Source organism: Erpetoichthys calabaricus, chromosome 2 (genome assembly GCF_900747795.2).
Source record: "Erpetoichthys calabaricus chromosome 2, fErpCal1.3, whole genome shotgun sequence".
Taxonomy (NCBI): Eukaryota; Metazoa; Chordata; class Cladistia; order Polypteriformes; family Polypteridae; genus Erpetoichthys; species Erpetoichthys calabaricus.
In genome coordinates, this window is record NC_041395.2 from 160,596,754 (window position 1) to 161,173,469 (window position 576,716).

Sequence of the window (576,716 nt, forward strand, 5' to 3'; positions counted from 1 at the left end):
TATTGTTGTTTATACCATAAAATGCACAGCGTAATAGTAAATTAAATGTAAAACCATTGAATAACACTGAGAAAACCTTGAACAACAGTGAAAACTAACACTGCAATAGTTCGCGCTATAGTGCTAGGAACCGCTCGCTAAAAACACATTTTTTTTAATGAGTTTTAAGCACAGGGTAAAAAAATGAACATTTGAAAAATCCGTAATTTAATAAACCACCAAGAAAAGTAACATTGCAACAATGCAGGCTATGAACCGATCACTGTAAACAACTGAAAACAAAAACAAGCTTTCTCTACCTTATGCGTCCCTCCCTCCCTCGCTCGCTCGCTCTCTCTCTCTCTCTCTGTTGCGAGCCTGGAGCGCCTGTGTGTGTGTCTCTCTCTAGCGCACTCCTGTGTGTGTGCGCGCGCGCCTCTCTCTCTTGCGCTGCCTGTGTGTGTGCGCTCGTCTGTCTCTCTCTCGCGCTGCCTGTGTGTGTGCGCGCATCTGTCTCTCTCTAGCTGCCTGTGAGTGTGCGCGGCTCTCTCTCTGCCTGTGTGTGTGCGCGCGTCTGTCTCTCTCTCTCGCTGCCTGTGTGTGTGCTGCCTGTGTGTGTGTCCCGCGCTGTCGCTCTCTCTCTTGCTTACTGCACAGGAAATGCACAGGGAGAGACTGAACATGTACAAACCGAAAGGGAACCTGGCTTGTTCGTATACCGAGTGTGTGGTGGTGAACCGAGGCAAAAGTTTGGCGAACTTTTTGGTCGTAAACCGATTTGTACGTGTACCGAGACATTCGTGAACTGAGGTTCCACTGTATATATATATATATATATATATATATATATATATATATATATATATATATATATACATACACACAGTGTGTGTGTGTGTATAGATATATATATATATATATATATATATCTTTTAAAACTTTTTTATAAAGTAAATGGTAGCAACCATAGCAATGTCTTATAGGGGAGAACAGTTGTTTCATTTGTAGTAACATCTATTTGCTTCATAAAACTGTGTTTGTTTACCTTGAGGCAAACCATTTATACTAATTAATTGAATAAATCCTGTAAAACTGGCAAATGTATTGTGAATAATTTGTTTAATATTAAGTAGGGCTGGGCGATAAAATGATAAAGTTAATTATCACGAAATAACTTTTCCTCGATAGAAATATAAGACATGGTCGATAGTCGACAGAACTCATTACTTTCATGTTTTGACGGACAACAAAAAGCCAATGATAATGAGACTAGTGCCGTACCAAACCAGTCATGTGGCTGGAATAGAGTTTACAGCCACGTCAGGTTAGGTTGATGCACACAGTGCTGAGCATAGTAGCAGGTGGCAGTAACATGCGTGCTAATGTTTGGTCTGCATCAGCTGTACACTATGGAGTTAACTTGTGCTTGTAAAATGCTCTCATAATGTCACTCGTGATTATAAAATGTCTTCCTTGCACATGAACTTTGGGCAGTAATCTAACTCTATAGTGAATGCCTGTATGTCAGGAGTGGGAGCGAAATAAAAGAGAAAATGACAACAGAAAATGTTAATGAAATCTCAAAAAAAAATCAGCGTTACCGAAATAGACACCCCAACAGACACAGCTCAAGGCTTAAAAGACAGTGACATTATTGAAAAGAAGGATCAGGGGAATTCACTAGTGTGGAGATATTTTGACTATTTTTAGTCTGACAAGAAGCAGAGTAGTGTGCACTGCAAATGCATGTTCCCACAAAGAGAGGTAATTCCACTAACTTTTTTATACCAACTGAAACAGTGCCATCCTTGAAGCAGGGGTGTCCAGCTCCGGTCCTGGTAGGCTGCGGGTTTTCATTCTAACCCTTTTCCTAATCAGCAAGCAATTTTCACTGCTAATTAACTCCTTTTCCCTTCATTTTAATAGCCCTGTTTTAAGGATTCAATCCTCTGAATTTGACTTGTTTCCTCATTAAATGGCAGCCAGACAGAAATAAACCAACAGATGCCCAGCTAAATTGGAACATCAAACTCCAGCCAATTTCACTCCAACCAGTTTCTTAATGAGAAGCCAATCCTTGCTGTTAATTAAAGCCATTATTGAATATCATGACTTGTTGCTGCTCTCATTCTGCACAGTAGATGTTTTGTTTTTCTAAGACCACCGTCAAAATGTTTTGGTGACCTGAGCAGACCAACATGACCGAGACCTTCACCTTTCTTTATTTTCAGGTTAGGTGGTCATATGGTGGCTTGTTTTGTGTCTCATTATAGTTTGTCAGCTGATTAAGGAAAAAGAAAAACTCTAAGGGGTTTGAGTCACGACCATTAAAACTAAGGCAAAACAAGTTAATCAGCAGCAAAAGGGGCTCACTAATTAAGAAGATAGTTAGAATGAAAACCTGCAGCTCTACTGTGGTCCACCAGGACCGGAGTTGGATACCCCTGCTTTAGAGCATGCACAATACAAGACTTTTTTGTCCCTGATCCAAGCAAGTGCTGCACTAATGGGAATTTCTTGTGCCATTTTTTATATAAATACAATTCTAGTAATTTACAAAAGTCTTTTGTAATTATTTAAATTATATCATCTCTTTCATCATTTACCAGACGCATGTCAAGGAAATAAGATTGTGGTCTTAAACCTAGCATCCATCCATTGTCTCCCGCTTATCCGAGGGTCGGGTCGCGGGGGCAGCAGCTTGAGCTGAGATGCCCAGACTTCCCTCTCCCCGGCCACTTCTTCTAGCTCATCCGGAGAATCCCGAGGCGTTCCCAGGCCAGCCGGGAGACATAGTCCTTCCAGCGTGTCCTGGGTCTTCCCCGGGGCCTCCTCCTGGTTAGACGTGCCCAGAACACCTCACCAGGGAGGCGTCCAGGAGGCATCCTGATCAGATGCCCGAGCCACCTCATCTGACTCCTCTCGATGCGGAGGAGCAGCGGCTCTACTCTGAGCCCCTCCCGGATGACTGAGCTTCTCACCCTATCTTTAAGGGAAAGCCCAGACACCCTGCGGAGGAAACTCATTTCAGCCGCTTGTATTCGCGATCTCGTTCTTTCGGTCACTACCATAGCTCATGACCATAGGTGAGGGTAGGAACATAGATCGACTGGTAAATTGAGAGCTTTGCCTTGCGGCTCAGCTCCTTTTTCACCACGACAGACAGATGCAACGCCCGCATTACTGCGGATGCCGCACCGATCCGCCTGTCGATCTCACGCTCCATTCTTCCCTCACTCGTGAACAAGACCCCGAGATACTTGAACTCCTCCACTTGAGGCAGGATCTCGCTACCAACCCTGAGAGGGCACTCCACCCTTTTCCGGCTGAGGACCATGGTCTCGGATTTGGAGGTGCTGATTCTCATCTCAGCCGCTTCACACTCGGCTGCGAACCGATCCAGAGAGAGCTGAAGATCACGGCCTGATGAAGCAAACAGGACAACATCATCTGCAAAAAGCAGTGACCCAATCCTGAGCCCACCAAACCGGACCCCCTCAACGCCCCTGGCTGCGCCTAGAAATTCTGTCCATAAAAGTTATGAACAGAATCGGTGACAAAGGGCAGCCCTGGCGGAGTTCAACTCTCACTGGAAACGGGTTCGACTTACTGCCGGCAATGCGGACCAGGCTCTGGCAACGATCGTACAGGGACCGAACAGCCCTTATCATGGGGGCCGGTACCCCATACTCTCGGAGTACCCCCCACAGGATTCCCCGAGGGACACGGTCGAATGCCTTTTCCAAGTCCACAAAACACATGTAGACTGGTTGGGCAAACTCCCATGCACCCTCCAGGACCCTGCTAAGGGTATAGAGCTGGTCCACTGGTCCGCGACCAGGACGAAAACCACACTGTTCCTCCTGAATCCGAGGCTCGACTATCCGACGGACCCTCCTCTCCAGGACCCCTGAATAGACTTTTCCAGGGAGGCTGAGAGTGTGATCCCTCTGTAGTTGGAACACACCCTCCGATCCCCCTTCTTAAAGAGGGGGACCACCCACCCGGTCTGCCAATCCAGAGGCACTGTCCCTGATGTCCATGCGATGTTGCAGAGGCGTGTCAACCAAGACAGCCCTACAACATCCAGAGCCTTGAGGAACTCCGGGCGTATCTCATCCACCCCCGGGGCCCTGCCACCAAGGAGTTTTTTGACCACCTCAGTGACCTCAGTCCCAGAGATGGGGGAGCCCATCTCTGAGTCCCCAGGCTCTGCTTCCTCATTGGAAGGCATGTTAATGGGATTGAGGAGGTCTTCGAAGTACTCCTCCCCACCGACCCACAACGTCCCGAGTCGAGGTCAGCAGCGCACCATCCCCCACCATATACAGTGTTGACACTGCACTGCTTCCCCTTCCTGAGACGCCGGATGGTGGACCACAATCCTCCTCGAAGCCGTCCGAAAGTCATTCTCCATGGCCTCCCCAAACTCCTCCCACGCCCGAGTTTTTGCCTCAGCAACCACCAAAGCCGCATTCCGCTTGTCCTGCCGGTACCTATCAGCTGCCTCCAGGGTCCCACAGGACAAAAGGGACCGGTAGGACTCCTCCTTCAGCTTGACGGCATCCTTCACCGCCGGTGTCCACCAACGGGTTCGGGGATTGCCGCCACGACAGGCACAGACCACCTTACGGCCACAGCTCCGGTCAGCTGCTTCAACAATAGAGGCACGGAACATGGCCCATTCGGACTCAATGTCCCCCACCTCCCTCGGGATGTGGTCGAAGTTCTGCCGGAGGTGGGAGTTGAAACTACTTCTGACAGGGGGCTCTGCCAGACGTTCCCAGCAGACCCTCACAACATGTTTGGGCCTACCACGCCTGACCGGCATCCTCCCCCACCATCGAAGCCAACTCACCACCAGGTGGTGATCAGTTGACAGCTCCGCCCCTCTCTTCACCCGAGTGTCCAAGACATGTAGCCGCAAGTCCGACGACATGACCACAAAGTCGTTCATCGAACTGAGGCCTAGGGTGTCCTGGTGCCAAGTGCACATATGAACACCCCTATGCTTGAAACATGGTGTTCGTTATGGACAATCCGTGACGAGCACAGGAGTCAATAACAAAACACCGCTCGGGTTCAGTTCGGGGGGGCCATTCCTCCCAATCACGCCCTTCCAGGTCTCACTGTCATTGCCCACGGGAGCATTGAAGTCTCCCAGCAGAACGAGGGAGTCCCCAGAAGGTATGCCCTCTAGCACCTCCTCCAGGGACTCCAAAAAGGGTGGGTACTCCGAACTGCTGTTCGGTGCATACGCACAAACAACAGTTAGGACCCGTCCCCCCACCCGAAGGCGAAGGGAGGCTACCCTCTCGTCCACCGGGGTAAACCCCAATGTACAGGCTCCAAGTTGGGGGGGCAATAAGTATACCCACACCTGCTCGGCGCCTCTCACTGGGGGCAACTCCAGAGTGGTACAGAGTCCAGCCCCTCTCAAGGAGATTGGTTCCAGAGTCCAAGCTGTGCGTCAAGGTGAGTCCGACTATATCTAGCCGGAACCTCTCAACTTCGCGCACTAGCTCAGGCTCCTTCCCCTTCAGAGAGGTGACATTCCACATCCCAAGAGCCAGCTTCTGTAGCCGAGGATCGGACCGCCAAGGTCCCCGCCTTCGGCCACCACCCAACTCAAACTGCACCCGACCTCCTTGGCCCCTCCCATAGGTGGTGAGCCCATGGGAAGGGGGACCCACGTTGCCTCTTCGGGCTGTGCCCGGCCGAGCCCCATGGGTGCAGGCCCGGCCACCAGGCGCTCGCCATCGAGCCCCACCTCCAGGCCTGGCTCCAGAGTGGGGCCCCGGTGACCCGCGTCCGGGCAAGGGAAAACGCCGTCCAAAATTGTTTTCCATCATAGGAGGTTTGTTTAACCGCTGTTTGTCTCATCCCTCACCTAGGACCAGTTTGCCTTGGGTGGCCCTACCAGGGGCATAAAGCCCCGGATAACAGAGCTCCTGGGATCATTGGGACACGCAAACCCCTCCACCACGATAAGGTGGTGGTTAAAGGAGGGGTAAACCTAGCATAATGTTTCAATTTTCACTTTCTGTATATGGTATCAAAATCCCTGAGTTATTATATACTGTATTACATATTTGTATTTCTGAGATTGTAACATACTGTATAGTAAATATACATGAACTATCAACTTACATAAACTACCACATCACAGATTTATACATTACATCAGTACAGTACATTTAAAAAAAATAAAGTGGATAATTTTAAAAATTGTGATTCTCCATAATGTCCAGCTGTTAGAAAGTACTAGCCTTGACCATGCGTGTTTATTTTTCCCCCTCTCCCCTTCTGTTGCTTATGTGGCCATTTACACTACAACGGCTCTGCAAAATCGGTTAGAAGAGGACTGAAAAAAAAAAAAAAAGTTACCACACAGTGAATACTTTTAGACTAATTTATAGATGGCAGCACTGATCCAACACTTTGAAATGTATGGCAGGCAGTGTGGTTTTGTGGTTAAGACTTTGGACTTAAAACCCTGGGGTTATGGGATCATGTCCTGCTACTGTCACTTTGTGACCATGAGCAAATCACTTGACCAGCCTGTGCTCCAATTGGAAAACCAAAAGAAAAGAAATTTTCTGATGTATATGTGCAGACTTGGGATTGACAACTTGTGGTAATCAGCAGCTCAACATAACAATATAATAGTATGTCACTTATTATTAGAGATTGAACAATAGTTTTTTTTCACAATTTATTGTGAATCAGTATTTTGTACAGGATCATTCCTTAAGCACAAGATCAGACTCATGTGTCAAGTGCTTTCTTCTCTAAGTTTTTAGTTGCCTGTTCAGCTGATAGAATGGTTTGGCATGTGGGAAAAAAGCCAGATTTTAGCTTAAGTACACTATGTGGGGAAAAAAAGTGTAACTCTTTAGTCTTGGTAATAATAACTCTAAAAGATTAATACACATCTAATTTAAAAAATTCAATTTCTGTTCATATGAATGAATTGCAAAAAAATATTTTGTTCCTCATTAGCGATTTTATCACAAATATAAAAAAGATAAAATATTAAGTTTACTACATGAATAAATTGTCTTAACATTAACAATGCATTTTACAGTATTAGTTTTAGTATTCAAGCTAATTAAACTTCAGATATTTTTTTCTTACAATATCTAAGTCAGTGTAAGCAATAGTTTGTCTTTTTTTAACCCATAAGGTCAACATTGATAAATACCTTTCAGATTCTACGCATTTGTGATCTTCACCTCATAAAGTAAAATTAATTGTTCCTAATTTTAAGTAAATAACAAAAGAGGAAAAGGATCTCTTATAAGTTTATAGTGTCACCCCAGTGAAACCATTCTACGATGTTAATGTCCTCATTGGCAACTTAATAATGTAAAATTAAATCACCCTATGTGATCCTACAAACAAAACTCTAATTAAAGGTATCCTCACTGACCACTTTATTAGGTACACCTTGCTAGTACCAGGTTGGAACCCCTTTTGCTTTCAGAATTGCCATTTTCTTCATGGCATACTATAGATTCAACAAAGTGCTGGATGCATTCCTCAGGGGTTTTGGCCAATATTGACATGATAGCATCACAATTGCTGCAGATTTGTCAGCTGCACATCCATGATGCAAATCTCCCGTTCCACCACATCCCAAAGATGCTTTGTTGGTTTGAGATCTGGTGACTCTGGAGGCCATTTGAGGACAGTGAACTCTTTGTCATTTTCAAGAAATCAGTTTGAGAATTTGAGCTTTGTGACTTGTGGCATTATCCTGCTGGAAGTACCCATTTGAAGATGTGTACACTGCGATCATAAAGGGATGAACGTGGTCAGCAACAAGACTCAGGTATGCTGTTGCATTTAAACGATATTCAGTTGTTACTAAGGGTCGAAAGTGTGCTAAAGAAATATCCCCCACACCTTATACTTTCATGTTGTTGATGCCACCTCAACATCCGAATGTCGCAGCAGAACTTGAAACTCATCAGACCAGGCAACGTTTTTCCATTCTTCGATTGGTAATTTTGGTAAGCCTGTGCGAATTGTAGCATCAGTTACATGTTCTTAGCTGAGAGGAGAGGAGTGGCACCCAGTGTGGTCTCTTGCTGCTGTAACCTATCTGCTTCAAGGTTCATCATGTTTTGTGTTCAGGTTATTTCAGTTATTGTTGCCTTTGTATCAGCATGAACCAGTCTGGCCATTCTGCTCTGATCTCTGGCATCAACAAGGAAATTTTACCCAGAAAACTGCTGCTCACTGGATATTTTCCCTTTTTCGGACCATTCTCTGGAAACCCTGGAGATGGTAGTGCTTCAGAATCCCAGTAGATCAGCAGTTACTGAAATACTCAGCCTGTCTGGCACCAACAACCATGCCATGTTCAAAGTCACTTAAATACCTTTCTGCCCCATTCTGATGCTCGGTTTGCACTTCAGCAAAAACAAAAGTCATTAGCTTACAACATGTAAAAAAATTTTTATTTTTTTTCCTTAGTATTGTTATATAGGAAAAATCAGAGCATAATATAAACAGGTAACAGATTTTCTTAATGCAGTGCTTTTGTTTTGAGACAGTGCTGCATATTATAAAAATGAAAGGAAGATAAAGTTTGAATAGCTGTATGCTATTGAAACTGAATTATATTGTGATACATTTTACATTACTGTAACTATTATACACCATTATGCATTTTATTATTGTTTATTCTGATAATTTATGTTTTGCAACATACATGCATCGATGTTTCTTGTTTTTAATTATTTATAATGTTTTATGTATTAGGACATTTATAAATGTTATTTTCAGAACCTGTTTTGCTGCAATAAAAAACACAATTACTTAATAACTCTCTCCTTTTTGCCATACCATTTCCTGTCTATAGGACAGTGGTGATTATCCACTCACCATGCCAGGTCCTCAGTGGAAGAAATTTCGTTCCAACTTCTGTGAATTTATTGGAGTTTTAATTCGGCAGTGTCAATACAGCATAATTTATGATGAATACATGATGGACACTGTTATATCTTTACTGACTGGACTTTCAGATTCCCAAGTTCGAGCTTTCAGACATACCAGTACACTTGCAGGTTGGTGATATCAATGATATATTTTCCTTTAATCAAAATTCAACAGCTGTCAAATATCTTTTATTGTTTTTTTTAAATGTTAGACAATTGTTGCAAGAATTATCACAAAATGTTTTAATTAAGAAAAAATTAATATACTCACCGGAAAGAAGCTTATAGGAGAAAAGTGGCAGATAATAAAAGTACCCCTTCAATTGTTAAACAGAATTATTTTAAAATCAATGTTCTTTGTTGTCAATGTTTTGATCAGTGCTACGATTGCTAATCAGTAATTCAATAGTTAAACCTTTGTCCAGAACAACAAAATGTTTCAACCCTGAAGTGCTAGTTTGCACAAAGTATATAAATTCTACTTGCTCCCTAAAGCAGTATTCTAATGACCTTAATCTGTAAAACTGTGTGTGCAATCTCTGCTGAGCTACTTGCTGTTTCTGTGCTTTCCCAAGTGAAATGAGTGCATAAAGTTTAGATCTAAGCAAAATGTACAGTATCCCCTTATATCTTAATGATTTACTGGTTTATTAATTAATTCTGTGTTATAAACAATGGATAAATAACATTTCCAGATCCAGATTATCTTGCATCAATGCTTATTATGACCTGTCAATGTCTCTGGATGACATGCAGAAATATTTATTTTTTTCCATTTGTTGTGTCACAATAATCTACATATATTCCAATTATGCTTGTATATTACTTTAAACACTTACAGTATGTTAAATAATAGCAGTCTCCAAGTTGGAACTGCTGGTTCAACCTTCTTTAATACAAAGTGTCAATTAAAAGACATAAAATAAAATGGGTAATATTTCCTGCTGTTAACAATATTTAAACAATCCAAACTCTAAATATTATTGTTTCAGAAGGCGGAGCAGTCAGTTGATTTTCCTCCCCAAGTACATGGCTGAAGGACAAATTGATTTCAGATTGAAACAGAGATTTGAAACAATGCATTTAGCAAATTGCAAAGGCTCCGCTTTAGTGTATATGTTATGCAGCATTTCTGACCAGTAGGGCTGTCAAATCTTATATAGCTTTTTGAATTTAATGTTATTTTAAAAAGGCAGAAGCTGACATTTATTTTTAAAAGAACGGTTGTTTATTTCACCCGCTCTCGGTTTGGCGTCGGATTATTCCCGACGTGCATTGTAAAGCTACAGTATCTGTTTTTTCACTTCACTTCTATAATCAGCCTTTTTGTAATTTTAAATAGTTTCCTTAATTATTAAAATTTACAGCTAGACCCCTTCAAAACATGTGTTTTTTTGTTTTTTTTTCTTCTTCTGCCCCAATCCCATTGCTGTGTGCGGGCCTCAGGGGGCCTTACCTAAGGCCTGCCTTACCTACATAATTAGACCGCAAGGGCCATCCATTAAAATTTTTTTTAATGAGGAAAAAATACTCGAGTATAAAATGTACATACTGTCTGCACTTGTAGATTCACAAAGAACCGAATAGATTTTTTTTTTTTTTGATTGATAGGTGCCCTTCTAATATGTATCGTTACATATGATGCCTAAACTGCTTAATCGCCATAGACAGTAATTCAGCATCGTCTTCGGCAGGAGGTTAAACATATGTCCAAAGTCACCAATTTGGACCTTTAATAATTACAAAGCGTACCGCATTAATTTTAAAAGTATGCATTGTAGATCTTGCAAAATGCCGGACTTTGCCCCTGCTCTTTAATTATATGACTGTCTACATGATGTTGTACCAGAAGATCCTCATATTGATAAGAGTTCAGCTATCAAATGATATGTGGGAAGACGCTGAACAGAGTCACACTGAATATCATAGGCCAAGTTTGATCACTATAGATGATCTGGGCATGGACAGTCCTAACCGAGTTGTACTGAGGCAGCTCCGTATAGGACAAGGTTTAGTTTGGTCTTTTTCTCTTTAGCTTTGTGTTACCACATGTCGCTTAGCCGCTGTGTTGTCTCTTTTGCTTTATACATACATGTTGTCTGGCTTGGTGATGCACTATTGTGATGTCCAGTGTGGTGGTGTTATAGTGTGTGTATAGTATATTCTAAAGCATGCAATGCTTTTATTGGCTTTATTGATTGGTTTTATTATTATTTTGGAGACTTCGGCGTAATATTGTTCTGTTCTTCGGTTATCTTTGTTATGTGGCGTCTAAACGAGGTCTGCTCTGATGATGTGAACTTGTTTGCTTCTCAAAGTGGCACTGGCCTCTTATTGTAAATCATCTCTTTAAACTTGATTGATTAGTGCGTCAGTATCTCTGCTGTGCATTTATTTTGAAATCCATGATTTACTAAAAAGGTGCAATAGGAATTACATTATTTAAACTTAAAAATTCTTATTGATTAGTGTCCGCTCACAAAGATGGAAAGGCCTGTCTTAAGATTTGGTCTGGATGACGACTCTGCCACAACTATACTCAGAGCTGTTTTCCTAAATGCTTTTCCAGTTATGTAAAATAATTATTTTGCATCTGATTTTGTCCCATTTACTGTTAAACCTAAGACCCCTAACTGCTGTTTAATGATATTGCATTCTAATTAAAGCAAATGGAATATAACTCTGCCTGGGATTTTGATTACTCTTATTTTTAAATAAGTTTCCCAAATACCACTAGAATTTTTTTAAAGTTGTTTTTTGTTCTTGCTGTAGCTACTGCTGCTGCCATTACAATAATAGCAGAATATAAAAAAGCAAGTATAAACATGTGTAACACCCAGCATTATTAATCTGTTTGAATGTATTTGAATATTTACTTTTTTTTAATTTGATTATTCAATCCTTATTTGGCTAATTTGACATGCTGAGCAAACTGGCTCAGAAATTCCTGTGTGTACCAGCCACAAGTTTGTTAATATTTCTATTATATTTAGTGATCCTTTTTTGATAGTTATTCTGTGGTTTGTCAATTTATAAGCTAAATGCTGAATATCAGTAAATGTTATATTGATTACAGATTGTGAAATATTTACGTTATACTCCTGAGCCTCAAGTCACAGCTTTGGTGATAGTTGTTCTTTGTTTGATTGTTCTTTGCTCTAAGCCAATTAAAAAGTGTAATAAAACATCATTCCTGCATTTGAGTATAAGGTAGTTAATATTTTGATGTTATCTCATGTGGTAATGCTCCATTGTGTTTTAAATCTTTTAAACAGTGAATACTGAACTAAAGATTGACGAATTATTTCGCAAATCAAACTACAATCAATATCTGTCAGGAAAATCACAATTAGGCAGGGCTGAATAAATTGGGGAAATATCTAAGTGTTTGTTTTATTTTTGGGTTGCAATTACCAAATCACAGAACTAATAAAGAAACTGGAAATGTAAAACATTACCAGTGCTTTCTAAAGTATACACATGTGGATAACAAGAAATAACACTGAATACATCTCACCATTTTTTTTTTATCTCTATTATTGTAATCAACAGAGCTTGAGCATATATCCCGACATCATTGAAAAGAGCCATCCCAGAATGCAATTCCAGTGTATTTCATTTCAAACTCCTCCACACACAGTAACAATGGGTATATTTATAAGGTCATTATTGTCAAAGAGTGGCCCAGTTAACTTAACTTCCCATTCTTTGGGATGTGGGAAGAAGACCTACACTGCACTTGGGGAATGTGTCAGCTTGACACAGACAGTATCCTGGCTTGGATTCAAGCCCTGTTACTTTTGAACTATGGGCCAACAGTATTAACTACATCTCCACTTTTTTTCCACCTAAAATAAAGACTCAAAATAATATATTGTTCATCTCCACTTAATCTGCATTTTCTTTAGTTGCTAAATCAAAGATCTTAAAATTGATTTTTAGATCATGATTGAAAATCATTCTTGCATGGTGTACACAAATTGAAATCAAATTTAGTTAGAACATACTCTTCCTCAGTCTCTACCAAGCATGTTTTAATTTAGCTCAACATGATATATCAAGCACTACTCTCTTGTCCTGGGCTAATTGACTAATGAGCCAAGATCCATTGGTTACATATTTGGATACACCTTTGGTTTACATCCTGTTGGATTACAATCTTTCCTGATAAATGGACATCACTGAGGCCACCATAGATACTTACCTTCTTATAGCCCTCTTTGGTTTGTTTGCTTGATTGAATACCTTTGTGAAAAGAACTGTTATGATAAACATTGTTAATGTAATAACTCACTGCTTCATCATGATTACCATGAGGTGTAACTTGCCTCTTAGAAATGGCAACAAAATGCACTATACTTTATAATGTTAGAAAAGAAGAGAAAATTTTTAATTAATTCACCTGAGAAAGTACTTATTTTTTAATGTGTTATCCTTTTATTAGAACCATTCTCACAACCTAAACTAACATTAGAATTTCTAGTAAATGTCAGCCCTTTGAGCTAAAAATTTACTATTGCTGCAGATGTGATATAGGTCTGTGTGAATTAAGTGTGTCTAAGATTGAAGAGTGTTTATTATACTTGGTTGCTTGGTTTCCAGGATATTGCCACTTTCTTTTTTGAGTTTTGTACATTTAGTTATTTTAAGGTTTAACATTTCTGGCCAGTTTTTGTGCATTACCTGTAATTATACTGTATAATAACGTTTTTTTTTTCCTACATCCTTCTGTGGGTAGAAAAGTTTTGCTGCTAAAAGCATATACATTTTTGCCTAAATTTAATCCTGATGTAATTTTGATTAATCTTAAATTAGTTAAAGAAAAAGCTTAAATGATTTACTCATGGAAAAAAGTAAGAGATCACTCAACATTGGACTGAAATTTCAACCTTCTTTGCTTAAATAAATATTAACAAATGACAAGTCTAGAGAAAGAATCCAGGACAAAAACAAAAATAATTGGTAAGTAGTATCTGTGAACTATGACCTTAGTTGCCTTTCAGTCCATCAGCATCCTGTGTGATCATCTCTTATAGCCACACCTATTTGAGTCCTCTGGCATATGGGACTAATAAGCTTCTGAATCTACAATTGTGAGCCATTAGTAGGCAGAGTTCACATATCTGGTTGTAGTGATACAGAGCATACCAAAGGTTCTCTCTGTAGTTAGTTAGGAGAGAAATCTAGTTAAGGTAGCATACCTACATACCATCATTTTTCAATAAAGTTGTGACCACAGCAGGTATATGTGTGTGGCCAAGTTGGCAGTTACTGTCACAGTGAGGCATTATACAGGCATATTGCTGTTGGTATAAAGGAGTCCCAGTAGTGTTTCTTGATACACTTCTGTTGAATAATTTGTTGGCTGAAAGTACGCAGTGTTAGTGTGTCAGAGAGTAGATCTGCAAGTTGTTCATATTAGCACTATTTTGTTTTCATTCTGTCCATTGCTACTACATTCTGATGATCCAGAGTATGTCCCACAACTGAGCCTGCCCTGTTAATTAACTTATTAATTTGGTGGGCCTCTCTTGAAGAGATGTTACCAGCCTAGCACACCACATTCTAGAAAATTGCACCAGACATCACAGAGTTGTAGAAGATGTGAAGGATGTCACTACTAATATTATAGTTATGCGGTCTCCTATGAAAAAATAGTCTCCTCTGTCCTTATGGCCTTATATATTTCCTCTGTGTTACAGTCCAACCTGTCATTGATGAGTATTCCGAAGTACTCATACCAGTGCACCACCTCTACATCCACTCCAAGAATAGTGGACGAACAGAGAGCCTCTTTGGTGTGGTGAAAATCAATAGGCAGTTCCTTGGTTTTGCTAATGTTAAGTTGGAGACCATTCTTTTTGCACAAAGGTTTCTACCTGAAACATCTTTATTCTGTCTGGCTTTATACATTTATATCAGAAATATAGTCCATGAATCCCACAGTCTGTGGTCAGCTCAACAGGTAGTCCATTATCTAGGACATCATAGACTTAACAATCTGTATATATCCAAGCTTACCTCTTAACAGGGATGGCTGGATGGTATTGAAGGCACTGGAGAAATTTAAAAATATAATCATTACATTGCTGCCTCCTTTGTCCAGGTGAGAATAAGCCTTGTGGATCAGATGGATAATTGCATCCTCTACTCCAGTCTTTAAACTGCAGAGGTTCCAGGTAGTCTACCGCAAGCTGACTCATCTTGTTTTAAGACTAGCAGCATGAAGGCTGTATTTCTTTGAACTGTCATTGATGTGACCATCATGTCTTCCATTAGTTTCAGCAAAAATACATGTGGTCCTGTTCTTGTGTGGCCACTTCAGGGTGATAAGATCTTGGAAGGACAACTGTCTTGTTGGTGGTCTGAAACTTTTCCTTCATTTGGTACATAATGTACTTGTAGTAAAGTTACTTAATCCATAGTGCCTGGCAATGCTGGAACATACTGCTGGCAGGCATTTCTGTTTTTTTTTTCCTTTAGTATACATATAAAGCAGTGTATCTATATTATTTCTGTGAACCTTTTAATGGTGTAAGCTTGTTGCATGCTTAACTTTATAATTTTTGGATTTTGCTTTTGTAGCTATGAAGCTTATGACAGCACTTGTCAATGTTGCCTTGAACTTGAGCATCCACCAAGACAACACACAGAGGCAGTATGAGGCAGAGAGAAACAAAATAGCTGGAAAGCGGGCAAATGAGAAATTAGAGCTTCTTTTGGAGAAAAGAAAAGAGGTAAGGTCTGATTTTTGCACATTGCTGTAACATTTTAGTTTATATTTTTGTGATGTAGTATTTATTTGTTTTTTCAGATCTCCCAATCCCATGCTGTGTTTTTGTTACCACAAGGTTTATATTTCTGACAAAAAGTTTGCGTACTTAATGCAAACATTGATGGTAACATTTATTTTTCACACACTTGCAATTCTCCTTAAGCTCTTTATTGCTTTTGATAACAAGTTTCCATTTAGTAGTAGCCTTTCTTCTTCTTTTATCTTGTCTTAGTTTATATTGAAAAGGTTTACCTTTAGAATTAGTTATTTTCTTAATTTTTGAAGTATCTTAAATATATAAATTACAGAGCAATTCCAATTCTAATATTTTTAACGCACAAATTTATAAGTAGTAACTTTAGAATAATCAGCATAGTTAATTTTGCAAAGAAAATTTCTAAACACAAAAGCAACAGCCTTTTGTTAAATTTCTCTAATGTTTCATTGTTTTTAACTCTCCTCTTTATTTCATGTTGGTGTTATAGTTTAAACATTGAGTCATAGATATTTTAAATACATTCTACAACCCCATATCAGGAAAAGTTGGGACAGTATGGAAAATGCAAATTATAAAAAATGCAGTGATTTGTTAATTTCACTTTGAATTATATTTCATTGCAGGCAATGTGAACCAAAGATATTTCATGTTTTGTCAGGTCAACTTCGTTTAATTTGTTAATATATATCCATTCCTGCATAATACAACTGTTTAAAAGTTATTTTTGTTACTAACTGTATTACCAGAGAATAGTTCCTTCTTACTAGGCACCAGTACACATTTTTATACACTTTTTTTTCTTATTGTTATAGATGACACATGAGAAATAATACTGAATGAGGTTTTTAATACTCCTAAACTTGGCTACACTTGGGGTCATTAGTATTATGCTCAGTTTATGTGGTTGGATTTGAATTTAGCTCTACTTTGTCACATTAAGCTATGTAGATGTTAGATAGTCTCTTGTTAACGTATCAAAGTAGGGAAATAAGGGCCAGCGCTTAGAGTGTGAAGAAAACCAAGAAGGCTGTCCTAGAATGTTCCATATTTGCTTTGTTAGAGACAGGTCCATATATAAAATAGGAAATTGTTATAGTTTACAGTGAAATTTCATACGAAAATTTCATTTCCTGAGAGCAACCCCAGGTGGACCTGCCATGAATCATTGTGTGTTGAATGACGGGATATCTTAGATATTCCCATATGTAGTTCATTTGTCCCTAGGTAGCAAAACAGTAAGGTGATGGTGGAATCAGTGGCACCCCACATTTGTTGTTGTGATATTTAGTAATCAATGTTTTGCACTCTTTAGCTTCACACTTAAACTGAATAGTCACCACCTTTAAAAAAGAAATAAAACTTGTCGCTGAAAAATTAGTGTTGTTGGTCAGCTCAGGAGGACGGTGATGAGTGTTCATTTTTGGATTCTTTCTGTAGCTCCATTTTGTACGAAACATATAAAGAAACCCACATTGCATTTTATGACACAGGGCAATTTCCATGACAATGTAATAAACTAAATCCCAATGTTTGACTTAAATCTGAACTGAGGATTTTGAATGAAAATCTATGCACCGACGCTACCATAAAAAATTTAGAGTAAAAATTGTTGCCAACTTGTTTCTGTTCTGAAAAAGGAGAAGAGTTCAGGGAGCCATTCAAGGGATTTTACAAGTAATACATTTTGTTACGTAGTACCGATATGGAGGAGGATAAAGTACCCAATGAAATATATGTACTCTATATATGTGTATATGTATAAATGCTGTGTTTCAATTCTCAAAAGACCTAATTACAATGAACCCCAGGCCAATTAACTAATTAGAGCCGTGACTCTCCACAATAAAACAGAATATTACAATTAAGCACATAATTATCATAAGATATATAGAGAGAGAGGTTAATTGTACAAAAAAGCAAAACTAAGAGATGATCATAATTGCAAATAATAGAACTGAAACTTAAACAGAATATTTGAGAATAACTATTGAAAACAAAACACAAAGAAAGCTAAAACAAAGCCAGAGAGTAAGACCCATGACAAATAATAATGCATTCAAATTATTTACTAACACTATGCTTTTATTTGCACACCAGGTTGGTGACTGGCAGTGAAGTGAACATAGTCTAGTATAGATTTACATACCCGCTATGTAATTTAATTAAGGTGTCAGTCATAATAATGTTTAAATATTTGTTTGGTGTACATTGTTAACTGTGGAGTCCAGTTTAGCCAAAAACCTTGTGCTTAAGCTGTTAAATTTGTATACTGTAGATTGGAATATTCTGTATTATGGAATCCCCAGTTTTGAGTGCACTCTTATTTTCTGTCTCAGTAGATGTGTTGCAAAGTGAATAGTCTAGATTAGTTTTCTGGGTGCTGAGAGACTAAATTTTGACTTGGTAGGTCTATGTCTTACCCAATCACCGTTACCACATTTTTGCACCTTGTAACATTTGAGGTTAGAAAACACCAAATTGTCTAAACCGACCAAGTAAGTATAAATTTTTGTGTTCCTAATGGCTGTCATCTTTAAAAGTTTATAATTATCTTAGCTGTTGGCAGGAAAGTCTTAGCTCTATGTATTTCATGACATACAACATATAAATGTGCCTTCAGCAGGTAAGAGAACCAATGGAACTGACATTTAGCACCAAACCCAAATTACAATGATTTGCTGAGTGGTCTGCATACTTTATAGATGCAGCAATAGGTTCATGTTTAGGTTTTTGCACCTGGCTGTTCGTCAATGCATTGCTTATATTTTGTACCTAATCAGCTGTCAGCTTAAAGTGGCTTTGTGCATACATTAATTTGTTTCCTGGCTCACTTTAATTGTGGTCACTTGCTATGTTCTGTGTTTATTCCTGGTAATAAAACTACAAGAAAAAGTTATACAGCCATCTTTACTTTGCCATGAACGGTAATAGTGCAACAGCTGTTGAAATGATACGCAGTGGTAGTCTAGTATTGGAGTTTTGAGTGAAAGTTAGTAAAATCTTCTGAAAGTACAAGTGGCTTTAGCTCTCATAAACACTAATTATTCAACCCGTAACTAACTTATTACTTGTATAACTTAAAAACCATCTTATTGAGGTTCTCAGAATTTACTGTAGAGGCAGCACAAGTGGTCGAAGATAAATATGATCCAGTCATTTTTTGTTTGTTTTTGCAGTATTCATATAGTGTTATTTGCCTTTCTGTCTTTGCTGATCAGTTTATATTGGTTTACCTAAGATTATTATTACAGTATTTGGTGCATCTTTATAAATAGCAATGGATTTTTTTGCCCTGCACACTCTGTAGCAAGGAACAAGAGTAAACAGTAAAAGACATTTTCAAGAGTTAAATGAAAATAATTCTTCAGGCCAGATTGTGTGTGGGTAGCTTAGAATTGTCCCTAGAAAAGTACTTGGGTGAGAAGATTATTATCCAGATGAAAATTCACACAAAGACAAGGTACAAACAGCACAGAAGCAACAGTGGTGGCACTGCATTCTTTTGATAGCAGTGATAACCCAAATTGTGAATGTATGAGAATAGAAAATTATTTCACACGTGTGCACACACACACACATACACACACACAACTCATTAATATTTAAGCCATAAGAGGAGTGGCTACTAGCTACTGGGTGTGTAAATGTTTAACACTAGAATTACCAGAGCCTACGAAAAAACTCGTAGATCCGGCCCACCTTAAATCGCTTCTTAAATCCATTCACACCTCTCCGCCAGCGTCTTTTGCCCTCTAAATGTGCTGATAAAGACAAGCTGTCAGTAGCCGGCTATTCCATGCCCCCACCGACTTAGAACGTGCACGAACTTCTCCCAGCTCATGCCTTGATTGATTATCTGGGAGTGAAGTGGAGTTTTAGAGTGGAAATAATAGATCGTTATTTGGGACACACACATTTCATGTGTGTTCCGTTTCTACAGTAATCTGTGCAAACACATTGTTAAAACAGAAACTTTTTCATATTTTAGTAATAAATGTTACAAAATGTAGGCATAAACTATAGAACGTGTAAAGCCAGAGTTCCAAAGATCAAATAAATACTTTCACAAAAGGTTCAATGATGACACAACAGTTTCCGTGGCGTAGGGCACTAAGATTTGCCTCTCAGAGCGCAGCAGCTTTGCCGTACCTCACAGACCTGAGTTGGATTCCCCGCTGGGGATAAAGTGTTACTTTTTTTTTTTTTTTTTTAACTTCAAACGGACATAAAATTTATAAATTGGTATGCACGGTCAGTTAATGAGATCGTTATATTTTCATGTGGGATTCTCCTTTTAAAATATTTTTTTAACAATTGAGACTGCAATTAACATGAAAAACTTCCTTTATAACTGTTATTTTTAAGATCCATAACACACAGACAGACAGAGCACTGCGTAATAGAGAGACAGACAGGCAGAGATATATAAATAAACAGGGAAGGCACATGTACTAAAAGAAAAAAAAGATCAACATGTGCGTTGTTCCTGCTGTACTGAATAAGCTCACGCGCTCTAACATCACCCCTCCCCCTGGTCTGAATCTGTAAGTAACAGCACAAGTACAGACGCAAACCAAGTGTAATCAAGGGTCCCCGGTTCGATCCCCACTCACTCCTATATTTGCCGTTTTCAGTAGTAAGCTGCTCTTTTTGTTAATATTATATACAGTACACACATACACTTGTTTTGCGTCTGTACTTGTGCTGTTACTTAGAGAGTCAGATCGGGGGAGGGGTGATGTTAGAGCGCGTGAGCTTATTCAGTACAGCAGGAACAACGCACATGTTGATCTTTTTTTTTCTTTCAGTACATATGCCTTCCCTGTTTATTTATATATCTCTGCCTGTCTGTCTCTCTATTACGCAGTGCTCTGTCTGTCTGTGTGTTATGGATCTTAAAAATAACAGTTATAAGGACAGTTGTTCATGTTAATTGTAGTCTCAATTGTTAAAAAAATATTTTAAAAGGAGCATCCCACATGAAAATATAACGATCTCATTAACTGACAGTGCATACCAATTTGTAAATTTTATGTCCGTTTGAGGTTAAAAAGAAAAAAAAAAAGTAACACTTTATCCCCAGCGGGGAATCGAACTCAGGTCTGTGAGGCACGGCAAAGCTGCTGCGCTCCGAGTGGCAAATCTTAGCACGCTACGCCACAGAAACTGTTGTGTCATCATTGAACCTTTTGTGAAAATATTTATTTGATCTTTGGAACTCAGGCTTTACACGTTCTATAGTTTTTGCCTACATTTTGTAACATTTATTACTAAAACATGAAAAAGTTTCTGTTTTAACAATGCGTTTACACAGATTACTGTAGAAACGGAACACACATGAAATGCGTGTTTTCCAAATAACGATCTATTATTTCCACTCTAAAACTCCACTTCACTGCCAGATAATTAATCAAGGCATGAGCTGAGAGAAGTTCGTGCACGTTCTAAGTCGGTGGGGGGATGGAATAGCCGGCTGCTGGCAGGTTGTCTTTATCAGCACATTTAGAGGACAAAAGATGCTGGTGGAGAGGTGTGAACGGATTTAAGAAGCGATTTAAGGTGGGCCGGATCTACGAGTTTTTTTGTAGGCTCTGGTAATTCTAGTGTTAAGTATACTTTTCTTTTTGTCCCCATCACCTTATGAGACTATATGTATACATAGTGTGTGCATTCTTTAATCGTTTAAATTATTTTTATTTTCAGCTTCAGGAAAATCAGGATGAAATTGAAAACATGATGAACTCAATCTTCAAGGGTATTTTTGTTCACAGATATAGGTAATATGAAGAAAATTAGTAATTTTCAAATGCAAATGAATTTAAATTGTGCTAATTTTGTCTGTTGCTTTTTTTTTTGCAGAGATGCAATTGCTGAGATAAGAGCAATTTGCATAGAGGAAATTGGTGTTTGGATGAAAATGTACAGTGATGCTTTCCTTAATGACAGCTATCTGAAATATGTTGGTTGGACATTGCATGATCGTGTAAGTCCAGGCAGTTGTGTTTACTCTGTTATGTTAATGGCTGCTATAAGTAGGTGATTGTGGTATATGCCAACAGTATATTTATTATACTTGACAAAATTTTTAAAGTAGCAGTGGAACAGTTTTCAATGCCATTTAAAAAAAAAAAAACCACAAAAAAAAAAAAAAAAAGCTCCCTTATTAAGTTAGCTTGAAATTGAATAAGTAGATAATTTAATTACTGACAAAATAAAAGATTAAGTTGTGTATGATATCCAGTAATGTCTTTTATCCATGCATCTGTCTTTTTTTCTGAACCCAGGTAACACACTGACACACAAGTTAACTATTAAAATTCGTAAGGCTGGAGACTCAGATTTGGTTCCAAGCTTCTTCTGTGTGTATTTTTTTTAGTTTGTGTTTCTGTGAGGTTAATTGTGGCTTTGGATTTTGCAAATATTAGGATGTTTTTTTCCATCTATATTTCTGCCTAACAGACATAATTCTTCAAAAATTTAAGAGTAACGGATACAGGACTACTACAAATCTGAGTATTTTTTTCAGTTTAATATCTAGTGAAATTTCATCCAAATGTTTCAACAATTTTTTATATTGATAGTTTACCTGTGCTTATCTCACCATTGATTATGGGTTGTTTTACACTATTAGTAAAGATTATAGCAGAACTATTGAATGATATAGGCTTTTTCAGTTTGATTTTATTAATCTTTTTATTTTATTTGGCAAGGTTCGAAACACAGCAAGTCTTAAATACTGTTTCACACATACTTTTAAATGGGTAACATAAGTACTGTTTTCATTGAAAAGTTATGAAATATTAATAACTGAATGACTATGTCCGTTAATAGGCATTACTTTTTCCAGATTAGAAAATAAGCCCCTTTTAAATTAGAACACTTTGTATTCAACAAACCCTGACAAAAGACTGGCAGTTACAATTTTTCTTGACTGTTCCAAGCACATTGCAATAGTAGCCCTAGCTCTTTGTAAATCATATCAGGTTTCATTAGACTCTTCTAGTTTGTTACCTGCTTTAGACTGAGATTTCTATCAGTTATAAATTTATATTTATTTTTTTAATTTTCCATTTATTTATAGTATGTTATGCATAATTGGGACAACAGTGTGATCTGGTGGCTGAATAGTTTTTGTTCAAGTTCATACTTAAGAATTATACTGTGATCTTAAGTAAGATACTTTTGGTTCACTGACTACTTAAGTGTAAATATGTGAGGAGTTTTACATCCTGTATGAATTCCATTCAAATTGATGATTGAAGTGAGTTTTTTATTATTATTATGATGATTATTGTTGTGTTTGATCTGTATATTTTAAGTTATATTTTTACTTAGACAAATGTGAGGAGAATAGTTACAATTTCAGCAACTTTCAATTGTATCCTGTTTCTTTTCAATTTACCTGCTTGTTTATTAGCAAGGTGAAGTCCGGCTGAAGTGCTTGAAAGCTCTGCAAAACTTGTACACAAACAGAGAACTCTTTCCAAAGTTGGAGCTGTTTACTAACAGATTTAAGGTAAGGTGTCTTTAGCATCTACATCTGGAAGACCTACATACATATCAAATAATACTGAGATTGTAATGTGGTCACTCAATCATTGTTCTTCAAAATCAGTATGCATTTGGTTCCATTTGCTTGCTAATATCTAATTTTAGCTTCTTGCCAGATTTTATTTATACAATAACTAGCTTTGTTACCTGGCTTCACCTGGGAACTTTCCTAAGACAGTAGTGATACATCTTTCCTTATACTTGAAAATTTGGTATGCATTTTCCTTCGATTATTCTTTTTGCCACAAACAATATCACTTGAATTCTGAATGTTTATGCGTATTTAGCAACCACAACTCTGTTCACTTTAGAATTTTGTTGTGTATATGTAGCAACCGCAAATCTGTTCACTAAGGGATTTTGTTGTATGCTTAGCAATCTCAAACCTATTTGCTTAAGGAGTTTTATTTTGTGCTATGTGGCAACCGCTAGTCTGTTTGTTTTGCAACCACATCTCTGTTGTTTTCAGGAATTTTTTGTGCATATTTTGCCGAAGATTTTTAGAATAGATTTTGTTGGAAATTGTATATTTAGTATGGTGCTTATGTGTTCCTGTTTTATTGGTATAGTTTTGTTATAATTTGGTCACATCAAATAAGCAAAAGAATGTACTTGTGATGTTTGATGTAACCAGTTTTGAGTTTGAGTAAGATCAATAGTAGTAAAAGGTTTGAAAATATCAAAATGACCTTGTAAAGCTTCTGTGAAGCACAATCTTTCAACTTGCTAACCGGGTTACTCCAAATTTAGCAAATATACTGTTTCTTTAAACTTTAAATACACTTGAAAAAAGTCTTATGCAGCTAACTGTTCATGAGTGGTAGCATCAGCTGAGTGATCTTGCATATCATTTATATGCATTACAACATTGTTGCAGTTTTTCCCATTTGTGTTATCTGAGAAACTTTGTATTGCGCCCACTGTTTCAGTACAAATTGGACAATTTGATGCTAAATTTCCAAACCTAATATATCTGTACCTTATTCACCGAATATACAATAAAATAATATCTTTCTATCTGCCTTTGCACATATTTACAGAGTGGAATTGGTACGATTCCAATCAAAAGGAATTCCATTTTAATTGATCAAAACCAATATACAACTTGAAAAAGTGTTTTGCATGGAAACCACATTTTTTTTTTTTTTTTTTGCAGAACTTGTTCCATTCACTTCACAGCTCCATCTGCATGGAACCTGTCAATTCCGTGTAATTTTTCCTGTCTATGTCACCACTCCATTTTCCCTCTTCATTCTGTCCTATTGGTCAGTGGTGCCTTTTATCTTCCCCACTCATCATTTCCGCCTTCACTTGCATATTGCCATACCACAAATAGGTGAAAGGTTGCCACACTTTGTCTTTGGGCTTCTGTCAGTGCTGCATGGCATATTAGCATAGTGTACTTGGTGTATTATTATGGACAAATTAAAAAGGGGGAAAGCTACTTTTCTTTCAGTCAAATCAGTCAAAGTGCTTTTGAGAGTTTAAGGCATTTCTCCTAAATATTGATATATCAAAATGGGCCTAGATGTTCCATCTTGCCAAATTGAACTTTATAACTAAATGAGAAATGGTATTTTTGTTGGTGAGCGAGTGAGTGAGTCAATCAGCTTTGCATTTTGATGTCCATAGTTACAGTTCTCTGTAAATTTATATGCACTTCAAGGCAGTAGTACTTAAACTAAAGAAGGCTGAAACTGCATGGAAAAAAATAATACTTTTAAAACAGTTATGAATGAAACTTATTTATACATAAAGTAAAAGCAAAAGAAACTTATGGAACATCATTGTGTTATTGGTAAACAAAAGGATTGATTAAATTAAATTAAAAAAATGTAATTAAGGAATAGTTCTTATGACTGGCACACCTATTACCATGTCTTAAGACAGGTTAACATTGATGTTAGTTAAATTCTACAAAAATGTTTTTAAAGGAATACTCCACCCAAAAATTATATTTATTTTTTTAAGTTACTTACCCCATGTTCTTTGCAGTTGTGGCAGAGAAGTTTCAAGCAAAATGGAGAATAAGTTGTTTATAATAAAACAGAAGTCAGTTGTCAACCAATAATGTATAACAGAAAATGATGTGAAAGCAACAAAGGAAAAAATCTCATGTTGTAGTGTTGCATATTTCACATTTCAGTTATCTGGTCGCTTGCTCAAAACATGAGAAAGGAATGCTTTTTTTTTTTTTTTTTTTTTTTTTTTTTTTTGCTAAAATATTGTTAAAGTTACTTCCAGAATTATCAATGCACATATAAACATAAAACCTAAAGCTTCATGAGAAGAAATTTTTGAGCTGAAGAAAGTAATCGACCAACATACGAGGGTTGTCTGGGTTCCGCGCGAAATTTTATCGTTTGTCGAGTGTCAGCCTGTCGAAACCTGTTCTGCTGTGTAGAGGGATTATTCAAGTGGTTGCATGTTTTTGTTCAGATGTTTTGCTCCCTCTCTTCCTTCAGAATGAACACGAGAAGCAAATGAACTGAGAGTGCGCAGCCGGCGCTAGCGGCAAAGCTCCCGACTCCGTGCATGCGTGACTTTCGAGTGATGATTTTTTACGACTTTTCTGATGGTTTAATCTGCTCGGTGGAACGCACCATGTTTGCCATCTTTTTCAACGTCGATGGCATTGTCGCGTCAATTCCGCTGATGGAGGGGACAACTGTCACCTCTGAGTGGTACACCACTCAGTGCCTGCCTGACTTTTTTTCTGCGATGGCTAGAGGCTGGTCCAAGAACTTGCGAAGGCACTTTTTGCATCATGACAATGCGCCAGCCCACACGGCTAATGCGACGAAGCATTTCATCAAAGACAGTGGTGTCAACGTTTTGAACCCGCCACCCTACTCGCCTGATCTTGCACCATGTGACTTTTGGCTCTTCCCGAAGGTGACAGAACCCCTGCGAGGCCACAACTTCGAAACTCGAGAGGAACTGATTGCAACTGTCAAAGAACAGCTGGACAACCTCCCAAAGACAGCCTTTCGCGAGTGTTTTGCAGCGTGGGTCAGAAGAGCCCAAAAGTGCATTAATGTTGGCGGTGAATACTTGGAAAAAGTTTAAAAAGGATCGAAGTACATGAGAAAAATAGAAAAAAAAATCCTTGGCTACTTATTTTGAGTGATTCCGCGCGGAACGCAGACAACCCTCGTATGACAGCAAGGTCTTCAAGTCAAAAAGTCACTACCATAAGTGAGAATTTCTAAATAAGCCAATTATCTTCTACACTACGTGTCAGTTTGTTCTACTTACCATATCAGTAAATTCAAAGTTAAAAAGTAGGAATTTTTGTAGATACTGACAAAGCATTGTGTATGAATGTTCTTGTTTTATACCAACTGTTGGTCTTTTTTTTTTCTAGGATAGAATTGTTTCCATGACTCTTGATAAAGAGTATGATGTGGCTGTAGAAGCTATACGATTGGTTACATTAATTTTACAGTGAGTATACATTATATTTATAATGCCAGGAGAGCCTTGTGGTTTTGAATTATAGTTCTCTTTCAAGTAATCTTTTGTCAATTTATCACTTTATGTGACCAAAGAAGTGCTTGTACATTTGTACATTTGTTTATATTATTCAATTTCCATATCTCTTCAAGCTTTATAATTTAACAGAGGTTATAGATTACAACTTAATTTTTGATGTATTTTTTTGTTATTTCTTAATAAACTATATTTTATTTCCCTTCGAATTAACTATTTGGTGACCAGAGTAGAAATATAAATTGAATAAACATAAATGTCAAAGGTAAAAACACAATTCTTTAAATAACATTTTGAACTCATTTGCTCAGTGAAGTAAAGTCTTTATTGAAATTTAGCAAGAAATTTGCTCAATGTTTCAGAGGCAGTGAAGATGCTCTGTCAAATGAAGATTGTGAAAATGTTTACCATTTGGTTTACTCGGCTCATAGACCTGTTGCAGTAGCAGCTGGAGAATTTTTGCATAGAAAGTAAGTGAAGACAAATCCATTTATTCAATTTTTCTTGTTAATCCTCTCTGAATAAATTAACCAAACCCCCACACCCATCATCCCAAAGTAAACAATAGTGTCATCCACAGAAAGATGTTGATCATAAATAAATCAGTTTAACGTCCTATAAGTAAAATTTATTTTCAGGAAAAATGGTGAAATGAGAGAATGGCCATAATAAGGATTTTGTGTGAGAAGGATGTGGGGATGGCACACATTCAAAATTGAAGATAATTTTTTTTATTGTGTTAAAGACAAACTATATAAGCACAACATGGCTCTTCCTGAGGGAGTGCACTTTTTGAAATACCTGAGAGTGCCACACATTCAAAAGTAAATGAAATGCCAGTAAAGAGCAGTAGTACAGGTGTCTGTAAGTATTAACAATAGTTTAAAACTTTTACATTAATGAAAATACTGTAATATTGTTCTCAAGTTGCTCCATTGTAACACATTCTCAAGTCAGTAAAATTTAAGTAGTGCAATCTTCTGTAAATATTACTGTAGCCTCAATGAGTGCCTTCCAAACTTTCACTTTGGTGACCCCCAAGGATTTTTAAAATTCTGCTTTCCACCCAAACATAAAAGGAAAACTACATGAAACCTAATAGCAAGAGATCAAATATAGAAAGTACATTTCATTTAATAGTTTCTTTTAAGATATATTTGTACACAGTTTTTTGGTGTCAAGAAACAATAATATTATTGCAATTTTATTACTCTCGCATCATTTATTACACATTTCCTTGTTGTTAAGATCTCGTTAAAGGTAATTTATTGGTACTAGAACATGATATTTAAAGTGACATCTAGTTAAAGATAAACTACACACATTCTGAAAAGTTGTACCTTTTGGCAGTGTTTTATACACTTGTAACTAAAGCAAGTGTAAAGAGCACCCAGTTAAAATGAAAATAATACATCATACACCTGGAAACTAACAATATAGACTCCCTAGAGCAAAAAGCAGAGTAACTGGCAATGCATGTACTTTACTAATTGACAGATGAAAAAAGGAGAAATGGCAAGTGTAAAGAGGTAAGAAACCACCATCATGTCTTAATGCACCCTGAACTAAATCAAATGTGGCATTATTCTACAAGACACTGATATCTTCATAACACTCCATTCATCTTTACCTTTTTATTTATGTTTATATGCACATTTATGAAGGGATTTGTTGTCGACACATTGATTTTCAAGGCTGTGATTCACTTGCTACTTTTACTGTTGATGAGTCATAAGCATAGACATACTGCCAGCAAATAGTGTAAAAATGAGTAATTATAAAGAGTATGAAAAGGCACATACAGAACAAAAGTATACAAGCGAAATCCTGTTATAACAAAACTCATGGGACCATAAAAATATTTCCTTATAATGGAAATTTTGTTAAAATTAATATTTGGAAAATACTTCTACTATTATGACTGGGGTCGCCATGTCTAATGGCAGCAGCACAAGGACACCTCCGTAGCTGCATCTGCTAAACAGTAAACCAAGGGCATAGTAATTGGTTTTTCTCTGCAGGATCAGGCCTACTGCGTAACATGCTTGTCGCACAATGTTTAGAACATTTAACATCAGGCTTTGAAATGCTCTTCCTTGCACTCTCTCTCTTCTTTAGACCCCATCTGCCGCAGTGGTGATTCCAAGCTGCTGGGGTCCTCCTAATCTGAAGATGGGAGCTAAAGCAGGGCAATTGCCAGCTCCAATCAGCTTCTATTGTGAATGAAGCCTTGAGACTGTACCTGGCTTTTCTAGACAGTAATAAAGTACCTGTATTTTGCTTGAAAACCTGTACTTCCCTTCCTGTCTCTCGTGCAATTCTGTGACCCAATTTTGACAGTACCTGCATAAAAAAAACACTTCTTAAACTGTAAAAAATATTTTATTTGAAAATGTTAGATGTAACTTCTTTATAATAGAAATACAGGTATGAATGCAGAATGAAAACAAGACTTTAAATGAAGATGAAGGCGTTATTCCAAATGTTTTTTTTTTTGTTTTTGATTTTATTGATTTTATTGAAATCACACAACATTCCATACAAATAGATCAATTTTTACAAAAATAGGATCGAAAACAAATCAACCCCAACCCCTGAGAAAAAGAGCTAGGCCAGCAGAGTAAAACTTAAAGCTAATAAAGATAAGTAAATAGATGAATTAATACGTGAATAAAGGGAAAAAAAGGGGAGAGAATCTGCTTCCTCGGTGATTTAAAAGCTTATTCTAAAATTTTATTGATCCTGCCTGGTTTTGAAAAAGTTCTGCACAGATCCTCTAAGTGCGAATTTGATTTTTTTCCAGTTTCAAATAGTATATAACATCAGTTACCCACTGACTTAAAAGAGGAGAGTTAGGATTCTTCCAGTTGAGCAAGATAAGTCTACGTACCAATAGTGTAGTAAAGGCAATTAGAGTTTTTGTCTTTATCCACTTTAAGCCCATCTGGGAGTACCCCAAACACAGATGTTAATGGGTTAGGAGGGATTGTGACACCAAGGCATTTAAAGATTTTGGTCCAGAATGATGTTCCAAATGTTTTTGCCAAGTAATTTTTCTTCATTCCAGAATCAACTTTTTCTAGGACCGTTAATTTTTCTTTCAGCATAAACTGATGCTTTTTCTTACTTTTTTGTTCATCTCAAAGAAAACTTTGATAAGTGCTATGAAACTCGAACAGTACAGTACCCGCACACGACACAACTACCCATGTGGAGGCTAAGTGGAGTACTGACTCTGAATTTGGATTTACCTGTATGATGTCATGCCTACATTCTCACCGAGACTGTCCAAGACCAGTAATTTCACTACAGACTGTCTTTCTTTGAGACAGACAGTTGCAGATTTCCCGCACCCCAGGTGTGGAAAGTGTAGGCATGGCATTAAGTATTTCTTGAATTGCATTATTATCTTTTGTGGCCATTTTTGGTCTAAAAAATCTTCATTATACTGAAATTTACATTTCATTAAAACATAATTCGTTTAACACAATGTTCTATGAACGTTTGTCAGGACCCACAAAAAGTTTTCGTTATTCTGAAAATTTCTTTACTTCGGTATTTGCTATAATGGGATTTCACATGAGTGAACAGAAATGTGCATCTTACTTGAATAAAATAGATACTGCAGAAAATAAGTAAATTTCAAAATTTCACACTGTATATTGTACTAGCAAATAGGTATTATTGATAATGTCAATTGTCAATTTATTTATATAGCACATTTAAACAAACATAGTAATGCTGTGGCCAAAGTGCTTTACAAAAATAGAACAAATTAACATAAAACATAAATAGAAATAAAATATATGAACATAAAATAAAATACATAATAAATAGAAGTAATGTTATATACATAAAAAATAGAAATAATGTAATGTAATCACAAAGAGGAAGCCATCAGTATTACTGAAGGTCACTGAATGCAAGTGAGTAGAAATGAGTCTTTAATCTTGTTTTAAACAGTTCAATTGTAGATGACTGCTTTATATGATGAGGTAAAGAGTTCCACAGGCGAGGTGCGACAGCTGCAAAAGACCTGTTCCCCTTGGGTTTACACTTGGTACGAGGGACAACCAGAGACAGCTGACCAGAAGATCTCAGCACTCTAGATGGCTGATGTAAAACACACAGTTCAGATAAATAGGCAGGAGCAAGCCCATGTAAAGATTTAAAAACTAGCAGCAGGATTTTAAAATCAATTCGAAAACTGACAGGCAGCCAGTGTAAAGAAGCTAAAATAGGAGAGACAGAGTCATACTTTCTTGCCCCAACCAGAAAGCGAGCGGCAGCATTTTGTACCAACTGTAACCTGTGTATCAAGGATTTGTTAATCCCAGAATACAACGAGTTGCAGTAATCGAGGCGAGAAAAAATAAACGCATGAGTAGCTATCTCAAGATCCCTAGAAGATAAAAAAGGCTTTATCTTACCTAATAGACGAAGTTGGAAAAAGCAACTCTTGACTACAGAATTTATTTGTTTCTCAAAAGAGAGGTTACTGTCAAAGGTGGTAACACCAAGATTGCGGACTTGAGGTTTGGAAAAGACAGAGAAAGAGCCGAGAAGACCAAGACCAATTTGGGCTTTAGCTGATGGACCCACTAGAAGCACCTCCGTTTTATTTTGATGTAGATCAAGAAAATTACAATATAAGCTGTAGACTTCTAAGTAACACCAGGAGGCTATATTAATCAGTTTACACTTGGCTACGATTACACTCATACTTACACTAATTAAGTGGCAGCTGGCTGGGATTTCCAAAGGATGAAATTAATTGTAATTTTATTGAACTATTTTACCATTACATCTGATCTTTAGCTGAAAAGTGCAATCAACAAGACACTATACACACTCAGATATTAATTGTACTTGCTAAATCCGTATATAATGCATACTTAAACATAAACATAACTTTTGTTTTTATATAAATGTTAACAAAATTGTGAAAAGGTTTTAAACAGTAGATTAGTGTGCTTATGCAAACTTGCTTATTATAATGTACTTACATTATTACATTACCCACTATAAAGTTTCAGAACTTCAGTAGTTAAGTCAATGTGAGACAACAACAAGTTTAACTGTGTGGAGCAAGATACAGAATAAACTGAGAAATATTTCTACATTCGTTCTACAGATTTTATTTTTTTCTCCAGCTTTCTGGAGTTTTTTTTTTTTCTGTCCACCCTGGCCTTCGGACCTTACTCCTTTTCTATGTTAACTAATGTTGCCTTATTTTAATTTCTTATTTTGTCTTGTATTTTTCTTTTCTTCATTATGTAAAGCACTTTGAGCTACTTTTTGTATGAAAATGTGCTATATAAATGTTGTTGTTGTTGTTGTAGTTCCATAGTGGATTCAAACGTCACTCTAGCAACCAAGTTGTATAAAGTTATCTAGTCAGGTTCAGTCTGTGTATTATGATTTACTGTATCTTAGGAAACAGATAAAGTGATATATAAAGGGCTTAAAAGGACATTCCTAAAATTGGCTTGTTCTTCTTTTGACACCAAAGGCTGTTTAGTAGGCATGACCCGCAAGCAGAGGAGGCCTTAGCCAAAAGAAGAGGGAGAAATAGCCCCAATGGCAATCTTATTCGAATGCTTGTTCTGTTCTTCTTGGAAAGTGAGGTAGGTGTAAACAAATTAACCTATTTTGCTTTTTAAACTTGAAAATTATTTTATATATAAAATGTTTAAATTGTGTTACCTCTCTTGCTTTTCGTTAGGAACTTGTGCATTTTTACTTCTTTATGCTAATGTGCTGATTTTCAATTTTGATAGAAAATTTCCTAATTTGCTGACCTGAACTGAGGCTTTCATCTGTTGTTTGCAGATTACTAGACATATTTGCCATGTTCTGAAGTTTAATCATGTACTTCCTTTGTTTAAAAAGTGAATATCTTATTAATGCTCACCCACTGTTGATTTTACTAAATGCATGGTATTTCCAACATCAGTAGCAGTGTGCTTCAGCACATGGGCTAACATGAAGATTTGTTCTTTAATACTTCTGTCCTTTTTTGAATGTTTGTACTTACTGTGTGTGTCAATGTTTTTCATCAAAGAAACTCGCATTGTATTGTATTTCAAGTCTTTGCGATGCTACATTGTGAGTTGGTGAGGCTGGTTCGTGCTTGCAGAAGCTGCCAGATAATGGGAAGTTGCACTTGATTGGATGTCCACCAGTCAGCCTGGCATTTTAAATTCCACTAGTGACAATAAAAACAGACAAAAAAGTTAAAAAGGTTGAGAATTTGGCAAAGGTAGAAGGAAGTTGCTAAATCTAAGAGCATTTATTTTTTGGAATTTGGTGAGGTTACTTTAAAAGAAACAGGGAGATATACTTCATCTCTAGGGATTGTAAGTGCTACAAGGTGTGAATTTTATTTTTTCTTTATATTCTATATGTATTTTTAAAATACATCACTTTCCCTAGAATTTTAAATTCTCCTGTAACTCCCTGGAGCATACATCTTTTCATACAGTGTTGAACTTTATCATAACTTTTCTACCATTTTAGATGCTGTCCATTTTGTTAACTTCTGTTTCTTCTGCAACTATACGGATACCATGGATGCATATTTACTCTCCTTTTCACACCCCTGGAAGACAGTCTTGTATTTCAGGGGCCCCCTCCTTGAAATTATTTTCAATAATAGTGTCTTCCCTATAGTGTCCTGTTCATGTGGACACTTCACAAAACATTCTGAATAAGGGCATTTATGGAATAACTTCTATTGTTCTACTGTTTAGCTGAGTGTGCAAAGGAATATTTGATTTGCTGAAACTAAGAATTGATTATTGTTCAAGTGGAGATGCAAGGTATTAGTCGAGAGCTCATTGTCTTACCAAACAGTAATTGACTATTAGCTCAATATTAGTTTAAAAGAAGATTAAAGTTGCATAATAAATTGCATTTGGCACATTCTTTGCCCATCAGAGGCAGTTTATGTACAGATGCTACCTTTTAATTTTTTTTTTCTTCATATAGATTTTTAATTTTAATGATCTTAATTCATTTCAGGATGTTGTTCTCACTTACTGCATCTTCCTTATAACTTCAGGTTCTCATTTGTACATAGTATGATGAATATCTTAAATAATATAGCAACAACAATAATGTAAAGTGTGTATTACTTTGACACTTTTCAGTGGTTAACAATGACTTTGAATCATCCTACACCTAGTAGCAAATTTATTGCTAATAAACTAGAAGGTTTTTGGTCATTGTAAAACTATAATATTTGCTGGGATTTCTTATGCAGCAGATATGGAGCACACAGCAGTTGTGAAAGAACAAATTAACTTGGAAGAATGCTACATTTCTGAGTACATTTATTCTTTTTATAACATTTTATCCATTGCTGCTCTCACGTGCATGGGACTTATTAGAGTTGTTATCACTGTGACATTGCACCATCCCACTTACTTGCATTCACATAAATTTCTGGATGAAGTTTTGGGAGTAATGAAAGGTTGCTGTTAACTTCTAACTTAGTCCACACAAAACACAACGCTAAACTGTATATTTTTTTGTGGAAACGAAATTAAACGAGTATTGCATCAATCCAAATACAAGTTGACGACAAAAGGTAATTTCTGCCTGACCTTTTTGTGTTTACAATTCTTAACTTTTAAACAGGTGAGAGGTGAACTTTATGGCAAAATTAATTGAATTTGGGTAGCATTATGTTCCATGAATTGTTTATTTTAAAGGGCATTCATAGAAAATGTCCCACTAGCAGAGTTGTATTTTTCCAACATAACACGTGAACATAATATGATTGTCTGAATGCTTTGCAGCCTAACACCATTTAAAAGGGGCTTTTTCTCTTATGATCCTTTTTAATTCTTTTATTCGTGTCTGAGTCTATATTGTTTTGTTTCAAGCATACTATATACCAGCTTATTAACAGCCAGGATGTGACTTTACCAGTGAATAATTCAGTTCAGTTCTCATAATGTCTTAGCCAGTTATTGAAGTGTACTTTTTTAGGGGTTACCTCTTAGAAAAGTGTGTTGTGTATGTGTTAACCCTCAGAAATATTCAGACATGGTAACAGAATGCCAGTCAGTGTGGAATTAAAAATGATGCTTCCACACTGAATGTGCTTGAGTACCTCTAAGTGTTAAAGCACTTATTTCTCTAAATACAAAAGAGTATGTGCAGTGGTCATTTGAAGCTTAAATGAATGTTCAGCTCTTGCATAAAAAGAGTTTACAGCACATGAGCTTTGTAGTAGATTGCACAGATCTATAACCATGGATACTTCTCCAGTGACTAGTATGAAATTGATTTGCCATTTCGTAAAATTCTCTTTGGTTCTGCTTTATATTCAACATTTAATTGTGGCATTTAGTAAACTGATGCAATTATGTTTGTGTAAAAATGAATTGTCACCTATGTGGGCCTTTGGCCAAATACTAGTTACCTGCATTATGAGAAATTCAAAGTGCATGAGTAATTGAAGACTCTCTGGTGGTGAAGCAGTTCATTTTGCAGATATCAAACTATTTCAGTCTTATTTTTTTATTAAAGATAAAAGCAGTCAAAAAATAATAATCTTTAATTCATAAGTAAATGCATAATTTGGCAAGGCTTGGCCACCTAAGGAAACAACTAAATACACCAGTCTGTTTCTCAAGATCCAATCAAAATTCAAAGGAACTTAACAGCCCGAGATGTACTGTAGATATTATTTATGTCAGGTGTGCCTGTTATAACTTCAAAACCAGCATATGAAATACAAAGAAGAATTTTTGTCATGCAGAGGAAGATCTTTGTGTGCCAAAAAAAAAAAAAACACTTTAGGGAGGTGCACTGCATCTTTTAATGGTCATACAGTACCTCTTACTAGTGGTCTATAGCTATTTATAATTTTTATTTTATGTATTTATTTTTATTTGTTTACTCTCCGTATTAATTTGAATTTTTTGTGTGCAAATTAAATTGTGCTGTCGTTAAGTTGTTTTACCTTTTATTTTAATCTCGTGTCCTTGTCATTTTGTAGGCCTCATGGATCCTAGTATTTACAAATCTTTCTTGTTATAGATGAGAGATCAGTGAAAGATCCATAGCTTTGTATGAGCTCAGTTTAAAATTATTTTTAGTTTATATTTACTTACTGTTGAAACATTTGGATCAGAAATTGATCATTTTAAATTGCTTTTACTTTTGTTTTAATGGAAGAATTTTTGCAGTAAATGCAGTGCTTATTAAAATTAGTAATTTCAGTAAGGTACTGTAGCTAGAAAAATCAACTTGGTTGAGAGGGCACTTTTTTTGTTGCCAGAAGTAATAATAATTTTAGTAATTTTAAAGGCTTTATTACTGGTTACATTTTTTCTGTGTATTTTTTTAATCAATTACTGCTTTTATTAACTTAATATGATTAATAACCTAATCATATTAATTCCTTATTTCTCCTTTCTTAGTCCTTTTCTGCATTGTTTACAAATATGTTAGGTATTAATGGTAAGCTGAAGTTGGAATGCTCTTTAAAATGACCTGATATTGCTGAGAGTCCATGATCAAAATCACATGATAAAGATTTCCAGTTCCTGCTGCATGAAAACATCCCCACATCATCAGTGACACACTTCATTCTTTGATGTAGGGATGGTATGTTTTTTGGTCATAAGCCTAGCCTTCCTAATGGCAGACATATCACTGGTCCATGTGTACAGACAGTTCAGGATTAGTTTCACTTGTCCTTAGAACTACCTCACAAAACTCTGCAGGCGTTTCCAAATTCCTCTTAGCATATTCTAGTCGACCATTGATGTTTGTCGTGGTCAAGAGTGAAGTGCATCTTGGAGTCCTTTCACAAAGTCCTTGTTTGGTATTTGTCTAATAGGTGATTCTGAAGCCGTTATCAGGTCATCCTGTAGGTGTTTTGCAGTAACATGGAATTTTCTTATTTGTCTTGATTAAATTACTACAGGCACTTAAAGAAATTTTGGGGTTTCTCCCACAGGCTGGCACATTTGCAGCCCTCCTTATGTTTAAAACTTTGTTATAATGCTCCCAACAGTGTTTTTTGGAATGTTAAATTTTCGTAAAATCTTCTAATACCCAGTGTCCTTCAGGTGCAATGAAATAATTTCTTCTCTCAGCTTTTGTGAATGTTCATTAATCTAAATAGTAATTGCAACTCACCTTGAACACATTCATGAATGGGGTTTATTTATGCATTGCAGCTGAAGCAAATAAAGCGTCATTATAGAGTTCCCAATGACGTAATTATGTTTTAAAACCACTTTAAGTCATATAAACTTACAGATGGTTTTTAAACCAACAATGTTATATATGGGTTAAATATTTACGATATGGTTAAATAAACAAAATATCTTGTTAATCAGGAATATTTCATAATATATTTTCTTTGTTAATTTTGTGTCTCTCTTAACTGATAAAGACTTCATCCAACTCAAAGTCTACGTCTTTGAAAAATTTTTAATTGGTAAATCCTTACAGTGTAGGAAAGTTGATTACTTCTGATTGCGACAGTATGTGTATCCACAAAAATAAAAACACAAGTGACCACTGAAATGTATTTTATGTTATATTTGGGTGCTGTTGCCTCACAGCTCTAAACAGCCTGTTTTCAAATCCCAGCCTGATCACCATTTGTGTGTCGTTTGCAAGTTATATGTACACATTCTTAAAAGCATTTAATCTGATTCAGGATCGAGGAGGACTAGAGCTAATCCTGGTAGTATGGGGAACAAACCAGCAAAAAGCCTTGGAAAGGATACCATTCTAAATTGAAAAGGCAAGTTAACCTAACGAGGGTGTGGAAGGAAAACCTTTGCAAAAATGCGCAAACTGTATGGAGCCTCCTTTATTATGAAAGGACAACTGTCTATTTTGCACATATATGTAGGTGTTTATACTTCATGTTCATTAAATTATGTGGGAGTGCATGGCCTGAACCTAAATCGAATATCTCAAACAAGTGAACATATAGCCTGACCATTGTTAACAATGTGCCTACCAATGCAGTGTCAGTTTAGCATATACACAAAATTAAAAGATGTGCAACTGCATATTCACTTGAAGGTTTTAAAGTATACATGCTGTGATTTGTTCATGATTACTTAAACTGCTAGTAGAAAATAAAATAACAAATCAGGTGGTAAAACAGTGGTTACCTCATGCCTTTACTGTTTTAAAGATGTGCTAACCTTATAGAGAATCTGATTTAGCTCTTAATTTAGCTCAACCAAGTAAGTTACTTCCTGTACTTTTTCTACTTCATATGGAGAGCATAAGGTGTTATAATTGACATCTATGCTTCCATAACGCTGCAGTGAAAAGAACGCTCCTGTGTCATTTAAAGTTAATTTATGTCCCCTCTCCAAATTGAGTGTTTCTGTACATGCCCTGTGATGGGCTGTCATTTTGATCTGCTTTAAAATCTGTATGTTATGAAATACTTCCAGGATTTCAATATATTGCTGTATCCAGCAGGGGCATTCTTTCTCCCCTGAGATGTGTTTCTTGATGCAGAATTGACTAGAACCAGATTCCATACCTTTTGTACCTATGGCTGAAAATAATTACAAGAGAGAAGTATGGTACACAGAGAGATGTATGTGTTTAACTTGCTTAAAAAGGCAACATCTGTTCTCAGAAATATAATGCATAATCCTGTATACATACATATTTAGGCCAGAGAGAAGCATAGGAACATCACAGCCAAGTGGGAGAATGCTGGCAAATTTGATGTCCCATCCAACAGCTAGGAATGTCGGTGGCATAGTGATGCTTCTGATGTCGTCCTGGATCCTCGTCATTCTAAACACTCACATTATTACATATTCGTAGAATTCATGTCACAATTGGCTTGTTGTTAATACCTTCACAGACTCTGGGTTTTATAACCATATTGGTCAAGCAGACGTAAGCACTTCCCAAAACATCCTGCTTGTGTCCTTCACATGTTTTCTGCTGTTCCTAACCTGACTTACAGCTGTCATTTGTCAATCTCCCTGGCAGTCTCTCTCTCTCTCTCTCTCTCTCTCTCTCTCTCTCTCTCTCTCTCTCTCTCTCTCAGCTGAATTGCATGATTTGTGAAATACATTTAAAATTACATTTGGCATAAATAACCTTTTTGCTACAATTGCAGAAGAGGTAACACACGTATCCTTGCTTTTTCCCAGATTAGCAAATGCAAGGAACATTGTTCTGTTTGTAAATCTACCATGTTCATATCAAGACCTAACTAAGGCGTGGCTTTACACATGAACATTTACTGCACATTTGAAAAAAAAAAAAGAGAGAAAAAGAAATCTTCTATCATTAAAGAATAATTTAATTAGTAACTTAGCTGCCCTATAATCATTTGCATAGATTATATGACATTACAGTAAACTACCGTCCCCCTACTGAATCTCCGTTATACTGTGAAGTCCATCTTTATAATGCCTCACTATGACTGTAACTGCTCTTTTTGTCTTTAGCCAATTCAGAATTTTTCTGTCCTTTTAGTAATTTCTGAGTGGTATTTGAGGGGGTGCTGCTGTTGTTTTTTAAATTTCCCCACTTGGGACGAATAAAATTATCTTTCTGTCTGTCTTTCTTTTGCATGTTATGATATTTAAATTTTCATCCATTGTTTTTTGTCTCATTTACAAAAACATTACATTCAAGAGTTGTAAACTTTGTACTACTTGGATGTTATTCTACAAATATGCAAAACATATAACTGAAGACCACTGGGTTGAGGAAACAAGCTTCAGTGTCTGTTCAGTCAGAAAGCGGCTTTTTTTATATATAATATGATCAAATGGGGAGCCTCTGCACAACAATTAAAATGACACTGGGGAGACTGTGCAGTGACATTTATTCCATCACAGTAGTGAACATGCAGATTTGATATTTCCAAACTGCAACTAGTCCACTGGCTTCCTTGTGATACAGCTATGACCGACTATTATTGCTTATTGTTATTGTATTATTGTGAACTGTTTAGAGGAGACATTAAAGATGTAATCGAACTATGTACACATGACGTAAACTTTAATTTAAACTTGATATTTTGCAACAGTGCAGCAAACAAAGGTATCTTACATATGGTCATAGTTTAGCTGCTTTATAGCAGTTTAGCTATAAAAATCTCTCGAGTATACTGGATAAGGCTTACTACTATATAGAATGATGAGTTTTGGTAAAACATTTAATATGTTATAAAATAACTCTTCACTGTATTATAATTTAACAATAATTGTTATTGAAGTTCAGTCAAATTAAAACTCATCTAGTGTTAGAAAATTATTTAAATCATGACTAATTTAATGTTTTAAAGCAAGAAGGGAATTTGATTCTTTCAAGCTCAAATGGACTAAATGTTCTTTTTTTTTTCTCCCCCTGTGAACAGCTTCATGAGCATGCAGCCTATTTAGTTGACAGTTTATGGGAGAGCTCACAGGAGCTGTTGAAAGATTGGGAATGTATGACTGAGCTGCTCCTGGAAGAGCCTGTGCAAGGAGAAGAAGGTAGGGCGTTTAACTAGTGTAACTTTCTAACAAAGTGGTCATGTTGCATTAAAATCAAAAACTTTTTCTATGCTACTTGCTGCTCAGTTAATGTTAATGTTGAATACTACCTTCTATACAGTGTATCCGGAAAGTATTCACAGCGCATCACTTTTTCTACATTTTGTTATGTTACAGCGTTATTCCAAAATGGATTAAATTCATTTTTTTCCTCAGAATTCTACATACAACACCCCATAATGACAATGTGAAAAAAGTTTACTTGAGGTTTTTGCAAATTTATTAAAAATAAAAAAAACTAAGAAATCACATGTACATAAGTATTCACAGCCTTTGCTCAATACTTTGTCGATGCACCTTTGGCAGCAATTACAGCCTCAAGTGTTTTTGAATATGATGCCACAAGCTTGGCACACCTATCCTTGGCCAGTTTCGCCCATTCCTCTTTGCAGCACCTCTCAAGCTCCATCAGGTTGGATGGGAAGCGTCGGTGCACAGCCATTTTAAGATCTCTCCAGAGATGTTCAATCGAATTCAAGTCTGGGCTCTGGCTGGGCCACTCAAGGACATTTACAGAGTTATCCTTAAGCCACTCCTTTGATATCTTGGCAGTGTGCATAGGGTCGTTGTCCTGCTGAAAGATGAACCGTCACCCCAGTCTGAGGTCAAGAGCGCTCTGGAGCAGGTTTTCATCCAAGATGTCTCTGTACATTGCTGCAGTCATCTTTCCCTTTATCCTGACTAGTCTCCCAGTTCCTGCCATTGAAAAACATCCCCACAGCATGATGCTGCCACTACCATGCTTCACTGTAGGGATGGTATTGGCCTGGTGATGAGCGGTGCCTGGTTTCCTCCAAACGTGACGCCTGACATTCACACCAAAGAGTTCAATCTTTGTCTCATCAGACCAGAGAATTTTCTTTCTCATGGTCTGAGAGTCCTTCAGGTGCCTTTTGGCAAACTTCAGGTGGGCTGCCATGTGCCTTTTACTAAGGAGTGGCTTCCATCTGGCCACTCTACCATACAGGCCTGATTGGTGGATTGATGCAGAGATGGTTGTCCTTCTGGAAGGTTCTCCTCTCTCCACAGAGAACCTCTGGAGCTCTGACAGAGTGACCATCGGGTTCTTGGTCACCTCCCTGACTAAGGTTCTTCTCCCTGATCGCTCAGTTTAGATGGCCGGCCAGCTCTAGGAAGAGTCCTGGTGGTTTCGAACTTCTTCCACTTACAGATGATGGAGGCCACTGTGCTCATTGGCACCTTCAAAGCAGCAGAAATTTTTCTGTAACTTTCCCGAGATTTGTGCCTCGAGACAATCCTGTCTCGGAAGTCTACAGACAATTCCTTTGACTTCATGCTTGGTTTGTGCTCTGACATGAACTGTCAACTGTGGGACCTTATATAGACAGGTGTGTGCCTTTCCAAATCATGTCCAATCAACTGAATTTACTACAGGTGGACTCCAATTAAGCTGCAGAAACATCTCAAGAATGATCAGAGGAAACAGGATGCACCTGAGCTCAGTTTCGAGCTTCATGGCAAAGGCTGTGAATACTTATGTACATGTGCTTTCTCAATTTTTTTATTTTTAATAAATTTGCAAAAATCTCAAGTAAACTTTTCTCACGTTGTCATTATGGGGTGTTGTGTGTAGAATTCTGAGGAAAAAATGAATTTAATCCATTTTGGAATAAGGCTGTAACATAACAAAATGTGGAAAAAGTGATGCGCTGTGAATACTTTCCGGATGCACTGTATATACTGTTTATTAATTTTTCTTTGGTAAAGCACTTCACAGCAATGTTGTTGTAGTTAAAACAACTTATCAAGTCTGTTTTGTGTACTTTTTTCCCTTCATCTTATGCAGTATTATCAGATCGACAAGAGAGTGCTCTTATAGAGCTAATGGTGTGTACAATCCGGCAAGCTGCTGAAGCTCATCCTCCAGTTGGTAGAGGAACCGGAAAACGTGTATGTTGCTTGAGTTTATTTCATTTTATACAAATGATAATTTCTGGAAAGAATTTTTACATATTTGTAACCTCATGTTATTTACAATATACAATACTTTTATGGACTCTTTAATTTATAGTATTTATACAAAACTGTTAAACAGTTTAAAAGTATAGACATTTGAAATGGACAGCTTTTGAATTTTTTTTTTTTTTTTTTGAGGAATGTTTTTTCAAAATGAAGGGTTCTGAATACTTTCTGAATCCACTGTACAGACAGCTTATATTCATATAACTGATAATCTAACATGTTGTACATGCTTTTGTTATTTCACTACTTAACTACAACAAGGTTAGTTAAACCTATGTGCTAGATCTTATTGGGTATTTGGCAGGAAGGCTAATTCACATTCTGTCAAACTGAACCAGCCAAAAATGTAGATGTGAAGAATAAATGTTCCTTAATAATGGTAGTTTTCTGCCTATGTTTCACAACAGAAAAACATACAGACCGCTTTGAAGACCATTGAATTGCACTCTTTAAAATTATTTTTGCCAGTGTTTGACTAATTTAGCTATTTTAAATTTCAATTCAGCTGTTTTTAGATAGCGACTTAGTGTTTTACAGCAATGTAGTTTTGGTAAATACAGTCACACTATATATCTTTAATTTTTAATTTATGGCTGCCACAGATGCTCACAAATGCAGTGCTAATTTTAAATTGGGTTACTTATATTTTAAAATATAGGTAGGTGTTGAAAAATAACTTTTAGATAGTAATTAAAGTAAAATATGAAAAGGATTATACTGTATGTTGTGGTTTGAATATATGTCCTTAGAGTACATTGTCTTTTCACAGGTGCTGACTGCTAAAGAAAGGAAAATGCAAATAGATGACAAAAATAAGATAACTGAACACTTCATCATGGCACTTCCAATGCTTCTCTCTAAGGTAAAGAATGTTTATAGAATAATTTTTAGATATTTTAAAAAAAAATAACATTTTATTTAGCAAGTTTCAGAAATGTTATACTTTAAATAATCATTTTGATATATGTGTATAATTTTAATTCATGTCCTGTTAATTCCTACTTTACAATTAGTTAATGCCATTTTTTTTTATTACTTTAAATTTGTTTTTGAGAACTTGTAATTTTATGCCAGCCTGGAATACTTTTACAAATTTTTAATACATAGTTCTTTCTACCTCATGTGTCTGCAAATGCCACAAGCGTTCTTTCGTGCTATATAGTGCATGAGCTCTGCACAGAATAAACATTTTTGTCAGTTTGCAGTGGGTTGTAAAGAGAGACAGTTTTCATCTCTTTGGTAACATTTCCACATATATATTAACATTTGGCATATTTAAAGAATGTTATGTAAAATCAAGAGTTACAAATACACTATTCTAAATTGTCATTTGATTACAATGTTCAAAGTATTAATGAAGAAGATAAATTAGTAATAAACACATTTTTCTTTATTCATTTTAATAGTATCAAGCAGATTCTGAGAAGGTGGCAAACCTGTTACAAATTCCACAGTATTTTGACTTAGAAATATATAGTGCAGGGAGAATGGAAAAGGTAAGTGTGTGCAATATTTTGATTTTAAGGTTCTATAGGTAAATTGACTGAAACTATCAGTATCAATATAAATACAGTCTTTTGCAATTTATCATAGTAACACTTCTGACCAGACTCTAGCTAAACTAGTGAAACCGTTATTAATACATTTTGAACATTTCATTGATCATATTAAAAGTTAATCTTTGGCTAATCTTTTGTTGTTTTAGGTCTTTTGTATTGTTTTTGTTATTTCTTTTGCAGCACCTTGATGCCTTGTTAAAACAAATTAAATTTGTGGTGGAAAAGCACACTGAAACAGAGGTACTTGAAGCTTGTAGCAAAACCTACAGTATTCTGTGCAGCGAGGAGTACACCATCATGAACAGAGTGGATGTGGCCCGCAGTCAGCTTATTGATGAAATGGTGGATCGATTCAATCACTCTGTAGAAGATTTGCTGCAAGAGGTACAGAATATATCTGTATTGTTATCTCAGACATCAGTATGAAATAACTCCTTTTACAGTGATTATGAATATTTACCCATTTCTTTAGATTACTTAAAGAAGTATGCAAAATGAGGAAGGCATTATTTATGGGCACTCACACTGAGAAATGAGAGCATCATTTTTCTATTACTATTCTAGCTGTTGGTTAAAATGCCTCCATCTGAGTGGAATGAGATGACTGGCTAGTAAGGCAGTGCTTGTTAATGAGTAGTGGTCCATTCTATAATATTAATGGTGGTTTTTGTACTGTATAATTAGGGATTTATGATGCCTATATTGGTTCAGTTCTTTAGTTCTGTAGACAGCAGACAATAATAACTGAAAAGAGCACACGTATGAGCTCTTACATTTTTTTTACGTACAAGGAATCTTAATTATTTTGCAAAGATATTGCCTGCTGCTGCTGGATTGATTAATGTGCTCATGTACGTTGGTGAGATAGAATATAGAGCATACGTGGTCTGCAGATACCCCTTAGGAGCTTACCCTAATAGTACTAGGTTTCCCTGCAGACTTCTCACACCACATAATGTGATTGGGGTGGGCCAGACTGTCTGTCCTCGTGCAAATCTAACCCCTAGTGTGCTCTAGTGGACCGGGGTACATAAACAAATTTAACAAATTGTTTTTTTCCTGTCCGATTTTTGCAGCATCCTTACCTTGAGAAAAGATTGTCAGGAATCTATGATAAAATTTATTATTTCCAGTTTACTTTTTTTGCCTCAAACATGCCTCTGAAACGCATAAGGAACTTTTACTTAAATTGAAACCTTTGGTGCTAAAAATTGGACATATTAGGTAGGGGTGTGCGATATTGGCAAAAGTTATATCTCAATATTTTCTGGGACTATGATGATAATAATTAGCATCCTTTAAAAATGTGTTTGTAAAAGTCTTATTGATCTCGCTTGGTCTTGTTAATAGGATATTAATTGTAGCTTACTAATGAGATTAATAGAAACAACAGTTAAGGAAAATAGGTCTTATTTACTTACTTAAAACTGAAATAAAAATAACACAAACTTCAAAATCACAAGTCAAAGTATTGCTGAGATCAAACAGTGCAGGTATGAGTAAACCATTTCAAAGTGGTCTTCAAAAGACCAACAAAACCTTTATAAAGAGAGCATTTTAAACAGACACCCTTAATGTAAACAAAATATGAATCCAAAGGGAATAAAATACTAATCATAATTAACTTACAGTGCATGAATATTACAGTTTGGATAAACATAAACTGTTCAGCTGTAAGGTGAATTGTGCAGCATACAAGTAAGAACAAAAATCCAACAAACTGTACTATTGTGTAAAAATTCAAAGTTCCATCAAATACTGCACAGAAAAAAATAATTATAGCCATTGTAAGCAAGTTCTGTCATATATTGAACAAAGGTACAAAAAAAAAACAAACCCATAACATTTTTAAACAAATTACTAACTTCAAGTTCTGTCCAATATTGCACAAAGATATCAGAAAAAATTAAACAATTGTGAAATTCTACTGAGGAAACTTCAAGCTGTGTGACAGAAACACTGGTCTGTACACCGCGTCTGGCTTCAGAACAGTATGGTTATATGTCACAACATTTCTTCTGGTTGCTGAAAGCTCTCTCAGAAGTGCTACTTGAGGCAAGGATGCACAATTACTTTTTCCCCAATTTTGGGAAATATACTACTTGTGTTTTCCACCACTCAAGTGGATTTACATCACTGTCCACCTCAAGTGTCATCAGGGTTAGCTTTTCATCTCTCTTGCAATGGAGTAGCTTCTCTGAACGCCTGTGTTTTTTTTTTGTTTTTTTTTTATTTTAAATTGTCAAAAGGCTTTTTTTTTTCTTTTTCATCCAACTGTGGTTGGTTTAGATGTGTACATCAGTTTGAATAAAACAGTTACAATTAATGGCAAAAAAGGGCAAGATTTGTGCAAATGTTGGAAACTATTTATTCGTAAATAGAACTGTATGTACTAAAATCAGAACCTGTTTCCTAGTGATAGCATTTGATATAGCATGTTGACAATATCTAGACTTTATATTGTTCTAAGAAAAGCTGTTAATAGTAATTATTGTGTTAATAAACTTAAGTAAATTTTATATATATTTTCAGGGTGAAGAAGCTGATGATGATGACATTTATAATGTTCTCTCCACTTTGAAACGACTAACAGCTTTTCATAAGTATGCTGAAACAGTTTTTCATTATTTTTTCCTGTTTAAGCCATTTGCGTTTTTTGAAAACTGTACATTTTGTGTGATCTTTAACAAGTAACCATAAGGGATCTGAAGGGGATAAATGTAAAAAAAAAATGTTTTGGTTCACTTGGTTTTGTTGTAAAGGTTTGAGCCTTTTCCGTATCTTAAAAATTACCTAATGCATACATGTAAATTATATTTTAACCTACTTTCTTCAGTTGTCCGTACATTAGTAACATTTAATTAGTTACACTTGAATTATTCTGAACCGTGATTATCTTTGCTTTCTAGTGCACATGATCTAACCAGATGGGATTTATTTGGCAACTGTTACAGGCTTTTGAAGAGTGGTATTGAACAAGGATCAATGCCTGAGCAGGTATGTTGTATTCATTGGTAATCAATAAATCTTAGTTTTTTGCATGAAGTACATGAAAGGTATCAGAATTCTTGCATTGTACTATTTTATTGTACTCACAATTGTTAAAGATATCTCAATATATCTTATGTTCAAGATGTCTCTTTTAACTCAAATCAAGAAATGCTAAAAAAAAATACAGATCCTCATTCAAGCAATGTTTTAAATGTGACAAAGATTTTAATATTCCATTCTATTATTTTACTGAAACCCCATTTAATTAGTGGATCTCTGGTCTTGGCTTGGTAGATGAAATTTAGAACAGCTAGGATCTCTTATTAACTTGCTTCTTTGAAGCTGATGCATAAATATCTAAACAAGCTAAAGGGCAAATAAAAACAGGACAGTCAGCAAATGAACATCTCTAAGTTTATAATTAGACCTGACCAAAATCCAGATGTTGGTAAATCTAATGCTGGGGATTAATTATTTATAAATTAACTCGTTACAAGTACAGTAGAACAAAGCTTTTAATAGGTACTTTGAATAAGGGAGTGATTGTAATTAAATTCAACAGATTCTGGCACCAGCACATAGACTGAAAACTCTCATTCAGAGAGAAGTTTTTTTAAGCCTAACCTGGTTTATTTTAAAGACTTAATACAGTATGCTGTTTCTTATGCTGCATAGACCCAGGATGTTCATTTTTTTCTGTCAGAGTTAGAGTTTTTAGCTGCCTCTAGTTCCCACTGACATTTTGTTCTAAAATGAAACCATATTTAATTACATTTTTTGGCAATCTACTTTTTAAATCAGTTAAATAAATAATATAAACACACTGCATTCTTTTTATTCAGAGCTTTGCTGAGCATTACCTTAGCAACTTAAACTTGATTTCTCAAAAGTTATTGACCTGCTGATATATTTCTTTCACATGTAGATTAACAACTAGAATTTAACTCCAAGCCATTATCATGTATTTATTTGGATGGTAGGTATCACTGTTGACTTAATTTTTACTAAAATTAGTTGAAGACTACCAAACAATTCTGACTAAATAGTCAAAAAAGAAATTCATTATAGTACAGCAGGGATTTTGACTGCTACTGATGAAGGTGTAGAGCAGGGCTATTTAGTTACAAATTCAGTTGAGCCAGATTTTCAAACCAAGAAATTTAGCTGGGCTAAAAATTTTCAGCAGCCAGTAAGCAGCATGTAATAATAAATTTTAAACCAATATGAATGTATTGAAAAATAAGTAATTTTTATTCATTATTTCCCTTTTAAATTTGGTGACATCTGTCACCGGCACATCAAAAAGTGCATAAAAAACCATAAAAAAGCTGTAACTGAACAGAATATGAGGTAGTAGTAATACTTTTTTTTCCATTTTTGAAATACAAAAATGAACATTTTGGTCATGTCTGACCTAGGCATATCTCAAAGTGCATAAAAACAGTGCTCAGCATTAGCAATAACATTATTGCTTTTGAAATAAAATAAATATTTTGGTCATATATGATCCAGGTAAATAACAAAGTGCATAAAATCAAATAAGGTGCACAATATTAGAAATAACATTTGTTTTCCTTTTGAAATAAAATAAATGTTTTGGTCATATACACTATGACCCAGGCACATCACAAAGTGCATGTAACAGAATAAAAAAGAACTGCCAATGCTATCAAAGTTATCAGTGCACAAACCCATAACAAGAGGTAACAATAACTAACACACACGATTATAACATCTACTGCACACTGAGGGAGCTCAGGTTTATTTTAAATCACCACATGTGCGATTAGCAGTTACTTATAAAAATAAATAAATAAATAAAAAAAGTGGCGGTACGGCTACATTGTAGTTGGATCAAGTTTGAGATACTGTGAGGTATATAGAAGCCAAAAGTCCTAGTGCTACATGTTTTGTTGGTGAAACAGCTTAACGTTTAAAATTTTAAATTGAGAAGTCATCAAGTGTAATAGTAATAATAACAATTCTTTATATTTATATAGAGCTTTACTGACTACTCAAAACGCTTTGCAAATTACCCACAGGGAGGACCCAGGACATCAACCCACCATTTCTTTATGGCGAAACAGCAGCGCTGTCATTATGCCACCTGCTTAGATGTATTGTTCTGCATAATATTGTGCGTGATAGTTTAAAATTACAAAGAATTTATGAAATTGAAGAATATTAACTAAGATAATAATGCTCCACATTCTACAAAAAAAGTTATGTAGTCCTACAAAGCAATCAGTGCTTAATTTGATTAAGTTTTAAAGAAAATTCCAAAATATACATGTTTTCATCAAATGCAGTCTTTTTCATTTGTTCTTTGCTTTGAGTGTCAATGACTGTCATCCTCGTAACAGCCATGAATCCACAGGATCGAAGCGTGTGAGTGGAGGGCCAACCAATCGTATGAAGAGAAGTGCAGAGACAGTGCTTGTCAGTAACGAGGCTGTCATTGGAGAAGCAATTAGATTCATTTGCACAAACCCATGTTCACACTTAACCTGATGAAACGGGTATACGACTAAGACTCGGCACACAATTGATAATTGAATCATTTAATATTTAGATGAGTCCACGACTAACTGTCATGGCCAATGTACCATCACAAAAAAAAAAAAAAAAATCACTGTGTCATAGACAACTACCACCACCACTTCCAGACACACAGTGTGCTTCATTGAGGGTTGAGTATTGCTAGACTATGCAGACTGTTACATTCATAGTCTGGACTACTTTAGGAATTTAGGTAGGAATTTTTTGAAGGCTCAGGAAATGTGTTTTTCTTGCTTTTTCTGTCCTTTTCTGATGGAACCATGGGCTAGGCCAGTGGGCCACTTGGGGTTGCTTCAGGGCTGCATGTGGCCTGCGGGCCACCATTTGAATAGGCCAGTAGTACAGGGTTTTTCTTAAGGAAAGAAATACAATTACAGGTCAGTACATGTCAGTACATTTATTTTTATTGCTTTGTCTGTGAAATTTTATTGGTATAATCTGTACACTTCTGTGACCTGTTTATGTATTAAATTTAGTAATCAAATGCATGATGAACTGAAAGTTAATAAAACTACATATGTAAATATATAATTTACATTTCTTTTTTAGATTGCAGTGCAGGCTCTGCAATGTTCTCATTATTCTATTCTTTGGCATTTAGTCAAAATTACAGAAAGTTCTCCGTCTAAGGTTTGTATCTAATTCCGTTTTATAGCACTTTTCATCCTTGTTCACCCACTTTTTATTAATGTACTTCTGCCATGCAATAATCCTTTAAGCATTATTTTTCTCATTTTCTTCATATAATTATTAAATTGTGCATAATTGTGGGGGGCCAATGGTTATTTCACCAAAAACAATCTTGAAGTTTTTCTAGAAGGTAAACTTAGCAACTATTACAGTTTGTTGTTTTTTGATAATTAAATATTCTGCCATATTTAAAAATTTTGGAAGAAAACTTGTTTTTAAATGTATTATCATATAGCTCAGTTGAATTATGCACTATGAGTAAGATTGCAGTCATGTTTGATTTACTGTCTTTTTTTGTTGTCTGTTTTTATATATATATATATATATATTGTGATAAATAGCAGACTTGAGCCTCAAAGAAGTGTTAGGGAACCAGTGGGACCTATTTAATCCCAGGGATGTGAGGGGGGAAAAGTCATCAAAATCAACAGCATGTGAGGGTGCTAAAACAAGAAAAGAATGAAGTATTCTTGAGTAGGTCCTTCTCAGTGGTGGTTAGTCAACAAGCTCACACCCTCTTTCCGGTCCCAGTTGGTTTTGAAGCCCTGATTCCCAGAAAGGGTGTGTTTTGGCGAAGTGGTCCTGGAAATGATGTCACTTGCCCTCTGTTCGGGGATTCTCTAAACTGCGGATGGAAACACAGAAGATTACGTTACCAAGAGTGCCTCCTTTTTTGCTTGGGGTGGCATTGCTTACTTGTGCAGAGCCTTGAGGATGTCTCTTAATTGCACATAACAAAATATTTAAAAAAATATATACAGTATGTATATATTTATACAGTATGTATGTATGTAATATTTAACATGCACGCACACACAAAAATATATGAGCTTAGCAAAAATATAATTTCAGTAGCTTTTATGAATAACAAAGAATGTTCACCTGTAAGATGTCAGATGTACATAGTAACTAAACCGTGGGATGATGGGGCTGTCTTATTCAGAAGGGAAACTAGTATTTATATTGGTCACCAGAGCTTGGAAATAAGTCAATAACAGTTGTTGCTTCCAGCAGTTAACACTACCTTCCAAGCCTTAATTTTCACCATTGCACCTTTCTGGAAGAATTGACTTAAAATCTTTTAGTAGAAATTAAGACCTTTTATAATGACTTTTGACAAAAGTCTGCTTTTTCGATCTTAATCCCCAGCTCCATAAACTCCACCTACTGTGTTTGCTTTAATGTTATACTTTTTGAAAATGCTGCTGCTGTTTTATTTCTGAATACTCAAAAGAGTCTCTAGGTCAGCTGTAAATGACATTCCTTTAACTTAACACATGATATGCAATCAGTATGACACATACTCACACACACATATATAAGAATAACATGCATACCGTATGTGTATTGTATGTTTATGATATTTCTCTATTTTAAAAGAAAATCCTACAACGAGACGTGATCTTGAAGAGAGACACTTCAGAGAGGCAGAGACACTTTCACTTCCTGCGACACGGTCAAGTCATGTCATACTGACATCCATTGGAAGCCTGTTCCCATGAGACGGTGACCTAGGCAAATCACGTCCTACTTACAAAAACTGTCAAACAAGATCATGGTCATCTAACCTCTCAGTGGTTACCCCGCCTGAACTTCATAAACGACAAAGCGAAGAAGAAAGAGCAAGAGCAGCGTGTCGAAAAACAGACCCAAAAGTGATGGAGAGAAAAGAATGCAAACAGGAACACTAATAATCTGTGTTCAACATCACAAACTAAGGACAGTAATAATCGGCCTAGAATTAGTGGAATTGAAAACCTTACAGGTCCAATCAGGATCTGAAATAAAAGACAAACAGTACAAGTCACAGTAGAACTTTATAAAGATGTTCAAAAATGGTGGTGCCATACACATGCAGAGCAGGTTACAGAATATGAAAGCAGTGAAATTCGAAAGACTCAACAAAAACGTTGGCGCCATACACACCCAGAGCAAGTTCAAAAATATGACAGTACTAAAATTCAAATGTGTCAAACAAAAAAAAAAAAAAGACTGTACAGATCGCATTTGCGCTAACAAATGGAAAGTATTGCTTCTGTGAAATATCAGAACAGCAAACACTGAGCGAATATTTGGACATAGGTGATATGTCGGAAGTATGTAGATATTGTAAGGCTTTAAAGTTTAAGTTGGAGACTTGTAGATCAACGAATTCATGTTGCCATCAGGGAAAACTACTGCTACTTCCCAATAAACAGGCTCTTCCGTGAGAATTAAAAGATTTGTTGTTTGGTGAACGGGACATCCACAAACACTACAGGCAAAATATATGTGTCTACAATAATCTTTTTGCGTTAGCATCATTCAGTGTACAAAACGTGGATTTACACAATAATGGACCATACGCTATGATAATCTGTGGTCCTACAACAATTAAAGCTACAACAAGTTTAATTTAGAAAAAAACTCAATTTGGTCAGGTGTATATTTATGATCACGGAGAAGTGCTTCAACATATAATCAAAAGAGTTAAACGATCCGACGTACTAGAAATTATACAGCCAATAATGGATACAAATCCATACGTCCAAAAGTATCGAACTTTACACGACATTTATCTACAGAAAACACGGACAAAGAAATTGTCTTAGATTTCTATCTGAATCCGAAAGATCACAGTCGCATTTATAATAAACCAACATGTAATGAATTGTCAACGATAATAATTTCAAAAGAAGGAGCTGTCAAAGACAGAGTAGATATTCGTGTTTATCCAAAGGCAAAGCATGCTTCGTCATTTATGTCAAATACATCGCCACATGCCGACCCTTTACTGTTTCCTTTGCTTTTCCCAGATGGTGAAACAGGATGGTCGTACAATATGAAACAAATGCATTCAGAAAAACGAATAACACCCACACAGTGTTTCGGGTCCTAATTAGCGATACATTCCCATGTATTTAACCCACTTCTATCATCTCAACGTCTATCGCAATATTATATTAATGCATTTGTAAAAGTCACTGCTAATCGTCTCCTCTTTATTAAATCGAATCAAGCTAAACTTAGAACGGAACATATGCAAGGTCTCATTGATCACGTTCAAATTTCAAATATTACCATCATCATATCAATGTAGTCCAAGAGCATTGCAACAGTTATATCATGATGCAATGGCAATATCCAGAACTATCAGTCACCCATATTTATTTCTTATAATGATGTGCAATCCAAAATGGCCAGAAATCCGCAGCTTCTTAAGAACAATGCCACCGGCTACATTGGCTGTGGAGATTCCTACTTTCGTATAGATTGTTTTATCAGAAAGTCTTATTTTTATTGAATGAACTGGACACGGTGTTCGGGCAAAAAGGCGATCTTGATATGCCTTTCGTATTAAAACGTTTACAGTTTCCCGTGAGAATAGCTTTTGCAATGACAATTAACCTACATCACAAGGACAAACATTTGAAAAAGTCTTTTTATAAGAGACAAAGAAACGATATTCACTCACGGCCAGTTATACATTGCATTATCACACTGTTAGACCACACGAATCAAAATTCAATGCGATCTTGAAGAAAAGTTCATTCCAAATATTGTTTTTACTGAAGGTTTAAAATCAAAAGTGAACATAATGCATATGTAAAAATTCCCATGCATAAAAAAAAGACTTTAAATTGTATTTCCACAGGACCAAACCCGGGGGTTGGCGAGCGAAGCAAGCAGGGGGTGCAGCCCCCTAGTATAGAGAAACAAACAAAAGAAAATAAACAGTGAATTAAACTAAAAAACTTTGTGTATGTGTCTGGTATTGCTGTATTTTTGTTATTGATAGGTTTAATAATTATGTCACCTGCATCCATGTTATTTTATCTCGCTGTATTTTTGTGTACCAGTAGGAATCACAGTAAATACTTTTCAATGCTGTATGAGGCCCTTGATTTCAAAGTAATGGTCAGCAGAATACTTTTGATCAGCAATGTGGCAATCATTGTATCTGAGCAGAGTGATGTTTAAATCACTAAGATATGTGAGTCTATTGCAGACTCCTGTCTCTCTTTCACTTATCAATCCATTGATTATCAATGTCTATTTAACCATTGGGTTGTTGAATTCTGTTTGTGTATTTTTTGTAACATTCTGGTTATATTGATTTAAGTTCATACATTTCTTTGTTTGGGCAAATTTATTTTATTAAGATCAGTCTGTTATCTGCCTCTATATTTTCTGTTGCATTTGCACATTTCACAAGCTTTCTCACTATATCAGAGTCAATAGCATTAATATAAATTACAAAGAGGTACTTTTTTTTTGTTTTTTAAACCTCACCCTATGCTTCCCTTAACTGTACTTTTTGTTTTTGTACTATTAGAGGAATACTTCACCCTAAAATCTTTTGTATATGTTATAAACCCATGTTATTTGTAAGTGATAGCAAAGAAGAAATTTTAGTTTCTTGTTGTCATGCAGAATAGAGAGAAAGTTTCTGGTAGTCTCTATAGACAAATGTTCTAACAGTGGACATTAGCAAACATTATCAAAACGTCCACAAAAAAACTTGCATTACTCATGTCACATTAACCACATGTTATTATTCAGAAGTATGCTCACAACTCTCCAATTGCATGCATGGTGTTTTCACCAAAATATTGTTAAATAAACCTCTTTCCTGGAAAATGTTCTCATGAATGAAAATGGAAAGCACTCAAACACAACTGAGCATTTGAATTAAAGACCCGCCTCCCCTCTCATTCATTGGTCACAAGTCCAGCCTAGTAACAGTTTATTCTCTGGCTAACATTGTACTACACAGTATATGATATTACTATTGCAATTTGCACTGAATGTTGAGGACAATTAAAGACTAAAAAATTAATGAGAGGTGAGTGAAACTTTCTTTAGGTCCTTTATGTCCCCAACCGATGCCCCCCACAAATGAAAGTGATGATCATTGCAGTGATTATTACCTTAATCTCGGACAGTTCGTTTCAGCGTTCTTTGTGCTCCGCGGGTGGAGCAGCAAGCCCAGTTGCTGTCAGTGTTGCTGGCTGCGGGGGGTAATTGACATCTCAGAAGATAAGGCCATTTTCAGCTTCAATTAACCTTCTGGAATCGAAGGGAACTCCTGGCCCAACTTTTATTCTTGGCTGGAGACGTCCGGTCCTGGGAGATCTGTCAATCTCTGGTGGACCATACTTTGAGCTTGAACTTGAGGCCTGTTTGGACTTGGATGAAGCTTTAGCTGTCTTTTCAATTTCTTTCTGAGCCTTTTTTCTGCCACTCATGCTTATATATGCCTGCATATACTTAAATTGAAGCCCTTGTGGTTGAGTAAATACAGGATACTGCGAGATGATTAAAAAAAAAAAAAAAAACACCAAGGAAAAATAACACTGCTGCTAACAGAGTTCTGTCGCAGATGTCCATCTCCCGAAACTGACAAAACCAATGGTTAGGCGAGTGAAGCTTTATGTGGAAGATAACATGACTTGTACTTGTGCCTATCCGAGATGCTTCAACAAACAAGTTCGATTCACCCAAACAGTTTCACAGACTGATTTTAAATAATCCTGAGGTTCTCCACCTAAGAATATAATATAAATGTATACATTTTTGTGCTAAAAGTCTTTTCACTTTACTGTAGTGCATGAGAGAAATTTCTTGAAGTATATTTTTTTTAATGGATTTTTTTCTTATTTGCTTTTGGTCTTCGTAGACACCAGTTTTATCAGAAACTTTATTTACATTCTGCATAAAAACATGATATTAAAAATTTTCTTAGCCATCACAAATTACACTGGAGGTTTGTAACATATAAAAAGTATCATTTCTGGGTGGAGGATTCTACTGAAACTTCTTGTATTGCATGATTTTCCGCAAGTATTGCATTATTAGGCAAAACATAAAGCCTGGTGAGGTTGGTACCATCGTGCATGTGCGTGCTCCTGATGTCCTGTGATGGCTAGTGAGGGACTGATTAAGGGTGTGCATATGTGCAATCAAGTGACAAGAATTGAACAAAAGTCACAGGTATACATTTAATCCTGCATGTGCTGAGGTGTAAATTTAATCCGCTCAATTTAGGGTCACAGGGAGTCTAAGATTAAATGTGAAATGTGAAAATTAAGAATGGAATTGTATAATTTTTGTTTCTGGGGACATCCTTTCTATATTACATAGACTAGATGTAATCACTCTAGTTCAAGACTTTTGGAAAGTTGAAACACCTACAGTATGTATAATTTCTACACTGTCACTTGGAGGTTTGATACGTACATCAGCATTAAGTAAAGTGTTGCTACAGCTAAAAAGACCAATAACCTTCCTGTAATGAAACCACCTCCCAGGTTCTCATTATTACAAATGGCAGCCTAATGGGACTCTTTCCTGGATTGGTTTGTTTTCCATGCGTGACAGCAATAAGTCTGAATGCCTGTGTTGAAGGAGATTTTCCTCAATAAGCATTATTTTGTGTTATCTGCTTGTACACCACCAATTGTCAGTTGTCCCGAGCCTCATTGTAGTTTCAAGCTGTATAATTATTTCAATTCAGTCTTTTGTACAGCCTCATCAGTGTTTTCTGGCTCATACAGATTAGACCCAGCAGTGAAGCTAAATATTTCCTCATTATTGTACTTGAATGTACAATAATGTATTACTGGTATAAAATGAGAGCTTATTTGTGCATATCCTTAGAAAAATGACTGTGTCTTCAGAGAATATTACACCCTTTATGCCCAATTCACTATGAAAGTTTTAGTGTAACCGATGAATTCATGAAGCTAAGCTACCAGTAACCATGCTCCTGCAGGTGAGAGATTGCTGTTTAGGGAGCCAAAGTAGTGAATTTATTATATTATTGCAATAACAATATACAGTAGATAAGCACTTTTATACCAAGTGTGCAAGTCAATATTCAGGGACATTCTTTGCTTTGCAGTGGATGTATTCAGTAAGTTTAAATCTTCTACATTCACGTTTGCTGTGTTGCTCCACAGTTCTTCCGTAAAAATGCTGAGGGTGGCACCTTTTTTTTTTTTTTTTTTTTTATTTATTTTATAAACAATGCTTTGCTTAACAGCATTGGTTTTCAGGACAAGTAAATAAGCCTTTTGGTTGTGGAGGCTCCTTAGCATTGGGTTTACCCCTGGATAAAACAAACCAAAAAGTTTGAATTTTTTTCTACAAGACAGAAATGTTATTACATGTAACAGAAATGTGTACTGTAATACCAAAACATCAACATACATGCAGTAGAAAAGTTATGTCTAGCGTCCACTACTGAACTGATACAGATTTAGTACAAATTCTTCATGTGATATGTGTTGAGACAGTCATCAACGCACAGCCCAGTGCTGCAATCAGGACAGTAGTAACGTGTTTCTTTGCACACTTTCTTTAAATTTAGGGCAGAATGTTGGTGCATGACCAGCATGATCGATATGCCCCTTGTGTTATTGTAGGCTACCACAGCGCAAGGCTTAGTGATTTCCAAATTTCCCTTGACATTTACATTTGCAGTTGCTGCATTGTGAACAGTGTTTAGTGGGCTAACATCCTATTTGATCTTGCACTTGATCAGTTATTTTGCCTTTTTCTCACGCAGCTACTGTCACACACCACAGTGAAACTTCATGCTACCGAATTCACTGGGCATACAGTGGCGTGCAAAAGTATTCAATCCACTTGAAAGTCATCATGATTTTCTGCAAGGCAAAAAGATTTATCCATTCAGTAGTTTTAGTGTGACCTCATATGCTGTAACAATTAATTTCCAAAGTCAAAATAAACCATTGTCTGTAGATATTTAACCTAATATGAAAAACTCAAAAGTTAGTGTTTGGGCAAGTATTCAAGCCCCTACACATTAATACTTTGTCGAGAACCCTTTTGCTACAATAAAAGCCTTAATTCTTTTAGGGTAAATATGTACCAGTTTTGCTCATTTTCAGGAGTGATTCTTCCCCATTTTTCTTGAAAGAATGTATAGAGAATCCCCTAGGTTTGGTGTGATGACATCTCTGGACAGCAGTTTTCAAATAGTGCTATAGATTCTCTGCATGGCTAAGATCAGTGCTTTGACTTGGCCATTCCAAAACATTTACCTTTCTGTTTTTGATCCATTCCTGTGTCGATTTGCCTCTATGCTTAGGGTCATTGTCGTATCGAAAGCTGAATCTTCTCCTGAGCTGTATGTTCATAGCAAACTGGAACAAGTTCTCCTGCAGTATTGTGTGGTAGTTGCATTCCGTCCATTGTCCCTTCAACTCTGTCAAGATTCCCAGTTCTAGCACATGAAAAGCATGCCAAGAGCATGATTCTGCCAACACCATATTTCACCATAGGTATGGTGTTTCTTGAGGCATGGGCAGTTTTAGTTTTACGCCACACATACCTCTTTTAAGTCTGGCCAGAAGGTTCTATTTTGGTTTCATCTGACCATAATCCTTCCCCCAAATCTTAACTGGGTCTTTCTCGTGCTTTCTAGCAAATACAATTTGTGCTTTTATGTGAACCTTAATGCTAGTTATAATAACAATTCTTTACATTTATAGAGCGCTTTTCTCACTGCTTCTTTCTTGCTACCCTTCCATAAAGGCCTGTTTTATTGAGAGCTCCTGAAGCTGTGGACCTATGTCCTTTCACTCCAGTTACAGCCAAAGAGCATTGTAGACATCTGAATGACAATTGGATTTTAAGTAGCCTCTCTCAACAGCCGACGTCTTGCTCTGATGTTTAGTTTTGAGGGATGGCTTGATGTAGTAAGAGTCCTGGGGCCTCATGTATAAATGGTGCGTACGCACAGAAATGTTGCGTACGAACCTTTCCACGCTCAAATCGCGATGTATAAAACCTAAACTTGGCGTAAAGCCACGCACATTTCCACGGTAACTCATACCTTGGCGTACGCAATTTCTCCGCTCGGTTTTGCAGACTGGCGGCACCCAGCGTCAAAGCAGTGCTACTGTTCCTGTGTGGTTACCCTTTCTTAGATCCACATCCATGGCGGCGGCTTTATCAAATACACTGAAATTAACCGCATATCGTTCGTAAATTTAATGCATCTGATTGTAATTAACCTGTAACACTATAATGGTCCACAGAATGGTCAAACTACTGTTCCTGTGTGCTCATCCTTTCTTTCTTAGCTCCACATTCCTGACGCGGCTTTATAAATACACTGAAATTAACTGCATATTGTTTATTAGTGTAATGCATCTGATTGTAATTAACCTGTAGCAATATAATGGGCCAGGGAATAGCCATAGTATTCCAAATACCATAACTGCTTTAGCGTTAACGCTCACTGCATCTTGTTCTTCTTTTTGCTGCTCCCGTTAAGGGTTGCCACTGCGGATCATCTTTTTCCATATTACTCTCACTGCACCACTCGGAGTATTTATATCACTGTATCTGAGTGTGAATCACAGCAGCAGATGATCGGAAAGAGAATTATCGGTATACAGTTTCAAGTACACACTACCTCAACCACGGCAAAAAGCGTCAAAGCCTTTCTTGTACGGACGTCGCGTTTCAGAAACAGTTTCATCCCAAGAACTATAAACGCACTCAATCAGTCCATCAAGTGCTCCTTGTAGAACTGTTTGTACTTATAAGTACAATCACCTCACTGTAAACTTACACTACAGTTATAATATTGCACAACCTGCGCTACTTTATAAAGCGCGTATGATGACAATATCATTTTTAAGATGAAATGCAGCAAAATATGTTGCTTATAGTATACAGATAAAACTTTAACTTCATTTAAATAATCTGTATTGTTAATAATTAAACATGTGAGGACACGGTGTCGCAGCGTATAGCTAGTTCAAGGATAGCTCCTGCCTTGCGCTGTATTCTTGCTGGTGCTGACGCGACACTGGAAGGATAGACGAATAGAATAATTAAACATGTACTACGATGATATTTCAATGTTCCTTAAAAGTTTTGAAGAATCGGCATTCTAAGCTTACAAACGGCTTAACGTCTATTACAGAGCTGATTGTGTGGCGATTGGAGAAAGAAAAGTATGGACAGGAATTGGAGGTTAGTAGGCTACGTTTGAAAGAGACAGTACTTCTGTAATAAATTATTTCATCGAAGGTCGCACATGGTGCAGCAAGCCTCTTGCGTGAGATATGAACAATCACTGCGCCACCGTGTTCCCATGTTTAATAACATGCTTTCATTCCTATCATCATGAAAATGATATCGCGTATACATCTCAGTATTTTAATTATTCAGAGAGCTGTAATATCTCGAATGTAATGCATTCTGTGTCCTGTCGGAGAAAGAGAAAGAACGGAAGCACGTAGTGATTCACACACACAGAGCACATAGAAGATCAAACACAGAACAAAGCATTTAACATGCTACTTGAGAAACTAGTAAAATAAACGATTTTAAGATGAAGTTTATGATGTTCTACTTTAATGGCAAAATAAACTACGTGATTAAAGTGGAAATTCCGATATTAAAGTTGACATTTCGTGCTTTTTTCCCCACTGTGTGCCTATGTTTTTTGTTTGTACCCTAATACGCTTTCATATGACACTCAGACGGTGGGCTACGACTTGCCTTTTCACGGCGACTTTGATATGTGATTTCTTTTTTATTTCAGGCACTGTGCGACTTTGTGAATTTGATCTTTCGAGTTTTTCCGACACACTGTCACTCGATCAACTTTCTTTTGTTGATTATACCACTGTTTAAACCAACAAATAGTACGTTTTTCCTTTGCCTCCACTTGGTATTCGCTGAAATTCTTATATTTTCCCCTGTGCTTTTCCCATTGTCTTTTCACAGAAGGCTATTTATATTGATTTGCATATTCAAAGAGGCGTAATTCTGGGAGGAATTGGGGCGGGACAGAAGGCGCATGCACGTGCGTTAATTTTCACGCTGATCGGGATTTATGTAGTGGAAGAACGTGAAAGTATGCGTGCGCACAGATTCCTGCATCTGGATTTTTCTGTGCGTACGCACAATCCCGCTTTTGTGCTTATGCCATGTTATAGTGTGAGTTCTACGCATGGCGTTATACATGAGGCCCTTGGTGCAGTAATGATCCTTCCACTTTCTGATGATGCATCCAACAGTGCTTAATGGGACATTTAAACTCTTCGGTATTTTTTTTATAGCCATTTTTTTTGGGGGGTTACCATGATGTTATTTCAACCACTAGATGGCAGAAGGATACAGTCCTAGAAGTTATTTGCGCTTAACACTATGAAGCATATCATTACATGTTACCCTGAACCTAACTAGGGTTTAAAATTCTGAGTCATGTTTGTGATTATTGCCAAGGAGATTAAAAAAAAAATTTTTCAAAAAATTATGCATGTTTTGCGGGAGATGTTTCCAGGGAAGTTGATCTCCCTGTGCGGCGATGTAAGGTGGCCTTCACATTCACCTGATCTTGCTCCATGCGATTTCTTCTTGTGGGACTATCTCAACTTGAAGGTATACACACACAGACTTCAAAACTTTGAAGCCCTCAAGGACATTGTTTGCAATGAAATTGCCGCTACTCCCCTTGAAATGGCAGAACGAGTCATGTGAGCATTCAGAAATCATCAAGGAGTGTATCGAAGTTTACTTTATTTTGGAGCATTTTTATGTAATAAACGTTTGAATTGTGGTTCCTCTTTTTGGCTCACCCTGTGTGTGTGTGTGTGCGTGTATGTGTGTGTGTATATGTACAGTACTGTGCAAAAGTTTTAGGCAGGTGTGAAAAAATGCTGTAAACAAAGAATGCCTTCAGAAATATAAATGATGATTGTTTATTGTTATCAATTTACAAAATGCAAAGTGAGCGAACAAAAGAAAAATCTAAATCAAATCAATATTTGGTGTTAATACCTTTTCCCTTCAAACCAGCATCAATTCTTATAGGTACACTTGCACAAAGTCAGGGATTTTGTAGGATTATAGTCAGGTGTATGATCAACCAGTTATACCAGACAGGTGCTAATGATCATCAGTGTCACACTTAGGTTGAAACACTGTGTGTAGGAGGCTTAAAACTGGGTGAGGAACAGCCAAACTCTGCTACCAAGGTGAGGTTGTGAAAGACAGTTTCATGTCACGGCAAGATTGAGCACAGCAACAAGACACAAGGTAATTATACTGCATCAGCAAGGTCTCTCCCAGACAAAGATTTCAAAGCAGACTGGGGTTTCAAGATGTGCTGTTCAAGCTCTTTTGAAGAAGCACAAAGAAACGGGCAACGTTGAGGATCGTAGACGCAGTGGTCGGCCAAGGAAACAGTGCAGCAGGTAAAAGACACATCAAGCTTATTACCCTTCGAAATCGGAAGATGTCCAGCAGTGCCATCAGCTCAGAACTGGCAGAAACCAGTGGGACCCAGATACACCCATCTACTGTCCGGAGAAGTCTGGCCAGAAGTGGTCTTCATGGAAGAGTTGCAGCCAAAAAGCCATACCTCCAACGTGGAAACAAGGCCAAGCGACTCAAGTATGCATGGGAACTGGGGTGCAGAAAAATGGCAGCAGGTGCTCTGGACTGATGAGTCAAAATTTGAAATATCTGGCTGTAGCAGAAGGCAGTTTGTTCATCGAAGGGCTGGAGAGCGGTACAATAATGAGTGTCTGCAGGCAACAGTGAAGCATGGTGGAGGTTCCTTGAACGTTTGGGGCTGCATTTCTGCAAATGGAGTTGGAGATTTGGTCAGGACTAATGGTGTTCTCAATGCTGAGAAATACAGGCAGATACTTATCCATCATGCAATACCATCAGGGAGGCGTATGATTGGCCCCAAATTTATTCTGCAGCAGGACAACGACCCCAAACATACAGCCAAAGTCATTAAGAACTATCTTCAGCGTAAAGAAGAACAAGAAGTCCTGGAAGTGATGGTATGGCCCCCACAGAGCCCTGATCTCAACATCATCGAGTGTGTCTGGGATTACATGAAGAGACAGAAGGATGCGAGGAAGCCTACATCCACAGAAGATCTGTGGTTAGTTCTCCAAGATGTTTGTAACAACCTACTAGCCTTGTTCCTTCAAAAACTGTGTGCAAGTGTACCTAGAAGAATTGATGCTGTTTTGAAGGCAAAGGGTGGTGACACCAAATATTGATTTGATTTAGATTTCTCTTTTGTTCACTCACTGCATTTTGTTGATTGATGAAAATAAATGATTAACACTTCCATTTTTGAAAGCATTTTGTTTACAGCATTTTTTCACACCTGCCTAAAACTTTTGCACAGTACTGTATATATGTGTGTGTGTGTGTATATATATATTATATATATATATATATATATATATATATATATATATATATATATATATATATATAATATGTGTGTGTGTAAATTCCTTTATTTTTCAGATGCGAGCTTGAAAAACCATTCTGTAACATTTCTAAAATTATAAATATGTAGAAAAAAATGTTATTTTTGTAATCCTTGCAATGATTATGTAGTTTTTAATGTTATTAAAGCACCCAAAAGTGTATTAGGACATTTTTTATTATCACAGTCTCAACAGGTTTGTATTTCCTTTTTCAGTTTTGTTAATAAATGATTGTATGTGTATTTTATTTTTTTAAAATTTCCAGGAAGATTTACTTGCACTAAGAAAGGTTGTGAAATCTTTTCTTGCTGTTTGTCAGCAGTGTCTATCAAATGTGAACACTCCAGTTAAAGAACAGGTATGAAAATATTTTGTGTATTTCCTTCCCAAATGTTAATGAAACAAGCAATCCTTAAGAAGATACAACTTGACTACCACATGGCTTGATTTACAACAAGCTTTATGTATGGATTATTTTATTACATTGAATTTTACTTCTGGAAAACATCTTTCAAAAGGCAAAAAACAATTATATTCCAAGCACTGTATCAGCTTATATAAAGTTAATAAATTTGTTGTACATTTCATAATTGTGTCAATTTATGGTAATGTAAGCACTGTAATGCAAGATTTACTCTAAGTGACAGTAACTTGCTTCAAGTCTATATTCTATATTCTATTCTATATTTGTTCAACCAAGAGTAAATCGAAGACTATATGTTTTGCTAAAATGCTCTTTCTTTAAATACAAGACATTTAGGTCAGTATGAAAACTACTATTGGCAAAACTAAATACCCTGACAAAATATAATTCAACAATGCAAACCAAAAATGTTTTTAGTTCATGTAATCATTATTTTTATTCTAGGCTAGAAATTCAGATCAACTTTCCTATAGATTGGTTTATCTATAGTCCAGTGTCCTTTTGTGAGATGTCACAGCAGCTTTAAGATATGCTTCATTTTATTTAACTGTTACAGTATTTTAATTGGTATTCCTGTTTATTCCCATCCTCCAGTATTGTACTTAGATGGCTGCCTCAATGCCCCACAGATATGTGATCCGATCAAATATTGGCTAAACACCATTTTCAGTGCTGAGCCTGTATGCTCTTCCTCTCTTCTGAGAGAGTGGACTTCTTTACCCTTTTCTAAAAGAGATTAATGCATTTGTTAAGTGGATAATTGTTCCTCATTTTAAAAGAGGAACCATATTAGTAACAAGGTTGTGAACCTCTTACTTACTAAGTTAATTTCCTATTATTTAAACTCTAAGGGTAGTTTTAAGACATTTTATTTCATCTGAGAGTTTAGTTTACCATTTAGTTCTGAATACCTAATGCATTCTTGTGAGATCTATTAACAGAGGGCTGTTTGCTCTTTAATACAGTGATTTTGAAATCTTTTAATTTATCATTGTGTTTTGTGATTTTCACGCTCTCAAGCTAAAATATTGTGAATTTTACAAAGTGAAATTTACTATTCCTCTCTTCCTTCTATTAGATTTGTATCCCGCCTTGGCATATTTACAAACATGTCTTTTGCTTCAATTCCTTTACTGCTGTACTAGGTAAAGGGGGTTCAAAATGTAGATGGATAAATTGAAATTTAATGCACTTTTTCAGTACAGTCCTGCAGGAATTTGATAGGGATTTCTATTTAATGTACTATAATCATTGCAGTTTTTTTAATTTGGTGTATTTAATTTTTTTAAACCCTTTAGGCATTTATGCTGCTATGTGATCTTTTAATGATCTTCAGCCACCAATTAACAACAGGAAGCCGAGAAGGACTCCAACCACTCATCTTTAATCCAGATAGTCAACTTCAGAATGAACTTCTTAGTTTTGTTTTGGATCATGTTTTCATAGATCAGGATGAGGAAAACCAAAGCATGGGTAAGGAGACATTTTACAGTATACTTCACACATGTAAAAAGGAAAAGTGAATTTGCAGTATAATTTGCATCATTCATGTCATTGAGACATTTTGAGCGCTGTTTATAATGCTTGTAAATGAAAATCGAAACTTTTACATTTATTTGCTTACTAGGTGCTTGTATCAAAAGCAACTTACAAAAGATGTCAACATAATTAACACTAGAAGTACCAAAGCTTACGAAAAAACTCGTAAATCCGTCCCACCTTAAATCCCTTTACACCTTAAATTTACACCGGCTGTTACAGACTCCAATCAAATGTATGTTTTTATTCTAAAATAGTAAGAATGAGAGCAGCTCACTTCTCAAAACGGAGTCATCCGGGGTTGAACCCGTGAAGTTTTGATTACCAGTCAACAGTTGCAACCGTTGCGCCACCAAAGCGGTCGTATCAAAGGGGTGTCAATGTTATACCCTAACGCGGGTTCTTTTTCTGCAGTTATATTCTTGAATAGAAGCGCACTTGTTCTGTTATATTTGTACCTTTTTGTGAAAGTGTGTGTTTGATATTTGGACTTCAGGCTTCACACATTATACACTTAATGTCTACATTTTGTCAATTATTACTAAAACATGAAAAACATTTCTATTTTAATGATGTGTTTACATAGATTGTTGTAGACACAGAACACACATGAAATGCATGTGTTCCAAATAACACTATAGTATTTATAAAAGGTGTCATTTTGCTTGACTTCTCACTCTATACAACTCTAAGCAACTGACACGCAGATAAACAGACTTGAGCTGAGAAAACTGTGTGTTGGTGGGGGATGTGATAGCAGGCTGCTTGCTGCTTATCGACACATTTACAAGACAAAAGGCGGAGAGGTGCGAAGGGATTTAAGGTGGGATGGATTTACGAGTTTTTTTGTAGGCTTTGGTAATTCTAGTGTTACGGAAACATCAGTCTGGCTTAAGATCTACTGAGTTTACTGTGTTTTTGCAAATGTTGAGGTGCTCCTGGTGTGTGCGCGCGCATGTGTGTGTAGAGTTTTCTCTCACATCCCAAAAGATGTTTGTGTAAGGTTGATTGGCCACTTTAACTTGACCAGGTGTGAGTTTGCCTTGAAGAGGACAGGGCTGTGCACCCAATGCTGCTGGGATAGGTACAAGCTTAAATTGGACTAAGGGTGGTGTTTGACAAAGTTTTGTTATGTTATGCTACTGTGAACTGAACTATTCAACTCACTTTTCATTTTAATTTATTCTCCTCATAGTTCTATCTCCCTTATAAGCTTCTATTCAAGTGCATTTGTGAGTTTTTCCAAAATATTATTTACTTCCTTTATCATTTACTTGATGTAATGGAGAAAAAAAAATACACAGAATGTGCATTGAACGTTTTTGCTGTATACATCGCCATCTCCGCATTTTTTTTTTAATATATTTTCTTTACTTATTTCCTTCATTGTATTGGTCCCTTATGAGCACTTTTTATCATTATTAGAGATTAATTTAGAAGTCTTATATAAGTGCCATGTTAGTTTTACTTTTTATTCTTGACTCCAAATTCTGCTGCTTACAGATTAATTTCTGACATTATCATTGTTTTTTTTTTGTTCTGCTTACCTTCAGCATTATTTGTGCTATGCTCAACATTTTCCTTGCTAATAACTTGGAATTGCTTCATATTTGTTGTTGATATTTTGTGTAGATATTACATTAGACAATTAGTCTTTATATTTTACAACATATTACTCCTGTTCAACATAAAGGCTTTGCTTGTGTGTTATAAAGTAGTCAAAAACATAATGATATGGCTGAAAATACATGTTCCTATTGCCAGTAGATACTTCTTGTTTGAAATTTTCAGTGAACGAGTCTGTTAACTTCTCACAGACCAAAAGCTTTATATTGTATCTTTTTATTTCTCATTAATTAGTAAACATGTTCTATGTTCAAACTGTTTTATTTTTATTGATTTTACATTCTGAACTTGGTTATGTTGCACTATTACAACTCTTAAAAATCCATGTTTAAAGAGACCACACACTGTGTCCTACAGTTAGTCTCTGCCAGTCTAACACATACTGCTTGAAACAATGAGGTGTAGTTAAAAATATTGAGGTCACTTGTGATAAAATATTGCTACATCTGTAAAGAAGAAAAAAAGTACAGAATATGCAGATACTGACTTAGACTGTTGACACCTGGGGACTCACCCAGGTTGTCACGGTATCCTTTATCTCAATGATATTAACTGCACCATGCCACTGCTCATTGAACACCTCCAAAATAACCTGCCTGGCTCTTACCTGCTGTTTCACTTCACTATTTTCACCCCGTTATGGTCTAACTAACTGATCCATATAACTTGTGATTCTTATCACAATTTTATTTTTATTTACTTTGTGATGTGCCTAGGTCAGATAACACCAAAATATTTATTTTTTTAATTTCAAAAGTGGGGAAAAAAAGTATTGTTACTACCTCAAGATTCTGTTCATTTTATAGCTTTTTATTGTTTTTTATATACTTTTTGATGTGCTGGTGTCAGATGTGACCAAATTTAAAAGGGAAACAATGACTAAACATTACTTGTTTTTTCAATACATTGTTTTGTGTTGGTTTAAAATTTGTATTTACCTGCTGCTTACTGGCTGCTGAAAATGTCTGGCGCAGCTAAATTTCTTGGTTTGAAAATTCAGCTCAACTGAATTTCTTATTGAATAGCCCTGCTCTACACCTTCATCAGTAGCAGTCTTTAATTTGCCATTACGTTACATGGTGTAATCCTGATGATCAGATTATACAGGTGATTAAGGCCATTGTAATTGTTTATTTTTTATGTTACTTTTGTAAGAAATGTTTTTTTTGTTGTTCTGTATTTTTATATTAAGCAGTTTTATAAATAATACATGTTTTTAGTAATGAAAAATTTGTAATCATAAATAATTTCCTCCCTTTTAAAAAATTACTAAAATACTTGTTTTCAGTGATCAATGTTACTCTCAGCAAATATGAATAAGAAACCAGTATTTAAATTGTTTGTAACAAAGTAAATTCATACCTGTCTTTCAGAAGTAGTATAGTTTATGTATACTTGCAAAGCACAAAAGGTTCTTCAATAAATATGTAACGTAAATGTTTGATCAGTAAAAGGCTGTTTATTCATATATTCTCTCATTTATATATTTTCATTTTATGTTCAGAAGGGGATGAAGAAGATGAGGCTAATAAAATTGAAGCCTTACATAAGCGGAGAAACCTCCTAGCAGCCTTCAGCAAACTTATTATTTATGACATTGTTGATATGCATGCAGCTGCTGATATCTTCAAACACTATATGAAGGTCAGTTTCACAACACAAAAAGTGAAATTTTTTGGAGGTATAAATTATTTGTAGGTTTTAGCAACTTTGGGAATCACTGAGTAACAGCAATTACCTTATAGGTTTGGTTTAAATTTTGTTAACACAACATCAGTGTAGTAGATTAAATAAAATTCATATAACATTCTGTTCTTAAACCATCTGAATGTAACTTAGGGCTGTGAAAAAAAAGGAATTTATAGCACAAGGCAGAATTCAGACTGGATATGGTTTCCAGTCTATTTCAGAGCCCACTAAGTAAAACATTTACACTGGGCAAATTCACCAATAAACCCAACCAGCCCATCTTTTAGAGATGTGGAAGAAAAAATGGAAAACTCTGACGTACACGAAAACAATGGGAAAAGTCCAAATTGACAAAATCATGATGTAGGAATCAAACTTAACATGCTGAATCTGACTCCAAATCCATTACTGTAAGTTTTGCTGTTTTTAATAAGTTTTCCTGAACCGCAAGTCTGTCTCTCTAATGTTATTATTGCTGCAGTTATCTGCTTGTTTGTTCATCCATTTTTCTGCACTGTCATGTTAAATTAATATATAATGAAATAGGAATAGTTGATAAATAGGTAACAAAGTTCTACTTTTTTGAATGTTTACTCCTAACAGTAAGGTTATATGGCATCCTTCTTTTGTAATTTTCTAATGTAATTAATTTGTCTCTTTTTTCAAACCTTTAATTTTTTTTGTTTTTTATTTATTTGTTTTTTTTTTATTTGTCCAAGGCAGATGTTTTTCTTTTTTTTTTTTTTTTTTAGTAATTCTGGTGTTTATTTGGGTGGGGAGGAGTTGTTGGTTATATATTTTTTTTTATTATTGTTTAAACTTTTTTTAAAAGCTACATTTCCCCCTTTGGATAAATAAAGTTCTAACTATGTAGCTAGCAACTAAAGAACATTTTTTCTTGAATTGCTCATGTTGATTCTTCATTGAAAATTCAAGTATAGATTCTCTGTACCTTTTCAAGTATGTCAAATATGATGTTAGTTGTTCATTCACCTTCTTTTAAGCAATAAACTGATAAGTCCATTTCCATCTTTTAAAGTATTTTTTATTTAACTGTTTTGTTTGAATGCAGGAAATATCAAAGAGAGATCTGCATTCTGGCCGAGTTATTATAGTTCGTTCCTGTTACATGCTGGTAAAAGCCTTGAGGATTAGTAAAGTTTACTTAGACTGTGTTTGTACTGTATTTGATTTGATGATCATTTGTGTGTGCTTAATATTTGAATAGGAGTGAGCTTATAAAGTTCAGGACCATATCAGGTTCTGCCAGTTGGGGTTTCTTCAAATATCTGCGAGATAATCTGCCATTGATAGCATTTAAGATTACTGTCTTCTGGATTTGTTTTCTCTGACCAACAGCAGTCCAGTGTGTTGTCACTCCTTAATCTTGCCAACTCTAGTTAATGTTTTTTTTAAGTCTGATGTTTTCAGCTTTCAGCTGGAGTAGGTCAGTGCTTGCTTGTTAACTTCAACAGTTTCTGACTGATCATATAAAACCTGTCAGTTATCAAGGCAATACCATTTATGACCTTTGTCTGGAGAGATATAGAGTCTGTAAAATATGTTTAATTTGTAGTTGTTGTCTGCTGTTTTGAAGTTATAAAAATATGTTTATTGTGGACATGGTTTTTGTGTTGTTGCTCTTCATTTGGTGTGTATAGTTGTAAATCCTCAAGATAGCTTCTGCTGCTTTGGATAAGTATTTCTTTGAAGATAATAAGGAATCATATTTATCTAAACACTTTTTTTAATTTAATAATTAGTATAGGGGTATATACAATTTTTTTCTACCTTTCCTCCCAAAAAATGTGTGCTGTTTGTGAGGTATGTGTGCCCCATAACTGCTATTTTTTTCAGGTATTTTTTCTTCTTACAGATGGGATAAATTAGGGTTCTAGACTAACATATTTCACCCAATGTGTTCAATCTGAATGTTGTAGAATAAACCTTACTTTTTTCCTTTTCTTCAGTACTATAATGACTATGGTGATATCATTAAGGAAACACTAAGCAAAACCAGGCAAACTGATAAAATACAGTGTGCAAAAACTCTTATTCTCAGCTTACAACAGGTAAGAAAACTATATTCGCTATTTTTGTTTGTTTGCTTTTTGTTTTCTTTAGTTTGCACAGAAAATGGTTTAACTATGTATGGAAAATACCTGATAAGTTTAACAAAATTCATCTTAATGAAGCTAATACATTAAAAAATTATTTTTCTTCTGTCTAGCTTTTTAATGAGCTAATTCAGGAGCAAGGTCCCAATTTGGACAGGACCTCATCTCATGTCAGTGGAATTAAAGAGTTGGCTCGCAGATTTGCTCTTACCTTTGGTTTGGATCAAATCAAAACCAGAGAAGCTGTTGCAACATTGCACAAGTAAGCATTAGATATGTAAAATCTACCTGCAGACTTACATTTTCATGTTAAGTAAAAGATAACTTAAAACGTGGTGTTAATGCAGTATTGTTAGAGCTTATCAAAAAAAGGTTTATTTGTGGTGATTCAACTTTCAGTGATGTAAATTTACATATATACTGAATTAGTGTGTAATATCAGTGAAGTCAGTCTTAATTTTTTATACCATCATGATGTATACATGGTTTCACTGTTTTGGAGTCATATTCTGCACAGCAGACAAAATAAAAATGTATTCCTTATATTTAGATCGTGTTTGGAGATTGGTGTGTAAACATGCAACACTGCCTATATGCAGTAAATTCAAAACATGTTATCTTTTTCAAATAGTACTCTGAGGTTAATGTCTGCCTCTGTTTTCCTAAAGTGGTAGATGTGTTGTCTTTACTACAATATTATATATAAAGCATGTTACTTTACAAACTGGTGTGTGGCACATTCACAATTCACAACATCCCCGCTTGCACTCATTGTAAGCAATTAAAAAAAACAAAGCTAAACATCAATATTAAAATTCATTTAACTAGGCCAGCTAGCTAAGCAGTTATATTTTTTAAATCAACTAATTGCAAGTAGGTCATTTGCATGAATTAAGCAATTTAGATTTTTACATAGCAGGATTGACCAATGATCATTTAAACTGAAAATGACCAACTGTTAAATAACATTTACCATCCAAAACAATGGAAATCATAAAAATAACATGAATTAAAGAAGAAAAATAGTTTTAGCTCCTACTATAATTATTGTACTAATTTTAAGAAAAAAGTACATCTGTTTCCACAAAGTCTAACAGAGAATAAAAAAGAAAAAGTTAAAAAATGGTAGTATTTGATACCCGGTAGAGCTCTGGTAACTAATGAAAGAACTATAGCAATATTTTAACTTGAACTAAATGCTGTACACTCTCGTTTTACCTCTGTATAGAGTATGAGCAGTATCTTTAAGAGAATTGCTTGTTTGTTCTCATATATCAAATTGTAATTTTACTTTGCTATTATAGCACCTTTACCATGCTAAAAGGATTTGAAAAAAATCTAATTTATCAACAGGAATAAAATCACATAAAGAAAACAAACAACAATGAATACAAACATTAAACATCAAATAAGAGGTAAATATAAGCAGTGCATAGCTTTTAATTAAAATTCAGAACAAACTAGAATAAAAGTATGAAATACTACAAGAAAACCTTGACCAAATAACATATTTGTGACAACCCCCGTAAAGTCTTATTCGATATGGCTCTGGAAGAGCCCAGATTCTCATAGCTTCCTTTATTATGGATGACTATGATTTATTTTATTTAAATTGGTGTTGGAAAGCCAATTTTAATCCCATCTTTCAATCTTCCAAATTCTACCCAACCCGCAAAATGCACTCTCGGCCTCACCTATTAATGTATAAATCAACAAGATACAATTGTGAGTCCATATTAATCTAAATATTTGCTGTCCAAAAAGCAGTGGTAAGTTAACAAAGTCTGTAAAGGTTATTTGAAAGTTACGAATAAGATGATTAAAACCCTAGATAAGTGTACACAATTACACATTATGTACAGGAGCACCATAATTGAACATGAGTCTTCCTGTAACAGCTATAAAGTACCACTTTTCACTCATCTACCTGCCAATCCAGGTTTACTTCAGCTCCACAAAGTACACTTGGAGTAAGTATTCAAGTGGCAAGTAACCCATTAAATAAATCCTGCACATCGATTTACAAAATAGATAAATACAGAATATTCCTAAAATTATACCACCAAATTGTAAAAAGAAAATGTTCATAAATTAGGCATCAGGCAGCAGCAAGCAATTGAACAACTTTCATTCATGACATGCTTAAGGAACATTTTGCTTGTGACAATAGCCTCCCTGGAAAAGTCTATTCAGGGGTCCTGGAGAGGAGGGTCCGTCGGATAGTCGAGCCTCGGATTCAGGAGGAACAGTGTGGTTTTCGTCCTGGTCGCGGAACAGTGGACCAGCTCTATACCCTTAGCAGGGTCCTGGAGGGTGCATGGGAGTTTGCCCAACCAGTCTACATGTGTTTTGTGGACTTGGAAAAAGCATTCGACCGTGTCCCTCGGGGAATCCTGTGGGGGGTACTCTGAGAGTATGGGGTACCGGCCCCCCTGATAAGGGCTGTTCGGTCCCTGTACGATCGGTGCCAGAGCTTGGTCCGCATTGCCGGCAGTAAGTCGAACCCGTTTCCAGTGAGAGTTGGACTCCGCCAGGGCTGCCCTTTGTCACCGATTCTGTTCATAACTTTTATGGACAGAATTTCTAGGCGCAGCCAGGGCGTTGAGGGGGTCTGGTTTGGTGGGCTCAGGATTGGGTCACTGCTTTTTGCAGATGTTGTTGTCCTGTTTGCTTCATCAGGCCGTGATCTTCAGCTCTCTCTGGATCGGTTCGCAGCCGAGTGTGAAGCAGCTGGGATGAGAATCAGCACCTCCAAATCCGAGACCATGGTCCTCAGCCGGAAAAGGGTGGAGTGCCCTCTCAGGGTTGGTAGCGAGATCCTGCCTCAAGTGGAGGAGTTCAAGTATCTCGGGATCTTGTTCACGAGTGAGGAAAGAATGGAGCGTGAGATCGACAGGCGGATCGGTGCGGCATCCGCAGTAATGCGGGCGCTGCATCGGTCCGTCGTGGTGAAAAAGGAGCTGAGCCGCAAGGCGAAGCTCTCAATTTACCAGTCGATCTATGTTCCTACCCTCACCTATGGTCATGAACTATGGGTAGTGACCGAAAGAACAAGATCGCGAATACAAGCGGCTGAAATGAGTTTCCTCCGCAGGGTGTCTGGACTTTCCCTTAAAGATAGGGTGAGAAGCTCAGTCATCCGGGAGGGGCTCAGAGTAGAGCCGCTGCTCCTCCGCATCGAGAGGAGTCAGATGAGGTGGCTCGGGCATCTGATCAGGATGCCTCCTGGACGCCTCCCTGGTGAGGTGTTCTGGGCACATCCAACCGGGAGGAGGCCCCAGGGAAGACCCAGGACACGTTGGAGGGACTATGTCTCTCGACTGGCCTGGGAACGCCTTGGGATTCTCCCGGAAGAGCTAGAAGAAGTGGCCGGGGAGAGGGAAGTCTGTGCATCTCTGCTCAAGCTGCTGCCCCCGCGACCTGACCTCGGATAAGCGGGAGACAATGGATGGATGGATGGACAATAGAATGAAGTCAAACAGAGAAAAACAAACCCTTATGAACAGCTTCATGCAACTCCTGTACTTTTATCTCATAACTTAAATACATTATTAGCAAGACAGGAAGGTGCTCTGGAGTGAAACACTATAGAACTGTGTTCAGCACTCTTGACTGTCCCAGCCTATTCTCACAGATATCTCTTGTACTCTTGGCTGTTTTTTATATTATATTATATTATATTATATTATATTATATTATATTATATTATATTATATTATATTATATTATATTATATTATATTATATTATATTATATTATATTATATATAAAATTACCTTGGTCCAGTGCCTTGATATAAAAAGTATGTTACTCTATTAACAGAGAATTTTTCCTTTAATGAAATCAGATAGAACTTAAACATGTGAACTATTGAAGATAATTGACAACAACTTTTGTTTACAAAAGTGTAACTTTGGCTACTCTTTATAGCAGGTCAGACTCCACATGAGAAAGACTGCAGTTTTATTAAACAGAAGTGAACATTTTTGTGCTGTCGTTCTCAATTCTTATTAAGTGGTTTGCTTCAGAAGGCAAACATGGCAAAAGTTCAGATTTTAATAATTTATTTTAGCACTGTTGATGACCTTATCCCGCAGATGTGGTTCCACCTTTTTCAGCTCTGACAGGTTTATGACAGAAAGTTGAAATCCTGACTCTCAAATGGGGACAGTCTGCTGTTGTCTCACTTGTTCCCTTCACTTTCTGGATTTAAGAGAGATACATATTTCTGCAGTTCCTGAAAACATAAGCTGTAATGTTGCTGCTGAGCAGTGTTTTATCAATCTGTAAGACCATGGAGTAGTAAGTTACGAGCCGAGAGGAAACTGTCAACTTGAAAATCATATCTTTGAATAGCTTTAGAAAATCAGCCACATTTTTTATTTATTTAATATAAAGTAATCTCAATGCATGCAATTATTGGCCTATCCACTGTTGTCATTCTGCTGCTGAATGGAGTTTCAGAGTTCCTTTGTCTTGTGTCGACAAATTGTTTCAGAAAAATATTCAAACTGTAGTGAAAGCCTGAGTGCTTGAAATACTTCATTTTTTTGTGTCAGACTTAGCCTGCTCATGTGTTTTCAAGCTCAGGGTAAGTGCAGGATGTGGACATTATAATTATTTGTATTATACCCACAAAGCTCTGCTAAACTGTTATTTCTACAATCTGTTACCTATACATCCCTCTCCACCAACTATTCCAAATGTGTTCATTATTAGGAACACCAAATTGCAAATGTTTCCCCCAGTTTTGGAAGCACCATATTCAAAGAGAATCACAAGACTGAAATCATCATAAGTACAGTGAATTTTGGTGGTTGATAAGAAGAGAGGTTTATCAGTAGATAATATACCCAAATACTGGTAATGATTGTATTTTCCATACACTGCTACAACGGGTATGAGTTTTGTCATTATTGTCTCTTGATGGATCAGTGCTTTTTATTCCAAATGCCCAGACAGTATTATTCAAAGAAGCAAGATATGTTAAATTTGCTGCATTCTACGGAAATGTTAGTTTAGTGTTAAGTAAGCTTCACAAAACCAGCTACAACATATGTATTGACCAGGACACCCGATTTTGTGCCCATTGAACATTCAAATACTACCACATTAGATAGTTCAGCTCTTTTCTCTGTGAATCTAAAACAAGTGAAAATCAATCTAAACATCTGAGTTCTATGTCTTTTATAGTGAGTTACTCATTGGTTTTGACTGCACTTTAATATCTTCTCAATATGCTGTACATATCTGGCACTTGGAATATAAAAGGAAAAATTACAGCATTGCTAATATTACTAACATGTAAAGAAGGCACATTTTTTAAATGTAGTAGGTTTTGTTAATATTCAAAACATTTTTGCCAATATTTTATAGAACATGGTGGATCCACAGATCATGCCAGAGATTTTTCTTCATCTTCTGATGAAAATATACTTCATGTAGGTGAACTGTGCATCTCATAATTGAAACAAAGGGGGAAAAAATAAATGATCATTAAACCATATCATAAGCAAGTATTAATTATTGAAATATTGTTTGTAAGTTAAAAACAATGTGATATGTTAGCCCTTTGCTTTTTGGTTCATTTAAGTATTCTGGTCCTGGGTATAACGTTAAACTGCATCTGGACCTGCAAGCAGTCCTCCAAGGTAGGGAAATCATAGGGTTTGGTGGCAGGATTAGCACTCCAACCCCAGTAAAAACACTTCACTCATCTCTGAGATGACAGACAGTACTCCTTTTTGCTCTCTAAGGGAGTAGCTTTGCTGCAGCCACCCATAGGAAAATTGTTCTCATTATGAAGAGGGTAGGGGAAAGCCCTCCTTGAGAAGAGTCACAGTGCACAGCTTGACCACAACTCCAGGCTGTACCGAGAACTGAAAAAGACAGCTGCGAGGGTTCTGAGGGCAGATAAGAAGGCGTTGGTTAGAGGAATCTGTGAGCAAGTGACATACCATCTATGGTCTAGTGACCAATGTCCTACTTACAGAGGAATCGAAGCATTATGCACATATGAATCTCTTCCTCAGAGAGTCACAGGGCAGCTGATGGAACGGTCCTTACGGATGACACTGCAGTTGTGTCCCGCTGGGCTGACTACTTTGAGGAGCTGTTTAAAGCTGATCCTCCAGCTAGGACATTGGATATTTCTGGGTCCACAGTTCTTGAGGCTGATCCTCCAATTATCTCTGAACCTCTAAATCTCACTGTGGGTAGGGAAGGTTGCAGGTATCTGTGGTATCCAGGGTGTACTTATTCAGGCTGGTGGTAAGGCTGTCGTCCTGGCAATGCTAGCAATTTTTGCTTCCTTTTGGGGGATGGGCGCCATCACAGCTGACTGAAAACAGGACTTGTTGTCCCTATCTGGAAAGAGAACGGTGATTGCCTGGATTGCGGCAACTACAGGGGGATAACACTACTCTCGGTGCTGGGTCAGGTCCTTGCTAGGGCTATCCTTAGTAGGATCTGTGATAACTTACCCACCTACCAGCAACTGGAGCAGTCTGGTTTTATACCTAAGAAGTCTACCATTGACCGCATCCTGGCATTTAGGGTTCTCATGGAGTGTAAACATGAATATCAGCGATTTCTTTGCAGCCTTTGTCAATTTTCATAAAGTGTTCGACTCTGTTGATAGAGCTGCCCTATGGGACATCCCGAGACTTTGTGGGATCCCTTCAGAGTTGCTAGATATCATGGCTGACCTGTACACTGGTACTGTGAGTGCTGTGCAGAGTGTAGACAGAATCTCTGCATTTTTCCCAGTTGATTCCAGGGTTCGTCAGGGGTGCGTTCTTGTTTCTACTCTGTTCAATGCTTGCATGCACTTGGTGATGGGCAGTGTCATGGTGTCCAGTGGCTGTGAGGCATCTGTTGATGAATAGAAATTCATTGATCTTGACTTTGCTGGCAATGCTGTGGGTTCTTAAGGGACTGAGTTAGGACTCTGAGTGTCTGGACTTGCGAGTGTCCTGGATAAAAACCAAGATCCAGGCCTTTAATGACCTCTTGGGCATAGCCATCAGCAGTGTGTCTGTCTGCAGAAAGAGTGTCAACCTTGTCGTGACATTTACTTACCAGGCAGCGACATTCATGTCCCTGATGACTCTTCCTATAAAGTCAGTGGACGGATTGGGACAGCACGGGGAGGTCATGAGGTCGCTGGAAAGGGGTGTGTGGCGCTCCCGATATCTTTGCAAAGGGATGAAGGTCCAAGCCTTCAGAGTCCTGGTGCTTCCTGTTTTGCTATATGGTTGTGAGACATGAACGCTATCCAGTGACCTGAGACGAAGACTGGACTCCTTCAGTACTGTGTCCCTTCAGAGAATCCTTGGGTACTGCTGGTTTAACTTTGCGTCTAATGAGCAGTTGCTCATGGAGTGAGGCACCTTACCTGCATTGTGAGGGATCATCAGTTACAGCACTGTGGCTGTGTGGCACGATTCTGTGAGGGAGATCCGGCTCGTTGGAGCCGTATTGTTGAGGACCCGAGTGGTTGGACCAGGCCAAAGGGATGCCCACTTAGCACCGGGCTGTGACAGATATACGGTCATTTCCAGAGGTTAGAACTGGACCGTGTGTCTGCCTGGTGGATTGCCAACCCAGATCTTGAGCTGTTTCGTCATGTGGTGGTTGTGGCAGCGCTCTGTACCAGTGCATGCTTCCCGACCTGACCTGACCTAAGTATTATCGGAAAATTACAGTATACTTGAGCTGTTTGATAGAGAGATGTATTTAAATTCCTCCAGATATACTACATACACATGCAGCTTAACATATTCTGTTTGTATGAACTATCAAATTCTTAATGTCTTTAATTTTTTCAAGGGACGGTATCGAATTTGCATTTAAATATCAGAATCCAAAAGGACCAGAATATCCTCCTCTAAACCTTGCATTCCTGGAAGTTCTTAGTGAGTTTTCCTCTAAACTACTTCGCCAAGACAAAAAGACAGTGTAAGTAAATATTATAGACAATTGAGTTTTTATCTTTTTGCAAATTGTTTCACATATTTACATGTGTCGTCTTGGTAAAGTGACTTGTTTTTTTCTTACTATGTTATATTTTTTTAGCTTGTTGAATGCTTAAATAAAATTATATATAAATGTGTATATGAATATGTGTGTATATATGTATGTGTATATGTACAGTGTATGTATAAACAGTGCATCCGGAAAGTATTCACAGCACATCACTTTTTCCACATTTTGTTATGTTACAGCCTTATTCCAAAATGGATTAAATTCCTTTTTTTCCTCAGAATTCTACACACAACACCCCATAATGACAATGTGAAAAAAGTTTACTTGAGGTTTTTGCAAATTTATTAAAAATAAAAAAATTGAGAAAGCACATGTACATGAAGTCATTGCAAAACCTCCAACTTCCGTCAGGCTTACTAACCAAGACTATTGGGCTGGATCAGAGACTATAATTTTCCTTTGCCTCGGGAAGACGATAAGGACGCTCTTGGACTATAACCCCGGGTTTGGTCACAATGTCATGGGCAATCAGAGAGTTCCTTTCCGGGTTTTTTGTCCACCACCTCCGGAATGGATAAGATAACTGCTTTGAGCTTTTGCCTCTGTCGGGGGTTTAAGTTAGAGCCAAAGTTAAGTGTTTTGGTCTGAGCAAAGAATGAGCGGGGCTATCCAGAGGAGGGATCGGGGTCCCTATCCTTCCACGGTTTCAGCAGATTCATGTGATATATCCGCTTGCTCAGTCGACGATTGGGCTGTTTCACCAAATAGTCGACAAGCCCTTTCCTCTCCTTAACTTCGTATATTCCCTGCCAATGGGCAAGTAGTTTAGAATGGGAGGTGGGAACCAATCCCATGACCCGATCCTCCGGTTGGAACTCCTCAAGTGTCGTGTCACGGTCATGTGCTATTTGCACCTCCTCCATGTGACTTTTTAGTATGTGTCGAATTTTCTCATATATCTATCGCGTAACTGTGCGATATATTCTAAAATATTAGTCGAGGGAAGAGCCTCTCCTTCCCAACCTTCTTTCAAAATGTCCAATATACCCCGGGGTTGTCGTCCATATAACAGTTCAAAGGATGAGAACCCCCGTTGAGGCTTGGAGGACTTCCCTTTAGGCAAAGAGTACGAGGGGGAGGAGTTGATCCCAATTCCTTCCGTCCCCACTGACCACCTTGCGAAGCATCTGTTTGAGGGTCTGATTAAACCTCTCCAGTAGACTATCGGTTTGAGGATGAAACACCGCGGTCCTTAAGTGCTTTATTTTGAGTAACTTGGCCGTTTCCCTGAACGTCTCCGAGGTAAACGGCGTCCCCTGGTCCGTAAGGACTTCTTTAGGAATGCCGCATTGTGCAAAGACCCCTACTAGTTCCTGTGCGATGGCTTTAGAAGTAGCTGAGCGCAACGGAACAGCTTCTGGATACCAGGTCTTATAATCCACGAGGACTAATATATACTTATGTCCTCGGGCTGAGTATTCCAGGGTCCCACTATATCGACCCCTATTCTTTCGAACAGGGCATCAATCAAGGGAAGGGGAGCAAGAGGAGCACGGTCCCTCCTAGGAATTTACTGCAGCTGACACTCAGGACAAGAGATACGGAAGCGGCAAACCTCCTCATTAATTCCCGGCCAATAAAATCGGAGCTTGATATGCTCTAATGTTTTGTCAGTGCCCAGGTGGCCTCCTAGGAGGTGGGCATGCGCTAACTCACAAACCTACCGCTGGAAGGTTCGTGAAATCAGCAACAGTTTCCGCACCTCCCCCTCATGTTCACTGACCCGATATAATAAATCATTTTCAATAACAAAGTGGGGCCCCTGTGGCATGGACTGATGGGTACCTTGGCCGTTGACTAGTATAACTGCATTCTTTGCAAATTTAAGGGAATCATCATTCCATTGTTCCCTTTTAAACGAGGCCGGCGTTTGTCTAAACTGAAAACTTAATTCTGATAGAGGGTCCGGTCTGACCTCAAGGGGTGGGGTCATCAGATGCGGACTGATGACGCAATGGTCTGCGACTGCCCGGGAACCTCCCCACCCTCTTTTTGGCCTCCCATATCTCTCTCTGATGGCTGAGTACACAGTGTGGAGACAAACTGCGATGGATGATTCCCGTCTGTTACTAGGCCCAAATTAGGTTTAGGAGTGGTCAGTACTTCACCACTTTTACCATCAGACCAGTCTCGCCATAGAATCACAGCGAAAAGTGTATTTGGGAGGACCACTGCGGTGATTCTTTTTACTGATCCTCCCTGACTGATGAAACATTGGGCGGATTTATAGAATCGGACATCTCCGTGTACACAGGTTATACTGGTCTTTAGTTTTATCCACTGTCGCAGCAGTACATACCGGCAATCAACAATGGAAATGTTGCTGCCGGAATCAAAGAGAGCTTCCACCTTAAATCCATTAACAACTACCACTCCCGTATGAGCCATTGACAAGGGGTTTGAAAACACACACAATCCACTCTCCACTTATATTCCGCCTTGCTCCCAAATGAGGGCCTCACCCGTGGAATTGGGGACTTCGGTGCAAACTCTGGTTTATGCCAAGGGGGCAGATTAGGAGGGACGTAATCTCCATAGCGTCCGCTAAAGGACCATTCTGCTCTCCCAAATTGCGAGGCCGTCCTAGATGTTTTGATGAGCTCATTCATATTAGAAAAGTCTACCCAGACCAGCTGGGTGAAATGATCAGGAAGGTGGTTTATTAACAAGAAACAGGCAACCTTCTTTACGATCTGGAAGGTGGTGCACTTGGTGGGTTTTAACCTACCCGCCACTGTTTCCCAAAGAGCATCAGCCTGCTCTAGGGTAAATCGCTCAGGATCTAGTTTCCACGCCTGCAATAACCTCACCTGCTGGTCTGAGGAATCCCAACTTTGCTCTGGGGCCTTGGTCCCCATGGGGAGGACAGCTCTCTCCTTCGAGAGAGCGTAATAAGTCCCTGTTGCTTCCCCCATAGAGACCAGCCCACTTCTGTGTGTCCCATCGACCCTCTCCCTATTTATTTTATGTGGCCCGGAACTAGACAAAGGGAGCGGAGTCTGTACCGGTTCTTTCCGAAATCTTGGCCCCGGTAATCTCCCACCTGGTCACGATTCAGGTCCGGTCCCATTTTCTTCTGAGATTTTACCATCCTGCTGACTACGCCACTGTCACAAAAATGACCAAAAGACATTGAGAAGGTTTGGGGCAGGCATCCGTATAATTTTTCCCAGCTGCAAAATTGATGAAAGGGAACAGACATGTTCACACGAGTGAGTCCAAAACAGAACTGATTCACTAGAAACAAGATGGCGGCTTTAAAGGCCAGTATGGGAAGTGATGTCATCAGGACCAGAACTGGAAGTGACGTCATTGGCTGCCCCAGAGCCAGGCTGGATTTCCCTAGAATGGTCTGCAAGGAATCGAGAGAATTACATCTATTCAGGCCCTTTAGTTGTCCCCTAAACACGTGTGTGCGTATATATATGTGTGTGTGTATGTATATATATATATATATATATATATATATATATATATATATATAATATAATAATATAATAATATAATAATATAATAATGTGTGTGTATATAGAAAGACCATGTGCATAATGTAGTTATAATTAAATCATTGTAGTCACTCATACCTGGAGAAGTTCATGACAGAACAAATGATGGAGCGACGAGAAGATGTGTGGCTACCCCTCATCTCTTACCGAAACTCCTTGCTTACTGGTGGAGATGAAGACAGATTATCTGTTACCAGTGGAAGTGGCAGCAACAAAACATCTTCAGTACGAAGTAAAAAAGGGAGACCTCCACTTCATAAAAAACGAATAGAAGGTAAGGTAATGCTGAACTTCATTTAGGCAAAATTGGCAGGTCCAGTTTCATTCTAGCTCCCCAGTACACTTTGTGAGATATAGTTTGGTTTTCATTGCTACTGTAAATCGATATTATGTTTACTGTTATTGCAAGTAAATGCTGTTTAAAAGTGTGTAAATTCTATTTTCCATTGCTGTAGAGTGTTGGGGTAAAATGTCTGAGTGTTTGATTAAGGAAACAGAAACTCAAGGATCCTTGAATAAGAAAGGAAAAGTTTTCCTTCATCCAATATTGATACATCTGTTATCAACTATTATAGGACCTCAACTTTTCCTGTAATTATTCCCAGGCATTTGGTTTAAGAAAGATTTTTCCCATTCTTTTTACAAACTTGCCTCAGTTGCTCCAAATTTGGAGATTGTGTTGCATGGAGAGCCTGTTCAGTGTTTTGTGCATAGTAGACTCATGAACAGAGATTTTACCCTGCTCCAGTGATTGCATCAAGCTTTAAACTGTTACTGAAGAATTTTTTTTTTTTTTTTTAATCTTTTGAGTATTCTTACATTTTGCCTGTCAAGTCACCTTGGCCCACTTTTAGGGGTTAGCAGCCACAGTATTAAAGTGTCTCTCTTTATACACAGTTTAAGTGTGGACTAATTAATATTTAAACTCTTTGATATTACTTTGTAACCCTTTTCTTCTTTATGCAAACCTACAATTCTTGAACATAGATCTTCTGAGATCTATTTTTTCAAGGTTTGCTTCACATCAGCAAATATTAATTGTGAATAGCAAACTCAAAATATTTGTCTTTTTTATAGGTTAAAGTAGGTCTAAACAACACCTCCAGTTTTGTTTAATTGATTTAACTTCAGGTTTGCCAACATCTAACTCTACAGTAGCTAGCTTTTGTTGAAGCCATTAGCCTAGGGGTTCACATTTTTTTCAACCTACACTGTGAATGTTTGAGTGATGTATTCATTGCTTATAAGAAGAATAAATTCTATACAGATACCATGATTTCCAAACAGTTCACATAATTCACTGTACTTAAGAAACATTGAAAGACTTGTGCAAAAGTAATCCGTAAATAATCTCCAACCACACATACACATTATATTTTGGTGGTGGGGTGTTACAAGTAAAGAAATATGACCTTTAAAGATGCTTCAATTCTTGACTAAAAGGAAAATAATGAAATTTTTTTTAAATAAAAGTGTATAAAATGAACTCATCCAGAACGAATTAATTCTATCCCAAACCAAATAATAGTTTGGCAGTTACTGTGCCTTAACAGGGGTAAATAGAATTAGGAGGGTAAAAAATATAAGAAAGATATTGAGAGGAAATAATGAGAGTAGTGATGTTCAAGAGAAAAACCTATCATGAAGAGTAGATACAGCCTGTTTCACATGGAAAAGAGTATATTTAAAATGGGTAAACTGATCATTTTTAGTTCCCAAATGAAATTCTAGTAACATTAAAAATTGAGTCCCAGTACATGGCGTAGAAATAAGGAAAGATCACAAGGCTGTTGATTAATCGGAGAAAGAGATTTATAAGAGGACTTATATAGCACTGAGAAAAAGAACGCACGTAGACTGTCTTAATGGAGAAAAGGAGCTTATAAGGAAGAATAGCAAGTAGATAGCTAAAGGTGATAGCTTTCAGTTTTGAATAGAATTGAATGCAGTAGGTGACGAAAGAGGAAAATGGAATTTTAAAGTGAAACTGGTGTCTTTTCAGTGATTCCAGGCTGGACTCATTCCAAAGCTGATATGTTCCTAGGAAGTTACAGTCCATACTTGGAAGAGAAACCTGGAGCAGGAAGAAATTTTAACCAGAAAAATTGTTTAGTCTGATGTGGACTCACTAGAGAAATATGTAGTCTGTGCAGGATTTGAATATTTGGCATGGGGAAAAAGAGTAGTCTGTGGTACACAGGTTTCTAAGTTGAAAATGTTTAAACAGGTAGAGGTCCTTATAGATGTTTTAATAAGAGTTAAATGTGGGAAGGATCTAAAGGGTGATGGGGTGCGCTCTCTCTCTCTCTCTCTCTCTCTCTCTCTCTCTCTCTCTCTCTCTCTCTCTCTCTCTCTCTCTCTCTCTCTCTCTCTATATATATATATATATATATATATATATATATATATATATGTTGCTGCATTGTGAATTTACCTTCACAGTTCATAGTCCTTGAAAATTAAGTAATTTACAGTTTACATCACATAGCAAATGGCTTTGGTACAGAGTGGGCATATAGATGGATGTATGCACTGTCCGTGCCCACATATATCTGCTTATAGATCAGGAAAGTGCCCTAATTTATTTTCTCCTGCAAGAATAATCTTGCCCTGTAAGCTTCTCCTAAGTAGAATAAGTATTCCCCTTATTTTTGTCCTTTGAAGCTGTTGAAAAAGTAGCAAAATTATACCATTTTCTTTAGCAACAGTTTGTGTTACCTGCATTTAAATGCATTTGTTGGTTTAGGCTGCCATCATTATTTTACACTGGACAAGCTGAAAACAACTTAATGTTAAATTTGGAGAGAGTAAGAAAAAACAAATCCAGAGAAGACAAACACAAGAGGACAACTACATAGTTAAATAGTATAAATTTTGTTAACATGCTTTTGCATGTATGCAAAAAAATCTGTGATAATTCATGAAGAGCAGCACTGCTCTTCCACCTTGACAGAATTTGAGAACTTTGTGGGGAAGAATTAGTGGAAGTTGTCAAATCAGGAAATGTAAAGCAAACAGAGATATGATGCAGCCAAATAGACTTCAATCTGCCATAGCTGCCAGACATGTTTATACAGTTTACTCGAGTCTTGTATGTTTAATTAAAGTAGATGTTTCATTAAACTTTTGCAAAAGTAATTTTGTCAATCATTTTAATATACAGTAATTATTGTTTGAGTAGTTAACATACATAAATTGACCTTATGAGAGTAAGAGTGGTTGTTTGAGTAAAATCCTGTTCACTGAACTGGCAGCTCTTCCAAGATCGATTTATGTGTTGTACTCAATGCTGTCAGGTAATGGCTTCTCTAATCCTGGAAATGGTTTAAACAGATCTCCAAGTAAATTCATTAAATACATTTTATAGGTTTATTGGGTCACTAGCTGTTCTCCCTGTCTAAGAAGGGTTGAAATCTAAGTAATCAATGTAGAATGCAGTGTTAATGTTTGCAGTACATCATCTATTGAAATGTATTTTGTAAAGTATGTAGTAATAAAATGCATTGCCTCTGTAATTGCAATGGATGGCACATCAAAAACTGTTATTGTAGTAAAATGCATTAGCCACAAACGTTTGTGATGTGCAAATCTGTTGGAATTACAGATACAATGAGTTTATTATTTTGCCATTTGGTATGGAATTCATAAAAGCAATATTAATTTTACTGATGTGCTGTATATTGGAATGACAAATGCAATGTATTTTATTACTACAAATATTTGTGAAGCACCATCTGTTAGGGTGGTAGAGACATAGCAACGGACACACAGACACATGCTTCATTGCTCATTTTCAGGTGTACAGAGAACAGTGAAATTTTTGCTTATATATGCTGTTCTGTAATGCTAAATTACTCTTGCTTATTAACATTGTACTGTATTTTCTTGCTTTGCATAGAAGAAAGTGTTGAAGGATCGTGGCTCATGAGAAATGATAGTATACAGACGCCAGGTGCTTTACAAACACCACAGCTTACATCCACGGTACTACGAGAAAACCCAAGACAAGCGGCTGAGCACATGCCCCCAGATCAAGGCTCTGAACCCAGCTCTGAAGCAGATTATGTACACAAGTAAGTTGATTATACATTTTCAAAACATGTTTCAACAACTTCTTTGTCTTTTTGAATTTATGTTCATTTTAATTCTTCATCTGATACTTTTACAGAAGTTGTATTGGGAGATATTTATACCTTGGGGCAGCTGGCATGAGTAAAATTACTGGCAGGATAAATAACCAAATGTCAATAGAAAGCCAGTAATAATTTTTGTATATAATTTTGCTGTAATTTTACTGTAAATTGTAATAAGGCTTAGGTGATTGTTCATCATTAAGGTAAAATGTGAAGGTTACACAGATTATAGTTTTTTTTTTGTTTGTTTTTTTTTTTTTTAATAAAGTCAACAGATGCAAATGTCCTGGTTAGGACAGCAAAAGCTGGATGAAGTAAGTCGGAAAGACAGAACAAATATGAATTACCTTAAAGCCAGAGCTGGTGTAAGGCAGACTGTGTAAGTATTAAAAGACTTTTAAGTTAAATAGGAGTTGTAATTTTAGGGCAATCTTTAAAGATTTCCTAAATCTATTTTGTAAAGTGAGTTATGATACAATAATCTTTGTCCATGCATTCATTTCCTAATCTGTTACTCTAGTTTGGAATTTTGGGCATTTAATGCTAATTCCCGCAATATTGTCATTGCCTTCTAATACACTTTCTTGCTTGTTTTTGTTCAATTGTCTTTTTTTATTTCTTGCAGTCGAGGACTAATGGAAGATGATGCAGAACCAATCTTTGAAGATGTAATGATGTCTTCACGTGGACAGTTGGAAGACATGAATGAAGAATTTGAGGATACCATGGTCATTGATCTTGTGAGTGTTTTTATTTTCCTTTTAAACATATTTTTAGTATTTGTATTGTTCCTTCTGTTAGCCACTTGGATTACGAAAGTCTTACAAATTTTAGGCATTTTCAGAATAATCTTTAAGATTGGTATCCAAAATACCAATCTTAAAGATTATTGCACTGGTATTTCTATAGGCATAAAAAATTCCAAAATAATTTGCTGGTTTCTTTTCAGCCGCCCTCCAGGAACAGACGTGAACGAGCAGAATTAAGACCTGATTTCTTTGATTCTGCAGCTATTATAGAAGATGATTCGGTAAGGAAATACTCAGTAAATCATTGTTTGTAATGAAGTTTGTTTACAATCTTTGGTTGAACTTTCAGCATTGATATATGCAGTTTTTGAATACAATGAGTTCGTAAAACCTCAGAGTAGATAATTATATTTGAGAACTAGGGGACTCCGTCCCCTGCTCGCTTCGCTCGCCCACCCCCGGGTTTGGTTAACCGGATATACAATTTAAAGAGATTATTATTTTCATTTCATTCATTTTTTATTTCCTGATATTTGCCAGTAATAAAGCTGTATTGAATGAGTTATTCCCCCATTCCCCTGCCAGAACCCCTCCCCCTAGGGTACGCTACACGCCAGCCACTTCGCGTCTCTGCCGTTTGCATTATGAAGAGGAGGGCTGAATGCACGCTAAGGAGCTGCGGTCGCTCCTCCGAAACCCCCTCTTAAATGGTGATACAATGGGAAACAAATAAAATTTTTTTTTTTTTTTTTTTTTTTTTTTATATAAACCTTCTCTTTGCTGGACCAGCTGCTGGCTTGCTGCTGCTGCCTTGCTGCATGATCTGCATGCTGCGCAGCGCTTTGAACATTTAAAAGCCTGTGCAGCAGCTGTCCTTTTGTCTCACTGCCTTGTCTCGTGAGACGATAAAGTGCCTATGAGAAAATCACATCTTGTCTCCTTCCAAGCCTTTCAAGATTTTTTTTTTTTTTATAATAGAAAGATGTAGGCAAACTGCCACGTTTATAGTTTAGCTGTGTCCATCACATGATGTTCTTGCTACAGTATATAATAATTTTTTTATTTTTGAAGTATGTTTTAGTCACCTACTTACTCTTGTCTTTGTTTCCTTTTCAGGGTTTTGGGATGCCTATGTTCTGAAAATTGGATAAAGAACATTTCCAGACAAAAACTGAAATGCTTTTGGAGCAAGGGGCCTTTATACTGTGATTGCTTGTTACATAACATTTAAAATTAATCCAGATTTATTTTGACTCAAAAAAGAAGAGAAGAAGAGGAAAATATAACTGTTAAGAATCTTATGTAAAAAATAAGTAAATAAATAAATAAAAAATAAATCATAATGGACTGTTCCCCTGGTAGCACATTTGGTGATGGTACTCACCCAAGACAGCACTAAGTGTTGTAATGTGCAATCCATTCAACAACTGGTGCAATTTGGAATGTGGAAGACTGACAGAAGACAAAGCCACAGTGGGGTAAAATTCTAAACATTTGTGGGCAAAAAATAACATGCTCTATATGTAAAGAGGAAAAGAAACCTCCCGTGACGTCTCAGCATAGTATTTTTTTTTTTTTTTTTTTTTAACTGATGTTTTAAATTTCATGCCTATAGTGTTAAATAGCAACAGCTCAAGTACTAGACTAGAAGCAAGATGTGTTTTTGAGTCACACTGGATTTGGTTAACATTGTGGTACACTTTACTCTGGAGATAAAATGATTCTTCTTGTTTTCCATCTTTTTACATATGTAAATGTTTGATAACTGTTTCTGGCAATAATGTCAGATTGTTGTATCAATATGTGGTCATATGACCTGCTAAAGAGTCCTTTAATTTGTATTTTACAACATTTTTATACACGGTGAGAGATTGTGTGTGTATGTGTATGTGTGTATGGATTTCACTATATATATACACACACACACACACACACTAAATTTGTGTTAGTTGTGTCTCTCCCTTTCCAGTGTTACTGCTTTTATTTAGCTGTACACACTGGGTTTACAACTATGCCAGTATTCAATGACGTGATTGAAGTGTTGAGGCAATAGATGATCAAGTCATGGAATAACTTTTAATTAAAAAAATCGTGCTGAATAAAGGGATTGGTTTTATTGCCTCTTGGTCATCCCCACTCTCAGAATATTTTAAATTTTCTTAGCGGGAGTGTGACACAAATACTTACTTAATTGTGGAGTTGACCAAACCACTTTAAATGTCCATCCCATCAAAAATCACTTTGTACCTTTTGTGCAGAATGTCAAGGCTGAAAACCAGCAGGCAGGCTAGCTATCCACAAAAGTTGGATTATTTTAAAACAATGTTAAAATATCTTTAAAAATTCATTTTGCAGGAAAAAATAAATAAAATAAAAAAACAAGCATTTTTACATGTACAGGCAAAACTAGCTCTTAAAATATTTTCCAAAACAAATCACACATACCATGATACCCAGGTTTTTAAAAGAAAAATTAAAAAAGATATTTTGAATTTTAGTAGTTTTAGTATAAAGTTTTGAATCAAGTAATTTTTGTCAGTTGTTTGTACAGTTCCTTTTGGACCGGTCTGTTGCCAAATAACTGTGGATGACATGATAAGCCAACCCTGAGAGAACCAAAGTGATTCAGTCTGCTGTTAGTAACAAGATGTACAGAAACATGGAAGATTTTTCACCTTTAAACAGAAAGTAAAAAGAAAGTAAGTCAAATTTGTATGAAGTGGTTGGTTTACCGTGCAACCCACTCTAGTTCTGTGGGCATAGATGCTGCATGGTTTGAGTCCTGAATCACAACAAACCTTGTGCTTCACAGTCATCTGTATGAAAATGGAATTCTAATTTAGGCAGTATTGTAGAATATTGTATAACAAAACTTTCATAACTAGGTACCTCCATGGTGGGATTCAGATTAAGTTCAAGTTCAATAGGTTTTATATTTCAAGTGTCTCCTTGATTTGTTTTGCTAGTAATCCTGTAAATTGTACATTTTCAATATTAAAGTTTTCTTTTTGTACAATTTAAAGATAATGCTTCACCTTTTCATTTAATAAACTGTTAAAAATGTATTTTAATGCCACATTATACTGCTTATAAGGTCCTTGAAATTATTTTATTTCTTGTTTCAGAATGTAAAGAAGTTGCATGCCCCCCTCTGAGGCAGGTAGTCCAAGTTTCCAAACTTATAGGCAACTTCATCTACGATTGTATACCATTCAGAAACAGGACAGGGCAGTACAAGTTTCCCATTCTTCCAAGTAAAGCTTACATTTTACAGATGAGCAAAATACTTAACTGTGCATGAAGCAGCCTACATAGCACCTGAGTTACACTGAAACCTTAAATTAATATCTACCATTCTACTTGAAGCTCAGCATTGACGTTGACTAAATATTCAAATAGCTTATCCATAGAATATGGTGCAGTCTTCATGTAATGTTTAATTTGTCCTGGCTCCATATAAATTTCTCACCCTGGGTTTTAATCAGTTTTCTTAATCTTTTAATCAGGTAATTATTTTTTTCCTGTGCAAGTCCCTTCCTGTGTCTAAATTTAATTTTTAAGTTCAGAAATACCTAAGGCATTTTACTATCAGAACTTTATTTTAAGGAATATTAAACCAAGGGCTCCCACAGTCCTTGAGTGTGTGTGTGTGTGTGTGTGTGTGTTCAAGTGATTATGTTGAAAAGTTCTTGTCACGAAAAGGGACAAAAGCTTACAAGTTATACCCAGAAGGTAGAAAGGTAATTACATATTTTTTAAAGTGAAATGCATACTGTGAGTGTTGATGAAGGGAAATGTTAAATGAAGAAACAAAAATATATTATTGATTAAGATTTGCTGTAATTTTGAGGCAAAAGTTGCTATTTCATTTAGACATTGACAGAACTGTAAACTGACAATTACAGTGATCACTCATGAGAAAGAATGATCAAGTTGGAAAATGTACATACGGAATAACAACAGGTAGGTTTGGGGGTGAGTAGCTGACTGTTATGACGGTTGGAGTATTTTTATTTATTTCATCAGGGGGAGAAATATGTTTTTGTGTATTAAATATTTTTATAACAAGTCATATCCAAAAATAACAGTGATTACAGAATGTAAATACATGTTTTTAATAGCATTTTACAACATTGTGGTTAAAAACAGCTCTCGTGGTAGCTGAAATACCTTTCATAGAGACCAGATTCCAGCTGCAAAGTGATGTAAAATGGTGTCATTTATTGTGCTATTGTTAGTTGAAGTCCACCTTTATATACACAGCACCTGATGTGATGATGGGTTCCTGGCAACCTGTGACTTTGCAGGAGTTTCAGTGAGTTGTACTGAAGATCTGATTCACCAGGTATAGTGGTTATCAGGTGTATAAAATTTGAAAACATCCAAAATATACAATACCTTTCTCAAGGTAAATTTGAAATAGTAGTTTAATCAGTAATTAAGATCGCACAGAATGTTTCTCTGATTCAGGAGATGAGTTAAAAAAAAATCACCAATGCTTTTTAAATGGAATCTTTTGAAAATTTCAGAAATTAGACATAGACATATCTCAATGAAAATTAAACCTTCCAGACAAATTTAATTGAAATCAGTCTTCTCAGAACTGAATTGTTTCATGTGGATGTATGCTCAGATTGCCCACAGCTGGCACACTCATCTTTGAAACTGAGATGATGATAGCCATAGACTGAGATGGACTAGGGCAATTGAGTGCACTATCTCACAGCAAGGGTGTTGCAAGTGAAAGAAGTGCTTTTTATTTTCATTCACTCCAGCTAAAAATACAATGCAAAAATCTCAATAAATAATCCAAAAAAATTTGTAGTTAGGAGTTTAGTAAAAAGTCAAGCAAAGTGACACCTTTTATTGGCTAACTAAAAAGATTACAATATGCAAGCTTTTGAGGCAACTCAGGCACCTTCTTCAGGCAAGATGTAATCAAGATGTAGTTAGGAGTTTAAAATCCAATAAATATCTTTTAGAAAGAATCCATCAAAAAAATTAAGCAGGATCAGGCCTCGTCTCCATTGTAGTGCCGCTCCCTCTTTCTCGCTCGTCTTGCTTTGCTCATCCATTTCCCGGGGATAACCTACGGAGCAAAGAATCCAGAGATGAGGTCCCTCACTGTCTCAGTGTCTCAACCTTTTCCTTTCGGCATGTACCGAGATGTGCCAAGCATGACTCAGTCTTCCTGACGCTTACACAGGCATCTGCAGGATCCTTAGGAACATCTGAATGCTCCTGCTTCTAGCAGGAGTGATCCGGTCCGGCCCTGGAGAGACTCTTGCACCACTCTGTCCCTGACCACGTAGCCACCTTTCTTCAGCCTTCCATCAGACTCCATCAAGGTTTTTTGTTTTAGCCTTTTTCTTGCTCAGAGACCCCTTTTAATCCCCAGTATTGGGGCGGAGTGGTGGCTCTGAGGCTAGGGATCTGCGTCGGTAATCAGAATGTTGCTGGGTCAAATGTCGTAAACACCAGAAGTGACTCAATTCTGTTGGGCCTTTGAGCAAGACCTTTAACCTGCAATTGCTTTGTCCAGGGTATGATGTTAACCTGCATCCAGCAACTGTAAGCAGGTCCTCCAACATACAAGGAAACTTGGGGGTTGGTGGCAGGATTGACACTCTACCCACTGTAAAAAAAAAAAAAAAAAAAAAAAAAAAAAAAATCTCTCTCTGTTTCAATGTGGTGCTAAGGTGTCACCCTCTGCACTCAGGTCCTAAATCTAGGTGGTTCAGCATGTGGTGGGTGCAGCAATGCGCTATCAGCGCATGCTTCCAACTGCAGGTATAGCAAACAAATTGGATAGCCTAGATGGAGAATAGCTGCGTCAATTGCTTGCAAACACATTAAATAAAATTAGCCAATTTCTTCATCAAGAATCCCTGTGGCCACATGACTTTTCTGTCACACATCTACACTCAGAGTCTGCACTGCCTCAGTGACTTATTTGGTAAACTTGCATTGCCATGGACCTCTATCTTTCTTCAACACAGTGGGCAGACGGGATGGCAACAGCAGGTGATCTGAAAATGCTGGCTTAAAGGAATACTCCACTCAAAATATGTCACTTGCCACATGTACTTTGTAGTGGTGGATGACCAGATCTTTTAATCTCTTGTTTCCTTGCAGAATGGTGAGAAAAAAAGTCATAGTATAAAACAAAAGAGACCAATGCTGTACAACAGCAAATTATGTGAAAAACAGGAGTGAAATTAAGTGTTTATCAATATGACCTCCTGTCCTGTTTTTGGATACTTCTATCAGGTCACCTACTAACCTCTGCTTGCTTAAACCACAAAGATTCAGTCTTCCCTCGTAGCTGATGCAATAGATAATCATTTTTGATGAATGGCTTCTAGTGCTGTTATATTCAGTCCTGGGTGAACTCTTCCCTCCACAGCCTGCATCTTCCATGGCGGTAGGTTTTATTCCAACTAATTTCACAATTACTACAACAATAGTTTTTTAATTGAGCTGTTTGATGAGCTGATCATTTTATTCTTGTTTTATGAGATTATGAAATATTTGTGTTTTTGACTAATTTGTCCCTTTCTGTAAAGTTTGATTCATTGGTTGCATCCATGTTCTGACAACACTGAATGCTAAAGAGGAGCAATTACTTGAGTGCCATATTCTTTTGTCTGCTTACTTGTAAGAAATGATTCTTAATGAGCACATAAGTGAAAATGGCATTGAAGTAACTACTCCCTTTAGCATCCATGCTGTTAGTACCTGTGTCTGCACCGGGCATTTGGATACAATGAAGGGAGAAACATCTATAGAAAATGGCATATTAAAAAGAAATGACAAAAGAGACAAACATTTAAAACTGGCAAAGAATACACACTTTAACAAATTCTCTGAACTAAGTGCAATCATACCAAAGTTCATTTGTTACATACAAATTATACATCTACGATTTTATGTGACTTATGCTTTAAATCTGGCTTATTTTAAAACCTGCGTATATATGTTTGGCATCATTCTTTTCAGAGTTTATCGAACTTTAATGTGATGTTGTTAAATTTTCAGACTCTTATTCCATTTTAAATTATAAACCAAAATATCAAGAACTCATGTCCCATGAGACAAGACTTTGTGCCAACAGATTTAACCACGCCCGGGGCCGAAAGAGCAGAGGACAAAGACAGCTGCTGTACAGGCTTTTTTGTACAGCAGCTGATCGAGCAAAAAGGAGGTAAAAAAAAAAAAAAGAAAGGGGTACGTTCAGCCCCCCTCTTCATAACATGAGTGGCAGAGAGACTAAGTGGCTGGTGCGTAGCGCAGGCCAGGGGGTTAGGCAAGCAAAGTGAGCAGGGGGTAAGACCCTAGTACAATTTAAAGTTTATTGCTTGGTTGCTTAACTCCAAGACTGTGCTTTTAAGAAGAATATAAACAGACAACAATAATACAGGACTTTATAAATATCAAATCGTCAACAGAGTTAGACATATGTGATAATAACTGTAATCTACATCAGTAATGTAAGAGAGTTAAGAACAGGGCATCATGTATTTCTACACATTTCCTTATTCAAGGTGTGAATGTAACTCTGAACTGTATTTCATTTACCTGACCACAGCACGGCCAGGGGGGCATTGCTGGGATGGTTGGTATCTCTGATTATTTTCTTTGCCCTGGTGTAGATGTCCTCGAAGTTAGGGGGTGCACACCCAGTGACGTGTTCAGCTGACCGTACCACTCTCTGCAGAGCTTTGCGGTCCTGCTGTGTGATGTTCTAAAACCAGGCAGTTGAAACTTCCTGCCAGAATACTTTCATTGATGGAAATGATGAGATGACGTTCTTTCAATAACTGGGAGGGCAGCCTGAAATCCCTGTGGTGTCTAAGGTGCTAGAGATGTTGTGCCTTCTTCACCAAGGTGTCGGCATGTTTGGACCAGGTTAGGTCCTCTGTGTTGTGTACACTGAGGTATCTGAAACGACCATTCACCCTCTCCACCTATGTGCTGTTAATAGTGAGGAGATGGTATTGACTTAGCTGTTTCTTTCCCAAAGTCCACACTCGACCTCCTTGTCTTGCTGACACTCAGGAGTAGAATGTTGTCCTGACACCAGTGTGACACGCACACTCCACTTCATCCAGGTAAGCCTGCTTGTTGTAAGAGATCAGGCCTACCCCAGCGGTGTCATCATGAAACGTAACAGTCAGTGTATTTACGTGCAACACATAATCAATCGGATTAAGGTTAATAGCCCAGTTAAAACAGAAACCTGGTTTCTTACTAATCCATATTTACGTGTAAGTAATCGTCTGGAGTTAAACATCCTCATTAGCCACCAATAATCTGAGAACAAGCGTGACGCCCGTGATAATTTTGTTGTGTTTTATAAATATATTTTGTCAAATTGACGCTTTATTTAGAGGTTTCCATTACCGGATTACACGCAGCAAACTCTTTTCTGATTGGCTCTGCGATTGAGTTCTGCAAAGGTGGGCTGTACCTGTCTGTGTGCTTATTGCCTTACATTAAGTGCTGCTGGAATAATAATGATGTTGGTACTTACCTTATTAAAGTGAAAATATTACATTAGGTTACTTGTTACTTTAAAAGATTACTTAATAGACATTACATTTTAACATGTTATCCAACTGTTCTCTGGATTGCGTTGCTGAATCTAGCACTGAACGTTCATCTTATTAACATATATTTAGCGATTTCTGAAATTCCGAGACAGCATTCTTCAGTCAGGAGAAAGACTAATGCAATCGGCCAAAAATTTGCTTCTGGAAATGTACTTTTTGGATGCTTCTACCCATGGCTGCTAAGAGTGTGCAAAGCAAACATATGCATGGGCTGACAGAGTGCAACAGACATGTGCAAACTACAAAATCCTTAACTAGAATCATGGTTATGAGTTTACATGGCCATATAGCCAGGTTACTCTCAGAGAAATCTACCTCTGTTAATTAGGTTTCTCAATGGCCAATCATCTGATTTCTGTAAATGGAGTAAGGGTTTATGTGGCATTTTAGAACTCTGTTTTCTATGAATATTCAGCTTAGTGAAGTGCATGTAAAGGAGCCTAATAATGTTAGAGTCCTGTGTAGCCATGCAGTTGTGTGTAGAGGGAGTACAGCAGAGGACTCGTAACGCAGCCCAGTGGAGCACCTGTGTTGAGAGTGAGGGATGAAGAAGTGAGGCAACCCACTTACGTCACTGGGGTCTGCCTGTCAGGAAGTTAGGAACCCAGCTGCACAATGAAATGCTCAGATGCAGGTTCCTGATCTTGGTGATGAGCTAGGAGGGGATTGTTGTTAAATGTAGAACTATAGTCTATAAGTAGCATTTGCACATAACATCTCTCTTGTTCTTCAGATGGGAAAGTACTATATGAAGGATCAACGTGATTGTATCTTTTTTTGGATCTTCTGGACTAATATGCAGACCGTAATAGATCCAGCTCTTTTGGCAGAGAAGAGCATACATAATTCAGGACAAGCCTCTTGAAACACTTCAATGCTATAGACGTTAGTGCGATTGGATGAAAGTCACTCAGACAGGTTGGATGTGATTTCTTAGGTATAATGACAATGGTGGATCATTTAAAGCATGTTAGAAAGATTAAATATTACTGTGGACACTGGTGCAAACTGGTTAGCACTAATCTTGAAAACACATCCTGGAATGCTGTTTGGACCTGCTGCCTTCTTGGTTTTCACGTTCCTGGAGTCTCTTATTGTGTCATGTTCTGATAAAGTGAGCACTATTCTCCCAGAGTAGATGTGTTGGATCGCCAGCAGATAGAGGTTGGCACCCACCATTGTAGAATTAGTTATTTTATAGTTCTCCTTCTATTAAAGTATTACAAATCCACCTTGTCCATACTTCTAGACCAGGAGTCCTGAGTTGTACAATTTGTTTAGTGTGTCATGAGTGGTTACCCAAGGTTTCTGTTTTGGGTATGTCTTGATGATGACTTTTGTTGTGGTTTTGTTTGAGAAGTCCAATATAAGAAGATACAGCTTCTGTAAACACATTGATGTTGGCATCAGAGCTCCACCTGAACATTTCCCAGGCAGCACCATTCAGCATATCCTGGAAGTCGGCCTCTGGTCTGTCCAATGTGCTACCTCATGTGTGACTACAGCTTCCTCCTTTAACTTCTGTTTTTATCTGGACTACTGTAAAGAAAGATGGGGAAATGGTTGGAGCTGAATAAGAGTCTGTGCTTTGTAGCGGTCTTTATATGGAGTATACCAATGGTGCAGCATCCTGTCCCTTCTGGGAGAAGTTTGGCATTACTGTTTTAAAACTAACCTTGTTCAATTTGTCTGCATTAACAAGGGGAGCATCCAGCCTGTCACTCTGGTGACGACCAGAACACACAGTTCCTCTAGGCCGTGTTGGTGTCCACCTGAGGTAGAATATTCATGGCTGTGACGGGAAGATAAATGTTCTGCTGTTTGATCATCAGGAACTTAAGATCGGGCGAGCAATAGCATGATAAGACTTTTACGTTCCTGCTGCCCCAGCAGTTGTTGACCATGAGACACATACTGTACCTCCATCTTTCAATTTTTCACACTCCTCTGTTCAACCCCTATATGAAGAGATTCAGCAACCTGAATAGCTTGATCCGGTACTGTCCGACTCAGCCATGTCTCGCTGGAACTTCATTCGTGTGCTTTGATGTAACTGAGCTTATTCCCCAGCGACTGGACATTGGGTAGTAGGATGCTGAGTAGCTGTGGTTAGTATGTTTGGGACTTCAGCCTGTTTTGCTTTGTTAAAATGTGAAATTGGATGGAATAAAAACCTGTAGCCATGGAAGTCCTGCCTTTAAAAACCACTGACTTACACCATCCAGCTGTGGCCCCTTGAGGGTGCTATACCAGTCCTGATGTGTTCATAGCAGCTTTCTTAATTACTGCTGGGTGTGTTTTATAATGGCAAGTAAATGGAGCATCTGCAATTTCAATAACCAGAATAAAAGACATGGGCCATTAGGTTCTTACAATTATAAAGCATCGTTCAGGTCCATATTCTGCAACTTTGTTTATAATGGCATGAGAGAGTGGTACCATGTTGGTTAGTTGTGCAAATAAGACAAAGTGTACTCTGCATGTAACAACACTACTAGTACTAGACTGTCATGATGAGGAGAGTGCAGAGTCCACTTGGTCCACAGGCCTTCCTCATAAGTCAGTTACCCAGGCTGTGTCATTAGTTATAAAGCTCTAAATTTCATTTGCCACATCTCTGCCCAAATTTGCTTTCATACAACTCTGATGATCAGCTGAAGATTAGGCAAAAGTACAGTAGACGGATTCCCAAACTGAAATTTAGTTAGTTAGGTCTGTAAATATTTGGACAGAGTCAACTTTTTTCTAATTTTGGTTCTGTTCATTACCACAATGAATTTTAAATGAAACAACTCGGATGCAGTTGAAGTGCAGACTTTCAGCTTTAATTCAGTGGGGTGAACAAAACAATTGCATAAAAATGTGAGGCAACTAAAGCATTTTTTTAACACAATCCCTTCATTTTAGGGGCTCAAAAGTAATTGGAAAAATTAAATAACTGGAAATAAAATGTTCATTTCTAATACTTGTTTGAAAACCCTTTGCTGGCAATGACAGCCTGAAATCTTGAACTCATGGACATCACCAGATGCTGGGTTTCCTCCTTTTTAATGCTCTGCCATGCCTTTACTGCAGCGGCTTTCAGTTGCTGTTTGTTTGTGGGCCTTTCTGTCTGAAGTTTAGTCTTCAACAAGTGAAATGCATGCTCAATTGGGTTAAGATCAGGTGACTGACTTGGTCATTCAAGAGTTTTCCACCTCTTTGCTTTAATAAACTCCTGGGTTGCTTTGGCTGTATGTTTTGGGTCATTGTCCATCTGTATCATGAAACGCCGCCCAATCAATTTGACTGCATTTAGCTGGATTTGAGCAGACAGTATGTCTCTGAACACCTCAGAATTCATTCGGCTGCTTCTGTCCTGTGTCACATCATCAATAAACACTAGTGTCCCAGTGCCACTGGTAGCCATGCACGCCCAAGTCATCACACTGCCTCCACCGTGTTTTACAGATGTGGTATGCTTTGGATAATGAGGTGTTCCACGCCTTCTCCATATTTTTTTTCTTGCCATCATTCTGCTAGAGGTTGATCTTGGTTTCATCTGTCCAAAGAATGTTTTTCCAGAACTGTGCTGGCTTTTTTAGATGTTCTTTAGCAAAGTCCAATCTAATCTTTCTATTCTTGAGGCTTATGAGTGGCTTGCACCTTGCAGTGCACCCTCTATTTACTTTCATGCAGTCTTCTCTTTATGGTAGACTTGGTTATCGATACACCTACCCCCTGGAGAGTGTTGTTCACTTGGTTGGCTGTTGTGAAGGGGTTTCTCTTCACCATGGAAAGGATTCTGCGATCATCCACCACTGTGGTCTTCCGTGGCCGTCCAGGTCTTTTTGCGTTGCTGAGTTCACCAGTGCTTGCTTTCTTTCTCAGGATGTACCAAACCGTAGATTTTGTCACTTGTAATATTGTATTTTTTGGATGGGTTTTTTCTGTTTTCGCAGCTTAAGGATGGCTTCTTTGACCTGCGTGGAGAGCTCCTTTGACCGCATGTTGTCTGTTCACAGCAAAATCTTCCACATGCAAGCACCACACCTCAAATCAACTCCAGGCCTTTTGTCTGATTAATTGATAATGACATAACGACGGACTTGCCCACACCTGCCCATGAAATAGCCTTCGAGTCAATTATCCAATTACTTTTGAGCCCCTGAAATGAAGGGATTGTGTTAAAAAAATGCTTTAGTTGCCTCACATTTTTATTCAATCGTTTTGTTCAGCCCACTGAATTAAAGCTGAAAGTCTGCACTTCAACTACATCTGAGTTGTTTCATTTAAAATTCATTGTGGTAATGTACAGAACCAAAATTAGAAAAAAGTTGTCCAAATATTTTTGGACCTAACTGTACATTTTTGTCCAAACAACATTTTCTAATGAAAAAGACTCCACCTTTTAGCCAATTCTGTAATTCTAAAAAACAAAATTGAAGCAAAAGTTAGAAATAAAAGGCAATAAAGCATAATTTATATCAAAAAATATATCCATATTGAAGTATAGCAACTTCCTCTTGAAACCCCACTTCAGACACCATAAACTAAAGGAAATGTTAAGCTACGTTACTTAATTATCAAATAAGAGGTCTTTATTACAGTACATCAATGGGTTCAAATCTTCTCTTTTGTAAAATTTAACCTGATGCTGTCAGATTTCTTACAAAGTAAAAACCTACAATGTTCCCTTCCTAAAAAAAAAAAAAAATGAAGGAATCAAATGCTACGAGTTTTTTTTTTTTTATATAAAATGTTTATTCAGGGAAACTTCTATTACATTATCAGCTATGACAGTATATTTACAGTGAGATATTCCTCTTCCTCCTATGATCACAGAGGGATGTTCGCATGCTTTTTCCATGGATTAGTTTGACATTTGTTCACAAGCACTTCCAGGTCTCTGCAGATGCGCATTCGGGTGCTGGATGGCTGAATTATATCATCAACAAAACCTGAAGAATTTGAAAGTAGACAACATTACAATGCATTTCTGAAAAAGCAGTTTATATTACTCAGTTGCATGTTGCATTCCTGTAACCTTTAACCATAATGTTGGGGTAAAGTAACACTGGCGTCATTTACTGAAAAAACTTGTGGCACTTGCATAGTTTAAAAAACAGCAGCATTGGGTTGTACATTTTTAATTTCAAATCTCAACTGAGACGTCAACCTTGTATTTTGGCAACTTTGCTTTTGCAGCCGCACAGGCCACTTTCCCGCATAGACATGCTTTAAACAGCTCTAGCAAGTTCCACTGAAAACTGCATGGCCATTTATTATTGAATAAGCAAATACTGCCAATGCACAAATTGGGCATGAGACGTAATTTTGTTGAATGGAATTTCATGATACAAAAATACTGCCGATACAAAATGTGGCCTTATATCGTGTATCATATAGCATTACCTCATGTCTGAAATAAAACCATGAAGACAATTGAAACTCTCTTATTGAAAGAAGAGGATTTAAAAAAAAAAAAATCTCACTGAATAACTATAACGAAGGTATAACATCGCAAATAAAGTACACTTTGGCAGAACCATTAGTAACTGTGTATAGAATGGTGTGCACCGACATCATTATAGATGACAGTGGGCTGTGACTGCAGGTTATGCACGTCACAGACACACTTAATTCAGTGAGTCACGTCCACAGACGAGGACGGTAAATCACAATCTAGTTTCATAAACTCACAACTGCATCCACAGGCTTGACTTCAAATTTAAATATTAGAACAGGCGAAGCACCAATGTTATTATACTGCCACAGCTCTCCTGAGATATTCAAATGCTACTGAGCGCGGAGGCTGTAGGTAGTGTAGCTCTCATGAACTGTGGATGTGAGAACAAGTACTCAACACTCCACCACGGAGGAGATAAAGTGCCACAGGAATGAACAATAGCAGATGATCGAAGTTGGCATTTTTCTGGAGTCTTCACACGTGAGGAAGTAGATAACCTCCCAGCGGTAACAGGGACTCTTACGGAGGTACAGAGTGATTTAGAAATTGTAGAGGGATACATATTTCTCAGATTAAATAGGCTAAAATCAAACAAATCACCAGGACCAGGTAATATCTACACTCTAATTCTCAAGGAGATTAGTGAGTACATATATAAACCTTTGACACATATTTTTAGGCTGTCATTGTGCACTGGGGAAATTCCAAAAGGACTGGAAAATGGCAAATATTAACCAGTTACTTAAAATGTGTAGTCGGGCAGATGCAATCAACTATAGGAAAGTAATCTTAAAATATAATCACAGGTAAATTAATGGAAGGCATTATTAAGGAAAAGATTGAGGAACACAGGGCAAGAACAGGAGTTTTACTGAACAGTCTGTATTGGTTCAGAAGCGGTGGTGGGAGTTCAGGGTGTTGTGTGTAGATGGGTACAGAATTGGTAAAAAGACACGATGCAGAGGGTTACAGGGTGAGAAACCCTGTCAGAATTGGCTGATGTTAGGAGTGTAGTTCCACATGGGAAAGTGATAGGGATGCTGCTGTTTTTAATATACATAAATAATTTGGATGGGAACAGAAGGAACAAGCTGGTTAAGTTTGCAGAAGTCATCAAGCTTAGATAGACTGGCAGATAATCTGAAATCCACTGAATCATTACAGAGGGACTCGGGCAGCATACAGGCTTCGGCAGATGTATGGCCGATAAAATTTAATGTATATAAATGTAAAGTATTACATGTAGGAAGTAAAAATGCTAGGTTTAAACATTGGGAGGTCTAAAAATCAAAAGTACACCTTATGAGAAGAATTGAGTCGTCGTAGTGGACTCCACATTATCAACTGCCAGACAGTGTTCAGACGCCATTAAGAAGGCTAACAGAATGTTAGGTTATATAGCAGATGTGTGGAGTTCAAGTCCAAGGAGGTTCTGCTCAGGCTTTATAACACACTGGTGAGGCCTCATCTGGAGTACTATGTGCAGCTTTGGTCTCCAGGCTACAAAAAGGACATAGCAGCGCTGGAAAAGGTCCAGAGCACAGTGACTAGGCTGATTCCAGGGTTACATGAGTTGAATTATGAGGAAAGATTAAAAGAGCTGAGCCGTTCAAGCAAAAGGAGATTAACAGGTGACATGACTGAAGTGTTTAAAATTATGAAGGAAATTAGTACAGTGGATTGCAACTTCTACTTTAAAATGAGTTCATCAAGAACACAGGGACACAGTTGTTAACTTGTTAAGGTAATTTTCGAGCAAACATTAGCAAGTTTTTCTTCACAGAGAGAACCGCAGACACACAGAACAAGCTACCAAGTAGTGTGGCAGACGGTAAGACTTTCAAAACACGACTTGATGGTATTTTAGAAGAATTAAGAGGATAGGAACAGTGCGCTTTGTTGGACTGAATTGCCTGTTCTCGTCTGAATTTTTCTAATGTTGTAACATCTTGAGAATATTGTCTAACTCACAATATGAATTGTACCATGGAAAAAGTGTATTGTCTCATATCTACATGACATACTCCACCCCACCCCACTGGATTTGGTGCAGTCCAGTCTTGTATTTGCAATATTTTTACAACACTGCCTTCATTTTTGTTGAATCTTTTATGACAAGCTCAAAAGCACAACATCCATTTTCCTCACCTTTTGGGACACAAAGAACTTACGTTTAACCCAGCAACTTTGTTCACATCCCTGGATGGTCTGCCATAAGGCATGAAACCCAAGCTCTAGGTGCCCTGAAGTAGTCACTAAAAATCCATACCTCTCACGGCCGCAGGGAAAGGATTTGCAAATGTCTCAACATATTCTGCTTCAGCCTCTGCTTGGTTTTCTTTACCTCTGAAAATGATTTGTACAGCACCCTGGGAATAATAAAAAAATATTTGGAACACATGAATTTTATTAACATAAGCACTGATATAATCAAAGAAGAAAAAAAAAAAAACGGTTTTGCTTAACCACAGCTAAAGATCTATCTGCAAGCTATAACACCCCCTCAGAAGGCAAAGAAAAATCACTTTACATTTTTATACTTTCACTCTAATTTGCCTAAGCACAAATTTTCAACCAACTCCAGTCATAATTGTGCTAATAAAGGGGCAACAGCAGCTGGAAAAACATCAATTTTACCCTTTGTCAAATTAACTCTTATAAACATAAAAATGATTTTTTTCACACAGTCTGATTTAATTGTATTGACTGGTTTATGAATCAAAGGCCAAACTATCCCATTTAATAGAACAATCCTTATCATAAGCTGACTAAGACATACTGCAGAACAAAAACAGGCAGCAATCCACATGTCCTCCGTTAAGTACTTTACCTTTGCACCCATGACAGCTACTTCTGCGGATGGCCAGGCGTAATTCACATCTCCCCTCAGATGTTTGGAGCTCATAACATCATAAGCGCCACCATAGGCCTATGTGAAACAGAGTAGCATCACCCAAAACAAACCATGACGACTTCAGTTCACGTTAAATTGAATTCACATTTCAGCAGTGTATATATATTATTGAGTTAAAGGCTGACTGGCCACACCAATGAAGAAAAAAATAAAAACCAACAACTCCCCTAACACACAGGTTATGTTTCTGTAAAAATTTGAAAAGAACGTGATTTCCTGCTTAAATTTTAGCATCAGTGGATCAGGTGCCTGTATTTGCAGCATCAGTTACAACCTAGAGGTCAGTCCACCATGTGGTCTCATGTGCTGTGTGGACACTGAGCTGCCCAGCTAGACGGTCAACACAGAGCACAGTCTCTCAGGAGAGGCTCTCTGCACACTCCGAACTATACAAATTTTACTTTCTAAGTTAAAATAAGAAACCTATAAGTACAGTATATAGACTCTGGTTCAATTAATAATCTTTAAATTACAAGTTTAAATGTGCATGTAGAGAAAAGGTAACGAGATAGCACAGTGCACACATTACTTTTATTAACCCACTGTAAATGTTAGTGCGATTTACGATGAGCTGAATATATAATAAATATAAACCAGTAACGGCACACTGCACAATAACGTGCAGTGAATACACTTGACTTGAGCATTCATAGTTTTCATGCTCTCTCTGTATGTTTAGCATTCGTTTGCTCAGAGGTTGATGTGCTTGCGACTCCCTGAGCAGCTCTTCTTTTCTCCACTCTAGCGTCCCACTTCTTCTCTTCTTTCACTGGCATCTTTTCATATTAAAACTGATTAAGTCAGTGTTTGTGTTGCAATTACTTAGTATGTTTTCTTTAATTTTTCACTTAAGCTGGCACTTAAGTCTTCAATATGCCTCAAGAATACTTTAAGATTTGAAGAGACAGGGGAAGTGACGGCAAAGGTGGTAGGGATGAGAATGGCGCCCATACACATGCGCCGCATGGTCGCCCTGCTGACCGCTGCCGGGAGTTCATTCTATAATAAAATAAAATAAAAATAAAAAGGAATAACCTTAGAGGTCAATCATCACCACAAAAGCAGATAGTAGATATCACGTAGTATATGTATACCAAATTTCAGGTCGATAGGTCAAATGGATTACGAGCTACTGGTCATTTAAAATCCTGGACAGACAAACAGCCAGCCACGGTAGCATATTATATAAGGAGATTTTTGTATGTATTGTATACATTTTTATATATAGTGGTATGTATATCTTATTTATATAATCATGTTTAATACTTGCAGTGGTATTATGTTGCATGCAATTTCTGCGAGAAAAAAAAAAAAAAAAAGGTACACAGCTGCCTTGCTTTCTTTCTTTCATTCATTCATTCATTCATTCATCAAAATGTATTTTCTTGATTACAGAGGCCAGAACCTTATGTGAAAGCCCAGGGCCATGGGAGGAACCAGGTCAGAATGGGATGTCTTCCCACTGCACAGAAGAGGTACTCATATTTCATCATTTGGAGTCTTAAATGGTCACCACAAACCTGTTATCTGGAATGTACAATAAAGTGAAGAGTATCCTAGTAAAATAACTGGAGCAAGCTCTACTCCGGTCACTGTGTCAATTTAATTCACAAAAGCACCACATCAGGTCTGTGCCCTTCAGCCCACTGGTGGAGAGTGCACACCGCCATCTTACCGAGAGCTAGCAGTCCAGCTTGCTCACATAGCCAGATCCATGAATGTTCATGGGGGTTTATATAATATCAAAGTTGCATTCAAAGAGCTCTATTATCAGGACCTAAAGGAAAACAATTCTGTGATGGTTGGCTTGTGATATCCACATGCACTACCACAACAATATTAAATAGTTATTGATTATTCACTTAAAAAAATACAACCTTTACCTTGCGTGTGATAATTGTAATTTTTGGCACAGTAGCCTCAGCAAAAGCAAAAAGTAGCTTAGCTCCATGTCGGATGATGCCTCCATATTCTTGTGCTGTTCCTGAAAGTCATGATAACGTACAGTCAGAGGTCAACTACAGAAATGGAGAGGGCACTGACTCTGCCAAAGCAGAATTAATCTTTACTGACTCATTGTGCAATGCACAGCATAAAAGTGGAACAGGGTGCTAATTTAAGAACAAGCATGCAGCCGAGACGTGAAGAATGGGGGCCACCTAAGCCAGAGAACTGTATAATCAGCATTGCATGGGGATATTGTTCATCTGCTTTGTTACAGATTAGTTAAAAGCATGTAAGCATCGTATTTTGTGAAACCAAACAGTTCAGTTTCTACACATAAAACCAATTTAGTGAAGTTGATCAGTATGGGAAATAAAATGTTCATAGTCCTAAACTAAAAATCACCGGACACCCATGCTAACAAATGTCAGTCGATTTAATAAAAAGAAAAAAATCACCCTAAACAGTGGTGGACAGTCATGGATTTTAATTAAAAAAAACATTTTAATTTCATTAACTATCTTTTTTTAAACAAACAAAACAAAAAAAACACACACATTCTGTAGTAATCTAAAAATAACAAAAGGTTATGTGTTTAAAAAAAAAACATTTCCTAGGTGTAATTATTGAGCTGCTTTGGGCATCACTTATATATATATATATATATATATATATATGTAAGAGGAGCAAGTGACTGACTCGGAGATCTGGAATTTTTCACCAATGTGAACGGCATAATTCAAATTATCCTGATGGATGGACTTGGCCATCTTTAGAGCTATGCCAGCCCCTAGAGGAGCCCGAACACAATGATTTCAATGAATGTGCTGTTGTACATATGACTGGAGGTAAAGCAGTGGGAAGTGAATGAGACTAGACAAAAGCTTAAAACAAAAGGCTAATGCAAAAAAAGCATGAGCAAACGAATATTTTTCTACTTCAATGTAGAAAGAATACTCAAAAATTGGTTAAATAGATCTGGCCTAATATAAGCCAATACACAAGAGAAAAGAAAAAGTCATGTAAAATGGTTGTGGCTGTTTTTGTAAATAGGTGCATTTACCAAAAAAAACTCTTCTTTGCTTACCTGGAAGAAACCCTGGCACATCAACAAAGGTTATGATAGGTATATTGAAGGCGTCACAGAACCGAACAAAACGAGCACCTTTCACAGAAGAGTTGATGTCCAAACAACCTGAAATGTAGTCCACAGTTTATAGTAAATAACTTTTTGCACACACTGCTTATCATGTGACCCTAAGATCCCATTACATCTTACCCATCTCTTCTCATTCGACAACCTTGCCCATTTTATAATTTTTCACCAAAGCCAAATAATTAGGCAGCAATCGATCTATCAGTGCAATTCATAATATGGCTATGTGAGGTCTTAAAAAGTTCATATTGTCATTTCAAAACATTGATGATTTATGATACCATCATTTGCTCACACTCGGAGAGATGTTTGTAGATAAGAAATAATTAGCTGCTCTACCAATGTACCATGAAAAGCTCCTACACTGGGCAGTGGGACGGGAAATGAGTGCAGGCGTTTTAGCTAGGGACACGAGAGTTAATTTTGTTGTCTCACAGATTGCTGCAACTCAGCAAAATGTAGTGGTAATTGGTAAAATAATTGTGATAATTGTAAGGCTATTCATTCTTCGTTCATTTGAAATTGCTACAAATCACAATGCTGTACTGCCACGAAACTAAAATTAGATCTTCCTCATAAAATGGATTTGAATAAATGTCTACCAACAGGAAATTAGAAGTTATTAATTACTTTAACTCAAACACAATTTCTCCAGATGTTCTCCTTCTACCAGAAGTTAGAGAAAAAAAAGATTGTATTTCATTTTGCTTCACCGTGGCTGAGCTATAGCACATATTTTGCCTTTTCTTATCATGTACAAATGACATGCCACAAAAAATGCATTACAAGGAGTGTTGATTGGTATTGTGAGTTTGATGTGCACGCAGGAGGACAACAGCCCTGACTGAAAAAAAATAATAATAATAAAAAAAAAAGGCCTACTTTGATCTATAGTGTAATTGGTTTATTTCAGATTTATTCTCTTATATGCAGTGCTTGAAGCTAAACCAAACTCCGGGCAGTAATCTGTTTAGTTAGCGTCTTGTTCCTCCTTCCATTTCATTGTTATTTTTTACACAACGGGGCAGTGCCATTCCTTTAGAAGTCGTAGCACAGGCATATTGGTATACTGTATTATATTGAAGGGAGTGGGGATCCCATGAAGCATCGCATTCTGCTGGTACTGGTGCACATCAAGCAACACACGCAAGACCAAACAAGTGCCACTTTGCCGCTACTTTCCTTGTCCAGTGCCTAAAACTGACTACATTGGTTATGTAAAACACAACAGCACAAGGACAGCCTCCAGCTGACCCACAACCCTGCCCAGGGTAAGAGAGTTAGGAAAACAGATGGTGAAGTCATAATATTGTAACGTTGCTGACAAGTTGCATTAGTCTGAGGACTGGTCATCCACCGTTGAGGCAGACATTCCATCGTGCAAATGAGCAACTTCAGAAGACCCTTAAAAACGGTCAAAAAAACCCAAAAAACACCAACTGTGACATTGAACAGTCATATTAAGGAGAGCATTGTAAAGAACAAGAAGCAATGCACCACAGCAGCTCTTCACACTCATCAGGCACACTCCTGCAGCGATTAGATGTGTGGAGGTAAGGTGAAAACAGGAGACAGCTACAGTTTGCTGCTTTGGCTCCAAACATTTGCAGAAATATTTCTCAATCAACAATGTATATTTACATCAACCATCCAATCAGCAACGGACGATATCTACCATTGGCTCAATCCTAGTTCACAACAAAACATTTTTTACAATGGGTAGTACACATTGACTTAGTTTTGTACACATATGTGGAAGACAATGGCTAAACAAACAAACAATATGCTAATACCGTCTTTCATAAAGTCTTCCAAAATACACTGCAAATTGTGTTCTTCTATCTCTGTCTTTACCACAGAGCACACTTCAGTCACTATGTTTTCCTTGCAATTAAACACGTTTATAATATATAATTTCTAAGCAAAAGCAAATATTGAATTTACTTATGAATTACACAGTTTCATACAGCATTAGCATCACCAGTGGAGTTACCAAAGACTTCAAGATATTATACGTTACATACAGCTAAGAATGAGGAGTCAAGCAAAATGACACATTTTCTTCAGGTGAGATGTAAGGTAAGCTACTAGAAACTCATAAACTTCAAACATGAATTGTACTTCAAATCCCACTATGCATCTATTTGTATATTGACATATAAAGTTTAAACTCTGCTGTTGGAACTGAAAGAAAGCAGGCAAGAAAACTAGAAAAATTCATAGGATACCTATGGATAAAAGTGACTATACCAAGTAACTTATATTTTTTGATTAAAACACTTACCAGATGCTACTTTTGGCTGGTTTCCCACAATTCCAACAGTCCGACCATTCATTCTGGCAAATCCTACAACAATATTCTTTGCATAGTTGGGCATAATTTCAAAGAAATCCCTCTCATCAGCAATCTACAAAGACAAAGTACACTTTAACTTTCAACAGTGATCCCCAATTTTAAAGATTAAAAACCACAGAACACAGCATCGTAACAGAAAGCACAGACTAAATTTACTTACACCATGAATAATGTCTAGCATATCGTAAGCTTTTGTGGATTCAAATGGCACCACAGTATCCAAGCCAGGAACAAGACGGTCACTAAAAAACACACAGAACACAATTTTGCAGTTAGTATGAGCCAGCCAGTGCAAGTAGAACAGGGATCATCAAATAGTCTAAGAATTTGTTCCCATGTCAAATCTAAATACTCTATTGGCAAGGCCAGGCCCCCTCAACACCTCACACTCTAACAGACAATCTCCCCAGTTCACTCCACATCACAAACTCTAGGTTCGGTCAGTCAAATTTACATCAACAGGTGATAAGAAATTGGGCAGCACAGTGGCATAGTGGTAGCACTGCTGCCTCACAGTAAAGATGCCACGGTTCACATCCCAGGCCCTCCCCATGTAAAGTTTGCGTGTTCTCCCAGTGTCCCCATGGGTTTCCTCCCACAGTCCAAAGACAGGCAGGTTAGATGGACTGGCAACGCTAAATTGGCCCTAGTGTGAGTCTGTGCATATGAGTTCACCCTGCGTTGGGACTGGCGCCTTGTCCAGCACCCTATACTTGCTAGGACAGGCTCTCATCCCCCTCCCATGACCCTGCTCATGATTTACCAGACTTGGAAAATGGCATGATATGGAATCATCAAGCATATGTTGCACAGAATTCATTCTGGGGTTCTTATCAAATTCCTTTGCCCCTTTTGTAAATCCACAACAGTTGCACACATGTATGTAGCTTTCGTTTATTAGCCAGGAAATATTCTAAATTCATGTAGCAATTTATGCATCAAAAATATCTAAATGTCCTAAAAGAAAACCTGATATAGAGATATACATTATTATTTAAATGATAAATGGATTGGAAAGTATGCATTTATAAAGCCATCATTCGGAAATACTCAGCCTACATATTGGAGCTTGGTAGTGTTAAATTGATGAATAACGCTACTCTATCTGTGAAGTGAGTACCTCTGTCAACTGCAACTGCTACACATTTTGTTCCTGTCTTGGTAAAGACTATCCAAAGTTAGGTGATGGATGGTGTCCGTTAGGCTGATCACTTGTCCCTGGCTATTAATGAATTGACAGACAACACAAATATGGCACACTGTGCTTACATCCGATACTCTGATAGAACAGAATTAACAAGTACAGGAAGCTAAAGGAGCAGCCAGAAGAGGCCGTTTTGTAATCCATACACAGTATATGCCGATTTTAAAACTACTTACACAAGGGGAAAAGTAATTAACAGTTATTATTTACCAGATCGTGTATAATAATATAAATGTGCACTCTCACCTTGGGTCATGACACTCCATTACTGGAGCAGGATCCTTGTTGCTGAGAGGTAAAAAGTTGAAAAATTCTCTCAGATTAAGCAAGGCCTCTACATCATTTTCAAATGCTCTATGAGCAACCCCTTAAAGAAAAACAACAACACATATTTCAGTATTAAGGGAATACACCAACAGAAATGGGCATAAATTCATCTCCCTTTAACAGCCTTCTCACAGCTTTAATTTGCTTGCTCTCCCCCACCTTCTCCAAAGGCCTGGACTGCATGGCTACTGTATTTAGTTGAAGGTGTGAATATTCGCCAGAGAATGCATTGTTCAAAACAAAACATGGACAGACAGAGGCTTCAGTTAAATCTGGTAAACACTACTATAAAAAGAAACCTGCAACTAATAACCCAAAATATTTTAAACAATTAGCCATGTTTACTAAATCTTTTTGGAAGCAGGAACGCACTGAAAAACAGGACAGGCCTTTCATTAAAAGCCATAAGCCTACTGTCCTTTTTACAGCTAATTAAATACTGGAGCTATTGTAAGAAAAAGTGTTTTGGTAGCCAAGAAGGCTAAATCCAGTTCATCACTAACCAGTACAGAGAGACCTTTTGACAATTTGCATTCTGATTTTAAAAAACCTCTAATGTTACTGTTAACAAAAATGGAACTTCTGAACTGGTAACCTAAATTAACATTAACACAACCAGTGAAGTCAGCCTACACAATTATACACTACTTATCATACAAATTCATTCAATTCATCAAGGACTATGAAATAGCTAGTAAATAAACAGCCCAATGCAAATTTTAAATAACACTTACTGTATGTGCTGTTTTGTCTAAACAGAAATAAGGTTTGACAATACCCCTAAACACACAATATTGTTTCTAAAACACTTTAGAAGCTAAAAGTGCTTTGTAGCAGAGTCGATAAGTAGTAAATAAGGGATGAAGTGGAATTTTCAGAATATACCTTTATGGTGTCACATATATAAGAGTAATGCCTTTCTAAAGAGCACGTTTTCAATTTGGTGATCTACCTGATACAGCCGTGTGGGTCTTTGCACCACCAAGCTCTTCCTGAGTTACATCCTCATTTGTAACAGACTTCACAACATCGGGACCAGTGATGAATAAGTACGATGTGTCCTGCATAAACAACAACAAACACAAAAATCAATTACTTTAACAGATGTACGTCCTATTACCACCTCCAAACTAACAATATACTAAAATTAGCTATTTGAAATTAATATTCAAGTAAATTAACTTAATATGCATTTTGTTACGCTGAAAAAAACCTTTCAAGTGACTTCTCACAAAATAATAAAGGAGACCTCATTACAGATAGATAATCCTTTATTTTTCACATGTGATGGGTGTATATTTGATCTGAACTACAATATTTCTTGCAAGTAATCTGGATAGTGCACATACGTGTCATTAATTTAATAAAACTTGTTTTCACACAAACTTAAATGATTCCAATGTTCAAATGTTAAGTAACATTACTGCACAATTCCGATTTAATATTCCCCATATTAATTGTTTCCTGCAGTATACTGTATATTTTTGGATGCTGTTATTGAAAATTTAGCAAACAATTGTTAAATCATATTTTAAAATTTTCCAAATGAATTTTGCAAGTGATCCAAATCCGATACGAGTATGCACAGATAACTACCCTAAATATGCCCTGCATGCACAAAATGAATAAAATAATTTGTCAGACAGATGCAAACTAATGCAGAGATACTGGTTACTGTGCTGCTTCACATTGTTCATGTGCAGGATGTCTGCAAATTCCTACGCTCGTGATTGCAAGGAAGAGAAATGGATAACTGAAATTGTTAGTTGTTGCTTTAAGTGTAGAAACCTTTGAATTAGAGTCAAGAGTAAGGACTGGCTGGAGCGAGAAGTTAGCAGTATTGAATGCAGTGTTAATCCTTTCTGAAAACGTATGTGTCTGTGTCATTTTTTGCTGATCACACTTCTCTGTCTTTTGAGTACAGCCTTTTGTACTCAAACCTCATAAACAATCAGGCTTTAGGCTCTCATGGATTAACAATAGTGCCATTGCTGTCAACATGGTAGCATTCATGAAAAAGAATAATATGAAACAAAAAGTGCAATATTTTCCACAAATTAAATATAACAAATCAAACCTGCCATAACTGGTAATTACAAAAATACCTGCAATAAAACAATTATTAGAAATGAGTGAATTCATACCTGTAGAAATGGCACCTGATGAATCATTCACAATTTGCTGCATTCAATACTTTTTTTTTTGTCTGTCCTTAAAAAAAATGCTCATAAATAGGGGTTCTACTGTATATAAATGACTGACAGCTTTTTCTGTACAGTACCTGCAGATAATTGCCTTATATCAGGTTTGCCTATCACAGATCTGGATTTTGAGTCTTTAGAAGAAAAAAAATTTGTGTTTTTAAAATAGACTTACTTTGGCGAGTCTGCTAGAATGATTGGGATTAGGGCTGGGTGATAAGGGTGCTCAGCAGGCTCCTGTCAATAATGGAGAATCCACTGCATCCACTGAACAGTGTCATCTCTAGACAGTGGAGCAGCTTCAGCGACAGACTGCTGTCACTGTCCTGCTCCACTGACAGACTGAGGAGATCGTTCCTCCGCCACACTATGCGACTCTTCAATTCCACCCGGGGGGGGGGGGGGTAAACGTTAACATTATTCAAAGTTATTGTCTGTTTTTGCCTGCATTGTTATCAATCTTTAATTTAATATTTTTTTTTGTACAGTATGCTGCTGCTGGAGTATGTGAATTTCCCCTTGGGATTAATAAAGTATCTATCTATCTATCTATCTATCTAAGGTAAAAAAATCTGTATCGATATACATCACAATACAAATCAAATCTATTTCTGACAAGCATAAAGGTTCCTATTTTACTCATAAGTGAGATGGGAAGATACCATAAGGCTAATTTTGGTTTAAATTTTACTTATTTTCTGTCAGAAGTTGAACACGACAAATGTACTGTGGAACATTATATGAATGTATTTCAAATAAACAAAATAGGTATATATAACAAACTAAAATCTTAATTATGACCAGTCAAAAGCTTCAAGTGTTACAGCAGAACACAAACAAAATGCACAATTAAATTCTTTGGTCAATTCAAAATAAATAAAATAGGTAATACAAATTAAAGTCTCAAATCTGACCAGTTAAAAGATTAAAAAGTTTTACAGGAGAACACACTACATTTGTTGGTTAACTCCAAATAAATAAAATCTTAAATCTTAAAGTAAAATCTTAGTTTAAAAAAAAAAAACAAAAACCTACTTCTATACTATAACCTTTCCTTATACAGATTCAAACTGCTTTAAATTCTTGGGAAACAAACCCAAAAATATACAGACAAAAAATTCTGTATAAATCCTCAGTAAAAATTCAAGCAGCTTTCAAATATAAACAAATGAGCGCATAAATAAAATTGACATATTCACTAAATTGTTGTCAAGTGCTATTTGCTTGCTATGATAAATGTGCTAACATACAGCGGACACAAGTCAGACATCTCAGGTTTAAAATCTCCACATGTGTGCAGTGGCTTAAAGTCAAACGGACATTCTTGCCAAACCTGTCAAAAGTAAGAACTAACGGTAAAAGTGAACCACAGAATAAATATGTGGATTTTGTTTGCAGGGATATAGGGCTTTACGACACCGTCTCCTTAGGGCCATATTCAACTTGTGCAATACCTTAAGCAAAATTAGAAAAAGTCTGAAGTTTAAAGAGATATTGCCCCATCTGACGACTGAATCGCAGCACCTGGTAGAAAAAGACAAAAACTGAGAAAGGACATGCTAGAGACCGTTAATGATTATGGGTGTGCTGTTACAACTGATATTTGGACCAAAAACTTTAAGAAAACCTCTTTAACTGCTACTATCCATTACATTAATGAGTGTTACGATCTTGTGTCAAGGGTGCTTTTTGCAACCCCATTTGAAGCAAACACGATTAAAACAGGTGGGGGAGGGGGGGAAATTGCACTTTACTGTCTAAAAAATGTAAATGTTTTCAGAATTGACTGTCCTACCAAGGAGTAAGCACGATCGCTGCTTTGCACAGCTACAGTACACCAGATTAAACTGCTTTTACACCACCAGTGATGGAGAAGGCACCCGAAGTTGCACAGCTTCTGGCTAGTGTAAGAAAGTTAGTCAGGTATTTTAAACATGCTGGGCAACAATGTAAGCTTATGAGGTCTGTGCTGAATTCAGTGTTGTAGCAATTTGACAATTGGCCACATCAAGAAAAAGATACAACTGTGGTCTCTTTTCTGAAACCGTTCAAAGATGAGATGACTGATTTAGAAGCAGATACTACTAAAAGAACAGAACTAACTCTTATCCACATGCTCTACAAAGTACCAACATTTCTCAGCATAAAGCTTATGTTTCTATAACAAGAAGAGATCTGTAATAATTGTGATTTAATGCAACTGTAATAAATCAAAGTGGGCAGGGAAGTTCACTGGTCAGCTGTTAGTAATGCCCTCTTTCATCTCGGTGCTTGCAAGTGGACAAGGAGATGCTTGTATGTTCAGTGTGCTTGTATTGATGAGCAAGAAGTACTGTGAGAAAGTGGGGAGTGTTTATTAAGCTACCAGTAATATGCTGACTAGAAAAGCTTATGTTTTAAGCTTACACTTAATATGTGCAACTACGGTCTGTGCTGGTTCCACATTTTTGTGGAATGAATAGCAATTATTAAGAGAGATCGTATTTTATTTCAATACAGAATAGTAATTGGTTGCAAAACTTTAATAAGACAACAAAAACAACATTTATTTATTTATATAGCACATTTTCATACAAAACAATGTAACTCAAAGTGAGATGAACAAAGAGAAAAAAAGACAAAATAAATAATTAAAATTAGGGAACACTAACACAGAGTAAAAGTAAGGTTCGATGCTGCTAATTTTTTTATCCTTTCTGTGGGGGGAAAAAAAAAAAAAAAAATGTGCGTCCTTGTGCTCAGAAATTATTAAAGTCCCATTAAAATACTACTAAAGCAGAATCGAAAAAAAAAAAAAGTGAAAAGGACAACTGGGTGAAAGAGGGTAAACCTTCAGCCACCTCCTTCTACAAGGTCATGTTAAATAGGTTTATCAACCATACATGATTTATTTCCATAAAGGAAGCAATTTGTTTCTGCGGGCGGGCGGGAGGTGTATGCGAGAGCAGGCAGGTACACTGTGGGAGTGAGTGGGCACAGATTTAAAAAAAATAAATAAAAATTAATTAAATCGGTCCCTAGCATACCTCGTGGCTGCTGTAGGACGTGTGCTACTGCCAGCTGCTGCTCCTATGATCAGTGCTGTGTGTGCCAACCTAACCAGACATGGCTGTAACTCTATTCCGGCCACATGATTGGTTCTGCGCAGTGCTACTCTCATTGTTGGCTTTTCAGGTTGTCTGTCAAAACATGGATGGAATGAGTTCTGCTGACATACTGACATAACTTTTCCTCGATAGAAATAAGACATTTCATGGTAATTATCTTTATTGTTTTAATCGCCCAGCTCTAACTGAGATCAATGTTATGGTATGGCTCAAACAATGGGCCTGTTAATTTCTTTTAGAACATTTGGGAATAATTCTGTATACAGTAAATTATGATATGTTATCAATGACCTTGTGTCCCAAAACAAAATAAAATACATGCACAATCATGAGAACAGGGGCTTTGGGGACAAGAAGCATCCTGTATTCATCCAATGTTTTTTTTGGGAGGCCGAAGAGAACAACCTAGATACCACCATCACCCAGAAACAAACCTAATGCAACCATGTAGTTTTTTTTTTTTTTTTTTTTTTAAAAAAACAACTGTATCTGAAAACATATAAAGTATTAATTTTAGTCTGAAGCTTTTCAGTTATATTGCCTTTTGTCTAACTGCTCTGAATAGGATGAAATCATTCTAGTATATAGACCCCAAAGTCACCTTGGACCTTGAAAGGAAGGCATCATGTATCTCTAAGTAACCTAATACAGGAGGATCTAATGACCAATTAATGGACCTACTTACATTCCATTAACATGTTATCAGCTATATGCTAAATATGCTTTTGTATATTCACTATAAAGGATGTGTATAACAAAGCAGCACAACCATGATAACTAACTGGCTGTATGATGTGCTCCAAAGGCATCTTTGTTAAATACATTTCTTGTGCTTATATATTGCTGGAGTCTAAGAAAACCTTTTTAGGCACAAGTGCTGAAGCAAACCAAGGATAAAGATTTTTCTCCAACACTACCATCTCATGAATGCAATTGCTGTTTGTTTTCTGCCATATATAATATCTAAGGTACAAAAATTAACATCACCTGCAGAAAGGATGTATGGAGATCTTTAGAGGTGGTTGGAGAATCGCTTTGAGTTTTATTGACGCTCAATACAGTAATCCCTCGCTATATCGCGCTTCGCCTTTCGCGGCTTCACTCCATCGCGGATTTTATATGTAAGCATATTTAAATATATATCGCAGATTTTTTGCTGGTTCGTGGATTTCTGCGGACAATGGATCTTTTAATTTCTTGTACATGCTTCCTCAGTTGGTTTGCCCAGTTGATTTCATACAAGGGACGCTATTGGCAGATGGCTGAGAAGCTACCCAACTTACTTTTCTCCCTCTCTTGCGCTGAGTTTCTCTGATCCTGACGTAGGGGGATTGAGCAGGGGGGCTGTTCGCAAACCTAGACGATACAGACGCTCGTCTAAAAATGCTGAAAGATTATCTTCACGTTGCTACCTTCTGTGTGCAGCTGCTTCGTGAAGCGACATGCTGCACGGTGCTTCGCATACTTAAAAGCTCGAAGGGCACGTATTGATTTTTCACTCTTTGTTTTTATCTGTCTCTCTATCTTTGTCTGCTCCTGACGGAGGGGGTGTGAGCTGCCGCCTTCAACAGCTTTGTGCCGCAGTGCTTCACATACTTAAAAGCCAAACAGCCCTATTGATTTGTTTGCTAGAGATTGTTTTCTCTATCTATGTGACATTCTCTGCTCCTGACTCGCACTCCTTTGAAGAGGAAGATATGTTTGCATTCTTTTAATTGTGAGACGGAACTGTCATCTCTGTCTTGTCATGGAGCACAGTTTAAACTTTTGAAAAAGAGACAAATGTTTGTTTGCAGTGTTTGAATAACGTTCCTGTCTCTCTACAACCTCCTGTGTTTCTGCGCAAATCTGTGACCCAAGCATGACAATATAAAAATAACCATATAAAACATATGGTTTCTACTTCGTGGATTTTCTTATTTCGCGGGTGGCTCTGGAACGCAACCCCCGCGATGGAGGAGGGATTACTGTACAATAATTAAAAGATGTTTGCATCTACATAGAGTAAACAAGATCCTACCATTTTCTGCATTTGTAGATGGCACCTAACAAAACATACTTAATGTGGGGGTTATGGGAAAGCTTTAGAATCATTTTGTTTAATACTAAATAGTTGTTTTTTGGGCTTAGTTTTAGTTACCTTGCACCTTACGATTCCCAACCCTTAATTGTCTATTTTAGTTTTAAACAGCTGGATTAAGGTTTTAACTGTTTTTAACTGTTGTAACGGTTAACCATTTTCTTAGCCAACCTTCAGTTAATGATGAGGTGTAAATGACAAAGGAATCACCAATCAACAGCTTGTACGCTCCAATTTACACTCGTGCATAGCCTTAATCCTGCAATTTTTACGCTTGTTTTATTTTCTTTATTGTACGTATAGTTCGTGGATGCAGCCGACTCGAATTGTAAGGATTTGGATTCATTTTTACGGACTTTTCCTTGACTGGGAACAATTGAATCTGTGGATCACGGTACGAGACCTATGAACATTTCTTTGTACCTTGGCGATCTAGGAGCCTCGGATGATCTGTTTCCTCGATTACAGTTGCTATGCTGGTCTGCTCTCGATTCATTTTATTGTGCTTTATGACTAAGAACTGATCTTGTTGGAACAAAAACGTGCAGCTTTCCAGAATGGTAATTGAGGACTCCTAATTTAGAGCCCTGTCTGTAGTTCTAAAGATCAAATTTATTCCAACGCAACATTTTAGAAAAAAAAATGTTGTGCACAAACAACTGCATAAATGATGTGGATTATGCAACACAAATAACATGTTTTTCAAGGAGGTTTTAATATTGTTGGCTGCTGCTCGGTTGTGGACCCCCACTACTTCCCACTGAGACTCTTTTTTTATGAGTAACTTATCTTCATGAAAGCAAGAGAATATTTTGTTATGGTTTAACATTACAAACAACACAGGGTAAGCAACAGACTAAAAATAAATAAAATAGAATCAGAATTAGGTGCAGTATGCCTTTAAGTTTGAACTCTCTCCTGTACACTCACTCTCTCCATTTTGAGCAACTGGAGTGACAAAATTGAAACTTCACTTTTACCTTATTGTGTTTTGGACAGCAGTTTGAAGAGAAGAACTTGTACCAGAAATGATAAAGTCAGCATTTTGTTAAGGAGTCAACTCTTAAGCTTCACTAAAGGCTAAAACTGGGAACTACCATTCAGTTGTAATATTATTCTTAATATTTATTTTTATAGGGACACCAAAGACCACTGCTTACTTTCACCATGAATGTGAAATCGGTCAAGGCTGGAGAATAAACAGCGCCACCAGCACAAGGCCCCATGATAAGCGAGATCTGAGGTACCACGCCCGAGACCAAAACATTTCTCTGAAGGGGAAAGAAAAAAAAAATAAAGTGCAAAATTAGAAGTCGTAAGAATCAGAGTAACAGCTACATACTACTTTTACAACCCCAATTCCAAAAAAGCTGGGACCTTGTGTAAAATGTAAATAAAAACATGCTGCAATGATTTGCAAATCTCATAAACCCATATTTTATTCACAATAGAACACATATCAAATGTTTAAACTGAGAAAATGTGCCATTTTAAGAAAAGAATAAGGTCATTTTTAATGGCAGTAACGCGTCTAAAAAAAGTTGGGACGGGGCAACAAAAGGCTGGAAAGTGGTACTAAAAAGAAACACCTGGAGGACTAATTATGTCAATTGACAACTGGTCAGGAACATGTTTGGGTATAATAATCTTAGAAAGGCAGAGTCTCTCAGAAGTAAAGATGGGCAGAGATTTACCAAACTGTTAAAAAAAAAATGCATTTGCAAATTGTGGAACAATTTCAGAGTAATGTACCTCAATGTATAATTGCGAAGACTTAAACAACTCATCATCTACAGTACATAATATCATGAAAAGATCCCAAAAATCTAGAGAAATCTCTGAGCAAGGGACAAGCCTGAAAATCAATATTGGACGCCCGTGATCTTCTGGCCATTAGGTAGCACTGCATTAAAAACAGGCATGATTCTGAAATGGAAATCACTGCATGGGCTCAGGAACACTGCCAGAAATCATTGTCTATGAACACAATTCACAGTGCCTTTCACAAATGCAGGTTAAAGCTCTATCATGTAAAGAAGAAGTCACATGTGTACATGATCCAGAAACACCAGTGTCTTTTCTGGGCTAAAGCTCATTTAAAAATGGGTCGGAATCGAAATTTGAAATTCTTTTTGGAAAACATGGACATACTTATACAGAGTAAAGAAGAGCGGAACCACCTGGCTTGTTAGCACTCCGTTCAAAAGCCTGCATCTCTGATGGTATGGGGGTGCGATACTGCCTATGGAATTGACAGCTTGCACATCTGGAAAGGCACCATCAATGCTGAAAGGTATATACAGGTTTTAAAGCAACATATGCTCCCATCCTGGCAATGTCTGGATGCCCTTGCATATGTTAGCAAGACAATGCTAAACCATATACTGTATCTGTTACAACAGCCTGTCTTCATAGTAGAAGAGTCCTAGGGCTAAACTGGCCTGCCTGCTGTCCACAGCTATCACCAACCGAAAGCATTTGGCACATCATGAAACAAAAAATAATGATAAAGACGACCTAGGACTGTTGAGCATCTAGAATCCTATCAGATAAGAATGGGAAAACATTCCTCTCCCAAAAGTCCAGCAACTGGTCTCCTCAGTTCCCAGATGTTTATGGACTGTTGATAAAAGAAGAGGGGATGCTACACAATGGTAAACACAGCCCTGTCCCCAACCTTTGAGACATGTTGCTGCCATCAAATTCAAAAATACCTTATTATTTTCTTAAAATTGTACATCTTCTCATTTTAAACATTTCATGTTTTCTACATTCTAATGTGAATAAAATTCAGCTTTATGAGATTTGTAAATCATTGTATTCTGTTTTTATTTAAATTTTACACGATGTTGAACATTTTTTGGAATTGTGGTTGTATGTTAAAATAACAGAAAATGAAAATCTCCACATTTACTGAACGTGAAAATGTCAAAAGTTACCAACCATCATTTATGAAAAAGCTTTCAAAATGAATAATCAGGCAACAAAAATCAAATGTATGAAATAAAATTTACCAAAAATTGCTCTACAAAAATCAGAAAAAGTAAAATGCATAAATAAACTAATAGTAAATTAACAAATAAAAATGAGTTACCAGGAAAATATCAGCATAGCCAGCAAGAGACTCCACTCCTTCCTGGATACGAGCCCCACCTGAATCATTAAGCCCAATGACCGGGGCACCTACTAACACTGCTTGGTCCATGATCTGCAGGAGAGGAAACAGATTTAGTGGAGCCACCACCCAGCATATCATAAAATGTAAGGCGTAGGGGAACAAAAATGTCGTTCAGTCAATGCAAGCAAGTGACCCATAGGTTACGTTGGACAATTCATGTGTAACAATGACATGGTCTCCATTTCTTTTGGGGCCTCCACAGCAGAATGCACAATAGGTGCATTCATTATTCTTGTTTAGTTTCGCATTTTAAATTCTAGAAAACCAATGCAACAGAATATTTCCTTACAGATATATTTGTATTACTATCAAGTTAAAATAACGTCATAGGCAGAGTTGCAAGGCAAGTTATCTTTCTTGTTCATAAAACATTACCTTGCAGATCTTCTGTGCATGGGCACCAGACAAACTTCCACCAAAAACTGTGAAATCCTTCAAAACAAGAGGAAAGCATGAATATAAATTGATCATGCACAGAGATTCAGCATGCAATTTATTAGTGGATTTGGGATAGTATAACTCACAAGAAAGTAACATCATAATCAAACATTCACTGAAAATAAAAAAAAAATTTAAAAAAAAGGGAGCAAAACAGGAATTTTACCTGACTAAACACATAAACAAGTCTACCGTTGATTCGGCCTTGACCAGTCACCACGCTGTCTCCAGGATACTACAGGACAGAATACACAAATTAACTTACACATTTTTATTAAAAACCCATATAATTAAGATCATGAAACAATTGTTTCAAGCAGCAGATGCCAGTCAAATGTCTCCTTGGAAGCAAAGTTCTCTTATTTCATCACTAAAAATAATCCAGGTGTTTACATCTTTGTTATGCTAAATGAATTTCTTTAAACAAATTAAATTGTTACTTTGCAAGTGAAGAGATATTTGACATGCTGTTATAGGTTAGATTAAAAGAAAACATGCCAACATGTAAACAGAGTTTTCTTGCAATAACTGCCATGGAAAAAGCAATACAAGCATGGCAGTCCAAAGGAAATTTTTGCCCCCCAGAGGCAGAATTATCTCTGAACATCAGGTACAAATATGAAACACAGCATTGCAACAAGCAGAGATGTGGTGGAGAACGGGTTGAGGCACAGTTGCCAGCAACAGTTGAGAACTATTTGAAGGACCATTTATTGTATTAGCTGTTGTATGAGAGGGGTGCCGACTATGTCAGTCTCAGCAGATGCCCGGTAAAGTCATGAGCTTCCTTAGAGGAATCGCCACCTCTATGCAAGTGAGTGAGTGCACTTTTCACTAACCACACTGTGCATCTGCTCTTACTTTTCCAGTCTGAACTGTGGTGCTTTTCAGCACAGCTCCTTTTATGCTGCTGCAGCATGGAGCAGGTCAGAGTGGCCACAGTGTGTTTGATTGACATAAAATGGCAATAACAGAAATGAAAATCCAAATGAGATGTAATTTCTATACTAGCCAACAATAGGAACGGAAAACAGTGAGAAAGGAATTCAGAAATCAAGTAGAAATAAATACTTCTTGAAAGACGCAGTGTGCATGTAGAATTTCCGGCCAAGTAGGATTACATGTGAAAGTGATAAATAAATCAGGCTTTCCGAATTTACATACTATGGCCATGGCATCCTGATAGTTTTGTTGCATGTATCTTGGACTTCCTGGAAATGTGGATAGTCATTTTGCCTACACGTACGTTATTTTCAGCGTTTGCTTGCAGTGCGTCTATTCAAACATTGTATTGTTCCACGTGCAGATCTTGTTGATGTAATCTGAGATAGTTGAGACGCGCGCCTTCTGTGTTAACGTACGCATCTACGACGTACTGTTGGAATAGTTTGCCGCTGGAGTGCAAAATACTAAATGTATTCCGCATTGCTAATCTGTGCAAGTAAAAGTGGTATTGAGTTAGCCTTATTCGCTTGGCGGATCTTTTATTGGGAACATGTTGTAAATCTTTGTGCCAGCCAATGTCTCCGTAAGGGAATAAAAGTGGGTAAACCATAGGATCGCAATACATATTGAGCGTAGAAATCTGTTTACAGGAGTTGCCTATGGGATAGATGCAAATGTCCCTTTATCGTCGTAAATCCTGCCCAGGGTTTTCTTTGAAAACCATTCGTACAGATGCTGTTGGATTGGACTGAGCGATTTCATGCATGTGTTTGTCTGATTTAGCGAAGGGGTTGATGGTTCTGAACATGGAATCTAGCTGGAGAAGTACATTTTCGCTGCATGCAGAGTTTGCTTTATTTTGTAAGTGCACTTCAGTAGCTTGTGCTGTCAAAAACATACAGCTGTCCATATCCTGGAGAGGTAGAAGTGTTAGCATACAGTGGAGAGATTTGGTGATAAATTTGCTCATGTATTTTAAAACAGTATGGTCCGTGGCCAGGAGGTTGAGTTATCTGTGCACCCATGTAAGCAAACAATAGAGAAGAGTTGTATTCTCGAATGTGTTCACGATAATTTTTAGCTTCTGATGTTTGCTGTGTAAGAAGCTGTTGTAAAGACATAGGTGGCTCCGGCAAAGGTGGTAAAACTACTTTACCGTTGTGGCAGCACCTCGAGTACTTGTTGGATGTATTACGCTCAGCAGGCCAGTATATAGTGCATGACATGGAAGACGACGATTAGGAATTGAGAAATGCCATGTCGGCTGTATGTGGGCGGGACCGGTTTTGAAGTGGAAGCAGGACGAACCAGAAGAGAAATATATATATATATATATATAAGAGATTATAAAATGCAGATTTATTAATAATAAATCATGCCAGTTAGTGAGATATAAAGTCCTAGGTTAAATTCTCCAGCAATACGGGCACGTTTCCCCTTTCACACTTACATTCTACTACAGAATTAGATTAACTTTCCAAACGTCTCGACTTGTTTTTATTCATACCTGGTAAATTTGTGAATACTACATGCATGAATGGGGACTTGCAAACATAAATATTAACCTCCTCATTAATTTAGCTAAATACTAGGTTCTTATGGCATTTAAAATACCTCTTAATGCTGAATTCATTTATGTTGGTTTCATCATAAAAGTGGCACTGATTTGCTCTCCTACTGCTATAGTTAAAATAAGCAATTTATTGTTACAATAAAGTGGTTAATTTAAAATACTGCTCCAGTAATAGGACTACATCATCTTGGTCAAATATAGGTAATGTTAAGCAATTCAGGGAACTCCATGGTATGGTAATACAGCGTGAAGCTCTAAATCAGGGGTGTCCAACTCCGGTCCTGGTGGGCCGCAGGTTTTCATTCTAACCATCTTCTTAATTAATTAGTGAGCCATTTTTGCTGCCGATTAACTTGTTTTGCCTTAGTTTTAATTGACGTGACTTAGACCCCTTAGTTGTTTCTTTTTCCTTAAAGAGCAGCCAAGCAATAGAACTACAAAACAAGCTGCCACATGGCCAGCTAACTTGAAAATAAAGAAAGTTGAAGGTCTCGGTCATGGAAAACGGTTAGGATGAAAACCTGCAGTCACTGCGCCCCACCAGGACTGGAGTTGGACACCCCTGCTCTAAATAATGGCGACAACAGTTATCATCCACTGCTTTGATGACAACTTCTGGCAGCCCACACAGTTAAAATTAATCTATGGGGCTTAAAATATTTGCAAAATGGCAGGAAAGTTTAAAACATATTATAGATCGAGTATCCCTAATCCAAAATTCTGAGCATGGACATGACATCACAAGTGGAAATTTCCATGCTAGATGCCTCTTTTATAAGATTTTCTCTGGATTAGAATGTGAATGTGTACATCAAAAATCTGATTTATAAAACCTGGTGTGTTCACATTTCTGCACAATTTATCTTTATAAAAAACAATCACCTCATAAATGTATTCCCTGTGAAGCTTAGACACACAATTGATTACCCAGAGGTTAGGGTATCTCGTAAAGCAAGCAACCAACGCAAGGAAAGAACACGCAATCAAAGATGGAGGGGTTTGGGGGATTGGAGACCCCTCATGAAGGGACATGACAGCCACAGAGCAGTTCTAAAGTGATGCAAGGCACCATTAAAATTACTGTACAGCCACACAGCTTAGAGGGAACATGAATTGTAGGGCCTCTCCTCTGCATTTTTAGGATTAATAGAATGTCACCGTTTTAACGGTTAACAAAAGCAGCGGCATTCTTACTTGGTGCCCTAACTGTAATTAAAATTCAATAAAATGTCCCAATGACATCAGGAAAACCAGACACTGCTGCAAATAGAATTTTTAGGTTGGCAAAAAATGTATGAATGTACACCCACACCACATGAAAATTAACTGTAGTGGGAATGATGAAGTTGGCCAAGATATTCCTAACCTATCGGCCAGTTGTCAGAGAAGTGACGTCAAGCGGCCAAAACAAATGGACCAAAAAAAAAAAAAAATTTCAGTGCAAATGCATAGCACTGGCCCTTTTAAAAGGGAACTAAAACATACTCTATATATCATATTCTTAACTTCTGAAGTTTAACGTGTTTATCAAACTTTATTAAGTAGTGAACCTCCCATTACTGCCATGTATGCTGTGGCGCAGCATCAAGACGTGTTAAAAAATGTGACGGCACAAGGTGCTTATAGTAATGAGGACCATCAGCAGGAGCGATTGGCAGGGTGTATGCAGCTGGATTGACCCAATGAGTGCCAAGATACCAGATTCACTCGGAGAAGGATGAGAAAGGAGGAGGAGTGTGCTTAAGGAAAAGCACATCGTAGTGTGGCCTGGTGAATGTCATGAGTTAGAGCAGATTGAGACTGTTTTAGTTTACTGTGTACGACGACCCTTCTGTTGAAAGTAACAGCAGTCAACACAGCCCAGTGAAGGTGTTCCTCATAGCCAAAGCACTGGGGAAGACTGTACATAGTTCATTCTCTTGGCTCATGTCTTCATTTCCTTTACCCACAACGAAGGCAAAATAGCAACTACAGTTCAGTGATATTTAGCTGGTTTGGCTGCATTTCAATACTTGACCAAGGGTGTCCATGATATTTCATAATGTACATGCAAATATTCCAAAATCCAAAAATATCTGAAATACTTCTGGTCCCAGGTGTTTCAGATTAAAGATATTCAATCTGTATAATCATTAAAATTATAATTGATAGGGTAGTTTGCAATCCAACCACTGTGTCTGTGCAATTCATTATATGCAATAGCATAGGCACAAATTTTAAATTGTGTACAGTCAATGGTTTGATCACAGATGTGTACTGAGATCTAATAATTTCATGGAATATTGACAGCCCTACCACTATATTATTCACTCAGCATACTTTTTGCAGTGCAGCATTTTTTACGAGCCATGACAGAACTGTTTATGAAACAAAACAGGAGATAAAAGTAAGAGAATACGCAGCCTGAAGCTACAGTGAGACTACGGTCTGTTGGGTTCGTTTCTCAGGAAAATGAAAAACTCTACCCACCATTGAATGTGAATTTGTGATAAAATTTTTTACTTCTAGTTTACTTTTGTTATCATAAGCATGCCTCAGGCTGCAAAAAACAGGACTTCTTAAATATATTTTCTGACTTTAATACTTTATAGTGTTTGGAATCTTGATAGGTGAATGAATTAAAATGAAGCACAAGCATACTGATTATTTTTTTTTTATTTTTTCACTTTGACAGCAATAACTGTCTTTAAATTAACTGGGTTGGAACAAAAACCTACAACCTCTATGGCCCACCCAGACCAAACCTGAGGACTCTTGTACTACTACAACTACTTAAATAAGCAAAACATTCAAATGGGCAACAAAAACCTTGGAATCAATCAATAATTAGGCCAATACCTTGTTCTGAGCTGAATCCATGCCAAAGTCTGAACACCGGTGCTCCACAAACATGTCATATTCCACAAAAGTGTCAGGATCAAGGAGAAGTTCAACACGTTCTCTTGCAGTCAGCTTTCCCTAAATGGGATGAAATAAAATGAGTTGGAGAATGTGCAACTTTGAATAGATAAGGTCATAAAACTTTTCCTCAGCAATAGTGTGTAAATTTCCATACTCAGTACACTCACTAACTTATGCAGAAAAGGATAATTACATTGGGAAGAATTCCAAAAGTCACCTATGTCTTCAGAAAATATTATATAAAAAAAAAGATCTGTTACTGTAATTTCAATGTGGAGTTGACACATTCTATCAGGTTCATGTTGGTTTTGCTCCCACAGTATGTCCCGAACTAGGAGAGTGCATGAGTAGACTCCCCGATAGACTGGCACTGTCTGCGGGGCCATTTCTTGCCTTGAGTTTGTTTTATATTTTACTCAAATTTATTGATGTAAGAAAGGGGTTTCTGTTGCAATATTCTTAGCGACTATTTCTCTTATAAGTTCTCACTTTCAACAAGAACATTTATTTATATAGCACATTTTCATACAAATTATGTAGCTCAAAGTGCTTTACATGATGAAGAAAAAGAAAAAAGACAAAGTAAGAATTAAAATAAGACAACACTAATTAACATAGAATAAAAGTAAGGTCCGTTGGCCAGGGAGGACAGAAAAAACACCAGACGGCTGGAGAAAAAAAAATAAAAAGTGCAGGAGTTCCAGGCCATGAGACTGCCCAGCCCCCTCTAGGCATTCTACCTAACATAAATGATCAGTCCTCACTGTATTCTGGGTTTTCATGGAAGGACTTGATGATGGTCACATGGACTTCTGGCCTTTAATCCATCAATGTAGGGACATCACGGTGCTTTAATTAGGCAGTGGTGGCACAGGTCACCACCACAGAAAACCAGAAAAAGAACAGAAGAGAAAGTAGGGGTTAGTACGGATTTTGGAGCCACCATGAATAGTAATGATAATTAACCGAATATGCAGAGCATCAGGATTAAATTAAAATGAAGTTATGAGAAGGCCATGTTAAAGTAATGTGTTTTTAGCAGTTTTTTTTTTTTTTTTAAAGTGCTCCATCATATCAGCCTGGCGAATTCCTATTGGCAAGCTATTCCAGATTTTAGGTGCATAACAGCAGAAGGCCGCCTCACCACTTCTTTTAAGTTTTGCTCTTGGAATTCTAAGCAGACACTCGTTTGAAGATCTAAGGTTACGATTTGGAATATAAGATGTCAGACATTCCGATATATAAGATGGAGCAAGATTATTTACGGCTTTATAAACCATAAGCAGTATTTTAAGGTCAATCCTGAATGACACAGGTAACCAGTGTAGTGACATCAAAACTGGAGAGATGTGCTCAGATTTTCTTTTCCTGGTTAGGATTCTAGCAGCTGCATTCTGCACTAGTTGCAAACGACTGATGTCTTTTTTGGGTAGTCCTGAGAGGAGTGCGTTACAGTAATCTAGTCGACTGCAAACAAAAGCGTGAACTAATTTCCAACAAATAACTGAAGAATTCACTAAGTAATGATATTCAGTCAATTCACTCAAATCAGTGTATCCTCACAACTTTCACTTCTGCCCAATCATCTTAGACAAATGCAGCACTGGACCAATATAGGACCACATCAGTTAGAGTCATCAAATGAATTCAAACAAGCTATGACCCAGTGGTGAGGATTTGGTAACTATTACTAGGTCAGTGGCTACAGTTCTTATGTCTAAACCGCAAGGATGTCAGTTCAGTCCCTTCATCTAACTCGCTTTAAGACCCTCTGCACGCAAGTGTGTATCCTTCTGTGTTTGAAAGGTATAGAACTGTAAACAAGTTTATAATATTTACTAATAATGAGTCGCCAAGGGGAAAGGCATCTGTCAAATAAACTACAAGATGAACGGACAGCTTCTGCTCAAAAAAAATCCATCAGCCAGAAAAGCAAAACACATAAATACTATGTGAATTTCAAAGAGAAGTAGAAATGGACACAGATGGGAGAGTAGACAGACAAATTCATCTCAAATCCTGTACTTTTGATCCTGCCATTCACTTTAATTATAAAGTGTGAAAATATATCATGTATCGGAGACAGACAAATGCAGAAGGGAAGGAAGAACAGAAAAAAAAACCTGAAATTGCAATGAAGTACCTATGAACATATGGCTTGTCACAATAAAGAGTTCCACTAGGTGGCAGCAAATACTTTATAACTGTACATTCAAACCACATGCATCCAGGCCGACTTGTGGTTTTGGAATGAAACCGTTACCTCACTTTGTGAACCACAGATATTAGTGTCTTGCTCAATTTCTGTTTTTATTTCCAAAAAGATAGTATCAATTGTTGAGTGCATATACTGAGAGGAAGACCGTTTCAACATTGATTTGCAGTAAAAGTTGCAAATTCAGACGAAAAAAAACTCGTCTACTTTAATTCACAATTTTCCTTAAATAAATAAATAAACACTGAGGGGTAACCGAAACACTGCTGTATCGGTTATTATAGGTAATGAACAAGTGAGGTAATAAACAACTGAGAACACAAACGTATAATAAAAACAAAAACAAAAAAACAGATTTTTTACAAAAGTTACTAGCTTTGCCTTGCTGATAAATGTGCTAGACTACCAAGCCCCCTAAATCTTACAGTGGGGCAAAAAAGTATTTAGTCAGCCACCAATTGTGCAAGTTCTCCCACTTAAAAAAATGAGAGAGGCCTGTAATTTTCGTCATAGGTATACCTCAACTATGAGAGACAAAATGAGAAAATAAAATCCAGAAAATCACATTGTCTGATTTTTAAAGAATTTATTTGCAAATTATGGTGGAAAATAATTATTTAGTCACCTACAAACAAGCAAGATTTCTGGCTCTCACAGACCTGTAACTTCTTCTGTAAGAGGCTCCTCTGTCCTCCACTCGTTACCTGTATTAATGGCACCTGTTTGAACTCGTTATCAATATAAAAGACACAAAATTGTAGACCTGCACCAGGCTGGGAAGACTGAATCTGCAATAGGTAAGCAGCTTGGTGTGAAGAAATCAACTGTGGGAGCAATTATTAGAAAATGGAAGACATACAAGACCACTGCTAATCTCCCTCGATCTGGGGCTCCACGCAAGATCTCACCCCGTGGGGTCAAAATGATCACAAGAACGGTGAGCAAAAATCCTAGAACCACACGGGGGGACCTAGTGAATGACCTGCAGAGAGCTGGGACCAAAGTAACAAAGGCTACCATCAGTAACACACTATGCCGCCAGGGACTCAAATCCTGCAGTGCCAGACGTGTCCCCCTGCTGAAGCCAGTACATGTGCAGGCCCGTCTGAAGTTTGCTAGAGAGCATTTGGATGATCCAGAAGAGGACTGGGAGAATGTCATATGGTCAGATGAAAAAAACTCTACTCGTCGTGTTTGGAGGAGAAAGAATGCCGAGTTCCATCCAAAGAACACCATACCTACTGTAAAGCATGGGGGTGGAAACATCATACTTTGGGACCAGGACAACTGATCCGTGTAAAGGAAAGAATGAATGGGGCCATGTATCGTCAGATTTTGAGTGAAAACCTCCTTCCATCATCAAGGGCATTGAAGATGAAACATGGCTGGGTCTTTCAGCATGACAATGATCCCAAACACACCGCCCGGGTAACGAAGGAGTGGCTTCGTAAGAAGCATTTCAAGGTCCTGGAGTGGCCTAGCCAGTCTCCAGATCTCAACCCCATAGAAAATCTTTGGAGGGAGTTGAAAGTCTGTGTTGTCCAGCGACAGCCCCAAAACATCACTGCTCTAGGGGAGATCTGCATGGAGGAATGGGCCAAAATACCAGCAACAGTGTGTGAAAACCTTGTGAAGACTTACAGAAAACGTTTGACCTCTGTCATTGCCAACAAAAGGTATATAACGAAGTATTGAGATGAACTTTTGTTATTGACCAAATACTTTTTTTACACCATAATTTGCAAATAAATTCTTCAAAAAAATCAGACAATGTGATTTTCTGGATTTTTTTTTCTCATTTTGTCTCTCATAGTTGAGGTATACCTATGATGAAAATTACAGGCCTCTCATCTTTTTAAGTGGGAGAACTTGCACAATTGGTGGCTGATTAAATACTTTTTTGTCCCACTGTATACAGCAAGAGCACTAAATGAGTGTAGAGCATTCTTTATTCGATCATGGTGCAGACGCTAGCAATGCTTTTTAATTCCAGGTGTAAACATAATCGGAATAAATTATACACAATCTAGGTATGCAACTCATCTTCAATATTCAAGAAGAAGCATAAGTTCACAGAGGACCAGTCCCTCACCAAAAATGTAATTACAGGTTGTATGCACCATACTGCTATTCAGAATTTTAGTTTACCAGCATGCTGCCAAAATTATGACAGACGCCTTATGGAGACAGTTAACATGCTGCAGCTATGATTAGGACTTTATTCATTCTTAGCCTTACATGTACTATATACAGTCATATATACTGAAACAGGCACACTTCAGTCATCACCTAACCTACCATGCACCGTGCACATGCTGGGGTCCCGACATATGGGAGAGAAAAAATATCTAATAACAGGAAAAAGTTTTCACAGACAATACAGGCACTTACCACACTTAAGAAATGTAGCCCATCAAAATTAAATAAAAAGCTAGCAAAGAAAAATATGAATTGTGGTTGGTCGGTATGGGTGGATAAAGATGAGAGCATGTGTCTAACTCGTCATTTTTGAGACAATGGTGGTTAAGCTTACGAGTTGTGGACGTACATTTTTAATTGATCTTACAGTAATATAATTCCCAATATAAACATTAGTGTTGTAAGCATTTAGAGGAAGCCCATTTAAGAAGCACTTAGTGATTAACAACTGGGTTGGTGAACAGATAGATTTTGTGGCAGCCCTATATTTTTTGGGGCCCTGAAGCTTGAATCATTATGGGGTTCCCTTCACAACCAGCAAAAACTTCTGGGTAACCACCATTATCTTCTTCAGTGAGGTTGTTTCAGGACAGATAACCACAATTTTTTTTTTTTTAATTTAACAACTGCATGTAGGGGTTTTAAAACCCCTTCTCATAAGCAATATGTACTAATGTCACTTCTGGGGTCCCTCCGAGATTTGGGGCCCTGAAGCTTCAGCTTCATTAGTTTCATCATAGATCTGCCCCTGGACCTTACAAATAGTCAGCAGAGACTGGATATTGTTGCTTTTAGCAGCTTTAGCAGCAACCTGCAGGGGCAAGCTCATTAGCGCTCCCTCACCCCCCAGGATATCCGTACACATCAAGTGAAAGCAAACTTCAATAATTTAGCAAATGATCAATGAAAGATGTCTGTGTGGGGGAACTCCGAGAAATATACTAATATACCGAGAAGTATACCAATTCGCTGAGAGGAAGGGGTTGATCTTTTTTCCTCCCCATTTGAGTGGAGCTTGAGGCGAACCACATTTGAACAATAACTAAACAACAAATAAACGCAAAAAACACCACCAAACCCGGACGAAGGATCCCTGTTCCGGCCTTTTATTTTATTTATTGGATGCAAATATTCAACCCCAAAACGCTCAGAGACATAGCACTTTGTTTGCCACAAAGAGGTACAAGCCTTTAAAAAAAGTTTAATTGATGTTCATTAACTGCACTGTCAGAAGTTGGTCTCCCTTTGATGTGATGTTGCACTCAGCCAGTTTATTGTGGTGCTTAAAGCTTCATGGGAACTCCAAAAAAACTCTTTGATCAACTTTTAGTGTACCTTGCTGGTCAAAACTCCAAGGGAGAAATCCCAGTCAAGGAATGGTGCCACTCAAAAGTCAAGTCGGGGGAATCTCTCACGTCCTCTGCTCTTTGACTGAATGTTATAGGATCGCAGAGCTTGAAGCTTAGATCGGCCCTTATGTGTATCCACCTCAGGCACTTGGGAGTACTGAGGAGAGGTGTGTAAGAGTCTTTGGAGCTCCAAAGCCTGTGGGGGTCATAATTTGGCCATGGTTTCGGCACCCTTTCACCTCATACACAATATAATTAACTGTACTCACTTTATATTGAAATGCATATGGTGTATGCTGAGATTTTGTCACGTACACCACATACAAATACTTTTAATTGTGAACATGTATTGACTTTACTGTAGCAGACTTGTGATGTGCATACATTTAGTTACATTACAAACAGTTACAATAACGGTAGTTATGTATTGTGTCTTAGCGTTACTTAAAGTAGCTAACAGAAAATCAAAATGAAAAACTTGGATAAAACGATTAAATACACAACACTGGGTATAAACTGACATCAGAATAAAACATTAAATGAATGTAACTACAGTAACCGTACACTTTGCATTAGAATATGAGACAATAAGCCACAATACAAAAATACATGAAAACCCAAAACAGATAACCTAACTTACTGATACAGACACAAATCACTCCGAACATCTGGACAGAGAGAGAAACTGAAAAAGCAGTCAGAAAGTTAAGTAAGTTCAAATGTTTTCCTGAACAAAGGCGTTTTTTGCTTTTTAAAAAGAATAAATTGAGTCAGATGATATAATTAATTTAGACAGGTCGTTTGCGGTTAAAGGACCCAACTTCGTGATCTTAACTAAATTTCTAACAAAAATATTCATGGAAATCAGTTAAAACTCTGTACGTCTAGTGCTCTGCGCGACATACTGGAAGAACATCTGCTTCCCCGAGGTTCGGCTGCGCTGTAAGAAACTTTGAAGTCACGTTACATGCCAGTGTCCCTCGCTATGACAGACTCCTTGTTTTATTAGTGATTCATTACTGTATAGCGCATCGTTGATACAGATCGTAAAACTCTTTAAACATTAACTATTCAACGGCCAGCTTCTATTCTGTCCTCTACAGCTGACATGACATTGTGCCCAAACTTACCCGCTTGTGCTGTGCGTCTATCCTTGCCTGTCCGCCCCCGAGACGCGCCGCCTCCCGTTTCTTGTCAATCCTTTCTTGTACTGACAGGTGACTAACAGCATACCATCGTTGCTGAAGGTTCCAATTAGGCTGAACTGAATCCCACACATGGCTGCGGGAAGCGACCAAGTTTTTGTAAATGAATCTGTAGCCTCCGAAAAGGCTACTAGCATTTCGTAGGGTTGCCAAGGCCGCCATGTCTGCATAAATAAGACGTGTTTCTGCATTCCTGTTATTGGCTCTTTTGTACCACGTGGTACTCTAGGATTAACCAATGCATTGCGTGTCTACGTAATGAACTTGAACAAGAGGGCCCGGATGACAGCTCAGGCCCAAACTGTACCCCCCTCCCCATTCTTGGATTGTACCCAAGGTGACAGGAAATACTATTCTTGTGGATACTGACGGGCAGCAAGGGATAACAGCGTGGACGATACATGAGTGCGCCCTCTCTGTAGTCTTTTTTCACATTTAAATGTATTTTAGACAGTTTTAAATATTCGTAAGAATGTGACGTGTGGATGTTCTGACAGTGTTGGGTTTTTGTCGGATGCTCCGCTTTTCCTCTCACGTACTAAGGCCGTGCAAATTAGACTGCAGATTTACACAGTGAGTAAGTGTAAGTGGTGGTCTGTCCAGGGCTGAGACCCCGCATTTGCCGGTGTTTAGAAGATGGATAGACGAATGTCTGCATATCGTATACAGGTGCATCTCAATTAATTAGAATATCATCGAAAAGTTAATTTATTTCAGTAGTTCAGTTCAAAAAGTGAAACTCATATATTATATAGATTCATTATACACAGAGTAATATATTTCAAGCGTTTATTTCTTTTCATTTTGCTGATTATAGCTTACAGGTAATGAAAACTCAAAATTCAGTATCTTAGAAAATTAGAATATTACATAAGACAAATAAAAAACAATGATTTTTAATATGTTGGCCTACTGAAAAGCAATGTTTACGTACGCACTCAATACTTTGTCGGGGCTCCTTTTGCATGAATTACTACATCAAAGAGGCGATCAGCCTGGCACTGCTGAGGTGCAATGAAAGCCCAGGATGCTTTGATATGTCTGGTGTCTCTCATCTTCCTCTTGACAATACCCCATAGATTCTCTGTGGGGTTTAGGTCAGGTGAGTTTGTTGGCAAATCAAGCAGATTGATACCATGGTCAGTAAACCAGGTATTGGCACTTTTGGCAGCTTGTCAGCAGAGGGAAGCATGAAGTGCTCTAAAAGTTCCTGGTAGACGACGGCTCTGACTTTGGACTTGATAAAATACAGTGGACAAACACCAGCAGATGACATGGCTCCCCAAATCATCACTGACTGTTGAAACTTCACACTGGACTTCAAGCAACTTGGATTATGTGCTTCTCCACTCTTCCTCCAGACTCTGAGATCTTGATTTCCAAATGAAATACAAAATTTTCTTTCATCTGAAAAGAGGACTTTGGACCACTGAGCAACAGTCCAGTCCGTTTTCTCCTTAGTCCAGGTAAGACACTTCTGACATTGTCTCTGGTTCAGGAGTGGCTTGACACAAGGAATGCGACAGTTGTAGCCCATGTCCACTCCTTGTGAATCTCCCCCAAATTCTTGAATGAGCTGTGCTTCACAATCCACTCAAAGCTACGGTTATCCCTGTTGCTTGTGCACCTTTTACTGCCACATTTTTTCCTTCCACTCAACTTTACAATAATATGTTTGGATACAGCACTCTGTGAACAGCCAGCTTCTTTAGCAATGGCCTTTTCTGGCTTACCCTCCTTGTGGAGGGTGTTGATGACTGTCTTCTGGACAACTGACAAGTCAGTAGTCTTCCCTGTGATTGTGTGGCTTACTGAACCAGACTGAGAGACCATTTAAAGGCTCAGGACACCTTTGTAGGTGTTTTGAGTTAATTAGCTAGGTGGAGTGTGACACCATGAGTCAACAATATTGAACTTTTTGACAACATTGTAATTTTCTGAAATACTGAATTTTGGGTTTTCATTAGCTATAGGGCATAATCAGCAAAATGAAAAGAAATAATTGCTTGAAATATATCACTCTGTGTGTAATGAATCTATATAATATGTGTTTCACTTTTTGAATTGAATTACTGAAATAAATTAACTTTTCAATGATATTCTAATTTATTGAGATGCACCTGTATACTCTGTTACCTTGCTTCAATATTTGATCATGAACCTGCTTCATTTGACCCTAGGTTATCTGATTTTTATATATATATTTTTTAGTTCTTTATTTTGCTTTATACAATTTCTTGTATTAGGAATTTGTTAGTTTTCGTATACCCCTTGGGGTCAGAGCGCAGAGTCAGCCATTGTACAGCGCCCTTGGAGCAATTACAGGTTAAGGGTCTTGCTCAAAGGCCCAGCAAAGTAGGATCTCATTTGGCAGTGACGGGGATTTGAACTGGCAGCCTTCTGGATACCAGGACAGATCTTTAGCCTCATATTATATCAAATGAAAATTTTGATATGATCCAAAAGTATTTTAACAGAATATAATGTTAAAAAAAGAGACTGTGTGCTTCTGTCACCAGAAGATGCTGATTTAAAATTGTGCGACAATATTTAGGAGGACGGTCGGTGAGATATCGTAAACTTTCATGAAAACTTTAAACAAAATAAACCTGGCCAAAACCGTAATACCACCGAGTATTTTCAGCCAATGAATTGTTCAGCACAAGTGTGTGTAGAAATTTCTCTTTTCTGAGGCACTTTTCATGCCTAGGTTCATACACCTTTATAGTGTCTCAGTGTAGCTGTGGCTGCTCACTTTGCCTTCAGTCATGTTAGAGGTTTTTTTTCCTTTTAGCCATTATGGTATGTATTTGTCAAATTTTGTTTTTATATTTATTTATTTAGCTTATGTAAAAATGCTACATTTCAACCTGCAAACAAATAATGCTCTATCTATCTATCTATCTATCTATCTATCTATCTATCTATCTATCTATCTATCTATCTATCTATCTATCTATCCCCAACTTTTTTCACCCGATTAATCCATGGCATGTTTTTAAAAGTAATTTTACCCCGACACTGTTTTTTTTAACATTTATTGAATTTATTAAAATCAAATAACATTCCATACAAGCATGTCAAGTTTTACAAAACTAGGTTCAAAACAAATCAACTCCCACCCATGAAAAAGAGAGCTAGGCCAACAGGGTAAAACTTTAATAGCAGGAAAAGTAAGTGCGTAAATAAATAAATAGAATTTAAAAAAAGGAAGAGAATCTGTTTCCACAATTTAAATGCTTATTCTAAAATGTTATTGATTAGATCCTGTCAGGTTTTAAAAATGTTTTGTGCAGATCCTCTAAGTGAGAATTTGATTTTTTCCAATTTCAAATAGTATATAACATCAGTTACCCACTGACTTAAAAGAGGTGGGTTAGGATTCTTCCAGTTGAGAAAGACAAGTCTACATGCTAGCAGTGTAGTAAAGGCAATTACAGTTTACTTGTCCTTCTGCACTTTAAGCTCATCTGGAAGTACACCAAACACAGCTGTTAGTTGGTTAGGAGGGATTGTGACACCAAAGGCTATCTGACAGGCATTTAAAGGTTTTGATCCAGAATGATGTTAATTTGGTACACACCCCCAAAACATGTGACCCAGTGAGGCTGGCACTTGATTGCAACGTTCGTAGGTCGGATCTTGCCCTGGAAACATTTTTGACAATTTTAAACGAGACAGATGCGCTTGATATATAATTTTAGGTTGAATAATTGTATGCTTTGCACATGTAGAGGTAGAGTGAATTCTGTGCATGGCCCCCCACACTGTTTTATTCAATAATTTGAGTTTATACTTCAACCATAACAAAAAGGAAATCTATTAAGGTACTGTTTTAAATATTTGTGTTTTAAGTTCAAATAACAATAATAATAACACATCATAATGCTATTTCACAAACTAGGCCTACTTCAAATTTTCTTCTCAACCTCAGATTTTTGAGCAAAATTACCCAATGAGTAGGCCAAATTTACATCCGGTTGGGAACCCCTGTGGTAGACCATATGTAACCATGTTTTTTTTAATAGATAGGAGTTCAGGTGAACATATCCCAAGTCTCTAATCCCTTAAACTAAGAATCTAACTATTCTAGTATATTAATGGATCCGAGCAACAGTGGTATTTTTGCTACATTTGACAACCAAAAAAGAGTAATCTATGAAGCACTATGGTTTCAGCTGATTTTCTTGAAATACATGATCAACAGTAATATTGTATGCTAAAACATTTTTAGTTTTAGTACTGAAAGAGAAACAGTACAGTAAAAAATGTCTTTCATTTTCACTTTCATTTTTGCCTTTCTCAAGAAAAATTAAGTGGTAGCCATACTTGGCTGAACACCGGGATTTCGGAATTGTCTATCCACAGTTTGTGTGTTCTTCCATGTCTTTTTTTTTTTGTAAAAGTAAATTCGTTTACACATTACAAGATGCAATCTACAACAATTCCATTACACAATACAACAAAAACAATTTTGTTAAGGAACAGTCATTTTCCCATTTTCATCTCAACCAAAGACCATCATCCTTCCAAAACCTTGGACCAAACATCCATACTACAAACTCACATTTTGGATATAAAATCAACTCCCCTAAAAACCCTGTTCCCCACTATCCACAAGCCTTTCCATCTCTCCTTAGCTGCTGCAAAACTCCACTTCTCAATATCTCTCTTGATTTCTTTTCTAGCTCATTTTCCATATTCTTATTTTACACCTGGCATCCCATATGCACATCTTTGCCAGGCTAATAATAAGCCATATTACAAAGGATTCCCTTGAACATCTGCCATTTCCAACTAGACCCTCTCCTTTCAGAACTAAACCATATGATAAAAAAACAACTGAATCTTTTACCATTTTCAATAAGCCTTCCATAATCTCCTAAACATCGTGTCCAACTGCATTCTCAAAATATGTGTTTAAAGGTGTCCACCTGGGCACAGTTTGGTTTTGTACATCTCTTTGTCTGTATCAGACCTTGACTATACATCCTCTTCTTCACACATAATCGTACCCACACCATCATCCAGTTTAAGCTCTTTTGGCTGTACCACTGCCCATATCGCCACTTCAAACCTTATCAAACTCCGCCCCTGCTTTATTGTAGGCCTGCCTGCTTTATACAAGGCTTTCAGTTTGTGGCACAAAGCAACATCTGCAAATTCCGTGTACTTCGTTTTCAATTTTGCTACATATCCATAGCCTCCTGGTCTCTCTCTGTCTTTGGTGTCAAATTTGACTACACTGTCAGAAGCCTGATTAAGTAAACTGCAGAGCCAAAAAATTATTGTCTTAGATATCTCCACGAACAGGTTAAGTGGTGACTCTAACCCAATTGGCAAAGAGTGGGACAGGGTGCGGTCTCTTTCATGCGTGGTTTCCGAGCTCGAGTTTAATGCTGCAAGAAAGGGTGACTCTTTCGTTTGTTTCTCAGAGGTTGCCGAAAAATCGGTGAGAATGATGAACCTCTAACCGTGATTGCCAAAACATTTGATGAATGTAACTATTTAAAAATGTACGGAAGCGTATTAGGGCCACGGAGAAGAAGAAAAAATACGGAGACATTTCCACTTTATTCTCGGTAGTTTATTTTGTCATTAAGGCAGAATGTCGTCAACTAAACTTCATCTTAAAATGAATGTTTAATTTAGTAGATTTTCTCAAACCCCGTCATAAGTTAATGTAGTACATTAAATGCTTTGTGTCAAGTGTTCCCAGAGCCATGTTAATCGCTGTGTGCTTCTTAAACTGACTTCCTCTTACACTAAGAGGACCCGCAGGCAGCACACAAAATACATTCACTTCATGATATTCCTACTCTCTGAACATGTAGAATACTAAGATAAATATTTGGTATCATTTTCATGATGAAATGCATTAAAGCATGTATTAATCAGGAGGGGGCGCGGTGGCGAGGAGGTTGCACTGCTGCTTCGCAGCAACGTGGTCCCGGGTGTTCCCTGCTTTGAGTTTGCATGTTTTTCTGGTGGGTTTACTCAGCGTGCTTCAGTTTCCTTTCAAAGTCACGTAGGATGTAGGATTTTGCTATGCTATATTGACCCTAGTGTATGTACAGCTCGTATTCACCCTGCGAAGTGCTGGCGCCCCGTTCAGGATTTGTTGCTTCCTCGCGCACGATGCTTGCTGGGATGGGCGCAAATTTAATGGATGGCATAATTAAACATGTATAACGAAGATATATTTTAAAGTTCTGAACACTCCGTGGTCTAAGTTTATGACTAGTTTTACTTTCACAAAGACGTTTATCGTGTGGTGATTGGTTATGTGGAGAAAGAAAAAGGAAGGATAGGAACTGGGGGTTTGGTATGTCAGACAGAGACAGCACGCATGCAATAAAGAAAGCCCGCTAAGAAGAACATCCATTGAATTCTGTTCTTGTGTCGCCGACCAGCAGATCACGAACCCAACATTTACACAATATTTCAGTTAAACCTGTGTGATACCCATTCATACATCCAGTTTTTTGGAGCCTCGTCACACCTGCCATAAAGTTCTCTACACTGAACTAAGACCTGGGGACCCCTTACTGTGAGGAAGCAGCACTACCGCCTCACTACCGTGCATGTTTAATACCTGCTTTAATGCATTTCATTATGAAAATGATATCAAGTATTAATCTTAGCATTCTACATGTTCAGATAGCAGGAATATCATGAAGTGAATGTATTCTGTGCGGCGATCGCTACCTGCGCGTCCTCTTAGTGTAGAGGACGTCAGTTTAAGAAGCGCGTAGCGATTAACAACTGGGTCGGGGAATACTTAACACAAAGCATTTAATGTGCTACAGAAAATCTAGTAAATTAAACATTCATTTTAAGATTAAGTTTAGTTGACGACATTCTGCCTTAATGACAGAATAAACTACGAGAATAAAGTGGAAATGACTTTAATCTCAATATAAACGGCGAGAATAAATTGGAAATGGCGAGAAGTCGTCATGTTCAGTTTATTCTCGACATATATATTTTTTTCTTTTTTCAGTGTCTGTATTTTTTTTCTTCTCCGTGGCCCTAATACACTTCCGTAAAAATGGGATCCGATGTAATCAAAAAAGTAAAAATTAAAACATTCGATTATTGTACTGGAGAAGTGAGGTGTCGCTAGGGAAACAGCACGATGAACGTGCAAGTTCAGAACTAGTGACAGAAGTGGAAGAGTCCACCTGAACACATCGGTAATGAGTAGGACAGATTGTAAAGTAATAGAAAAGAGACGAGACTCAATATATACTTTGTATACTTTTTATCCTTCGTCTGTGCTGTATCTTGGACTCAGCTAAAGTAGATTTCGGTGCAAGAAGAAGGCGACGTGTGGTAAAATCGGAAATATTCAGTTAGGCGACAAGATGAGGACCGTACAGAATCTACAGCGTGAAAGCCTCCCATAAGCTAAAGTGATTGGCCCGCACGGCTACGTGCGTCACTCTTTACAAGAAAGTCGGCTCCGTTAGTCTACAGGATCAGGTTAAAGGCGTTCGAGAAAGCGACCGAGTACGTTTCTTATAAATTCGCATACTTTTTTCGAATGGCTCAATAAATCTACGTTGATATAGCGCCAGTGATTTTCGTTTCTTTCAACAGTGTTGCCCTTTGAAGAAAAGGCACCTGGTGTATGTTGTCATTACGTAAGTAACTTGGGTAGTTTAGTATGACTGGATATCATATTAACCGGGTAAGTTTATGTTGCAACAAACCAAATGTCGTTCATTGCCATGAGACATTAAATAATTAAAACGTGATGTCGCATAGCTTTGTTCCCAGATGGGTTGCAGCTTTTATCGAGCACGGGACTATTTTTCAACAGGTTTCCCTACGAAAAAAGGGGACATAGTCCGGAGGCAATTTTCGGATATTTTTCAAAAGATTTTAATCAGGTATTTTCATTTTAAAAAAGCTCAACTGTTTTCGGGATCGATGCTAAATACTCAGGTTGGGTACTTAAGATTAAGATTATTTCTATGATAGCGTTATTATGCAAAGACGTTTGATTTGGGGCATAATGTTTTAGCTGCATTAGATGTTTTTGGAAATACATCCCTAGCTTTGGGACTTTTTACCATTTAGATAATTCATTTGATTGATATAGGAATTACACAAACTAAATAAGTGGAAAGTTAATTATAATAACAACATTTTATTAATTTAGTACATTTTTGTAGACGAAAGTAGCCAAAAGTGCTTTACAGTAATACTGCTGTCACTGTCCTGCTCCACAGACAGATTGAGGAGATCGTTCCTCCCCCAAACTATGCGACTCTTTAATTCCACCAGGGGGGGTAAACGTTAATATTTAACATTATACATAGTTATTGTCTGTTTTTTTCACCTGTATTATTATCATTCTTTAATTTAATATTATTTATTGTATCAGTATGCTGCTGCTGAAGAATGTGAATTTCCCATTGGGATTAATAAAGTATCTATCTATCTATCTATCTATCTATCTATCTATCTATCTATCTATCTATCTATCTATCTAATAGATAAACAGAGTACAAAGTCAGTAAAAACTAGGGAATGGTTATATTTATAACAGTAGAAAATCATATTGTACACCATAATAACAAAACTAATGATGGCTAAGGAAAATAAGAAAATAACAACTCCAGTTGGCAAAATGTTGGCAAAAAATAAACTTGTGGGATTCCAAGGCCAAAAAGTCCACCCCTCCAGTCCTGGGCATTCTATAGTCCATGAATGTGTCGCTTTTAACAAGATAGTTCTGTTTAGCTTTGTTCATCTTCCTAGCATCTCTGGAGACTGCAGCACACTTGGGCCAGGGGGCATTGGTCCATTGTGCCACCACAGAGTACCAGAAAAAAAAGAAAACCACAAAAGTAGTGATTTGTGACCAGCCAATAAAACAGCAAATAGAACTGCATTTTATGGAAAGAGTCAATTTCCTTCTCCCCTCAGTATGAAGCAATGCTAGTCGTGCTTTTTACTGTTTTTCAACTGTATTGACTTGGCATATCTCTGATATTAAAGTGTTCCAGACTTTTGGGCCATAGAAACAGAAATCTTCCTCACCAGTTCTTTTATGCTTCACTCTCAGAAAACTGAGCAAGACAGTGTTGATCCAAGTCTACAATTAGGAATGTAGGGAGACAAGCAACCCAAAATATAAGAGCTAAATTGTTTAGAGCCTTATTGGCCCTTAAAAATAACAGTTCTTTAATGGCATTGCTTGACAAAGAAGGATTTCATTCTGAAAAGGGCTCTTTGCATGAAAGTTGTTCCTTTGGCTTTGAAAAGGTTTCACACATGTGGACAAAACAGAAATCTTTAATGTGTAGTAGTCTACCTAGGAGGCAATTGATAGATCAAGAAAGAAAAAACGGTGCCTGTGTTATTGTATGTAGCAAGAGTCCTTTTAAAATCATGTACCCACTGGTATTCATGGCCATTCATGAAGTTTGTTGCAGATCTGAATAAAAAGTTAATTCTGAAAACACCATGATTCTTTTAAGAACCCAAAAGGGGTCACCTATAGCATAGATTTGGTACCTTAATTATTAAGGGTTTACACAATTAAAAGTTTTTGAAAATCAACCCTAAAGGATATGGGTAGCCAGTGTAGCGATGCTAAGACTGTTGAGACATACTTAGATTTTCTCATTTTATTTAAAATTCTTGCTGCTGCATTTTCTGATACTAATTCTGATAGGAGTGCATTGCAGTAATCTAGATGGCTAAAGACAAACGCGTGTATTAACTTTTCAGCATCTTGCAGTAAGGTAAAATATCTAACTCTTATCATGTTTCTTAAGTGCAAGAATGCACTGTTACTAATATCCTTAATATGTGATTTGAAGTTTAGCTCTGAATCTAAAATTTGCCTAAATTCTTTTCTTCTGGCCTTGCTTGTAATACCAGATGACATCATTTATTTCTAAGGCCCTCACTTTTTTGTTTGCTGTCAATAATTAAAATTTCTGTTTTTTCTTTGTTGAGTTTAAGGAAATGATTACTTATTCATTTAATGATGTTAATAAGACACTGGGACAGAGGATTTGGAGCCTCAGAGTTATCTAGTGGTATTGACAAATACATCTGAGTGTCATCTGCATAGCTGTGATATTTCACTTTATGTTTTGAAAATGATGAAGCCTAATAGGAACATGTGGATTCAGAACAGTATGGGGCCCAGAACAGATCCCTGTGGCACGCTATACATCATATCCCAGATCTTTGATGTATAATCACCAAAACTGATAAAGATTTTTTTTCCTGTGATATAAGAGTGGAACCAACTTAAGGTCAACCCACTGTCTAAGGCTGTCAGTAAGTATGCTGTGATCAGTGGTGTCAAATTCTGCTCTCGGGTCTAATAGAATAAGAACTAATAGATTATTTGAATCAGTATAGTCATTAATGACTTTAACCAATGCAGTTTCTGTGCTGAGATTGGGTGTGAAACCTTACTGATATTCATCCAATTGGTCATCTATTGGCTCACTTCACATCTCATTTTTGTTTGGCTGCTATTTAAGGAAAAAAAGAAGCAATTCAGAAGATAGAGTTTTTAAAACAATTCAGATAACAGCAGAAACTGGTCACTGATGTAGAAAGTAGCAGGAAGGAAAACCTGTAGCCGCTGAGGCCCTCCAGGTTCAGAGTTGGACACCACTGATTTAGATAACTAACTATTAACTATATCAAAAACACTGTTGATCAGTTAAGCAGACATATCTTTTAAAAAGCCTGTAGGGTGTGATAACTGAGTAGTTATTCTATGATGATGAGATAGACTTATTTTATTAAAGAAGTTTAACTGACTTTGTTCACCATGTTTAGGTTCCACTAGGTTTGTGCGTGAAGTCAATGGCATACTCAGTACTTGAAGTGGAAACCAATATTTTTCAGTACTCTTTGTTTTTGTCAGGGGTGAGGAGGTCTGTGGGCGTCCCAGTTCCCCTTTTCAGTTTTTGAGGGAACTTTTATATGTATTTATTATTTAAAAGCTTTGGGGTGTCCTTGGGAGGATCTGCGCTTGAGGTGATAGTCAGCTACCATTTACTGTTAGTACTCTGCTGCTGAACTAGAAAAATGTTGGGTATACTACATCTTATTTCTATACTTTATCTGAAAAGAATGTTACTGTAGGATGTATAAATATAAATGGATGACCCAAACAGCAACACCTGGTTTGTGCACAAGGTGTTTGTTGTCTCTTTAAGAGACTAATTCACCCACCTGTATACAATGGCCTAGAAGAGGTCTGGTGCCAAGTGTGTGAAGAGATTAAGGGTTAACTGTGTGTTGCAGTGAGGAAGTAAAATCCATGTTCCTCAAATATTCACTTTTACATGGTAAATTTTAATCATTTAAATGTTTCTTTAATGGGGATTTTAGGTATTTTTGTACATACATATATATTTTTAACGGTCAAGATAATTTAACTGATTGCAAGTTATTTGCTTTGTAGAGACAATGGGGCTTGTCAGAATTTTCTTTACTTTTTTCACTATACTGTTAGATTAATTTGCAATGTTGCACAGTTTGTTTATAGCTTTGGTTTTTCCTTGTTTCATTATTTTTTCAGTAGTTCTTGTGAGGTTTGTAGGGTTCTCTTGCACATTGTGAAGTTCATTTGTATTCACTTATTAATGGACGCCTTGAGGAGTGCATATTGCATTAGTTTATCTCTTATTTGTAATAAATTTTATTTGTATGACTCTATAAAGACATGAGCATTTATTATATTAAATGCCGGACTTGTGCTATACTACCAAAGTGACGTATGTAGCCACTGATGGTTTAAACATACAACAGACAGGGCAGGATGCAAAAGCTGGTCAATGGTTGTAAATAAGGATTTCCTGTGCTGTGGTTTATAGGAGAAACAGGACCGTCTCTCAGGTAACACTAAGATATTACAGTTATATCTGTTTGTATGAGCCTTTAGTATTTTGTTTTTGTAAGGTTTATGGATGTGGTGAGAGAGGACATACAGGTGATGGGTGTAACAGAACAAGATGCAGAGGACAGGAAGATATGGAAGAAGATGATCCACTGTGGCGACCTCTAACAGGAGCAGCCGAAAGAAGAAGAAGAAGAAATTACAGCCTTACTGCATTTTCGCCAAAGTTCCAAACTGTCTTTGTCTTCCAGGGTATTATGGCTGTGGTGAATGTTTAAACAAGTTTTGTAGGAGGTACAATGTCTTCCAGTGGTGATTGGTGAAAAAAATTAGGCGGGGGTGCAGTTTTTTGGGGTGACAAACTGAAACATCACTTCATAGCTCAGGAGAGAAGAAAAAACACATACACAAACTGTAATGTTGCTTACACACAAAGCAATCTGAGTAGTGAGAAAAGCACTACATAAATGTAAAGAATTATTATTATTTCTATTATTATTATTATTATTAGTAGTAGTAGTAGTAGTAGTAGTAGTAGTACCATAGCCAAAAATGTGTTGCTGGGTGGGCATTCATGAAACTATGTGGGTGAATAAAATTTCTCCCAGATAAGATGGTTTATAGAACTTGACCATCAGCGGCTGAAGGAGGGATATCTTCTAATAAAACCCTGCTCAGTAATGCACACAACGTTGCATTCTCACAAATTCAAAAATCCAGCTGTTAAAAATACAAATCTACCCTCCTTGGCTATTATAAGAAGAAAATTAAAAGAATGGCCTTACAATGATGCAAAAAAACAAAATGTTTTATGTAATTTATCTTATTACTAATAGGAAAACAGACTTTTTAATAATATTCTAATTTTAATTTCTTAAAAATTTTCAGTATCTACTGTATAAGAAGTTTTTTTTCAAATAATAATATAGTGTAATTCAATACAAAACAATTAAAAATGTAAAAGGTTATTAAGTATCCAAAAAAAAAATTGTGGTGATCTGTTGCAGAACATCTTCCATTGAAGAAGATAACAGTGGTTACCCAGACCTTATTGCTGGTTGCAAAGGGCAGCCATAACAGTTCAAATTGGAGGTCCACCACTAAATCTATGTGCTCCCCGACTCATTTGTTAAGTGCTTCTTAAATTCCTCTTGTACTGACCAGACCGTAACCAGGAACAGCAGAAGCCACACAGAATATATTAAATTAATGTTATGGCAGTTCTGTAAACTTTTAGAACACTAACGTTTATACTAGAGATGATACTACTGTAAGATAATTTAAAATGTGTACTGTTAATAATTATTCATTTTTAAGTTGATATTTCTATGTTCTTTAAAAGTTTTAAAGACTGTGTTTGAAGCTTTCCACTCGCATACTTTCACTGAGGTGTTTTCTGTGTTGTAATTGGTTATATATGGAGAAGTGTGAAGAAAGAAAAGGGAAGGACAGAAACTGGAGTTGCTTTGTTTGGATCGAGAGTGCAGTTGCAATAAAGAAATCCAACCAAAGAAGAACATCCATTGAATTCTGCCCATCGCCTCATGAATCCAGCACCTACACATGATTTAACTTAAACAAGTGGGCTATAACTGATACCCATTCACTTGTTATATCTGTAAAGGTTCTCTGCATTGAATGTAATTTTGATTTAGCAATCACTAAGTATTTTTTCCAGTTACCATGGCAAAATGCAATGGAGTACCCACAATGTTTTCATCTGTGTGGATTCAACAGTGTGTCAAAAGGCGAGGAATGATGTGTTTAATGGTGGATGGCTTCTGGGTGTATCCCTGTTGACACCTGTAACAAACCCTATAGGCAGTGGCTGAATAGCAGTGCAATATGATACAATATAATACAATACAACTTACTTTTGTATAGCGCTCTTCACCTAGACAGAGTGCTGCAAACAAATTCTCAGGTAAAGTACAGATTACTACTGTATACTAAATACGAAATACATAATTAGTGCATAATCAGTACATATAAAGATGCATATTTGTTAAAATATACTGAAATCAAAGCAGGAACTGATTAACTTAAATGCAAACCAAAGAATATCTCCCCGCTATTGAACTTATGAACTATGGTCGGTTGACAATGGAGGAGATTAAAATTGTAATTGAGAAAGTCAAAGACAAAGTCAGACCCAGTCACAGTCCTGGAGACCAAAGCCGTCTAGCTGCTTACCCTCTCCTGAGCATTATATAATAGTAGAGTGTGTTTTGGGCCATACAAACCGATGAGTGAATCTTTCCATCTGATGATTCCAATACTCCTTTATCTGAAATGATTTTTCCATATGTAAGAGAGCAGCTGGTCAACAGAATAATAACGGTTTATAAATATTGTTTACTTATATTTTTGTTGAAATAACAGAAATGTAGTATGTACAGCTAATTAGCAGCTCTATTCAGGGTATGCTGGACCACTCTTTCTCAAACACCTTTGGGTGGCAGATTGCTGCTGGTGGTTTCGCTGGTGGCTGCACTTCAATCGTAACCACACAAGAAATTTAAAAAAAAGCCATGTCACCTAATAACTTGCTCAAAGTAAAACTTCCTCCACTCCTACATTCCACCTAAGAAACAGACAGCACTGAGCGCTTATTTCACCGTGGGCAATATACCCCCCACCACCATTCTTCCACTCATTCATTTTACCAAAGGAGAAACTCTCTTCAGTTGCTGTCTTTGGGTCGTCAGTGAATATAAAAAGGTAAAACGGGGTCCCGGTGCTATATAGGTCAAAAACCACTGTGCTAGACTAAAATTGAGAGTCTTCAGCCTGGATTTAAAAACGGACACTGAACGGGTATTCATTATATTACCCGGCAGATCATTTCAATCATTCTATTCCAACAATGCAACACAGAACATTATCATCCGAAGGACCAAGCCCAATTAGGTGACCACAGCAGCGAGGTTAAATAAGTAGTACTTTATATTCATTTACAATGTGACTGCTTAATAAGGGTTTTAAGAAGTGCCAGAGAAACTATCTTGTATGTTATGTAAGTGCATCATAAACCTGCTAATGAATCGCTAAGATTAATCTTTTTTGGGAAATGTATAGCCTGTAAATGAGAGGCTGTGTTCCAAGAGCGTGTATCAACGTGGCCTGAGTATCTTACTTGGTTAGTTTTTAGAAAGTAGTGAAAGAGCTTGGTGGGAAATTAAAGAGAAGAACATCTTTATGTGTCTCTCATATGTAAATCAACTATATTCGAAACAGTCAACCATTCTTTAGCGGTACTTTATGATTCTTTACTTGATCGTGTGCTTCCTCATAGAACTGTTGCTTGACAAAGCTCCATTTCATTCTGGGAAGGGTTCTTTGCATATGAAGTTGGTTCTTTTTACTTTGAAAAACATCATGAAGAAAAAACTAATTATTTATTATACGGTAGGCTACCTAGTAGGACACTAACATTTTTAGAAAAAAAACAATGGAATTAGTCCGTTACTTTTGGTATGCAGCAAGAGGCCTATTACATTTGTGACCCATTGCTTTTAACAAATCAATTACTAGGTAGTCATAACTATTTGGAGCCTGCTCCACATCTAAACAAGTAAAGGTTCTTTCCGGAACCTTCATGTGGATAGGTCTTTTGGGAACCAAAAATGTTCCCCTATGGAATCACTCTGAAAAACCACTTTGGCACCTTTATTTTTTAGTGTCATCCCATCCAGAGTGTGTTTCTCCGTTCATCTCAATGACTTCTCCCGACCCGTGAGTAAAACTGGTTAAACTTAATACAAAACAGAAAAAAAAGACGACTGTATAAAGTGAATTAAATTTGAACATACCTTTTGTGTGCAATTTTCCCCATTGATAACGGCAACTTACAAAGGCTGACTTTGCTATGGTGATTCCCTAAAGCGAGCATCTGCTGCTTATTTCAATCCAGCTCTGACTAGCTTTTACACAGCTGCCAACCCAACAGGCAGTGCCTTCTCTGCTGTTGCCTTCTATAAAGTCATACTCACATCAGTGTAGTATATAGTAGGTGCTAAAATAATATGTATATCCTCACATAATCATAATACATTTTTAAAAGTAATGGTTCTGTAATGGCACTTTACTGGGCTATTGCTTGACAAAGTACCATCGGAAGGGTTCTTTGCCAATGAATTTTTTGGGGGGTTTTGAAGAGGTACCTAATATGTGGACAAAATAGAAATCATTATTGTTCAAGAAGAACATAGCTCGTGCTATTGTATTTAATGAGAGTCCCTTTAAAATCATGAGTCAGGACCCACTAGTGTCTCTATTATATTAAAAAAGTTTTCCATCATGTCTTCCGTTATTCAGCATTGACCACGCCCCTCCACACTGCTCGCCCAATCATTATTCCTACTGCGCACATCCTCTCTCCTTACCACCCCGCGAAACTCTCAGTACTGCTACCTCGTCCTTCAGCGCAGTTTGTTGTGATGGCACGGCAGAAAATCAAATTAGCTATTCACGAATGTCGAATTTTAGATTGCAATAGAAAAGAGCGTCAGGAGCTAGTAATGAACGTCGAAAAAAAAAAGAAAATAAACAAAAAAGCTCCATATGATAAAAATCAAGAACAAAGAGAATCGCCCAATAAACGAAAAAGAGAAAAATGTTCTGAATAATATGCAAACAGAAATGCAGAAAGCAACGTTTATATAATGTAAGTTAGAGGATAAACTAATTCATTGTTTTTGACGAGGCGTTAATGTAATTTAATTTTTTTATTTACTTTTTATTGCGTTTTACATTTTGCATCATTTTATTATTCATTGGGATTTAAAATAGACAGTTGTAGTGAATGCTCATGTAATTTTTTTTACTCTACAGTATACATAATAAGTAAGTCCAAACCGTCTTCTTCCTGCCTCATATACTCTTCTATATACCATCTCTTTAAATACAATCACTTTCTCTAATGGAGGAGCACCCTGATGCCTTTCGATCTGCTCAGCCATGAGATAGCGGGCGCCCAGACTGTTCTCATCTATTCATGGTTATTTTTGGAACCTGTTACGTCTCTAAATGAATGCAGGATCTTTCTGGAACCTTCTTGTGGATGGGTCTTTTAAGAGTGTGTCTACAGAATAATTTCGGCTGATTTTGTGGCGTCTTGTGACTCAGCGGGTAAAGGTCGTAGTTGGATTTCAGGTAAGGGAAGACTCGTGGCGGTTTGATGTAACCCATTACTCTGCAATATATTTGAAACTCGCATCCTTAAGTACCGAACAAGGCACAACCTGTGTGATTTATTTTTTTGCCCCAGCTACACAGACTGGCAGTTGTGTGACCCACCGAAGCTCAAAGTTATAATGAGGAGCTCAAATGCGTGACACAAGTGGAGAAAGCAGACGAAGGAGAAATGCACCGTATTGGCAAATATGAAAATTCATGTACTGTATTAGATTTTTGTCTTGGGTACTGCGTTTCCTCTTATTTATCCAACTTACAGCTACCCTTATCTGGCAACACTAAACTCACCCAGTGTCCGTAAAAGTTAGCATGTGCGAGAGGGTGCAGAGTGGCAACCTGTCCGTGGCTGGTTGGTATATGGGGTCCTCAGTCACGGTTCTGGAGGGCAGCGGTGGCTAAAGGTTTTCATTCCATCCAGTTTCCTAATTAGAACTCGGTCCTTGTTGATAATGAAACTTACAGTATATACTGTACAACGGCTACCTGCATTTAAATATAAACATTATGTTAACATTTCTGAACATGCCATCTTATATATAGCGGTCATCCAACATTTTATTGCTCTTTAATTAGTGAAGGGGTGTTCACCAACATGTGAAAGATGTCTCTTTTTTTTCAAATTATTGCTGAAGTTTAATAAAATAAATCAATTTTATACCTTTTAAAAGATTAGGAGCTGTGAAAAGAAGAATGAGGGCTTTGAATACACTCAAAAAAGGATTTGTTACATGAATATAACTTAGTCATGCACAGTGGATCCAAACAATTAGTTTGAGTAGTTTTAAAATGATACATTCTTTTTATGTTGACGTATTCAGTTTATGTTCAGAAAACCTAAGGTAAATTAAATAAAGGTCTTTGTGTAGAATTAAAGTAACTGAATCCTTCAGTTGTGGATATATATTTTTTTTAAGTCAATCCAACTAAACTTTATTTCACTACATATAAATGTTAATTATACACAGTGGTGTGTATGTAATGGTTCACTTGTCACCACAGCAGGCAAACAAGCTCTATTTTGGCTCCTTGCATTTTTATGTAAAACATTTGAGTATATTGTATTAAAAACCAAGAAAAAGATGTTTTTCTGATGTAGAGTGTGCAATATGTACAGTATGGGGAAAAAGTGCCATAAAGCAGTTTTCATAACCCCACAAAACAATGGCATTTCGGGAAAAGAATCAATTTACTAAATGTCTTTAAATATCTTTCCAAGTATACAACGGTATGGGGGTCCTTTGAAGCGTATTGTCAAAAAAGGGGCAGTTCCTTATGCAAAATATCAGACTATGTAAATCTGGGATAGTCGTGGTACATAAAACATGATTATTTTAAGTTAAATCAACTTAATTAAACTGTGTAGAGGGAAAATTGAAGTACCACATTTTGAGGCTTAGGGAAGTATTCATTTTGAGTAAGATTAACATAAAATGAGTGAGTAATGCAAACATTACCTGTGAAAGATTATGCTTCTGTTGAAAGAAAATATTCTGATTGCTTTGTTTAAACACAAATTAATTGTGTGATATCAAACAAATTTAAGTCAATGTAAGCAGAAAAAGTTATGTACTGGCAGCAAATATAACTATTTTAAATGAAAGTAATCTAAATTAAATATGTACAGAAACATCCCCAATAGTTCATGTTTTTAGTGATAAGCAGCTAACTGCAGCTTCATTGAGGTAGTGAAGTCCTTCTAGTCAGACATTTACAGAATCCATCCATCCACTCATTTTTTTTTAATTCTCCAAATTCATTACGTAATGAACTTAACATTGTGCCACACTGGTGCCATGGCCATATGCTAGTCAAATCTGTATCAAACTGCGAGCAAGATTCAATTCATTTCAAAGCACTGGTCAATACATCTGCTTCCGATGACTCACATTCCTGTCATTTCCAAACCTCAATCCAATGTTAGGATGATAGAGAGAAGGAACATAATAGCATGTAATGTAGTAGAGGTAGCATTGTCACGTTTACAGAGTACAATAAACTTCTTATCTGTGTGTCCAACCAAAATGCGTTGAGATAAGAACCAACCTTGGATGAGAAAAGGGCAAATAGTGACATTCACTTGTACAGACCATTCACGTCATTTTGGGATTTGTCAGGAAGGCAGAGCAACTTAAAAAAACCAAGGAAGGTATGTAGAGATTGCTTATGAGCAAGCTGCAGAAGAAACCCTGAGCTGTGAGGCTGAGCTGTACCTAAACTATAAAACTAACAACATACAGCTAGTATCGTTATCTGAGTGGTTCTTCAGAGTGATGCCATAGGGAAACCATTTTGGGTTCCCAAAAGATTCATCCACATGGAGGTTCCAGAAAGAACTTTTATTTATTTAAATCTGGGACAGTCTCCATACAGTAAATAACTATGAATAGATGGTAACAGATCTGTAAAACACCAATGGCTTATGATTCTGAAAAGACTCTTGCTGCATATGTGTGTAATACAGGCTAAATCCAGGTTGTCTTTAACTGTTAGTGTCCTGCAGCCTACCATACATTAAAGCTTGCAGTTTTATTTTTTCCTTCTACATATTGGGAAGTTTTTCAAAGCACAAAGAACCATAGTTCAGAGTTCTACAATGAAGTACACAACGCAGTAAAGGACCATGAAATGCCATTAAAGAACCGGTATTTTTAAGAGAGCACTGATTTAATGCTCTTTGGTGCTGAAGCTCAAGTTGTCATTTTCTGTAATTTCTGAATGATGTGACTTGTCCTCCAGGCTGTTTCTGTGAGATTTTCTCTGCATTTGAGTGTGTTGGCTGATTCTTGATTTGAGACAAATGTTGTCATTTTACATTTTGACTTTAGAAAAAAAAAATGGATGGATTTAAAAAAAAATTCTTAAAAACAATGAAAATGTGTCTCCTGTATGTTCTGGGGAAAAAAAACAACAGGAATGTGTGTCATCAGGAGCAGATTGACTGGCGCTTGTAACTGAATTGGATCTTTGAAAATGTTCGCAGTTTGATGCAGACTTGACCAGCATACAGCTATCATAACCGTGTGGCACAATGTTATCTTCATTTCACTACATAGAATAAATTGCCAGAATTTCACAAGAATTAACTGTAATATTTCAAAATAAAATTTGAAAAATGTATTGTGTGAAGCACAGCAGGCTTAAGCTATCTACTGTCGTAAGACAGCAAAATAATGCAAAATTGCATTTGAACTGGTCCGTGTTGCATTGTTGCACAAATTTTCATGCTGTTTCAGTGTGTGTGGTAATGTGACAGGGACACTGATGGAAACTTGTTTGATATTGTAGAAATATTAGAAAGTTTTCATTCATACAGAGAACCAGAAACACAAGCAATAAGGCTTTAAGGACCTTCAAAGCTCAACTAGATGTAAATTTTAGGGAAAAAAGGTAAATACGCTGTAAAAATAAAAAAGTCCTCTAAAGATACATCATATTAACTGTGTATTTTCACAATCAAAGAACTGTAATACAATAAATAGTTAAAACAGTCAGTGACTTTATATAGATAAATACACAAACCTACACGCAAACAGTGTTTTACCTGTCCATATCAGTTGATCATTTCAATATGCAGGAGTAGTTTTATGAATAACTGTGCTGTAGAGTCACAATGGCACTGAAAACTAAATTTGCATAAAGTTTGTATATTTGCATAAGGAACGCCCCCTTGGCAGCAACACTGTAAATTTTTCCTAATGACTCCAAAACCCTTCCCCTGTAAGAAACAAAGACTTAATGATAGCCAGCAGAGTCATTTTTCTGTGTGTGCTGAAGTTTTTCTTTTGTAGCTATGGAAGCTGATTTATATAATTACAGTGACTGAACCTGCACCCATGGGGCTAATTTGGATTAAAGGAAGTCTGCTTCAGTGTGAACTTGTGACCTTTTAAAGGTGAAATGAAACATAAATGCAGACACAATAAGATCAAGGGTGTGTAAACGTTCTGAATGAAGGTGGTCCAAAATCAAAAATAGAATGCTTTTTGTTTCTAGTGCTAGACTACCTGATACCTTTGACACATACATGCATGTGCAACAGCATATATTTCACACATAAAACCATCTGTTTTAAAATAACTATTAGAGTGTATGCCTGTAGTCTGAAATAAATACATTTTTATAAATGTTGTCCTTTTGATACCTAATAGTGTTTCATAAACCATTTGACCACTTTTGGAACAGTTATGTCTTTTTTTTCAGTTATTTAATATAGTATTGTCAGTTGAATTTGTTTTGTTTTAGTCTTTAGGCTGAGTCCAAAGGGTCAGGGCCACCAAGCCCTGCAGGTTGCACCCCAGCCTAACCGAGGCCCTAGCAGGTCTGAGGCTGTTTGCTATGGAATTAGTTTTCTTCTATGGCTTATGTTGTTCAGCTCATTTTGTCATTATTAAAGATGTCCTGGCTCATTCATTTAGGGTTTCATATCTCAGATTATTAAATTACTACTTTTTAGATTTATTGTATTAGTCTTGACTATTTTGGTATAAGTTCTTCTTTTGTGTACTTTTGAGAAATGTTCAGTTTTTAAAATTTCTGGACATTTTAAATGTTTAATATCCCATTATTTATATAATAACCATAATAATACATTCATAGCAAATTAGATTAAATGCTATAATTCAAGGCTTTATTATTTTGGTGCCAGGGCTTTGTTGTTACCCTCTACCTTTTCTTTTGTTTTTCAGCCCTCAGGCCTTTCCTGAATGTGTTAGGTCCCTATCATAACATGCATAGGCATTAATAGATTACTATGCTTACACTCCTACTATCATCCTGAGTCAGTCAGCATACTTGAATAAAGTAAAGCTAGTTGTAAAAGTAATCTGGCTCTGGCTTTTCCAGATAGACTACTATTTTCCTTTTTGCTTTGGTCCCTGCTATACAAAATAATTAACTGGTTTCAGCCCCCCAATGATGCTGGGGAATTTCCTATTTTCCTATTAGTGAGACATTCTCATTTTAGAAAACATTCAAGCACTGATTGGGATGTAACTTGCAATTGGATGACCCAAATGTCTATCCAGGTACAACTTTTTTCTCTGTTGAACAAGAAACAGAACTGATTAATCATCACAGACATCATTCAGTCTAATAATTTTTTAATCATTTGTTTAAAAGTGCCATGGCATATCTGCCAGCTGGGAATGGGCAGATTTTTAAAACCCATTAGTTAACAGAGTTGAATGTGATCAGGTTAAATAAAGCTAATTGAACCTTCCATTAAAGGGAACTTGAAAGTCCAACTTGAAATTACAGAGACTAGTAAATGAAAACTCAGTTACTCTGGAAAGCTCTTCAAAAATAAGAACCACATTCTGATATTTTTAACATCCCTGGTCTAATGTTTGCCCGGGGGCAGCCTAAAAGTCAACTTTTACTTCCAAAATTTAATCCTGTCTAATGCAAAGATAATAATGGTATGAGTTGTTCACTTTCAAAATTTACTTCTGTAAAATATATTGTCCTAAACAAAAGTACTCATGTGAATATGAGTCTCGATTACTCTAGAACATTATCATGTTTCTAGAACATAGTGATTATTTTGCGGTACTGCAGTGTTATTTTGTTTTGCATACTGGCACTGCTGGTATGATTTCAATTACTAGGATGATACTCCCAGTTGCTGAAGAACTTGGTTTTGGTTTATGTTATGAGCATGGCACTTTAAATACCAGTGTGACGGTTCATTCAGTATCTGTGATTTGAATATAAACACAATCAAATGCAGGGCAATTTTATTTCTTGAATTTCTGATTTTCAATTTTACCTTTTTCCTTTGACTTTGGTGCAAACGTTTTGTCTTTTAGATTTCAATTTGTTTCTGGTTGACTATATTTCATCTCCTTGTTCTGTTAAAGCCTACAGGCAGAATAAATACTGTACATATTTCGGATACCCTGTCCATGGTCGTTCTCGCCTTTTAGCAGATACAACTTTTGTCAACACTCTATAAAAAAGAAACAACAGCAATTGAAGCTGTGCAGAGCAGAGCAACCAGGTGCATCCCACGATAAAAATACTTAGTCTGACAAGTTCATGGAATTAAACCCGTTTAGTCTCAAGCAGAGGAGAATGCATGGGACCCAATCCAAATCTTCAAAATTCTCAAAACATTGATAAAGCTGATCCAACTAAATTCTTCAACTAAATAGCAAATCACATATTTGAGAACATCAGTGGAAATCAATGCATTTAAGACAGAAGGGAGGAAGCAGTTCTTTACAGAAAGGGTTTTGTAAATCTGGAACAAGTCATGTAATTGAAACAGAGACCCTGAGAACTTTTAAAAAATACCTGGAAGAGATATTGGGCCAATTTAGCTAAACAAAGGAGCTTAATGGAGTGAATAGTCTCCTCTCGTTTGCTAAGCCTCTTATGTTCTTGTTTGTATGAGGCAGGTTATAATGCCCCATGCCACTGTAATGAATTTAGTGGATTAGAAAGATGGATGGATGTTGCTAACCATATCGTATGTACATTCTGCATCCCCAATTTTATTACATATAAAGACAGTCAAGTAATGTAATTTACCAAATAATTCAGCTGAAAAGAACAAGAAAGTTTAAGTTCTGATAAATAGTCACAGTGGCCCTGCATTGCAAGGATTTTCCACCATGGCATAGGCATGTTCCTAATCCCACTTACTTTCACACCAAAAAATAAGCAATCTCCCAAACTAATGAAGGAGAAATGTATGATTAGACCCAAATAGGGCAGACCATAAAAAGACAGGTTTTACATTCTTTTGCAAATGAAAGGCACACAGCAAAACCATGTATACAGGGGGCAGTTTTAGCTACTAGGTCAGAAGGGCATTGTTTTGTGAGGCTAATAAGTCATATCTGAGATCCATGGCTGAGATGAGTGAACTGGCCCAGTGACAGCTGTACTCCACATATGCCTGGGCAGACCCTTGTACATGATGTTGCCTTCAGTACCCCACAAATAAGGTTCAAAAGGCCAGTGCTGGCACCCTTTTGTTTTTGTAGGGCTTTTTAGTTTTTGTATTCCTATTCTCTGCGGTGGGCTGGCGCCCTGCCCGGGGTTTGTTTCCTGCCTTGTGCCCTGTGTTGGCTGGGATTGCCTCCAGCAGACCCCCATGACCCTGTAGTTAGAATATAGCGGGTTGGATAATGGATGGATGGATTCCTATTCTGTAAGCCTAAATTATAACTCCAACCTAGTGGAAAAGTAAAGAATTGAGAGGTTTTTACGTAACATAAAATGTGCCCTGGGCTGCCTGTTATTGTATTTTTTTTTTATTTTAGAGTCTTAGCCTATAGCTGATGCTGAGAGGCACCCAGTTATATGCCATTGCACAGTTTGTTCTCAGATGTGCTGTATGAACTGTTAACTGACAATCTTCTTCAGTAAACTCAGTGTAAGGATGTCTGCAAACTTCTCCTAATTCACCAAACACAGAACTGACTCTCATTTTCTTTCGTTGCTCAATTTGGAGTTATACTTTACATTAGCACTACTTTTGAATCCCCAATCTCTACTGCCATCATATCTTTGTCATTTCCAACACAGTAGTATAGTCCAACTCCTTCTCTTTAGAACAGATGCGGGCGAGTTCTACACTTTTTCATCACTTTTTATCAGGACTACAGCAGTTCTCAATTTTATGGTCTTCATAAGTCACAAGAGGTTCAGAATGCTATTACCAGAATCTTGTCACAAGCCAAATGCTGAGGCATATGACCATATTACCCCTCATTTGGCTCATCCACTCTATAAAATAGTGAGTCTTGAACATGCCACTACTCGCTTATAAAGATATTTACTCCAAAACTTCAGAATATTTATCTCCAGGACTTATTCCATATAAACCAATCAGACAATTGAGATGCTGGTCTCTTTGTTCTCAAACTTCATTATGTAACTTCTAGCAAACATGAACTCTGTAGGTTAGCTTTTACTTCCTGAAATCTCTGCCAAGGCCTGTTTGTGAGGCTCTATCAATCTCAACATTCACAAACAGACTGGAGGCATGTGTTTTCACTAGCTTTTTAATGACCATCCCTTTATTTACGGGTTTCATCAGTCCCTCTGTAGTTCCTCTGTACAACTGTAGTCTGTTAACAGGCCATTTCAGTTTATCCTATACTTTCTCCATCACTTTAGCTGTATTCTCCTCTTTGTAGTTTTATATAGTGATTGTTCATTTTAAAGCTGTTTTTACTATTTGCTTTAACATGTACTTTTACTGAATTATCAGAACAATGACAGCTATATGGAATTTGATTTTGTGAAGCTTGTAAAAAGATGCAAAATAAGGACTTCAGTTATCATAATTTCCAAACAGCTAATTTAACAATAACACAATCAGACATCTCTCTATTATTATAAAAAAATCCTGGGATGAGACAAGACTTTTTAACCTGGGACAAGACGTAACTTTTTCAGAGAGATACTTTCATGTCCCGCAAGACGAGACTTTGTGCCGAGAGATTTAACCACGCCCGGGGCTGGAAATAAAAGACAAAGAGTAGATTACAAAGTAGAACGTTGTAAAGAATTCAAAAACGTTGGCGCGATACACATGCAGAGCAGGTTAGAGGTAATGAATGTACTAAAATTCAAAAGTCTCAAAAAAATGATAGTAAAGATCGCATTAGCGCAAACAAATGGAAATTATTACTTGGTGAAATAACAGAACAGCGAAACGAGATCAAATATATTGTTTAGATTTAAACTTTAAGTCAGAGACTTGTAGATCGTGTAATTTGTGCTGCCATCATGGAAAAGTAGCGTTTCTTCCCAATGAAGAGGCATATCCGTGAGAATTAAAAGATTTGTTGTTTGGTGAACGTGAAATCCACATATGCGACCCCTAGTATTAATCAAATTAATTTCAGGATACCTTTAAATGCATTTTGAGACACATTGTCTCTACATATTGATTAGCTTGCCATATTCCAGTGCCATAATTATTATGCTGGTTTAACAATGGCTAACAATATCTTCTCTACAGAATGTGCAAGTACACCAAGTCTTTCTTGTAAAGTCATTGTAAAGTTATTTTCTAGATAAATAATTTCTTATTAAAATACATGTAATTAATGTCCCGGTCCTAAAAATAAAGCATAGTCTGTATTACAAGGTTGTCAGGTGGATGCAGATATTTATAGAATAACAATGTCAGTTGCATCTCTACAAGTGTCAATGAAAAATATTTATATAAATAATATTATATATACTTCTCAAAAAAATTAAAGGAACACTTATTAATCAAAGTATAGCATCAGGTCAATGAAACTTCTGGGCTATTGATCTGTTCAATGAAGTAGCAGATGGGGTTGTTAATCAGTTTCAGCTGCTTTGGTGTTAAAGAAATTACCAACAGGTGTGCTAGAGGGGCAACAATAAGACGACCCCCAAAACAGAAATGGTTTAAAAGGTGGAGGTCACTGACATTTTTCCCTCCTCATCTTTTCTGACGGTTTTTTCACTAGTTTTGCATTTGGCTACGGTCAGTGTCACTACTGGTAGCATGAGGCGATACCTGGACCGTACAGAGGTTGCACAGGTATTCCAACTTCTCCAGGATAGCATATCAATACGTGCCATTGCCAGAAGGTTTGCTGTGTCTACCAGCACAGTCTCAAGGGCATGGAGGAGATTCCAAGAGATAGGTAGTTACTCTTGGAGAGCTGAACAGGGCCGTAGAAGGTCCTTAACCCATCAACAGGGCCGGTATCTGCTCCTTTGGGCAAGGAGGAACAGGATGAGCACTGCCAGAGCCCTACAAAATGACTTCCAGCAGGCCACTTGTGTGAATGTCTCTGACTAGACAATCAGAAACAGACTTCATGAGGGTGGCCTGAGGGCCTGACGTGCTCTAGTGGGCCCTGTGCTCACTGCCCGGCACCATGGAGCTCGATTAGCATTTGCCATAGAATACCAGAATTAGCAGGTCCACCACTGGCGCCCTGTGCGTTTCACAGATGAGAGCAGGTTTACCCTGAGCACATGTGACAGACGTGAAATGGTCTGGAGAAGCCGTGGAGAATGTTATGCTGCCTGTAACATTGTTCAGGCATATCCATGGAGGGACACACAGATCTCTACAGGCTAGACAGCAGCACCTTGACTGCCATTAGGTATCGGGATGAAATGGGTCCTGGAGGATGAAGGAATTGATACCATTGACTGGCCTCCATGTTCGCCTGACCTAAATGCAATAGAAAACCTCTGTGACATTATGTTTCGGTCCATCTGACGCTGCCAGGTTGCAACACAGACTGTCCAGGAACTCAGTGATGCCCTGGTCCAGATCTGGGAGGAGATCCCCCAGGACACCATCCGTCGTCTCATTAGGAGCATGCCTCGATATTATCAGGCATGCATACAAGCACGTGGGGGCCATACAAACTACTGAGTACGATCTTGAGTTGCTGCAATGAAATTTCAGCAAAATGGACTAGCCTGACGCATCATTTTTTCACTTTGATTTTTGGGGTGTCTTTGAATTCGGCCCTCTGTTGGTTGATAATTTTCACTTCCATAAAATAATGTGTCATCCTTTCGTTCCTAACACATCACGCAGTGCATATCAGTATAGACATCCAGCATGATTTTTTCCCATTGAGATCTGATGTGTTTTCAAAGTGTTCCTTTAATTTTTTTCAGCAGTTTATATATAATATATATCATCTTAATCCAACCTGGGTTGTGAATAGTCATAACGTCCTGAACAGGGTTATAGTCCATCCCAGAGCCAGTTCATGCTCACACAGAGAATGCTTAGAATTCCCACTGACCTAACTAGCACATCCTTAGGGATGTGTAGGGAAAACTGCATGTTAACGCACACAACTACATTCACTTATTCAATGACAACTTAAAGCTAGCAATTAACCTAATATGCATGCCTTTAGGATTTATTTTAATGTTGACAGCTTCCACATACTGCTTTTTCCATCCATCCATCATCCAACCCGCTATATCCTAACTACAGGGTCACGGGGGTCTGCTGGAGCCAATCCCAGCCAGCACAGGGCACAAGGCAGGAAACAAACCCCAGGCAGGGCGCCAGCCAACCCTTGCATACTGCTTTTTATTTAATAATAATGGAAAAGAATGGTGGTATAGTGGGAATACCAATACTGAACCCCACATCAAGTCATGGTCTACACATTCACCTCCTGTCTTCATGGTTTTCTGTGATTACTTCACTTTCTTTCCCTCTTACATCCTAAACACATGAAAGTTGAGCAATTGTATATTTAAACCACGAGGCAGAGAGGATGGGCTTGTGCATTAATCGTCCCTGTGACAGACTGGTGTTCTGTCCATGATTAGAACATAAGAAAGAAATTTGATGAACAAGAGAGGAACACCAAGTCCATCATCCTTATTTGTTTAGCTAACAACTAAGCTATTCCAGTATCTCATCCAGATACTTCTTAAAGGTTGTCGGGGTTTCTATTTCAACTACATGACTATGTATTTTTGTATCAGATTTCCACAACTCTTTGAATAAGGAAATGCTTCCTAACATCAGTCCTAAATGCACTTTGTTGTATCTGATGTGGCTAGGATAGATTCCAGCCCCAGGCCACTGTGGTCTGTATTAAGTGTTACTAAGACTTTTATTATAGGAATATTTGTCAAAGTAGAACTTCAATTTTTTTGTAATGGTATTATCTAAATACTAATCACAGAAAACATAATTAGCTTTATTAAAACGATTAAAATTGAAATTTGGGGATGTTATAGAAAAAAGAAAATTAGCTGTCACGTTTTTTTTTGTCAATGGTTAAGAAGTGCACATTGCAAGATTAGATTTATTGAAACTACAAGTTGGAACTGCTCTATTCAAATATTAATGACTTTAAATATAAACCTGTGGGACAATCTGAGCAGATCTGACCTCATCTTACTGCCATCTACAACCCTGTTACTGACAGCAGCAGCTCTCAATGATCCAAGCCAGAAGTAGTTATGTGTGTTTGGGTTTGGTTGTTGTTTGTTTTAATCATAATATATTTAGATATTTTTGAACTTCTGAAATATTTTAATGGCCTTTTGAGGACAAATAAAGCATCATCTACCAATATCAATCAAGTTCATATTTGCTTTTCCATAGTTTTCAATTTTGTAAGTTTTTTGGGGTTTATTTCAGTTCTTATTGGTTTTATATTTTTACTTCCACACTTTCTCAGAGTTAAACTGTTGTTTTCATACACTAACCCTGATTTGTTTATTGCTTTTCATCCAAACCTTCCAAAACTATGTAATGGAACAAAATTGTAGATCAATACATTACATTTAAAGTTGATTGCAGGTACAGTTTGTCAGGATGTACTACAGTGTGAAATATTTATACCCCAAAATCCCATTATTCCTAATTAGCTGTTTAAAAATACAAAGAATGCAGTTTTCTGTACAATTCTGTTTTGTCATGACCATCATCAAAAGCAAAGGTCAGTCCCTGAAAAAATTAAGAATTCATCAAAGGTAGGAATGTTTTACTCATGGCGGCCAATTTTGTGTACAATGTTGAAGAGAATAAGCAGCTTTCACCTTCGTTTCAGATGCAATTTTCCCAGCGTCGCATCAATTATTACTCCTCCCGCCTTCACCGTTTCCAACGAAAATATTAAGGTGCGGAAACTTTTTGAACGTCCCTAGTATATATATATATATATATATACACTATATAACTGCGTGTAACAAAACAGCAAAGTGTTGATGTGAATGATAATTATAAACAAACTTATCTTTTCTAGTTTACCTGTTAACACATTTACCTGAGATAACACATTGCACACCGCTATGATAAATACACTAGACTAATGCACAGAATAAAACTGTCTATAAAGTATGAACCGAAACAACTATACTCTAAAAATATCCAATTTAATACAATCCAACATGCGCAGTACTGCAGCTTTTTTCTGAATAAATAGCGTTACTCTCTCCAACAATATCTGATCAGCAAGTCGGAAATGAAAATAAGATAACTGAATATTTACGACTTTTATACGTATCGACATTTCACTACGAGCAAATTCATTAAAATTCCCAGAGGCAGGCGGCCGCTTTGCACCTAGTACCACATGCAAGAACGACAAAGTTGTCAACAAAAAATGAAAGCTGGAGGGGGCGCTTCCAATTACGTAACGAGCGGATCATAGTCTCGCGAGAGCGGAGCCGCGTTTTCACGCGAGATTACAGGTAGCGCTTGTCTGTTATCTGCGGAGAGGAAAAAAGGAGGGGAGTCACCACAGCTACAGCGTACTGTTGTATAAGAAAAATGTTAATGTTAAACCAGCAAGAGTGCATTAGGACGGCGGTGCAAGATATCTGAAGAATTCACTTTGGCAGAGGAAAAGCGCCTAATTAATTTTGGTCGCAAGTGGAACCGTCAGCAAGGCGGAACAGTGCCGCGCAATCCGAAGAAAAGAAAAACAGCGGCCTATTTTTGTTCGGAAGGGTTGACTGGTTGAGTGTACATGCCAGCACCGATACTGCAGCTTGGTTCGTGGAAATGCTTGGAAAATGTTGTTTATTTTAAGGATTGGCCTCTGCAGACTTGCCGGTGAATTACAATTGTGAGAGCTTTTATGGGATGAGCCACTGAACGAATCAGAGGGAGAAGCGGCCCTGTTTGTTTCTGCAGCAGCACCGCCATGAGAGTCGGCGACAGCAGTGGACAATAAACACATTTTTTAAAAACACATTATTAACCCCTTTCGCGATTGTCTGAATGCATTTGAACAACGTGGACCTATGGAATGGAAAAACTCACAAGTCGTTCCCTAGAAAGCAAATCAGACTTTTGAGAGCCAGGATCTTGCGATAAGTGAACTGATTCGAGAGCTCTGCTGGGATTTTTCTTTGGCTGTCCAAGCTAGCCGAGGGAATCGAGCGTTGAGACGTTGAGAGCGTAGGGCCACCAACCGTTACAACCTCACAGATTGCTAACATGGAAGTTCCGTTCTAAGGAAATATTTGTAGATTAGTTTTGGATTAAATAATTCACGCGCACAAGGTTGCAGCAGCCCAGTTTTACATTTGTTTTTTTTTGTTACATGCGCGCGCAAAACTACGAGCGAACATGTTTTTCTGGCCGTTTTTCGTGCCGTGGAGAAGAGGAAAGAGCTAAAGCCGCGATGGAGCCGCGCCGCTGTGCTTCCCTTCCTTACGTTTGAAAGCGGGGCTCGCTGTGTGCGGCGATTGGATTGAATTGACAGCCCGGGAGGGCTTCATCATCATCATCATTAACCCGCGTTTGGCCGTTCGCGGAGGGGGTGGGGCGTAAACCGCTCTGCTGCCTGCAGGTTTTGTGCTATTTTTAATTTTTAAACAATTCTATCCCCAAGTCATCTGGCGCTGCTTGGGTTTCTTTTTTACCTCATGTATCACCCGGAGACTCTTTGGGATCTATGGTTAGACTAAAAGCATCAGCACTGTGCAGTTATTTTTCAAGAAAGTAATAACTGCCAAAGGATTTATTTTGGGCTGGATTTCTTTCTTTAAAAAAAAACAAAACATTTCCAGAACTGGATCCATCCGGCGGGAAGTTGCTGAGATGAACCCGGTGAATGCCACCGCTCTTTACGTGTCAGCTTGTCGTTCGGTGCTGCAGTGCGATCCGAGGGACCCACAGTCGTTTGCGGAGCTTTACAAGCTCTTCCCTTTCTTCAGGCAGTCTCTGTCATGCCTTGTTTGTGGTGAGGCTTTTTTTGGTTTGATTTACTATACACATTGAATCAGTATTCTGTTTGTAGGTTGAATTTTAACGTGTATGTAAAGTGTTTAAACATAACATTTATTATAGTGATACTTTTGATGTATAAATTACATCACTCGAGATGTCATCTTGCCTTAAGCCCTCCTGGTCGGTAAATATGTTATCTTAACCATTCTGTTCGCTGTCAGTAACCGGAGATTTCCGCACATGAGGACGTTATTTTGTCAGATTTGTAAGTTGTTCGTATAGTTTGTTTTTCTTATAACAACCTTCCGTGCCACTATTTCGGATAGCGTGGAGATGCCAAAAATGTCCTAATCACATCAGTGTAGCTTGTAAGAATTAATCTCTTCTGAATGCACGACGAGGCACTTTCTTTATGTCTTAAGGTAATAAGATATTCTTGTCAACGGTACGGACAATCAATACTTGGTTCGTCTGTTTACAGGGATGCGCAAGTTGACTGTCAAGAAGCGTTTACGTAACAGTAAAGCGGCGTGAGAAATAGAGGCGGGGCTTATGATTGTCGTGACTTGTTCAGGGCCTGTCACAAGCGTCGCGCCTTCTCGCGACGTCAGCCTCTTTGACTTTAGGACCAATGTGTGAATTCGATAATGGGAAGGCACCTACAAAAATCTAATTTTACTATGTACGAAAACTTGCCATTTATGATTTAGATATGCCTCTAATACCCTGCTTTGGACGTTTGTTTTAGGTTAGGTTGTAAAGAATTTGGCCGATTCTGTCTATTTGTTACATTCATTTCTTTTCAGAGTCTCTTTGTCAGTAATATATCCAAACTGTTGCTTGCAGTTCGCTCAGCATGTGTAAAGATGCGCTTCCTCCTTTTGGTCTTGGTTGGACCTTTTGGAAAGTTTCTGTTAGAATATGGAAACAAGAGAACTGTTGTGTGTAAAAGTAAAAGTAGATATGATCTAACAATTTATGGAAAGCTGTCCCATTAATAATGTAACAACGGTCAACTTCATCTCCAGGGTCTTTACATATATATATATATATATATATGCAGCTATATTACATTTGTTCATGAGTACAGTAAGTGACTAGTTTGAATTAAGTGAATCAGGACTGAACTTAAAATCCAGTGCACTTTTCAAACAGTCTGTCCGAACCAGACAGTTTGTTTTTAAATTCAGAAGTGAAAATCGTAATTTTCAGTTTAGTTTGAGTGGAATATAAAGTGGATCGTTTGTTTAATAAGACAACTTCAAAATATTTTCTGTGTGAAAACAAATAAACCTCATATTACATATAACTGTGTCTTTTCGTCATTGTTAATATTTATATTATTATTATTTGCTAGTATTAGCCGATACACTTGAGTTATGTTTACTTTTAAGGCCTAAAGATTTTGTTGCAAAAGTAGGGAATCTGTAGTGTAGTCTAATCAGAAAATTAGATTAGATAAACTTTGTTAATCTCTTGAAGATTCAGATGCATATATGCCTATACATGTGTGTAAACACAGAGTTTACAAGAGATGTGTATGTATGATGTGTGTTGTTTGTAACGAATCAGGAGTATGACAGACACTATTCAAGACTTTGTGTCTGTTTTGTACGGGTGTCCTAATTTGTTTTGGTACTTAGATCAAAAATGGCTAGCACTGAACAAACTGAGTCCAGTCATCAGTACAGAGAGTCACAACAGGAAAGAACATTTTTTAGAAAGTCTTAAGGGAATATAGGGTCAGTATTCATTTATGTTTAGGTGATGCATTAGTTTTACTAATTTCTTTGCGTGTCAAATGCATTTTTTTAATCTGTGATTATCAATATACCAATATTAAAGGTGCATATCTAACATTTTTGTTTTTGGTGTCAAAATGTTTAAAATAGTTCCACATTGGAAATTCTTACCATGTTCCATTTTTTTGGTGCATCAATTTAGACTGGTTAATTTTAAGGTTATTAGCCAAATATCAACAGGAAAGAACACACAGTATTTCAGTGGGTGTGTGGAGTGTTTCATGTACACAGAGAATATGCTGCTTACTGGGGGATATTTCCTTTTGTGGTTAGTGCACAGAATATTTTCTGCTCTGTATTAAGTGTTCTTTTCTCTTTTCAGACATAATTTGTTATGGTAGGTAAAGTTTTTGCAAATGTAATTTTTTTTTTTTGCTCTTCTACTGTTGCTTAAAATCCTTTAAGGAAACTACTCCCCGTTTGTGGCTTTACCTCCACACAAAGCATTTTTGCTTTCTCTTCTTTGTTACCTTTTTGTACCTTTTTAAAGTACTACATGGGTTTATACTGTAACGTACTGATTTTAAAGTCTTTTGACATTTTTCATTCTAAGTAGCACCCTTAGTTAACCTGCTGTTTGGTAAGTTAATTAAAAAAAAATTAAGTATATTTGATTTATAATGCTGTAATCTTACTTTGGTTTTTAAATTACTGAAAATTCAGTGTACCGTGATAGTTTTTATCAGCATACTGTGTTATAAGTAAGTTTCTGACAAGTAAATGCAGCAGTCAAAAGAATCATGGTGCTTGGACAAGTGCTGGAAAGACAATATTCCATGTTTTCTATTGTATTAAATCTGGTTTGACACCAGGTCAAATTCAGAAGTACCTGTTACATTTGCTTCTGTCACCAGATCAGTAATTACAAAGCTAATTTATTATGTTGTTGTAACCCAGCACTTTACATTGAATGTATTTATCATTTTTATTGTTGTAATGCTATGCAGAGCTTTGATCAAGGGAAAGGTACTATATAAATGCATAATGACATTTTTTCTCAGACTTAATTGCCGATATTGTTCTGTACAAATTGATTGCTATGCTAGGATTAGTTCACACCTGTTGACTTGTCATGAAGCCTGGTAAATCTGACTGTTCTTTTTAATTCGGTTTGCTTTATATAGACGTCTGCCAAGTAAGGGGAGTGTCAGAAGGCTGTCCATCTTGTCTGACTAACTGAAAAAAAATATAAATGATAAATGGTATACCATGGTAGTGCTGGAGGTGGGTTTTGTGGTGTAGATTAAGATATTGTTGTATCCTTTTGATTTAAATAACTTCCTTAAATTAATTTTTATTTGCAAATATTGTACCAGGTTTGTTTTATTTTAACAGTGTTATCACTTCATCACAAATGATAGCCTGTAGAATATGCAAAAGGTATAAGGGACGTTTTATATTAAAAAAAGGTGTGGTTTTATTTAAACATACAATTTACTACAAGTGGTAGCCAACAAATACAAAAGTGTACAAGTAGTAACAGATTACAAAAAAGAATCATAAAATACAATTGTGGATTTAAAAAAAAGAAAACATTGGTGAGGCTGACTACTAAGAAGTGCAGGGCATCGAGGTGATTGTGTCTCAAGTGTGTCCACTCACTGGTGCCTTTCTGGGGTGATTCCAGCAAACAGCCTTTTTCTGTATCTTCTTTTTTTAATTTGTTTTTAAAATGAGATATGTTTGGCTTTGAGATAATATCCCTCTTTAGTGTCACCCCTTTACATTATTCCTTGCTAAGGTCACTAACAGAGCAGCCTGTCCATACTTGCCCCCTAGTTTTTTCCAAAAACTATAATTGTGGCTAATCAATTTTCAAAGCTTTTTTGGTCCAGATACCAACATTGGTCTTTGGGCTGTGTAATTCTGTAGTGTTTATTTATTCATCTGCTTATTTTTTTAAATTAACATTTAATTTGCTACCATTTGACCTTTCACTGATGCAGGCTGCTCTGATTTATTGTTAAGATTTACTTTCCAATAAAGAAAAGAAAAGCCTGTGAATAAGATGCATCACCACGGTGAGCTGGATAACCAAGTGCTGAAACTGACCTAACGCAGTGTAAGGGTGTCTCGACTTTGATCACTTGAAGTTATTTCTAAGGGCTATAGTATTGTTGCTGCTGACTAAAATCTGCTTAAAATGTAACACAGAAAGTCTGAACAAAAACATCTTCAATGACTAGGTGCTTATTTACTAGCAATAGACATTGCCCTTTTTCTTGTTGGTCTCTGCTCCTGTAACTTGCTCTGATCATTGTTATTGGTTATCATAGTTTTAATAGAGATAGTTATTAAGATTTATTCATTTTTGCCCAGCACTACCTTAATTACAAATCATAATATTGCAGTGTAATTGCTATGTTGAGGTATATCATTAGTGTCATGAGTAATGATAACTTACTTACTTACATGAAGAAATTATAGATAAAGAATTTAAGAGCTAATTTAGGTACATATCAGGAAACGTAAAATGGTAGTTGATTTCAGTTGTGTGTTATGAATTTTTTTTTCTGCTCTGGAAAAAAAGAAGCTATTAAAATACCTGTAATTACAAACACTACATTTTAACTGTAATACCTGGTATTCTGTAGATGAACTGTCTTTTTGTAACACATATAATTCTTTTATTCTGTTATTTTCATTGTTAAGGTGTCAGTGGGAAACGGATCCTTAAATTGACATTTCATGAACTTCACACAATACTGGAGGTCGTAATGAAGTGTTTGAGTATAATTCATTTAAAAAATGTGTTCTTAAGATGAAAGCTATAACAGAACCCTTACAACATGTTTTTGGTTACTCATTTGCCGTCACTCACTTTGGAAGTATTCTCGAGCATGTATTATTATTTTGACGTATAACTGGCACAATAAGATGTTTACTTTCTCCAGTTCACAGTAAATAAAAGATTCTCTTTGTGTTACTCAATTAAGAGAATCTTTAGAAACCCCAGATAGTGATTATTTACAGCATCTACCAAATTACTTTGTGCCAGAGCCTGATCAGTTGGAGGAAAGCACTTGAGGAAGAACCTATATAAAACACAGATCTTCATTTTCACAATATAGTATAACTTGATTTTGCAATGGCATTTTTTTTTTTTATTAATTTCTATTTACAGCAATTTTCCACAAAAAAGGAAACTAGCTTAAAAGCAAGAAAAACTTAACATACCATGTAGCTCATTGAAGAATTACTAAGCGCTTGTTCATATAAAGATGGTAATCCGCTTTAAATTAAATTAAGTGATGCTTTAGTGGCTTCTAGACTTCCGAGTACTCTTTTTAAAAAATAAAATGTACCTCCCTTTGTATGTTGCATGCACATAAATTACTGATGGTAAGGTTAATGAGAAAATCCATACATCAGAGTGGCAGAATAATTCAGAGGTGAGGTGGTGCCCTAGTTAAAGCCATTCCTTCCTTATGTCTGGCATTTTCTTTTTAGCATAATAATTCACCCGTAGCCCATATTTATAGTGTGTTTTTAAAATTAATTTATATGTTGCTTTCATTCTTTTTGCACATTTTCAAATCTGTTGTGTGTTTATTCTGTTGAACTCTGATTTTGTGTTTGTTTATATTTTAGGGAACTTGCTGCAAGATCCGATAGCTCCAACTAACTCCACCTGTCAGCATTATGTATGCAAAGCCTGTAAGGGCAAAAAGATGATGATGAAACCATCTTGCAGTTGGTGTAAGGATTATGAACAATTTGAGGAAAATAAGCAACTTTGCATTTTAGTTAGTTGTTACCGGAAACTCTGTGAATACATTGCCGAATCTCCTCTAGCTCCGCACATTGCTAGTGCTGTTGGAGGTTCTCCGGATATTTTGGGAATGCTAAAAGAAGGCCTGTTCTGTGAGGATGAACAAGAAGATTCCCAGGTAGCTGTCTCACTTTGTTTGTCACATTCCCCAATCCCTTCCACCTCGGAGCACCATGGCAGCTCACAGTTGGAAGCTCTGCCTGATGAAGCAGCTGATATGGAAATCGGTATGCCTGGTATTAATGGATTACATGACTGTAACGGGCTCTCAGTGGATGAGCTTGCTGCTAGCCTTCCCACCTCTGAAAATGCAACGACCACCATTGATGTCTGCAGCACAGGAGAGGATCTTAAAAGTCAAACATTTCCAGATGACTTGCCACCAGTGTGTGAAGCTGTCACCTCTGGGGACCTCTGCACTGATGGCATCGATATCTGTAGCTTTAGCGAGGACATGAAACACAATAATGACCCACTACTGCTGACTGTTGAGGAGGTGTTGCGTAGTTTGGAGCCAGACACAGAGGGGGAAGATTGCAGTGATGTTTTGACACCAAATCTGGAAGCTACAGGTTCTTTGAATGGACCTTTTACTGACTCCAAGCTGCCATCTCTACCTTTGGACTCTGCAGCCTTTATTTCTTGTCATCCCCAACCTTCATCAGGTATCTCCTGTTCTGCAGCCACACCCAAAGTGGTTCGGTTGAACCGTAAACGGTCTCGCTCTGAAAGTGACAGTGAAAAGATCCTGCCTTTGCCCATTTCCACAATTATACGAGGGCCCCCTTTGGCGGCGGCAGCACCGGTGACAATTAAGAGAGAACTGAAGATTCCAGTTCAGGCGGTTGCTACTGTGCCAAATGGGGGTACCCCTAAAATTAGCAAAACTTTGTTGGTATCAAGTAAGAGTATTAAAAAGAGTGCTGACCATGGGGCCAAGAAAGCCTACTCCAAGTCTAAACAAGGGGTTCCCAAGACCAAGGACAAAATAAAAGACCGTCTCCCCACTAATAACTTAATGCCAGGGAGCCCCACCAAAGTTGTGTACAAAAAGCCCCAGGAAAAAAAGGGATGCAAGTGTGGCCGGGCCACTCAAAATCCAAGTGTTCTTACGTGTCGTGGCCAACGGTGTCCATGTTACTCCAATCGTAAAGCCTGTTTGGACTGTATTTGTCGGGGATGTCAGAACTCTTACATGGCTAATGGTGAGAAAAAGTTGGAGGCCTTCGCTGTACCAGAAAAGGCCTTGGAGCAAACCCGTCTCACCCTGGGTATCAATGTCACTAGCATTGCAGTGCGGAATGCAAGCACAAGCACCAGCGTCCTCAATGTCACTGCAGGTTCCCCTCTCCCTGCATTCTTAGCTGCCAGCCCGCATGATGACAAAAGCTTTGAAGAGACTCTCGATATGAGGTTTGACTGCTGAACTCTATCCATGTGCTCTCCCCTCTTTTAACAATGTGACTGGATAGGGAGATGTCACTACACTTTTAAGGCAGCTATGGTTCTGTTCTAGTTTAGTTTCAAAATAAAACTAAAAAATATATATCTATATATATATATATAAAAATATTGCCAAAGCACCTGCCTATAAATCTCTTGTACAAAATGGTCCCATCATATATACTTTAGGCCATTAGAAAGGGAACTACATTGTCATCATGTTAAAGTCTACAAGTGATTTATACAAAATAGTCTTTGGCAAGTGAAACTTGACCTCATTGTTGTTGGTCATGCTCTGTGCATAATCATAAAAGGTTCAGGTAACAAAAAACAAAACAAAGGTACCTGCTCTGTCAGTGGAGATTGGTTGTGTTTATAACCTTTTTGTATACTAGATAACTAAATCCAGAAAAGATTTCCGACTTAACATCACTTTCCGAGTTTACAGTATTGGTTGGATGTCACCTTACAAAGTATTGTCTATCGGAGGCAGGCTGCTGTTCTACAGGTGCAAGGCAGTGTAATGCAGTATGTACAGTTTGTCCAAAATTCTGTTCCAGTCTTGTTTGTGCTAGTTTTTGCTGTCTCTGAAAACTGTTGTGTCCTGTCTTTTTAAACTTTCATTTGGACGTTTTTCCCTTAAATTGTAACTGAATTGTAATAAGCTACTGCTTTCCTATTTTCCTTCTGTGGATAAGCAAAATAAGCTGGAGAGGAGGGAAGCGTTTTAAGAACGTAGCCAGCCATAGGCCAAATGTTGGGTTTCAAGTTGAGTCTCCAGACGGACTGAGATGAGGCCACTCTCTCAAAGAGAGAACATTTGGCTAATCTGCACTTGATGTTGGAAAGGACCATACTTTAAGCACTTATTATGATTCGAAAGTTCATACTACTTGATTTATCATAGCAATATTATAAAAAGTCATATGCACATGTGTTTTTAAATTAATTTCGATCAAGATAGGATAACCTAAAGCAAATAATTGGTGCAGTTCCTAATAGGTGGCTGCCTTCCCCATGCTCCATTTTAACATTATTGGCTCATGAAACGTTGTTTCCAGTCTTCTGATGGCACGGAGAGAGTAAAACTTACACAGGACATCAGGGCCGCTCACGAGATACTGGCAGGGTTTTTTTCCACAGAACCAGTCCCTCCAAAGAAACCTTTTTTGTTTGTAAATGTTTGAAGGATTTCTGCCTTATTTATTTTATACTTCAATTTTTCTTAACATTCAGATCCAAAACCTTTTTGATTTAGCACACAGCATGCACGGTGACAGTTATTAACCTAGTGTACAGATAAAATGAATGTGCAGGTTATTCTATCAGACAGATCCCACGGCGCCTTCTGTTTTATAGTTTTACCTGGTATCATTTCCTGTGACTGTGGTCAGGTAGTGTTTTGAAGCCATAGGAGAAAACAAAATGTGACTTGTGTCCAGTCTGTACTTTTTTTTTTTTTTTCTTTTCTTTTTTTTGTTCTGTTGTTTTGATTTGCAAGAAGAGTTGAAAAACTATTTTTGATAATGAGAGTAAATGGTGGAAATGCCATGTAGTTTTCTTGTCATTTTTTTGTCACTTTAAAACGGTGGGAACAAAGATCTTTTTGCCCATGTTTCTTAATCTGTAAACAATATTTTGCATTTATTTATATTGTGATTCTTTATGTTGGCCAAATAAGAAAAAAAAAGCAAAAAATATACAACCAGGTTTGGGGGGGAGTGAGCAGTTAACACAAATGAATTGGTGATTACTCCAAGTTTGGATTTTGCTTCATACATGACAGCTGCTGTATCCACAATGAAAAATGCCTGTTTTTATTTAAATATGTTAATATATATATTTTTTTTTTTTCAAGAGTTAGCAACTATATTGTTGGCGCTCTAAGCTAACTAAGTCTCAGAAAAGCTCTGCTATGCCAGCACGGTTCCAAGCTGCTGCTACTGAGGGCCTTTGTGTACTGTAACTGAATATTGTTGTAAGTGTTGGGTTGTGATTCACAAGCTTTTTCTAGTTGAGTGTTGACCACCTCTGACATTACAGTAACCTGACGGGTTTTTACCTTTGGAGCTTTTCTGTCCAGGCACTGGGATTTCTAGACAACCTTTTCTTTAAATTCTCCTGCTAAGGAACTTGAAGCAGCCTGGTAGCAGTTTGGCAACTGTTGGTTTTTATTTCATCCTGGTTATGCGTTTTGTCATTCTGATGAAAGCACCCAAGATTGTCGGTCTGTTGATGCGTTTTCTGAAAACCCAATACAGGATTGTGTGATTACAAAATGAGGACCAACCAGAGTGAGATGCCAGTCCATCATAGGGGGGAATGTCCTTAAGGAGACCTGCAAAACAGCATGTGGCTAGTGCCCAAGAGGGGCTGCCACACTTTGCTGCCCAGCACAACCACACCTAATGGCCAGTAGCAACTAGAAAGAGAAAGGTGGTGGCTCAAGGGCAGAACGTAACCGAAAGAAATACTCGCCCATCTTCAGATCTGCTTAATCCTATTTAGGGCTGTAAGCAGAACAGAAGCCCGACGTGAGGAGGGCATTAGTCCAGCACAGGGCCAGATCACGGGAGAAAGTAAGTCCATGCAGAAGGAGGAAGAAACACTAACTACTGTGTACTGTGCTGTCCTTCAAAAGAGAATCGCTGGTCATACTGGAGAACAGCAAATGTCTCCCAGTGCTCTGAATCTCCTGGCTAAATGAGATGTGGTCAGTTAGTTAGTTAACTTGCCTGAGTTGCCTCAAAAGCCTGCATATTGTAATACGTTGTAGTCAATGAAAGGCGTCAGTTGGCTTCACTTCTCATTGCATCCATAATGGCTAACGAGGCCCATCGCCCTCGTCCATCTGCTAAAGCTTTTTGCACTTTTGTGTGGGTCACCGTATTGGACCCTCTGCCTCCATTCTCCTCGGTTTAAATATTTCCTTGCTTGGCACCACTTTCTTCATGCAGTCCATCCCCTTTCACTTTCGGAACCCCTCCAATATCCATGGTGGTTCTTCTCGCCCCACTGTTTACTTCTCTCCTCATGCCATACCCACACCATTTTAACATTCTTTCCAGTATTTTCTATGAGATTTCCTGAACTCTGTTTCTCTCTTCATCAAGCTTTGTTACTCCACACCTGCATCTCTGCATCCTCACTGCTGTAGCATTTGGTCTCTTTATTTATTTATATTGATTAATTTATTTTTTAATGCACATTTTTACCTGCCCAGTGATCAGATTTATAAAACGTGATGACACCTCGGACTAATACGTATGCAAAGTTTTGGAGAAACTTGAAAATGATGACCCCCTTGATAAAGCAGTGAAACTACAGGTAACTTGCACACATAACAGTTCATATTATTATGATGTGTGCTGACGTGACAAACCTCAAAAGGGATGAATATGATGGACAGACTGTATTTTAGTTCCCTCTTAAGATGCTGTGTATTTGCACTGACGAACTTTTCAAAAGTTTTTCTTCGGTTTATATTTGGTACCTGTTGTCACTTCTCAGGGAACTGGCTGGCAGGTCAGGAATGTCTCACTCCTGCGGTGCTGGCAGCCATGAAACTGCCTGGTAAGGCACCACATCCAGGTTTTGTATGGCGTGACGCCGCCTACGTAAAACATGACAGGTTTTGCCAACATAAACAGGTAATTTGCCTAATGCAATCAAATAACTTTACTGTGCTCATGTTGCAGTGAGGGTGTCTAGGGAGAATGAAACGGCCTCTTTTAACTGTGGGCAGTGACACTGCATTAATGCCCAAGTCATCTGAGACGGCAAAAGCTGTGTCTTGATCGCCTGGGATTCATTTATTTTGAGACGTGGTGTCGGCTTGTTGCTAAGGTAACTGGCGGGACTCTCTCTTTTTCGTATGGCCTGTAGTCTTGATTGTAACGCCAATCGTGTGCCTGGTAAAAGCAGCCCCCAGGGCACAGAGGAGAGACGCTGTGATGTCGCTCCTGCTCTTGTGTGCTCAGTTGTGATTCACAGCACGATACGTGAGGTGGGTGGCCGCTCTGTGATTACATATGTATGAGGTTGATTAGCATACTCCATATATGGTGATTTCAGAGAGGGGTTTGCGTGGCGTCCTGTACACACGTTGTGATTTATTAAGGTAAGTAGTGTAGCGATAGCTTGTTTATTTGTTTTTTGCTGTTCATGTACAGTATTTTCATGCTTAAATCCACACAGTTTTATATATGAGACCCCAGCTTTCTGATCCATCCCATGCTGCTCTAGTCACATGACACTCCAAATACCCTTTTTCCAACCTGATTGCTTTCTATAGTTTATTTTTAAATCCAGCTCTTCAGCCTGTTAATTGTTTTTTTTTCTGAGATATTTTTAACTTTTCCATCCTTTTTAACCTTTCTATCTGGAGGCTCGACTCTCCATCTTGTTCTTGTCCCCTTCTTCCTATTAATCTTAAGGCTTCTGTCCTCCATAACTCTCCTCCAGTTCCCTTTCCACAGTATTCACAGCGGTGCCACATTGTGCAGAATGTCCTCTGTAAGTAGGATGCAGTGTTAGGTACCATAAAGGCAGGAATCGTCCTCCGCGTAAACGAAACGTGAGGATGCTGCATGTACTCCACTGGGTTTGTAACCCCAGCCTGTACTCTGGGGTCCTACTGCGCCGTGTCCCCTCCAGCTCAAAGTGTGCTTCAGCAGGCGGACAGGGGTGTGGTGCCCCCCGTAGAAGTTAAAAGGGGATTATAGTTTGTTTGACGCTGGACACGCAGCAGGCTTTTGTAAAGTTAAACTTTTCCAGGAGCTGTGAAGACGGACCTCGCTGAGCCCCCAGAGTGTTTGTCAGTCCCCTTTCTTCCTTGTGGGCTGCTTGTTGCTGACCCCATGTGTGAAGCACGCACACCAGTAAGCCACCCTTTGCCTTCCAGTTTGCTACTGGTTTGCGATTGGCGCCTGGGCCACAATACTGCTGTTTCTCGTAGTTGGTCAGTTTGGTACTGCTGGTGTATTGAGCTAATCAATATCGATAATCGGTGTGATCGTTTTCTACTATTTACTGGTTATGTTCAGGAATAGATATCTAAATCATTCTGGGGAAGATAATGATGATGAAGATGAACATTTTATGGACCTTATAAGGTAAGTGGGGCAGTACATGGCCATGGGGGGCTGCTTCTGTGAACCTACTATCTGGTATCACTTTGGTCTTGGGGTTTCACATCTTACATTTTTCAGTTATGCGACAGCTTCCATGTGGTCCATGGAGGTGGTCCGTGTCACTGAAGCTCAAGTCTGGGTACCTGGCACGCTGCTGAAGGTGATCACCTCTCCACACAACGGGAGCAATGGGACTCTCATGATGGATATCATCTGACAAAAACTGTTGAGTAAAGTGAGTCACAGGAGACCTCATTTAATGGTGCATGTCAGAAAGTGGGCTCGCTGAAGATGTGTGCACATGAATGGCTCCTACCCGACATGTTGCAGGGCCACTTGGTCTTCGAACCTGGGCTCAAATAAGGTGGTCCATTTCAGTGCGCTGTCACTGGAGTAGTGTGCAGGTGACCACTTCAGGACCAAGCTGTGGCGTTACCCTTAAAGAAATGAAGAAACGCCGCGAGGATGTCAGCCTTCGGAAACCGATGTGCTACAAAGTGTTAGAGGCTCCAGGGGTGAGCATTTACAAGGTCTACGAAAAAACCAGGAGAGTTCCATTACAAAGTGGCAGATGCCACATGTCCTGGTGGCCTTCGGCTGGCATTGCGTGGTTTTAGTGTGGTCTTCTTAAGAGGTGATGAGGGTGGCTTGCTGCCTCCAACTTGGCTTTGGCTCATACTTTGGACGGACAGCTCAGGAGTGGTGACTGAGTGGGCACTTTGATAGCCTGGCACCCGATGCTGGCTTTAGTAGTGCATGTATTGTTTGTCACCACCCTAACAGTGCCATAAAGGGGGGGGGTTCTTGTTATTTTTTTCATTGGCTTGTGGTAACACAGTCTTTCTTGCCTTTTTATTTTTGTCAGCTCACTTTTTAAGTTTGTGTGGCTGTGAACTCATCGTATTTTAGTGCAGTCACAGCGCTGACCTTTGGTATGAAATTGTTTTCTGGCTCTCTGTATGGCATTTGTATGTTCTCCCTGTGCACAAAGTAGTCAGAACTATGAACTCTGAACCGGTGCTGTGATAGCGGGTGCGTGTGGTGCCCTGGCATCCCTTACAGGGTTGGCTTCTGCCCTCCAGCTGGATGAAATACGATAGAAATGTGGAAGGATGGATGGATGCTAGCCAGCCAGCCTCTGATCTTCAGCTTTATGGGCTCCTGTCGTTCCTTTTCAGAATCCCCCAGCCCTTCATTTATTGCTGTTTGAAGCTGTTGCCCCAGCTTGGCGACTGAGCCCGGGCAAAGTGGCATGTGTCATTAAATCTGTTCTTCTGTAGTTTACATTCAGCTAATTTCAGGCAGTGTTTCAGTTAATCTTTCTGTCGCACCTCTCATAGACTGCTGTGATAAATAAAATGTAGTTATGAATGAGAGAAAAAAAAGAGAAGTTTACACACACCGTGAAACGGAGAGATTTTTTTAATCAATTAACCTAAACGGAACCAAACATTATCTGGGCAGTAATAGAGTCATTAACTTGAGCAATGAGCGGGTTACCAGGGGTCTGCCAGTTGTCTCACAGTTTAGTATCCCTAAGTCACAATGCAAAAGTGGGACAGAAGGTCCACAAGGGCATCCATCCAATCCTCCTCTTACCTGCCTGTCTAGTCAAGCTGATGCCCGTTGTGGCAGCACTGGATACTCTTCAAAGCATGCCAGGCCATTGCAGGGCTGCTTTCACATCGGCCTCGCCAGCACATCTTCGGGATGTGAGTAGACCCAAGAACCCTGGGTGGGGCTGCTGCCCTAGTGGCATGGAAGCCAGCAAGTGAGGTCTGAGGTAATGTGAAGCTCAGTTGCGGGCACTGATTACCCAAATACGCCAGGCAGCTCCTGTTGCTGGGAGTGAATGGCGCCCACACAGCCAGCAAGTCTCACGGTGCCTGGTGTTCATTTTGTTCGATGGCAGTTAAAGGTGGGCAGGGCTGGCAGAGGGAGACTTTAGTATTAGGTGGAGGAGCACAATAGTGAGAGGACAAATTAAAAAATGGATGGTCACGTTCTGTTTAGCTGATAAACGTACTTGTAAGATGGCCCTCCACAAGTGTGACCAAAGTGCAGTTTTTAGAGTAATCTAGACAAGAACAGGCCATTCAGGCCAATAAAGCTCGCTGTTCCTATCCACTTAATTCTTCTAAAATAACATCAAGTCGAGTTTTGAAAGTCCCTAAAGTCCTACTGTCTACCACACTACTTGTTTGCTTATTCCAAGTGTCTATTGTTCTTCGTGTAAAGAAAACCTTCCTAATGTTTGTGTGAAATTTACCCTTGACAAGTTTCCAACTGTGTCCCCGTGTTCTTGATGAACTCATTTTAAAATAACAGTCTCAATCCACTGTACTAATTCCCTTCATAATTTTAAACACTTCAATCATGTCACCTCTTAATCTTCTTTTGCTTAAACTGTAAAGGCTCAGCTCTTTTAATCTTTCCTCATAATTCAACCCGTGTAGCCCTGAATCAGCCTAGTCGCTCTTCTCTGGACCTTTTTGTAGCCTGGAGACCAAAGCTGCACACAGTACTCCAGATGAGGCCTCACCAGTGTGTTATAAAGATTGGGCAGAACCTCCTTGGTCTTGTACTCCACACATCGTGCTGTATAACCCAAGTTCAGCCCCGCAGAGGGCAGTACAGTGCACAAGTTAGGAAGCGACCCTCGATGTCCACCCACACTCACGTGGGCCGCTGTGCCCCTCCAAAGGTAATAGAATTTGTACACATTGAAATTATTGATTGCATTTCTACTTTGATTTGCAGACTGGAAGGCTCAGGTTGTTACCCTTTGAAAATGTTTGTGTGGCCATAACTTCACATTCTCATCCCTTCATGAATCCATTTTAGTGTTGTGCTAAAATAAAAAAGTAAATGGACACAAACACACATAACGTTAAAATTCTTTATTTAAATTCCATAAAAACAAAGCAAAAGAAAAAAATAAAAGAATACTGCCATGCTAAACCCGGGGATTAATTCAAAACCCCCCCCGAGGGGTCCGCACCGGTTTTCTCATAGCGTCAGCAAAACATACACCTGGTAAATTAAATGCGTCAAAAACATCTCACCATTTTCAACTCAAACGTGTGTTACGCACTACTAAGAGAATTAATCCGGAAGGCAAAATGTTTACAACTTCAGTCAATAAAAATGCAACTTGTAGTCGGCACACCGCTTCTCACCAAACAATCCCATTTGCATAGAGCTTATAGAAAAAATCCTGGAGTACAAATGGCAGTTTTCAGGTCAAGTCTTCATTCAGGCGTTTGCTCACATTGCGATTGGGACCGCGCTCCCCAGTACAGTTGGGTTATTGCTAGAAGAAGAATGAAAGCAAACGCTGCTTCTACAGTAAATTCAATTGAAACATCCAGTTGATTGTCGTGCGGTGAATTTACACACAGCACAATTCCAATGCCGCCCGCCCCATGAGCCCCTACCCCGTGTTACACCCTGACACTGTCAGAAAAAAAAAAAACTTTATTCCGTTTTTAAAAACCCTGCCACTCAGCAGCAGTAAAAATAAACTAAAAGAGGGAAAAAATAACATCTAAAGCAATTTCTCTCAGATAATGTCGGCTACTTCTGGCACATTTTACAATACAGATTGCAGCTTAGCACATTTGGCCTTTTTACACTACTTACAAAAGTGTTTATCTACAATGACATGACGGCAGGCGCTGAAGAAGAAGAGCTGAGCGACGGTGACGCAGAAGGAGGGGACACGTGGCTGCAGCAGACACCTGACGGCCTTTCACAAGGCAGCTTAGCCAATCGAGCGAGCCGGACACCCCTATTGGCCTCCTGGGCGTTTGTCCTCAGTTCTGATGGCGAGACCTGCCAGCTCACACTGCGCACTCCGCCTGCAAGTCTCTGAAATGTGTGGAGCAATGGTGTGATGTACACAAGGAATCACTGCCACAAGCAGAAGGCGTCACGAGTCGCCCCCTCCATGTAGTTTAGGATTCAGATGAACAGGAGGACGTGAAAAAAAATGAAGCAAACAAAATGTTAACGCTGAGGTCAACACACCTGACAGCTCAACTCTAGGCCTACAAAGTATGGAAGACGCTGCCCACAGGGCCACCAACATGCCATCCTCTGTTTTCTTTCTCTCATTCTCCTCTCATATGTGCACTCTGAATGTGAACTGGAGCACCGTTAGAAGCCACCACTCCTAAAACACTGGTGGCAGTAGCAGACATGTCATGTCATCACACTCCATCATCATGATGAACGAGAACATACTAAAATGAGCAGACCCTAAGTGTGGCTTTGTCCTGAAGGAGTCGGACAAGAAGCTGCCTCAGGATGGCGCTCATCATGCTATGACACTGGGCATGTGGCCGTCTTGCCCCCGAGTCTCTCTGACGTTACACTGTGACAGAGGACTCATCAAGGCGTCTTTACAGAGAACAATCTTGGTATTGCATAACAACAACAACGAAGAAGAAGTGCAACTGCTCGGCTGGCCTTTTTTTGGAATTCCATAGAGAGAACAATGGTGTTTGTAGATGGCGGTGAACACACGGCCAGGAAATTCAGCAAATTCTTGAACTATCTGAACTCTGCATCCTGGCCTTCTGAGCAACACTCTTGTAACGTTCTGTTGCTTTTTGGTCGATTCTCACTTCCACGTCGCTTCTTTAGAATGCCCACGCTGGACAGCCTCGTCTTCCTGGAGTGACGGACCTTGCAGTGCCTAAGCAGCTCTCTCACGCCATGCTCTGCACAGGCTCCTCCGACATCCTTCCTTCCGTCATCGGCTCTGCCTGCTGCATTTCTGCACTCTTGAAGAATAAATTCAACTGCATGTCTGGCTGCCTTGTGCTTTTTGCACGTTGTTCTGGATTCTCTTTCCCATATCAATTCTGAATATTCAGTCTTAACATGTTCTTGTTTAGGGTGTCGTCTGAGAGTGTCAACATGTTGGTCAGAATTTCACTGTAGTCAATACACACGGCAAGTCTACATCTAAAATACTGCTGAGTCACTCAATCCTCAATCCAGTTTAGGCCCGTGGAGGCCCAAGCCTATCCCAGCAACAGTGGGCTCAAGGCAGGAATCTGTCCTGGACGGACGCCAGTCACTTGCACGGCCACTGCTCCAATCGAAGTATTCAGTTACTTCTGAGAATAGACGAAAAAACTATTTTACTGCAGAAGGAATCAAATTACGTGAATGGCAGAGAGGACTCTCCTCACTGATGGAGTGACTGGACTCCAGAAAAGCCCCTCAGGTCTCCAGCTTTCCGTCAGTGGTTGGGCTAAATCCACATGAATTGACGGCACCACGGACCATCTGCAATAGTGAGAGGGCAAACCGAAGGCTCTGCCAAGCTTCTCAGAATGGCCACCAGTACCTGGATACCTGCAGTAGAGCTCAGCAGCATTTCAGCCACGTTATAATTGGAGGATGAAGCTTTATTGCTACTGGGAGGATATTAACAGCAATAACAACACTGGGATACACAAACCGAGAAAAGAGAACCTGCAGCTGCTAAAAAAAAGTTAGTTATTATGTACAAAAAAAAAAAAAGTGCTAGAATGGGGAGTCATATTTGATATTATGCTCACCTCAGCCTAGCTCAATGAATCCTGTAAGTTGGTTGCACATTTTCCACTCTAAAATACGATTGTCAAGAGGTGCTACTTTTGTGTGACACTTTTTGTGCGCAGTGGGTCCCATCATGTCATGATTCGAGCATACAGTGTATGTTTATGCACAGATTGGCACACACACACACACACACACACAATCACACACACTGGTATGCATAGAAGCTCAGCTGCAAGGCTTGACTAACTCCGCACTACTAATACTGTCCACAGTGTGGAGCTCTCACCCTCATTTTTTTGGCAGAATCTCTCAACACAGCGGACATCTGGAACTGCGCTCCTCCACAGAAGGTCAAAGTCGTCGTCATGTCATCACACAATGCAACAGAAAGAAATACACCCAACTGATCATCTGATTGCCTTAAGACATATTGCACTAAAACAAAAAGCAAGTAAGAGTCCAAGCAGCTTTTATACACAGACGGACAAAACAGTCTTTCGAAATGTAAGGGAATCCTTTTAAATATGGTTTGTTTTAAATGGAAAAGAAAAGGTCGTGTCCAACTGGAGAATGACCACCAACAATAACTTGAGAAATCTAACTTTCAGGTAGTGTGATCTGTGCTTCTCTTCTACGACTGGAGATCAGAAAAGACAAATGTGTGTGTCTTGTTTCCGAGTCTCTGATGGAATTGACAGTTTGTCAGATTAGTAATCATCTTCAAATGAACTAGAAAGAGAACAAATAAAAGACATCGACAGTAAATAAAACCAAAAAATTCAAAACATGCACATAAAACAAAAAATCTGAAAACCTTTACTACTAGCTTTATTATTACTTGCCATGTTGACTGCTTTTTACAAGAATGTATTTGGCTGATGCCTTCATCCGAGGTGACATTTGTGATATACTTCATTACATTTCTTTTGTTTTTCCAATTGGAATGCAGGCAGGTGATGGGACTTGCTCAGGGTCACATGGTGTCAAGCAGTGGGATCTGAACCCATTACCTCGGCGTCTGAAGTCCAAAGTCTTAACCACTACGCCCCACTGCCTGCACGTGTTGAGAAAGGAGAGCAAGCTGGTGGTAAAGGAATGCCAAGTGAAGAAACACGAGAGGGCCACACAAAGAGGGGACACAAAATACAAAAGGAAGCCAAAGCAAGTAAGCCTGCTGCCTTCTGGGGACTTGGTAAACACCTTTATGTTTAAGTCATCTAGTGGGGTCAGCCGTTCAGGTGCTGGACCTCAAATCACCTCAACAAGCCCCCAGCTCTCACCTCCCTTGTCTCTCTCACACAGCCCTGTTCTCCCCTCCAGCTCTTCTCTTCCTCAAACTCAACCTGAAATGGCCAAACTCTGCCCAGGCCTCTCCACCTACAGACTCCGTCCAGTCACCTGTAACTCTGGTGTCCTTATGGCCTCCTGTCAACAAGTACAGGATCAAGCCTCCTAGTGTCTGCTGAGTTGCCTGTCCTCATTTTCTCGGTCACACTGGTGCTCTTGGCTGCTACAACCCTGGGGTGCCACACATGACAGCATCTACAACACTTTAGCGGTTCCTGTTTCAGAACACTTGTGGTATGCACTAGAACCCTCTTTTATGGTGCCTTTTTAGTGAACTTTGCCATCTTGGTAGTGCCCTTGCTTCTGCCACGTTTATTATCATCTTCAGTAATTTCATTTAGGCTCCTATTTTCTGTTAGAATATCTCAGTCAATGTTCTGATCCAGATTTCTACAGTTCTACAGCCTAACCACAATGGAGTATCAGTCTATCAGAAGGACCACTCACGCACAGACCCAGACTTCGCCAACTGCTCCTCAACTCAACCGTATATCTTTAGTCTACAGGAGGTGGAAGGAATCCTACAGGAAACCCACAAGCTTCTCAACAGCCAGAGAAAACAGACTATTGTATGGCCTCAGCTGGTGAAACATCTGTTGTTGTTACAGAAAGGGCTTGTTTCGAAAGAAACAGTACATCACTTACATAGTGTGATTATGGATGAAATGGGCAAACAAGCAAGAAAATCTACACAGACGTAACAAGGATCAGCATACTTTACAAAGATGGCATCTAGAACTGTGGACCAATCCCTGAGAGATACCATGAAGACTCACCCCTCCTGTAAATGCTCGTTGGCAGCTTCTTCACCCACCAGAATTTCATACTCCTCAGCTGCATACTTGTCCCAGTCAGAAGGTTCTGGGCCATCATTTTCAATGTCCTGTTGGGGGCAGGAAAGAAAACTTTTTTTTGCCAAGTTTAAGAGTGAAATTCTTTGCATACATTTCTAAGCTGGAGACAATGGGAGGAAATTTATAGAAAAATACGTCAGTGTGCCCTGAGAGTGGCCGGGATCCCCTGCACGACTTGCTGCTTCCTCGTGTCTGATGCTGTTGAGTTAAGCATCAACTTCCTGAGACAGTAAGTTGGACTGAAGAGGTTAGACAGTAGGTTGGAAACTAAACTGAAGAAAATTAGTTCAATATATAAACATTATGAGTGCTTATATTTCATTCATAAGTTTTGAAGTTTTTTATCAACTTCTCATTCTGGCATTTCTTCGCAGCATTAGCTGCTCTTAAGCAGTGGAGTGGGGCAATAAGGCTCATGCATGAATTACTAACAGAATCTGCTCCTAAGGTTTAACTGCCATTGTTCCGTGTGGCTCGATAACTAAAATTGCTGAATATATCACGCTCATCTGCATGTAAGCCGGTCCTGGTGTACGCGTCTTTGTCACGCTAACATGTTCCATAAGGATGAGCAGCTTTGTTCACTAACTATCATCAGAAAGTTGTGTTCTCATTCCTACAAGTAGAGGCTATGTGAGGATTTTGAACTGCATCCTGGAAAAATCTTACCCAAGAGTAGTGTTATCTGTAAAGCACCAGTGAAACCATAAACGTGAGTGACAAATCCGTCACCAATGGTACTATGTTGCTTGTACTTCTTCCCATTTATTTCTTTATTAGCTGTGCTCCCTGTCTAAGACAGGTTGAAATCTAAGTAATCAACACAGACTTAAGCCTTAAGGTATGCAGTGCACCATCTGTTGGAATGTAGTTTCTAATGCATGTAGCAATGAAATGCATTGCATGTGTCATTCCAGCAGATGGTACATCACAAACATTTGTAGTAATAAAATGAATTGTTACAAATGTTTGTGATGTGTCATCTGCTGAAATAACGATTATAATACACAAGTCTGTTACATGCCATTTGGTATGGGATTTGTAAAAGCAGTGTTAATGTTTATGATGCACCATGTGTTGAAATGAAAAATGCAATGCATATGTCTCTGTTAAATGCCATTTGGTATGGCATTCATAAAAGCAGTGTCAACGTTTGTGATGCGCCATCTGTTGAAATGACATGGCAGCTGGACAGACACACGGATACACGGACACATGTCCTTTTATTAAGGTGGATAATACTTTCAAATGATGATTGCACATAATAAGTTCAGTATAAAATCCATCCACCCATCCATTATCCAACCCGCTATATCCTAACTACAGGGTCACGGGGGTCTGTCAGTATAAAATATTCACTTCAATAATAGAATACTTCCAGTATAAAAATACATTAAAAAAATAAACCAAATTGAAACAAAAACACATAAATCAATTAATAGAGTGAAGATTATCTTTCTTTGGACTGATATAATGTACTACATAATCTTTACAATTTTAAATAATAAAAATGGTAAACATTGTAGGTTGAAAATTTAAGATCGACTTTGGTTGGCGTCCTTTTTTACTCCTTAAGCATTCCCAGTTTTGTAGACATAAGCAGATACTAAGCATGTTTATCTCTCACGTCATGCCTCTTTAATTATAATAATTAGACAATTTACTTATATTTTTCATCATAACACGTTCAGATTTATAATTGTAACCCATTGTGCAGCTTGGTGTCATCAGCATTTGAATGAAGCCTGACATGTCCCCTAATGGCAGATGATGCTGTAAACTTTCTTCTGATTTTTTTCAGGCAATGGAGTCAACACCTGAAGGTAAGGCAGTTCTACTCACAGCACTGGAGGGTGATGATGTGTTGCAAGTGTAAGAAATAATTTTATTGTACTCCATACACAACAATATTGTCTCATTAAACCTATACATTCAGGATATCGTTAGGGCACAAATAAAACAGTGTCAGCATTGTGAAAAACAGACAAAAGCATTTTCTTCAATTTTCCACTTTCATTAATGAACAGTCAATGGTTCAGCTCAACTTAGTGACTCGTTCTTTTCAGTTCTGTTTGAAACAACGAAGCGTGAACACCAACATCTTTCACACTTGCACATCCATCTATGCAGCACCTGATCGGTTATATTTATAATATAATATAAAGTCTATATAATATAAGACTGCAGACGTACCTTTTGCACTGCAAAGGGATCTCTCTGTTCATGGTCAAGGTACTTTTCTAGGTTGAAGAATGTGTCATAGAATATGTGAGCCATTCTGCATCTTTTCAGATCTCTGAGAAAGATTTTGCCTTAAAAAAAAAAAAGATTATGTCAATAGAAGCCACATAAAATGCAAGAAACATTTTACTGCTACTATAGTATTAAATCAACTCCTCTAAAATTATGATGAAAACATGACATTGAAAAAATAAGGAAAGAACTCCATAGTCACGATGAATCAGGCAGTTCATATTCATGCGAGATCTCTCATTACAAACACACTAGTAACTTTGTGGTTACGTCTTCACAACTCACTACTTCTCACTGATATCTCATAATCTCTACTTGCACAACTTCAACGATAACCAAAAAACGCCTCTAAATACCAGGTGTCCCGGGTATGCAGTGGTTAGACAGCAGACCAGCTCTGAAGTCCATTCTACTCCACATGGCCAACCAAGAAGGCTGCACATTCCTGCCCTGCATGTGGATTCCTTTTGTGAGCTCTTGTGGTCTCTCCTATTCTAAAGATGCGTTAACTGGTGTGCCTAAATTCCCTCAGTGTGGGGATATGGCTGTGTTCATGACAATGCATTGATTCTGGCTCATGTATCCAGGGCTGGCCAACACTGCTGGGACCGGCACCTCAGGATTCTGAACTGGGAGAACTGAATTCAGAAAATAGCTAAATAAATAATTAAAAGTACATGTAGAACTAAAATAAAAAAACAAGTATGTATAGGGTCAAATTTGACTAAAATGGGTTTTTTTTGTTTTTTGAGGCATATTTGCCTTTAGTAAATTGAAATAAAATGTAACTAACTCTAAAATAATGTGCTACATAGAAGAAGAGAATATAGAAAAAGTCCAGATTAGAGCAACTGGGCTGATTCCATGACTGCAGGAGATGAATTGTGAGGAAAGATTAAAAGAGTTAAGCCTTTTCAGTTTAAGCAAAAGGATATTAAGAGGAGAGATGACTGAAATGTTTAAAACGAGGAAGGGAATTAGTACAGTGGATTGAGACTGTTACTTTATGAAATCGAGAACAAGGAGATGCAGTTGGAAACTTGTTAAGGCTAAATTTTGCAAAAACATGAGGAAGTTTTTGTTTACATTGAGAATCACAGACATGTGCAATAAACTACCAAGTAGTGTGGTAGACTTTAGGGACTTTCAAACTTGACATGATGTTATTTTAGAATAATTAAGTGGATAGGACTGGCGAGCTTTGTTGGGTTGAATGGCCTGTTCTCGTCTAGATTATTCTAATGTTCTAAATGCTAAATGAAAAACAGCTGGCAAAACTAATATTACTCATAATACGCTTTCAAAGATTTGAATCACTTTGAGACTGCAAAGCCATGAGGTGGCCCAAGACTGTAGCGTAACTGAAGCAAACATTTTTTTTGCCAATTCGCTAAATAACAAAACAACAAAAAGGTGGGCAAGCTAGAATCAAAGAAGAATAACCTCAAAAAACCCTAAGGCAGCAGTAGAAGTGAAACAAAAGATTTCAAGCCTCAGGATTAATGAAATGGAGCAAACACTGGAGTGTAAACAGAAAGCCAGAAACACCTTTTCTGTTGAACAGAGAACTAAGACTTCAGTGAAACAAATGGATAAGCTATTAGCAAACTTGGCAACTGACATGGAAAGAGGTGGCTTCCCTCATTTACAGACTTTCTCCAGCTCTTCAGCTGAGTTATACTTTATTCACCCCTCCATATTTTAGTTAATATGCAGTTGTATGTCACCAGTTAGTGACACAGTTTTTTGCAGGCTCAGGGTCATGGAGTATGGCAGGTTTTAGGACTAAGACTGGGAAGCTCAGTAGCTTCAGGATCACCTTCCTTATCAAAATGTTTGTCTGCCTAAGTAATTTTTTAAATGACACTGTCTCCCTTAACAGTAACCTGGAACAACCGCTATTCCTGTAGAGAGCTTTGTGGTAGACGCTTCATGTTACATTTCATATTTGTATTCTATCCATTTCATCAAATGATTGATCTGGGAGAGCTGGAACTGGAACTTAAAATGACGCTGTATATATGTGTATTCTTGTTTATATTTATATATATATATTATATTATATTTATATATATATTTATTTATATTTCTTTGTTTATGTTTCAATATTATGTTTTGTATTGATTTTGCTTTTTTTCTTATTTTTGTATAGAATATTCAGCTTATTAGTGTAAGTAATCATAGTAAGACTTAACTGAATTGAACTGAATTATGACACTCTCAACTGCCAAATCTTTTCCCTCTGATTACGGAGTTTGAATATTACAGTATGCAGACACAAAACAATAAATCAAGCACAACATCAGGAAAAGACAGGCCTTACCCTTGCATTCTGGCTTTACAAGGTCAAGCATCTGACACAGAAGGTCATGAAATTGTAGAGGTTCAATGCCCATTCCTTCCATTCGCTCACACTGTTCTTCATAAAAGTACTCTAGTTCATACATGGACAGCACTCCATCCCCATCCAGGTCCATACACCGGAACCAGTATTCAGCACTACAAAAAACAAAATGGACAGCAGAGTCTGCTGGACTGCTCAAAACATTGCTCTGGTCATTCAGATAGCAGTACATCAGTCCCGAATACAGGTAGTCATTCCTTAAATAAGAGTATTTTGTGGATAGTCCCTAAAACCTACCCCCAAGATGATAATCCCACATTTTCTGCACCATAACTTATGACGTCTGAGTTTACTGTCAATTTTGCACAACAGAAGCATATAAATGAATACCTTGTAGCATTCTTCTTATCCTCTTCGGAGATCAGGTACCACACGAAATCTGCATAACTCATGCGACCTTCTTTCTGTGCAGAGTTGCCCCTGTCAAATAAAACTGCTGTGTTAAACTATCCCTTCTTGCAAAACTCTCTTATTACATGTTAAAAGGAAAAAGATGGTATCTTCAATTCTCCATCATTCCTAAGAAAAGAGTTAAAAAATTTACAATAAACTAGGCTATCCTGGAGACATTGACCAGATTATTCTGGCTGGTCCTTATCTCTGGCATAAGAGTGCCATTACAAATGACAACTTTTGTGAAATCTGCTTATTATAACTGATTTAATGCTGATATACTTTGCAATCAAGCTGATAAACATGAATAATTAAGAAGCATCTATTCAACTAATATGTGACAAAACAGAAAACGGTGTACCTTGTGACAGCCCCAGAGAATATTCTCTCTATAATTCTGTTTGATAAAGCTAAAAGAGAAAGAGAACAATTAAAAAATAATGACACTGTATGCAAATCAGTTTTCAGCTTTCTTCTTCCTGCATATACAATGGTGTGACAGAGTAAACATGTCCTTTTAAAAATGTTTTATCTTTTAAAATATGTAAATGCATTGAAATCAGTCCAATAAGGTGATAATATTTTAATTTCGTTTTAGCAATGAAAAACTGCATTTTACAATTAGTCAGTTACGGCAAATCAACAAATGCAGATTTCAGGGCTGAAAAGTGGTGTTGTCAGTGGGGGCTTCACGGGTTTAGCCCCTGACCTCAGGCTTTCAGCCCTTAATGTTGGAGAGCCCCTGGTTTAGCCACAGTTGAAGAGCAAGCACAGTGAAAGAACAATGCTGACACTTTAATTTTGGTGCTTGGAAGTTAAAAATAAGGATATCTCTAAACACAAAGAATTAGGGAATTTCTACAATTTTATTTTTCCATTATTTTCACATAAAATTACTATAGTGTATAATGTATCACTTCTCAGTTTTGAACATTTACATTATAAGGTATACTATAAAAGTTAAACTATAACTTCTTGCAAAACTCTCTTATTACATGTTAAAAGGAAAAAGATTACATGAATGTAATAGTGTCAGTTGTTTTCTAAATCTGCTACATCTAATGCATTAAATCCTCAATTAGGGGGCATGGGTAAATGCGTTTCCAGGGATGCCCTTGTAAACACAAACCACGATTTCCTTGACATTGAAAAACTGAGCACAACACTTTTTTCATTCTTGTTAAGTCTGCTGCTCTTTGCATTGTTACAAATGCTCAGTGTGCTCTACTGCACTTGATGGTCAAAGTTTTCTCCAGGGATCAGACGTTCTTATAAAATGATGTAAGCTCTTTCTGACACTGAAAGATCCACATTAATCGCGTGTGTGACAATAAAGAGTTATTTAATAACTTCCAGGCTGAAACAAAACATAATCACATGTCCATTATTTGTACAAGAGAACACTAACACCTTCTTTCATTGCTTTGCTTTGGTACAGACAGACTTTGCTAAATATGTTTTCTAGCTGCTTTCATTTTTCATTATTATGATGGTAATAAACAAAGCTTATGCATTTAACCAAAATAATATGTAGAGGAAGATGTGGTTTATGAAAACAAGACTGAATTACCTGCTGCTGGGTAATCCTTAATCCCGGGCTGTGCAGAAGTGGAATTGTTAGGCATATTCAAGGTGAACATGGTGGTTCAAAAAAGCAAGCCTGAAATGCACCAGACTACGGGTGACAATGAGGCAAGTTCAATTTATTCATTTTCTGGTCAGTGCATTGAAGTGCGAATCCTTCCGTCAAAATATCTACATGGGTCGGCACAGTGATGAACACTGCTGCCTCACAAATCCACTATCTCGTGTCTGAATCCCATACCTTGTCACCATCCCAGCAACATTTACATGTTATTTTTTTTTTCTCTGTGGCTTCTAGTTTACTGTTCAAATCACAAAGATGTGTGTTTCGTGTAAATTGCTTCCGGGTGGGGATGTGCTTGAGTGGGACCTGCAATGGCCTGGCACAATCTGCGGTTGATTTCTGATGCTGCTGGAATATTGTCTCGTCTATCACAAACCTGAACTAGACTAAGTGGGTTTGAGACTGTGATGTTACTATTTAGATTATTTTTGAGGTCGATCTCTGGGTCACTTTTTCCTTAGCATACTAAAAAAAACAAAATAACCAACAGAGCACATTTTGTGTCTCCAGGCACAATATAGCTTGTCTCAACAAAGTAAGAATTACTCAAAAACGATAACATTTAATTCAATCTGAAAAAATAAAACGCTTTTCTGCCACTCACTCCTACCCCATCTAATTGCCCCTTTATGATGCATAGGCTCTGTTCTTCACTTACCATGATCATTGTATCTTGCCAGGTCTTTCTGGTCAATGAAAAGGTCGTGGTCAGTGTCCAGTTCCCAGAACTTACAATAGATCACATAAAAATGTTCATAAGAGAAATAATCTGTAATTTGGTTGATATCATCTTCCTCCTCAAGAAGGGCTAAAGTCTATGAAAAGAGAGAGGTGATGTTTGCATAACCATTTATATAGAATGAGCTTAATGTGGAGAAGTTTAAAGCATGGCATATAAAGAAAGATATAAAGAGGGAAATCTTTGAGAGCAAGCAGACTAAACTATTTTAATGTTTAATAAAAAATTACAATGCTGAATGCCTGCCAATGGGGATGGATTATACTAGGGCTGGGCGGTATGACCAAAATTCTATATCACGGTATTTTTCAAAATAATACCAGTTTCATGGTATTCAACGGTATTTTTTTCCCATGCATGAATGGATGTTAACCACATTTTCCACTGCAATTACTGCAGTAGACTGGCTAAGAAAAACCTATTCCACTGTCATGAGAATTGTACATTGCACAAAAAAAACATTTTAATGTGCACACAAGTATTAATACAGGCTTGCATGGCCCCATAAAGTGATAAGTTTTCAAGGGGGTGGCACTAATGAAGAGAAGGAATCACATTGCATTACAGTTGCAGTCAAAATATAGAACCATTTTACTGAACAAATTTTGCAAACAACATATTTTCAACCATCCAAAGAGGCATTTAGACTTAGTAAAATATTCAGATGTGCTTATCAAAAGTTGTATTACACTGGACATGTCTTAGAAAAGGAATACATAGTAAATATTTTTTGTAAACCAACTACACTTTCTGTTAATGTTAACAATCTCTGTCCATTGACATGTTAGCTATATGGATTGTAATGGCGTTGGTTATCTCGATCCACCGCTTGCTTTTTTTTTGTCGTAAGCAGTCCTATAGCAAATGAGTCTACAAGTGACATCTGACTCGAGTGTCCTCTATCTTTTCCAGTTTTACCTGAGGACATGGAGGGTGCCAATCTTAGTTCGATACATTCATGGTACTCCAGAGCATGTTTGCAGCTAAGGTGGTGCAGCAAATTGCTCGTGTTGCCGCCTCCGGCGACAACTTTAGCTTGACACCATTTGCAGTAAATAGTTGTTTGGTCCACATCTGACCTTTTAAAACCAAAATTTCCAGGCAACAGATGTGTCAACATGTTCAACTTTATCGTCTGCTACAGCTTCAGTTTCAGAATGTTCTCTGTCCATTTTCACCATTCAATACCTCCACTAACGCATGTACTCCATTGCATGCTTGTTTAGCGGTGTAGCAGTGAAAAAAGTCCCCCCTTAAACAGTTTCCTGCTGTGCCATGTTCCGAACATTGTTTAGGCAATTTAAACTGGTATTGCAGTATAAGAAAAATCCATATCATAACAAAAATAAAAAATGGTTTTCGGTATGAACCGGTATACCGCCCAGCACTAGATTATACATATTTAAATTTATTATACTTTGCCATAAACTAAACATTATTAAATGAGGAAAACCTGATTGCTACACCTGTAACAGACAGGGACTGCTTTTGTATCAAAAATCACTAAAATAGTTAAGCAAAATACAAAAGAAAAAAAAGATTTTTGTTTAACTCAAGTTCAAGTAGACCCTATAAGGTTTATTTCAATGAATCTGTTAATCTGAGGGCACATCACACTATAGCCAAACTCTTTCCTTGAATGTTTATTTAGCACCGATTAAATTTTTAAAGAAACAAGATATATGTGATTTATACATATGAATAGATGGTCCAGTGTCTGCTTCTATATTGTTTCACAATAATTTGAGCAGCCTAAACTGTAAATGCGTCAAAAACATGTGAAATTTCACCTAAACAAGTTTCCCTAGGACATATTGGTAAAAATATCAATGTCTGGTTGGAACATTAAATGAACATTATCTAAAAGCAATTAAGGAGGTATAATAAAGTGTCATTTTAAATGAAAATGTACAAAAATGCAAAATACAGACTCCAATGTACTGAAAGGTTTAACAAAATGTAACATTCTTAAAAAAATTAATGAAATACTGAAATGCAGCTAAATTCTATTCAATATGAGCCAAGATTAGATGTCTATGTCTAAAATAATTAATTTAGAACAGTTAGGAGAACTGCAGACATACAAATTAAAAAAGTGACGCTTCTTTCAGCCCAAAATGTTACACAAGTAAAAGGTTTAGATGTTCTTACTTTGCTTTAACTCAAAATGGTTTCAGATAATATTAAATACATCAAACAGAGATCCTTATGATGTAAAGTTGAGGACATCCATAAAGACTTGCTACATAAACAGGAAAATATTCAATTACAGAAAGGTTGAAAACCAAACACTCCAAATTATATTGCTTACTGTATGTTATTATTCTGTCTTTTAAACATCTCTATATGATGTTTGAGCTGGATGATAAATTGGACTGGACTGCCAATACGGATTCTCTGTGCAAGAGAGGACAGAGCCGGCTATACTTCCTTAGAAGAGTGGCGTCCTTCAACATCTGCAATAAGATGCTGCAGATGTTCTATCAGACGGTTGTGGCAAGTGCCCTCTTCTACGCGGTGGTGTGCTGGGGAGGCAGCATTAAGAAGAAGGACGCCTCACGCCTGGACAAACTGGTGAGGAAAGCAGGCTCTAGTGTAGGCACGGAGCTGGACAGTCTGACATCTGTGGCAGTGCAATGGGTGCTCAGCAGGCTCCTATCAATTATGGAGAATCCACTGCATCCACTAAACAGTGTCATCTCCAGACAGAGGAGCAGCTTCAGCGACAGACTGCTGCCACTGTCCTGCTCCACTGACAGACTGAGGAGATCGTTCCTCCCCCAAACTATGCGACTCTTCAATTCCACCCGGGGGTGTAAACGTTAACATTATATAAAGTTATTGTCTGTTTTTACCTGCATTTTTATTACTCTTTAATTTAATATTGTTTTTTTGTATCAGTATGCTGCTGGAGTATGTGAATTTCCCCCTGGGATTAATAAAGTATCTATCTATCTATCTATCTATCTATCTATCTATCTATCTATCTATCTATCTATCTATCTATCTATCTATCTATCTATCTGTCTGTCTGTCTGTCTGTCTGTCTGTCTGTCTGTCTGTCTGTCTGTCTGTCTGTCTGTCTGTCTGTCTGTCTGTCTGTCTGTCTGTCTGTCTGTCTGTCTGTCTGTCTGTCTGTCTGTCATCTCATCTCATCTCATCTCATCTCATCTCCCAAGATCAGGCACTGCTGCCTAGTTGTTAATGAAACAGACTTCAAATGTCAAGGCTACAGATTTAATCCCTACTTTCTGTTTAACGTATGATCCCAAAAAAGGCATTATTTCTGCCTGCGCTATTTTTTTTTTTGCTTTTTAAACACAACAAATTCTACTTATTATTACATTATGTATTAGAAAATGCATTTAAGATTGCTGTTTCCTGCATATATGAAATCTTAGTATTTACACTAATACTAACAGTTTCTATAACTAACTTTAACCTTTATGATGTAAAATAAGAGTACTGTACTTAATGAAAGAACTATACACCAGTAAGAAACTGGCAGGAAAATAAAAAGCTAAATACTGTTTTTTCTGTTTATCTTTAATCAGGTTTGTGCATGACAGAGAGTAAGCAAAGAAGAAAGACAAGTGCAAGAGGGTGAAGAAGCGGAGAGAGGAGACAAACCTGGTAAGGTATTAATTTAACACACATGCATATTAAGGCAGGGACAGTATTTCAAAGTCCTTCAGGAATTGCTGTGAACTACTGGGCCTTCTTCTAAACATTTTCCCAGACTCTCTCTCTCTTAGGGTTTTTTTCCTCTTAGCTTATCAAAGTTGGATTATGCTGCTATACAGGTATTTGTGCCAAGACCTTTTCCTTTTTTTCTTCTATACATGGCATAAATACATGTTCATCATCATAGGATTTCTTCTGAACACAAAATTCTTTCACAACTATAGAATGTACCAGAAAGTATACAAAGAAATCATAATTCTCTTTATTAAGAATTTGATGTTTTTACCAAATTGTATTAAACCAAAACACTTTTAAATTATTGAAAACCCTATCTGTTCTGCAAATTCCCAACCCCATAACATTCTATGCAACAGTAAGGACAAGATGCTACAATGACAGTAACAAAACAAGTTCCAACTGACAGTAATGTTGTAGGTACTATACCTATCAATCCTCATCTTTCACAGGATTCATGATTTTTCCTCATCGAGGGCTTCAATTTTAGAGCTGTCCCCAAGATCCTTTCTCACCAATTTTTTTTTCTGCATGATTTGACACTTCACAGTTTTATATTTACTCCCACAATCAACGGACAATTCTCGCTGCCACATACTTTCTGCATAGGTATGTGTTTCACTACTGTTAGTTCAACTTTAACACCTTACTAAGACCACCTGTTGATGATCTCGCTTCATTTATAAAAAGCAATAACACTTTCCAGTTGTTTAACAGATATCAGTCTCAGAGATTTTTTATCTTCACCATGTATGTTTTATCTCTGTTAATCATTTTATTTCCTGCAATGAAAACCATTCTCCTGACTTTTTTGATAGCTTCTTCCTCCCTTGTTTGTTCATCCCCTTTAGCTTCATACCCCCATCCCCATCTCAAAGACCAGATTGTTGTGCTTTTAACATTATTTGTATCTTTCAGTGTGTATTTTCTTTTTTTTTTTTACATATTTAACTTATATCACACCACATGCTTATTGGACTCCTACAGTTAGGTCCATAAATATTTGGACAGAGACAACTTTTTTCTAATTTTGGTTCTGTTCATTACCACAATGAATTTTAAATGAAACAACTCGGATGCAGTTGAAGTGCAGACTTTCAGCTTTAATTCAGTGGGGTGAACAAAATGATTGAATAAAAATGTGAGGCAACTAAAGCATTTTTTTAACACAATCCCTTCATTTCAGGGGCTCAAAAGTAATTGGACAAATTAAATAACTGGAAATAAAATGTTAATTTCTAATACTTGGTTGAAAACCCTTTGCTGGCAATGACAGCCTGAAGTCTTGAACTCATGGACATCACCAGATGCTGGGTTTCCTCCTTTTTAATGCTCTGCCAGGCCTTTACTGCAGCGGCTTTCAGTTGCTGTTTGTTTGTGGGCCTTTCTGTCTGAAATTTAGTCTTCAACAACTGAAATGCATGCTCAATTGGGTTAAGATCAGGTGACTGACTTGGCCATTCAAGAATTTTCCACTTCTTTGCTTTAATAAACTCCTGGGTTGCTTTGGCTGTATGTTTTGGGTCATTGTCCATCTGTATCATGAAATGCCGCCCAATCAATTTGACTGCATTTAGCTGGATTTGAGCAGACAGTATGTCTCTGAACACCTCAGAATTCATTCGGCTGCTTCTGTCCTGTGTCACATCATCAATAAACACTAGTGTCCCAGTGCCACTGGTAGCCATGCACGCCCAAGTCATCACACTGCCTCCACCGTGTTTTACAGATGTGGTATGCTTTGGATAATGAGCTGTTCCACGCCTTCTCCATACTTTTTTCTTCATTCTTCATTTTACATCATTCTGGTACAGGTTGATCTTGGTTTCATCTGTCCAAAGAATGTTTTTCCAGAACTGTGCTGGCTTTTTTAGATGTTCTTTAGCAAAGTCCAATCTAGCCTTTCTATTCTTGAGGCTTATGAGTGGCTTGCGCCTTGCAGTGCACCCTCTGTATTTACTTTCATGCAGTCTTCTCTTTATGGTAGACTTGGATATCGATACGCCTACCCCCTGGAGAGTGTTGTTCACTTGGTTGGCTGTTGTGAAGGGGTTTCTCTTCACCATGGAAATGATTCTGCGATCATCCACCACTGTTGTCTTCCGTGGACGTCCAGGTCTTTTTGCATTGCTGAGTTCACCAGTGCTTGCTTTCTTTTTCAGGATGTACCAAACTGTAGATTTTGCCACTCGTAATATTGTAGCAATTTCTCAGATGGGTTTTTTCTGTTTTCACAGCTTAAGGATGGCTTCTTTCACCTGCATGGAGAGCTCCTTTGACCGCATGTTGTCTGTTCACAGCAAAATCTTCCACATGCAAGCACCACACCTCAAATCAACTCCAGGCCTTTTGTCTGCTTAATTGATAATGACATAACGACGGACTTGCCCACACCTGCCCATGAAATAGCCTTTGAGTCTAATTGTCCAATTACTTTTGAGCCCCTGAAATGAAGGGATTGTGTTAAAAAATACTTTAGTTGCCTCACATTTTTATGCAATCGTTTTGTTCACCCCACTGAATTAAAGCTGAAAATCTGCACTTCAACTGCATCTGAGTTGTTTCATTTAAAATTCATTGTGGTAATGTACAGAACCAAAATTAGAAAAAAGTTGTCTCTGTCCAAATATTTATGGACCTAACTGTATATGAATATTGGCAGTTCTGAGTATTTATTTTATGAAAACTAGTTTTTGCCCCTCAAATGCAGTTGGGAAAAATTGTTGATTTGTTTTTAAGAATTTTGTTTCCTTCAAATAACGGAAGCTAATGCAGCTTCTGAGATTAAAAATAACTAGCTGACATCATAAACAGACTTAGCCTGAGACCTAGTTTGCCCACACCTGTTCCTAAAAAAATGTAGATATGAAGACTATAGGAGGTATTCCCAAGAACACAAGTTCACATTAATAACCTACATTTGTAAAGAATGGGGCGCTTATCAGTAATGGAAATGAATTATACTGCATGTGAAAAGTGACGCATAAAATAAAGGTTAATTAACCAAAGGAAACATAAATGCTGATACCTGTAGGAAGTTGCTCCTTCTTAGTTCAGTCATAGAAATTCTTCCTGACCATGACCGATTAACTGTGTAGAATATCCTTTGAATCACCTGTAAAAACACAACAATGTGTTTAATTAGGCAGGACACAAATACTGGTGGCACAAGGTACCAGGATTAAAGTAATTATCATCCCTTTAACAGAGTTTTTCTTTTAACATACAGTATATGAGCTCTTACAGTTCCATACTGATATTTCCAAATTCAATAACTGCCATTACTTTGAAAATCTCAAAATCTCCTGCAGGTGTTAAGTACAAGGAATTTTGCTAAACTATAAAACAAAAATAGTTTATGTAAATCTCCCAATTTAAATAAATAATGCTGTTGCTTCAGCAAAGTTAAAAATGCTATTAATTTTTCCAGCAACCTTAAGGGGGCAGTATAACCAAATGTAGCTCTATTGCAATACCCAAGAGCTTCCAAAAAGTCACTCTTATGTTGTACATGCATATAGACTACTTTGAACAGTGCAATGAAATGTACAATATAAAAGGCTGATTGATGTAATTTGCTTTATCTACTTTACACATTTCACTTAAAGCAACCAGACATGCAAGTATTTTCCTATATATGGATGTTGCCTGAGATATTCTTCTTTGTGTGTTTATTATAGTCTTTTCAAAATTATGACTCACATAAATCTAATATACAAACATACTGTACACCTTTACTTGAAAGAACAAAGCTACTTGTCCATCACCGCGCATATCTGCGTCCACATTTTCTTCCAGTCTTACTGCATGATTATAGATAAAGAAAAAAAATCTCCTGAAGAAACATTTAACACTGGAATTCCAATAATGATCTTTCCAAGTTCGCATGCTGCATGTAGACTGAATCAGCCAAACAGAAAACAGAACAAATGCAGCTGATCTCCTTATTCTTATTCAATAGAAGCAGGAATGGGCATAGTTCTTTGAGGTGCCCCAATGACATGGTGTTTTATTATTGTCTCACACAAAAAACTCCCTGTAACTTGTATCCATACTGTCCAGTAGCCACCAGTGCTCAATTCACTCTCTGTATAAAAAGAGCACCCATTAGTCTTAGAGCCAGTTTATACTTCATGCTCAGAACGCATATGCACAGGTAGCATGGCTATCACGTGTTCCCAGCCCTCATTTTGACTGTTCTCCGAGCACGTCCTCAGAAATTAACGCGACACATGCACGAGTTGCAATACCAGCAAAAAGTCGGGGGGCGCAGTGTGATCAAGTCAGAGTCTCAGTTTACTATCTGCATGTGACAGAAAGCCGCTTTGCAGATCCTACAGGATCGATGTGCCTGCTTCAACATTTGATGAATGGTTTGATGATATAGTGAAGCAAAATGCCAACATACAAATGCATTTGTGGTGCTTTTATATTCAAGTGTTGCATATTCCCCAACATAATGACACAATACATTTTAAAGGTCTCACATACCAACATCTGTGCTGCCTTTTTTTTTTTTTTTTTTTGCATTAGAATGTACGGCAGCATATTTGAGCCACAGAGAAAAAAATCATGGATACAGTGAAAAGGACAATTTTGCGATTAGAGTAGAAATTTCAGCTTTAATCTCAAAATGTCCTGTTTAATCTCAGATCTTATTTTGCAATTAAAGTAGACCGTCATAAACTTTATCTTAAAACCGACCCAGTTGTTAATCGCTACATGCTTCTGGGGCTTCCTCGTGAACTGACAGCAGTGGCAAGCAGCAATTGCCACAGAGAATACATTAAATATATGATATTCCAGCTCACTGCACATTTAGAATCCTTAGCTTTATACTTGTTATCACTTTCATGATGAAATGTATTCAAGTATGTATATTACATTTTACAGATAAATCGTTAACTTCATTTAAATAATGAATACAGTTAATAATTACACATGTGGAGGCGACATGGTGGCAGAAGTGGTATCGCTGTTGTCCCTGGTGTTCCCTGCCTGGATTTTGCATGTTTTCCTGGTGGGTTTCCACAGTGTGCCCCAGTTTCCCTCCAAAGACATGAAAGTTTGGGGATTTGGTGATGCTAAAATGACGCTAGTGTGTATGTGTGTGTTTGTATTCACCTTGCGATGAGCTGATGCCCCGTCCAGGGATTGTTTCAGTCTCATGCCCGATGCTTGCTGGAATGGGTGCATCCCTGGATTGATGGATGCAATCATTAAACATCCATCCTTTTCAGAGATATTATGGCAAGGTGTCCTTGGAATTTAATGGATGTTTCAGGCAATTCACAATACAGGGATGCCAAACGCTTTCTCACCTGTCATGATATTTTGTACTGCCACCTGGTAGAATCTTCCAGATTTACGTAAAGTACGCGCCCAAGTATAAATGGTACAACGCTTGTGTAGCAGGAGCACCCAGGTAAACACTCTAAAGCACATTATTTGGTAATTGTCTTTAAAATCCAACATCCTCACTTGACGAGCATAATTTGTTTAGTATTGTTGCTTGATTGTGCCTGGGGTACAGAGATCACATATTAGCATATTTTTAATTTTCACATTAACACTTAATCAAGGAGAACACCTCTTTGATCAGTCTTTTTAATGAATGGGACACAGTGTTCCTTGACATGCAAAAGGAATTGTCCATAAACATACTGCATTTTGGAATGCATATTCAGTGGTGCAGAAGGACACGGAAGCCTTGATTATAACACAATTAAGTATACTTATGATACAGGCATATTATGTCCATCAGTAACAAAAACCTACATACAGACTCTTACATGTTGTCACGTGCAGATGAAGAAAGCAAAAGCCCTTCTAAAGAAAAAAGGTTTAAGAGGTCTGCATGGACCCTTAATGACAATCAAAAAATAAGTATTCAAAGCAAAGGAGCTGATTAAATTAAAAATAAATATTACAAACTGATACAAATACCTTTTAACAACAATCTGAATAAATGATGTCAGTATGCAGCTAAATCTCAGTACATCTTTGTAACAAAATCAGCAAAACCTCCTTAAGTCCATATGCACGTTTTGTCATTTACACAAATAATGTACTCCACATTATTTATTTATTTTATTTATCATGACATAGCTGGCAACTTAAACAAACCAGATATTCAAGTGCATTAGCAGTGATGATACAAAAGAAATGTGTTATTTTCTAACAGGCTCTAAACATTTGCATAGACACATTCATACAGTTGAGTCTACAAGGGCTTGCTTTGTTCACATGATCCACATGAGCAGAAGTTATTACCTATGCAATGAGTGCTACTAAAAATTTGGTAAGTTAAAACAGAAGTTCATTCATTCATTCATTTTCCACTACTTATCTGTCCCATACATCCCCTTCTCCAGCCATACTTGCCAACTCATACTGTTGGATCTCAAGGCGTTCCCAGGCCATCTGGAAGGTATTATCCTCCCAGTGGGTGCAGTGCTGGGTCTTCCCCGGGCTCTTTTCCCTGCTGGTGATGCTCGTAAAACATCCACAGGGAGGCATCTGTATCAGATTCCCGAAATGGGGCTCTTAATGTGGTGGGTCAGCAGCTCTACTCCTAACCTCTCCTGTATACTTGCACTACTCACCCTATTCCTAAGGGAGAACCCAGCCACCCTGCAGAGAAAACCCGTTTGAGCCAGTTGTATCTGTGCTCTCATCCTTGCAGTCATTACCGAAAACTCATGACCATAGGTGAGGGAAGGGACGTAGGCCGATTGGTCAATTGAGAGCTTTGCCTTCTGATTTAGCTCCATCTTCACCAATATAGATCAGTACAACAACTGCTTAACTGTACTCACTGCCCCAATCTGTCTGTCTGATCTCACCATCCCTTTTCCCCCTCACCTGTGAATAAGACCGTGAGAGACTTAAACTCCTCCATTTGAGGCACTAACTCATCTCCTACTTGGAGAGGACAGTCTACCCTTTTCCTACTGACAAGCATGGCCTCTGAATTGAATATCCTCATTCCTGCCACTTCACATGCAGTCACAAACTGTCCCCCAAATCAAATAGAAATACAAAAACATAAATAAATGAAAAGTGCAAAATATATAAGCAAAAAGTTAAAATTACTATAATTAAAAATAGCAAAAAAGACATAAATGATAGCATCTGACTTTAACAGCAATTTAAAAAATGTCAAATGCAGCATAACCCCAGGCCTCCTATTACAAGGAAAAGGCCATTTATGTATCACAACCTAATGCCTTTGACCACACCCACTCTTTGATTGACACGCCTACTACTGATGTACCAACACCATGGCTATACTGAACCACTGAAAAACAGTTTAAAGTGCCCTGTTTTACAATAACATGGAAAGGCTGAACTAATATAATCTGGCAAACAAAATTAAAAGGGCTCCTAGAGGTCCTTAGGGGATAGACTCTTGATGCCCATGGGTCTAGGAGGGCCTGCAAAGCTATTACTACAACCTAGTATTTAAATACACTAATGATCCATATAGTTAGAAACAAAATTAATACAATTATCAGTATGACCCATTATAATATTAAATACTTAAGTAAAAAATACCACTGTGTCAGGGGTGGAAACATTCCTTACCGTGGTTATGTATCGAGAATGGAATTCAGGTGCATCCTTCAAAAATGTTAAGCCAGGATGAGTGTCCACAATATCCTAAAAGGATGAAAACAGTAATTCTTTAGATACTTCTTTCGTGATTTTTATATATACTGCACAATGTAAGAAGAGTAAATCATTCTCAGTATATGCCTTAAGTAAGACTGTTGGGTACTATGCAGGTTAAACAATCAATTGCTTGTGGAAATATATATAAAATCATCTAATACGTTGGAGGGCTGAATATATTAGGTGCATGAGTTAAAGTGATAATGGAATGTCATGGTGCCAAACAACCAGTATGCAAAATACCCAGCGGTATTCCAGGGTCCAATCATTGCTCCACTATAGGAAACACACTGAAATCTTATGCTAGTACCATATAATATGTAATTAGCTATACACTGCAATTAATTAGAATATAAATATCTTACATAGAGTAACTGCATCGTAAACGTTATGTAAGTTGCAAGAAAAAATTACGGTACATACTTCTGACCAGCATTGTTCAGAACACAACTTTCATGAAATACATGCACTTCTGTGTGGGAGAGCAGAATCTGTTAACTTATTCACCATAATCATGCAGATGTTCACTTCAGCAGTAGTGAATCTTTTCAGCTGAAATTTCATAATTTGGGACATTTTCATTGTTCTGTTTGAAATGTATAAAAGCAAACCCAAAATCATGAGAAAAGAACTATGTTTTCTTTTCTGAACAGTTTGGCTAAATAAAACATCATTAACATCAAACTGCCACAGATCACTGCTTCAACTCTAGGTAGTTCAGCAGAAGCAAAGAGTAAAGTGACTGAAACGAAAGGAAGCCCATAAAAATGATCTTCTGAATTTAGATTCTGGCCTATTTTCTTGCAAACCCAGTAATGGACATGGAATACTACAGCATGTTTTTAAAATTAATTTTCTGGGATTCCCTACAATTTTGATTTTGAAGCTTTCAGGAGGTCTGAAGGGTTAATTAGATGATCCTGCACCCCTTGAATTTCACCTACCTTCATTATTCAATTGTTTACTGAACATTTTCAAATAAAGGAAATTAAACAGAATGGTACAGAACACATGTAACAGTAACTGAAGAATTTAACTTGGGTTTCTTGATCATTATGATTTAGAAAACTGAACTTTTCATTATGAAATATGGTCTACCAGGTAGAAAGAGAGGAAGAAGAAGAGAGGTCTCTGAACCAAACTTAAGTTATGGGTAGAACTACCAAAACTTTATACAGCCTCAGACCTGAAGTTTAGAAGGGAAGCAAGAATGAGAAATTTAGTCAAGAGAATGAGTAGGTAAAGCTGAGGAAAGATAAATACCACAAGTTCTTAACATTGACTAAATTTGTAAAAAAAAAGAAGAAAAAAAAAGAAGAATGAGGAATGAAAAACAAAACTGGAAGAAAAGGAATTCAGCATCATTAAATGAAGTCACCAAGTGTACTAATTCAGGCACTCTGCCAAAGAAGATGAACGCATGGTCGGCCACTGATTTTAAGGGCATTATTATGAAAAGCAGGTAGATCAATTATGAAATTTCACAGCTACACAAATAGGTCTCTGCACATGATGCCAAATTCTGAAGGCACAGGAGCAAACAGAAATAAGAAACACTTACAGGTATTAGGCTTCAATGGAGTAAAGATAATCCCTGCTAGAACATGAAGGGAAATGATGGAGGATTTAATATGTAACCACGTTAGAGACAGATACAGAAGCGATAGCAGGACCAGACAGGATGTAGTTTTCCATGTCAGATAGAGACAGCCCTTCAAACATTGTTTGAATTGGGGTTGCATGTTTAAGAATTCCCAAGAGTTTGGAAAGAAGAGATATAACTGGTGACCAGTTACTTGTAAGGGGAAAGGAGTAGAATCATGGAGCTCATAAAGTTAAAGTGGGAAGCTAAATTAATTTTAATAATGGCCAGGGGAAATTAAAGAATAAAGGTATATTGCCCCTGACGTGGACAGAAACATTGACTTCATTAATTTTGTATCAATAATTAGAGGAGGCAATTACACTAATTCATCACCCCAAGATATCTAAAGCTGTTAGTAGATGGGATTAAAGGAGGTAAAGAAAGCTGCTGATATGAATTGTTAAGTGGTAAGAGAGGTTCCCATAAGTTTTAAACAGGCCTAAAATAACAGAGATATCTTAATCAATGTTACTAAAGTAAAAGAGAACAACATCAGCATGGATTGAAATATATGAAAAGTGAATTAAGATATAGTTGTCAACAGCTTAGGGTTATGGATTGCAATCTCGAACATTTCAAGAAATGCATTAAAATAGAAAGCAGACAGTAGACATCCTTGTCTGGCCCTTATATTAGCAGAAGGGTAAGAGATTGAAGAATTTCTGAAGACAACTGCTAAGAAGGATGAGTATATTGTTCTGGTTAAGTTTACAAATCCTGTACTGAATCCCTTTCTCTCCATCACCTGTGACAAGAAAGCCAGTTCACGAAATCAAAAGATTTATCTATGTTAACCACTGTGCCCCAGAGAGACCATTATATTATGTACACTTACCTAAGAATTAGTAGGTTCACTATTTACCCTCAAAACAGCTTGAACTTATTGGGTAATTGACTTAAGAAGGTGGTAAAAATGTGGCAGGGTGAAATTGGCTCATATCTACCTATATGTGTCCCATAGTTGATGTAATTCAGCTGATGTTGGATTTTAACTCTTAATAACTCATTCTAAATCATCATATAGATGCTTGATTAGACTGGGAAGGCTGGTAATTTACATTGATTACCTTCCTAACTTTTTAGTGTAAATCAACATCCTGCAATAAAAGCCCAAGAGTAAATTACTGCCAACAAGTGACACCTCTGATCAGCAGTGATTTTCAGATAAGTTGTAGACATTCAAGAGTTGCTCTGCGTGTGTCAAGAAACACAATGTGCCCCACAAAATAACTCCTCATCCCACTGCAGAGGCATCACCATCCTATACTGTTAAAACCTAGCAGGATGCATGAACTCCTTTAGTTTTCATCATATCTTTAAGTCTCCCTAAAATAAACATACTGCAAAAGCACAAACTTGAATAAAAAAGTCACAATCTCTCTATTTTTATAATTTCCCATAAGCAATAATGATACCTGTAGTAATGGGATGAAGTCTTCTTGTTCTAGGTAGTCGCAGCCTGGTTTGGCCAACAAGTAAACAAACTTTGATGCATCATCATAGCAGCTGTGTAACAACCTGTAAAAATATACCCACTGTTAAAAGACAAATACTGACATCTAACTTCTTTATTTATCATTATCTTTTTTGTTTTTGGCAATTAAATAAATCATAACTAGACCCATTATGTGACTATAACATCAACTTAGAGAATATCACAAAACCAAAGCTTGCCACCTACAGAAATTTTCAGATCACTCCTAAATCAAAGGCTGTATTAATAATGGAGATAAGTCGGAATACTGGAAGGTTGTGGAGGACTTTGTCTTGTGGTGCAGGGAGAACCACCTGCAACTCAACATCAGCAAGACCAAATATCTAGTGGTGGACTTCTGGCATGTCAAAGTGCCTCTGAGACTTAGAGGTCTATTATTAAAATGCAGCAGAGGAACAACTATTATGTAAGCTGTCCTTTTTCAATAATATAAACTTAAAAATATAAACTTGTAGATGATAAAGGCTGGGATGGACTGGAATGTCTTTACACTGATATATACGTACAAACATACTGTGGGACATAATACAGCTTGCTCAGCAGGCATGTTATGTATGAAGTTTTTGTATTTATTTATTGTTTAGTTCAGTTTGATTTCAATACTACAGTACTCTACTCATCACTTATTTGTATATATGCCCATCTGTCAAATGGAATGGATTGTGGAAAACATGGAGGCACACAGTATGGATAAATTAGAATACGACTAATAAGATCCAAAACAGCAATCAGCTGAGAAGGTTATTGTGTGAAACAGGTATCATCAGTTAGACTTTTTCCATATTTTTTACTGTACAGCAATATCTTGTAATTGACTCAGATCTGCTATTTAAAAAAAACATTTTTTGTTATGCTTTATTCACTAACATATATTGCAGAACTGAGTCAAAATGTCATGTATGTAACAAGAAATACAGTAATCCCTCGCTACTTCGAGGTTAATTTTTCGCAGATTCACGACTTCGCGGATTTTATATGTAAGCATATCTAAATATATAACGCGGATTTTTCGCTGCTTCGCGGGTTTCTGCGGACAATGGGTCTTTTTACTTTCTGGTATTTGCTTCCTCAGTTGGTTTGCCCAGTTGATTTCATACAAGAGATGCTATTGGCGGATGGCTGAGAAGCTACCCAATCAGAGCACGCAGTTAAGTTCCTGTGTGCTGCTGATTGGCTCAGCGACGGAGTGCTGCATTAACCAGGAAGTCTCATCTCACTCATTCAGCATTAACGTGCTCTTGCTACTGCATTCAGGGGATTATCATCTTCATCGTCATCATTTTTACTGCGCAGCATATTCATCACCATCATCACGTCATATATCACGTGTACTTCGCTATACAGTAAGTGTAAACTTATCTACCGATTTCATATTGCTTAGCAGTTGTCCCTGTTATTAATAGAGTAAAGGGTGGGTTGTAAACAATACAGGGAGGGTTTAAAAACGTCCAAATACACGTTAAATAATTAAATAAATATGGTGTCCCTACTTCGCGGAAATTCAGTTATCGTGGTCGGCCTTGGAACCTATCTCCCGCGATAAGTGAGGGATTACTGTAAAGGCAAAATAAAAAACAGTTGCAAAAAAAAAGAAAACTGTGAAGTCCTAAAATAAATAAATAAACATTTAACAACGAGGGACAGAATGCTGGGCTGATAGAGATCACCAAATACATTCATACATCCTAACTACTGCCTCCATATTTAAAAACGGCAAATAACCATGGAAATTGTTGTAAGAATAGAAGAGATGCTTACTTTCTCCACATGGCTATGAATGCATGAACAGAGACAAATCCGGTCCTTTCGCCTCCAGCAGCATTAAACATTGGAGCCTTCCAATACAAAGGACAGCCACATACCTGAAACGTCAGCAGAAAGAAGACACTAAGATAAAGAACTGACCTTAAATTCACAGAACAGGCTGGTTTACTGAGTGCCTACTTTTTGATCTTTTTCAACAACACCATTCTTTGCATTGTGAAAAGTGAGCAGGAGAGGAACATTAACAGATCTCTGGTAGGCCTGGATTTAACCAGGGTAAAGGAAAAGCTAGAGAGAGAGAGAGTTCATTTTGTTTGCATCATATAGTAGTAGAAGACATTTGTTTTAAGTAATGCTTATATAAATACACAATATTGTATATGTACTGTGTATGCCTACATTGGGCATATTACAAGAGACGTTCAAAAAGTTTCTGTACTTTTAGTACCGGACCTCCTGATAAGGGCTGTTCGGTCCCTGTACAACCGATGTTAGAGCTTGGTCCACATTGCCAGCAGTAAGTAGAACCCTTTTCCAGTGAGAGTTGGACTCCGCCAGGGCTGCCCCTTGTCACTGATTCTGTTCATAACTTTTACGGACAGAATTTCTAGGCGCAGCCAGGGTGTTGAGGGGGTCCGGTTTGGTGGACTCAGGATTGGGTCACTGCTTTTTGCAGATGATGTTGTCCTGTTTGCTTCATCAGGCCGTGATCTTCAGCTAGCTCTGGATCGGTTCGCAGCTGAGTGTGAAGTGGCTGGGATGGGAATCAGCAGCTCCAAATCCGAGCCAATGGTCCTCAGCCGGAAAAGGGTGGAGTGCCCTCTCAGGGTTGGGAGCGAGATCCTACCCCAAGTGGAGGAGTTCAAGTATCTCGGGGTCTTGTTCACGAGTGAGGGAAGAATGGAGTGTGAGACTGACAGGCGGATCGGTGCGGCGTCCACAGTGATGCGGGCTCTGCATCGGTCTGTCGCGGTGAAAAAGGAGTTGAGCCGTAAGGCAAAGCTCTCAATTTACCAGTCAATCTATGTTCCTACCCTCACTTATGGTCACGAGCTATGGGTAGAGACCGAAAGAACGAGATCGCGAATGCAAGTGGCTGAAATGAGTTTCCTCCGCAGGGTGTCTGGGCTCTCCCTTAAAGATAGGGTGAGAAGCTCAGTCATCCGGGAGGGGCTCAGAGTTGAGCTGCTGCTCCTCCGCATCGAGAGGAGTCAGATGAGGTGGCTTGGGCATCTGATCAGGATGCCTCCTGGACGCCTCCCTGGTGAGGTGTTCCGGGCACGTCCAACTGGGAGGATGCCCCGGGGAAGACCCAGGACACGCTGGAGGGACTATGTCTCCTGGCAGGCCTGGGAACACCTCGGGATTCTCCCGGAAGAGCTAGAAGAAGTGGCCGGGGAGAGGGAAGTCTGGGCATCTCTGCTCAAGCTGCTGTCCCCACGATCCGACCTCAGATGAGCGGAAGAGGATGGATGGATGGACAGTGAAGGCAGGAGGAGTAGTAATTGGGCATTAAAAAGTTGGTACAACGCTGGGAAAATTGCCTTGCAAATGAAGGTGACTATGTAGAAAGGTAATTAAATTTTTTTTTGAAATTTTTAATAAATAGAGTTAAAAAAAGTGCGTAAACTTTTTGAACATACCTCCTAATAATTACTCAACCTCAGAAAACTTCTGGCTAGAAACAGTCAACAATGAAGAACAATACTTAAATGTTTACTGATAAGATCTGTGCGTGTGAGTGATACAAAGTGGTTATGATTGGCCTAACCTGTAGATTTCTTAATCTTGATACAGTTATTTTTTATTCTTTATAGCTAACTCTAATGACCAACAGTTACAGCACTAACATTGGTTTTCTAAAAAATACTAAGGATGAATAAGGGAATAATAAAGTACTATACTCAAGTGCTCCAGCCAGTGATACATAAATGGGATAAAACTGTCTGAACAAGAAGCTGGGTTTGAGTAATCTAAAAAGGCTCATAAAATAAAATCTAAAATAAAGTCTAAAATAAAACCTAAAACTAAAATCTTAGGTTTATTTATAGCTCCTTTACTACTACACCTGGCAAAAAACACATATTTAAAGTGCTGTATAGTTATGCATCAGTTAGTGTTGCTACCTCACGCGTCCTTGGTTCAAATCTGACACCTGGTTGTTGTCCCTGTGGTGTTTAAACACTCCCCAAATTTTCCTCCAAAGGCTCCAATTTTCCTCCCACACTCCTCCTCAGCATCTGTCCTCAAAACATTTAATCACAAAGAAAGTGAATGCTGTTGAGACACTTCACTTTTCTTTTCTCTGACAAAGGGATTATTTTTTCATATTTCTCTTACACTTCCTTATTAAGTGTAAAGGGGCATCTTCACATAGCAAAGGTTTGTGCTTGATAACTTTGTTTATTAAATAAATGTAATCAATTAATAAATGAATTACTTATTCACTCAGATGCCCTTTTATCTAATACCAGATTTTGGCTGAAGACCTGCAATAATAGAGAAAATCAGGAAGGGAAAATTATTTTTTCACTGCAATGGTAATTGTTCACTGCAGGTTTTAAAAATTGTCCTGAAATTTCACTTGGAAGTGTGTTATGGTGAATGTGAACTCATTAAAAATATGAAAGAACAGTTTTGTAGCCACATACAGTAAACCAGACAGACTTTGTTTTCATGATTAAAGCTGACGCAGAGAGCGTTAACTTCATCCAATACAGAAAATGAGGAAGAGTTTACCACATTATTCCCAATCTCAGTAATCTGGCAACTCTTCAGCCTAAGCTAAAATCTACTACATGAATTGGTTCTTATGTAATCTTTTTTGCAAAGAGCACATAACATTAAATGTAATTAATAATGTAGATTGCAGTGTGTCATTTTAAAATATTGTTGGCTTTGCATTGCATTGCCATTGCAGGCATTTCAAATTACAGGCTGGGCTTGACTTTAACCTGCCTTGTAAGCACTTATGCGAGGAGCAAAAGAAACAAATTAAAGACCTAGCAAATGTCAATTGACTGCCTCTGAAAAAAACTGGCTCTGTGATCTTCAATTCCAATATATTTTCATTTGCTTTATAATTAGTGGAAAAACAACTACCAAAAAATAGGCTTGATTATTAATATTACCAAATAAAGTTCTACAGAAAGTAAAATGGATGTGTCCCTAATAAAGTGTAAGTCACTGTGTTTTAGTAATTCTAGAATGGGAATTTAAAATAAAAAATTGGTAAATTAAGGAAATCAAATTTAGACCATGCTTAAGATATAAATATAATCCAGCTGAACTGAGTACAAAAAAACAAGACAACCATCTGAAAAGGTGTATGCAACCTTTTATAATGACTTCAGATAATCATTTCTTTAATATTTTGTACTTGTATATGATTTTGTTAGTTTTAACTAGTAAAACTGTAACAGTTCCATCTGAATTCTGTTATATTAAAGCAACTAATCCTTTGACTGCTTCGAAGTGTTTTTTAATCAAAACCACTCACCTCAAATGAAGTGATTTGGCAAATTTATCACTGCCAAAAGATTTACTTATTGCCTTTTCATGTGCCAAACAGACCACATTTTTTCTGTTGTGTAGAACTGAACAAGATAATGATAAAACTCTTGTAAATTAGATAAACATATCTCACATTATGTTGTAAACACTCCAGTAATAGCACAGTAATATATAATGTTTGCAGTTCTGCACCTCTGAAAATGCCATCTTATATTCCTTAAGATGCTTTTACAATACTGCAGAGAGGTCTACATCTTTATCAACAAAGGCTTAGCATTAAGGATTTCACTCTTTGTTTGTATTATCTATTGCAGTATTAACAAACAACTTTAGCAAACTCAAAAAGGGTGTTATCAAGAAATGCACTAGTGTTAGGTAAGAGACAAGATGTTGCCATCACAAGGTTTGTATTTTTTTCCTGAAAAACCTATTTTCCATTTCAGCATGTTAAGAATGTGCAGCTTGGATCTCTTCATTAATTGACTGGGATTAACTATGAGTTTTTTTTTTGTTCTTTATTTCACCTTATACAATTTCTTGGATTAGGAATTTGTTAGTTTTCGCATACCCCTTGGGGTCAGAGCGCAGGGTCAGCCATTGTACAGCACCCCTGGAGCAATTGAAGGTTAAGGGCCTTGCTCAAGGGCCCAGCAGAGAAGAATCTCTTTTGGCAGTGACGGGGATTCGAACCGGCAACCTTCTGGATACCAGCGCAGATCCTTAGCCTCAGAGCCACCACTCTGCCCTGACCAGTATGTCCTACTAGTGGACAAAACAATACTAGTAGCCAACTGACATTTGACTGGCCTCTTTTTTCTACTTACATTTAAGCCACCACGAACTTACAGTTGCTCTGCGCAGAAATCTTGATTTTGGATTTTTCTTTTAACACATCTCCTGTGGCACTAGTAACCTCATGAGCCCAAACACTAGTCAACAGGGCTTTCTGGCTTTAAAGAGCCAATTGAATAGGCAAATAATGTTTACATGTATTGTATGTCTGACTAATGTTTATGCTATGAATTTTGCACTTATTCATTTGTGAACCTGCTTTACCTAGTACTGGGTGAGGGGAACTACACCATACCTAGATAGCATTAGAACTCAACCTGTAGAGGATTCCAGCCCAATGTGGAGTCAAATAAAGCACATACCCATACTTACTCACTAGGCTTGTTGGTTATAATTGATACAATGCTTTTGGACAGTAGGTGACATCAACATAAACTAGGTATTCAGTTACATATATTTAGTAAAGTAATGTTCTCAAGCCCATTTAATTCAATTCTAAGTGTTAGGAAGCCACAGAGTATCTCGGCAGCACCTGACTCAAGGCAGTAAAAAGCCCTGGAGAGGATACCAGTCCAGTGTAGGGCCCAATAACTCTTACACAGGACCCAATTCTGAATCACTGATTGCCCTGACACACATCTTTGAGGTATAAAACCACAGCACCCAGAGGAAGACTTGCATAGACACCCTGAATGTGACTGTACATGGACAACATCCAGGTGTGGGAATCAAGGGTGCTAGATCCGTACAACAGCAGCACACCTCACTGAGCCACTGTATCACCCCTAACCCATTTAGTGAATCAGCAAAATGTATATGCATTAATTGTGTTGAAAAATACTAGATTCTTGTAATTAATTTGCTAGTCATACATACTGAAAAAGTGACATTTACTCATCATACCTTGGCGATTTTTCCCATTTCATAAATATCAGCCTTTTCTTCCTCAAATTCAGCAAACGTGGTTTCTATTTTGGCAATGGTCTCATCAAGGTTGGCATTAGTGTTTGGAAGTCCTTTTGGAAAATAAAAGCGTGGAATGTTGATGGAGGCTGGGATTGTGACAACTGGTTTATGAACAGTTGGAGGTGGTGTAGCAGGGTGTGGATTAAGGACGGAGCTTGCAGGAACTGGAGGAGGGGTCCCGGGTTTCTTTTCTTGCCTACTCTGGACCTGCAGACAAACAGATAAAATGCAACAAAAACATTTTTGAGCTGCTAATGCATTTACTTCTTATGTAACACATATTCAACACTGCATTCATTTTCTCATTTAAAAATTAATATAAGAAAATAAAGCAAGATGAATTAATTAGCTTTCTGTTAAACAAAATACAAAACCTTTTGCAAAAATACTTATCCTTCCTTTGTGTGAAAAGCACAATTTTAGATTTTATGAAGACTGGAGAAATAAGTCTTATGATATCTCTGACTAAATGTATCAGAGATAAGATTTGAATTTTAGTAAGTACAAGGACAGTGTTAAAAATGAAGAGATTTCAATACATCTATATGTAGTGCTGAATACAAGAACCTTTGTGATATAGGTGTATCATCTTCAATAGGTTACATTTTTTTTTATAAAAGAAGCTTCTGCATGCAAATCTTGCTACCATATGCTTCCAGCATCAGACATCATATGTGACCCTTTAAGATAACTATATCCAGAAAGGACATAAACTTGAACATTATTTGCAATTTGTTTTTTGCATGTACTGGAATGTACTTTACTATGTTAGTGAAACAGATAAAACAAAGTTTGATTGTTTCTGCAAGAACATCATAGTTATTATGGAAAACTTCTAGTGCAGTTCAGCATTTTATTTTTCCAGATCAAACCCACACTGACATTTCTGATTACATCATTCCCGCCAAGGGTCAAAGACACTTAGTAAAAGAATCTCACAGAAGGGAAGCACCAACTTGTTTTAATTATTTGTTGTACTGTCACAACAAATGCTTATCCTTGCTTGGCTGTCTTCTTAGCCTTAAAGCCATCAAACAGCTTAGATCTGTGGTATTCACTTTGTTTTGCCATTTTGTCTTTCTGTTCTTGCCATTGTTATTGTCTTGCATGGACTGTAAGGTGAGAATTTAACGAACAAAGCAAACTTAACAGTCTTGTTAAATTACAACAATACTATCACCTTTTGAGGAGTCTCTGTTATGGATGAAGATCTAAATCTGTGCCGCATAATACTACAGCTCACTCCCTTGTACTGCTAAACCTTTACATCAACTTTAAAGAAACCAGGTTGAAAACGCCACGATTGATCTTTTATCATTTACAGGTACACTTTCAGATTGGTGTTACTCATTCCTTTTTGATCAACCAAGTCATAATATTTCAGATCTTAATCCTTTACATCTATACCACTTCTACAGTACATCTCTTTTCCCAGAGGAGAACTTCTTTCTCTTTGTTTATTCCTATCTTACTTTAATATCCCCAAAAAAAGAAGTTTACAGAGTTGTTTTCTTACACAAAATATACTGCTTCCTTTAGCCTCTTAAAGAAGTATTTAATCTTAAGCTTTGTGATTATGCTACAATGAAATACAGTAAGTGATTTATAATACAGTTCTTTCCCCCATTACCAAGTGAGATTTCAAAACAGCAACCATAACCCCAGCTATATATGTGTTTTAATTAATGACAAGCGTGACTATCTCAATGTTATCCGCCAGTCTGCTAGGGCAGAATGAAGAAAAGAAGAACGGTTTATATGAAAGTGTGAGACAATTGTCCAAGTTTTCCTGAAATCAGAAACTGGTAAACAAAAGCTATGGTTACCTCACTATGTGATCTTGACAATAATGCTGAACAGATCTTTGCAAAAAAACGTACATGAAATCTGTAGAAGCAAGTACTGTGTATGCATTTCTTAAAATAATCTTTCAGTACACAAGCTTAGTTTTTTTTATTTTTCTCATCTCTTAGTTCAAAACCCCTAAACAAAGGGAGATCTGTAGCACTCTAAACATTAATTTGCCACTTCCTTGGGCACATTCAATTAAGAAATATCTCTAATTTGTTATGTAGTTCCTCCCTTATACAGAGTGGTGACTAGTTTTATTACCTGGCACCTCGCACATTTCAGATATGCCGGCCAAGTGACAGCAGGGTGCCTTACTCTTCACAAGAGTTTACTGAGAGATTGCTCAGCAAAGTGAAATAAAATATCTCACCTCCACAATATCAGGGCAAAGCCTAGCCAGTTTAATGCCAACATGGGAAGCTGCAACTTCCTGCCAATGAGAAGGTTGGCAGAAACCAGACACAGTGAGCTCCACTTTAAAACATTGTTCTAAGACAATGCTTGTCACACAAGAGGCACAATGGAGGAAATCATTGTGTTTAGACTATTTTGTGTAATGTCTCAAGTTCTTCTCTCATTTTCTTAATAAAAATGTATTTCTTCAACCACAGTTATATTTTTTTATCAAAATAATGCTAAACACACTGAATGAACATTCATTCTCACACTTGAAATGTATTTGCTATTATATTTGTAAGAAAGAAAAACATAAAATATTATGGTTAAGCACATGTAATTCATTCAATTAGCATTACTGATCATTACAATATATAACCATTGTCCTTGAAAGCAACAAAAAAGAAAGACAATGCATATTCTGGTTGAATTCTGGTAAAGAATAATCATTTGGATTGATCAAATGCATCTCAACGAAGCACACTGAAGACCAGCATTGTCCTATAGTTATCTTGTTGCTCAATGTAAAACTATTTGCTACTGAAGTTACAACAGGTTGAGACAAACAGTAACAAAGAAGTCTTGATGACACTATTTGTTAAGTATCCACAAGCATGACCTCTTTAAGAGAGGCTAAGCAGTGCAATACATAGCTTCTCATTACATAGTCAAGTGCTTCTGCTAACACAGTTTCTGCTAAAGCAGCTGTTTCTGTTAATACAGCCATGTAGTTTCCATTTTCACATGAGAAAGAAGCCATGAGAAAACTTCAATCTTTTAAAAAATATGAATGGAAACAAAGATGCAGAATGCCAGTAGCTTCTTTCAATAAATAAAATCTTATATAAGTAAAAAAAAAAGCCTCTGGCTGCTTCCTTTCAGGACACAGCAGGTTGTGTTAGAAACCAACTGCTGGAGATCCCCAATACTGATTGGAGGACAATGTCATTGAATTCTATTGAGTCCTGGCTGCCTCAGGGAATGTACTCTTTTGTAAAACGCTACTGCTGTGTTTAGCTTAGTTACTGTTTTGGAGGCTGCAAAAATACAATGGGTTCTCGTTTGATACATTTTAAACAGTACAGAACCCAGGGTAACTTTAACGTATATGGGATTTCTTAAGAATACATTGAATACTTTTGAGATTTCATTATACAGTACACCCAACTGGACGAAAGGTTTAATATTACAAGTACCACTTTTAGAATTCCTAGAGCTTGATCAATTTCCACTGTCACCTTTTGATACTTATGGCCAGGCTAAGGCAATACTCTTAATGTTGTTAGCACCTGAGCACCCTGCTATTATCAGTCCAAAGCAATGATAACAAACATACACATATGCATACATATACTGAATGCATACATACATAAGTAAGTCAGAACAGGAGTATATAGATCTGGGAGTGCCTTTATAAAGAGAACAGGACAAATTATTCTGAATAACTGCATTTCCCATACAGCAGGCAGTAAGAGAGCAGCCAGCTCTGATAAGCTCATGTGCACACAAATGTGCTTTAGATTATTCAGTTATGGCTTTGGGTAGTGAAAGAAAAACCTAAGCACCTGCAGAAAAATATATACAGACCCAGGACGAAATGTGTGCATTATTTTATTATGGTCAATGATTTCTTCTCCATTCTTGTTGGTGATTACTGGTATTGCATTGTGAACTTCTTGTTTGTGAATTTGTTGAGCTAAAAGCTTATTAGCTTTTTCTCCGTGTTCATAGTAATGCTGTCTAGAGACTTATAAATAAGTTGTTCAGTTTCTTTAGTTGCTAAGATGTTAAGTTCTGTATGCAGGGCCTGCCTTTTCCTGTGGAGAACTTCATTTGGACGCCTGGCTTGTTCTTCATCTATTCTAGTAATTTCACTTCTTAGCTCTGACACTTTCTTGGTTTCTAATTTATTTCTGTGGGAAAGATATGAAATAATCTGTCCTCTTAAGAAGGCCTTTAGAGTTTCCTAGAGTGTTCCTGCAGAAACCTCTGTGGACGTGTTTGTCTCTAGGAAGAAGCTGATTTGTTTGGATATAAATTCTGTGCAGTTCTCGTCTGCCAATAAAAGAGGGTTAAGACGCCATCTGCGAGGTGAGTGTGAAGGGCTTAATGATTTTAGCTCCAAGACTAGAGGGGCATGGTCAGAGATAACAATTGTGTCGTATTTGCATGATTTAATTGTAGGCAGGAAATTATTATCTATAAAAAAATAATCAATTCTTGAGTAGCTATAATGCACTGGTGAGTAGAATGAATATGTTCTTGAGTTTGGGTTAAGAAACCTCCAGGGGTCTGATAAGTTGTGATCATTTAAAAACTGTGTAATTATCTTTGCAGTATTAGATGTCGTCCCCCCTGTCACAGGAGTCCTATCTAAGAGTGGATTTAAAACACAATTAAAGTCCCCAGCCATTAAAATTTTATGAGTGTTCACATTGGGAATGGATGCAAATAAATTTTGCATGAATTCCTTATCATCAACATTGGGTGCATAAACATTTATCAAAATCATTTTACTGTTATATAAGTTGCCCATGACCATCACATATCTCCCTTCAGGGTCCGATACTACATCTGATGCTACAAATGGAACTGTTCTATGTATGAGAATTCCCACCCCTCTAGTTTTCTTTATAAAGCTAGAATGGAACATTTGGCCAGTCCAGTCTTTTTGTAGTCTGAACTGATCCTTGGTTAGTAAGTGGGTCTCCTGTAAAAATACTATTTTAGCTTTTAAGCCTGTTAGGTGAGAGCATACTTTCTTTCTCTTTAATTCGTGATTCAGGCCTTTAACATTCCAGCTCACAAAGTTAACTGTCCCATCATGGAGACATTGATTCTGAGTTTTTAATGTCATTTTATAGTTTTAATTGGTAATATGGCAGTTTTAATCTTAGTCTATCCAGGATTTTAAATCACCTGTAGCTCGCAAACCATTTGACCTATTGACCTGAAATTTGGTACATATATACTACGTGAGGTCTACTATCCGCTTTCGGGGTGATGATTGACCTCCAAGGTTATTCCTCTTTTTATTTTTATTTTATATTTATTGTAGAATCAACTCTTAGCAGCGGCCCGCAGGGCGCATGCGTATGGGCGCCGTTCTCATTCCTACCACCTTTGCCATCACTTCCCCTACGTCTTCATATCTTAAATCATTCTTGAGACAGATTGAAGACTTAAGTGCCAGCTTAAGTGAAAAATTAAAGAAAACATACTAAATAATTGCAACACAAACACTGACTTAATAAGTTTTATCGCGAAAAGATGCCAATGAAAGAAGGGTGGAGAAAAGAAGAGCTGCTCAGGAATCAGCAAGCGCATCAACCTTTGAGTAAATGAATGCTAAATGTACAGAGAAAGAGTATGAAAACTATGAATGCTCCAGTCAAGTGCATTCACTACCCGTTATCATGCAGTGCACTGTTACTGGTCATATATAAAGTGCAATATAAATAAAATGTATTATTATTATTATATATAATACTTGTGTCCTGGGTATGACGTTAAACTGCATCTGGCCCTGCAATCGGTCCTCCAATTTGCAGGGAAATCATGGGGGTTGGTGGCAGAATTAGCACTCCGGCCACCGTAAAAAAAACTTCACAAAGCTCCGCGACTACAGAAAGGACTCCTTTTTGCTCTCCGCGGGAGTAGCTCTGCTGCAGCCGCCCATAGGAAGGCTGCTTGCGTCATGAAGGGGATGGGGGAAAGCCCTTAGGAGCCCCATCCCCGGAAGAGTCAAAACCATTGGAGAGCCAATAGGGTCAGGTCTGTTGGGGATCGGAACTGGTGTGGTGCTGAGGTGTCGCCTACTGCACGGCAGCACTCGGGTCCCAATTTGAGGCGGCCCATACAGGTGGGCGCATGGAACGTCTTGTCTCTCCAGCAAGGTGATCATCTTCCTCTGCTGTCGGAGGAGCTGTGTAAACTCTGCATTTCAGTGCTGCCACTCTCTGAGGTGCGCAGACCGGGGACTGGTCAGATCTCTGTAGGTGGATACACCTTTTATTGGTCTGGTCGGTCTGATGGCTGTCATACTCAGGGAGTAGCTGTTGCTGTAGCGGATTGGCTTCTTCCAATGGTGTCCGATGTCACTCCTTTCAACAAGCGTATTATGGGACTCAGATTACAGCACTGACTGGGTGCCTTGTCTGTTGTCTCAGTGTATGCTCCAACTGCGGTGAGTGATGTCTCGGTGAGGGAGACATTTTATTCGCAGCTTCGCTCGGTGGCTGATGGGTGCCCACGAGGTGACATTCCTCTGGTCATGGGTGACTTCACTGGCACTGACAGGACTGGCTATGAAGATTGTCTCGGTCCCCATGGGTCTGGTGACCATGGCGAAAGTGGCTCCATGTTCCTTGACTTTGCAAAAGGTCAGGGGCTGTGAATCGCTGGATCCTGGTTCCAGCACCCTGAACCGCATCGTTGGACTCCAATACTGGTGGTGCGGTGAAGGAGATCAATCACATCCTCATGGGTAGACGCTGGAGGCTCTTGCAAAACTGCAGGGTCCACAGAAGTGCCCAGTTTGTGAATTCTGACCATAGATTCTTAGGATCCAGCTTAGGTCCAGTAGGTTACCACCTGCTAGGAAAATGAGCCTGGACTTGGCCAGACTCCAAGATCAGGCTATTTCTAAGGAGTTTGCACGCAGTTTGTGTGAGGAACTTTCAGATTTGGGTACGACTGCCGATCCTAATGTGATGTGGGAGACCTTCTGTGACAAGACCTTGAAGGTTGCTGAGGGTTATGTTGGTGTTACCGGTGTTCCCAGAAGGAGGTGTTTCATCTTGCAGGGCACCCTGGATATCATCCAGAGGAGTCGCAGCGCACGGCTCAATGGCAACTCTGGTCTGTACCGGGAACTGAGGAGGATGGCTATGAGGACTCTGAGGGCAGATAAAGAGGTGTTTGTTAGAGGAATCTGTGAGCAAGTAACACACCATCGGTGGTCTAGCGACCCACATCCTGCTTACAGAGGAATCGTAGCATTACGCACATCTGAATCTGTTTCTCGGAGAGTTGCAGTCAGGGCAGCTGATGGAATGGTCTTTACGGATGACACTGCAGTTGTGACCCACTGGGCTGGCTACTTTGAGCAGTTGTTCAAGGCTGATCCTCCGGCTAGGACGTTGGATATCTCTGGGTCCCCAGTTCTTGAGGCTGATCCTCCAATTAGCTGTGAACCACCCAGTCTCACTGAGATTGCACAGGTGGTGAACCAGCTGAGGGGGGAAAGGCTGCAGGGATCTGTGGTATCCGGGGTGAACTTCTCCAGGCTGGTGGTAAGGCTGTTCTCCTGGCATTGCAAGCAATCTTTGCTTCCATTTGGGAGACTGGCATCATCTCAACTGACTGGAAAACGGGACTTGTCGTCCCTATCTGGAAAGGGAAGGGTGATCGCCTGGATTGCAGAAACTATAGGGGGATAACACTGCTCTCGGTGCCGGGTAAGGTCCTTGCTAGGGTCGTCCTCAATAGGATCCGTGATCACTTGCTCACCTACCAGCGACCAGAACAGTCTGGTTTTACGCCTAAGAAGTCTACCATCGACCGCATCCTGGCACTGAGGGTTCTCATAGAGCGCAAACGCGAATATCAGCAGGGTTTCTTTGCAGCCTTTGTCGATTTTCGCAAAGCATTCGACTCAGTTGATCGAGCTGCCCTGTGGGACATCCTGAGGGTTTGCGGGATGCCCTCAAGGTTGCTGGATATCATGGCTGGCCTGTAAACTGGTACTGTGAGTGCTGTGCAGAGTGGAGGCAGGACCTCTGTGTTTTTCCCAGTTGATTCTGGGATTCATCAGGGGTGTGTTCTTGCTCCTACTCTGTTCAATACTTGTATGGACTGGGTGTTGGGCAAGGTCGCGGGGTCCAGCGGCCGTGGGGTATCTGTTGGTGAAGAAAGATTCACAGATCTTGACTTTGCTGACAATGCTGTGATCTTCACAGAGTCAATGGAGGTTCTGATCGGGGCACTCGAGAGTGAGTGAGGAGTCTGAGTGTCTGGGCTTGCGAGTGTCCTGGATAAAAACCAAGATCCAGGCCTTTAATGACCTCTTGGGCACAGCCATCAGCAGTGTGTCTGTTTGCGGAGAGAGTGTTGACCTTGTTGAGTGGTTTACTTACATTGGCAGAGACATTCATGTCGCTGGTGACTCTTCCTATGAAGTCAGTAGATGGATTGGGTGAGCATGGGGGGTCATGAGGTCGCTGGAAAAGGGTGTGTGGCACTCCCGATACCTATGCAAAAGAACGAAGGTCCAAGTCTTTAGAGTCCTGGTGCTTCCTGTCTTACTATATGGTTGTGAGACATGGACGCTATCCAGTGACCTGAGACGAAGACTGGACTCCTTTGGTACTGTGTCTCTCCGGAAAATCCTTGGGTACCGTTGGTTTGACTTTGTGTTAAATGAGCAGTTGCTCATGGTGTCCCGAATGACGCACATTACCTGCATTGTGAGGAAGCGTCAGTTACGGCACTATGGCCATGTGGCGTGTTTCCCCAAGGGTGATCCGGCTCATACGATCCTCATTTTTGGGGACCCAAGTGGCTGGACCAGGCCAAGGGGTCGCCCACGTAACACCTGGCTGCGGCAGATAGAGGGTCATTTTCAGAGGGTAGGACTGGACCATATGTCTGCCTGGGGGGTTGCCAACCAGGATCCTGAGCTGTTTCAACATGTAGTGGGTGCAGCAGCGCACTGTACCAGTGCATGCTCCCCAACTTGACTTGACTTGTAGAAGTTGCTGGCAAGAATGCTGCTAATTCATTACAGTATGAGCAAGGAACCTTCATAGTTAGGAGGATCTCGGAAGCTTGACCTTCACAGCTAATTAGTGAAGCAGTTTAACCCCTTTTGGCTTGCAGACAAAATATATAAACCTAAGCTGTATAAGGCTGGACAATAGTATTTAACTGTCTTAATTTTATGCATATCCTATGATTATTTCATGAATATGGGTAGCATGGGTGTTGACACCCCTGTCTCATAGCTCCTAAAGTAAAAATCCTGGCCCAGTTAATGTTTATGTGACATTTGGATGTTTTCCTAAGGTCTAGGCACTCCAAGTTCCGCTTACACCCGAAAACATGCATGTCATGTAACTGAAAACTCTGATTGTACCTTATTGGTATGTGAGTGAATGTGCCCTGCAATGCATGAATCTCATGCTGGGATGGTTCCAGCCCTCTGTACTGTCAGCTCTCTTCCTCAATGCTAAATTGGAATAGGTTTGCCAACTTACTCTGATGAAGGCTCTGTCAACTTATTCCAACCAAAAGGGATGAACCCTTCAATCTCATTATTACTACTTTATTATTCTCTCAATCTCAAGATGAAGAGAACAAAAGACAGCTGTGCTGCTTTTAGAAAAAAGAAAAAGGTGAATGAATGGACATTATTGAAGTACCTCAATCATAATCAATAATTAAAAATGTAGTTTATGTTTTCGTCGTTTACATTTTTTATATGTTATGTATTATGTTTTAGTTTGTAACTTGTGTGAGGGGGAAGGGGGGACAAACCCCCAGGCGACAAAAACTCTAGCTACACCACTGCCAGTTTGTGAGGGAGTTCTGTCCAATGCATCAATAGCAAATGCTAGGCAGCTCCCAGACACTGAAAGTGATTCTAGGGCTTGGTCTAAAGAAACACCAGCAGGGAATTTAATGCAATCTCAAATCTGACAAACACTGAAGTTTCACTCATGAGGTGAATTAGAGTGAACATTCAAATAGATAGAGGATAAGGGTGGAAAAAAAAGACACAAAGGTGAAGAAGCAATTTTTAGGAGTATGTTTATGGTGATTAGGCACAAGGCAATGATGCATTATCTATATATGTAGGCTCAGAATGATCAAAGAGTATTGGTTATCTTTTTGTTTACTTTGCATCTTTCTGTTCTCCCTTGGTTTCTCTCTCCCTTGTATTTTATTAATAAATCCTACATTTTTGCACTTGGTCAGGTTCCTCACTCTGTATGCTGACAGTAACCAGAAGTGCCCCATCTTTCTATAAAGGCATTACCATATTCCCCTCCCCATGTCTGAATGGGTTTACTTGCTTCCAGAATGAGCTAAATAACTTTAGATTATTGGTTTTCTTGAAATTACATCTCTTACAGTAAACATTGCCAAAGCCTCAAAGCAGTTAATTTTTTTGGAGACTGACATTAGATAGCCTGAACTATACAAGGGCTGTGCCTCATTTATACATTGTGTTGGAGAAGCTGCCTCATTTATAGGTAATATGTCATGATTACAGTTTTAACTTTACATTGCATGCTTCAATTCATATAAACAGAACGTAGTTATACAGTCTTTTAATCCATTGTAGGGTTTCAGTAATGTAACTATAACCAGGATGAGGACAGCAAATCAAAGCAAATGGAAAAATACTGAATGTCCTTTGAAAGTACGTGGGTACGAGAAATACTACTTATAACAAAAAGATATGCAATAAAAGGTTAAATCAGTTTGTACTTGTGTTCATATGATTTTATATCTATACTGTACATTTCAATTTTACACTAGTCAAAAAATGTAGACAGTAACTGGACAGCTGCATGAATTTCCCTCTGTACTGTACCAAATAGCTTTTTAACAAAGAAAAAACAATACAAGTTACAAAGAATTTGGGGCACAATACTATCTTCATAAGTATGGTGAATTTTGTCTAGGCAAATGCTTTCTTAGGGGAGACCTCTGTCAGTTAAGTAATAATAGTTATCAAAGAACATTTTTTAAATTATGCATGTTTCTGCATTTTGTGAAATTTTAACCTGCTGCTTCTATGCACGTTTAAATGTACTATATAAATATAATGTACTGTATTTCAGTATAAACAATAAAACAACTCATGTAAAGTTAAAACAACTGAGTTAGGAAAGACAAAAAATAATAATAAGACTTATATCACTGTACTGTACTGATGAGTTTTTTTTCTATTTTGTAATTCAACACTGGATGAATGACTTTTGTATTATGTATTTATTTAATTTTAATTGAGCTACGAATGTTTTTCCATGCTACCACATCATTTCCCTCTTGGGATCTCAAAAGACTACATAACCCTACGACTATGACAACAGTAAGTGATACATACAGTATTTCTCTCAAAAGATTTTGGATGTCCGGCATTATTTTAATGTGTGTATAGTATATATATTTATGTATGTATACATTGTGCATATGTGTGCATGTATTTTTTGCAGAGCTCTGCAGAAGTGTATACTTTTCAAGAATTTAAGGACTTCACAAGATTCCCTGTGTATTTCTCTTTTCCAGGCCATGCAGAATCAATTTCATCAGCTGTGCTTAGTAATTTAGCCCCTTTAATTCAGGGATCAGCTGTTTTGCTTTTTCAAATCTGTCCTATAGACTGATAACCACTCCATCTTCAAGTACTCCAAGCAAAGTCTCAAAAGTATGATGTACTGCTACTATCAGTCAAAAGGGTGACATTGGAAATTGGTCTGACTTTATTCTAATCTTTCTCTAAATAGGCTTTTGCCAGTTTTCTAGTTCATTCTGCTATATTTCACTTATATTTGTATAAGAACTCTATGCTGCACATATGGTATTTCAAGCATTACCTAAAATTACTGACGGTAAAATACATCTGCTACTTGTCAACCCACTCAGGACTTGTATATTTCATGCTTGCAGTGCAGTTCATGACAAACTTTTGCCATCCTAGCACGAGCAGGTAAAGCAACCTTTTCAATGTCACACAATGAGTCAGAGGCATGTATTGAACTAACAGTATTTAAATGGTTTTTAATGTCTATACATAATGATTTTGTTTTCACCCTGAATTTAACTGTAATCAGATTTCTGTTGATTGTTGTATATGGAGAAAAGAAAGTAATTCATAGTTGCCAGCAACTCCACTTCATCTACATTGAATGAAGCAAGTCTTTTTAATAATGAACACTAAAGAAAATAGCAATATGAAGTACTAAGAGGTGTTAGACCATGCATGCTGCAGCAAAGGTACAACATAAACGGTGTTAAACAAAGAAAGAGAATTCTTTACTTCTTAGATCATTTACTGATGCCACAATCATTACCTTTATGTTATGCACAATGCTCAGTTTATATTAACACCATTTATTTCATTTTTTCTATTTTTTGAGGCAATTCTCTCTCCCTTAACTGTTTTAATCAATTATGGAACCAAAATATAACCATTTTAGGGTAATTTTGGTAGCTTTTAGAATATCACTGTTTTACATAGGCCACTGTTGTGATATTTTCAGAACAAGATGCAGGCTTACTATATTAGAATAAAGCTGCTTTAAGACTACATTTGAGCAACAGCATACACTGGTAAATGAACATATATCTGTGCAGAGTTTACTACACTCACCTTAACAAGAGGACTATAGCCAACAGAGAAACTGCATAATCAAAAATGATCATTGTGTTTCTGCACAGTTAGCTCTCAAGGTGTACACTTTAGATTGACACATTTTTGTTTTACTTTTTTTTTTTTTTTTTTTTACTAATTTGCATATTCAGAAACTGTGATATCAGAGGTAATCTAACCCGAACAATAGAAAATCAGGCTGATTTTCAAAAGGCAGCTTTATTATTACCTGCTGCATTTTTAAATATACAATTGATAAGCCTTGGTGTTAAGTAGCGGTTTAGCTATAGTACTTTCAAAAAGTGTTTTTGTTTTAAGTTGCAGCCTTAAGCTAAAATCATTTAAATTCAAGTTTGATCAACACTTAATAATTCAGAATTAAAACACAAAACCAGGAATTTAAAACTTTTTGCAAATTTATTAAAAATAAACTGAAATATCACATTGACACAAGTATTTAGACCCTTTGCTATGACACTTGAAATCTGGTTGGGGGAATCTTATTCTATTTACCATCACTGAGCTGTGCCACAAGAGAGGTGACCAAGAATCCAATGGTCACTTTGGCTGAGCTTCAGAGAACATGTGTGTAGATGGGATTAAACTTCCAGAAGAACAATCATTGCTACAACACTTCACTAATCTGGGCTTTTTGGCAGAGTGGTTAGTCAGAAGCCCCTCCTCAGTAAAAGATACATAAAGGCCAACTTGGAGTTTGCAATACACCTACTACACCTACAGGACTCTTAGACTGTGGGAAACCAGGATTAAACAGTTTGGCCTCAATTCTCTAAGCAACATATCCGGAAGAAACTATGGACCTCACATCTCCTGTGAAATACCATTCCACCGATGAAGCATGGTGGTGGCAGCATCATACTGTGGGGTTGTCTATCAGTGGTAGGACTGAGAGATTATTCAGGGTCAAGGGAAAGCTGAACGGAGCAAAGTATAGAGATAATCTTAATATAAACCTGCTAAAACATCACTCTGGACCTCAGACTGGACTAAATGTTCATCTTTCAACAGGACAATGACCCTAAACACAAAGCAAAGAGAACATAGGAGTGGCTTAGGGACAATTCTGTGAATGTCCTTGAGTGGTCCATACAGAGCCCAAACTGTAACTCAATTGAACACCTCTGGAGAGATCTGGAAAAACGTTCTGTCAGATTGGATGAAGACCACTGGTGGACAGCTAAATAGGATCTGCAGATAAGAATGGCAGAAAATCCCCAAATCCAAGTATGTGAAGGTTGTCATGTCAGACCCAAGAAGACTACATGCTCTAATCACTGCCAAAGGTGCTTCAACTAAGCATTGAGTAAAGGTTCTGAACACTTGTGTCAATGTGATATTTCAGTTTATGTTTAACACATTTGCAAAAAAATATAAAATCCTTGTTTTGCTTTGTCATTCTGGGGAATTTACTGTTTGTCAATGTGGGGTAAAAATGAGATTAAATGATTCTAGCACAAGGTTACAACATAACAAAGTGAAAATATAAAGGGGTCAGAATACTTTCTGAATCCACTGTATAGGTTAAATGTTCACTGGTAGGTAAGAGATGTTCTTTACAAGTGAATAAATTAAGAATAATAAATAAGAGAGAAAGTAAATACAAATGATAACATAGTTGCATGAATTATATCAAAATTGACAGAGTTTGTCATTTAGCAGATGGTAGCAATATTCAGCAGTTTGTGAGCAAGCAATGCAAATTTAAAAGGGAGCCTCACTTTTGCCATTTGTTATGAAAATCCAGAAGTGGGCAGATCTTTATCTGTGAACATCTGGAAACCTAAACTGCTTACAAAGATTAACAAATTGTAATGCTATATTTGTCTGAAAATCCCAGTTCCATCCATGCCATTAAGGCATTAAATAGACAGATGATGGGATTCTGGACAAGCTAGTACTCACATGAATCTATAAACAGGGTTAGATCAGTCCCCTAACCACTGTGCTAAGCAATTGTGTTGGACATTGCAAGAGCAAGCCATGTGGGGCAAAGCTGGCCATTTTGTGAGGTGATGGATGTTTGGTAATTAGTACTGTTGAGCATATTCAAGTAATTGATTTATTTATTGTATTATAAAGTTGCATTTTGTTCAAAATGCAAGGAAAAAGAATATAAGTAATGCTGCACGGTAATATTCTCTCAAATCTAATTGTTATAATTCTTCATCTTTTTTTTTACATCACTGTGACTATAACATTTACTTGAGCCAATCAAATTCACTCATATATTTTCCTTATTCTCATTTTGTGGTGGAGGGAAGTTGCAAAACAGCTTGACACCAAGAGATTCAAGACAGGACATTGTCCTGAACCATACATATAAAAACATGTTCAAACCACAAGCAACACTGATAGCATTTATGGTGTACAGAGTGGGAAAACTTCATACATCTACATAATGCAGAACTGTTATGAAGAGAGTTCAGTAGAATCTAGCAGTGCAGTTACTACTGTTACTACAGTGCTACTCCCTGACTTCCTATTTATTGCCTTTAGATAGTATTGGGAAGGTCTGGGAAACAAAGTATGTTTTTTTTTTATTTTCATTTCTATAAGCAACTGGTATTATACATACAGTAGATAAGTAACAACAGCTGGATTGAGATTTACTCGCCTCCACGTCCTCTGCTAGCTATCTCAACTCTAATGCTGTCTTCACGGTTATTTATAAACCACTGCTATCTGCCTACATAGAACTTGTCTTCAGTTTCAAATAAGCATTTGTTGCTGTGAAAGCACTATAACACACAGTCACATATACACACACACATACCCAGAACCACTACCCAAAAAAAAAGTGTATGGGCTGGCTAGTGGCAGATCTAACCTGAGCTTGCTGAAATGACTTGAGCCTCTTCTTAAAACGAGATGGCAAAACAAAGTCACATCCTCTGGCAAGGAATGCTAGCTCTCCTCGTAAGTCAGGATCCCTCCGTAATGAAGTATCTTTAATCATCATATTGCTTTGAAATGCAAAATATCCCAAAAATGCAAGTGATGAAGTTACTGAATGTTACTTTTGCAAGATTTAACCCACACCACCCCTCTCCCAGCCAGCCTGCCACAAAAAAAAAGTTAGATCCAGAATCCTGTTAAGATCCAAGGCACTTGGGGTCCAATATCTGACTTATTTTCTACTATCCATCTGCAAAGGTGTCCAAGCATGTTAATCAATTTTAGAAGGCCCTGGTCTTCTCCTTGCTTTCTTATCTCTGCAGTTCGGTGCCTCCACTGAGAAACATGACCCACTCTGGGATTGGTCTCCTGGAGGGTTTGCACAAAGTGAGGTGTCCTGAACAGAAGGTTGGGAGGGGGCTGGGAGAGTGCAGCAGCATTGTGGGAAGGGAAGCACCCATTACCAGAGGTTCTAAAGTTAGACACAGCAGATGAAGCTAAATATACTTTGTTGACTTGATAAGCTTTGGGTATGAAGTGCCCGGCTGGAGTACTTGTGTCAAATCACTAAACTGTATTCATAAAGCACCGGTAGGTTGTCCAAACAAGGCATCTATTTTTCTTAAAAGTATTCTCCATGTAGTGCTTCTGTCAGTCAAAACTAACCTAAAACAAAATTACATAAACACAGCTCAATATGTTTTGAATTTCTAAGCAATAAGATTGAGATAAATACATTTACAGTAGTCTTATTTAGCTGATGATTGAGAAGAGCAGGCTTAAAATGTTTTAAACAAACTCTGTAATACTCACAGAATCAAGATAATTCTTCATTTGGATCCAAGATGGTATAATGAATATGAAGTTATATATTACAGAAAAATTGTAAAGAGAGGCTCCACTTTTGAGAAAAAAATATATGTTTGTAATCATCTGTTTCTCCCTACCAAAAAACATGGCTCATTTTATTGCTAGTTGTTTAATTATTTTGGATCCATTAGAAGTCAAAAGCGCAAAAATCTGGTGACAAAATCTGGTGCCACTAGTGTTAAATCACAACACCCTGAACCAAAAGACACTTCACAAGGTTACAGCTTCTCACTTCCGCCAATATAGTTTCTCAAAATTAACTGCACTAGGACATAATGTGAATCAAGAAAAAGCACTAAATAATACGAGTGTGATAAATGTCTTCATATAAACTGAGTTTGAAACCCTTAAAAGACAAAAATAAATAATTTAAAATTACTGATGCTAAATATTGAATGCTACTAAAATAAGGCATAACCTCATTCTTTTACCTCAAGGATACTGAATTAATACTGAAATAATACTGAAATACTGAATTATTTTATGTTTTTTTAAAAAAGACTTTATATTTCTGGTATAAAAGAATGTTGTTTTCTTCATGTCTGCTTAAGTATTTCTCTGGATATTTACACAGCCTACATCCTACAAATGTGTGTATTATGTTAACTGTCCACTCCAAGGTGACACCAGTATAAGTAAGCGTGGAAGTGTATGTTAATGTGCCCTACAATAGGCTTGGGTTGATGTCTGATGTTACTGGCATAGGCTCTGACTCTGACAACTTTGGACTGGACTGATAATAGACTGATGCAATTTTGGGTGTTATTTAACACATGAGTTTTAATTTATACATACAGTATATATACACCATATGGTCAGGATTATGTGATGGTCAGATACAAAGTGTTTCCTAGATCTTGGTGATTAGAAAACCCCATAGGGTGATAATTATGAAAGCGGTGACAATTCATAATATTCATTTGTATTACATTTTCAACATTAACTAATTTCCTTATTAACAAAACACTGTTTTCCATACATCTGTGATGCATTATCAAGCGGCTGTATTTCTACTTTAAACCTAACACTGTTTGTATTTTGCTATTCCATGCATGCTTTTTGACTTAGATGGTTGGAATGCAATAATGGTCTTCTGTTGAATAGGCGTATGCAAGTTTATTTGTGATTTTAAAAAAATTCTTTATCAACTCATGAATTTAATTTAATTAGTGATGATTTCTTGAAAAGTCAAACAACTTATGGACACAAATGTTCTTTCCCTTGCTCTATGCTGATAGAAAATTACGTCTTTTATATACTGTATATTTTACAATTATTGAACAAAGGATTTTCTTTGCAGAGTAACTTCAGAACATTTCTTTAAATGTAATCCATGAAAGTTTGCAGTACACCTAGACATATGAAAGGATCAGTATGCTATGAGAAAACACCCCAGTCATCTGTATATTTTCTGGTGGTTTTAAGGTACAGTTATTCAGTAGTACCATCTAAGGTTGACCCAACCTAAAACAAAAATACCAAAAAGTCATAGTCTTTTGAAGAATGGAGTATTTTACAAAAACAAGTCAAAAATAATAGGGAAGAAGAATAATTAACAATTACCATATAAAGGAAACCTAAGCTCTATAGCCACTGCTTACTGCAGGTTTAGTGTAATCTACAGTATCACACATTCTTCTTCTGTCTCTATTCTTATTCCTCTGATTTAGAAAACCGTTTCCTTAAGCATTTTTTCCTGTATCAAGACCCCTTTTGTAAGTTGGAGAACCATTTTAGCCCAGGGTATTCATGGTCGGGGGCTACATACAAAATTTCAAGGCTACTAATATTTATAGTATTTGGGATGAATAATGCTGGCTTCCTGTCTGCGATCAATTTATTTCATGGCCACCCTCCACAGTTGCAAGGGTTACCACCCTATGCCTGACCTGGTCTGCTGAAGTGCTCTTCATTCACTTTAACAACAGTATGACCATCTTTGCTCCTTTTTGGCAAGCAGATGCTTTATTAGCATCCTTGTCCACAAAGCTTGCCAAATTTTTCATCACTATCTTAAAAGAACTGTGTCACAAAGACAACTCTTTATCTGGAGCTTTGGTTATTCATTTCTTTTTTATGGTGTTTCCTTGTGTGTTATGCTGTTTTAGTTTATTTAAGTTTATGTAAGCTTTTAAAATATAATTAAAAATCTCCAATTGAAAACGTTTACCACTGCTATTAATGACGTTTTACCTACTTTATTGAAATTTAATTTGCAGCATTCTATGAACTGATAAGGTTTTTCCGAAGTCCAGGTAAAAGGTGGTTGCAGTTGCCAACTCAAATCAATGTGAGAAATATTCATTGTCAGTGAAAAGCACGGGTGTTCTGATGTCTTAACTTGTAGATTCCTGAAAATGGCAACACGTAACAGTTCATGTTCCCCCTAATATGCATATTTCAATATATGAAATTGTTTTTAAGGGCACACTCATTTATGTGGATTGTATCATTTAGAAAAACAACACAATGACTTTTGTTTATTTTTTTTAATCTACAACAATCAAATATGAAAGAAGTCTGAAAAAATGTACATCTAGCCATCATTAGCACTACTAAACTAATACACTTGAAATGCTTGCATAGTCTCACGTATTATTCCTTTAATAATTATAATAAAGGCTTTGAAATACATGACTAATATAATCTACAATCCAATGTGTGAGATCACTCAGCTCTCTTAGGTATTAATTAAGAATTAAATTACGGTATTAGCTATGTGATTTTTTAAAAACATTTTAAAATGTTTTTCTCTGGGACTTTCAGGGTGATTTTTTCTAGAACTTGCCTTTACTGGTATTCCTTTCTGATTATATTGAACTCCATGATTTCTAACTGTACACGTGAGCTCTGTTTAAAGATGAAGTATTTGACAAGACTTTATCGATCCAGAGAGTGTAATGAAGACCTGTAGTCATATTGGCCTTCTAGATTCAAAATTTCCTTGCCTGAATTATATTAAAAAGTATTGTGCTAAAATGTTAATCCCTGCAGGAACTTTAGTTTAACATTGCCTAATTCAGAGAATCTAACTTATGCATTGAGCTGATATTTTCTTTGTCTCAATTTTGTAACTACAAATCACTTTAAAACTCCCAACTGTGTAAAATTTAATAATCATATAATACTACAAAAATGTCCTAAGTCAAATGTAATACAAGTCGGCCCTGTATTCAAAGGAAATCATTTTGCAAGTTTTGCGACCTATTGCGGAAAACTGTACACAATGCCGTAGCCCTGCTACTTAAATAGACTACAAATCCCAGCAACCCCAGGAGTACTGGGTCATTGGGCAACTTTGGCAGTAACTGGGTGAAGGATGTGGGCACTAGTTTTAAAAGTGAGCCATAACATGCTAACAGGATCACAGTCGGTGATGTCTGTTTGTTTTAATGCTTCACTACTCAATTGGATTACAATGATACCCATCAGATGTGAGTTTTCTCTATATTTATGTTCTTGTTTTGTGCCTGCATATTCATGCAGTTTTGCCTGTGTTGGGAAACATCATCGTCTGGGAGCATTTCCAACTTTTACTAATCTTCACATATATCGGCATCACAGTAGGACAAAGCTTTACATAATTTTCAGGAGGCTGTTTACAGGGAATTTCATTTCGTAACTACTGTATATCACCACCACCATCTGCATCTGCAAAAACTGGACTATGCCGGGTTTATTGTTTTATGCTTAGTGTTTTCTTGGATTTATTTTCTATCTGTAATATTAATCATTTTTGTTGCTTACTACCATAATATACACACAAATTTATTACAAGTTAAATTTTGTAAAAAATTATAGTTCAATAAAGAACTGCTGAAGTACACCCTTTGCCTGAAGGACACTATGCATCTTTGTGTCGTCTGCCAGTCTTACACACTTGATTTGACTGAGCAGTGATCATGCTGTGTCACATTTCCCACAACTTTTTGCATCTTATATAATACAATAAACTTAGAATATACAGTAATCAGAGTCCCAAAACATATTTGAGGATTTTCACATTGGCGAGGGTCCTGTGCCCCCAAGCCCTGTGAATTGCAAAACTACACTACACTAAATTTTTTCATTTTTTTCCCTCAAAATAATATTTTGCCTCTTCCTACTTATTTGTTACACCTTTTCACTGTGGTGTCTTCTGCATATTTAATGACAGCTTGCTTTGTCAACTAAACTAACAACTAAATACTATGCAAAAAAGAATGACTTGATTGACATGTTTTGGCTTTTAAGTAATTTTACTTTTAAAGGTGTTTGTGACATTACTCTTTATGAAGGCATTGCATAAAACAATATTTGTTAAGAAAGAAATCATGCCTATACATATGCCATATGCTGCAACATATGCTGCATCGGCAAAGAAAAACATGTTTTGAGAGCAGAAAAGGCATGATGCCTAGCCAGGACTACACACCTCTTTGCCTCTTATCTACTCCCACCCTCTTGTATAAATAACTCACACACTTGCTGCTGGCTATGCTTCATGACATTTTAGCTGTACTCTACACTCCCACAAACCCCTTGGCCTGTGGGACAGCTGGTAAAAGAATATCAAGTACATAAAGATTCCCTGGCATGTGGTCAAGCATTCAAACTCAGGCAAAAAGCTATTTAACAAACAAAGCAGCTACTTTCTTATGAATATCGTTAACTCTGAAATTAAATGCAGAACCATTCTAAGTACTAGAGTTCATTTTGAAGTGTGTCAAAGCGTCAGTACAAGTGAATAGTCCTGTTAGAATACAAGTGTATATTAAATAGCATGTATTCCGATTTACATTCCCAGTTAAACCTCAACAGACAAAGAAAATGCTGAATCTGTAAAGTATTTAAATATGCACACTATCTCAAAATGATTTGATCCTTCCCATTTTCATAGTAAAATCTTTCATGTAACAGCAAGGTTAAAAAGAAAATATCCAAACCATTTGTGTGCAAATATTTTTGAGGAATATTGTCTAAAACATTTGAAGGTACTGCCAGAGTCAGTTGTTTATAAATATCCCCACTGCAAATGTTAAAAATGTTAAAAAACTCAGTTGTTATATGGAAACTGTCATCTATGCACACAGACTATGTATGTTAAAAAAATATATGTTCAGAAGACAATTCTATCTTGCCACTAGGTATGTAAAACAAAACATAGTGTCATAGTGAATAGTATTTTACATGAAGTGAAAAGAGAGGCACGCAAATGAAAAAAATTGCTTTTAGAAGATCAGATGAATAATTTGTGAGTCTCAGGATTGCAGATAGTCTGAAATATCAGTCATATGGCATGTTCAGGCAACATGTGGTAATAATATTATATTGTTTGTGTAAAGAAAAGAGACAAGCCAAGCAATGCTGGAACTCACTAAAATGTACAGTATATGAGGAAGAAGGAAAGACATTCACAGCAAATTAAGGAAAAGTACAGAAAACCCATTATGACCACTTATGAAAAACTGAATAATTACAATAAATATTTCCTCAATAGAACTTCATCAGGATGTTAATCGACTGTTTTGAGTATATTGTGACTTAGATTCCTCAGCTAGTTAAAGAATGTAATTATATAACAGTAAGGACATGGATAGACACTGCTGGTAAAACAAAAGAAGACACTGATAGACTTCAGTAAAGTAAAATGTTAAAACGAGAACAAACATTCTAAACAGCAAGCAACAAGTTAAGTGTACGTACATACAGCCAGTTAGTAAGTAACAGAGTAAGCAGCTCAAGAGATGTGTAGTCCTTAGAGAAAAAAGAAAAACATAGGAAATGACAATAAGTCAAAGACTTGAGTACATATACAGTGGGAGCAAAATTAATGAAAATCAGGAATGCAGCTTAGTAAACAGATAAACAAACAAACAAAAAAATGAACAGAACCATTTAGCAAGTGTACATGGCTCCTACTGAGGCAGAGGTGCACACTAAGTACATGCCATTCTGACACAGAGAAACAATATCACAAATATACAGACTAACAACGTATACATGCAAGTTAAATGATTCAGTTTAATCAGTTTGCTAAAATATATTCTAAAGCTTCAAGAGAAAAAAGTTACTATGCAGCCCAAAATGCAAACTGTTGTGGTGAGCACAGATTGAATAAAAAACAAAGTCAAGAACTTTTTTATGTACTTCTACTTTGGTGATACTTGTGCACCTCCAATGCTAAGTCTGAAAATCTGTTTAAACCTGAATATCACTAGGACAGTGTTATCTCTGAGTATATCAGCTACAGAAATATGACCAGGTTTTGGAAGATCTCACATCACCTGAATCTGTCTATTTTTCCTGCTAAGTGCACCATCTGCTTTGACTCTAATACAAAGCACATATTCTATTGTCAAGATGCATACGTCTTATACTGCATCGTATCTTATACTGCATCATAAACTTAAAAAAGAGGTGCAACACATATAGCATTCTTGTCTTACAGTCAGAGCCAATTGATCAGACTAACACACTAATTGTAGAGAACAAAATACTTGCACTCAAATTCATAATATTTTTGTTAAGGGTGTGGAAAACATATGAAATGGCCTTACAACTTATTGCCAATGCTTGAAAGCATCTAAACAATGATAGCTGCACAATTTATTTCAGAATACTATTGATGGAATCAATCAAATCTCAGCAAGAGCAACACTGTGAAGAATACAAAGCCATCCAAAGAAACTTTGAAAAGTGCTAGACTAGCTAATCTAAAAATCAAAAATTGCTACCTGCCTCACCGGGATCAGCACTCACCTGTAGCAGCTACTAGGGATTTATTGACATGACACATAATTCTAAAAAACAAAATGACTCACTGTAAGAGAACCAGGGTTGATATTACTGACATCAGCAACAAACTAACATTCCAGATTAAAACATCACAATCTGCTTGAACTGCTGTTGTATTGTACAATGTTAATTTGCTCAGACAATCAACTGACATCCCTCACAGTATAATCAACAGTGAAATAAACTATGCTCACAGCAGGAAAACCTACAAGCAATCTTGCTAAAATCAGGTGCTTTCACTACTTATGAGTATGGATGTCATATGTCTGAAGACAGTGAAAACAAATGCCTAGATTCTCTAGCCCACAAACCTCTTATGCAAAGTAGGCTACAGAGGATGAACATTCAGTTTAGGAGTTAAACAAGTATGACAACGTCATCCCTGTCTCTGTGGATGCATGCAATGCTTAAAAAACTCATACATAAAATGGGGATGATACACAACTCACAAGACTGTGAGAAAAGTGAAGGGTGGTCGAAGAAGAACATAAAGTGTCATTTGATTTCATGTCCTTATCTAATGTAACAATCATTGTGACAAAAGTGATAGTGCTCTTTTAATTTTTGACTTGTAGAGCAAATACAATCATGTAGTTCCATTATTAAAACATAGCTCACCCTTCATCATATTACGAGTAAGACTGTTTCTATTTTTTAAAATTACTGTATCAATTAATTTAATTGGTTATTACTAAGTCTCTTCCAGTGTCTTGTAGTACCAGTTGGTGTCACTGCTATTTTGATGCTTCCACATCTTGGACCAGAGCTTTGAAGTGAATATGTCTTCACCAATGATAAACTCATTGTCATATCTTTATCTTATTTCACAGCATTTGTCAATATTTCCCTATACCATGAGCATGTGACACTGCGAATTGCTTGCAGATCAGGTGGGTGTCTAGCTGACTCAGGGAAGTTAGAGTACCAAAATTAGAATTTTGGTTTCCTCTTCTCCTTTGCAATTAATTTATTGATATTTACATGCTCAAAGAATTTAATTTGTATACAAAAATCTACATACAGTATTTCTGCAGTATATATGTACATATATGGTATATATACACATACACACATTTATACACACACACACATACACACACATATATATATATATATATATATATATATATATATAAATAAACAGACACACACACACACACAGAGGTCATGGCAATTTTGTATTTTGAATTAATATTGTTGTGTGCACTTTTCATGCATCCTTGTTTGCCTGATAACACCAATCAGCAAAATCATGCGGACAATGTAGAAAAATATACTTTCGTGGTTAAAATATTTAATTTCAGGATATGTATAAGTGATAAAGTCTTTTTTCTTTAAGTGATCAGTTTTTTATTGTAGCAAAATGTGTACACAAAAAACCTAAAGGCAAGCCAATCCAAGAGGGAATAGTGTAACCCACCCCCAACAACTTAATCCCTCAATAAGAGCCTAAGGACAAAACAAAACAAACCAGTAGGTAACTAATAGCAAACTAACCATACCGCCTCAGCAGGCTCAAAGAATGAAAAGTACAACCAAATAACTAACTGAGCCCAAAGGCAGATTAGTTCTCAGTGGTTTTAATTGTAACACAATTTGATTAGGCATTAGAGTGGTTCAGAGGGGATTAAATTAAAAACTAAGAAACAACAACTCTCAAAAGTGACAAACTCTAGGATTTTCCATAGAGAGGCAAGGAGTAATTTTGCTGCTGAAGTGGCAAGAAAGAACATTTCACGCTGGTGAGAAGTGAGAATGAGAGTATGTAGAGAGGTCAAATATAAGAAGGATCTGGGACACAATCAAAGAAAGAAAAATGAAGAGAAAAAGTATTTTGTCCAAGTGAAAAGGCATGGGGAACATGGTAAATTCTAATTTTTGCATTGTAACTGCATATGACTGTTGATCACAGATTAGGTTCCATGTTTCTTTTTGCTGTTTAGAGAGCATTGGAAACTGATCAGACTGGGTTCGGACATGCCAAAAACATGTTAGTGCAGCAGATAATATTGCTAGGGAGAATTTAATTTAATACTGCAATATAATGTGTGAACCATCATAGAAATATTTGGAACAATATTAATTTACTGCATATCAACACCTTCACGACTGTGAAACACAACCTCCAAGTAGCCATTGCCAGACATTGATTAGCCACTACCAATATGAATAAGAAGGTGACTCAAATGGAAGTAATCAAAATACAGGGAAGTAAATATAAAGAGAAAACAGAGATAACAGTACAAAAAGAGCTACTGCAATCAGTTAGCTACACCAACTTTGCAGCACTGTACACACTAATGAAAATATTAGAGTCTGGGAATTTAAAGACAGGGGCAGCAGTTATAGCCAGTCAGATGATGATGAAAGATTTAGCTGCATAAAATGTTGAAATCTGTTTAACAGAGTTTGGAGAACAAGAAGCAATTATAAATGTAAGCAAGGAGTGTGACAAATAAGGCAACACAGAATACACTAGTATTGCAGTTCCTACTCCAGAAAAGTCAAGTTGGGCAGAAATATGAATGAAACATGGATGCAATGTGAAGTCCAGAACAAACTCTGCAAGATCAGTGCTCCTTTACCTAGGTACAATAATAAGCACGCAGTATGTCTTAATGCAAATTGTCAGCTTGCCAGGCTACTGATACTGTACTTATACGTCTTCCAGGAGGATGCAGTGCCACAAAATAATACTTTCCTTGGTCTGTTCCACGGTCTAGCATATGAAGTAAATAAGAAGCCTGTCCCACATTCAAGATGATTGGGTAAATTGAGCTTCATTAAGAGGCTTCAGCATGAGAGGTAACTATTTATGAGTCACACCAACTAAATTATATTTTTCTTAGTAAAACTACTGTGCTACTATGAACTTTTTTATATCCATCCACTAGTGCTGGGCGGTATACCGGTTCATACCGAAAACCGTTTTTTATTTTTTTTATGATATGGATTTTTCTTATACCGCAACACCGGTTTAAATTGCCTAAACGACGTTCGGAACGTGGTGCAGTGGGAAACTGTTCAAGTGGGGACCTTTTTCACTGCTACACCGCTAAACACAGATTTGTTGCACTAGGGCTCTTTTTCATTGCTACACCACCAAATAGGTAGCGGTAGCGGTAGCATAGGTATTGCGCGATGAAAATGGACAGAGAACATTCCGAAACTGAAGCCGACGATAAAGTTGAACATGATGAACAGAAGAACTTTTGCCGAAAAAAAGGAGTCACGTCCGTCGCCTGGAGATACTTTAGTTTTAAAAGGTCAGATGTGTAAATATTGTTTCTATACTACTGGATAATACTGCAAGCCAAGTTGTACTTGTTTTATTTGTTTTCAATACAGTGTAATGTACCTGGGTACTGTGTAATAGTGTGACGACATGTTGACTTTATTCTCGACATTTCTACTTTATTCTCGCCGTTTATGTTAAGATTAAAGTCGACATGTTGACTTTATTCTCATAATTTGTCATTAAAGTAGAACATCGTAAACTAAACTTCATCGTAAAATGAATATTTAATTTACTAGATTTTCTCAAACCCCGTCATAAGTTATATAGCACATTAAATGCTTTGTGTTAAGTGATTCTTAAACTGACTTCTTCTTGCACTAACAGGAGGCGCCGGCAGCTATCGCCGCACAGAATACATTCACTTCATGATCTTCCTGCTCTCTGAACATTTAGAATGCTAAGATAAATACTTAATATAATTTTCATGGTGAAATGCATTAAAGCATGCATTAATCATATGGGGGCACGGCGGCGTGCCTGTCTTGCATTTGCATGTTTTTCTGGTGGGTTTACTCGGCGTGCTTCAGTTTCCTTTCAAAGTCTTGTAGGATGTGGGGTTTTGTTGTGCTATAGTGACCCTGCTAGTGTATGTTTTGCTTGTATTCATCCTGCGATGTGCTGGCGACTCGTTCAGAGATGGGCGCAACTCTGAATGGATGGCATAATTAAACATGTATAACGAAGATATTTTTAAAGTTCTGAACACTCCGTGGGCTAAGTTTATAACTAGTTTTAATTTCACAAAGACGTTTATCGTGTGGTGATTGGTTATGTGGTGAAAGAAAAAGGAAGGATAGGAACTGGGGTTTTGGTACGTCAGATAGAGACAGCATGCATGCAATAAAGATAGCCCGCTCAGAAGAACATGCATTGAATTCTGTGTTCGTGTCTCCGACCAGCAGATCACAAACCCAACATTTACACAATATTTAAGTTAAACCTGTGCGATAGCTATTCATACATCCAGTTTTTTGGAGCCTCGTCACACCTGCCATAAAGTTCTCTACACTGAACATACACCTGGGGACCCCTTACTGCGAGGGAGCAGCACTACCGCCTCACTACTGTGCATGTGTAATACCTGCTTTAATGCATTTCATCATGAAAATGATATCAAGTATTTATCTTAGCATTCTAAATTTTCAGAAAGCAGGAATATCATGAAGTGAATGGATTCTGTATGGTGATCGCTGTCTTCTCTTAGTGCGGAGGAAGTCAGTTTAAGAAGCGTAGTGATTAACCACTGGGTCAGGGAACGTAACAAAAAGCATTTAATGTGCTGCATTAATTTATGACGGGGTAAATTAAGTGATTGATTAAACATTGATTTTAGGAAGAAGTTTAGTTTACGACATACTTCTTTAATTATGAAGTAAACTATGAGAATAAAGTGGAAATGTCGACTTTAATCTCAACATAAACGGCGAGAATAAAGTGGAAATGTCGACTTTAATTCTCAACATAAATGGCGAGAATAAAGTGGAAATGTTGACTTTGTTCTTGACATATAGTTTTTTTCTTCCCAGTATAGCTTAGCTTGAAGCAAGGTCCATATTAATGCAGTTTGCCTAAATGATGGTTCAGCTGGTAAAGATGTCATCACCAAGTTGCACTTGTTTTATTTTATTTTAATTTGGTGAATACTGTGTAATGCACCTGGGCTTGAAGTCTTGAAGTAATAGTGCAACTATCAGTAATAATACTATTATTTATTTTATTGTTATTATTTATTAGTTTAAATATTATGCAGTTTAATGATGATAAAGTTGTTTAAAAAGTCACTTTAACGTGTCAGTGGACAGAGATTGTTAACATTAACAGAAAGTGTAGTTGGTTTACAAAAAATATTTACTAGTTATTCCTTTTCTAAGATATATTCGGTGCAATACAATTTTTGACAAGCACTTCTGGATATTTTACTAAGTCTAAATGCCTCTTTGTATGGTTGAAAATATGTTGTCAAAATTATAGTTTGTTTTTGCAAAATTTGTTCAATAAAAAGGTTCTATATTTTGACTGCATCTGTCATGCAATGTGATACCTTCTCCATTAGTGCCACCCCCTTGAAAACTATCACTTTATGGGGCAATGCAAAAACTGTATTAATACTTGTGTGCACATTAAAATGTTTTTTTTTTTGTACAATGTACAATACTCTTGACAGTGGAATAGGTTATTCTTAGCCAGTAATTGCAGTGGAAAATGTGGTTAACATCCACTCATGCATGGGGAAAAAAATACCGTTGAATACCGTAAAACCGGGATAATTTAGAAAAATACCGTGATATAGAATTTTGGTCATACCGCCCACCCCTACCATCCACCATCAAAAATGTAGATGATAGTAAAAATTTATAATGTTCAGTGCATCATTGTGGTATATGTGTTTAGCAAGCTTTGAACACATATAAAAAGCCTTATGAAATGTCATTCTTTAAAATACAATATCAATGTTTTATTTCTATGTATTATCATCATCACTACGTTACATTACTTGCTTTTCCTTTTTATTATGAGGTCTTGCTTTTTGTTTTTGCTATTGTGCTATACATATCAATCCATGAGAAGGTATTTCTTCAACTCTTTATTTAGACAGACATTTTTAGTAATGGTCCTTGGAGAAGGTCCTGGTTAGACACAGAGTAGGTTATTGTACCAAACCAATATTATATTAAAGTTACAAAATGTTACCATACACTGGCGTATAACAACCCAGAACACACTTGAACATTACCACCACTGATCTGGTCTACACTGAGACTTTTGTGTTATGGCCCTCTGTAACCTAACCTGGATTAGGCAACAGCCTATGAAGAGAGCAAAAAAGGGTGTGGGGGTGGGAGAAAGCTTCCTAACTACTACAGGAACATTCATCTTAAAATTATTCATTGTTCTCTCAGTACAGCCTAAAGTGAAAATTGAATGTGGAAAAAAAAAATCTTTCATACAAGGTAAGTCTAAATGTATCATTTGTGTTTTGATTGTTTTTTCCATTGCTGTGGTTATTTTGTTGTTATTGTGGCTTTATGACAGTACTTTACACAGAACAACCATTCCAGAGCACATTTTCCAGCATTACACTTGCTCCATTTGTGGAGTTAACTCTCCCCACTGGACACAGAGCTAATCTAATCCAATTCAGGATCATGAGGAACTAGAGTTTACACCAGCAGCAACACAAGAACCAACCCAAAATGAGGCACCAATACAACAAATGGCACATTAACACACGTATCAGACCAACTAGACATCTCCAGTTCACCTAAATAACTAGTCATACTCACTTTACTCCCAACTACACATTTTAGGCTAAAGACTGGCTTTATGTGGTTACACCCTCCTAGGAATCATTTCAGATAATGCTGACCTCTGCTGGTAATAAATAATTAGTGTCCCCCTATGAAAGTACTGTACTGTACATCTCAATTGCTATGGAAAGCATAAAGTCAGACTTGTAATGACAATGTAAAACAGTCTGGGGAAATACTACACAATGGATGTGAACTGAACACAACAAAATGAACACCTCAGCCAGTGACAAAAACTATTTGACCTGTTTGTTCAACTTATGAAATGTTCTTATATATTTAGCTGTCTTTTCTGGGGAAATGTTATCATCATGTCTAACTGAAATGTCATCGGCTCAAAACACCTGTTGCTGGGCTGTTTCATTCAGCTATCTGCAATGAATCTAAACACACTGTACCACAGCTATAATAAAGAAGGAGGGGAAAGATAGACAAATAATTCCATCAATTCCCATTAATAAACTCTCACAAGTCTCTCACAGAAAAACTTCTTAGTAAGAGTTTTGATTATGCTGCCAAGTGATTGTGATCTGGCACCGTCTTGGATTTATGCCAAAATTCTTAAACTGTTATACTGCCTGACTTTTAATAACTGTTCAAATCTACTTTATTATTGGTGGAGATGTTACTGAAATTGTCTAATGACAGCTGTTGAGTGCATATAAATAGGACAAAGGTCATAAACAACTGCAATTTGGCTATATAAGAATTCACAGTGAAGCTCTTTTCAACTGAGAATCATCCATTATACTGCGTGATGTTTAATAACTGTTCAAATCTACTTTAATATTGGTAGATATGTTGTTGAAATTGTCTAATGACAGCTGTTGAGTGCATATAAATAGGACAGAGGTCATAAACTACTGCAATTTGGCTATATGAGAATTCACAGTGAAGCTCTTCTCAACTGAGAATCATCCACTGGTACTGGTACCTTGTATAAAATGCTTACAAGCAGATATCTCAGATAAAGTGAAGTCAGTAAAAGGTCAAACCTCAGATTAAACAAATGCAGTGGAACTCATTCTAGTCAACACACTGGACAATACAAGAACTTTGAAGTAATGAAAATGCTGGTTAAAATTTTATGGCGAAGACCACAGTGACATGGTTTATGCATTTTCCAAGAGCAGTGTCAGCATATATCCACAAATGGAAAAAATATGCAGATTAGCAGGTGATGAAGGATATACATCTTAAACATGTATCTCTTCCATTCTTTTCTATTTCTTTCAACATTGCAACAATGCTAATACTCTTCAGAAACATCCTGAATAAATAAAGAAAAAAAATTTGAAATGATTGTGTCATTTTAAAAACCTTATCACATGTGATATAACAAAGGAACAACTGTTAAATACTGCTTATTCCAAATAATCATTGTTCTCTGCTAAAGGCAGGTCATTAATGTTTTCTCTTCTTTGTCTTTTCTTGGTTCAAAATAGCTACAGGCAAAACATTGTTCTTCAAGTCATTGCTCTCAGGAGCATGACACACTCAATTGGGAAACTGAATATCCTGCTCTAGAATGTGCTCTGAATAGACTGGATGTGTCAAGCAGTTAAGTAATCTCATTCGCAGAGATCAGCATTTGCACTTTTTATTTCAGTCTCTACCAAAGGGAAAAAGAAAAGCAACAGTGGCAGTTTTAAGTTTAGCTATTACCTACTCACATGAGAGCAAATTAGTAAAAACAAGACTAGAATATGCCTTCAGTTAACAAATGCATGCATGAGGGACTGACACACGTCATAAAATTAGATTTTTCTGGCTGGATTTATCTCTGTAAAAAAGCATTTTTCGGGATATCAAGGCAGGAATTAAAAAATTTAAGCAAAGGAATATACCTAATCCATCTTTCTGCCAGCTGTTCTCTCAGTTAGAAATGTAACCTTTTAACTAATTTTTCCACTGCAGTACAAATCCACAGCCACTAGAGGGCACTGTACCATGGGAACAAAAAATATACTGGATCTATCTTAGAGCTTGAAACACCTACGGAAAAAGTTTTAATTAAGGGACTATATCCATCTCTCAATCTATCTATCTTCATTATATACATATGTAAAATTTGGAAAATCTGGTTAGTTTTTTTTTAAAGTTAGGGTCTGCAAAGGAATCAAAAAGCTGTCAATATAATCAAAAAAGTGGCCATTCAACAATTATGTAAAATAATAATACACCACAGAACAAGGCACTACAATGTTCACATCAAAAGTCTTCCAGGGCAAATTGTAAATAGATGGAAACAGGTTCAAAATGCTGCTGACATATTCTTGATCTAGCCCACTACAATAACCGCATCATCCTCACATAAATCCTCTTAATTCAGATTTCTCACAGTACCTGAATTTTTGATATTTGGTATTTGTTACACTGCACCAGCTACCACATATAAAAGAGGCAGAATAAATGGACACTCCATATGATGGCTTTTTCACAGCAACAAAGCTCTGATATTCAGAATTTCCAATCACCAATTATTTATACATTGCTGTGATGTTTTTTGTATGGTGCTGTATTCATAGATCTGCATCAGAGGCACTTTTGTTGATAACATTTTAAACCTTCTCTGAAAGCAGCTTTTTCTTATTTGCTTTATATAGCTCATATGTAATTATTTAATGGCTGATAATGATAACTCCATCAGTTGTTACTGTCAGTCAATTGGTTTCTATGTGGTGTCACTTCATTGTTTTATTAACTAAATGATGCCATTACAACACTATCTTAATACCTTGCACTGTTGCATAATGTGAAATGCACCTTACAAGAGTGTCTGTAAGTTCAATCACTCAGACAGTGATGTTGCAAAAAAAAATCCAATTCCCACTTGACTTGGAGCATAATTTAAAACAATCAGGAGATGTGGGTTACCGATATCAGGTGTACCTATTCACACGCAGGTCTTGGCTTCCTTTTGCATGCAAGCAGAAACAGTAGTAGTAATTCAATGAAAATGTACACTCATAACAATTCATGAAAAGTTCAGTTAGGTGATGAGGCAAATTGTTTGACAATCCGTCAATGCAAAACACTGAACAGCAGTGATGCTACAAGAATATGTCATATTTAATATATGTATCGAATGTATACTTAAAAAATTTACAGTATAAACAGCTGAGTGAAATGTATGTAACCATTTCTAATTAGCACTCTGATCTCTTGTACCAATGAACTATGTTACAAGTGGCCCTAAAGCACTGTTACTGTTTCGCAATACAATCAATAGTATCTGAACAAGTTTTTTTGAACTAACCTACTGGTTAACTCAGTTTCCATTAGTTTTCTAGACTTGCTAAATTTGGGTGATGGACAGCCTCAACAGCATCAGGTGCACAGCATGAAATAGCCTTGGACAAAACAGCAGTCTACAGCAGCACACACGCACACAAACTTGGAATCATCTTGTTTTAATTTTGCAATCAACTTGATCCCTATTCAATGGAATGTAGGGAAAAAAGTTACAGACATGGGAAGAATGTGCAAACACTACACACAAGCCAGTCATGATTTAGAACTAGTGCCTTGGAACTGGAAAGCAGTCACACTAACCACTTTTGTCCATCCTCAATTTCTTATCTAAAACAAAGTGTAAAATACTTCAGAAAGAAAGCACTATATAAATTACAAAAATACAGTTTTTCATCAAATGAAAGAAAGAGTGGACCTTAGGGGAAAAAAACTCTCTAAAAGGGCACTTCAATAGAAGTGCTCTGCAGAAACCTATGGCTGCATAGTACATACAATGAATGGTAAAGCTTCTTCAGCAAACCTTCAGAAGTATGATATTGCTCTATGACAGATGATAGAGTTCACTGTGCAGCCTGCAAATCACAAAAATGCTATTCCTTATTGGACACCAAAATATGTTCTTACGTGAATTCTACTAATTCCACTGGATTTTCTGCTGAAAACTATCTTGTATATTATCAGTAAGAATACACGAGAAAAAAATTTTTTTTTCAAAAGTCAAAACTAATACACTGATTAATATATTTGTAACAATTCAGAATTTCATGTCATGTTACAAAATATTCTTTCAGACATCTGCTCATAAACAAATATTTTGTTTGTGACATGGCATATCAATAAAACACAAGTTAAGCCTGAGAATAAGCAAAAAGGAAGTTGCTTAAAACAATAAAAGCTTAAAATTTTATTGCTAAATTTGTTTAGAAACAGATGAATAAAGAACGAACAAATACATGTATTAAACCATCTTCTGCCAGATTACCTCTGCAGTGATATAGCAGAAAATATAATGCACTATTGCATTTGTGTTGAGTACATTTTCTGTTTAAACTCCATCTGTTAATTCATGTTATAACCCTTGACAGATTTGAACACTTTGTAAAAAATAATCCCAGCAATAAAGAACACTTGCTGCCTTAGCCTTTTTTGAAACATTCCTTTCTTTTAGGTGTGTTTGCATATAATGCGCAAAGCACCTACTATAGCCCATGTCTGTCTGTCTCTCTGTCCGCATGAAACAACTCCGGACCCATTTTGTTGAAATGTGTCCACTTATTCTCCAAAGAAATTTGAAGTTGAGATATTTCGAACAGATAGCACTGAACACAGCTTTAAATTTTCAAAATCATCAATCTTAATCAAACAAAGAAACATTCTATACGACTTCAACAAATTTGTTTACTGTATCAATTTTACCCTGACAGCAGTTACCCTGACAGCAGTTATACTAATTTATATATTTTGCTGTTTTTCACCTCCTGTATCTGCTACTCACTGCAACAGACATCCAATACAATTTTACAAAACACCAGCAGATACCATGCACAGGTAGGAAGTCACCGTCACTGGCAGATTGAGTGTGTGTGGGACGCTACCTGAGCTTCCACAGCTTGAGTGTAAGTAGAAGAGAAACACTGCATCAGCACCTCAAGCCTCAGGATACTTTAAAGTTGTAACAGATATGCTTCTGTGAAAGTATAAAGTGCATGTAAGGAAAATAAACCATTTTCTGTATATTGTATATATATATATATATATATATATATATATATATATATATATATATATATATATATATACACACACACACACACATACACACACAGACACACACACAGCACTGTTAACTACTGAGTCCTAATGTTCCTGCTATATTCCCATTGAAAAAGAAAATGTAAATGCATTTTCTATTGGTTGTGACATATTGTATACAGCCAGTAAGTTTAGACTACAAGTGAGAAATATATTCCATTATCTTCATAGTGTGACAGACAGTTGAATTAAAAATAACCAATTAATACAATGTATAAAAATGCTTAAGTCAAAGTATGTGCATTATATTTTAGCACTTTGTCATGGCCTTCCAAAAAAGAAACTAAAAAAATTATATCAGAATATCAAAAAGGGAAGAATTAAAAAAAACATAAATATTCCACTTCATACCATAAAAAATGCACACATGAAAATTAATATCCAATGTAACTTAATTTAAATGTCTTTGACAGTAGGTGGCAGCATATGCTTATGATTTTTATAGCAGGATTTTTTTTTTTAAAGTTTTTCATCAACAGTTTATGTCGTCTTGTATAAGTGGTGGCAATTGATTACAAAAGGGTGGTTTTAAACAATTTAAGCAAAGTATTTTAATCTTCCTGAAAAAATGTTAAAATCTCACCTACAGATCATTAAAGACAGAATAAACTGCCAGTTTCCAACAGTAAAGTCTTTTTAAATCTAGAATGAAGGACTGGTTATGATTTAGTTAATAATGCAATCACTGCTAAGCACAATATAGGAATCAATGTGTGCCCATGTTTTTAAATAATGTGACATAAAAATGAAGCAGGTCATTTGTTTCCTTAACCTTAAATAAATACATAATGTATTTGTTACTTTCCAGGTTCAGAAAATGATTGGAAGGTTTAATTGATGGAATTTAAAGAAGTACAAACTTTTTTTTTCACTTTGGTTAACCATGCTTGAGTAGACAGTGTTGTATTAAATGGGAGGATGCAGGGTAAATATACACTAAGAATGTTTAGGCATGTGGTAGACTTTTATATGGATCAGGATACTTAACCTAAAGTACATATGTGAGGTACAGGAAACAAGATGCCAGAATGGCCATCACATGGAGGCTCTGTGGTTCCTTTACTTTGCTATATGCGTGTTACAGGTAATCATATAGCAGTTCTAGCAATAGTGCCAAGAATTTGGTTGCTTTCATACACTGAGAAGAGATCTAAGTAAAGTGTGTATAGCATATTATCAAAGCGAAGCATGTCAAAGTCAAAGTGAACTTTATTGTCATCTCAACCATATACAAGTATACAGATAGACGAAATTGCGAAGTTTAGGGTCCACAGTGTAACAACATGAAGTGCAAATAATAAATTAAAAATAGAATTAAAATTAAGATTTAAATTTAAAATTAAAACACAAACAAGACAAGACATTGTGCAAAGACAAGACAAAGAAGTAGCAGCAATATTGATGTGTAGTTAGCAATATGAACATTGATGCAATGTATGGTATTTGTAATCTAGATACATAAATATAGTCAATACATATATAATATAATAAATAAATTATAGATATAGATAATACAGAAATTATCAGTTGTACAGGAGAAATTAATAGTTGTTTAAGATGTGTAAACAATGACAGGTCAGAATGTTTCAGAGTAGAAGGATATCAAGAGTGTCAAAATACTTAAAAGTCACTATGAGATTTTCAGTTCTTCTCTACATGCACACTCGTCTTTGCAGGAAAGTGTAATTGTGGAGAAGTTTTGCCAGCTACTGATAAAAATGGGAAAGTGAAACACAAAAGAAATAAATTAGCACTGCTGTCTAATGGATCTAGTGTCCTAGTTTTAAATGCACTCAGCCATTGTCTGTGTGGCATTTAAATATTCTTCTTAGCTGGCCATTAATGGCAAGTTTTTCTCTAGGTAATTCAGTTTTTCCTCCACATCTCAAAAGTGGTGGTCTAGTGGCAAATCAAAATGGGCTTTGCAATGAACTGACATGCTACCTAGAATTGTTTCCTGCCTTCCAACAGAAGCTGAAAGAACTGTCAGTTATCAGTAACAGTTGCGTCTTTCAATTGAGTAAAATACTCGTTATGCAAATGCTGTAAGCCTTTTATTTGCACTTCTGAAACTTGCATCTGAGCAGGAGCAAACGTGCTAAACACATTCAAAATGTTTTCTTTTTCAGAAGGCATAGATTAACACAGTGTAGAGTTATGCTTGTTATGACAATGAAAGAAAATGCATCAAACTAAGTGGATTGGACCAATCAGAAATGTAATTTGCATTTATCAGCATAATCTATCATCTATGCACAAATGCCAGAAATAGATTTTATTTAATTTATAATTATCACATAATACAGTATTACTATAAATGCAGGACATAAGCCAAGAGAAATTCTTGAAGATGCTTAAGACATCTTGTATTATCTTTTGCAAAGGAGAAGCTGTTTCAAATTAAAAATGTAATTTATGTGCCAATTTCTTATCTTTTTTAAAATATTGTGTATTACATTATATGAAAGACAAAACATAGGGCCAAGTACAATAGCAGTGATAAAATGGAGAGGTACAATATTGATTTGATGAAAATGTCAATTAAACTATTGCCAACCAAACTATTTGCCAAACATATTTTTGGAGTCTAGAATAATTACAGGAGTCTAGAATTAAACACAGATCAAAGACCATATCAAGTGCAGATCAAGGTAGCCCATTATTTTGTACATTAACTTAAGTGAAAAATTCAATGAGTTTTTACAGAGGTACCTGCTTGACAAAGGCATTGACGGTGTTCTTTCAGTGTTGCAGCTGTGATACTGCAAAATCTGAAGAACTTGAATTCTTCCACTAGGTGGCATAAACCATCATCCATATATTTTGATATTTGCTAAGCCTACATTACGACTTCATTATATGCAAGGGTGACCACCAAGAATATAGATCTGTGGTACAGAATATAACTGTGAACAAGTATAAAGGCTGCCTTGACTTTTAGTCAGTATTAGACTACTGTATATTCTTTACTTTTGTAATTGGGTATTAAATAGTATATTATAGTCACTTCAAAGCTTTATGCTTTCTTTAATAAAAAAAAAAAACTAGCTAACCACAAAATACAAAATGTCAGAAAGAATCGATCAATTTACCAAAATCCATACTTTCATATTACTTTTCTTCTCCTCAGAAATGTCTGTTGGAGAGAAGAACCTGCAAGAACAAGTCCTGTTGAGCTACATCCAATTATCCATTTTACAAACCTGTTTATTCTACTATAAGACTGCAGGCAGTCAAAATCTACACTAGTAAGGAAGGAACTTGAATTGGATGTTAGCCTGTCATAAGGTATATTCACTTCCACGCACATATTAACTCACACAGGGTCAATTAAAAGCCATTATTCAAGCTAATACTCATATCTTTGAGAGAAACAGGAGGCAACAAAGAACACCAAATGAAAACTGAAGAATGTATAAAGTCCATACAGGCCTTCATGTGGGCCTTCATTTATGCTCAGGTCTGCTGTCCCTGGACTTAAAGTGTATTTTCTGGGGTTTTTTATCATTATTCTGACAACACTATTTATTTTCTTGTTGGGACTTTATCACCATCTGTGCTGATCTTTGCAAGGCTACAGCCATACAATTCACACAACATACTGTGCCAGCTTTACTCACCTATGTAAGATAACTTCTGCCATCCAAGTATTGGATCTCTTTACTTTCTCCACAACTCTCTTTCTGATAACTAAAATCTGGACTTTGTCTGACTTTATGCACTTCTGCCTGTGTCGGACCTCACTTCTACCAGTGGTTTCTAGTGTGTTCGTCTCCTGAGTGCCCGTCCTGCAGACTAACAGTCTGTCAGTCATTTTCAAACCCACTTAGTCCTGAACAGAGTTGTGGGTGCTGGACCCTATCCCAGCTAGCATATGGCGCAAGGCAGCAACAAACCCAGGACAGGGCAGCAGTCCATGGCTTATTTGGACTGTGGGAGGAAACTGGAGCACCCAGAGGAAACCCACACAGACACGAGGAGAACATGCGAACGTCATGCAAGGAGGACCCAAGATGGTCTCCTTACTGTGAGGCAGCTGTGTTACCACTACGCCACCGTGCCCACAGACTAATAAAGTATCATAACAACTTCTTGGATCACCTTGCAATTACAGAATGGAAAGATCATGAGCAGTTTTAGAGCAGCTACAGTTGCTAAATCAATTTAAAAGGAAAATAATCGAACTGTCTATAAACAATTACAGGTGCTACAAAAATGCTCTGTATGTTTAGAAGAAAAACACAGACACCACTGAGCACCATAAACAGAAAAGAATGGGCTGTGTTTTTATTGCAGTGCTTCAAAATATACAGTCGGTGTTTGCCCTAAATAACAGGGGAACAAAGACATGCTCCTTTAGTAAGAATGGGGAGGCTGGTTCTATTGGTTAGTTACAGAATATTTTAAAAATACTTTCATGCTTTAAGTTATAGTTTGTGATAGTCTTCCCTTATGAGGTTTAGGTTCATCAAAGAAATTATTTGCTTGGATCTCATTCAAAGACTACAATTTCCAAAGATCCCCTTAAAAGTACTTATTTTACCTTCAGATGGTAGACCACTCAGCAAGGGGTTGGCAGATTTTACACTTTTTACACTTCAAGTCTCATTGTGAAGAAGATAATGCTATACTTTTTAGATGTTCCTGAAACACATTATTCTGGGTTTTCCCTGGTTATGGGAACACGCTCCTACCTTGAATTGTTCCATGAGATAACTAAATGTGTGGGGAAAGGGCTGTTTTGCAAGGTGTTTGTAAGGACCAATGCTATGAAGATTCTGTCTGTGGAATATAAAAAGGTCACACATATATTTATTAAGTAGAAGTCTCAAGAATTGTACCTACAATGGCCTTATGTCTATGTAATCAACCAGCTCTTCACCCCAAAAGTAAAATTATGCATTTTCCCAACATGAATGTAAGGCCATGGACGAGTACTCTTATGTAGGTACTGGGTTCTTTTGCCTTTCAAATATCCCTATTTCAGATTTTGCCAACTTTATTAAAGATTTTACCTCTATAATAACTGATAACTTCTCTGACTATAAAATCATACAGGAAATTGTGCCTCAATGGCTCCCCATACTTTTCTGTTGAAATTTTGGCACACATATTCTATGAGGAAATTCGTCAAAGAAGTTGTCAGGAAAGTTCAGTTTTCATTGAGATATTGCAGATACAGCACAATTTGCACATATTTTAAATTTCCCCTCCAAATTTCAAACTTATCTGTCTTAGAACAGAAAATATTCTGTGGCACATCAATTACAGATTAGTTTACTGTTTCAAATTTACCTTGACAGAGGTTAATTCAACGTGTTTTGTATTTGAGGGGGGCCTAAAAATTCCCAGAATCAGTCAAAAGCACAAGAGTAGAGTATCGAATAATGCTGGTAGGTATTGTGCACCTACAAGTGTGGTTAATTAGTTTGTTAAGTGACAGTGTGCTAAGTTAATCAAGCGTGTAATTTTGCCATTTATTCCATAATCACACAAGTGACTTTGGCAATTTTTTTTTCTCTAAGTTGCCAGAGAAGCTTTTCAAGAGACAATGATAACTGTATTTTTCAACATTTATGGACTTGTTGACAAAGTGTTCCCCGTTAGCAGACTACTAATCAGTGACATTACGATGAACTGCTGAGGCATTTAAAGGATAACATCAGTGGTGAATGCAAAACAGCATTTTGCACCATGACAGCACACCTACATAAACTGCATTATTAGCCAAAAGAGTTTATGATCAAAAACAATGTGGTTGTTGCTTTGCACCAACCATAATCACCAGATCTCGCTCCCTATGACTTCATTTTGTTCCCAAAATTAAAATTCAAAATGAAGGTAAGAAGATTTCCTACTGTGGAAGAAATACAGGAAAAAACACCAGAGGAGTTAGACGTGGTAACAAAAGATGAGTATAAGAAATGTTAACAGGAATGGTAGAAGCATTGAGACAAGTGTACTAAAAGTGACTAAAAGGGAATTATCATAAGTTTTCTAAAAAGTCTTTTTTTGCACTCAGTATTTATGTTACACTAAAAACAACAGCTACAATATCGTCACATTATTAGTCCCAGACCCTCTAAAATCAACGGCTAACAAGAGGACATCAATCAAGGCCATTTTTACATCACTTGAATTAGAATCTGCAGACTGTGAAAACTCTTGAGCCGCCAGAAGCTCATTTGGGTATGCTTTTTACCAATGTGATGCTGTAGAGCACTTTTTTAAAAAAAAGAATGTATTTTAGTCTACTAACATATGTAATTGCATTATATTTTCACTGTTACTTTTGTGTATTACTATTAATATATTCCATAAAGTAAAACTTTGTAACTGACTTTCTTGAACTCTTTCTTGAACTGACTAAATTTTTTTTAAATTATCCAACTTTCAAATTTGTTAGTCCCTGAATGCACCTGAAAGATATGCCATGCAGTTGTTTCACATGGCTCACTCCAATACTGTGTTAAATGAAGACTATGCCTGCCCTAATATTGTCTAGTGCAAGGCAAGAAACACACTTCTCACAAATTCTTAAATCAATTCCAGTGAATGGTTGAGACATAAGACTGGTTGAATGTCCATTTGGTGAAATGACAGAAAACGTTTGACAACTGTGCTTTTAGGAAAAGTCCATCCTTTCCTGCAGTCAAAAAGTTCTTGCAGGATCTCTTTCTTTACGGTAGACAAACAGCAGTTTACTGCTGATGCAGATGTATTTTCTTTATGCTGCATGATCCTTTTTCTTACACTTCTTTGCTTTCATTAATAAAGCCCTAGTTCAACTACAACTTCCCAACTCCAAGCTCACTGGATTAATGCAAAGATGGACTTTTAAGCTGTGGCCCCTACCATTTCACACAGTAAATCCTTCTGGTATCCCAAATGACATCATCAATCCCTGGTGTTGTTTGAGCAGAACACCCCATAGCAGAAAATAGTGTGAACCACTGGGAGCCTTCACAATAGAGTTGCTCCAGGAAGGACCTGTCTGAATGTCCTCTCCACTACCTTGTAAGTCTCACTGATTGATTGCCTTCTCCTAACCTAGTGAAGTTCAAATATGGTGATAGGATTTCTTCTATTGGAAACAGGCACTGGAGAGATCCTCTGCATTGATAGCTTTACTAATGTTATTTTAAACTAACCTTGCGGTGCTTGTGGTTTTTCCTTAAACTCTTATTGTTTTAATTAATTAAAAGCTGTATAACACAGCATGCCTCGATTTTCCCTTTTTTGGTCTGTTATAAAAAATTCTCTATGTTCTGGGTTAGGGTGGGATTATAGTTTGGTTTTTATTGCATAATTTAAATGTTTAAGTGATATATAGGATTGCTTGTAGATCTAATTGAACAGACCTTTTTGTAATTTCATAATTTTGTTTTATTTAAACTTATACTAGAATGGCATATTATGTAACTTCTTTATTTACCTGGAACAAAAAAAGATAAGTTTATAAAACAACAACACAAATGTTGCCTTATTTGCTGGTAGAATATGTGATATTCTACACAAAATTTTAAAGTAACTCTACAATATTTATTGCAATTATACAATAGGGACCATGGTAGCAGGTGGTGATTAAAAAATGTTTTAACTAAAAGAACTCAACAGATGCAACAACTTTTAAATACCGCTTTCAGACAGAAACTACAAAAGCTTTGTCTTCTAACCTCACTAATTGATAAAAATATCTGTTTCATGTTTATTTTTAAAACTGGGCAGCTAAAATTCCATTTTGTTTTTGTTTGTAAAATCAATCAACTCAATATTTAGGTAGTCAGTTATGTACAAGTTTTCTGTGATTAGTTTTCCTTAATGTCAGAGTACGGCCTTGATTATTGACATGCCAAATTACACAACAAAATCCTGAAGCATATTCCAATGTCTTTGAAAACCACACCTCTTAAAAATGTACTCACCCTACATGTCCGTCAGTCTTCCGTTTTTAAATTTGAAAGTTAAGGCAGTTCCAGATATGAATGCATCTTCAACTGACAGTTGCAAATATGATATATAGTAGTGCTTTGGCACTGTCTAGTTTTCAGTTATCATTGCCTCTTCCATCCTTGCTTGCTGCACACAGTGTTGGTGTAAGCCTACTGGCAATAATTCCTATGCAGTCTATATTTGCAGGATATCTTCCCTACTCTGTGGACTCCATTTCCTACAACACCCAAAAATCTGGTTTCCAATCATAACTTTTATATGGGCCTTTGGGACATTCATTAATCCACCTTAATAAAATGATACATGTCTGAGCGTCTGTCTGCATGCCTGTCCAGTTATTATGTCTCTGTATTTCCAAAAGATGGTGCATCACAAACATTTTTTGCAATAAAATGCATTGCATTTGTCATTCCAACAATGCTTTCACAAATCCTATACCAAATGGCATATAACACAGACATATGCAATGCATGGTAAACTGAAAACGTTAATGCTGAAGTCTTGATTTCTTATATTTCAATGTGTCTTCGACGGGTGGCACAGCTAGTCTGTCAATAAATCTGCTGAAATTTTTTAATCCAAGCTCATCACATCAAAGTATGTTAATTGTAAGACATTCTGATATATATATATCCTGGGCTAACAGTGCAACAAATATAAAATTAATAGTAAAGAATGCAAAGCAGGAACTGAAAAGCAACATAAATACCATAACTCAGAAAGACCATTTAGACTCCAAACATAAACATTCCCTGACCATAATCTAGTCTCTGATCAAACACTTTGAAGTGACACTACTAATAGCATTGCATATTAACATTTCCTAGATGAGAAGACATTTAAAAAAAACTATTAAATTAAAAGAATGCATCTACATTATCCTTTTACTGTATAATACTATTTAAAGTTGATATTGATTGTTCAATTCTATAGATCTTTAACAGGCGCAACAATTATAGCACAACCGTTAAACATATAAATGCAATAATAAAACGACAATGGCTGTTAATTTCATCCCATTTATGCTGAATATTACACATCAACAAATACTCGGATGGAGCAAAATTCAGGTGACAGCATAATGAGGCCTTGTTTATGACAATGATTAATGGATTGTTTATAATTAGATACAAGAAGCCACCTTGGCTGTTAGCTCCTATTTGCATAGTTTAACTGTGCCAGCTGGGATCAAGTTTTAGAAAGCTATTTCTCAACTTAGCTTTGACCCCCGCAACATGAAGGTTTAGTTTTCCACCGTGGCGACAGCAAGTCTCCAGCAGAATGCTACAGGACGTTGAGCTAACCAATTTAGTCTGCCCTTTAACACCTTTGTCTCCATTTGACAAGCCTGAGGATCAAAACAGTGCCATTAACCCATTTCATGCCCTGTCAGTAAATATAAAACTGCCCTAGGTAATCCTGTTTTTTAATATTTAGCTATCTAAAAATATGAATGGGAGAAGAAATACATGCTTTTAATTGTAAGACATTTGTATTTCTTTTACCTAAAAAAAGTTTTAATACTAAACTACACAAAAAATATAAAACAGATTTTACAAAACTTGTCTATTTACAATATTTGAATTAGTCAGCCAGTCAGTCATTTTCCAACCCGCTATATCCTAACACAGGGTCACGGGGGTCTGCTGGAGCCAATCCCAGCCAGCACAGGGCGCAAGGCAGGAACAAACCCCAGGCAGGGCTCCAGCCCACCACAGGGCACTATTTGAATTAGTTTATTTAAAAAAACTTATTGTACACATGTATACGTATTTCTTACGTAATATTATTATTAGAAGCAAACATGTGTATATGTGAGGAGAAAGAATCACGAATATCATCAATCTGTAGCTCTCTGATTTCTGGATTAGAATATTTGTGCATTTCCACCACCTTCAAGATTTTCAATCTAGATTATCTTGCACAGAATCTTAAAACTGTAGACATGGAAAAAAATAAAAACTTTTGTAAGGAACAGAGTATGACATTACTTTGTTCAGAATGGTTCACAGATTTAGTTAAAATCAAAAAAACTGAAATCTCTCATATAATAAATATTAAGAACCTTTACCATGACACTCAAAATTGTGGTTAAGCATTTGCTTTAATTATCCTTGAAATTTGTCTAGACCATGATTGGTGTATACCTGTAGCAAACTGAATTAATTTGACACATTTTAGAAAGGCACACACCAGTTTATAAGGTCCCACAGTTCACACTGCATGTCAAGACAAAAACCAAGGCATGAAGTCCAAGGAGTCTTAAGAGACTTAAACAAAAACATTACGGTGATCAGGGTAAGAGTATAAAACCAGGCCACACTGATTACATGGGTACAAAGAGCCTTGGTCAGGGAGGTGACCAAAAACCCAATGGTCACTATAACAGAGATTCAAAAGTCCTCTGCCAAACTGAGAGAAGTTGTTGGAAAGATAACCATTTTAGCAGCCCAGACTTGCTGCAAGACTGCAGATGACCTCAGACTGGATTGACATTTCACCTTTCAGCACAACAATGATCCAAAGCATACAGCCAGGAAAACATTACAGTGGCTTCAGGACAAGTCACCAATTGTCCTTGAATGGCCTAGAGAAAGCCTAGAATTAAAACCATAGAACATTTATGGAGAGACCAGAAGATAGGAGTTTATAGATACTTTGTATGGACTTACCCAAGGAGACCTGAAGCTTTAATTGCTGTGAAAGGGGTTCTACAAAGTACTGAATTAAGGATTTGAATACCTACATGAATGAGACATCAGTTTTTGATAAATTAGATTTGATTTTAATAAATTTGCAAGGCATTCTGAAAACATGTTTTTTACTTTGTAATTATGGGCTATTGAGTGTAGACTGATGGGCAAAATAGTAAATTTGTTCATTAAAAATTAAATTTACAACACAACAAAGTGTGCATAAAGTGAAAGGGTCTGAATGTTTACTGAAACCACCATACATGATACTCTGGTCAACCTGTATAGCAATTTAGCAAAAGGCTAATTCTACCATGATGTGCCATAGAGTAATACTGAAGGTCATTTTTACCAGTTCCTATTTAAAATTTTAAAAACATCCTCTGACCAGACTGTTTTTCTAACATTTTTTAACATGTTAATTTCAAAAGATTACATACAGTATTTACTATTTAGATATCAGTGTATTATGTTTATACTTTGTGTGTAGGCTGCAGAAACTGATTTTCCAAATGGAATCATTAAAGTTATCTATTTCTTGGAAGAATTTACTAAAAGGCCTTAAGATCACAGTTGCTAAACAATGCATTACTTTCAGATCAAACAGCAACACATGCAGCTCTTAACAGTAATATGCCTAATAATGTACAAGAACAATGTGCCCTGACATGGAGATGAACATCATTGCTACATAAATCCGTTATCTGGGTAGATTCACACTCATCATCACATCACTAATTTCATTATGCTAGACACCAGCATGCTGTTTAGATGTTCTGCCTCACAACTCCACAGATTGGTGTTACTCACTGCTGAATAGATACAACTGCCAATTTAGATATAACTAGCTTCTTATTTTTTATATAAAGAGTGCACTGTTTTCTTCAAAAATGCTTTAATAATCAAAGCATAATATTGGATGAAGTTCAGTATTTAAAGAAATTATTTCAAACTCACAGAAAGAAACTAGACTCTCAATCAAGGGTTAAGACACTAGCCATTTTCATATCTGAATAATACTTTAGCAGTAGAGACCATTGGGGCAGTCACAGTAAATTATAATCTCACATGTAAAGTCAATACAGTTCTTGTGTGCAATTCAATTGAAATAAATATTCAAAAAACAAAATTACACAATCATCAATGATCAGTCAAAGGTCTACAAATAAATCACACAAAATCTGTTTAAGTCACAGATGGCTGAAACAAACTATTTACTCGGCAATTTAATACTTTGATATGTCTGTACATGTTAAAAATTTAAGATACTTCAGTAGATATGAAACTATATTTGTTATGTAAATAGGAAGCAGTTATCTTTACATTATTTGAGCGTTATTATATTTTTGATTAATACTACATACTACATACTGGGTTTTATGTTAGTTGGGTGACTATCTGGACAGAGTTGCCTTTAATTATGTCTGCACGGATCCTATAGGGAGGAAACTGGAATACCCATATCAAATATATGCTGTTTATTTTATTTAGCTAATGGCCCAGTGTGTGAGATTGTGGAGGTGTGTGGGTATGTTGTGAAGAACAGATAAACCTCATTCATAGTTGTCTCCTAGTTTGTAAGTAATACTACCAAGACACTCTGTGGCATTCATATGAACTTATATTGAAATGAATAATTTAATTAATGTCGAACTGCATTCTGGTACCTGTATTAATAAAAAAACTGTTTCTAAATAAGTAATATAGATACCCATGCACTGAGCACACTATTCTGTACAGAATACAAAGTTACTACATACCACACACTTGTCTAAACTGCTTTGTTAGTTTCAGACTCCATCCTGCAAACTAAAAGGCGCAGTGCAAATTTGTGAGACTCTTAACAGATATCGGTTATAACTTACAACAACAGATTACGGAAATTAATAAAATTGTACAAAATGGCATACTCAATGACATATGTATGTGCACCAACCTTTCATAAAGTTTGGGGGGAGGGGGGCAAATATTACAGGCTACAACATGTACAGTATATAATAATCCAGCGATAATACTGTATAACATAAATTATAAATATTATTTTAATAATAAAAATAATAATCCTCAAACTTGAATAGAATACAAAACATATACTGTATATGGCAAAGTAAAATTAAACAGGACTGTAACAGTAGACTTTAAATGCACTGCTAAAGTTGGATTTAATTCAAAGTATAAGCATCTCTCAAATGGGCTTACATTAAAACTTTCATTAAAACTCTGCAAATCCCATCCTCTGTTGTTCAGCACCATCAGACTTAATGATTATACTCTTTACATTCGCTCCTTCTCCTGCCAAGATCTCCATAGCTAGAAAAACTGATTCCATGTATTCACTGGATAATAATATTGTGTTATTTGCGTACTTTAGCAATAGTGTAAATTGATTTTTTTCATATTAGTTAGTTAGTAAGTTTAACTCAAGGGCCTAAATACAATTTCCATGGTTGCAGTTTTTGTAGCTGAAAACTTAAAAAAATTATAATGGTTTAAAAAAATTATAATGGTGCTGTCCCCGTTACTGTAAGCTACCTTTCCTATCACTTTAAATACTGAGCTATTTTCCTATCAGTTTAAATACTGAGATATTTTTCACTTGTGACACACATTTGATTCTTTTTACAGAGATGTGAAATGTTTTCTAAAATATCACACCTCAAATGCGTAACTTTTGGAGAAACTAATTTGGCAGTGTTGATTCCACAGTAAGCAACTAAGAGTACTTGTAGTGTGCTAACTAACTCACAGATGTCATATTTATACAATATTTATAAGGTTGCACCTGTCTGATAAAATAATTTTTCTTAATTTTCATTATTCAGGATAGATATCAGGAAAGTAAATGCCAGCTGGCTTTGAAAAGTGCATGTGTTATTTTGATTCAGACAGGTGCTGCAAACTGCCTTATGCCAAATTTGAAATTTTAAAAATGAAAATATTTCTTAATATTTTTAAAGGTATTGTATAAATAGGGCACTGACTGCTTATGTAATTCTTCAGGGTTATACGTAACAGTTTATATTGTTATTTTGTAAAAAAAAGTTACATAAAAATACCACTCTGAATAAAGTGTTTCCTGAGGCAATTGCCTCGTCACTTCACCCCATCCACCCATTCTGTCTGTTGTTGACTAAACTATTTTGAAAATCATTTTGAATTGGTACATCAGACTGAACTTTGTTCAAAACCACATGGCATTCACTTGGCTTTACAGCAGTGCTGGCTAGTGTATCACATGCATTGGTGTTAGTTTTCCATTTAACATAACAATTCAGAAGGTATTATATGGGTGCAGTGACTACATTTCAGTACATTAACTTTGCTGTGTATTTTGGAGCGTGTGGTGTGAACTCCAAGGGCATTATGTTCAAACAAGTTACCTTTGATGGTGCTGAAAGGAACTTTGCAAAAGTAGTAACAGCAATTTACTGTTAACACCTACAAAAGTATACATAACTCAAATATAGCATTCTAGGCATGAACATGTGAAAGGACGAATCTGTATAGTTCATTGGAATGTAGGTTTTGGTGTGATTTTTAAATGATGAAATGGAAGAAAATGTTGAAATTGAGCTAGAATAATGCAACTGCACATGACATTTCAAAAATACATACTACATACAAACTGATAGTTTTACTAATAATTTCAACCAACCAGTACCAACATTTCTTATTATCTGTTTGATTCCACACTATCAAAATTAAAAGTTGGGGAAACTGTTCTACAGAAAAGAAATATGTATACTTGTTTAGGTGATCTCCTATTTATATTTTTCCAGTACACTATATATTAGACAAATAAGCACATGACTTACTAAAAAACAAAAAGCAATTTAATGAATGCATTAATGCAGTTATAGCTCAAAAAGACACAATTCTTCTCAAAACTTACCTTTATCACTTCTGGTGTCTGCTGGATGGATAATGATGGACCAGTGTCTCGAATTACCGAGGATGAATAACTTTTTAGCATAGTTCTTTCTGGTTTGGCTGTACTACCAAGGGTTTCTTGCAACAGACGCATTACTTCCCGTTCTTGTGCTAGGTTTCCTTTTCCACTGCCAGTTTCAACAAGCTCCTGAGCAAAATTTTCAATGCTCTCCAAGATGCGCAACAATAGAATCCTGTCTTCTTCATTTGCACTGCTAATCTGTTTCAAAGGGTCTTTTTTAGTAAATGAAGAATCTGCATGCACTGAAGGATTATTATTGCTTCCTGATTCAAAAGTCAAGGGATACAATGGGTCTGTTTGTGGTATACAGTTTTGAATATCTTGGCACTTCAGTTTTGCAAGAGGCTCTTCTTCAATTTTTTTAGAAAGACACTCTAAATCCATCAGTAGCTTTTCAATGTCATCTTGTGCACCACCCTGTCCAGATTCCTGGAAAAAATTTTGCTCAAATGGAACATTTTTAGAAGCGTGCTCTACACCAGCTCCACGTATGCAACAGGACTCCAGATTTGGCTTGTAGTAATCTCCTTTCCTGAGGACACTTGTGTCAGTAGTTTCTGATGTTTTTGACAGCTGTAAGTCTTCCATTAACCCAACACTGAACGTGTTTTTTCCTTTCAACTCCCTACTTAGTACTTTTCCTACATCAGTTTCTTCTTCTATATACAGTGCTTCCATTGAGTCTTTACAGATACTGTCACTGCTGCTAGACAGCAGGGAGTTTACAGAAGAATACTTATCTGATTTACTTATTGCTGTGGACTGAGGTAGAGCACTGGAACTATTACCTGTTGTTGATCTCTTCTGCTGCTCATTACTATGTAAGATTAAATTAGGAGATGGTGTATGAAAGTTTGAGTCTGATTTCACAAGGTTATATGAATCATGATGGGGGCCCTGGTGTTCTATAGAAGAGGGAGGTAGATTGTTAAGAAAAGGCGGGGAACTGACCACTTCTTCATACCTAGGGGGCTGCTCATTACCAAATATTGGAGAAAACGGAGTTTGTTGTAGCCCATGTAAACTGTTCACAAGTTCAGCAAGATCACTGTGTTCCAAATGATCTGACTGCCCATGTTCAAGCTCAAATGGAAGCTTTTTTAAGTAACTGGAAAGCCTTGCCATCACATTTTTGTAAATCACTTCTGGATTTGTACCACTGTCAGTATTCCCCTCACCCATTGATTTCCTTTTTATACATTGTTTTATAATATCTGTGCACTTTTTTAGATCTTCTGAACACTTCAGCAAGATGTTGAGGCAAGCTTTAATGTCCTCACCTGATGCACTACTGTCAGATTTGGTCTTTTCCAAAATTTTAGAAATAAGGTTCTCATCAGTTAAGCTGTTCAGATAAAGTGAGGCCACGCTATTGATGTTTTGTTCAAGAGAAGTGCTGCGGCTTAACTTGTGTTCCTCCATTACTGACTTTTGCACCAAGCCAAATGGTGGGCAGTTTTCATCATTACCAAAGTGTCCATAAATGATGTCTAAGTCAGTAGACCTTCTGCTAAAGGAGTCTGGTCTCACTTTTCTGCCCTTTCTAAGTGTAACATGGCTAGATGTATACTTAATTTTCTCAAAGGAAAACTCCTTGATCTTGCCACTGGCTAGATTTATAGCTTCACCTGTGATGTCCTTAAGACTAGTTGAGCCTTGTAAAGAAAGTCCTTTTTTGCCCCTTGAGGCACCCAGCATGCCCTGTTGAAAATCCTCAACAACAGATGTACCTGCATTAGATTCATTTTCAAGTACTGCAAATTTGTTGCTAAGGTCTTGAGGATTGCAGGGTCTGTTATTAGATGCCGGTGCAGCAGATGCATCCAACAACTCCAGGCAAGTGCTGCAATGGGCAATGGTGCACTCAATACCACGCTTGAGGACCTGGCATGGCCCATTACAGTAATGCACAGTGTGCTGAAAGCGACGGTCAATAACAACACTGTTGTAACAATTGATTGTGCTGACTACAATACGATAAGTTGCCGCCATAATCTTCCGATGTTTTGTAATCCACTGTCCTTTAGAAGATGAGCCTTTGATCCAGGCAACAAAAAAGCTCAAACTTTAAATTTAAAGTTGCATTTCAAAAAGCAAGTAGAAAACAAGGACAGACAGCAGCCAAACATACGGTAGCTGCAGACAGACTAAGAAGGAACTGCAGGATGAAATGCAGTTGGACTGGGGGAAAATAAATAAATAAATATAATTAAAATATATATGTATATATATTATATATAAAACTTTAAAAAATAATTAAACAAAAAATCAGTTTATTGCAGATTTTCCCTCAATAGGGACATGTCCCATGGTTGCTGTATATGTGTATTTGTTTTCCAATGTATTGCTATCCATTACTTAACAATCCAAACCAAGGATCAAAAAGAATACTATTGGTAGCCATTAACATCCAATGAGCAGCCAAGTTCACAGTTTTGGAACTTTAAGGTTACTTCAGCAGTTAAGAAGGATCTTTTGCAAAGGGTCCCCTGGTGATGGCTTTCATAAAAGATTTCCAAAACTTGCTTTTTCACTCAAGGAAACCTACTTCAGGTGCTTAAGATTAGAGAAGCATCTGTAAAGAATGATAAAAGAGAATGTTAATGGTATAAAGTAAACTATTGTGTAAGATATACAACTGCCTACTAATTAATTTATAAAATACATTTTTATTGCAATTTATACCAATTCTAACTAATGCTTTAATGTTATTAACTGTATTTATAAAATATTTTTCAAATAATTGACTGTGAAAAACTGAAGTAGAAATGTTTTAAAATTGAAAAATAATGTATTTACGCATAAATGTGGTGTAACAAGACAAGATTTTCTGTCTTTTTTAATAAATTTTTATTTTACAATGGCATACTACACAAAAAAATATTTAATAACAGCATAACAGTTACAACCATTTACTTCAAAATCAATAAAGAGAAAAAAAGACAAACAGAAATACAACAGAGAAAAAATAAAAAAAGTTTCAACCCCCTCCTAAGAGAAAGAGAAAAAAAAACGTAACTTTTAAATTTAATAGAAAAAATAATAGCATAACATGGTCAATCACAGACCCAACATGATTACTCCAAAATAACATTAATAAATTCTTACCGTGTTTAAAAAAACATTTGAAAATACCTCCTAAGTGAGAATTAGATTTATTATAATTTGAGATAAAACAGAATGTGTCATACCCACTGATTTATAGAAGGTGGGTTAGGATTCTTCCAGTTAACAAAGTTAAAAGTCTGCATGCTTATAGTGTGGCACTGCATATTACAATCGATTTCTCAGCATATACTATATCATTGTTAATGGATTAGGAGTGATTGTGACACCAAGGCTATCTGAGATGTATGTAAAGATTTTTGATGAACTATGAAACAGGATTTCCATTATGTGCCTCACCTACAACAAAACATACAGCCTACCAACAGTTTACCATAATGTTCCATGTCACTTTGCATTCATAAACAGACACTTGCAATTTCATTTAAAAATAAGTTAATGCATTAATTAGTAAGCCTTTCTAATTGTCACGGGGTCTTAGCATTGTTCAACAAACCTATCTGCGGTGAATATGGCTGCTTCATTTGCATTTCCAGGTGTGCCAACACAAATGTCTTCAACAACAGAAAGCTCTCACTTATGATTAATGTAATCACAATAATCTGAAATTGTGGTAGGCATATGCATGTGTCCATCGAACACTCCTCAAATCCTACTGCACAAGGCGACATTTGCCATCTTGATGTACTTGTGCATTTATATTTACTCTCAAACAGCATAGCACACGGCATAAACACAGCAGTGGACATTGGTTTTCCTGACGTCAAATGTTTCTCTCATAGATCTGAACTCAGCACAAGTGAAAGCTATGGCAATGTGCCTCTTTAAGAAAAAAAAGTAGTTAGTGGCTACCTAATGATAGTCAACAAATGGTTCTATTCAAATACACAGCATTTCAAATGTTGATCTTTATCTGTAGTTATATGTGCTAGTTCTGTATTTAGTAAGTGGTATAATCTGTTCTTGCATTCTGTTGTCATGGTGCTTGCTCTGTATCTACACTTGGCGAGGAATACTGTGCAAGAACATATTATACTATGTTATTACTTCTGAGGTGGCAATGATAGATTGGTCATCTAGCTCTGTGAGCCAGACATCAATGTATTTGATGGTCTTCATGATGGTAGAAGAGTCCTTAAGGCTGGAGTCAAAAATCATTCCAAGGCTCTTCACTGACTGCTGTATGATAGAATAGCGGCACCAAATAATAAGAAGCAGAACTTGTCCACTAATCACATCCTTTTCAGCACCAAGATCCTGGATTTACTAGATTTAAAACTCCATGAGATGAGTTTCTCTAGAAATCCATCCGGCACTAGGCACTGATGTTGTGACTAGGCACTGATGTTGTGATTGTGAGATCGGCCATGAAGGCTCTGACTGGGGGTTGCCACACCCCAGACTTGTTCTTGGGACATCTGCACTTCACTTCTACTGATTTAACCAACATAATAATAATAATAATACATTTTATTTATTTGTAGGCACCTTGCTAAACACTCAAGGACACCGAACAATAGGTAAAACACAGATTATAAACAAAACTAGAATACAAAAATTAAAATCAGACAGAGCAATTGTAATCAAAGAGAAAAAACGGTCTTAAACAAATGAGTTTTAAGTTTAGACTTGAAAAGTGAAAATGATTCAATATTTCTAAGCTCAGATGGTAGTGAGTTCCACAGCTGGGGAGCAAGCAAACTGAATGCTCTGCTCCCCATTGAGGTAAGACGGACGAAGGGGACAGTCAAGTGGATGGAGGAAGAGGATCTAAGGGTACAGGTGGGAATAGCAACATGGAGGAGGTCAGACAGATATGGAGGGGCAAGATTGTGGATAGCCTTAAATGTTAACAGAAGAATTTTGAATTGAATGCAGAACTTAACTGGAAGCCAGTGAAGCTGCTGCAAAATGGAAGTGATATGGTGAATAGAGGGGGTTCTAGTAATGACATGTTCATGGCAAGTGCAATAAGGAAAACTGACATAATACAGCCAGTTATAATGCCTTTTCCCTAATAGTTCAAATTTGACACCATGACCTAAGTAGAGACTTTAAGCTTGAAGTTGTTGTAATAATCCAAGGTAAGGTCTGCAACGTTGCTAGAAACATAGTGTCTATGCAGCACAATCTTGACAATACTGTGTGGCATGGACCATCAAGCATTGTTAAGATCCAACCACAAAACAACAGGTCTCCTTTTCCCTCACAGGCTTCTCAAATTAGCTGTGTAAAACACAGTGTTTTCTAAGTAGCCAGGAACTCCAGGAAGTATCAATGTCAGTCAGTCAGTCATCTTCTAACCCGCTATATCCTAACACAAGGTCACGGGGGTCTGCTGGAGCCAATCCCAGCCAGCACAGGGCGCAAGGCAGGAACAAATCCCAGGCAGGGTGCCAGCCCACCACAAAGTATCAATGTAGTTCTTTCAAAGGGTAAATTTCACAAAGCGCTTACTGTAGATAAGGCACTGAAGAACATTTTGCCCTCTACACTAAGCAGCAAGATCATACGGAATCATCTGACGTTCAAGACTCCCTCTGTGGGAATCCAAACAACCGCCGCACATCTCCACTGTTTAGTAACTCTCCCTTTTCGCCAGAATTCTCTTAGAATTTTCTACAGTTGTTGGAGGAGTTCTGGACACCACTTCTACAAGACATATAGTACACCACTCAGTCCTGAAGCTTACTTAGGCTGACCTTGCTTTCTTTACTACCTCCAGAACTTCTTTCAACCTTGGCTGTCTTTGGTTGAAGTTAAATTTTGGAGGTGGTGGACCAATGACAGACTTGCGCGGATCAATCACTCGATCTCTCTGTGAATCATTTGATGTGTTGTTAAGGAAGTGATCTATTTCTCCTAAAGAACATGATAGGAGACCAGTGTGCTTATCCCTAACAGCTTTTTAAGGTAGTTAATTTCCTGGTTCTGTCTTAGTTTCTCTGTTCTGGTCATATCTTAGCATCCACAGCTCATGACACAGCTGTTGTATTTGGATGGCTCTGTGATTTTTGGCATTGGAGACCTCAGAGTTCTTCTCCTCTACATAGCCAAACCACTGTGCAGTACAGCTGGTGTGGCGGACAGATGAGGATCCTGGCCAGCCGGGATGCCTGAAAGGACCAGGAAAGGGACAATACCTCCCCTGGGCCACGAGAGGGCAGCCGCCCTGGTCTGCATGGGGGCCATGGGATGAGAGCTTAGAAGCGCATCCCTGTGGGGGCTCGTGGCCACCACCAGGAGGCGTCTGGAGTATTATGGAACCCTGGACTGCAGCACATCTGCCACAACCGGATGTGCTGGCGGAAGAGCTTCCGGGTGCTCATGCAGCACTTCTGCTACACCAGGAAGAGCCGTCAGAAGATCATCAGGAAGCACCTGGAGCATATCCAGGGCAGTGTAAAAGGGGCTGCCTCACTCCATTAGATGTGCTAGAGTCGGGAGTAAGAAGACAAAGCTTGTGTGTAGAGGAGTGAAGGTGGCAGAAAGAGAAGAAGAGAAAGAAAAAGAGACTGAATTTGCCGGGTCTGAGCACTGTGTGTGCAGAAGAACGTTAATAAATGTGTGTGTTTTGGACATTTGGTGTCTGTCTGTCTGTGTACGGGGGCAGTCTTACCACACTGGTAATGATTGTTGTCATACTATGAAACCAACTATTTGCATCCCCTTTGGCTTCAATCTGTGTGATATTGCAGTTGTCCTCATCAAATTGCTGAGACTCATGTTGTCTTTGGGCTGAGGTCCACTTAATATTCCTTTCTGGAATGCTGTACCAAGTATACAGGATTGAGGTGAGTGGAGGTTCTGGGCTCTATGAAATGCTTCCTGGCTGTGCTCCTCCTGTGTCTCACCAGAAATTGATCCTGTGCTCTGAACTTCATGCTCTCTTACTCTGTATCTCATTTTTCCCTGATGGATCATAAAGCCGTGCTCGTTCCTGCATAGATGTTTGTGTTGTCACCAATGAATCCATCCTACTGGGCAACTCACCCTACCTCTCTCTTAAGATCCTCTGGGGGTATCTTCTTGAGGGTCTATCCATAGCATTCTAGGCTACCTTCCTTATGGAAGATTCAGAATGGGCTGCTACTTTTTCTCCAGTCATCATCAATTATCATTTGCAAATCACAGTCAGTTGTGTGTGTCACTGATAAAGCCAGACAATCACTGGAAATCATGGAAATTTCACAAACTCCATGGGGCTGTGCACCCTCTGAAATCTTTTCGAGCTTCCCAGAGAGACCACAAGGTCCACAACATATACAATCAGCTCCTCTATGCTCCATCTTTATGTCTGTGACCAAGTCCAATCTTGGAGATGAAGCCTTAATTCAAAAGGGGCATCTCAGCAATTAAACTCTTAGGAAAACATCACATATTCTGAATAACTATTAAAGTCATACGTTTTCCTATAAACCTACAGAGTACATAGCATAAGTGTGGTCTACTATGTAAAATGATCAGGAAAACCATACTATGTACTAAAGTCCAATGGCAGAGACAAACAAGGACAATCCACTGTAAACAAGCATCCTCACTTGAACCCAGATCAAGTACAATGCCAGTTTACAGTACTGGGCATCTCTTCGTGTTTAGTATTTTTAAGACTTGTTTGTCTGTGCCAAGATAAGTAGAAGTAAAATAAATAGCCAACTAAGGTATTGCTTTCTTGTGTTTGCTATTGTGTAATGAATTCAAGAATAACTGTGCCAGAAAAACTTGTAGTTCTTTCCTAAATTGGAAACAAGATAGACTTGAGTGGCAGCATAACATTTTCACCCTCTCTCATCTAAGACTCCACACTACTGCAACAAAGAGTGAGCCAGCTGTGATGGCAAGGTACATTTCAATACAGAAAGCACTAAAATAAAGAAATTTCAGAAAACCTCTCAGCATACTGAAAACAACCCCTTCTGTTTAATGTTAGTTTATCTTATCTGTCTTATGTCCTGTTTTCTACTGATATACAATATTAGCAACTATTATTTCTATTATCCATACATTCATCCATCCATTATCCAACCCGCTATATCCTAATTACAGGGTCTCGGGGGTCCGCTGGAGGCAATCCCAGCCAACGCAGGGCACAAGGCGGGAAACAAACCCCGGGCAGAGCACACACACACACCCACACACCAAGCACACACTAGGGACAATTTAGAATCGCCAATCCACCTAACCTGCATGTCTTTGGACTGTGGGAGGAAACCGGAGCACCCAGAGAAAACCCACGCAGACACGGGGAGAACATGCAAACTCCACGTAGGGAGGACCCGGAAAGCAAACTCGGGTCTCCTAACTGAGAAGCAGCAGCGCCGCCCATTTTTATTATCCTTTTGCTGTAATTAGTAATCATCTATTTATTAAAACAAATGTTGTTCATTTAATTTGATACAAGTCTAAGAGGTAGGAATCATAACCCACAGAGCAAGACAATGAAAACAAACTTGGAGGTATATCAAAATGTCTTCATTAATTAGCAGCAATAAAGTGTGGAACACCTAGGCCTAACAAAAATAATCTTCCAAGTAATTTATGACAAGCAGCTGTGGGGTTCTGCACCACTCAATCATCTTCCACTAAGGCACAATGTCATTCACATTTATTTGCTTAGCAGATGCTTTTATCCAAAACAACTTACAAAAAAATCAGAACTAGTAGGGATCACCCCAACAGATTTAAACATATTTAAAAAAAAAAAAAAAAAGAAAGGACAAACTAAGGATGATGTCACATTACATTACTCCTAGTTATGGGACACATCAGAAATACTGACAGAAGTCGCTCATCTCATCACTGGACCATGTCTTGAATGACTGAAAATCACTGCCTATGTCACATTTAAGGATCACATGGCAACCATTGTTGATAGCCAATAGTGTGCTGCCTGACAAAGCCAGCACTATACAAAGGGTTAATAGGTATCCAAGATCAGCTTCAGCCGCAACCATTTTTATTATGCAAAACACAAAACGTCAAAAAGACAAGTCTCTCTTCTGTTTGCAAGGTTCAAAACAGCCATGTTCCTCATTCCTCATCGCTGCCTTCTATGCGTTGTAGTTTTGAATGAACAATCATTGGTTGTCAGCTCTCCCAAACACACAGCCTGCCCCTAAGACTAAAGATAAAATCATGTTTGATTTATCATAGCAAGATACTGACTAGTTTTAGTGAGCTGTTGGGTATTTCGCATTTGGTGATTGGCTTCACAGGCACACTCTGCCAACTGATTTTGACTAGCTAAGATTATGGAAATAAAGGCTATGACTGAAAATCACTGGAAAAGTTGTCTAATGTGACATTTACACCAAGGCTACTGGATTGTCTGAAATCTCTATTTTAAGAAGAGAGAGAGAGAGAGAGAGAGGTTGGGAGCATGCACTAATACAGAGCATTATCACACTCACCTCTTGATGAACCACCTCAGGATCCCAAATTAGGACCAGAGTGCAGCTGTGCAGTGAGTGACACCTCAGCACCACTCTAGTCTGAATGGAACAGTGTGAGGAAGTTACAGTGGCTGGAGTGCTAATCCTGCCACCAAGCCCCAAGTTTTCCCTGAAAGTTGGAGGACCTGCTTGCAGGGTTGGATGCAGGTTAACATCATACCCAGGATGGAGCAATTGCAGGTTAAGGGCTTTGCTCAAGGGCCCACACTGTCTGAAGGTGGTGGGTTACCTATGCTAAATTACCTGTTATCAGCAGCAAATGGTGTAACAGACAGGGATGGATTTTAAGATGATCCACAAAAAATGTTTTTCAAACATTAGACTTCTTTTTGTTTAAGAATAAGTCTGTTCACAAGTGTTCCATAATGGAGGCTTCTTGGTAACACTCGATAAAACAAAACATGAAAGATGGTTCAAAAAAACTGTTGTTACTAGTCAAGTCTTTTCCATGTCTGCATTTCTGGTTTTTGGTATAGTTGCTGGTACACAATGACAGAAGCCGAGAAAGATAGTAGAAAATCTTCAGCTTTCAGGAGATCTTTTGAAGCAGTTGAGTAGCTGCACCACAGAAACACGATGCACAAAAATGCTACTATTAGAAATGTGTGCATAAGATAATTTTCATCACTACTGAATATTAACAGGCTATTGTTTACATATATACCAATAACCTGCTCAAATCTGATTAATTTAATTCAGGATCAGGGAGCCTTAATTCTAACCTAGCAGCATTCATTGCAGTATATTATATACAAATAAGCCCGCGATTCTCTAGAGAATTGTAAATCCAAGAATGGCAATCAGTTTCTGTTCCATCCGATATTTGGATGGATGACTTATCATGGAGGGTGGGTGTGTCTGGGTAAATGTCATTTAATTAAATAAGCATATCTGTACTAAAGCGGTTTCGTTTTGTGAAGACGTGATTCTGTTGCCTTTGCTGACACCGACTGTTGGCAGAGTGGAGCACAGCAAGTTTAGTTTACAGGTTGTGGTGTTCGTGTGCCAGCCACTGAGTCTGGGAAGCTGCTGGGTTTGAGTCTGTAACCGTTATGTGATCTATATCACTGGCACAGTGGATTAGAGCAAGTGTAGTGTACAGGTTGTGTTGTTTGGGCGCCACCTACTGATTCTGGGAAGCCGCTGCGTTTGACTCTGGGGCGTGCGCCACGGCACAGTACGTATGCGCCTCGGTGGGAAGCCGCTGCGTGATGAAATATCATGGAGGGTGGGTGCGTCCTGGGACAGTTCATTTCAACGCGCTTCTGTTATTATTTTTCTTCATGCAGTCTCGTTTTTGTTTTTTTATGGCTGTGTCGTCGTATATGCGGTGGTGTGGGCGGTTGAGTCCGGGCGGCTGTACAACCTGGCGTGCATGCTTTACCTCAGGTTTAGTTCACAGGTCGTAGGCATGGTAAAGTTTCCATTTAATTCAATAACCCTATTTGAACTAAAGCGGTTTCTTTGTGTGGGCGCCTTCGTTCATTGTTTGTATCCATACGGGCTCGTTTACAGGTCGTAGCCATACGGGCTCGTGTTTGTATTACTAATCGCTGAGCTCCCTCCATTTGGATACGTGCCTCCTTTGCCTGTGCTGTAACAAAAGCGCGTTGTGGGCGCGCTCGTTCATTGTGTTTATCCATACGGGCTCGTTTTGTATTTCCGTTAGTTGAGCTCTTTCATTGTGGAGCCGTGATGTCTTTGCGTCTGGTGTGTGTGAAGCGCGTTGTGGGAGCCTCCTGGCACAGTGGAGTAGAGCAAGTGTAGTTTACAGGTTGTGGTGTTTGGGTGCCACCTACTGACTCTTGAGGCCGCTGCGTTTGACTCTGGGGCGCCGCAGCGCAGTGCGCATGCTGGGAGGCCGCTGCGTTTGACTCTGGGGCACCGCGGCGCAGTGCGCATGCATTTCGGTGCGCCCGTGCATAAATTAAACTGTGGTTTAGTAATATAGATAAAATGAGAAACCACTCGCTTATCCTTCACTCCAAAATTAATGACACAATTGTACATTCATTTGCATTTTGTTTATTATAAGCACAATACTATAAATGGATAATAAGTAAAAATATACTGGCAGATATATATCATCACAGCTCATTTGTCAGGACAGAGGACCTACCAGGTTCTTGTGTCATACCAGAAACCTTGCTTTTCCCTTCTGCAATCTGACTCAATCTATCTTTCTTAAGGTTCTCATTATTTTTAAAGAATTTACAAAAAAAATGGCACTTCTGAATTCATCATCTGCTGGTACACGGGTGTGGACAATTCCCACAAACACATGTCAATCTAGGAGAGATGACCAGTCTGAGACTTAATTATTCACTCTAAAAAGCTTTTCTGGTTCTTAGCTTCCCCTGACCCAAGGTCATTTTTGGACTAGTCCTTTTTCCTGTGGCTAATTTTAGTTTCTAGTGTCATGGAGTGGCAATTGAAAACTATCACTAGGAATTTTAGGTGATGTGTTCTCTGTCTGTCTTTTCTGTAGAGGGTTGCTGAAAAGGGAGAACAGACCTGAAAGCTCAGCTGTTTTCTGACACAAAGCACTAAGGCAATACATAAAACCTAAGGAAAAATAAATAAATATTTGATCATCAAAGCAGGGGTTAATTCATTTGTAATACAATATTCACATAAGAGGTATTGAAGACGGAAATATACACTTACACTTACTCATGTAAATCAGTTACTATTGAAAATGCTTGCCCATGCCTGACTGATGTTAAGCACCTCTTCATTTAATAGAAGCCAAACATGAAGTAAATGGAAATTGATGATAATAAGATAGCCATTGTGAAATGTTTAATAGCTGAAAACTACTGCCAATTTAAAATGAAATGTACAACTTTGCTGGCAGTCACAGCCATCTGCTAGAAACTTTTGCTGAATATTTGATGTACTGCAACACAGGTGGGGGATGTACACACACACAAAGAATTAAGAATGGCAGCTGCACTCAGTAAAATACCTAGTCAATATATGAAACTGAAGCAAAAACGCATAAAGTACTGCTGTCTTTCTTTTTTGTCTTCTTCCCTTTTAATTTTATAAATATGCCCTTTTAGTTAATCATTTTCCTCTTTTGCAATTAAGACTACAGCCAAAGGGAATCTAATCCTGTGTTATTCTCAGATGATGCTGCTAAATTAGTGCTATCACCTAAGGGTAAAGAAAAGAGTAGACTCTAGCATTATTTCATTGATGAAGCATTGCTTTGTGTCCCCTTGAAGTGTCAAGCTCCTTTCTAAATTTTGCTTTCAGTGTTTTCTGCCCTCAGTTTTGAATTGTGTATACTTACTTCAGAGTATTATTTACAGATTTAGTTCTTACCCTTTGAGTTTAGTACTTTGATTTTTCTCCTATACCTTCTGGTTTGTTTTTAAATTTTTAACTTTTCTTTTAGTTTTCTGTTCCCCATTTTCACAGTTTTGTTTTTCTGGGTTGTTTTTGTAAATTTGTTTGTTTGGTTTTGGGAATTTTTGCTTAGGTTTTCTTATTTTGTTTGGTTTCTTGTTATTAAATTTCGGTTAACAGAACTTTATGATTAGTATCTTAATTATTGCTAAATTGAATGTACTGTATAATAATCGCTCTACCACTTTGATGAATGCAATACTATTCATTAAATGTAGCTCATACATACTTTACTTAAAGAGAGAAGCACACCAGGATGTTTCCTCCATCTGTTCGATTCAAAGAAGCTCCCCAGGCCTCTGCAGTTACTCCTCTCCTTCTCTACACCAGGAAGCACAACCTCTGTCCTTTTTCAAGCCAAAATGACCAACTGAAATTAGAAAGAGATCCAAATGTCAAGTTCAGGGGAATATTTATGAAGACAAATGGCTTTTCAAAATCTTAAATTTAATTTATTGCTTCTGGGATGTCTGGACAACATATGGTGAGGATAAATGGTGTCGAACTATAACCAAACAGGATATTCATGTCTAGTTTTTTTCCCTCATTAAACTATAACAATTAGAAAATCCTGCAAGTTAGAGTGCAGGAATTATTCTAACAGCTGTATCAAAACAGCAATCACATAAATTCTAAAATAAATCAAGGACAATTTTTTACAACTTGGAATGGAAACTAATGCCAAGTTTTAAAAGAAGGGTGGAAACCAAGGTCAGCTGCATAGCATAATTTGTTTCTCAGTTAATCTAAGATCTTGTTTTCTCAATGTATTTTTTAAACAGCTTTTCAAAATTATTGGCACTGATATTACCACACTGTGATAATCACAGTAATTATAATTCTCTGTCCAATGATTTGTTATTATAATTCATGTATAAATGAATGTAAAAAATACATATCATCTCCATAAAATGCATTTAAAAACCAATCTATGGCACCAGTACTTTGTTTAATATCAGCCATTCTATTCACAGAGAATCAAGTAGTCCCTTATTTTTAGTTTCCTTTCCAGTTAGATGGTTTACACAAATTAAAATTAATAATAGCAGCTCACAGTGATGCTCCAAGTGTGAGCAACCATGAGTTAGGATATACAACTTCAATGTCATCTTATAGTGACAGTTTTTAACTGGAGTGATTAATTATACACTGTGCAGTAAGTATGAGTTGCAAGCTCTCCCTTAATGGAAATAATCTGCATTTGCTCAAGCAGAGTAAAATGAAACATTAAAAATTGTATTTTTTCATTACACAAAGCACAACAGAATTTATGGTACTACATAGGAGATTAGAAATAACTTGCAAGGAAGTCTAAAATCTGCTTGTTGTAGGCTATACCTTTCAAAACTACAAGAAAGGGATTTTACCAATTAACCATCTTCCTGCACTGAAATGGCATGTTAATTTAGTAGACACATAATGGCAGTATTTAAAGGAATACTCCAACCAAAAATGACATTTTTTAATGCTATTACTGACTCCATTTACTTGGTCATGAAGAGTGAGAAAAAATTATATTCTCTTTTTTCTCTCTGTTCTACATGAAAACATGTCATGGGAGTTTTGAACTTGCATTAAAAAAAATTATATTAGACAGGCATTAGACTTTAAACTGCAAATATACCAGGTCAATTACCACCTGTATATGTGATCAAAGATTATTTTTATAAAGAAAAACTGAAACAATGACAAATACTATTAATAGAAAATTATTTTCATAAATGGAAATAAAATTAACAACATCAAGGATTAAAGCTAAAACACTGTTAGTAGCGATACTGCAAGCTGAATATGGGCAGTCAGAACATAAAGCTTGTGAAGAAAAAAGTGATTTATTGTGGGATAATAGAGATAATTCTTCAGAAATTTACAATAATACCATAAGAGATTCTAGTTCTATCTGTTGTTAGTGAGGTATATGCAGGTGAATTTGCTCAAACAGCAACTTTTTACTAATCTCCAGGACTTAAGACAGACGTATCAAAAACATATGTTCCCTTACAGAATTTCAGTCGTTTCATAAGTGATGCCATGTTGATTGTGATTGTTATTGATCCAAACAGATTTGCATAGCAACTGATAAAGCAGCACTCTAAGGCAATGTATTGAATTATCCATTTGATATTTAAGAAAAATTAATATGCAAAATCTACCATTGCAATGTTTAGCACTTTCATTTAATTCACCACAAATTCTTCTTAACATTGAATAAAATGTACAAAATCTACAGCACTCCATCTAAGTGCACTTATATTGACTCCGCCCATGTCACCTGGTGGTGGTGAGCAAGAACCAGTTTATTGAATTTGTAAATGAAAAGTGGGATATACTGAACTATTTGCAAAGTCATTTAGAAAAATGTATGGTGGAGCAGTGGTAAGGCTGCTTTGCAGTAAAGCGACATGGGTTTGCATCCCAGGTCATCGCTGGGTGGAGTTTGCATGTTCACTCCTTGTCTGCATGGGTTTCTTCCCATTGCCGAAAAACATGCAGTTTAGTTGAACTGACAATTCTAAATTGGTCATAGAGTATATCTGATGGATGTGTGTGAGTGTTTGCTCTGTGATGGACTGGCACCTTAGCCAGGGTTTGTTCTTGCTTTGAACCCTATGCAAGCAAAGAATAGGATCCAGCCCTCCTTGCAACCCTGGTGTAGATTAAACGGGTTAGAAAATGACATGTTACTTAAGACAATGTAACTGAATCGATTGATTGTTTTTTTGACTACTTTATTCATTATATGGAACCATGAATCAAATAACTAAGTCAAGTGATCATTCATAGAGTCCTATTAAAAATCATCCCATTCTCTTAATGCTCTAATTATAAAGACTTAATTTTTCATAGTTTTACTGAATCTTACCCTAAATATTTACAAAGGCAGTGTTATATCTCAGGAATCTATTCCCTGTTTTTAATGATAATTATTGTTTTATTAACAACTAGGGGGCTCCGCCCCCTGCTCGCTTCGCTCGCCAACCCCTGGTGTTGGGAAATGACAAAGAGCGTGATGTATGAATGAGATATAGAATAGTGTGAAGGTGTAGATGATGCAAATAGAAAGCAAACAATAAAGTGTGTGGCATAGTGTAAAGGTTTATTGGAAAATTTCTTTGTACACGCCGTTTAAGTGTAAAAGGTAATTCCAGGTCAGAACTTGTAAGGTCAATGAAGATGGTCATTGTCGTGATCAGAGTCAAGTTTGTCAGAGCTTAGAAAGAGTTGTGTCTCTCCAGGAAGTAATGCAATGACTTGGGTATTTATGTTTTCCACATTAATATTTTTTGGACATAATATACGTCGCAGATAAAGGCTTGAGGAATTGTAATAATATCTGGGTGAAGTCTATCTGTATTGGTGAGTGTACCATCTCCCAGTTGTAATAACCAATTGTTATGATCTGGATCTGGACATCACATGTTTTGTACTAACTGTATCTTTTGAAAGCAATGCCAATTGTCTGCATATTTTAAGGTGCACTGAACAATAGCTGAGCGCATGGCATGTGGAACAATAGCTAAGCACTGTCTAAAATCTCCTCCTAATAAAAGTACCTTTCCTCCAAAGGGAATATTATTATTCATCAACGTTTGTAGAAGTTTATGAATGGTGTTGAGTAAGTGACTAGATGACATTGTACATTCATCAATAATTAACAGTTTTGCAAGACGGATGTCACGTGCAGTGCTACTGTTTATGTTCATAGTGGATAGCGATTTGTAGGATCTAATGCAGTTCATAAAGTTTTTACTTTCAGGTACATCGTTAGTTAGAAGGTTCTGTGGATATTCAGGATATGAATGTAAAGGAGGCAGTCTAATTTGACCCATTTGAGAACAACGTGTAAATTCATTACTTGTATTGCTAGTTGTTTCTTCAGGGAAGTTAAGTGAATGACAATGATTGCAAATGACATTCATTAATCCCAATGAATTTTCCTGAATAGTGGACTCATTATTGAACGCGTTGTCAGCTAACGCAAGCGTTTAGCAGGTGTCTGTCGTTGATGTCCGTGACGTGTATGTTTTGCTTGTGCCGTTTGAGAGGCGCGTAGTTGTATGTCCAGTATTTGGGACGTGTTGTTTTGGAGCTGTAATCGATTTGCCTGTGCTGTGTGAGAAGCCCGTTGTAGTTTACGGCGTGCATTGTTTGTATTGAGCCTTGCCCGTTTTTGTATGTCAGTCAGTTGAGCTATCTCTTTTTGGAGCCTTGCCTGCTTGTTTTCCGGCATTTGAGATGCGCGGTGTAGACGTCTGCGTTTATTTATTTTGTCCCCTCGCTGCCGTTTCTGTATGTCTGAGACGGGAGGTGTTTCGTTTTGAAGCCGTGCCTGTTTCGATGCAGCACTGTGAGACGCGCCCTGCATGCGTCTACGTTCAGTGTGTCTGTCCATTTGGGTTCGTTTCTGTAACTGTGTTAGTTGAGCTTTGCGTTTTTGGAGCCGAGACATTTTTTTCTTCTAGAAATATGGATAAGTAATAAGGAGGATCGCACTCACTGTTAATATGGAGCCTTTTCTGCGGTTGAACGGTTAATAGTGCCTCATTGTAATGAGATCCACCTATGCTGCATAGTGTGAATTGTGTTTGGTCCCGTTATCCGAGCGGTATCGTTTTGTACCCGTGATCGTGAATTCATGACTTGTTTGTTCTTGAGCGTGAGAAATATGGATAAGTAATAAGGAGGATCGCACTCACTGTTAATATGGAGCCTTTTCTGCGGTTGAACGGTTAATAGTGCCTCATTGTAATGAGACCTACCTATGCTGCATAGTGTGAACGTGTTGAGATGACGTATGTTTAATACGGACGGTTCATTTAGAAATGGGGCTTTGTGTGTCATTTGTTATTTATGTTACTGTGGTCGTGGGTCTGAATCGTCGTTTTTGTGTACGTTTCGTGTGCTATGTCCGTAGTCTGTCCTGTTTCGTGTCCAATGGGCTTTGTGTGGTGCTCGCGGCTTCTTTTTTTTGTGTGCTAGGGGCTTGTTGAATCCTCCTCTTTGTGTGTGTCCCGTTTCGTGTGCAATGGGTTTCGTGCTCCTTTTTTCTGTGGTCTGACTCCTTTTTTCTGTGCGCAACGCCTCATTTCCTATTTTACGTTGCATTCCATCCGGTTCCCGTTGCTTGTGGGGGGGGGGGGGGAGGGGGGGGTTTATTTGTGGGGCGCCTACGCAGTGCATCTTTTGCGTCCATGGCCCATTGCCGGATGTCCCTGCGTCCATCCGGTTTAGCATTCTCGGTTAGTAATGTGGATACATTTGGTTTCTACGTTTCTTTTTTAGTACTATTCATGTGAGAAATATGCTTGAAAGGAAACAAAACACGTTTACTCTTTATTATATGGCCATTGTCATTTGTCTGTGTATGGCTCTGCTGTTATTCTGATATTAATCCTATGGTACCGATTTTTTTTATTTGGGTCCTCAGATTAAAACCACACTAGTTTGAATGGCTGTACAGAAGTAATTCGTCAGGAAAATGTTAAGAACACTAGATGTGAAATAACAGTTATCGGACATCAAACATAGTTCTTCCTATGCTGGTGAACGCTATACAATAAATAACCAGCACATATCATACAGACATTTACAGACAGGAAAAAGAACATATACAGTGTACAAATACATCATTTGGAACCATTAAAATTGATGTATACCATAAAATAATATATGTCTAGTTTACATATGTACATACATTATATACGTGCCGGTTATTTATTGTATAGCATTCACAAGTTTACAGGGCCAGTCAACACTCACCATTACACACTTCCCATGGCAGGTAATACACACGCTTGATAAAAAAAACTGAGAAAGTGAAAAGGGCAGGGAGTGTAATAGAGCAAAAGCTCAGTGAATTATATGGGAGCTGAACAAAGCAATTATCAAATTTTATAGGGCATGCTGAATCATGTGACGATGCAGGTCCGCTCCACGCTCCCTTCTTTCGGGAGCCCTGAACCCAACACCGTTGGTAATGTCACCGAGATGAGCTGACAAATGAGGACAGTTCTCTAATGAAGCCAGGGGATAGTGCAATCAGTGCAAAGGCATTTTTATTAAAAATCAGCACACAAAAACAGTTAGTGCAGTGCTCCACAGTTCCAATGAATACATAAAAACAAGTGCAAAGTTCCAAAAAAATCAATAAATAAATCCTTTAAAATCAGAGGTTAAAAATGCAGTCTCTCTCATCCCAATCTTGGCACACCTCCTTCTCTCTTTCTCCCCAGCTCACCCATAACTCGCGTAGCCGGCGGAGATCCAACATCAACGAGTCCCTTTCGGCCGACCTCCGTCTTGACTTCCTTATGGACATCACTGCCAGACCATCCGAGATCGGCTCTCCTCCTTTCATCTTTCGCGCTCACGTAGTCGCTCCTCAGATCCCTCGGGAGGACACCTGCCTTGCTCGCCACACTCCACCTGTATGTTCAGTGTGGCGAACTAGCCCCTAGAGCGCCACAACCAAATGCTCCTTCACGGGGCCCCAGCTCGTTCTGTCTCCTCCTTATAGGTGGCCAGATCCTCCTGCTAAGACCACTCTTCACGTCTTCTAACCTCTTTCATTTTCTTCATCTATCCATGTATATTACCCCTTTTCCTGGTGTCGACCCGTATATATAGCCCTGTCTCCCCAAACCTCCGTGGGTGCAGCACCTTAATCACACGATGCAGGAAGCCAATGAAGCAATTGAGAACGATCACACCCACGTGCAGGTGCAACTCGCTCCAACTACCTCATTAACTTCCTGCGGCCGTGCAATCGCACCCACGGAGAACAACACGGCTATATGGATTTAAAACCTGGCCCTTTTTTTTTTTGAAGCCACGGACCCGAAATACCACAAATCGCTCTTGCTGATATGGTAATAACTGAAGTCAATGTTTTAATGTGAACAAACACACTGACACTCACTGATTAGAATCAATTTGTAAATACATTGGGAGAACATGCAAACACCATGTAGACCCTAATGCTGTGAGGCAGAAATTACAGCTATGTGCTACCACACTGCCTATGCTAAAACATCTGCATTAAACTTTCTAAACTTCAAGGTGATAAAACTAAATATATGCCTAAAGTGATTATTCAGTTCTTTTCATTTTGCATACTAATGTGCGTACCAAATCTCAGTCGCTAGACTACCAAAGCACAGCTAAGCATGTACTGGGTGGCAGCAGGCAACATATTTGCAAAATTAACAAAAGAAGCCTTCCATATAGTGAAAACCTGTGACTGATCATGTGAGTCTTTTCAGAGATTATTCTCCAATTTTCTACAGAGCAGGGATTCTTGGTATCAACATTGAATCATGTCAATAACAGCGCTTGGAAACAGCTTTTCAAGGTGAAAAATATATGTTGGTGGAACCTGCATTCCTGGGATTGAAAACTTGCCACAGAGGAAGATGAACGAAGAAGTAAACAACACACCCAGTCTCATTTTCGGCCGAATCTCACAGCAATGGTTTGTTTCTTTTTTTTCTTCATTTTGGCTTGAAAATGTATGTATTTGGTTAGTTTTAATGCTTTTGTTTTCATGTTGGGACCCCAGTATCCTCCTCCATTATAAAATGTAAGAGCAGACTACATACTTTTTTAAATTATATAAAAGGCTTTACTTTAAAATACAATTTTATGTGGCAGATTAACCTTTGAGTTTAAAGAAACAGCTTTGACTTGAAAAAATACAAAATTTATCTTTGAAGGGTAATCATCACAAAATCCTAAAATTCATCTACAGAGTCATCACAAATAGGAAAGAGAAAGGTTGAAAAGTGGTAACAGTCAGCGTGTACATGCAAGTCCACATAATGCAAGACAACAATCGTTAACATCACATTTGCAAAGGACAGATGCTTTAGGAACAACTTTGGTCGTACACAAAAAATGAGAAGTCCAAGTTACTTTGTTCACTAAAACTGGCATATCTACAAGGCTGTGTCACATGCCATGGTTCAGAAAGATTGCTTCTTCTCTCAACCCAAGATTTAACATGCTATGTGATACACAAGTAAATGTTATGGAGCAAATGTAGAGAAGTGAATAGTGTAAAGGAGAAGGAAGTATTCTTTTCCTTTGTATTTTGTAATGTTACACTACATTTGTTGTTTGCTTTATTCCACTTAAATTTGGATTGAATGCAAAAGTACAGTTTGTTCAGCAGAAATGATCTAAAAATAAAAGCATATTACAAAAAACAGTTCATATTTAGTATGTGGTTTTCTTTTTGCTTGTTTTTAATGGGACATGCCTAGAGGCTTCTAATAACATTAAACAAATTATATTTCAAAACTCATTAATACTATATTCCATCTGTGACTCAAAAATAAACTCCACAATATCTCTTTAGCAATACCATAATTACTAAAACTGAAGCTCACATATATCAATATATACATATATGTCTACATATCTATATATACTGTATAATAAAAACATCTTTGTGAAACAAACAGTAAACTAAAACTAAAAATACATTATGAAGAAAAACTAAAACTGAACTGAATTTCCAAATCAGAAATAATACAGAAATAAAAACAATTATAAAAAGCAAAACTACAATAAACTGAATATGAACCTGAGCAATGCACTACATTTGCCTGTACTCAAAATGAAAAAAATATCTGTAGAAACATGTAGCATATTGTGATCTTGTAAGTCGATAAAGGCATCAGAAAATGTAAAATATTAACATCCCAACAAATATTTGATTACAAAAAAAGAAAATAATAATAATAATGACAACTCAAAGTTACAAATGAAATTGAACTGCATGCCTAATGAGATATGGGAGGAAAACCCGTGCAGATATTGAGATACTATGTAAACATCACGTGGATTACCACCAGGCATGGGGTTTGAAGTCAGGATCAATGATAACTACTGCACTACAGTGCCCCCCTAAAAACTGCATAGACTTCATTTAAGACATTTTCAATCTTATCCTTTGATTGCAATGCCAAAGACTTAAAAACTAAAGTCACTATGTGACTTTATTGAGTTTTGCCAAATGATGTCTCTCATTTGTCTTAGTATTATCATTTGTGTGATGCTTTACTTCTTCGTGCACTATAATTCACTGACATTCCATCCAAGGAGTGTTTCTGCTTTTTACATCACTGTGCAAAGTTATTGTGATAATCTCTAAAAACAACTTTTAAAATGGAACTGTTTAGCTCTGGTGAAAGAAGACAGTGCTATGACTAACCTACATTCAATAACACTTGTACTCATACATTTATCATAATGTTTTTTTTTTTCCAATTCCTGTCTCGCTTCTCTCTCTCTACCTCAGAAACAAGGACACTCTTCTTCCCACTACTTGGCCCCTTGCACCAAGTTTCCTAAAGACTCTAACCTTACATGAACCATTGTAATAAGACAGTTTAAAACCATTTTGTGAAGGACTTACAGCTAAATGTGCTATAATGTTTGGGTTTGGGACGGTCTATAAAGTTTTTAGACATTAAACCCTAAAAAGTAAATTGAAGGCACCACGATGTTCCATGTTGTTAAAAGACGAGATGCTAATACACACATAGCTGTTCATCCCAGGATTCCTGCAGGTGTATGGTACATAAATTGTATGGTACAAAACAAATGCAAGTAAATTCCAGATCATACTATATTAAGCAGAACTCTGACTATAGATCACATTTTTCTCCATTACAGTTACTCAGTTTTTTCAGTAACTTAAGTTGACAGTTCATTTAAAGAATGATACACACTATGCAATTGTATTTTTTCTGTTTAGAATAGCATGTGCTAATTTCTTTGATGCTATTTTTTGATGTAGACTTGACTATTTCCTCTGTAATGCCTGGTTTCACCCATGGGAATATTAAGAGGCCATATTCTAATTTTAGTTTGCATCAATATACACTTACTTTGGAAATTATTAGGAACACCTGTACACCTTCTTATGCATACAGTTATCTAATCGGCCAATTGTGTGGCAGCGGTACAATCCATAAACTCATGCAGATACATGACAGGATTTCCAGTTAATGTTCATGTCAAGCACCACAATGTGGGAAAAAACTGAATATTCGTGATTTGGACTGTGGTATGATTGTAGGTGCCAGACAGGCTAGTTTGAGTATTTCTGTAACTGCTAATCTCCTGGGATTTTCACACACACCAGTCTGAGTTTATTTAGAAGGAATGCGTAAAACAAACAAATAAATAAATAATAAGTGATAGTTCTATGGACAGAAACGCCTTGTTGATGAAAGAGGTAACAGGAGAATGGAGAGACTGGTTTGAGCTAACAGAAAGGGTAAGGCAACTCATTTCACCACTATGGTGAGCAGAAGATCATCTTGCAACAAGTTGTGGCCTATAACTGGAGTTGTAAGTGGAGCTTCTTTGTGCATGTGGTTAATGAGCAATGTCCTCTGCAGGAAGTGAAGGAAACATAACTTAGATTTCTTGATTGGCTGTATTATCTGTCCTACAAGTCTGTATCCTTTTTTATGTTTCTGCTGCTGTATGCATTTGAATTTCCCCATGGGATTAATAAACTTTATCTAATCTAATCTAAACTAATCTAATCTGAACAACCTTTACACACGTATTCTTATGACGGTAACTCATCTCAAGGCAGATCACACAACATAACACAGCTAAATAATGTGGATTAGACACTAAATGAGCTGGCCAACTTTGTGGTATCCTTTGTCACCTGTTCAATCTGTCCCTAAAGCTCCAGAAGTACCACTGCTGTGGAAAACATCCTGCATTGTTCATTTCCCAAAGCAGACAGACCACCTAATGACCATAGACCAGTGGCACTTGTGTCTCATATCATGAAAGACCTATGAAAGACTGGTCATGGACTATATCTTGTGGTTGACCACCTGGACCCACTGCAGTTTGCCAATCAGACAAAAATTGTAGTGGAGGATGCTAATATCTATCTGCTCCACAAGGCTTATTATTCTCAACTGAACAAAGCTGCCAGCGCTGTATGGATTATGTTTTTTAATATCCCCAGTGCCTTCAATATTATCCTCTCATTCTTGTTAAGGGGGAAAGCTCAGAGATATGAAGGTGGATCAGCTATTGGCATCCTGGATAAAGGACTATCTGTCAGGTATCAAACACTGTGCTTAAACCTAACAACACAATTACAGTAGGATTTCCTTCATCAGAGGATATCAGAATGTCATTTACAACATGTGTTAGTGCCATTGCTCTACTATGACTGGTGCGGAAGCCAGACTGGAATTTCTCAAATAAATGGTAATGTGTAAGGTGAGACTAAAGCTAATTCATGCCTACTTTTTCCAAAAGAGAAAGGGTGTACAGAGAAAGGGTGTAAATTTGAAATGGGTCTATAATTATTAAGTATATGTGGGTCTAGGTCTGACTGTTTTGATGACTGATGATACACAATCATAATTTATTGCCAAATCAGGTAAAAGGTTGCCAAATTCAGTCATGAACAATGAATATGGCCCCGGTGGTCTGTAGACTAGCACTACAATTGTGCTGGAATCTGTTTTAATATTTAAAATGAGTGCCTCAAAGGATGTGAAGTCATCAACATTTTTAAAAGCAGTTTGCATTTTGTCACAATGAATTATTCCAAGGTCTTTGTGGACTTTAGCATAGTCTGACATTTTTACTTTCTCATATAAATAGTATAGAGAAGGTATAGTAATCACGAAAAAAGTTGACCTCGAGATTTTGATGAATCTCCATGTTTCATGTGCTCCTGAACACATTTTGACCATCTTTGTAATTATGTCTGTGTGTGTGTGTAAGTACTAAAAGACAATAACTTGAGAATGCTTTGAGCTATATAAATGAAATTTGAGATATGTGTGTTATATAAAAATGTTAGTTTTCTATCAATTTTTGGGCAACATATGTCAATCGGAAGTGGTACTTTACCTGAATTTTTCAAATAAACTGGTGCATAGTTTAAATAAACAATTAATTGAAATTTTGTATAGTAGTTTGTCATATGAAATTGCATTATAAGAAGAGAAAAATAACTGAAATTTTATATTATTGTTCATTAGACTAAGAATCACATATGGAATTTCACCTTAATCAGATAATCAGAAATCATATCTTAACAGGTATAAACACTATTACATATGCATTACTACCATTATATAAATACAGATAAATAATTAAAATTTTGTATGATCATTACTTATCGTTAGATATAAAATCAGGTGACTGGAAGTGGTATATTACTGACCACAAAAAAAAACATATTTGAAATTTCAGTTTGATCGGATTACCTGAGGTAGTTCTTTGCTATATAAACTTTCATTATAACTGACCAACCGGAAGTGGTATCTACTTTACCTGAACAGGTATAAGGAAAGTTGAGTGGAGAAAAATCCATATTTTTTATACTTTACGTGTGGTGCTTTACAAAAGACTGGCAAATTGGCACTCATCAATGCCCTTAACAAAATAACTAACTTTAGTATATGGAAGTATACTTCCGACGTTTGGTATGGATCATTGTGACACATCTGGTATAATAAAAGTTTATTGCCTCGTAGGATTGATGTTTTTATAGGCATCAAATTTGTGTGTACCATTTTACCCAGAACTAGGGATTTTCTAGAATTTACCCCACCACTTTGATTGACTGACAATATTACTTTTTTCACAGTTGATTCTGTGATATTGTTGGAGCAGGTTTATCTGTTAAACAAACTGTTTTATTTTGATATTTAGGTACTTGTTACTGTCTTTCTTAAGGCAAATTGTGTTCCACAATTGTTTTGAGTTGTGGTTTTTTGAAATTTACTTTTTTCTTCTTTTGTTTTTGTGCTTAAAATATAGTACTTTTAGTGATATAATAGTGTTTATGAAATTTTCTTCATTGTGCTGGTTCTGAATTTCCATGAAAGATTATTAATTCATTGGTGAAATTACACATCGTGTTAGTAAGTATTTGTGTTCAATACTTATCACATATGATTGGCTACATATTGTTACATGTTATTTTGTCAATGACAGAAATGTGTTTTATTGTTAATTACGGTGGTTGTTTGAACTAATCTGATAAGTTATTTTACAATCAATGAAATCATTATTTCATAATTTTTCCAGTAAGAGATCATCTTTAATTAAAGTATAGATAGTCTTTAAAATTTATATATAGTACCTTTCTAATTTGTGCTACGCATTTACTTCATTGTCCTTACATTTAATTCCATGAATTGTATTTCTTATATGTTTTAATCAATTTTACACTCTTTGTGAACTAATTGACATTTCTTCTTGTTTTCTATATTTTTTGGATAGCCTTAACATTATTTATTACCTACATTTAAGTTTTTATTTGAAAATGGGAGTTAAAAAGCAAACAGCATCACAAAGGCAGAAGAAAATGAATTTACATACACGTTTATGCTCTGATTTTTCATATAAACATAATCAAAAAGTTAAAGACAGGCCTAGAATAAAATATAATTTTGGTAATATCTAATTATTCATCTTATTTGGTAACAGTTTATTAACTACATTGAACATATTATTATCTTTAACTGTTATTTAACTTATCAAATATGCAAAGAAACAAAAAATAACACAATAATTGGAAATTTATCTAATCAGGTAAAAGAATTATCAAATAAACTTGAAATTTGAATTGGTACATGTTTTGTTACACAAGCTGACATAGTCATACAATTACTATACATTCTCTACGTATACAAGAGAGTCGAGTGGAGAACACTCCAGAGTTTTTAAAATAGTAGTCCAGTAGTATTGGGTGATGAGTACTTTCAGCTGCAAGATCATATGACTAACTCTGAGGAATACATACTGTAAATCTTTACAAGAAAAATAAATTCAATATCTGCGGTGGGCTGGCGCCCTGCCCAGGGTTTGTTCCCTGCCTTGTGCCCTGTGTTGGCTGGGATTGGCTCCAGTTGACCCCCGTGACCCTGTAGTTAGGATATAGCGGGTTGGATAATGGATGGATGGATAAATTCAATATACACAGAGCAGACCAGCCCTTTTCCTGGGCAAACATGAAACAGAGGATTAACAGATAGTGGGGAATTAAATGGGCTACCACATGATTTTAGGACAGACCTTAACTGTGAAAAAAAACAATGTCAGGGTAATTATACAGACCCTTATCAAAATGATCTACCAGTTTAGGAATACTGCTATTTAACAAAGTGGGACAAATACATGGTTGATGTCCAATCAACAAGTATGAGTTGTAGTAAATTGTTATGAAAATAAATATGCCTTTTCTAATCCTAACAACTTTTTTGTTAATTAAAACTGTTGCTGAGACATTTTATATTGCTTTTAAATAAGAATAATAATAAGCTTGATTAGCTATTAAAATATCTTCCCCTTTCTCTTTCTCATCTAGGTGTCTTATTTTTGTATTTGGTAACACTGATATTTTGTTGGAATTATCTCTACAAGAGCATAGAGTAGATTTATCATCAGCAATTACGGTCACAGTTTAAGATGTTTGCTTTATTTTCTGATACAATCAATGTTTGCCTGTGCTGTGGTGCAATCATGAGTGCCCATAGAAGGGATGGAAAATTAACTCAGAATATCTAAACCTAAGATTACAGGTTTGCTGTTTACTGCTTCATTAACATCTGGTAGCTCTATGAATCTAACTTACCTTAAAAGTTAAAATAAGCATTTGTGTATAATTCTTAGTACATATTGATTTGCATTTTGCCTTTTTATAATTAGGTTTATGGTTCATTGTAGTTATTTGTAACAGTATAGTGTTATGGGCTTATAAATGGAAATTCCCATGATAAGAATAAATTAATTTATTTCTCGTCAACACTATTTAGTGGTGTTAAAGAATAGCTGCTGAACAATGCCAGCATGTGTGAAATTAGCTTTAATTTGCAGACTGCATTCCTCCTCTAAAGCGCCAAGGCAAAGGCAAAACAAATATTTAGCATTTTAACAATTAAATAGTGTTTACTGAACATGATAGTACAGTCTAATTATTTCTTATCTTAAACTGTGTCTATCAGGAATCACTAAATGTAATAATGGTTTTAACACAACTTCTGTACCTGTTGCCCTGAGGGACACAACAACTATTAGTGATTATACAACAACTGGATACAAGATTTGATATGAAGGAAAAATAGATATCCTGCTGCTATCCTTTCTCATAACCTCCCAGAAACATTCTAGTAACAGAGCTGTCCATTTTTCTTTTCTAATCACCATTGACAGTAGACCTGAATTTTTCCATATCCTTTTTTGTTTCCACCACTAATGCTACTAAACAAAACAAATTTTAACTACTTATTAGCCATTGTCATCCAAGAAAAAACTGAATTAGGTCAACGGTCAGATAGATTAAATAAATCATTAGACCACTAGTATCTAAAATGCCAAACTAATCTTTGCTAGCACTGCTTTAGTTTATATGGTATTCTCACTTTAAGAACTCCACATCTTCACCAAGGTTTTTCAGTAATGGAAGTTATTACACATATTAAGCATAAATTAAAATGGTCAAAATTTTCTGTCAAAACCTTTTATTAGTATATGGAGTAAACAAATACCTAACCACCCAAACAGGAAAAAGCAGAATCTTAGACAACAAATTTTTAATAATACCTCAATTTAAAATTATATAGTACATAAATTGCCAGTTATTTAAATTTCATTATTTCCAGAGCTTTTCAGCTTACAAGTCAGTTGTAATATTGTGAACCACTAAGAGGTTTTTGTGACATTACGCTGAGGTCAATCTGTAAATTACCACTCGTTTCCACGTTAGAGACACATAATACACAGTGAGACTCAACAAAACCAGTGCTTTCTTGAAAATGGTGGGAATGTTCCATCTCACTTTACAGCAAATCTTATTTGTTTTATCAAAGTTCTTCTTGAATGGTAACACTAGTAACACAGCATATGTTCTAATACTCCTCTTGTCAACAGATATTATAAGACAAAGGGAGCTGTGGAGGGTCCTTCATTACGGGAAAAGTTCCTTATACTTGGCTGCCAGATCTTACACCATTCCAAAGTAAACAGATCTGCCCACGTCCCAAGCTGCTGTTCCTGTCAATCATGTAGTTTTACCACAGGCTGGATCCAGGTTCTTTTTCTTTCCAAACTGAATCTGCTTGGGGATTATATTTTTAAAGTATCAACTGCAAAGAATTTACAGTATATTTTTCTTACCTGTCAGATTTCAATATTTCTCTTTAATGTTTGTACAATCGCCTAGTGCTAGAAACACAACTTGAAAATGCAACTTTAAAAATCATTGATTTCATAATAATTATATAGAAAAATAGAAATGAAAGACAGGTTGCTGAGGAGCCAAAGGTTATAAAATAAAAAAAATCAAAAATATACATAATATAGGGATAATCCAATTCACAAATCTGAAAGAGAAAAATTGGAGTGAAAAGCTTTCATCTAGTGTCAAAATAACAACATCACAAATATGTTTGCTTATGGTAACACAGTTACTAAAGAATATGATTTGACCCTACACACTCACTTTTAAGTGCAACATCTTTCAATCATGGGTGTACACTTCCAATCTAGATTGAGGAATTTTACAGTTGAAAACTTGTTACATTTAGTTTTTCTTGCATTTCTGAGGCCTGGGTCTTCTTACTGAGCCAACTAGGCACACTGCCTATCCATACTGTCAGGGTGATGGATCAATTTACAGTTTGAGACTGATTCACTGAAGCTATGCACCACTAGCTTCCAGCCTGACCCCATATATCATTACGCTGCAGCAACACTCATGCTCTCTAGCATTGACTGATAATAAAATTATCTTGTTTGACAAAGTCTCTGTGTAATCTTTAGGTAGTGAAAAGTTTAGGAAAGATCATAAATGATGGCTGTTCGAACTATGGACCTGGACTTTCTTGTTATGGAAAAAACAAATACTGTACCTACATCAGTCAACCAGAAGAATGCCTGATTAACAAGGAAAAGGTCAATCCCTGACATATGACAAATAAACAAAGGCTTTGCAGAGTAGACTTATTTATAGTTATGTCACCTCCTAGCTGAAGAGAGCCCATTAAAAATCACTTTTATGGCTGAATGCAGATTCAGAAACTCACTGTTAACTTTTGGAACACCTCTTAGTATGCAGATAAGCATTTTCAATTTTTGAGATGACAAAATAACTCTAGAAATGTTACAATTTTAATGGTGAAATAATAAGTTTTTATATTCTTTAAACCAGCGGTGAGCAACATCTGTCCTGGAAGGCCAAACTGATTAATGGTTTTTGTTCCAACCCAGTTTCAAAATGAGAAGTCAATTAGTGCTGATGCATCATTTACTACTTAAATGCCTCATTTTAATTGCCTCACTTGTTAAGGTTGCTTATTTTAGTCATAAACAGCTGCATTCACTGTTTTTAATGGCTCCTTATTAGCAATAAGATGCAAATGACAAGGGGACCATCAGTTCTCCATCTAACTTGTTTCCAGTTACACATGTGTGTAATTATCATGAGCTACCTAGTTTAATTAATTCATTTTGATGCTTCTGCTCCTTAATGCATCAAAATTTCCCCTTGGTATTAATAAGGTTTACCTTACCTAATCTAATCTAATCTAATCAAATATTTATAAGAAAGCTGAATAGAAAAATGTGATGAAATTAAAATTGGTGCCAGATCCTGCAATACACCTTCAAAAGGTCTTGTGGAGTCTCTCTTTCATGGGTCAGAACTTTTTTGGTGACATGAGGGGAAACAACATAATATTAGGCAGGTGGTTTTCATGTTGTGACTGTTCGGTGTACTGTATGTACTTCTTAGTGGCCACTTTATTATGATTCCATATCTGGTACTGGGTAGGACCCCATCTTACTTCCTAAACAGCATGAATTCTTCAAAATGTTTACTCATCGAGATACTGGAAATATTTACTTAGTGTTTTGATCCATGCTGATAGTGTCTCACAGTTCCTGCAGATTCTTTAGTCAACTACTCATGACGCAAACCTCCCATTTTAAAGGTGTTCTGTTTAATTGGAATCTAGGAAACATGCAAATACATCCTTCATTACCATGAAATAAAGAGAATGGAGACATGTTAGGCAGACATGCAAGTAAGCATTTCATAGTTCTCTTTACATGCAACAGTGCTACCATTACTACTTCTAATGCTACTACCACCACAACTATTGTAGTAAACCGAACTCACCATAACATTTTTGGAACCTGCTTGTGATGATGTGTGCTTTGTGACATCACACAATACTCTGACTAAAACATCCATTTGAATTTGGGCAAACTGCAGACATAAGTGGATGTACATGGATAGCAACAATGCTTAGTATGCCATGGTATTCAAATGACATTCAATTTATATTTAAAGGTCTAAAGTGTCAAGAAAGGCATTCCACACATAAATACACCTACCACCACCAGTCTGCACTGTTGACACAAGGCAGGATGGGTCCTGGGATTGATAGTGTTTATGCCAAATTATGACCCTACCATCTGCCTTAAGCAACTAAAACAGAGATTTGTCAGACCAGACAACATTTTTCCCCAGTCCAGATTTGGTAATTATGTTATCACTGTAGTCTCATATTCCTGTTTTTAGTTGAATTAAGTGGAAATCCTTAGCAGTCTCACTCTGAAGCTATAATGCATACGCATCAGGGAACAAAGCTTTCTGCTTTCAGAGTTCCTTCTACCCACCAATGTTGCAAAGAACTGCATTTTAAGGATTTCTGGCATTGATTACCTTGAAACAGTTTGGCTATTTTCCTTTAATGCAATTGTTTTACCTTGTAGTTAAGTAGTTTAACTGTTGTGAAATGAAGTCTCAAACATGGTGAAAAGGGGATTTGAGGCTTTTAACATACAATAAAAGTAGGCCAGGACCTTTACTGACCTGCCCAAAAAAAGTTAATCCCAAAATCAGCCAGTCTGAAACTTCTACCTGCTGGCTTTGTCCTACACAGGTAAAAAAAGGGAAGCTGGATTCCAAAGTTTAAAACATAAGGAATCTCATAAAATATACCTGAAAAATGAATTACAAAAAAGAGTAATTGTCAAACTCTAGCTTGAAAAGACAAGTCTCACAAAGATTTTTTTATAAACTGAAGATATATTTAACAAAACATACAAAATGAAAATGTTGAAACGCACAAAAAAAAAGTTTGCCAACGAGGCAATCCAAAAGTAATCAAGTCCCAATTAACAATCTGTTAGCAGAAATCTAGGGACAGAGCAGGGATAGTTAGAAAAAACAGCAACTCCAATGAAAAGCTATACTTAATCAAAAGACTCCTAACACACTCAATTATCCACTATAGGATCCTTTTCTCTTGCTGAATTAAATACCCACAGGAAGAACCCAGCAGCACTGATGTCAAAGTGGCCCCATCTCTTGGGGTTTCACCCACACAACACATGGAAATGGACATCACTTTAAAGAAACAATATATAATTAATAAATAAATGATACACAAAACTCATGGAAATAACAAAAACATAAACAATTCAAACATAACAAAATCAACTATAAAACAGAAAATAAATACAAGCCAAGGAAAACAAATTCTGGCTGTAGCATAACATAATGATGATGATGATGCATTTTATTTATAGGGCACTTTACATTAGCAGTAAATGTCAAAGTGCAACATAAAAAGTTTAAACAAAGGCAAAGCAAGATAAAAACAGAGATAAAACAACAATAATTATAGCATTCTTGTTAATAAGCTTTTCTAAATAGAAAAGTCTTTAGCGGTTTTTTAAAACAGTCCACAATCTGCTGTGTTCTTAGGCTCTCTGGTAGGCCAGAACCGTTGAGCAGCAGCTGCAAAGGCTCTGTCTCCCATTGTATGAAGTTTGGTCACAGAGGGGCGAAGGTGGTAGGTATTTGTAAAACGAAGGTTTCTTGTAGTGGATTGTAGTATAAGGAGTTCTTTAAGATATTGTGGAACATTTCCATGGATACACTGGTGAGTAAACAAACAGAGTTTGTATTCGATACAGAGATGGATAGGGAGCCAATGAAGTGATCGAAGGATTTGTGAAATGTTTTCATATTTCCGCACCCTCATCAGGATTCTTGCAGCACTATTTTGAATTTGTTGTAGCTTTTGATGGCTCTTGTTGGGTATCCCAATGAGGAGTGCATTACAATAGTTCAGTATGGATGAGACAAAGACATGAACCAGCTTTTCAGCATCACAGAGGGAAAGGTAGGGATGGAGTCTAGCTATGTTTCGGAGATGAAGGAATGCAATTTTACAAAGGTGATGGATATGTGTATCAAATGACAGTTGGGAAACTAACTTGACACCCAGATTTGTATCAGAAGGGGAGAGGGTAATGGTACAGTCAGAAAAGGAAATACAATTTACAGAGGAACAAAGTTGATGGGGGATGCCAATTAAAAGAGCTTCGGTTTTGGTGCTGCTCAGCTTGAGGAAGTTCTTGGACATCCAGGCATCAATCTCATCCAAGCAAGAGGAAAAAGTTGATGGAGGTGTAAGAGAAGTCGAATCTAGTCTCACATAGAGCTGCGTATCATCGGCGTAGCAATGGAATGAAACTCCATGCTTGCGGATGATGTGACCCAGAGGTAGCATATAGATATTAAAGAGGGTCAGCCCAAGGACTGATCCTTGTGGGATCCCACAGGTTACAGTGTGGGTATGAGATTTAGCATTCCCCAAGGCCACATACTCAGCCCTGTCTGAAAGATAGGACTTGAACCACTCCAAAGCAATGCCAGAAAGTCCAATTGTATAGTGAAGATGATGAAGGAGAATATTATGATCTACCGTATCAAATGCAGCTGTAAGGATAAGGAGTGATGGAGATTGAGCAGGTCTTCAATAACATGCCATACATAGCACTGACAAAGAAACAAAGGCTTTGCACACATCCTCATCCATTTGGTACAAACATGGCAGCAGTTGTCCATCCAATCATCCATCCACTTCTCTAATTGGCTTATTCAGTTGCTGGGAGCTGCGGCCTATCCTGGCTGCACTGTGCATAAGAAAGGATCCACCCTCGCACATATCTGTCTACAGCGATAACAAAATGAGGTGTTCTGTATTTTCGTTATAAAATAAAATGTAGTTAGTGCTTGAAAACTTCCACATTGGAATTTAATTTGTATGATTCAGTTTGTAATTCTTTGAAGCGCAAGAAAAATCTCTTCAGTGATAGGACATGTAATGTGTTAACAGAAGTGCATAATCACAGAGACGCATAGTTAACAGGGCAATCAATGACAACAGCCATTACAAAAGTAGCTTCTTTTCTGTGCTGTGGTCATGTAAAAAGTACCACTGCCTACTGTTTTTCTTCATTATGTAAAGCACTTTGAGCTACTTTTTGTATGAAAATGTGCTATATAAATAAATGTTGTTGTTGTTGTTGTTGTCCAGTTCAGAAGGACTGAGTAGGAGCTTTTTTCCAAATTCCATCTGCATGTTGAATGAGGAAAGTGTCTAGAACTACATTAAGCATCCCACTACATCTTGTATGTTATGTATAATTTGTATGTGACAAATAAAAATAGATTTTACAGATATTTGAGGCTAAAAACAGTGTACTTACTATAAAATCTCACATATTATGCAAACTCATGTATGATACGCATGCTGATTTAGCCCAAACTTTTAAAGTAAAAAATGAAATTCATATGTAATGTGCACCCTTAACTTTCAAGATTTTAGTATGGATGTCAAGTTTTGTTGACAGGAGGGGTGAGGGCGATAATCAGCTGTAAACATCAAAAAAACTTGCTATTACACTAAAGGTAGATTCTCTTTAGTTGAATTAATGTCAGACTTGTTGACATTAGCAAAGAAAAACAATGGCAAAAATGGCATCAATATCTCGAGAGAGCGAAGTGAATGTGCAAAGCAAGATACTTTGTGGATGACGTGTTGCATATATTTTATTATTTTGAATTGGACTCTGACTTGTCGAACTTCGAGTCTGGTGCAAGTCACCTGGAGATTGAGATCATAAATGAAAGTGAGGTACCGGCATCTGCTGATCGGTCCCCAGCTGATTGTGGTGCTGAACAGCAGCATTTGTACAAGAGGTACAAACCAGATTGCATCGCACTGCGACCTCCATTGCCGCCACCCATCTGCCAATGGCACCCCCTCACAGCTGCTGCCGCTGTAGCCACAGAAGGTGAATACACAGCGAGAATGGCCACAGAACAAGCAACAGACATTTTATGTTGATTGATATGTGAAACCATTCCTTTAGGAAAACAGTCCGCCAGTCTCTAGCCACTCAAACCCACACTGCCACTGTGGCTGTAGCCAGAGACAGCTAACACATGGCAATGCACGCAGCAAAAGCCATTTTATGCTGATTTATGTGAGAAACTATTACTTTGTGTGCTTTTCAGGAAATAGCCTGACAGCCACTCACTGCCTCCACCCCTCAAATACCACCCCATCAACCCCTCCCTGCTGCTGCTGCAGCTGCAGCCAGAGATGGGTAATACACAACACACTGAAAGCTGTTGATTTATATGTGAAACTACTGCTTTAAAATGATGTCTTGTGTATAATGCGAACGGCAATTTTTTGCGAACTAAAATTAGTGAAAATTGCGCGCATTATAAATGAGATTTTACGGTAATTACTGAAAAAGTTTTGGGTTCTTGAGGCCAAAGAAATGTTTACTATCATAATAAATAAAAAGTGACTAAGGCCATGAAAGTATATACAATACAACACATATTTGAATGGCACAAAAGATCCCATTTCCAGATAGGAGTAATTATTGTACTTAAAGTCCAATTCAATTCAATGGCTAATTCTAAGTTAGTACACAAACATAAGCAATAGGACAAAGGCTTTCTTATAGGAATTCTGAAATAATCTTAAATTTGTAGGCTTGGTTTTACAAAGGTAGATTTAAAGATGAGCAAGTGATCACGGATCAAGTGATCGGATCCTATTGATCACTTGATCCGTGATCACTTGCTCACCTACCAGCGACCAGAACAGTCTGGTTTTACACCTAAGAAGTCTACCATCGACCGCATCCTGGCACTGAGGGTTCTCATAGAGCGCAAACGCGAATATTAGTAGAGTTTCTTTGCAGCCTTTGTCGATTTTCGCAAAGCATTCGACTCAGTTGATCGAGCTGCCCTGTGGGACATCCTGAGGATTCGCGGGATCCCCTCGAGGTTGCTGGCTATCATGGCCGGCCTGTACACTGGTACTGTGAGTGCTGTGCAGAGTGGAGGCAGGACCTCTGCATTTTTCCCAGTTGATTTTGGGGTTCGTCAGGGGTGTGTTCTTGCTCCTACTCTGTTCAATGCTTGTATGGACTGGGTGTTGGGCAAGGTCGTGGGGTTCATCGTGGGGGGCATCTGTTGGTGAAGAAAGGTTCACGGATCTTGACTTTGCTGATGATGCTGTGATCTTCACGGAGTCAATGGAGGCTCTGATCGGGGCACTCGAGAGACTGAGCGTGGAGTCTGAGTGTCTGGGATTGAAAGTGTCCTGGATAAAAACCAAGATCCAGGCCTTTAATGACCTCTTGGGCACAGCCATCAGCAGTGTGTCTGTTTGCAGAGAGAGTATTGTTGACCTTGTTGAGAGATTTACTTACCTGGGCAGTAACATTCTTGTCTCTGGTGACTCTTCCTATGAAGTCAGTAGACAGATTGGGAGAGCATGGGGGGTCATGAGTTTGCTAGAAAGGGCTGTGTGGTGCTCCCGATATCTATGCAAAAGGACCAAGGTCCAAGTCTTTAGAGTCCTGGTGCTTCCTGTCTTGCTACTGTATATGGTTGCGAGACATGGACGCTATCCAGTGACCTGAGACGAAGACTGGACTCCTTTGGTACTGTGTCTCTCCGGAAAATCCTTGGGTACCGTTGGTTTGACTTTGTGTTGAATGAGTGGTTGCTCATGGAGTCCCGAATGAGGCACATTACCTGCATTGTGAGGGAGCGTCAGTTACGGCACTATGGCCATGTGGCACATTTCCCCGATGGTGATTCAGCTCGTAAGATCCTCATTGTTGGGGACCCGAGTGGCTGGACCAGTCCAAGGGGTCGCCCATGTAACACCTGGCTACGGCAGATAGAGGGTCATTTCTGGAGGGTGGGACTGGACCGCGTGTCTGCCTGGGAGATTGCAAACCGAGATCCCGAGTTGTTTCGTTGTGTAGTGGGTGCGGCAACGCACTGTACCACTGCATGCTCCTCAACTTGACTCGATTTAAAGTTGAAAAATCTACAAAAGGAGAAAGTGATTTAGGAAATTATAGCATCAGGTGTTTGTGACATTTGAAATCTGAATTCATTTAACTTGTCCATTAAATATTATTCTTCAGAAGTATTATTAACCAGCTAAATATCTTTTCCATAGTGACACCAACATAAATCTCACAACAGCAAATGTCACACACTTTTTCTGACGAGCCTGGTGTGAAAAATACATTGTTACAAATGAGTTTGTATAAATGAAAGGATCCTAAACTTTCCTGGTATTCAGTAACTCATGTCGCAATGATAAGAATGCCTTAGACTTGAGATATCTGATTTAAAAATATTTCATTGTAAAATTTTTAAACATAGATCACACAAATGGCAGGTAATTTTCTTTCTCATACATAGCAAAGGAAAATAGTGACATATGTTTGATTTTCCTTTTGTTATGGTTGAAAATTGCGATTTTTGACAGCCTTTTTATGTAGGCAGTACTCTTTAGTTGATATATATCCAGATCCAGCTTCCAACATGATTTAAATGTGGCTGCATTAAACAGTGAAGTGTGGCTTAAAAATCAATCAGATTTACCCTGTATATAAATCATTTACTGACTGCTCCCATCTGCAGCTCTAAAATTAAAAATTTGGCACGCAAACCTCTTTAGCAAAGTAAAATGGAAAAACATGCATTTGTACAAACAAACAGGCATATCAGGCAATACTGTAATTTTTCACATTAGAAATATGTTACATTACATGGAAGAACAGAAAATGCAGAACACTTACAGTCGTAAAATTTGGGAGAAAGAAAGTGGTGTTTTGTCATATTTCTAACTTGAAGTAAATCTTTGTTCTAAAAGCAATTCAATCTCTTGACTATGTCTGAATGTTTTACAGTATATACCTGTTTGAAGTAGCAGGCTATAGGATTTAACAAGCAGATATCAAACTTAAAGTTGCAATGGATTTCTTTAAGTCAGAACATCATGATGAAAGCGTGTTTAGTAATGTTGCCTCACAGCCCCAAAGTCTGCCTTGGCAAACTCTCTTATACAGTATGACTTTTCATAGTAAGCACTCTAAGTAACTGCTTTACCGAAGTAGCCAACACAAATGCATAAGTAAAACAAATGCCACAGCTAACAGCAGTAGTGTAAAGGGGTCAAACAAAGCTTCAAGTTTGACAGCTGAAGCTGTGTAGGAATACATTTCAAGCTTTATACTACTGCTTATCTCTAAGTCTAGTGTGGTATGGTGTCAATATGCCATGAAAGTAAGTGCTTGCTTATAAAGCCTATAATATATAACTGACAAACTTAACAAGACACCAATAACTTCTCTACACTCATTTTCAATGTTAGAACTTGCTAAGACCAAGTTTATACTGTATGTACACACATACTTCTTCAGAATTGTGGTGAGATCTGATTACTACTCATCAAGTGGGTCCTTTGTCAATCACAAAGAAGAATTCCTAGTTTCAAATTGAAGCCAATTAGCTTTAGATTGCCAATTACCTTTTAGCTTTGGGTAAAGGCAGGGTAGCTCTCATATCACATTTGTTAACCTCCTCTTCTGACATACTGTTTTCAAAACAATTTTATTGTTCCTTATAAGACATTCCACAGATTTGCATTATGGTTTAGAATACATGTACTATGCAAGAACTCTTCTTCAGTCATGAGTCAGCCAATGGTGTAAAACCAGTTGAATAATTGTTTCTTCTACTAGCTGGCATACGGTAAAAGAATTAATCTTAAATTAGATTAATTTAAGTAACGTGAGCAAAAAAATAATAAAAGATAAAATTAGGCACATGGATTAGCATATGTATGAACAAAATATAAATATATCATATTTAAGCCATACAAAATTTACAATTTTTAACACAGAGAAGACCAAACTTAGCATTAGTAAGACACTGGCAATGTTAGCCAATTAAATCAGCTGCAGCTGTTGTGTTGTGTCATTGTAAGATATGGTGCTTTCTGGCATCACTTGTACATACTGAGTCTGATTTCATGGTCACTGTGTCAAAGCCTGGTTTTTCACATGGGGGCCTCCCTCCGTGAACTTAGCGCACAGACCCCATGAATCAAGCGCAGTCATCAAAGTGGGGGTGTCTCCCACGATCACCAGAGCCTCAGTAGAGTCAAGCGCGACTGTCAATGCTTTTCCTCCTTGATGAATAAAGCACGGTCATCAAAGCGGGGGTTGGAGAGGTCATCCAGGATCAGTTGTCAAAGTTTTGTCTGTGGTTGCGGCAGCTCACCTGCAATGCCGTCTTGGCCCAACAGGTTGGGAAACGCTGGTCTAAGATAATGCTGCATAAAGAAAGTTTAAGAAGCCAGCTAGCATTGTTCATTTCAGGTCAAAAAAATACATCTTAAGTTCTTAAACAAATTTTACTGCTGTACCAGCAAGTCTAGAATTTCCAGAGGCTCTTCAGTACACAAACAACTGAACAAAATAGGTTTTTAAATACAGTTTAATCTTCAAACTATCCCACCATTGATCTATCAAGAATGTGTTGTGACTTTTCATGTTTTTGTATTAAAAAAAGTACTTGGTCTTCTTTATGTCGTAGTATCTCAACCAAAGCAAAAAAAAATCAAAGTTTAGACTTTTTTTTTTTTTTGGCAATGATGCTATTGAAGGGTTCCCAGCCGGAAGATCTGAAATGGTCATACAACTGTAAACAAGTTCCAGATGACTCTAACTATGCAAACAATTCTCTTGCTTCATCATGTATCCTATAGAGACTGAGTTAGTAAACGTAATGTGTCTGCACAAAGCAATTAAATTAACATACTTAAGAATAGTCTTGCCCTTCACATACACACATACATACATACATACATACACACTGACAGGAGAAAACATATAGTAATGACCTAGTGTTAAGACTAAAAATATGCCAACATATTTTACAATGTCTTTCAACTGTATTTTTTATTAAATTCTAAGAAAGTGATTACTTAACAATACTGTATTCATTTGCATAAAATGTAGAAGCAAATTTTAAAAATGAATAGTTGATTGTTGCTGATGAAATATTTGGTCCCAATGACTCTGCCCTGGTTAAGCGGGTTTGGAAAATGGGTGGATAAGTTGTTTGAACAGAGAATTTTGTATAAATCAGTAATGGGCAAGGACCTTTTATCTATTGAAAAGCTACAGGCTTCACATTGTTAAAAAAATGGCACCTTAACCCTTTGTATCTACAAGACTTAATAAACAGTCCTAAATAGAAAGTAAGGCTAGTAACTGAGTATGAGAAAGGCTTCAGCTGGAGGAGCTCTGTCCTAGTCTGAAGGTGGTCCAAGAGCAAACACAGATTTGTGGGTGGACAATGACCAAAACTCCTTGTCATTAACCCTGAGTGTGACTCAGGCTCAGAGTTCTATACAAAAATGGTTATTCCCGAGTCACACTCAGGGAGGCATGTAATGATGTGCTTTATAGTGTGCTTTATAGCCTGAAAAACTCTTGGGACAGTATTCTGCTGCCATGTAGTGGATAACATAACACCAAGCTGCAAAAACAATATGAGCATTTCTACACTTTCTGCAAGTTTAGGTAACTCTAAGGTAACTGAAGCTACAGCGTGGTACAGTAGCTCCATGGCAAAAAGGCAAAATGACAGCATTCAAGTTGATGGGCAAAAGAAGACATCTGCCTCCTAAGCATTATAATGAAGTAACTGTCAATGTTCATGTCAGGGGAAATGTGGGGGTCACTATGCCTTGCTCTGTGGTAGGTTACAATGATATAATGGTCAGTGTTGATCATGTGGGTCATGCGACAAAATTCTACCCTGCCATGCACAAGCAACAGATAAAAACATCACAAAAAAATCTTTTGATATCTGCTCAAACAGTACCTACTGTATGTGTGTTGGTGACTGTTTCAAAACATATCATACTAGGCACTAGATGTACCTTTCCTACTGTGATTATGTTGCTATTTTGGTATACATGTTTCTGTCACATTCATATTTTTATGTTGTTGAAAAAAAATCTGTGTTCTTGGCTTCTTTTCCCTGGGCTAAACATAATGCTAAGGAGACTATATTCCGGGGAGACTATAAGGGGTGGGGCTTAAGGTGATGCAGTGCAAGTGTGATCTTCATGGGGATTTCTCCTCCACTCTAAAGAGACAAAGAGATCATGTTTAGTATCACACGCTTATCATTCTCTGTGTTTTACTTTTCCCAAAGTCCCTAAAAAACTAATGAGCTTGTCACACAGTAGAAATAGTTCATACTGTAACTACTGAGTAGGGGTGGGGGAATTGGTGGTGGTGTCAATAAACATTGATTGAAATCAGAACAGCACCATACAACTGCTAAATTGTAAATCTTTTTTGGTAACAGATGCCTAATTCATTATTCATAATTCACATTTTAAATTCTAAAATACCAATACATTTAAGGGTATACACAAAATATAACCACATGAAATTCCACAATAATCCTACCACACGGTGCAAATCTCGCAGAATATAAAAAATTACCTATGATGTAAAGGATCCTTTAAATACACCTGCACCAGCAATAGACTTGCAAGATTCCTATACTATCTGTTGAAAAATTAATTATAAGGAAGGTCACTTGTGGATCACAGGAGACTGGATATGGCAGAAGCAGCAACTCAGTCATGGTTCCCCTACAGAGTCTCCAGAGTAAGTATCAGCCATCTAATCCCTAGTAACCAACAGGGTCAGTCCAAAAAAGAACTGACACTAGATGGAGCATTGTCCTTTATAACCTTATTTTTATGTCTGAGATTACCTGTTATACTGTATAGCCTGTTTTTGAAATCATTATATGTATAGGGTATTGATCTATAATTTACCCATAATGGTTACCTCATAGTCATATTTGATGGACATGATGCTGTCTTCCTGAGTACCTTTCATGCCACTGGATACTAGTGTGGGTATATCTGAACAATTCTTCACATCTGGGTTGTATTTGACATAACTGTGATACAGTAATCCCTCGCTATATCGCGCTTCGCCTTTCGCGGCTTCACTCCATCGCGGATTTTATATGCAAGCATATTTAAATATATATCGCGGATTTTTTGCTGGTTCGCGGATTTCTGCGGACAATGGGTCTTTTAATTTCTGGTACATGCTTCCTCAGTTGGTTTGCCCAGTTGATTTCATACAAGGAACGCTATTGGCAGATGGCTGAGAAGCTACCCAACTTACTTTTCTCTCACTCTTGCGCTGACTTTCTCTGATCCTGACATAGGGGGATTGAGCAGGGGGGCTGTTCGCACACCTAGACTATACGGACGCTCGTCTAAAAATGCTGAAAGATTATCTTCACGTTGCTACCTTCTGTGCAGCTGCTTCCTGAAGGGACATGCTGCACGGTGCTTCGCATACTTAAAAGCTCGAAGGGCACGTATTGATTTTTGATTGAAAAACAAACTCTGTCTCTCTCTATCTCTCTCTCTCTCTCTTTCTCTGCTCCTGACGGAGGGGGTGTGAGCTGCCGCCTTCAACAGCTTTGTGCCGCGGTGCTTCGCATACTTAAAAGCCAAACAGCCCTATTGATTTGTTTGCTTTTCTCTCGCTCTCTGACATAATCTGCTCCTGACGCGCACTCCTTTGAAGAGGAAGATATGTTTGCATTCTTTTAATTGTGAGACGGAACTGTCATCTCTGTCTTGTCATGGAGCACAGTTTAAACTTTTGAAAAAGAGACAAATGTTTGTTTGCAGTGTTTGAATAACGTTCCTGTCTCTCTACAACCTCCTGTGTTTCTGCGCAAATCTGTGACCCAAGCATGACAATATAAAAATAACCATATAAACATATGGTTTCTACTTCGCGGATTTTCTTATTTCGCGGGTGGCTCTGGAACGCAACCCCCGCGATGGAGGAGGGATTACTGTACTTCTACAGTGCAGGGGAGTTACTGGTCAATTTATTATGATTATATTATATCCTCATATGTTGGTATCTTGAATTTTGAAATATGATGAATATTACCAAGTAATATTTTTAAATTTGCAGTTGCATGATGCCACTTTAATTTCAATAAATCTTCATTCATTTGTTGATGTTGTAAGCCAATGCTAGATATGTAAGACTGATATCTTTACTTTTAGTATTAGTAAGGTTTCCTAACACTGGAAGTGATGTAACTTATCCATGTTGCACCATGACACGTGCTACCTTGTGTAACTGAAATATAAAAAATACAGATATTCTGGTCCACTGAAACTGAAAGGTGAAAGTTTTCAGTTCAAATGAATTTTCATTTCTTGTAGTTGAAGTAAAAAATGTCAACACAAACCTAAGATTTTCTTTCCCAGTTTTTTGCTTCATATGTATGATATTTTAAAACATTAAAGAAATCACTTAGGGCATCATTTAGATAGATACTATCACCTATACATTTTGTGCTTTATTATAAGCAGGTGCCTGGGATACATTTGTATGACAGATGTGGGTCACTCAGTGTAACTATCGGGCAACATAACCAAAGATAATCTGGCAGCCAAGGGCATGCCTACATATGACTCTAGAGTTATTTCTACCCCCTTTAATGAAGCTCCATGTTTATAGTCTATTATTAGATTATGTTTATACATGTGATTTGACGATTGGCTGTCTGGCCTTGGATACTACAGTGCAACATTTACTATATGCTTGCACCAGCTGCTGAAAAAAGACGAGGCATTTTCCAAGCACATTAGAAGCCGTCAGTCATTAGTGTGCTCACAGGATTTCCAAATTAACTCTTGCCTTCAAAAGCGTTTAATCCAGGTAAACAGACAAACAGATTAGTTTTTTTTCCCAAAGAAAACTAATAATGGGGTGTAAAATCCATATGCACATTTCAATGTACATCACATTACTGATATTGTGAACAAACTTATAAAAGCTATTTTAAATTGAATTAAACAATGTAAAACAATGAAATGTGAAGGACATTATTCCAATCAAAGCCAGGTCTCTCTGAAAGCAAGTAAATTTAATTTAGCAATCACCTGAGCATAAAAAAGATTATGTGGACTCTGCTCCAAACAAAAAGAAAGAAAATAAATTTAAAAGCAATTAAAAAACAAAACATAGCATACTGTAAGACCTACACAGCACAGTAGCATATGCTAAGAATAAACGCACAAATACATACTGCACCACTCTATGGTTCTTTTCAAAAATATTTTAGTCTATAATCTAACAAAACATTTGTAATTTACAGACACACAGAAAATGGTGTCAGACTATAAAGGAACATCATACATAAACAGATACTGTAGTGATGTGTGGGATACAGACTTGTACAAGAGAGAAGGAGATGAGTCCAGGTTTCAAAGAAAATCAAGTTTATTGTTGTGAAGACAGGAGCCATCTTAAATTAAGTATTTAACCAAATGGGAGCTGTCTGTCACGTCAGCACTTGGAACACACAGCAAGCAAACAGTGATGCTGACAGTGATTCTGCATTAGTTCCATTCTTCAGATTAAATGAACAGATTTCTGGAGTAGAGAAGGCCGAAAGTGGGCACATGAACAGGTCAGCAGCTGGTTTTAAATGTTTCCCACATCAACAATTGGGCGACAGACATGTTATGCGATGAGCCTGTGAATCTGCAGTTGAATCGTCAGCAGACAACCAAGTCTTGCCTGTTTTAACAGAGTTTCAGCGCATATTACAGCGGGGGGTTGTCGAGCACTGTTGAGTGGTGCTAATATATATATATATATATACAGTGCATCCGGAACGTATTCACAGTGCATCACTTTTTCCACATTTTGTTATGTTACAGCCTTATTCCAAAATGGATTAAATTCATTTTTCCTCAGACTTCTGCACACAACACCCCATAATGACAACATGAAAAAAGTTTACTTGAGGTTTTTGCAAATTTATTAAAAATAAAAAAACTGAGAAATCAGATGTACATAAGTATTCACAGCCTTTGCTCAATACTTTGTCGATGCACCTTTGGCAGCAATTACAGCCTCAAGTCTTTTTGAATATGATGCCACAAGCTTGGCACACCTATCCTTGGCCAGTTTCGCCCATTTTTCTTTGCAGCACCAGTCAAGCTCCATCAGGTTGGATGGGAAGCATCGGTGCACAGCCATTTTAAGATCACTCCAGAGATGTTCAATCGGATTCAAGTCTGGGCTCTGGCTGGGCCACTCAAGGACATTCACAGAGTTGTCCTGAAGCCACTCCTTTGATATCTTGGCTGTGTGCTTAGGGTCGTTGTCCTGCTGAAAGATGAACCATCGCCCCAGTCTGAGGTCAAGAGCAGGTTTTCATCCAGGATGTCTCTGTACATTGCTGCAGTCATCTTTCCCTTTATCCCGACTAGTCTCCCAGTTCCTGCCGCTGAAAAACATCCCCACAGCATGATGCTGCCACCACCATGCTTCACTGTAGGGATGGTGCCAGGTTTCCTCCAAACGTGATGCCTGGCATTCACGCCAAAGAGTTCAATCTTTGTCTCATCAGACCAGAGAGTTTTCTTTCTCATGGTCTGAGAGTCCTTCAGGTGCCTTTTGGCAAACTCCAGGCGGGCTGCCATGTGCCTTTTACTAAGGAGTGGCTTCCGTCTGGCCACTCTACCATACAGGCCTGATTGATGGATTGCTGCAGAGATGGTTGTCCTTCTGGAAGGTTCTCCTCTCTCCACAGAGGACCTCTGGAGCTCTGACAGAGTGACCATCGGGTTCTTGGTCACCTCCCTGACTAAGGCCCTTCTCCCCCGATCGCTCAGTTTAGATGGCCGGCCAGCTCTAGGAAGAGTCCTGGCGGTTTCGAACTTCTTCCACTTATGGATGATGGAGGCCACTGTGCTCATTGGGACCTTCAAAGCAGCAGAAATTTTTCTGTAACCTTCCCCAGATTTGTGCCTCGAGACAATCCTGTCTTGGAGGTCTACAGACAATTCCTTTGACTTCATGCTTGGTTTGTGCTCTGACATGAACTGTCAACTGTGGGACCTTATATAGACAGGTGTGTGCCTTTCCAAATCATGTCCAATCAACTGAATTTACCACAGGTGGACTCCAATTAAGCTGCAGAAACATCTCAAGGATGATCAGGGGAAACAGAATGCACCTGAGCTCAATTTCGAGCTTCATGGCAAAGGCTGTGAATACTTATGTACATGTGCTTTCTCAATTTTTTTATTTTTAATAAATTTGCAAAAATCTCAAGTAAACTTTTTTCACATTGTCATTATGGGGTGTTGTGTGTAGAATTCTGAGGAAAAAAATGAATTTAATCCATTTTGGAATAAGGCTGTAACATAACAAAATGTGGAAAAAGTGATGCGCTGTGAATACTTTCCGGATGCACTGTATGCATATAATATATATATATATATACATATAATGCATCACAATCTGATTATTTGAATAGTTACCTACCAGTTAACACTTGTGGTTGATCGGCCAGATGTCAAACAATCGACACGTCCTCTCAGTTGCGAGAAGCAGATCACAGATATGTGATACAGTACCTGCCAAATAATACGAAGAGTACATGACACGTGTTTCATCAGGTGTACGCATCATTGCTTCTACTTGCGGTGATTGAACCTCGGGCGTTTACCTCAGGTGCTGATGTCCAAGGTACCAACCACAAGCGTTATCTGGTAAAAGAAGACCGATCCCACATTGGGCATTCTACCTAAAATAAATGTCTTTAAGTTGTTCCTTATTTTTTTATTTATTAATTTTTTTAGGCTTTTTTTAGAGGATTCTATGCAGTGGGTCTTCTGGTAGGATGAGAAATCTGCCTTCTTTCAAATATTCAAGCACCACAAGTAGCTACACAGGACTTTGATTAGGAAGTTGTGGCACAGAAAAACCGGAAGAGAAAACAAAAAAAGTAAAGATAGTAAAAGTAAAGTTGTTACCTACAGTCCTTGGTGGTGTCGGTATGTAACAGACCAATACCAGCATTCAGTAATGTTACAAAGGTGATTTAAAGTTTATTTATTCAAAGCTAAAAACTGCTAAAAATCTTGAATCTCCATTAGCATTAAAGCCTAAAATAAGTGCTGCCTCAGTATACAGTGGATTTAGATAGATACTGTATTTAACAAAAAAAAAGAAAAACAAAAAAAAGTTACTAATTACTTTCACTCACACAAAAGCATAGCCCTGTTCTCTTATCTCATTCTGAAAAGCAGCATCTCCATTAGCTATAGAAAAAATTGCACTTCATTCTATTCAATCGTGGCATTGCTCCATCAGTTAATTTTCAGTGATTCTTTTTTTTTTTAATTTTCTGTTTTTTTTACTTAAAAGAGTGCTTAACACTGATTTTTTATTAGCATTGCAAAATTAAGTAGGATGTATAGGTGAAAAACATTTTTTGCATTTTCAAAAAAGCAAGGCTAAACACTGATAAAAAATACAGTACAATCAGTTTATTTCAGATTGATTGTCACATGTGGTTTATAAAGTATGATATTGTCATGAACTACAGTACTTGATTTATCTTAGCATGTACACATTCTAAATATATTCCATGACATTTTCTATCTAGTAACACTACTGAACACTGCTGCTTAAACACTAAATATATAATAATGTTTGAATTTTTATATGTACTGTTGAATTAGTGAATTCAAAGATAATTCTAGATATTGTCATTCAAACCAGCTCTTTAAAGCTGGTTTTCTAACAACATACTTTTAAAGTCTACTTTGTCAGTGAACCAGTCAGTCAGGTTTTGTTGTATTTGCTATTGTAAGATTACTATTTGCATCATTAGCTGGCTAAAACATATTTGAAAGAGTAATAATTAACGGGTTAGTCAAATTAGTTCAGATCTCAAATGTGAGAAACTCATGGTGCTTTAATTTTCCAAATGTGTATGTTCTTTTTTTACATTTGTCCCTATTTAAAGCTTCCAGCGTGAAATCAGACTTGCTAGTTTTACATTAATCCTTTATTTCAGAACTCTTCCAAAACAAGAGCCTCACATTCTTCAATGTACCATTCAAATATATGACATATGCCATTACTTATGGGTTATACTAATGAACATTAGTAATGAACATTAACATCCTGTGTTAAAATCCCACATACAGTTGTTGCTTGTATGGATTCTCTAAAACAGCAAGAAAGCTGGTAATGAGCACTGGCTTCCAGTCTAGGTAGTGTTCCATACTAAGATATGCTGTATGAAAGGGGGGTCAACTAACAAAAATGGTAGACTGTGCTTTTTCCACAGAATCAACTCTGGAAAAGATGCAAGGAACATCTCAGAAGATAGCAACAAGAGTGTGCAAGAACACTTAGCCTTAATAAAGAGGTATTGGGTAAAAAAATGAGTGTTATTAAGCTTAAATTTTAATTTCTTAATCTATGTAATAGCATGGTGCACTAACTACCATGAGAGCATTTTAAATACAAATAGATTTTGAATTTTAAGGCATCTGATGCCTGAGATATATTGATTTCTTTTTTCCCATCCACTTCTTGTGTTATACATAACTTGCATACTTTAAATGTAAAACAGAATAGAATATTACTGTTTGAATGAAGCCATAGGAAGAAATGTATGTGTCAATTTGATTAGTAAAATATTAGCTTAAAGAACCACAGCTAGGATATGTATAAAGGAACTATTTAGTTTTATGATTAAATGTTCAGACATGAAAATACACATTTCTAAATAATTTCTACTGCTCTAAGTAACCTTTGAATTAATTAAGGGGCTTGTTTGGGAAATGACAAAAATATTTTATATGGACTACCCAGATATCCTTAGACATAGTGAAATATAAATTTCTTTTGTAAGTTATTTAAATTCTAAGACTGCAAATACTTGAATAGTAGTCTGTAATTAAACATAGTAGAAAGGCATGTGGAACTTAACTGTTATAGCTTACTTTGACCTTATTTCAAAAATAATTAGGTAACTTCAAGTCCAGAGTGTAGAATTCTTTCTTGATTTCTGCCTGCTTTGCTGACTGAGAGATGTTCTCTGGAAGACAGTGGTGTTCAGCTGCCATCCAATTAGGGGAAGGGTACAGCGAACATAGAGACAAATTTGTATTTCAGTATAATCAACTGGTATTTTCTCATTTTGTACAGAAACCTAAAAAATACATCTTTAACTACTAACCTCAACACTTTTACTCTGCTTTCTCTTTTCTGTAGTTGTTGTTTCTCATCCCTGGATGTATTTGTATTATCTGTAGAAGAGTTATAACATTCAGCTCATATCAAGTTGTTCTTTTAATGGGGTCAGTTTCAGCATCCTTACTGACCAATACTATTGTACTCTACAGTTCCTCTAAACATAAAATAATAATAGCAAAATTGAGACAAATGTCAATAAGGGGGGAGCTTATGATGTTATATAGTAAATTAATTTTAAATTTCATAATGGCAAAGGTTATGTGCCAATAGAATATTGTGAGACAAACTGAATGCCTTTTTCCCTTGGTATATATAAGATTAAATTTATTTTATATTGTGATTATTTACTTGTTACAATGAATATGATTTTAATTGAGTGTAGTCCACAACAATGGTCAAACTAGATACAAATATTGAGCAAAATATTTATTGGGGGATCTATTTTTGAACATAATTGATACAATGAATGGAAGCGTGTGCATTGTGCTTACCACCTGCAGAATTTATTTTTGGCTATTAAAAACAAATTGACCAAGAGACAAGCAAAGACTGAATAAAATGACCATCTGATTTACTGATAGAATTATTTTGTATAAGGGGATTTTCCCCAAATTTGGCTGGCCAGTGATCTTTTCACTTCTTTCTAGTCTTAAAAAGGGGGGCATATATGGTCTCTGATAAACACATGAGGGCGGCATGGTGACGCAGTGGGTAGCGCTGCTGCCTCGCAGTTAGGAGACCTGGGTTCACTTCCCGGGTCCTCTCAGGGTGGAGTTTGCATGATTTCCCTGTGTCTGCCTGGGTTTCCTCCGGGTACACCGGTTTCCTCCCACAGTCCAAAGACATGCAGGTTAGGTGCATTGGCGATCCTAAATTGTCCCTAGTGTGTGCTTAGTGTGTGTGTGTGCCCTGTGGTGGGCTGGCGCCCCGCCCGGGGTTTGTTTCCTGCCTTGCGCCCTGTGTTGGCTGGGATTGGCTCCAGCAGACCCCCGTGACCCTGTAGTTAGGATATATCAGGTTGGATAATGGATGGATGGATAAACACAATTTGTACAAATTAGAAATAGACAGAATTAAAGTGGGGACACCAGATCAACCTCAGAGTTTTAGTGGGGCTTTTACAAGGCCCAAAGGGAGGAATGTGGAAGAAAAATTATACTTAGAGGTCACATAGTCATTTAGGGTAAAGTGTTTTGATATACTTTCCACATTAAAATATAATATCCATCTTAGAAGTATAAAAGGATTAATAAATGTTAGAAACCTAAGAGAGAGAGAGGTTGGGAGCATGTATTGATAGTGCACGCACTGCACACATCACACAACAAACCACCTGGATTGGCACCTGAGTTTAGTGGCTGACACATCGGCACCACACTGGGACACAGTGAAGTTTTGTATGGTGGCTAGAGTCCAAATCCTGCCACCAACCCTCGAGTAGTTCCTGTAAGTTGGAGGACCTGCTTGCAGGGCTGAATGCAGGCATATCAGGAAACCAGATAAAGGTCAAATGAACAACAAAGACAAGAATATACCACAAGCAGGCTGGTGTAAAACACCAAATGTATGATTAAGAGATCAGAAGATGTTCTGTAAACAACAAGATTGGACAATTGTTATATACACAGAAATTTCAAGGGTACTGGCTCAACCCAAAGGCTTTAAGAATAATAAGACTTTTATTTTATATAAATCATTTGGGTGTAAACCAATGAACAAACCAGAGTAAATTTATGCACTGATTGATAATGTTATGTAAATTCAGTTGCTTATAAAACAGACCTACACCCTTTGTTGTTTGATAATTCTGACCATACTGTAACTGACTGCTGCAAAGGATGCTCCCTCTAAGGCATTTGCTGAGGAGTAATTAAATGATGCAATGAACAGTTTTTCTCCTGCCTGATTAAAGACCAAAAAGGTTTTACCAGATCTGACCTGTTAGAGGATGTTTATTTCTTAAATTAAGATGTTGATTGCTACCACAGTAGCTAAAAGCAACATCTTAACAACAGAACTAATAACACTGCAGCACCCATCATAAAAATAAAATTGTATTGCAGTACTCCAAAAATAATACAATTACTATAATTCATAGACACAGTTAAAGTTCACAGACAGTTAAAAGTTCAGGACACTTTTTCAAAAGCTCTTCATTCAAACACAGGAAGTCCACAGGGGTGTGTCTTATCACCATTACTGTTTACTCTGTACACAAGTGACCTGAGACAGAACAATGACCACTGCTCCATTATTAAGTATGCAGATGACACCATGATCATAGGATGCATATCTGGGGAGGACGAAAGCCACTATCTAAATCAAGTGGAATGTATGGTAAACTGGTGCAATAAAAACTCTCTCACTCTGAATGTAAAAAAGACCAAAGAAATGATATTTGATTTTAAGAGACAGAAATCTGTATGTTCACCTATTGTAGTTCTGGGAGAGGAGGTAGAAATAGTGAATGAATATAAATTCTTAGGAACTTACCTGGATAACAATCTTAACTGGAATACAAATACAAAAAAAATATTTTCTAAATGCAACCAGCGCTTATTTGTCCTCCATAAACTCAAACTATTTAAAGTAGACAAGGACCTCATGTTGTCCTTCTATCGTAGTATGATCCAGTCTGTGATCACTTTCAGTTTCATTGCCTGGTTTAATAGTCTGACAAACCAAAACTCAAAAAAGCTCCAGCAGATTACAAAGTATGCAGCTAAAGTTATTGGGGCTGATGTAGATGATTTGACTAGTGTGTGTCAGAGGGCAATGCTAAAGAAACTGGAAATCATCTCAACTGATGACAGACATCCATTACATGTAGAACTAAACTTCAGTAAATCAGAAAGGATAGTTGCTTTGAAAACCCACACAAATCGCTCCAGAAACTCCTTTCTTCCTAGTGCCATACGACTTTTCAATAAGAAATATCAGAGATAATGTTTAAGGTTTTGATATATATCCTGTTACCTTTTTTTTTTTTTTGGTATAAATATGTTTTATCTAACTGCCTTACCTTAACCTTTCTTATTTCTTTGTCTGTTTTATTTCATTCTGTCTGTTACCTGTTATTAGATGCAACTGAGAAGGCAAATTTCATGTTTCCTGTGTAAACATGACGAAATAAAGAAACCTAACCTAACCTAACCAAATAGAAAATCAACAAGTGGCCAGGGATGTACCTGAGAAAAACTTCACTGCATTTTTAAAAAGAAAAATATAATTAACTCAAAATAAATTTTGTTTTCAAATATTAGTCAAGCTTTAACTTTAAAATAAAGTGCTCTATAACACTATAAACTAGGAATCACTCTACTGCTCCAGGTAAAATGCCCTCTTGGAGGCTGATTTATGCTGACTCTATAGAGTTCATATAGTGCTACAACTAAAGAAAAATGAAAGATCTGAGTGTCTGTGGGCTCCTCCAGGCGCTTTGTTTGCTCCCATGAAGTATCATGAACTGAACCCTGTGGTCTTTTTTGCTATAACTGGAGCTGTTGAGTACAGTTTATATTAACTTCCATCTTTTCTTGGTGTATAATGTTCTGTGTTCATTATGATTGCTGCTTTAACATTTGCAATTTCCTTCAGAATCAATAAATATTCTCTCTATGCTTTGAGTCAATGGGAATACAAATGTTTTCCTACTTTGGGAAAGGGTATATTCACTATTTCACCTGGCCAAAAAAAGCATTAGATGATGAGGGAAGGGAAGGCTTTTTGAGAGAAAAGTGTCAATAGCATTCTTGGCAATTTGACCTGAAAATAAAAATGCCTTCAAATTCCAGTGCATCTTGCCTTTACAGTCAATAAACCTTAAGGACAGCAACTCACGGTAGCAGGTATTAGGTTTCTGACCCCTTGCCATTCTCACTTATATTGTGCTCAACAGTTTTACAAAATAAAGATAAAAGCAAATCAATCAACATACAAAAAGAAATATGCTTCAAAATAAATACAGGTTAGTAAACAGAGGGTGTGCACTATTTTAAACTCCCTGGCTATGTAGCACACAAAGATGGCTCACAGACAGATTTAATGCTAAAAAAATCAAATATATACTACAGGTTTTGTAAAACAGTTGTAGACAACCATCAATTCATAACTGCCTACTTTCAAAACATTTTAAGTTAAGCTTCTTTTATGTATACAGGTCCACCTTTAGCAGTAATGCATTTTACGGATAATCTTTGTTCACAAGGCAAGGAAATCAGTCTGAATTTTAAGTATGAAATGCTATTCAAATGTGCTTATTAAAAAGCATTTAAAATGAACACCTCTTGCTCTGTGACAGTACAGGTCAACACCACACTTCCTAGTTGCTTCTGGGAGCCTCTTGAACTTGGAATCATCGACAGTAAACTGAGATGAGTCTGGCAAATGAGGACACACACAGTAAGCAAGGAGTTGGAGCAAAAGTGTTTAAATGCTTTTAATTAAAACCAAACAAAAGCAAACAGTGTTCAAAACTGCAGTGCAGGAGCTTCCATAAATAAATGGTCAATAAATAAATAATCCATAAAATCATCCATCCATTATCTAACCAGCTGAATCCGAACACAGGGTCACGGGGGTCTGCTGGAGCCAATCCCAGCCAACACAGGGCACAAGGCAGGAACCAATCCCGGGCAGGGTGCCAACCCACCGCAGGACACACACAAACACACCCACACACCAAGCACACACTAGGGCTAATTTAGAATCGCCAATCCACCTAACCTGCATGTCTTTGGACTGTGGGAGGAAACCGGAGCAAACCCACGCAGACACGGGGAGAACATGCAAACTCCACGCAGGGAGGACCCGGGAAGCGAACCCAGGTCCCCAGATCTCCCAACTGCGAGGCAGCAGCACTACCCACTGCACCACCATTCCGCCCACCATAAAATCAGTGAATAAAAAAAAATAAACAATCAATGAATAAAACCAGAAAAAAAAACACAATTATCAGGTCATTAATCTTTCTCTCAGTCTTGACTGAGAACAGCGTAACTTCCTCTCTGTCTGTCTCCCCAGCTCACCTATTGCTTGCTCAGCCAGCAGAGACTGCAGCAGTTGCGGTCCTCCTTGCTGAACCACGTCTTGGCTGCCTCCGCCATCGTCTGCCAGACTGCTCGGTGTCAGTTGTACTTCTGTCTTTTTTTTTGCACTATTGGCATCCCTCAGATTCATAAGGAGGACTCCACTACCATCAAATTCACTCCTCCGATAACCCCCAGAATGCCGATCCTTTGCTCTTCTGTGGGGCTACTGACTGCTCTGCCTCTCTTTCTATCGTTGGCTGGCTCTGCTCATGCACCCAATACTGCTCACTCACTGACTTTTGTTGTTCTCATCTGATCTGATTCTGTTCTGTCTTTGATTCCAGATGCAGACTGCACTTACAGTATATTGCCTAACTGGGTGCAGGTGTTATCCTCCTGCCACTCCAAGGTGTGAATGAGGTACCTGCCTGACCCACTCGCATTTGCACATAACTGCATGATTAGCCAGGAACCCCAAGCAACCCTGGAGCGGCACCAGCAAGTGCACACACACACCCGTATGGAGACTGTACGCTCCAGGACCCGATTATTTGTTTAAAATCATGCTTCACCACAGACCTCTTATCACACACTTTAGTCCTAAAAAATATCTTGGATTTGGCTTTTAGATTTCCACTTTAGAAACACTACCATATAACTCTATCACTCATTTATCAGTCATCAATCATATATGTTAAACAGAAAAAACAAAGAAAAGGCAATGATACAAGCCTCTGCCAAAGAAATCTGATAAGGAGGAGGCATTAGATTTGTGGTACTAAATAGGTGAACAAGCTAATATAGATTAATTAAAAATTTATTGGCAAGTACATATATACTGTATACTTGTCCTTCATACGCTGTTTTCAATGCAAATTGAATAAATAAAATCTTTCTTTGGCCTGTCTAGGGACCTTTTTGCGCCCAGCAAAAACAAAGAGATAACCAGCCTCAGACAACTTCTTAACCATTCTTTAGTCAACTGTTTAAAAGTGACAAGCTTTTGTCATCACATAATTCTGGTGTGCTACAACTGCTATAACAGGTAAAAAGAATTATGCAAAGGGATAGTACTACACATCAGGAAAACAGTAAAAAGAAAAACTTAAAGGCTACTACAATGCAAGGGCATGTTGGACAAAGAGAAGAGGGCCTTTAATGATGGTGATAGGGACTGTCTGAGGAGCATGCAGAAGAAGCTGAAGGTGAGAATTAAGAAGGGTAAAGAGCAATACAGAAGGAAAATGAACTGCAGGTTAAAGAGGTATAGAACGGGATGAGGATGGTGAGCATGTATAAACTGCCCTGCCATCACCAAGATGAATTAACCTGGAGAAGGGCAAATGAGCTAAACACCTTCTTTAATAGGTTTGATGGTGAGGCATTTGCGAATTCATCTCCCATGAAACCTTCACAAAATACCCTTTCTCTGTGTTCTTCACAGCTATCAGATAACTACTAGCTCCTATTGTTTCACATCTCAACCCAAATCCAGAGTTTACTATTACAGAGAATGAGGTTAGAAATGAGTTATGCAGATTATATGCAGGAAAAGCAGCACACCTTGATGGAATCAGTGCAAAAGTACCAAAGGCCTGAGCTGATGAGCTATGTGGTGTCTTGGAAGCACATACCCGTATACAATCTCAGCCTGAGACTACAGAAGTTTCTGGTGCTTTGGAAGACCTCGTATATTGTCCCAGTGCCAAAGATCAAGAATTCCAAAGAACTAAATGATTATAGACCTGTGGCAATGACTTTTCACCTGATGAAAACAATGGAGACGCTGGTTCTTGGTCACTTTAAAACACAGGTGGGTGCAGGGTTGGACTCTTTATAGTTTGCATATTATCAACATGTGGCGGAAGATGCTGCAGTTTATCTGTTGCACAGAGCCTACTATCATCTGGAGAAGGCTGGGAGTGCGGACTTTTCTAGCGCCATTAATACAATCCAGTCCCTCTTACTGAAGGACAAATTATGTGCAGAGCAGGTTGACACTGCCATGATTTCCTGGATTTTAGACTATCTGACTAACAGGCCGCAGTGCATGAGACTAGGGAGCTGTGTGTCGGTGAGAACTATTAGCAGCACGGGTCCTCCAAATGGGACTGTCCTTGCTCCGTTCCTTTTCACCTTTTACACCTCAGATTTCAAGTTTGATTCTGAGACATGTCACCTTGAAAAGTTCTTGGATGACACAGCTATTGTTGGATGTATTAGTGACAGGAAGGAGGAAGAACAGAGAAGCCTGATGAGTAGCTTTGTGGAGTGCTGTCATCACAACCATCTCAAATTAAACCCCAAGACGACAAAGGAACTTGTGATGGACTTTCAGAAGAAGAAGTCTTCTCCGGCTCCTGTTATCATCAAGGGGGAGGATATCAATAATGTTAAAATTTACAGGTACCTGGGTGTTTACCTGAATGATAAGCTGTGAGGGAAGCAAAATGTGAACTTTTGTACAAGAAGGGCCAGAGACCTCTGTACGTTTTGAGGAGACTGAGGTCATTCTGTGTGAGAGGCCTAAAGCCAAAGACTTTCAATGAGTCTATGGTTTTAAGTGCCATCTTTTATGGTGTGGTGTGTTGGGGCAGCAGCATCACAGCCAAGTATACTAACAGACTGAACAAGAAGGGCCAATTCAGTCCCTGGAGTGAAACTAGACACTGTGGAGGTGAGAACAGAGAGGAGGAGGATGCTGGCAAAGGTGTCATTAATTATGAAGACTCCCTCTGATCTGCTCCATAAATTGCTACAGTGCCTAAAGAGTGCAATGAGCAGCAGAGTCCCCTGCTGCAGGAGGGAACATTTTTGTAAGTCTTTTCTTCCAGCTGCTATCAGACTATACACCTCGGGCTTTAATTCATGTATCATTTACTGGATTATTTCATGAATTGTATGTATGGGATGCCAGACTCTGTAATCACTGCTATTTTATTAATCACTAGACACTTTAGCCATGTATTGCACATATTATATTACTGTGATACTATGCTGTATTTATTACTGGTGATTTATAATATACTGTATCACTATTTTTGGCATTGAATGTTTTTTATTTCTCTTCTCTGTTTCATCTTATATATGTATTAGGTGGTTAGTTATTTAATATATATGTACTTGTTTAAATTTTCTGTGAGCTGCTGGAACACCCAAATTTCCCTTTGGGGATTAATAAAGTTGTATCTTATCTTCTGAGATCCCTTTATAGCACAATTCAAAGTTGCTCAAAATAACCATATTGGCAGCAATCCATAATGAACACTTTCTATCTTTCAAGTGGTAGTATAAATAAACCTATTGATTAAATGATCTTTAGGACCATTAGTACAGATGCATCTTCAAGGACAACAAGCAGTTATTTTTCCTTTCTTATAAACCTGGGGAACAAGTACTGAAATATTTGTTCTGCCAGTACATGACATTTGTCATGATACAAGAAAAACTTCAAGAGTAATATAAAAGAGAAACACATTTAAGAAATATAAATTTTACAGTCTACTAAATGCCTAAATATTGTTTCAAGGATTAAATGCTCATTTGTTTTTACGGAGTTGTAATTTGAATATAGAAATATAATTGAAAATTAAATCAATACAAAGGCAAAACACAAGTAGCACTTTGTACATTACCTCTTGTACATTACCTCTAATAATGCATAGCATTCTCAGACCTGCTTATTCCAATTCAAGGTCACAGTGAACACGAGCCAGTCCTGGTAGGAACAGGCACCATACAAGAGCAACCCTAGACGAGGCACCAGTCAAGGCTCCCTTATGCACACAACCATGGGGACTACTATAATCACCTAACATTTCCATCTTGGTCATATATCCACAATACCTGGATGAAAACACACACAAAGTGAGAACATGCAAACTCCACACAATCAGCCAGGAAGATTTATCCTAGCTGAAAAATGCTAACTATTGTACAAATTCTGTAATGCATTAAACAGCTACAGTATAAGGTGGACACTATATCATGCTATTAGACACATATTTAATACTCATAATAAAAATCTTACAATAGCAATACAATGTGCACAATGTTCACAATAAGTTCAACATTTCACTAACATTTTTTAATAATGTTTAATTTATTTTTCAGAAACTGTTATTATAGCAAACTCTCTCATTGCACAGCTAACTAAGTTTCATGCACAGATATCCACTGATATAGGTCCTTCCTAGTCTGACTGTACTTGCGTCCAAGGTCCATAATGGGTATTTAACTTGCATCTGCCCTAAGGTCCAATCGAACGTATGTCATACGGCCATAGCAGTTGTATCTATCTTCTCGAACCATGTGCGCTCTATGTGTTTGTCAAAGCTGCTAAGTACATACAGTATGTTTCATATAAATGTAAGTAATCTTTACTGTTATACTGTATGTTAATGTATACTTTATTTACTTAGAAAAAGAACACTACTATACAACATTTTGTTATCAGTCTCACGGTATATCAGGCATCAGCTGCTTGTATCCAGTCTAATATAAGCAGTCTATAATTTCACAATATTATGATTTTACACTGCAGGACACTGTGTCTCTCTCAGAAAGGGTTTTCTAAAGGTACCTCAAGCTTTTTCTCACGTCCCAAAGATATGAAATATTAAGGTAAATGCAGAATGTTAAATCAGCCCAGTTGTGTGGAAAATGGTTGAATGATTTTACTTACACCATGTGAAATACTAATAGGATAAAGTTTCTGATTATTAATATGTGATGTTTCACTTTGCTGTAGCAGAGAAACTATCATAAATTCTGCAGATGGATTTTGTTTATTAACTGGTGCTCTTTTTGTTGCTACTTTACGTTTTCAGTAGGCTACAAACAATGTAATACATTTTAGCCAATACAATGACTGTTTTTGTAATTAGTTATATTTTTAATTTTTAATATTTGATATATAAATATTAAAAATGTCTGTCCTTAATAATCAACATATGTAATTTGCTTCATTATGTCTGTTCAGTTTTAAATGTTTATATGATGTACTTATTTCTTCAGATGGAAGGTGTAAAAATGGAAAAAGAATGTATTTCAGGAACATAACAGAAAAGCGTTCAAGCTGTAATACTGACTACAAAGGAGTACTTCACTGTAATTCAGGATTAAAGGATAAATTCGATATTTCTCAAGTGAAAGTTAGTTCTTCACAATCATTGTATATATTATACTGTTAAACAAAATTGCATTCTAAAGAAAAGCATTTGTTTCTAAATTTTAAAAATACCTTGTCTACTCCTGCAGCTTACAATGGGGCTTAACAGTATACAAGTCCATGGGTGAATGTAAAATCCTTAAAATATACCGAATAAGACCACTTTGAAATAGCAAAAGTGTATTTTAGAAAGCATGCCTTCCATGAGGCATCCGTGTGATGACAAAAGGAAACTAAATAATTATTTTAAATAAAGATTTTTGTAACAATTTTTTTGAGGTAAGAATATATTTCTCGATCGCTTGTCTGCTCACAGCCTGCATCGTGGGTGAAGTTCATCGTGGTTTGAGTCATGACAACCAAAAAGCCCCTAAGGATCAAGGTATATTCTGCTCATAATCCTAGTTTTACTTCTGCAGTTCTGTTTCTGAACCAGTTATGCTCTGCCATAGCTTGCAACAAAAGACAGCTGCACGCAAAAAATAAAAATTGTGAATTGGAGCTACTAAAGTGGCATGTTTTGTCTGTTCACCCTGCGATGGACTGGCACTCTGTCCAGGGGTTGTTCCTGCCTTGCACCTGATCCTTGCTGGCACAGGCTTACCAGTTGACTCAGGAACCTGAAGATGGTTAGGAAGATGGATGGATTATTATCTTTATTAATGTGTTTATAGCAAAAAAAAAAAAAATATCAGTTGATTAATCTTCTTCTTAGTGTTTATCCCACATTCACGCAGGGTGTGCCTTTTAGCACATTGCTTTCAACTTGTTCCAATCATTAGCATCTTCTGGGCAGCATTGATTTTGCACATATTTTTCCCCGACCAATTGAGACAGTGTTTTTTTCAGTCGCTCACGTGCCCACTTTCCCAGTGACCTGAAGCGCAAGGCTGTCTCTGTCCCTGATTTCTCGACGCTGTAGATCATGTGGTCACACTACTAGAGGTGTGCTATTCTATTTGAATAGAGTAATGAATGAAAGATATTGAGGACATCAATTGCTACTAATAATATTGGGCAGCAAGTTGGCACAATGGTATCCCTGCTGTCTTACACTGAAGGAGACTGGGAATTGTGTGCACGTGAAGCTTATATTTTGTCTCTAGATGTTACAGTTTCTTCCCACAGTACAAACACATGCAAGGTGTGTTTGTAGGTTTTCCCTGCAATGGACTGGTGCTCCATTCAAGGATTGTTCCTGCATTGCATCCAATGCTCACTGGGATAGGCTCCAGCTACCCCATGACCCTGCCTTGCAGAAGCAGGTTAGGAAAATGAACCGATAGATGAATGGATGCCTATAACGAAATAACCTTCTGTATAGTGAAAGAATAAAAGCGATCATAGGTGTGCCCTTTCCAGTTATTATTGTCTAATTTTCTAAAAAAAACAAGAGATATCAATTCACATCTGCGCATCAACATTCAATGCTGTCAATAATGATGACAGTGTCTATGGGGATGAAATGTCATTGATGAAGATTAGAGGGGTAGTTAGTAAAGTCCCCTTTTGAAATGGCTGAATCTCACAATAGTTTGCTTTTTTACATTCTTAAACCAACATTGAGATTCCATTTTATATCCATTTTGTAACATATGCATCTCAAGAGGCGGATCAATACTTGGTAACATTTTTGGCTTGATGTACGTTTTAAGTCGATACATTATAAGGCTTTTTCATTCACTTAAAGACTTGTGGACCCTTAAGCCCAATTATAAGTTGCATGAAAAGAAAAGTATTTTTAAAAAACGCTTCACTTTAGAACACAATTTTATGGCAAAGTAATATACAGTACACCATGATTGTGAAGAAACAACTTTGACTTGAAAAATACCAAGCTTATCCTTTAAGTTTAACAAGAGTAAGTAAAAACGGACATCCACGCCCAAAAATCTCAGATGTCCAAATCTCAGATAAAGACAGCAATATGCCAGTTATGATGAACAAAATAAAGCAGTACAAAAAAACAAAGTGTTGTTTGCAAACTACTCAAAAAATTAATATGGTTTAACAGTCGTAACATTCCTGACATTAACCTGGAGAAGTTGTTGAAACCCAGACATAACTAAATGCTCAGCAAAGTTGGATTTTATGAGACAAAAATACAAAAAAAATAGCATTTCTGGATATTCATTTTTGATAGGTAATATATGTTACTAGTACTGTACATGTTTTACTTAATTTCTGCTTTGGAAGTATTGTTCAGCTATTTATTTATATGTACATCTACTGCCATTACATAAAATAATTTAACAGAGATGTCCAAAGTACAGCCTCTGGGCCAATCACAGCTTGTTTCTTAAGCTGCACTGAATGTGGCCCACCAAAAAAATAACTTCAGCCACAGAGACCTAATGCATTCATCAATTGAAGTTAACGAAAAGTAAACAATCACACACTCTTGCCTTCTGATATGCAACAAAGTCTGCTGAACTGATTCATTCATCAACAAGTCTTATGCACTAAATGTTTGTAATATGAACACATTGTGACGCAGGTGATGAAGATTAAACAACTTAATTTGATCCAAAGCCCTGTACCACCACCAGTTTCAGCAGTTTCTTTCTGACACGTAAGCTGAATATGGAGATAAAATTTCCCACAATAACGTTATCATTTTTTTCTCTTAGAAAGGAGACAGGGCAGTTCTTGGCCGACAGGGATTAAGCAATAAAAGAGCTGTCTAATCCTATCTGACTGTCAGATCTGGCAATTTCTATTGACATCACTATGCATCTGAATGAGCTAAACGTCAGTCTACAAGGAAAAGACATAGTGGTAAGCCAGTACGCACATATCAAGACGTTTGGAACCAAACGCTAGCTCCTGAAAAGCCAACTATCACAAAGTACTTTACATTTCCATGCTTTATGGGTAGTAATGGACTGTTTTAAACAGAACGTGGGTGGACAGGTGGGAATATACGAGATAATACTCACATTTCTCTCTGAATAGTTTAACAAGCACTTTAAGGATTTTGCTGTTGTTGAGTTGGACATGCACATTTTCTTGTCTCCCTTCTCCATGGATCCCAATGTTGTTCTGAATCAAATGCATCTGGAGCTCATTGATCTACAGTGCAATGAAGAGTTTTGTAGCCACCTTCAGCATCTGTTGACATTTATCAGCAATAGGATAAAAAAAAATTGTTGCTTTGTACGCACATGCCAGGAGAATGTTGAGGCTATTTTGGGTTATTGTACCTGTGTGACCAGATTTTCTTGCTTTTAAACTTGAACACGAACCGCTTGAGATCCAGGCTAACCAATGCTCACTTACGTGAAGTTTTACATATTAATACCACAGCGGCATGTGTACTGCAATCTAGATCTCAATATCATCGATCTTATTAGTGACCTGCCTGTCTCTCATGCTGACAGTGATTGAACTTCTTCTCCAAGTGCTAGTATCCGAATGTTGGGAGCCCGTAAGATGACAAAAAAAGATATGTACATGTTAAATGCTGAAATTTAAAATATATCCGAGTTTAAAATAAGAAGCATAATCATATTAACTTTCAATTTAAATGGAGAATCTTCCTCTACATCTTCTCCCTGCCCCAGTTAGGGGTTGCCACAATGGATCATCTTCTTTCATATCTTTCTGTCCTCTGCATCTTGTTCTGTTACACCCATCACCTGCATGTCCTCTCTCACCACATCCATAAACCTTTACTTAGCCCTTACTCTTTTCCTCTTCCCTGGCAGCTCTATCCTTAGAATCCTTCTCCCGATATACTCAGCATCTTTCCTCTGCACATGTCCAAACCAACGCACTCTCGTCTTTCTGACTTTGTCTCCCAACTGTCCAACTTGAGCTGACCCTCTAATGTACTCATTTCTAATCCTATCCATCCTCATCACACCCAGTGCAAATCTACCTCCAGCTCTGTCTCCTGCTTTCTGGTCAGTGCCACAGTCTCCAACCTATATAACATAGCTGGTCTCACTACCATCCTGTAGACCTTCCCTTTCACTCTTGCTGATACGGGCCTGTCACAAATTACTCCTGACACTCTTCTCCACCCATTCCACCCTGCCTGCACTGTCTTTTTCAGCTCTCTTCCACAATCCCCATTACCTGTACTGTTGATCCCAAGTATTTAAACTCATCCACCTTAGCAAACTCTACTCCTTGCATCCTCACCATTCCACTGACCACCCTCTCATTTACACACATGTATTCTGTCTTGTTCCTACTGACCTTCATTCCTCTCCTCTATAGAGCATATCTCCACCTCTCCAGGGTCTCTTCGACCTGCTCCCTACTATCGCTACAGATCACAATGTCATCAACAAACATCATAGTCCACGGGGACTCCTGTCTAACCTCATCTGTCAACCTGTCAATCATCACTGCAAATAAGAAAGGGCTCAGAGTCGACCCCTGATGTAATCCCACCTCCACCTTGAATGCATCCATCACTTCTACCGCAGACCTCACCAGTGTCACACTTCCCTCGTACATATCCTGCACAACTCTTACATACTTCTCTGCTACTCCTGACTTCCTCATACAATACCACAGCTCCTCTCAAGGCACCCTGTCATAGGCTTTCTCCAGGTCCACAAAGACGTAATGCAACTCCTTCTGGCCTTCTCTATACTTCTCCATCAACATCCTTAGAGCAAACATCGCATCTGTGGTGCTCTTTCTTGGCATGAAACCATACTGCTGCTCACTAATCATCACCTCACTTCTTAACCTAGCTTTCACTACTCTTTCCCATAACTTCATGCTGTGGCTCATCAATTTTATCCCCTGTAGTAACTACAGTCCTGCACATCCCCCTTATTCTTAAATATCGGTACCAGTGCACTTCTTCTCCACTCTTCAGGCATCCTCTCACTTTCCAAGATTCCATTAAACAATCTGGTTAAAAACTCCACTGCCATTTCTCCTAAACACCTCCATGGTTACACATGTATGTCATCTGGACCAACGGCCTTTCCATTTTTCATCCTCTTCATAGGAGAATATTGCTTGAATATTATTTTGACTTTCTTTCCTTTTTAACTTCATATTCCAGTATTTGGGGCGGCATGGTGGCACAGTGGTAGCGCTGCTGCCTCACAGTAAGGAGACCCGGATTCGCTTCCCGGGTCCTCCCTGCATGGAGTTTGCATGTTCTCCCCATGTCTGTGTGGGTTTCCTCCCACAGTCCAAAGACATGCAGGTTAGGTGCACTGGCAATCCTAAATTGTACCTAGTGTGTGCTTGGTGTGTGGGTGTGTGTGTGTGTGTGTGCCCTGCGGCGGGCTGGCACCCTGCCCGGGATTTGTTCCTGCCTTGCGCCCTGTGTTGGCTAGGATTGGCTCCAGCAGACTCCCGTGACCCTGTGTTAGGATATAGTGGGTTGGATAATGGATGGATGGATGGATGGATGGATGGATGAATGGATGGATGGATGGATGGATTCCAGTATTTTGAATTCATGGTTAAATGATAACACACTTGGCAATACAGAAACTTTTCAACTGAATTTAACTTTTTTCAAAGGGTACATACAGGTTTCTACATGTTGTACTGGAGATGTGAGGAAGAGGACTGTTTGATTGATAAGCAATAGCCTATTCAGTTTACAGTTGGCTACTGATAACACTATATTTAGCTGAATACAGCCTGAGAATGACCCCAAAAATAAAATGTATCAAGTGCAGTGTATTTGTAGGATCATATTTTTAACCTATGTTATACGTAAGAAGTAGTTGGCCGTCATGTACATGTATTTTCATCTCATCAAATTTGGAACCCTTTAAAAAAGGTCTGGACACGCTTGATTTAATATAACATTCTCAAAAAATCAGCTCAATAGTTACGCTGTTTGCCTAGCATATTTTAATTTGCTATATGCACTATTTACTGTACAGTATATCAGCCTGCTCTATTTACAAATCACTCTAACTTAATTTTTTGTCATCTTTTATACTATAGTGTGAAAAAAAATGTATGTTCTGAAAGTAAGAGTTATTTATGAGGTATAAGCCTGTAAGGTACGGCATACTGAAACCTGCTGTCAGTTTAAATATATATTATTGAACACACAAACACAGACTTTCTGTCCTAAAATGACTGCTGAGCAGCAGCCTACAGGTAGTTTATTTTAATACAATTCAATACAATAAACTAAACTCTAAAGCCCAATATGTTACCAATTTCTCAAACAAGCCTCTGAAGCATTACGGCTATCATAGTCTAATATACTGCCATATATAGGAAAGGTAAAAAAATAAATGTTGAGTCCTATTCTGCAACAAATAAAGCCTATATTTTTTGGCCTGCAGGCGGGCACAGATAATATATATAAGTTTTCCTTGCTGAAGTTTGCATGGTCATGTTATGAATGCTGTACCAACTTGTCTGCCTTTGTCTGGCACAGTGGAAGAAAAGACTTTACTCCATTGTTGCTACATAACTAAACTGCTGACTATGCCACTCATCTGTACCGCAGCTCAACAGAAAAGAATACCTTCACTAAAAGTACCTGCATGACTATCAGTGTCTTGCATTTTTAATCTACTTCTATTAACTTTACAGCTAATCTTTGACGTTTATAGCACTACCATTTTACTGAATGAAAAGAACAATGAGACCAGAATATAAATAAAGGAGACAAAGGTAGCAATCATAGCAATCACATTCTTATATCATTCACCATAAACCATTGAGACATTATAGCCTGCTACGGATCTATTTCAAATGCATTTCATTTGATTTGATAGGTGCTCCTAACCTTTTATGCAAGTTGAATGTCATGGTAGAACTGTTTGATCGAGTAGTTTTATAACTTTGTTTACAAATGTACTGCAGCAGTTGAGTCCTGATGGGTCATACGTCATCTTAATCTGATCTCAGTGTTGAACTGAACAGAAAATCTATTCTAGAATTTCTTCACCTATATACCCAAGCTAGAAACTCACCATCAAAACGATGGGACAGATGACATGTCAGAAAGGGACATGGATCACCTGGGTCAAAATTTTTAGTTAAAAGCCATATTCTCTCCACTTTCCATAGTCCATTATGGTATGGCCTATAAGCTTCCGAATGGACAGTAGGACAGAAAAAATTCTAAGCATGCATAAGCAAATCTAATCCCCTCTGTTTTCAGATTGCCAGACTAATCCTTTAGATTATATTACACTGTCATGATAATGACCGACAAACCTATCACGCTTACATTCCTAGGAGAATTCTTAGAACTTCCCAGTTAAGACAACATAGAGACCAACCAAATGAATCCAAAACAAATTAAGAACAAAAATGAAAAATATAAAAATAATTTTTTCTAGTAGTTCATAACAGCAATATTCAAACTGTATTATATATTATACACTGTTAAGGAAAGACTTATTAATTAGATAAACAATAAAGATGTTACCTTGCTACTTTAAATTAATAGCCTTTGGGACTTTTTCCAGGACATTCCTGATACCTGCTTTAAATATATCATTGAAAACTTGTAAAGAAAAATATGATAATACTCTTATTGATTTTGTGTAAAAATGTAACTTGTGTTGCCAACAGGACAAACTTGAACTTTAGATGTTTTTTTTTTTTACAATAGAAGAAACTACATTAAACAGTGGGGACAACAACAATATAATACTATATCATGAATCCTAATATACTGAATTTGTTACTAGCTTAATGCAAAGGATAGATTTTGCACTTCTGTGATAAAGAAATAGATTATAATAATACACAAGGCATCTTGGAGCATCTGAATATACAGTACACTCTTCACTTTCCCAAAATGGCAGCAAGTATGCATATTTATAATAAAAGGGTGGCTCTTATGGATGTAAGTAGTATACTGATAGAAACGAGACACCAGTAGAATTTTGTCAACTAGTACAAATTTATGTATATCATTTCTCACGGCAGAAGCTGCCTTTGTTACCTGTCGCAAAAGATACAGCATCTTTACAGCAAGATACTGATGAGGAGTGGTAGCTCCATTACCTACTGACACAGCCAGCGCTTCTCACAACCCACATCCACAACCCTCCCTCCATCCTTCCCACCTCCGAAAATATTTACTAACATATCTTCAGAATTTTAAAAGCCTCTACCCCTAGCCCTACTCCCCCCAAACCTACCCCATTTAGCATTTGGAATTATTATTAAATTTGAAAACATTTTTGAGCTTTGAAGAGGACAATTTCCAAACTTCTGCATTTGTTGAAGAAGATGACAACAGGCCGAGAAAAAAGTACAGTTACCTGTTCCATTTCAAACACTGATGAGAAAGTAGCCCTGAATTAACCTTTAAGCAATATAAGCACATGCTTAGGTCACCCAGGATGGGTAAAAGAGCAGCACAGGCAGTTTGAAAAAATTAGGAGAAAACTTTAAGTACAAAAAATGTTATAATTTGGCAACAATAGAGATTATTTTTACATCTTTGGATCCATGCATGTTGATATTCTGTATAACTTGAAAATTAGAAAGCAATGGAATAGGAAATATCTTGTTTCATACAAATAATGATGTCTCTTCATTAATATTTCTTTTTAAAAAAATCTCCACCAACACCAACTGCAATATAATGAGGATTTTGAAAATCAGTCATGCAATAAATGTAAAAGCTTTCTTTACTAGGCTTTACAACAGGACTTGCTTTGGTAGTGTCTGCTGAGGCAGTATTCAGTCAATGCTGATCTAAATTTTCTTTGGTTTATTTATATAATCTTTCTTCATGATTATTAAGATTTTTTGAAAAGCAATATTAAAGTCTGGTTAGGCAGGCTTGTTTTTATTCAATGGGGAACCAAAGGAATTGGAAAGAATAGCTCATTGAAAATATATTTTTTTATTGTCAATTTTTTTTTACTGTAGTCATTACACATTTTCAAAGATTCTGTGTCCTTTTAATACTATGTGCAATACATGTTTATATTATATATATTATGTACTTCAGTTCAGTTCTTATTTAATTTGCACAATAAAGGTACTTTGAATACAATTTAATTAGAACAGCTGACTCAGTTCATTCTTAACTCAACTTAAAACTCATTTGTTCTGGAAGGCATTTAATTCACCCTGACATTCTGACCCTTCTTTTAGTTTACCTCTTTGTCCAGGTGCTCAGGATAATTTGTATTTGTATCACAAATTGTGTTATTTGTTCAGAGTTTTCTTATAGTATTTGTATTTTATAGTTTATTGTGGTTTTATTGTGTTATTCTAATTAAGTGATTCTTGAATTTAGTTTTATTTAGTGTTTTATGTTGATATTATTTTGTATCCAGTGTTATGTATTTGATCTTTTTCTACTTTTTCCCTGTTGTTCATTCTGAAACCCTGGAAGCACTTTGAGCAAAGATGCAAATATAAATAAAATGTTTTTACTACTACTATTGATTAAAATTGTCCTTATGAAAAGAAATATTACAGTGGAACTATCCACTGTTGATCTATAAACTTGGGCTAACAGATCTAAACCCTGGCTTTGGCTTCAGTTTGACAGACAGACAGACAGACAGACAGACAGACAGACAGACAGACAGACAGACAGACAGACAGACAGATAGATAGATAGATAGATAGATAGATAGATAGATAGATAGATAGATAGATAGATAGATAGAACTTTATTTATCCCTGGGGGAAAATATTAATGTGATATATACTGAAATATGATAATTTTTCTTATATCATGATATACATTTTTGGCCATATAACTCACCCCTACGAGCTCTACATTTGTTCTTTTTGACTACAAAGCGTCAGACTACGTAGTTCTAAATGAGAAAAAAGAGAACTGCATAGACTTATGCAGTGTGAAAGGTGCCTTATAACTGAACAATATACAACACACCTAAAATATTACGCAAAAAAAATCCACATTTTAGTGGATAAAAACTCATTTTGCCACAGTCCTGCTTAGGGTTTATATGATGCATAAAATGTATAGCATACTAAGCCTGTCAAAGAGATTCAAACAGAATACTAAATTTGCATACTATATAATCAGGCTTATCTCTCTCAGCTGAAATTTACTATTATTTAAGATGCTGGTTTATAACAAGATATTGCTGCAGACTGCAACATCAGCTAATATATGGAGTCCATTACTCAACTAGCCTTGTAAATTTCATCTGATGTGAACTTGATAATCAAGATAAGGTAACATCTCCTCACATTATGCCAGACTAAAAAATGCCCAGAATAAAAAAACTTGAACACCAAGACCATAATTTGATCTGTGAGAATCAAAGACACAGACATTGCATGGTACCCAGTATTGAGCTATGAGAGCATCAGCAAAAGGTGTTCAGCACTCTACCCCAAGGGAGGGCAAATAAAACCCTTACTTCAAGAAGAAAACACCAGTGTCTAAAATCTGCACTTAAGAAGACAGTTATACCACACTTTAATTCAGTGTTGTTAAACAAGTAATTCCAATTAAGTATAGGACAAAGAGACAAAAGAATGTTTAGGAAGATAAGCAGACCACCAGTAAGACATTAATAATAAGAACCACCAATTAAGACAATAGAGTGCACTGCACCATTAGTCTATATAATACAAAAAAAAATGTATTTCCTTCTTATGAGTAAATATTACTGGGCAATGGAGGTCAATGATGAATGTGCTGGGTAAATCTTTTTAAATTCATCTTGTATATATAGGAAGTAAGCAACTTTCCCACACCATGTTTGTCTCTCTCGCTCAGAAACCAAACAAGAAAAGATACTAATAGTCTTGTGTTCATATTATCACACAAATTTAAACATAACAAGAAAGCAATTGTATGAAAAGGCTGGTAAAATCTACTTGGAAGTAAAACATTCTTCTCCTGGAAAAACCATAAAACCTCAAAAGGAGCATAGAAAATGTGATTTTGTTCAATATCTTTTGTGTTTTTCATCAAACCTTCACTCTGTCTTTAGTGTTTACATAAAATGAATAATTCTATCTATAACCCAATAAATTTGCATATTTATCAATTAATTTAATTATTATTTTTTATTTATATTCCTGAAAATGCATGTACAACCCCAAATCAGAAAAAGTTGGGACAGTGTGGAAAATGTGAATAAAAAAAGAAAAAAGCAAGTTATAAATTCTCCTCAAATTTTATTTCATTGCAGACAGTATGAACACAAAATAATTCATGTTTTTTTTTGTCAACATCATTTGATTTGTAAATAAATATCCATTCTTGCCATTCAGGCTTCCAACACATTCCAAAAAAAGTTGGGATGGGGGCAATTAAGGGGTAGTAATGAGGTATAATAACTAAATGACGAATCAGTTTTTCACATCTTTTTTGGAAGAAATGGACGCCGTGTGCTGCGGACCAAAGAGGAAAAGGACCATCCAGACTGTTACCAGATACAAGTCCAAAAGCCAGGGTCTGTCATGGTATGGGGTTGTGTCAGTGCCTTCGGCAAAGGTAACTTGCACTTCTGCGATGGCACCATCAATGCTGAGAAGTATATCTCAGTTTTGGAGGAACAAATGCTGCCTTCAAGACGACGTCTTTTCCAGGGGTGCCCATGCTTATTTCAGCAAGACAATGCCAAACCACATACTGCACGCATAACAAAGGCATGGCTGCATAAGAAGAAGGTGCGGATGCTTGACTGGCCTGCCTGCAGCCCTGATTTGTCTCCTATAGAGAATGTTTGGCGCATTTTGAAACGAAAAATGCGTCAACGAAGACCCCGTACTGTTGCGCACCTAAAACGTTGTTTGCAGGAAGAATGGGACAAACTAACACCTGCAACACTTAGTCACTTGATTTCTTCAATGCCTAAACGCCTTTTAAGTGTTGTTAAAAGACAGGGGAACTGTACAAAGTGGTAAATGCTGTACTGTCCCAACTTTTTTTGAAATGTGTTGCAAGCCTGAATGGCAAGAATGGATATTTATTTACAAATCAAATGATGTTGACAAAAAAAAAACATGAATTATTTTGTGTTCATACTGTCTGCAATGAAATAAAATTTGAGAATTTATAACTTGCTTTTTTCTTTTTTTATTCACATTTTCCACACTGTCCCAACTTTTTCTGATTTGGGGTTGTACTTCACTTACTTTGATTTATATTGTGGAAGATGAATTAGACTTAGGAATCACATAGCAATTTAGGATAAAGTGTTTGAATGTGCGTTCCATATAAAAATATAACAATCATCTTAAAAAAATAGCCTAAAGGGTTAATAAATGTCAGAAACCTGTTCAGGCATATCAGGAAAACAGACAAAGGTCAAAAACAAAGATGCAGTACAGAAAGTGAACTGAAAGATGACTAAGTGATGACCAAGAAGAACAACCTTGATTTAACACACTTGATTTACAAGAGAGGACTAAGAAGTATAACCAGAATGGACAGTTGTTGCATACACAGAAATTTTAAGGGTGCTGACTCAACCCAAAGGGTATAAGAAGAACCACAAAATAATAAAATAGACTTTTATTTTACACAAGTCATTTAGGTGTAAACCAATGAACCAACCAGAGTAAAATGAATGCATTGATTGACACTAGATGTAAACTTCATAGTTTATAAAATGAACCGCTATCCTTTGTTTCTCCTATCATCTTCATCATGCTGTAACAGACTGCTGTGAGAGATGCTCCCTGCTCAGCTTGGTGCTACAAGTAAAATAAATGACATAGTTGGACAAGCTTTTCTCCTGCCTGATTACTGACTCAAAAGGTTTTATCGATACGTTTCTTTCATTAATTAAGATGTCGATTTCTACCACAATATTTATTTGTCAGGAAACCCCATCTATATAAAAATGAAGAGTAAATCATAGAATATGTCATACTGAATATTTGCCAAAAGCAAAGCTCTTCCTCAAATATTACATGCATTGTGCAGATCTGTAATAAAGCTGAAAGAAGGTGTGGGACCGGGAAGAAGATTAAAATCTTTGTATGCTGTGAAAAGTTCTCAGAGGAATGAAAGTTCATCATTTGACGAATACACTCTTGAATCTTGGAAAACTTAGAACAGCATGAATGTTCTAGATTAAGATGCCATCCTGATTTAAGCATATAAGCAAGAATTACTGCACATTAACTAGAAAATGGACTATGTGTTTTCATCTATACTAATACAGTGATCCCTCGCTATATCGCGCTTCGCCTTTCGCGGCTTCACTCCATCGCGGATTTTATATGTAAGCATATTTAAATATATATCGCGGATTTTTCGCTGCTTCGCAGGTTTCTGCGGACAATGGGTCTTTTAATATCTGGTACATGCTTCCTCAGTTGGTTTGCCCAGTTGATTTCATACAAGGGACGCTATTGGCAGATGGCTGAGAAGCTACCCAACTTACTTTCTCTCTCTCTTGCGCTGACGTAGGGGGGGTGTGAGCAGGGGGGCTGTGTGCAGCTGCTTCCTGAAGGACATGCTGCACGGTGCTTCGCATACTTAAAAGCTCAAAGGGCACGTATTGATTTTTGACTTTGTTTTTCTGTGGCTCTCTCTCTCTCTCTTCCTGCTCCTGACAGAGGGGGTGTGAGCTGCCGCCTTCAACAGCTTTGTACCGGCGGTGCTTCGCATACTTAAAAGCCAAAAAGCCCTATTGATTTTTTTTTTGACTGCTTGCTTTGCACTCCTTTGAAAAGGAAGATATGTTTGCATTCTTTTAATTGTGAGACAGAACTGTCATCTCTGTCTTGTCATGGAGCACAGTTTAAACTTTTGAAAAAGAGACAAATGTTTGTTTGCAGTGTTTGAATAACGTTCCTGTCTCTCTACAACCTCCTGTGTTTCTGCGCAAATCTGTGACCCAAGCATGACATTCTAAAAATAACCATATAAACATATGGTTTCTACTTCGCGGATTTTCCTATTCGCGGGTGGCTCTGGAACGCAACCCCCGCGATGGAGGAGGGATTACTGTACAAGGCAAAGCCCTCACTGACTCACTGACTCACTCATCACTAATTCTCCAACTTCCCGTGTAGGTATAAGGCTGAAATTTGGCAGGCTCATTCCTTACAGCTTACTTTGAAAAGTTAAGCAGGTTTCATTTCGAAATTCTACGTGTAACGGTCATAACGGTCGACAACATCCACCATGTTAAACTTTCTTATTTATGCCCCCATCTTCACGAAATTTGGTAGGCGGCTTCCCTGCGCTAACCGAATCCAATGTACGTACTTATTTCGGTGGTATGACGCCTCTGTCGGCCACCATATTGAACTTTCCAACGGTCTTTGTTACTTATGAGCCCATCTTCAAGAAATTTGGTACGCGGGTTCCCAACGCTAACTGAATCCTACTTACGTACATATATATGTACATAGCCTGCAGCTCAGTTGCCGTGTGAGGTGGCGTTGGGTCCCCCATCCCCACGCCTCCCACATAGTTGGCTGCCTGCCTATATAAGGCCGTCTGTCGCTCTGGTCTCTTCATTCCCTTCCTTGCTTCGCCATGGTATTCACGTCTCCCTGCTGATAACTGCAGCCTTTTTATTTAATCCACGGCTTCTCTTCTGTTTTATTGTTCGTTATTACAATTATAGTTATTATGTAGGTATTTTAGACTTAGTTTACATTGTTCAGGTACCCAATTCCTTTATTGTTCCAACTGTACCCCCATTAACATGTCTATCGAGGTGATCACCATCGATCAAAGAACTGTCACTTACCGAATGGTTTCCATGCCCGGAGATGGTGACTGCCTTTTCCATTCTCTGTGTTACATATTGCACGGCCATATCAGGCTCACTCTTGATATCCGGAGGAACATTGTGTCTTATGTATTGAATGACTGGGATGGGTTCAAGGTGTGGACTGATGACGGTACAGGAGATAACTATACTACACAGGAGCACTATAAGAGTGAAATGCTTAAGCCCTTCACCTATGGTTCTGCATGTGAGCTGATGGCTGCCGCTGAATTGTCCGGTTGTCGCTTTCAAGTGTACCGAAATGGCCAAATATTTTACGCCTTTGGACAACCGCCAATGCCTCTTAAACATCTTAGATTCACAGGTGATGATTTAAGTAGTGGACACTTTGATGTTTATGAATGTTTAAACTCTCAAAAGCTGGATGCAAAGTTATCGATGAAACCCATTTCAATTCAAACGCCTCCAATTTCCAGTAAGGCTCTGCTTCGCAATGACAATTAATAAGTCTCAGGGACAGACCCTACAAAAGGTTGCCATTGATTTGAGGCAAGATTGCTTTTCACATGACCAACTATACGTTGCATGCTCAAAAGTAAGCTCAGTGCACAGCTTGGTCATATTACAACCGGAGGGCCGAACTGACAACGTGGTATACAAAGAGATCCTTAACAAATAATTATTGGTATATTTTCCCTCAGTTTTAAAAGGTTTACTTTTCTTCTTAATAAAAATTTTAAAGCAGTTCTTCGCCGCTGCAAAGCGCGGGTATTTTGCTAGTAGGAGAACGTGTCTAGAGGAAAATACTTCACATATGAATCCTCTCTTGGAGGAAAGTTTCAAAAATGTTAGCTCTTGAAAAATTACCCCATAATAAACAATACACCTCAAGTTTGCTTAAAAGCATGTGGCTGAACAAATTAATATTATTGTAAAATATTCTGTAGTGTGATGAAAAAAATGAAACTGCCTAGCTCAAATTCAGATTCCTATGCCCTGTCACCATATTAATCCCATCTCTTACTATGAAGCACTGAACTCTAGTGGAAGCAATCACATTCTAAGGATGTGTTTAGGATTGTTGTCAAATCCCTGAAGAAAAAAAATCTGCTTCAGTGTGTAAAGGATACTAGGCCATAGCAGTAATTCATTATTCAAGATGGCAACACCCCTGGGCATATAGCCAAAACACTAGAACGGCGTCAGAGCAAGAAAACAAATCTACTCATATGCAGCTAAGTTAATTAAAAACATCACTGTTAGAAATAATATAATTTTTAAATGAGGCTGCACTGTGTATTTTTAAAAACTAAATGAACAGCCAAGTAAACATACATCACAACTTACTTCTTGCTTGAGTACTCATGGCAATTTTCAAATGACAAAGTTTGTTTTATCCAGGACATTTCCTGCCCACTGTCTTTTTAATACTGTTGTACAGCAGTAAGCAGTCAATCCCCAATTACACATTAGTGTCCCAATTTACCTTTCCTCAAATTACACTGTACAGTAGGCATATTTTATACTCTATAGATGCCACTTAATCTAAGCATCAATAAAAATGAGAAATAATTTTTGAAAAACACAAACATGGGAAGCTAGGACCAATCTCTACAACAAATGGTTATGGCTGATACCATTACCCTAATGGGACGGCAGTTCATTGCAAAGCACACTCACACAATTACTTACTTCAGGTCAATTTCGATTTGTCCATTATACAGACATCTTAAGGATGATGCAGATGCAATTTTAAAAGTTCAGCAAGTAAACTCTATTACTAACTAAACAGAAGCTGTCAAAAAACAGAGACAACCACTGTAGCCTGCTACCTCCTTAAACAAAACACTCTACTGTTGTATTAATAAAGTTGAAACTACCTGTACATAGTTTTATAATACATACAGTATATTTTATGCAATCACTGACATAAGGAATCAAGAAAGACTATAAAAAGGTTTGTTGAGAGTTTACGTCTAGATTTACCATGATAGAGATTTGTGGCAACTATATAAATAGACAAATTCCACCAGATTACACGACAAAACCTTTGAAAATCATGCTATAAGGTAAAAGAATAAGCCTGTAATCTCTTCCCATGCCTTTCTGTCTGAATGCAACATTATAGTTTAACATACACAGTCAGTGCTCATTATAGGCGCCAAGCTCTTTGCAAACCACAAATGAGTGCTATTTGAGTTGGTTGCTAAGTAAGGATGTTAATTGTGTGCGACAGTGGTTAGGGATAATTTATTTACATACATTTGGCATTCTTATGGGGCAATTAACTCCTCCAAAAGGGATATTTGAGCATGCACATACTACTAAAGAGGTTTGTGAAAACTTGCATTTTCACAACAGAAGTAGAAGAAAACCTGTTCACATAGCATGTTCTAAGTATATCGTATACATTTGCCAGTTAAAAGATTTTTTCCATACTATTAATGCAGGTTGATATCCAGGACATGACAGGTTAATCTGACTGACAACTATCGACAAAGTTAGGGGAGGGTTCAGGTAGCAGCTTATGTATTGGTATGGGTCAGCTGGCTTTGTTTATACTAAAGGATTTCAGCTCATTTCACATATAGAGATTATACCAGGTTTTTACTACTAAAGTGCCAGATCAAGGACAATTACCAATACCTGAGTTTTTTAGCCTTGCAATTTTACAGGTCACAATAAATTATTCATCAGTTGATGTATTTAAGGCTACAAAGACCTCAAAATATTTCGCAAATCATAGTTATTCATGTGTTTCCATGTTTTGTAAAATTACTTGATACGTATCTAGAAATTGGTCTAAATCTGAAAAAAGGGTTACCCTCTTCATTAAAGTAGAGAAGGAAAAAGATTATTCAACCTGTTTACAACCACACATGATCATGCGCCATCTACTTCAAAGTAACTTCAAAGGCCAGAAAATGGGAAGCATCTTCCAACTTGAAAAGCACCGAGTACAGACAGAACTAAAGCAGTAGTACAACAAGCAGTGCCTGAAATTCATTGCTTTAAAGGAATACTCCACCCAAAAATGATATTTTGTTTATATGTTACTTACCCCATGTGGCTTATAGTGATGGCCAAGAGAAATTTTTAATATCTTATTTTCAAACATAAGTAGCAAAGTTTATGATTCAATGGAAATGTTCAGTCCCCAACAGCGAACAATATCAAAATGTCAAAGAAAAAAAATTTCACATTATTTGTGTTGCACCATCCAAATATCAAGCTATCCAGTCATATATTCACAAGATGCAAAATGCATGAATTTTTGTTAAATATTGCTAAATCAATACTTCTGCTAAAAGGAAGTAGCACAAACACAGGAAACCAATTCACATGGGGATACAGTACACTTTAATAAGTTGATAGGTGCCATGCTTCATTTCAGTGCCAACAGGAATGCTAAGCAAAATACATCCTACCAGCTATTCAGAATTTACCTTTTATGAAAATTTACCTTATTAAGAGAAGACACATTTGTAATCCTAACTACACCTGCCATACAATTAATCCCTCCACCCAACTTTAAGCTTATTCATTTGTAATAAATCATCATATTTTTGATATCGTACAAAATGCTTGCAGTGTTCACAACTATACCTGTTAAGTAATAAGTTGGCAGATATTAGGAGAAAACTATACCTGAAAACATGACAAAGTATACTGTCAAATAAATTGATACAATTTATAATTTGAAAAGTGATTATCCAATTGTTTTCAGTCTTCTTTTCTCTAGTGATAACAATTTTTATATTATGTCTGTGAATTCGGTCTTTAAATGTTGTCGACTCCTGTCTGAGAAGATGGAATGGTTGTTCAAAATGCCTGAAATTAGTAATGTACTTTATGTGTAGATTTTTATTTCTCACTCTGGGAAATGCTTATGTTCCTACAATTGGCAAAATATATAGTCTTTGAACTTTATATTATTCACTCTCAAATATTTTTAAATCAATCACATTTTTTCTTTATATCAAACTCTTTACAACCAAAGAAATAATGTATTTTTAGGTACTATAATAATTTACCTAAACTTTAGAAGGAAAAAGATGTACTTTAAAAAAAGAGTATTTTTTTCAGCAATAGACAATTTTTGTTCTACCACCCTCTCTTCAAAGGCATCTATTATGAAAGCAAAAAGTACAACTGGAGATGCAACCAGAATTTTTAGGGCAACTAATCTCGTCATCCGAGCATTCACCTACATCATTTTGACTGTGCAGCTCTTCTTACAAATGCAAGCAAAAGAAGTATAATAGCAACCCTAAGCCTACAAGTCTAGCAAAGTCTCAAGCCTTGCCAGGTAAACTCAAAGTCAATGTCAAAAGCAGCCTTATCAGTGACAAACCCTGTTTTCCAGTTCATTTTCTTCACTTGGAACAGCCTACATCATTTCCAATTGATTTCATTTTTTTTCTTAACATTTTCTGAATGTTAATATGGGTTCAGGAAAGTAAAAGGTATGAAAAATGAGGCAATTATTAATGGGAAGATTAAACACAAGAAGGCTAAGAAAAAAAGAAGAACATAAAGCATAACAGCAAGGGTTGAACAAAAAGTAACCTATGCCCCCAGAGGGCTTTCATACAGAACAAAATGTTGCTTAATGCATATTGCACATAAAGGTGTGTCTTTGTGGTAATATTTAAGGTACCAGGGAACATGTCCAGAAGAAGTTATTCTAACATGTTTTGACAACTTTTCCCTTAAGGAAAAAAAACATGGTGAATGATGACTGATCTGAGATGTACCGTATATTATGCAGACTAATCACCCTTTTAAAACACGAACCCTCCCTTTGCTTGCATACCACAAAGACTAATGCTGTTTGTCTGTTTCCACATTTTCCAATAGTAGTAAAATTACCCTCTCTACTGTCTGAAATATCTAATTATTACTGCACAGACACAAAAGTGTGATGTAATATTTTGGCGCTGAATAGTGTCTACTCAGAAATGAAACCTCTACTAAATTAATAAATGACACTCGCTGGAAAGAACTGTTACACGGATATGGTGACGTGTTGCTGGGAAAACATATGGATGAGGTCACAGGCTGAGAAACCAGAAGGCCATGCATCCCATGAAGCCTTTTTCTCATTATATATGAGCAGATCACAATGCAACCACTGAATTAGGAAATTCCTTCAATACAGTATTATTCTTCAGGCAATTAAGGATTTGTTTGTTTTCTAATGTGTGTTTCAGAGTCAGCACCATTTTGACTTCTTATACTAACATTGTTCTCAAAAGAGAGAAACGTTGGATTCAAGTTTAACAGCAAACAAAGGAGATGTAGTCGATGGTACCATAAATTGAGGAGTCGAAGCTTAAGGTTTTGTGTACCAACTTCACAGCCCTGGTTTTGCCATTGCCAGTTACTACAATAAAGGACATATATATGATGTGGATAGTATGAATTCCGGGGAGAATTAGGACAATACGCTCAGTTTATTTTAAAAAAAGCACACTCCCCCATTTATCTATAATGAATCTGCATACTGTTCAGGGTTGGTTCTCTCATTGCTCCAAAGGATGCCAGGATAGACTACACCTCCCTGACACATACAACTTTATTAAATTAACTTTATTAACTTGTTCTTTATTAAGAAGGATATTAAGAAGGTAAAAGGCAGTTATTAGGAAGGCTAAAAGACAGTTAGAGAGGAATATAGCAGCTAAGGCAAAAGATGACCCAAAGAAATTTTATCAGACTTTTCACAGTAAAAGAACAGTTAAGGAAGTGGACTGTATCAGGAATAGTAAAGGGGAATTAAAAATGCAGACAGAGAAATAGCAGATACTCTAAACTTGCATTTTTCTGAGTTTTTCACATGTGAGGAAGTGGATAACTTCACACAGGTAAAAGGGAGTACTAAGAAGGTACTGAGTGATTTGGAAATTTAGCAAAAGAAGTACAGCTTAGATTAAACGGGCTCTCAGAGGTTAGCAAGTATATGTATAAACTTTTAAGAAGTCACTGCACACTGGGAAAATACTGAGGGACTGGAAAATGGCAAATATTATCCAATGTATAAAAAGGATGACCAGACAGATCCAAGCAACTATAAGCCAGTAAGCTTAATGTGCATCAGAGGTAAATTAATGGAAGGAAGATTGAGCAACACATGGCAAGAGCCGTAGTTTTACTGAACAGTCAGCATGGGTTCAGAAGAGGAAGGCCATGTTTTACCAACATGCTGAAATTCTATGAGGAAGCAACAGAGGGATATGATCAAAGTGGAGCATATATTATTTATCTGGGCTTTCAGAAAACATCTGATATGGTGCCACATGAGTGGTTCTGCATAAAACTAAAAGAATTGAGAGTTCAGGGTGTGATGTGGTGTGTAGATGGATGCAGAATTGTCTCAGACACAGGAAGCAGAGGGTTATGGAATCCTCTCAGAATCAGCTGATGTTAAGAGGGGTGTCCCTCCGGGGTCAGTGCTACGGCTGCTGCTGTTTTTAATATCTTCTTATATAATACGCTACCGTGGCTGTTCGTTTGTCTGTCCAGGATTTTAAATCACCTGTAGCTCGCAAACCGTTTCACCTATTGACCTGAAATTTGGTACACATATACTATGTGACATCTACTATCCGCTTTCAGGGTGATGATGATTTTTATTACTCTATTTATTTTTATTTTATTTTATTGTGGAATCAACTCTCGGCAGTGCGCAGAAGGGCAGCCGTGTGGCGCATGCGTACGTGCACCGTTCTCATTCCCTACCACCTTTGCCGTCACTTCCTCTACCTCTTCATATCTTAAATTATTCTTGAGGCAGTTTGAAGACTTAAGTGCCAGCTTAAGTGAAAAATTAATAAAAACGTACTAAATAATTGCAACACAAAAACTAACTTAATCAGTTTTAACGCGAAAAGATGCCGACGGAAGAAGAGAAGCAGCTGGCCGCTAGGGTGGAGAAAAGAAGAGCTGCTCAGGAAACAGCAAGTGCATCAACCTCTGAGCAAACGAATGGTAAACATAGAGAGAAAGAAAGAGGATGAAAACTATGGATGTTCAAGTCAAGTGTATTCACTGCACGTTATCGTGCAGTGTGCCATTAATGGAATATAAATAATTTGGATAGGAATATACGTAACACTGCGGTGGGTTGGCACCCTGCCCAGGATTGTTTCCTGCCTTGTGCCCTGTGTTGGTAGACCCCCGTGACCCTGTGTTCGGATTCAGCGGGTTGGACAATGGATGGATGGATATACGTAACAAGCTGGTTAAATTTGCAAATTGATACCAGGCTAGGTGGATTGGCAGAAAATCTAAAATCCATAAAATCATTACAGAGGGACTGGAACAGCATACAGGCTTAGGCAGATTTGTGGCAGATGAAATTTAGCGTAAGTAAAGGTAAAGTATTACATGTAGGAAGTAGTACTAGGGTGTTGTACCGTGTTAGCCATTATGAATGTAGAGAAAAGCAAAAATGTTAGGTTTGAATACAGAATGGGAGGTCTGAAAATCAAAAGTACATCTTATGAGAAGGATTTAGGTGTCATAGTGGACTCAACACTATCAATTGCCAGACAGTGTTCAGAAGCCATTAAGAAGGCTAACAGAATGTTAACTTATACAGCATGATGTTTAGAGTACATGTCCGAGGATGTTATGCTCAAGCTTTATAACACACTGGTGAGGCCTCAGTTTTGGTCTCCAGGTTACAAAAAGGAAACAGCGGCATAGAAAAACTCAAGAGAAGAGTGACTAAGCTGATTCCAGGGCTACAGGGAATGAATTATGAGGAAAGATTAAAAAAGCTGAGCATTTTCAATTTAAGCAAAAAAAGATTAAAAGGAGACATGATTGAAGTGTTTAAAATTGTGAAGGGAATTAGTATGGTGGATCAAGACTATTATTTCAAAATGAGTTCATTAAGGTATATTTCGCACAAACATTAGGAAGATTTTCTTTACACAGAGAATCATAGACACATGGAATAAGCTACCAAGTAGTGTGGTAGACAGTAGGACTTTAGGGACTTTCAAAACTTGATGTTATTTTAGAAGAATTAAGTGGATAGCAACAGCTAGCTTTGTTGGCCTGAATGGCCTGCATTGTCCTCTCCCTCACAAGATTTCCCAAGATTTTTTTTTTATAATAGAGAGACATTTACCATTATACCGTACTTGTATATGCAACAAATAAATTACTATTTGATAAAAAATAACAGAAACACACATTTTAAGAAAGCATTTTATCAGCATGTGCTTAGTCACTTTTTAAAAAATAAGTTGTTTTTTTTCCACAAGCCACCCTTGTAATCTAACTGCTGAAATTAACAAATGGTCTATGAAAACACAATGTATTACATACAAGTTCATTAATTTGTACCCTGCCTGGCTAAAAAACTGCACAGATTAACCACAAATAAATGCACTTTATTTCCTGTTCCATTAATTCAAACAAAGTTAAACTAAGGTTTTCCAACTTGCCATTTTCCATGTATACCATAACAGCACCCAGTGCTGCCAGGATAATCTGTGCCCCCACTGTGTCCATGAATTAGACCAAGAGTTTGACAATGTTAAATCTAAAATTGCCCTGATTCATTTATAGAATAACATCTCTTTTATTCACACAAATGTGGTCATCTGAACTTATTATCACCTACCAACAAACTTTCAACTCTGGCTATCTTTGGATAAGTCCATAAAACACTGCAGAGGATGGTGAAGTTGGCTCCGAATATTACTGGTACTGATACATATTCTTCTTTTGTTCATGACAAATAAAACACATGCTGTCTTAAAAAGGCGAACAATATTATTAAAGTTCTCATCCATCCTACATTTTAACTTTTGTCTTTACCTCTGTCTAGCAAGTTGTACAGAACCATCAGTACTTCCCATAGTAGATTCATTGAGAGTGTTTACCCACAGGTTATGTGGTTACTCAATAGTGCATCATAGCGAGAAATACATGCTTTTGTTTTTATGCTGTGTATATATGTTGCATTATGTTGCTGTGATTAGCCTGAGGGAAAGATCCATCCATCCATCCATTATCCAACCCACTATATCCCAACAGGATCACAGGGGTCTGCTGGAGCCAATCCCAGCCAACACAGGGCGCAAAGCAGGAAACAAACCCCAGACAGGGCGCCAGCCCACCGCAGTGAGGGAAACATGCAAGTAAGAATTTCATTGTACTGTACTCTATACACTTGTCAATAACTTGAAGTTGAAAAAGAAAACATAGTTCATGAAGTTGCCTGTGGAAAAGCTTTGAAGTTGGCAAACTAAATATCACATGGGAAAGTCTTCTCATGAAAATTCTATATCCTAAAGAAGGATAATTAATTAAAACAGAGCTGCACTTAAAAAAGAGAATATCAAAAAACCTTAGTAAGTGCTTCAGTGTAACAGATTAATTCACTGGCATTACTAAATTTGTATATCTATGTACAGTAGAGTTACACGTTTTAATTAGAACAAAAAAGAACGCAGCGCAGGTGTCTTATGAACCACAGCATGATTATTAAAGAGGTCAAACCTTGGCAATACTTTAATTAAATAAAAAAGTGTATGTCATTAGAGTTTCAACACTTTTTTTTAGTCTTATATGGGTTTCTCTATATTGCTATGGCAACGGCAAACACTGTGAAATTATTAAGACCATATTTGATTCTTGCCACCTATTCTCTGCTACTTCTAAATGTATTTGGCAGAGAAAGGTGAATATCACAAGATAGGCTGACTAGGAGTGGAACTCTGGAGATACTGCTTTGTGACAAATACAGCTAACACAAGCACAAAACATTTGCTTCAGCAGGCCCCTAGTCGAAAAGTAAAAAAGCTTGTCAACTGAGAAGAACAATCTGTACATAAAGAACTAGAGAAGTTTGTCCTTCCCCGATAGCTTCATGAAATACAAACTATCCCCACAATCTGCCAAACAAGCATATGTTCTAGATCTTATACAAACATACTAATGTGTGCACATAATAGTATGGCTTCAACATTATGGAGCTGACTGACTCAAGCAATGTAGAATGGAGGGGATTTCAATGTACAAATCTGAGCACCTCAATGTAGTTTCACTGGAAACTCTTCAAATCCTCGAATAAAAATATATTTGTATCGTGCTTTAAACTGTGGGCAAAATGTTGTCAAGCTGTAGTACAATAGGTTCTAAAATGTTGCTTACAAGAAGCCTGACTACTAATAGTTCTGTGCATCTAGCCATGAATTTTATGAACCTGCTCTCATTCACTGCAGGGTCATTTGGGACACTCTGTGCAAAAGGAGGTTTGTGTCTTCTTTTGGCATGCTTTTGAAGTCAAACCGAAGTCCCTCATTGTTACCAGCACTGTGGTGTAAAACTATTGCATAGGAATATAAACCAGAGTGGAATTTCACAGAGGCACATGACATTTATTGGCAAATTGGAGATTCCAAGAGCCAAAAATGTCCTCTCCTACATGCTGCAGAGCAATGCTGCTGACTACTGGACACCTCTGAAAAGATTTTTAAAAATTACACAAGGAATATATCATTGACTGTTTTTGAAAGGAAAATTTAAAGCTACCATTTGTTTTTCAAATGTGTTTAGACAGAAGAATTTCATTTCAGCTGTAAGCATGCTGCTTAAAGAAAGGTGTGAATGAGAAATTTTTCAAATGTTACTATCTTATTTAATAGTATGTCTTGATGAAAGAAACATTTCGCCAAAAGGTTTCTCACAATAAACCTGATATATACAGTTTCCTACACAAACAAATAACTGACTAAGTAAAATCAGATTACAAATGACAATGCATAATATCACAAAAGGAAGTTACTGGCAGTCAATAGATTCATTCATCACATGGTGGCTAGGTCTCCAGAGTACTTGAGCTAATTAACTCTTCCTGTTCAGTAAGACTAAGAAAGCTAAGCTAGAAGAGAGACTACAGTGCTTCACACAATACTCTGGTCTCTTAAAGTTACAAACAATATCTAAGGTCAGGATTAAAGAGCATACACTTGGCTCAAATTTTTTTTTGTTGCATAAAATATCTGATTATATCCACTGGTCACACAATGAGAGCTAAAATTGACTGGTTACAATCATTCAATTCGCCATTTTCAGCTGCCTATCAAGAATTTGTATCTATTTTGTAAGTGCTACTTTATGAAAATGATGGTGCTGCTTGCATTTAAATAAGTGAACATTTTAAACTGCCTAATATAATATTCAATGTGAATTAATATGTTAAACCCTGTGACTCACAACCCTAGAAGCCTAGGGTCACCATGTTTTTCTGTCTAAATTAGGTTTGCATTTGCTTTTACTCTAACAAAATAAGAAATCTTTTGAGTCCATTTCTGTAATACACTAAATGTATATTTACCTTGTTTCTTGCTCAAGAATTTAAGAATTGCAAAATGAGTCACTGGTATGTGACGGATATTTTAGACTAAGTTTTATGTCTACTACTATCCAGTTTTTATCCCAAACAGGTTCAAAAAGGCTCCACCTAGATTTGGACAACACCTAGTGAACTGATTTCAGAACAGTCAGCCTAATGATTGCAAATGATTTCCTTCTTCCAACTAAACGTGCAGTTTACAACATAATTAACAATCCGTCACAGAAGTGTGAAATGGTCAAGCTGAGACCAAATACCTACAAATCTGCAGTCACACAGAGAGGACCTTTACTCCTATTGCATTCTTGTTGACAAATCTGGACAATGGGACAGACTGATCAGAAGAATGGAGCAGCTGCTATAGTTTTCCTCAAAGCAGATGTATATGAGCAAGGCTAAGATCACATATGTAAATAACATAGCTACTCTCTCATTTATTTACTTGACTCAGCAAAATCATCTCCCTCTTGGCAAAAACAGGAAATTAAAATCCCCTAACTCAATCCATCCCATTAATTTAATTAATTAATTTTTATTATGGAAATTGATTGGAAGCATCTTGCTTTGTCCTGAGTAAGATGTTGAATATACAGTTACAGTACCTAAATTACACAATTTGGTACATAGTCTAACCATTATGATGGGGGAGAGCTTGTGAAGTCAGAAATGTCAAACAAAAACCGCTATTTGAATATTTCCTATTAAAAAATTGCTTGAATATACAAATGTTTAGAAATATTGGGACTATATAGGAATACCATATGTTGTCATGAGGTACATGTAAAAAAAACCTGTGATGCTTTGTATAAAACTTATATATATATATATATATATATATATATATATATATATATATATATATATATATATGTAGTTAAAAGGACACTAGAGTCATTTTCTTTTGCTCATGGAGTTTTATTGCAGCACTTACAGTGCATCCGGAAAGTATTCACAGCTCATCACTTTTTCTACATTTTGTTATGTTACAGCCTTATTCCAAAATGGATTAAATTCATTTTTTTCCTCAGAATTCTACACACAACACTCCATAATGACAACGTGAAAAAAGTTTACTTGAGGTTTTTGCAAATTTATTAAAAATAAAAAAACTGAGGAATCAATGTACATAAGTTTTCTCGGCCTTTGCTCATATCTTTGTCGATGCACCTTTGGCAGCAATTACAGTCTTTTTTTTTTTATTTATTAATTTTATTGTAATCATTCCATACAAATAGATCAATTTATCACAAAAAAAATTGAATACAAATCAAAACCCACCCCTGAGAAGGAGAGCTTAGCCAAAGGAAAATTGCTTAGGGCTTTTTAATAAGGCAACAATAAACAAAAGAAAGGAAGAAATATCTATAGGTAAATAAAAAAGGAGAAGGGAATTAAATGCGGTAATAGTAATTTCTCTTATTCTAAAATAATATTGATTAGATCCTGCCAGGTTTTTAAAAAATTCTGTACAGATCCTCTAACTGAGAATTTAATTTTTTCCAATTTCAAATAATATAAAACATTGGTTTCCTACTGACTTATCAGAGGAGAGTTAGGATTCTTCCAATTTAACAAAATAAGTCTGCATGCCAAAAGTGTAGTGAATGCAATCACCGTTTGCTTGTCCTTCTCCACTTCAAGTCCGTCTGGAAGAATACCAAACACAGCTGTTAATGGGTTAGGAGGGATTTTGACCCCAAGGCTGTCTGAAAGGCACTTAAAAATTTTGGTCCAAAATGATGTTAGTTTGGTGCAAGCCCAAAACATGTGACCCAGTGAGGCAGGAGCTTGGTTGCAGCGTTCGCAGGTTGGATCTTGCCCTGGAAACATTTTGGACAGTTTTAAGCGAGACAGATGAGCTTGATATATCATTTTTAGTTGAATAATTCTATGCTTATGGAGCTTGAGTGAATTCTCTGCTTTGCTACCTTCCACTCCTTTTCTGATATATTGATTAAGAGATCTTCTTCCCAATGTCATCTTGGGCCTTTGAAAGGTAGGGACTCTAATAAGATTTTATATAATGCGGAAATGGTGTTTAATTCCTCGAAATTGAGCAGTATTTTTTCCAGCATGGTGGAGGGTACGAGGTGAGGAAAATCGGGCAGCTTCTGTTTAACAAAATTTCTAATTTGAAGATAGTGAAAGAAATGTGTAGCTGGGAGGTTGAATTTGGAACGTAATTGTTCAAAAGATGCAAATATGTTGTCTATATAAAGATCTCTGAGCATTTTAATCCCAAAACTTTTCCAGATATTAAAAACTGGATATGTTTGCAAGGGTTGAAAGAGGTGGTTCTCTTGCAGAGGTGCCATGGATAAAAGATTTTCCATCTTAAAATGCTTTCTAAGTTGGTTCCATATTCTAAGTGAGTAAAGCACTATTGGGTTATTAGTATACAAGGGGGCTCCGCCCCCTGCTCGCTTCGCTCGCCTACCCCCGGTGTTTTGAACCCGTGCCCGCTGGTCAGCTGTAGTTTCAGATGCGCGTTGTAGGAGCTTGCGTTGTTTTGAACCCGTGCTTGCCCTGCTTCTGCGGTTTGAGACGCGCGTTGTAGGCGTATATCCGTCAGTTGAGCTCGTTCGGTTTGAACCCGTGCCTGTTTTGCCTCCGCAGTTTCAGACGGTGGATAGGAAGTAAAGAACGCATTGTATGGCAAATAACAAAGATTTATTGGAATTTCTCCTTATATACAATATTTGTAGTAAAGATGGTTTGTTGTCCTTGAATGATTTTTTCTTGGTATTGGAGTATTTATAAATTTAAGTTTAATGTCAGATGAACGCCGAACTCATGAGAAGGCTACATAAAGTTGTCCATGTCCAAATACGCGCTCAGAGAGGTATATACCAACTTTGTCCATGGTCTGTGCTTGGGATTTGTTGATTGTTATGGCAAATGCAGGTTTACTGGGAAATTGGCGTCGCCCAAGTGTAAATGGCAATTGAAGGGCAGAACTTGTAAGGTGAATTCTAGGAATTAAAACAGTATTGTCAGTATTTGATCCTGTAAGTATTTTTGCTTCAATAACATTGTTTGACATGGTGTTGATGACTAAACGTGTACCGTTGCACAAACCCTGTTTAGTATTAACGTTTTTTAATAGCATGACAATTTTTCCGATTTTAAGGTTAAGATTGTGTTGTGGCAATCCGGCTGGGTTAATAGTGTTCAGATATTGTAAAGGGAAATTAAGATGTTCAATGTCGTCTGCAGAATCAATTCTGTCAGTACTTTGAAAGAGGCGGCTTTCTCCAGGTAGTAATGCAATGACTTGGTTAATTATGTGATCCACATCAATATTCTTTGGACATAATATAGCCCGTCGCGTTAACAGTGTTATCTGGTCTATTGCTTTGGAGGCGTGAGCGCAATTACATTAGTTCTTCCTTGTTTAGCGTTAGTAACATGGATAATGGATTGCACTTATTGTTAATACGTAGCGTTTTCTGTGGTTGAATTGTTAAAAATGTATGACTGTAATGTGATGATTAAGTTATGCTATATAGTCTTCACGTGTGAGGATGACGAACCTTTAATACGGAGTGTTCGTTTATTCTTATTGCCCATCAGGTGTTGTGCCTGTGTCTTGTGTGGTTGCACTGTAAATATTATATCACTGTAATGTGATTCAAATATGTTGTGGAGTCCGTATTAGTGTGGTTTCTGTAGTATATCGTGTTTTTGCTTGTGGGTTATTAGAGGTGCGTGAATCATGCATGTGTAGTGTGTTTGCGTACTGTCTGGCGCTTTCCGTACACCAATTGATTTGTGACCCTTTCTGGACTCCGTAGTCTGTCCCGTTTTGCTTTGGGGTGGCGTATCATGTCGAGTTTGATTTGTGAACCTTTCTCGACTCCGCATTCTGTCCCGTTCTACTCTGGGGTGGGGCGCTGAGTCCTGTTGTTTGTGTGATTGTATTACTGTAATGTGATTCAAATATGTTGTGGAGTCCGTATTTGTGGGGTTTCTGTACTATATTGTGTTTTTGCTTGCGGGTTATTAGAGGTGCGTGAATCATGCATGTGTAGTGTGTTTGCGTACTGTCTGGTGCTTTCCGTACTCCAATTGATTTGTGACCATTTCTGGACTCCGAAATCTGTCCCGTTTTACTCTGGGGTGGCGTATCATGTCGTGTTTGATTTGTGAACCTTTCTCGACTCCGTATTCTGTCACGTTTTAAACTGGGTTTGGGCGCTGTAATCTCGGGCTTGATGGGTGACACCGTGTGGACTCTGTAGTCTGTCCCGTTTCACTCTGCGTCGTGTGTGTGACTCCTCCTTTTTGTGTGCTATGGGCTTTGAGTGGCGCCTGCGTCTGACTCCTCTTTTTTGTGTGCTATGGGCGCGTTGTCTCATTTCTTATTTCTGTTAGTGGAGGGGGGCTTTGTGTCTCAATTCTTATTTATGTTAGTGTGTGTACTCCGTAGTCTGTCCCGTTTCACTCTGGGGCTTTGTGTGATGCCTGCGTGTGACTCCTTTTTTTTGTGTGCTATGGGCGCGTTGCATAATTTCTTATTTCTGTTAGTGGAGGGTGGCTTTTCCTGTGGAGGGGGGCTTTGTGTCTCATTTCTTATTTATGTTAGTGTGTGTACTCCCTAGTCTGTGTGTGCTATGGGCTTTGTGTGGCGCCTGCGTCTGACTCCTTTTTTTTTTTTTGTGTGCTATGGGCATATCCGGTTTACCATTCTCGTTGGAGGGGGGGGCTTTGTGTGGCGCCTGCGCACTATGTCTTTTGCGTCCACGGGCAGGTCCCTGCGTCCATATCCGGTTTACCATTCTCGTTTAGTAATATGGATTTGCAATAACTTGCATTTATTGGAGCGCCAGAGCAGGGAGTATAAAGAAGTACTACAGGATTTTACTTCTATTGCGAACCAAGCCTGCGTATGTTCATTTTTTTGTGTCCAGGTTTTTATGGCTTGTATGTTTGCTGCCCAGTAATAAAACTGAAAATTAGGTAAAGCCATGCCACCTTCTGCCTGAGGTCTTTGTAGGGTCGCTCTTCAGATACGTGGGTGTTTTGAGTTCCAAATGAATGAGGTTATTGTTGAATCTAATTGCTTAAAAAACGACTTATTGATATATATTGGAATGTTTTGAAATAAAAAAAAAAGTTTAGGAAGGATATTCATCTTAACAACGTTAATTCTTCTGGCTAGAATGAGATGAAGGGTTGACCATCTATGCAAGTCTTGCTTAATTTTTTCCATACAGACGGCAAAATTTTGTTGATAAAGAGCTTTATGTTTACTTGTGATATTTACCCCTAGGTATTTAAACTGATCTGCTATGGTAAAAGGTAGGGTGTCCAATCTAATATTATATGCTTGTGAATTCACTGGAAAGAGTATACTTTTATTCAGATTAATTCTAAGACCAGATATCTTTTGAAATTCTGTGAGTGCTGTTAAAACTGCAGGGTCTGATAAGTTGTGGTCAGTTAAAAACTGTGTAATTGTCTTTGCAGTGTTAGATGTCGTTCCCCCTGTCACAGGAGTCCTATCTAAGAGTGGATTTAAAACACAATTAAAATCCCCAGTCATTATAATTTTATGAGTGTTCACATTGGGAATGGATGCAAATAGATTTTGCATGAATTCCTTATCATCGACATTGGGTGCATAAACATTTATCAAAATCCTTTTACTGTTAAATAAGTTGCCCATGACCATCACATATCTCCCTTCAGGGTCCGATACTACATCTGATGCTACAAATGGAACTGTTCTGTGTATGAGAATTCCCACCCTTCTAGTTTTCTTTATAAAGCTAGAATGGAACATTTGGCCAGTCCAGTTTTTTGTAGTCTAAACAGTGAAGAAGAAGATATCTATGCTTACTTCTAATTGAGAAACGGAAGTGTCGACTCTGTTCTGTCAAGTAGCACGTATAAAAACCTTTTAAAGAGACCAAATGTTTGTTTGCAGTGTTTGAATAAAGTTCCAGTCTCTTCAACCTCCTCTGTTTTCTGTGCAATTCTGTGACCCAAGCATGACAATGTACATAAGTATTCACAGCCTTTGCTCAATACTTTGTCGATGCACCTTTGGCAGCAATTACAGCCTCAAGTCTTTTTGAATATGATGCCACAAGCTTGGCACACCTATCCCTGGTCAGTTTCGCCCATTTCTCTTTGCAGCACCTGTCAAGCTCCATCACGTTGGATGGGAAGCGTCGGTGCACAGCCATTTTAAGATCTCTCCAGAGACGTTCAATCGGATTCAAGTCTGGGCTCTGGCTGGGCCACTCAAGGACATTCACAGAGTTGTCCTGAAGCCACTCCTTTGATATCTTGGCTGTGTGCTTAGGGTCGTTGTCCTGCTGAAAGATGAGCCGTTGCCCCAGTCTGAGGTCAAGAGCGCTCTGGAGCAGGTTTTCATCAAGGATGTCTCTGTACATTGCTGCAGTCATCTTTCTCTTTATCCTGACTAATCTCCCAGTCCCTGCCGCTGAAAAACATCCCTACAGCATGATACCATCTCTGTAGGGATGGTATTGGCCTGGTGATGAGCGGTGCCTGGTTTCCTCCAAACGTGATGCCTGGCATTCACACCAAAGAGTTCAATCTTTATCTCATCAGACCAGAGAATTTTCTTTCTCATGGTCTGAGAGTCCTTCAGGTGCCTTTTGGCAAACTCCAGGCAGGCTGCCATGTGCCTTTTACTAAGGAGTGGCTTCCGTCTGGCCACTCTACCATACAGGCCTGATTTGTGGATTGCTGCAGAGATGGTTGTCCTTCTGGAAGGTTCTCCTCTCTCCACAGAGGACCTCTGGAGCTCTGACCATCGGGTTCTTGGTCACCTCCCTGACTAAGGCCCTTCTCCCCCGATCGCTTAGTTTAGATGGCCGACCAGCTCTAGGAAGACTCCTGGTGGTTTTGAACTTCTTCCACTTACGGATGATGGAGGCCACTGTGCTCATTGGGACCTTCAAAGCAGCAGACATTTTTCTGTAACCTTCCCCAGATTTGTGCCTCGAGACAATCCTGTCTCAGAGGTCTACAGACAATTCCTTTGACTTCATGCTTGGTTTGTGCTCTGACATGAACTGTCAACTGTGGGACCTTATATAGACAGGTGTGTGCCTTTCCAAATCATGTCCAATCAACTGAATTTACCACAGGTGGACTCCAATTAAGCTGCAGAAACATCTCAAGGATGATCAGGGGAAACAGGATGCACCTGAGCTCAATTTCAAGCTTCATGGCAAAGGCTGTGAATACTTATGTACATGTGCTTTCTCAATTTTTTTATTTTTAATAAATTTGCAAAAATCTCAAGTAAACTTTTTTCACGTTGTCATTATGGGGTGTTGTGTGTAGAATTCTGAGGACAAAAATGAATTTAATCCATTTTGGAATAAGGCTGTAACATAACAAAATGTGGAAAAAGTGATTCGCTGTGAATACTTTCGGATGCACTGTATGTAGATGAAGAAATAGAGTGTCGGCAGGAACTTATGTAAGATGTGCGTATTCAGCTCAGGTTTCTTGATTCTTTGCTTTCCTTTTGATTACATCAGTTTGTGAATTTTAAATTTAATATAAATTAGCCTTCAAGAGTGCTAGTCAGCTGGAGTTGAAGAGACTGTACTAGTTTGCATTTTGCCAGAGTACTAGATTTTAACAGTTCCCACAGATTGCATATTTCTTGTACATGTCTTCGTTAATCTGATGTGGACAGCACATGACTTTATTCACATTTACATAGGACAAAGTATAAATTTACCAAAACATATGATGATATAATATTGTCGAAACATGAATGAAAGAGTTTAGTTGCTGTGAAAGCTGTATTTGAAAATTCTGAACTTTTAAAGCTCCAAGCTCAAGCTTTGGATAAAGTCAAAATTCACTAAAAGTCTTTCTTTCAAAGCTCTAAATGCATATGCCAAGTTTTGTGAACATTTGGGAATCAGCTTTATAAACTTAATTTAAAAGTAACTTGAATAGATAGAATTTATCTAAAACCTAATTAGCTCTTTAGATTAATGAGTGGAAGTTGTCTAATGAATTTCATAAGAACATAAGTGTTTACAAACTTTTTATTACACACACAAACACATAGACACAAATTTTTTTTACAAAAATTCTTAAAACATCTTCTAGAGATATCCAAATATGTTTTCTTCTTCTGAGAAGTGGATTTTTTTTAGATTTTTTTTTTCATGAAAATGAAACCTCTATATATTAAATATGGAGAAAGTAAAAAAAAAGATTAAGAATACAAAGGTTTGGCACCCACTTTGGTACGATTTTTATCATAAACCTGGTCATGCATGTGTGCGTGGGGATCATCTTCTGGGCTCTGAGGATGTAAGCAGTACAACCCTGGGACAAGACAGAATGCTGACTAATGGTATCTTCTCCTTTCTCTGCAGGATCAAACTGTCACCCAAAGGGGGTGCCAAGGCACGTCTACAAAGCCCCAAGAAGGCAACTCCCCTTCTAGTCCCAACAAAACAAAAAGGTGGCATTGCATTTTGACCTAATGTATGAGAAGGACAGCACTCTGACATCCTTAAAACTCCCATGGCAGAAAGCCCATTAGTATGTTTGTTGCCTTGAGTGACAAGGCTGGTAAAGTGCTTACTTTACAGCCACAGTACAATATTTTCTGTATGATATCTGTAGGAACCTAGGTTTGGGATCTTACTACACTACTTGTTTCAATACAAGCATAAAGTCCTTTGTGGTACTTACTTACCATTTTCACTTAATTTTCTTTTGTGCAAGCAAGTGTTTTGCAATGGGCTAATACTGCCATTAATGTAGCTGGCACAAACTGATTCTTTATGGCCTCAAACAGTACCAAAAGATCTGGAAAACATTACAGCATGGTTTGACCACATATAATAACTACCATATATTATTTTTCCATACTCTGTTTATCCTATTAAAGAAATGAAAGCACATTAGATGATAGTATAGGATGCTGTAGCATACCACTGGAAACATAAGTCAATGGAGTTGTAAAATACATTTAATTTAAGAAACAAAATATATTTACAATATAAATAAAGTAAGGTTCAAATTGTGTTTGCATATGTTCAATCTGCACATGATACTTTCCCAATGATATAAAATTGTGAACACAACTGTATAGTGCCTTTAGCATCACATCTAAAACTTCACAATCATTGCATTCTGCAGTAGTAAGTGTCCACTTTTTGGGCACTTCACTTTTGCTATTTAATCCACCACATATTTACAGTGCAAAGCAAGACCAAGAGGGAGTTTTTACTTTTAATTTTCCATGATTAGTTTACTATATCTACAGATGAGACAAAAGTATTCACTTTAAATCTGTAAGCCTTGGTTTTCAATAGAACCAGCTCAATGGGAGTTCCTTCTCAATTTGCTTTGCACAAATAATAGAAAATTAAATTAGTAATAAATTCTTTTCTTCATTTAGAGAGGTAGTCCCTCTCCATACAAAAACAAATATAGAAAATGGTAATCAAGGATGATTTTTTCTGTATCCCCATTGTGATATTTAATTAAGAACGTGAAATAAAGGATGTCATCCTCTACACATGCATTATTTAAGTCTGATATGTTCCTATGTCTGTCCTGTGGTGGGTTGGCACCCTGCCCAGGATTGGTTCCCTGCCTTGTGCCCTGTGTTGGCTGGGATTGGCTCCAGCAGACCCCCGCGACCCTGTGTTCGGATTCAGTGGGTTGGAAAATGGATGGATGGATGTTCCTATGTCTGCTTTCATTATACTGTATCTTTAGACAAGCCATATTGTACAAAAAATACTGTGATTGTTCTCTCAGCACTCCACTGCTCTCTGGTCTTCTGCTATTAAGAATGTAGCTAACAGATCAGGTGCGTTCCTGAGCAGCCTGCTTTTCTAATCATGAGTTTGACACAAAATGTGAGGAAATGCAAATTAAGAATTCAATCACTAAAGCCCTAATCACATCCACAATTTTTCCAGCAAGTTTCAGTCATAGGCTTTATTTTCTAGCAGTTGTGGCGCACTCCCATGACTTCCAGTCATAGTTTGACATCCCCAGTGACTCAGTTAAACCAGTCTGTGACTCGCTCCAACAAAATCAAACATGTTTAAGTCGAAGTGGTGAGCTCATGTGTGTGCAAGAGATGACAATCAATGAGCTCTCTCCCAGAAGTACAATACAAAGTATGAGGTACCTGGGAACAAAGAAACTTGGGGCACCATGAGAGAATTGAAAAAAAGAAATTAAAAGGACAAATATTGCCTATCATTAAGCAGAGAGCTTGTTATGCTCTGGAAATACAAAAAATTGTGCTAAAAGATCTACCCAGAGTCATAACATTCATCATCCTAATGTTTCTAGTCATGTAATCTGACATTTTCAAGGCAACGAGATCCAGCAACTCAGTCGTTAAGTTTGATATCCCTTAAGACTAGAGGTTTTGTAATGTGCCTCCAGGTTAGAAGTCCAAAAAAGAATGTAATTTTCAAATACTTGATATTACTGTAAGCTATCAATTAACAGACAAGCTATTTACATTACTACTTAAGATGGGATATTCATTACATACCACATCACAACAGACCACACTGCAGGAAAAAGTCCTAATCATTTAAAGTGCCATCACACTAATACGACAACCTTGGAAGTAACTGCTCTTTTTTCTAGCAAGATTCTAGCCTACCTATTAGTTTCTTTGACAGTGATATTTTAAAAGGGGGAGATTGTTAGGGAGGGTGGCAGTTGATAAGCAAAACGTACACTCTGTGCAGGCCCGAAATGATGTACAGTATAATTCAAGAGAATCTGTACATGAATTACTTCATAAACATCAAGACATCAGTTAAATAAGAATGATCACAGTTAAAATTACATTTTCTAAAGGTCTTCACTCTATGTGCAGCCAATAAGCATTGTTTGATTAATGGAAAACAGTTTTAAATTGTAAATTAAAAATAAACTCACTACATCTGTGTCAACTTACCTCTTCAATATACAGTTCTACTGCTTTTTGCATCATCAGCCCTGAAAAGAGAGTGATGGAACATGGGCTAACCCACATAACAAAGTGAATTGTTTTTATCCTGGTTAATTCACTTCTAATCCATGTAAACAACCTTACAAAATGAAATTGAGATTTAGGGTGAATGTACTTTTTTCAGAATGCCAACCCATGTGGTAAGTCTAAATACTGCAAACAACATCTACAGTATCAAACATGGGTGACACATTCCAGTTTAGGTTAAATACAAAAAGAAAAATGAATGCAGACACAGATGATCACAGCACAACCAGATATTTAATAGCTCATTATGTAGTTTCACTTGAAGTAAATCAAATAACAAATACTGGCAGAACATGAAATGAAGAGTTCATGCCTATTTTGGAATCTGTGCCATGCTTTTTTATTACTTCAACAGTTGAGTAAATGAGGGGTGAATGATACCATTGGCTTTGGCCAATAAATCCTTAAAAAAGCAAGTAATTGGTATATTTTGCTTTTCTAGACTTTAGCATTAGTGTGTGATTGCTGGAATCATTTTATTTACAGAACAGTAAAGACTAATAAATGAAGTGCTGGACAAAAACATCTGAACACACTAATTGAGTGCCATGTGTGTAATGAGTTCATTGATGAAAAAATGTTTTAGATAAAAAATACACATTACCATAACATCATCATGACTAGTTTAATGGCGACTTTCAAGATTTGCCCAGATTAGACAGACACTCCCCATAATCTTTGTCCTCCACTTCCAACAATCCAAGCCTTCCTTTAGAGTGAGACCCATTCTCTAATGTCAGCTACTACCTCCTCTGAACATGTATTCTTTGGCTTCCCTCTGTGTCTCATCCTCTCCAACTCTATTACCTCTTTGTCAGTATTCACTTGCATTTCTTTCTACATGCCCAAAACAATTTAACTGGTTTCTCCTCAGCACAACATGCATCACCTGCACAAAAGGTCCTTCTCTTAACTCAGCATTTGTCTTTCATTTCTTGACACTTCATACATTCACCCACTCATTCTCATCTCTGTATAAAATTGCTGTTTTTTGGTAAAGAGAAATAATTTAAAAAATAATACATATCTGTCCAGTATCTAAATGCTCAGGTATTCTTGTGTCTTCTGACTTTAATTTAAACAAGAGTTCAGAAGAGACAAAACGACATTATGTAGTTGTTTAATTTATTTCAACTACATGTTTGTGCCCAGATTCATTATTACAAGAAAGCTAAAAGTCCCACTGGATGCAACTACTTCATAAAAACTTTATTTTCATTTTACTATTTTATAATCTAATTTGCAAAGAAGGGGATTTACAGGTTTTGAGGAGTTTGTTCACTTCATGTGCTCTGTATAATCTAACGCCTTCCACCTCCAAGTGACAGGTCTGTGGGGAGCTGAAACATCCCCCATAATTAACGATGAGCACTTCATAGCATCAGATTACAAAAACATGTAATTAAGAGAAAGAAAATGCAGTACGCCCAACCTTCACAGTTCTTAAAGTAAACACCGAGGGTAGCATGACAGAAAATATCAAAGTTAATTTTGAAATTATTCTTGTCAGTCTCAATTAATTGTGTGACCTATAGAAGCACCAAGCAAAGCACTGGAGACTTGAGATGAAGTATATACAGTGGTGTGAAAAACTATTTGCCCCCTTCCTGATTTCTTATTCTTTTGCATGTTTGTCACACAAAATGTTTCTGATCATCAAACACATTTAACCATTAGTCAAATATAACACAAGTAAACACAAAATGCAGTTTGTAAATGGTGGTTTTTATTATTTAGGGAGAAAAAAAAATCCAAACCTACATGGCCCTGTGTGAAAAAGTAATTGCCCCCTGAACCTAATAACTGGTTGGGCCACCCTTAGCAGCAATAACTGCAATCAAGCGTTTGCGATAACTTGCAATGAGTCTTTTACAGCGCTCTGGAGGAATTTTGGCCCACTCATCTTTGCAAAACTGTTGTAATTCAGCTTTATTTGAGGGTTTTCTAGCATGAACCGCCTTTTTAAGGTCATGCCATAGCATCTCAATTGAACTCAGGTCAGGACTTTGACTAGGCCACTCCAAAGTCTTCATTTTGTTTTTCTTCAGCCATTCAGAGGTGGATTTGCTGGTGTGTTTTGGGTCATTGTCCTGTTGCAGCACCCAAGATCGCTTCAGCTTGAGTTGACGAACAGATGGCCGGACATTCTCCTTCAGGATTTTTTGGTAGACAGTAGAATTCATGGTTCCATCTATCACAGCAAGCCTTCCAGGCCCTGAAGCAGCAAAACAACCCCAGACCATCACACTACCACCACCATATTTTACTGTTGGTATGATGTTCTTTTTCTGAAATGCTGTGTTCCTTTTACGCCAGATGTAACGGGACATTTGCCTTCCAAAAAGTTCAACTTTTGACTCATCAGTCCACAAGGTATTTTCCCAAAAGTCTTGGCAATCATTGAGATGTTTCTTAGCAAAATTGAGACGAGCCCTAATGTTCTTTTTGCTTAACAGTGTTTGCGTCTTGGAAATCTGCCATGCAGGCCGTTTTTGCCCAGTCTCTTTCTTATGGTGGAGTCGTGAACACAGACCTTAATTGAGGCAAGTGAGGCCTGCAGTTCTTTAGACGTTGTCCTGGGGTCTTTTGTGACCTCTCGGATGAGTCGTCTCTGCGCTCTTGGGGTAATTTTGGTCGGCCGGCCACTCCTGGGAAGGTTCACCACTGTTCCATGTTTTTGCCATTTGTGGATAATGGCTCTCACTTTGGTTCGCTGGAGTCCCAAAGCTTTAGAAATGGCTTTATAACCTTTACCAGACTGATAGATCTCAATTACTTCTGTTCTCATTTGTTCCTGAATTTCTTTGGATCTTGGCATGATGTCTAGCTTTTGAGGTGCTTTTGGTCTACTTCTCTGTGTCAGGCAGCTCCTATTTAAGTGATTTCTTGATTGAAACAGGTGTGGCAGTAATCAGGCCTGGGGGTGGCTACGGAAATTGAACTCAGGTGTGATACACCACAGTTAGGTTATTTTTTAACAAGGGGGCAATTACTTTTTCACACAGGGCCATGTAGGTTTGGATTTTTTTTCTCCCTAAATAATAAACACCATCATTTAAAAACTGCATTTTGTGTTTACTTGTGTTATATTTGACTAATGGTTAAATGTGTTTGATGATCAGAAACATTTTGTGTGACAAACATGCAAAAGAATAAGAAATCAGGAAGGGGGCAAATAGTTTTTCACACCACTGTATGTTAGGCCACAGAAGTAATTGCCAAAAGAATGTAAAGATACAATATAATTAGATAAAAAAGTATAATGTAATCAGGCAGCATATTACTTATTGGCACGTTTTTTGAAAGTGTTGGCAAATCTGTTGTTACTAAGTACACAATCTTGTACCCGGCGCCCCTCTGTTAGATGTGGTCAGTTAGGGTAGAGATAACTAGTTGACTTATGACTAGATGACTAATTGACTTATGGGGCCACAGCTTGTGTTATCAACTTTAGGGATGGGTTCTACCATGCAATCATATATCTGACTGGAGTATTATGTGAGTGGCTATTGAGATGATCATGGCAACAAGGAGTTTGATCCACGTGCATCTGTTCTTGTCTGTTTACTTTCTTTTACAATGTACATAATGTATAAAAGTGTTTGTTATGGAAGGACAGAACCTATCTAGGCTGCACTGGGAGGTGACAGGTATTGACAAACTCTGGACAAAGCACCAACTCAGCACACTACCCACTAACACACACACACACACACACACACACACACACACGTAGAGCCAGTTTAAACACACTAAATAAACTAACATTTTTATGTCTTTGGGGATATGGTCAGTCATAGGGAGAATACGAAAACTCAACACAAGACCAGATGTAGGATTCAAACTTTCAAATCCTTGATGCAGCAGCTTTCACCAAGGCTCCACTTTGTTATCCCAGGCATAGAAATAAAATAAAATTGATTACTGTGGAATCAGAACTACCACAGATTTCTTTCTACATAAATATTCTCTTCTAAAAGTGGAACTACAACTTTGGATGGGAATTTCAGAGCAATTTCAGTGATTGTGTACTTTAGGATAAAAAATCTTTAAAGACACACTAGACTTTTGGGTTTCTTGTTTTTAAAAAATGTACTTTATGTGTCACAGAAACAGTCAGAAAAAGTAATTTTTCCCTATACTACTTTGACACTATAACATATAGAATTAAAATAAACCAAAATAAAAGTGATGTGAAGTTTGCTCTAGGACAAGGACACAAATCTACCATGATACAAGAGCTAATTTTCCCACTTTCACAAATTAAATAAAACACTGAATGACTTAAAATAATTTTAAACTTTTAAATTATGATGATTGTACACATCATTCCAAGTAGTAATAAGAGGTTTAGTAATAACAGCAAAACAGCTATCTTGCCTTCAGTAAGTAGTCTATGACATTTGGATGTGTCAAATCTTTATGTGGATTTAATTTTCTTATTATAGGCACTCTACGGCCTATGTGCAACAACCACTGAGATTTAAGTCTATCATAGCCACTGTGCATTCCCTCTAACTGGCAAGTATGCGGAAGTATAGTCAACCCATAACTGTTTCTGTTTCTTTTTTTATGGGTTACTTTGTGGCATTTAACTAGTTTATTCATTCATAAACTAATGAATTTATTCAAACAGATTTAAATATAGACTTTTTATTTACTCGCCTTTCTTAAAATCAGAAATAAAAAATAAACACCATCAAAATATGTCTCAACAAACAATAGTGGCAATGTATATTTTGTATGCATGTGAACAATCCCATAACAGAGTACTGGGTGCACTAGAAAACAAAATTATTGGATTAACTAGCCATTAAAAATAGTTTTAAGACTTGCTTAGAATAAGACATTCCTATCTTTTGTTAAGCAAGTTTTACACTGCAAAGCATATACACTACACTGTATTCTGAAAGAAACATTTTCATCTTCCGGTTACTTTCTAACTTAATAGTAAACAATCCCTGACTGTCACTTAGATGCAAACTGGAAGCCCACTTTTAATGAGTGTGATAAACCACTATGGATGTTCTACTAGTTCACACTACGTAGTACACTATTCTAAGCTGTGGTCTGATGCATTTAAGTTGCAATTTGTGTTTTACACTGTAAAAATTATTTACAGTGCATGAACTGCATGTGCTATGTAGTTGCTTTAGTAATTGCGGTTTCAATCAAGACTTAGTAAAGTACTATCTATCCATCTATTTTTGCTACAAGATACAATTAATTGAGACTTAGTCGACCAAAATGAAACAGTGACTAATAATAATCAGTACTCAAGTTATATTTTTAGATTCAAATTAGGATCGCAATGAATTCTTGAATATTCTACCTTTTCCTAGTGACAACACAGTGATAACCTGCACAGAAAACTGAAATCACCCTGCAAATCTAGAAATTGACATAAATTAACTCATAGTTTAATAACAGTAACCAGATGGAAATGAAAACTAATGATTTACTCAGGGCGGCACGGTGGCGCAGTGGTAGCACTGCTGCCTCACAGTAAGGAGACTTGGGTTCGCTTCCCGGGTCCTCCCTGCATGGAGTTTGCATGTTCTCCCCATGTCTGCATGGGTTTCCTCCCACAGTCCAAAGACATGCATGTTAGGTGGACTGGCGATTCTAAATTGGCCCTAGTGTGTGCTTGGTGTTTGTGTGTGTCCTGCAGTGGGTTGGCACCCTGCCTGGGATTGTTTCCTGCCCTGTGTTGGCTGGGATTGGCTCCTGTGACCCTGTGTTCGGATTCAGCGGGTTGGAAAGTGGATGGATGGATGATTTACTCAGAGGTCAAACTTTATTTCATATTGCTTTTGACATTTAGAGTTTCATGGTGAAACTCTACTTCACTTCCCATTTTGTCACAAGCTGCAGACAGATTTTTTGCTTACAGAGTTTTGTTCACAGATATTATATAGCTTCCTAATATCAGGGCATAAACATCAGACATAAACATCAGATATCAGCATCCTTATCACTTAATAGACTGAACCACAGTTGCGATCTCAAAGGTGAGCCAAATGCTTTTCTTTCCTTAACAGACAGGAAGCAACTATTTTTGTGTAACAGTGTGTTATTCATATTACAGTTTTAATGGTCTGATAGGTAGAAAGATGTCAGAATTCAAAATAAAAATAAATGAAAAAATCCATTTTACAGACAAGAAAATTAAACGTAAGCTATTCTCCTGACAAGTAGCTCTCAGTGTGGTTGGCATGGAGATGTATGCCTTTAAACTGCTATCAGACACACAATAAGTAAGTAGTGATGCTCTCCAAACTGAGAGGGAGAATAAAAGCTTTTTTTAGAAACAGCATGCATCATCTCACAGAAAAAGCAGTGACGCAGGTATTCGGCTGAATTTAGCATTTGTCTGTGACAGCTCTGCAATGCTTCTGAAGGTAAGGGCTCCCTTTGTCAATAAAAAGTATTAAATGCAAGAAACAGGGTTGGAATTTCTTCCTTTATCCTGCATATAAGTAGGATTCTAGAACGTGAGAGAGTTGTATCACAACAATGCAATGCAAGACTATAACATATTAAATGTCCAGTGACCTTGCTAGTTTTCACTCCAACTAATACTTCTGTCACAGACCACTGCCTATATGAATTTCCATTTCAGTTTTTTTTGTCAACCCAGAACTAATGAAGTGAGGCAAATATTGGTGTGTTTTATGCCAAAGAAGCATTTGCTGATAACATATAAGCACCAAAGACAACACTGGAACAGTTTCTTGACATTCTGTCACTTGTACTTGTATCTTCTCTTTATTAAATCTTTAAAAAGATGTGCACTGTTGAAAATGCAGAGGAAAGAAACTGAAAAGCAGAGTTGCATTTCTGACAACTTGTCTTAAGGCCATTTATTACCAGCAGTCACTTTGCCATGTTTATTTACCGACCACATCTGATCCTGATTATTCTACATTCACAATTACCCTACCTAATACTTTTTAAGCATCACATTAAATATATTCAAGGCCTATGACAGGTACTACTACAGTCTTACAATCCAAGATTTGACTCCTGCTATCTGTGTGGTGTTTACAAACTCCCTGTGTCTGTTCTCGCTTTCCTCTGGATATTAATATTTCCTTCCCACATCCACAAGGCATGCTGATTAGGCTAACTGGTACCTTCAAAATAGCTGGTAGTGTATGGGCTCTGCCATGCCAGTGCTGTTTGTTATCCTTTGCCCAGTACTGCTTGGAGAGGCACAGACTATCTGTGACCTTAAACTGGGTTATATAAGTTTGACATTTAAAATCTTGAATCTTTATCTTTATAAATATCCATATGACAGTAAAATAATTTTGAAAAAATGTATTCAAACCCAAGTTCAATTAGGCAGTTTTGAATATTTTTTGAATAAATGTACTGTGTTCATTCCAAAGATAAGCCACAACGGCAAATTGTGTACCTTACAGATTATTTACTTTATTCAATTCATTTTGTACAGTATTCTTCAACAAGTACAGGCTCAATGCATTTACAGTAAATTTGTAAACCATACAACATAAATATACATTAACACATAATTTAAATTATACTCAAAGTAGAACATAGCACTTTCAATTTAATCAACATAAACACAGCATAATGTAATATAAACTTTGCCAACATTATAATGAGATATGACCAGTTGAGAATTGAAGAGGGGAATTGAGAATTGAAGAGGGGAAAGCAAAAACTTTTGTGAACAACATTGTTGGGGGTTCACATTCAGTTAAAACAGGCATTCACTGTTAAGATTATAGTTCTGATAATGTAGGCTCATTAGCTTCCCTGCCCCCTCATGGGCATTCTGCAATATTATATTAGCTACATCCTGGACAGTGATAAAAGAAGACATGAAACTGGTCAACATCTATTAAGTACATTTACCACTAGATCTGATTTATTTTTTTATAATGGTCCGGCAATTGACACATTTAGAGCATTAAGAACTGTGCCGAGGTTTTTGCCAATTTTGTTAGGGTAGAGTCTAAAGGATAGGTTTCAACTTAGATATTAAAATTATTATTTCCTGTTCTGTGAAAAGACAATGGCAAAACCACGAGGGAAAATAGAAGAATTTCAGCAAATACCAAGTGGAGGCAAGGAAAAACTTACTATTTGTTGGTTTAAACAGTGGTATAAACAACAAAAGGAAGTTGATCAAGTGACATAGACTGTCGGAGAAACTCGAAAGCTCAAGTTCACAAAGTCGCACAGTGCCCGAAATAAAAAAGAAGTTGTCACATATCAAAGTCGCCGTGAAAAGGTGAGTCGTAGCCCACTGTCTGAGTGTCGTATGAAAGTTTATTAGGGTACCGAGAAAAAAAAAAGACACAGTGGGAAAAAAGCACGAAATGTCAACTTTAATCTCGAAATTTCCTCTTTAATCATGTAGTTTATTTTGTCATTAAAGTAGAACATCATAAACTTCATCTTAAAATCGTTTAATTTACTAGTTTCTCAAATTCCATCGTAACTAAAGTAGCACATTAAATGATTTGTTTTGTATTTGATCTTCTATGTGCTCTATGTGTGTGAATCACTACGTGCTTCTGGGCTTTCTCTTCCTCCAACAGGACACAGAATCCATTACATTCGTAATATTACAGCTCTCTGAATAATTAAAATACTGAGATGTATATGTGATATCATTTTCATGATGATTGGAGTTAAAGCATGTTATTAAACATGGGAACACTGTGGCACAGTGATTGTTCATGTCTCAAGCAAGATGCTTGCTGCATCGTGCGCGACCTTCAATGAAATATTTTATTGTAGCAGTACTGTCTCTTTCAAACGTACTAACCCCCAATTCCTGTCCTTACTTTTCTTTCTCCAAATACCCAATCACCACACAATCAGCTCTGTAACAGATGTTAAGCCATCTGTAAACTTAGAACACCGATTCTTCAAAACTTTTAAGGAACATTGAAATATCTTCGTAGTACTTATTTAATTATCCTATCCATCTATCCTTCCAGTGTCGCGTCAGCACCAGTAACAATACAGCAGGAACAATCCATGAACGGAGTGCCAGCTCCTTGCTAGCACTGCGACACCATGTCCTCACATGTTTAATTATTAACAATATAGATTATTTAAATGAAGTTAAAGTTTCATCTGTATAATATAATAAGCATATTTTGCTGCATTTCATCTTATAAATTATATTGTCATCATATGTAAATACGTGCTTTATAAAGTGGCTCAGGTTGTGCAATATTATAACCGTGGTGCAAGTTTACAGTGAGGTAATTGTACTTATAAGTACAAACAGTTCTACAAGGAGCACTTGATGAACTGATTGAGTGTGTTTATATGTCTTGGGATGAAACTGTTTCTGAACCGCGAGGTCCATACAGGAAAGGCTTGAAGCATTTGCCGTGTGAGAGCAGTTCAAATAGGCAGCATGGTTAAGACAGCGTGTGCTTGATGCTGTATACCGATAATTCTCTTTCTGATCAGCTGCTGTAGATCTGTGATTCCCCACTCAGATATAGTGATATAAATACTCTGAGTGGTACAGTGAGAGTAATATGGAAAAAGATGATCCGCTGTGGCAACCCCTAACAGGAGAAGCTGAAAGAAGAAAAAGAAGGTGCTGTAAGAGTAACAACGCTAAAGCAGCTATAGAATTTGGTATACTTTGGCTATTCCCTGGACCATTATATTGTTATAGGTTAATTACAATCAGATGCCTTAAACTAATAAACAATATGTAGTTAGTTTCAGTGTATATGATAAAGCCGTGTCAGGGTTGTGGATCTAAAAAAGAAAGGGTAACCACACAGGAATAGTAGCACTGCTTTGATGCTGGGTGCCGCCAGTTTGCAAAACCGAGCGGAGAACTTGCAAACACCAGGGTTGGAGCTACCGTGAAAATGTACATGGCTTTATGCCAAGTTTAGGTTTTATACATCGCGATTTGAACGTAGAAATGTTCGTACACAACATTTTTGTGCGTACACACCGTTTATACATAAGGCCCCTGGTGTTGATACCACATTAAAATTACTAGTGCAGTATGCATAAGGAGAGACAGGAACTGACTTTGTAATACTATATTTGAGAGATGACTCGAGTCGGGATCATGGTGTTATTCAACACAATTCCTACCTCAGGTTATTTAATAGTGTATTTAAAAAGTATTTTGAAAGTATGCAAAATAGATTATTGGCATATGAACTTACAAAAAACTGAAGTCATTAAAAGCAACACATATTTGTCTTAAGCACACCACTGGCAGACTATACAATCTAATAACAAGAAAATGTTAAAGCCTGCCTTGTTACTTCCATCCAGAATAAAATTGAAAAACAGTGCATACACATACTGTATATAATACAAGTGTGAAACAAGTTATTTTGTTGGCATTTTTATCATTTGTCTAACTTTGATGCTAAAATGTGGACGACAGCATTGGAGTACACATCATCCCCGAAATCAGACACATAGCAAGAACCTCTGAATAAAAATCTTTGGCAGACTGAAGAACATAAAGACAAATTTGTCATAATCCTTTACTGTATTTTATACAGTATAGCACTTTCATACCAAATTACTTAGCAAGAAACTGTACAAAGTTATTAACGGGAAGGCTGTAATTTCAGACACACAAGAAATTGCATGCCCCGTTGGCAAGCTGTGTGTCATTTCAAACCAGAAGACAGAGCATGGATAAATTAAGAATATCCATCAGTTTTCTAGACCTGGTTATTCCAGTATTAGGGTAGTGGGAAGATGAAGCCTATTTCTAAGAACACTGGAAGTAAGACAGGAACTAAACCTGGACAGGGTGCCAATTTATTCCAAAGACCACACAAGCTCATCCTTGCACTCGCAGCACCATATTTACAGTTTTCAATCAACTGTGCCTGGAGAACCTCCAAAACGTACAAATTCCACACAAAAAATTAGACCAACACACTAAAGCTAACAGGCAGCAGCAGGAATCTCTGTACCACTGTTCGGTCAAGACCTGTTGCGTTTTAATAGGCTAAGTGCTCTTGTTAACATGCACTGTGTACCTGGCCAATAATACTACAGAGCTTCTAGATTTTCTTTCAGATTAACTTTTAGATAGATGGGGAGCTACAGTATAACTAGAAGAGTACAGCATTCATGTCTAATTTATTGTACGTTACCCATGCCTGCACTTTTTTAAATTTCAAATATAAAACTACAAATCAAATGGTGTTAATTTAGCTGGAAAATAAAAGTCATTTACAGAAAGAGAGTAAAAGAGAATTTATCAAAAACCTGGAGCTGCCATGCCTTAGGGGTAATGAAAGGGGTCACAACAAAAATACACACCCCCACAACCCATTACACACTGTACAATAAAAGGTTCCTCTCGATGAAATATGAATAGTGAAAAACTTGCACTCCCAAGCTTTCTAAAGCAAACAAAAAAAAAAAGATTTTGAACAGCTTTTTGAATGCATTGTTTTGTGAACATTAAGAAGACCAACTCTCTGTATAGTAATAATAAAATTAATTCTTTGCCTATATAGTAAAATTTCTTTTGATGTACATAACTGTGTCTCTGTAAAGCAAAACAGATGACAGTACTTCAGCTCATACTATTTCATGGTCTGGTGTGCATCCAAGCGGCCTAAATGGTCAGAGGTTTATACTCAATGATCCAAAAAATAAATTACAGCAACATTTTCCAAATGTCCTTTTGCATTTACAGTTTGTACAAAAATGGGGGTAACAATAAACTAAAATTTACAAATCATATTTCATTTAGTGAAATATTTGGCATCAGAATAAACGGATGTCTCTGAAAGATCAAACTTAACCGTATTTAAACAGGAAAAAACAATACACTGCCACTTCTTAAAATAAGAAACCAAAATAGCTGCTAGCCTAACTTGAAGGTAGACCAGGAAGCACTTGTTAAATCTGGTACAAAGGCTGATGAGTTTAACAAGCAATATCTAATTACACTGGGAAGATGTACTTGGCAAATGAGTACAGGATACACACATTTCAGTTCTTATCAACGGCTCACTCCACTCCACTGATCTGTCAGATAGAAGGTTGGCAGGGCACATATTCACTCCCAGCAGGAAGAAATGTTTATTCCACTTGAGAGAGATACTGCTAATTACCCATGAATGGTTTATATCACACGTACACGGCTGTGGGATGTGCTAGACATCAGTGGGTAGAAGTTGGCAGAACACTGACCACAACTTGCCAGATTTTAAAAAATCCACACACTAAAACGGTTTGTTTTCCTTTCCTTTTTTTTTTCTAGAGCAAGCTAAATTTCCTACATTTCTCTCCTATAGATAAATTTAACTTTAACACTTGACCATTTCTAAAAGTATTCAAGTTACTAAACTGATCAAAGTAACAAATAGGTGTGTTTTACCAGTGACACTCTATAACACATTTGGCACTATTTTAAATAAATATTAAAAAAGAAAATGTTAACATTAAAGTATGTGTAATAATAAGCATGCCAGCTACATTTTTAGTAGTGTGTGTGTTTATAACCTTAATATGAATGTAGGTTCTGCTTTGCTAATGAGTATCCTGCCAATGCAAAATATTTTAATGCTTCATAAAGTGGTAAGCACCAGTAGTTCTCCATTTACCAGATACAGGCATAGAAAAATTAATCAATTAACCTTTTTCTGTCACTAAAGTTTGGTTAACTGCTAAATTTCCAAAGAATCGCTAAGCAGAAAGCAGAAACCACCAATATAGATGAAATTCCATTACATTACAGGGCACATACTGTATATTCACTCATACATTTTGCACCAGTTTAAGGCTTTTACTGAATTTACTATGTACAGAAGGTCGGAAAAAAAAAACATCCTGTGGGCAAAGAAAGAGTATGCACACTCCACAAGTGACTAGGCTGGAAATCTAAGCCAGGCTATAAGTGCTAACTGTTGTGCAACCATCCTATCCTCAACAGTGAGGTATAAGATGTAAAATATTTCTTGAGAACATCATTCTTAACAGAGGCCTCTCCATTTTAAATTGCACATTTCTAACTGGACAAATGTTCAAAGCATTTATGAGAATTATAATACAATATGTCTCAGACTTTTTAACATTCAATATTTCTGAAAGGGGTGTCATCTGGAATTCATAATTTTATAGGGATGTATTTTTTGCAAAGCACGGTTAAGTTAATTTACATATAGAATATTACAAATATATTGCTCCTGTCTTAAGAGTACACATATTAAAAGACACTTCAAGAAAAAACAAATTATAAGCCAGTTATTTAACCACAATTAATAATGAAGATAGATATAATAATTCATTAATCCATTAAAGCATCTTTATTTTTTGTATTCATCCACAAGTTTTTTGAAGCTTCTGATTTTCGATGCAGGGTCACAAGCAGTGAAAACCTATCCAGGCAGCACACATTTGGAAATAAACCTGAATGCCACAAATTTCCGTCACTATAACTTTTGACGGTGGTATGTACATAACACAGTTAGCCATCATTTTATAAAACACCTTTACACCATTCTAAGGATCTTTAAAAGTGCACAGCAAGCCCTGAAGTCTGGCTAAACTGAAAACCTTAAAGCTTACAAGTCAACTGACTTAGCCACCAGGTCATACTTTCTGCCTGCCGGGTCAATTCAGAGTAGCCAATTTAGACTAGCCAGTCATCCTTACTATTCCTGGACAGAACTCACATGAGCAATGGGAGAGCATGCCAGTCCCAAACTGAGGCCAGACCTGGCGGGAATACAGTAAAATTTGACTTGGCACACAGTATCAAATCAAATGTGTTCAAACACAGAGCAAATTACTCACACATAAATGGAAAAAAATGTAGAATGTATCTAGATTACAGTTAATTCTTCATTGGATGTGCAATGAAGTGCAATATGTGGAAGATACTGACACATACAACTGCAGCGCAAGCAGGTGGGAAAGTGACTTTGTTCAAGTCATCTGATTTGCCAGTTGTAGATGTTTATGCAGCACTACAGTCTGAATACTCTGAATACTGTCAAATCTGCACCTACACTCCAGATTAAACTTTACAAAGCTCCATTCATAAATAGAAGAAAACCCTATCTGGACACAGTGATTAACATTACAGTACCAAATGATTCAGCAGCATGAATGCATGCCAATACAAGTCAACAGATCAGCACGTCAAAAAGAGGGAAGATAAGACAAAGATGACAGCCCGAGCTGTCAGTGAAAGTTCCAATCTCAAGGCAATAGTAAAGCGTGACATTTTTCTCAGTTTAAAATACAGTATATATTGAGATAAAAGGCAATCCAAAGTACTGTTGCTATTGTGTAGACAAACTTTCAAAATAAAATAAGCGTTCTAACCTGAAGAATGTGCAGAGAATCGTGAAAAGTAGAGCAGATGTTGGTGGTTTTATTACACTTGCTGCGGACATTTTTTCTAGGCTAGGCACCCTCTTCGTCCCTTAATGCCCAAATGATTTAAAGGGGTTGTGGCAGCTGATGCTCGCTCAGAAATTATATCTTCTGTATCTGCTGCTTTGGCTTACTTCCCGTGTCCCGAGGGAGTGGAGTGTCATACTGGAGTTGCGGCGTGATTTTTATATCGCTGGGGGCGCGCGTGCGCGCACACACACAGGCGAGCAACACCGAGCTGAGCGTTGCCCCTCCCTCACGCGAGTGTCACTTCTTTTATTTTCCTTCGCACGGCTCAAGGCGCCGCGGTTTACAAGTGCACTTTTTCTTTGCAATGAGTCCATTCATAGTGCAGCTCTTACATCAAACAAACAGAGCACAAATCTGAAAAAATACATGGCTGGACAAATTAGAGAACTTTCTACGCAGCCGAAAAAGTCTCCCAATAATCCACGCGTAACACAAAACTTAAGAAACTTTGCTCAACTCCACCACCCTATACAAGGAGCCCCCTACACATCATAAAATAAAAGCACGCTGTTTGTCCATTGTGTTCGTCTAGCCAAGCATATCAAGAAAAACAGAGCGACACTGTTTACCGCAAGTAGAAAGGCTCACGTTACCAAAAGAGGTCGATGCCGCGTACCTTTCTTTTTGCTCTGGAGCAAATGCAACCGCTGGAGTCTCCGCGACCTGAACGTAAATCCCTTTGCGGATCCTCTTGGCGTCCTTGTCAGCTAAACAAAGCGACTTCCAGACAGCGTTTTGGCAAAACGGGCAGAAGCGACGGCCTCTAAACGGCGCCGAGGACTTTTCAAGCTAACAGCACACGCTGAACCCACTCGTATGGAAAGGAAAGTGCGCGGTGGAGCCTGGCGCTCGGGCTGCAGCTGGAGGGGAGTTTTAGACAGCCCCGCGAGGGGGCGTGGATTCAAACAGACGCGAACGCGACTTTAATTGCTCTACTTGTGCTGAAAAATTCCCTTCGGCTGTTTGGATCGAAGCCCCATTTTCTGTACTCAAACGGAGGTGTGCGTTTGTTTTAATAACCCGCTGCCTTTTGATCTCTTCTCTTGTATACTGAAAGGGCTAATGCGACATCCGTTGGACGGATTTACGATGGAGAGTGCGATAGAAAATTAATCATTTCTACCATTAACCGCCTTGAGGACTACGTACTTGAGAGGTTGAACTGGCTGCACGGAGATTTGCTTCATAGGCGCTTTATTACATTGGCATATGGACTTCTGCTGATGTGTACAAGTAAGGAATCAAGGTGAAGCTTAAGAGGTGTTCGACGGTTTACGTATTTGGTTGAACTGAATGACGAGTTAACATCAGAAGTCTGTTTTGCAAAAGCAACCCATCTAGCTCACATACAGGTGTATATCCGGCTCTTCTGAAATCTCCTCTAATACGGACTTAATGTCATTTATAGAAGCTGCCCCACCTTCATTGATAAATATTCAATAATTAAGTATATGATTATACAAATATAGATATATGACATTGTTTATCATTTTTCAGCTTTTTTCTCTGCTGGCAATGCTAGCCATCACATGGCACACAAACCACTCTGACCTCATACTCAATCAACCTAACATGCATGTCTTAGGCTACTGGGGCTTCAAGCCAAAAGTAATCTTAACACTGAGACAAAGCCAAGAAACAAACACATTGTCTGCAAATGATGCAGAAATTGTTATTTGATTCCAGTTTATCATGGATGCAGTGGAAGTCATGGGAAAAATGTAAATTTACTGTGCTTATGAAGAGTATTTGTATGGGGTAATATACAGAAATCAAACACAACAACTCACAATTTGGTAGTCCTAGTACAGAGAAACAGCTGTAATCTAGATTAATTTTTGTAAAATACTGTTACTATTATATTAAAATTGTTACAATCAGATAGATACTTGTCAGGTTTTCATTATGCAAAATGAAATAAATAAAAGAAATAGTACCTGACAAAATATAAAATACAGGAGCCATATTCTACTCACTTCTGAATTACAGTCATACCAGTGTGACTTATTTGTACAGTATACACATTAATTCAAACTTACACCATGTAAAATATAGCCTGGATTGTATCCATCTTACAAGAAATCTAACCAGGTGTTGGACTCCTTTGCCTATATATTTTCACTTAGAGTGAAGATAATTTTTTTTCTTTTGTTTTTGTAGGAAAAAGAGTGGCATGACAAACCAAATACAGTATGCATTTTACGTATAAGTTACAACACAGATAGAAGTGGATGACTCAGACTATTCTTGGTGTTTATTTTTACTTGTTTGTTGGATGCCCTTGATGTATCACCTTAGCCACATCCCATCTTCCGAGTCATCCTAGAATCAAATATAGTGCTTTTGTTACATTGCTAGCTAATCATCTAAAACTGTTCAACCGGAAAAACCCTCTGGCACACTCCTGCAATTTACTCAAAGAGATGAACCTAGCTATTTAAAAAAATATAACTTGCTTGCATGGACATTTCACTACTTCTTATTTTAAACACAAAAACAATATTTGATTTTAGACTATTTTTATTTTCCTTTTCTTCTTCTTTCACCTTGTGGGAGAAATAGAAGGGGAATGACTCAATGAATACCTAAAAATATGTTATGTAAATAATACATAATAATACATTGTCATGCATCATTAAATTGTACTAATCTTCAAAATTTAACAACAATACTCAACATAAAATAACAGGATGAATGCATATGTCTATGTCTACATCACTTTTCTTGCCTTTTGCTTTGGTGTTAACAGTTTAATTTAGGTTTGGAGACCCAAGCTTGAGAGTCATTACCACATCTTTCCAAAATGGTATTGGCAACATTTAACTGTCTGAGTTTTATGCATTAAATTTACGCAGAACTAGATTTTAGTGAACCCACTAGATTTCTTGGTTTTCCTTCAACCAGTTTTTAAATCAGGTGTCACTCTCATCTATAGCTGAGCTATTTCTTTAATTATCTTTTTTATTATTACGAGGTGAAATAACCTGCAGTGTTCATTTTTACTTTTTCCAAGAAGTCATGCAACCATTGAAAATAGTTTCTTTACTTTCCTAAAATGCAAGTCATGTTGCGTTTGCTTTAATTAGGTGTCACTCTCTGAAATCTTACAGTACATAGTAATTCAATTCAAGTAAGCTTTATGACTGTGACATATTAAGTGTTGAAGTATGCAACAAGATATAAAGGTTTAAAGCTTTAGGATTTGCAAGGCAAAGTGCAATTTCAAAACTAATCCCCAAGCCAATTCATTTTTTTACACTTTCTTATACATTTTTGAAAATTTCTTCCACATGTTAATTTTTTAATCCACTTTTTGCAAAGCAGGAACTATACCAAGATTGGACACCAGTGGTTTGCAGAGCATTCTCACTTTGCTGTAAGGCTAGAATTATTTTTTGGGCACAAAATATTTTGTCAAATGTGGCAAGGCTGAAGAAGCAGTGACAATATTATAAGAGCATTTTGCAGAATTAGAAAATGAAGAACGTGAATAAGGACAGAAAATCAATAGATGGTCAGAAGCAACTATAAACAATAAGATACATTCATTGCCAACAATAAAGACAGAAGTCAAAATCCAAATAAGTCAATATTGTTTAAAATACAAAATGGAAAAATTGTAGTCAATAACATAAACAACAATATTGTACAAAAAAAGCGAACACTATGTTAAAGACTTCATGACTGCGCACTGAACGATGACCAGGTATCTTATTTCATTGGTGTGACAGATAGAAATAAAAAAATGATTTGTTATTTTTTACATTTTATTGCATTTGTTTCGTTTTTTATTTGTTCTGGTTTTATTATGTACTTCTGTTAACTTTGCATGCTTAGTTTTTCTTTGTCATGTTTTAATGTAGTTTGCCAATCTGGTTTCCTAGTGCAGTGGTTCCCAAGTTCAGTCCAGGGAGACCTGATCAATGTGATCAATTTCATAATTAATGTGTACTTTTAATTGTAATTGTTTAGTGAACTGTCTTTTTGTATTCTGTAACTGTAGGAAATTCTGAAATATTTGTATTTTTGCCCAAGTTTTACATATGTTTCCTTTGCAATTTTATTGCATGAGTTTTTTTCCAACATCATATACATATGTGTGTTGGGTTAATTGGTAACTCTAAACCATCTTTCTTTAAATAAGTGCAAATGTTTGTGGAAATATACTCTAAGATGGATTGGCAACTTACCTAGGGTATTTTACCGAAACGTGCACCTACTCTGAGTGACCCTGAAATGGCGAAGCAAGTTAGAAAATAGATGGATGAATGGCTAGATTTTGTCTTAGATTTGATAGTGAATGACATTAGAAATAGTGTGAAAGCAAAAACCATGTTTGTAAAGGAATAAAGCTGAATAAATTAAATTAATAAATATAATAAATAATCTCTCAAAAGTCTAATAAAGGTGATTTACATTTGATTTCAACTGAAGGTGAAGGACAAGATTGTAGACAGGATGCTTGGCCTGAGTCAAACTTGGGTGTGACCAAGAGGTTGGAAGTAGGTTTGTCCATGGTTGAGGCATGGCAAATACACATGTGCCAAACCAGAATTTTAGCCTGTTTCACACATATTGTACACATAAACCTTGGTCATTTATTTAAACTGGGGGATAGAGACAGGCAGGAATTATTTTCTGATTTAAAAGATTGGCTTCAACAGAAACCTGCAGCTGTTGTGTCTTGTAAAGTGCCAGTTAAAGTGATGATTAAGGACAGGCAAAGATCACAAAGCACAGCAGTTGGAACCCAACACTTTCAGAATTCACTTGTATCAAAAATGCATTATTACTTTAAAACATTCTAGCACACTACAATCATGTTTAACTTCAATTTCTTTGTGAGAGTTGGCAAAATCAGTTTAAATTCAGTTTAATTGTTATACTTTGTTTCCAAAGTGTTAGGTTTCCAAGTGTTATTTCTATTGAAAGCAAAAGTTGTAAAAAATTGTATTTACTTTAAAATACAAACATGGCAATAAATGTCAGTGTTAATTATGACACAACTTTAAAATCTTAATTCCAAGCTACATTTCACGAAGGGATTCATTAAGAATCCCTGATTGCCCAAATTGCTTTATTACTTTAATTAAGCTGTTTTTTTACATTATAGGAAATACAGTGAAATTATGTATAATATATTAGAAGAAGTATTTTCAGATGTAAGAAAAATTGAATTACAACACCATTGGCTATACATAAATATAATTGTCTGCAGTTCTTGGTTATCTGGAAATCTGTATGATTTTTAAATTTTTAAATACTCACACACTCTAAAAGTTTATTACATCTGTTAAATACTCAATTCCAGGTCAAATTCCAATTCTAATTTGTTTAGGACTGACTGGTGAAAAGTCATTAAAGTGAGTCTGACACATGATAAGTCCTATTACACTGTCATAAATTGCTGTGACAAAGGTCACCTATTTTTTGACCAAATTTCAAATTATTTTATGAAAGTAGTACCTCATTTTTTTAGTAAATATTTTTTACCTTCATCTTTACATATTATTATGTAATGATTATTGATGTAGATATTATGTATTAATGCGGTGTGCATTTTTTTAAGAAATCCATAATCAGTCCATTAGCAAACCAATTTTATCCAGTTCAGGTTTTACTATAGCCCACCACAGCACTATAAAGCACAAGGCAGTAACCGTTGAAGAGCAGACTCACACAATCTTTAAAAAATCACCCACCCCTTAGAGTACTTTTTATAGAGACATTCTCAGGGTTAATTTTACAAAGTTTCAGCAGAACTGAACTTATGGTTTAATTTTGGAGACTTTTGTCTCAAAAGAGCATTGGTTGTACACAAAGAGCAGTGCTTGTAGTGATTCATCTCTGCAGTCTTAGTGTCACTCTACATGATTGCTTCAGGATTTTTAATTTTTTTACAATGCTTTCTAGTACATGAATTTTCTTTGTCTTTCGCTATTCAATTATGAAGAAAATGCACTTTGATACTTTACAAAACTTTACTATAGTTAAAAAAACAAAACAAACAAAAACAAAACTAATAGGTGTCCAGTACCTACAGTACTGCAGATAATCATTTGCTGAATAAGAAATTTGAAGAACAGAACAATTTCATGCATCCTCACATTTTCTGAGCACATTCCATTACAGGAGCAAGTGGGTTCAGGAGCCAGAGCCTATACCAGCACAAACAAAGTGTTGGTCATTTATTACATGACACATTCATATAATACATTGTCACACACATATGCTTGGGCATCAACTTCATGGCTCGTTTAATTGTAATTCCACATTGAGTCAAAGGTTGGTGCTATTGCATGATGCATCTCCTGTCTTTTATCCCGCAGACCTGACAACTGGCAATGGAAAGACAAATGGCATCATTTTTGGGTTCCTGAGACTGACTCTTCCACCTTGCATGCCACTTAATAGGCTCCACTGCCATCTTGTCTTCAGTCTAGTTGTAGACTTGTGTCTGTGCAGACATTTCTCAGATTACACGTTAATATAGTGTTTGTTGTTTTTCTTCCATTATACAGGGTTTGTTCAAGGGTGCCCCAAATCTTTATCTTTGTTTGTCTTTTCATTCACATCATTCAAAACTAATTTAGAGTTGCCAGTTACTTTAGTATGATTTGAGTGTCTCTAGTGCAGTGGTTAGAGCTGATGTTCTTACAGTTTTTGAGTGGTTCTTTCAGTTTTCCACTCAAACCTCTAAAAATATCAAAGTTAGGTTAATTAGTGAGTATAAATTGGCTAAAAGTTAAAAATGTGGATGTGTGTTTAAATATGTCATGTGATAGAAGGGCTGTGGAGTCAGAGACAATTTTGGGTACCTGGAGTCGGGGTCGGAGTCGGCAAAAATATACCGACTCCAACTCCTAATAAATTTAAATTGTAATGAAAAAAAATACAGTAAGTTCAAATGTCCCATTTCACAAACAATAGCCATAATTAAGTACTTCTCTGATGTAAGAATAAAGCTCATTGCATAGTTGTGTTACTACTAGTGTGAAGTTCAGCTGAACTATTTTATAACCAGACATTCACATATTGTAATCTGGATTATGGTACATTACAAAAAGTGTTTTCATTTTATTTCAGATATAATGTGTTTAACAAGTTAATTTGAGTGTAAATAAGTGTAAAGATGTAGGTGGAGGTGTGTGCTATGGCCTGATGTGTGTTCAGGGGTTCTTGTCTTTTATTTAAACTGGCCAATACGGTACAGAGTCAGTTTCCTAGCCAGTAGTTCTGTGGTTAAATGATGTGTATGTCGCCTTCCTTCAATCAACATGGAAAATACATTAGCTTATCAAATACTGGGGAGTCGGAGTCAGAAGTACAGGAAACTAAGGAGTCGGAGTCGAAGGATTTATCTACAGACTCCACAGCCCTCTGTGACAGACTGGAGTGCCACCCAGTTTTGGTTCCTGCCTTGCAATTAATGCTGTTAGGATAGGTTCCAGTTTTCCTCTCACATCCTGAAGCTGTGTAGCTTGGATTGACTTGAGAGTGTAAATTTTTTCCATTTAAGTGAGTGAGTGTGGAAGTGTGCCATACAAAGAGCTGGCGCTCTCTTCAGAGTTGATTCCATTTTGGTCTGTGAAGCTTTGAGACACCAGTGCTAACTACTGTCACCATCTATATTACTAACAGAGAATGGTAAACTGGATGGCATGGACGCAGGTACACGGCAATGGGACCATGAGACATACTGCGCAGGCGCGTACAGCGCGCGTCTCATAAACCGCACGCGAAGTCGTATCCACCGCAAACGAAGGAGTCACGGCCCAAAAATGAAAGAGCTCAACTGACGTGAAGGAGAAATGAAGCAACAATGCGCCCATAGCTAATGACTAACGACACAGCCATACAAAAAAGAGGATTCTGCACTGCAGCCCAGATTCAAACAGAAGAGGCTACGGCGGCCCCACAGGTCCACAATGATAGTACGCAAGGCGCAGGCATCACCGCCATATTGTGAGTGGCGCTACTATGGCAGGCGCAGGCGTCACCACCATATTGTGAGTGGCACCACTGCGAGGTGAAGTTAGGAATAATGTGCTGCTTAAGATTGTACAAACCACTGAACGCTTTACACCGAATTCAAACACAATACAGCTCAACGATACAAACACGAGCCCACCTAGATAAGAACAATGAACGCAGGCACCTACAACGCGCGTCTGAAACTGCGGAAGCAAAGCAGGCACGGGTTCAAAACGAACGAGCTCGACTGACGGATATACAAACACGAGCCCGGCTGGATAAAATCAATGACCGCAGGCGCCTACAATGCGCGTCTGAAATGCCGCAAGCAAAGCGGGCACGGGTCCAAGACGAACGAGCTTGACTAATGTATTTATACCCAACGCCGGGGGTAGGCAAGCGAAGCGAGCAGGGGGCGGAGCCCCCCTTGTACTGCTATATCAAGCAGCACATGCAATGAGGCTACCTGAGACAGTCTTTGGCCAGGAAAGTCATGTCACAAGGTATGAGAACCAGATCTGCAGCTTGCTAGTGGAGATCTTAACTGAGCAATGGAAGTGATGGACTTTAATTGCTGCATTGTGGGTTTGTGTCTCACCTCTGCCAACTCAAGGAAGTCAACTAAAAAAAAGGTTATAGTTAATTCATTTTGGGATGCTGGGGATAGGAGCACAACTTTAATTATGAAAAGGATGAGAAGGTGAAGGCAAGTGTATTGTGCATGAGGTCAGCCTCATGGAGTAAACATAGTGCTGTTCCACTCAATTCTATTTTTGACTGTGGTTTGTCCTGCAGTCACACCTGAACAGCGTGACTCGCTGTGGTGCCTTCAGTGTAATGCTACACCGCCCACTTGTGTAACTTGAGAAGGGCTGTGCTGGCAGTAGAAACCTGTCAAATTCCCTAAAGCTGACAGGAATGAATTCCCAAACTGCGCCTTGTTAGCCTTTTTCTTCCACAGTGTTTAACCAGAAATTTTCAAAGAACTATTCATCCTGTTATTTAATATGGAATCATTCATTAGGGGATCTTACAAGAATGTCTAAGAGAGGTGACTCAGAATTATCTGAAGATGGCAACAAGGCTTATTTTAGAAACAAGTCTGAGACAAGCAAGCTGCATGCATTGTGAGTTAATTAAAAAAATAACCCTTAGATAGCAAAATCACATTATGCAGACATTTAAAAAAAAACAGCATGGTGGCACCACATGCAACTTTATAACCTCTCAGATCCAGTTATGTTTACTGGCCGGTGTGTCTTGTTATACTCCCAAACCCCACCACCCACCTCATGTGGCTCTTCTTTGCTTCATTCTTTTTTTCTGCCTTGTACTCATTGCATCTTGGATGGGCACTGGCTCTTTGTGGGCCAGAACTGGAGTAAACCAGTTTAGAAATTGAATGGGTGAATCAAAGCACTGAAATTACCTTTCATATTTACACATTATTTAATTTTCACAAACAGGGCAACATTTGTTTGTTCTTTTAGTTTATATTACAATAAGCTACCCTACTGTGGGATACTCATTTAGTGAAGGGCATCATGGTACCACAGTGGTTAGTGCTACTGCTTCACTGGTGAAAAGACCTGGAAGAGAATCCTGGCTTAATCACTCTCTGTGTGGAGTTTGTATATTTTCCTGTACATTTTCCCTGTTGAATGTTTCCATGTGGATGATCTGCAGGAAAGCGAGAAAAAGAATCTGCCACATCCCGGTCTGACTTGGAATTGCCCTTGCTCAAGCCCTTTAGCTGCCTCCCATGCGCATGTGTGTGACAAGGCCCCCCCCCTCAGCCCAGACTCATCAGGTCGGGCGACCCTGATCAAGAGGTTGTGAACCCAAGAAAGAGCATCTGCGTTGGCATGGAGAGAGCCCCGATGATGAACAATCGAAAACTTGTACCGCTGTAGGTCAAGAAACCACTGGGTGACCTGTGGATTCAACTCCATGTGTAGGGGCATCCACTGTAAAGGTGCATGGTCCATAACAAGAGTGAATTCCCAGCCTAACAGGTGATACCTCAGCTGCGTAATCGCCCATTTAATCGCCAAAGTCTCCCTCTCCACCGCTGCATACCTGGTCTCTCATTCCAACAGTTTCCGGCTCAGGAACATGATGGGGTGTTCCACACCATCAACATTTTGGCTGAGCACGGCCCCCAGGCCTGTGTCCAAAGCGCCTGTCTGGAGGATGAAAGGTAAAGAAAAGTTAGGTGCTTTCAAAATAGGTGCGGACGTAAGGGCCTGCTTCAAGTAACTAAATGCAGCACCTTTTCTTTTCAGTCCATACCACAATGTTTGGGGCCCTCTTCTTTGTCAAATCAGTCAAGGGCGCCACTTTCTCTGAGAACCGGTGCACAAACCGGCGGTAGTACCCAGCTAACCTGAGAAAGGCTTGGACCTGCCGCTTGGTTTGCGGACGGGCCATTTCAAATTGGCATCCACTTTGGAGCACTGTGGCTTCACGGTACCTCGACCCACCAGGTAGCCTAAATACTTGGCTTTGCTCAATACAAAGAAACATTTCTTGGGATTAATCCGAAGCCCGGCCTCACCAAGTGTCCGCAATACCGCTTTTACCTGCTGTAGGTGTTCCGTCCATGTGCTGGAATAGATGACCATGTCATCCAGGTAGGCAGCACGGTATGAGTTATGAGGCCTGAGCACTTTGTCCACCAGACACTGGAAGGTTGCCGGAGCCCCGTGTAACCCAAATGGAAGGACACAATACTGCCAGTGTCCGCTAGGGGTGCTAAACACGGTCTTAACCTTCGCAGAGTCCGTTAAAGGAACCTGCCAGTACCCCTTTATCATGTCTAGTGTGGCCAAATATTGAGCTTGTCCAAGCCTCTCAAGGAGATCGTGCACTCATGGCATTGGATAAGCATCAAATTGGGAGACTTGATTAAATCGACGGAAGTCGTTGCAAAACCTCCAACTCCCATCAGGCATAGCGACCAATACAATGAGACTGGACCAGGGACTATGACTTTCCTCAATTACTCCTAGTTCCAGCATGTGCGTGATCTCAAGCTCCACTTGAGCTCTTTTTGCCTCGGGAAGACAATGTTTGTGGGTTGGCCGCCCTGGGTCGAACCTCCACTTTCTCATTTTAGACACCTGCCAGTCTGGGGCACCCCTAGGTGGAAATCGGGGCTCTGTTTTCACAGGGAGGTGGGCACTCTTTTCGGAGAAAGCATAATAAGCCCCTTTTGCCTCCTGCAACTGGAACAGCCCAATCCTGTGAGCCCCTCTCGCACACTCCCTGGCCTGCCTAGGTCGCCCAGCTAAGCGTGCCAGGAGCGGAGCCATGGGACACCCTCCCCACCTGAAAACTCGGCCACGGTAAGCTCCCACCTAGGTACGTTGCAGTTCCTGTCCAGAGTCCAAAACAGAACTGAGGGAATAGGGAAAAGGTGGAGGCTTTTAAAGGGAAAGACAGAAAGTGAAGTCAGATGGCTCATAAGGGTCTTCAGTCATAGGCACGAGCCTGGACATGACATCAAAGGGGCCGGAGCCGACAAGGTCTTCCTTCATAGGCTTGGACCCGGAAGTGACTTCAACAGGGCCAGGTGGAATCTCCCGTGAATGGTCTGCAGGAAAGCGAGAAAAAAAAAAAGAATTAGTGCAGTCTGCCACATCCCGGTCTGACTCGGAATTGGCCTTACTCAAGCTCTTTAGCTGCCTCCCATGCACACATGTGTGGCAATATATATATATATATATATATATATATATATATATATATATATATATATATATATATATATATATATATACTGTACTGTATATACAAATATATATATATATTTATATATATATATATATATATATATTAATTAATTTATTTTTTTAATTATACTATACCTCTAGTGTTAACAGTTTTTATTGAAATTTAAGCAGTTCAAGTACATTGCATAACCTGAAACTGCTAGAGTTAAAAAAAATGTTTAGGTTACCAAAAACTGAAAGATAATGTAATTGGTTGATTACTTATAAACTCTTTGTCTGTATTAAAGCAGATTTGGGATAAACTCTCCAAAGCATTATTTGCACAATATTGCACTGCAGGAAGTAGTATGTTACTGCCATAATGGTGTATGCCAGACCTGTTCATGTCAGAGTTTCCTTCAGTTTCCAGGTTCCTTTTGAAGAAAATGCATTCACTGACACCTTGGTTTTTGTTGCCATTTCTGTAAAGGAAAGCCCCACACTTTTAAAGGTTATAAAAGTCTGTCTGTCTTCCTTTATTAATTGCATTTTTCTTGCTGTTATGATAGCAGTACAGTATACTACTTCCTACATTGCCTTTCTGTACAACACAAAGTTGTTATTTTTTTCAGTTCCTGGTAACCTAAACTTTTTTTAAAGTCTGACAGTTTACTGATTACTTTTGTATAATTTCAGATTATTTGCAAGACTTGACCTGCTTAGTTTTTAATAAAAACTGGAAGAATCGGGGTGTTCTAACACATTTAACCACTATTATATATACAATAAGTTATACATACACAATGGATCCAGAATGTATTCAGACTCATTCACATTCTACACACTTTATTGTTTTGTTGGTTTAATTTTAAATGGATGTGTTTCCATTTTTTTCTATACATCAATAGCCTATAATGACAAAGTGAAAACATACTGTTAGAAATGTTTGCACATTTATTAAAAATCAAAAGCTGAAATCTCACATTTCTATAAATATTCTGACCCTTTTCCGGGGTACTCCACATTGTGGTCAGGTGCATTCTGTTTGCTTTTATTATCCTTGAGATGTGTCCAGAACTTGACTGGAGTCCACCCATGGCAGACTGAATTGACTGGAAAGAGTTTGGAAAGGCACACATCTGTGTATATGAGGTCCCACAATTTTCACTGCATGTCAAGACAAAAAACAAGCCATGAAGTCCAAGAAACTCTATGAAGACCTCTGTGATAAAATTCTGGTGAGGCGTAGATCACAGCAAGGCAATAGCACCATTTCTAAAACTTTGAAATGTTCCCAGGAGCACAGTGGCCCCAATAATTGTGAAATGGAAGAAGTTTGAAACCTCAGGGAGGTAACTAAGAACCCATTGGTCACTCTCTAACAGACCTTCAGAAGTCCTCTGCTGAGATAAGAGAGCCTGTCAGAAGGATGGCAATCTCAGAAGCCACTCTTGAGTAAAAGGCATATGATAACCCACTTGCAGTTTCCCAAACAGTATTTAATGGACCTGACAGGATTAAGAAAAAAATAATCTGGTCTGATGAGACAAAAATTGAACTCTTCAGGCAGAACACCAAGCATTAGTTCCACCAAAGACCAGGCACTGCTCATCACCTGCCTGTTACCATTCCCACAGTGAAGAATGGTGGTGACAGCAGCGTGCCATGGAGGTGCTACTCAGCAGTAGGGACAGGGAATTGATGTAAGGATAAATGCAGCCAAACACAGAGAGGTTCTTGAAGAAAACCTGCTGCAGCATGCAAACAAACTTCAGACTGGAGCAGTGGTTCATCTTTTACCACAACAATAACCCGAAGCATACAGCCAAGGCAACAATAAAGTGGCTTTGGGACAAGTCTCTTGACTGTCCTTGGGTGGTCCAAGCTAAAGCCTAGACTTAAGCCCCACAGGACATCTGTGGAGAGACCTGAAGATGGTAGATTTCAGAAGCTTTCCATCTCATCTAACAGAGCTTGAGAGGATATGCCAGGAAGAATGGGATAAACAGCCCAAACATAGGTGTGCAAAGCTTGTAAAGACTTGCCCTTGAAGCTGTAATTGCTGCCAAAAGGACTATTACAAAATACTAAAGTAAGAATCGTAATACTTATGTGAATGAGAAATTTCAATTTTTGATTTGTAATTAATTTGCAAATCTTTCTGAAAACATGTTTTCATATTGTAATTGAGTGTAGATTGATGGGCAAAAATGTCAAATTGAACCATTTAATACAAAATCTATAACAGAATGAAGTATGTGGAAAGTGAGGATGTGTAAGTACTTTCTGAATTCACTGTATATATCAATATTCTTTGACATATATTTTATTCAAATAACATTTACTATAGCATATCTCATGGGGATTTTATGGCCTCTGCTTATCATATCGATGTCAAGAATAGTTTATTTTGTTTATTATTTAGGCCTTTCCTGTGAATCTGGGACATTCTCCAACTTTACATTAGGGTTTCTTACTAAGACTTTGGATATTTCCCAAAGACATGTTGTTTTGCCAAATGATGTCTCTCATTTGCCTTGGCATGAGCATTTGTGTGAGGCTTTACTTTTGTATGCCCTGTAATTGACTGTCAATCACATCCAAGGAGTGTTCCTGCTTTTTACATGACAGTGCAAAGTTAGCCTCTGGTTCAATTCCACACTGATTGCATTAATCATTACAGTATTTGATATAAACAGTTCTAAGTCATTATAAATAGAACAAAAAGAAATTATTTAAGGAGAAATAAATGTAAAGGTTTGTTGAAAAATTGCTTCTATTCAAAAGTCTGTCTTTAGATGATAATATTTACTGTATGTTCTGATAGCAGTCCACTAGTTACAGTTTATTTCTTAAGAGAAAATGTCTCTTCCGTTCAATTTACAATACACACTTACTTCTTCAATAATTCACCGGTAGCTGGAGCAGGAAACAACTCAGGATGCCAGTGCAGCAGATAATACTCTCATGCACATACTCGCACTAATAGTCATAAGATAAATGTAGAGTTTTTAATTAATCTATCATCCACATCTTTGGGATCGAGAAGAAGAAATGAGGAAATTGGAGAAAAATCACATGTGGACATTGGGAAAATGATAGTCTATATATACCACCTGATGTGACAAATAGTTTTGTGTTTCTCTTTTTCTTTAGCCTTTCTTGGTGGACTCAAGTGCCCTTCATTTACTTGCATGTACTTATATTCTTCCGTCAATAAAAAAAAACACAACCTTCCCATTTGGCTTTCCTGTTACCTTCTACTGTCCTTGGGAAATACCTGTAGGCTTCATCATAGGGCCACACACTCTCTTCTTTAATGTAGAGCCCTTGGCTGATTTGTTTTCAGGGCACTCCTTACACGAATGGGGGATAATGTCTCCTGCAAATTCCTGCTTAACCACAGTATCATGATGAGGCTTTATTCACTAGATTTAATTTTTCTTTCTCTGTCTTTTTGGATTGTCCTCTCTACCTGTCCTGGTACCATTTACCTGACAGCACACACACACAAACACACACACATGCTTGGTCAGTTTAGTGTTTCTACTCTTTAGGGTGTGTGAAGAAACCAAAACTCTCAAAAACAATTCAAAGAAAGTGCAAACTCCAACATGGACAGGGCAGTGTTAACTCCTGTGCCACTGTATATGTACACACATTTAGTAACCTTGTGGCATCACCACACTTGCAATAATTACAAAAAGTCATAAATATAAAAAATAGTGCATTTCTTTTATTAATTAAACATGCAATAGAGTGATTGATAAAAGAACACAAAGTAACAGCAAATGGTAATACAAAATAATTCTTTACTCCTCTAGGCTTTGCTGAACAGACATTTCTTCAAAAGGTTGCAGCCCAGGCTCAAATTTATTCTTTATTTATTTAATTATTTTGTTATTTTTCTAATATTTTTTGTCTTTTTGTGTTGATTATGTTTGTGGTTTTCACTTGTCTTTTTTGATTAGAAAGCGTTTTTCTTAGATTCATTTGTACATATTTTATTTTCTCCTATGTTCCTTGTGTTTTTTGGGTGGGACCCCCAAGAGGCAGGACCAGGCTGACAATGTGGCTGATTGACTGCCCCCAGCCTATAAATTTTGAGGTTTAGTAGCAGAGCCTTCAGTGGTTCATTGACATTTTAAGAGTTTCTTTATTTTTAGTATTGATTTTTCTGGTTCCTGGATTTTGCTTCCGCTTTGGGGATTATTTTTGATCTGCATATTGGGACTTGTTTGCTCTGGAGCTGCCTTTTAGGCTAATCCCTTTTTGCCTTTCGTCATTTTGTTCTTATATCTTGTCTTTAAAATAAATATTCTTATTTATAAATATTTTGCTTTGGAATTGTCTTTCCAAGTCAAGTTTGTTATTGTTCTTCTCTCTTGAACAGTATTTTTGAGTATTTAAGATGTTTTTGAACATTTTAAATCACATCCTCATTTTGGGCCTTTATAGGTAGGCCAAAGCCTGGTTGTGGTGGTTTGGAGCTGGCTGCCTGGGATGAGGCCATATCGTAGTTTGTAGGACTTTTAAAAGGCCTCACACCCTTTCACTATTCTGAGTGCATTCAAAACATGACAATGGGGATCATGTTTACAGAACACAGGGGAGACTAGAGAATGAGTTGCACTATTTACAATAACAACGTTTGTTTCCATCACCGCAACATCGCTGAGGAAGTCCTGTCTGATGCCAACTGATGTCACTACCAGTATCTTGTCACTCCTCCTGTTCTGCTCCATTTGATACAAAAGAAGACCTACCAGGACCTAGTTGTCATTACACCAAGCAGCAGTCAAGAGGAGCACATTTCTATGTCTTACACATACATCTTTATTTAAACACAAACTTAACAATTAAACACTGAATCTGGCTGGAAGCCCCAACTCCTTTTTATGTCCTTTTGTGCTTCTTTCCCACTAGATATGTGGTCCCAGAAGATGGAGTCTTAATAGCAAAAATATTGTGCTTTAAATGTTTTTGTTTTTAATACAGAATCAGTCAAAGTATATCAACTTTTGCTTTTATAAGCATATACTGTATATATATGCTGTACAGTACGCTATTTATTTTTTAAATTTTTTTCCAAAACATACATTTTAAAAAATATATATTTTAGGTAAATAAATTACAACCATTTTTTCCAGAAATTAGAGGGAGGCTATTTAACTTGTCTCCATTTCCAGGGATGCCATATAGTGTTTCAGGAAGTATGTATGAGCTTTAATGACCTCCTTTTCAGTAGCAATGAAGGAAGCTGTTTGTCAGCACAGTTTCTGCTAAACTAGAATAAAGAGTCTAAAAGTAGCAGTTTACTTTAAAAAAAAAGCAGCATCAGCCCAAAAAATGTATTTACACAAGAGCAAAGCAAAGCTACTTGCTGTGAGGTTTACAAGTCGAAAGGACTTTTTATAAATATTTCACTCATTCTTTTGTTAATTTTTAATTTTTAAGATGTCCATTTTCAAAGGTTTACCCTAAGGGAAAAACATACTGTGTGGCATAATCCCTTTCATTGTTGGGTGAATGAATTTCCAGCTTCAGCTTTGGAAGTCTTAGGCATCTGAAACCTGATATCTGTGACATGTATGAAAATCCGAGAATAATTAATGTTCAGCGCCTACAGACAAAGTTCCAAGGAGCAGCATAACTTAAGTAATGAAAGTCTACACTTGCAGAATGTGATATTTATCTTTAGAACAGATTGCCCCAATTAGTACAGTAAGTTAATGACAATAATAATCACTAATAGCAATAGCGCCAAAGCTTCCATGTTCCAGTCCCCTATGTAGAGTGTACTTGGATATGGCAATGAGATCCCAGCTAGACCTGATGGAATTTTACGCATTCCACATTTTTAACTGTGCCTATCCGTTACTATGCAACAAGTGACTCTATTCCTTTTTCACGACACAGTCCCTTCTTTCTTTCTTTAGTTTGTATGAAATTCTGAATGAAAATTAGACAGCATTACATTTCCAAAATGATGACTGGCAGAGTGCTACAGTATAAATTTTGAATGTTTATTGGAACTTTGTTTCTGACATTTAGGCTTTATCGCTATAGATGTAAATGGACATATATATTCAAATACAATATATTGAGTTAATCATATTCAGTAAAGGGATGGATGGATGCGCAAACACATACACACACACATATAAACATTTTATATAGAGGAGCATAATTTAAAAAAGAGAAACTAAAATTGTTTGTAATGAACAAAATGCAGATTCAGATGGCCATATAAATTCTAAACAATGAAGCAATTGTGGCCTATTTTGTGACACAGAACAATAGAAGTGCTGTTTGTTTCTACTGAATTGCTATTTAAGCATTCATGGCTTTATAGACTGTTTTATAGTGCCCTTGTACATTTTGGATGAAAGGCATATTTCTTGTTTTCATTTGCATATCGATCTGAGTTACAGTCATTGGATCTAAACAATTAAGCCCAGAGAAGAAGACATTGTTCTTTAGGGGTTAGCATATGTTTATGCATTGTCACTATTTTGGTTTTGGACTGTTGTTTTTTTCCAACTGTGCATTTTTTATTTCACCACTACATCCAGAGGTTTTGAGCTATGACTCATGTGAGATGTATTGTTTTTAAAGTTAACCCCTGTGTCTAGTGTGAGCACTTTATTTTGTCATCATGGCAGTCTTTTGAAGACTAATTCATTTCTCTAATGCAATCCGCTGCTAGTTATTAGCTATACTTTGCCAACTTTTAGCTGCTTTACTGTATTACATTCTTTGCCATTTCAACAAGGAAAGAGTATTTTAGTCTTCCTTTACAGTTTCATTTCTTATTCTCAACACCTAATTTTTTTTGGCCAGTAAGTTAACATGCATTAATTTAAGGACTTATTCTGATAACAGAGATCACTTTTTTAATAATGTTTTTATGGTGACAATTTTGAGGTTTACTGGTCAGACCGTAACTGACTTCAGGCCTTCCTTGTGGCAATTCTTGCTTCTTTTAGCTTCTTTTTCATCTAAAGAAGTGAATGAGAAACCAGCTCAGATGAAATGTACAATAAGACTGAAAGTTATTTTGAGGAGAGAGACAGATGAGCAAATGAGTAGTCAAAATCAAAGCAAGAATCTGTTACGTTAGTATCTTAGATTGTTACCAGAATCAAAATGCTAGCCAAATAAGTCAAATGAAAGTGTAATTCTTAATCCCAAGTGTTTTCTCTAAATAATATGCTTTTGTGTTCATAAGAATTACTTATGAATGCTTTGAAATCATTTCAGTTTATTTTTTGTCTGGTGCCTCCTGACTCACCATTATGAGAAAACCCCCTCATATGTTATACCGTTAAATGTGCCTTGATGTCTGATTATGTAAGATGACAAGCTTTTGGGGGCCTTCAACACCCAAAGACACTTGTTTTTGGCTATTTTTGGACATTATTTGCACAGGAAATTACATGCTTATGATAAAGAGTAAACCAGTAGGTGAGGTCAACAAAATGATCATAAGGACTTAAAGTTGTGCATGCCACATCAACCGACCCCAGGGGTTCACCCCTTCTAATAGCATACTAGGGGTCAAAGTTACTCTTTTCCACAAAACTTTGAAAAAATGGGGATCTTTAATATAGGAATGTGGAGCGTTATTTTATATTATTTCAAGGTTGCCGATCATGAATATGATAATATTTCAAATATGTGACACAACTATTCTTGTTTATTATGTACTTCTACCTCATGAAGTAAATCATTACATTTCTGAATTAGTGTGGCTTATGCTAATTCGGGCTTTATTTTCTTGAGCTCTAGTCTCTTGCGACTCTTCCATAAGCTTTCACAAAGAACATAGCTTTGTTCTAAAATAATTTAATAATACTTTAGTTAAAATGTAGATGTGTCCCCTTCACTTCTTTAACAGAGGTAGGTGCACCACAGGAGGAATATGGACATGTGTCATAATGACCCTGTGGTGAAAGATGGAGGAATGGACTAGCACTTCTGACAACAGTGGGAGTAGATGGTATATAAGAGGATGTTCATTATACAGTGGCCAAAACTGCCTTCTCCATCCTCAGCTGTTGCTGCTGCAGCAGCCCTGATCTTCCATGACCCCTTCCATGAGGCTCTCTACTCATTCATGTGCCTTGTTCACTGCCTAGACAGTCACGCCGCTGGCTCTGCATCGGACCTCACTTGGGTTTAGAAGTAACAAGATCTGTCTCACCTTCCCTATTGAACCGATTCCAGCTGGATCCTTAAAGAGACTTGCTAGTGGCCAATGGGTTTGACCAAAGGAGAAGAGCTTATCACAACTTCATTATAAAAAGGAGCTTTGTTCTCTGAGAATTTTTAAATCAAGGTATTACTGTACATGTAAATGAGAGTAACATGGTGAAGTCACAGATCTAGAAGACAGGTTCTTAATCTCAGCCTAGTCACTATCTATATGGAGTTTTCATGCTTCCTCTGTATCTCTATAAATTTTTCTCTGAGTGCTTGGGTGTTGTTCCACATTGCAAAGACATGGATTTTAACTGACAGGTGACTCTAAGACAGATTGAATGTGTTAGTGTATGTGAGAATTAATCCAATATAATAGCATCCCATCTGGGGTTGGTCTTTACTTTGTTTCAAGTGCTACCAGAATAGGCTGCATTTCCCCAATAACAACAGTCTGGATGGATTGGATGGATTATTGGATATTAATAATTATATTGTATATCAGAATCTGTATAGCACCTTGTCATACAAAATGTGAGAAACCTTCTTGCAATACAGGGAAGCAAGTGGTGGTTTAAAGGAATACTCCAATCAAAAATTATATTTTGATTAATTGTTACTTACCCTGTGTGGTTTTTAGATCAGCTGGAAAAAGGTGGAGTGCCCTCTCAGGGTTGGTAGCAAGATCCTGCCCCAAGTGGAGGAGTTCAAGTATCTCGGGACCTTGTTCACGAGTGAGGGAAGAATGGAGCGTGAGATCGACAGGTGGATCGGTGCAGCATCCGCAGTAATGCGGGCTCTGCATCGGTCTGTTGTGGTGAAAAAGGAGCTGAGCCACAAGGCGAAGCTCTCAATTTACCAGTCGATCTATGTTCCTACCCTCACCTATGGTCATGAGCAATGGGTTGTGACCGAAAGAACGAGATCGCGAATACAAGCGGCTGAAATGAGTTTCCTCCGTAGGGTGTCTGGGCTTTCCCTTAAAGATAGGGTGAGAAGCTCAGTCATCCGGGAGGGGCTCAGAGTAGAACCGCTGCTCCTCCGCATCGAAAGGAGTCAGAAGAGGTGGCTCGGGCATCTGATCAGGATGCCTCCTGGACGCCTCCCTGGTGAGGTGTTCCGGGCACGTCTAACCGGGAGGAGGCCCAGGGGAAGACCCAGGACACACTGGAGGGACTATGTCTCTCAGCTGGCCTGGGAACGCCTTGGGATTCCCCCGGAAGAGCTAGAAGAAGTGGCCGGGGAGAGGGAAGTCTGGGCATCTCTGCTCAAGCTGCTGCCCCCGCGACCCGACCTCGGATAAGCGGAAGATAATGGATGGATGGATGGTTTTTAGATCTGCCGTTCCTTCACATTCATTGGTCAAGAGTCCTGTCTTCAATTTAAAACTGAAATCGTGTGTGAACGGACTTTCTGTTTGTGGACTACTTGCGTTTTTCTGAGCTATTTTTTAACAATATTTTAGAAAAAACTGCATGTGTTTTGAACATTGTGAGCATACTATTGGACGCCTTGACATGTTGAATTTGTGGCTCAAGTAATATGAGATTTTTTCATAGATATTTTTGATATTGATATTGTTTGCTGTTGTCCACCTTTGATCACCTTAGGCTCCCATTCTATCAGAAACATTGTTATCTCCGTTCTCCATTAACTACAAATCACATGGGGTAAGTAAAATATAAAAAAAATGTTTTTGGATGGAGTATTCCTTTAAAGACCTTTCACATTGTACCTGTTATGAAACTTCAGTTTCCAAAAATTTTCAAAATTGCCCATTAGAGGGGAAAACCGTCAAAACCAGCCAGTGACAAGGGCACACAGAATGTTTATAAATAAAAAGATGTATTTATTACAAAAATGCTCTGCAACAACAAGAAGCTCTGTCAAGCACAAAAGGCAAAAAAGCAATTGACTGAAAAAGGCAAAGAGAATTAAGGTGAACAAAGTCCCTAAATGAAATGCAAAGAGTGGTCAAGAACAGCAAAAACATCAGAAAATCGATTAATTCACAAAAGCACAGATAAAATCTTGAAGAAACACTCATCAACTCTCAAGTGCATTCAAATGAACCACAAGGGATTGTGTAGCGGGTCCTACATATTATGTTCACTCTGTTTCTGCCACCTTGTTTTCCTAGAAAATGTATATCCAGTGAATGAAATAATTGGTGAATATCACTTTAAGGGGAGAGAGGAGTCAAGCTGTGCCTGTGGGTCCTTGTATAATGTGCTGCTCTGTGATGCAAGGGGATGCATTTTCAGCAATAAAGAGGCACGCTTTTGGAAAAAAGGAGAGATCTGGAGAGGGAGTTCAAGGGGTGCTCCAAAAAAGCACGAGATTCTGATGTGTTTGAATTGGTTTGTGTGCACGCTATTGAAAGTGTTTTGGTGTCCCATCTAAGGACAACCTTTTACACTGTCTTTTTACTATTGAAGCTTGCGTCTTCCACTACAGAGTGAGGGACGCTTTATCCCATGACACTCACGTGAGGCATTCCATGGCCTCAAGGACAGGATTCAGGTCTGAACCTTTGAGAACACTCTTTATAGCTCAATGGGAAAGCACACCAGTTATTTCATTTTTCCTATAAACTGGAATTAATTGTGGATTTACCAGTTTGGTTGTGTCTTTTAGAAAATACACAGGGATAAGGATACTAGTTTAAAAAAGGGACTGGAGGTCTGTTTATTCTGTGTCTGTCTAGAATATAGATGTATATATGCATACATGCTAGACATATTCATTTACTCTCTGTAATTAGGTGTTATTTTTTTACTCTTTCCTTTGTGTCCTCACTAGGCCAGCTCTATTACAGAGGTGGTTATTCAATTGTATTCCCATTTAAATTGTTATTTGATTATTTGTCTTGTTTTCTTTATGTATTATATTCTAAGTGGGAATATATGTATAATTATGTTTGCATTTCATTAATATACACACTGCATGTTTCATTGTGTTAATCTAGTGTGAGTGGTTATTTTCTCTTTCCTGGTCTACAAAATTCACCATCAGAAAAGGGGATCAAATTAGGGCTAAGGTTACCTCCAAACCTATTGTATTAAACTGTTACTAAAGGTAAGAGGTTCTTGTGTGTGCTGTGGTCTTCACATTGTAATTAGAGGAATTTGATACAACTGTGGATTGCTCTTGTCTTTATAGGACTGTGATAATGGGGTAGCCCCACTTCTTGGGGAACACACCCACAAAACACGAGGCATATAAACACCGACATTTGGAATACTGCAAATAATAAACAAAAGTAACAAGTCAAAGATTCAAAAATGAACAAAAAAGATATAAAACAAGAAACTGAATTCCAGACTTGTGGCTGAAATCTAACAGTGCCTTTTACGAAAAACTCTACTTATCAAAGCAGTTGGATTTTAAGGATTAGTTTTTTTCTGCATGTTTCGTTAAACTGCAAAATGAGTCAGGGACGCTGAAAGGAGCTATTGTGGCCAGGATGATAAATGTTGTATCCAATAGGAAAAAGAGAAAAGGCTTTAAAGGGCTGAACAAAAGAGTAGTTAAAGAAACAAGCAGAGATTAATTAGCGGAGAGGAAAAGACTCAAACCAACAAAACCAAAACACAAGACACTAAATAGCCTTTCCCCAATTCCAGAAAATGTTGATTGACTTGTTTATTTAATCAAAAAATGATGTTGTGTGCTTTGTTCATGATGATTTCACATATTAAACTGATGAAAATTACATGACTGACAACTTTAAAAAAAATATGGGTTTGCCCATGGAAATAAATGCAAAATGACAATAATATTATTTAATAAAATGATGACTTGAAAAGGAATTATTAATCATATTCCATAGCACAATTGCTGTAAAATAACAGATTCTAGAAATTTAGGAAGTGATTATGACAGGAGTTGTACTGCTAGCAAACTGTGATAGTTTGTCTTGATTGTTCTCTGTGTATAACTGGGGTTACATTGTTCAGCGTTGACAACTGGGACAAAATTAACTTCCAGGTGGTAACTAATCAACACACGCTGGACAAATGTTGAGGTATCAGCCAGGTCACCCCTTCTAATGCAGAAAACACTGACCTTCTGATTTACAAAAAATAAATAAATAAATAAAGAATCGTCAAACAGCCTTCCAAATTAGTTTAAACAAAATCACAGTAGCTCTGCCCTTGTCAAGCGCTAGGTCTAAATGCAATGCCACCTTCCAGGACCAATTCACTTTTATGGAGTCTGCGCCAGAAGGAGTGGAGCCTTCTTGTGGCATTGTGGGCCAGGCTTCCTTCTTGATATAGTCAGCGCCAGTGTCCCTTCTCATCCTGAGGTAAAATGGTTTACCTCTTCAGAGCCTGGATGATGGTCTCCTGATACACATGCATGACACAGGGAGCAATTTATCAATAGAATAACATCATATAAACTTAATGTTATTTTTTAGAAACTAATAAATGGTAAATATGCATTTGTTTTGTGGAGCTGTGATAGGCTATTCCCAAAAGCTTTGGATGGTGTCGCTCCTTGCCATGTTGATGTTTCTTTATAATTCATTCCAGATATAATGTAATAACAAAGACATTTTTGATTTTAAAGGAAGGAATCTTTTCATTTGTTATCAGTTTTTGAATAGCAATAATTTTGTAAAAGTTCACAAATCTTGAGCAAACATACTTTAGGGAATGTGTCTAATCTTTGGACAACATTCATCCAGTTAGCAATGTCCTTTGTACTACATACATCAGTGTTCTGCCAGCGTCTTCCATTATTTTATTCAGTTCTGCAACCCCTCATTATACAAATGGAAGATCCCAAATCCCTAATTTGCTGAAATAAAAGTATTTTATAAAACATTCAATTATTTGTAAGGTTAATGTAGCTGTTGGAAAACTGTTTTGTCAGTAGGGAGCATTAACTTAAAAGCAGTAATAGTACAGAGATTACCATAAACCACCACAACAAAAAAGGTTTATTTTTTATATACTGTTTGCATAAATCAATACAATCAAGATGCATTTCCAGCATTGTTTATTTCAAAACAAGCTTGCTAGTTCACCACTCTTAATTTGCCCTTTCCACTTTCCCTTTTTCTGCTTCACTACTTTATTAAATATAACATTAATGTTAATCCCAGCATGTTGAAAAAAATGCCCACATACCAAAAATGTATAAGTTGAATTTGTGTTTTTATTCCTTCTTTCTATATTTTGTTTCTGTATTTGTTTCATTTTAACTGAATAACCATAATAAACAATTCTCTAAAATATAAAAGGCTGGGCTTAAATTTAAATGTCTGCTGGAACAGTAAATAGCTTAGCACATCATATCATTTAATTTTAATTCTCTTTGTCTTGGTGAGTGTTGCAGTATTAACATGCTGAAGGGGGATGGACTAGATTTTCCTGTCTCCAGAATCGTCTCCATCTGCTCATAGGCAGTGCCCCGTTGCTTCTTGGCTAGAAGAGTAAAATAATTCCTCTGGCATCTTGTGGGTTTCTCCCAGCAGATATACCATTGGCTTACTCATCAGATTCCCAGACCACCTTCACTGGCTCCTTTCAATTTGTCTCAGTTTTTTGCTTCACTACAATGTCCTTCCAAGTTATCAATGACTCACTCCATTAGTGCAGTGCGGTGTACAGCAGAACACTCTCGTTCTGTCATTCACCACCTCTTAAAGACGGGTGTTTTTGGAGTTGGACAGTTCAGTTTGCTAGATTGAGCAATAAATCAAGGATTTAATCACTGCTCCCCAGTACAATGTCAGCAGGTCTGCCACTGTTGTATCTACCCATATGAACAAGAAAACAAGACTATTAAATTCCTGAACTTAGGAGAGATTGCCATTTTCCAATGTTATGCCCCAATTAATAAAGAAGAGGAATAATTTAGGGAATTCAAAGTATTCTGAATTATCTCACTTTTGTTATGGAGGATATGAATGTGAAGATAAGCAGTAAAAACACAGATTATGGGCAAACAGTAGGTATTTATGGATATGGGATACACAATCATACAGCTGAATGTCTTATTGACTTCTGTATGAGCCAAAATGGCATTATTGTATTTGTCCCGTTTCCTCAAAGAACATTAATTAACCAACCTGGGTATGACTTGGTGGGAATACAACCAATTAAATTAAATCACATTATCTTCAATAGCAAGTGGTGCAGACCACTGAATGATGTTAGAATATACCAAGGAGCTGACATTGTCTAGTGACCATCTTCAAATTTTGCAGGTTTGCTCAGCCAAATTCTCATCACAAACAACTTAATTTTGGAAGAATGAAATTTGAAAGAATTTGTTTTGGAGTTACTTAATCACTTCAGTGCTGTGTCAATATTAGATCACAACAAAGCTAATAAACTACAAGAGACATCACAATTAAATGAAATATCATTATGTCTACCTAGAATGTTCTGGGTAGCAAGAAAAAAAGACCAAATAATGGCTGTCATCTGAAAGTCTGAGTAGAGAAGACTACGCAGAACTAAATCTACAGTACAAACACTAAGGAAGGGGGTCAAGAAAGACTCAAGAAACATTTATTTTTCTGGAAATTGTGCAATTGAGGCTGAAATTGCAGCTACTGAAGGCAAACTAAACACAGTTTATGAGATGAGTAAGTGCCTCTGAAATAATATCTCTAAATTATACACTTCTATGATCAATGTGTCTGCTAATGTTTTAATAACTGAGCATGAACAATCAGCCAGGTGGGTATAATTGGTCATTAGAATAGTGTTTGATGAGTGCTACTCTCAGTATTACTGCTATAAGGGGAAAACGCTTCATGCGCATAGAGGGATGACTGGCAGTGTTACTGCTAAATCCCACATTACATGCGTTAAGAGGTTGCAACCCGTGGGAGGGGAGAATCCCATAGGTACAACAGGGTTAAAAGTAGAATAAGATAATTGTATAGTAATTGAAGAGTGAATTTATGCAGCATGTGGAAAATGTAACTAGTAAGAAAAAGAATAGGACTTAGATTAAAAGGTAAGATTTTTGTTGTTAGTATAGATTTGTAAGGTTTGTGTTTCTCTGTAGAGGTTGTATATTCTATATGTGTCTGTGTAGGTTTTCCTGGAGTTGAGAGCTGAATTACAGTTACATTTTATCTTCACATGAAGAAAAAGAAATTTGATAATGCTATTCTTTGACTTTGATTTTATATATTCACTGTTATTAATTTTATTGATTTACTAGTCATTTAGCCCGTTACAATAACGGGTGCTAGAACAGTAGTGCATAAACATTAGTAGGAACATCCATCCATCCATCCATTATCCAACCCGCTGAATCCGAACACAGGGTCACGGGGGTCTGCTGGAGCCAATCCCAGCCAACACAGGGCACAAGGCAGGGAACCAATCCTGGGCAGGGTGCCAACCCACCGCAGGACACACACAAACACACCCACACACCAAGCACACACTAGGGCCAATTTAGAATCGCCAATCCACCTAACCTGCATGTCTTTGGACTGTGGGAGGAAACCGGAGCGCCCGGAGGAAACTCACGCAGACACGGGGAGAACATGCAAACTCCACGCAGGGAGGACCCGGGAGGTGAACCCAGGTCCCCAGGTTTCCCAACTGCGAGGCAGCAGCGCTACCCACTGCGCCACTGTGCCGCCCTTAGTAGGAACAGTCTATATTAAATGGCAAGGGACTTTGACCTCATTCTTTTTGTTGGTCGTATTTTTCTTTCTTTCAGTCTTTCTTTTGTTGATGTTTACTTGCTGAGCTGACCGTTCTTCGTGGGCTGCCGCCGTGTATTGTGTGTCTTTAATTTTCTGTGACAGTAATACTGTCTTGTACGGCTCTATTCAATAAGGGCATGTAGATAATTTAGTTCGAATGGCTCTGGAATATGTGAAGAGCAACAGGTGCAGATCTTTATTTACGCGCGCCTTTATTCGCTGCTCCCATTTGAGGTCGTCCTTTTGAGGCTCGCCTTTTTGTGCGCGCCCTTATTGAAGGATGCTGTCTTGTACGTCCGCTGGCTTGTATGTCCGTAATATACGTCCGTAATATACCTTTAATTTTCTCTGGCGGTAATACAGGCGTGTGCGTCGGTAATATGCCTTTAATCTCCTCTGACAGTAATACTGGCTTGTATGTGGCTGTAATATGCGTCACTGTATTGTGTACCTTTAATTTCCTCTCGCAGTAATACTGGTTTGTATTTCCGTAAAACGCCTCTAACTTTCTCTGACAGTAATATCGCGCATAGCACCGTGCCCCGCGCATGCGCATTTCACCAGAAGACACCCACACATGGACACCTGGACGCACATAGGGATTTTATATATATAGATGTGATTGATTTATATGATTATCTTAGCATATTAATGTTTTACACTGACTTCTGTTTTTCTCCAAATATGGCCAGCCAGAGATCTTTTACTTCTTTATAGCCCCAAAGGGGGGATATATTTGGTCTTTGACACACACACAGTTAGTTAGAGTTAAAGTAGGAAAATAGATTTTACAGTTTTAGTGGAACTTCTAGAAGTCCCAAAGGGGGGAGTGTGGAAGAAAAATTAGACTAACTGACCATGTCATTTAGGAGCAATATAGTTACTGTACATAAAGTGTTTTGGTATACTTTTAATATTAAAAGGTAACAGTAGTTAAGTATTTTGGTTTGCAGAACACAGTGAAATGTATAAGCATTTGTTTTAGAAATGTCAATAAGAGAATGCTGAATGGTCAAGTAAACAAGAAGATAGAGAAAGACTTTTATTATAGGCTGGTTGTGCTCTACACTTAAGCACCTCATGTCATTTAGCCTATCAGAGTATGATATGTAAGTATTATTTCAGAACTTATATGCAAAGTGATTTGTTTATAAAATGGACCTATGCCCTTACTTATGATCGATCATTCTGTGACAGACTGCTGTGATGAATGCATCCTCTTCGGCATTTGCAGAAGAGATAATTCAAGACACAATGGACCAAGTTTTCTCCTGCCTGGTTTCTGAGTTGAAGAGGGTTTATCAAATTCAACCTAGCAGAGGATAAGTTTCTTTCTTTAATTAATATGTTAATTTCTACCACCGTATAACATTTCCAGGTAGTCTCGTGCCTGCTATCACTGCTGATGTACCTCCAGCAGAGAATCTGCTAACCATTGGCATGAGGTAAGGTACCTAAAGTCAAGTATGCAGCTAAAGCCACAAATAGTTGGAAAGCTGCTGGTATTGATGCTATATATGCAGAAGTGATGAAAGCTGATATTGATGCTACAACATTGTTATTTATCCATATTTCTTCCATTGGGCATTTTTAATAAGTATTTCTCAGTTATGTTGAATTTATTTGTATTGTTAAGACAATGATGTTTTATTGTTCCCAATTTCAGGCTAATTTTTCTATCATCTGCTGCCATTTTATGCGTGTATTTTGTTCATGGATGCAACCATGTGGGTATTGGAGTATGATGTCACCTGGACATAATACATTACATCATTAAATAGTAGCTGTTTAAGATATTGAATTGCCATAGCACACATTCTAGTTCTGGGATTCAATTAATAAAAAGTGTGGTTTTGTAGTGGTTATGTTAATTAGAGAAAAGATTCATCTTTCAGTGTTTTGGGGCATTTTTGACTAAGTTTTTGTGACTCTTATTTATTACTTTGTTGTATTGGTATTTAGTCATATGTGTTCTAACTTCTGCTGGGCAGTTTGATTACTCTTTTGTCTGCTCTTTTATGAAAGCACCTGATCTCAGTGGTTTGGAACAAAATTGTATTATTATTTGCAAGTCTTTTGAGGCTTGCTTTGCTTCCAGCATGGCCACGATAAACAGAGGTTCTGACTGACCTCTGCACCACTGGAAAGAGATAAAAATATCCCCATGTCTTGGCCAAGGATCTAATCAGTATGCACTCTTGGAAAGTTAAGCTTCAAATTGTGACAAATTGAGAGGTTTTGCCTTATTAATCTCTAACAAACAGTTCCATACAGTCCTAAAGTTAGAGAAGAACGGGCTGGTTGCAGGAAAAATGGAGGTTGAATCAATCACATGTTTGCCCTTTGCAAGTGGGAAATAGAATGCTACTCTGTATATCAAATTTATTGACTTCAAAAAAGCTTTTGAGTGTCCACATTATGAAACCCACTAGAAAATTCTCATGTGGCAGGGGGGGTACCACTAAAGTTTTCTTACTGAAAAAATAGTTTATGAGAACTGTGAATATTATATTTGATTATCATGTACTTTCTAAAATGTTTTTTAGTGAAGTCTGGTGTTAGGACATATCTCCTGTCCTCTTACTTATGATGATTGGGTGGGGAATAAGGAACACTAAGGAACACTATTGCATTGTTAAAGTAATGTGTGTTTATGTATTTTGTTATTATTTTTGTTGTATTTTTTATATTTTCAGTGATGTTTGCAATTATGTATCATTCCTTTAAATATCATGATGTTCCTTGTGCTTTGTGGGTGGAGCCCCAGGAGTCGGGGCCAGACTGACATCACTCCTACTGAACTCTCATTCTCTGGCTATTTAAGATTGCAGCTGAGTACACCCAGATCAGGAGATCCTTGCACTTGCATTTGTAAGTATTGTTATTTTCTTTGGATTTTCTGTTTTTGTTTTTTTGGGTCTCATCAGGCAGGCTGGTTAGGTTAGGCGCTGCCTTTTATGTTCACTGTAAGAGACCACACTACCTTTATTGCTGTGTTTGGGACTAAATCACAACATGCAGTAGTAGGTCAAGAAATATACAGTGGAATCTATTCTCATACTGTATCTTAAACATATTGATGGTGCTAATGACATTCATTTATTTCTTGTTGACCAGTTGCTGGCCAACTGCAGAAGAAAAGTAACTGCCTAAGAAATTTTGCAAAAATGGTTGACCATCAGTATGTCCAAGACAAATGTGATCTACAACAATAAAATGTCAAGTGCACCCGTTCTTATAAACGTCTACAAGAGACAAACAGCATTGAGCTTTTGGATTGAAAACTTACCTTCACTTTCATTCATTGAACAGGAGTTTTGCCCATTAATAGCTCATTCTTTGGCTAAAATGGGACTTCATATGATATGAACATTGTAGAGTGTAGTTTGAGAGTACAGTTATAGATTGAAAGTTAAAGAAAATTGATTAAAGACAGCATAAGGTAGAAAGTATGTATGCCTTGTATTTGAGCATATTCAAGATGTCCCCTCAAAGAGAAGCTCAACTCACCAGTGTAGTTTCACAAACTATGTGAAAAGTACTGGTTGTTGCAAATTGGTGTAAGGAATATGATAAAAAATGGGTTGAAGCCTTGATAAACACCAATAAACAGGCCAGATCCCCCACTAGTCTGCCCATATAAGGCTTCACCAAAGGCAGACTTATTTGCCAACTCCACAAGCAGGCTTCAGGGCTGCCTAGTACCCACAAATGTGGGAAGAGGCTTTTAAAGTTAAAAATATACGGAAATGTCCCAAGATGTATCAAAAATGCTCCACAAGAGTGAGGATGACCATAAACTCATGGCTGGTAAAATGCAAAGCAACATAGAATCTTCATTAAAATAAGGATTTATAAGGGGAAAAATAACAAAATACTAAAAAAAAGCAAAAAGGATTTCCCTAAAGGATAATCCACAGCAACTAAGCCCCGGTACAAATCTAGAATTCAGAAATCCAGCAGGAAGGAAAAGTAAGATCATTCTCACTGCACAGAACTCTCAAAACTCATTCAAAAAGCATAAAATGAATTTCAAGGAATTCAATTTATATTAGTGTACAAATATTTTTGATACATTTCTTCCTGATTAGGAACTTCAGTTTTATTATTAAATACTTCAAGCTTTAGTTTGGAATTTATAATTTAGACTACTGATTGGCTTGATATGTGATATTGAACTTGGCTCGTTCCTACCTATGTCCTTTGTCCTGGTAATTTTCATTCAAAACCCTTACTGTCTTAAATGGGTCAGCATATGTTAAATGATTGAAGAACAAGAGCTACAAAATCCTGATTCCAGACAGACAGACAGACAGAAGGGGCATATTTAAAATGAGTCACATATCAGGGTAGTAATGGGAGGAGAGTTATGGTCTTTTTCAGAGTGTTAGGATTCTGCACAAAATAGGAAATCAGATGAAGAAAAACTGATGAGCTCTTTATAAAAAGAGGTTAAGAAAGAAGGGAAACAAGCATCGAGGAAAAGAGATTCTGAGAAGCTTTAGATCAAATAGTAAAGAAACATTAACAAGAAACCTGTCCAAGACTATAAATGCAATAACAGGATCACTATCTCATTTAGTCCAAGGAATGCAGACATTTGGCAGTTGAATTGGAACGAGACTGCGTCTAACAACATGTCTGCATCTTAAATTTTCAGGTTGATTGATGATAAAAACACATACAAATATACTATGCTTCCAAGTCACATTAAACTAATTAAACTCATGTTGCATGCAATCATTTACAATAATCAAATGTGAAATCTTATGGAGCTAGTGCAACTCTATCTAAGGGCATCGGCTCTTCATTAAGTCTGAATTTGTTTTTTGCACTTTGTTGGCTGGTCACAAGCTGAAACTTTCACATATATCACAGCAGGTGAGGAAACTGATATTTTTTCAGTCTGCTGAATGTATTTTGGACAAGTGTTTTCCATGTAAAGCATATGACTAGGATGTAGCAGCAAGAGAGGGTGGACCCGACTGATTCTTTCCATTATTGTTTTATCAACAACTGTAGCTACGTATGGTGTTAATCCCAAATGTGTCAGAACTAGTGGTTTTGTCAGCATATTGCTCAGCAGTATCAGTTTTTAAAAAGGAAACCAACCCACGCAAAATGTTGAAATAGTGTAAATGGCACAAATTAAATATTCATAACTCACTGCCTGTTTTCTATTTGTAATTCCAGGGAAAAATGTATAATGTGTATTGCCAAAGCAGAAGAATCATAACATTTCATTGGAAGAGAAGGGACACTAGTGTGTACAAATTATTCTAGTTAGACTAGTACAAATTTTGCAAACTTTATTTTTACATGATGATTCTAATGTAAGTGAATATTTATAATCAAAGGCATGTTATAATTAAATGCTAGGTCATATCACTTTTTCCTATGAAAGTTTTCAATAAAAAGTAATGGTTAAGAGTTTTGAGAGGAATATCAGTCAGCATCATCACAGATGTCTGGGTCTTCCTCGCTGCCGAAACAGCGTCATTCTGTACATCGTTACAAGAATGACTAAGAGTCATTGGAAAGGTTTGGGGCAGCCACCCATATAATATTTTCCGACAGCAAAAATGATTAAATAGAACAGACATGTTCACACGACAGAGTCCAAAACAGAACTGATTGCTGCCTTAAGATGGCAGCTTTTAAATGCAAGTAGAGGAAGTGATGTCATCAGGGCTGGAACCGGAAGTGACATCATTGGTTGCCCCAGAACCAGGCGGAACTTCCTGAGAATGGTCTGCAAGGAATTGAGAGAGAGAATCAGTCCACTTCACCACCCCCTGGTCAGGCGTGAAATTACGTTTATTCAAGCCCTTTAGTTGTTCCCTAATCGTGTGTGTGTGTGACATCATGTAGGCAAAATCAAGCAGCATTCTGAATTCATGGTTCAACAGGGAGGTAATGCAATACAGGGAGTCTACTGACACAAAAGTCTCTCAGGCTGGTGTTGAGGTGAGATCCTGGAAGAAGGGGAGGTCAGCAGGAGCAGGGGAGCAGGCAGAAGCACGACTGTGCCATAGTACACTGGTGGAAAGTGTAGTGTCAGAGAGAGCTTATCTGGCTAGTATTAAGACTACATGCCTTCAGAAAGTCCCAGACAGAGAATGGCATCAACTGATCCAGCTGGAGGTAAGAACTGAGATGTTGGACATGCACTTGAATAGAGCAGACGGGATGAGTTAGCAAGGCACATGGACTTCATGGGAACTAGATCATGATCCAAGCTGTAGAAGGCCGAGCCTATTCAAACCTTTTCCTGGTAGGATCTGGCTGTGACATCCTCCACACTCCATTTAACCTCACCACCGTGGCCACTGTGTAGCAGTAAGAGGGAAAGCGAGGAGCATGTTCACAGCTGCCATCCCACTGTACTAGGGGAAAGACGCTATTGCTGGTAGTCCAACAAGGTGGAAAATTTCTTCAGCACCACCATGCAGTGCAACCATACATAAACTTTGTCAGGGCTGGTGATGAGCCATAACCACAGTCAAAGACAATGGCAGGGCTTTCCAGAAGAGCCTGAGACTGGCAATTGAGATCTGACCTCGGTAGGCAGCTGAAGTTTCCAGAATGTACCACCAGTACCACGTTCAGGTCAAGCATTGTCCTGCTATAAGAAGCAACAAGGTAGCTGGTTTTGTTAGTTCGGCAAAATGAAGGAGGCCTTTGAGGAGAAAAGGAAAACATACTAGGGATTGTTAGAAAAATGTAACAGGAAAGGTGGCATGCACAGAGCCTGAAGGGGGGGTCTCTGGTAGATACCCCTGTAAGGTATTCAGTCTCCAGGTTATTACAGGTGCACCCAAGGAAGAAGCCACCAGAGTTTTCACTGAGGCAGCAGAGAGGAAAGCTAGTAGCGTTTTTAGAAGGAGTCACTGCTTAGACACAAGCTAGGGTGAGGGTGTGTGATGTCAAAATAGGCAAAACACCTTATGAACCCAGGTAAATCACTGATGATGTGTCTAACTGCATTAGCAGATATATTTTGTTAATTAATTAATATTTAACTAAGGTAATGTAACCCCCTTGCACCACCCTTCCTATAATCAGCGTGCAAGAACCTTAGTTCTTTATTATGGTGTCGCCACCTCCATTATTGGCATGTGCAATATATGTCACCTTCAGCCTTTGAACACATAACCAAATCACAGTTTACTTCAAATTTAAATAAAAAAAACTTTCTCTTTACTTAAATGCAAAATGAATGACTGGTTTCCAAACGTGGTATTTTACAAATATATATACAACACAGAATACAACACAAACACTAAATTATTTACAGCTATATATATATCATCCGTCCAAAACTACTGGTGAGCTCACCCTTATTAATTACCACAGTCAGTGAAGTTTACTCACTATGTTGGGGGCCCCAAACCATAGCTCGGGTGCGTGGTGGCCAAACAAACAAAACAGAACTGGCCCCTTCACTTGAGGATTTAACTCAAACCACTTAAAACAAACAAAAAAAACACACAGATCTTGTTTGAATGTACTCTCCTTTCTCCTCGGGTACCTCCTTTGGGCCTCTCGTTTCACTCGGTCTTGAACAACCTTCTCACTCGCGGTTTGCCAGAGCTGATCTCATGTCCTGCCGTCTTTCTCTTCTTCAGGTCACCAAATCACTCCGTCCATCAAGTGTCAGTCCCTCTCCTCTCTCGACTCTCTTCGCGTCCTGCAGTGGCACACTTACTTGTCCTTTTCATTGGCTAGACACCCTCTGTTTGATGGTGCACTTTTACAGTGTTCCTCACTTGCTTTCTCCCCTCTAAACTATCTATCGCTTCGGTGTTTCACTTTGCGCGTCAGCGTTTTGCTAGACTGTTCTTTCTCACTGGTTGGTTCCAACACTCTGTATATTTCACATGCCCTTTAGCGTTATTCTATCGTTTCTTTCTGTCTAATCAGTTTAGTGTGTTGCTAAATCTTTCTCTTCTCCTGTCTTCTCCTTTTATGTTTTAATGGTTTGCTAAAATTATTTTATTTTTCTTTTCCTGTCTCGTTTCGGCATTCTGCCTCAAACTGTCCTTTTTTTTCCCTCCTCGCACTCCCTACTTTCCTTCAATCCCATCTCACAATTATCTTATGTGGACTGTCGATAGGCCAATCAGAGGACACTTACATATCCAGCTTAACCTTACACAACCCCAGTAACTTGTACTCCATTTCAGTCAATAAACTTTATTAGCACAAATTCACATTCTGATATTCTTTTTTTTCTTTTTTAAACCTAGCCCAGGTTACAGTAAGAAAGAACAAAACACTTAAAATCCCTAGCATTCCAATTTTGTACACCTTGCAAAAGAACAAAACACTTTGTAGCTATCAGATCAATCCCTAGCAGTCGATTTTTTGCTCTTTGTTAGTATCTACAATTTTACCTTTGAAGAAGAAAGGTGACCACTAGAGATACTGCATCCTGATACAAGGCTGTCAAGAAAACATCAACTACACTTACAGTTTTGACATATTCTATGGATGTGGAACAACAAAGGAATTATCCAGAAATGCACAATTGTCTATGGAAACATAGCAGAGCTTTTACACCCTCACAGAATGCAGACTCTGACTGGATTAACAGGATACACTATTGGTGTTTAAAGAGTTAAAATGTATTACTTCTTGTGAACTAACTCTTCTACTGCAACATATTAATGAATATTCTTGTATTGCAACCTGTTCACGCCTTGCTGCAGAGCCCAAAGATAAAGTTAGCTGCTTGTCTACAATAACTAAATTTGGAGCCTACCTTATCACAGCAACATATCTGCACACATATAGAGACTTATTCAAAGATCTAATGCAAGCCAGATACTAATTTTATGATAGCAATTTAAATTATGCATGAATTTGTATGTTTTAAATATACTAATAATTTGAAAAACAAACATTACATATTGTGACTGGCACACACACACATCAGCAGCACAGGACAGAGTGAACTCTGATGTTTAACCCCCGCTGTAGTGAAGGGTGGACCACTGATATTTTTACATGTTTGTGGCACACTTTTGTTAATTTGCAGTTGGATTTTGCCTGAACCAACAGGGATACACTAATCAAATTCACTAGCAAACATCCACAAAACATGGCAAACTGCAATGTTGAATGGGCACTATGAAGAAGTGAATTCTGTTGCCACTTTTATTTTGAGCAATTTGGGACAAGGACGGCTCAAGCATTCAAACTGCAACGGACTTCCACCATGCCAAAGTGGGTGTACTGGTCAACTTTTTCTACTTTTTCAGAATGCTGTGCTATAGATATGGGAGTGTGCCAAGTTTTCCAGTGAATTTGAGTTGTGCCCCAGTATTGTATCATGAAAAACTCCCATGTCTATTAATACGAACCTGTGAAGGTATATATATCCTCTTTAATAAAACCCCTGTGTGCGTCTAGTGTCCGTGTGTGTGTGTCTTCTGGTGAAGTGCACATGCGCGGGGCATGGTGCGATGCTTCAAAGCAGATGCTTCAAAGGCCGCCTGACGCGTCACACAAGACAGACAGGGCGGGACCTATAAAATATCGTGCAGCAGATCCAATCAGATTTCGGTAAATGAGGTATGACCTAAAACATAAAACACGAAAAATCCAGTCGGGTACTGAGACATGGAGACCAGCTTCCCTATTGTTGTGCAAGTGTTCACTCTGAGGATGTCAGATTTGCGATTAAGAAGCTTGGCCCGGTAAAGTGTAAAGTGTCAGTCATTGAAGGGGTTTTCCTAAATATACGAATTTTCATGATATTACAATACAATGACTTTTAAAAGTAGATTTATTTTCGCGCACATTACATCAGTTGTTGGGGAGAATCTGCTGATTGCCCACTGTTGTGACAGAAAATTAAACGCATATTACGGACAGCAAAGCCAGTATTGCTGACTGAGAAAATTACAGGCATTTTACGGAAAAAATGTAATGAGGTAAAAGGTCCCTTGCCATTTAATATAGACTGTTCCTACTAAAGTTTATGGACTACTGTTCTAGCGCCCGTTATTGTAACGGGCTTAATGTCTAGTATATACATATATACTGTATAGATAGATAGATAGATAGATAGATAGATAGATAGATAGATAGATAGATAGATAAAACGCATTATTATTATTATCATATGCTGTAGGTATGGATGTGGGCCACATTTGCCAGTCAGTTTAACTAGTACTGCTACATACAGCCAGGCAAAATTCACACAGAACTGCAATGCAAAATATTTATTTTTCAAATTATAGATTAATTTTTATGACATGAATCAAAGTGTTTGCCATATTAGAACATTAGAACAATTTAGACAAGAAGCGGCCATTCAGCCCAACAAAGCCCACCAGTCCTATCCACTTAATTCTTCTAAAATAACATCAAATCACACTACTTGGTAACTTATTCCATGTGTTTATGGTTCTTATGAAACAGTGTACCTTCCTGTTAAAGCAACTGTACGTAGATATATCTGGCAACTAACTTCAGGCTCACCGCAGGGCAGACTCCTTCAAGATTGGCCATGAAAACCAATAACATGACAGCTGAGCTTCAAGACCCCTGTGAAATGGCGTCAGACAGGGCCAGGCTAAGCCTTAACTTAGCTTTATTTGACTGCTTAACTGGCACAGACACTGGGTTGCCTTCTGCCTAGCTCCTCATGCTGACAGGTTGGTTCTGGTCCCAGCATCCCTGAATTGGACAAAGACAGTACTGATAATGGAAGGATATCTGTCACACTCACTTTTTTAATTGTATTCATATTTATTTCATCTTGTCCATTTTTACTAATGATAAAGAAGCTGGTCTCCTCATGAAATCCATTAAAAAGATGACATTACCAAAAAGCTGTTAAACTCTGCAGCAAGTGTTACACATCATTCCATGTCACAAAAGCCACATGATTGTCAAAGTCCTTCACATTCAATCTTCCATCTGTGCTATATGTATGCTGCATTCAACTAAAACGCCAAACTCATGATTTCTGACCTCCAACTCAGAAAATGGAAAGAAAACACATCCCGAACTCCAAGTCCTATTTACAAATTTGGGACTGGTCTCTGAGGTCTGAGCTTGTCCAACTTCAGATTATAATGTCAATCCAAAATGGCAAAGTACATCCCGAATAGTTAAGTACAGTAACATAGGTTTAATTTATTATTAGAAGAATTCACTTTAAATGCATCATCTCAATCCATAATACTGAATATCGAGAAGGTAAAAAGTAACAATATCAGAATGAACAGTAATGGAGTAATTAATATTAGCTTGATACAAGCTACTGTTCATACATTATGCTCAATGGCTACTTTGCAAAGTTTTTAAATTGAAGCTTACAAGCAGAAATAGTACTATTTTTCGTGGACAAGAACGTTACATTTTTTTAGACATGACAACATATTTTTGTTCACCTTTCTTGCTCATCGGTTTCTTCTTCATTCCAGACTATAGAACTATTATTTAGTGTTTGTTGCTGAAACACCAGCTTTCATGTGGAATCCTTGTTTTCTTTCTCATTTGGGTAACGCAAACGTGCAGAGGTCACAAACAAGCCAACTGTGACATCTGACTTCCCAGCTCCACCGTATGATAAATGCTAAAATAGCGTAGAGGAGGGGCAGGGCAATCTGCAGTGTGGTGTGCTAAGTGTCAAAATTAAGATTCAGTTCTGCTAATTGCTTAATTTGCATAATATGACAAAGTAAGCCATACAGTGGAGATCTAGGCTTGCTGCTCTCCTCTGCCTTCATTTTCCTTAAGGTGGTTCTCAAAATGGCCCCAGAAAATGGGTTTGAATCCTCGCTCACTAACCATCTGTGTGAAGTTTGCATTTTTCCTATGTCTGTGTGAGTTCAGAAATAGGCAGTACTCAGATTTTCCACCCACATCCTAATGAAATGCACGTTAACTTGATTACTATAAATTGAGCCGGATAGCAGTAAGTGTGGGTGTGCACGCGTGCTGAACGATGCAAATATGTTAGCCCAGGAGCCGCAAGTAGGTTTAGTTGACTCCAATACACACCAGTAGAGTCTAGCTGCAGACCTCCCAGAGCGTCACCCGGTTACACTAGGGTTAAGGTTAGGGTTGTGGGATGGTTACATGACTCAGATAATAACGAGTAGCTAAACTCCACTTACTTGTGCCTCAGGGGTTGAGGCTCCAGGCTGCAGAGGCTTTCCTCTCAAAGTATGGACTGATGATCCATCCTGAGTTGGCTCCTTCCATTGGGTTCTGATGTTGATACAGTGAACTTGGACCCAACACAACCCTATAACTGGGTAAAGGGAGCCTGGACTAAATGAATGTTAAAAAGGTGAGCATTGCATTCATTGTGTCTTTTGTGTGTATAAGTGAGCCCTAGGATGGACTCAGGTGTGTATCCCATCCAGCACTGACTCTAATATTCATTTGGTGTCTTACATTAACATACTTTTTTTCTATATTAGATTCCACTTACACTGAGATGTATTGACCTGCAGAGGCACAGCACCATACAGCAGATCTGTTCCAGCAGTTTCAGGGCGGATGACATCTCCACATGTCTGGACCTGCAGTTTGTTAATAAGCGTTTATATCAAATTGATTAACACACTAGCCACACCAAACACTAACCTTTAAAAAACTAACCCTTAACCTTAACCAATTATCCTAAGCGCTAGCCATACTAACACCTAACCATAACTGCCGTCCTATAAATATTGTGAATTTTCCCTTGGGATTAATAAATCTATCTATCTATCTATCTATCTATCTATCTATCTATCTATCTATCTATCTATCTATCTATCTATCTATCTATCTATCTATCTATCTATCTATCTATCTATCTATCTATCTATCTATCTATCTATCTATCTTTAAGTGCAGCTCTAGGACTGCTGCCGTAGACCTGTGTGACGTATGGTGCAGGGTCGAAAACACGTTTGTAGTATCCGGATAGAGCGCAAATGTCACCTTTCCGCTACTGTATGCGCGCACAGAAAATGTATTTTGCTTTCACGTATTAAATGCGTCGCTGTCGTTTTTGTAATCACCTTCGAATGTGGCCTGAATGATCCAATTACAATTCGATCCGAAGGTCATGTTAATGTCTACTGTAAAGGGGGCGTATGCTCTAGTTAAGTTCCGACAAATCCTAAACTAAAAAAAACAGGATTGAGAACGAGAAAGGATACAGTGGAGCAATGCGCATGAATATTACCACTACTTATGAACTACAGGACATGTTTAGCAGTGTATTAATATCAGACTAATTGTATGTATTACTACGGCAACAGTGTGGATCACTGGAGGAAGAAACTAGAGTGGTAAGAAGGGCTTTCATATCTCAATTCGTGACGAATGTTTTCTCAATTTCCTTTTGTTGCTCGAATGGGCGAATAGTACAACAAATGCCAGCACCCAGATCTGGAGTGATATCATAATGCCAGCGTGGAGATCCGATGCCTGCTAACTAACTCTACGTGACCCCACGGGGATGTGTCTCGAGGAGTTCCAAGCTGTCCCACTCAGAGAGCCTTCCGTAGCAGCAAACGTTGGTTGCTCATCGTTGTTTTTTTATAATGATATGTTGCCTTATTCCTGCATCTAAAGTGAAAGTTAAATAACAGATATTAGTCCTAATCTCCCTTAGCTAAATCTATTTTGAAGCTGATGACTGCACACTGTCTTAATTGCTATAGCGAAGCGCCTACTGTAAGTGACTTTAATTGCAGGGGCCGCCAGCATGCGAGTGAGCTCGAGACATCCATCTACCAGAGTCTGTCCCGACGCGAGACAAGTAAAGTGTACTTTAGTAAGAACCAGCTTGAATGTTTGCGGAGGCTTTTAAAGAATCTGGAAGAGTTCCCGTTTCAAGCTTTTAGTCGTGCCTTTGTACATCTTTTTAATGAAAATGCCAAAGCCCAAACAGTAGCAAATTAAAATGAATTGATAAAATAAACGATACACGTTTCATAAGAGCCGTAATCTACCACACACACTACAGGCAGGGCTCTGCTGACACGTTTCCCTTATAGGCAAACTACAGGAAGGAAAAAATCTCCTAGATAAGATGGCTAAATAATGAGGGAAAGCATTGTTGTCATAACACAAGGAGGATATGTGTCATTACTTGGCCCGACGATCGTAGCCGAGGCATGGAATCCAGCTGTCCTGCAGCGGTATGTCTTCTTGAATTCAAATTAGGAAATGGGAAACTGAGCTAAGCAATTTGACCTGAAGGGGGATGGTAAGTTTTGGCAGCGTGTCTATTTCTAATTTTGATACCAATAATAAAAACAGACCCCTGATGTCAACAGTGGGTAGGGAAAACAAGAAATGTGCAACAATATTTGAGGAGAAATAACCATTTGGCTGAACACCTATCACGTAATAGACCTAAAACGGTGTCAGATTGAGATCTAAGGGTACTACTGCAAATTACATGGCACAGAAAGTTGTTTCAGATATTGCCAGTTCTGTATTTGAGAAAATCCGTTTGTAAATTGCATGTAAAAATAGCCTTTGTGCCATTTTCCATTTGTGGTTTTCTTCAAAATATTTAAATAATAGCTGTCATCGGCCCTACTCATAACCTTCATAATTGATTTTCTTGTATTCTGTCTTCTATTAATAACTGGTTACTTAAGCAGAACCTTTTCCTCTTTTACAGATTAACACATAATTAGGGTATTACCAAATTCACAGAGACTGCCATAGAGTGGCACCCTGTTCACAGCTGTTTTCTGTCTTGTACCCTTTATGCCACAGAGACAGAGATCAGCTTCCCATGACTCTGAATCAGGGATGGACTGGCCATTAGGGCATTTGGGCAGTTCCTGCTGGGCCACGGACACTGGTCTGGTCATGGGACGGCCATTTCATGAAATAAATTTTATGTACTGGTTACTGTTTGACATTAAATTAATTTTCTAAACTATTAAACATTATCTGTCCGGTACTGTGATTTATGTAGTCCTATAATATACTGTATTATGTCATCAAGGTGTTTTAGTTGTCAATGCACAATGTCGCAGTGAAACATTTGGTCAAAACTGCCTTTTCCCGATTTCTGTTTCGATACCGCTACACTTCGGTTAGTATATACATTTATTGCAATTTATTTTATCTCATATCTAGTATTTAAACTCTTCGGTACTAACAATTAGTTTAGATTATGTATTAGGCATTTTATTGTTCTATGGTCATCGGCGTGATCGATAATTAGTGGTTTTCAGTTGTGATTATTAGTATGGTAAGTATTATCATTATTAGTATAGTATAAAGCACAGGATAGGAATTTTTCATACTAGGACGGAACATTTATAGTTTATTGTTAAGTTAATGTAACATTTCAGTCATGTGAGGTTTTCATTGTAACCTTGGTTATAATTAATCAAAAGCCACCGGAGAAGCACAATGACGCAAGAACATCTTGAGGCATTCATGTTGATGTCGGTGGAGAAAAGTATCGTAGCCAAACTTGACACTAACAGTATTGTTGATAATCCATCCATCCATCCATCCTCCAACCCGCTGAATCCGAACACAGGGTCACGGGGGTCTGCTGGAGCCAATCCCAGCCAACACAGGGCACAAGGCAAGGACCAATCCCGGGCAGGGTGCCAACCCACCGCAGGACACACACAAACACACCCACACACCAAGCACACACTAGGGCCAATTTAGAATCGCCAATCCACCTAACCTGCATGTCTTTGGAATGTGGGAGGAAACCGGAGCGCCCGGAGGAAACCCACGCAGACACGGGGAGAACGTGCAAACTCCACGCAGGGAGGACCCGGGAATCGAACCCAGGTCCCAAGATCTCCCAACTGCGAGGCAGCAGCGCTACCCACTGCGCCACCGTGCCGCCCATTGTTGATAATGTGGCTGCTAAAAGCAGTGAACTGCGTAAGCTACTAGCCTACTTGGGTACTGGCACTTGGACATGACATTGACATTTGACATGTACTCTAATAACGTGTAAGTGTGTTACTAAATTTTTATTTTTCATTAAATTTTATTTCTAAGCATGTTGTCAAATTTTAAGTTGTGTCTAAACAACAGTGTACAGATTAAGTTTGGCAACAGTTTAGATAGAGTTCATATCATATCCTTATAGCACGTAGTGAGCTGCATACTCATCACACATTTTAAGAAAATTGCAATGAATAATGGGTCAAGTATGTCGAACGGGCCAGTTTTAGGTCCCAGTCCATTCCTGCTGTGAATTGAACAAGCAACTAAGAATATGGATAATTAAATGAGAAGTTTTCTAGTATCCCAAGTTGATTTTCAGGAAAATTGAACTTTAGTTTGTATTGGGGACTATTTGATTGCTCACACAGTCTGTGTTACTTAGTTCTAGGAGTCTGTTTGTGTGTGGCACACTGGTGGAAGATTCAGAAGGCCATTTAGACATTTGATTGAGGCTGATCAAAACAAGTTACTGTATGTCAAACTGAGACCTTGAGTAGAGAGTAGAGTAGAGAAACATTTATTGTGAATCAACATATTTAAACCATATGCAAATATTGTAAATTAAGACTTACATTTCTGCTGATAGAAATAGTTCTGGTTCTTAAGAGACAAACAGCCACCCACTTCAATTTGAGAACTTCTCTGCGTTCCAAAGTTTCATATCAGAGACTCTTTTAGCTTGCCTCTAGCTTGACTTTGTGAATTGATCCAGCTCTGGAGTTAAACCATTTAAGTCTCCAAGTAACTTAGACCTGGCAACTTCAAGACCAGACGACTTTCATACTCTTGGTCTGACAGTTTAACTCACAGACTGGCAGCACCACGGACAGCCTAGCTGTGGACCTTCAGAAGGTCTATGGCACCCTAGGACTTGTGTGCAACATGTGTAGTAGACTTGAAATGAAGACAACATCAGACGTTTCCAGGGGCTACTTCTTGTTCCTCTTCCTCCAGACATCAAATCTGAGAAGGCCGTGCTTTTCCTTTCAGCACATTCCAGTTTTGTCAAGGGGGAAATACTGTACATTGTTATGCACTGGAATGGTAACTACAGCAACGACGTGTTTCTTTTCAACATGGCGGCTAAGGGGAGTTCACACAGAGGCTAGTTAGAAATGTAACTTTCTGTCAGGATGATTTACGTGATACATGCAAATCACTGGGCCACTTGGCCACCAAGTAAAAGAAGTCTAAATTAATGAAGCAAATAAATTAGCGGTCGATCAAGGGCAGGGTTTTCTTTCCTTCTTAAATATGCACTGAAAGAACACAGCTAAGACCTCAGATAAGACATCTCAAAGAAAGTCACACAGGAAAACAATAATGTCTATCTATCTATCTATCTATCTATCTATCTATCTATCTATCTATCTATCTATCTATCTATCTGTCTGTCTGTCTGTCTGTCTGTCTGTCTGTCTGTCTGTCTGTCTGTCTGTCTGTCTGTCTGTCTGTACAAATAAGAAATACAATACACAATGAGATGATATCCGAAGGGCCTCAGTGCGCTGCTTTCATGTAACGGCATTCTGCTGCGTAAAGAAATAATTTTTAACCATACCATATAATTTTTTAAGCCTGCTTAATCCTGGACAGAGTCACAGGGGGCTCTCTTTTTTAATTTTTTTTAACATTTTTATTGAGTTTAATTAGAAACAGATAACATTCTTTACAGTCATGACAAACTTAACAAATGAAAGCAAAATTCAACCCCCCCAAGACATACCCTTCTTTTCTTGCTCCTTTTATAGAGCAGCTTCAGTTGCTGGCGAGGGCCTATCTCAATAAGCAGGAACAATTTGCTAGTTAGGGTGCCAGTCCATCACAGGGGAATACAGTCACGTTAGCTCGTCACTATCTATCTGTCTGTCTGTATGTCCGTCCGTCCGTCTGTCTACAGTATGTTTATGAAAGGATATATTTTTATTTATTAGGGGAGGAAATCTAGTGATCAGAAATAGATACATCATTATTTATTTGGAATTATTTGCTGCCCAAATTCTACACCACAATAAAAGCTTGAACAGCAACAAATGATGAGATTAAACTCAATCAAGTGTCAGCGATGGCACAGTATAAGAAGTCACCAGCAGGATGCTCACTGCCTCAAAAGCAGATTTCTTTTTAAAAAATCCTAATTGCTCATTGATAACATGAAGAGTATTGTTATTTGAACCTATTAGCTTTGATAATACATTCCATTTTGCTTTCACAATATCTGTGTGTTTTATTTTTCTTCCTGTTACACCTTTTACTTTCTGGTACTGTACTGATGAAATTTGTATGTGACTTTCTTTAATTAAATTGTGTTCTTTTTGTATAAGAACTAGAAGGCAATATGTATCTGGGATGGAGTACCATAGATTATTTTACTGGAATGGATTCTAATTAGGAAAATAAGATCCCACATATAAGGAAGAGGAAGTCTAAGAAAATGTTTGGCAGAGAAGCCAGAGTAGTCAGTAGCCCTTTCCAGTAACCATACCCCTGTTTTAGAGTTCAGTTTTGCTAGGGTCCGCCAGGAGGAGTGGATTCATAATGCACAAGGATATTTTAGAGCAAGCCCTGACTTTTGTGGCTTTCCTGTCTTTGACTTGGGTGCATCAAGATGGAGTGTGACTGCAACCATCTAGGGAGAAACAAAACTGGAGTGGAGTGCAGGTGCAAAGATGAACTGATATCAGGCTGCAGCTTCTTATATTTTGGACCTCTCTTTCGCTGAGTCACTAAAGAAGGTGCACCACATCCTCATAGGCAATCAGAAGTGAGCTTTGTGGTGTTCCCATGTGTATCATGCATGACTTTTTAACCCTAGTGTTTTTTTAATTATAATTTGGACTTTTTTTTGTTCCTTGATGGCTTCACCATTAATGAATTTTTGCCTTACTGTCTTTTCACTTTCACTCACTTCATCCACTTCTACAATTTTTCACTGAGTCCCTGTGCTCCTTAATTAAATCCTGGCGATGTTTCTAGCCACAAGTATAACTAAAGCTGGCATCTCACTATATTACACTTAATGACTGCAGTTGCTAGATCTCATTACAGTTGTAGGATTTCCCATTACATGATCAGTAATTGTAGGGGAGATGGATTACATGACTACCTCACAACTTCTCATCACAGTTTCAAATTTCCTATTGCAAGTAACAGGGCCAGTGGTTGCAAGGATATTTTCCAGATATGGTGAGTTCATGACAGTCTTTTTCCTTTTTCCATTTTGTTGAGGTATGACAAGCATGAGACTTTGGATAGTCAAACTTCTCTTATGTTTGCATACCCACTTTCTTTCTTTCATGAAACCTGTCCATATGACTTGCAAGAAAATGATGGCACGTCGTTGTCACTGAGAATGTCACGCTACTTGACTGGAATGCTGAAGCTGTCATAACTCTCCTTATGTAAATACATGTAGAGAGTGACCTGAGCTTTAAGGGCCCTGTTCACCCTGCATATTTAGTTTGTCTTATAGACTTCTGAATGATGAGTATTCCCTATCTGCAAACAATACCAGGGTTTAAATGAGCAGAGTATCAGGCCAGCATTACACGACTTGATTTTAAGGTGAAGAGCATGCCACACTTAATGACTGCAGTTATCAGATCTTCTTGTCTTAAGGATGTCAGATTACATGACTAGGCAAGGCCGTTTTGAGACCCCCACAGACTTCTGGGTGACAGTGAACTGATCATACTTTTAAACAAGGCAACACACGGACAATGGGCCATTTAATGCAGCATGGTATTTGTCATTTTTGATTTCTGTGCAAGATCATTTCAACTCGTGGATACTCAATCATTCCGTCAAATGAGAGGGTGCCCCCTGGTTAATTTAGAATCACCAACACTCATATGTTTCATTGAGAAGTGGTTTGTGGTTCCCACTAATCATTTCAGCTAATGGATAATCAATTGTTTAATCAAGTGGGGGGGGGGGTAGTAAAAATGGCCCTTTTCCTTGATAGACCCCTGTGCACACACACAGAACACCCTGATATTAGATCCACTCCTGCAACTAGTAATCACAGAGGATGACAGATTACCTCGCTCAGTCATGTGTAGATGACTCTTGCAAGTTAAGAGAAAGTCTGATCTGTTTTATTTTGTTGTGATAAATGGCATACCCCTATAACTGACTTGCTGGGGATGTCATGCTACCTGACTGTCAGTCACAGGCACATAAAACGTTCACCATGACTAAATTAAATTATATAAAGGAAATAAACTTGTATGCATGCCTAATGAGACGATGGATGGTGTCCTGGGGATCTCCTCCCAGATCTAGACCAGGGCATCACTGAGCTCCTGGACAGTCTGACGTGCAACCTGGCAGTGTCAGATGGACCGAAACATAATGTTCCAGAAGTGTTCTATTGGATTTAGGTCAGGCAAGCAGGGGGGCCAGTCAATGATATCAATTCCTTCATCCTCCAGGAACTGCCTCATACTCACTGCACCAGCACAGGGTCTAACAGTGGGTCCAATGATTTCATCCCAATACCTAATGGCAGTCAGGGTGCCATTGTTTAGCCTGTAGAGGTCTGTGCGTCCCTCCATGGATATGCCTCCCCAGACCATCACTGACCCCTCCACCAAACCGGTCATGCTGAACAATGTTACAGGCAGCATAACGTTCTCCACGGCTTCTCCAGACCCTTTCATGTCTATCACATGTGCTCAGGGTGAACCTGCTCTCATCTGTGAAAAGCACAGGGCGCCAGTGGTGGACCTGCCAATTCTGGTATTCTATGGCATATACCAATTGAGCTCCACAGTGTTGGGCAGTGAACACAGGACACACTAGAGAACGTTGGGCCCTCAGGCCACCCTCATGAAGTCTGTTTCTGATTGTTTGGGCAGAGACATTCACACCAGTGGCCTGCTGGACGTCATTTTGTAGGGCTTTGGCAGTGCTCATCCTGTTCCTCCTTGCCCAAAGGAGCAGATACCAGTCCTGCTGATGGGTTAAGGACCTTCTACTGCCCTGTCCAGCTCTCCTAGAGTAACTGCATGTCTCCTGGAATCTCCTCCATACCCCTGAGACTGTGCTGGGAGACACAGCAAACCTTCGGGAAATAGTACATATTGATGTGCCATCCTGGATAAGTTGGACTACCTGTGCAACCTCTGTAGGGTCCAGGTATTGCCTCATGCTAGCAGTAGTGACACTGACCGTAGCCAAATGCAAAACTAGTGAAAAAACAGTCAGAAAAGATAAGGAGGGAAAAATGTCAGTGGCCTCCACCTGTTAAACCATTTCTGTTTTGGGGGTTGTCTCATTGTTGCCCCTCTAGTGCACCTGTTGTGAATTTCATTAACACCAAAGCAGCTGAAACTGATTAACAAGCCCCTCTGCTACTTAACTGACCAGATCAATATCCCAGAAGTTTCAATGACTTGATGATATACTCGGATTAATAAGTGTTCCTTCAATTTTTTTGAGCAATGTAGTTGGAAAGGTTGTGTAGTGTGATGCCAGCTTTACTCAGTGCAAAACCTGGTGGGAAATCAGCACAAAATCATGAGAAAGTGGTTAAAGGTCATTACTTGGTGGGTGTGAGTTATGTTCCTACCTGATCTAAGTGAACTATGGGCTCTTGATGGTTTATATGGATGGTCCATCCATCCATTTTCTGAACATGCTTATCCATTGCAGAGCCGCAAAGCAACTGGAGCCTATCCCAGCAGTCATGAGTAGCAAGGCAAGAACAACACCTAGCAAGTTTATTCAAATTCAAACCGGGTCACTGCTTGTATACAAGGAACAATTTTCAAACAAGGATGTGCTCCAGCATTTCAATATAGCTGAAGTAAAAAGTATGATTTTTTTCCCTAAATGACACCTCATATCTGTGTGGTGTTCAGATGTTCTCCATGTGTTTATGTGGGGATTTTGTTTTGGGACTTCAACTTAAATCCTAAATGAAGAAATTATCTCAGAGTAGATGAGTTGTGGTAATGGCAAGAAGGGAAAATAATTGTTTGTTTTTTACTTACCTATGCATGGCTGTTTATTTTGAAATGTTGATTAATATATGCTTGCATTTCATTTGCCTAGTCATAGATCATGCTTTAAAAAAAGGGACATTTTTAATGATCTTTCAATTTGACAAGTGGCATTACCACAGTTTATTAATCGGCTTTCATGCTTTCATCTTCTTTACCAACAGCCTCCTTTGTTCCTCCCTGTGGCAGAATGCTACGAAATGTACGTCAGAGTAAATAAACATAAAGAGTGCCTGAGCGCTCTGATTAGAAGAGGGCCGACAGTGCAGGATTCTGATTCCTGGCTGCCCCTGTGCTATTAATATGAGGCTAAAGAAAACTGGCGAAAGGAGAGCTTCATTTGAAACGTGATTTGCAGACAGGTTTTAACATTTTTAGAGTTGGAAAGGGAAGCCCTAGGATATATTGAACATTCCAGTCCTCCTCTTTGTTGTTGTATGCCTCTTGTCTGGGCTTTTCTTTTAACTGAGTATCTGACTGAGCGCAGCCATGACAGTTTTATGAAATAGGCAGCCTGACAACATGGCAGGAAGGTAGATTTGGGCCAACATTAACCCAGCGAAAAAATATTTGAGTTTGAGGTGAGAGGTGCAGACTGTGTAAATGTTAGTATTTGCAAATGTATCGATTCACACTATCAAAGACTCTTTACTGTTCATGGAGCACAAACTACACTTTGAAGCCTCTGATGGCTTGTGCTCAGTGAGTGATCATTTCTTGATGCCACCCTACACGTCTTCTATGGGATCCTATACTCCAGGGATGTCCAGCTCTGATCCTTTATGACCACACTGGTTGCAGGTTTTCATTTCTTTTTCTTATCAGTGACCAGTTTTCACTGCTAATTAACTTCTTTTCTCTTCATTTTAATAGCCCTGTTTTTAAGGATTCAGTCCTCTGAATTGCTTCTTTTCTCCATTAAATGGCAGCCAAACAGAAATGAGATGTGAGACGAGCCAAAAGATGACCAACTAAATTGGAGCTTCAAACTCCAACCAATTTTACTTCAACCAGTTCCTTAATAAGAAGTCAATTCTTGCTGTTAATTAAACCCGTTATTTAATTAAATGGCTTGTTGCTGCTCTCATTCTGCCACAGCAGACATTTCCGAAACTGTTGACTTTCTGTTTTTTTTAAGAACACCGTCAAAATACTTTGATGACCTGAAAGATGACCTTCCTGAGACCTTCACCTTTCTTTATTTTCAGATAATGCGGTTAGCTGGTCACATGGAGGCTCGTTTTGTGTCTCATTATTGTTAGGATGCTGATTAAGGAAAAAGAAAGAACTAAGGGGTCCGAGTCAAGTTAATTAAAACTAAGGCCAAAGAAGTTAATTAGCAGCAAAAACTGGTCACTAATTAAGAAGATGGTTAAAATAAAAAGCTGCCACCACTGCAGCCCTCCAGGACCGGAACTGGGGGCCCCTGCGTCTAGTCTGTGTGACATGGTGAGACGGGACCACTCCCAGTGAGGTGACGTATAATTACAAAAAAACAATTCCCTCCTTACAAGACCAAGTGAGTCTGTGCTTGAGCCTTTCATACCATGCCCTGCCATATTCTGTGCCATGCTAACCTTATCATGATGGCCAACAAATTCAATATGAGGTGAAAAACTGATTGACCTTTTGTCAAGAAAATAAATTGTTTGAGTTGCTTTTCTATTTTGTAAGCAAGTAATATTTCAACTCCTACATATTGCTATTCACAGTAAAAACTACTTTGGAATTCGTAATAAAATAACCAAGAATTCTTAATAAAAAAAAAAGTAAAAAGAAATCAATTTAAAGTTTTGTGAACTAATGCCTTAAATATTGGGAACAGTTAAGGTCTGTTTTGCATAATAATTAAGCACCTTGTTTTATGTAAGAACTTTTATACAGTTCACCTTACATTTATTTATCCATTTTCTGAATCTACTTTTTACATCTCATGGTCTTCCAAAGAGAGCTATTGAAAAGAGCGGATAAATTCAAATATCTAGGATCAGTAGTAGCCCAAGATGGAAAACTCGAGATAACCCATAAAGTGCAGTGTGGATGGAACAACTGGATGAAGGGATCAGGAGTATTGTGTGATGGAAGAATTAATGTGAAGGTTAAAGGTAAGGTTTTTAAGAAAGTGGTAAGACCAGCAATGATATATGGAGATGAGACATGGGCAATAAAGGGAACACAAGAGAAGAAGTTAGACATGGCAGAAATGAGAATGCTGAGATGGATGTGTGGAGTTGCAAAAAGAGACAGAATAAGAAATGAGACCATCAGAGGTACAACAAAAGTGGGAGCGATATATAAGAAAGTACAGGAGAGTCGGTTGAGGTGTCATGTTGGCCTTGTGATGAGGAGAGACAATGAATATGTGGGCAAAATAGTGATGGGAATGGAAGTAAGAGAGAGAGAAGCCAAAGTGGAGATGGATGGATAAAGTAATAGAAGATCTGAAGGAAAAGGTCTTGACTGGCAAGGAGGTGCAGGACCAAGCTGTTTGGAGAAGGTTGATCAAGCACATTGACCCCAAACAGAAGTGGGAAAAGATGAAGAAAAAGAAAAAGGTCTATAGGATCAAACACAGACGCTAGCCTTGGTTGAGATACCAGCCCAACTCACAAATTAATTTAGACTCACAAATTAACTTAATGCACATTTGTTTGAAATTTGACATGAGGAGAATATGAATATTTTATAAAATGCTAACCACTGTGCCACCATGCTGTCCACTAAGCAATTATCTATCCCTCAGCCATTAGTAATCAAAACAATCTGATCCAGTTCACAGTTAAGGCCAGCTAGAGTCTACCCAGGCAGTATTTAGCACCAGACAAGATCCACCTCCAGATGATGTGCCAGTCCACTGCAGGTCATAATCATTCAGCAGTTATACAGAGTCACCAATCAAACTAATGTTCACATCTTTGGAATGTGGTAGAAAAAAAGCATTTTAACTCTGGAAGAACATGCAGTCTCTATGTATGTAGTGTCCATGCCCAGAATCAGCACAGAAACTCTGAAACTATGAGGCAGCAGCGCTAAGCATTGTGCCACCATATTGCCTACAAAGCAATCGATCCCTTGCTATTTCAGCTACGTTTGATCACAGTTATGGGGCATCTTTAATTTATTATGGAAACCTTAATGATCTGAAGTTGGTTAACTAGCAGGAGACAAGGAGTACAGCTAAGAGGAAAATGCTTCCCATGAGGTGTGGCAATCAATGGAAACCCTCAGTGGTCTGCCCTGGGTCTGCTACTTTTTTAATAACTTTGATACTGGAATAGTTAGTAAACTTATTTGCAGATGATGCTAAAATTGAAGCAATGGCAGACACTGAAGAGGCAGGAAAAAATAATTTAGAAAGACCAGGACAACCTTCAGAACTGGGTGAACACATGGAAAATGCATTTTGATGTAGAAAAGTGCAAAGTGCTACACATGAGCAAAAGTAATGTCAGTTATAAATATAAGATGAGAGACACTGTCCTACAGGAAGCAACCTCTGAGAAGGATTTAGGGGTTTGTGTTGACACAATGTTTTTATCGTGTAAGCAATATGCAGAAGTGATTAAAAAGGTAAATAAAATGTTAGGTTTGATCGTAAAAACTTTTGAAAATAAATCAAAGGTCATTGTACCCAGACTATATAATGTGCTAGTGAGATGACATCTGGAGTACTATGTGCAGTACAAGGAAGACATACCAGCACTTGAATTTGTGCAGAGGAGAGCAACCAGGTGCATCCCAGGACTTAAGGACGTATTTACTCAGAAAGACTATTTAGTCTCGAGCACAGGAGACTGCATGGGGACCTAATCCAGGTCTTCCAGATCCTCAAAGGCACTGGTGCAGTAGATCCAGAAGAATTCTTTCAGCTTAAGGGTGAATCACATAATTAGGGGCAACAGTAGAAATTAAGTGATAGTGCAATTAAAGCTGAAGCCAGGAAGAACTTCTTTACACAAACAGCTGTGGGACTCTGTAACAAACTACTGAGACATGTAGTGAAGCAGAAACCTTGACAACCTTTAAGAAGAATCTGGACGAGATACTGGGACAGTTTAGCTATTAGCTAAACAAACTGGCTTGATGGACTGATTGGTCTCCTCATGTTTGTCAGGTTTCTTATGTTCTTATGTTCTTGTTTTGTTGTTCTAAATATTTGAAAAAATCACTTTGTAATGTAACTAGTTATTCTGTTTCATATGACATCTTTGTTTTTACACTCTATCACAAAATAACTAATCAGTTTTTATACTTCTTATAGCTTCTTTCACTGTGACAATATTTGAAAAGACCATTTGTATAGAATTGTAATATACTAAAGCATAAACAACATAAAATATTTGGAAAGAAGACACGCAATATAAAGACCCTGACAGAAACACTGAGCTGGCAGACAAGGCTAACAGTGAAGCCAAGACCGGAGCTGGAAATTTCATTAGTTAGCCTCTGAAGTAACTTGTCCATCTGGATGGTAACACAGAAGAACATGGGAGGAGCCTCACTCACTTAATAAAGTTCAAAGTGTGTAGAACTACTGGAAGGCCGTAAAAGCTTTGACTAAAATTAGAAGATGCCTAATTTTCTTGAATCATTTGTGAGCGACAGTAATGAAACCGGAGAATACTGCCAGAAGCACATAAAGAACTCATCAACTGTGCGAATGAAATTAAATCACATCTTGTAATTCTTCCATTTCAGCTGCAATCATGATCAGCTTGAACAGTGGTGACTTGCCATAGTGTCTCTTATTAAGTGACACCTGATTGACAGAGCCTGAGTATAATCTGAGAAAAGCATGCTGGTATGTTGAAAGCTTGGAAGATGTGACACTAGACAGCGAGCTCTCTGGTTTCAAAAGCCATCTGGAAGAAAATAAATAGAGGTTTATCATTTGTATTTTATGACTTATTGATTGGATTGATTAATTTTGTAACATTTCTACAATCAAAATTTTTTGTAAGTGTTTTCCCCTCAAAATAGCAACTGGAATATGAGAAAAGATGTGGAAATTGAGATCAATATGATTTTAAGGCAAAAGATGAAGAAGGGGTTCTGAAAGCAGACTAGGTGAAGGTCACTCTAAAATGGAAGTGGCTCCACCAGTAAAAAGAACTTCCCACAGATGACCTGGGGAAAGTTAATCTATGGTAAAACCACATCTGGGGGAACAGATCCTAAGGCATGCCGCGTAGAAGTGGTCTCACTTTTGGCACAGAAGATCGCATTCTGTTAGACACAGCATCTTATTTCTTCTTCAGCTATTTCAGTGTCTCTGTCTGACATAAAACAGTTACAGACATCCGTCTCTCTGTCTGAGGATGCAGCTCCACAAGTTGTAGAGAAATGCATAGCAGGCAGAAAAAGTAGCTTTGTGGCAATGCCAAGCCGCCTCATAGCACAGTGAAAAAAGTGACACACCACTAATCTCAGCAGCCTGGGGCCTTTATGGAAGTCAATTGCAATTTTCCCAGTACAGTACAGTAATGGATTGTTTTGATTGATGGACTAATGGCCTTGTACGGGTGCTTTTACTCCTATTATCTTTCAGAGCAAGAGCAAATCAAAGTAACAGTCTGAACCATTATAACACAGAGTGCAAAGTAAACTCCCATGACAGCCAGGTCGGTTTGGTTTTAGCGCATCTCTTAATAATAGGCAGCCTCTGTTGGTAATAAATTAGATTTAGAGTGTAAAGGAAGCAGGGCCGAACCCCAACGCTAAGACCATGCAAATCAGATCTCTTACATGCAGACATACAGTATACACTAATAGTAGTATGGTGTTCCTCATTCAATAGTGCCGTGCAGAATTAAGTCTGGTTGATTAACAGTTATACAGTATATTACAAACAAGGTTTGGTGTCCCAAATGGGATAATCCTCATTTATTGTTGAATTGGTGACCACTGCACATGTAGTAAAATGCACAGTTAATTATCTGGTTTGAAGACAATAAGGGAGTGAGATGGATAGATGGATGAACATGGAGATAAGTGGAGAAGTAGTTGAAGTCATGTCTGGGTCACTGTTCTTCTGCTTAGTTGTCATTTTGTGGACTGTGAAAGAAACAGGAACATGCGTCTGCTCTTTTTTTGTAAAATCAGCTGAATAGCCACATATAAATATCAATACATAATGAATATTGGAATGTATTAAGTCAGATTTGATTTACAGTGCCTTCCTTAATGTTTAGAACAAAGACACTTTTTTCCTTGATTTATCCCTCTGCTCCACTGTTTAATATTAAAAATCAAACCATTTAGACATGATTAAAGTGCACATTGCAGACATTTGGTCACACCACGTAGAAATGACAACACTCTTTCTACATGGCCCCCCCATTTCAAGGCACCATAATGTTTGGGACAGTTGGTGTCACAGGTGTTTGTGATTAATCAGGTGTGTTTCATTGGATCATTAGTCGCCCTGTGCTGGCTGAGATTGGCTCCAGCAGACCCCCGTGACCCTGTGTTAGGATATAGCGGGTTGGATAATGGATGGATGGATAAGATACCTAGGCATATCAATGAAAATCAAAAAAGCCATAATGAGGCCCCTAAACTCCTGTCTGACATGTGTATGTGTCAGAGACTATTATAATGCAGAAGACTTCATGAACAGAAATACAGAGACCACACTACATGATGCATAGCTGCAAAAAATAGGATGGCCAAATTACAGTCCGTGAAAAAGTATTTAAAAGAGACTGCAGAATTCTGTAAAATGGTCTTGTGGACAGATGAGACAAAAATGAACCAGTATCAGATTGGTGGCAGGAGCAAAGTGTGGAGATGAAAAGGAACTTCCCAAGATCCAAAACATACCTCATCTGTGAGACGTGGAGTTGGAGGTGTTATGGCTTAGGCATGCATGGCTGCCTTAGGTACTGGCACATTTATCTTCTTTGAGGATGTAACTGCTGATGGAAGCTGCACAATGAATTCTGAGATGTACAGAAACATCTAGGGACTCATGTATAAACAGTTCATATGCACAAAAATGTTGCATATGGCCATTTCCATACACACTTTGAGATATATAAATACTAAACTTGGCATAAAGCTATGCACATTTTCACAGCAGCCTTACCCCATGCGTACACACTTTTCTGCTCAATTTTTGTAAACTGGCAGCACCCAGCGTCAAAGCTGTGCTAATGTTTCTGTGTGGTCTCACTTTTTTTCATCAGTGATGCAGGATTTATTAAATCACACTGAAATTAATTGCATATCGTTTACAAATTCAATTCACTTGATTGTAATCATTCTGTAGCAATATACAGTAATGGTCCATGGAATGGCCAAACTATTCCAACTACCATGGCTTGTTTAGCATTTGTTAGAAGACATCACCAAATGGAAGAATTAGAAGAGAACACGTATTTAGAGATGATGGTAACTGGCTTCTATGTCAATTTCGATTTCCATGAGCTATACTCTTGGAGCTGTGTGCTGAACTGGCGCTGGCTTTATAAAGGCAGACTTTGAGGAATTGTGCTCTACCTGCTTTTTTGCAAGTTCTGTCCACTCTTGGGTTTTTAGCCACAGGAGCTTTTCAATGTAAACTTGCTGACTGATCAGGTATTTCACAATCATCACTGAGTTGCGCCATGCCAGCTATATAGGATGGTATTGTCCGCTTTTTATCCAGATATATAACATTTCCTTACACTGTGGTTGGACTGGGAAACATGAAAATGAAATCTGCAGCAATGTCCAGTTTTCTGAATGTAATCAGAATGGTCAACTGCATGCACAATGCTATTGCAATGGCGCTAGACAAGTTACATCAGCCATGGATGAATCATCAAAAGAATGAGCTAACATTACATAATTCAAAGCAGGATTGCCTATAAAAATGGCACAGTCACAGGTGCTTTTTCCAACTAGTGCGGCAAAAGACAATCAGTCCTTTTAAGGATAAAGAGCAGAGAATTAATCCGTTGTGGTGCTTAGTGCCAATGCTACACTATAAAGGCAGCTTCAGAGAATGAATTTGCTTAAGTAAATAAAATGCATTTCCACTCTATTAAAGTCCACAGAAAGTGTGTTGTATTTTGCAAGCATGTAGCATGCTGCGTAATGTGGCACAAAATCGTGGCTTACCCATACCTGAAGAGATGCGGTATGATGAACCTGACCCTGACCACAAAATGATCAGCCAAATCAAAAAGCATTACAACTTTGTTTGAATGTAATTAGCAGAATGTGAAAACAGGTAAACAGATACAGCATTTATTTTTTAACCAGTTCATTTAAATTGTGGTCAATATCACATAGTACAGCCCTTATATACCTTAGTTCATTGGTCACATCTCTTACAGCATCCACTATTGCATTTTGTAACTCCAGAACAGCATTCATCAGCACACAATCAGATGGTCGTCCAGCGGTTTCTGAGGCAGTGGTATGTGCACAGCCAGTGCCAGAAGATGTGCTGGGAACAGCAGTACCATCACCGCCTGGAGTTGCGTCCTTGGCATGGAGGTCAGTATTTGTAATATTGTCTGAAACAAAATAAACTGATGGTGGACCGAGACTCATCTTGATATCTGACCACTTCTTTCTTATTTCGGGCAGTGTGCGACTTTCTGAACTTGAACTTTTGAGTCTCACCGCCACATTGTATTACTCCATCAATTTCCTTTTGTTGCTTATACCGCTGCTTAAGCCAACAAATTGTCCCTGCTTCCACTTCCCATTCACTGAAATTCTTCTTTTTTCCGTCATTTTGCCATTGTATTTTGTACAATTACTGAACTGCAAGGGTTATTTATATTGATTTGCATATTCAAATATGAAAGATACTGGGAGGAGTCATGGTGGTGCTGTAGGCCTGTGCACATGTGTTAAATTTCATGTGCATTGGGATTTATCAATGGGAAGTGCATAGAACTTGGCATACACACTGTTTTATGAATCTGGATTTTTTGTGCATTTCCACACTTCTAGTTTTGTTTGAATGCTATATTTTAGTGTGAATTCTATGCATGGCATTATACATGTGGCCCCTTATCTGCTCAAGTTCCAGTAAATGTCTCCAGATTCACTGGAGTGTGCATCATTCTACAAGAAGATAATGATCCCAAAAGTACTGTTAAGACAACACAGGAGTTTTTCAAAGCTAAAAATGGAAAATTCTTGACTGGCCAAACCAGTCACCTGATTTAAATCCAACTGAAAATTCCTTAAGGGGAAAGGCCTCCAAAACAAGCAGGAGCTTAAGATGTCTGCATTAGAGGCTTGGCAGAGCATCACCAGGCGATGTCTATGAATCACAGACTTCAAGCAGTCATTGCATGCAAGGGATATGCAACAAAGTACTAAATATGATCTATATTACTAAACGACAGTTGTATAATTATATGCACGGACGCTGGACGCAGGACGCACTGAGGCGCATGCGCACAGCGCCTCAGCGCCCCAGAGTCAAACCCAGTGGCTTCCCAGAGTCAGTAGATGGCGCCCAAACAACACAACCTGTAAACTAAACTTGCTCTAATCCACTGTGCCAGCAGTCAGTGTGGCATATTTGAATCACGTAACGGTAATTCAGTATTAAAAGTAAGTTGAATTATGATTCCTAACAGTAAACGACTTCCACCTAACGACACAGCCACAGAAAAACAAAAACGAGACCGCATGGATACAAACAATAAATGAAGGCTCCTACAACACGCTTCAGAAACACCAGAAGCAAAGAAGTCACGGCCCCAAAATGAAGGAGCTCAACGATTAGAAATAGCCCGAACGCGACCACCCACACCACCACATATACCACCTTCGTTTAGTAATGTGCCTCTCCAAGCTTGGGTCCGCCGCCATCGTCACTTCAGCACACGAATCTGCCGCCATCAGCAAATGACTTCTAGCTGACGACACAGCCATAGAATAACAAACACGAGACTGCATGGATAAAAACAATGAACGAAGGCACCTACAACGTGCTTCTGAAACACCAAAACCAGATGAGTCACAGCTCCAGAATGAAACCGCTTCAGTACAAATATGTTTATTTAATTGAATGAAAAAATTTCCCAGGACGCACCCACCCTTCATGATATTTCATCCCTCCAAATATCGGAGGGAACAGAAAGTGATTACCATTCTTGGATTTGCGATTTTTTTGAGAATCACGGGTTTACTGGTAGCTTTAGAATACCTGCCATTGCTATGACCCAAACATTATGGAGCCCTGAAATGGGGGGACCATGTAGCAAACGTGTTGTCATTTCTACATGTTGTGACTGAAATGTATGCAAATGCCCTCAAATCAAGTCTTCAATATGCACTTAATCATGTCTGAATTGTTTGATTTGTTACTTTAAACTGTGGAGCAGAGGGGTAAGTTGAGGAGAAATGTGTCTTTTTTCCAAACAATTTGGATATCACTGTATTTGTGATTATAGCCACATCTCCACATTAGCTTGCATAAGAGAAGTACACACACAGAAGGTGGGGTTTTCTCCACATCTTCAGAAATACTGTACAAGTGACAGCATACATGTAAATCTTCATGTATTTCAAGAAACTGTTTATCCTGTTACAGTACATGGACTACAGTCTCACCTGACAGCAATAGATGCTCTGGTACCTTTAGTCAATCAAACTGATTGCTTCAATGTTTGAAAGCTGGTGTGCAATCTGATGAAAAATAGAGGCCAGTCTACTTCAGCCACTTATGAGTAGAAGGTTAGTAGGGGTCATTAATTTATTAATTATGCAGTTAATAAGATTTAGCTTCTTTCTTCTGTTTGTGCTTCATTCAATTGCTTTCATGATAGGGCACATTTGGAAATACATTATCACATCTGACATCTTTTGTTAAGATGCTCAGCAGCACACCTGTCTAAAGACAGGATCCAAGTCCAGAAACGCCTGTCTCAAATAGCAGATCAGTAGGAAGCTAACTGTTTGGGGGCTCACAAAACACTGAAAGTGCAAAAAATATATATTTAGACAAAAAGTTTTCTTAATAAGAACTACAAAGTTTGAGGCAGTAATAAGAATCAGAATCACAGTGCAGCTACACTAAAACCAAAACCAGCATCAAAACGGAAGTCTCATTTAAACCAGTGATGTAATCCAGTATACTGTTTTTAGCAACATGCTTCTTTGCCAAATCTTAATACATAATTCGCCTGCCTCCTCACTCACTCACTCACTCACTCACTCACTCACTCACTCACTCACTCACTCACTCACTCACTCACTCACTCACTCACTCACTCACACACTCACGTCCGTCCGAAGCCAAATGCGCAGTCGCCTTCTGCGCACATCCGAAGCCGAATACGCAGTCGCCTTCTGCGCAGCTGCCCGAAAAACCTTACGAGACCGACATCCAACCCCAACATCGCGGCAGGCGGCGGATTTACGGCCTCAAAAATTCAAAGAGAAAGGCGACTTCGATTAAAGCTCTAGAGGCCTGAAAGGCGATTTCGACTACAGCACGAGGCCTAATTACACATTCTGATTCAATTACGCATTCATTCAATGCACCTATATCAGGTTTGTGGTGCTTATACTTATTACTATTCCATATTGTACTGGAACATTCATCATTCAATATTATACTATAGGCCTGGAAAATTCATCAACTAACAGTACAAGCCTGTACAGTAATGAGTAAAGCGGACTACAATCATTACAAAACAACTTCTTCGTTAGTTATTATTTGTTCTTCATACACTGCTGACACAAACTCGTGCCCGTTTCATCTTACGTTGTCGAAACGGGCTCTTTGTCTAGTCAATAATAATAATAATTTTTTACATTTATATTGCGCTTTTCTCACTCTGCAACATCCACCTGAATGATGTGATGGCAGCCATTTTTGCGTCAGTACGCTCACCACACATTAGCTATTAGGTGGTGAAGCGGTGAGAGAGACAGCCAATTAGAGACAGGGGTTGATTAGGGGCCCAGAATGACTAGGCCTTGGAGGGCAATTTAGTCTGGACATCGGGATACACACTGCTCTTTAGGATGCCCAGGGATCTTTTATGACCACAGGGAGTCAGGACCTCCATTTTATCATGGATGGAAGGATGGCGTTGGCAAATCAAAGTAGCCCATGTAAAAAGCAGCCCATGTAAAAGAAACAAGGAATAACGATAAACTAATTAAATTTTAAAAAATCCATGACAAACCTAATGAATTATTGACACTGGTCTGCTTAAAATGAAAAAACGCATATTAATTTAAGAAATGACTATATGCTTATAGTTTTGCTCAGTCTGGTCACTAGACTGTGTAATACAGTGTTGTAATGGATTAGACTTCTGGTAGTAAATTTTTGCTGTCTATGCCTACAAGTTCTGATTTAGCCTAATATAAGAATGTCTTCTCCATTGATAAACCCTTGCCTGTAGTGGTGGTTTGTAATGCAGGGGACTGGGGTGCTGCCCCCCCAGATTATTTTAAAAACTGTACTTAATGTAATTGGGTAATGTGAAATAATCATGAATTAAATTTGTTTATTTTCACAACATGCCTGGTGTCAGTGCATATGAACATCGATTAAAAATTGGTTACGACTTGCATTTCTTTAATTTCTGTGTGAATACCCATATTTCCTGAGTGAAGGGTGTTGGCCAAATGAGAGTCTGTGTAATTCCTTGATCTTTTGGTAAGCAGGTGACCTAAGGCTGCCCTTTAATTGGTTGCTATCAGATTTTTCAGGGAAGCAGCTCTCTGCACCCTGGACACTCCCACATTTATTGGCAGCGAATTAGTATTGTTTTAAGATTTTTTAATCTAATGTGATTGGACAATCGTTGACTCATTATTAACATAACTACAGGTGAGCCACCGCGATTTTAAGAAGATGGCAACTTCAAGTGAACTTCAGAAATCAAATAAAACCCTTTATAAATCGTTCACTTAAGCACAAAAAGAAGGTAAAGGATCTTGGACTGGAGCAACTTGTCTTAAGAATTCATCAGCAGGTCAGAGATTGAGGATGAGCTTACACATGGACTTTTTCCAGCTCTTGTTATGACAAATGGAGTTGGCTAGTTGTAAGTGATGCCTTTTTTTCTTTCTCTGTTTGCTGTTTCAAAGATCTAAAACATCTTTCTGAAAAAAGGAAGTGGCATGAAAGTAGCCACAGTCATCTAGACAAGCATGAAGCTCAATTTTTTTGACTGACGTAGTGTTGCTGAACAGCTAGATGAAGGCTACAGGATTGGCATTAGAAGACACAATGAAGAGGTAACAAAAAATTGACACATCCTGTCGAGAATAATAGATGAGATATAATGTGTTTGTGGTTAATAGAATATTGGTGTGCCTTGAGATGATTTTGGTTACAAAAAGAGTACCACTACAGAAAAAAAGGCTGGGAAACACTGCCCTAGACAATAGTATGAGGCTAATTCTTTTGGCAGGCTTAGTGACATGACTCAGTTTAACTAGAAAGAAATTTTCAGGCTTGAAGGGACGGAGGGCAAACTTTATATTCAAGATAATATAGGTATTCTGATCATAGAGGCAGAATAAGATTTAGATTGGACTTGTCCTGTGGGTGTAGTACAAGACAGGTTAGGGAAAAGTTATGTTTTAAAATGTGGGGATCTGTGGATCTTATAATGTGAATTTGTGTTCACGTGAGGTAAGCCTGGCAAACCTGCACAGGACTGGTCAGACTGGCAGAAAGTGTAGACTAAAATTAGGGTGGAATGACTCTATAGGTGTGGTAAATGATAAACGGGGATGCAAGACTTGAGAGAAAAATCAGAGGACTTAGTGATTATATGATGTGGATTTATGGAATACAGTGGAAATGGCCAAGGACTGGGTACTCTGTTAGCAGAGGCAGAATAAGATTGGGATTGGACTTATGCTATGGATGAGTTATAGGACAGTCAGAAGATCACGTTATTGGAAGAGGTGGAGGTGCAGACATTATGGTGTGGATTTTGGCAGAATGGGTAACTGGGCAAGTTGGCAGAGGATTGAGCAATTTAGAGACAGGTATAGTATAACATTTGGATGGCAGGTTCCTTTCCACATCTCTATGGCAAGTTATGGGAAGAATAAGGGGACAGTGGATGGACTTCACTGACTGAAGTTTTGGAGCAGAGGAGAAATGGGAAAGCTGGCATCAGATTGGGCAGCATGGTGGAAATGGTATATTACATTTTAGAAGGATTTATCCTATGGGTCTGGCACTGGAAAGGCCAGGATGTGCATTAGCCCTGTGATGAGGACCATGAGAGTAGGCAGAATGACCAGATAGATAGATAGATAGATAGATAGATAGATAGATAGATAGATAGATAGATAGATAGATAGATAGATAGATAGATAGATAGATATGAAAGGCACTGCATAATAGGTAAGTGCTGCTTCAATTTGTCCCCTCAAAAGCTACACCCTTGTCCAAATTTTTTCCACCATGCTGCCATTGCTTGCCTGTTGCATGGTTCTGACTTCAGCCTTTGTTTTCTTATCTCTCTCACTTGTGAAATAAAATAAGCAAATCCACAAAGGACAGAGAATTTATCAAGGAAAGACATTCTCATAGATCACAGCAGCTGAATGTGGAGAGACTTAGAAGTGAATGCTGTTGTGACATTTACTTACAGAAGACGATCACCTAAGTCCCGTTATCATACAAGTGTCCTCTAATGAATGCTTGCTGAACAGGCTTTTAGGATACTTAAAGAACATGGGACTGGCAGCAAGTACATCTTTCAAGATGGCACCCTGAGAGGCCTTACATTACTTCCCTGGCTGTTCCCATTAATTTGCTGTCCATTTGTCACATCTTGGATTCTTGCCCAATTTCTTTTTTTTTTTTTTGCATCCCATCCCATAGTGTAGCGTGGCATTGTGATGTGCACTTTCATCTGCTTCTTTGATTGCATGACACATATGGAAATAATTCCCTGTTTTATAGCTTTTGTACATTGTAGGTTGGTTCGCAAAAATCACTGTGGGTAGCAAGAAATGAAAACCATAAAAGCTACAAAACATTCTACCATGGAACACATAAGTAAACGCCCTACAACGAAACAGGTTTCTTTACTTTTTTCCAAAATGTGCTCATATCCCAAACTTAGGAGGTCTTTCAAGGCAGGCATTCTAATTGTGAAAATGCTGTTTCTCCTCCTCTTCTGTGATCGGAGCATGAGGCTCCCATTAGACCTCTGCTTGTGAAATGTGTCCTACATGAAGGTGAATCATTTTCACAGCTGGAGGAAATTTTTCTCACCTCCTATGTACTCAAATAGTGCCTGAGAGCTTTGCTCTTTCAACATTACACCCGAGTCAAGATTTATGGCCTATTCCTTTAAAATAAAGGAGACTCTCAATAAGCAGCTGCGTAATCCATTCCATTTCTTTAAAATTCTGAAAGGCCATTTTTTCATTATTCTTTAATCTTATAAAAAGGTTTTTGTTTTTGTTCTTATTAAAAGCAATAACAGGCTGATCCCATGAGATCATTGCAGCTTTCCCTGAAGGCGTTTTGCTTCTGTTCCATTTCAAATGCTGCATAATGAAACACTACATTAGGTGCACCGACCAAAGCTCAGAGTAATTGTAAAATAATAAAAGCCGCATGCTCCCTTGTTTCCCTTATTATATCAGAAATGGCATTTAAAATGGATCAGTGTAGGCACCCAGGCAGCCTGGAGATCCCCAAGGACAAAAGGTGCAAAGCCATGAGTCGTGACAGGCCATCTTTACATATCAATTTGGAAACTGGAGCATGGAGAAAAGCCAAGAGTGGTTTAATGTCAAAGTGTGATATACTGTGAACCTTCACGCCTCGTTCCCCAGAAGTGGGCAACCCCCTACGACAAAAACAATTTCTAGTGTCCAAACATTGGAGGTTTAAACACATGGGCCTTTTGTATTTCTTATAAGGACCCAATTTTAAGATTACACTGCAGAGTGGTTTGAATGTTATACCACCACACTTCAATTTTCCCTACTTCTTGCTGCCAAAAAAACATCTTGGAAGATGAAAAATGTCCTTTCCTCTAAGCCCACCTCTACACATGCCTCTTCTACTTCTGACAGTGTAAATTCGGAAGGCCGAGGAGGAAGGTGCACTGGTGTTGCTCTCCTCAAGTTTAATTTATTCTTTGCTAAGACAATTAATGAGGGCACACCAACCCTTTCACACTGCCCACCTTACACGGAGAGAGGAGCTACTGAGAACCTCAAGGTTCTCTCCTTTAAACTTGATTTGAAGCAATGTGACTATGTGCTGGGATAGAGTAAGTTTCAAGAATCGAGAAGAATGAGAAAATGATGCTGTAAAATACATGAACATCTTGTCACAGAAGGTACATGGTTCAGAATAAATAAAGAAATAAATATAAAATATACAACTACAGTGATCCCTCGCTATATCGCGCTTCGCCTTTCGCGGCTTCACTCTATCGCGGATTTTATATGTAAGCATATTTAAATATATATCGCAGATTTTTTGCTGGTTCGCGGATTTCTGAGGACAATGGGTCTTTTAATTTCTGGTACATGCTTCCTCAGTTGGTTTGCCCAGTTGATTTCATACAAGGGACGCTATTGGCAGATGGCTGAGAAGCTACCCAATGTACTTCTGTTTGTCTCTCTCTCTCTCTCTCTCTCTCTCTCTCTCTCTCTTGCGCTGACTTTCTCTGATCCTGACGTAGGGGGTGTGAGCAGGGGGGCTGTTCGCACACCTAGATGATACGGACGCTCGTCTAAAAATGCTGAAAGATTATCTTCACGTTGCTACCTTCTGTGTGCAGCTGCTTCTTGAAGCAACATGCTGCACGGTGCTTCGCATACTTAAAAGTTCAAAGGGCATGTATTGATTTTTCACTGTTTGTTTTCCTCTGTCTCTCTCTCTCTCTCTCTCTCTCTCTCTGCCTGCTCCTGACGGAGGGGGTGTGAGCTGCCGCCTTCAACAGCTTTGTGCCGCGGTGCTTCGCATACTTAAAAGCCAAACAGCCCTATTGATTTGTTTGCTGGAGATTGTTTTCTCTATCTATGTGACATTCTGTGCTCCTGACACGCACTCCTTTGAAGAGGAAGATATGTTTGCATTCTTTTAATTGTGAGACAGAACTGTCATCTCTGTCTTGTCATGGAGCACAGTTTAAACTTTTGAAAAAGAGACAAATGTTTGTTTGCAGTGTTTGAATAACGTTCCTGTCTCTCTACAACCTCCTGTGTTTCTGCGCAAATCTGTGACCCAAGCATGACAATATAAAAATAACCATATAAACATATGGTTTCTACTTTGCGGATTTTCTTATTTCGCGGGTGGCTCTGGAACGCAATCCCCGCGATGGAGGAGGGATTACTGTATACAACCGATGCTTGGAAAAGGTTTCAAACATCGCAGCAGCATGAAGACCACATTTGGTAATTGGGAATTGAGGAGTTGAGTTAAAGACTGAATGGCCTGTTCTTCTATAGACTTACTTTTAGACTGTGTGAAATATGGCTGGCCATTCATCCCGGCTAATACCCCCAGGCCGCCAGATGGAGCACTCCTTGCAGCATGGAGATGCCCTGAATGCCAACAGGGAATCATGGACAGTGGAGTTATAGTGCACAGCCCTGCTGGATACCATGGGGGCCGCCAGGAGTCGCTGCAGGGAGGCCCAGGGATTTATATTTTCCGTATAGCCCGGAAATATTTCCAAGTCACGGGAACGGAAGAAATGATATACTTCCGGGCTGAAGAAAAAGAGAAGTTTTTACCTGACCCGGAAGTGCTGGACAATCACATGGACTGAGGGCTCAGAAGCACTTCCAGGTCGAGGACTATAAAGGACTGTGGAAGATCCCAGACAGACGAGCCGAGTTGGGAGGAAGGGTGACTGAGCTGCTGGGAGTGGAGGATTGTGATTATTGTATTGGATTATTGATTGTTTATTGAGAATTGTGGAGTGGAGGGTGCTTTGTGCACATTATTATTATAAAATAAATAATTCTTGGACTTTTATCTGGTGTCTGATGTATTGTCCGAAGGTTCAAGGGAGCGAGAGCGCCCCCTATCTGCCACAACTGTTATATTCTAATTGAATTAGTTGTGTTACTGTTAAGTGTCTCTTTTGAGATGTCATTTTGAGCTAACTCTTTAGTGAGTCTCAGTGGAACAGTGGACCTGGCTGTGGAGAAGAAGTGTCAGGACATAACAAAATGATAAGTTTTGTTATAAATGGAACAGGTTGGCTGGCATCCTGGCCAGTTCCTTTACTTGGGTAGGAGGCCCTTTTAAAGGAAGGATATGGGTAGATAGGAATCCTGACTGGGTTGGTTGTTGGTACCTTTCCTGTCAGGAGGCTGTTACTATAAAGCAGGGCCAGAAGGAGATTCCTTCCCTATGGGCCATGCGTTCCCCAGTGCACTAGGTGGAGCATCCCTTTGGCGTGTCTTCCTTATGGAACCCGGCAAGGCTGCATGGGAGTTGTAGTTCTTTTTTTGGACCAGAACTGTTGGGGTGCCACATTCCCCTGTCACAGAGAACTTCCACCTGACCCGGAAGTGTTTCCAAGTTGAAAAGGATCTCTCCAGCTTTCCCCAGCGAGACAGAAATGAGGAGGATGTGGACAAAGCTCACCTAGGAGGGGTGGAGGAGAAAAGAAAGAGAAAAAAGAAAGAGTTAGTTTTGAATTGCTGAAGTCAAATCCTGTAAAGGTATTGTGATTAATAAAGATTTTTATTTTGAACTGGGGACTTGTGTGTTGGCAATTGTGTTACACCCCTACAGGTCACAGTTTATATATTATAATGCTGCATTTAAGGAGACAGCGAAGGATACGCTTTCCCAGATCATGAGAGCCAGGGAGACACAAGACTGCCTGGAGCTGCTCAAAATAGCAGTAGCCCCTCTCATATTGCTGGTATTGCCCTCTTAAGTGTACTCTCTACTGTCCTCCTTGTTCACCTATGACCGTGTGGCTGAACATAGCTCCAGCTCATCTTTTACTTTGCTGATGACATCACCATCATAGAACTGATCATCAGCGAAGATGAGAAGGCGTACAGGGAAAAGATTTGCATCTTTCATATCAGCAAGACCAAGGAGATGACCAAATACTTCAGGTAGATGTCAACAGCACAGTTGACCCTCCAGTCTACATTAGAGGGGATGTGTTGAAGAGGGTCAGCAGCTTTAAATTGCTGGGGGTCACTATCACTTACAGCCTGAAGTGGGCATTACACATCTTGACTTTCTTTAAGAAGGCTCATCAAAGTATTTACTTCCTCAGACGTCTCCATCTATGCCTACCAATTTCTATCGATGAGCAGTGGAGTCCAACTTGAGTGACTGTTCAGTATGTTGGTTTAGTTGGTTAAGGGCTACAAATTTCTGCAGAGGGGGGTGAAGATGGCTCAGAATACTACAGTTACACAGCTAGCTGCCTCCTGTTTCAGGTCACATTGAACACACTCTTGTAAAAGGCAAATTGCTTTCCTATATGGTTAGTTTTTATCATCCTCTGTTCTGTCAAATGGTACAGGACCAGTGGCACACACACCCCTAGATTCAGGGACATGCTGTGAAGCTACTCAGTAGCCAAGTACATAGTTGTGTTTTTATATATGCATTAATAACTAATATTGACAAGATGAAGTTCAGTTTGTGTGTGCCTTTAGATTAAAGCAAATTGTGTTTGTCTAACATTTTAATTTAGTTGAATATCAAACAGCATTTGAACGTATAATCGATGCAGAAATCCTGGGAATTCCAAATGCTTTTCTAACAACTGTATATGCTTTTTTTCCTGCAGTTATGTTGCATTCAATGTCTAATATTTTCATTGTCTTTTTTTTGTCTGATATTGGTATCATTTAAAATTTCATTATACATGATACACATGACACTAAATGTGAACTTGCCTGCAATCCATAGCAGCTTCCATCACTTTAACTGCAAAATCTTAAAGTAGAGCAGTATGTGTGGTAAAGAGGCCCAGGTTAGTACAAGTGCATTCATTTTGGATGTGAACTGGGATCCCTCCATTGTTTATAATATTAGTTGACAGAATGGGAGTGACTAGTAATAAATAATACAGAGAGTCACCCATGGAACAGTACTTTGCAATCAGAAAGTCTCAATAGCTATAAACAAAATGTTGGTGTTATGTGACAGAGGCTTAAAAAGGCAATGCAGCCCGTGACATCAATAAGGTTTAAGTCAGGCTGTGATTTGCTCCAAGTGCTTCCTGGTGGAACAAATGTAACATTGACACGTTTTTAACTACAGGAATGTAGTCATGGTGGGAGAAAAAGGCTCTGCTTTCATAATAACCTGTGCTTAGTCCATATAGTAACGAACAAGCCATGATTCTTTTAGGATATAAAATGTTAAATGTCTTTTGCCTTTGTATGGGAGTGATGTTGCATTCTGCTTTTTGAGAACACTGTCTACTTCTGGGGCCCTGGAATCATACGTGGTACTTATTAGCCTCATTGATTTGTCATTTGCATGAGATTCTGTATATAAAATGTCTAAATTATCTTTCTACAGACTTCAGTTGTAGGCCATTTGACATTTACCCTTATCATTTGCTCAGCTTCATTGTAGGCTCTGATGCTAAATTTTGACTGAGACTGTGAAAAAAACATTGTGGTGAGGAACTGTGGCTTCATGTACTCCCTACAGGAAGCCAAAAAGAGCACAAGATAGTTTTTAATACTAGGGAACAATCGGACCTCTGGTCCTTGAAGAAAGGTGGTTAATGTGCTTCTTACGAGCACTATGGCAAGGGTTGCACCACCTCTTCTGCGCCCTAATGGTGTCTATGATGTGTTTGCAATGAAAACAATCACTCACATGTTCAATATGCTTTACTGTCAGCAGATGTTGTTGCTGTTCTTTTCCTATCTTGCATTGCAGCACTACTGCTTGCTATGAGAAGGACCCGGAAGCCCAATGATGTAGTGGAGGTCGCCTACACTTCTAATGCTTTGGTTGTGTATAACTTTCTATGCACTCAGAGTGAATGACTTGAGTTTATGATAAAAAACAATCAGCCGGCTTGTGCAATGGGCTTCACTGTTAGCAGATAGCTCTGCAGTTCTTTCCCCATAAGCAATGCTGTGTATCCATGCCGTTATTTGCCGGAAGAAGGACCTGAAGCCCAATTACGTGGCCTGAACCTCCAATCTGTGGGTCCTCTCATGTAGATTACATCATAAGCTCTCGATTAAGACCAAATTCTACCTCAAACTTTTCTCCAAGCATTAATCACCATCTTCCCTAAACAAAATAAGGACTTATTACAGTGTGCATCATACAGGCCAATTTCACTTCTGAATAATGAAAAATCCTAGCTAGAAGGATGGAGAAAGTGCTGCCTTCTGTAATATCACAAGATCAAACTGGATTTATTAAAGGCCGACATTTAGCTTCCAATCTTCGACGCCTGTTTAATGTAATATATTCACCAGCAAAGTCAAACACCCCAGAGATATTATTATCGTTGGATGCAGAAAAAGCATTTGATATGATTGAATGGAACTACCTTTTCACTACATTAGAGAAATTTGGGTTTGGCCCGAACATTTGTGCATGGATCAAACTACTGTATACCAATCCAGAAGCTTCAGTGTGTATTAACCCTTTGCGGTCGTTAGGCCAGAAAACTGGCCTTAGTAAAAAGTGCGCTATAGGTCGTCAGGCCACCGCTGGTGGCCCTGCAAGTTTCTGACCGATTTGCACAGTCGCCTGGTCGAGAAAAGTGGCCTGTGTTATTCCTACGTGCTTGAAAAAAATAACTGCTGTAATTATTGGCGTTTTTTCAATAATTAATTACGACTAATGAAGCGTGACGTTGAAAATTAAATACGACTGCAAAGGGTTAACAACATTTGTTCAGACTACTTTAGACTAGAATGTGGTACCAGACAAGGATGCCCCATGTCACCACTGCTATTTGCAATCGCCATTGAACCACTGGCGGTTCACTGTCGAAATACTTACCAGATAAAGGGGATTATCAGAGAAGGACTTGAACAGAAAATTTCTCTATATGCAGATGATATGGTACTGTATACATCAGACCCACAAAATACTGTGCCTGCAGTCTTAACAGCACTTACAGAATTTCAAAAGATCTCTGGTCTCAAAATTAATTTAAATCAAAGTGTGCTCTTTCCAGTGAATTCTCAAGCATACAATATTAGATTGGACACCTTCCCTTTTATCATTGCAGATCAGTTTAAATACCTAGGGGTAAATATCACAAGTAAATATAAAGCTCTTTATCGCCGTCTGTATGGAAAAAATTAAGCAAGACTTGCATAGATGGTCAACCCTTCATCTCACTCTAGCTGGAAGAATTAACGTTGTTAAGATGAATATCCTTCCTAAGCTTCTATTTTTATTTCAAAATATTCCAATATACATCAATAAATCATTTTTTAAGAAATTACTGTATATTCAACCATAACCTCATTTATTTGGAACTTAAAACATCCACGTATCCAAAGAGTGACTCTACAAAGACCTAAGGCAGAAGGTGGCATGGCTCTTCCTAACTTTCAGTTTTATTACTGGGCAGCAAACATACAAGCTATAAAAACCTGGACACAAATAGATGAACATACACAGGCCTGGTCCATCAGTGGGTAACTAATGTTTTATATTATTTGAAATTGGAAAAAATCAAATTCTCAGTCAGAGGATCTGTGCAGAACCTTTTCAAAACCTGGCAGGATATAATCAATAATATTTTAGAATAAGCTCTTAAAGCACTGAGGAAGTAACTCTCTTCCCATTTCTTTTTCTTCTCCATTTATCTTTATCTGCCTATTAAACTCATCAATTTATGTATTTTTACAAGCTTTAAGTTTTACTCTTTGGCCATGCTCTCTTTCTCATTGGTGGGGGTTGATTTGTTTTCAATTCTATTTTTTTTGTAAAAATTGATCTATTTGTATGGAATGATTACAATAAAATCAATAAAATAAAAAAAGACCAAGATCAAGGTTAAGGGCCCTGTGGTTTGCATGACAGATGGACAACCCTTAGCATTTATTTATACATATATATTTTTAAAGGATTTTGAATTATTATATAGTTTTATTCAGACTAGAGGTTTCCTCCCAAATCCCTGAAGACATGTAGTTAATGTTAACTGGCAATTCTAAACTATTGTGTTGTTGTGGGTATCTTCATAAAAATACCCGCAATCCTTTCAGCAATGTGGAACCTCAAACAGTGCCTGTATGCCTGTTGTCAGGATAGTGTCTCCAAATTAATTCCCTGTAATTCCACGTTTGTTAGCGTGTTCCAGCTTGCTCCATTTGTGCACCACCCTTTCATGTTTTTTTTTCCTAGGCTTCAAGTCACCTCATGAATTATGATAAATCAGCCTTTGCTTCATAGAACAAGCTGTTCTGATGCTAATAATTGTGTGTCATTGGTCTTGTTGAAATTAATCAGTGCACTTCTTAAAATAGCAGCAACTTGATGTCCGTCAGCATCTTCATCTTAGCAGTATTAAGCCATTATTGAGAGCATAACCTCAGAGCTGCTGGTCTGTCTGGATAATGAGCTGTTACAAATCAAAAACATACACTGGGCACAGAGGTGTCAAAGCATAATGTCAGCAAGACATGTATTATATCTATACTACAGTGGTTAGCACTTCTGCCTCACAGTCCAAATTTAGAATTTGTTTGGAGCCTACATGTTCTTCCCATGTCTTTATGAGCTTCTCTCCGGGTTCTCCATTTTTCCTGCCACATCCATAAAAAGTGTAGGTTAGGCTAACTACAAGTTGGTCCCATAGCAGTGATTATAGATAAATACCCTACTATGTACTGGCAGTCCCTCCTGGGTTGGTTCTTGCCTTACATCTGATTTTGCTGGGCCACATGACCTTGAACTTGGATAAGCGAGTTTGATAACAGATGGGTATTCTGAAAGGACACCATTTCAGCACAGGGATGCAATGTAAAGACAACAGTTTATCTTCATCTTATATAGTACCTTTCACAATGCACACAGACAATTATATAATACAAAGCACACAAGATAACAGGGTAGATCACAAAATAAAATAAATGATGGGAAAATTGTAAGTCCTTTGAGAAGAGACTGTTCTAGCATAATGGAAGAATTCAGAACTGTCAGTGCACAGGAGATGAAAGCTGACAGAGAACACAACAGATTCAACATCAGTCCATAAGGGGCCAGAGAGTAAAAGATATAAAAAGAAAGCAAAGCTCTATCTATCTATCTATCTATCTATCTATCTATCTATCTATCTATCTATCTATCTATCTATCTATCTATCTATCTATCTATCTATCTATCTATCTATCTATCTATCTATCTATCTATCTATCTATCTATCTATCTATCTATCTATCTATCTATCTATCTATCTATCTATCTATCTATCTATCTATCCAATAGGAGCATAATTCACTGAATGAGGGAGATAATTGAAATGGCAAGAAGGGTAGTAGCCTTTGAAGATCTCAAGCGCTAAACAGGAGCATACAGAATAAGCAGACATGACGCTGATCTGTGCAGTGACGGACATTTAGCACAGTGAAGATTCTCTCTTAATCACTTTGAGGAGTATTATGGTTGATGCACTTGGTCTAAATTAAGATTCTGCTAGCAGCATTTTGATCTTCAAAAATACAGTGTATTATTCAGTTGGATTTGGGAATCTTAATAAAATAGTGTGACTAAGACACAGATGAACAGTCTTTTCTGGGTTTTGGCTTGCAGCCTAATGTGACTTCACTTTCCATTTTTACTGATCAGCTTCTGGATGTCCACAGAGGTAATAATGCAGTCCCAAAGGCACATGTCTACTGCAAGACTTGAGTGTGTTCTAAAACTTACATTCATGGAGCACTCGTCCTTTTAAGCTTGGACCCCAGTTCAGAACTTCTTTGTGGATTTTGCATGTTCTACCTGTGTTTATTGAATTTACTTGACACACCCGTTCATTTTCTGAACTTGTTTTTTTTTCCATTGAAGTGTCAGAACCTACCCAAGCAATATCTGGTGCTGCTGTGGACAGACTGGGTGAATTCATGGAAGGATACCCTTCCTCACTCACAAACCCTAACTCAGTCACACCGAGCCAGTTTTGAGTCACACACACACATCTTTTGAATGTGGAAGAAAAACTAAGTACTCAGAAAAGCTGTTCAGTTCAATGCAGGGTCATCAAAGTGCTGAATCTATCCTGACAGCAATGTGCACTGCACAGGAACAAACACTTGGATGGTGTGCAGTCAAACAGTGCCAATGTCAAGTCATCAATAATCCCAGTCATACATTTGGGGTGTGGGAGGAAAACCAGATGACCTGAAGAAAATGCCTGAGGTTTAATTCAAACTAATTCAGATGTAACTGTCTAAGTATGGAATGTTTTTTGTTTTCTCCAGCACAGGTTACTTTCCATTCCATCTCCCAAATGTGTGTAAGCTGACTGATTGAAACTTGCCCAGTGTGTGTGTGTGCGTGTGTGTATGTGTGCCAAACAATGGACATTGCTCTCCCATTCAAGACGAAACCTTGCCCTATGCCTCATGCTGCTGGGACAGGCTCTGACTCACTGTGGACTTGTACTGTACTAAGACAATTCAGAGCCAATCACCCAGTCTCTTTAACTCAACTACTGAAAACCTCACCATGACCGTGTTTGCTGCTCACTGAATGACTTCAGACGTATGGACACAGTACAATAGATTATAGTCTCCTTGAAACAGGGTTTCTGTTAAATATAATAGGCGGAACCAATTGTTCATAGCAAGAACACGCTGATTACTGAAACCGCTGCTATGTATTCTCTCAGAGGTCAGGAACTGCGTCTTACTTTGCACGTCCACCCAGAGCCCTTAAGCTATAGAACTTCAGAGTCTGCCAGAGAGAGTCTGATTGCCCACCCATTTGCCATCATTTATCCAGCCTGACACACACACACAGCAGGAAGGAAGGCTTGGAGAACTGAGTGTGTACCTAAGACGCACACAATAAAGGCAAGGGCAGAGCACAGTCGGAGTCCCTCTCCCTCAAACACAAACAAGCCTCCACTAGCCATCATGATAAAGAAAGCAGTGTGGCCCTCAAGTGCACTTCATCTCCTTTGCAATAGTGATAATCCTCTGAAACTGCCAGACTGCCTCTATGGGTGGCACTGATTATGTAAATCCAGTCATTATCAGTGTCTAGGTATAATTAGATTCTTTATAAGAAATCTTTAGTCCCTAGGGGATATGGGCGACAGCCACATGCATTTCAACATTTGTACACTCAGCAGCAGCACCACAACACAGTGCAGAAAGTCAACGTATTTGCAAAAAGAGCAACAGGATCACCCACTTGAATAACAGATATTGCCTACAAATAATAAAATGAAGGAAGCCCAATTAGCTAATTAAAGATACTTAGTATTTCCAGGGTCTATGCAAGAATAAGTGAGGTGGACATCATAACTAGAGGAACAATCACTTCTATGTAGAATCTATGAAGACTAATGCTGGAGCTCTAGCTGGACATTGCAGAGGTCCTCCAGTAATGAGACAACTCTCCACTTGTCTAATGCTGGCCTTCATGTTTGCCTTTTCCTGTGAACTGTTGCTTCTGTTCCTTCTCATAAATATTAGAGAGCAATGAAAATAGAAATGGAGCTGAAGTGCTGACTCAATCCTGGATGTACAGTAATCAATCAATCAACCAAACAATTCATGTTTTGGCTTTATTGTGTATTATGCTATTGATAGCAAGAAAACAAAAATTCCAGAGTACCAGAGCACTGTTTAATATATATATATATATATATATATATATATATATATGTATATACTAGCTGTCCCCCATGGCTCTGCCCACATAGTAGTGAAACGGAACAGTGAGGAGGGCCCTGCCCGGCTCCCTACTCCTGACATCACGCTTCCTCCTTCCCTCGGCCCACAGCCTCTGTCTTGGATTAGCGCGAATATATTTCTCCTGCAAGCGAACTATGATTCTTAATGTGATGAGAAAACTCGCAAAATCAACCGGAATGTTCAAGCAAATTATAGAAAAAAACCTGATGTAAATCCGTTAAGTAGTTCTCTCGTTCACTAGCTAAGCAGATGTAAGGTACATGCCAAGACAGGCGTGTTCGTTAGGAGGGCCCTGCCCTCCTCCCCTCGGCCCGCTGAGTGTCTGTCGGATTTGAGCAAATAAATCGGTACCACAAGCAAACTATGATTCTTAGCGCAATGAGAGAAGTCACAAAATCAACCGTAATGTTCAAGCAAATTATAGAAAAAATCCTGATCTATGTCTTTTCCGTAGCCTGCTACAGGAAGGTACTCTGTCGACCATTGGCATTGGTTTCGCTCCTTGCTATTCGTTTCGCTCCTTCCTATTTTCATTATACTGCGATGGTTGTTTCCTAAGCCTTTGTTATAAAATGAACGACAGTATCCCTAATTTCCGCCAAATACTGCCTGTTATTGTCTGCGGTTCTCGAGCCCTCACCGTTGCCTCTTCCATCAACAAACACAGACTGTGGAACGAAATGAAAGTCCTAAAACTCACAAAAAATATGAGAGCTCTTGAAAGTGAACTCAATTTGTTCAATGGCTTCTTCATGTTCAGGAAGGTAAAACTAGAGACACGGCAGAACTACCTTCTCAATGTTTACCACAACAACAAGACCCAGTTGCTCAACTTTACGGTGATATTAATTTCTCGACTGTGACTCCCCAAGAACTTGCTACAAGTCCAATACTGAACATCACAAACGACGATTCTCTACATATTAACAACAAAGTTCTGGATCTTATGCAGGGTGAAAAAGTGACCTTCAAGAGTGCAGATACAGTAATCAGTGACAATCGTAATGATCAACTAACATACTCACAGGAGTTTTTACACACCCTCACACCAACTGGCATGCCTCCCCATATCCTTCATCTGAAGGTGGGAGCTATAGTTATGCTCCTCCGAAATATTATGCCATCAAAAGGTATTTGCAACGGAGCAAGACTCATTGTTACCTGAACACAAACAAATATTATTGAGTGCAAACTGATCGCCATCCAAAATTCTGAAACAATCTTTATTCCCAGAATCTCTCTCCTTCCTTCCGACGTCAATCTCCCTTTTAAATTTAAACGCACACAATTCCCACTCAAACTCGCCTTCTCCATGACTATCATCAAGTCCCAAGGACAAACATTTGCAAAGATTTGCGTTAATCTACAACAACCAGTCTTCAGCCACGGTCAGTTGTACATGGCTTTTTCTAGGGTTAGATCTTTCTTCTCATTATCTGTCGTCTCCACCAAAACACTTATTCACAACTGCGTCTTTCAAGAAGTATTTATTTCTTCTTGATTTCTGAATTCCTTTCTCACCGTTATCCGTTCCATTCTTACACCGCCGTATGCTACGTTGGGCATCGGCTAGTATGTGAATAAAAGGATAGTAATTCAAAAATCACAGTGTAAGCATGTGCTGACTCTCAATTTGAATGCTAAGGCAGGAGCCATGGAAAAGGAAATGTAGAGTAGTAGCAACAAAGCTGCATGAATAGCATGATGGGAAAAGGAGTATCATGTAATGGACTGGTGCCTTTATGCGCTCTGCCAAATGCTACTGGACCACTCCTCTGACCGCTCTGCCATAATGAACTGAACAGAGCAGAATGATGGTTTGTTTTAAAGGGTACATACAAGACCCTGAGGATTATTGTGAGAACGAGAATGTGGACAAGGATGAGGCAAAAGAATAGACAGCCAAAGTTGGAATCAGAAACACAAAATGATGCCGAAACACGGCCAAAGGTCCTAGCACTAAAGTATTCATGAAAAGCTGTCATGCCAAGGACAAAAAGTGGAAGGCCCAGGAGATAGAAGTGTGGCCAAAAGGAAGCACAGGTTTCAAAAAACTGACAAGTCTAAAATATCCAAAGGAACAAATCTTAAATGTTAATCAAAATTCAAAGAACAAACAGAGCACACAGGCAAAACTGTTACTAGAAAGTGAAAAGAAAAATGAGAAAGAATTTTCTGGTTATCCGCAATCTCAGATACCGAATTTGGTGCAGTGCTGATTTAAAAGCCATCCCTTGTTGACTTCACAAGGGCTGATGGTTATTGCATTATGGCAATGAAACCACTAAATGTTGGCAGCCACTCAAAAAACTAAAAAAATAGGATTATAGGAGGATTCAAAACATAATCAAATTGAACGATATAACAAAACCAGTAATAATTATAGAATTCCCCGTTTTAGCACCATTCAATTAGAAGACAATAAAAATGCATTAGACATAGAAAATACAGTACCAGATTTACTGTATTATAAACAAATGCCTTTTAGCTTCCTTTGCAATAATAAAGATGTGGAAAAATAATAAGAAAAACAAAGCTAGGATCTTAGAAACTAAACAAAGCCATTTTAAATCATTGAAGAGTAATGACATAACATGTCACATAACTTCTGTGTTTTGTTACTAATGCTCACCTATTTTGTTTCTCTTCTTGGTACTCAGATGTGGCACTTGGTGCCTGCCAATGCCCACCTGACAAGTTGTTCTGCCTGCCTAAGGTAAAGTCATCTCTGATGGAGGATTGCAGGAATCATCAGGAAAAGGGACTGTTTCATTGGATTGGTTGGCCCAGTGCTGTCTCAGCTGTGGAATGACCAATAGGGTGCAGAAGCTTGATGGACTCTCAATAAATCCAAATTGTATTATGCAATACCAGTAATGGCGCACTGCACGATAATGCACAGTGAATACACTTTACTGGAGCATTCATAGTTTTCATACTCATTTCTCTGTACGGTTAGCATTCGTTTGCTTAGAGGTTCATGCGCTTGCTGCTTCCTGAGCAGCTCTTCTTTTGTCCACTCTAGTGGCACACTTCTTCTCTTCTTCCGTCAGCATCTTTTTGCATTAAAACTGATTAAGTCAGTGTTTGTGTTGCAATTACTTAGTACGTTTTCCTTAATTTTTCACTTAAGCTGGCACTTAAGTCGTCAATCTGCCTCAAGAATGATTTAAGATATGAAGAGGAAGGGGAAGTGATGGTGAAGGTGGTAGGGATGAGAATGGTGCATGTACACATGTGCCGCATGGCTGCCCTGTTGGCTGCAGCCAAGAGTTGATACTACAATAAAATAAAATAAAAATAAAAAGAGGAATAACCTTGGAGGTCAATCATCACCCCGAAAGTGGATAGTAGACGTCATGTAGTATATGTGTACCAAATTTCAGGTCAATAGGTCAAACGGTTTGCGACATACAGGTGATTTAAAATCCTGGACAGACAAACGGACAGCCATGGTAGCGTATTGTATATAAAGATCATCTACTGTTGAATTCTGCGCTGTACTTTTAATATTTCTATTGCACTATTCTATTTTATTAAGGATTATTTGTGTTTTGTTCTGTGTATTTTATTTACCCCTTTTTTTTGACACCCACTGCATGCCCAACCTACCTGGAAAGGGGTCTCTCTTTGAACTGCCTTTCCCAAGGCGTCTTCCAATTTTTTCCTAAAAGGTTTTTTTTTTGGGAGTTTTTCCTTGTCCTCTTGGAGAGTCAAGGCTGGGGGGCTGTCAAAAGTCAGGCCCTGTTAAAGCCCATTGTGGCACTCCTTGTGTGATTTTGGGCTATACAAAAATAAATTGTATTGTGTTGTATTGTATTGTACTCTGTGTCACAAGACAGGCAATAGGCAAAAACTGGATTCAGAAAGTGTTCAGAACCCTTAACTGTTTTTATATTTTGTTATGTTGCAGCCTTGCGCTAAAATATTAGAAATAAAAAATGAAAAATGACATTGACACAAGTATTCAGACTCTTTGCTATAACTCCTGACAACTGGCTCAGGTGAATTCCATTGTAGTGATCATCATTGAGATGTTTCTACAACTTGTTTGAAGTCCATCTGCGGTCACTTGAGTTGAATGCACATGAGTTAGGAAATGCACCCACCTCTCTACTGTAAAAGATACATGGAAGACCACTTGAAGTTTGCAAAAAGCCTAAAGGACTCTCAGACTGATTTGATGACATCAAGCTTGAACTGTTTGACCTCAATTCTAAGTGTCACATCTGGAGGTAACCTGGCACCACTCATCACCTGTGCAATGCCATTCCAATAGTGAAGCATCCTGGTGCCAGGTTGTTTTTCAGTGGCATTGACTGGGAGACTAGACAGGGATAACAGGGAAAGCTGAACCGAGCAAAGTACAACGATATCCTCAATGAAAACGTGCTCCAGAGTGCTCTGAACCTCAACAGTTCACCTTTCAACAGGAGAATGACCCTAAACACAAAGACAACACAAGAGTGGCTTAGGGTCAACTCTATGAATGTTCTTGGGTTGCTCAGCCGGAGCCTGGAACTGAACCCAACTGAACATCTCTGGAGAGACCTAAAAATAGCTGGCCACCAATGGTCTCCATCCAACCTGACAGAGCTTGCTAGGAGTTGCAGAGAAGAATGGCAGAAATTTCCCAAATCCAGGTGTGCAAAGCCAAGAAGACTCCAGGATGTAATTTGCCAAGGGTACTTCAATGCAGTATTGAGTGAAGGTTCTGAATACATGGGGCAATGCAAAATTATTTTTTAATTTTTTAATACATTTGAAAACTTTGTCATTCAGGGCTATTGAGTGTTACTTGATGTTTGGAGGGATGAATTTAAAAGATTTTAGCACAAGGCTGCAACATAACAACATGTGAAACAAGTGAAGGGGTCTGAATACTTTCTGAATCTGCTGTAGTAACAGTAAACAATATGGTGTCAGCCATTAAAAGCAAAAAGAAAATGGCAGCGACCATACCAAAGCAAAAAAGCAAAATGATGTTGCCAGTATAAGGATACATAATAGTAACATCCAAAAAAATGAAACAAAACAATAAAAACTCGTTGAGAGTGCAAAGCCCTGATTCACGACATTAGGCAGAACACAGTATCGGCTGATGTTTTTACTTAATTCTACAGTTCAACATATTGACGTTAATTATAAGACGGGTGGTTGCCCATGGCCTCACTTTGGCTCAGTGTCAACATCTGGATGCGTTTGTATCTGCAATTCAGTTTGTTCATGAAAGCTTCCACATTTAATTCCAGTCCTGGACACACATGCCGACACTTCCTAAGTTTTCAGTGTTTCAAGTATTCCTCTACAGAGCTTTACTAACATGGAGACAAAGCCATCTGTAAGGTGCCTGTATGGTAAAGATTTGTAATATCTGAATATCAGACAGAAAAATGTTTGGGGATGCCCACCCCGTATACTTGATAAAGGCAGGCAAAAATGAAAAATACGCCTTCACAGACATGAGTTCAAAACAGAACTCACCAGCAGGGTGAAAGCTGATCTATAAATTTGGTTGGTTAGAAGAAGAGGTGGAGTCAGGGAGGCTGGAACAGGAACTGATGTGGCAGGTAGATGGGTTCTGGGTACCGGAAATGACATCATCAAAGGGTGCCGGAAGTGACATCATCAGTGGGTGGACCGGTGGTGATGTCATTGAGAGGCTCAGTCTTCAGCTGGTCTACAGAGAGACAAGAGGAGAAAGGTTCGGATGACTGCACCAACCCCTGGTCTGGCTGTGAAATAACACTATTTGAGCCTATAATCCGTCACTCATGCACACATATGAAACACACAAAATCAGATGTTGATAATTAAATCGTGTAATAGACTTTCAAAACTGCTGAGATTTTAGTGTGACACGTAGTTAATGTGAGCCCTCAAAATCAATTAAGCCATTAAGTAGCCTTTCTGTTACAGTATATTACAGGCACATCTACACACACACACAGTCTTTCTGACCACAGCCTAGCAAATATCACATGCAAAGCCAAGAATATCACTCAGCATACATGCGTAAAAGAAAGTGTAAAGCAGGAGATGAGAATCACACAATCATGGATTAAACCACAGAAAATGGCACCCATGAGGTTAAATGTTCCTTTAAGCCTTTTTTTGTTCCTTGTTGCTTTTCAGGAATAAGATGAGGGTATGAGAGTTTTAATCCGTAACAGCGGAAAACCACAGAGTTAAGCTTTTAATTCGATATCTACATCTCATTCATATTCATATTTTAAGTAACTTTATATTCACCCACACTATTAAAAACTTCTACTTACTACACCATTTTATCTGTTTTGCTGATTGATGCATGTGTTATGTATGAGATCTAGCTGTGTGAGATTTAGTTTTGTACATTTCTGATGACCATTCTGGCTTGGGCTAATACCATTGAGCTGTCAGCACCTCTTCGGACAGGTCTCTTCTGATTCACTTGAAAAGCAAGCAACAATACAACTCATGCCTTTGCTTTTTCCAGTGCTCCCAGCCCACTTAAACTGTAACAACGTGTATATACAGTCTATATGCGTGTATATTTTAGGACTGTTTTATTTATTTTTGTTGTATTTAAAGGTATGTGTAGTTATTTGGGCTTTGTTTGACATTACTTGAATTTTGTTTTCTAAAGGTGGTTGACCTTTTTAACGCTGTAGACCCATGGCTGTGTGTATCCAGTACACATCTCGTGTTGTGATGTTTTTGTTTGCCAACATTATCTCCATTTTGCAATATGCTGTGTACTTTTGTTATCTGATACCTGTGCAGAATTTGCCATATAAAAAAGAGTAGCGTGCCATGTGCTATATTTATTTAATCATTTTTGAAATGAGCCCACCTCAAAGATTAAACTGTGGTCTCAGATACTATTTTGGACAAAATAATAATGTTTAGTTTTTTAAAAGTACCTTTCAAGTTAATAACTATTTAAATGAAGAGTATTTCAACACCAGGACAAACCATGTCAAAAATGGTTGGATAGAGCTAACAGACAGTTAACACTATAGCAGAAAATGCAGCAACTCTCCCAGATATAATCTTAGGGTTAGGGTTAGGAGTAGGGTTAGGGTTAGGAATGTTTAGGAATGACAAAATTAATTATTAATGACATTTTAAATGTAAGTAAATAAATTTTATATGCATCATATTTATAGTTGTTCTGTATTCATTACAAGGCAATAGATGCGGAGCAGAAACCCTCCACCTCTATGAGGTTAACATGTTATCGTCTTGTCAGGCACTCACACGCAGATAATCAACATAACACAGAATGGATTCAAGGAGGTGCCAGTTAGCCCTGAACACCAGACACAACAGCCACAGACATAGTTCCGAGTCATAATAAAAGTTATTTTAATATATAACAATACCTTGATGGACACTCCACACAGTATAATATAATAAATCAATGTTGTTCCATCTCCTTCCACTCCTCAGCGAGGATTGTCCTCTTCCTCCTAACTCTGGGAATACTTCCGGTGTCATGGTATTACATGTCAGAAGCCCTTCAAAGTAGGGATAGCATTCTCCTGCTGTTTCCCCCTGGCAGCACCCAAGAGAGCTACCCACCAGCTCTTAATATGCCCTGAAGGTGTATAAACAGGATTTCCTCCAGATGAATGTATAGGGGGGCTACAGTCTCCCTCTGGCCTTCTGTTATGGATTCACTACTGGGAACAAGCAACAAAACCTGGCCGGGATGCCTGTCCATCCACATCTTTCCATTATGGCCTCCAGAACAGGCAAAGAATCACACCCCATCCAAGCTGGGATTCCAGTCCATCCTTTATGGCATTCGCAACTGGTATACCGGAAAGTGCCCAGTTAGCTCTTACATGTTTAGCAGACAGCAGGGCTGCTTTTATTTGTATCCTTTGCGTATAACAAAATGCACAATTATGCATTACACAAGCAGACTTCTTGATGTTTATAGTTAATAATTACATCTGATGAGTCCTACACAGAAACCTCTGCACTTCATAAAGCTGTGCCTATCGACTGTAATCGGGTATAGCAGCAGATGAGCACTGGTCTTACACGAAGACATGTTATTCATTTACAGCATGTTTCTCTTATCTCCAGAGGAATTGGAATGCAAAAATTGAATTTCATTGTAGGTTAGTTGAGTGTTTCCTCTTTACAAACTCTCAATAAGCTACATAACATTACTGATAAGTCTAAATCATCAGTCTCACAAAAAGAAGAACTATTACAGACATGAAGGGGGACAAGCCAAAAGTCAAGACCACACCTTTCTTAAAAAATGATCTATCCATGGCGTACAGTATAAATTTCCAAATGGGTCAGAAAGGGAGAAAAGATATATAAGTACAGAATCTCCATTCAAAGACAGGGTCTTCCCCTGTTTAATACGTCAAAAACAGAATTCTTACTTATAAGCCTTTTCACTGGGTCATAGTCCTAGCGGTCAGGGCTAAATCCTTTTCTCTTTTAAAATTGCTCATCTCTGCATTGAATTCCTCTTCATGTGGCATTCCTATTCAGAACCAAGTAAGGCTAAAATTCTTCAAGTCAATGTATAGATAATGTACTGTAGCGTGGAGACATCTTATGTATGAAAAAGAGGTGACATCATAAATAATGCCCTGTGATGCCATGTACGACTTCCATAAACAACCTGGCTGTGGTCATCAGAAACACCACGAAATAACAGAAAAAAACCTTTCAAAATGGCATTAAGGTAATGTAATCATCATAATAAATAAATAAGTAAATAATGAAAAAAAGGAAAAATTCCAAAAATGAAATAAATTAGGTCTAGACTTGCCAAAATGAGAATTCCTTGTAGGCAGAGCTTTTCTCCATTCTGTTTATAGGACTTTACTAAGCAGTGCAGCTTTCTTAATGCTTTAGGTCGTCTCCAGCAAGAAAAAAAAGAATCAAGCTTTGAGGCATCCAGTGCCTACTTACTATGGGCCTCATGCGCAGTCAGGGCCAAGTGTGACTATATATATTATATACTGTATGTATATGTATGCATATACATCTATATACAGTTAGGTCCATAAATATTTGGACAGAGACAACTTTTTTCTAATTTTGGTTCTGTACATTACCACAATGAATTTTAAATGAAACAACTCAGATGCAGTTGAAGTGCAGACTTTCAGCTTTAATTCAGCGGGGTGAACAAAACGATTGCATAAAAATGTGAGGAAACTAAAGCATTTTTTTAACACAATCCCTTCATTTCAGGAGCTCAAAAGTAATTGGACAAACTAAATAACTGGAAATAAAATGTTCATTTCTAATACTTGGTTGAAAACCCTTCACTGGCAATGAGAGCCTGAAGTCTTGAACTCATGGACATCACCAGATGCTGGGTTTCCTCCTTTTTAATGCTCTGCCAGGCCTTTACTGCAGTGACTTTCAGTTGCTGTTTGTTTGTGGGCCTTTCTGTCTGAAGTTTAGTCTTCAACAAGTGAAATGCATGCTCAATTGAGTTAAGATCAGGTGACTGACTTGGCCATTCAAGAATTTTCCACTTCTTTGCTTTAATAAACTCCTGGGTTGCTTTGGCTGTATGTTTTGGGTCATTGTCCATCTGTATCATGAAACACCACCCAATCAATTTGACTGCATTTAGTTGGATTTGAGCAGACAGTGTGTCTCTGAACACCTCAGAATTCATTCGGCTGCTTCTGTCTTGTGTCACATCATCAATAAACACTAGTGTCCCAGTGCCACTGGCAGCCATGCACGCCCAAGCCATCACACTGCCTCCGCCATGTTTTACAGATGATGTGGTATGCTTTGGATAATGAGCTGTTCCACGCCTTCTCCATACTTTTTTCTTTCCATCATTCTGGTAGAGGTTGATCTTGGTTTCATCTGTCTAAAGAATGTTTTTCCAGAACTGTGCTGGCTTTTTTTAGATGTTCTTTAGCAAAGTCCAATCTAGCCTTTCTATTCTTGAGGCTTATGAGAGGCTTGCACCTTGCAGTGCACCCTCTGTATTTTCTTTCATGCAGTCTTCTCTTTATGGTAGACTTGGATATCAATACGCCTACCCCCTGGAGAGTGTTGTTCACTTGGTTGGCTGTTGTGAAGGGGTTTCTCTTCACCATGGAAATGATTCTGAGATCATCCACCACTGTTGTCTTCCGTGGACGTCCAGGTCTTTTTGCGTTGCTGAGTTCACCATTGCTTGCTTTCTTTCTCAGGATGTACCAAACTGTAGATTTTGCCACTCATAATATTGTAGCAATTTCTCGGATGGGTTTTATCTGTTTTCACAGCTTAAGGATGGCTTCTTTCAAATGCATGGAGAGCTCCTTTGACCGCATGTTGTCTGTTCACAGCAAAATCTTCCACATGCAAGCACCACACCTCAAATCAACTCCAGGCCTTTTATCTGCTTAATTGATAATGACATAACGACGGACTTGCCCACACCGGCCCATGAAATAGACTTTGAGTCAATTGTCCAATTACTTTTGAGCCCCTGAAATGAAGGGATTGTGTTAAAAAAATGCTTTAGTTGCCTCACATTTTTATGCAATTGTTTTGTTCACCCCACTGAATTAAAGCTGAAAGTCTGCACTTCAACTACATATGAGTTGTTTCATTTAAAATTCATTGTGGTAATGTACAGAACGAAAATTAGAAAAAAGTTGTCTCTGTCCAAATATTTATGGACCTAACTGTATATGCTATATAATAAAACACTAAGGTCTGTATTTCCAGTTCCTCTGAGCAATCTGATTGGTCAGTTTGGCTGCTTTGGTGACACGACGAAAGGGGAGATACGAATGTGAGACGCATGTTGAAGAGTAAAGACATATGAGCCAAGCTGAGAGAGTCACTTTCAAAGATGGCAAGTATCAAACTGGACAGGAGGTGAGAAAGGTGACAATCTGATAAGCAGGCTTTATTGGATTGTGTGTGCGAGAGGAAGTATTCACACTTTTGCAACAATATTTAATCACAGTGGATTTAATTAGGCATTTTATTATTGATCAACAGAAAAAGACTTTAATGTCAAAGTGAAAACATCTCCCTGCAAAATGGTCTAATAAGATATATAAAACACAAAATAATTGATAGCATTAGTATTTACCGCCTTCAAGTCAGTATTTACTAGATGCACCCTTGGCAGTCATGACAACCTTGTGTCTGTGTAGACAGGATCCTCTCAGCTTTCCATCCATTTTTCTAACCTGTTTATCCAGGGCAGAATCATGGGGAAGGCTGGAGCCTGTCCTAGCAATCATAGGTCGCACGGCAGGAACATCACTTGAACAGGACGCCAGTCCATCACAGAGTGAACACACATACACACAGCCCTGTGTACACACTATAGCCAGTTTAGCAATGCCAATTCACCGAACCTGCAGGTCTTTGGATTGTGGGAGGAAACCAAGGCATATACAGTATATATGTATGTACTGTATTTTCAAGCATGCACATCTGTGGACCACTCTCTGGGCTCATCACAGGTATGTAAAACCACCTTAGGTTGAAGGGAGCAGTACAGCAGTACAGAGAAGATGCCTGGTGAAGGCCAATGACTCTACCCCTTCAGGTCCCTAAGCTGTAAATCCTGCTGCTGACAGGAGAAGGTGTTCAGTCAGGACATAATTACTTCCTGAGAACTTTATTACCTAGCCTGACAGCAGTATTTTGTGAAAGCTTTCTGTTTGCATGCAAAGTGGCCCTAACTTTTGTTTGCTCTAATGAAAAGATTTTTATTGGAATTAAACGGGGATGACTGGTTTGGTGCCCCAACAGTTTCCAGTGGTGACTTACAGTTACATCACTTGACCACAGTATATAATATGTATATCAACTTTAATAAAGGTAAGTGTCTGTGTGTCGCTCCAGTTGCTATGTCTCTGCTATTCTAAAAGATGGTGCACCACAAACATTTACACTGCATTTGTCATTCCAAAAGTTGACGCAGCTCAAACATTAACATGATTTTACAAATCCCATACCAGATGGCATAAAACAGAGACATGTGCATTGCATGGTGCACTGCAAGTGATAACGCTGAAGTCTATCTTGATTATTTAGATTTGAAACTGTCTTAGATGGTTATCACAGCTAGTATAATATAAAATGTTACATATACTCCTAATAAAAATGTTTTAATACTTCTTCATAGAATTTAAGAATTGCAGTTATACATTGGTGAAACAATGCTTGGCGCTAGATTCTCATGGATCCACTGTCCTGTGTCCAAACTCCCTGCCTGGTTACTGTCGGGGGTGGGGGGCTCACGCATCCTATTTCTTTTTTTTTTTTTTTTATTTATTAATTTTTATTGTAATTATTCCATACAAATAGATCAATTTATAACCAAACAATATTGAAGACAAATCAAACCCCACCCCTGAGAAGGAGAGCTTAGCCAAAGGAGAATTGCTTAGGGCTTTTTAATGAGGCAACAATAAACAAAAGAAAGGGAGAAATATATAAAGGTAAATAAGAAATGGAGAAGGGAATTAAATGCGGTAATAGTTATTTCTCTTATTCTAAAATAATATTGATGAGATCCTGCCAGGTTTTGAAAAAATTTTGTACAGATCCTCTAACTGAGAATTTGATTTTTTCAAATAATATAAAACATCGGTTTCCCACTGACTTATCAGAGGAGAGTTAGGATTCTTCCAATTTAACAGAATAAGTCTGCGTGCCAAAAGTGTAGTGAATGCAATCACAGTTTGCTTGTCCTTCACCATTTCAAGTTTATCTGGAAGAACACCAAACACAACTGTTAATGGGTTAGGAGGGATTGTAATACCAAGGCTGTCTGAAAGGCACTTAAATATTTTGGTCCAAAATGATGTTAGTTTGGTGCAGGCCCAGAACATGTGACCCAGCGAGGCAGGAGCTTGGTTGCAGCGTTCATAGGTTGGATCTTGCTCTGGAAACATTTTGGACAGTTTTAAGCGAGACAGATGAGCTCGATATATAATTTTTAGTTGAATAATTCTATGCTTTGCGCATATGGAGCTCGAGTGAATTCTCTGCAATGCTACCTTCCACTCCTTTTCTGATATATTGATTAAGAGATCTTCTTCCCAATGTCCTCTTGGATCTTTGAAGGGTAGGGACTCTAATAAGATTTTATATAATGCGGAAATGGTGTTTAATTCCTTGAAATTGAGCAGTATTTTTTCCAGCATGGTGGAGGGTACGAGGTGAGGAAAATCGGGCAGTTTCTGTTTAACAAAATTTCTAATTTGAAGATAGTGAAAGAAATGTGTAGCTGGGAGGTTGAATTTTGAACGTAATTGTTCAAAAGATGCAAATATGTTGTCTATATAAAGATCTTTGAGCATTTTAATCCCAAAACTTTTTCAGGTATTAAAAACTGGATATGTTTGCGAGGGTTGAAAGAGGTGGTTCTCTTGCAGAGGTGCCACTGATAAAAGATTTTCTATCTTAAAATGCTTTCTAAGTTGGTTCCATATTCTGAGTGAGTAAAGCACAATTGAGTTATTAGTATATTTGCGATAACTTGCATTTATTGGAGAGCAGAGCAGGGAGTATAAAGAAGTAGTACAGGATTTTAATCTATTGCGGACCAAACCTGTGTATGTTCATATATTTGTGTCCAGGTTTTTATGGCTTGTATGTTTGCTGCCCAGTAATAAAACTGAAAATTAGGTAAAGCCATGCCACCTTCTGTCTGAGGTCTTTGTAGGGTCGCTCTTCAGATACGTGGGTGTTTTGAGTTCCAAATGAATGAGGTTATTGTTGAATCTAACTGTTTAAAAAATGATTTATTGATATATATTGGAATGTTTTGAAATAATAAAAGAAGTTTAGGAAGGATATTCATCTTAACAATGTTAATTCTGCCGGCTAGAGTGAGATGAAGGGTTGACCATCTATGCAAGTCTTGCTTAATTTTTTCCATACAGACGGCAAAATTTTGTTGATAAAGAGATTTATGTTTACTTGTGACATTTACCCCTAGGTATTTAAACTGATATTCTATGGTAAAAAATAGGGTGTCCAATCTAATATTATATACTTGTGAATTCACTGGAAAGAGTATACTTTTATTCAGATTAATTCTAAGACCAGATATCTTTTGAAATTCTGTGAGTGCTGTTAAAACTGCAGGCACAGTGTTTTCTGGGTCTGATATATATAAGACCATATCATCTGCATATAGAGAAATTTTCTGTTCCAGTCCTTCTCTGATAATCCCCTTTATCTGATAAGAATTTTGACAGTGAACCGCCAGTGGTTCAATAGCGATTGCAAACAGCAGTGGCGACAAGGGACATCCTTGTCTGGTACCACGTTCTAGCTTAAAGTAGTCTGAACAAATGTTATTAATACAAACTGAAGCTTCTGGATTGGTATACAGTAGTTTGATCCATGCACAAATATTCGGGCCAAACCCAAATTTCTCCAATGCAGTGAAAAGGTAGTTCCATTCAATCATATCAAATGCTTTTTCTGCGTCTAATGATAGTAATATCTCTGGGGTGTTTGATTTTGCTGGTGAATATATAACATTAAACAAGCGTCGGAGATTGGAAGATAGGTGTCGGCCTTTAATAAATCCAGTTTGATCCTATGATATTACCGAGGGCAGCACTTTCTCCATCCTTCTAGTTAGAATTTTTGAGAGTATCTTAACATCATTATTCAGGAGTGAAATTGGTCTGTATGATGCACATTGTAACAAGTCCTTATTTTGTTTAGGAAAGACGGTGATTAATGCTTGACGAAATGTTTGAGGTAGTATTTGGTTGTCTCTAGCTTCTGTAAATGTTGCCAATAACAGGGGAGCTAGCTGAGTGGAGAATTTCTTATAAAATTCTACGGGGTAACCATCAGGGCCTGCTGATTTCCCGCTTTGAAGTGATTTTATAGCATCTAGTAATTCTGTTAGCGTCAGAGGTTTATCCAGTTCCTCAGCACTTAAAGCATCTATTTGTGGTGTCTCTAATGTATCCAGAAATGCATTAGATTGTGTGTTGTCTTCTTTGAGCTCAGTAGAATATAAGGATTTATAATAATCTCTAAATGCGTGCATTATATTTTTATGGTCAATAATTTCTCCTCCATTTGTTTTGGTGATTACTGGTATTGCATTGCAAACTTCTTGTTTGTGAATTTGTTGAGCTAAAAGCTTATTAACTTTTTCTCCGTGTTCATAGTAATGATGTCTTGACTTATAAATAAGTTGTTCAGTTTCTTTGGTTGTTAAGATGTTAAGTTCTGTATGCAGGGCCTGCCTTTTCCTATGAAGAGCTTCACTTGGACGCCTGGCTTGTTCTTCATCTATTCTAGTAATTTCACTTCTTAGCTCTGACACTTTCTTGGTTTCTAATTTATTTCTGTGGGAAAGATATGAAATAATCTGTCCTCTTAAGAAGGCCTTTAGAGTTTCCCAGAGTGTTCCTGCAGAAACCTCTGTGGGCGTGTTTGTCTGTAGGAAGAAGCTGATTTGTTTGGATATAAATTCTGTGCAGTTCTCGTCTGCCAATAGAAGAGGGTTAAGACGCCATCTGCGAGGTGAGTGTGAGGGGCTTAATGATTTTAGCTCCAAGACTAGAGGGGCATGGTCAGAGATAACAATTGTGTCGTATTTGCATGATTTAATTGTAGGCAGGAAATTATTATCTATAAAAAAATAAACAATTCTTGAGTAGCTATAATGCATTGGTGAGTAGAACGAATATGTTCTTGAGTTTGGGTTAAGAAACCTCCAGGGGTCTGATAAGTTGTGGTCATTTAAAAACTGTGTAATTGTCTTTGCTGTATTAGATGTTGTCCCCCCTGTCACAGGAGTCCTATCTAAGAGTGGATTTAAAACACAATTAAAGTCCCCAGCCATTATAATTTTATGAGTGTTCACATTGGGAATGGATGCAAATAGATTTTGCATGAATTCCTTATCTTCGACATTGGGTGCATAAACATTTATCAAAATCATTTTACTGTTATATAAGTTGCCCGTGACCATCACATATCTCCCTTCAGGGTCCGATACTACATCTGATGCTACAAATGAAACTGTTCTATGTATGAGAATTCCCACCCCTCTAGTTTTCTTTATAAAGCTAGAATGGAACATTTGGCCAGGCCAGTCTTTTTGTAGTCTGAACTGATCCTTGCTTAGTAAGTGGGTCTCCTGTAAAAATACTATTTTAGTGTTTAAGCCTGTTAGGTGAGAGCTTACTTTCTTTCTCTTTAATTTGTGATTCAGGCCTTTAACTTTCCAGCTCACAAAGTTAACTGTCCCATCATGGAGACATTGATTCTGAGTTTTTAATGTCATTTTATAGTCTTAACTGGTAGTGAGGCATTTTTAATCTTAATTTCAAAATTCCCCATGAGTTATTGCATTTTAGCCTATTGTTGCATTGATATTTATAGTTATAAGGATTAGAAGAATGGATTAGATATAGCCTGCTCTCCTTCTCTCCCCACTTTATCCCCCCCACCCCCCCATTTTGCCTCCCCACATGAGGCTTGATCCCACTTCACAATGTCCCGGTCCTCTGACATACAAAGTGACAGAGCACATCCAAAACAAAACAAACCCCACCCCGTAGCGGCGTTAGAGAATTAAAACAAAAAGATATCTATTGCAGCTGAATTCTTAATACTATCTGCCGAAAATATAATCATTAACAGTCTTTAAACTTAAAATAATCTTCAGCAATTTTAAGATATTAAGATAATAAGATAAAAAAAGAATGAACCCTGGGAATGATTTTAAAAAGTAGTCTAGGATATACAGTACATGGCAATTCCTAATGTAATAGTATAATGTAATAGTATAAATGTAATAGTAGAAATAGCAATAAACCAAGAGTATGATGTTAAACAGTCTACTTTAAGGTAGTAAAAAAAAAAAAAATCCTACTTTAATTACTACCACACTTCCACACTCACGTCTATAACTATAATTAAGACATAAACATATAATGTCTAAGTAAAGAAAAGGATGTATAATTATAATACCAGTCTCTTTAAAAGTGGATCCGAGAGCAGATGATAGGTCCTTCCCATGCCTTGACAGAATACGGCTCCTTATTAACTTTCAAAAGAGTGCCGGAAACAGCTTCCTTAGTTCCTTTTCAGCTTCCTCCTTGCTTGAAAAAATGTAATATTGATCTTGAACTTCCACTTTCAGTTTGGGGGGATACAAGAGGCTGTATTTGATATCGGCTTTTGTAGCAACTTTTTAATGTTAAAGTAGGCTGCGTGTTTTGCAGTTGTTAATGGTGAGAAGTCGGGGAAAATACGAATAAGATTATTTTCAAATATAATCTCTTGCTTGTGTCTGAGAAGTGCCATCACATCAAGCTTACATTGTAGTCGCTCGAAGTGGACAATAAAAGACCTAGGTTTAAAGGTGCTTGATCTGTATGTGCGATAAGCAGCTGCTATCTCAATGTCGAGTTTAAAATCATCTCCAATTATTTTAGACAGTAATTCTACTGCAAATTTCACTTGGCTTGAACTTTCTCGTTTCTCAGGTATACCCTCAGTTCTTATATTATTACTTCTGTACCCATCTTCCAGGGCCGCAAGTCTGTCTCTGAGTTTTTTGCATTCGGAATTCGCAGCTGTAGCTTTTTCATCGGCGTTAGACGCCAATTGTTCCGCTGTTTCAACTTGAGCCGTGAATGCCTGCTTAACGTCATCCAGCTGATCTGTAACGTCATTAATCTGGTCAGCAAGCATTTTCAGTTTGGATCTATTTTCTTCGATGTGTTCCTCTAATTTCTCCAACATGCCTTTAAAGTTCACGTCAAAACGTTTAAATAGATGCATTTCCCGGTCTTTGTTATCCTTTTTAATCTCGATGATATCCTTCTTAAGCTCGTTCTTAAGCTCAATGTTAGCCTTCTTAAGTTCATTCTTGTTATACTTCTTAAGCTCATTTATGGCCGTAGCCATGGCGGCAGCCAGTGTAGCAATCATCTCTTTCAGTTCGGACAGTTCGCTTTGGATTTCGTGCTCTGCGAGTGGAAATGCAGCTCCTGTTACAGCAGGAGCTGCGGGCTTGTGATGAGTAGATGAGAGCACATTATGCAGGGCCTTTTCTAGTCTCGGATGATCCTCAGAAATTGGCGATCCATTGCGACCTGTATCACTTGCACCTTCGCTCCCATTTTCACACTCGACGGGAAACGATACGATGGAGCGGGGTCCTAGGAAATCTACGCATTCGTCTGCCTGTTCCAGGTCAGTCTCCGAGAGACCATACCTTGCACTCGGGCCGGATGTCTGTCCAGACTTTGAAGCAGCTTTAAGTTTCTGTTCTGGTTCTTTCTGACTTTTCTTCTTGTTACTCATGCTTGTATATTGTAGTGGAAGTTCCTTGGTCGGGTTAAATACAGGATACCTCTAAATAATATGAAATACGTGGGAAAATAAAGCTAGCTGCTAGCGGAGCTCTGCTTCAGACGTCCATCTCCTATAGCGGACGACACCGACTATTTCTGCGTTGGGTTGTCTCTGAGTTCATTAAAAGAGGTGCATGATGGGTTAATTGGTGATTTTTAACTACTATATGTTTCTACCTGGGCGGCCACTGTGGTAGACTGGCACCTTGTCCAGTGCTGCTGCCGCCATAGCCTCTGTAACAAAAATTTTTAATCAAAAGAAGATGAATATGTTATTTTATTTTATTAGTAAACTCATTTAAAAACTGTGCCTAAATCAAATCATAAAGAATAATTAACACCATCTTCATAACTCAAATACCTATTGAAACACTGCGCCTCTCTGAGAAAAGCATAAAGACGACATGTTCAATATTCTGCTCAAAGCCTGTTGATAGTACATAAGACCTGAGGGCTCCTGGTTTAAAAAGGATCCATTGTCATTCATTGCTCTTCTTATTTGCTGCTAATAGTTTTATTTCATAGAGCAGCACAGCTTCATGTATTCAAACACGTTCAAGAACATTCATGTCTCTCTGAGTCTTCCTGGGAGTTTATATTGCCATTCATTACTTGAAATCTCATGAGACTTTGAAAGTCTTCACTATAAGATCAAAGAGAAAAAAACATCCATTGCGTTGTATTAAAATTGGAGGTCAAAAGGTGATGAAGTCTGTCTTGAAGAGTCCTTATTCAGAGAATGGGAGTATAGCTCTAAAGCACACTAATTAGTGAACACAGGCCACTTTCAGTAGATACAGTAGCTGATAAACATCCTCAAATATCACTTTCAGTGGAAGAACAACTAATTCTCTGCTTGGAACAAGTAAACACAAATTATGGAGGTAAAATTAAACAAATAATTGCCTTCTGTGACTTTTTTCTTACCATTAACTTGAAGTGCTAGCAGCTGCAAGATTTGTCAGTGCTATAAAACAGATGCCCGCGTGTTTGTCTTTGACGGATACGCTGGCGATCCTAATGTACCACGCTTAACAGCAGGCAAATAAACACTAAGCACTGCACTGCTGAAAACGTTTGCAAAGTGACTTTATTCTGACTTGCTTGTTTAGTCACTCTGTCAAGAAGTAGTTTCCTTGACAGCTACGGCCGGCGGCTTTTCTGTTTAGGATTCTGCAAAGTTAGCTGCATGTAGGCACAGGCCGGCATTGGCGTCCCTTGGGGAATTCTGCCTTAGCAAAACCCCCGTCATCCTTACATGAAAAAGAGGCCACGTGTCGCTCCACAAAGCTCAGGACTGATGAAACAGCCAATTATTATCCAGCAAAAGAAACAAATGGCAAGAAAAGCAACGTTTTACTTGGTCAAGTGGTAGGGAGATACCTTCATCTGTGGAGGCTGATTAGTAGAAGCTCTGCAGAACCATTATATGGAAAAATAACATGGGGTTGTGGGAAAATGAAAGTCAGGAGATTGTAAGTCACACTCACCCTCACTGGCCAATTCAGAATCACCTATAAATGCTAAAGGTGACATGCAGAGAACATTCACAGGGAGAATGTGCAACTGGAAGTAGGACTGAGACATGGCAGACAGCACAAAACTTTGCACGTCAGTACCCCTCTAACACATCTCATGAATAACTGCTTACCTAATGTGACGAAAATATGGAGACAATAGAAATTCTCTGAACCCTTCTACTTGACAATTAGCACCATTAGTCGTTTCTAGGTATTATGAGAAGCAGTATTGTACAAGTTCACACCTCACAAGAACAAGCTCAAAGTTCAGTTTGCACAGATTAAAATTAATAAATTCACATTCGTAATTCACCATTTCAATTTTGAACTAGTTCATGTTCAGTTCATTTTGCATTTTTTAAGGAGTGAGAATAAACGACCCATGAGTTTACTTTTTTCAATTTTGAGTACATTAGAGGGTCAGCTCAAGTTGGACGGTTGGGAGACAAAGTCAGAGAGGTGAGATTACGTTGGTTTGGACATGTGCAGAGGAGAGATGCTGGGTATATTGGGAGAAGGATGCTAAGGATAGAGCTGCCAGGCAAGAGAAAAAGAGGAAGGCCTAATAGAAGGTTTATGGATGTGGTGAGAGAGGACATGCAGGTGATGGGTGTAACAGAACAAGATGTAGAGGACAGAAAGATATGGAAGAAGATGATCCGCTGTGGCAAATCCTAACGGGAGGAGCTGAAAGAAAAAGAAGAAGATATTAGGTTATTACAGTGTTCTTAAATAAAAATGCAATAAGTATGAAGATTTTTTTATTTAAGTACACTTTATTGAGTTATACCCAGCAACAAACATATATAACGATATGTGCAAATATCCTCCCGGTCAAAAAGAAATTAAATAGATGCAAGTCAACATATAAATTACCGCTCTATTTCCCACTGTGTGACACAAATAGTGACTGTGGAACCAGCATGTAGGTGAGCTAACCCATTACACTGCCAGTCAAAATTCGCGTCACATATTGCATGTCCAACGGGGAAAAATGTCAAATGGTCTCACAAGGTACAACGTTTTCCTAAAAGCGAAAGCGGAGCTTCACTGCATGTTCGTGTCAGCAGGGGTGCAGTTTAAGCACAAGCTATTTGATTTTACGTTATTTTTTCAGAATACAAATAAATGGCAAAAAATTCGTACAAAGTAAATATTCGTAAAAATCCACTATTTGTGCGTATCTGAATACCGTGTTCAGATTCAGCTCCAGCCCTACATTACAGGGTAAGACAAAACATTTCATCTGGACCTAAACCAGATCCAGAATGTCACATAAAACTGAACTAGCTCACGTTTAAGTTCTTCACTTGCAAATATGTTACATTAAGTTCACCGTTCTTAGAAAAATTAGGTGGTTCAATGAACGTGCTCTTTTAAAGTAGTTCATGCACAACACTGTTGAGAAGAACCTTCATGCTTTTTACAGTCATGTTAGGTATATAGAGATGCAGCTCAGCTCATTGAGTGGCTTTATTTCCTTCCTTCCTTTACTTCCAGGGTTGAAAATAATTATCCTACATACAGTATTTATTGAAAAAAAGGAGAGTGACTAAGATAAAAAGTTGGGGCTCAACCTTGGTGACCCCTTATAACTGAAGAATTAGAAAAAAAAAAAAAAGTCTTGCAACAATTATGTAGGTGTCTTTTCAGGCACACGTTCAAGCTCAGACTGAATTAAGAAGGTGGATCTTCCAATTATGAATCTTTCCAGCAGGAAGAGGCGGGTCCAGGTGGTTGGACACTGAAAATGACATCAGTCGTGGCATAGCCATCAGTGTTCTGGCCTGCAGAAGGAGAAAAGGGTTAGGCATTAGCACACCGCGCCAACCCCTGGAGCAGCGGGGAAATTAGTATCACCAGAGCAGGTAAGCTGTCCCCTAAGGGCACGCACGTGACAATATACAGATGAGGTTCAACACAAAAAAACAAGACTAACTCTACAGTTCAGAAACTGGGAGTGGGAGAGGAGAAACAAAGGGATGGTTATAGAACACTTGTCACAGTCAGAAAAGGCTCAACTCGATCACTTCACTCAGTACAAGTGGAGGCATGTTGAAATATAGATGTTTTCTTACCTTCGTTTGGAAAATACAGGAGTGCAACATTGAATAGCAAGTTAACATTAAGTTTCTTGTGAAACTGAAGAAAACCGTGATGGAAACTTTTCAATTATGGACAGAGGCTTACGGTGAAGAGTGCATGTCTCGGTGAAGTATGCATGTCTCTTCTGTGTGTTTTTGAATGGCATAAGTCAGTGCTCAAAGGAACCCATTTTTAGTAGTCAGAATATGTGAAAGCCAAAATGACGGAGATCCTCAACAGCCTTTCAGAAAATCATCTGTGGAATTGCTTTGAACTATATTGAAGGTGATCACAATTAATTTTCTTCACTTGTTAAATAAAAAGAGTTAGATTCACACTCTTGTTTATTTTTGTGCCTGACCTTGTATATATATATTTGTGAAACCCACGGACCCACAGGCCTAAACTAAAATGCAAATAAAAATCAAGTTAAAGATAATTAACCATTAACTTCTTATGTTTTTTTTCTTAATAGCTACTTTTATCAGTTCCTTCATAATGAGCTCCTTTACTGTGTCAACACATTGTTTTGACACTGCTCACATTGTTAATGTAACTTTGCCAAGTAGTAGTATTTGCAGATATTGCTGCCCTTTGTTTTCTATTATGGTGTTCTTCATCATTTTTGATGATTAATAAAAACAATACTTACACTTGACTATGGACTCTAAACACATACGTACCACATCCTGGAGATTATCAATAAATGAGCTTGCAGGGTTGGTGCTTTTATTACAATAAACATTTCTGCCCACCAGTAAAATGGCCACCAGACTGCTGTGACCTAAAAAGCGATGCATTCCAGACTATATCAGGCTATTATCAGGATTACCTCTTGCTTGTCTGTGTGCTTCAGCATGTTGTCTGCTTTTTCTATTTTTTGGGGGCTTTTGAGATTTAATCGTGTTCTGTGGTGTGTTTTTATGCTCAGCAGGTGCCACTGGTGTTCTTTTTCTTTCTTCCCATTACAATGCTCTTCCCATGTAATTGGCTTCTGTGATTTGCTTGATGCGCAGCAGATGATGCTGCTCTTCTTTTTCTTTTTGCCATGTCACTTTCTCTATCATTTTTCTGTAATAAACACATGACTACAGGCTCTACCTACATTTGTTTATCTGGTCATAAGTTTCTGATTAAGACCAAGATCAATGGTTCAGCCCCAGTAGTATGCAAATATTTACGTGACAGACAGACAAACCTTAGTATTTTACGTATTCAGGCATATTTATGCACATGTATGTATATTTCCCACATGTCTGACTAGTTCTTATTTCAAAAAATGTCCCATACAGCAATTTTGCAGACGCCGGGTGTTGTGATTTGTGCATTTTAATAATTTTTCATGGTCTCTCCTGCCTGAAAAATGATAATCTATATATTATATTGGGGGTTTGGGATCCAGGGATACTGATTTTCACATTAGTTTTTGTAGGTTCTGTTGTTTTACAAAGTTGAACATTTTCATCATTTTACAGTGACGCTATTTTTGTTTTCAAATGCGCACTGACATTTGAGACAATTGCATTTAGCTATATCGTTGTTAATTTAACCCAGAATTCCCTGGGTGTTGATGTCATAGAAGCAATAACATAAAGACCAACCTGAGCATTTCTGGAGTATCTGAATTTGTGGATAAATAACTCCCTTGGCGACTTTCTTTGAGACAATCTTTTGATATAGACTTCCCTGTTATCAATATGTTTGCTGCACTTCCTGGTTTTTAAGTTTTCATTACTGTTTAGGCTTGACTCTTGGTATTGACCTTGGCTGACCACAAGGATCTTCTGGACATTGCAAGCCAGCACACAGATAAGCTCTCTAACTGTAACTGAGTGCCATCTCAGTTTAAACTGACTTGTTTGTTATATGTTGATGTTAATCATAAATCCATCCAGTCCATCTGGACATTCACTATGCATCATCAGGGTTGCAGGGGGACTCATAAAACAGAAATACCACAGCCTTGAAAGTGACACCAGATGTCCTTTAGCCTTTCTTGCTTCTTTCACAGGACAATCCTGTAAATTCAAAGGACAGGAGGCACCACTGAGGGTTTATTGGAAGTTCTAGGAAAATGACGCAGTACAGGAGAGTCAGGAAAGAGTAATGATGACTACCAGTCAAATGATTACAAGAAGATATAAAATGGACCTGGACAGAAGGAATAGGCTGATTCAGGCTGGAAAAATATTTATCATTGAAAGCCCAGTATGTTAAACAGATAATAAGTGCTACCATCTGGATTAAAAGGGAGCCTAAAGAACATTTCTTTTTATTTTTGCACATAGTAGGATGCCTTCTCAAGAGGGCTCCCTTTGTTGATAGTAGAACATAAACTACTATACAGAAAGAATGAATTACAAAATATCCAGCATGTCTGATATAAAGCATATTTCATGCAGTGTGCGTTCTTGACTTGCTTGGTGCCTCCCATATAAAGTTACAGTTCTTTTTGCTTCCTTGTGTAAACCATGAGGAGGACAAAGCAGATGACATCTGAAAGAGGTGAGAGCACCCAATTCTTCAGAGTCTGTTTCAAATTGTTTAGGAGAGAACTGAACATGCAAACATCACAGAAGAACAAACATGCTGTAGGTGTCACGATTCTGGGCTTCTGAAGTGTGTAGAGTTGAATTTTTGAACATGTGTCTATTTTGTATTGTTAATTTTAGGTTTTTGTTTATTGCAGGAGCCACTGTTTTGGGATTTGTTTTCAGGTTGATGGGTGTATTGTTGTTAACGTCACATAACTACAGACAGTAACATCGAATGATGGCACAGCTTGAGCAGTGTTGTAATTCTGGTATCCAAGAGGCTGAATTCTTTATCAGATCTATTTGCAGTATTAGCCAGTTCAAAATCTTTCTAAGGAGTCAGGAATACATGTGTTTCTTCAACTATGAGTTTGGCTAATATTTTGATTTTGTGTTTTTCGCTCCGTTTGAGCTTTTGGCTCTGACTCTTTTCTGAATTTTTTGACTGCGAATCAAGGCGATTTTCCTATTTTTTGACAGAACACTAGGTAGAGGAAAACAGAAAATGGCTCCTTCTCACCATTCCCATCAGGGAATTTTACAAAGAGATTGGAGAAGAGGATTGGCAGAGTGCCAAATCTTCATCGAAATGGAAGGAACTCTGTCTCAAAGACTACTCCTGGGGGATTTAAACTGCCTTAAACTGCAAAGGAAAAAGAGACTCCACTCAGACGTGAAGATGAAGAATAAACAGACACTCAAGCTGAATGCCCTCAACTAGCCACAAGTAGTCACAAGATATATCTTATTTAGCAAAGCACCCTCTCAAAATGAAGTCATTCATGACGGAATCATTGTTATTTTTCTTTTTCATTACTCTTCCAGACGCCTGTTTAGTAAGAATAATATGTCTATAGTTAATCTATCATCTCAGGTCAATGCTTGTAAGACAAAGTCCAGATTACTGATTGAAGAAGCCTAGGACATTTGGTGTCACTCATTTTTAAGAACATTAGAAAAAATCAGAATAGAAAAATTCAGCCCAACAAAGCTTGCCTGTCGTATCCATTTAAATATCCCAATATAACATCACTTCAATGTTTGAAAGTCCCTAAAGTCCTAATGCCTGCCACACTACTTGGTAGCTTATTCCATGTGTCTATGGTTCTCTGTGTGAAGAAATAGATCCTCATGATTGTTAGAAATGTACCCCTTAGCAAGTTTCCAAATGTGTCCCAGTGTTCTTGATGAACTAATTTTAAAATAACAGTTTCAATCCACTGTACTAATTCCCCTTCATCATTTTAAACACTTCAGTCATGTCACCTCTTAATCTTCTTTTGCTTAAACTGAAAAAGCTCAGCTCTTTTAATCTTTCCTCACAATTCATCCCCTGCACTCCTGGAATCGGCTCAGTCACTCTTCTCTGGACTTTTTCCAGTGTTGCTATGTGTTTTTGTAGACTGGAGACCAAAACTGTACACAGTACTCCACATGAGGCCATACCACTGTGTCTGAATCCATGCTGACTGTTCAGTAAAACTCCTGTTCTTGCCATGTGTTGCTCAATCTTTTCCTTAATTCCTTTCATTAATTCATCTGTGAAGCATGTCAAGCTTACTGGCCCATAGTTCCTTGGATCTGCCTGATCACCCTTTTTATATAATGGGATAATATTTGCCATTTTCCAGTCCTTCCAAATTTCCCCACTGCACAGTGACTTCCTAAAAACATGCATCAAGGGTTTTTATATGTACTCACTAACCTCCTTAAGCACATGAGGATAAATATTATTTGGCCCTTGTGATTTGTTTAATTTCAGCCTCATTCTCCCTCTACAATTTCCAAATCACTCAGAACCTCCTTAGTAGTCCTCTGGGAGGTTATCAACTTCTTCACATGTGAGGACCTCAGAAAAAATGCAAGTTGAGATCATTTCACAGATTGTATATTTTAATTCAGCTTTACTATTCCTGATACATGTCACCTCCTTGTTAACTGTTCTTTTACTACTAAAACACTGAAAGAATCTCTTTGGGTCATCTTTCACCTTAACTGCTATATATCCATCCATCCATTATCCAACCCACTGAATCCAAACACAGGGTCACGGGGGTCTGCTGGAGCCAATCCCAGCCAACACAGGGCACAAGGCAGGAACCAATCCTGGACAGGGTGCCAACCCACCGCAGGACACACACAAACACACCCACACACCAAGCACACACTAGGGCCAATTTAGAATCGCCAATTCACCTAACCTGCATGTCTTTGGACTGTGGGAGGAAACTGGAGCGCCCGGAGGAAACCCACGCAGACATGGGGAGAACATGCAAACTCCACGCAGGGAGGACCCGGGAAGCGAACCCAGGTCCCCAGGTCTCACAACTGCGAGGCAGCAGCGCTACCCACTGCGCCACCATGCCGCCCTGCTATATATCTCGTTCTTAACTGCTTTTTAGTTTCCCTGATATTGTTTTTAATGGTTGCCCTCATGTTCTTATACTCCCTACAATTCACATTGGAGTCTTGTATGCCTTTGTAGCAGTAGTGGTATTTACCTCTTTCACCCTTAGGTACCATGCCAAACACCAGGTAAAAGTACAAGACTTCTTTATTTTATGATAATTATGTGCACAAAGCACCCTCCACTCCACACTACTCATATAATAATCAATCAATACTACAATAATCACAATTTCTCCTCTCCTAGACACTACCTCCCAGCTCAGCTCAGTGTCTGGGCTTTCCCAGAGTCCTTTTATACTCCCTGACCCGGAGGTGTTCCTGCCCAACAATCCACAAGTCCTTATTACTTCCCGGTCAGGGTAAAAGTCCTTTTCTTCAACCTGGAAGTACGTCATTTCTCCTGTTCATGTGACCACGACGTACTTCCAGGTTATAGGGCACGTAAAAGTCCACCAGCCTCCCTACAGCGACTCCCGGTGGTCCCCAAGGTATCCAGCAGGGTTGTGCATAGAAACTACAAAGTCCATGAGGCCCTGCTGGAATTCGGGGTACATCCATGCTGTCGGGAGAGCTCCTCCTGGCGGCCTGGGGGTGAGGGCCGGAAACTTTTGCCGGCCATCCATCACACCTTATACAGCTCTTTTCCTTTACAACATCTTTTTTTATTCCTTTACTTACCCAGTGCAGAGTTTCTTTTTAAATGTCTGCTAATTTCAAATTTTCAGATGTACCTGTCCTGCAAAATGTTTTTAAGCCTGTTCCACAGCTCCTCAACTGTCTCCTTACTTAAAAGCTTATCCCAGTCAGTCCCTTTTAGACTGTTCAAAATTTGCCTTACGAAAGTTAAGTCTTTGCATCCGCACTCTGCCTAAACACTGAAAATTGCATTATATTATGGTCACTTCACCCTTATGGTTCAATCACCTCTACACCCTCAACACTAGGCTGATTATTACAAAATACTAAATCCAGACAGGCTTCCCATGGCATCGGTACTTTAACATATTATGTTATAAAACAGACACTGATTACATGTAAAGAGTCCAGCTCTTCTGCTTGGCTGTTTGCTAGTTTAGTGCATTTAATATTTGGGTAGTTAAAGCCCCCAATGACTATAATGTCTCCCTGTTAAATGTGCCTTTTCAACATTACTAAAAAGATGTGCATTGATATTATTGACTGCATCGCGTGGTCTTTAACAGACTCCTACAATAAGGTTTCTTTTCCCACTGCTTTCCAGAGGAATCCAGGCATCCTCACTAAGATTTGGCTCATCGTCCAACTGCAGAAGCCTTGCATTTAAATTCTGTTTGACATAAACAGTGTGACGGATGGCCGGGGGCCCATGCCTGGCCGGGACGCCCCTTCAACACATCTGTCAGGGGGACAAGGGTGGGAAGCCCAGTATCTCCCCCTGGATGCTAGGTGGCAGCCTCCCTGGGTTGCAGCAGTGCCTCGGACTCCCCCAGGGCTTAATGGGGGTTGGAGTTCTGTGCAGCTCTGTGGGGTTCTGGAGGCGCCACCAGGGGGTGCTGCAACAGGAGCGGCTGGCCCCTTTTGGACACTGGTTTTACCTTACCCAGAAGTGCAGCTGGATGTCGGCAATCAACCACCTGGGGCACTTCCGGGTGCCTGATAAAAGGGAGCCAGCGACCACCACTCAGCGGCCAGAGTCGGGTGGAAGGAGGACAAAGCTTGTGGAGGAGGAGTGGTGGAGGAAGAGAAAAGTGCTTGTGTGTGTGTAGTTTCAGTGCTTGGGACTGTGTTGTGGCTGGAGGGATTACGGGGTAGACGTGCCCTCCAGCTGAAGAAAAATAAAAGTCTTTTTATTTTATACGTGCCTCCCATGTCAAGTCTGTGTTGGGTCGGGCGCAATATAGCGCCTTTCTTACAACAGCAACACACCTTTCTTTTTATATCCTGTCTATCCTTGCTGACAATGTGTACCCATCTATGTTATACACATCCCCATCTTTGTTATTTGGACAGGTTTCTGTCATTGCTGTAATGTCATAATTATGCTCTACTATGTACAACTCCAACTTACAGTACTTGTTTTATTTTTGAAACTGTACTTCACTAGCATTAAGACAAGCTATTTTAATGTGTTACTTTTTTACTTTTGCACTTAAACTTTGGGTTAGAATTTAAGTTACAATAGTTTTACACTATCCCTTCATGTGTAGTTTATAACCTGGCCTGTTCTAAACTCCCTGCCCACCCATTTCTATATTTAAAAAATCTTTGACTAACATAATGATATGCCTCCCCAACACATTGTTCAAATGTAATCCGTCATAGCGGAACAAGTCCCATTTGTTTCAAAAGCAGTACCAGTGCCTTTTAGCCCAACAAACAGAGTTACATTTAGAACAGCTAATAACAAGCTTTAATAAGTTTATACATTGTTTCGCTAAGTTAAATGTACAATATACTGTATATGTCTGGAGACAACCATAAGCAAACTTTGCTTAAAACTGGGTAGGAACTAATGTCTCATGAAGGTGCAGCTCAAAGTAGGGATGAAGATTTTGATCCTGATCAGACAGAGAGCAAGCTTTTGATGACAATGAACTGTCTACAGCCAAAATGTTTCCTTCAAAGTCTACTATTAAACATATAAATATGTGTCAGGTGTGTGCAGAGATCATTGTACTGTATGTGTTAAAATTAAGCCTTTCTGTAAAAGCTTATCATACATTGACATTCAAAGACATCAATTGACCAGTGGTAAAAGTGAATAATACATTCTTGCTGGCATTGGCTATGTTGTTCAGTAATGATGACAGTGTTGGAGCTGATATAAGATTGAAAGCGCTGGTAGGTACATTCATGAAAATATGTATTGTAAAATATGCATTCAAATGATGTGTCACACTCCGTCAAAAGGAGTTCTAAAGGAACTATGTTAAGAGAACTGATAATGAAGAGCCACAGGAGATCCAGGTTCCAGTACTGAAAACATCCAAAGTAGTAAATATACCTACAATTCTGACTCTATTCAGGCAGAACGGCAGATGAGGTTCTACCTTCTGACAGGACATCTAAATTAATAACTAAAGTAAATAAACATAACCGTCTAATCATAAATACATGAGTGCAATGCAGAATATAGCCACAGTGTTTTAACACATAGTATATCCATAGAGTACAAGTGTACTGGTGCTGATTTTTAAGAATAAAAAGGATGTGCAGGGCTGTAGTAACTACAGGGGGATAAAATTGATGAGCCACAGCATGAAGTTATGGGGAAGAGTAGTGGAAACTAGGTTAAGAAGGGAGGTGATGATTAGTGAGCAGCAGTATGGTTTCCTGCCAAGAAACAGCACCACAGATGCAATGTTTGCTCTGAGGGTGTTGATGGAGAAGTATAGAGAAGGCCAGAAAGAGTTGCATTGCGTCTTTGTGGACCTGGAGAAAGCATATGACAGGGTGCCTCGAGAGGAGTTGTGGTATTGTATGAGGAAGTCAAAAGTGGCAGAGAAGTATGTAAGAGCTGTACAGGATATTTACGAGGGAAGTGTGACAGTTGTGATGTCTGCAGTAGGAGTGATGGATGCATTCAAGGTGGAGGTGGGATTACATCAGGGGATCGGCTCTGAGCCCTTTCTTATTTGCAATGGTGATGGACAGGTTGACAGACGAGATTAGACAGGAGTCCCCATGGACCAAGATCTTTGCTGATGACATTGTGATCTGTAGCGATAGTAGGGAGCAGGTTGAGGAGACCCTGGAGAGGTAGAGATATGCTCTAGAGAGGAGAGGAATGAAGGTCAGTAGGAACATGTGTGTAAATGAGAGGGAGGTCAGTGGAATGGTGAGGATGCAAGGAGTAGAGTTGGTGTAGGTGGATGAGTTTAAATACTTGGGATCAACAGTACAGAGTAATGGTTATTGTAGAAGAGAGGTGGAAAAGAGAGTTCAGGCAGGGTGGAATGGGTGGAGAAGAGTGTCAGGAGTAATTTGTGACAGACGGGTGTCAGCAAGAGTGAAAGGGAAGGTCTACAGGATGGTAGTGAGACCAGCTATGTTATATGGGTTGGAGAAGGTGGCACTGACTGGAAAGCAGGAGACAGAGTGGCAGAGATGCTAAGATTTACTTTGGGTGTAACAAAGATGGATACGACTAGAAAAGAGTACATTAGAGGGTCAGTTCAGGGTTGGATGGTTTGGAGCGTGTGCTCCTAATCTCTCTCTCTCTCTATTGTGCCTACGTGACCACACGGTAATACCCGAACTATTCCAAAGCAATGTTTGCACTGATTTGTGTCTTTTGTATCTCACACCCTCATACACCTCTATCGTAAGAGCATCCGTTATCTACGATGGAGTATTCGATCAGAAGAAAATATGAAGCTGGTTTTAAATAAAACGTTGTTGAAGTAGTGAAAGAAATTGGTAACTGCACTGCTGCAACAAAATTTGATGCGAGATTGGAGGAGGCAAGAAGATGGAAAAAAAATGTAAGTGTCGCATTTTTGATCGGGCTTATAAGTTGGGGTCTGATTTTATGATCGATTGAGTATATATGGTAATTCTCAAAAACAAAAAAGCTCTGCCCATAACTCTTGTGAAAACCTCTACATACAATAATCATTGATTTCCATTTGAGGCCTTTTAACATACTGTAATGTAATGTCTTTGGAGTGGACCTGAGACAGGTACCCATGGACTGTCAGAAGCGGTGGAGCTATGTGGAGAAATTGGCCTAAAAAGAAGCCCATGCAGAGTGTGAAGAATACAGATGGACAGACAACACTCACATGTGACACAGAAGCACTTTGGTGGTGCTTCTCCACCACAAAATTCCATCTGTCTTTGATGTGTGGTTCTTGAGAAATCCAGATCCTGGCATGGATCAGCTCAAAGTGGTGGAGAGCAAGAAGCAGGTGTTCTCTTGAACCCCATGTGAGCAGTTGGAGAATCCAGATTGGCACAGGCAGTAGATGCACGATTTTTCTCCAGCCATCTGGAGTTTTTTTTTTTGTTTTTTCTGTCCTCCCTGTCCATCGGACCTTACTCTTATTCTATGTTAATTAGTGTTGTCTTATTTTAATTCTTACTTTGTCTTTTTTTCTCTTTTTTTCATCATGTAAAGCACTTTGAGCTACATTATTTGTATGAAAATGTACTATATAAATAAATGTTGTTATTGTTGTTGTTGTAGATGCAGAAGAGGAGACCAAGGCTGACCACTCAATAATGAGTGCTTCCTTTAGGGGCTGCCTTCAACCAATGTTGTCTGTACGATAATCTACTCCTCCATCTGTTAGCCCTCCTGGTCATTAGACTGGTGTGATGAGTAGAAGAGAGAACCAATTAATGACATTGATGGAGACCTGGATTCACTCTAACATTGGCGGGTTATTGAAAGGAGCTATATTCCTTGACCATACTCACAAAGGCTCTCTTCAGGCTGGACCAACCAAAGGGGATGATCAGGAAACATCAATTGTACAACCCTGAACTTACACCCCTTGAATAGTGTTATTGTCATAGAGGAGCGTCTAAAGAGTGGGGTGGTGTAAAATCAGTGGAAAGAACCTGAAAGAGCGAAACTGCTCAGGTGTCCAGGAAATGTTGGAATGTGCCAGAGCGAAGTGGAGAAGTCAGCCATGAAATTAGCCAACACAGACCCATTTACAGTACCTGCATCACGAAAGTATTTTAGGAGGCACTTCTTCACAGTTAAAATCCATCATCCTTGGCATGAAGTTTTCAGCAAATGTCAGTCCATGCAAGGATTGGCTCAAGGTGATGGGGAGCAAGAGGCAGCTGTTTCCTCAGACAGCATGTGAAAAGAGAAAGAATTCAAATTGGTGTGGATTGTGGACATGGAAAAGGAGAGCAAGACCCAGTTTGCCCATTGAATAACCTCCTTTTAAGAGCCAGCCACCACCAGTGTTGTTGGAGTGCAACTACATCCCTCTGTCTCCCACTTCTGAGTCACTACAAATTCTTCTACTGAAAATGTCTAATGGCAATGCGTAGACAATAATACTTGTAGCAAGAAAAGGAAAATGTCTCCTATTTAGCCTTCTATCAAAAATGCACCCCCCCCATGCTTTAGCACACCTGAAAGGCAGATCTGGGACCCCAAACCAGACTCTGTCCAAAAGGGCTTTCTTTGCCTTATATGTACACCCCAGACACAAGGCATCCATAATTAGCTGCAAGAAGACTGACTGCTACTGAAGGCTTTGGTAATATAACAAAATGGAGCCAATCTCCTGTCAAAAAAAAAGATTTATGCTACTGTAAGTGAAGCACTGCTGCTCTGATCTATTTTTTTCTTTGTGATTTGAATAATTTTGTGTACAAATAATTTCAAAGTAATTTTATATATGAGCCCACTCTGTGCCTACATAGACTTTTAAGGGTTACTTTGACACTGTAAGGGTTAATTTAACACAGTGCACTTTTGCTGTGCAGCAAATCGTCTAACCATGACAAAAAAGAACCAACGCAGTCTTTTTCTTTTCCTTTGTAAATGGCAGAACAGCCTCATTTATCTGACTGCTTTGTCCTTCATTCTTATCTAGTAATGAGCAAATGCAAAATGCTCCAAAAGTAATCACTCTCGTTTATCGCCTGTTTAATTACAGGCTGAGATTTTGCTCATCTGCAATTCTTTATCTTCTTCTGCACAAAGAGCGATTTCCAGTAGAATAACGAGACCACTGCACTCACTCGGCTCATAAGTGCATCATGCGCAAGGAAAGCACCGGCTCTAGACTCCCATATAGTACATGCCTCCATCTTAATAATCATTACGACACCTCTGTGGACCACCTCATTGACCATAAAGTTACCGTTGGTCCTTAACTGTGGAGCTCATCTAATAAAGAAAAATAAAAAAGCTATCAAGTAAAATGGACGGAGACGTGACATTTCATGGAAGCAAGCAGTCCAGAGCTAAATGATTTATTTACAGTGCTAGTCTGCAACACACCATTTAATTTTATCTTGTGAGCCATTTAAAGGAGACTTCTGTGGAGATTATCTGAAAAGAAGAACATTACTTTCAAAGGCATTAAATGAATCTGCAAACAGAACAGACATAAATTCCTTGTTTTTTTTTTTTTAAAGAATAATTCATTCAGTTTCTCCTACAGTTTAATATGAGTTTTGGTGTGAAATATGCATTGCATTTATTTAGTTTTTAATTTAGAAATAATATTATGTTACCAGTCTTATATTACTAAAATATTGACCTATGATGTTTAATTTTTTTCATTTTTACATTTTAAGGTTTTTTTGAATTAGCTGTGCATGGTAGAGAACATACTGATTCACAAATTCTCTGATTTATTTCACATCTCAGGTTTCTCTTTATGGGTCAGTTTATATCTAATTTTGGTTTATATGTCACCTGTTTGTTTTATGGTTTGTATCATATCCTAGCTTTAAGTTCATAATCAAGTTCATAAGATTGGCCAGAGAATCAATAATTCTGTAAATGCTGTACCAGATGGTGATGGTGAAACTAAAGCCAAAACCATGGACAAAAATTTCAGTTAATCGGTCATCTACATCCTCTTCCTCACCTATTGTCGCAAGCTGTGGGTAGTGACCAACAGAATGAGATCACAAGTGCAAGCAGCCAAAATGAGCTTCCATGCCAGGTTTGTGTGCTCCGCAGCATGGGAGGAAGTTGCAATTAAACTGCTGCTTCTTGGGACCATCAAAAGCCAGTTAAACTGGTGTGGGTATGTAGAAAGCATCTGGTGCCTCCCAAAGAAAGTGGGCAGGCCATGGCCCACTGGGAGAAGAACAAGGGGCAGAACCTGCACATGTTGAAAGGATTATATTCTCAGCTGGCTTGGAAGAATCTGGAGATTCTCTGTGAGGTGTTGGAAGAAGTTACTTATGTCAAGGCAACTTAGTCAGCCCAGCTCAGCATGTTGCTCCCATGACAGGTTCAAGATAAGAGATGTTATATAGGATAATGGTTTGGCAGATATCTTGTCTTGTTATTCACAATGTGATTTGTATGTTGATTTTCCAAATTCATTTGTAGTATATCACAATTTCTGACTCAAAACTCAGTTTATGTATGTATACAGTATATACAGTACATACCTGTAGATAGATAGATAGATATAGGTTCACAGTTTCTTTCATTTCCTGTTCTTTAATTCATAGTTCTGTTAAAATCTTATTTTAAGGTTAACAATCACCTTCATATAAAGTATTAGTCTTTGGTTAATTGCTAAATTGAGGGAAAGAAAATTAAGGACTGAAGCCAGAAAAAACCTCTGTACGCAAAGAGTTATGGGAATCTGAAACAAACACCGACTCGTGTAGTTGAAGTAGAAACCATGCCAGCCTTTAAGAAGAATCTGGATGAGAAATTGGGACAACTTACAGGTAGCTATTAGCGAAACAAATGAACTTGATGTACTGCATGTTCTCCTCTCGTTGGTCACATTTCTTATGTTCTAATGGACATCAGCTTTTGGTTTTATGTTTCATTATCTACTGTGTCTTATTTTTTGGTTTATAGCTCATTTTAGATTTTAGTTTTGGATAGCTTGATGCATTTTAGAATTATTGGTTCATAGATCTGTATGTGTCTGTTTTTGGCTTATATGTCTGGTTTTGTTTTTACTGTTCATCTTGTAGTGTAAATTGTTTTTTTTTCTGTTCATGGTTCAGCCTATAACTTGTTGTTTAGACCATAACTCATTTTATAGATCATTTTGTTAATTCATGATTTTGTTCATATCTCAGGTTTTCACTTATAGCTCAGATCACATCTTGGTATAAAGTTGCCTTGTAGATTGCCCATACTCTAGTTATCATTACTCCAATACTGTCTGTTGATCTATCTATCTATCTATCTATCTATCTATCTATCTATCTATCTATCTATCTATCTATCTATCTATCTATCTATCTATCTATCTATCTATCTATCTATCTATCTATCTATCTATCTATCTATCTATCTATCTATCTGTCATTAGCTCATTATCATCTGTCTAGCTATCTAGTTATCATTAGCTCATTTCTATTTATCTACAGTACACTTCATTTCAATATTTGTTTTTATTGTCCTCAGTTCTTTCCAGAGCATAGATTACAAAGATAAAGAATCTGAATTCTTTATTAAGGACAAAGGATTTCATACCATGGATATAGAATTAATAAATCAAAAAGAACTTGGAAAGTTTCTCTGAGTAAACAAACACTTCCTAGTCTCCATCTGACGTGGACTTCATAATTATTATAATATGGTGAACATAAAAAATTGTGTTTCTCTCAAGATATATTTTTCTCACGGTTTTGGAAGAAACCTTTGGGGTTTTTTGAACATGGAAATTCAGGAATTCTCAGAATCTCCTTTCCAGAAATTGTCTGTAATAGTCATTATTTTGTTTTCATTCAATTTTATGATTTTCTGCAATGGCAGTTTGTTTGTTGCTGTGGATGTGTTCAGGAAAATTATGTGACAATTCATCATGCATGCAACAGTAGTTAACAGTAGGCATTATATGTTTATATTTCAGCCAGGTTCTTATCCATAGTTGGAGTTAAATTAATATTTTATGTCTGTTTTGTTTATTCTTGATTCTTTTTATTTAAGTTAATTTTACTGTTATTGATTAGGTGCATTTGAATCAGAATCAGAATCACTTTCATTCGTCTATACTTAATATACTGTACAAGAAATTTAGCTGGTAGATTTGGAACTGCTTATAACAACAACATCACATACAAATACCATAAAGAGCATAAGTTAAAAAGTTAGACTTCACACATAGTTGCAGAATAGTACAATTATAAAGGAGATATGCAAATGATGTGGAAGTGAAAGTGCGAGTGTATAGTGTGTATGCATGTGTACACACACACATACATGTACATACACTGTAAACACACACACACCTTCATACAGTATATGACAGAATGCATGATTATGCAAAGAAGACAGGCTAAGCTACTGTTATGAGGGGGCTATGGCTCTGGGAAAGAAAGTATTGAGGTGTTTGTTAGTTTTAGTTTTAGTTGATCTGAAGTGTTTTCCAGAATGGAGCTTCTGGAATAAGTGATGAGCTGGCTGAGCTGAGCTCTTTATTCTTTGTCTTTGTCTTTGACTTTGTCAGTATATGTAAACTGCCTGTGTTATTTTCAATGTGTTTTGTGGATTGTTCGCTAAGAGGAGGGGCCACCTGCCAGTCATTGCCTGGTTCTGCCCACCATCATATAAATCAAAAAATAAAAATAAACACAAGTAAACTCACCAACTCCCTATCAAATTCACAATGAACCGCCAAGAATTGTGGGAGACAATTCCAGATTTATAAGGTGGAAGGCAGATCCTGGCAGTGATTGGCAGGTGGCCTTTAGGGGGGCCACCCACAAAACACACAGAACATAGCAAAGACAACTAATATACACATACAAAACCAAAAATAAAGATAGATGTACATAATCAACATAAATAAAAGAGACACAAAATATGAATTTGAACCACATGATAGTTTTCTGGAGTTTTGACCTTCTGCTCTGTCTTTTGACCACTCTTGGGATTTTGCTCGCCCTGGATTGTTTTAGTGGCTGCTCCTTTATGCCCTTTGTGCTCTTCAGAGCTTTATAGTGTGGCAGATTGTTTTTATGTGAAAACAAAGTTTTTTATTTTATTAAGATCCTGTGCCCGCATTACTCTCCTGGGGTTTGATGGTAAATCTTCCCCTAGTGGGCATTTTTGGAAGTCCTGGGAATTCTCAGTGTATAATAGCATGCCTTACGATATCCACATATTTGGATAGTGAAAATTACTCTCGAAGGTTCTCACTCTGATCTCTCGGTCATTGTGAATTCTACCTAAGTGAATTTGTTTTGGTGTCAGTTAAATTGTCTTCCTGGTTTTGTGCCTGCAGTGGGCTGGCGCCCTGACCAGGGTTTGTTTCCTGCCTTGTGCCCTGTGTTGGCTGGGATTGGCTCCAGCAGACCCCCGTGACCCTGTAGTTAGGATATAGCGGGTTGGATAATGGATGGATGGAGATGGTTTTGTGCTCAGCTTTGTTTTTCAGCACATTATTCTCCTGGCCCTCTTCTATTCTTCTGTGTCTTCTGGGTTTCACATATTCTCTTTGCCATGGCAGAACACTAATCCTGCTTTATGTGCTAAAGGCATGGGAGGTTTTGATGGTGTTACACTTAACACTCCTATTCTGCGTTGCAGGGCTACTGGAGAGTGTACCTGCAGAAGACAGGACAGGGATATGGACACAGTCATTTATTTATTCTAAAAATCAAGCTGCTTTTGCAAGTTAACATGCACAACTGCTAATCATTTTTTCTCAATACAATTTTTTTTCAGTCAACATGTATTTCAGGAGTGATTACTTTTTAAATTCTACATAAATATTATTCTGCACGTGCAGTATGATAGTTTTCCTGTCCATGTTGTTATAGCTACTGTCATTTTCCAGACTTTTGAATGTGTGATCTAATGCTGAGGTCAGAATTTCCAAATACCCCCTTAAGTTGGATTTTCAAGTCAGAAACTCCTGACTGGTCTGTCAAGTCTGAGTTTGTCTGACTTCTGATTATGATGTGAACCCAAAATGGCAATGTACACTGCAAACTTTCGTGAAAGCTGTAGTATTATACTGTTTATTAGTACTTCTACTGTATCTATGTGTGTCTCATTAAATCAGCTGTACACACAGTACTGTCCAACTTCTATCCATGGATATGTTGCTATGGTGTTTGAATGTGCAAAATACTGCTTAATGCATTGTTCTCAACTGTTATTCATTCCAATGGAGCAAGCACAACAAAGGTTTTCTTGGACACATCCATATTGGTTTTCTGAATGTTTTACTGGAACGCAATCAACCCAGGTGTACCATCATTTCCAACTCTGACTTCTCAGGTAAATGAAACGCAGCATAAATGTGGGTGAGCACAGTCATAGTAACAACAGTTTTGACAGAGTTCAATTTAGCACAGGCAAGTATAATATTATTTCTCTTATCTCTTGCTTCTCTGACATCTTCTACGTGTTGTTCCTGCTCTGCTAATGAGGAAATGTCTCTGAATTTAGTCCAGCAGTTCTAAGTGTTGCAAGTGGCAGTACTAATGCACTTCTTAAAAGTAAGTCCAGTCATAATCCTTAACACCGAGTTCAACCTAAAGTGTGGATAACTCCTATTGGTCCAAATTGTACCCATGGGATGTGTATAAATGAACAGGACTTGTCAAGGTCCAAGAGATGTTTAGTCATGAGGCATTTGAAGAATGCTACCCCCCCCCCCCCTAAAAAATCTAGTGCGCAAACAAACAAAATTACTTTATTGTAAATATCAGAAAGATACCTTAGTAACACGGTGCTTCTCGAAATGCCTCTTTGTGACTTGACACAAGTGTTTTGCCATCAAAATAAAGTACAAAAGGTAAGGGAAAAGAATGCAGAAATCCCATGCACATAAAGGATTGAAATGCAGTAATTTATGTAATTTAAGCAAAAATTAAGACAAACAACTGAATTATTTCAAAGCAGAACAGCTAGTAATAAATAAATACAATAAATAAATCAAAGCAATATCAATTAAGTTAGTCCTTAATCCTAAATTTCAAACACTAAATGACAACTACAAAAGTTAAAAACAGCAAACTAACTAATGCTACTTCACTGAAAGAGGGGTTTCAATAACTCTACGTAATTACAGCACCTGAGGGCAATTTCCAAAATGGATGATCCTTACTGACAAAATGAACATAAATGGAGAAATCCATTGAACTAACACTAAATACTGAATGAAAGCAAAATTAACAAGAAGTAAACATTACAAGTCCTGCGGTGGGTTGGCACCCTGCCCGGGATTAGTTCCTGCCTTGTGCCCTGTGTTGGCTGGTATTGGCTCCAGCAGACCCCCCGTGACCCTGTGTTCGGATTCAGCGGGTTGGACAATGGATGGATAAACATTACAAATAACCCAGGAAAAACAAATTACAAAGAAAAACAGCCACTTCAGCCTTATCAACCCGAACTTTTTGAAAATGATTATGGTTATTGAACATAACGTTTTATAAAAAAAAATGGAAAATCTCTTGTAGTAAAAACTGAAATTCAATATGTTAAACCTTACAGCAGGCTAGGGTTCCAGCTTTCACATGAATGCTAAAAATAAAATTAATACCATGATATACAGTGATTTAAAAGGAAGACCTTCTCACCATATGCTATAGGCATTGTTCTGACATTTCCAGTGCTGTAACTAAAAAGATAAGAATTTGTAAAAAATCTAAGTGTGTGTATTATAAAAGATTTTTTCTGACTTAAAAAACTCTGAGTGTTAATTCCCTTATTGTGTTATTGGTGTAGCTGTCATAGTGTTGCCATGATGAAACTGATGGTCCATTTTCCCTTATTTGTTCTCCCCCTCCATAAGTTTCTTTTACTTGTTAAGTGTTTCTCCTAACAAGCTGAGCCTAAGGGGGCAGGGCCTCCAAGTGTTGTTAAATCCTCAAGTATGCTACCAATTACAGCAGCCACCTGAGGTCTGATAAAGGAGTTCTTCAAGCCTCAGAATCTGGTTGAAGCATTGAGTGCTATCACCATGCCTGTGGAACTTCTAGATAGATAGATAGATAGATAGATAGATAGATAGATAGATAGATAGATAGATAGATAGATAGATAGATAGATAGATAGATAGATAGATAGATAGATAGATAGATAGATAGATACTTTATTAATCCCAAGGGGAAATTCACTTCTATCGAGTCTTTAAAGTTTTGACCTCTTGTCTTTCTAATTTTCTTGCTTGGACTTCGGAATTTTTACATTTCGTCCCGGTCTTGTGTTTTGCACTCTTGGCAGGTTTTAGGAACCTTTGGTGTGTTTCTAAAAACAATTGAAATTTTGTTTTTGTCTCTTTGTATTTTGATCTAGTGTTTGCTTTTGTATTTTGATCTAGTGTTTGCTTCTTTAGTTTCCTTTTTAGCAAATACGTTTCAATTTTTTAAATTTTTGTCTTGTTTGTTTTTGTTGTCTGAATCTTAAATCAGTTTTCTTGTTTTATTGTGAATTGAATTTTATACTGCATTTTCTTCAGTTGAGTTTATAATTAATAATTTTTGTTGATTTAATGAAAAAGATCAGTTAAAGATAGTCTTTTAAGGGAAACTTTAGGCTTTGTAAGTGTTTGTAGTCCATAGTAGGCAAATTCTAACAATCCACATTTATGGGCATACTCCTTCTGTCTTGCAAGGGAATGCACTATAAAAGTCAATTCATTTAGGATTATAAATTGCAAAAATACCCATAAGGCAGATGGAGCATTCATGTTTATGTTCAGGTTTTTAAATGCAACACTTAATCAAAACTAGCTAGAGACAAGATCAGGGTTAGGGGACTTCCACCTGGACGGTTACAATGTAAATTTTTATTCATCCATCCATTTCAGGTTTACAACAGATACCGACACTGAAAGGAGACGGAAAATTTTTAAACAAAGGACTGGAAGAAGAGACACGTGCCAAAAGATGAATAAGGATTGGTAACCAGGAAGTCAATTAAACACTGTCATCATGCCAAAACTGAAACACTAAATCACTAAATCATTGTTGAAAATACGTAGAACAGAAGTCGTTTATCAGGAGCACTAACAAAACAAACACATGCTAATCTTTTGTTTTTAATCCTCAAACTTGGATGAATAGGAAGTGTTTGTCACGACCTTTATACAATTCTATCACAGCCGGGTCATTACTTGCAAAGGAAGCATGAAAAGCAGTGCAATAATTCAACTTTTAAATCACACCTTCTGAAAACAAATTAAATTCATATTGGGGATCCTTGTGTTAAAAATATTCAGCCATAAGCCATTTCTTCCAGTAAACAACTCTATAAAGGCATAATAGATCTAAGAAAAATGCAAATCATAACACAAGTAAAAGTAGCCTATAATTTTTGCATCTCCATATCGTGATGGATTGCTACCTTGGTTACCTTGTTTATGGTTATTTTTATCTTTCTTAGGCTGTTGGTGGAGTGAAATAGAGCAAAACAATACAGATAACATTATAAAAGGAGATACTTACTGGTAATTAAAGTAGCAATGGGTCTGGAAATACTGTATTGTGGTGTACGATGGGAGCATCACACTTGCAGGACCAGAGGTGTGCGTTTGTCCCACACAGAGGGAGCTGAACCCATGGCAGGTTCATTTAACAAGGGAGTGATCAGCTTCACAAACATGGCAGGTGATACCCTTAAATGATTTAAAATGCTCTGGTGCTCAGAATGATTGGGGGGGGGAATGCACTGGGTTCATTGTAGCAGAGGTCAGTACGTTGGGGGAGAAACTTGTATTACGTCATTGGGACATCCAGGTGAGAAGAAACATTCTCTCTGCACATTCTGAAATAAAGATTGATTAGCAAGACAAGTCTTAAGTTAAAGGCAGCCTTATGAACCTTAAAAGAACTCTAAACTGTTCAAATAATGTGTGTATTGTTTATGAGGGAATTGTACAACTTAATTGTTAATGAAAGGAAGGATTATTATGAGTATTTACTGTACTTTTAAAGGCTGTGTCATATTAGACGACTTTTACAACGATTTTCAGGTCTTACCTTCATTTGCATAATCTTAGCGAGTCAGTAGTTTTGTTGGGCCAGAGGTGATTCTCACATGAGAAAACATGCCTGGGAAAAACCTCTAAAAAGTTTATAGTGAATAGAGGTGAAATCCTGTGCCGCAAAAAGCTACACCCTCAGGGCTACTTCCAAAAACACTCGCTCCTAATTCCTCCATTACGTGAAGTTTAAACTGTTGGGGTTCAGGGAGAGAGCAAAAGATACCGAACAAATGACTTGACACTGAAAGAAAATAAAAAGCTAACGTTACTGTAATCGGTTCAGGAGTCCAGTAGCACAAGGTAACCATACCTTAATGAATAATTTGTACATTGCAATGGGAGTAGTGACAGAGGAGACAGTCAGACAGACAGACACACAAAGACCACTGCAGCTACTTGGCTTGAAAAGCGCTTCTGTCTTCTAAAGTGTCTTTCTGTCATTTTTGACAATTGTATCACTGTATGGAATAACAACTCCAAGTCAAGTTTAGATAAGCATTGTAGTCTATGGATAAACAACGTGTTAAAACACTGAGGCTATATTTTATCATGCATTTCTTATTAACACATATACAGTACTCACGTTTAAGTCGGGTCTTGAAACCCGAAAAAAATCGATCATAAAATCAGACCCCGACTTATACACCCGTTCAAAAATGTGACACTTAAATTTTTTTTTTTACATCTTCTTGCTTCTTCCAATCTCACATCAGTTTCTCAGAAGCATTGAATTTTGTTGTGTCAGTGCAGTTACCAATTTTTTTTGATACTTCAATGACGTTTAATTTAAAACCAGCTTCATATTTTCTTCTGATCGAATGCTCCATCGTAGATAAGAGATGCTCTTATGATAAAGGTGTATGAGGGTGTGAGATACAAAAAACACAAATCAGTGCAAACGTCACTTCGGAATAGTTCGGGTATTACCGTGTAGTCACATAGGCACAATACATAGAAAAAAAGGCAGTGTGCCATGGTTACTCTCTCAGGTGGGAGTTAGCATTTCATAATCTCTTGGACCAATAGCGTGAGTTTTCCGCATTCGACTTATATGACCGACATTATAAAACACCAGAAATTATACGCTAAAATCAAGTCCTGACTTATCCGTGGGAGAACTTATCCGCGAGTTTATACGGTATATAGTAATGTTAGCTTCCTTTAGTTATTTGTTTAGACGTGTAGTCAGAACGTGAATGTTATGCCACCTTTTCTATGTTTTAATGGTATTGCTGGGCAGGTTTGTTGATTCAGATGTTTTGAGTACTGAAATCCGCACCTCCTGTGGCTCTTCATTATCAGCTCTCTTAACGGTAGTCCTTATGGAGGAGTGTGACACATTATTTACTTTGAATGCCTATTTTGCAGTTCATATTTTCACCAAAATAACTGACAATTCCTTCAAGCTTACATTGACTCCTACACTTTCGTTATAACACTGGACAACAGAGACACACACAGCACTTGCAACAACAAATCGTTCACATTTACCATTCATCTTTTGATGTCATCAAATGCCAATGTATAATCTGATGTCACAAAAACATTTTCCCCTTGCATCAGATTCTGTTCATTTTTAAGATTTGCAATGTGCTCTCTGCACATGCAGCACACATTTATATGTCTAGGAGGGATATTTTAGAAGACTTTTTGGTAGTTGACAGTTCATCAGCTTGCTTTCTGTTGGCTAAAAAGAGTACCATTGCTCTGGAGTTCAAAATCACCGCAACTACTTTGAGTGCCACCTTCATGATGCATTGCATTGGTTCAGATATGTGACACTCATTAAGCCATCTAATTGTTCCCACTTAGTTTTAAGCAAAATTCACTCATGGCTATCTCCAGACGTCTATACTGTACATCTGGCCCTGCAAGACTAGGGAGTCAGAGGTAGTTGGTGGCAGTCACTTAATGTGAGACACTCAGTAGCTCACTCCAACTTGTTTGCGACTCGGCCGAACAAAATCAAACTAGTCTCATTTATTCTTTTATTGTAGTGTTGGACTCTGTTTGCATGAGAGCTGACAACAAGTGAATACCCATCTGGATGTAAAATGTATATAATTCAGTGACAAGGAATAAGGGGGACTTATTGACTTCATAAGAAGAAGAAAAGCTTGTGTGCCTGATGCCTCATGCTTTACATACCATAACAGAAAGTGAAAAAAGAAAAGAAAGGCCAGAGATTATATCTAAACTTGCCATACCTGTTAACACGTTGTACAGCGCCACCTCCATCAGGCAGCACACTATTGGCTAACACTAAAAGGGGCAAGCATTACTGTGCTGGACGGTCAGGATGATGTTGCTAAATCTGGCATGTGCATCAATTTTCAAGTCTTGTAAACTGACATAGTCCGGCAACAAAATCAGAAACTGCGGTCTGCAAATCTCACATATTTTATGACTAGAAGTATAATGTAAAGTTGATACTTTTTAACACAGCTTTTATTGTACTGTTTATTGACTACCAAAAAAAGTGCACTTTAAATTCTTTTAATGCATTGATCAATTTACAAAATAAATTATTTTTCAGGCAATCTCACCTCAGAGGGTTGTTCGTGACTATTCCACTGGCCTCAGTCCCACTATTAGTAACCCAAAACACTGGAAGCTAGATCACGGATCGCCACACACACTTTTCATATAATATGCACTCACCTTTTTTTATCATACTGGATATTGTGAACTTTTCTTTGATGAGGCACTATCTGCGAAAGTAATGAATGATTCATTAATCAAAGTGAAGATACTCTCTCTTAGAATTGAGAAATCATTTTAACTATTCTACAAATTCTATAAATGGATTGTAACAGTCCTAGATCTGTTTATACTATGTCCTGTTTTTGTCATTTTCCGCAACACTATTATTGTTAATGTCCTGTTAGTATTTTGTTTAATTTCATAGTTTCACTCCAGTCCTTTACATGAATTTGTGACAAACTTGGCCAGTCACCCATTTTGAGAAATGCTGATCAGCTACTTTGGTGGCCTCATTTTGGGGTTTTGTTTAGAGGAGCATTTAGATTTGTGCTTAGGCTTTGACTAATTTAATATTTGGAATCTAGATTGGTTTCTTTGGTACTGTACCTCTTTATTTGTATATTTCTATTATTGAATGTAAGTTATGGATTTACTCTTAGTAATTTTGTTTTTCAAAATTTCTTGTTGCTTTTCTATCAATTTTTGACCTTCCCGTATTGGAAATTTCATAACACTTTAAAGAAAAATGCAAAAGTGTTAAAAATAAAAACCTCATTAAAAATAGGTAGAGACACAACATAATGTATCTGTCTTGTCCAGGTCTTATATCACACGATAAGTTTTACTCCATAAACATGAATAAAAAATGAAAAGCTAAAATTTTACATATTATTTGTGCATCTTTAAGTCATTTATTCGTCAAACCCAAATTTGTATTTCTGAATGCCTGTTGCGTAGGCAGAAGAAAAAAGATGCAAAGCAGGAAAATAGTTTGTGTAAGCTTACTGAAAATGAAAATCTCTCTCCAGGGATTTGCTAGATAGAAGATGCTTCAAATCACACCAGATGGAATGAAGCTGCAAATATGAGAAAGGCTTTCCTTTCCTTATGTTGGAGAAGCTCATTAAATAGCCAAGTCATAGTAACCTGTCACTTTCTGACATTTTCTACTTCTCTTTTTTTATCTTTTCTCCTACTTGAGCCAAAATGAAGGAGGTTTTAAATTTCTTGTAAGTATGTAATGATAAAAGTCTTATCATTTGTGCCACAGAAATGCAAAAAAAAAAAATCTAAAGGGCACCTTCACCTTTAAAATGTTAGCATACTGTGAGGACAGAGTAACAATATATCTCCTTCGCAGCTGACTGAAGACAATGTGACCCTGGATAATTAAATGTCCCCTCTGTATGCACAACTGGAATGATCACCGTGCCATTCTTTAGTTCTGTTCCTGCAAACTTGTGGCTATTTCTTTGTGATCAGGGCCTCCGACTCCTGTCTCTTTGACTCCTCTGTCCAGCTCCTGCCATCAATTTGAAGGCCCCCGTCACACAGGCCTTGCTTCGCTATTTTCTGCCACTGGAAACGTTGGACCTCCTGACCCTCATGTTTAAATAAGTCATGGGATGGGGTGCCCAGCACCTTCACAGCACTCCTTAGGAAGCTGTGGAGAAGACAGGATGCTGCTAGGGAGTTTACTGTCAGGCAGGTGGCTGGTAGCCCTTTGTCTGTAAATGTAGTAACAGTACAGGTACTTGGCCCCACACGACTGAGAAGTGCTTCAGTCTGATACTGTTGTGAATGTGGAGTTCCAAAGCACATACATCCTGAATAGTTGAAAGGCAGTTCCAGTAATGTCCACTAGATATATCGTCAGAATCCAGATAGATAAATGGGCCAACACATAAAAAAGGTTATATTCTTAACAAAAATGCCCAGCCACACAGCAATACTTCATAGACCACAATGACAAAATGGAGCTGCCTATAACATAAGACAATCCAAACAAACAAAGTTCCGAATCACAAATCCAGAGCATGGTCAGAAAATAGCAAAAAAAAAAGGGCGAGGAATCCAAAACAAAAAAAAAAAATACACAAAAGCACAGTAAACACAAAAGAACTTACCAAAACTCTTTAGCACATTAAAACGAACCTCCAGGAATAATAGGAGAACCTCCAGATTTATAGGGTGGAGGGCAGTACCTGGCTGTGATTGGCAGGTGGCTCCACCCCTTGGGGGACCACCCACAAACCCCACAGAATATAGCCCAGGCAGTTAACATACATAGACACAATCAAAAACAAAGGATAATGCAAAAGAATCAGCAAAGTAGCAGTAACATAAATAACAGAATCAAAAATGAAGTTGATCCCCAGCCAGGCTGAAACACTACAGGCTACACCATCATATGGGCATTTTTACCCTGGATTTAACACACAAAGTAAAATTAAATAGATAGATAGATAGATAGATAGATAGATAGATAGATAGATAGATAGATAGATAGATAGATAGATAGATAGATAGATAGATAGATAGATAGATAGATAGATAGATAGATAGATAGATAGATACTTTATTAATCCCAATGGGAAATTCACATTCTCCAGCAGCAGCATAATGATACAATAAATAATATTAAATTAAAGAATGATAATAATGCAGGTGAAAAAACAGACAATAACTTTGTATAATGTTAAATGTTAACGTTTACACCCCCGGGTGGAATTGAAGAGTCGCATAGTTTGGGGGAGGAACGATCTCCTCAATCTGTCAGTGGAGAAGGACAGTGACAGCCAGGGCCGGATTTTCCTATAGGCTAACTAGGCTTCAGCCTAGGGCCTCAAGATCAAGAGGGGCCTACATTCAAATTGTTAGCAAAATTTTATTATCTCTCATGTAATTTACAAACTTAAAAATGGAAGGTGAAAGGGCCTCATAAGTGGAATAGCCTAGGGCCTCTTTTCATATAAATCCGGCCCTGGTGACAGCAGTCTGTCACTGAAGCTGCTCTTCTGTCTGGAGATGACACTGTTTAGTGGATGCAGTGGATTCTCCATAATTGATAGGAGCCTGCTGAGCGCCCTTTGCTCTGTCACAGATGTTAAACTGTCCAGCTCCATGCCAATGACAATGACAAATCAAAATTCTGTTGTCTGTGTGATACATGTCAATAAAGAAAATAAACTAAATTTCCTTTGAGTTTATACACTTTTGACCATTCCAATTTATTTACAGAGCTGTGCATGGCTACTGTCTTTGGGTATTTACAACATCTTTTTGGAGTATTGTAGCAAAAGTGTTATGTTGCTAAAATAAATTTGAAAGCATAATGAAAACAAAGAATCATGACATTTTTAGGTAACATTTGTGCAGGTTAAATGCTTACTCAATATGCCACCTTGCTCTGCACCAGAATACATTTTTTATGATTTTGCACATGGAGATAAAGCTGGCAGGTTAGAAAAAAAAAAAAATATATATATATATATGTGGTAATGCAGTGAAATTTTGATGGACACAAAACCCTATACAGCATATAAAACATTTTCTGGACTGTATTGTAGCTGTGTGAAATAAAGTTGACTGAGACAATTTCTGAAACATATCCAGATTTTGAAAACTTTTTGTTACAGAAAACGTGAGAAAAAACATCTTCATGTTTAAGCAGTCAGAATTTAAAAGATGCATTTCCAAAGACTGTTTCTCCTAAATGCCAAAGGCATGAGATATAGAGATGTAGTAGCCTTGCCAAACATTTGGCTGGGGAGGTGAAAGGAAGCAGGGATTTTAAAATGAATAAAATGCATTTTTTCACATTTGTGAGGAATATAGGTTGCAAGAGGCAAAGGTCACTACCAGGACTGTAGAGAGTTGGACAAATCTCTACATGAGTCCTCCAGATAAAAAAGATACCCACACTAAAGAGTACAGAACATGGATGGTCCAGATGGACAAAGGGCACGGGCACCAGTCCAGGACAGAGAAAGAGACAGAGACAGAGATGGGGCTTTCATTGGAAACATTTGAGCACACGCCTGGAAAACCTTAGAGACTAAGCGTAGGCAAAGAGGGCTGGTGAGAGGCTGGAGAATTTTGGCTTCAATAGAGGAAATTATCCCAAGTGTAAAAGCATGGGGCAATCCTGCCCTCTCAAGAGAGCTGGCAGCATGAAGACTACTTGAAAGAAGAAAAGAATCTGGAGGTTCAGAGCTTTAGGAACACTAGGTGCCACTAGAGGTGGTTCATCTATAGCCAAAATTAGATTGCCCTTGAGCCCAAAACTCACTCTAGTGCTTGGATGAAAGTGAGCCATATTGTTTATATAGATAGATAGATAGATACTTTATTAATCACCAAGGGGAAATTCATATACTCCAGCAGCAGCATACTGATAAAAACAATATTAATTAAAGAGTGATAAGTGCAAGTTAAAAAATGCAAGGTGGAGAGTGCGAGGCAGGTATAACAGTCAATAATATTATATAATGTTAACATTTACCCCCCCCCCCCCACCCCCGGGTGGAATTGAAGAGTCACATAATGTGGGGGTGGAATGATCTCAGTCTGTCAGTGGAGCAGGACAGTGACAGCAGTCTGTTGCTGAAGCTGCTCCTCTGTCTGGAGATGATACTGTTTAGTGGATGCAGTGGATTCTCCATAATTGAAAGGAGCCTGCTGAGCACCAGTTGCTCTTCCACGGATGTCAAACTGTCCAGCTCCATGCCTACAATAGAGCCTGACTTCCTTACCAGTTTGTCCAGGCGTGAGGCGTCAATCTTCTTATTGCTGCCTCCTCAGCACACCACCATGTAAAAGAGGACACTCGCCACAACCATCTGATAGAACATCTGCAGCATCTTATTGCAGATGTTGAAGGACGCCAGCCTTCTAAGGAAGTATAGTCAACTCTGTCCTTTTGTTTTTTGGCCTTTTGTTGGCCTGCATCACTTTGTGACATCATGGGGAAGTTTAAAATGTCTCCACCCAGTGCACTCCTTGAGGCTAGGATTTGGAAGAGAGTTGAGACAAAGGCCTGCTGGTGGGAGTGAATGGAAAGGAGTGTGGAGGGAAGTGGTAGACCAGCCATTCCACAATATAGAGAAGCATAGACAAGCTCAGACTGGCAGCAGGGTTTTGCTTCTTTTCTGCTTTATATTTTACTCTGCATTCCATGTGCGTCTGACTCAGTAAACACACTCATTTTGATCTGTCTGTCCTGCTTAGCTGTATTCTTAAGGTTCTGTTATGTTATAGCCACACACGGAGAGGGAAACCTTCAACAAAGCCCTGGCCATAAATGAAACTCTTTGCTTTTTCTTTATTTAATTAAAAAATAACTAAAACAAAATACTTCATAAAAATCTAAAATTCTAAAAAAGAAAAACAAAAAAATAATAGAAATGGAAATAGCATTTTGCTTTGACACTTAAAAGAACTATTTATTTCTATTTCAAATATTTTGAAGCTTCAATGGGCTTTTTTTACTGTTATGTTGATTGCAGTCACAGCAGTGCCATCTTACTGTAGATGGGGGCTTTGGGTGCAGTCACCACATTTTGGAGGTTTTTTCTGATGATGATCACAGCCATAGAGTATAATGATGGGATCCATTGCTAGCTATATGATGGGATGTCGCTGGCCTGCATCACTTCATGACATCATTCTATGTAAAATTGCAGCATCAGCATGTAATATTGAGTTATCGGAGCATTGGATATATAACAAAAGAACTGCAAAGAACATTTGGGATAATAAACAAGCCAAATTAGGAGAGGCCCTTTTGTCTGTTTAATTGCAAGCTTGTTTTTTAGCATTACTACTTACTGATTCCTGACTTTAGCCTGTTAAAAAACTATGGATTTGCCAGGTGCTTTTGCAGTTATAGTTTAGCCAGGATTTTATTTCTTGCTCATGTAAGTTTTCATTTTATGTTTTTTAAAATGCTTTGTTACTGTATATATCCATCCATCCATCCATTGTCCAACCCGCTGAATCCGAACACAGGGTCACGGGGGTCTGCTGGAGCCAATCTCAGCCAATACAGGGCGCAAGGCAGGGACCAATCCAGGGCAGGGCGCCAACCCACCGCAGGACACACACACACACACCCACACACCAAGCACACACTAGGGCCAATTTAGAATTGCCAATCCACCTAACCTGCATGTCTTTGGATTGTGGGTGGAAACCGGAGCACCCGGAGGAAACCCACGCAGACACGGGGAGAACATGCAAACTCCACGCAGGGATACTCCATATATTTTTTGTATATTATTTAATTAATCATTTTGCCTTTATGTGTTGTTCTGTTTATTTGCTATGTTAATATGCATAGTTTGCACCCTGTCCCTTTGAGACAGAGTTTGAGGGTGGGATCACCATGATGTACAGTTGAAAGATCACCCTCTGTAACGTCCAGGCAGAAAGTCAGGTTCTCCAGAATGTCAATGAGTTTTGTAGTAGAAGCTGTTTGTATCTTATCCTATACTTTTTTCATTGACTTTCTTCTGATATCAACCCCTGAAAATTAAGATTTCTTTCACCCAATAATTCAGTTCCAACTTGAGTATTTGATTTAGTGTTTACTTTGTATGTATTTGTGCCATTTTTGCCAACATTTTGAAACACTCATGATTGCTGCTATTTTGTCTTTCCGCCAATAGGGCAGCTCTGGCATCATCGGGGTCATGACCTTTGGCTAATGACATGATTGGTTTAAAGGACCCTCCTAATATCACAATCAGATTCTGAGGATTCAAAACTTCCTTCAAAACTCAGGTCACAATTTTTTGATCTCAATTTAGTCTTTCGTTTTTCTTTTGTTAATAGTGCAGCTGATTGTTCCTGTTTTGACCTTTATTTTTCATCTCAACTATACCTTTTCTCCAGGTAACTTTTTTTGACTTTTTCTACCTGTTTTTTTGGTTTCTGTTATCTGGATTGTGGATTGGCTTTGTTTCTTTCTGGGTTGCCTTTTAGGCACATCTTTGTTGCTTCTTTTTGAGATTTTTGTGTTTAATTAGTCTTTATAATAATTCTTCCATTATTTTTCAAAGAGTTTTTACAAGAATTCTCTCTCTCTTAATTACTACTTTGATTTTCTGATGATTAAGGAGTGTTTTGTTGGCTTTCCCCTTTTCGTGCACGTTTAGACTGAAGAATACTTAATGCTGGGAGGAAAGCCTGTTTTTTTAACAGTAGGCCTCAAGCCTGAGCCTAGATTTTAGAGGTGTGGACTCATTTTCTGGTATTTTGTGACTGTATTTTACAGCATTTGCCATCTCAATTTGCTGACCATCTTTTTTGGAAACTAAAAATATAAAAACTACTGTGAATGCACTTTGTTGTTTGGTACCTATAGTACAAAAAAGAAAACACAAAGCCAAAAAAGTATCCAAAAAAAGCTAAAACTAAATGAAAGTAACCCAAACAAATGCCATGGCATCTAAGCAGTGACTGAAAAATCCCCTAAATTATCCTCTCTCTCTCTCAGTAGCAGTGGCATTAACTCTACAGAGCCTGTAAACAAATTAGGAATCCATCACCACTACAAAGAAACACACCAAAGTAATAAACTAAGTACTTAACAAAAGATTGAAAGGACATAATCAACCTAATACAAAGCACTAAATGAAAATGACTAACAAATAAATAGAAGATTAACAAAAACAAAACCATAGAAAAGGGGCAAAAATAAAATACAAAAGAGACAAAAAAAACCCAAAATGCCAGAGCAGAACCCACCTCAAATATAATAGCTCCCCCTTCACTATCACAAGATGAAAAGGTGGAAGCACAATGTTAGATGAGACACAAATGGGAGTGTCACATACGCGTGCTTGGGGAGCAGCTGACAGGCTCAACGACACGGGACAACACAAAGAAAGTGGGTTTTGTACAAGGCACTAACGTCTCTCTCTCTCTCTCGTTCAACAGAAAAGGAGAAGAATAAAATGTACAATAAGAAGACTGGCAGACGATTCCATTCATCTGTTAAACCCTCCACTTCCGACCTTACCTGATGACTGCACTTCCGGCTTTTCCATTCCATGTCATGTCCGCTCGACCTTCTTCCCAGCATTCCCTTGTGTTCAATTTCCTGTCAGTCTCTCCATATAAACGTCATTCATGCACTGCAATTTTGTCCATTGTATGATTCATTGTTTCAGTGAATGCATAAGCCAGAGAAGGCTATTCTGGACCTTACAGTATACAAAGCTCAAACCCCAAACCTTTACGAGTGTGTTGTCCACTTCTTTTCACAGGAGTCATAACCAGAAAGTCAGAACAATTGTGCTTTAGGCCCCAATATGTAATCCAAAATCAGAGTCTAAAGGAAAACTGAAGTCAGTAAACTATTAATTATAAAATAATTAACATACTAAAGGCTTTTGTGTCAAAAATCCACAAACTTTGAAAACACATAAATGTGTCACTGGCCTAACCTTCTTAGTGTTCACTTTGAGCATCAGTCGGGCAGCTGTATGTGCGTAAGACCTGAGGTTTACTTGGGCTGTAAAAGTGCCAACAGCATTAGCGCTGAGCTTTGCTCCAGCAACAGTATCAGCATGTCTTGTGTAAGCGTCAGGCCCAAGCATTACCCAGGCAAAGGTTTAGATGCATCTTCTCCTAGTCTCATAATGGCATCTTGTAAGAAGCACCTCTCATCAGCTGTGATGATGAAATTAATGTGTCTTCAGGCAGTGAAATTGAAATGGTCACTGAAACCAAAAGTGATTCTGGTGAATCTGAAAGTGACACTCACATCACTCACACATGTGCAGTGTGCTGTTCATATTATTATTATTATTATTATTATTTGAATCATTATTATACTTTCTACACTTCTGACTATGTACTTTTAGTGTTTTGCACATTTTACAGTAGAAAGATGAGATTTAATAAAAATATAATTTTTCAAGACAAAACACTTTTGCTAAGGAGGCTAAACAACATCTTGCAGCATGAGATCCAGGGCTCTGAACATGATGAAAAGTTAAAGTAAGTCCAAAACCAAATTGAAAATAAAAAATAAACAGCAAGACATGATTAATCTCTCTCTATATAAAATCCAACGTCTGTATGTCTGTCCACTTTTCACGAGAGCAATACTTAATGGATTTAGATTGGATTTCTTTCTATAATTTGCTTGAACATTACGGATGATTTTGCGACTTCTCTCATTGCGCTAAGTATCATAGTTCGCTTGTGGTACCGATTTATTTGTGTTAATCCAAGAGAGATGCAGGAGGGCGGGGCTCGGGGCGTACCTTCCATCCATTTAGCTAGTGAACGAGAGAAATACTTAACGGATTTAGATGGGGTTTTTTTCTAGAATTTGCTTGAACATTCTGGTTGATTTTGCGACTTCTCTCAACACACTAAGAATAGTTCGTTTGCAGGAGCAATGTATTCACCCTAATCTGAGACAGAGGCTATGGGCCAAGGGGAGGGGGAAGCGTGATGTCAGGATTTGGGAGTCAGTCTACCTCTGCATTTTGGAGTGTACCTTGCCTCCGCTTAGCTAGCGAAACCTTTTTGTTTATTGATTTTTAAAGTTTTGTCCTATTTCACTTCTACACGGGTGGAGCCGCGTGGGACGGCTAGTAACTGATAAATTGAAAAGAAATGTGTATAAATTCCAGGACAAATTCACAACGTTTGGACATTCATGGCACCCTCCTGTTACATGTGTTCTGCCAATCATCGCCTTCCATTACTTTATCCTGTGTACTGAACCTGTGTATTTGAAACCAAGGCTTCAGGGAGCAGGTGTCTACCCTTCAGGTACTATGGGCCATGTGGGAGCCAAGACTTACTCATATACACACCTACATTTATTCTATTGAATTTAGTTGTCTAGTTTTTTCTTAAGATAATATATTCTCACGTGAAAATGCGACTTTTTAAAGTCTCTCGTTTTACACATCAATACAAAAGAAACATCTACTCCTCACTGAGTACCATAATTGGAGAAATCAAATCTCAAGTGAGTCAGATTTTTACCTTTTCAGTATTTATTCTGTAAAAATATGTTAACATACAGAAATTAGTTGTCAAAAAGAACCCGTAAAACTGTAAAGTAGCCCATGACACTGAAACATGTAAAACGTAATTGATGATTGTTAGTGATGTTTTGATGTGTAAAACCATACCATAAATGAAAGAGTGTGCTTAGTTTTTCATTTTAGACTGGTTTTGATTAGAACAAGCCATTCTGCATAACAAGCTCATAAGTCCTATTCACGTAATAAGTCCGCCTGTGTACTACACTATTTGGTAATTTATTCTAAGTGTCTATGGTTCTCTGTTTTCTAATGTTTGTGGAATAATCTACACTTAACAAGTTTCTCTCCGTGTCTCTGTGTTCTAGAATGTTAAAGAATGTGTTTTATAGTAACACTATACTAATTCAGTTTCTGCAAACAAGCATGACCCATAAATCAGAAGGACTTGTTCATCAGGGGTGGAGAGCAACTAAGCTCTGGAGTTAAACCTGCAACAACAATTTTAGCAACTGCATGGGATTGGCAGTTCATGCCCAACCTTGAAAAAAAAACAACTGCTGTTTCTATAGCATGTTGTTAAGAGGCCAGATGCCCTCATCTCAGGGAAGGATCCTTCTTGTGGAACTATAACAGTGCCTTAGAAAGATTGGCTGGAGGATGCCAAATGTGAAGGGTTGGTGAATGACTGTCGAACATATGGCTGGAAAGCACAGTGTAAGTCAACTGGGGTCGACTAGGGGTTTTGCAGGATTAACAAAGATTCGCAAGATGAGCGAATTCTGCGATGTTGCAACAGCTATGCAGGCCAGGGCAGTGGAGTTGCAGGTGCTCAAAATTCAGGTGGGAGAGCAACAGACAGCTTGCCAAGGCAGAGGTGTATAACTGGATCATCCAACAGGAATGGCTGATGTGACTGTCCCAGGTATTGTTGCCATTACATCCAGACAAAGTTGAAACTTATTTCCTTATATTTGAGTGTACCGCTAACTTGTCTAGGGGTTTTGTAAGGTTTTGTGAGTTGTTTCTCCTGCAAAGCCCTCTGGTCACTGGTTATTAATGGAGTGAAAAGGAGTAGGGCTATTAGTAGAATCTCAGAGGCAGCATTGAAAGTGTTGAGGTGACTCTGGATGAAGAGAGAATGTCCCTGGGGATCTGCTGCTAATGCCACTTAAACACAAGTCATGGTTTAATCAGTTACAATTGTCTAATGTTGACAGAATCTCAACATTCCATGATTCTGGGAATATCACTGATGATATGCTTAAGAGTAACAGAGAGCATAATCTTGTAACATTCATAATTTCGAAACTGTCTGTCACATCATCTCTTTATCTTTATTGCTTTAACAGAAACATTTTAACTCCTTTAATCTCTCCTGATCACTCATACTTCACAGTCCCAGAATCAGCCTAGTTGTTCTTCTTTGAACTATTTTCTAGAGTTGCTGTGTCTTTTTTCTAACATGGAGACCAAAACTGCACACAGTACTCTAGGTGAGACCTCACTAATGTGTTATAAAGCTTAAGCATAACATCTCTTGACCCTTGACTTGTACTCTATACACTTTGTGTTATTCTGTTCTTCTTAATGGCTTCTGTCAACTGTCTGGATGTAAATAATGACCAGTACACTATGACTCCTTTGTCCTTCTATAAATTGTATTTTCAAAATTCAGACCTCCCATTCGTGTATTAACATCTAAAATTTGTACATACCATGTGTAATATTTTACATTTATTCACACCAAATTTCATCTGACACAGATCTGCTGAAGCCTGCATTCTGCCTAGTTCCTTTCTAAAGATTTGGCTGATTATAGATTATCTGCCATTCTACTTATAAATCTAACCCGTATCATGCATGAGCATCAGAGGGTCAGCTTCCGGGCTCGTCGGAGGTAAGCAACACCACTCCAGGACACCAGGGGATGCAGTCTCGGAGTATCTTGTTTGTTTTCTACCTACAGCTTTGAGAACACACCCAATAAGGGCAACTGACCCCGCCTTTTCTGGTCCATGACCTATAAGAGCAGGGCACTCCCAGAAGGAGGTGTCTTATTTGAGAGAGGAGCAACCCCCAAGATGGCGCTTTGACCCTGAAACCTGACCATTCTTCAGACAATATTTACTCCAGTGAACAGCTGATTGCAGTTTCTATATAGTGTAGTGCCATCATGAGCCTGTTATTTTGATTTTATTAATTATTTTAGTAAACTGGGTGGCCCAGTTGATACCCCAACCTTTTATCTGTATTATTGCTTTCCTCTCTGTTCAGTGACACCAGCTTGTTACTTACAGTGTTATTCTTATCCAGATCATTTATATATATTAACATGAGCAGTTAAAATCACAATATATAATGACACAATGCTGGGGTGACCATTTGTCTGTTCTTTGTGCTAAAAGCAGGTAGTGCACTCTTATCTAAAGGTGTCAATAGTGAAATAGTAAAGGAAATCTGCTAAATTGGTTCAGGTAGGGGATCACTCAAGTGGGGACAGCTTATAGTCTCTGGAGGTGCTAATTCCTTGCTGATCTACAGGGTGGTGATGTATATTAACACCTCTTCTCTTCCTCCCTCTGCATATAGAATGATTGTCAACTTTCTCACATCTGACATCACTTTTGGTATCCGTCCACCTTAGCCCACCTCTTCCTGTCTGGCCTGTATTTAACTGGAAGTGTCGCCATCTTGGAACAGTCACTTTTGAGATTTGTGTCTGTGAAGATGTTTCTTTTCTTTTCTTTTCTTTTCTTTTCTTTTCTAATGCACTTAAAACTCACGTTTTATTTCAGTTATATGGGGTTTGCCTGCGGGTGACTCAGCTCTTTATGATTGTGGTTTTCTTATAGTCTGTAGGATTAACAAAGATTCGCAAGATGAGTGAGTTTTACGATGTTGCAACAGCTATGCAGGCCATGGCAGCAGAGTTGCAGGTGCTCAAAATCCAGGTGGGAGAGCAACAGACTTAGCTTGCCGAGGCAGAGGCGTATAACCGGACACACGTGGTCATCCAACATGAATGGCTGATGGGACTGTCCCAGGTATTGTTGCCATTACATCCTGATGATGATGTTGAAACATATTTCCTTATATTTGAGTGTATCGCTAACCTGTCATCAATAGGAGGGAGAGGAGCGGGCACGCACACTGGCGCCATTCCTGATGGGGCCGGCTCAGTGGGCTTATTATGACCTCGAGGAGCAGGCTGCTGTGGGTCAGTGAGGAATTACCACTGTTAGAGCCTTTAAGCTGTCCCCAAGGTGCGTGTGTGTGACAGTGGGCTATTGTCTGAAATATATTGCTGGCAGATGGCGTGAAGAGAAGCATGAAAAATAAAGCGTCTTCCTGGTCAGGTCAGGGAAGGCCTAAAGAGGGCATACAGGAGGGTCACACACCTACACATAGATCTTATGCCATTGACTTTCTGCAGCATATATGGCTGATGCTTGTGCCAATGAAAAACAAGATCACCTCGCCGTCATCGCTAATGAATTTGCTGCCACTGTGGGGGCTGACCATTGCAATGTTCAGTTTTATTACTGTTACTGTTTTGTTAGATGGCAGTAAGTCTATTTTGTGATGAGTGGACACTTGACTCCTGTTTTTTTTTGTGCTATTAAGTTGCCTGTGCCTAACAAGAAAGGTACCCACAAATCTCTTAGGTTACTTTTAGTGGGGATTGGAAGAAATGTCAAATCTGCTATACCACTGTTACCTGTACAGTGATCCCTCGCTATATCGCGCTTCATCTTTCGCGGCTTCACTCCATTGCGAATTTTAAATGTAAGCATATCTAAATATATATCACAGATTTTTTGCTGGTTCACGGATTTCTGCGGACAATGGGTCTTATAATTTATGGTACATGCTTCCTCAGTTGGTTTGCCCAGTTGATTTCATACAAGGGACGCTATTGGCAGATGGCTGAGAAGCTACCCAACCAGAGCACATATTACGTATTAAATAAAACTCCTCAATGATACACGATATGCTTCCACTCGCGGTGCTTCGCATACTTGAAAGCCCGAAGAACATGTATTGATTTTTGATTGTTTGCTTTTCTCTGTCTCTCTCACTCTCTCTGACATTTTCTGCTCCTGACGGAGGAGGTGTGAGCAGAGGGGCTGTTCGCACACTGGAGGATACGGACGCTCCTCTAAAAAATGCTGATAGACTACCTTCACATTTCTCCCTTCCTTGCAGCTGCTTTGTCCGGCGGTGCTTCGCATACTTAAAAGCCCAAACAGCGCCTATTGATTTTTGATTGTTTGCTTTTCTTTCTCTCTCTGACATTCTCTGTTCCTGACGCGCAGTCCTTTGAAGAGGAAGATATGCTTGCATTCTTTTAATTGTGAGACGGAACTGTCATCTCTGTCTTGTCATGGAGCACAGTTTAAACTTTTGACTAAAGGGTGTTATTTCATGTTTAGAGGGCTCTAATAATGTTAAAAAACGTATTTAGAAGGCTGTAAACAGGATTTCTATGCTCTAACTGCGAAAATATTCAATTTATAAATAAAGAATCCTACTTCGTGGAAATTCATTTATCGCAGTAGAGTCTGGAACGGATTACCCATGATAAACGAGGGTTTACTGTAACCTCTTGTCTCCATATCTGTATATTCATCCCTGGGAAACCTCTAATGGCAGGCTATGTGCTGACTGGTACTTTCTTTACTTTTAGACCTTTACTTTGTCACACACATGCACTTCGGAGGCAGTCAACAAGCCCAGAGGTGAGCGATATATTATCGGATGGGGCATTGTATTGTGGTACTGATGCCTCTCTCTCTGACCTTGTAGAAATAAAGAAGACAAATAATTCAAACCTACCTGCAATAATCCATACTCCTGAAAATGGCACCTCAACCATTTCCTCATCCATGGTATCACTTCTGGCTCCCGAGGATGGCATCACTTTCCGTTTTCCCAATGATGACGTCACTTCCGGCTCCTGATAATGACGCCACTTCCAGTCCTCCAACGATGATGTCACTTCCAGCTCCCATTGATGACGTTACTTCCCATATGACTTCACTTCCTGTTTAATCATTTCCTGCAGCCATTTTCTTGTATAAAAGCCACCATTACGAATACCATGTTGTCGAATGTTTGATTTTTCTGCAATTTGACCAACTTTTGCTGCAAAGCAATATACAGGGCAATTCCCCAACTCTTTATAATTGTTTGGTGAATGTTATTTCATCACAACTTCAACCTAGCTTGCCATTAATAGAGGGCTTCACAAAGGTGTCCTTTTGAGCCCATAGAAGACCATAGCTAGACGAGGAATGTGCAATCTTAACTTCTCAGCTCTCTGGTAGCAATCAGACATTGATTTAAGTTTTCACTTACAAATTATGCTATTTCACATCAAAACCAATGGCAGCAAATATTAGAAATACAAAGAATTATACAACCTGTACAGGTTCATACAGTCTCCATTCAGTCCCATATGTCAATTCTTCTTTACTTTAGGCACAAATTATAATGTATATGCTTAATTGAAAAATTTCTTTCTTGATGGAGACAGAGATCCTTGGAAACTATCCAGCAGCTGAAAGAGATTTCCCTTTAAATGTCCATTTCCAATAGAGAGGGCTCCTTTCAAGTGTCCATTTGTGCAAATGAACTGAGCTCTTTATAAAGTGTCAAAAAAGCAGCAACTGCAATAAAAGAAAGCTCCATTTTTGTAACAAATGGCAAATGATAGAGAACTGTTTTTGAAAAAAGTGCAATAAAAGTAGCTGCTTCCTTTTCATCCAGAAATGAACCCCTGGCTTGCTTGTTTTCAACCATGTTAACATAAGGCGCTGTGACACTTTCGGTTTATCAAAACAGAAAATGTTACTGAATCATTATCACAGGCCCAAGGTTATTTTCCATAGGAATGAAAAGCTGCACATTCTAACTATGGAGAATCAACTAAATTGTAATATGCCTTTCAGCTTTCCCAGAATACACTGCACTGTTCAGCATGACAAGATTTTCAGCTGAGCCTATCACCTGAGGTCTGCCAACTGAACAGGTTAAAGCATCTCTAGTACAACTCCTGTTGCCCCTACAGAAATATACAGCAAAACTGAACCACAAGAAATAGCTCATGTGGACTTTAGGCAGACATTGCACAATAAAGGTAAACTGTTTTTGCTTCCTTGCTATAAATCTGCTTAGAAAGGCAGCATGGTGGAGCAGCTGTCCGCATTACTGCCTCACATCTCCAGGTACCTGGGTTCATTTCACTGGCTATGTGCATTGTAGATGTTTTCACAGGTCTGTGCAGTACTCTGGTTTTCCGTCGCTCCTGAAAGATGTGCATTTTGGATAAATTGTCTCTAAAATGCCCCAATTGGAGTGATTGAGTGTGCCAATGGTAAGGCCCTACATCCATGGTTTGTTCTTGCCTTCCTCTCAGGATAAGCTCGGGCTAGCCATGACCCTTTGGTATTAACATGCCAGAGACCACTGACACTTTTCACCTCCTAGCAAGAAAATGATTTAGTGAAGAGCTCTTTAAAGTCATCTGGAACAGCTCCAGCAGAAGTCTTCTGCCAGCCAAAACTAAGCAGTGAGGGTCAAATGCTGCAGCAAATGTGTCAGGAGCTCCTTGTGCAGTGTAAATGTTTGGATGAGTCTCTCGGCTGATTGTTAACACATTCGTTAAGTGCTGCACGCACTGAGAGCCAAGGGAAAATGAAGGCTGCCATTTAGCACTTACCTTACATGTTTAGCTGTAATTGATACACTCATTTCTGAGGGCATAATGGAACCTGACAACATACCGGGACAACTTGCAACATCTCATGATGACTTGCTAAAGCTGTATAATTAAATCTATATCTTTGTGTGCATCCATCTTCTTGTTTACTTTTCCCATTAGAAGTTGCTGCAAAGCCAAAGTTTTCCCAGCAAGTTTGGATTTAACACATGGTCTCACCCTGAACATCCCACTCTTTGCCAACGCATAAAAAAGTGCAGTAGAAAATAAAAGAGTCAACTCAGCCACAGAATTCTGATATTTTCATCCATCCTTCCTTACCCTTCCATGACATGATCATTGAGAGCCAGAGCTTATCCCAGTGGTGACGTGGCTGTGGCACCAGGCTATCTCAAGATGCACAAATGCACTCACACACAGGGCTGCAGTTATCAATTAGTTTATCTCATCCTTTTTTTGGGGTATGGCAAGAGTGTGAGAAGAAGTACCCACATAAACGTCCACCCAGTCAGGGTTCCAACTGGGGGCTCTGTGTCTTTATTTGGCAGCTGCCTTGCATTTTCAGTGACACAGCAGGCACACTGCATGGCTTATATTGCACTGGGTGTATTCATCATGTTTAGAGATATTATATACAGTATTATGAAATATGATGATATGTACAATAAAAATAGATTTGATTGAATGTTAGGTAATGAATAACTTACCTATAATATTTAACAAGCTAATATAGAGCGACTAGCTGTGCCACCCATCTAGGACAGGTTAAAATTAAAGTAAACAACATAGACATCATGCTTTTTATTTGATTATTATTGATCCATTTGATCTGGTATAATAATACACACCTGATCCCTTTTCCTCTTTGGATAGAGCTGCCTAATTTCACTGCTTTGTCTTGATGTTGCTCATTGAACAGTTCACAGTTGTAGTCGAAGCGTTTTGCAGAGAAAATGCAGTGATGACCGCTACCACATTGGCCTGATTTTGTGAGTCAAGCCTAGTCATGTTGGGAATTTGGTTTCCCAATTTGTGCATCAATTTAGCATTATTTTTATTCATTTTTTTGCATACCATGTGAAGTTATCAGTCGTTAGATTTCAGTTATAAATCTTGTTCATGTTGCCCAAATGGGTGCAAAAAAGTCAGTAAAAAGCTGACGTTGCCAGCATATTATGTCAAGCAAGACAATAGGCCGTTAAGTCCCAATTTTCTTATTTTTAGAAACTTGTTAGGTATTTTTTATTATCTTTTTTGATTTTTTTTTACCTTTCTATATGTTTTGCCTATTTTTTTTTCTTCCTAAATCCTAGCAGCTGAATGGACACACAGAAAAACAGACATGCACCTAGACACTTGTTCTTTCATTAAGGTGGAAAAGCTGATTTCCGTCCATCTGGTAGTTACTCTCTGTTGGACGTATTAAGCGTTAATGTTTGCAGTACATCATCTATTGGAATGTATTTTGTAATGCAGATGGTAATAAAATACATTGCATTTGTAATTTTGATAGATGGCACACCATAAACATTAGGACTGCTTTTACAAATCCCATGCCAAATGGTATATAACAGTGACATAGCAACTAAACAGACGGAGATACTTTTTGTTTCATTAAGGTGGATAAGCTGATTTCTGTTCATCCGGTATTACTCTCTGTTATTATACAAAGTGCCCACAAAAACTCTCCTTGATTTTAAATTGTTACAAAATCAAAATTTATTGGAATATTCTTTCACCTTTGAGGCTACAGTTTCATCAACTCATAAAGTTTCATATGGTATCTGTTGACTACATACACTCCATGTGCGCCCCACCTGTTACTCGGCAAACGTTGATGCAATAATTGAGCTCGGACCAGATTCTCAGAAGCATATCCAGCGTGATCACGTTTGTAGCTTCAGTGATGTGTTCCTGCAGATCATCCATAGTTATGGGTAGTGGGGGTACGTACACTCTGTCTTTCACCTACCCCCAAAGGAAAAAGTCACAGACAGTAATGTCTGGTGATCTCAGGGGCCACTTGAGGAACACCTGGTCATTTTGTCCAGCACGACCAATCCATCTGTTTGGCAGGCGCTCGTTGAGAAAACTACGGACAGCGAGATGTCAGTGCGGTGGTACCCCATCTTGTTGAAAAAGGTAGTCACCTACCTCAGTAAGTTGTGGAATCAACCAGTTCCTTAACTTGTCCAGGTACCTTTGGCAAGTAACGGTTTGATCCTCGAAAATAAATGGACCATACACTCTCTGCTCTGATATTGCACAAAACACTTATATTTTGGAGAGTCACGTTCAACCTCCTGAATGTCCCTTTCTCTGGTCACAGATGCAACCTTCCTCAACAAAATTGTTATGCTACTTCAAAATGGACTTGTTAGTAGGCGGATTCACATGAAATTTGCGTCTGAAAGCACGCTGCACAGTCACAACACTTTTTGTTATACGAAATTCCAACACACACCAGCTATGTTGCTGTCGGGTGAGTGCCATCTTAAATTTTACTGTCCACTAGCGGTTTAAGGAGTGCACAGAAGAATCTGCAGGGAAAAGAAGAAATGTTTTGAGTTAACGTATTTGCTGTCATCTTATTTATAAACATATTCCAATACGTTTTGATTTTGTAGCAATTTAAAATCAAGGAGTGTTTTTGTGGGCACCCTGTATATTCATCGCTAACAATTGCAGTACACCACTTATTGGAATGCAGTTTGTAATGCATGTAGTAATAAAATGTATTTCAATTTTCATTCCAAGTGATGGCACATGAGAAACATTAGCACTTCTATTATGAATGCTACGCCAGATGGCATAAAACAGAGACATAACAACCAGACAGATACACAGATACCCAGATACATACACAGACACTTATTCTTTTATTAAGGTTGACAAGTTGATCATTGTCCGTCTGGCAGTTACAGTCTGTTGGATACATTCAGCACTAACGTTTGATGTGGGAATGAATTTTGTAATACAGGTGGTAATAAAATACACTGCATTTTTCATTCCAACAGATGGTGCATTACAAATATTAACACTACATTTATAAATCCCATACCAAATGACAAATAACAGAGACATAGCAACCGCAGAGACACACATACACATACACAGACATTTGCCCTTTTATTAAGGTGGATAAGCTGATCTTTGTCCGTCTGGCAGTTACTCTCTGTTTGACATATTCAGTATTAACGTTTCAGGTGCACCATCTATCCATCCATCCATTATCCAACCCGCTATATCCTAACTACAGGGTCACGGGGGTCTGCTGGAGCCAATCCCAGCCAACACAGGGCGCAAGGCAGGAAACAAACCCTGGGCAGGGTGCCAACCCACCACAGGTGCACCATCTATTGGAATGCATTGCATTTTTCAATCTAACAGATGGTGCATCACAAACATTTGTAGTAATACAATGCATTGCATTTTCATTTCAACAGATGGTGCATCACAAACATTTGTAGGAATAAAATACATTGCATTTTCATTTCAACAGATGGTTCATCACAAACATTAATACTGCTTTTATTAATCCAATACCAAAGGGCATACAGCAGAGACATAGCAACCGGACAGATACACGCATACACAGACACATGTCCTTTTATTAAGGAAGACAGGACCCTTCTCCCTGTTGCCTTGCACTGGATGAGTGAGTTAGAGAACAAATTAGTTGAACAAATCATAAATAAATGTGTGTAACAGCAGAAATGGAATGCTCATTGGCACAGTGATTAGCTTCAGAGTCTTTGATTCAAATTATGGTAGTGTTACTTACTGTGACGATTTTGCAGGTCACTCCTGCTCTGTCTGGGTTATTCTTTAGGTACTCCGTTTGACCACACAAATTAAAAAATTGGGCTGGTGGGAGTCGGTCTGGTTGTGTCTGTGTATGTGTGCCCCCTGCGATGAACTGATTCCTTGCCCAAAGTTGCTTTATGCCCACTTTTGACATAATGGGCCTACAAAGAGAATACCATATATGCTCCAATAGATGCCCCCCGGCGTTTATTTGCAAAACTAGCCTCGACTCCCGACGCTTAATAGAGACTGGCTGCTATTAGAGACCGGCCATTATTAACAAAAACCTTCAGAACACAATATTTTTTCGCGCGTGTCGGTACAGGTAGGTACACAAAAATATCGGCTAATACAGTAATCCCTCGCTATATCGCGCTTCGCCTTTCGCGGCTTCACTCCATCGCGGATTTTATATGTAAGCATATTTAAATATATATCGCAGATTTTTCGCTGCTTCGCGGGTTTCTGAGGACAATGGGTCTTTTAATTTCTGGTACATGCTTCCTCAGTTGGTTTGCCCAGTTGATTTCATACAAGGGACGCTATTGGCAGATGGCTGAGAAGCTACCCAACTTACTTTTCTTTCTCTCTCTCTTGCGCTGACTATCTGTGATCCTGACATAGGGGGTGTGAGCAGGGGGGCTGTTCGCACACCTAGACGATACGGACGCTCGTCTAAAAATGCTGAAAGATTATCTTCACGTTGCTACCTTCTGTGTGCAGCTTTTAAGTATGCTGCACGGTGCTTCGCATACTTAAAAGCTCAAAGGGCACGTATTGATTTTTTTATCTGTCTCTCTCACTCTCACTCTGCTCCTGACGAGGGGGTGTGAGCTGCTGCCTTCAACAGCTTTGTGCCGCGGTGCTTCGCATACTTACAAGCCAAACAGCCCTATTGATTTCTTTGCTCCTTTGAAGAGGAAGATATGTTTGCATTCTTTTAATTGTGAGATTGAATCTCTGTCTTGTCATGGAGCACAGTTTAAACTTTTGAAAAAGAGACAAATGTTTGTTTGCAGTGTTTGAATAACGTTCCTGTCTCTCTACAACCTCCTGTGTTTCTGCGCAAATCTGTGACCCAAGCATGACAATATAAAAATAACCATATAAACATATGGTTTCTACTTCGCGGATTTTCTTATTTCGCGGGTGGCTCTGGAACGCAACCCCCGCGATGGAGGAGGGATTACTGTACTGCAAACAGCTACTTTATTTGAATTTCACATGCTGCATAAGACTGTTAAAAATAAATGGCAATGTCTTTCTGTAGCCTACCTTTCGCTGCTATTCGTCGTCCGAATCCGCAATGACGGCTTCGTTGTTGTCCAGTTCACTATCGTCTTCCTCTTCTTCCAGGTTTGTCACGACGATTTGAATTCTTGCCGCCGACAATAATTCTCTCTTCCTTCAAAACACTGCTGATTTTCTTTGAGGCAATGAATTAATGAATCCTCACTGCCGTCAGTCGAATTGGTGATGCCACAATTTTTGAAAGATCCCCGAATCATTTCATTTCAGGTTTCATCCCATGCAGACATGATCTATGTCACCATCAGATGTTGTGAATGTGCGCGCAAATTGTCACCTGCCATCCAATTTTCATAGAATGCTCTGATCTTGTCCTTGAAAGATTTGTTCCATAAAACATCTTTCTCATGGCCAGTAGTTTTGATGGAGACTGTTTTTGCTCCGCTGGGATGAACGGTTGTCTCACCCGGCATGTCAAACCAAACTGACGTCTCATCCATTCCAATAATGTTGCATTCTCAGATACCTTTGGTCATCCGCAATTGAGAAATCCACATCACAAAAGAAACAACTTTGTCAATCAGTTTATCTGGATCTTTTTGAGCCACAGTTGTTTTTTGTCTGAGAGATAACGAATTACACTCCATAAATTTTTGCAACCAACCGGAACTCACAACAAAAGTCTCCTTTCTCTTGGATTCTACATCGATCTCGGTATGGAAAATCAGTTTCGCTCGTTCATGAATCATCTTTCTGGAAACGCGGACAGATTTTCGCCGCTGCTCGAGAATCCAGGACAATACACGTTCTTCGAGTTCTTCACTAACTTTCTTGGTTCCTCCTCCTTCTAACCGCTTTCTGCTTGCACCTTTGTCCACTTTCACAGACACAAGACTCTCATATTGTTTCTTCCACTCTCTGATTCTTTTCGGATCAACACCATAATGACGAGCGGCCACTTCACCAGAAGTTTCTTTCGCGAATTCCACCACACAAATCTTAAAGGCAATGTCAAATGACGGTTTCTGCGGCATTTTGGAAGGCAATGTAGATCAACACGACCGTATAGGTGAAAAAACTGCAATGGTAAACTCTGCTGACCCACTACCGGCACCGTCCTCGCGCACTGCTTCTTCCAAAATGAGACAGTTTTATAAACCGGTATTTCTTATATATGCAACGTGCTGACACGCACATGTATTACACAAGTCTATAAAGATACAGACGCTTACAATGTACGCTAGTAGGCAAATATCAAAGACCTGGCTACTGTTAGAGACCGGCTACTATTTGGCCGCGTCCCCTCTGAAGCCTGGCGCTTATTAGAGACCGGCAACAATAAGAGTCTCGGCGTTTATTTGAGCATATATGGTATGCAAATTAGAAAATGGATAGATAGGTGAATACAGTAATAGAAATCAAAAAAGAAAATCATTTTTAGCTGTTAAACTGTACTTCATTTTTGAAGCTGGGTCTGTTGGGTGATTAAATCAATTGGTATTTTCCAGTGTCTTATTTACTTATTGCTTCAATGACTACTGTGACAAAAGATCTTTACAAACCAATAATACTGTCACTATTACAGAAAAGGAACTTGGGCTATTTTGCGGTTAACACATAAGACAGAGTTAGAGTATCAGCTCCTGAAACTGTAAGCTAGCAGTTCAGTTTTCCATCCCTACTGTTGAGCACACTTTGGGACCCTAAGCCAGTCAAGTAGTCTACCTGCACTCCAGGGTTTTGCCTACTGCTTTAGTACAAAACATGAAAATGAGCTTTTAACCGAGAGCTTGATTAGTGGAGGACAAACAGTAGGATGCTAATGATCTCTTTCCACAACCCTATTAGCAAATGTTCCAGAAGACCTTTAACATTCGCAGTGAACAAGATCTGTATTCATGGAGTACATCTAGAGTTAGTGAATAGGCAGTGTTTTTGTGTTAGGGGGAAAAAGGACGATACATTTTTTAGTGAGGACTTGTTGCACATGGTCCAATCAATGAATTATTCCGACTTTATGTTTGTGGGACACTAGAGCCTACTAGAGTCCAAGGCAGGAACAAAACCTGAACAAGGTGCCATTCCATCACAGGACACACCCAATAGAGACTCACCCATTACCACTGAAAGACAAAAGAAGAACATGCCGACTCCACACAGACCAGAGTTGCACCCATTGCGCCATTCCCTCAACCGGTCCATTTTAATTTTATACTGTGTTCATGATCTGCAGAAAATTACATTCCTAGGGATCTTTTACACTTGAATGTACGCCAGTATTGGTTATGAACTTGATCTTGAACTGTACTTGCCTCCCATTTAAAGTTCAAACATTTTTGGTGATTTGTTGATGTGTGTTTGGCGCACTTTCTAGGCATCTGAGTAAATGAATAATAATTGTTTTCTTAAATTGATTTCATTTAACACCCACTGTCACTAGGAGAACAAGTGACACAAAGTTAAACCGAGCCAATTAAAGTGATAATTAGAGTCAGCTGACTGAACACAGCCTGGCTTCCTTACAGTCCGCCCTGCTCCATATACTGTAAGCCTCACTCATTTTGAACTCTACTGCCAGAGTCAAGTTTCCTGCACAAAGATTCAACAAGTGCACTATGTCATAAGCAATGAGTTCCTGAAGGGATCAGAAGAAAGAAAGAAAGAAAGAAAGAAAGAAAGAAAGAAAGAAAGAAAGAAAGAAAGAAAGAAAGAAAGAAAGAAAGAAAGAAAGAAAGAAAGTTGTTAATATCTGTCAGTCTGGGAGGGCCACATTACTAAGGCTCTGGATCTTCTGCACATGGATAAACAGTACTGAATTTTCTGAGGAGTAGCCAGCCTATCAAATTTACTCCAAGAGTACAGTGTAAGATAGATAATACTTTATTTGCCTCCAAGGGGAATTTAAGAGTTTACAGAAACTCAAGAAAATGATTAATATTACAACAAACTATAACTCCCAAACACACAGAAGAACTACTGACTTGGATAATAAGAGTGCTGTGCCATTTAATGACAGGCTTATAGGTGGGAGTAAGATGAGGTCAGATCTGCCTAGTTGTGCCAAATGAAGGAATTTAATATTTAAACAAATCAGGTCCTGCTTGTATTGTCCATAAAATTAACAGGACACCTGATGAAATTGTAATCTTCCAAAGTTCCCCTGGTTGAAGTCACCATCATTCTAGGGTTGGATTTATTCATCATTAGGCTGTTGATATTTGTTTGTTTTGCTGGGTCCCTGTTTACAGAGAGATAAAAATAAAAAATCTGTCAAGGTGATGTAGCTTATCTCCCTAGAATAAGACATTGCATTTATATAGCAGATTTCAAGACACTCACAGAAATTTACATAAAGGGGGGGGCACTTCAGCCACTGCCAATATGCAGCATCCACCTGGATAATGCGACGGCAGCCATTTTGCACCATACATAAGTTATTAGGTGGTGAGGAGATGGTTAGCCAATTAGAGACAGGAGGCATTTACGGGGCTAAAATGACCAGGCCTGGACATCAGGATACATCCTACTCTGTAGAAAGGATGCCCTGGAATATTTTATGATCACAGAGAGTCTGGACCACAGTTTTATATCTCATCTGAAGGAATACCACCATTTTTATAGCACAGTGTTCCCGTCAATGCACTGGGGCATTGGGATCCACACTCAGACCACAGGAAAAGCGCCCCCTGCTGGCCTCACCAACATCTTTTCCAGCAACAACCCAAGCTTCTCCTAGATGGCCTCCCATCCAAGTACTGGCCAGGCCCGAGCATGCTTAGCTTCAAGTGGATAACCTGTTCTGTAACGATGACAAATTAAATTAGTATTTTAATGTCTGAATTACACATTTTAGATAATAATACAGTTAGTCACAAAGGATCATATAAAAAAAAAATCCAAAGAATGACTCTACAGTCTGAAAGACAGTGAGTACTAACCAAGAAGTAGATAAACGCTCACCTCTTATTTCCTAGTTTCTTTCTTGTCCCAAAGCATTTGGGAAAGACAGATGAAATAAAAGTGGAACTTTTTGGACAACATGGGCGCCATTATGCTGGATGTTAAGCAAACCTGGAGCGAAGGCGGAGTGGTGCTTCTGAGGGTAAGGATCTGCTCTGGTACCTGGAAGGTTCAACTTTACTGCCAGAAGGGATTCTACTCTGTTTGGCTATTAACCTGAAAATTACTCCAGGAGCGCTGTACAATGGCTGACCCTGCACTCTGACCCCCAAAGGTCATATGAAAAGATAATTTCCCTTTGGGGATTAATACGCTGTACCAAAAAAAAAAAAGAAATACACATTATACCAACAGTCAAACTCAGTGGTGGTAGTGTTATGGTGTATGAATGTTTGCAGCCTCAGCAGCTCCAAAAATGAAGGAACCATAATTTCTGATCTGTATGAGAAAATTCTTATGTGAATGTCCACTCCTTCATTTTTGAGGTGAAGCTGTGTAGTTGTGTCATGCAGCAAGAGAAGAATCCAAAACACAACAGCAAGTCAATGACAGAATGGCTGAAAAGAAGCTCAATTAAAAGGTTTGGGCCGGCCTAATCTCTGTGCAGAGCTAAATCTACTGTAATATGGACACTGTGGCAAGATCTGCAACAAACAGTTTATGCTACTTGTGTTTCCAACTTAAAGGAGTTCTGCAAGGAGTAGAAGACAATGATATGACGAAAAAAACTGATGTATAGAAAGCTGTTTGCTGCAATCATGGCATTTTGTACAGCCAGTTATTAAGAATAAGGGGTCCAGTTACTTTTTTCATATCAGTTAGCATTAGATAATTATGTTCATTCAATAAGTGACATAAGTAAAAGTAATTATGTTATCCATTCAGTCAGAGGCTCTTTATCAAATATTACATTTTGGATGAAGACCTGAAAACATCAAATATTTGCAGTAAGGGAGAAAATCATAAATGGGCAAATGTTCTTCAAATGGATGTCATGTGAGACATAAACATCTGAGTAAGTATAGTATGCCCTCAGATATGAAATATGTGTTTAGTTATTACACTTATCTGTCAGGGAAAAGGCACACTCCATTGGAGTCCTAGCTGCATCAGTCATACTCCGATTTTCTGAATCCATTTTTCTATTACATGGATGCGGTTTAACTAACAAACACAAGACAAGGATCAGTCCTGGCCTGCATGCCAGTATACCACATGGCATCATAAACTCACTTGGCTAAACTAGAAGTGGCATATGGGAGTACCTGGAGAAGATCTGCATAGTCAGAAAGGGAGCAAGAAAACTCCACAAAGCATGTTGGCAGACCAGGAATCAAACCAAGTGTTCTATGATCTGTGAGAATATCCACCACATGACCATGCTACCCAGATATTTATTTATTGTTTTTTTATTTCTTCCTTTCAATTTATAGGGTTGTATGGAGTCAGAGCTTGTACTGCATGAAGCAGCCTTTGATGAGGTGCCATTCCACTTCAGGGTATAGTCATCCACACTCACTCATATGTTTAGTGTTGCCAGTTGAGTTAACCTGTTTGTCTCTGTATTGTGGGCAGAAATTCGAGTAACCGGAGAAGAGCCACACAAACACGTGGAGGACATTTTAGCTCCATATGGACAGTTGAAAGAGGCTGGAATAAAAGCCACATTTTGGGAGCTGTGGGGCATGCCTAATAATATACTGGATGTAAAACAATGTGGGGGCATGAAGTTGAACTAAGCAATTTGCCATTTAAGCTGTTTAGGCAGCTGTTTAAGGCAGCAAACTCTTAACTCAGTTCCTGGATTTACACCTGGCATGTGTTAAGTATGTGCAGATTCTTTTTCTAGTGTTATTTTTCACTTATCTTATTATGTAAAAGTTTTGTAATATTCTATGACTATAGTTTTTGTATGTTTGAGCCATCAATTTGTATTGTTTCTCTGGTTTAGGTGCCACCATTCTGTGGTTAGTAATGATGTCCTGTTACTATCTTGTGACAATCATTCAGATCTCTAGTGCTCTGAATCTTTCTGGTAGCCCTCATAACTCCTCTTCTGGCCTAATCACTCCTCCTCTCAAGAAGCCAACACTCTGCCCATATCAAGTAATTACAGACCAGTCTCTCTCGACTCTCCTTTCTGTCCAAAACACTTGAATGTGCTGTCTCTAACCAAGACTATTCCTTTCTTCTACAGCATAGACTGCTTGATTGTAATTAGTCAGGCTTCAAAAGGGGCCATTCCACTGAGACAGCTCTAATCGTGTTTGTTGACATGTTATGGCTGGATAGAACTACTAACATGTCTTCTGTTGATATCCGTCTAGACCTCTCCTCTGCCTTCATCATGGTCAGTCATTGGATCTTTCTTGACACCTTCTCTGACTTTGGCATTAATGGGATTGCCATCTGGTGGTTTGAATCATACCTCTTGCACAGATCCTACTGATACCAGGTAAGTATGGGTATACTCCAAGGATCAGTGTTGGGCCCTCTTCTCCTCTCTCTTTACACCTTCTCACTAGGACCCATCATCCATTCACATGCCTTCTCATATCAGCTGTCCCTCCAGAGGACCACACGGTATCAACGAGAATCTCTGCAAGCCTCACTGATATTGCAACCATCTTCAGCTTAACCTGATAAAGACAGACATTTCTGTTGTCCCAACTATATTCAGTTTGGATCACTATCAGTAACACCCGCCAAGTCTGTAAACAATCTTTGGGTTGTAATCGATGACCAGTGGTCCTTGTTGCATGTTGCAACAGTCTCTTGGTCTTGCAGATTCACTGTATTCAACATTAATATCTGATGGAATATGCAGTGCAAGTCTTGGTCCAGGATTTGGTTTGGTTTGTTACAACTGGACTACTACAACTCTATGCTGACAACAGTACCAAGGTGCTACAGATGATTCATGAGGTCGCTGGAAAGGGGTGTGTGTCGCTCCTGATATCTATGCAAAAGGATGAAGGTCCTAATGTTTGGAGTCCTGGTGCTTACTATCTTGCTATATGGTTGCGAGACATGAATGCTCTCCAGTGACCTGAGATGAAGACTGGACTCCTCTGCTACTGTGTCTCTTCAGAAAATCCTTGGGTACTGCTAGTTTGACTTTGTGTCAAATGAGCGGTTGCTCATGGAGTCCCAAATGAGACACATTATCTGAGGGAGCATCATTTACAGCACTATGGCCATGTAATGCAATTCCCCCGAGGGCGATCCGGCTCACAGGATCCTCATTGTTGAGGACCCGAGTTTCTGGACCAGGCTAAGGGAAACCCATGTAACACCTGGCCGCGGCAGATAGAGGGTCATTACCGGAGGGTGGGACTGGACTGTGTGTCTGCCTGGGGGGTTGCTAACCAGGATCCCGAGCTGTTTCAACATGTGATGGGTGCAGCAACGTGCTGTATTAGTGCAGGCTCCTCAACCTGACCTGATCTGACCCAACCTGAGTTTTGTAAGTTGCTTTGGATAAAAGCTTCTGCTAATATAGCTAAGACATTTGCTACTTTCAACTACAGGAAAAGACACTGTAGCAATTTTAAGTCTCAAATGCTCAAGTAAGACTTAAATATTACAAAGAAGGTCTGACGCCTACCATATAAAAAGGCCTGAAGCCAACACAGTTACCAAAGGGAGAGGGGGACTTCCAAACCTCTGTTTCTTATAAAAAAACTGTTATTTAGTTTATTAATTTATTATATTTAAAATTAAATAAAGGAACAACAAAAACAAACCTAAGAATAAAAAAACAAAACAAAAAATATAAAGAAATTAAGATTTAAAAAGGCATTAAGATATTGTTATACAAAGGTGGCATAACAACAACAACAACAACATTTATTTATATAGCACATTTTCATACAAAAAGTAGCTTAAAGTGCTTTACATAATGAAGAAAATAAAAATAAAAGACAAAATAAGAAATTAAAATAAGACAACATTAGTTAACATAGAAAAGGAGTAAGGTCCGATGGCCAGGGTGGACAGAAAAAACAAAAAAAAAAAAACACCAGAAAGCTGGAGAAAAAAATAAAATCTGTAGGGGTTCCAGGCCACGAGACCGCCCATTCCCCTCTGGGCATTCTACCTAACATAAATGAAATAGTCCTCTTTGTAGTTAGGGTTCTCACGGAGTCGCTTGATGCTGATGGTCATACAGACTTCTGGCTTTTAATCCATCCATTATTGTTGGAACATCATGGTACTTTGAGTAGATGGTGGTGGCGCCACCACCAAAAGGACACCGGAAAAGGAAACAGAAGAGAGAGTAGGGGTTAGCACAGATTTTAGAGCCACCATGAATAGTTATTATAATGAATTGGATATACAGAGTATCAGGATTTAAATTACAGTGAAGTTATGAGAAGGCCATATTAAAATAATATGTTTTCATCAGTTTTTTAAAGTGCTCCACTGTATTAGCCTGGCGAATTCCTATTGGCAGGCTATTCCAGATTTTAGGTGCATAACAGCAGAAGGCCGCTTCACTACTTCTTTTAAGTTTTGCTCTTGGAATTCTAAGGAGACACTCAGTTGAGGATCTAAGGTTGCGATTTGGAATATAAGACGTCAGACATTCCGATATATAAGATGGGGCAAGATTATTTAAGGCTTTATAAACCATAAGCAGAATTTTAAAGTCAATCCTGAATGACACAGGTAACCAGTGTAGTGACATCAAAACTGGAGAGATGTGCTCAGATTTTCTTTTCCTGGTAAGGATTCTAGCAGCTGCATTCTGCACTAGTTGCAAACGATTTATGTCTTTTTTGGGTAGTCCTGAAAGGAGTACGTTACAGTAATCTAGTCGACTGAAAACAAACGCGTGAACTAATTTCTCAGCATCTTTCAATGATATAAGAGGTCTAACTTTTGTTATGTTTCTTAAGTGAAAAAATGCTGTCCTAGTGATCTGATTAATATGCAATTTAAAATTTAGATTACAGTCAACAGTTACCCCTAAGCTTTTTACCTCCGTTTTGACTTTTAATCCTAATGCATCCAGTTTATTTCTAATAGCCTCATTGTATCCATTATTGCCAATCACTAAGATTTCAGTTTTCTCTTTATTTAATTTGAGAAAGTTACTATTCATCCATTCTGAGATACAAGTTAGACATTGTGTTAGTGAATCAAGAGAATCGGGGTCATCAGGTGCAATTGATAAATACAGCTGTGTGTCATCAGCATAGCTGTGGTAGCTCACGTTGTGCCCTGAGATAATCTGACCTAACGAAAGCATGTAGATTGAGAAGAGCAGCGGACCCAGGATAGAGGCTTGTGGAACACCATATAGGATATCATGTGTCTTTGAGTTGTAATTACCACAACTAACAAAGAATTTTCTCCCTGCCAGGTAGGATTCAAACCAATTTAAGACGCTGCCAGAGAGGCCCACCCATTGACTAAGGCGATTTCTCAGAATATTATGATCAATGGTGTCACATGCGGCACTCAGATCTAAGAGGATGAGAACAGATAAATTACCTCTGTCTGCATTTACCCACAAATCATTTACTACTTTAACGAGTGCAGTTTCTGTGCTGTGATTTGTTCTAAAACCTGACTGAAATTTATCAAGAATAGCATGTTTATTGAGGTGCTCATTTAACTGCATAATGACTGCCTTCTCTAGAATTTTACTTAAGAAAGGTAGGTTAGAGATGAGTCTAAAATTTTCAAGAGCAGAGGGGTCGAGATTATTTTTCTTAAGTAGGGGTCTTAAGACAGTCTGGGAGGACCCCCGAATCTAATGACGAATTTACTATATCAAGAACATTATCAATTAGCACGCCAGATACTTCTTTGAAAAAATTTGTTGGTATTGGGTCAAGGACGCAGGTGGAGGGTTTCATTTAAGAAATTATTTTATGTAAATCAGGTAAATCTATCCTAGTGAAAGAGTTTAATTTGTTTATAGCGGAATACTGGGGTTTAGGAGGATCCTTAGTGTTGGGGAGATATACTATGTTATTTCTAATATCATTAATTTTTTGATTGCAAAATACAGCACAAGCCTCACTGGTTTTACTGGAAGTACTTACAGGTAATAAGCCTCAAAAAGTAAACCAAATATTAGACCAGAATGTCACCAGTTTGTTTCAGCAACTGGTCTCACCCCAGACAGCCAATCTCCAAACTCAAAAGACAGGCTTTCCAATCCACCAAATCCAAAATGGAGCTCTGGCTTTTAAAGTCCAAAAGTAATTTTACATTAACAAAAATGTCCTTCAAGATAGACGAAAATTGTAAAATGTTGAAGGACAAAAACAAAACTATATATATCATTTTTTAATTGAAAGAATTATGTAATTAGATAAGCAAAAAAGAACAACGTGGAAAGGGCAAAAATAAAGCAAAATGGGTTTGCCTAAGAAATATATCTAACAAAACTAATCTGCAAATCCAGTAACCAAAAATTGGAATGGAATGGTCCATACAGTACTTCCATGTAAATATCACTTTAGTAAAAATTTTACAATATAAAACAATCAATTATACTGTATATAGAAATATGTGCATTAATTATTAGAATATTTATTATTTACACAAATAAATATAGAGTAAAATGAATAGGAAATTGAGTCAAATGAACAACTCCAATGATATTACATTTGAGACTAAACATATTGGGTCAAATGAAGTAAACAAGCTGCACAGGTGGCTTGGTACAGGGTATAGTTTAATGCCTTGGTGCATGTTGACCTTTAAAGATTTTCTTGATTGAAGAAGATATGTTCATTTTTTAGATGTTATTTTTGTACATACTGTATATCTCATGATTTGGGGTGGATATCTCAGAAACCACCTGTTCTAAATGGTTCTTTCTTTGCTGGGATGTAGTCATTTGGAGCTCTACACAACGCAAAAAAAGTGCATCATTTTACAATGCAAATTGTCATTTTAAGACCTGAAAAACAATTTTGATTTTCACAGACAAACATGCAGATGTCATGTTAAAATCAACCTTTCTCGACATTCTGAACATTGTTGAATCAGATCCGGAACCTAACTCGAATTTTTGACCCACATCACCAAAGTTAAAATTAAACAAAAATAACAATAAACTAGGGAATCCTAAAAAAGTACTAAGAATTATCTGAACTCCACAAGCACCAGTGGCTCTCAGCAGAACCTTATCCCTTGGCTAAAATATAAAGGAATGAAGGCGGTCTTACAGAGGTGATGTCAAGATGGACCCTTGTGTTGGAGTCACACCCACAGGAAACAAATAACATTCTCATGAGACACACACACACACACACGCGCACACACGCACACACACACATATATATATACAGTATATATATATATATACTGTATATATACAGGCAGAAAGTCCTAACACTCAGTCTTTTTTGTAACATCTATTAGCTACCCCTACCACTAAAGAAAAAGAGAAAAAGAGAAGGAGAATAGGTTTGGTCAACATTTAGGACATTGTGAGCTGGCTCCAGTCATGTAGTCAAAGGAAGTGACATCAGAGCATTGGCTGCCCTATGACAAAACCACAGAAAAATATAAAACACAAATCTAAAGTGAATCTTAAAAATAATTGGCATAATGCAGAAAATTATTCATAAACATGAAAAAAATCTGATTAAAGAAAAAAATGTACACACAGAATTATGACACGATGATGTTATGACATCCACAGCCAATAGTGGTAGCGACATCATGAGTGAAAAATATTTAATTGACTTAGAAGGATGACTCCAGGTTTGTATTATGTAGATTCAATGGAATATGTGTAGTCTAAAAAACTTTCATCTGTTATCAAAGAAGTCATTCATGAGACCAGATGATAATGCAGAGTGAATCTTTATATGCATAAAGATATGCACAAATGTCTCAGTCCATGGAGTGAGCAATCATTAATACAATTCATTCCCTTTTATACTTTTCTATTACCATTACCTTATCTAATTCATTATGTTATCTGACTCTTAATATGCAGAATTCTATTATCTTAGCCAATCAAGTACAGCCACCAGTAACTTTGTATACATATTGACTCTCCCATTATTCAAAACATTGCTTCATTAATGGGGGTGTCCTATGGGTTTTCCCATTGATCTTATCACCGCTTCATAATAGGAGTGTTTGGGCATTCTCACTAATTTGTTCTCGCTTTTTAAGGGAGTGTTCATTGCACACCTACTTCATTTTAACCTTACCAACTATCGTGGTGGCTCCTCTAGCTAAGTGTTATGTTAACACTTTAGCTATCTTCACTCCTTTTCCTTATGCTTTAAATAATCCATTGCTACAACTTCATTTAAGTATATGCTTATATTAAATTGTAAAGATGATCATGTATTGATTAAAAATATTTGATTTAAATTTTATACTTGACAGAGGGCTTTGAGGAGGAACAGCTTGCAGAAGTCACTAGAAGGAATTCTTTGTAATGGTGGCAGCAGTGGGATTTCCTTTTGCATACTGTACGTATGATTTCAGAGAATGGAAACTACCCTTATGTACAGCTGATCGATAACTTAAGTGAGTTTCCAAGTGTGTCCATGTGCTAGTTTACTTCTCAGAGGGAGATATTCTCAGAACAGGTGCTGGCAGTAGCTATTTAAATCGGCCACTGCATATGCAAAAGTCATGTATACGTGGCACACCATCACACATTTCAGCCAATGTTAAAACTCAGCCGCCTGCCCTGACTTACAGTCTTGCTGTAGATACTTGACTGTGTGAATACCCCCATATGAATTTCATCCACTGTCAGCATCTGGTGTAAATCCAGCTGTGGGCTTCCTTTTAGCTTGCTGGGAGACATAATTTATCTGCTCCTAAACCAGATTCAATGGTACTTTCCATTCTTTTGCATAATGCTAACCCAGGCTATTCATCCTGATAAGCAGCTGAATTCTATTAAAAGGAAATGCTAAAGAACCATTAAAATGAAAAACACAAAAGGCCTTAATTTAATCCACTTCTCAATACACAAACATGTACGCATATAAACTGCAAGAGTCTTTTGATTTTATTACTTGAGTGCTTTTCTAATTTTATTTACAGAGTTCAAAATACACTGCTTGCCAATGTACTGACAAGTAAGCCATACAGAGCCCCGGCATTTGTACTGCTCATACACAAAGTGAATTCCTCACAGTGTTGGCGCTCTTCTAAAGGCCTCTTTTACGTTTTTCTGGCTGTTGTGTTGTTTCAGCTGCACCAGGCCTAGATTTCTAAAAGCAGAAAGACAAACAGTCTGTCCCCATCCTTCAGTGCTGGGCCTTGACACGAACAACAGCAGGGACGGCTTCAGAGGTCAGTATGGTCTAATGTGTGTTTTTTAAAGGATCTCTGGAAGCCAGTTGGCACTCTCCAAGTGTTGCAAAAAAAAAACAATGTATTGCAATATCTTTTTATTTGTGAGTGTGGAAGTGTATAACAGGGTTTCTAATATCCAGGACTGAGTTCAACTTCTGTAACCTCAAAGTGCATTATGAGGGCTCAATGCCCAATCATAGGTTTGTGAAGTCAAGTCAAGTTGGGGAGCATGCACTGGTACAGTGCGTTGCCGCACCCACTACACGACAAAACAACTCGGGATCCCGGTTGGCAACTCCCCAGGCAGACACGTGGTCCAGTCCCACCCTCCGGAAATGACCCTCTATCTGCTGCAGCTAGGTATTACGTGGGCGACCCCTTGGCCTACAGCCACTCGGGTCCCCAGCAATGAGGATCTTACGAGCTGGATCACCCTCGGAGAAACGCGCCACATGGCCGTAGTGCCATAACTGACACTCCCTCACAATGCAGGTAATGTGCCTCATTTGGGACTCCATGAGCAACCGCTCATTCGTCACAAAGTCAAAGCAACGTTACCCAAAGGAGTCCAGTCTTCGTCTCAGGTTACTGGATAGCATCCATGTCTCGCAACCATATAGCAAGACAGGAAGCACCAGGACTCTAAAGACTTGGACCTTCGTCCTTTTGCATAGATATGATATGATGGATAAAAGAGTGTATTATATCCTTTAAATAGTATATGTAATTATTTTGATATATTTATAAAAAGTGTTATTGTTCGTTTATATTTAATTGTATTTCATTAAGAATTTTGTAATTTTCTTTTTATCCTTTAGTGATGACTGTTTTACTGGTTATCTGTCCTGTTTTTTATATACTAAGCCTATGGGGGTGGAACCCCCTGATACTATGACTATGGGACTGCTCTCTTTTATGATAGTAGGAGTCCCAAAGCACATAAGTTCTGATAAGTTACAAAAACACTTCCAAAAAATACCCTCTAGGAGGGGATATCACCATCAAATCCCAGCTAGTAACAAGAGCAAGCACGGAATCTTCATAAAATAAAAAGTTTGTTCACAAAATGCTCTTCAATAACAATGGAGCACATGAAGCAAAGGAATTGTCCAAAAACACTAAGTCAATCCAATGCAAACAAAGTCACAACATAAATATCCAGAAACGTAGTCAAACACAGAGCATGAAGGTCAAAATTAAACACAAATAAACTCACCACTCCCAGGCACGTTCAAAATGAACCACAAGAAACTGTGGATGACCCTCTGGATTTATAGGGCAGAGGGCAGGTGGCTCCACCTCTTGGGGGACTGCTCACAAAACAGATGGAACATAGCAATGGCAACTGATATACATGGACAACATCAAAAATAAAGAATGATGTACATAACCAACATAAATAAAAGAACCAAACCCTGGCTGAGACTTGACACCCTCAGCCTATATAAGGTCTAGGATTTCTTAACACTGTTGCAGAGACATTAGCTCCTGCTCATGGTCCTCGGCTCCCATTGTTGGATTCCCTTCGTTTCAGCCAAGGTCTCTTACTTGCCTCAATAATATTCTTTATTTATTCTTTCTATTTAGCAAATGTTATGGTTCATATTATGTTATTAATTCTGTGTTTGGTTTTATGTTGCCTTTATCTTTTATTGCATTTATGTAATAATATGATTTTATTAATATTGTGGTGTTTAGTAGTTTTGCATTTTTGTATTTGGTTTCTGTTGGATTTAGCAGTTATCTAATTTGCCTCCTTCATGTGAAACCCAAGGAGGTGGGATCACTCTATGATGCACCTAGGGATCTAACTCAGCTGTTATAAAAAGGGACACTGTAGTGCTTTGTTATTAGATTGCTGTTGTTTTTCATTATTGTTGATTACATTTTGTGGCTGTTGACCTCTGCTGTTGTTTAAGGTATTGCTTTTGGTTTTGTGATTGTTGGGATTCGTTTGCTTTAGGTTTAGACTGGTCTTGTGGGACCAGACATGTATTCTTGAATGAAAACACACATCTTGAAACTATGCGCTAAAATGTTTTCAGTGAAAAGGCTCCACCCACAGGGTTTCTTCCTAAAAACCCGCCCCCAGTTTCCTAAAGTCTGTACACTTTAAACGTTTGGGGCTGCAGTGTCCTGGTTCTACTCATGTATTCAAAAAATACATACAATGACTATGGAAAGACAGGCAGAAAGAAAAAGAAAATGAAGAAAATAGAGTCTTAAAATTCCTGGAGCTCAGTAGCACAAGGTAACTGAAGCTTAATAGTTATTTTTGAGCATTGTAATTTATGTGGTAACAGAAGAAACAGACACACACACATGCAGACCACTGCATCTACTTGACTCCGCGTTTGAGTAGTGCTTCTATCTGCTATGATATTTTTCTGTCATTTTGACTATTTTTTCAATATATATGGCATAACAACAGCAAATAGAGTTTAGTTAACCTTGTGGTCTATTCATATACTACATGTTAAAGCTCTGTGGCTATATTCTGGCATGACATGTTTGTATTTCTGATCAGACAGATAATGTTAACTTAGTTTAGTTATTTGTTTAGCCTTGCAATCAGATGGTGGATGCTGTGTAGTCTCATTTGTGGTTCAACTGGAGTGGTCTCAGTGTCATTAGGCACATTTACTGATTTGGGTGTTGTGAATACTGAAATCTGCATCTCCTGTGGCTGTTTCTTATCAGCTCTTTTAATGGCAGACCTCTTCACCTCTTTTTGACAAGGCATGACACATTGTTTACTTCAAATGCTTTTTTTTTGCTGTTCATGTTTTCATTAATATAGCTGTCAATTCTTTCAGCCTTACATTGATTCCAACACTCTCATCATGACTGAACAACAGAGAGCTCATACAATGCCAGCAACAACATATTGTTCACTTTTACCACTCAGCCACTAATGTCTTTGAATGCCAATATATAACCTGATATTACAGAAAGGTTTTTCTCTTGCATCTGGTTATGCTTATTTTTAACACGTGCAATGTGCTCCCCAATATACTTGACATACATGTATATGTTTAATAGGGGTCTTTTTAGGAGTTGTTTTGGCTGTGGACAGTTTATCAAAATCAGAAGCTTTCTCTCTGTCGGACCACATTAATAAGCTCCTGTTGCTTTTTGCAGTTCCAAATACCCCCCCTACTTAGAGCGCCACCTTCAAGAGCGTTGGATTAGTGTAGAAATGTGACATTCAGTGAGCCATCTAATTGTTCCCATCCACTTTTACGAAAAATTCACTTATGGTTGCCTCTAGATATACTATATATATGTCTGGTTCTGTAAGACCAGGTTTTAAGAAAACCTATTTTGCTCTTTTTTTAACCTGCATTGAACCCTCTTTGTTCTTTTTTGAATTCTTAAATAGAATCTTTAATAAAGTTAACTTTGCTTTCTTTTGTCCTTTCGACAGGAGGTGCTTTATGAGTTTCACAGTCAGACTTACTTCATACTTTTAGGCCCAATTGGTGGTTTGAGGCCTAGTTTTTGAGTTGAAGCCCTTTATAAAATTTTGTGGAACCCTGCTTCAAATCAGTAATGACCTTATGACTCTGTGATGGACTGATCACCTATCAAAGGTTGGTTCCCAATCTTAAATCTAGTGGTGCCAGGATAGGCTGTGGCTCATGGAACGCTGAACTGGATTGAGGAGGTTCAATGATGGATGGATGGCCAATTGATAAAAAATGGAAAACCAATGAAAGTTAATAGTGCAATTTGGATATTGGGTCTCAGAATTTCCATAATGTCTGAGCAGTTTGGTTTTCAGTTCTCTTTGAGAACTGGAATAAGCAACAGTAATTGTGATTGGATGGATGCAGCTGTGAAGACCAGTGGCTTTCAACTTCATACATCAGATTGGCACCTATATCATGGTTGGGTATCTTAAGGCCGGACCTTGTAGTGACCTAGCCAGTCAAAATCTTCCAAGAAACATGGGATTTCTGCATCTTATCATTGCTGATGCCTTGTTATGGTCCTTTCACTGCTGCGGTCTCTGATGCTAACATCTTTCTGTTTTTCTTTCTTTTCAAACTTTTGGGTGTCGTGATCCACCAAGGAAGTGAACTGAGCGCAACTGACAGAGCTGGAGGGGGGTTTGAGTCTGATCGATGAGGCAGCAAACCAATTGCAACCTACTACCATTATAAACATACTTTGGCATGTGCAGAACATTTGTTCCCCGTTACATATTGATAAATGGTGGTTTCTGTTGGTGAGCTCTTCAGAGCTCTCAGCCTTTACAGTGTAACACCTATTATACTATATAAATGTACATTGCTTCTAGGTAATGCAATTGCACTAGATGCTTTTATAAGTAAACAATGAAATACAAAAATGGCACATAAAACATTATAGACGTTGTGAGAGATGGCCCTTGTACTTACCCGGCTGGGGGTGCCCTTGGAATGGAAGGACCAGGGGAGAGAATGTTACCAAAGCATTATCCTCCATGGTGCGCTAGATGGCAGCCCCCCTGGGTTGCAGCGGTGCCTCAGATTCCCACAGGGTAGTATGGGACATGGAGTTCTTCAGCTTAGCCTTGTTGGGTTCCGTAGGCACTGATAGGGGGTACTGCAGGAACTGAGAAGCCCTACTTCAGGGGTTTTCCGTCTCACCCGGAGGTGCTTTCGGACTATGTGTACAGAAGCTGGAAGATAAAAAGAGCTGCCTACTTCACAGGGATCAGCCAGAGTTGGGAGGAAAGTAGACAATGCTTGTGATGAGGAGTGGAGGAGGCAGTGAGAGACACAGACCAAGAAAAGAAGACAAAGAATTGTGTGCTATACGGTGCTTTATTGTATTTGTGGCTGTGGTGGTGGGAAATGCTTAATGAAAAGAGTTTTCCTACAATAAAAGACTCTGTGCTATTACCTTGTGTCTGTGTCAGTTTGGGTTGGGTGTTTGGGAAGCTGGAACACCCTTTGGTGTCCACCACATGTAATACATTCATTGTTTTAAACATAAAAGGTATACATTTGGAGTAGAATCGGCAGTAGAGTGGTTCTTTTTGTGGAACTGGAATGGTCTCCCTGTATTCATCTGGGGTTTCCTTCACTATATTTATTTATGCCCACCATCCAAAAGTATTCTGTGACATTGACATTCATATCTTACCTGACATTGTATGAGTGAGTGTTGGTGTAAATGAAGGGGGTGAATTAAATGGTGGAATTTGGGGAGCTCTCCGCTAACCCTTTAAGGTGTTTAGATTTCAGACCTATCATCACAAAAGTGAGGGGGACTTGTCAGCAAAGTTGCAGGTGGTGTATTTTTTATGTCTAAATAGAAAAAGTATAAATGAAAGTGTTATTTTAAAATTTATGGTTAAGTTTGAAACATTTTAAGACATAATATAACATCCACATTCCTTCTTATTCCAATTTATTGTTGCAGGTATTTCAGAGACCTCAGCTAAATGTCACAAATGATGTTTTTGTGGCACTTCTGCCCAGTTTTGCTCTGTGTGTGTGTGTGTGTGTGTGTGTGTGTGTCAGTTTCCCCTGTGATAGCATCATATTCTCCCCATGGTTGGTTCCTGCCTTATACATGATGCAGATATATTGGCACAAGCTCTTTGTGTGCATAAAGAGAGAGAAAGTGGGTGTGGGCAGCAGCAAAATTATAAGACTTCACGTCATCCTGGAATTTTTATTTCCCTATTCTCCATTGTGACCAACTCTTTGGCATATAGTATATACTCCTTTGTTAGATTTTAGTTTGATTGACTTACAGAGTTGGCTCATGGTTTTATATTTAGTGGTCTGTGCAGCATTCTAAGCTAGTCCCCAGTGAAAAGTGCTATATAAAAATGAGTTATTATTACAATGTAATGTATACAGCAGAAAATATAATTCATATGATGTGTTTCTGGAAACATTCTTTACGGTAGAACCAGACATTCCTTCTGGTAAACCAGTGGCATTTAGTTTCCTTCTGGATAAATCATATAGTCTTTCATAACCTACAAACTAACCAAAATGAACTGTCACAAAAAAAGTGAGAGGTGAGTAATACAGACAGCAGACTGAGCCAGTGCTTCTGAAAACAGACTTTTTGTTTACTCAAGTGCAGTGGCAGCAGTTCATGTCGGTTAACAATGTGTCAGTTAAAGTTTACACAGTTCAGTCATTCGCCAATAATATTAGCCATGACACAGTTCAGGGCAGAGAGTATTTATTTGCACATACTGTAGTGTACAGTAGCCTGATGCATGTGTGTGCCATCTTTGCTGCTCCACTATTAAAAGAGTCACATTAAATTTCTCTAAAAGGAATCAAACTTAACACTCCAATGGCAGCGTCTGCCCTAATTTGGTATAATAATTGTGCTATGTCTGTGTGGGCTGTAGGACTCCCATGGCTTTGAAAACATGGAGGATTGTAAGAGACACTGAAATCATGGACTTGTTGAAGCCCAGTCTATGATCTCAGACTTGCATGTTTGATCACAGGACTTAAATTTGATTTTGGGGTCAATGTCCTGCATCTGAACTGTAGCTCAACACAATAATCATTTAAACAATAAAATTGAACTTACTACTAAGTAAAAGTCCTGTGTGACTTACAGTACATCTGCTTATGTGCATACAAACTGAAATAAAAGCCTTAGTTATTCAGATGTTAATTATTAATATATTTATTAATGTGTGTGTTTTAGACATGTTGTCAGAATAAAACGAGAGTCTCAAGACAAAGAGTTGGGGTGCAAGGATGTCAACCCCATTTAGTGATGGTGGAATTAAAGTTTTCAAAAGAAAATGGCACACAAGATGGCAGGACCTATTTTCTGTTGCACCTGCCGAGCACCTATTTCTATTCCATTTTTTGTTTTTTGACATTAAACAGGCTGGCCTGGTTGGCCTCACGACTTTTCTTTGAGAGTCCTCTGGTCCTTTTATATATATTCTCTCTTTGTTGTGGAAAAGAATAAAAAAATGAGAAAAGGTTTATGGCTCAAGCTGGTATACCCCATTTAATAGTATTGGTACTAGTCAAGGTATTTTGAAAAGGAAAAACAGGATGGTGGATCATACACAATAGCACTATCATTGGTTTTAGGGTTAAGGCAGAGGCCCTGCAGAGCATCTTCTGGTCTAGTGGCTCTCTTTTGGTCAAGTGGCAATGTCCGTTGGTGGTGGGGACTTTTTGGGTGGAAGGCAGAGCCAGAGACAGAGCAGAAGTGATGCCAATCTTCTTCTGGGTGTTGTTCCTTCACTCTAGAGAGGCAAACAGAAACTATTTGGACAAGTATTCCAGTGTGTAACATATACAGTATATATATATATATATATATATATATATATATATATATATATATATATATATATATATATATATATATATATATATACAGTACTGTGCAAAAGTTTTAGGCAGGTGTGAAAAAATGCTGTAAACAAAGAATGCTTTCAAAAATGGAAGTGTTAATCATTTATTTTCATCAATCAACAAAATGCAGTGAATGAACAAAAGAGAAATCAAATCAATATTTGGTGTGACCACCCTTTGCCTTCAAAACAGCATCAATTCTTCTAGGTACACTTGCACACAGTTTTTGAAGGAACTCGGCTGGTAGGTTGTTCCAAACATCTTGAAGAACTAACCACAGATCTTCTGTGGATGTAGGCTTCCTCACATCCTTCTGTCTCTTCATGTAATCCCAGACACACTCGATGATGTTAAGATCAGGGCTCTGTGGGGGCCGTACCATCATTTCCAGGACTTCTTGTTCTTCTTTACGCTGAAGATAGTTCTTAATGACTTTGGCTGTATGTTTGGGGTCGTTGTCCTGCTGCAGAATAAATTTGGGGCCAATCATACGCCTCCCTGATGGTATTGCATGATGGATAAGTATCTGCCAGTATTTCTCAGCATTGAGAACACCATTAATCCTGACCAAATCTCCAACTCCATTTGCAGAAATGCAGCCCCAAACGTTCAAGGAACCTCCACCATGCTTCACTGTTGCCTGCAGACACTCATTATTGTACCGCTCTCCAGCCCTTCGACGAGCAAACTGCCTTCTGCTACAGCCAAATATTTCAAATTTTAACTCATCAGTCCAGAGCACCTGCTGCCATTTTTCTGCACCCCAGTTCCTATGTTTTTGTGCATACTTGAATCGCTTGGCCTTGTTTCCACGTCAGAGGTATGGCTTTTTGGCTGCAACTCTTCCATGAAGACCACTTCTGGCCGGATTTCTCCGGACAGTAGCTGGGTGTACCTGGGTCCCACTGGTTTCTGCCAGTTCTGAGCTGATGGCACTGCTGGACATCTTCCGATTTCGAAGGGTAATAAGCTCGATGTGTCTTTCATCTGCTGCACTAAGTTTCCTTGGCCGACCACTGCGTCTACGATCCTCAATGTTGCCCGTCTCTTTGTGCTTTTTCAAAAGAGCTTGAACAGCACATCTTGAGACCCCAGTCTGCTTTGAAATCTTTGTCTGGGAGAGACCTTGCTGATGCAGTATAACTACCTTGTGTCTTGTTGCTGTGCTCAATCTTGCCATGACATGAAACTGTCTTCCACAACCTCACCTTGGTAGCAGAGTTTGGCTGTTCCTCACCCAGTTTTAAGCCTCCTACACAGCTGTTTCTGTTTCAGTTAATGACTGTGTTTCAACCTACAGTACGTGTGACATTGATGATCATTAGCACCTGTTTGGTATAGTTGGTTGATCAGACACCTGACTAGAATCCTACACAATCCCTGACTTTGTGCAAGTGTACCTATAAGAATTGGTGCTGGTTTGAAGGCAAAAGGTAGTAACACCAAATATTGATTTGATTTAGATTTTTCTTTTGTTCGCTCACTTTGCATTTTGTAAATTGATAACAATAAACAATCTTTGTATTTCTGAAAGCATTCTTTGTTTACAGCATTTTTTCACACCTGCCTAAAACTTTTGCACAGTACTGTATATACTGTATATTATAGAGTACCTGTCAAATAATACAAAGAGTACAAGACACGTGTTTTGCCCTAATTGGGGCCCATCAGGTGCGGGGATTGGACCTCGGACGTCAGCAAAGTCTCAGATGTTGCGCCACAGCAACTGGTTTGTTTACTTGACAGGGTGTAAATCGGAATATTATATCCATAGGTCAGAATCTCAATCCGATCCCTGTAAAGGGAAACAAAGGGGTGTACACCAGATGAGCCGCAATTAGGGCAAAACACGTGCCATGTGCTGTTTGTATTATTTGACAGGCACTCTATAACAAACCTATGATCTGCTTCTTGCACCTGAGAGGGCATGGCCAATGTTTGCTCACTGGACGACCAAACACAAGCGTTACCTGATTGCGATTCAGACTTATGGGTATATATATTTATATATCAAGGTATTGTGATATTGTTATAAGATTGGCCGTCTATTAATGGAGGCCATATCTATTGAAATAATTTCTATTGGAGCATTAATATGCTTGTAAGGTTGGGAGAATCATATTCAAAGCTAAGAGAGCTGGTGTTGCCAGAAGGATTCCTGACCCCCAGAAGTGTTTTCAGGGATTGCTCCAGAAGTGCTTTTTAAGACCTTTAAGGAGGCTTAATACCAGTACTGTAAAGACAGTCTGTGAGCTTGAAATTGTGTGTGTTGTGTTCAACATAACAGCTGACCATCGTTTAGATGTCACCCAATAGGAAAATATTAAAGGTGAGTTGGCAGATTAGACAGCGATGTGGTTGAATAATTAATCCTGCCAGGTTTACAGGATCCTAAACCTTTTCTATTTACTCCTCTCCTATATAATAATAATTGTTTACTAAAATCAGCGGTGGGCTGGCACCCTGCCTGGGGTTTGTTTCCTGCCTTGCGCCCTGTGTTGACTGGGATTGGCTCCTGCAGATCCCCGTGACCCTGTAGTTAGGATATAGCGAGTTAGATAATGGATGGATGTTTACTAAAATACTTATATTTAGTTCATCATGTTTTTGGTTGCCATTTTTGCAGAATATGGGGTGGCACATAGAATGGCCCAAATACAATCTAAATAAACTGTAGTAAAGCTAGTGAATGAATGGATAACATATATAAAACATATGACAAAAAGTCTGGAAAACCAGAGCACAGGTAACCATAAATTATTTTCACCCTAGTCAATTTTTTCATTTTTATTGCATGCAGTAATTCTCAAAAGTATCCTTACTGACCTTTGGGTAAGATTCCCTGAAGTTCCCAGAGTTCAACAACAAACTGAGGAACCTCTGGCAGTTTGATTCTTTAAATACACCAACAGAGGGCATGAGGTTGAAGGAGTAGTTTGGTTCTATCTTTATGCCTTTCTACGGTACAGGACCCTTTTGTTATGATACAGACTCACAAAACTCAAAAAGAGCCCTGGTACTGTCTGTGAGGCGTGAAAAATACCAGTAGGCTTCACAAGCACAGAGTATGCCTGGGCCCCAAACTGAAGAAGCAGGCTTTGCAGCTTAAATGCCTTAAAGGGAGTTAAAAGTTACACATTTCAAAAGGAAAGAGAAACCATAAAACCCCTGACCTCAATGAAGCCAAAAACAATCACCTTTATAATAAAGTTTAATTAAAAAAAAAGAAAAACTCAAAAGTAATCCAAGTGACAAGGCTTGCAAACTCTTCTCGGAACAGATCCGTCAATTATTCCTACTGGTGACGAGCATGTTCTTAAAAGGTATTTCAATTAATTACTGTATATTGTAAAATGAAAAATATAATTAAAGGCCATTTGAAATTTATTACTTAGAGATTGGCTATACTATTGTCATCCAGGGAGCTCATTTAAGAACGTGGCATCCCCAAATGAATGACCTAACTCTAACTATGCAGAGATTGATTTCCTCAGTTGATAATTAGAGGGTGACTAAAGCTCCGTCACACAGTTTGTAGACCATCGTCTTCTGTCCCATGTAGCTGCTGCTGCTGTGCAATTGCACTGGGACTCTGCTTCCTCAATTGAGATTTTGACTAACAATCTTCCTCATTCCTACTAGACCGAGTGAAAATTGCACTTATTATTTTGTAAAACATCCAGATGAGTGCTGCTAATGGCTGCTGCCCTTTGGACCAGTGAACACCTGTGTTGTGACAACAGTCCTGTATTTTTAAAGGATTTTAAAGCAGCCATTTACTGTGTAATATGTTATGGTACAGCCAGGGTTGTTGCCCTGGTGTAAGTTTATTTGTCATTTATTTAATCGTTTCTTATTATTTCATTTTTTATTATTCAGTTTGTTTTTAGTCTTGTTGTGTCCTTGTTAATTTTATGTAATATGAGTTTTTTATTAATATGGTATTGTTTAATAATTACTGTATAATTTTGAATTGTGGTAACTTTATATGTTTTTGTCATCTGCCTTGTTTCCTGGGTGAGGGATGGCCGATGTTCTTACCTGGCCGAGACACCCTTCAGGTGGAAGAACAGGGAGAGACCCCCAGGACAGTAGATGGCAGAAAACCCAGGCTTGGATCCCTGCATGGGTGCCCACAAGATATGCCAGGTATTATTGTCCTGGTGACAGCCCTGTTGGGTCCCATGGGGGCCGCCAGGGAGAGCTTTGGGATTTGGGAGTCTCTACTTCGTAGGGCTCAAAATGTACATGGACACCCAAGACTCAGCAATCTTTCGATTTATAAAAAGTATTGTTCACTAGTTGTCCCCATTTTCAACGTCCTTATACTTCCTTGAAGGTCAAGCTCAAAGGCGATGCTTCAAATATAACTATAGGGGCTATTTTGACACAGAAGTTACCTGAATACTGGTAACCTTCATCTTCTAACTCTAAGAAATGAATACCTGCAAACCAATGTATGACGTAGTTAACAGAGAATTGCACTCAATAAATTCGGCACTTGAAGAGTGTCATCATTGGCTTTGTTTTTTCATTTGTCTTATGTATGGTATATCAGAACTGCTAGATGAATTAATACCAGACAAGCTCAATGGACTTTATTTTTCAGCCGTTTTAATTATGTGATCTTTACTCTGGCTGATGAAAAGAATAGTAAAGCAGATGCTTTGTCACAACAATTTAAGCCTGATGAGGAGATTTTAGATTGCAATAATATTCTGCCCCCAAGAAAATTCTACCTTGGGAAGCCATTTGTTTATTTATTTGCCCTTTGGCTATTAAGTAGAAAAGCCCATTGGATCTTTAAATTGCATTTGTGAAGATCATACCTGCTTTCTAAGCATATCCTTTTTTCTTTCTTTTTGAACATATATCAAAGATTTTGCTGTTTCCTGTTTATAATCTGTGTCCTTGTTGTGTTATTGAACATAAGCAGGTAATATCTTTTTACTTATGCATGAGTTATACAGACATCTTGAGTTCAGCATGAGCCTTTTGTTTCTAATAATTTGATAAGTTTTAAACTATCTATCTATCTATTAGGTTCACTCATCTATAATGTTTGGTTAACTGGGTATTATCCAACTCTCAGTAACTTCCTATTGAATTACTCCAGCCATTTCCTCCAACAGAATGTTCTGTAGAAAATGTATCTGTGGATTTTATCTAACCTCCTTCACAACAATGTACTGCAATCCTTGCTATTGTTGACTGGTTTTGAAAATGTGCTAATTTCGTACCCCTTAAGAAACTAACATCCTCTAAAGAACTTTCAGACAGTTTTATTAGAGGAATAGTTAGACTTCATGGCTTCCAGAAATCAGAGGTCCCCAATTCATTTCAAGACTTTGGTACTTCCTTGGTGTGAAATAAATCTAACTTCAGAGTATCATCCATCTGCTGGTCAGACTAAGAGAGTAAACAGAGATTTGGAAAAGTATTTCTGTTGCACTGTACAGTAGATATTTGATAATCACTTTGGAAATCCATGTTACTGTTAGCTGACATCACCATAAATGTGTTGTCGCACATGTTGCTATTTGAATGCCTTTACAGCTTCAAAGCTTCTTTGATGGATATCCCATCAGTCACCTCCTCTATTGCCAGTTTGACAAAATGCCTCTCTAAGATACGTAATCTATGGAAGGATGTGCGAGGGAGAACCTGTTGATGGCAGAAGGGTCTGCTAACTGGTTCTGGGATGTCGAACAAAAGGCCCCAGTGTTTAGGGTTAGGCAGATGGTATGGTTTACCCTGTAAGGTTCTGTCCCATAAACAGGGTCTTCATTATATTATATCATATACAATCATTAAAATAATTGGGCCGGTCATGTTTAGGTTGCTTTCTCATTTTAGAATGTATCTTCTATTCAGAGACTTACATGTGCCTATTCTAGACACTATTAGAAACAATCAACAACTCCACATTCTCGTCCTCTACAGGTCAATAGTAAGGAAGGATCTGTGGTGCAATCAATTTTGGATTTCCATCAGTGTGCCTCATAAGTTTATTAACTGGTTCACTAGCGTGGCTATGGCCCTGAGGAATGTCAGTGTGTCTCTGTTTGTAATCTCCATATCCTTTGCCTTTTGGAACTGTTTCACCTTCATCATCCTGGAAAATCCAATAGGCCTGTTCAGAGTCTGTCTCTTAGGTAAGGGTCTCTATTGTGTTAACTAATTTTATTTTGGATTTGATAAATTTTTCTTTGGTCTGTGGTAATTCTGCATTCTGGTTTTGAAATATGGATAACTCATTTTAACTTTCATTTTCTATTTTTAATTACTTAATTGGATTTGTTGTTTAATTTTAACATCCTCACAGGTGGCGCAGTGGTAGTGCTGCTGCTTTGCAGTAAGGAGACTGTGGAAGATTGTGGGTTCGCTTCCCGGTTCCTCCCAGTGTGGATAGCGCATTGAGTACTGAGAAAAGCGCTATATAAATGTAATGAATTATTATTATTAAGATCATGATTAGGATTCACCACGATACAATCTTGTTTTGTCATAGATGTCTCAATTTTTCTGCTACACTTGGCACAACATGATAGCTGGTCGTTAGGGAGTTAGGCATTTATGTGACATTACAGTTGCAAATCCTTATGTCAATGTCACACTCCAACACAGTTTCAGAATCTGTGTATATTTTGTCTAAACCTTTGTGCTTTTTGAACATAATCACAACTGGCTTTGAGCCTAATTTTTCCATTTTGGCTTTCGTGTTTGATAGTCTACTTTCCTTGGTATCTGTACTGCCTTCAGAGAGACAGTAAGGTTAGAGGAAGATGAGCAGGAGATACGAGAACAAGCTAAAATCACAACCATGAGACAAACCAATCTTTCATCCATCCATCCATCCATTGTCTCCCGCTTATCCGAGGTCGGGTCGCGGGGGCAGCAGCTTGAGCAGAGATGCCCAGACTTCCCTCTCCCCGGCCACTTCTTCTAGCTCTTCCGGGAGAATCCCAAGGCGTTCCCAGGCCAGTCGAGAGACATAGTCCCTCCAGCGTGTCCTGGGTCTTCCCCGGGGCCTCCTCCCGGTTGGACGTGCCCGGAACACCTCACCAGGGAGGCGTCCAGGAGGCATCCTGATCAGATGCCCGAGCCACCTCATCTGACTTCTCTCGATGCGGAGGAACAGCGGCTCTACTCTGAGCCCCTCCCGGATGACTGAGCTTCTCTCCCTATCTTTAAGGGAAAGCCCAGACACCCTGCGGAGGAAACTCATTTCAGCCGCTTGTATTCGCGATCTCGTTCTTTCGGTCACTACCCATAGCTCATGACCATAGGTGAGGGTAGGAACATAGATCGACTGGTAAATTGAGAGCTTCGCCTTGCGGCTCAGCTCCTTTTTCACCACGACAGACCGATGCAATGCCCGCATTACTGCGGATGCCGCACCGATCCGCCTGTCGATCTCACGCTCCATTCTTCCCTCACTCGTGAACAAGACCCCGAGATACTTGAACTCCTCCACTTGGGGCAGGATCTCGCTACCAACCCTGAGAGGGCACTCCACCCTTTTCCGGCTGAGGACCATGGTCTCGGATTTGGAGGTGCTGATTCTCATCCCAGCCGCTTCACACTCGGCTGCGAACCGATCCAGAGAGAGCTGAAGATCACGGCCTGATGAAGCAAACAGGACAACATCATCTGCAAAAAGCAGTGACCCAATCCTGAGCCCACCAAACTGGACCCCCTCAACACCCTGGCTGCGCCTAGAAATTCTGTCCATAAAAGATATGAACAGAATCGGTGACAAAGGGCAGCCCTGGCGGAGTCCAACTCTCACTGGAAACGGGTTCGACTTACTGCTGGCAATGCGGACCAAGCTCTGGCACCGATCGTACAGGGACTGAACAGCCCTTATCAGGGGGGCCGGTACCCCATACTCTCGGAGTACCCCCCACAGGATTCCCCGAGGGACACGGTCGAATGCCTTTTCTAAGTCCACAAAACACATGTAGACTGGTTGGGCAAACTCCCATGCACCCTCCAGGACCCTGCTAAGGGTATAGAGCTGGTCCACTGTTCCGCGACCAGGACGAAAACCACACTGTTCCTCCTGAATCCGAGGCTCGACTATCCGACGGACCCTCCTCTCCAGGACCCCTGAATAGACTTTTCCAGGGAGGCTGAGGAGGGTGATCCCTCTGTAGTTGGAACACACCCTCCGATCCCCCTTCTTAAAGAGGGGGACCACCACCCCGGTCTGCCAATCCAGAGGCACTGTCCCTGATGTCCATGCGATGTTGCAGAGGCGTGTCAGCCAAGACAGTCCTACAACATCCAGAGCCTTGAGGAACTCCGGGCGTATCTCATCCACCCCCGGGGCCCTGCCACCAAGGAGTTTTTTGACCACCTCGGTAACCTCAGTCCCAGAGATGGGGGAGCCCACCTCTGAGTCCCCAGGCTCTGCTTCCTCATTGGAAGGCATGTTAATGGGATTGAGGAGGTCTTCGAAGTATTCCCCCCACCGACCCACAACGTCCCGAGTCGAGGTCAGCAGCGCACCATCCCCACCATATACAGTGTTGACACTGCACTGCTTCCCCTTCCTGAGACGCCGGATGGTGGACCAGAATCTCCTCGAAGCCGTCCGAAAGTCATTCTCCATGGCCTCCCCAAACTCCTCCCACGCCCGAGTTTTTGCCTCAGCAACCACCAAAGCCGCATTCCGCTTGGCCTGCCGGTACCTATCAGCTGCCTCCGGGGTCCCACAGGACAAAAGGGTCCTGTAGGACTCCTTCTTCAGCTTGACGGCATCCTTCACCGCCGGTGTCCACCAGCGGGTTCGGGGATTGCCGCCACGGCAGGCACCGACCACCTTACGGCCACAGCTCCGGTCAGCTGCCTCAACAATAGAGGCACGGAACATGGCCCATTCGGACTCAATGTCCCCCACCTCCCTCGGGATGTGATCGAAGTTCTGCCGGAGGTGGGAGTTGAAGCTACTTCTGACAGGGGGCTCTGCCAGACGTTCCCAGCAGACCCTCACAACACGTTTGGGCCTACCACGCCTGACCGGCATCCTCCCCCACCATCGAAGCCAACTCACCACCAGGTGGTGATCAGTTGACAGCTCCGCCCCTCTCTTCACCCGAGTGTCCAAGACATGTGGCCGCAAGTCCGACGACACGACCACAAAGTCGATCATCGAACTGAGGCCTAGGGTGTCCTGGTGCCAAGTGCACATATGAACACCCCTATGCTTGAACATGGTGTTCGTTATGGACAATCCGTGACGAGCACAGAAGTCCAATAACAAAACACCGCTCGGGTTCAGATCAGGGGGGCCATTCCTCCCAATCACGCCCTTCCAGGTCTCACTGTCATTGCCCACGTGAGCATTGAAGTCTCCCAGCAGAACGAGGGAGTCCCCAGAAGGTATGCCCTCTAGCACCCCCTCCAGGGACTCCAAAAAGGGTGGGTACTCCGAACTGCTGTTCGGTGCATACGCACAAACAACAGTTAGGACCCGTCCCCCCACCCGAAGGCGAAGGGAGTCTACCCTCTCGTCCACCGGGGTAAACCCCAATGTACAGGCTCCAAGTTGGGGGGCAATAAGTATACCCACACCTGCTCGGCGCCTCTCACCGGGGGCAACTCCAGAGTGGTAGAGAGTCCAGCCCCTCTCAAGGAGATTGGTTCCAGAGTCCAAGCTGTGCGTCGAGGTGAGTCCGACTATATCTAGCCGGAACCTCTCAACTTCGCGCACTAGCTCAGGCTCCTTCCCCTTCAGAGAGGTGACATTCCACGTCCCAAGAGCCAGTTTCTGTAGCCGAGGATCGGACCGCCAAGGTCCCCGCCTTCGGCCACCACCCAACTCACACTGCACCCGACCTCCTTGGCCCCTCCCATAGGTGGTGAGCCCATGGGAAGAACCAACCAATCTTTCAATTGACCCAAAACACTATCCAAAAATTAAAGTTGAGAGAAAACGAAGATGGTGTTGTGGTAAACTGATACAAACATGTGAACTTAAAACAAATGTAAAAATTAAAAGTCCTGGGTCCTAAAACCCCTTCAGTGATGTATAGATCATTATATTTCATACAGAAAAGTCCAGAAAAAAATGTATAAAGTTTAAAAACCAAAGACGATTTATTGACTTTGTTAAGCCACTGTACATCCAGTTACCTCTAAATTCATTTTAGAGAAGAACAAAAATGAGAGCAAAAACAAAGAATGGTTTCAGAGCCACAACTACAAAGGGATACTGAATGCCAAAGCCCAGTATGTATACCAGAAATCAAAGTCTAAAATAAATAATGAGCCAGAAGTCATGAGTCCGTAACAGATTGTGAAGTACCTCACACGACCACTTCTTACAGCCACTACTGCTTAACACCTCTGCCATACTGAGCTGATGAGCCTCTGAACCTTTAGTTGTGGGATGTTATTCCATTCCAGAAGAAGGGCCTGACAAAGCTGTTGGTCACTGGCAGGTAGAGCATCATGTCTGTTGCTGTAGAAAATAAGAGCATCCCAGAGGTATTCTGTGGGATTAAAGTCATTAGAGGAGACAGACTAAGGTAGCACCTACACACCAGCATTCCATGAGATAGCAGTGACTCCAGCAGCTGAGCGTACCTGTGACCTGACATTGTCCTGCTATAGGAGCAGAACCCATAGAAAGTGTGAGCAGAAGGCATCTGATAGGTTGCCTTGTGCTGAAGCCAACAGCAGAGATCCTGTCCTTCACTGTAATATTATGAGTGCTAGTAGCTTCAGCAACAGTATGGGTGGCAGATCTCAGATGGACCAGTCTGATGTTGTTCCTGTTCTGTTGTGGTTAATCAAGGTAGAAATTTGATGGACATCTATGCTGCATGTCTGCTAAAGCCTAGCCTGTAGTGGCTTAATCCATGGTGTCTGGTGTACAGCATACTAATGGCCCTTTCCATCCTTTTGGTGGCATTTAAGGCATTATGTAAATCACAGAAAACTGACCTTTGTCTTGCTGTGACCTAAGCTTTGAAATAAAGACTTTTATAAGGTGAACTGATCAAGTACTGCTCTGCCTGCATCATTTTGGCTAAAAGTGCACCGAATAAGCTTTGGAGTACTTGTTAAGTTTTAAAGCCTCCTGGGATAAGCTGTTCTGCCGGTCAGAAGGTCTGAATAAAACTGACAACTTTTTGTGAAAGTATACACACTGTAATTAGAGTTTTCTCATTCTGAAAAGTTCATCAGTATATTTTTCCTGCTGAGTTTTAAATGCCAATTTAACTGGTTTGGATGACCATCTAATTAAATGAAAACTAGACGACTTTCTATCCAGTGCATGTACTCTAAATACTTTTCACAATTAGGGATATCAGGTTCAAGTCCTATAGCAAAAGTATTAACCATAACATTTCCAGCTGCCCTCAGATACTAAAAGCTATAATGTTAAATTGGTTTCACAGTCAGCCCATGGCTGAATCAATAACTAACTGCTAATGCCCTTCCTCTGTCTTATGAAAGCAGTGATCTTTAATAGTGCAACTGATTATGTATGAGCAGCAGACATACCTGGTGATTTGTAAGGCAAATTCATAAGTGATGTGACCATTGTGCATGCAGCCAACTTCAGCAACATTATAGGTCAGTAAAAGTGGGCGATTAATGTTCATCAAAGCAAAACCAAAGACTAATCAATGCCAATATCTGAAATTTAGTATGTATTATTGCACATAGGAAAAACTCTTTTTTTTTCCAATAGTTAGCCTTCCTCGTTCCTGACAATTTATATAACTTCAATCTACGCTTATATACGGTGCTAAAAAAATGTCACAGTTTGGCATGCGGAGGCACATGCAAAGTCATTATTCTACAAGATGCCTAAAATCCAAGATGTATACAGCAACAACAACAATATTTATTTATATAGCACATTTTCATACAAATAATGTAGCTCAAAGTGCTTCACAGGATGAAGAAAGAGAAAAAAGACAAAATATAAAAATAAAACTCGGTAATACTAATTAACATAGAATCAAAGTAAGGTCCGATAGCCAGGGAGAACAGAAAAAAACAAAACAAAAAAAAAATAGGTTACTATTGTGTAGATTGTCAGCAACAATTCAAAATAATAACACGAAAAGGTAGTCAAACATGGCCTAAGCATGAAACTCAAGTGGAAGAGCCTCTCTCTGTAAACATGTCTCATCATTTAATGATCAGTGCCTCTTTCCTGGCCATTAGCACACAGATTGTTCAGTTTCCTTCTACTATGACAGGACAGTAGTGCCTTGGTTAATGAATCCTCTGAGAATGTGCAATGGTGCTGGTGCAAATTCAGGAACCTGTCAGGTAGAGTGCTGTGGAAGTCTTTATATAACCTCCCTATATGAAACAGTTGTCTGCCAGTGATATTGTGCATACTGTATTGTCGAACAAGAACTTATTATACACGAGTGATTAGTTATTTCTCATGTACTGTAGTTATTTTTATATTTTGATAAAGTAATAAATAAATTTACCTGGTGTGTTACACAAATATAAAGCAATATCTGTATTGTATTTTAAAAATACAATTCAGATTACAAAGAGTATAGAAGCTGGAGAAAAGAAATGCTTCATGGCAGAATTAATGGTGTTAGTGCACCCCCAAAGCAGACCGTGGTAGAGGGTGCATAGATAGACACATTGGCTTGGGTGTGGTGAGCCCTGGTTTAGGGAAAATGAAGGTGATGGTGTTGCCTTTGTCCCCTGGTGAGCAGTACAAGGTGGAGCAGGTGGCATGAATATGCAGGTAGTGGAGGAGGCAGATGAATCAGGCATGGAAAATCATGGAGGTGGCAGTATTAAGAAGAGGGATGCCTCACACCTGGACAAACTGGTGAGGAAGGCAGGGTCTATTGTAAACACAGAACTGGACAGTTTGACATCTGTGGCGGAGCGACGGGCACTGAGCAGGCTCCTGTCAATCATGGAGAATCCAATGCATACACTGAACAGTATCATTTCTAGACAGAGGAGCAGCTTCAGCACCAGACTGCTGTCAATGTCCTGCTCCACTGACAGACTGAGGAGATCATTCCTCTTCCACACTATGCAACTCTTCAGTTCCACCGGAGGGGGTGTATGTAAACAGTAACATTATACGATGTTATTGACTGTTATACCTGCCTTGCACGCTCCACCTTGCATTTTTTTAAGTTGCACTGCATTGTTATCACTCTTTAATTAATATTGTTTTTATCAGTATGCTGCTCCTGGAGTATCTATCTATCTATCTATCTATCTATCTATCTATCTATCTATCTATCTATCTATCTATCTATCTATCTATCTATCTATCTATCTATCTATCTATCTATCTATCTATCTATCTATCTATCTATCTATCTATCTATCTATTACTGAAGGACATCTGAGCATGTAGGTGGCAATTTTGCTATGGATGCAGAAGGTTTTTGATAATACGCCTACTTGCTCCTCCAATGGCACATTATTTACCTATGATTATGAAATTTCTTATAATGAACAAAAGTCCCGGCCTGCATTAACTACATTAACTCTGGTATAGCTGTAAAAGCCATCATCCATAGATATACATATCTGTCATTCCCTGCCAGTCAAACAAGGAAACCCTAGAAGCTTTGACCTGTAATAATTTGTGATTAAAGGTGTGAAGAAGCTGTTTGAATGTTATAAAGATCTTTTGGATCAGACAGCTCAAATGGACTTGTAGATTAATTACAACAGAGACACTATTAAAATAGTGGTCAGAAACAGGCAAAGGTTGTTGCACTGAGTCAAAGTTCAACTTTAAAGTCTGTACCAAACAAAACACAAATAATTCTTTGTTATTTAAAGTGTTCATACTCTACAAGACAATCATAAGGTGTTTTCTTTGATTTTACATAATGTTTGAATACAAGTCTGGGTGTGCTCTGCCAGGTGATGCCATAATGTTACATGCAGCGTTGCAGTTGACCTGTGTCTCTAGAAACATGGCAGTGCCCATAAAATTCAAGGCACGAAACAGCAGTAGCCCTACAACAACACCAAAAAAATGGCAGAGGATAAGGATAACATAAAAAATAACTTACTACCACTAAATGCAGGACTTAACTTGATCCCGTCAGACATGAGTAACTAATTAAAACCACCCTGCATATGATGTTCTGCTTGACATTCTACCCTGTTGCCCACCCATTCAGTACTAGTGCAGTATCTAGTGTTCTGTCCCAGTCTAAGCTTTAGTTATAGTAGGCTATTTGGTCCTTGGTGCCCAGAAAAAAACATTTTTAAAAATTGGATTAAATCCCTTAGGGTTCCTTCTAATTTTATTTAAAATCCACAGCGTATTTAGATACAGAGCAATTTTTCTGATTAATATTTAAAATGTAATATGATTCTTGTGTTCACTTGGGTATTATTTCTACAATGCATATTAAAATTTGTACATTGTTGCTGGGCAACAACTTGCCTTGAGACTTTACCCTACCATGCAGTTTGATTAAAGGCAAAGTAAAGGTTTGATTTTTAGAAATAAAAACATGTCTGCATTTTGATGAGGAGGAGAGTAGGTCACTTTGGCTGATTACTCGTGAGAGTTACCTGCTCCTTTTCCAGTCCTTCTAAACTATGGAGTTGATGGAAGTAAATTTTGGAGTCATAGTTCATGATTCTTGATTTGAAAGGACTCACTGATGGTCTGTGCAATAATGTTTTGAATGTCTTTGTCATGTTTAACCCTGAGGAGATGCTAGAATCATAGTAGACACACATTCCTCATTTCTGAAGACTAATTTACCAACACTGTCCACTAAGGCTTAAATTCTGGTTGACTTTTGTGAATGTAGTGTTTGGCAACATGAGATGAAAGAGAACTTACTTATTGAGAAAATGTTCAACCCGCAAGTATTATGGATTTATAAGGTCATCATTGTCACATGTACAAACTACAGTGAAACCCTTACTTGCATGTGCAAATCAACACAAGAAAGTGTTACTTTAAAACAATTTGCTTGTTAAACATTTTTCTAAAGTTCAAGCCATTCTGTTGAAGCTCAAATGCCTCCTTCAAGGCCTAGATCTTGAAAGGCTTCTTAATTGGGACTCCCCGTAGTCTAAACAGCATTGTGGTCTTCTACTACGACTATGACAGAACAACCACTGCCTAGCCCAGAACCAGCAGGGAAGAAAGTGCTTGACATTTAATTAGTTTTTCAGTTATCTGTCTTATTCAGAGTTGTCATGGGGGATGTTTCTTGCCCCAGTATCCTCCATTTTTCTTGCCCTCCTTGGCACAAATGTGGTTTTGCTGTCATTAGCAGCTTTTAGTGATAAGTAGGCCAAAGCGGAGGTGGATGGATAAAGTAAAAGAAGATTTGAAAGAAAAGGGTCTGACTTGGGAGGAAGTGCAGGACCAAACTATTTGAAGAAGGTTGATTGAGTACATCAACTCCATAAGAAGTGGGAAAGTATGAAGAGGAAGAAGAAGAAGAAGTAGTTTTGTACTCCAGCTGTAATACAACCACTGGACTGAGTCCAGTTAGTCCTATACAAAGGAGGTCTGGCTGAATGCCCATTTTTGGATATAGAAATTACAGAACAGTGAACACCTCGCTTTGGGTTACAGTAGAAGAAATTTTAAGTTCTGAATCTGGGGGTATCTTAGCCCAAAGTTTGGACTATTTCTTTTAGGAAGGATCCGACCTTTGGATTGTGTTTGGATGAACTGGCACCTGGAAGTACAACAGGACTTCAATATCCCTCAGTATCCTTCAACAGTACCTTTTGAATTTGCATACGGGAGTGTAGTGTATCAAGGCAGCTTTGATATTTGATAATTCTCAAATTAGTCTGTTTACTGCCATGGGAAAAATGTATGGTAGTGATCAGGGCTGCTAAGAACAAAGAAAAGCAAGAGGGAAGTTGAAGCCAGAGGAGAAAGAAGATGGAACACCATGAATGATCTGTACCATTTACAAGCTAAGGAAAACCATGCATAGAAGGTGGGCACATCTCAAGTCAAGGTGAGCTTATGGGGTGTTTTTTATATTTTGTACATTGTAAATCAGTGGCATTGTGGACAAATGGGTAACACTGTTTCCTCTTGCACTAGTACATCTATTTAATCTCTGATCAGGGTGACTTCTTTATTTTCCTCACATTTTTGCTCCCATTCTCCAGACCTGCTGCTGGTTTGATTGACATCTTAAATTCCTATCTGTAATATGGGTCAGTGTATGAGCAGACCGATTATGTCTTCCTTTGGTTTAGTATTGCAACCTGTTACCCAATCTACTGATTTTTATATTTGTGAATATGCCTCTTTAGCCCCATATCTAATTCGTTCCTCATAATACAACAATTGTTAATTTTTGTGTTATTCAGTATTTGTGTTGGATACTATATTCCTTTTAGACTAGACATCAGTAAAACTGTTTTTGTTCTAAATAATCAGCTTGACTATAATTAGATCTCCCTGATTTTTTTTCCTATTTCATTTCCTTTTTTCTTTTTTTCAGGTAACAGTAACCTGCTTTAATATAGTTGATTCGACATTTGCAGGTTTCGTTGCAGTAAACATATGGCAATATTTTTAACTAGGATACAAAACATTTTATGCTGCTGCGATCATAAATACTGAATGTGTGATGATGTTGTATACAGTTAAAAATCAGCGCTTTTATCAAATACAACATGGCCATGGCCATGATAAATGAATGTAAAATGTCAGCGCGGATGGTAAAAATTCCCAGAAAACTGCAGCACAATGACATAAACAAATATTTAAAAAACAAAATATTAACATTCAAAAAAGCACTTCTATGATTATGAATGTAAAAATAATGAGATTCATGACAGTCACCCAGACACCCAGACCTCTTTACAATTCAACATCAGTGCATGTAATACTGGGGTCAGCATTCAAATTTTTTGTTATACTAGGAAGTTGTATTCGTGTTATTCGTGAAATTATTGCTCACAGGTTAGTGTATGACACAGTTAATTATGAACTTTTAGCAATCACATTGACTCCAGAATAGTGGAGACACTGGCACAAAGGATAATTGTTGTAGACAATAAGAACTTTAAAACAATGCTGAACAACTGAATGCTTTTTCTTCACAAATCTCAGTTCCAGAAGCTATCTTGTCACAGAATAAAACCTTTAGCTAATGTTATCACAGATGAAGCAGAGAGTTTAGTAACTTTAATTCAAAGAGCTAATGAAAACTTTATTAAAGTAATGAATATTCCACCCTGAACTCAGTTTGTACCTGGTCCTCTCAGGAAGAAAATCCCCAGTTGAGTCATGACTCCTTAATTTCAGGCCTTCAAAAAATAAAGAGTACTTTGGAGCTCATTATGCGATTTGTTTGGTGAGCAACTATAAATAAGAATATCAAAGATTATGTCCTTGCTTGTGTCACAAAGTTAGGAATCAATCCTATCAGATTATTGTAACCCATACCACCCCCTTGTAGACCCTGGGAGCAATTCATTTTAGATTTATTACAGATTTACAGTTTTTAAAAGATTATACAGTACTACAATACCGGCTGTTGTTCGTAATGTGCATCTGCCCACTGTAAACGTTTAAAGAAACTACCTACTACAAAGGAATTTACTAATGTATTTCTCAAAGACTTTTTCACACTTCATGGTTTTCCATGAGAGATTATTTCAGAGGATAGATTTTCATTTATTTCTAAATTACGGTACTGATTCTGTAAGAAGGCTAGCATCCAATTAAATCCAACTTCTGATTTCCAGCTGGAGAGTAATGGACAGTCGGGGGGGAACTAATAGACATCATGAATGCCATATTAGAAGTTTTATGAATTCTAATCAAAGTGACTAGGACAACCCCCTTTGACCACTTATATAGAAATGTTTTAAGTACTCTAGCAAATAAAGTGTTTCCCTTCAAATACAAATTGTTATTATTCTCTCTATGAAAGATTCTGGCACTTCTGTTCCAAACCAGAATATTTAAGCAGTTTTAGTGATAAAAGGAGAACAGTTTGAGAGAATCTGTTCATGGCTGGATCTTTGACAAAGGATTTACAAATATATCTCCATGTGAGATTTCAACCTGAAGGTTCCATTCCCTAAACTTGCTCCTTGTTATAAATTGTAGGTCCTTATAGTATAATTAGTTAAATTGGACCAGTACCTTTCAAGTTGTCATACCATATCATTTTCAAATTCATCCCACATTTCATGTTTCACATTAGGAAACTGTTTATTGATGCCCATTGGCTAAAAGAAATCTTTGCTTTCCTAATGTTGAAATGGGAACATTGAGTATGAAATTGAAAAAGAATGGATTCCAGGAAATGGGGCTCTTAAGTCAATTATTTAGCACATTATAAGTCATAGTTATGGTCCTGTGGATCACTCTTGGGTGCCTGCTCAGGATATCCTGACTCCTCTGCTCTTGCATTGTTTTCATCAATATCACACAAAGAAAGACTGATGTGTGCTGTAAAGAGACAAAGGACAAAGAAAGAGGTCTGGGGCATCTCAAAGGCAAACCCTGTATATTATAAATATGCAAAAGACATTAAATTAAAAGCATTGTACAGCGCAAAGTTGAGTCTTGCTGAGAAAATCAGTTGGACTGCCCAAGATGGTGGTTCTTCCTATTTTGATAGTTTCTGGGAGGAAAAGGTAGGTCCAGGTGGTCTGATCCCGGAAGTGACATCACGGGTGAAAATATGTCAATCTTCTTTTCAGCAGAGGGGAAAGGTGAAGAGAGGTTGTTATTACAGTGCACCACCTACTGTCTCGGCAGAGAATCAAAATCACATAAGCCCTTAAGCTGTTCCCTAAGCACATGTGTGTGATTGTGCATTTGGAGCCCATGACTTAAAAGGGGGCTCGGTTGTGACTTTTGACCTTCTCAGATGAAAATACACTTCAAAATCCCTGTGCATGCTACTTGTAGTATATAAGACTATGTGTAAGCTGATATTTTCTAATGCTGGCCTCTATAAATGATCATCCAGTTTTGTGACTTCTGCACTCTGGAACTCTCTTCCTAGTCTCCCTCCATCTTGACATACAAATGCATGCTGAACTGCTCTGTGTTCATCTCCATTGTCTCTGCTTTTCATTGTATTATCACCACCATACTGTTTGGGTTCTAACTTGGCCTAATTATCTTAAAAGATCCAATAAGAGATATAAGTTTGCTCTGTTCTGCTACTTTGCTCCATGCTTTATAGCTTTGTACTGTAGCCATGTTTCATTTGAATGGCCCCTTTTGCTAATTTTTATTAGTTTGTTTCATTTCTGATACATTGAACAGTTTGAAAGGTTTGTTTATATTCAGGATGTATAAGAAATGTAGACCCCTTCACTTTTTCACATTTTGATATGTTGCAGCCTTATGCTAAAATCATTCATTTCATTATTTCTCACATCAAGCAACACTCAATACCCCAGCATGAATACTTCTTGAATCCGTATCTGAATCTGTATGTATTGTACTGCTTCATTTTCTGTACTGTTATCTTGTTAACCTTGTTAAACACTTTGTGATGGTTGATAGTGTTTGGAGTAGCTCTCCAAGAAATAAAGACTGGTTTCATAGCCGTTCTGGACTTTTCCCCTACCATCGATACAGAATATCTTCTCTCCGCTTCATCTGCACACCCGGGTTTCTGCATTTCTTTTCATTTTTCCGCATAGAATTAACTTTCAACTTCTTCTTCTTCTTCTTCTTCTTCCAGAGTAATGGGGATTGTGGAAGAGAAGTGAAAAAGAGAGTGCAGGCAGGGTGGAATGGGTGGAGAAGAGTGTCAGGAGTGGTTTGAGACAGATGGGTATCAGCAAGAGTGAAAGGGAAGGTCTACAGGACGGTAGTGAGACCAGCTATGTTATATGGGTTGGAGACGGTGGCACTGACCACAAAGCAGGAGACAGAGCTAGAGGTAGCAGAGTTAAAGATGCTAAGAATTGGGTGTGATGAGGATGGACAGGATTAGAAATGAGTACAGTAAAGGGTCAGCTCAAGTTGGATGGTTGAGAGACAAAGTCTCTCGGAGTGGTGGCTCTGAGGCTAAGGATCTGCGCTGGTATCCCGAAGGTTGCCGGTTCGAATCCCCGTCACTGCCAAAAGAGATCCTACTCTGCTGGGCCCTTGAGCAAGACCCTTAACCTGTAATCCAGGGGCGCTGTACAATGGCTGACCCTACGCTCTGACCCCAAGGGGTATGCGAAAACTAACAAATTCCTAATACAAGAAATTGTATAAGGCGAAATAAAGAACAAAAAAAAAAAAGTCAGAGAGGCGAGATTGCGTTGGTTTGAACATGTGCAGAGGAGAGATGCTGGGTATATTGGGAGAAGGATGCTAAGGATAGAGCAGCCAGGGAAGAGGAAAAGAGGAAGGCCTAAGAGAAGGTTTATGAATGTGGTGAGAGAGGACATGCAGGTGATGGGTGTCACAGAACAAGATGTAGAGGACAGGAAGATATGGAAAAACATGATCCGCTGTGGTTACTTAAATCCCAGAAATCTATGTTAGGGGTGATTAGGGGACATGTTGTCCATGCATAATGTAGTTCATGCTGCTGCGTTGATTTTTGGAATTCTGAGTTCTTCCACCAGCTCAATACCAGACCAGTGATGTCACCGGCCTGCTCTTTCCCGGCAATTTGTACTAAATTAACTGCATCGTTTCATTTTGTGATTTGTTTCAAAGCGGCCACATAAAAGAGTACATTTTAATGCTAGAAGACATTACTAGCTAGAAGAAAAGCGTGACTGTTCTCCTTTAATACATTTGCAAACTTAGTGATGGACTCACATTACATTCAAGATGATTCCTTGTCTTCATGCCTGACTATCATTTTTTAAAAGTACAGATAGACAACAAGATAAAGTGTCTTAAAACTTAAGAGAATACTGCCGCAACAGTCATATGTGTTGTCAGGGCTAACAGAATTGATCAAAGCATAGCCTTCATTACTACTACAGAAAATAAATTCTTTCCGTGTTACTCTTTTATATAAACAGAAGACAAGCCCCTGCCTGCTTTTATGTGCCTTTTTGCAACAGCAGCAATATTTTTATGGTCAATCTGAGAAGAACCCTTACATTTTTACAGTTCAATGGACCGGTTAAAGGAAGGCCAAGAACAGAAATATAATTAGACCACAAATTTACGTGTGCCAAACTGACCATAAATTAATCCGTCTGTGCTGAGCACATGTCTGCCACTCACAGTGCTGTCGTGGTGATGTGGCGTCAGTGTTGCCAGCCCTCACTCTTTTTTTTAGTAAACAGCTTTGCATTACTGTACTAATCACAGGACAGACAAATATTCCTTGGCATTACAAAGAAATAGGCACAGACAATTCTAAAGCACCTTGTAATTTCCCAATTTTTCTACTAAATGCTTCCAGCAGATGTGTTTGGCAGTGATTAAAGACAACATGGCTACTGTATTTGTTTCTTTGGACATTAATCGTCTCATTGTTTTAATGAATCATTTTTTTTGTACTTGTAGATGGACAATTTTCCAGGCTCATTCTGTGGGAGGATGGAAGATTGTGACATAATAATAATGGATTCAAGCCAGGAGCCAGCCCTGTACAGTCTGACTGTTCATCACAGGGAGCTGTTTCATTCTTTCAGGGTTACTCACATCTCCAGAGTCTGCAGACCTTGTGTCAGCACAGGCTTCTCTCCAGGTACCTTTCACATGCCAGAGATGTTTTTTTGCCTTTCATTGGCTTGGACAGATTTCTAGCATATAAGTTGATCAATATTTTGTGTGTCTTTATTGTTAAACTAGACAAAACAAATGTAATATGAGTGTTTCATTGATGAGAACAGAGGTGGGTTGAATGTTAGTTTCCCTTATTTTCAAATTAGTTTGGATACTTTTAATGAAACTTTAGATTAAATTAGTAAGGAGCTGCTAGGATTTATCCATTTTTTAAGGTTATTATAAATTTAGTTTTTATTCAAGTAAATTTTAAAGTATAATTTATATGCAGTTTTTTTAAAATGATCAATAGGTGGCACTATTTTCATCCCTCATATAATTTTAAATAAATGGATTGCAAATTTATACAATTATTTATACTTTATTTAATTATATTTAAAAAGTATTTTAACTTTTTAGAATGGACTTTTCTACAGCATAAACCTTATTTATTATTGTTTTTTAACATTTTTAGTGTAAAATAAAATGGATGGTTAAAAGACAAATTTGATAAATATTTGGATCAGTGTACCCATGCAAGACTGTCAAGTCTCCCCTACCCTAACCAACCCCCACCCCAAGTCTTTAGGACAATACTGGAAATTTATGGTGAGGGAGATGGAGCATCAGACCAGTTAAAACTAACTGACTAAACAAAGAAACTAGAGGATGAGCGCTTTCTTTAGTAACTGGTGTGGTCACAAACACCTGACACAAAAGCTCGGACACAAGTGCTGCACTCAACAAGAGGATTTTATTCTGTTTCGTGGGATTTGTTGACATGTTTATGAATGTAATGTAAAAGATATAAAAATTGTGTAAGTAAAATGAATTTAACAGTATTAATTCTTCCAACTAATGGATGATAAAGGGATGATGTCTTGATTAGGTCTTTTTAACACACTCCTTCAGGCTAATATATCCATCCATCCATTTTCCAACCCGCTGAATCTGAACACAGGGTCACAGGGGTCTGCTGGAGCCAATCCCAGCCAACACAGGGCACAAGGCAGGAACCAATCCCGGGCAGGGTGCCAACCATAAAATATAAATATATTTACAATGGGTGGCATGGTGGCGCAGTGGTAGCGCTGCCGCCTCGCAGTTAGGCGACCCGGGTTCACTTCCTGGGTCCTCCCTGCGTGGAGTTTGCATGTTCTCCCCATGTCTGTTTGGGTTTCCTCCAAGTGCTCTGGTTTTGTCTGGGTTTGTTTCCTGCCTTGTGCCCTGGGATTGGCTCCGGCAGACCCCCATGACCCCGTAGTTAGGATATGGCGGGATGGATAATGAATGTATGGATATTTATGATGTTTGATGATCAAATGATCAAATAATAGTTTGAGCTTCGATTGGCTTTTGGGTGGGGGTTGAACCTTGGTTTGTTAAGTTTGATTTGATTGCATGGATTGTTATTTGCTTTTAATTAAAATCAATAAAAAATTGTCACAGAATTGCACAGAAACACACAGGAGATTATAGAGCCAGGAACTTTATTCAAACACTTCAAACAAACATATGTCTCTTTCAGAAGTAAAATGAGCTCCATGTATAGACAGAGGGGACAGTTTGGTCTCTCAATTAAAAAAATAGAAAATCATCTTCCTCTTCATAGGGGTGTGCCTTGGGAGCGGAACCCCCAACAGGAACAGAGGATGTGTGGGGAGAAAAGAGACAAAGCAAAGAGACAAAAGGACAGCTGCTGTACAGGCTTTTAAATGTACAAAGTGCTGTGCAAGAAGCAGATCACGTGACACAGCAGCAGCAGCAGCAGCAGCAGCAATCCAAGCAAGCTGATCGAGCAAAGTGGAGGTAAAAAAAAACTATTTGTTTCCCATTGTATCACCGTCTAAGAGGGGGTTTCGGAGGAGCAACTGTATCTTCTATGGGTGCGTTCAGCCCTCCTCTTCCCAATATAAAGAGCTTTGATTGGCTGATATGCCAAAAATAAGCATAATAAGTCAATATCTGATTTTTTTTTTTACATGTATGCTTATAGCAATTTGTGTTCTAGATATTTGAGCAACCCCTGAAAGTATATGCATGTTGCCATATATGCACTGAGACCACCATGGGGCCTACCAGATCCCCAAACCCAGACACAACTGCCAACACACAGGCCTGGGTTCAAACAAAAATTAATTTATTTGTCAGGTTACCTTTGTTAGACTTCTTTGCAGATACTACAGCACAGTTCTTTCTTTCTTTCTTTCTTTCTTTCTTTCTTTCTTTCTTTCTTTCTTTCTTTCTTTCTTTCTTTCTTTCTTTCTTTCTTTCTTTCTTTCTTTCTTTCTTTCTCCTCTGCTGCTCTCCAGATGATCTTCTTCTATCCCCACTCCTGTCTCTGACTCCCTGAGTGAGGCCAAGGAGCTCCTTTTAAGTTGTACCCTGGAGTTATTCCAATGTAATGATATGTCCACCTAGAAGCACCTCCAGGTCATGCAGAACCACTTGGGAGCCTGTCCCCATCAGCTCACTATAGCAGCACTGTAGGACCCCAACAGAGACACCCACCAGGACTCCATTTCCCATATGTCCCTACAGGTGTCCAAATGGAAGCCACACCAGAGGGATGCTGCCACCCAATGTACTGGTCCCAGAAGGCAGTCTTTCTGAAGGAGCCTTAGTTGCCTTGACAGCTTGCATATTGTAATCTTTTTAGGTAGCCAATAAAAGATGTCATTTTGCTTGACTTCTCATTACATCCATAATGGATAACCCAGTACAACACCCTAGTACTACAGACCTCCCATCCAGGAAAGGTGCCACCAACCATACCTGTCCTTCCACATCCTCCTTTACAGCCTTTTAAATGTTAGTCTAACATTAGTGGTTTTGGTGCATTCCATATAATGGAAATGTAATGCACCTGCGACTGTTGTGGTGTTACGTGGGTTAATGTTTGGTACATATTTTGAAAAGATGAACTCAAAAAACCAAAATGACAAACTCACCACAGCGCTTAGTGACTGCAGACGTTGATGCAGCAGTGTATTCAAAAAAACATACAAATGAGGACAATATAAATGAGTCAACAGGAGTTAGGTGTCAGTTTTGAACCAATTCAGTTGGCAAATTGTAAGTCATGTGGCAATGTGCGCTCTGATTATATTGCCTATATAACAAGGAAGTAGAATAAGCAGTTAAGGTTTGAAAAAGGAATCTGCTAAAACCAGAAATTCATATAATAAAACTGAGCCACCCTTTCATGTCGCATGATGTCCTTGTGTGACCTTCAGTTATACTGGCGTCCAGCTCTAGCTCAACAGCACCACAATGATGAGCTTGAACATGCCAACCGTGAGCAATGCCAGCTCTTAGTTACTGGGAATAAACTTCTCATTACATCTACAGAAGAAAAGTGTAGAGGTCTGCAGAGGGACTACACAAGACCACTGTGGCTTTAGAAATGGAATACTGTGATAGCATTTCAGACTGGTAATGTCTAGATTGATTATTAGGGGACGCATCCTAGGTTTTATGTTCAGTGTATTCAATCATTTTTGTTTTGTAGTACTTTGTGTGTATTCTGTACAAAACTCTTTTCATTCAACCCCACAAAGGTTGCTAATTACACTGGATTAATGATATTTTGAAATTAGGCATCTTGGAGTTGTAAGGTTCAAGTGTGATCTGAAACCCATCACTTGCTTTACATATCAGCTGTTTGTTTATTTCGGATCAACAGATCATCATTTGATGGGATTCCATGAATACACTTTAACTGAACCCTATTTTAGCTTTGGTCATGGGTTGAACGAGGTGAAGAATACGTTTCAGGCCACCAGGCCAAATGTTTTTGAATAAATTAATGAACCAGTCAGTCAGTCTTTATTTATATAGTGCCACCAGCACAATGGGTTATATTTTTCTGTTTTATTTTAAACTAGCGTGACAGGTATTAGAGTAATTTTATATCTCTTGACTTACATATATCTTCAGTGCTTTTCCTTGATAACCTTGTGTGTCTGAACCTCTCTTGACCAGCACTCTCTTAGGTGTGTGTTTCTAAAGCCTGCTTCTCAGCCTCTGTCATTTCGAGGTGCTTTGCTCATCTCCTGTCCACTTTTATATTTCCCATCTTTAAAGGTGTTGCTAGTGTGACTTCTACGCCTTTATTCCTCCTCACGTGTCTAACACTTGCACTTCCTCTTTCCAAAGCGAAACTGAACAATAACACCAAGGTCAAAGTGACCAATCAGATGGCTGTAAGGGACCAGACCAGACACACACACACACCCGCACACACACACATGCACACCCCCACACCCCCATACTTAAACGAAAGAGTGCAATACAATACTAATATTAACTGAATTCAATGTGCTTAGAAATTGGTATGGTATGGTATGTACAGTGGCAATAAAAACTATGGAATTACTCAGCTTTCTGCATTAAGTGATCATAAAGTGTGATCTGCTCAAAAGTACAGACAGATACAATATGCTTATGCTAATAACTCACAATTATAATATTTCATGTCTTTTTTGAACACACTCATGAAACGTGTAAGATTGGCATGTAGGTAAAGTAAGTGAACTCTAGGATTTAATAACAGCTTGAACCTCCTTTGGCAGCAATAACCAGAAGTTATGGATTAGCCCTGCACATTGTGCATGAGGAATTTTGGACACATCTTCTCTACAGAGTTGCTTCAGCTCAGCCATATTCTTTAAATGTCTGGAGATGATTCCACAGCATCTCCAATGGGTTGAGGTCTTGGCTTTGACTGTGCCACTCAAAAGGTGGAGTTTCTATTTGGAAACCATTCTGAAGCAGACTTTCAAGATTTCAAGATTTTATATATATGCCACAAGTACACACTCAAAGGTATATAGTGAAATGCAGCTCAGTGAATAACCTGAACTGTACAATTAAATTAAAAAGTATACATAAAAAATCCAGCCACAGGGGATGCACTAGCCAGTGTGTTTCTTCGTGCCGGTCCTAGGCCCAGATAAACGGGGAGGGTTACGTGACAGAGATGTATGTAAGAGTTGTACAGGATATGCACGAGGGAAGTGTGATCATGGTGAGGTCTGCGGTAGGAGTGACGGATGCATTCAAGGTGGAGGTGGGATTACATCAGGGATCAGCTCTGAGCCCTTTCTTATTTGCAGTGATGATGGACAGGTTGACAAAGGAGATTAGACAGGAGTCCCCGTGGACTATGATGTTTGCTGATGACATTGTGATCTGTAGCGAGAGTAGGGAGCAGGTTGAAGAGACCCTGGAGAGGTGGAGATATGCTCTAGAGAGGAGAGGAATGAAGGTCAGTAGGAACAAGACAGAATACATGTGTGTAAATGAGATGGAGGTCAGGGGAATGGTGAGGATGCAGGGAGTATAGTTGGCAAAGGTGGATGAGTTTAAATATTTGGGATCAACAGTACAGAGTAATGGGGATTGTAGAAGAGAGGTGAAAAAGAGAGTGCATGCAGGGTGGAATGTGTGGAGAAGAGTTTCAGGAGTGATTTGTGACAGACGGGTATCAGCAAGAGTGAAAGGGAAGGTCTACAGGACGGTAGTGAGACCAGCTATGTTATATGGGTTGGAGACGGTGGCACTGACCGAAAAGCAGGAGACAGAGCTGGAGGTGGCAGAGTTAAAGATGCTAAGATTTGCATTGAGTGTGACAAGGATGGATAGAATTAGAAATGAGTACATTAGAGGGTAAGCTCAGGTTTGACGGGTGGAAGACAAAGTCAGAAAGGCGAGATTGCGTTGGTTTGGACATGTGCAGAGGAGAGATGCTGAGTTTATTGGGAGAAGGATGCTAAGGATGGAGCTGCCAGGGAAGAGAAAAAGAGGAAGGCTTAAGAGAAGGTTTATGGATATGGTGGGAGTGGACATGCAGGTGATGGGTGTAACAGAACAAGATACAGAGGACAGAAAGATATGAAAGAAGATGATCCGCTGTGGCAACCCCTAATGGGAGCAACCGAAAGAAGAAGACACTAAAAATAGGTCTAAAATATTAAAAGGTGCATAACAATTGTTATATAATAAATGAAAGTCTATCCATCCATTATCCAACCCGCTATATCCTAACTACAGGGTCACGGGGGTCTGCTGGAGCCAATCCCAGCCAACACAGGACACAAGGCAGGTAAACAAACCCTGGGCAGGGCGCCAGCCCACCTCAGATAATAAATGAAAGTTAAAAAATAAATAATGGATGACTTTTTTCAGTTTTGAAGAATGCCTGACAAGATGACCATTAGTTTTTTTTATTGCCTGGGATATGAAGATCTTGTTCAGTTGTCCTGTCCTTGATTAACCTTTAATCTGTCTGTAGAAAGGGTGAGAGAAGTCCTTAATGATCCTGGCTTACCTTGTTAGTTCACTGTTTGTATATTGGTCCTGTAGGGATGGAAATGATATCCCCATGATGTGCTAAGTTGAGCCCACAACTCTCTGCAGTGCTGTGCCGTCTTTTTTTTGAGCCATAGTCTTAGCAAGCAGTGAAGGTGGCAGATGTTTTGGGTTATTGTCCTTTTGCATCTTATTGCATCCCTCTACTTCTGCTGGGCTTCGTCTAACAGACAGCCACCCTGATATTATCTTGTAGAATATCTTGATAAACTTGGGAAATCATTTTCCCCTTGATGATGGTAAGTTGTCCAGGTCCCAAGTTAGCAAAGCAGCCCCAAATCATGATGCTCCTTCCACTAGACTTCACCATTGGGATGATGTCTTTGGGTTGGTATGCAGTGCCCTTTTCATGCCGTATGTACTGCTGTATATTCATCCTGAACAATTCCACCTTAGCTTCCTCAGTCTGCAAAACCTTTTCCCAATGGTGTTGTGGAGTGTTAAGGTAGCCTTTGGAAAACTTCAGGAGTGCAGGGATGTTTATTCTGGAGACCAACAGTTTCCTCCTTGATAATAATAATAATAATAATAATAATAATAATAATAATAATAATAATAATAATAATAATAATACATTTTATTTAATAGGCGCCTTTCTTAACACTCAAGGTCACCACACAATGAAATTAAACAACAGTAATAATATATAAAAACAAAGAGAATGATAAAATCAAATAGCAATAAGGTACAGAGGTAGTAGCAAACATCAAAGATAACAGACAGTAACAGTGTTAAATTCATAATTAGTATGCCAGTTTGAAGAGATAAGTTTTGAGGGCAGTTTTAAAATGTGTTATTGAGTCTAGTTGACGGAGATGAGAGAGCAGAGAATCCCAGAGTTGAGGAGCACTATGAGAGAATGCTTGAGCTCCCATAGAACAGAGTTAGTCCTGTCATGAACACCATGATTGTTCAATATTTTGTGTATGGTAGACTCATGAACAGAGACGTTAACCTGCTCCAGTGATTCCTTCAAGCCTTTAACTGTTTCTCTAGGGTTCTTTTTTGTTTCACTAATCATTCTGTGTTGTGCCTTTAGAGTCATCTTGGCAGGAGCCCACTTATAAATAGACCAGCCACAGTACTAAATTTATACACAGTTTGTCAAACTGTGGACTAATGAATATCTAAACTCTCTGAAATTACTTTGTAACCCTTTCCAGCCTTATGCAATTCGACAATTCTTGATAGTAGATCTTTGGAGTTCTATTTTTTAAGAGGAATGCTTCACATCAGCCAATGCTTCTTGTGAACAGCAAACTCAAAAAATTAGAGCCTTTTTTTATTGGTCAAAGGAACTCTAAACCACACCTCTAATCGTGTCTCATTGATTGGACTCCTGACTCCAATCAGTCATCGGCCTAAGGATTCACTTATTTTTTCCAGCCTGCAGTGTGAATGTTTGAACGTATTCAATATGTACAATAAGAATACAATATAGTACTTTGAGAGATATTAGTGAAACCAGATTGTGTTTGTTCATTATTGTAACTTAGGTAATTTTCAGAACATATTTTAAGACAAATTTCTACATAAATGCGGTTATTTGCAAAGAAATCACATTCTTTTTCTTGCCACTGTAGAGAAAACTTACAATATGTTGTCAGACTTGTGAGCACAATAAATAAATCTTTGGGCAATGTTGAACTACCGTATATACTCGCATATAAGTTGAGTCTTGAAACCCGAAAAATTGATCATAAAATCAGACCCCGACTTATACGCCTGTTCAAAAATACGATACTTAATTTTTAATTTTTTTTTTTACATCTTCTTGCCTCCTCCAATTTCACACCAGTTTCTCAGACACATCGAATTTTGTTGCAGCAGCGCAGTTACCAATTTCTTTCACCACTTGAATGACTTTTAATTTAAAACCAGCTTCATATTTTCTTCTGATCGAAAGCTCCATCGTAGATAAGGGACGCTCTTACGATAAAGGTATAGGAGGGTGTGCAATAACGTCGCTTTGCAATAGTTTGGGTGTTACCGTGATGGCACGTAGGCACAATACATAGAAAAAACAGGCAGTATATTCTGTGGTTACTCTCTCAGGTACGGAAGCATATTAGGGCCACGGAGAAGTAAAAAAATACGGACACAGTGAAGAAAAAAAAAGTATATGTCGAGAATAAAGTTGAGGAGAGGAAGAGAGGAAGTCAATTTAAAAAGCATGTACCAAATAACATGGGTCAGGGAACACTTAACATAAAGGATTTAATGTGCTACATTACTTATGACAGGGTTTGAGAAAATCTAGTAAATTAAAAATTGATTTTAAAATGACGTTTATGATGTTCTATTTTAATGACAAAATTAAGTACGAGGATAAAGTCAACATGTCAACTTTAATCTCACAATAAATGTTGAGATTAAAGTGGAAATGCAAAAAAATTAAAGTCAACATGTCGACTTTATTCTCGACATACACTTTTTTCTTTATTCTCGACATACACTTTTTTATTTCTTCACTGTGTCCGCATTTTTTTCTTCTCTGTGGCCCTAATACACTTCCGTACTCAGGTGGGCTTTAGCACATCATAATCTCTTGGACCAATAGCGTGAGTTTTCCGCATTCGACTTATATGACCGACATTATAAAATACCGGAAGTTATATGGTAAAGTCAAGCCCCGACTTATCCATGGGAGAACTTAAACGTGAGTATATACGGTAAATGACTTGAAAAATGAAAGAGCAGAGTTGTACAGTGACATATGGCTTGCACCTATAATGTTGCTCTGCTAAGTTTAGTCAGTACATTAGAAGTACTGTTTATCTCATCCTTATTGTATTGTGATACTGTATATATATATTTTTAATAAAATTAAATGTGCTTTGGTATGTTGATCTGTAGGACATTACTGTGCTTTATATCAATTTATACCACTTCTGTGGTTTTACAGTGTAATGCGGTGTTATGCCATAGAGAAAGAGTTCTTTGCCTTTGTTTCTAAATAAATTCTCTACAAAAAGAGATTAATAACATGGAGACAGATTATTTTCAGGTTATTTATTTATAGAATCATCATTTTGTAGAGTAGCATGGTGGAGCAGTGGATTGTACTACTGTGTGACCCTTACATGTGTGGAAATCCCAGCCCATTCACGCTCTGTGTCTATTGGAGTCCTTCTCCAGGTACGCTGGTCTTCCTCCCACATCTCAGAGTTGTATACGTCAGGTTGATTTGCAGCTCAAAGCTGCCTCGCTGGGTTAAGTGCATGCATTGGCTCTTGCCCCTGTAAACCTGAATAGAAAGATGATTTGTTTTTGATAGTGTTTAACATAACAGGTGCTATATGAGCTAAAGTTTGTTTTTCAGGATTCCAGTACTGGAAACAAAGTGTTGCATTTGAATAAGGAGCACAGATTATTCAATCAGTCTCTATACAGAGAGTATTACCACAAATTACTTTATAAAGTTGTTTGTGTGATTACTTTTAATTGTGTTTTTGGTCTGAGTACGATTTCTCAATAAAACACTTGGCACATGGATGCAGTTTTTTCCCATTCACACCATAATTGTTTACACTGACTCTTAACTTTTGGGCTGCAGACAAAGCTAACTGTGCACTATTTCCTGCCTTTTATGGCAACTCACACCTTGAGGTAGAGGGAAGATGCATAGTACCTCCTTCAAGCCCCTGGGGGAAAATGAAACAGAACAAAGTGGAATGCAAAAGGTACTCTAACTGCATTTAAAGCAGAATATGGAAGAAGCTGAGGCAATACAAGTAAAGGCATGCATGGCATTAGGTGTGATATAGAAAAGTACAACCTTTAGTGGAAGCTAACCAGCAGAGAATTTCAAATCAGAATACAGAATCCTGTAATTTGTCTAACTGCCTCCCTGATCCATAGAACAGAAGGCTGATGCTGCTAAAAGAAAGAACAACAAAGTATTACGTTGGAAATAAGACAACTCAATACTGTTTTGTATAACTATCTGTGATATAGATGGTCCAAGGCTTAACAACTGGTGGTTGGTTTTCAAATAAATAAATAATGACATAAATAGGCGGCTCAATCTCCATGGGTGTGCATGCTTGCGCTGCTGCCAGAGGTTAGTGGAGTGATGGATATGGGGTGCATTTGCACATGATGGTGTGGTCTGTCTTCATTGCTTCATTAGCTTCCTGCAGTTCGAAATTGTGGCACTGCAACCATGGAGGCATATAAGGGGGAGTCAGACAAGAGAGAGGGGAAGAAAAATATAAACCTGGAGCAAAGAAAGAGTCTGAGTAAGGAAAAAGCTGAAGAAAATTTGATTTGGAGTGGAGGCAAGCAGTCAGGAACAGTCAGGAATGTGGATTGGCTCCTTGCTGACTAGCTGAGTGGTAGCTGGGATTGAATGGTCTCCTTAGAGATCCAGAAGACATTAATGCTTGGGCATGAGTAAGACGGGAGACAGTGGCTTGGGGAATCATGGCATATACGCTGATGGAGGCAGTCGTAGCTAAAGCCATAGATGAAAGGTATGGCAGTTGCCAATGTCTTTGCCAAATGCAAGACCTGAAATTTGGTGAGCTAGGGAGACAATGAAGGAAGATGTGCAGGGCTGAAGAAGAGTGGAAGATAGAGGAAGGAGATAAAACAAGTAAGAGGCAGGAATATGATGGGAAGGAGGATGGATGCTATGGCTGAGGAAAGAGGTGCGGTAACTGATGCCTTGCATCTGGGATTTTAGAAATTTTGTTTTTATCTCCGTTCTTTTGTTTTAACTATTTATTGTATTGTTTTTATCCTTCACAATGGACACCTGGATGATTATATTTATTGGATTATTTATTTATTTATTATGGGGAAGAGTACTGTACTATTGGCACTGTTTGCTTGATTTTGTTTTGAATTCTTTTTTATAAAAGCACTTGCACTTTTACACCCATCTATTGCTGACTGTGTGTGTCCTCACTTGCCGAGGCCCATCCTTGGTTATGTTCTGGATGGTGCGGGTTCAATAGACTCCCAATATGAGTTCGGGAGAGCGGAGCCAATCAGCTCCGTCACACTACTATACAAAATTAAAAGCTCAAGAGTTAAACAGTTTTCATGTAATAAAATATGTTTCATAGTTGAGTGCCATCTCTAAGCACTTGAATTTATGAACACATCTATTTTGAATACAATAGGCAGGCTCAACAGCGTGTTTGGTATTTGACAAGGAGACAGCAGCGGGATTTGAACCCACAACCTAGTGACTATCAGGCAATCTGCCTACACTTTGATTTCCTGAATGCACTTCATGAATTAATGAGGGAGGAAGACAGTGTGATCTAGCAACCAAAGCAGTAGGGTCCCAGATTCAAATCTCACACTTTTTCACTCGTGAGAGAGTTACCCTAACCATGCTTTGTAAAGAAACAGCAGACTCACATTAAAAAGGGTTGGGCCTCCAGCAATGCAAAGCCCTGTTTAATAAGCTGTTGCAAGTTTTGATTTTAAAGAACAGAGAAGGACTTCATCACATAAAGTGACTGTCACTTGCTATCTTCTTCAAGGATGTTGGACCGGATGGGTCAGGGATATTCTTCCAAGCTATGGACTTCCCATCTGAGGAGGAAGAAGGGGAATTGAGTAAGTGATAGCACAGTTCTAAAATCCTTCCTGTAAAGAACATACATGACCCACACATCTGACAGCTGCCACAGAATAGCTTTGAAGGTAAGTTCTGTATATTGATAAATAATATTATGGAAGATTAAAGAGGATATGTAAAATAAAAAGAATGAAACAAGAAGGCATTTTTAGTCATAACATCAGTTAACCTACCCACACAGTTGCTGTATGATTTTAACTATTGTCCAGGCCCAAAAGACAAAAGGAGTCCACAATAATACTTGGGGGAACCAACCAGGCAATTCTGTTCAATTTAAAGAAAACCAAAACATTTGCCTGAAGGCACATAAAATAAAAATGAGGCCAGTCTAACCTTTACAGCAATTCTCTCCAGTTTATAGAGTTGAGGTAGCTTGGGAGCTCCAGACTTGGTAATGTCTAAGTCCAGAATGAGGTGCGCCTCTCTATACATGCCTCTTTTTATTTCATTTTGACCGTGTAAGGACTTTCTTCTGGCTCTGTGGGCAGGATCACATGCCTTCTCTGGGGTTTTTCCCAGAGCTGCAGGTGGAAGAGAAAGGAAAGTTAGTGACAGCACCTCCTCTTGGTTCAGGGTGGTACTATTTACCTTGTTGAAGCCATGAAGGTGATCCCCTGGTGCACATGTGTGAAACTATCATGATCAAACAGGTCCAATCCAACAGGATTTATCTGAAGCATGCCAGAGATGGACCTATGTTTTTTTTTTTTTTGCAATCAAATATATTTTAAACATGTTCAATAAATAGATAAATAAAGAACATGAAAGCTTTTTTGCTTTTATCTTAATAACAACAGAGAGAGAAAACAAAGCACCAAAATAGCCCTTTAAGGCTTAAGACGTGCAGAACGTTAATTGAAGGAAAAAAAAAACCCAAAAAGAAACAGCAGTTCAACAGCTGGCCAGCATGTAGAGGACACTGATGGACAATGAAAAGAGTGAGGTAACTGCATCATGGGGCATCCCCACTCGGCTCCTGATCAATCTGTTGTTAATCTACAATAGAGAATGTTCCAAGAGGACTATGTTAAAGAAGACTTCTTTCCAGTGAGACAAAGTGACAGTGTCCAGTGATCTTCAGTGGTAGGCCATGAATAGTAGAAAGAGTGATTACCTTCTGCTGCAGTACAGAGAAGGAGAAGGACAGAGTGGAGAAATCCAAAAGAAGGAGAACCTGAGGTGACAAGGGAGCATGCACTGAAAGAACTGAGCAGAGAGATTTGTCTACATAGGACTAGAGACAAGCCACTGGTGGACACTACCAGAGCATGTGGAAGAAAGTACCAGGAGCATCTAATTTTAATTTAAGTTAAAATTTAAAATGCTTAATTTTGAGTGTGCCGGGGAATTGAACTTTTAATATTTCCATCCATCCATCCATCCATCCATCCATCCATCCATCCATCCATCCATCCATCCATCCATCCATCCATCCATCCTCTTCCACTTATCCGAGGTCGGGTTGCAGGGGCAGCAGCTTGAGCAGAGATGCCCAGACTTCCCTCTCCCCGGCCACTTCTTCTAGCTCTTCCGGGAGAATCCCAAGGCGTTCCCAGGCCTGCCGGGAGACATAGTCCCTCCAGCGTGTCCTGGGTCTTTCCAGGGGCCTCCTCCCAGTTGGATGTGCCCGGAACACCTCACCAGGGAGGTGTCCAGGAGGCATCCTGATCAGATGCCCGAGCCACCTCATCTGACTCCTCTCGATGCGGAGGAGCAGCGGCTCTACTCTGAGCCCCTCCCGGATGACTGAGCTTCTCACCCTATCTTTAAGGGAAAGCCCATTTTTAATATTTCTCAACATATAATTTCAGAACATTGTTCTTTTGGGAAGGAAGACCATGAGACTATAGAGAGAGATGCTACAGGTTTGGATTTTGAGGATATGGACACTGAAAAAGTGTAAAGCAGGAAATGGTGGAGGGAAGAAGTGAAAGAAATTCCACATGTTCTAAGCACAGACATCAGCTGGAGATAAAACAAAAAGGAGAAAAAAGGAATGGCAAACCTGAACTGTAAGGACTGCAAAGACTCAAGTCCTGAATCATTGAAGATGTCTCCTAATATGTAAAAACTCTTTTCAGACTATCCATCCATCCATCCATTATCCAACCAGCTATATCCTAACTACAGGGTCACGGGGGTCTGCTGGAGCCAGTCCCAGCCAACACAGGGTGCAAGGCAGGAAACAAACCCCGGGCAGGACGCCAGCCCACTGCAGTCTTTTCAGACTAATTCAGAATAATTAGAAAAAACATGTGGCTTACCACCTATTTTGAACTTAATTCATTTCAAGAGGCTGTTTGAACTCTGAATTGTTCCAAGTCTGAATCAATTTTAACCATTAGAAATAATGGAAAATGAATTAATCCCTTCCCGGACCCTAAAAATACCCATTTTGATAAACTTAAACAGCAAATACACATAATTTAAGGGGAAAATAACACAGTTACATCTCCTAAATAATAAATTAGAACATGAAAACAATACATAAAATATGTCAATACTGTATAATAAAATGAAAAATTCATTTACTGTACCTTAGTGAGAAGTGGTGATGTCCTGTGTGGTTGCCTTGGTTAGTTGATTGGGGTTATATATATATATATATATATATATATATATATATATATATATATATATAATCAAACACACCAAAAATAAAGTGAAAAAAGTACTGAAACCACAGAAACGTAATGCAAGAGATGCTTTCACAGTGAGAGCGAGAGACGACTTGGGCGCACAACATATGACATTTACGCTCGCTGCATAAACGTCATCTGTTGCTGCATTTTTTCACTTTCGTGCGCAGTTTGAATGTAGATGCATCGTTTGAACTCTCTCAAATTGAGTATTCAAACTCTGGAACATTTGAAGTTAGAATCGTTTGAAGAACAAGGCACCACTGTATGTGGAGATGCCATCTTTGAAGCGGCCCCAATAGTTTCTCAACATGACACCGTATCTGAAGATTATAGGAAACATGGGACCTGGTTTTCATTTGCAAATCAACGAAGGGAGTAAAGAAAGAGGGTAAACAGTGACACAATTTTGCTCCAAATGTAGACAGGAAGGGGAATTTGATGGGGAGTTGATCCAGTACCAAATTGGACAGAGGGTACAGGCTCAAAGGTACAATTCAAAGTCAGGAAGGAGACATTACGTGAAGCAGGGGAGACTTATTCCAGTGGATTTTGTAGCTAGGCAGGGTTTCATAGGTATCGAATAGGATAAGTAAATATTTCCCTAGACAGCTGCAGCAAGTGGCTCAAGTGAGAGATTGAAAAGATAGGGTGAGAGGGGAGAGCCCTGTCTGGCTCATTTGAAAATACAAAAAGGGAGAAAATTTCTGAATTAGTAAAAAAAAGAAAGCCTTAAGATTTGGATGAATAGAGGGTTTTAATTAGGTTGATAAAGCTCTCCACAAAGTCCATTTTACTCAGGACCTGCCAAAGGAAGCACCCATTCATTTAATCAAAAGCCTTCTCTGCACCTAAACTAATGGAGATAGCATGGAAAAAATGGAACAGTGTGCATGACATGAAGAAGGTGACACTCTAGGAAAATTTGCTGAGATCCATTTAAAGAACAAAAATGAGTATATGTGTGACATTCAGACAGACACAATCTCTCTTACATTGCTGAACAGATCTGTTGATGCAGCAAAAGAAGTGGTGCAGACTAGGCCCAATTATAAGGGAAATATTCCCTATGTCTGGAAATCATCCAAGGCCACCAAAGCATCAGAAAGATAGTCATAGATGTCATGCCTGTTCCCATGAGATCATCTGAAGCAGGCTGGACAAATTAGAATGCCTAATTTCTT

The 576,716-nt window shown here is 38.1% G+C and overlaps 4 protein-coding genes across 8 annotated transcripts in view; 2 read left to right on the forward strand and 2 right to left on the reverse strand.

Moving 5' to 3' along the window:
• Positions 1-89,663, forward strand: part of stag1a (stromal antigen 1a) — a 291,842-nt gene extending 202,179 nt beyond the window's left edge. For all 3 annotated transcript variants that reach the window (XM_051923034.1, XM_051923035.1, XM_028794702.2), the window contains 28 exons: positions 8,849-9,053; positions 15,510-15,661; positions 21,401-21,474; positions 21,557-21,680; positions 23,115-23,213; positions 26,616-26,695; positions 27,103-27,210; positions 32,253-32,367; positions 40,122-40,239; positions 42,107-42,210; positions 43,052-43,144; positions 43,689-43,778; positions 44,022-44,225; positions 46,374-46,444; positions 46,751-46,838; positions 49,941-50,021; positions 63,615-63,707; positions 65,072-65,246; positions 68,443-68,582; positions 70,598-70,699; positions 70,858-71,006; positions 78,575-78,703; positions 82,365-82,570; positions 86,195-86,369; positions 86,698-86,808; positions 87,055-87,169; positions 87,379-87,459; positions 88,295-89,663. In XM_051923034.1, coding sequence (XP_051778994.1) covers positions 8,849-9,053; positions 15,510-15,661; positions 21,401-21,474; positions 21,557-21,680; positions 23,115-23,213; positions 26,616-26,695; positions 27,103-27,210; positions 32,253-32,367; positions 40,122-40,239; positions 42,107-42,210; positions 43,052-43,144; positions 43,689-43,778; positions 44,022-44,225; positions 46,374-46,444; positions 46,751-46,838; positions 49,941-50,021; positions 63,615-63,707; positions 65,072-65,246; positions 68,443-68,582; positions 70,598-70,699; positions 70,858-71,006; positions 78,575-78,703; positions 82,365-82,570; positions 86,195-86,369; positions 86,698-86,808; positions 87,055-87,169; positions 87,379-87,459; positions 88,295-88,318 — 3,306 coding nt within the window. In that variant the 3' untranslated portion in view covers positions 88,319-89,663. The remainder of the gene's footprint in view (positions 1-8,848; positions 9,054-15,509; positions 15,662-21,400; positions 21,475-21,556; positions 21,681-23,114; positions 23,214-26,615; positions 26,696-27,102; positions 27,211-32,252; positions 32,368-40,121; positions 40,240-42,106; positions 42,211-43,051; positions 43,145-43,688; positions 43,779-44,021; positions 44,226-46,373; positions 46,445-46,750; positions 46,839-49,940; positions 50,022-63,614; positions 63,708-65,071; positions 65,247-68,442; positions 68,583-70,597; positions 70,700-70,857; positions 71,007-78,574; positions 78,704-82,364; positions 82,571-86,194; positions 86,370-86,697; positions 86,809-87,054; positions 87,170-87,378; positions 87,460-88,294) is intronic.
• Positions 89,664-100,508: 10,845 nt separating this feature from the next.
• On the reverse strand, positions 100,509-134,723 carry pccb (propionyl-CoA carboxylase subunit beta). 2 transcript variants are annotated; one of them, XM_028794703.2, is made up of 15 exons: positions 134,457-134,723; positions 127,501-127,620; positions 122,311-122,379; positions 122,082-122,138; positions 121,623-121,736; positions 119,689-119,799; positions 112,093-112,201; positions 111,060-111,180; positions 109,770-109,851; positions 109,538-109,661; positions 107,185-107,292; positions 106,037-106,137; positions 104,070-104,168; positions 103,509-103,608; positions 100,509-100,730 (listed from the first exon to the last, which is right to left on the reverse strand). In XM_028794703.2, exons 1-15 carry the CDS (start codon positions 134,691-134,693, stop codon positions 100,609-100,611), a joined length of 1,674 nt encoding a protein of 557 aa, XP_028650536.2. In that variant the 5' UTR covers positions 134,694-134,723; the 3' UTR covers positions 100,509-100,608. The 2 variants fall into 2 exon arrangements, with proteins under 2 accessions (XP_028650536.2, XP_051779000.1); XM_051923040.1 differs by lacking the exon at positions 107,185-107,292.
• A 15,896-nt stretch (positions 134,724-150,619) lies between these two features.
• msl2a (MSL complex subunit 2a) lies at positions 150,620-174,848 on the forward strand. Of its 2 annotated transcripts, none has more exons than XM_051923039.1 (2): positions 150,620-151,081; positions 171,676-174,848. In XM_051923039.1, exon 2 carries the CDS (start codon positions 171,756-171,758, stop codon positions 173,280-173,282), a length of 1,527 nt encoding a protein of 508 aa, XP_051778999.1. In that variant the 5' UTR covers positions 150,620-151,081; positions 171,676-171,755; the 3' UTR covers positions 173,283-174,848. The 2 variants fall into 2 exon arrangements, with proteins under 2 accessions (XP_051778999.1, XP_028650537.1); XM_028794704.2 differs by lacking the exon at positions 150,620-151,081 and adding an exon at positions 164,776-166,295.
• Positions 174,849-181,316: 6,468 nt separating this feature from the next.
• ppp2r3a (protein phosphatase 2, regulatory subunit B'', alpha) lies at positions 181,317-376,387 on the reverse strand. Its single transcript, XM_051923037.1, has 16 exons — positions 376,150-376,387; positions 277,797-277,937; positions 264,576-267,210; positions 215,111-215,380; positions 209,897-210,000; positions 208,059-208,161; positions 204,912-204,986; positions 200,353-200,439; positions 193,545-193,701; positions 191,600-191,648; positions 191,176-191,265; positions 190,765-190,940; positions 188,382-188,500; positions 186,111-186,217; positions 182,153-184,716; positions 181,317-182,122 (listed from the first exon to the last, which is right to left on the reverse strand). Exons 3-15 carry the CDS (start codon positions 266,625-266,627, stop codon positions 184,695-184,697), a joined length of 3,411 nt encoding a protein of 1,136 aa, XP_051778997.1. The 5' UTR covers positions 266,628-267,210; positions 277,797-277,937; positions 376,150-376,387; the 3' UTR covers positions 181,317-182,122; positions 182,153-184,694.
• Positions 376,388-576,716: the final 200,329 nt, after the last annotated feature.

What these genes read in the sequence shown, in the direction of transcription:
- pccb (XM_028794703.2), bottom strand. Translation starts at nt 134,693, where the DNA reads ATGGCGGCCTTGGCAACCCTACGAAATGCTAGTAGCCTTTTCGGAGGC. An exon ending in TGGATTCAGCTCAGAACAAG is followed by an intron (nt 122,380 to 127,500) that starts GTATTGGCCTAA and finishes TCTGTCCTGTAG; the next exon opens with TATCCTGGAGACAGCGTGGT. An exon ending in ATTTCACATTCATGGTGAAA is followed by an intron (nt 112,202 to 119,688) that starts GTAAGCAGTGGT and finishes TTGTTTATGCAG; the next exon opens with GACACATCGTACTTATTCAT.
- msl2a (XM_028794704.2), top strand. Translation starts at nt 166,154, where the DNA reads ATGAACCCGGTGAATGCCACCGCTCTTTACGTGTCAGCTTGTCGTTCG. An exon ending in TCTGTCATGCCTTGTTTGTG is followed by an intron (nt 166,296 to 171,675) that starts GTGAGGCTTTTT and finishes TTTATATTTTAG; the next exon opens with GGAACTTGCTGCAAGATCCG.
- ppp2r3a (XM_051923037.1), bottom strand. Translation starts at nt 266,627, where the DNA reads ATGGCGGCAACTTATCGTATTGTAGTCAGCACAATCAATTGTTACAAC. An exon ending in AGACACCAGAAGTGATAAAG is followed by an intron (nt 215,381 to 264,575) that starts GTAAGTTTTGAG and finishes GTTTGTCTGCAG; the next exon opens with GTCCAGAGTAGGCAAGAAAA. An exon ending in TTCTCTGGGGCTGTCACAAG is followed by an intron (nt 191,266 to 191,599) that starts GTACACCGTTTT and finishes TTTATTTGACAG; the next exon opens with GGGCAACTCTGCACAGAAAG.